The 576,716-nt window shown below is 44.1% G+C and overlaps 5 protein-coding genes, 2 long non-coding RNA genes and 2 pseudogenes across 27 annotated transcripts in view; 4 read left to right on the forward strand and 5 right to left on the reverse strand.

Annotated features, from left to right (window-relative positions):
- LOC102914756 (sodium-dependent glucose transporter 1C-like) overlaps nucleotides 1-3,119 on the forward strand; it is a 9,015-nt gene extending 5,896 nt beyond the window's left edge. For both annotated transcript variants that reach the window (XM_076552422.1, XM_076552423.1), the window contains exon 4: nucleotides 785-3,119. In XM_076552422.1, the coding sequence (XP_076408537.1) occupies nucleotides 785-1,770 (986 nt within the window). In that variant the 3' untranslated portion in view covers nucleotides 1,771-3,119. The remainder of the gene's footprint in view (nucleotides 1-784) is intronic.
- An 11,013-nt stretch (nucleotides 3,120-14,132) lies between these two features.
- LOC102904044 (sodium-dependent glucose transporter 1C) lies at nucleotides 14,133-25,378 on the forward strand. 2 transcript variants are annotated; one of them, XM_006984300.4, is made up of 4 exons: nucleotides 14,133-14,538; nucleotides 16,293-16,461; nucleotides 17,682-17,798; nucleotides 22,221-25,378. In XM_006984300.4, the coding sequence occupies exons 2-4, from the start codon at nucleotides 16,413-16,415 to the stop codon at nucleotides 23,432-23,434; spliced, it is 1,380 nt and encodes a 459-aa protein (XP_006984362.3). In that variant the 5' UTR covers nucleotides 14,133-14,538; nucleotides 16,293-16,412; the 3' UTR covers nucleotides 23,435-25,378. The 2 variants fall into 2 exon arrangements, with proteins under 2 accessions (XP_006984362.3, XP_042117987.2); XM_042262053.2 differs by lacking the exon at nucleotides 14,133-14,538 and having other exon boundaries at nucleotides 16,385-16,461; nucleotides 17,682-17,862.
- Nucleotides 25,379-34,631: 9,253 nt separating this feature from the next.
- On the reverse strand, nucleotides 34,632-197,019 carry Rev3l (REV3 like, DNA directed polymerase zeta catalytic subunit). 5 transcript variants are annotated; one of them, XR_013044982.1, is made up of 33 exons: nucleotides 196,734-196,985; nucleotides 149,262-149,451; nucleotides 138,448-138,522; nucleotides 136,717-136,877; nucleotides 125,540-125,636; nucleotides 121,139-121,233; nucleotides 119,951-120,055; nucleotides 118,918-119,002; nucleotides 118,682-118,833; nucleotides 113,987-114,106; nucleotides 108,133-108,370; nucleotides 103,929-104,071; nucleotides 99,249-103,377; nucleotides 95,417-96,330; nucleotides 92,601-92,683; nucleotides 91,209-91,331; nucleotides 86,722-86,914; nucleotides 85,180-85,291; nucleotides 83,016-83,131; nucleotides 77,225-77,343; nucleotides 74,582-74,700; nucleotides 70,395-70,536; nucleotides 69,758-70,002; nucleotides 68,640-68,748; nucleotides 65,091-65,217; nucleotides 64,429-64,635; nucleotides 61,734-61,843; nucleotides 56,842-56,956; nucleotides 54,894-55,031; nucleotides 53,824-54,014; nucleotides 53,016-53,262; nucleotides 43,534-43,743; nucleotides 34,632-35,764 (listed from the first exon to the last, which is right to left on the reverse strand). XR_013044982.1 is itself a non-coding variant. In XM_076552424.1 (33 exons), the coding sequence occupies exons 3-33, from the start codon at nucleotides 149,354-149,356 to the stop codon at nucleotides 35,624-35,626; spliced, it is 9,126 nt and encodes a 3,041-aa protein (XP_076408539.1). In that variant the 5' UTR covers nucleotides 149,357-149,451; nucleotides 186,838-186,965; nucleotides 196,734-197,019; the 3' UTR covers nucleotides 34,632-35,623. The 5 variants fall into 5 exon arrangements, 4 of the variants coding, with proteins under 4 accessions (XP_076408539.1, XP_015858272.1, XP_006984363.1 ...); XM_076552424.1 differs by lacking the exon at nucleotides 65,091-65,217 and adding an exon at nucleotides 186,838-186,965 and having other exon boundaries at nucleotides 118,682-118,830; nucleotides 196,734-197,019; XM_016002786.3 differs by lacking the exon at nucleotides 65,091-65,217 and adding an exon at nucleotides 186,838-186,965 and having other exon boundaries at nucleotides 196,734-197,007.
- On the reverse strand, nucleotides 79,442-80,839 carry LOC143268987 (E3 SUMO-protein ligase PIAS2 pseudogene; annotated as a pseudogene).
- A 618-nt stretch (nucleotides 197,020-197,637) lies between the features above and the next one.
- LOC121823130 (uncharacterized) lies at nucleotides 197,638-324,502 on the forward strand. Its single transcript, XR_013044983.1, has 5 exons — nucleotides 197,638-197,778; nucleotides 222,238-222,407; nucleotides 237,674-237,761; nucleotides 245,671-245,763; nucleotides 320,577-324,502. It is a non-coding gene; the product is annotated as an uncharacterized LOC121823130 (long non-coding RNA).
- Nucleotides 200,066-201,357, reverse strand: LOC143268851 (uncharacterized). The gene is made up of 2 exons (XR_013044980.1): nucleotides 200,931-201,357; nucleotides 200,066-200,155 (listed from the first exon to the last, which is right to left on the reverse strand). It is a non-coding gene; the product is annotated as an uncharacterized LOC143268851 (long non-coding RNA).
- Traf3ip2 (TRAF3 interacting protein 2) lies at nucleotides 286,727-330,353 on the reverse strand. 5 transcript variants are annotated; one of them, XM_006984303.4, is made up of 9 exons: nucleotides 329,772-330,124; nucleotides 316,567-317,400; nucleotides 306,753-306,939; nucleotides 302,271-302,449; nucleotides 300,257-300,345; nucleotides 295,429-295,497; nucleotides 294,255-294,371; nucleotides 289,900-289,974; nucleotides 286,727-287,281 (listed from the first exon to the last, which is right to left on the reverse strand). In XM_006984303.4, the coding sequence occupies exons 1-9, from the start codon at nucleotides 330,022-330,024 to the stop codon at nucleotides 287,135-287,137; spliced, it is 1,950 nt and encodes a 649-aa protein (XP_006984365.2). In that variant the 5' UTR covers nucleotides 330,025-330,124; the 3' UTR covers nucleotides 286,727-287,134. The 5 variants fall into 5 exon arrangements, with proteins under 5 accessions (XP_006984365.2, XP_042117988.1, XP_076408541.1 ...); XM_042262054.2 differs by lacking the exon at nucleotides 329,772-330,124 and adding an exon at nucleotides 319,102-319,235; XM_076552426.1 differs by lacking the exon at nucleotides 302,271-302,449 and having other exon boundaries at nucleotides 329,772-330,353.
- A 49,336-nt stretch (nucleotides 330,354-379,689) lies between these two features.
- Fyn (FYN proto-oncogene, Src family tyrosine kinase) overlaps nucleotides 379,690-576,716 on the reverse strand; it is a 200,511-nt gene continuing 3,484 nt past the window's right edge. Inside the window, exons 1-14 of one of the 11 annotated variants that reach the window (XM_006984305.4) lie at nucleotides 569,002-569,089; nucleotides 554,629-554,668; nucleotides 492,365-492,434; nucleotides 432,166-432,423; nucleotides 428,291-428,387; nucleotides 421,089-421,187; nucleotides 418,450-418,553; nucleotides 417,406-417,555; nucleotides 414,070-414,225; nucleotides 411,571-411,750; nucleotides 409,830-409,906; nucleotides 409,580-409,733; nucleotides 391,481-391,612; nucleotides 379,690-380,869 (exon numbers count right to left, since the gene is read on the reverse strand). In XM_006984305.4, the coding sequence (XP_006984367.2) occupies nucleotides 380,661-380,869; nucleotides 391,481-391,612; nucleotides 409,580-409,733; nucleotides 409,830-409,906; nucleotides 411,571-411,750; nucleotides 414,070-414,225; nucleotides 417,406-417,555; nucleotides 418,450-418,553; nucleotides 421,089-421,187; nucleotides 428,291-428,387; nucleotides 432,166-432,423; nucleotides 492,365-492,434; nucleotides 554,629-554,668; nucleotides 569,002-569,027 (1,752 nt within the window). In that variant the 5' untranslated portion in view covers nucleotides 569,028-569,089 and the 3' untranslated portion in view covers nucleotides 379,690-380,660. Of the gene's footprint in view, nucleotides 380,870-391,480; nucleotides 391,613-409,579; nucleotides 409,734-409,829; nucleotides 409,907-411,570; nucleotides 411,751-414,069; nucleotides 414,226-414,783; nucleotides 414,949-417,405; nucleotides 417,556-418,449; nucleotides 418,554-421,088; nucleotides 421,188-428,290; nucleotides 428,388-432,165; nucleotides 432,424-492,364; nucleotides 492,435-530,295; nucleotides 530,438-554,628; nucleotides 554,669-562,672; nucleotides 562,768-566,602; nucleotides 568,178-569,001; nucleotides 569,090-576,716 lie in introns of those variants that run through there. The other 10 variants (XM_006984304.4, XM_076552427.1, XM_076552428.1 and 7 more) reach the window with 10 other exon arrangements.
- Nucleotides 524,205-525,503, forward strand: LOC102905185 (tubulin alpha-1B chain-like; annotated as a pseudogene).

Raw genomic sequence — 576,716 nt, forward strand, 5'->3', positions numbered from 1 at the left:
TCAAACCACAATTAGCATTAAGCCCCAGTGAGATTACCACTGGTTTATACTATATTGTTTCGAATAGACCTAGCTCCAGTGATAGTTTAGTGATTTGTAAACTCCATGGATGAAGATGAGACTTACCACCGTCCTCCGGTGATAGTGGGTAGGAGCACCTTAATTACAGAGTGGCTTTGGTTATAAACTCAGAACATCCCAAACTCCTACCACCTAATAGAGACAACTCTGTAGCAAGAATCTTAAAAGTTCTTATTAATAAAATCAAACCCGAGGCCAGTTATTGGGGTCAATGCTGGTAGATCAGAGAGACAGAACAAGCCACAGCTATCTCACCTTGCCAATTTCTCAGCTGGTCCTGTTTCCTCAGACTGGAAGCCTCTGAGTCCTCATCCAGAATGAATCTCAGCTGAACTGTGTTGCTCCAAAACCTGAAAGCTTAACCAGCCAAATGCTTAACCAGCCAAATGCTTCTAGTTTCTGGTCCTCACGCCTTATATACCTTTCTGCTTTTTACCACCACTCCCTGAGATTAAAGTCTTGCTTTCTGGGATTAAAGGCATGTCACCATGCCTGTCTGTATCCTTGAACACATGGATTTCTATCTCTGGAATTCTAGGATTAAAGGCAGGTACTATCACTGCCTATCCTTTATGTTTAATATTGTGGCTGCTCTGTCTCTGACCCCAGATAAGTTTATTAGCATGCACAATATTTGAGGGAACACAATACCACGCAACTCTTCTTCTACGAAGTGCCTGTCACATTATTTCTTTACTTGCAGGTGGGAACGTCCTCATCTTGGATCTGTGGGGAGACAAAGGAGCTCCACACATGCAGGCCTTGCATTTCAGTTTTGCCTTGGGTGCCTCCCTGGCTCCCCTGCTGGCTAAACTGGTCTGGGGTACGACAACATCCACTCAGAACCACACAGAGACAGACTTTGTCCCTCTAGTGCTGAACCGCTCCTCTGGAGCCACCTCAGACTCTCTGTTTGCGGTGCCTGAGGACATGACCCTGCTGTGGACCTACGCTTCCGTCGGCACCTATGTCTTAGTAGTCTCTGTCTTCCTGTTTGGTCTGTTTTGTAAGAAAAGCTCAAGGCAAAAAAAATCCACAGCATCTGGTCAGGAAGCTCGAAGAGCTAAATATCACTGGGCCCTGCTCTTTCTCCTCTTCCTCTTCTTCTTCTTCTACGTTGGAGCCGAGGTGACCTACGGCTCTTACATTTTCTCCTTCGCCACCACCCATGTTGGCATGGAAGAAAGTGAAGCAGCCGGCTTGAACTCCGTCTTCTGGGGGACCTTTGCAGCCTGCAGGGGCCTGGCCATCATCTTTGCGACACTCTTACAGCCTGGAACCATGATCGTGTTGAGTAACATTGGCAGTCTTGTCTCATCTTTTTTTCTGGTGCTTTTTCACAAGACCCCTCTTTGCCTCTGGATCGCAACGTCTGTGTACGGGGCCTCAATGGCAGTCACATTTCCCAGTGGAGTTTCCTGGATTGAGCAGTACACCACCTTAACTGGAAAATCCACAGCATTCTTTGTATTTGGTGCTGCTCTGGGAGAAATGGCTATTCCTGCAGTAATTGGAATTCTTGAGGGACACTACCCAGATCTGCCAATAGTTCTGTACATCTGCTTTGCATCAGCCATATTCACTGCTGTCTTATTTCCTGTGATGTACAAATTAGCCACCTTACCCCTGGATCACCACCTCAAAGGAAGAAGAAAGGTGAAGACCAGAGAGCTTTGCTTTCCAAATTGAGCTGAATGACCGTGAGAAAGAATATAAATGGAAATACGCAGAAAAATGAAATGGGACGATTTTGAAGTAGTTGAAATGAAGCATTTGAGGCATTCTGTAATAGAGGATTCTAAAAATATTTTGATTTGACAGAGCCCACAGCTAACTCTTCTAGGCAATTCCCAAATGCCTCCATGTCTGAGTCCTCTCAGTTAATGGTCGCAACTCCCCTGTGATACACCAGGAGAAAATGGACAAACATTTGGAAAGGATGAATTGTTTTATAACTTCATACTTACTTCACTTCTGACCAGGTAGAGCCATAAGCAGGTTATCAGCATTTTCCATAGGGATCAAAGTTTCTAGAGTCACTGTATGAAGATAAGGTAACTGCTAAAATGTTTTTGAAAGTCCTGGAGTTTCCAGAGTATTCCATAATGTACCAAGTGTTCTCATTCAATGGGATCTTGTAATGAGACTCCTGTTTAGGGGACTCATTAGGAAATATGTTTTTTGTGGTGTGTGCAAAAAGGCATTTGTGTTTAAGAAACTGGGTAGTGCTCCAGTAGGCAGACACCATAGGATGTAGAATGGATTAGCCTTTGCTGAGCAAATGACCAAGCATCCATTTTCTCTTACAAGAGTTGGAGAGAGTAGTTTTGATGGACGAGAAACTAGAAGTAGCAAAATTGAAGCTATAAAGGATTTCCTAATAACTTGCTCAGGAAATATTAAGTTACATGAAGTAGTATTTAATCAAAGGGTGTTACCTCCAAGCTGACTGGAAGAGAAGTAGTGTACTAACCAGGCTCCTTAGAAACCCAAGAGAGAAAATTGTGTGCCATAATTGAAGTTTAGGGTTGCTGAGAAAGTTTCTGCTAAATGTTGATTCACCAAGACTGACCTCCAGTTAGGCCTCATCCCCATAACAAAGAACTGCTCAAGGGGGCAGAGCAGGGTGACAACAATCATTATGCTTTGGCAAGATGAACCTGGGTAGGAACTATGCAAAAAGAACAGCACGGTGTATTGTATAATATCTTTGTATGTAAATCTGCCATCTGCCCAAGTGTCCAGACTGGCAGTCTCCTATATCAGCTTAAATTGTTCAAAATATAAGCTGAGCCAGAACCTGGGATATTTAAGGATGACAGACAACATTTGTGGAAAGAATAAGCCTAAGGTGTGTATACGAGCTAGGACATCCTCAACTGGAGGCCAGCTCTTCTTTGGGTATTAGCCACAGTTAGCCTCATGGTTTTGGTTTTTTGTACAGAGCTTTTCCTTTGTTAATTTCTGAGAGTGATTTCTTACTGTGTAGGCATATTGTTTGTATAACAGTTTCATGGAAGAGTATTTGGGAATGAGGACGCACTATTGAATTCTTTACCTTATTCCTAGTGTTGGGTTAAAGAATGCTAAGGACTTGTTTTGTCCTTTTATGAGAACACACAGGGAATATGTTTTTTTTTTTCAAGATGTGACTCTGCATTCTAGATTCACAATGAGCACTGACCATGGCTTCTTTCATATTATCTGCTTGTCCTACATCCTAGAAATGAAAGTGAGATTATTTCCAAATTGGGAAACTTCATAGGGTTTGGAGTTTGTCATGATTTCTGCTGAACAGCCCCTCCTTCACTTAAGATCAGAATTAAAAAAGAATATGCTTATATGGATATTTGCTAACACTTTAATAGTTCATTTGAATAATATATGGAAAAGCACTTTCATTGCTGAATTGTTTTTGTTACTCTTATTGTCCTGTTTTGTTTTGTCTGGTTCTGAAGCACTGTTTTGCTATGTATCATAGACTGGCCTGGAACTGGTGAACCTCCAACTCAACCTTCTGAATTAAACTCGGCAACTCCAGGTCACAATAGTGCTGTATTTGATCCATTCTAAAATAAATCTTTTCCTTATACTTTATCATCTCTGAAACAGATCTTATATGAAATAATCATTTAACTATTTAAACCAATAATATATTTTCCATATAAATATAGAAATACTGTACTTAATAATCAGTATCTTAGTATGTTAATTATTGAACTATGATTCTTCTGATTATGGCAATCGTACTATTTTGCAGATATTTTACAGGTGATGGGTGGTCTCACTGTGATGTCCAGGCTGGTTCCAAATATCTGAGCTCAAAGTGACTCTTCTTCCTCGGTATCCTGAGTAGGAAGACAGACAGGTGCCTCCACACCAGACAGAATGTTCCATCTGCATATGCTGTTTCTAATGATAATCACTTGGTCCTCAGAGAAAGCATGGCCCAATACTAGAAGCTGTTAAGGAGGCACTACTCCAGTGCACAGCTCTAGGCTGGGTCTGCCCCACGCTCATGGGCTTGGGCATTAGTCACATTATAAACACGATTAAAAACAGGCTAATTTTTTTTCAACAAGGCAGTCTTTCCTGGGGTTGGACTCCTTGTGCAGCCTCCTGGGCTTCTCCTTGAATGTGAAACCCATGTGACTCCAGGGTACTGATAGGACGGTGCTTTGTAACCAAGAATGGGGATAAGGAAGGCTATTTCCTGAGCATGGCAAAGCTGGCCTGTGCCGTCCTCAGACAAAGACTGAAACTGATGTGAGTCTGTCTTTCTTTCTACATTTTAGCTGAAGGATTTGAATTTCTACCATATTGCAGTATGCTTTCTCTTACTTAATTTCTATACATGTGCTTTTGATAAAAGTGCTTTGGTTTGTTGTAAGTGAAACAACACCGTCCACACACTCCTTATGTCAGCTATGAGTTCTCTTAGTGACTTAACAACTTTGCCCTGGCCCGGTGGATAAACACATATTGATTGCTGTTATGTATTTATGCTGTGCGTTTTCCTTAGGCAGAGTTTACAAATGACCTTTGCCCCATTTTACTGCATTTCTGAAGCTCTTCAGCCTTGGGCAGCTGCTGTGACACTTGTTAAACAGGGGGCCTACCTTTAGCCTTTACTTTTGGAGGGCAGCAGATAGGAGACAAGCAAGGGATAAGAATGGGGCATACATTTCAAAATCCACAATGCCTTCCAAAAACCACAATGAGAATGGCTGTTGTGTAGGGTAACAACAAACCTCAGCACAGACCCCACTTTGGGTAAAGATGGTCCACCTTGTGGAGTCCCTGAATACCTTTGCTCCCTTTCTCCCATAGGCGCACAGCACACACCATGTACAAAACACCCTGTGTAGACACCTATGGCCATAAACCAGTTATGTCCAGGCTTCTCTGGCACTTCATTGACTGTTGGTCACATCTGTGAAGCACCAACCTTTGTCTTCCCAGTCCTGGAGGTCAAGCCCAGGGCGCCGTGCATACCATACAAGTGCCCTGCCATGAAGCTATAGCTTTAGCCCAAGTACCACTAATTCTGCATTTTCTGTTGGTATGCATCTGGGGCCGTGCTATGCGGACACACACAGAGGCTATTCTTATGGAACTTCATTCTCAATGCAGTCTTGTCGATGACAGTTTCTGATATAATGGACACTTGCCTTATCTGTGCTGGCCTGTAATACTACAGGCCACTTTTGGTGTGAGTTTAGCTCTCAAGATATGACTCATATTCATCTATCTCACAGGAAAGTTTGGGAGTTATATCAATGGAAGGATGTATTTAACATGGTCCCCAATTCATACTAATGATTTAATGTTTTATTATTTTAATTTTCAAAAATGTTTTATTTATTTATTATGGCTTGTATGATGGCAAATACATTTATAATTTAAATATAAACAGCTTCACTGACTACTGGCTGCTGTATTGAAGGGCTAATGAGTCATGACATTAACTTATTATTCACAGAAGGTGTTGCCAGGATGCATTTATTTCTTGTTCCTCTGGAAATTAACAGTAACTAGAGGCAGGAATATTACATAAATACCTTATTAAATTGCATAATTTGTCATCACCTTTGAAAAGGCCTAGACTTAAGAGGTCATGATACAGACAATCGAGCTAAGTGGTATCAAGGATATAAAAGTATAAAGTCACACTTAGCTATGAAGAGGCTTTAAACCCCTTTTCCTATACGTACTTTGGTCAGTCAGCATTTGAGCTAGGCTGACCTGGAATCAAATGTTTTATTTCTCTTTCATGACAACTTCATCCATGTATAAAGGGCATTCTGATCCCTCTTCCCCCACCTCCCATTTCTATCACCCTCACCCATTGGTCCAATTCCCAGACTCATCACTCTTTGTCACCAGAAGACTGGCTTCTTCAATTACCATCAATTCTTTTATTATGTGTTTTAATTTTTTTTTTTTTTTTTTTTTTTGGTTTTTCGAGACAGGGTTTCTCTGTGTAGCTTTGCGCCTTTCCTGGAGCTCACTTGGTAGCCCAGGCTGGCCTCGAACTCACAGAGATCCGCCTGCCTCCGCCTCCCAAGTGCTGGGATTAAAGGCGTGCGCCACCAACGCCCGGCATGTGTTTTAATTTTTTATGTTGGTTTACTTTTAATCTCAGAATTCATTTAGTATCTGGTCTCTTCAGTTTGTCATGGGATGTTTCTGGCATGTTTGGTTGTTAGTGAATCCACAGTCTGAAGGGAGATTCTGGAGCTGTCACGTGAGACAAGGGGCTTGAATGAATGATCAGCCTTTCAGCTTCTCAACAGATATAAGGTTACTAAGTCACTCTCTTTTCTAGTTTAAACTGTCATGGGTTTTTCTCTCTTTTGTGGTGGACAAGTATATAAAACTGTAATTGATAGTGAAAGTGTAGAACCCTAAGCAAAGCTCCATGGCTTCAGAATGGCCTTTCCACTGTGCCCTGAAATGTATAGTTTGGGACTGGGCAAACTTTGACTGGCTTCCTTAATCTAGCCTTGGGATGTTTTTATTTGTGAGTTCATTGCTATAAAGTGGTTTTACTTAATAAAAAATTAAATGATCTAAGGTGCTTTATTTTTAATGATGCTAAAACATTTACATAACATAAATAAATTTACCTATCTTCACAGTTGCAAACAAACATTCACATTGCTGTAGAACCAACCACCACTGCTATGCACCAAAGAACTCTCTTCATCTTGCAAAACTAAAACTCCCTTTTGTATACTAACAGCCTGTTCCACCTACCTGTGCTGCCACTGATCGCCACCATTCTAAGTTCTTTGCCTGTGATTTGAGTCAGTACCTTATATGAGTGGAATGATATCACATTTCTCTTTTTTACTAGCTTCTTGCCCTTATCATGTCTTCATGCTCTCCCATGTTGTAACATGTGTCAGCATTGCTTTCCATGTTTAGGCCAGGTGCATCTGTAGGTAGACAGTTGAATTGTTTCCACTTTCTTGGTTACTGTGAATATAATGCTGGGATCACTTCAAATACCGTTTTCAAATCTTTGAGAAATAACCAAAGATTTTTCAGGGTGAGAAGTGGATATGACAATTCTATTTTTCATATTTGACGCCCTTTGAGCTTTACTATTTGGGCTTAGCCCCAATCTTATTTATCCAGAAGAGACTAGCCATAGGAAGAGAATACAGAAACACACTTTCACAAGGATTGTTTCCAGCCTGTATGGGATGCTGGTGCAAAAGTGGTACAGAGCTTGTGGGAGTAACCAACCACTGTCTGATCGGACTTAAGGCCCACTCCATGAGATGAAACCCATGCCTGACACTGCTTGGGCCAAGAACCCGAGACTCTTTAGGCCATGGACCTAGGGGAAACCCAGATACTATTGTTCTGCTAAAGGGATGTAGCAATGAAATGACTCCTAGTGACATTCTGCAATACCCATAGACCAGGGTCTCACTCAACTATCACCAGACAAGCTTTCTCTTGCAGTAGATGGGACTAATACAGAGAGACCCACAACTGGACAATGTGCTGAGAATGAGAGACCCTGGAACACTCAGTCCTAAATAAAATGTCTTCATCAAACCTCTCCCAGAACTCAGCTATGTGGAAGAGGAAGCAGAAAGGTTGTAGGAGCTGTGTTGGATGGCTATTCTTGGTTGTCAGCTTGACTATATCTGGAATGAACTACAATCCAGAAAGGGAGGGCACACATGGGATCTGGATCTTGAGGCTGGAAGACACAGGGTTTTGATCTGGATGTTGAGGCCGGATGACACACCTTTAATCTGGGCCACACCTTCTGCTGGGAGCCCATATAAGGACAATGGAAGAGGGAAGGGACTGTGTTCATTCTTCTGCTTGCCCTTACCTTGTCAGAACATCCATTCCTCAAGAGAGGAGGGCGAGATGGGGGGAAGAAAGGAGAGAGAGACTCATTCTATAAGTTCTGTGACTCTAGAGAACTCTGACTAATACACCATGGGATGGAAGATACCAAGGAAATCCTTTCTTCTAGACACAACCAGAGTGTGTCTATGTGCATATGAACTCACAGAGACCATGGCAGCATGGTCTATGCGCATATGAACTCATAGAGACCACGGCAGCATGCACAGGGACTGCACAGGTCCAAGACAGATGGGGTCCAGCTGAGAGAAGTGGACACATGCCCCCACCCCTAACCCAGAAGCCGTCTACAAGTGTCAACCATTCACAAAGGAAAAATTGCTTTTCCCAATTGAGTCTCACTTGTATACAATCCACCCCATGCCCAGCAAAGATGGCCAACACAAAACTAATGCAATGATCTTTTTGGAGATTTTATTTTTGTCTCCTAAGGCTTGGGGATTTTTTTTTAACCTTACTGGTATTTTGCTTATATATTATGGTTTCAGATTTTGCATTTTTAAGGGTTTTGTGTTGTGTGTGTGTGTCTACATGTGTATGTATTTCTTGTACTTTTTCTGTTTTGTTTTATTCTTTTTTGCCTGTTTTTCTAAAGAGAGAGACAGAAGGTATGGAGTTAGATGGGGCAGGGAGGACCTGGGAGGAGATGAGGGAGGAGAAGCCATGATCAAAATAAACTGTATAAAAATTTATTTTCAAATAAAAAGTATTGTTTCAAATTCTAGATTGGTGTTTGACCTGTAATGATAGATAGCTTCCATGCAGTGAAAAAGATGAACTCAGAAAGTGTGCAAAACTCAAAGCTTTGTTTGTAGTTTGTGTTGTGTATTTTAAGCAATTGTTTTGAGATCTTTCCGTGTGGTAGGCCCTGCAGACCCAAGGACCTTCCACTCTTATCCTTGGAGTACTTTTTGTCATGGTGTGTGTTAGGATTTGAGACGTGATGGAGATGTTAGGAGGTATGGTTTACTTGTGTAAGTAGGGCCTGGAGGTGAGCCTTTGAAGGATGTTTTTTATACCTGTCTATCCCTGTGTCTGTTTCTTGGCTTCCATGAGGCAAGTGGCTCTGCCTCATCATGTCCTTTTCCACGGTGATTCTTCTTACCACAGGCCCCAAAACAACAGAGACAGTTGAAACCTCTGCAACTGTGAGCCCCAATCAATCCTTTCCATGTCAAGCAATCTCTCGTGTATTTATCAAGTATTGACTACTGCAGGGTTTGATCCCAATATTCTGCTAAGTGAACAGTGCTGCATCATATGCACTGTTCTCTCCTTAGGATGCCTTGGATGGAGAGCTGTGTGCTAGAGAACCAAGGACTGGGCTGGTCTCTGCCTCTCACAGCATCTCTGCCCTTCTTTAGAAGTGTTCCCTCCTCCTCTCCCTAGGCTCCCATCTCTGTGTACTTCTGTCCAGATGTTGAAAGGAGATTGTGTAACCTGGCACACAAGGAGTAAATGCCATTATTCTATTTATTCATTTTGGTCTCTTAAGACAAAGCTTCTCTGTGTAGCCTTGGCTGTCTTGGAACTAGCTCTGTAGACCAGGCTGGCCTTGAACTCACAGAGATCCGCCTGGTGTGGCCCACCACTGCCCATCTTCACGCCATTGTTCTATTGAGACCACCCGCTGGAGTTTCTGGTCAATCTGTGAATGGAGTGAATGGGTTGGCTTGAGGTCTGATCCACTGCTCCCTCCTAGAGCGCTGGCTCTCTCACACTCCTACACACACTACTCTGAGAGCAGGAACACTTACCACTCAGTGGGAAACTTCACTTTTAGTCTATTCCAGGGTAGACAGGGCTCAGTGACTACTGTCAATGGGTACCTGAAGGACACCAGCAGACCCTGGGAACAAGGTCCTTCTTTTCAAATGGAATTTCAACAAACATCTAATTGCAAATTTCTTTTTGAAAAGTTTATTAGTCCAAGATAGTAGGTTCTATTTTTAAATTTATTTACTAAGTGTGTGTGTAGTCCATGTGTATGCAGGTACCCTTGGAGGCCAGAAGAGGGCACTGGATTCCCTTAAGCTGGAGTTATGGGCAGTTGTAGCCATTCTACATGAATGCTGGGAACTCAATTCTGGTCCTCTGGGAGAGCAGTAAGCACTTCTAACTGCTGAGTGCTATCTCCTGTCCTTGGACTGTTCTTTTTATCCAGAATGATATGAGCTAACACCACAGGGTAGCATTTACACTTGAAAGAGCTATGAACGGATCCCCAGTTTGTAGTAGATACAATTAAACCCCTCACCTGCAGACCAAAAAGTTTCCAAGTTCACGCAGTTCGGTCATTTAACAGCCCCAGCCCCAGCGTTTGCTGTGCTCGGGGGGCACTGCTCGGGGTCAGGCAGGCAATCCCAGCCCGGGCAGAGCCAGTCTCACTGTGGAAAGCGATGGTTATGAGACCGGGCAGCTAGCACAGCCTGAAGGAGTTCCGGAAAAACAAGGCAGCTGCACTCCTTATTGTTTGCTGTTTGGCTGGAGAATTTCCAGCCTTTTCATGTCTCTAGGGTCATATGTCATGTGCAGTTTTTCTGTTTATATTAACACAATGCATGTGAATTAATGTACCCAAACCCAACAAAGAAAGCTCTAGAAAGGGATCGTGACACCAGCATCCAAGTTTGTCCGGTAGAGCTGATGGAACACTGGGATGGTTGAGTTGGATCTTAGATTTCAGCCTCCAACACCCAAGGGTAACCAAGGGGTTCTGTTTTCAGCCCTGTTCCTTATCACTTACAGGAAATGCGACTTCTGGGAGGAGCATGTCCTCTTCTGAGTCCAGACAACATTTGGGCCTTTTGACCTTGCTTTATTTTTAAATTATTTGTGTGTGTGTTTGTGTGTGTATGTGTTTGTGTGTGTGTGTATACACATGACATTACATGCATATGGAAGCCAAAGGTCAACTCTGTACAGTCAGTTCTTTCCATCCACTTTTACATGATTGAACTTAGGTAGCCAGGCTTGCCTAAAAAACACACTACACACTGAGCCACCTCTTCAGTCAAGACACTTACTTTGTTGAAGTGACTCGGGGCAGAGGCATTCCAGAAAGGACAGTTTACCTGCTATGGGAGCTTGAGAAGGCTTAACTGAAAAATAAAAGTACTTGATGGAAAAGAAAACAAAACTGAACGTTCCTAATGTCAGTACTGTATTTGAAGGGGAATGGCAGTAACATCCATGGCCGTCATGATCTGAAGATCACAGGTCCTCGTAAGAGCAAACGCAGCTACAGAAAACCCCACAGAACTGCCCTTGTAAGGTCCAGGTTTATGAGAAGTGGTCGAGGTTTTATTGTTTTAAACACACAACCAATAGATTGACACTGCCATTCTTATCTTGGAGTGCAAAGTGCTTTTCTCTGGACTGTGATATGAGAAGTGCTTAGTGATACTCTAGGGGGCAAAGGGCCATCTGTTCCTGCCCCTCTAGGACACTACGGCTATTGCCATATCTTGCCAGCCCTGACATTTCAATTTATGTGACTCCAAATCCCATGTTCTTTCATTAAGCTATTTTTCATGTCTTCTCACAGTTGCCATACATAATTTAATGTATTTAACACGCTCCCTGCTAGTTCATTCCCTGTAATGTGGCCTCAGTTCTCCACACAGCTACAGATCTGCTCTAGCTCCAATGACGGTTCTGTTTCTAGTCCTTGACAACACCTTTAACCCTTTATCTGGTCACCTGAGTATCACTAGTCCTTGGCAACACCTTTAACCCTTTATCTGGTCACCTGACTATCACTAGTCCTTGGCAACACCTTTAACCCTTTATCTGGTCACCTGACTATCAGTAGTTGGTATGATAAGCATCTGCCAGTCATTGTATGCATGCTGGAATATGCTGGGAAGCAAATCAAGACAGTTTCTGTCATCCAGAGTTTAGAGCAGTGGTCCTCAATTTGTGGGTCATGACCCCTTTGGAGGTCGAATGACCCTTTCACAGAGATCGCTTAAGACCACTAGAAATACCAGATATTTATATTATGATTCATAACAGAAGCAAAATTACAGTTATGAAGTAGCACTGAAAATAATTTTACGGTTGGGGGTCACCACCACATGAGGAACTGTGTTAAAGGGTCGCAGCATTGGGAAGGGTGAGAACCACTGGTTGAGAGTCAGATGTCAGCAACCAATAGAACATAGTAGCTAATCAGAAGGAGGGCAGCTTACCCAAATAGGCACGATAAATGGGTTTCCCTCCCCTTCTCTGCCTTGGAGCTAGAACCCAGGTACTTATACATACCAGAGACACTCTTCCAGTGAACTAACTCTAGACAAAGAAGTCTCTTTTAGCCCTCTAAGAAGAGTAGCTTTGGGGCTGGAGAGATGGCTTAGAGTTTAAGATCATTGACTGCTCTTCCAGAGGTCCTGAGTTCAATTCCCAGCAACCACATGGTGGCTCACAACCATCTGTAATGAGATCTGGTGCCCTCTTCTGGCCTACAAACATACATGTAGGCAGAACATTGTATACATAATAAATAAATCTTTTTAAAAAAAGCTTTGAACAGATTTACAGTACCAGGTAAAAATCCCCTCTTGTGGAAGTGGGCCTCAAAACCAGAAAGTGGTAGTTACCTCCGTAATAGTTACACCACTATCGTACCTGAGGGCACGCCTTGCCTAGTAGGTTGGTACTGCAGTGTGCAGAATAATTCTCATTTAAAAATGTCCTTAGCTAATCATTTTTGTGTTCTAAAGGTCCCACTGAAAATTTCAGGACACACACTTTTGGAGAGCAACAGAAAACTTTTGAAATAGTCTAAGAAATGAAGACATGCACTAAGACAGCAGGAACCAGTTTAAGAGATATTTCTGAAATAAACGGGGAAGATGTTAACGATCATATAAATGAAGCTGGAGAGTTGGTTTACAGGTTGGTTACAGACAACCAAGTTTTGTGGTAGCCTGAGTGGGAGGGGGTATCGGAGACAGAAACACAAGTGGAAAAGGGTTTCGGATGCTGAGTATCTGGTAACATTCTGAGGCCATGGTCCCTATGGTTAAACAAGAACCAAATCTGTAATCACATAAGGACATGGTCTTCCTTTTTCAGCTGGCACAGCCCCTTGGCAAACACAAACTGAAACCCAGCTCCACTCATAACAATGGAATTGTCTGCAGGAACAAGGGTGGGCAAGTGCTTGCAGCTTGTTTGGACCCAGACTTCTGTCTTGAGCTACCGCTTCACTCTCCAGGAAAGGCCGGTGGTTTGTTGTCTGGCCTTTGGAAAGTTGTTACTCTAACTTAATATTCATATTCCTAGATGGGATCACGTGGTATTGTGAAGGGGCCCCAAAATAGCTTGACCACACAGTTTCTGTGACAGGCTTACTGGGAGGCAACACCCAGATCCAGGAAAAGCCAGAAGCTGATACCACCCAGAGATCTACCCAGGGGTGGGAAAGTACCTGACATCCCAACCATTCCAACCATTAGATAAGGTGGCCAGATGTCCTTGAGTCTAACACACACCTATTTTTTTTACAGTTACCCCTAGACAATTGTCAGCCAATCAGGGTCCTGGACCCTGGAAATCCCCTCACCCCAACCTCTGCTATGATAAAAACTCTGCCCCACCTGAGCTCAGGGCTGTGTGGGACAGGGGGACCAAGCTCTGGAGTTTGAAATAAAGGCTCTTTGCTTTTGCATGTGGGATTCGGTCCCCGTGCTGGTTTTTTGGGGGTCCCTGCGATCTGGGCATAACAGGATACTGAGTATTCTGTAAATTAACTGAGCTACTTCATGCGTGAGTTTATACGTGAAGGTCAATAACTATTGAAGAAGCTGACTTTGAACACTCTCGTACATTCAAAGAGTAAGCGGAAAGGATTTGGAAAGCATGTAAAGACCAGCATGCAATAAACCCTGCAGGGTTTCCAGGTGACCCTGGAGCCTGAGGAAGTTACCATCTTGCAGTTCTAGGCCGGTTTTCTTCCTAAGTTTTGTGACTTCTTACCCTCTGGTTCGTCTTGTGCCAGGATGCAACTCTTACTCTTTCTGCCTAGCGTCTCCCAGCCGCAAAAACTCCCCGGCTCAGTTTATCACGACTCCTCACCTGGACCAGGAAGTCCGATCGCCAAGGCAACCAGATCAACTTCCGGCCTGAAGACCGCTCCTGGTTGACGAGAGGCCTCATTTCCGGAACGTGATCCGCGCAGGCGCCCTGCCACCCGGAGGGCGGTCCCGGGGCGCCGTACCTGCATGGTGGGAAGGCTTGCTCCCGGGACACGCTTGCTCGGGCTGGTCCCGGCTGGCTCGTCTGCCCTGGGGACTCTGGGACTCGAGGGCGGGGCAGGACACCACCCTGCACGCCTGAGGCTCGGGTGCACGGAGCGCGGCAGGTAGAGAGCATCGTGGATCCGCCACGCTGGAGTTGGAGCTGGAGTTCCGTGCGGCCGGAGGGCAGCGGCTCCTCCCGGCAGGCCCGGGGGCAGAGAATGAGTCCGAAGCTGTGGCGTCCGGGCGGAAAGACCGTGCCCAGAACGTGCTGCGCTGGTTCACCACCGTGGTGCTGTGTGCCGCCTTCCTGGGGCTGGTGAGAGCTGAGGCTTGAAACCCTCTCTGGCCAAGGCTGGTGCAGACATCCTGCAGGGGACGTGGTCTCCCCGGTGCCCTGCGCTGTGGGTGACCCTTGGTGCATTGGTTAATTCCTTGGGTCTCAGTTTTGTCATCTGGAAAAAGTGGGCGTAACTAATCCTTGAGAGTTACTGTCAGACTGATTTAAATACGTTTTCCAACATGAGCAAACCAAGTTTCCTGGGGCAACGGGGAGATGTAGGAGGGGGGAGTCCGGGTCTTTACCTGCCCCCTTTTGCATCATCCACTCACTGAAGCGCCAAACTGATCACAGAAAATCTTTGAGAGATTGCCTCTTCCTGGAGGCCTGACCAAATCCTGCCAACCGCTTTATTTTGCAGATGGGAAAATAGGTCCTGAGAAGAGAGTGGCTTTTCTGGTTAAATGACAGCATCAAGGACATATTTCTTACCCTGTTCACAGCCCTGTTTAAATCAAGCCCTCAGATCCTTAAATGATTTTCTTCACTCAAGTGCAAGAACAGAAACACCTTTTAAAGACAGTGTCTCACTCTGTAGCTCAGGCTGCCTGGCCTGGAACTCGATATGTAGACTCAATTGGCCTCTAACAGATACTGGCCTGCCTCTAGCTCCCTTACACGTTGATGGTGATTGGTGATGATGATGATGATTTGAGACAGAGTCTCACTATGTAGCCGTGGCTACTCTGGAACTCTCTGTGTAGATCAGGATGGCCTCCAATTCAGAGATCCACCCACCTCTGCCTCCTGAGTGCTGGACTTGGAGCTCTGGACCACTGGCCTAGACTTGATAATTTTTGACTTGAGTGCTATCAGGGCTTAAACCTTTGAAGAGAGGCACTTGGCATCTTAAAGTCCGAGTCTCAGTTGTTTCTTAAGACTATTTTAATGGGGAAGTAGCGAAGGAAAAAAGCGCTGCAGATAATAGAGACCGTCCGTGTGTGCCAGGTCTTCCCGATGCTTTGAAGACCTTTGATGAGAGCCTGCACATGCTGCGGGCCAGTGTGTACCTGGTCTTCAGTCCTTGGTTGCTGCTGCTTGGGCAGGGAATCCCCTCTGTATAGCAAAATAGTGCAACACAACCATTTATTTATTTATTTACATACTGCATATTTACATATTTATTTACATATTTGCTGCATACTTACATACTTTTTATTTACAACTTGCTTTTGGGTCATGATACTTCATTGTAGCAATGGAAACCCTAACTAAGACACTGCCCCTTTTATGTGAATGATGGAGATCCAAACTTGGCCTGGCGTGTGTGTGTGTGTGTGTGTGTGTGTGTGTGTGTGTGTGTGTGTACAGCAGGCCCTTCAGTGGCTGAGCCGCCTCCTTAGCCTCTAGTTTGTTACATAGTAACTATTAATACATGGCGGTCTTTAAGGGTATTGTTCAGTACTAAACAGTTGAAACAGAAGAAAAAAAATCAAATAGTTTTGTAAGTTATGTGTGTTATAATACACTGGCCGTACCTACGTTTGGGAAACCGAGACAGGAAGATTATGAATTAGGGCCTCTAAAACAAAGCAGAAACTTTAAAAATATCAAGGGTTGTGAATGAAAACCCATTGGGGAGTGTGTATGTGTTTCCTTAGGTTTGACTTGATGTGGTCCGAAGTCCCTTATGGTGGTTTGTAATCTCCCACCTGTGCTCTTGTTACCATGGAAACGCTGTTTCTTGGGCAGTGTTCCGTGGTGAGTAAAGCTCTCTTCTTTTTCAATTGTAGGGACTGAGTGTTGCTATCCTGGGACCCACCTTTCCAGATTTGGCAAGGAATGTGAACCGAAACATCAGCAGTCTGTCTTTCATTTTCGTGGGCCGTGCCTCGGGATATCTGTGTGGCTCTATGATCGGAGGAGTTCTTTTTGGGTGTATAAATCATTTTTTACTTTTGGGTAAGTAAACACTACTTTTTATTTGTTTTCTGTCAACAAATTTGCAACTCAGCTTTAAACATGGAAAATTGATGATACCTGAGATGGGCAGTGTGCTGGCATCCACCCTGGCAGCTGACTCTGTGTTCCTCTTCCTGCTTTGGCAGCTGGAGAGAGTCTGTATTGATTCCCCCTGGAAACTTGATTGGCCCTTGGGAGTGAATGTTGGCAACTCTGAGCAATGCTGACCTTTCCTGTAATTTAGGCTCCACTCTAGGCTCATACATTGGTGGAGTGTGGTGATATTTTGTTTGTACTCTAGCAAATAAAATTGCCTGAAGATCAGAGGACAGACCTAGCCACTAGATTAAATATAGAGGCCAGGCAGTGGTGGCACACACCTTTAATCCTAGCACTTGGGAGGCAGAGATTCTTCTGGGTCTCTGTGAGTTCAAAGCCACCCTGGACTATATGAGATTGATTCAGTTTAAAAGAGAAACAGAACCAGGCAGTGGTGGCGCACACTTTTAATCCCAGCACTTGGGAGTCACACACCTTTAATCCCAACACTAGAAAGGTTGAGACAGGAAGTGATATGGCTGGGCAGAGAAAGGAATATAAGGCAGGAGGAGACAGGAGTTTGGGACCCTTTCAGCTGAGAACTCAGAGGCATTCAGTCTGAGGATTCATGGAGACAGGATCTCGCTCCCTTTCAGCCTGAGGATTCGGCAGTGGTGAGAGGTTTCTCTAGTGGCTTATTCCTTTGTCTCTCTGATCTTTCAGCATTTACCCCAATATCTGGTTCCGTTTTTTTATTATAAGATCAATTAGGATTCGTGCAACAGTTGATCATGAAGCTCTGCTTATCTGGGGGTAGGGCAGAGCTTCCGGGACCATGGGGGTCAGAATGAATCCTGGAACCTGGCCAGGCTCTGTGGACTTGGGGTTGAAGATAAAGGGACCCAGGACAGTAGTGAACTGACGTAGGCTGTACTTCAATCCTGCTGTCCATGTCAGAGTTGAGCACAGGCTGATCCTCTTGGATCCTGACCCTGGAGAACAGGGCAGAGCTGTTAGCATGCCTTTTTCAATAAACTGGCATGATTAAAGACAATTCGATTGATGCATTAAAACTCCTATGGAAGCAAGAATACTTTATTGCTGATGAGTGAATAAGTCTTTTTTTTTTTTTTACACTAAAGTAGAGCTGTTTTAGCTGACTTTTAAATGTTTCTTTTCAGGGGTGTCGCTTTCTGCTACCACCGTTGGTCTTTATCTTACTCCACTCTGCAGGACAGCAGTCTTACTGGTTGTCATGATGTCTGTCTTTGGTATTTCAATGGGCATTCTGGATACAGGTTAGTGGATCCTGTATTGTCGTCGGCACTATTGGGGACACTGCTGCTAGGAAAAGGAAAGCAGGTGAGATTATACTCTCATTTGGAAGTCAGATGGGGCCACAGCACCTAGTCAGAGTCACTCTCCTAGCAGCTACATCAGAACATCCACTTTTGAGCATGTGCCTATGAAATAAACAAAGTATGTTTCTCTGTGAGCAAGAGGTGATTTAGAATATCCTAACATGGAACAGTGAATGCCCTTTCCATGGGTAGGTGTGGTACAGATGAGCAGGCTTTCCTTTTAGGATAGCATCTGGTCATTTTACTCTAAGAAGCCACGGGAGAGGAGAGAGATGGCTCAGTGGTTAAGAGTACTGACTGATGTTCCAGAGAACCTGGGTTCAATTCCTAGGCTGTCCAGTGTCTGATCACGCCAGGGTTAAAAAAAAAAAAAGAAGAAGCCATGATGATTTGGGAGGTCAAAACAAGTATAGAGCTGCTGTATGGCTTCAGAGGAACAGATGAAGCTGAGTTCTGAGCTCAGCAAAGCCTGTGCTTCTTGTTTCCTATTTTTCTTTTCTGTCCTTTTCTGGAAAGTAACTGTTCGTCACCAGCAGACCCTCTTTGCAGAGTAAGGTGACATGTGCTTACCTCCAACTCCAGTACTCCATCTCTTTCTTTCTTGCTCTCGTGTTGTTGGATAGATTGTGGAAATACTTTATACATTAGGCTCTGTTTGGTTGTGAAACTACAGAGTGGTGTTGTTGGTTGTTTTTTCTCTTTGCAGGGGGACCCACCACCCAGCTCCCAAATAAAACACATGGAGGCTTATTCTTTTTTTTCTTTTTCTTTTTTCTTTTTTTGGAGCTGAGGATCGAACCCAGGGCCTTGCGCTTGCTAGGCAAGCGCTCTACCACTGAGCTAAATCCCCAACCCTTGGAGGCTTATTCTTAAGTATCAGTGTCCAGCCTTAGCTTGGCTTGTTTCTTGCCAGCTTTTCTTAACTTATATTATCCCATCTACCTTTTGCCTCTGGGCTTTTACCTTTCTCTTACTTCTGTAAATCTTTCACTCTTACTTCATGGCTGACTGTGTGGCTGTGTGGCTGTGTGGTTGTGTGGCTGTGTGGTTGTGTGGCTGTGTGGTTGGGTGGCCCCTAGCCACCTTGTTCTTGTTCTCTTGCTCTTTCTTCCTCACCTTCCAGATTTCTCCTTCTATATATTCTCCCTGCCTGCCAGCCCCGCCTGTCCTTTCTCCTGCCTTGCTATTGGCAGTTCAGCTCTTTATTAGACCATCAGGTGTTTTAGACAGGCAAAGTAACTCAGCTTCACAGAGTTAAACAAATGTAACATAAAATAATGCAACACATCTTTGCATCATTGAACAAATGTTCTAGAGCATAAACAAAAGTAATACACCTTAAAATAATATTCCATAACATTTCCCCTTTTTTGTCTAAATAAGAAAAGTTTTAACTTGAACATAATAAAACAATACACAACAAAAACAATTATCAAGTAAGAATTACATTTAAAATATTCAGTCCATTTGTAGTTAGCATATTCAGAGAAAATAATGCATTTTCTCTCCTATCTTAGTGAACCTAAAGTTTACATCTAACTCACTATATATCATAACTAAGAAAAACTGCAATTATAACTATCTAGTCTTCAAATCCATCAAAGACCCAGAAGGATGTAATATTATCTAACAACAGAGACATTTGTCTGCCTGGACAGTCACCCAAAGTTCCTCTGCAATGTTGGGCATCCATCTTCAGCCTACAAGCCCAGAATGTCTAGCAAACTTTTCAGTGAAGCTGGAAATTTGAAGGACTGTCCTGCCTTGTATTGACAAGGTTTGTAGTCACTTTCCTCTGTGTCCTGCAGAATATCTGGCAGACTCTTCTGTGATGCAGAATTTTGAAGGACTGTCTTGCCTTATTTTGGCAAAGTTCAAGCAGTCTTTTTCCTGTGTGTCATAAATGTCCAGTCTGTACAGCACATTGTCAGCAAAGGCAAGAGCAGTTTCTTTGCCCAGTGGTTAACCTTACCACAATGAAAGCAAACTCCATAAGGAGATTCTTCAATGTCCGTCATCTCTGAAGTAAATTGGTGCTGCTAGGAACAAATCTGTCTCATTGTCATGAAAAACTTACGTTAACAAAATATTTTAAATGCCATATTCTGTAGATCTTTGAAGTATTTGAAGACCATTTATCCATCTAAAATATGCCTCTATATGATCTGGAAAGCATACCTAACATATCTACAAATTTGATTGTTATAAATGACTAACTACTAACCTATGTTAAAATATCTTTAAATTTGTATCAATAGGCTATATTCTCCTAAATAACAAACATCCATAACTCAACAAATAACCAAAGACCACCCGCTCCATCTCTTGGAGTGTGGGTGTAGTATTCTCCAAACTACTTCCTATTGTCTGTGGATGAAGTATCTTTAGGGTCCCTGAGAAAATTTTGAGATAATGACCAAGTGTTGGGAAAACCAGCAGTAACCTTTGCTGATAGAGATCACTTGTCAAGTTTCAGGAGGTCTCATCTGATCAAATCTGATCCACATGAACCTGGAATGAATCCACAGCTTCTTGTTTCCTATGGAAACAAAAGCAAAACCTCTTGTCCAAAGCACTTTTTACTTCCATTTGAAAAAATACATTTTTTGACTTTTTTTTTTAAGGTAAATCATTCCTGAAGAATCTAGATTGGTTCAGTTCAGCAGTTCAGTTCACAATCCCATGTCTCTCAGCAGCTATCGTGTGCTTAATAACAATCAAAAAATTCAAAATCAAGTCAATAACATACAGGATCCAGACTCCCTGTGAGCCCATCTTATGTGGCTTTTTTCTTTCATATTACTTTTATTGTCTTTAAAGACTTTTTTTTTTTTAACTATTTCTTCCTTTCTGTGACTGTCTATACCCATTTTCTTTTCTTTCTTAAGTCTACGTACATTGTAAAACACAGTGGGACCTGTTTAGAGACTTTTTTCCGTCTTGAACTCTTTAGCTGTGTTTGACCACACAAGCAAACTTTGGACTGCTGTGCTACACCCTGGATCTTGTGCATGGCTCTCCTGGTGGGCTCCGCCCACTTCTCAGGTTGTGAAATCCAAATCTAAAGTTGGCAGCCCAGTTGGAGGTTGGTTTGGAATTCTGGTGCCCTGCACTGTGGCAGGCATTTTTTACTTAGGTTTTTTTTTTTTTTTTTGGTTTCTATTTAGTGAGAAAAAAAGCTGTTTAAGTGCTATGCTGTGCAGCAGAGATTCTTAAAGGAGCTGTATCTTTTTTTTTTTTTTAAGCTTTCTCAGGCCCTAGGGATTTTGAGCCTCACATTGGTACACCAAATTGTTGTTGTTGGTTGTTTTTTCTCTTTTGGGGGGCCCACTACCCAGCTCCCAAATAAACACACATGGAGGCGTATTCTTAAGTATCAATGTCCAGCCTTAGCTTGGCTTGTTTCTTGCCAGCTTTTCTTAAATTATCCCATCTACCTTTTGCCTCTAGGCTTTTACCTTTCTCTTCTGTAAATCTTTCACTCTTCATGGCTGGCTGTGTGGTTGGGTGGCCCCTAGCATCTTCCTCTCCTTGTTCTCTTGCTCTTTCTCTTCTCCCAGATTTCTCCTTCTATTTATTCTCTGCCTGCCAGCCCCGCCTATCCTTTCTCCTGCCTTGCTATTGGTCGTTCAGCTCTTTATTAGACCCTTAGGAGTTTTACACAGGCACAGTAACACAGCTTCACTGAGTTAAACACATGCAACATAAAAGAATGCAACACATCTTTCCATCATTAAACAAATGTTCCAGAGCATAAACAAATGTAGCACATCTTAAAATAATATTCCACAACAGAGTGAAAATGTATGCTTATCTGAAAGTTAAACAGAGAGCCAAAGACTTGATGCTTCTGCCCATCACCTCGTAGGCTCTTCGGCACAACAGAGCAGAGTCTGACATCTGTGCTCAGCGCTGGGATGTACATCAGGGCCCTGGGTGCAGACTTCGAAGACAGTGGCTGCTAGGTACAAGAATAGACAGCTTTGGTGGTTTGGCTACTATCTGATGCTAAAATCATCCTCTCTCGTTAGTAGATAGGTGTGTTATATCGGTGTACCCCTGGTGTGGTACTAGCACATTTCATGGAGAGCCTTTGCTAATGTGCCTGGCCCTAGTGGGTAGCGGTTTACCAGCTCGTAGATTCTGCGTGTTAAGAAGAGATGCTGTGATGCAGTCTACTGGTGGCAGGGGTCAGAGCTCCTCAGACATAGCGTTGCCCTACCTCAGTCTTGGCATCACCACACTGGTTCCGGGTCGTCCCAGTGTGCCCCCCCAGACACACCTTTTTTAATAGTGATGTATGTAGTGTTCTTACTGAATAATCATTAATGATCATTAAATCATTTCTTTCCTTGGCAGGTGGGAACGTCCTCATCTTGGCCCTTTGGGGGGACAAAGGTGCTCCACACATGCAGGCCTTGCACTTCAGTTTCGCCTTGGGTGCCTTCCTGGCTCCCTTGCTGGCTAAACTGGCCTGGGGTATGACAGCACCCGCTCAGAACCACACAGAGTCTGGCTTTGTCTCTCTGATGCTGAACCGATCCTCTGGAGCCACCTCAGACTCTCTGTTTGCGGTGCCTGAGGACGTGAACCTGCTGTGGACCTACGCTTCCATCGGCACCTATGTCTTAGTAGTCTCTGTCTTCCTGTTTGGTCTGTTTTGTAAGAAACACTCAAAGCAGGAAAAATCCACAGCATCTGCTCAGGAAGCTCGAAGAGCTAAATATCACTGGGCCCTGCTCTGTCTCCTCTTCCTCTTCTTCTTCTTTTACGTCGGAGCCGAGGTGACCTACGGCTCTTATGTTTTCTCCTTCGCCACCACCCATGTTGGCATGGAAGAAAGTGAAGCAGCCGGCTTGAACTCCGTCTTCTGGGGGACCTTTGCAGCCTGCAGGGGCCTGGCCATCTTCTTTGCGACACTCTTACAGCCTGGAACCATGATCGTGTTGTGCAACATTGGCAGTCTTGTCTCATCTTTCTTTCTGGTCCTTTTTGACAAGAGCCCTCTGTGTCTCTGGATCGCAACGTCTGTGTACGGAGCCTCGATGGCAGCCACATTTCCCAGTGGCATTTCCTGGATCGAGCAGTACACCACCTTAACTGGGAAATCCACGGCATTCTTTGTAGTTGGTGCCGCCCTGGGAGAAATGGCGATTCCTGCAGTAATCGGAATTCTTCAGGGACACTACCCAGATCTGCCTGTTGTTCTGTACACGGGGCTGGGGTCAGCTGTCTTCACTGCGGTTTTGTTTCCTGTGATGTATAAATTAGCCACCTTACCTCTGGGTCACCAGCCAAAAGGAAGAAAGAGTGAGGACCAGAGAGCTTTGCTTTCCAGCTCCGAGCTCAATGACTGTGAAGAGGAGAATGAGGAGGAAGATGCAGAAAAATGGAACGAAATGGATTTTGAAGTGGTTGAAATGAGTGACCCAGTGCAGGGGTCTGGAAGGGACACCTCTAGAGAAGCCCCGACGGAGCCCACCCCTGAGGTCTCCGATCAGTTCCTCTCAAATGCATACTTTTCAGTCAATAGCAGCAACTCTCTCAGGAATCACCAGGACAAAAGGGACTGACCGTCAGGAGATGAACTACTGAATGACTTCATTGAGTCATCAGCCACTCCTGAAGGCACCACTCAGAGCAGGGCTCTGGCAGACTTTGAGCACGCTTTGGCAATTGGAATTTGTGGGTGTCTACAGCAAGCGTTGAAACTGAAGTGTTCTAGAATTCTCAGAGTCTTCTGTAAACTGCCGATTGTTCTTGTGCCGTGAGTTCTTGTTCTGAGACAGTTTTAGGGTCTCCACCTTTCGGAAGGCATCTTCATGTAAAGAGCTGGGTAGTGTGCTGGAAGTCCACACTGTCGACCAGTGGAGCTGCTTGGCTGAGCAAATGATCATATATCCGTCTTCGGCCGGGGGCTTGTGGAGTGTAGCCACGTGAAAGAGCCAGCTTTGGAAATGGAAAGATGTTTTTCTTAGTTTTCCCCTCTGTGTAGGGTTGTGCTGAAAAATACTGCCGACTGTTTTCTTCCTTTTGTGAGAACACAGGAGGCCACCATTTCTAGATCAATTTCTAGCTTCCTCCCTGACTTCATTTGGTCTCCTGTGATTCTAGAAATGCAAATGAGATTATTTCCAAATTGTAGGGTTTGGGTTTGTTTTGTTTCTTGAGTCTTACTTTATAGTCCAGGCTGGCCTGGAATTTATTAAGTAGCCCAGGTTGGCCTCTTGACTCAACATCGTGTGTCTGTCTCCTAAATTTTATGCTAGAGGTGTGTGCCACCATACGTGGTGGAACGTGTACGTTTTAAAGTTGTATAATCTTTTTGCCAAAACAGCCTGTGAACTTCCAATGTAAGGTAAAGCAGAAGTGATGGGTAGCCCCCCGAATGGGCTACAGCTCGTGGAGACCTGCAGTTTAGCGAGCGGCTGAGCCGCACCACTGCATTCATTCATCATCTACAACACGCCGCCACTGCATTCGTTCATCTACAACACGCCGCCATTGCATTCGTTCATATCTACAACACGCTGCCACTGTATCCGTTCATCTACAACACGCTGCCACTGCATTCATTCATATCTACAACACGCCGCCACTGCATTCGTTCATCTACAACACGCCCCTTTCCCTCCTTACACTCAAGGGGGGTCCTTCAGGTATTCTAGAAAATTCTAGTCTTGTTTCCACGCTGTATCCCAGTCACTCTATCATGTTTGTGTAGTGCAGCAGTTCACTGCATCTCAGAGATTATGGTATATTTTTGCGGACACTTTAAAAGAGATTGGTTATTTTTGTATACGAGTCTGTATCCTGTTCAGAGAGGATCTAGAGACATTCTGTTGATTGTATGTAATGGGTGTTTGCTCTTACCTTTTTTCTAGTGCTTGTGACTGAACACAGGGCCTTGCACTTGCTGAGCAAGTACTCGGCTACTGAACTAAGTTCCCAGTGTCTTATGTTTCATGTACAGAAGCTGCTTTAGAGTTACTCCGTCAGCAGTAACAGTGTGGCCGGGTCCTTTGCTGCCCATAGTCTGCCTCAGTGACAAGCTGGGTCTGGGCCTTGATGTTTTAGGACATGACTCTCACTGGGTTGGGGTATTAACCACATATGGACTGTAAGCCAGGCCAAAAGTATAGTTTACAAACGAGGCACCATCATTTTGGTGACTGGAGAACCCCCGTCCAGGACTACTCCTTGAGTTTGAAGTACTTGGAAACCAAAATAAGGAGGAGGAGGAGATAGTGTGATGGCCTAGGAAGTCAGGGATGAGGGATGCTACTTCACAGATGTGACAGAACCAGCCTGGGCCATCCTTTGCTAAACGACTTAGAACTCTTCTCAAGTTTTATGCTGAGTGACATTGAATGGCTACCGGGCTGCAATGCATTTGCCGTCTCTTGCCAGATTTTAAGAATTTGCTTTTTGTAAAAGAAAAAAAAAAGTGCTTTGTTTTTTTCTTAAGTGAAATGTGACACCTTCTTTAAAAAAATATTACATTTTTTTTTTTTTAATTCTGTGTGTGATTTTATGACATCTTGTAAGTGTAACAACATGGGTGCCTGGTGCTGGGAGAGTCCAGAAGAGGAGGGTGTCAGAGTCCTGGAACTAAAGTCACAGATATTGTCAGCTACCATGTGGGTGCTGGGAATAGAACCCTGCAGGTCCTCTGAAAGAGCAGCCCATGCTCTTAACTGCTGAGCCATCTTTCAGCCCCATGACACCTTTCTTGGCCACTGCCCACTGACCTCCCATATGCACACAGCCACGCTGGTTCAGGTTACTTAACACAGCATTGGGGGTGGGGGTGGGGGCGCGGTGGGGGTGGGGTAGGGGTGGGCGAGCAAGTGGCCGTCGACACCGTGGCTCCTTCTGTACTGTGCTGTTCTCCCTGGAGATCAGGAATGAGCTCTGCCCCTGCTTTACAGCATTGCCTTAAGTTAGGCATTAGTGGCAGCAGTTGGCACTGCAGGTCTTGTTAAACACATTCTGTCTTCAACATCTACTTTGGAGGGCAGAAGACGGCATCAGGAGAAGAGAGGCGTGGTGGTAAGAACTTGACATACAACTTGAACATCCACATTAGAAAATTCCCCAAACCGAAGTATAAATGGCCGCGTGAGAACATTGGCGTTGTCATAGTGTGGAATGTATTTTTGGAACGGAAGGAAACAACTGAGCTTAGGTAGAAAAAGTATTCGTAGGGAAGTATCTTCTGGAACACAGTAGACAATGGTCAAGTGTCCTCTTGCTGACAAATCAAGATCTCGCTGTTTGCAGCATAGATGCTTCGGCATGACTTGACTGTCGCATCCTGAGGGTCACTGTCAGGGAGGACTGTGCTCTTCACTGGAGCTTGGACATATCTTCAGGGACACCTGCTTGCTGGCAGTCTAACTGCTAACAGGCTCCTGTTTTCTGCCAGCTGTCAGCCTGTCATTTCTGTGGGTTTGTCGAAGTCTCCCCCAGCTCCCCTCCAGGCAACACTCTTTTAAGTTCCCCTTAAAACACGGCGGCCTGTTCAAAACGAGCAGGAGAATCCCCTTCCCAAGGCAGTGAATCTCTGCCAAACTGGGGTTGTGTGGCAAGATGTACTTACGGGAGCTGCATCCTACCAGGTTGGCCCTCTTTGGCTAGCTTGAAGTAAATCACAGGTTCTGCCGAAAGCCAGGCAAGAGGCTAGAACGGGCATGTGAACCCCGGGGGTCATTGTCGGGAGTGTCTGCCATATCCATGCTCCTGCAAGTCAAGCTTTTCAAAGGATTAAAATAGCTGAGGAAGAAGTCTCAGAGTATAGGTGCAGCTTTGTATTAGGGTTCTCTAGAGGAACAGACCTTAAAGAACGAATATATATATATATATATATATATATATATATATATATATATATACACGTATATATACATATATATACGTATATGTGTATATACATATATATGAATATATAACATAAGTATATATGTAGATATATGTGATATATAAATGACATATATGGATGATTTATTAGAATGGTGTACAGACTATGGTCCAGCTAGTCCAAGAATCCAGCAGCTGTCAATCCATGAGGTTGGAAGTCTCAGCTGGTCTTAGGAAATCCCAAAGAAGTAGCCTCTAATGCCATTGAAGGAGTGGACTTGTTGGAGAGAGTAAGAGCTAGCAGGCAGAGAGCCAGCTCCCTTCTTCCATGTCCTTTCTTTAGGCTGCTATCAGAAGGTGTGGTCCCGATTAAAGGTGGGTCTTCCCACCTGAAAAGATGTGGATTAAAGTTGTATCTTTCTACCTCCAAGGTCTCATCCAACTTCAAATTTTTTTTAATTAAAAAAATCCCTCAAGGGTGTGTCTAGTCCTTTGGGTTTTAATTCCAGATGTAGTCAGGTTGACAACCAAGAATAGCTATCACAAGCCCACCCCTTGTCAACTTGACACAATCATATCTCCTTATGTCATGCTTGCCAAATGAAAACAATAACCATGTCATAATTACAGCTAACTGGATGTAACTATCCCACATACAGTTGCAAACATGTATTTAACCAGGTCATAATTATGCCTAACACGATATAACTATTTGTTGCATAACTGCAGAATTTAGAATAAGTGGCACTGTTCCTTGAGGGACATTCTTTTATTATCTCAAACTTAAGTATGATAATCACTGATATCCTCTTAATTGATGTTATATTACATAATAGATCAAGGAAAAAACAATCTGTGTAGACACATTCTTAACAAAAGTATGACAGAAACAGGTCAATAATCTACACCTGGTCACATGGCCTTGGCAGGTATGTAGAACTATCTTCCTCTGCTACCCATTCTCTATTTCCTCCATCCTCTGCAAGCACCTCAGCAGGTCTTGGCTCTTTCCTGGAGTGACCCATACCTTCATTCCTGATGGGTCTGTGCCCTTGGTCATCCTGCCTGGATTTGGCTGTTGTAGCTTCCCATTTTGACTTTAATCACACGGCGAGGTAGCACCAAGAGACTCCCTAACGGATCTCCTGCACTCCAAACATAATCCTCCTTACATCCATGTGGAGAGGCAATCCAATATCCCCATGGTAATCTGGATCCATCACCCCTCCTAACACTGTTACTCCTTTCTTAGCCTGTTGGCTTAACAGCATCAGAAGTCCACAGTGCCCAGGGTGGGAAGTCTGAGCTTCCAGTTCAATGGAATGTTTGCCGTGGCTCCTGGCGGGAGGGCACCACACTTCTAGAACCAAAACTTCTAGGTCGGAACTTAAGGTTGCGGGAATAGGAAGCCAAAATTTTGCTAGTGGGTTACTAGGGGTGATAGTGAGTGCAAATATTCTCCTTGTCTCTTGATTCCTGGACCCATGGGTCCTGGCTATGGGAGAAACCTTATAAATTGGATGCTGATTCAAAGTATATACCACCCACAGGAAACCCCCAGTCAGCCCCCCAGGCTGCTTCAACCTCATTGGTGCTGTAACTGTGTCTTCAAAAGGCCATTCCATCTTTCAGGCCAGCTGCTTCAGGATGGTGGAGAACATGGTAAGACTCGTAGATTCCATGATTGTGGGTCTACTGTCGCACTTCTCCGTCTGTGAAGTGAGTTCCTTGGTCAGAAGCAATACTGTGTGGAATACTGTGACAGTGGATAAGGCATTCTGTAAGTCCACGGATGGTGGTTTGGGCAGAAGCATTATATGCATTAAAAGTGTCTTAGTTTGGGTTTCTATTGCTGTGAAGAGACACCATGACCAAGGCAACTCTTATAAAGGAAAACATTTAATTGGGGCTGGCTTACAGTTTCAGAGCTTTAGTCCATTATCATCTGTTGATGTTTTCCTGTCCTTCAGTTGCTCTCAAATAAACACAATGAGGCTTATATTAATTATAAATGATTGGCCAATAGCTCAGGCTTATTCTAACTAGGTCTTACAACTTAAATTAATCCATTTCTATTAATCTATATATTGCCACATGGCTCATGACTTTACCTGTCCTCCAGCATGTCTTGCTCCCTCTGTCTTTCCTGGTGACTCCTCTGACTCCACCCTTCTTCCTCCCAACATTCTCAGTTTGGCTGTCCCACCTATACTTCCTGCCTGGCTACAGCTCTTTATTAACCAATGAGAGTAATACATATTCACAGTGTACATAAGGATTATTCTACAGCAGTCATCATGGTGGGACACATGGTGGTGCGCAGGCAGATATGATGCTGGAGAAGAAACTGCAAGTTCTACATCTTGATCTGCAGGCAACAGGAAGTGAACTGTGTCCCATACTGGGTGTAGCTTCAGACCTCAAAGTCTACCCCCACAGTGGCACACCTCCTCCAACAAGGCCACACCTCCTCCAATAAGTCACAACTCCTACTCCAAGGTCACAATTCCTAATAGTGCCACTATCTATAGGCCAAGCATTCGAACACACAACTCTACAGGGGCCATACCTATTCAAACCACCACAAAAGACAAGTCCATAACCAGAATGAGTAAGGACAAAGCATTGTCCTTTCTATGGGGGAAATGGTCCAATATAAGGAAGCTGCCACCAGGTCACTGGTTGGTCACCTTGGGGAATGGTGCCATATCTGGAGCTCAGTGTTGGTCTCTGCTGTGGGCAGATCTAGTACTCAGCAGCAGCTATAGCCAGGTCAGCCTTGGTGAGTGGAAGTCTATGTTGTTGAGCCTGTGCAGAACCCTCATCTCTGCCACCAAGGCCACTTTGATCATGGGCCCATTGGGCAATGACAGGGATGGCTGGGGAAAGAGGCTGACTGTCCACAGAATGAGTTATCCTATCTACTTGATTGCTGAACTCCTCCTTAGCTGAAGTCACCTTTTGATGAGTATTTACATGGGACACAAGTACCTTCACATCCTTCATCCATTTGGAGATATCTATACATGTCTTCCCCAGATGCCTTCTTAACCAATTTTTCTATCCGTTCAGCTGGGTCATATAGTCCAAGTGGTAAGTACCCTGCACAGAAGCCTGGACCTCTTTAAGAGCCTTCTCCTGTTCCAGGGCCCACACAAATCTAACAAACAGCGCTCTGAGTCTCTTGGTATATGGTCTGGAGTAACACACCCAAGTGAGCCATGTGCTGTCTCCAGAATCCAAATTGGCTCAGGAAACATTGTGTGTCTTTCTTGGTGTAGGTGTCGGGTCCAAAGGAAACTCCATTTCCCCAAATTCTGGCAGTTAGACCAAAGCCAGCATCCCTCAGTTTACTTGTGAAGCTGGTCCCCCTCTATCAAAAGGAGCCATTCCCCTTATCACAATCAAAAGGAACAAATGGCTATTAGCACACTGAAGCACATGGCCGCCTCGAGGACCCCTCAGTATCCTAAGTATCTGGTACACATTTCAGAGTCAATCTTCAGCTCCTCTTACCCACTCCCCTCCCCTAAACTTCTCCAGCTCATGGGCTTCCTTCCATCTTCTCATTCTCCTCTAACTCTGCTATTTTGGCTATGCCCCCCTTTCTCTTTTGACTGTTTTCTTTGTCTTTATCCCCCCCCCCCAACTCCCAACTCCTCTCTACTCTCCTCCTGCTTCTTTCATGGCCAGGTCCAGTCTGCTGGCCATGTCCAGTCTACGACTTTCTCTGCTCGGGACTTTCAGATGCCTCTGGCTATTCTTTCCCTCATTCCTAACCTTCTCCTTAACCATGCCATGGAATGGTCATGTCATCAGCTTATACATCTAGTGCCAAAATCTCCAGGTGGGGCATAAATGGGCCCCCTTCCAAGTTGCCTGTCCTGTCTTGGTATCGATCCTTTGTTTGCTGGCTTCTGCCACCCATCATATTCAACTCCAAATAATGGAGTCCACCTCTTCAGCGGCTTTGTCTCTCCGCCTGCCATGCTTCTCCACTGATTCTGGGCATCTCTTGGCCGCTCTGGATCCTGAAGCCTACTACAGCCTCCTGGGTGCCCATCATGCACAAAGGCTAGCTTCCTTACCTTGCCCTAGGAGCTGCCTGCTCTGTTTGTCCCTCTCATTGACTCTCTGGACTCTGCCATGTTAAGTCCTGTGGGTACATCAGGCAGCTTCTCCATGCCCTCCTGGTCCTCTATGATGTTGAACCCTCCCTCTGGTGGAGTTCCTGTCTGTGACCCTTCTTTCCTTCCTTCTCTAATCTCTTTTCCTCCTTGGATTCAGAGGTTTTATTCAAGTCTTGCTGTTTTACTGCAAACAGCTTGTTGTCAGTACATCTTAATAGCCAAAGATGGCACACTAGATTTCCAAATTCTCGAAGACTGTAACAATTTCTGCCACCACACAAGCAAATGATCCCAAAAGTCTCTTTTAGTTAAGCCTTTTCTACTTTCTACTCCTTTAAAAAGATTTTATTCATTTATTTATTATATATACAGTGTTCTGCCTGCAGGCCAGAATAGGGAACCAGATCTCGTTATAGATGGTTGTGAGCCACTACATAGTTGCGGGAATAGAACTCAGGACCTATGGAAGAGCAACCAGTGCTCTTAACCTCTGAGCTATTTCTCCAGCCCCCTAGTTTCTACTCTTAAATTTTTTTTTATCTCTATGCTTTCTTTGTCCTCTGCTTAAAAAAAAAATTCTCTTAAGACCACTGTTTAAACTCTCGCTCAAGATTTGTAAGTTTATTAGGTGTGGTTAAAATCTGTAACAAAAAGTCAGCTTAAAACTTGTAATAAAAGGTGATTAAAAATCTACATATAGGTAGATTTGCTACCCCATGCTTATATGTAACTTGGATTCAACTCTTTTTTCATGGTCAGCTCACAAATGGTATTTTCCCAGGTCACTAAATTCACCCCTGAAGGTATTTATGTGTCAACTAATTCACATTTCAGAAGAAATTTGCCACAAAACCACCTGCCCACATCACAGCGAAGTATCAAATTTACAGTGTTTATCTGGGAACGAATTACCCTGTAAGACACACACCTGTCCTCTTCAGCTTCCCTGGTTACCCAGAAGTATAAATGCTATGTCATCACGCCTTGAAGCTGAACTTTAATAAGATGCTCACTGATTTAATTCTGCACAGGACGCAGCAGAGCGTTTTCTAAAGGCTCAGTATAAATTGGTGTCAACCCCCTCAAGGAATCAGAAGCCCAAGTGAGAAAGTGTATGAGAAAAACATTATAACATTTTTTCCATCTCACTTAGAAAAATAGATTTGCTACAGTATATCGTATATATAACTCAGATTCAACTCTTGTTTAGGAAAATAGTGGCTTTTTTGTTTTGTTTTAAGAAAAAAAAAAGTGGGGGTTGTGAGTCTGATGGGCTCACCTGGGAACAAATAGCAACCATGTGGTTGGCAGCCATCTTTACTAAGGCTAAAGAGAGTAAATGCTATATAACTTCACCACCATCTTAAGATGACCACATGGTATAAACCAACTAAGCACTCACAGAACTTCTCAGTCTTCTGAGCCTTCCGCTTATCATTGTATCTCCTTTCAGAAAGAGGAGGCAACAGCAGGTCTCCAGGATATTCAGGATAGATTTTTGCATGACTTGTCTTGAGAGTAAAAATTTTAGAAAAGAAATAGCATGTTTGATAAATAATGTATGTTTAATGAAGGTTTATAAATCCCTAAGGATATAAATGTCTACGTACATGAACAGAAACCTAGAGATGTATATTTAACCATTTACGTCTGCTGTGTTCAACACCAGGCTTCAAGAACCTTTTGGATAAGAAACAACATATTAGCCTGTCTTTACTAATTTTGTTAAGCTTTAGCTATTTGAATAAATTGAGTTATACAAGAAATTGTGATATTCTAGAAAGGTACATAATAAAAGGGTCAGGAAAGTAAGATTCCCCGTCTCTCTGTAGACTGTATTTATGGTTTTGTAAGTTCTCAATCTACGTACTGTATTTAGTGTTTAAAGCTTCATTTTGATGCTAAAGGACCGTCAATTAAATCTCAAACTCCAATTTTTAAGGTTCAAACTTAAGAGGGATAAAACTTTAAAATCAATCTTACAAAAGCTACTAACTTGTTGTAAACTGTTAAAGATAATTAAGATATGCAAGTTAATGGTCAGTCACCTTATAAATGATCAAATTCTTTCATGTGCTCAAAACTATCCTTGTAGTCATGCTATATACAAATGGAATTCATTTACAAGGACAACCCCCTTCTATAGATTAGCCAGTGGTTCTCAACCTTCCTAATGTAGTGACCCTTTATTACAGTTCATGTTGTGATGAATCCCAACCATAGTTATTTCATTGCTACTTCATAACTGTAATTTTGCTACTGTTATAAATCGTAAATATCTGATATGCAGAATTTCTGACATGTGATCCCAAAGTGGTCATGACCTACATGTTGAGAAACACTGGTATAAGCTATGAAGGTTAAGCCTAAAACAAATAACTAAAAACAAACTTTCCTTTAAAATCAGGTATATTTAATATATTAGATGATATATTAAACTCCTCAGAGATTTGCTGAATATAGCATTTAAAGTGTTTAATTTTAAAAAAGCTTCTTTTGAGAGACAGAAATGCCAGCTCCTAAGGTCACCTCCAAAGAAGATGATGGGGTCACAAATGAACTCCACTGGGAGCTTGCTTTAAATGTGGCAAAGCTGGCCACCACATGCCTTGCCTGCTGCCGGGGGTCCTGTGCAAACTGTGAACACTTTAGTCAGGACTGACTGCCCTACTCTGCCTCATCAAGGTAGATGAGTTTTCCCCCATTCCTCATCTACAGGAAAACCTCTCAGACCTTGTGGGTCTGGGAGCTGAAGACTGGCAACCTCTGCCCCCAACAAAACCATCAAGATTACCACAGAGGAGCATATAGTAACCATCCAGGTAGAAGCTAAGTCTCTGTCACTTTAACTGGCACAGAGGCCATTTGGATTATATTTCCTGCTCAAATTTATCCTTCTCAGGTCTCTGATGGTGCTGATGGCTAGCCCTCATTTTATCAGTTTAGCAACAGCAGGCAACAAGTTCCTCTCCACAAGGCTGCAGGTGCCTGGTTGGTCCATTTCATATGTAAAAACAGTCCCTGCTTTTCTAGAGCTACTAGGTCTCCCTCTGAGAGGGGCATACTCACAGGCTCCACACTAAGAGTAAACTCACAAAATGGGTTTGAATGTAAATACTTAAGCTACCATGCTACTATTACTCATTACAAATTTACCATTTACTAAAAACTTTTCCTTTATTTAAAAGATCTTGCTTTCAATGACTGTTCTCAGTAATCAATCATCTGTGTCTAATGGTAAATGCTTGGATGGAAAAAGGAAAAATTTAAAGTCTATGTAAATTCTGAGGGTCTAAAAGTAATTTAAGGTATGTGAGTTGCAGAGGTCTGAGGAAGTGATTTAAAGACGTGAGAACTGAGAAATGTTTCAGATTTCTTTCCCTCTCACTATGCTACTGTCATATTCAACTTGACTTCAAAAGTTCAGAGTTTCAACATATTAATCAATGTAGTTCTGATAAACTATTAATCTAACCTTGGTAAAGCACTGGCTACTATGATAGCACAGGCCCCCAAATTTAAATTTCCTTTGGTTGTTTTCTAAATAGAGACTTAAAAGTGCTTCTTATTGTGCTGAAAACATCTCTGTCCAATCCAGCCCTCTGGACAGAGGAAAGAATGTGCATCCTTTTGTGTCTCAGAGCTTTTGCTATGGCTCGAAGGCACGAGTCTACTAAGTTTACCTCATTAATGTTCAGCAAAGTCTAGGCTTAGATGGAACCCATGCTGCTTGTAGAACGGACGAAGAGACTTCTACCATGGCAAGATAAAAGTCACAGCATTATATTTCATATTTTATTCAATTTTTAATTTGGTTTCCATTATTAACTCTTAAAACAAAATGATTTCCAGTTTAAAAAACAATGCACTGACCACATAATTCCTTTTTCATTTTATACAGTTATACAAATATCCTAAATACACATTTGTGTTCAAGGGATGGCAAATAAGATTAACTGTACAGTACATAAGGAAAGAAAATATTTTAAGCATATTTAGAAGCAATAGAAATGTCTATACAAAACAAGCAAAATGGAATAAATTTTTTAAATTTTATTTTTAAAGTATTGCAACAGGCCCACAGGTTTGTAACAAAAATGTCTTTGCACAGTTCCTCACAATGCCCCGTTAGTAGCTAAAGCAAGACAGCGGTCTTTAGAAAAGAATGTTTCAAAAAATGCTACACATGGTACTATTTGCACAGTTTGATCAAAGTAACAAATCTACCTTTGAGTCAAGCAAAACCTAGAGGAGATATACCAACAACGTGAAAATCATTGTATAAAATTCATTGCACATTATCTTACTCAGTTGTTTGAAAAGTAAAAAAGTGTATTTACAAAATATTTTGCAGTCAAAATTATAAAGTGAGTGGATATCTCTAAGCAACACGTCTTGATACAGACAGTTTAAGGAATACACACGAATGACTTTCTTTAAGAGGTTTTCAGTGTTCCTTCCACAGGGAAGTCAACATGATCTGTTCCAATGGATTTACAAGATGGTACATAAACTGGAGCAAACCCAACACCTGCATTATTATAAAACAAGGTTAAAAGGTGAAAGAATGAGGAATTTGTACATTGTAAGAAGTGAGCTATTCAGAGATCAACATGTATACTTTTTGATTCAGTTAGCAGAAGTCTTCATAGTCTTCGATGACAGACAGACAAGGACATTTTTGACTTGATGGAAGTTGAAAAAGCACCATGCAGAGGAGTTGAGCGGTAAACACTGAACAAATAGCACCTGGAGTTCTGTGATACTGATAACTTAAAACTGGTCCAGTAACTGCCGCAGATACGGTGCCTTGGATAATTCTCTGTTTACTCGTGAGAGTTTGAAAAGTACTGGGCAGTTGAGAGAAACACATGGGATATGTCGATCAAAGGAACCCGAACAGTTCCTGCATATCTGAAAGTGTAAGAAAAACAGAAAAAACAGTAGCAACACTTCTGTATGTATGTGTAAATAACAGTTTTTAGATCCCTTCTGCTCACCTCAGATAACCGGCAACCTTAATTCAGTACAGAAAATTCCATCTGCTTAATCTCCCAGAACCCTCACCTACTGTTTATGAGCAAGGTACTTACTGCTAAAGGATAGTTCACAAAAAGGACAAAATGACCTCAGGATTCATTTCATTTTTTGGCCCAACTTTCATTTATAATACAATCCTGCTATACTGAAAGGCACAAGGCAGGCTACTGTGCTTGCCCAGGCTACTGACCCAGAACCTACCACCTGGAAGAACCCTGCCGCAGAGGATGAGCTAGTCCTACAAGACTGACCAAGCCACTGAGACCTGCACACACTGCTGACAAAGGTCACACCCGAGGACTATGCTTTGTAAACATGGGCAACAAAAGCAGTAACCGACAAATGTGATTATATAGAACTAAGATTCTCTGTACAGCCAAGGAAACAGTCAACAGTGGATAGGAGAAAACATCAGGAGACCATTCATGCAATAAGAAATACCAGATTATACAAGGACCACAACTCAATGGCAAACCCACAGATGCAGTTAACATCACTAACAAGCAAGCAATAACAATCAACACCACAGTGGAGATCTGCTGTGTGTGGCAGCATGTTCTTGTAATCCTTCACTCTGGAGAATCCTGAGTTTTAGGTTAACCTGGGCTATAATATTCTCTCTCAAAAAACTAAAGCCAACACACAAATTTACAATGAGATACCATTTAATCTCAATTAAAATAGTTATTTAAAAATGATAAAGAATCAGAAAAACAGTATGGGACTCCTTAAAATTCAGAACTAAAACTATCACGATGCAATTATTTTACGTACTTACTTACTTACTTACTTACTTATTTTTTTATTTAGAGATAGGTTTTCTCTGTGTAACAGTTCTGGCTGACTTGGAATTTACTTTGTAGACCAGGTTGGCCTCGAACACACAGAGATCTACCTGTCTCTGCCTCCCGAGTGCTGGGATTAAAGGTATGTGCCACCATGCCTGGTGATGCAATTATTTCTACTACAGAGTATATATCCAAAGGAATGAAATAACTGTATGAAAGAAACACTCAACTTCAATGTTTATTATAGCGTCTATTTTCAACAATCAAGCTATGGAATCATCGGAAGTATGTACCAACAGATGAACTGGAAACATAGGGCATACTTATAAAATGAAGTATTATTCAGTCATAAAGGAAAGCCTGTTATTTGTAGCAACAAGGATGCAACTAAGTGAAATAAACCAGATACAGAAGACAAAAACATCAGTTTCATGGATGGAAATTAAAATTGGTCACATCTCCCAGAAATAATGGGCGTAATAATCACCCATTTTTAAGAGCTGCCTTGGTCACTGTGGTGGTTTGAAAGAAAATGGCCTAGTCTCAAATTTAAAGTGACCAAATCTCAAAACAGTCTAGTAGAGACACTGTCATGTGGTTATTAGTGTTAACTCTGATGAAGATTTATAAGGAAAAGGAGCAAGCTGAGCAAATAAAAATACCAGATGTACAGATTGAGAAAAGAGGCACCAGGAAGCAGAATAGAGCTAAATGCTGTGCTGAAGGAAATAGAGAAATTGAATAAAGGGAGTGGTGATCTCAGGGAAAGAGCCCACCCAGCTAAGTTTCCATCTTGTAAAAAGGAATTCAAGAAAAGCTTAGAGTCAGGTGTGGTGGCGCATGACTTTAATCCCAACACTTTGGAAGGCAGAGACTGGTGCATCTCTAAGTTTGATGCCAATCTGGTCTACAAAGCAAGTTCCAGAACAGCCAAGCTTAGGCAGTGAAGGAAACCATCAAAAACAGAAAGCTGAGCGGGCGGTGGTGGCGCACACCTTTAATCCTAGCAATTGGGAGGCAGAGCCAGGCAGATGTCTGTGAGTTTGAGACCAGCCTGGGCTACAGAGTGAGATCCAGGTCAGCCAAGGCTACACAGAGAAACCCTGTCTCAAAAAACAAACAAAACAAAACAAAACAACCCCCCCCCCAAAACCAGAAAGCTGGTAAAGATTTAATTTAACAAAGGGGATATGTTCCAGCCCCAGCAAGCAGGAGAACTTGTCAGCTTCAGGCACCTGGTTCTGGCTTTAGAGTTAAGGATAGAAGAAAGGGGTTATTGTTGTAGAATATTATTTTAAGGTGTGTTACTTCTTTTTATGTTGCATTTGTTTAACTCTGTGAAGCTGTGTTCTGTGCCTGTCTAAAACACCCGATGGTCTAATGAAGAAATGAATGGTCAACAGCAAGGCAGGAGAAAGGATAGGCGGGGCTGGCAGGCAGAGAATAAATAGAAGGGGAAAATTGGGAGGAGAGATCTAGGAGCCAGAGAAGGAGGAGGACTCCAGGGGCCAGCCACCCAGTTACACAGCAAGCCATGGAGTAAACGTAAGATTTACAGAAGTAAGAGAAGGGGAAAAGCACAGGGGCAAAACGTAGACGGGATAATTTAAGTTAAGGAAAGCTGGCAAGAAACAAGCCAAGCTAAGGTCAGCTATTCATAATTAAGAATAAGCCTCTGTGTGTGATTCATGAGGGAGCTGGATGGAGGGCCTTCAACAGGTTATGAGATTTGCCTTACAACTAAGGAAAGCCTCCAAGACCAGTCATGTGTCAGGGTTGTCCCTGAATGAAGGCCTAGAGGTCATTTCGTGAAGCTGTGAAGGTGAAGCCTGGATTGCTTTGGAGACCCTAAGATGCTGGAGATGTCAGAGTCGTGGAATACCTGTCAAGGAGAGCTGCTAACTGGGAGTGGAACCAGCCCAAGAGAGAGAAGTGTGTTGCATTCAACACAGCTGAAAGGAGTTAGAGATCTGAAGAGCATTTTGACATCAGACACAGAGAGGCAGAGTTTGGAGTTTGCCCAGCTGGTTTTCGGTTTGCTTTGGTCCAGTATTTCTTCGATATGCTCCATTCCCTATGTTTTGGAATGGCGATGTAGATCCTGTCATTACATGTAGGAAATAGGTGATCATTTTTTTAAAAATTTTGATTTTATAGGTGATTACAGTTAAGAGAATGCATGAATCTCAGAAGGGACTTTGAAATTTTAAACATTGTTGAGACTGTGATAGACTATGAAGGGACTTTTGAAGTAGGACTGGATGAATTTTTGCATTATGATATGGCTACAAGCCTTTGCGGGCCAGAGAGTGGAATGTGGTGGTGTGAAAGAAAATGGCCCTCAAAGGGTGGCACTATTAGGAAGTGTGGCTTTGTTGGAGTTTATTAGGTGTGGTCTTGTTGGAGGAAGTGTGTCACTGGTGGAGGTGGGCTTTAAGGACTCATATATGCAGTGAGACAATTTACTTGTTACCTTTGGATCAAGATGAAGAATTCTTCAGTACCATGTCTGCCTGCCTCCATATTCCCATTCCCCATGCTCCCAGCCATGATGATAATGGACTAAATCTCTTGAAACTATAAACTGCCACCTCAATTAAATGCTTTCCTCTATAAGAGTTGCAGCGGTCATGGTGTCTTTCCATAGCAATAGAACCCTAACTAAGAGAGTGCTTAAGAATAATCAATCACAGGACATTTCTAGCAAAGGGGAAGCATTATGATAGCTTACACTATCATCAGAGTGTAATGATAGCCATTACTAAACATGAAAAACTAGTATAAACCAATACTAGTGAGAACTCCTCAGAGTCGAGGAAATAGAGAACAACTATGTAGTTAGAAAGGTAGTCTAAGTTGCAAGCACGCAGTCCTAGCTACTCTGGAGCTCAGGCAGGAAGATGAGCTGAGTCAAGGAGTTCTTGGGCCAGCCTCAGCCCACATTTCAGAAGTGAGCGAGCAAGGAGACAGGACAGCAAGCAGCAGCAGCACTAGCCTGTGTTTCAAGAGATGAAGGAGCTCACTGTAATTACAGCTCTGGTTGATTTGTGGAAGGGGCTCAGGTTTAAATATGGCTCACAAGGCACGGAAATTCTGATCTCTAAAACACCTCATGTCAACCGAAGGGCACATTTTCCAAAGCACACCAGTCACTGTATCCACTGTTAGTTACTGCCTCAAGCAAGCTGCTTAGAAGCACATCCTCGGCAAAGATGGAGCACACTGTTCTAGGGAGCCTTTTGCTAATTCGATCTCTGCCAAGAGACTCAACTCTACCTCCAGTACAGCATTTCTGTATAGCAGTTGTATGTGCTACAGCAACACTCAGGTGCCAGGACAAACTGATGAATATTTAAGAACTCTCTGTGCCTGTCTGGTAAATAATCTAGGCTGGGATACAACTTGCTAAATTTAGCTGAAATGTTTACTTTCAAGGCTTTTACTGGCGATTTAAACCCTGGTTTTATAGCTAGATTCACACTTAAATTTAAAAATTCAAACAACACAAGCAGGATACCTACATTTTAGCTTAAGAAGCAGACATTTAAAAAATATCACTGTGAGACTGTGGACCCTGGAGGCGAATCTCTATCCACCACTTTACTAAACTAGTATAATCTCTAACTACATTTTAAGTATCTGTCCTTTAGGAAAGTGCAGTCTTCACCCTTCATTATGGAAACTTCTCTTTGCATGAGACTGAGACCATTACAGAAAACCACATCTAATCAGAACGCAGAGTTGTGGAGCCCAGAGAACACTGGGAGAGAGGGCAGGAAGACTGTAGGAGCTGGAGGGTCAGGGGGTTTGCTGTGAGACCGCCTCCCCTAGTGATGTCAGACGCCACACCTGTCAAGTCTAAGCAACACGACTGCCCAGCCAGGACCCGAACAAAGAGATGTATTCAGGTGCACAGGGGAAAGTTCAGGAAGCCTCAACCCCACACAAAGGAACTGTTGGTCACTACAGGAAGGCTGAGAGGTGGAGAGATCGTCTTTCCCTTGGGAAGATCCCACCAACTGGTTACCCACTACTGACAGCCCCAAGATACATAAAAGTAACATTCTATAGACTGAGCAGGTTGTGTTTAAGTGTGTGAGTGTGTGTGTGTGTGTGTGTGTGTGTGTGTGTGTGTGTAAGCATGTAGCAACAATTAATGAAAAAAGAGGCCATGAACTGGAAATAGAGCAAGAAGAGGTGTATGGAAGGGTTGGGAGGAGAAACGGGAAGGGAAAAGAGCTTAAGTTATAATCTGAAAAATAAAAGGAAGCAAAGTTTCAAGTGTCATCCACAGATGACGAAGACTACCATGTTGTAAGGATGGGACAATGAACATCATGCTTTGATCATGATCAAGGTCAGTACTGGCAACACAGAGCTTCAGTTGCCGTGAGTAAACTGAAGCTTTCCTCCCCAATTTCCTCTTCTTGGACACTGGTGTGAATGACTGTCTGCATCCTCCAGTGTTTCTCTTTCCCTACTTAGAGCATGTAACTTCTGCAACTCCATCTGAGCAACTGGTTTACAGACATTTGTAAGTAGATTTATTACTTTTCATTGTGTGTGTGTGTGTGTGTGTGTGTGTGTGTGTGTGTGTGTGTGTGTGTGTGTGTACATGCGCGCCATGTGCAGGTGCTTACAGACACACTGAGAGAGCAGAAGGGATGAGCCATCTCTCCAGCCCCAACATGGTCAAATTTTATTAAACACCTATGATGTGTACTGTCTAATTTTGTGTTTCAGAGTTTGATATACAACCATAAAAAATAGTTTATGATGTTTTAATCTTCCACAACTGTATTTTTTTTTCTATGACATACAGGTTTTCTCTGTGTAGCCCTGGATGTCCTGGAACTAGCTCTGTAGATCAGACTGGCCTCAAACTCAGAGATCTGTCTGTCTCTGCTTCCTAAGTGCCCAGACACAACTGTATTTCTAATTCCTTGACTGGTCTTAGGCTGAGTGATCTATCAAAAAGCTATTAATATTTTCCCATTTCTCACTGCATGTCTTGTAATTATGATTTATGAAAATTTCCACACTTTACCTGTCTTGATTGTAGTCATATCCACCATGCTTGGCTTAGTGTCTTTTGAAAGATGACAAACCATCTTCCATCTTTATTTATAAATGCTATCATCTCTTTTAAGCTGTATCTTTGTAAGAAGTAAGACCTCCTCAACAGGCGATGGTTGCACACACCTTTAATCCCAGCACTCAGGAGGCAGAGGCAGGTGGATCTCTGTGAGTTCGAGGCCAGCCTGGTCTACAGAGCGAGATCCAGGACAGGTACCAAAACTACACTACACAGAGAAACCCTGTCTTAAAAAACCAAAAAACCAAAAAACCAAAAAAAAAAAAAAAGAAGTTTCTGAACTGGCGGCATCATCTAGAGTGGTACTTGTCACTGGCAGCAGAAGACAAAAAGATCCTAGGAGAGACTAATTCACAGCATGACCAGAGCAGGTATGAAGTTCTGCTCTTGCCAACGTATGATACCAGAATCCAGTGAGAAGATATTCTGAGATTTAGCTGTTGCTGCCACATGATAAAGCTGGTAAAATAATAAAAGCTACGAGTACCCGGGGACTGCAGTAGCTGTACTGACGAGGACTACTCAACTGTGCCACTGGATGTCAAGAACTCCAGGGATACATTGCTCCTCTAACCGTGGATTAAGCAGGAGGTTGTTCATTTATTCAGTAAATACTTGTAGCGCACTACCACCAGTGTGGGCTAGAATGAGGCAGAGCCTCCATCCTTACAGTTATAGGAAGAAGAGAGAAGGGCAGAAGTCTATTACAGGTAAGGCTTCACCTGGCTGGCTGGTCACACTTGATTCCTCTCAGATGACTGGAGGGGGAAGGAAAACATTCTTGGCAAGACCAGAACATAGGTAAGAGAAGGTACACTCATATGACCTGAAGGTATGGGAGATGTGGAGGGCACAGTGTGACAAGTAAAAGGACAAGAAACGGGTACAGAGACACACTTTTGTTTAGATTTCATTTTTCAACTTCTATCAAGAAAGGTTTGCTCAATTATTTTTACTAGAATTATCACATGTGAGAAACTGTCTTTATATTTCATGTTAATAATAATAATCCAGCTTAGCCACTTACTTTTTAGAAGTATAATACGCAAATCACTGAACCTATCAGCAACAGTGACTGGAGTGTCTATCAGGAAGACTCGATTCATTACCTATCTCTTTTCTATTTGGATTCTCAGAACTGCAGACATCGCAAGTCTACTCATCCATCTCTAAGATGATGAGTTTGATGAAAATGGCAAGTGATGGATCAACTAGAACCTTTATTATTTTTAAATAAAAGAAATTATATAGATGCCCATTGTAATCTAGGTTTCAATAAACAATACACTATCCTATATAATCAAAAACTAAATTAAAATAACTTAAGCCATTTTTACTATTTAGTTAAATTTCAGTGTTAAATAAAAATTGTTTATTAATATCTGTGTGTGTGCACGTGCGTGTGCGTGCACGCACATGTGCCTGAGTGAGCTTATGTGCACAACACTCATACACGTCCCCATGAAGGCCAGTGGGCACTGGATACCCTGGAGTGGGACTTGTAGCCAGTTGTTAGCTATCACATGGGTGATAAGAACTGAACTCCGGTCCACTGCAAGAGCAATAGGCACTTTGAATCACAGAGCCATCTCTCCAGCCTCAACTGTAGTATTTCTTAAACTTTTAGAAGTTTATCTGTTTAGAATACTTACTTCATTTTTCATTCCGGTTTCATATCTCATTCTATACTAAAGAGTTGATGCTATCTCCCTGAAAAATCAGAGTGTTTGGGAGTTCAGATCTACTGAGCAAGGCCGTACCTTTACAAGTTGCTCCTGTTTCCGCTCCAATTCTCGAATTTCTTGGTTGAGGATGACTGCTACATGCTGGGGCTGGCTCCGACATTTGCTACAGATACCATGCTGAGTCAGGTCGTCGCACACAGGACAGTGTAAAGTAGTGAAATACTGTGAGATAGTGCCTTTCCGCCCTTCAAGTTCACTTCTGGAGGAGCTGGTAGCTTTCTGGATCTATAACAACATTAATTCAGAAGTCTGAGGGATCTTCATAGCAAAGCAGCTAATCCCCTAATTACAGTTTTTCTTTCTTTCATTCAACAAATGCTGAATAACTACTGCTTTAGATATTGGGGTACAGAAGTAACCACAGTCTTTACTTACCTGGACCTTACATTTTAAAAAGATTTTATCTATTTCACTTTACGTGTATGAACGTTCTGTCTGCCTGTATGTATGTGCAACACATACATGCCTGTTGGATCTCCGGTAACTGTGCCTAGAGATGGTTGTGAGCCACCATGTGAGCACTGAGAATTGAGTCTGTGTCCTCTATAAGAGCAACAAGTGCTCTTGGCCACTTAACGATCTGTCCAGCCCTGGAGCTTCAACTATCATCAGATATCTTGTTTTGTTAGTCAGAAGAATGTGAAGTTCTAATGAAAGTAAACCAGAGCATTTCAAATTTAATTGGATACATGTTGCCCAGGAATTCTTCAGTTGACATTAATACTTGTTTCAGAGATCTGGTACTCTTTTTACATTGAAATAATATATTCTGTGTGGGGCGTTTACCCACCCCCCCCACAGCTTCCCAGAGTTTTCTTGAGTGCGAGCAGCAGGAAATATTAGATAGAAGATTTTATAGCGGAGAATCTTGCGGAGATAAACAGATAGAAAATAAAGGATAGCCTCGAGAGGGCCTGGAACCTATTCCAACGGGCCCCGACTGTCTCTGGTCCAGGGTTTTTATAGAGACGCCAAGGGGTGGAGCAAAAGACCTCCTCCCCCAGCACAGCCAAGTGCAGGCCATCTCAGACACCTGCACTCAGGCCCGTGGTCCTGATCATCCTCTATTCGGACCTGCTGGGTAAAGCCACGAGGAACCCCAGAACGGGCTCCCACAGGTCCCCCCTTCTTAATATATAAAAAATAACTATTAATGGCTTACAGCAATCTCCATAGCTGTTACACCTCCCAGTATGGGAGTAGAGGATGATATAGATGGCATTTCTATTTTGAATTAGGTCCAAGGTGACCACAGCAGTCTTAGCTGCCTCAAGCCCTTTCTAAACCAAAACTCTTAAGGCGACTACAAACTTAAAGAATCCCTTAGCTTCATCATTACCATTAACAGGTTAACATAAATATTGCTATACATAGTCACAATTTCTCTCAATCTTACAACTCAAAGCAAACTCTTAACAGAACCATTAGAATTAGCATATATGGTGCTATATATAGTTAACAATTTTCTCCGTCTTACAACCTTAACTCAATCATTTGAATTTTCTTGTTAACATAGGAAAAACTTCGATGTATTTACATCAAACTTAAATATTTTCTTAACTCCACAAAACCAGGGTGCATTAATATCAATAGGTTTCTGCGAACATAATTCAATCTCATAGCTCCTCCTTTTCTTTATAATTTTTTAAGCAAACTCTCAAGCCTAGTTAGAAAACCCAAACTTTTCTGTTTAAACAGTTCCATTTGTAACACAAAACCAGTTCCATAAGTAATTCCATTTTTACATAAACAGTTCCACAAAACAATTCATAAATCTCCAGTTAATAAAGCATATATGCATACACAAAATTGCATCTTGATTCTAAGTAGAAATACATTTCTTCATTTAAACAGTTCCATTTTTAACCCAATTCCAGAAAACCGTTCCTAGGTCATTACTATAAGTAAGCTCAAAATTGTCCCATTGCAATGAAATCTCTATTGTTCATTTCATTTAAGTACCAAAATTCAAATGATAAATATTGGTACTAGCCTTCCAAATTTGAAGAAATCCATAACCAAAATGTTTTTGTAATTTTATCTCATTTTAAGTTCAAAAAGTTCAAACAAGAAATAAATTCTAGTATCAGGCTTTCACTTCCAAATATGAAGAGACGTTTTTCAACCAAAACTTTTTGCAGTTAATTTTTGTTTAAACAAGCGTCTCTGCAACTTTTGTTCTCACAGACAGACCTTTTTAGTTATAGTAATATTTTAAACCGCACCGTTTTTGCTGTTAGCTCAGGTTTTTCTGTGCTGCGTTGATATTCCATGGATCTCAGCTGCGGATGCCTTGTGCTGGTTCTGGCGTCCGCCATTCTTAGCTTCTTAGCGGCTTCTGGAGCTTTTGAAACCATTCAGACTGCCTACTTTGCAGTCTACTAGGACACTATCTCCTGTGTCTCAGGTGTTTTCACCATTTACATTAATAGACTCACACTTAACATTTACATACACTTTTTCGCAAACTCACATATAACATTTTTTGCCTTGCAAAGCATTTAGACTCATATTCAACATTTACACGTTTTTACAAACTCACATACAACATATTAACATCTACTTATTTATACTTTAAGGAAACTATAGAACTACTTTAGCAAATATATTTCTTATTAATTCTTATATACTTATATTCATTCCATCTTATTTCTTATTTAAACTTACATTTACAACTAGCATCTTACAAGTTTATTACTACATGTCTTAAGACTACCTTAGATACTTCTTACAAGCTTATATTCTTAAAGGAACTCTATAGATCTATTTTACAAACTTATATAGGCTACCATTAGCATATATCTAACTTAGCAAACACCTAAAGATTTCTTAACACAGATATAACAAGACAGAATTTCTACAAACTCACATATCTTATTTTCATTTTTCTACTTCTTACTCTTAATTATTATCACTATCTCTATTATAAAGATTCTCTTAACTAGACAGGAAGTGTTACATCATTTCTAAAGTTTACAGTTTATAGTTAGCTTTGTTATAAAGCACTGGGATTTAGTGAGTGTTATTATAGAGTTGTGATACTTGTTGTTAGGGGATTGTAACATTCTCAGGACGAAACCACACCCCAAAGTTGCCAGATCTCTCAGCCGTTCCGGACCGGCAGAGATGCACTGTCAGCGGTAGACAGTTTTTAACTAGAGGCTGTCCCTTCACCCAAATTCATAATAGTTCCACTAAATGATTCAATTCAAACAAATGTTTCCACCATCTCTATTTCCTCACTGTTTGCATCAACCAGTGACAAAACCTCAGAAATACTAATCGAGCCACTTTCATTCTGGTTCCTTTATAGGAACCTCATTGGAGCTGACCTTCCTTAGTTCCACGCTCCTTACCAGACGCTCCGGTAACCACCGAGCTTCATTCTCCTCTTGTGAAAAAACACAAACATGTCCTCAACCCCATATTAACACAGGATCGGGACCCTTCCATAATCCTGAGCAGGGATCTTTCCATTTCACTTGAGTTTCAGGATTTAGTATTTTCACTTCATTAGCTTTAACTCCTGATGTTATTAGCAGCGGTGATATTTAGCATTAATTTCTTATAAGGAACTTTCAGATAAAGCAACTATTTTGTAAGACAGCTAGATTTTCTGAAGTTTATTTCCCATCTATAAAGCAGTCATTTCTTTTCTGAATGCCTGTTTTCCTTGTCTCCTTATTAGATTTGCAAAGGAATTACTCATTGCAGGCAGTTTGTTCAAAAGGCAAAAAATTTTTAATTTCAACAAGTTTTTTCATATCTAAGACAAAGTTCAGTGTATAAACTGCTTTCCCTTGTTTTAAGGATTTTAAAGTGGCTTGTTTGCTCTTAAAGGTAGCTTTTTGTCATCCAACTACTGTAAAAATTTTGCACAGCTATTAGGGTAAATAAGGCATTTTACCAACGGAGCCCCAAACCACGAAGCACCTAGTTCCATATTCTTTCAATTTTTCATTGGAACTGACACTTAAACCCTTAGACGATTTTCCTCCTTATTTTTAAAACCTGTATTTTAAGCTTAGAGCTGACAAAAGTGTTTCAGGGCAATGTCGCCATCTTTAGCAGAAAAACTACCTTTCCCAGAATGCATTTCCCTTATATCAGTCCATAATAATATCAGTTCCATATCAGTCCCTTATATCATTTCCCATATTTCTTATCGTGTTCGAGAGTCAACTGGTTCTCTTTTACCAGACTTGCTTACAAATTCTTGCCCGGGAGGTTTGAACAAAGTTTTTTGCTTTTGCAATGGGAGATTTGAACAAGCATTTTACATTTTCAGCTATGGCACATTGGGAGGTTTCTGGTCTCTCCTCAGCTGGCTTCAACAGGTGTCTCTCCTTCATTAGACACTGGCCCCCGAATCAGAACCGCACCTGCCTCGTTAACCGGCATCGAGGCTGGCATTTCTGATAGCAACTTTCCTTGGGGCTTGTGTTTGCCTTAGCCAGTCAGTGAAAAACAAGATCATTTGCAACAGAGCTTTTTCGTAGCTCTTTCAGAGAGATTTTTTCTCCCACTGATCTATCTCATTTTGTTTGTTCCTTCCCCCCCAGGTGCAGAGCTTCAGGTATCTGAGGCTCTGTTCCTCTGCTAGCTGCTTTTGGAGGTAGGGGCTTTTTCTCTCCTGAATCTGCCTCCAATTCTAGCAGCTTTTTCAGGTCATACATTTTCTGGGGAGGATTATGTCCCTTCTCTGTTTCTTCAGAGTCTTTCTCCCAGACAGTTCCCAGTTTGGTTTCAGTTTATCCCCTCTACCCCAGAAACAGTTTCCGACACTACAGCGGCAGCTTTCCCTGCTACTGAAGGTAGGGGCTTTAGTTTGTTTTCGGGGTCTGTGTGGTTTGCGTACAGACTGAAAATCTAACAAGGGAGGTTTTTGCCATTTCTAAACTCCCATTAGGACAGGTGCTTTGCCTCATCAGGCCTTCACCTTGCCCAGTCCCCCCCAGTGGGTTGTGTTTGCTTGTCTGGGTGCTCAAGGACAGAGCTTATGCCAGAGGCAATCACCCCTCAGGGCTACACTCCCTCATCTCATTGGGAGTCAGTTGAAACAAAGCTTTCTCAAAGAGGTGCTTTCTCTGACAGAAAACAAAGCTTTACTCCTGAACAGTTCTGTTCTGCCCTGGCTGGGCTCTTTCCCCAGACAGCGTTCTGACTCGGCAGCGCAACTGCTTCAGACACAGTTCAGCTTTACTGTTTTCCCAGAAAGGTCCTTTCTCTGATAGGAAAGCTTTTTCTCAGATTTCTTTTTGCAGCTGTGGACCTATCAACCCGGGACTTGTAGGAAAGTGGACAACTGTGCCGTTCCCACCGCCTTTAGCTTTGTTTGTTGTTCATTAGCAATCTTCCCCTGGGTCCTGCACCTTCCTGCCTCAGCTCTGTGCTCCAGGAAGTTTGCAACTGCAGGAACCCTAGTATCCCCGAAATGCACTCCAACTCAGAGACAATGGCCAGTCGCCTCTAGGTTTTTGGTCAAAAGCGAGGATACAATGCTAACAGTTTCAGGGAATCTTTGCATAGGACGATTAGGAGCACCTTTTCATTCTGAAATGCTCACTCAAAACCTTTGCTGCCTCAGCTCAGCTGTAACTGTGAAGCTTGACTATTTTGCTTTTCTCAGGTCAAGTTTCCTGCCCTTTTTGGGCTCTCTGTAGCTCTCACCCACACTCTCCCCAAGCGTTTCCCTCAGGGTACTCTAACCCACTGTCTTTTACTAGCTTGAAGAGACAGAGCTTAGAAGGGGTTTTTAGAAACTTGTCCTTGCCTCCTGCATTGCAGGGATGATTTTTAAAGCTTGAAAGAACTTAGAGGTTTTGCTGTCTTAAGAGGTTTGTTGTTTTCCCTTAGAGCTAATCACAGGTGGTCCCCATACTAATATCTTCAGGTGATTCTAATTTTTGTCCTTCTGAGGGAGAAAGTTCTGAAAGGCTTTAGTTTCTAAGTTTCTTAAGAGAGATAGATTAAGGCTTTTTAAGAGAGTTTTTTCCCCCAATTTTTCCAAGAAAAGCTTTAGAGTTTAAGAGAAAGATTTTTTTCCCCAGGAGAAAGACCAACTTTTCCCAAAACTTCCCAACTTTAAACTTTGACTTCTTACACCCCCATTTTTGCCTCAGGGAGAAATTACTTTCTCCTGCCGCTTGGATTTGGCATTTCAGCTGTCCCCAGGTCAAAAGCTTCCAAAGGAAACTTTTTCTTCCCTGTAAGCTCAAAGAAGAGCTTTTTTACTACCCGAAAAGCCCAAAGAAAGATTTTTTTCCCCAGTTTGCTTTCAAAGCCCCCAAAGTTAGAAAATTGGAGTTTTTGTGTCTAGTTGCCTTACTTATTTTTTCCTACACAATCTTACACTTCTAAGTTTTTCCTAAACTATATTACTACCCTATACCTTATACTTATCACAGATAGAAATTAAGAAAGGGATAGAAGATAGAAAATTTTGACAGAAGAGAATTTCGCTGCAGCATCGGACATCCTTCCAGTCCGCTTTCCTTTTCTCTCGAGGATAAAACGCCTGCCTTCCCAAAAAATATATATAAAAATATATATATATTCCATAACACCGGCATGCCTTTCCACTGGCAGGGCTAACTCAGCACTTTCACCAAAAACTCTGTAATAAAACTATTATTTTCCTTTATCTTTAGTCCCTATTACTTTGTCTTAAGTCCCTGTTCATTTGTCTTTAGTCCCCCCTTTTTTTGTCCCTTTTTTTCTTTAGTCCCTTTTTTCCCCTTTCTTTAGTCCCTTTTTTTCTTTAGTCCCTTTTTTTTCTTTAGTCCCTTTTTTTTCTTTAGTCCCTGTTCATGGCGCCATTCTGTGGGGCGTTTACCCACCCCCCCCACAGCTTCCCAGAGTTTTCTTGAGTGCGAGCAGCAGGAAATATTAGATAGAAGATTTTATAGCGGAGAATCTTGCGGAGATAAACAGATAGAAAATAAAGGATAGCCTCGAGAGGGCCTGGAACCTATTCCAACGGGCCCCGACTGTCTCTGGTCCAGGGTTTTTATAGAGACGCCAAGGGGTGGAGCAAAAGACCTCCTCCCCCAGCACAGCCAAGTGCAGGCCATCTCAGACACCTGCACTCAGGCCCGTGGTCCTGATCATCCTCTATTCGGACCTGCTGGGTAAAGCCACGAGGAACCCCAGAACGGGCTCCCACAATTCTGTTCTTGGAGTCTTATGGTGTCATCTAAAATCACTTTGCATAAATATTAAGGAGTAAAGTATCTTAGAAATGTCACTGACTTAGAATTCTTGTAGACCTTGCAATTAAAAGAATCTGAGTTTCCTGGCTTGTAGCCAGGATATAGCATTTTATGTGTCAGTCTGCACAAATTCTCTGAAGCTAGTCTTAACCTTACTTTCCTAGCTTATACTTTTCCTTCCTTTTATGTATTTCTAAAATTTATTTATTTTACATCCTGGCAGCAATTTCCCCTCCCTCCTCTTCTCCCAGCCCCTGCCCCACCCCGCTCTGTTTCTACCCCCCAACCTACTCCTCCTCCATTTCTGTTCAGGAAGCGGCAGGTCTCCCATGAGTATCAACAAAACACGGCATATCAAGTTGCCGTAAGACTAAGCACCTCCCCATGTATTAAGGCTGGGCAAGGCGACCCAGTATGAGGAACAGGTTCCCAAAGGTCACAGTCAGAGACAGCCTGTTCCCTCTGTTAGGAGTCCCACAAGAAGACCAAACTACACAGCTGTCACATATGCAGAGGGCCTAGGTCCGTCCCATGCAGGCTCCCTGGTTGTTGGTTCAGTCTCTGTGAGCCCTATGAGCCCAGGTTAGTTGATTCTGTGGGTTTTCTTGCGGTGACCTTGACCCCTCTGGCTCCTACAATTCTTTCTCCACCTCTTCTGCAGGATTCCCTGAGCTCCACCTAATGTTTGGCTGTGGGTCTCTGCATCTGTTTCCATCAGTTGCTTTTTCCTTCCTTTTAAAAATGTAGTTTAAGTAACATGTTTCTTTATCACTTTGGCTGAATACCATGGGTAACGGCACATGATTGAGCACATTTGAAGAACATTCTCACAAACAGATCAAAAGGACTCTGCTCTTAGAGAACTGTGCTTCAGATGCTTAGACTCACACATTTCCCTCTAGGTACCTAGTGAGTAAACTAAGAAGAGTTCAAGCAAAGCTCTGTGCTAAGCTTTACACTGGGCATCTCACTGAGTGAGATGGTATTCTTCTGTTAGTTTGTTTTCAAGACAGGGTGTCTCTGTGTAGCCCTGGCTGTCCTCAAACTCACTCTGTAGACCAGGCTATACTCAAACTCAGAAATCCGCCTGCTTCTGCCTTCTGAGTGCTGGAATTAAAGGTCAGCTGTGAAATGGTATTCTAACATCAGTTCTTTCAGCTGGTCTCTCCAGGATTATATTTAGATACTATATCCCATATATTCTTTTCCTTTGAGACAGAATCTTGCTATGTAGCCGAGACTAACCCCAAGGTCACCATTTTCCTGCTCCAGCTTCCAGAGTTCTGGAATTACAGGTGTGTGCCAGCCTCAGCTTATGTGTGTGTATGTATCTGTGTATAGCATGTGGAGCTCACAGGTCGAGTCCAGGTGTTTACTGCTACTGCTTTCCACTTTCTTTTTCTTTTTAAGACAGAGTCTCTTTCTAAACCTGGAGAGTTTTGACTGGCCAGCCACTGGGACTCTCTTGTCTCTGCCTCCTAGTGCAGGGGTTATAGCAATGTGTGGTCATGTCTACCTTTGACATGGGTGCTAGGGATCTGAACTCAGGTCGTCATGCTAGGGGCAGCAAGCACTTGACTCACTAAAACATATCCTCAGCCCCTTCTATGCATATCTTAAACATCCACTGTGAAGGGACTGGAGAGATATCTTGGTGGTTAAAAGAACTTGCTGCTCTTTCAGAGGACCCAGATTCAGTTCCAGCACAAACATCTGTAACTTCAGTTCCAGGCTATCTGATATCCTCTCTGGCCTCCACTAGTACCAAGCACATTCATGGGGCATACATCCACCACATTATCAAAAATACTCATAAAAGTCAATTAATCTAGGCACGCCTTTAATCCCAGCATTTGGGAGGCGGAGCCAGGCGGATCTCTGTGAGTTCAAGGCCAGCCTGGTCTACAGAGCAATAATCAAGACAGGCACCAAAACTACACAGAGAAACCCTGTCTTGAAAAAACCAAAACCAAACAAACAAATCAATAAATACTGAAAAAAAAAAAAAAACCCTACCCATTTTGTAATTCATTTATTTTCCACTAGCTGATTGACTCAGTTACTTTGTGGCCATTTACCACTGAAACTCTTGAGGATTCACTTTAATGTTTATAAAGTTTGGGAAACTTGATAGACGCTAAGAAGGTCTTTATAGATAATCAGTTTCTCTTTGGAGAGCATGGCATCTTTGTAAGTTTCAATAATGGAGGGCAACTTCTCATAACACATAAATAAAATACTGAACTTTGAAATATTTATAGGACACGTATTATTTAGTAAATTTACCCTTGGTAGTTCATGGTACCAGCTGAAGACATCAATCCCAATAAGAGAGAAGATCCTTGCCAGGGGTGGGAGAATTTGCTTGGTGATATAGTAGGTGGCATTCAGTCTCAGAGTCGGATCCTGTAGGACTTCTGCAGGGCGCCTTATCAGCTGGATAAGGGGCAGTCCAGGCGTCCCATAAATAATGACGTATGGCACTCGTTCTCCAACTCGAGGCTCAGAGCGCCGGTCATAAGTAAGCATTTTCCTAGTCAAATCCAAATGAAGCACACAGTGAGAATGTCATAGAAGGTACCTTCCCAGCAAAATAATTCAGATGAAGCCTGAAACCACGAGCAATCTACAGGGCCACCTTCAAAACAGACTGTTGCTTCTTTGAGAATTATATACACTTCTCTCAGCTGATATCAAGAGGACAGTGCTCTAGCAGTTTGAAACTTACTCTTTATAGCACCATTACCTGGATGGTACCAGTCCCTAGAAAGTGTTGTTATCTCAGTGAGAGAAGAGAGAGATTTGACTAAACAATCTGGCTGCAGAATGAAATCTAAATGCTTGCTCAGGCAGTTCAAACTTAAGGACTGCCTAGTGATTCTATGGAAGAAACAAACGTAATGAGAAACGTCACAGTTTTACTGCACTTGGTTTCCTAAGAACAGCCCAGAAGAGGAGCTCTCGGAAAGCACAGGGAAGCTCTGTGTGGGGAAGGGAAGAGAACGCTGCACGGTGGCTATCTTTTCTCTGCTGCAGCCGGTCTCTGCAATGTCCCGGCTGTGCCCCGAGGATGGGCTGTGGCATGCGTCATTACCGTGTAAGCTCGAGGGCCGGCACACAAGCTCCAGGTCTGTAGGAAAAACTTCCTCTGTACTCCTTGGCAAAGATGAAGTCTTGTATGCTGGCCTTTCCTTCCACAAGTTTCATACATTGTCGCTGTACATACTGTTTAATTAGACTTATATCTCTCGTTTCAAACAGCAGCTTTAGAGAACGCTCAAGTATCTTAAAATGAAAAGATGTAGAAAAGATAAAATAACTTCCAGTATGTCTCAGCATTATCATTATGCTTTCATTAAAAAGCTATAGGTACCGGAGTCACACACAGACACAGACACACACAGACACACCCAAAGACACACAGACACCACCCCCCCCCCCCCCCCCCCCGCAACAGACACAGACACACACCCTTGATCTTGTGATTAGATAATAAAAATGATTAGGAAACTGAAGTATATGAGATGTTATATAGCTTGCTTCTTCTAAGAATCTCACAGTTTGAGAAAAATCATATTGGAATGATATATTCTGATGAAACATTTGCTATTTGATGAAAAACATAAAACTTGGTTTTTCTTAAGTCAAACTACTTGGAGCCTGAGAAACAGGACCAACTCTTACATACTGAAATAAAGAGAAATTTAATATCACCAATGAGTCAAATAAAATAAAAACTCAGCCTTCTGCCTTTCTTAGAGTGCTGGGAGTGAGTTTTCTGTGCTGTCAGTATCTCTGACTGACAGACACAATCTGACTCGCAGTGGGATGGCAGTGGAAGTCCCAGTCACCTGGAATGAACTCAGTGACTTGGAGTGTCTGACAGTTTCTCATCCTCACCCTGATCCATCCATCTTAGGAGCTGTTATATGAGAAGCTAGCCTACCATCAGAGGCCACAGGCAAGCAACTCTTCACTCGGACGGAACAGAGGTGTGGGGAGAAGTCTGCAACTAAGCACTCGAGAAGACCAGTTTCCAACAGAAATAAATTCTCAGACTTCACATTCTTCTTCCACCAGCTGTGCGGTTAAGGAGAGTGACATCTGCACCAGAGTCTTTACTCCTTACTTCTTACTGCTGGGAACAACAAATGCAGAACCTACCTTAGAAACAGCAGGGCAAGAGTCTCTTCTGACTGTTTCTATTCCTTTCGCATCAAAGACCGGGTCCTTCTGATCCAGTGTCTCATACATGTAACCCACATACCTCTTTTTTGTTTGTAACACACAGGGCAAATACACCTGCAGTAAAATCGACAAGATGACTCAGTAACCACTTCCCCAAACTCTGAGTTTCTGTTCTTGTTCTCTGTATTCAGATGTCACTATGAAGTATTTAAATGTTCTGGAGGATGCAATGAATTCCTCTCTAAAGCCTGGAATGGGAAGGCATCCAGAAGGAATCACTATTACCTACTGACCATTCATTCCTTTTTCTGCACTAGCTTGCTTCTACTCCAAGTGACACTGTTTTTTCAAAAGCTATCAACTATACACTAATTTTAAATTACTTTATATCCATATACAGCACACAATTAAAGTTATGAGAATGAACAGTAAGAACTTCCTAAAGATTTCCTGTTACTGGCTTCCTCCGTGTCCTTCCAGAGATACCCTGTGCAAACACATCTATTCCCCTCACCAGCAGCTTACCACATACTGCGGTGTACTTTGTATTTTAAGTCAATAGTTCTCTTGAGAGAGTGTGGAAGGCTCATCTGCCTTACAGTTACAGAGCAGTCTGTGGTCTGGGGGTGCTGTGACTGAGGGGCACTGAGGATGTCTTCAATTTTTAGGCACTGAAAATAATGCTGTAGTAAACAACCTTACGTACATGATTTAAGCTCTAGGATGGATCCCTGGTTCAATGGGACATTCCTTTTATTTTCAATTATATTATGACTTTTGTCCTGTTTCTTGCTCCTAAGCTCCCCTCCCCCAAACCTCTCATTTAATATTTTTTTACTATTTTTTTTTAAACAGTCTCACAATTTTTCTCACAACAGGCACATGCCATGTGCCAATATCTGGCATATTTATTTTTTCTTAAATCTAAAAATAAAAATTTTATGTTTGTCATGGTTAACATGGTAATTTGAAATATATGTTAATGTGGAATGCCCAAGCTTTATCAATAAGCACATTAAATGTACATGGCCTTAATATTCCAATTAAAAGGCAGAAATGATCAGAAAATGGCATAGTAGAGTCCAAAAAAAATTAGTGTTACTTATGCTAATATTAACAAAAAGAAAGGTGGAAAAAGTTGTCTTTGTTCAATACTAGGAACACTGTAAAAAAATAACTTTCAGAAAATAAAACCTGACAGTACTACAGTGAACTAAGAGGCAAACCCATGATTACAGTGGAGACTTTAGCATCTCTGTCTTGTGAGTGACAGAATCAGTGAGAAGAAATGAATGACTTCCACAGAACAATCAATGAAAAAAACAGAGCAACATTTCCTACGGCATTCTAGGCATTAGCGAGAATACACATAGTTTTCTAAGGTCATGCAGCCATGGGAGTCGGAAGGCATCAGGTGACTTTAGCCCTGAGTTGTCCAGTGCTGAGGGGACAGTCAACCTTTGTAACTCCTTAGCTGAGGGCCTAGAAACTGAAGCAGAGATAAATACTCTGGTGTAGCTTTTTGAAATTCCGGAACCATGAAACCTATCGATGTTGGCTGTCTTATACCATTAAGTTTGGAGTGGCCTGTTTTATAGCAAAAGTAAATGAAATCATCTTTTCACATCTTAAGACATTACTGAAAAAAAAAAAAATTCAGAGGCCTGGCAGATACAGCTCAGTGGTAGAGTATTAGTACAAGCTAGGCCCTAACATCATACCCGAACAGCAAACACAATCCCCAAACCAAACCAAATGAACCAAACACAGCTATACACACACAACGCTTCCAAACTGAGAGATTATATAAAACTAAAAACCGTAACAGTCAACGTATTTACAGAGCTACAGACTGATGAGTAAGTCAGAAATTCCTAAGAGGTATGTAATCTGCATGTGATTAGTAACACTCTATTCCCCTTACCTTTTCAAACTTCAATTTCACTGGCTTAGGATTAGTAGCAGTAACAGCTTCAGCAATTTCTTGCCCAATCTTAAAAGACTGCTCCTTAGTGGCTCCTTTCAGTAGCACAAACATACTAAGAGATTAAAAATACAGCAGGGTAACGCGGAAGTCATCATAAGAACAATGTCATCAAGAGTCACTTCCTGGCTAATAAACAGTCTAAACCAAGATGACCTACTTCGTTCGTCCTGACTGTTCCTTCTTAAGTTGCTTCCTATCACAGATTTTGTCTTTAATTGTCCCTTTCCCTTAGATCCTCACAGGAGACCTTGTTACAGCTCTTCAAGGCTCAGCTACAACTAAAACTCAGACACCGAGTGTCAAGAAGGTCCTAGACCACCCAACATTCAAGGTTGTGTATGGCGCACAGTTGAGTTTATCAAAAAATACAGTCTTTTAAAACTGTACTCCTGCCCCAGGATTAACATACGATTGGCTTTCTGTTACTACAGATTAGTTTTGTTTTTTCAAGAATTTTGTATAAATGGAACTATACCATACATACTCTATTGTGTCTGGTTCTTTCACTCAGCCTACCTTAGAGTCATCTATGATGTTGGAATAGCCAGTTTCTTTTTATGACTGGGTATTTCACTGTATGAATATACCATAAAATTTTTATCTATTCATTTGACTATAAGGAATACAATTCCAAAAAAGATTTATATACATCTTTTTGCACGGACATCCTTTTTCCTTTAAATTGTACTTAAACATACAGAAATGGGATGCTGATTTTTATGCTATTATGTTTAATAAGTGGCTGTCAAACTATTTTTATTATAAAAAGTTATCATTTTCAAGTTTTTCAGATGCAATGATGAAGGCAAGCACTTGAAAACTAAGAAGCACATATACATATATTTAAGAACAAGTAGAGTTAAGCTATGGTGACAGAAGTCAGAGATGTGGAGCATGGGGTGCTGGCAGGGGAAATGAGACATTGACTGTAGAGGGGAGACATGAAAGAACTTTTTATGGCAATAGAAATGTTCTGTAACTTGAGTAGAGTGGCTGGTTACTCAGGCCCATATATTTTATATAAACTATACGCTGTGCACTTTTGTTAAGACTATATTTCAATAAAAGTGATAAAACCAAGTGTGTGTGTGAGATACCCAAACATGTCATATTCGTTCCTTTACCAGATGGGCCAAGTGATCATAGCATAATCCATAGACTTCTAGAATAGCACTCACCTCTATGTTCTCTAGCTTTCTCCCCCATCTGTCTCCTAGAGTGCTCACTCTTCAGGACCAGACATAAGAAAGCACATACTGTATAATTCCGTTTATATAAAATACTTGAAAAAATAAAACTAATCTACAGTAATAGAAAGTGACTCATGTTAACCCTTGGGTCAGGGGCACAAAAGCCTACAGATATGTGTAGTTTATATATGTATACATATACAGGCACACTCACTATACTTTAAAAGTTATTATATGAGATTTTACTGAATAGCATTAGTGGGCTTAATAGTGGATACTCTGCTGTGGCTAACTTGATTTGGACCTATGTTCCAAGGGAATTAGCCTGAATTAATGTGAAATTTCGGTCATAGAAGATAGATGACTAGTCTAAAAAGGAAAAGATGCCTTTGCTGTCACAATTGTTTTTGAGATGGCCTTGTTAAGTAGTCATGCCTGGCCTGGAGCTCACCATGTAACTCACTTGAGTCCAGAACTTGGGATAATCCTTATGCCTCTTGACTGTCAAGTCTTAGGATTACAGGCATTAGCCACACCTGGTAAAAGGAATGGCTTACATCCATTTTGCATCATCACTGAACTTTTAACACATTTAAATAACATTCATCTTGAATAATGTTCAAGTATACATTTAGAATTAATGATTAGCATACACTGTAGGGACTAAATAGAGATATGAGTGTTGTCTAGGAGGCTTTTCTTAATTATGATCTGATTTATTTCCCAAGAGATTCTGGTTTTACTTCCCTATCCTAGAAGTATATATATTCTTACTGGAAATTCTTCCCTACACTGCCTAAGAATTACTATTATAAATAGCTTTAGTCATTGACTGAAGCAGTTATGTCCCCTTGGATGGAATAAATATGAACGAGACCCATTACCATATGAAGTAACTGTTTGAACACTATAGTATACAGTGTGCTCATTTATTACACTTAAGTGGGGGGGGGGGCAATAAAAAAACCTGCTCTAGTGGTGAAACAGCCTCCTGTATCCTTTTGGTATTCTGGTAACTGACCCTCCTCAGATGGGACCCGAGATTCTTTATGAATCAAGAGCCTTGAAACTGAGGGAGGCAATGGTGACTCATCATCATTTACAAAATTCCTTCATTCAGTTGATGAAGTAGTTGAGTCAGAGAAGCTAAGTGAATTATGTAATATGTGAATATACTTAGAATATAGCTAGACTGATTTCAGATCCTTTCTTTTAGTTGAGATTTCTTTTCCACTCTGCCAAGCGTTAAATTTATCATTTCTAAGTCATTTTCTACCTTTTATCATAATTATCCTCCCAATGAAAAAATTAGACTTAATTTGAATAAAATTAATTATTAAGACATATTCTGGTAAGCCTGTATTTAAGACCTCTTCCCTCCTTCAATAAACAGCATTCAGCATTAAAAAAAAAAAAAAAAAAAGACATATTCTGGGATTTTTTTGTACTTCTAATAACTGATTTGTAGTCTGCTGTTAGAATGCACATCCTAAATGAATTGTCCTTACACAGATGAAACAATGAAGGGTGATCAAAGTGATACTGTCCATAAATTTAACTGATTGGAATCTCAATATTCCTGTGAAATCTGATATACAAAGAAAGCACTTGCTAGCAATCAAAACATCAATTTATATTTATGTCTCAATTACTGACTAGTTGGTGACAATATCTCACCTAAGGGCATGAACTTCCAATAACATATAAACTGCTAACCTAAGTAATACCCCTCACCCCCAGTTGGTTCTGAGAGCCTGTGAGTACTGGATTTTGTTTGAAATTATTTTTTAATTAAAAAAATTTTAATATATTTGTTTTAAAGGGAGGGTCTCACTGTGTAGCCCTGGTTGGTCTAGAACTCTCTATGTAGATCAGGCTGGATTTGAACTCACAGAGATTTATCTGCCTCTGTTTCCCCACTGCTAGGAATCAAGGGCATGTACCACTACCCCTGGCTGGTTTCAATTCTTAAAGATTTTAAATGGTATATAATACTCAATAAAAATCATGCTAACTTATGATTCTATGTATCACCAACTAACACATACAGACTCTGAGTTAAAAGCAACAATTTACATATTTAACTTTTTTCTCTTTTCTACAAATTTCACAAAGAAATCTAACATAATGAAGTTTGTTTTTGTACTATTTTCATAGACTAGAAAGCAGAAGTTTAACTGAGCAGCAAAATGCCCAAAGATAAACTAAAATATTGCTTTTGATGAGCAACATTAGATAATACTGACAGAGCTCGGAAAATATCAAACTATCCCTGTCTACTGGTAATGAAAAGGTTGCCACCTGCAACAAGGTCTCACTAAGCACTAATATAATGCTGATTGTATATACATTTTAAAGGACTGAAAAGATTAAATACTGTTTAAAGATCATTTACAAGTTATTTTTATTGATTACAAATATTCTCTCCTATTGCTCTGTTGCTTAATGATCCGAGGGGCTGAGGCGAGTGCTTTTAGCTTGATCACAATGGGGCTCTAAACTTACTATGGAAACCACTTCAGACAGCAACAAATTAGAATATCTATATTCTAGAAGGATTTCAAGGAGCCAAACAAGTAAGATGTTACATAAATAACTGGGCCTTGAAAAATATTAAACTAAGTAACAAAACAAGCAGGCTGATAGTAGTAATCCAGGATTCAAAAGCTGTCCCATTCTTCACCAGGATGTGAATGGGGTTATAGAAGTCTGCATATTCTTTGGGATCAAATGAGTAACTGTTTGTTTGCTTCTCTTAGAAGGTCAATAGATTTAATAAAAAGTTAACAGCATAAGGCTCTGACAACTGCCTTTTAAAAAGATTTTTTTTTAAAAAAACAAGATTTATTTACTATGTATACAGTGTTCTGCCTGCATGTATGTTTGCACACCAGAATGGGGCACCAGATCTCATTACAGATGGTTGTGAGCTACCATGTGGTTGCTGGGAATTGAAATCAAGACCTCTGGAAGAACAGCCAGTGCTCTTAACCGCTGAGCCATCTCTCCAGCCCTAAAAAGCTTATTTTTTGTCTTGATTATGTGGGGTGTGTGTGTGTGTGTGTGTGTGTGTGTGTGTGTGTGTGTGTGTGTGTGTGTGTGTATGTGTACACGTGTGCACACGCGTATGCAGGTGTTTACTAAGGACAGAGTATGACAATGAGTATTCCTTTCTATCATTGTTCTGCTATGGTGGTAGCCAGCAAACCAGAGATATTCCTGCCCTTGCCCTCCCTAGTGCTGGAGTTACTCACGTGGCCATATCTAGCTTTTAATGTAGGTACTGTGAATCCAAAATCAGGTCTTCCTGGTAGCATAGCAAATGTTCTTACCAACTCTGAGCCCTCTTCCTAGCCTGAAGTTGTTTATTATTATTATATCGTTATTGTTATTACTACTACCACTATTATTTTAAGGGACTTAAATACAGCGACTCAGATGAATTATCCAACCAAAAGATCATAAGGACAAAAAGACTGATATAGGAGTAAGCATTTAAAAGGATTTCCCCTAAGCTATTTCAAATACAAAAATAAAGTATCAATAAATGTAAACAAAACAAAAAAGAAAATAAGGAAAAAAAAAAAAACCCAACCCAAACCAAAAACCCAAGTATAAACCCCTAAATCCATTCATTACCTGTCAGTATCACCATAAACAACCCTAGCACCCCATTTCTTGGTATCATTCACTAGTTTAATTGCTCGTTCCAAGGTCTCTCTGGCTTTGTGAACAATACTATCACCAACCTGTTGATATAAACACATTGGAAATGATTTCTTAACAAAGCTCAGTAAAAGTCAACAGATTTTAATGATACTAAAATTTTAATTATTGAGTATTTCTAGAAATGAAATAATGTAAAACCAAAATAGCTCCCACTGTTATCACAAAGTTTAAAAAGTGAATTTAAAAGAATCAATGACTATGGACTTGCCTTTGAATGTATCAGGAAGTACAATGAATTGCACACTTTTACAGGCTACACATGTACAGTTGATTCTTGGAAACAATAAGCCTTGTTTATTCAAAGTCTTTCCTTTATACCCATATAACCAACCAGGGCATAATTACATTGTGTTGGGTCCAAGTATAAGAAATATATGTGTACATCCTTCAAAAATTTTGTCAGTGTTTATAATTTAAATGCTGAAATTAAATCTTTGTGATTGTTTATACTTTTTTTAGTAAAACTAAGTAAAAGAAAAAATGTACACAACTGTATGGCAGAAAATAAATTAACAGTGCTCAATTTAAAACAAGTAGGTAAATAAATATGACCCAAGGGTTCTTTCACTGTGACCAGTGAGTTTTAGCAAGGATTATGGCACAAGCTGATAAAAGATATTAGGCCTTAAGTACCATGAGACACATCTTCATTAGATTATAGAGCTGGTAAATTAAGGAGACTATATACCATTAGTGTTATATTTACTAAGCTCATTGATATTAAAAGATAGAGAAGATTGTCATCCAAAATAAATGGAGCATTCCCTTTGCAACTATAAAATAAAACTATGCATTTTTGTCTTTTTGCTAATAACAATAGTAATAATGATGCTTCCCTTTTTGCGACAAAAGTTGAAATTTCCAAACTAAACATAGGATTGACTAGTATTTAGAAAACTGTCTAAAGTTGTACTGCAAAGTAAACACTAGCATATGAACAAAGGAATAGATAACAAAACTGGGAGCAAAAATTTAATTTGCATTTTAAATTAAGATAAGATATCCTATTGAGACTTGAGTATACTAGAAAACCTTGAAAATGTGAACCATAACTTAATACACTAAAATATACTACGAATTACCATCCATGGTAGTATGGATCTTTAATCCCAGTACTTAGGAGGTAGAGGTAGGCAGATCTCTTATGTGTTCCAGGCCAGCTAGGATTACCTAGTGAGATCTGTCTCAATACAAAACAGAATAATAATAATAAAACACCCACGTTATCTACCTGAAACTAGTAAGTTTTAACAAAACGTCGAATCTCTGTCCAACAGCCCTCTTCTCCCAGGCCCCCATCTTCCTCTAGCACTGGGGTTACAGGCATGGCAGTGCACACCATTTACGTGGGTACTGAGGCTCTCAAGTCTTTAAGCATGCAGAGCAAGAACCTTACTGACTGAGGCCCCTCTCCAGCCTTACATCAGCACCTTAAACAAAAGCATGTATGCTGCGTGACCAGCATATATATATGGAAGCCAGAAGATTATTCTGTGGAACCCAATTTCTCCTTCCACTTTTTTGTGGGTTCCAGGGAATTAAGTCATCTATCAGGCTTCTTTGGTGAGCGCTTGACCTGCTGAGTTCTACTGTCAGCCCCTGAGCAGGTGTGAGGCTCACTTTGCCTATTGGGAGCTGTGAGAAGACTCTCTTCCTCCTCTAGTTTTCTCTTTGCAAAGTACGTAAATTGGGCACATCACAATCCTCATATGACATTAAAGACCATTAGGTCAACAAATCTCCTATCTTTTCTCTGCCACTAGTATATTTACTATTCTGTTGCACTGTATTGTATTCATTTCTACTAAACATCTTAAGAAGAAATTAGTCTTGTTCTATGAAAAGTCCTTTTCAACTGATCAATCCAAATGAAGGTTTTAGCTTCTTTAATAGGTACACTAACAAATATAGAAGATTTTACTTTTTCTGTATGATGCATGTACATTTAACGTGAGTGTGTGTGTGCGCGCGTGTGTGTGTGTAGAGGCCAGAGGTTGTCTTATTCAATTGTTTTCCACCTTTTTTGAGACAGGTTCCTCCATGGAACCTAGAGCTCACTTATTCAGTTAGACTAACTAGTCAGTAAATCAGCAAGCTCCAGGGATCCCCTGTTGCCACCTCATCAGCTCAGAGACCACAGGCAACAAGCTGCTGCTCTGACATTGCATGTGGGTCCTGGAGATTAGAACCTGGGCCCCTCAGCTTACACAGTAGGCACTTTACTGACTGAACTATTTTCCCAGTCTGTGGAATGATTTGTCTTTATTGCAACATTTGGACAAGTCAACCTGACTATAACTTGGTTGCTATTAAAATATTAAAAAGAATAATTTTGTATCAAAGTTACTACTGTAAAAACTACTATAAACTGGCACTGAAATCTCATGTTAATAAATGTAAAAATATGTATATAATTTAAAAATTATTATTAAAATAAGGGGATGGAACTCAGAGAAAATTCACAGATACTCAGGAAGATGCATGTTTATAGACCCAATTTAAGAAAAACTAATATATCATGGAAATGACACTTAAGTCAAGTTTATAAACATAACAAAATACTTTAACAGTCTATCCTGAAAAAAAGAAGTATTAAATGTGTTACCTCGATGCACGGCATTCTCCCAGAGAAATTGGCAGCTGTATAGCCAAATGTGACATTTGCTATCAGCTTCAGTCCTAGCTGACGTGCATTGAGCATCCGTGAGAGGGCTCTGTCTTGCTTGTAAGCTTTCATGGACTGCTTCACCATGAATCTCGTCTTCAATATCTCTTCAAGCATTCTTGGAAGAACACCCTTTCGTACTGAAGGCTATCGTAAAGGGAAAAAAAGAATGTATAAAATTCCTCAGTCATATATACATGCATATAGGTTTCGGTAACTAAGAAAGAAACAAGTATAATAATGGCCAACTCATAAACTGAAACATGCTACTAACAAATAGCCACAGGACTAGTAGCTGTCATACAAAATGACCAATTTTATTTCTTTTGAAGAGGTTTTTCTTCTCAAACATTCCTGTACTGTTGAGAATTTGAATGCAGCACTTCTATGTGAGCTCTGAGAACTCCAGGAAGCAGGATGTCAACTAGTACATAAACAACCATACAACAAATTCAGAGGGAAATGCTGTTCAAACTTTGATCGAGACCCCCATCCTTCTAGAAAGACATATGGGCCTGTATCACTCATAACCAACCTCAGTTTTTAAAGATCTCACCCTAATGACCCCACACAGTGCTCTGCATGGAACTCCATTTATCTACCTTGGAAGAATGATGAGCTGGGTTGACTCTGCTGACATTCAAACCTGCAGTTCCAGGGACTCTAGGTATTTCAAATCTGATGCTTAGACCACTAAGCCATCCCCTCCGGCCTATATTTATTAGCAATCTGGAAGAGGGGATGAATAATGAGGTGATAAAATTTGTTGTTGCCAAAAAAAAAAAAAAAATCATTTGTATTAATCAAGACTAGGGAGGATTTATGCGAACTCCGGTAGGAATGAAAACCACAAAACAGTTATTAACTGATGATTCACAGTCACGTGCAAAATAACGCATGTCAAGCTGAACAATTAAAACCCCAGTTATAGGATAATCACACTTTTGAATATTAAAAAAATCTTACTTTTATTTTTACATACTAGGTCAAAATGTAAATCAAGTTTTAAAAATCCTATTAAAGGGAGCTTAGACAAATAACTCATACATGTGACAAGGAAAATGTAGTCTAGCCTCTAATTCATTTGGTGTACCTTTTGAAGCAGATTTACCTTTCCCTTTGTTCTATCCTTTAGAAAACCGTAATTAGTAGTGCACGCAGTGAAGTTTCATCCTCACACACCATGTCTTCATTATTAAGACCCTCCCTATCACCCTCTCTAACACTCCCCCCCCCACACCCCCCCCCCACCCCCCCCCCCCCCCGTCCGCTTCCTTTTGCCTTCCCTAGTAGACCCTGTAACTTTCAGGTCCTCTCCTCCAAGCCTCCATTTTCAACATATGAGAGAAAAAGTGGTATTTGTCTTTCTGTGTTTAGGTAATTTTATTTAATATGTTGACTTTGTTTCCATCCATTTCCCTGAAAATGTCACAATTTTATTATTCATTATGGTCAAACACTACTCCATTGCATGTGCATGGCAATTTTATTTATTTTTTAAAAATATTTTTAAAAATAATTTATTTTAAAAAAATAATTATTTATTTTTATTTTTATTTTATTTATGGCATTTTTTATTTATTTTTTTTTCGAGACAGGGTTTCTCTGTGTAGCTTTGGCACCTTTCCTAGAACTCACTCTGTAGCCCAGGCTGGCCTTGAACTCAGAGATCTGCCTGCCTCTGCCTCCCCCAGTGCTGGGATTAAAGGTGTGTGCCATCCCCACCCGGCTCATGGCACATTTTTTTATCCATTCATCTGGTGATACACAGGATGGGCACCCAGGCTGATTCTATGACTTAGTTGTTGTGAGCAGTGCAGCAATAAACAGGAGGCATGCAGGAGGCATCTCTTCAGTGTGCTTTCTTTCTGGTTTATTCGCAGAAGTGATGCTGGATACCCTGGAGTGTAGTTTTAGTTTTTAAAGGGGCCTTCATACCGTTTTTCACAGGGCTATAATTTATTGTCCTACCCGCTGGGTAAAGGTTCCTGACTCCTCTCACATTTGCTGGCATCTGTTTTTTCCTTGATGACAGCCTCCCAGACTGCAGTGAGGTGGAATCTTAGTGCAGTTTGGTTTACATTTTCCTGGTGGCCAAAGACACTCAGCACCTTTCACATGGTCATCAGCCACTGGGATTTCTTTGAGATCACAGGCTTATTTACTAACTGGATTATGTGCTTATCTGGTATTAGACTTCTTGAGTCTTTTATATATTTTGGATATTAATCCTGTTGGAGGTGTGATTACTCTTGATTGTTTAATTTGCTGACAGAAGATTTTAAATTTTATGTAATCCCACTTGTTAATTCAAGTTTTCAGTCCCACTCAGGAAACCGTTACCAGTACCAATTTCCAGAAGTGTTTATCTGATGTTTTTCTGTATCACTGTTAAAAGTTTTAGGCCTTCAATTGATTTTCAGGTGACTTTAATTTTAATTTCACGCGTATTATTTGTTTTATGTGAATGAGTGTTTTGCCTGCATGTCTGAGCATAATGCATGTGGCCGGTGCCCACAGATTCCAGAAAAGGGCATCAGATCCCCTGGAACTGAAGTTAATTTTTTCACTGTCTATTTTTAGCATTTTTGTCAAGAATCAGATGGCTGATACACAGGTTTATTTCTAGGTTCCCTATTCCATTGGTCTAGGTGTTGTTTATGTTATGTTTATACTATGATGATTTTGTTTCTTTGGCTTTACCGTGTATTTTGAAATCAGATATTATGATGTCTCCCCTCCATCATTACTCTTTTTGCTTAGAACTGGCTTTTGCTATTTGATATCATTTGTGTCTCCATATGAGTGTTAGGTTTTGTTTGTTTGTTTGTTTTCTGTTTTGTTAAGGTCACAGGTATTTTCTTAGGGACTGCATCAAATATGTAGTTCAATTTTGATATTATGTTATTTTAAAGATATTAATTCTCACACAGTGATGTTTTCCCATCTTCTCATTTCTCCTACTTTTTTTTTTTTTCCCCAGTGTTTTATAACTTTTCTTTTTTAGACAAGGTCTCAACAGTGTAGCCCTGGCTGGCCTGGAACTTGCTATGTAGACCAGGCTAGTTGAAACTCACAGAGATCCTCCTGCCTCTGCTTCCTTTGTGCTAGGATTAAAGGTGTGTGCCACCATGTTCCTCTCAGTGTATTGTAATTTTTATTGCCAAGGCCAAAGACGTGAAGTCTTTGATTAGATTTATTCCCATGGTTCCACTGCCTCCCCCACCCCCCCGCCCCACTGTGAATATGATTGTCTTCCTGATTTTTTCCTTTCTCAGTGAGGCATAATGCCTTAAAATGTAATATAAAAAGAACCACGGTCAAATATGCAAAAATGTTATTTGAAAATGGATTATTTTAGACATGGGGAAACAAAAAAAAATTCTACTCCAAAGATTTCTAAGAAGGAAATATACCATGAACTTACTGGTAAAAAATTTTACATCTAAATTGCTAATTAAAGTTTGGTATTATCTCTTAAGTGGTAATAAGTACACCAGAATGAATTGGAGGGTTGGTAGGATCTGCATCTACCATCAAACATCGTTTCCTAAGTGTAGTATACATTAACTTACTGCTAAGGAACAAGAAAAGAAATGAAGTTGGCATATGAGAGGTAATATAACCTCTGAAATCTCCTATTTTCTTTATTCAATTAGGAAGCTTTCTTTAGTCTTTCTTGAGGAGAAAACATACAGAGTATAAAGGGACCTTATTGTTAATTTGGATGCTTTCTTTAAAAATGTAATCATTAACTATATTAGAGTATCATCATGTCTAAGATGGTAATTATTAAATTTCAGATAATGTAGGACATTTGTAGGATGTATACATTAAAGCAATTAAAATTTTTGCAGGTAACATCTTTTAACCATTAAATTGCTAGGTATGTTTGCCAAATTAAAGGAAAAGGAAGATACTATAGGTGTATATTTATTTCCTTCAATATTTCATTAATTAAAATATTTTAAATCAAAGCTCAACCAAAGTAAGATGATTTTTTCAAGATGATTTCTTAGAAGATTTGTTTTTGATCTTATGAGATAAATGTCTTCAAGTCGTGTAACCTCATGTGTCAACAATACCTAAACACTACTTGTTCTCTCAATGTAAGCCACAGTTAATTCCTTTCATTTACAAGAGAGTATTACCTTGACAAAAGCTACTCCGTTGGGGGACACTGTGATGTCATGCCTAATTTGGTAAAGTAAATCTGGAGGTACTCTGAGAGAGGTACAGCCAAATTTGAACTCCTCATACCTGTTTAGAAAGAAAGTATGAAGCAGAGACTTTCTCAGATGATACAACACAGCTTTTAGACATCTTTCTAATTTTACCACAACTCCATTTTTCAAACATGTAAACATGAATTCATGTAACTAGTAATATGCTTACTTGGTTCAATAACAAACATTCTTCGTATATCACAATTTATAGAAAGAAGCATTTCTTAAATGGTAGTACTTTACAACTTAAGGACTGAATATACACTAAAATACATAATTTCACTCAAAATATAATCATGTTATATTAAGCTCCCTAAATAAAACTTCAAGTATAAAGATAAGTAATTCCAAATTTCCTGCTTAATAAAAGACAGTTTCTACAAATATTCCCTATGAAAGACAGTACCAGACTAGCTCATAATACCTGGTCTCAAGTACACAAAATCAGTAAGAACATTCTGTATTTCTTATAGTCCAATAAATATATCCACCCCTTTGACAATTTAAAGTGTTATTCTCATTGAACTTACATGAACTAACCAACTATAAGAGTTAACTCATCTTTTGAAAAATCACAGCCTCTTTCAAGTCAAGAGGAAGTGACAACAGGATTACATCATTATTTTCAAAGCATTGCACTGAAAGCTGAAGTAATAAAAATAATTCTCATTCTAAAGGAGACCACTGTTATGTACGAAGAATCAAACAGAAAGATGAAGGCTGATCTGTCTCTACTCAGGATCCTCTTCACATGAGCCATCCAGCTACAAAACTGAATCAGTCATATGATTCATGTCAATTAGTAAGACTGTGCTGTACCCCAATTCCTCCTACTCTTAAGGACAGCTGTACAATGGCCAGCTGTGCTGTACCCCAATTCCTGCTACTCTTAAGGACAGCTGTACAATGGGCCAGCTGTGCTGTACCCCATTCCTCTTATTCTTAATAAGGACTCTGTGAAGTAAAGATCCATGAAGACAGTCTATAATCCTAACACATATAAAGCACAATAACATGCTGGAAATATAAAAAAGAAATCTTACTTTCCCAAATTCTCTACATGGCCCAGGCAAGTGGAAAAACAGTAGTTATATGCAATCACAATGGAAGGATATAGTGACTGGAAATCCAAAACAAGGACCGAGTTGCTATAGAAGCGAGACTCGGGCTCCATGATGAGAGGAACACACTGTGGAGCTCTCATCTGGGATCTCTGCTGAACACTGGGTGTCACAGGAATATAGTTCATGGGTTTAGCAAACCGCAACATCATCGACTCCACACGGTACTGCAAAGAGAAAAGAATGTCCCTTGAATATATGGTAATATTTTTGGGGTGCTTTCCCCCTGCAGATTGATCGTATGGTTTTCTACATTATTTTAAGTATTATTTAGTCAAATTTCAAGGTGTCACTAAAACTGATTTTCAGATTCTTAATTTTTAACGTTAAAATGACCTATTAGGACTTGAAAGATGGTAAACTTAGAAATGTAAATCATGAGGTAGATGTTCTTTCCTGGTTTCCTCACTGCTAAGGGGTAATTCTAACGATACTATAAGATTCAATTACTCAGGTACTGATAACAGATACAAAGTTTTAAAAATCTATCATGTCAAACAGGTCAAGAATAAGTATCTCATTTATATAGTACTTTAAAGTGTACAAGAAAAATTTCTACCTGTGAACCTCTTGTTAATACGTGTAAAAACTGAATGCCAAAAAGTCTGGCCATTTCACTGGTTTTTCCAATAAGGTCCAGCTGTTCTAACATTTGGAGATTTCCACGGACACGGCTAACATAATGATCAACCATTTTCCATCTGTCAAAAGAGAATCCATGCATGAATACAGGTAAAGTGAGGTTATTTAAGGGGAGAGTCCCAATATGAACCTTTAAATAAAGTATGTTAAGGAGTTAAATGTCAGAAAATTTCAAGGAATAAAACTCAGTAATCATACCTACTATTTAAAATAGTACTTATGATAAGGTATCATAAGGATAATTAGTTTCAAATTTTGCCTTGACTTTGCTAACCCAGGCCCAGTTCTCTATTTCACTTGGCAAAAGGTATTTATTCAGAATAACACCTAATTAGAGGTGGCATGACATGCATCTAGAGCACTATACCATCTCTAAACAAATGTTTTTAATGTTAAGTTGAATATAAATTATTGAGAGCTGCTGTTAGCAAAAGACCATGGGAGTATACAGCAGGTGACAACTAGTGCTCAGGTCAACCTATCAGAACCAAGGGTTCTGTTAGAGGAAATCATCATGCAAGGAGTTATGGAATTACTGCCTTTTGAATGAATTGGCTGTTTCTTGGTATAAACTTCTTGTGCAATTACAGCTGTGATATCTCTCCATTTACCATGTATTTCCATGTAATATGTACATGTAGTCTCATGATTATATCTCAATCTTATGGGCACACATGATTGTGGATAGTCAAGAAGATGGTTTCTTATTTGGCTATACAATTTTTATGAATAGAAACATACTAATATATGCTTCATACTAGATTTATGTTCCATGTGGACTGTAGATGCTTAAGAGGTCTTGTTCTCCATCCTTAGCCACTGACAAGGCAAAATTGGCCAAAGTGTCCTTGTAGAACTTTCACAGAGTGGAACTGCAGGTGCCTGGCCTTGTTGGGTCAAAACTCTTCAGAAGAATTATAGTGAACCAGAAGTGACAGTGCAGGTGTCTGGCCTTGGTATAGCTCAGTCCTTCAAGGGATCAATAGCACCTGTAGTGCCCTAAGCTTCTTCCACTAGCACCTCCCCATTCTCTAAAAACAATTAACACTTGGCATTTATTTCTACACCAGTTCTTAAAGCAAGATTTTAGGCTCAGTAGACTAACTATGTAAAGGTTCTGAGATTCAGGTGACGGTATTTATTTCTACACCAGTTCTTAATGCAAGATTTTAGGCTCAGTAGAGTAATTATGTAAAGGTTCTGAGATTCAGGTGACTAAGAGAAAAAAGCTGTTAACTGACTAACCATATCTGGATATTATTAACCACATAAAATGTTACATGTATTCTTTTCCTTTTCCTTAAATCTCTCATTGGTTTCGTTTCTTCCCTTGTACCCTTGTAGCTCTCCCTTTAAGAGGTAGCCAGAACTTTTTACAACCCACAGCTGTTGTCAGTCACCAATTGAGCTGACCAAGTCTTTGCTAAGTGTGACTCTTATCAGAATTTTTGTCCCTGAGAGTTTGCTTTGTAGTTTTTACTAACAAGTTGTGCTTGGGGGAACAAAGAGGAGAAGGAAGATGGAAAGAACTAGGTAGAATAATGAGAAGAATAATGAGAAAACGGGGACAGAGAGGAGCTAAGTATGAGCACAGAAAAGAAGCTGTGTAGATAGAATTGATTTAGAAGGATAAAATGAATGGACTAAAGTACTCAGTGTGCTCAGAATCATTTGATATCCCTAGGTTTAGATCTTCAGCTGGTTGATAGATTCTTCTATGGCCCCTGGGAGAAAACAAGGAGGGGCTGGACCGCTATTGTTTTCGATAATAAGTATTATTTATTGGTTGACACATGGTTTTCCCCTTGAGCTGGCACTCTATCACTGAACTACAACCTAACTTCTCTGTAAAGTTTTGACAGCAGCCTAGTCCTTACTGCAGTCTACTTCACTGCCTTGAGTTCCTCAAAATGGAATGGAAGATGAGTAGATACCACGAGAGAGACAGAGAGAGAGAGAGAGACACAGAGAGAGACACAGAGAGAGACACACAGAGACAGAGAGAGACAGAGAGAGAGAGAGGAAGAGAGAGAGAGAGAGAGAGGAAGGGAGGGAGGGAGGGAGGGAGGGAGGGAGGGAGGGAGGGAGAGAGAGAGAGAGAGAGAGAGAGGAGAGAGAGAGAAGGGGGTGGGAGCTAGGTGGGTGGGGAGGAGCTGGAAGGAGCTGGTGGAGGGAAAAACCATACAGAATATATTGTATTAAAAAGTCAATTGTTCTCTCACATACATGAGAGTTGTTTTTTTTTAAAGCTGCACCTTTCCATCTTTCCACCATTTCACCTTCTATTTGATAAGCCCAAGCACACCCATCTTTAAAGACTGGACACCCGCCCTTCTCCTTTTGGAGTAGAAATCCTGTCAAATTAGAGGTGCTCAGCACAGACCTGGAGTCGGGTATACGGCATTCCCAATCACAGACCTGGCAGTACGCAGAGGAACACCGACCACTGGGAAAGGGGCTCCCGCTCACAGAACCTAAGCAGCGGAGCTCCGGAGCTGAGGAAGCGGCAGCAGAATCACCACCTGCCTCAAAGACAGGCAGAACACCTGTCTGGACTCAGAAACTGTAGTTATACAAACCGAGGTTCTTCTCCAGTGGCGAGAATAGGAATGCTGAGGAAGCCTATCCTTATGCCCCAGAAAAGAACTTCCAGAGACTAAGGCTGGACCAGGAGCAATGAGTAATTCCCTCAAATCCACTCTACGTCTCACAGAGTAATAATGGCAGGAGTGTCGCTTTGTACAACTGTAGTCCTAGCATTTGGGAGACTGAGGGAGGGGGATTCCAAGTCTGAGGCCATCCTGGGCTACATTAGAGTCCAAGGCGACCCTAGGCTATGTACAGAGATCGTGTCTTTAAAAAGAAGAAAGAAAATCAAATCAATTGAACAAACTAGGAATATGTGAATGACTGTTTCCTTATCAGAAACAATGAAAGTCACAAGGAAAGGCAATCAAAATCTTTATAACACTTAAGAAACAGAAAAAAAAGCCGGGCGGTGGTGGCGCACGCCTTTAATCCCAGCACTCGGGAGGCAGAGCCAGGCGGATCTCTGTGAGTTCGAGGCCAGCCTGGGCTACCAAGTGAGTTCCAGGAAAAGGCGCAAAGCTACACAGAGAAACCCTGTCTCGAAAAACCAAAAAAAAAAAAAAAAAAAAACCTCAACCCTAGAATGAGACAGTAAAGTATCAGTCAAAAATATTTTCTTTCTTCTGCTAAGTAAGGGCTGGGACAATTTATTTCCAGCAGACTTTCAGTAGATGAACTACCAAAGAAAACAGATATTGTTAGCAGAAACTAACCAACCATATGGCCCAGAAATCTGTCAACTATAGAATATGAAAATATATGTTCACACAGACTTGCGTACACACTTATATTTACTCATGGTGGCTACAACCCACAATTGGTGTCTATTAAGAGTTGAATGAATAAACTGTTATGCAATCCATATAACTATTACTGAATAATAAAGAATGAAAAACATGCAATATATTGAATCTCACAACAATTACAAGTTAGAAAAATTATAGTGGAGTTTCATCAAAGAAGTATGACAAGAAGCAATAGATTACTTATATTTCCATTTCTATGAAGGTCTACGTGTGGCAGAAGCAATCAGCTAATAGAAATCTACTTAGTAATTACATGGGTAGGTAGGTTTTGGGTAGACTGATTGTAAATTTGTTTAGAGTAGTCTTCTGTAGTTAGGTACTTTCCATTTCATGATTGGATATCATAGAGTGAGTGCCTAATTCCTCAAAGTCAGAGAACTATACATATTAAAAGTGTAAAACTCAATAATACTGATTTAATTTTACTTTTAAAATTAATTAATTTATTATTTTATGTATATGAGTGCTTTGCTGGCATGTGTGACTGTGTACCATGTGTGTGCCTGGTGCCTGCAGATGCCAGGAGGCACTGGACACCCTGAAACTGGAGTTATAGACAGTTGTGAGATGCCACGTGGCTGCTGAGAATTAAACCTGGCTCCATTGGAATACAGCTAGCACTTAAGTCTGCAGAGCTGACTCCAGCCCCTAATGCTGATTTGAAATAAATAATAAAAAGATACATCTCCTCTTGAGCAGTAAACATTACCTGTAGAGGTCTGTCTTGTTGTCAAACCAGTCTGACAGGACGCGGAAGGTGAAGAGGGGAAAACGCTGATGGAGAACGTGAAAGCTCACATTTTCAAAAGTGTAGTTGGTCAGAGCAACCTACAAAGAGTGTACGGCATAATTACATTCATGTACATCTTTGTTGCTGTCTTTTAGTCAACTCCATCTCATCTGGTTTTAAAAAGTCCTAATACCACTTAGTACTTCTCATAGAAACCAAGAAAGCTAATTTTAAAGATTGTTTGTTACAAGTAAGCTATACATAATTAATTCAAAGTTTGTATAGCTTACTGGACATAAAATTTTCTACATTTACAACCCAGGAAGCATAAAATAGGCATTTAATATTAATCTCATCTTAGGACAGTACTCCAAACTGGTCTACTTTACCTAAAATTTGTCAGTATTGATACTCTCTCTCCCTGTCTCTCTCGCTGGTGGACAAAGGTAGAAACGGCAATGGGATGAGGTGAAAACCCAACCCGTTTAAATGAGGAAGGACTGCAAAGACACTGATAACAGTGGAATAAAGCTCACCTTCAAAGCGGTAGGTAAAACACATGCATTATAGATCAAGTCAGTGCTGTGGAGAATAAATCTAAATGGCTTTCTCTGAATGCAGACAGTGCGGGAAGAGGTTGGAGGTAACAGGAGGGACTATATGGGGAAGATATGACTGGAAACTAGGAGTGTTGCCATATAGGCAAATAAGGTTCTTAGATTGAACAATCTAGGGCTGGGCAGCAATGGCACACGTCTTTAATCCCAGCACTCGGGAGGCAGAGCCAGGTGGATCTCTGTGAGTTTGAGGCCAGCCTGGTCTACAGAGCAAGATCTGGGCCAGGCACCAAAACTACACAGAGAAACCCTGTCTCCAAAAACCAAAAACCAAAAAAAAAAAAAAAAAAAAAAAAAAAAAAAAGAACATAAAAGGAAAAGAAAAATCTAAACAGTCAAATCTAACACTCTGTTCTCTGTACTGTGAAACCACTTGACAAAATCTGAAGGCCTAGATGGAGTTGATGATTTACAAGGTCTGTAAATATATTCAGTTTTCAGGGAAAGAGTCATATAGTCCTTTAAGTAGCTAACATATATCTAATAAAAATTATTATTTAAGAGGCAGTGGGTTTATCACCAAGGACTCAAAGTTCCAGTGGGAACAGCAGAAATTTTATGTTTGAAAGAATCACACAAGTTACAAATTGCCAAGCATCATGAGAGAAACAGATAAAAGACACAAAGATTAAAAAGCATCCAGAAAACATAATCTGAGTGTCTCTAGTATAAAGTAAATACTCAAGGCCAGCTCTGTTCCAAAGTCTTGAGAGATGTATTACTATTATCACTCAGGATTTCATGGAAAGTGTCAAATTGCCAGGAATAATTAAATTTTTAAAAAGCAGTGGGCTGGGGAGAGGGTGCAGTTGGTCAAGTACTTCATGAGGACTGAGTTCAATCCCCCAACCCATGTGAAAAGGTCACACTGTGTGTTAGCACCGTTTGTAATATGAGTGCTAGGGATGGGGTAAGCACCAGGCCAATGAGAGGCCCTGTTTCAAAATACAAGGTGGATGGCTCCTGAGAAATGATACCCAATCTGACCTCTAGCTTCCACAGACATAAGCATACACAAATCCTCACACACCACCTAAGTGTACACAAAATAAAATTATCCTCAAGCAGATTCATATAATGCACAGTTTCAAGTTAGAAGTTAGATTAAATGTGAGCACATCTTCAGACTCAGGGCACAAAGAAGAAAATTGAGGCGACATAATTTTTTATAAAGAACCCATTGCATATGACAGGGCTCCAGCATACTTGGTAAGTCAGGGTTTAATAAAAATCCAGGACAGCTACACGATCACTGAATACAAAGGGAAAATAGAAAGTATATAATAAAAAAGTAGCTTCACACAGAGATGCCATTGGAGAATGAATTTTCATCTAATTGTTTTAGCTCTTATTACTCCAAGTCCAAAATCTAAAACAACCAACTTATAGTAGAAATCTTTATATTTTACATAGAAAAAACAACTTCTAAGACGTAAATATCTAGTAAACTCTACAAGCTTACTTTTATTGTGTGTGAAATAACTATTTCTATCAAGGAGTGTAAATTAATGGAAGAGTTTGCTGAAATTATTTAACCCAAAAGCCTATCCAATGGGATGCTACTATTAACTACTGCCAGATAGTTTCTCTCCAGTTTGGCTCAGTACTTAAATGTATTTATTATGAGAGTTTCCTTCCTAAGAAAATCTAAGTAAGACTAGATTTTCTTAAAATGATGAGATTATACAATATTAAACACAAATGCCATGATATTTTATTACAATTATAGACTATTATTTTTTAAGTATCTCATTATACATCCCAGGCTAGCTATGGATTCATGACAGGTGTGTATGATGATACTGATTTTTCTAGTTGTTAAGTTAGACATAAATAGAAAAACAATGAAGGAATAATTTTTTTTTATTTTGTCATTTTATATTTTGCAACTTTACTTACATACAACAATAATAAATCACAAAACAGAATTTATACTAATACTCCATGAATAAACTGTTATATTGGTCTACCTTTATTTCCAAACCTTTTAGATTAAATACCTCACCTCATTTCTCATGATTCTCCAAAGGTTTAGTGTAATTCTGCCAACAATGTTTATCTCACTCATAGTATCTGACCCATAGTCATCTCTTTCCGCTGCAAATCTGTTTTCAGTTTTGTCGTCTATAAAAAAGAATGCAAACTGTGTCAAGACTCACAGGAAACAAGCTTTTAGGGAAATTATGCCAAAAAGTAAAAACAACAAAAATAAGAAGACTAAAGGTAAAATTTGATTCAGTCTATTAGAATAAGAGAATACTTATTATTTTAACCAACAAAAGCTATTTTTCTTTCTTAAACACATAGAAATTTTGTAAAACAAATATATTTGAAGATACGTGCATTCCCTTCTTCTTTCTATATAGTATATACACTTATCCCTTGGTGTCCATAGAGGATGGTTCCCGGATATCCTGTAGGTAGCAAAATATGTGAAACACTCCTTGAATAAAATGGCTTAGTATTTGTATAAGACCTATGCATAGCTATATTCATGAACGTCACCATATTATTTACAATACTGAGTACAATGTATGTACACATACTGAGTACAAAGCTTAGTGCACATGCATTTTTGATCCATAGTTAGCTGACTCCAAAGATGTGGAATCCCATGATATTAAGAGACAACTATGTATATTTATTTTTATTTTTGTCTATACAAAATCCAAAAAGGTTTCAATCTGAGTATTTCTCAATGAAAACACTTTAGTGACATTTGAAAGTACATTGAATGTAATTCTTACTAATAAAAAAGTAAAGTTCCTTCAAAATTTTATTCTTACTTTTTAAGTACATTATTTTGCATATAAAATAGTTTCATCAATAGTAATTAAAATTTTGTTTAGCAAATGTTATTTCCTTATTTTACAACGTGTCAATTTTAACAACATACTGATAGGAGTTTTTTGGGTTTTTTCCCCTGCACCCTCAAGTATTTCATAGTTGAAAATATTCTATTATTTTTAACTAAAAAATAGGTACTGTTAAAAATTCCAATGGTATAAACCTTGTTTTTAATTAACACTGATGAAGCTGTAATTTTTGAATTTTAAATGCTTCATTAAGTCAAATGGACTGGTCATTTGTTCTTTATCCTCTTACTGACGAGCGTACTTTCCTTCCTTACCGAGCCGTAAACTTCACAAGCACGAATGCTACACCAAGCACGAAGGTTTAGCATTTTGAAACTTAACTAATACAACCTTTGTGCACCGTTCACATTGACAAGGGGGCACTGGCAATAATAAGGCAGTCCCTTTTTTTCCGGAAATGATAAGGCTGTTTTCCACTCCATTAATACAAACTATGTGCTTGTTTTTCATGTGCATCGCTGCACAGTACCAGACATTCCGAGCTGCACTTCATTATTAATTTCTTCTTTGTTCTTCTGGCAAATCTGATGCCACCGGCCTGTGGTAGGATGGACTAAGTAGCCTGTTAATGAAGGCGGAATGGCAGCAGGATCAAGCACTGGGCACCTTACAGGCGATGGCTAACACAGGAGAACCCCTTTTGTGGAACGACTTTGTGTCTCTGACAGAGAGATGCACTTCCCTCTGGCAAGAGGATCTTCCTTTTCATCATGAGCCCTCCACTCTGAGCTGAATAACATCTACCTTCTTCCTGTTCTTCACCGGTACACTCCCTGCATGGCTACCAAAGATACTTGAACTTTCTGCTTTTGTAGAGGGCTGGGTTTTATAGCGTCTTTCTTTGGTTTCATGGGACACCAACAACTGTTTTCTTGGAATGTGGTCTCCTCTTCATCAGAACACTCACTGAGAATTTCTGTGAAAAGCCCATCTAATATCACTTCCACAGGCAGCCGATTTGTCACAAAGAGGACAACTCCAAGCGGCCTTTTTTCTGTTCACTTGAAGATAAAGGGCAATACCAAATCATTACAGACGTGTACGAGTCACTGTAGGGAGTGTGTCAGCCTCAGTTTTTCTAAAGGGAACATTTAAGAATACTTGAAAAGTAGTGTTATCAATTTAGCTGTTATCAGATGTGCAGCAAGTTTTTCTTTAATTAGTGTTCTAGAATGATCAGAGTTTCTATTACCTTTCATTTTTAATCTCTATAATAACATGGCTGATGTGAGCTGTCAAACAAAATACAAAGACACGAAGTAATTCTTTCCAACTTCTGATGCCTAAGAAGTAGAAATCTGATTTGGGATCCTGGAAGACAACCTAACTAAAGATGTAATGTCAAGAGCACCCAGGGAGCATCTGTCAAACCCATTTCTAGGTGGTGGTACAGAGCCAGTCAAAGGAGCTTCCCATTTACTTTTATAAGTAGACTATAAGGATAGTGATCTTCATGAGGACAGCTTGTGTCATAGTCAGACTTGGACTTTATGATTTCTCCAGACATCTGACCAAAAAACGAAACAAAACAAAACAACAACAACAAAAAAACCCTTGATATGCATCTCTCTAACTAGCTAAGGTGTCAAAGCAAAAATAAAACAAAACAAAAACTTCTCTTGAAACTGGTGAATACTGCTTTGAACTAAACTCATGGGCTCGATGAGAAATTCAAGGCCATCATGGAAGGGTAGGGTTTTAGCTGCACTTTAGGATGGCCAGAAGGCACGAGAGGACATGGCTGCTGCATCTCAGTGTGGGGTTAGTATCCTGAAGCGGCACAAGAAGCACAGAACCTACAGGCAATGAGGGTGAATCAGGGTGACTGAAGTAGAAGACAATGGGTGGATTCCAGCCATAGCCAAGTCAGATTCTCTAGGGGAGGAACTGAAAATCCAAACTGAAAATCAATATTGATTTTGTATAAATCATAAAGACTTTCAAGTGTCCATGGGTATTGGTGTCTATATAATTCTCGAATTTTAATCTGAACTGAAAGGCTGCAGCCACTATTCAATAAATGGAGCACCTTTATTCCATTTATTTGTTTACAACAACTTTTCTTCCATCTAGCAAAGCCAAACAACACTGGTAATTCAGAAAACCTAAACTAGAAACCATACTCCTTGAAATTTGCCATTTTATGCCCTCCTCCCCCAGAGGTTCCTCAGCCACCATGACCTCCAGCTCCTGTAACATCCTCCACTAAGTGCCAATCAAGATGGGCCAGGGCTGTGTATATTTAAACAACAGCCTTCTTTTAATTTAGCAATTTCTGCTGCTACTTTTTACTAACACATAATGCTACAGCATTTTTGTTTCTTTCTGTTTTTTTTCCTTTAGCATGAAAAATGTCAATTGCTGCTACGTGTGTGATCTCTGTACACAGAAGATTAGGTCAACCTAAGTTATTGTAAGACCTTATCTTAAACAAAAAACAAAACAAAACAAAAAGTCCATTAGTGAACTAGCTAATTTTTGGAGAGAAATAAGATAGCTTGTATAGGGGTGTGTGTCTGCACATGTGCACAGGGACCAGAAGTTGACAAGTGGGTGTCTTCCTCAATTGCTCTCCACCTTATTTATTGAGACATTCCCACCACTGAACCCAGTACTGATCCGCTTATGGAGAGGCTAGCTTGTCGGTAAATCCTGTGATCCTCACCTCCCAGGGCAGGGATAACAGGTACCCACAACCACAGCGAGCTTTTACTGGATGCTGGGGATGCAGCCAGGGTCCTCATACTGGTGCAGAACACACTGACTAAGCCATCTTCCCAGCCCCAAGGGACTGTTTTTAATATTCCTAATTCTCTCAAGGTTGGAGAAACTCAGGACAAATCTCCTAAACTATGCGAGTTCCTTAGAGCAAAGAGAACTGAGTCCAGTTTCATGGGTGATGATTTTACTGAGAATAAAAACAACCAATTTAGTGAATGTTGTTGAGCAGAGGTTCTGGAGTATTTAAACCGTGTATTGTATCTTACACATCTATCATGCTCTAGGAACTTCACCAACATTGCTCCCTTCACTTCAGCGCACCCACTCTAAGCTCACTCATACTATAAAAATTCTACTTAGAAGCATCACATCTTGTCCCAGGTTACATGGTAAAGAACAAGCAGTATTCTAAACAATACTCCACCCTGAAGGCCATGTACACTTACCCACACAACTCTCACTTCCTTCTTTATGCTAAAAAGGTAATGTTGAAAAATTCCCGCTCACTACGATAGCAACAACACTTTCACGGTGTTCACTCTGTTTTCAGGTACCCACCATTACAACCACCCTGAAAGTCCTATTAGAGCCTCCACTTTACAGAGGCGTCAACTGAGGCATGGGACTATTAAGTAATTCACTTGACATTATATAGGTTGATAGGCACCTAGCCAGAATGTAAACTCGGTGAGTCTTCTCTCCAGAATCTGCTGTACTCTGTTGCTTAATAAAAAGCTTTAGCGGTGATTCTGAAAGGATGTGAGCTTTCCATTCCTTTCCTCCCTCCTCTCCTGGGGTGCTGGGGTCAAACTCAAAACTCTCAGCAGACACTCTACTGCGGAGCTACACCCCAATGCAGGACACTAACTTCATCATTCTTTGGGTTCTTACCTCTCACAACCAATTAAATGTAATTAACAAATGTACCTGAGGCCTGCCTTTCCTGAACACTCAGAAAAACTGTCCCATAAGCTGTGGGAGCCAAAACAAACAAACAAAAAAAATGTAGTTATACAGGCAACTAATGACTGCTGGGAGAGAGAATTAATCTTTCCCAGGGATGAGCACCCTAATTAGTTATCCAACACCAAGGAGTCAGCCTTGAAACATACATACAAAGTAACACCAATTAACGCAGCAGGTTGTATTTAAGTATTGATGTGTTATATATATATTATATATATAAAATAATAATCAAAGAGAAAGAGGCCACCGGTTTGAGAGGGAGTGGTGGTGGAGGTGTTGGAGAGAGGGGACAAAGGAGGGATTAGAATGAGGAAAGGGAAGAGGGGAATGATGTGATTAGATTTTAACTGAAATTAAAAAAAAAGAATATTAAAAAGAAAAACTAAAAAAAAAACAAAAACAAAATGAAACATGAAATAAAAAATCTATAGTTGTAGAATAAACAAAAAAAATGATTTACAGCTGGGCGTGGCAATCTGGAGAAAAAGGCAGGCAGATCTCTGTGAGTTCAAGGCCAGCCTGGGCGATAGATCAAGTTCCAGAACAACCAAGGCTACACAGAGAAACCCTGCTTCAAAAAAACAAAAACAAAAATAAATAACAACAAAAGATTTGCAAATTGCAATTAATTTTGATATAAAAATCATTATTGCCTCTCTCTAAACTCAGCACCAAAACCTTTGGGAATTGTCCTCAAAATTCACACCATTTTTTAGACACACTCAAATAAAAATCAAAAACCAATTACTTAACTATTAATCTTTAACTGTTACTGCTCTTTTGGTCCTTCCTCTTCTTTTCTACCAATTTAGTGAGCAAAAAAGTAAAACCAGAAAAAAACAATAAAATTATGGTTCCTGAAGTCAAGGAAATATTAAGTCGCTTCACAACAAGAATGAAGACTATCTCCTAACATGGGAAAACAATTCTAGGATACTGAGTGGAGGAAGTATAATAAAGATGAAATAGACAGTATAATTTGTTGTAAAGATTATATAGAAAACATGACTGAAAGTGGGGAATCCCCAGCATATCCAACAGCATATGTAACAGTGGGGATCTGGCAGGTGTTCTTCCGTCTGCTTTAGCCCTTCTGTATGGAGTTATAGCCAGAAGTTACCACACTTTGGTATAAGAATGGAGCTGGAATAACAGTATTTCCTTTAACATTTTCTCATTATTTACTTTATAATTTCTCTGTAGTTATAACAAAACATTTGCAGCTCTACATACCTGGCACTCGAGAGATCATCTGACATAAGTCGACACTCAGGGCAGCAGCCCTCTGTAAGAGGTAGCCCCAGGAATGCATCTGAATCTCATATCCTAGCAGAATATCAGGGTCGTACCTAAAAAACGGGGGAAAGATCAAAGAGCATACATCACAACATTTGGACCTCTGCCTAGAAGTATTTTTTCATGGTGTAGGGGACAAAAATCTAAATCTATAGTCCTTAACAGCCATTCTATAATGGGAAAGGATGTCAGTGGTCTCTGTAGAAAGATTCTGATGGAATGACTTAGAATAGGTGACTACAAGAGTTAATTTATTTTCTAAAATGAGCTTAATTTGACTAAGGTGTATTTGTCTCCCATTTCTTGGGAAAGAAGCGGATGAAATTTGGGGTGGGAGACAAGCAATTACTGCTGGAATAGAGGAGAGAGGGCATGAGCGGCTTCAGTGTGGGCAGGGTAGGGGGAAGTGTGAGACATGTGTGGGTATGGTATTAGGAAAAAGATCTTCCAGCTCACCGACTTGTCATTTTTATCCTTCCTAACCTATCCAGCTTTTAAACAGTGTTACTACTGAGAAAGAAAACAATTAAAATGCTTCCCTTGTGATTGTAGTGTTGCTTGGTTCTCACACAAAGTAACGCCTAAGGACGACAGATCTGTCTTCTGAAAGGAGGGCAATTCAGTTCAGTAGGAGGTTAAATACTCAGTGAAGTTCATGCAGGGAAAGTGAGCTCGAGGAGCGAAGAGAAGGGCACTCCGGTCGTTACAGAACTGTTCTAGTAGAGCTCAACTGACAACCTGCATTAAATCCAGGAGTTACTTTGTGGTGTTACTCCAGGAGTTACTCCATGTGGTGAGTAGCATGAAAATATTTCTGGTTACAGTACAAGAGAAAATAAACTTATTTAATGTCAAAGGAAAAACTGTAGGGAAGAGAGGAATTGATTATAGTTTTGAGAGTAAAACCTACAGTGGCTCCATAAAAAAACCTCAAAACCACTCTGGTAAGCTTATTTTTTATATTTATGTGTTTCATTTGTATTATTTACTTGTATATGTAACTTACTACTATCATTACTTGCTGAATACATTCTAGGCAAGTACTCAACCACTTATCTATATTTTCAGCCGCCTCCTTTTTTGGGGAGGGGGGTTTCGAGACAGGGTTTCTCTGTGTAGCTTTTGGAGCCTATCCTGGAACTCGCTCTGTAGACAAGGCTGGCCTTGAACTCACCTGGAGATCTCCCTGCCTCTGTCTCCTGAGTGCTGGGATTAAAGGTGTGTGCCACTACCTCCCAGCTCTCTTACTATTTTTGAGACAAGTGTAGCCCAGGCTAGCTACAAACTTCCAATCTTCCTGCTTCAGCCTCCTGAGTGCTGAGATTATAAAGTAAGCCAACATGTCTGGTTTATTTTCATTGATTTTTTTTTATATTTAGCATACAGAATTCCTTCTCATACAGCAGAGAAGTACTGACTGTGTCCCAGATACTAAGCTGTTAGTTTTATATACATTAGCAAATTTCTTATATATGTTAGTAACTTTTCAGACGTAGAAAATTAAGATTGTGGAATTAAGTGCATGAGACAATAACACAGTATTAGACGACACCAAAGTCTGTGTTGAACAATTACTTACAAATGGGATGAAAGAATGAAATAATCTTTTTATTGTATTTTTTAATTAAAATGATTTTAAGATAACTTTATAAACTCTCACAAAGTTTCACTTTTAACAAAGATCAATTATTAAAATAAAAAAGAATAAAACAAACCAATTCAAAATACTACTGAAATGGTGGCTAGTTCTCAAAGTGGAAACTTACTTAAGTGAATAACACAACTGAACTTTTGTCCGAATCCCCATTACTTCAGAACCACAGCAAAATCATTTTAAAAAACCCAACTGAGAAGCTAGAAGCAAATATTTTTCTCTATTCCCTTAACTGTAAAAACAGAACATTTCTTTTCCTGTCCTTATTTGATGGGCACAGGACTGTTGACAGGAAGCTGAATGCAAAAATCTCTCTAAGGATAATCATATACTTCCAGGGGTCCTGGTAATGATTCTCCTCCTCTTTTATATCTTATGTAATCTACATCTGCAGGAAATGACTCAACAAGAAAGACCAGAAAAAAACGAGAAAATACAAGATAATACCTCTTTATTATATCTGTAATTTCTTGGAAGAGTGCCTTCTCATCAGCAGCATAGGTAACTTCTAATCCTGTAATTCCAGATCTGATGAGTAATGGGGTCTGATATCTGATATCTAAGGAATAAAATGTTTGTTATAGATAACATTATATCATGTACTATTAAATAGAAGTAATAGTAGTCTTCAGTTTTAAGTAAAAGAATATGAAAACTTAACCTTGCAAGTAAAAGTACAGTCCAACTACTTGAAGATTTCCTTAAATGGTTTTTATAATGTAACATATAACTTAAATTCAAGTTCCACATTTTCAGTTATTCTCCTAAACTCTTCATTTATAAAATTCCCACCAGGCACATATTAACTTGCAAAGAAAATTACTTTGTCTCTATGCTTATTTTTCGTAATGGTAAAAGCTTTGCTTAGCAGAGAATATTTTAATCACTAGTATGCTAAAAAAATGGGTAACATCTTTTCAAGAAAAAAACAAAAACAAAAACAAACCATCTTGAACGTGTCTTTGCCTGCCTATTTCCACTATGTAAGGTCATCCCACCATGGTTAATTTCAAACTACCAACACTGGCTATCATGAAAATTCAATGATTGTCTTGTTAGCTGGTGTTAGCCACAATTAAACATCAGATTCTTTTTTTTTGTTTTTTTTCCCGTTTTTCGAGACAGGGTTTCTTCCTGGAACTCACAGAGATCCACCTGGCTCCGTCTCCTGAGTGCTGGGATTAAAGGCGTGCACCACCACTGCCCAGCATCAGATTCTTAATGGCTTTCTTCTATACTAAATCTTCCTCAGTGAACTTAAATCATTTGTAAGGGTTACCTTTAAAACTTCAGAGAAATACTTGTATTTCCTAAAATGCTTATATGGTATATGAAGAACCTCTGAACCAAACATACATTTATTTAGGATGATACATGAACAGTTAGAAAATATATCTTACAAACTATTAACTTAAAATAGTTAACAATGTCTAAACATTGTCTGTTTAGACAAAGTCTGTATCAGCAGCAAAATATCTGAAGATAATGAAGATTATCTACCCAAGCTAACGATACAGGATTATTTGGATTTGTTGTGAATTTTTCTTAAGATCTTTGTTACTTCTGATTTTCCCCCTGTGGTGCTGAGGGCAGAAGCTGGAGGCCTCACACACAGATCAGTGCTCTAGTCCACCTCCACTCTACTTGTGGCTGTCATGATCAAAGCGAGAACCATGACTCTAGGAAAAAGTTATGTAAAGCTTCGTACCCCGACCTCAGCCAACATTAGAGAGGAGTCTTCCTGCCTGCAGTGGCTCTTCAAGAAGAAAGTTTATGAAGAGTCATTCTAAGCCACGCATAGTGGCTGGCACATGCCTGTGAACCTAGCACCTAGGAAGCAGAGGCCGGAGGATCAAAGCTCAAAGCCAGCCTCAGCCACACAGTCAGTACAAGGTCAACCTGGACTATGTGAGACCTGTCAACCCCACGCCCCAGCACACACACACAAATTCCCTGGGCAAGCACATCATTCCTAAAAATGAACAATACCTTGATGGGTGACTGTCTTGTCTTTATCAATTACTATCACACCCGTGAGTTCTGTTTTTTCTGTGTCTGGGAGTGGAGTGTCAGAAGAAATGCAGTAGAACAGAGCACAGATTGGGTCAAACTCAGGATCTGGTTGTAAGTCCCTTCTAGTTCGAGCATGTAACTCCACACTGATTAAGGTAAGATTCTGTATCTACAAAAGGAAATTAAAACTTATGTTTAAAGTGTTCTTGGCATGCATGTTCAAAGAAGTCCTTTTCACTAAGATTTTGAGGAGACAAGTAAGTAAAAATATAAATATAGACATAAAAGGCAAAGTCACAACTAGGCAGTGGTGGCACATATCTTTAATCCTAGCACTCAGATGGCAGAGGCAGATGGATCTCTGAGTTTGAGGTCAGCCTGGTTTACAGAGTGAGTTCTGGGATGGCCAAGGCTACACAAAGAGATCCTGTCTTCAAAAAACCAAAACATAAACAAACAAACAAAAGACAAAGTCACAATTTAATAGTTCATAAATTCATGAAAACTCAAGACTTTTCCTTCCAAAATTAGATTAACTCATGTTCTTATATCAGAAAATGCTTGGACTGTTACTTCTCAATGGTAATACATAAAGTATTTGTTTAAAATACATGCAATGCTTCTTAATTTCTATTTGAGAAAAGAATGATTAGTTCAGCTGCTTATTCACATTCAAACCAGTCTGTCACTTTTCATGGTCAACAGTTCTACCTCTAGTTTAAACTGAAAACAGGAATTGTCTTTTAGTTTAAAGTTCATATTTACTAACCTGCTACTCTCTAAGGTTTATTCAAATTTAGACATTTTTGTACATGAACCAATTTAAGTTTTAATTTTACCTTAAGAAAAAAAATTAAAAGAGCTGTTATGGAAACAATCACATAATAGGCTTTTTCATTTGACCAATGTCCATACTCTCACGGACATGTAGCACACAATAAATTGTTTTCACACTTACTATATTTTGTTAATAAAAAATCTCTCAATTGCAATTCTTTGTTTCTTTTTAAAATCAAACCAGAGATAGGTCCAGTAGAGCACATCTGTAATCCTAACCACTCAAGAGGCTGTAATAGGAAGATGGCTTCAGCTTACAAGTTCAAATGCAGCCTGGGAAACAGCAATATTTTGCCTCAAAAAAATAAGTAAAAGTAAAAATAAATTAAAATAAATCAACATAGTACAGGAAACAAAATTCGGCCTGGATTCTTGATTACATGCTATATGCTACCATATACATACAGCTGGCATTGGAAAATAAGACTATTCATAGTTTCCTCATAATTATTCAGATCACATAAATTAGCAATGGCTTTGTAGATATAATCCATGTGAGCCAATGAAGATGACTTCCATTAGTCACAGGAATATAATCTAGCAAATTCTATTTTTGGCAATAACAACAACAACAAAACAAAACAAAACAAAACAAAAAACAAAAAAAACTTTTTGGAGGGCAATTCAGGAATATCTATCAAAATTTCAAATTTTAAATGCACATCTCTTTTAACCAAGCAACTCCACTCCTGAGAAATTATGCTATAAACTTGTTTATTTAATCAAAATATAAGTAGAAGAAAGTTCACTTGAGATGGTAAAAGTAAAAGACTAGGAAAGAATTTCAATGTTTAGATGGGAGATTAGTAACTCAGTGCCATAAAGGTCATGTAATGAGAGAATAGTCAGTAACTTTTAATATTTTTCAAAACAAAGAGCCAGATCTATTGTCTAAACATGGAAACATCAGTATAATGATAAATGGAACCACTGAATGTAATATGCCGCTATATATGTAAAAATGCAAGCATGTGCACAGAAAATTTCTACAGAGGCATGAAAACGTATAAATACATAGGGCTTTCGTAGGAGAAAACTGCTGGCCTGGTGTAGGAAGGAGGCATATTTTACCTTGTCTTTTTGTCCTGATTAAAATTAAACATATACATGTAATATATGTTTGTTAATATATTTACTATTACATTCTTTTAAAATACACAAAGTATTAATTATGTATGTATGAGAAAGGCACAAAAAATAATAAAGTAGCCCAAAATCTACTACATTCATCAGAACTACAAACTGAAGATTTGTAGGAAAAAAACCCCACAAACAGTAAAGTTGTGAGCTATAGGAAAGAGTTTACTTATTTTAATTTTACTGGGCTCAGACCCAGGGTCTCATACATGGTAGGCAAGAACCCTCCTACTGAACTCTACACTTACACTCCAGGAACCTTGTTTGTGTGTGTCTGTGTGGTAACTGGGCCTGTGCACATGTGTACATGCTGGAAGTAGATGATGGGTGTCTTTCTCTGTTGCATTCCATCTTCTTTTTTGAGACAGTCTTTCCTGCTAACTTCGAGCTCACTCATTTACTAGACTGGCTGGCCACAGAGCCCCAGGGATTCTCCTTCCCTTACTCCCCAGTCTGGGGACAATATACCACACATACTGCCATACCTAGCTTTACACGTGGGTTCTGGGGATCTGAACCAGCAAGCATTTAGTGACTGAGCCATCTTCCAAGCATCCCCAAGCCCCAGGAATTTCAACTGGGAATATGTTCCCTTCAGGATTTTATTGTTAATAGTCAGCACACAATAACTTAGTAAGCACCGAAATTTTAAGTGGAAAACTTCTCTCCTAAAGCCAAGGAGACAAAACAACTAATTTAATTAGGAAGGATGGACATGTATAATGGGTACAGAGAAGACTTGTGGGGACAATTTTAGGTCAAAAAACCCCTGAAGACTAACTTCGTTTTTGGAAATTTCACACTTACATTTTGTCTTTCTGTCTTGAGATTTAAAAAGCACTGCCGCTCAAGGGTTCCTGAGGGTGTGGTTTAAAGCAAACAGAGTCAAGAGTGAGCTGGATGGGTGACGGGGAGGGAGGTGAGGAAGTGGAACAGGGGTCCTTGTACTCTGTCTTGAGTACTGACGGCAGAAGGAAGATGATGGCAATGCAATGGACAAAGTTCCCTAGAGCAAGCATTCTGGAGAGTTCATTTCCTGTTCGGCCCACTGCTCAGGCACTGAAAATCTGACCGGAGAGGAGAAAGGCCTGTCAACGATGAGCTCGACATCACTGACTGATTTTAACTTTCAAGAGGTCATACTCATCATACTCATATAATAAATTATGTTTTTCAAACGAAAAGAGAATAACCAAAGGTAACCAGTTTTTCTGGGGGCTAGAAAGATGGCTCAGTGGTTAAGAGAGCTTGCTGCACAGTGATGAGGACCAGAGTTCAGATCCCAGTATCCACATAACATCTCAATCATCCTCCAAACACCAGTAACTTCAGCTTAATGGGATATGATATCCTTTTCTGGCCTCTGTGAGCATCTGCACACACTAACACACAGACAGAGATAGATACAGAGACAGACAGTCAGACACACACACACACACCAGCATACATATGTAAAAGTACACCAATTTTTTTTAAGTCATTTTGCTAAGTCCTATCGATTTTGCTTTAATATTTTTCTTATTTATTTACTAAATGAAAAATACTTATTTCTCTCTCTCTGTGTGTGTGTGTGTGTGTGTGTGTGTGTGTGTGTGTGTGTGTAGATCAGAGAACAACTTATGGGAGTTGGTTCTCTCCTCCCATCATGTGAGTTCCAGGGATTGAACTCAGGTTGTCAGGCTTAGTGGCAAGTGCTTTTACTAGGTAAACTATCTTGCCAACCCAAAAATTACAGCTTTAAAAAACATTTTAATTAATTTTTAATTGTGGGCACGCATTTGTATGTATTCCCAAATTTATCTCTTAGTTTGGGATTTGGGCTTTTGCTGCATAGCACAGAGGGATCTTGCTCGGTCTACTGGCCTCCTTAGGCACCAGACATACACACAGTGCACTGAGATAACATGTAAGACAATCACTCATAAAATAAAAATATATAAACACACACACACACACACACACACACACACACACACACACACACACACACACACAGACACATACTGATTTCACTCTTACTACCAGTTAAACGTGTGCTTTGAGTTTCCAGTCCATACTGTGACAAACTTACATTATTTTTGTTATTTTTGAGACAGGATTTCTCTATGGTGTACCCCTGGCTGTTCTGGACCTCGCTCTGTAGACCAGGCTGGCCTTGAACTCACAGAAAACTGGCTGGCTCTGCCTCGCAAGTGCCGGGATTTAAAGGTGTGCGCCACCACCACCACCTGGCTTTTCTAATTTAACTTCCATACACTAAATTTTAGTTACTAATTGTGTGAAGGCTGTGAAACAGTAAATCAGTCTCAGTGACTGGTCAATATTTAAACTTTTTTTCTATTTTACACAAATACAATAGAATAACAAAATGAAGATTAATGAAGAAAACTGGACATAGCCCTTGCAAGTTCAAGAAAATTCCCATGCTCATCCTATGGACAAATCCTGAACGTTAAGCACAGTGCGCACAACTAAAGTTGTAGTTTTACCTCGTGTAAAGCTTTCGCCTCTTGTAAGTTTTGTATGCTGACTTTGAAACCGTAGGTATTGTTTAAAGATGGTCCGTCAATCTGAGAAGTTTCTTTCTTTGGAGTATTTACTGCAAACTGATTCTATTAAGAAAAGACACAGCCAGAAAAAAACATGAACAGCCATTTCTTTAAGAAAAAGGTTTTGTTAACATTCATTTTACTTTAGCAACTGTAAAAATATGATACAATCTATAAACAAACCACGTGTTGGTATTTGACTTTTCACAAGCCCCAAATGCTGAAAGCAGTAGCTGGGTAGAACTGACACTTAATAATCCATGGAAATTTATCTCGACTTTTCTTGAAAGAAAGATTAAGCAATTAACATACTTTGCAAGTACATGGCTAAAGTTTGTAAATAGTGTGAAAGTCTGCAAGCAATTAACATACTTTGCAAGTACATGGCTAAAGTTTGTAAATAGTGTGAAAGTCTGCACGCGTACCTTACCTCACTGCTACATGTATTGGAAAAAGCTTTCAAGCATTTAGAATACATACTTCCTTTGTCTCGGTCTCTAGAGAGCCTAGATCAGCCTAGTACAGTGATCTCTCTGTCTCAGACTCCCCAGTGCTGGGATTGTATATGTAAGCCACTATATCCAGCTCTATCTTTTTTAAAGTACCTTTTCTGTTATTTAAATTCATTAACCATTTTCCCTAATATGTTTACAATTCAGTTACTTGTTTTTAATATCAATAGCTTATAATTCAAAAGCTTTATACATTAAAGTTTGTGGTATAGCCTCAACACATAAATAATAAAATACATCTTATATGTAATGATGTTCATGAGAAGTAGCTAATATGGAAGTGTTTTTCATCATTTATTTCCATTAATGTCTAATGCATTTCTTTCCCATAACCTTATACTTCTCAATTAAGTACTATCATATCTCTAGGATTTGAATAAGGACATTTATAATTTCTCAACTTCAATAGTAGATAAAGTTGCTCCCTTTGTAATGTAGTTAAAGAAATTAAAAAATTAAGTCATATTTGAAAAAAAACAAACCAATGAAAAGGATATTTTTTCTGGCGGGATCAAAAATCACTTACTTGAGTTCTGCTGTGATTGGACTGTTCTGATACTGCCAGTTATCAGTTAATGTATGTGTATCCTCATAATCCACATTTTGGCTATCATAGTCACTTTCTCTGTAATATTTGTATTTACACATAAGAATCTTGTAGATCCCAACAATTAAAAAACACAAAGAAAAAATGTAATTTCTTGTTGTCTCAAAGCTATATAAATAATGATGTAAAAATAACGAAAACTTGAGTTGCGCCACGGCCCTGCGTTATCTAGACTCGGCCTCGCATTGACCTCCAGATGTTTAGCACAGTTACCTTCATTTGTGTTGTCAGCAGGACCCTCCGCAGACTTTCAGCTTCACCTCCTTTCTTATTACACAACTTCTGCGTCTTTGCTTCTGTAGAAAGAAATTTCATTTTTAACTTGTTTTTTGAAACAAATTTTGTTGTTTCAAACACTTAAATATCACTTGTGAAAATCGTTCTATACTCGACTTCAAAATTTAAAAATAAAAATCATAATCTTCTATCTCCATAAAATACTTCAAAAATTTGCATTTTTAAATAAGCACACTTGTGTTTTATATCTTAGTCATTACCCTTGGGGATAATTCACTCATCAAATATGTATGATGAGGAAGCAGAGACATCAAGTTTCTTCTGTGTTCTAGAAAGTCATAAATTTACTACACACAGATGAAGGTGAAATTACAATAGTTTCCCTCATCTGTATAGACTATATTCTAAGACCTTTTAGTGGATATCTGTGGATAGTACTGAATCCAATTTACACTATGGTTTTTGCTATACCTACCTACCTACCTACCTACCTACCTACCTACCTATCTATCTATCCCCTGTACTAATAGCATTTAATTTATAAACTAAGTACATATTTAAATACAAATATAAACTAAGCACAGTAAGATTAACAATACCCAGTAATAAAATAGAATTACAATAATATACTCCAATAATTTATGTGAATGTCATCTCTTTCTCAAACATTCTTATTTTTTTTACCCTTTAATAAAGAAAGCATTTTCCTGTTTCTCTTGGGCATCTATAAATCATCAACATCATTACTTCCGTGCTTTGGGGTCATGAAATAAAGACTATTTGAACATAAGCATTCCAATTCCGTAATAGTTGACTGGATTACTAAGGCATCTACTAAATCATTAACAAGAGATTAACATGTATAAAATGATACATTGGACAAAGAGACTGTTCATATCCCGGGAGGGAAAAGTGTAAAATTTAAAAAAAAAAAAATCAGCACATAATTTAAAACTTATGGATCATTTATTTACAGAGTTTTCTAATTAGTATTTTGTTTTTGTTTTTGTTTTTTGAGATAGGGTTTCTCTGTGTAGCTTTGCGCCTTTCCTGGAACTCACTCTGTAGCCCAGGCTGGCCTTGAACTCACAGAGATCCGCCTGTCTCTGCCTCCCAAGTGCTGGGATTAAGGCGTGCGCCACCTTGTATTACAGTTAGTATGTGTGTAACTGAAACTGCTAAAAGCCAAATTCTGAATGAGGGAGGAACTAATTGGGAATTTCTAGTTAGTTAAGACTTGGTGTTTTTGAACTGAAATATGTAGAGTAGGAATACATAAATGATTTCTCCTGATTGCTATGCAGTCAGAGTGTACGAAGGCAGCACAGGCTCAGGCAAGAGAAGACAATGAGCCAGCATAAGGCTGTGGCGGCAGAGATAAAATGAAGGAGAAAAACTTGGGTTATTAGGAGGTAAAAGTGAAGAAACATGGTAATAGGTTGATACCACAGGGTGCTAAGAGAATCAGGTGACATGACACTTCGGTGACTGATGAGACAATGGCACTATTCACAGAGGAGGGGGAGAGGGAGGAGGGGGAGGGAGGAGGGAGAGAGAGAGAGGGAATGGAAAGATTAATGGGTCTGTAAATGACTCATGGGGCACAAGAATCTGAGTGTGTTGGTAAGGTTGTAGTGAATGCAGGCACTGAGATCACGATTTAAGGGTTAAAAGGTATCAGTCTTGTGGTCCTTTGAACATTGAATCAGAATGCCATATAGTCAGTAGGATAGTGTTCTACAGCCTAAAATAGAATTCCCAACTGGAAATACAAATTTGTGAATTACCAGCATTAACCCTGTGGACAAGAATTTGATCATTTAGAAGAAAATCCAAGGAAAGCTTAAGATTTAATAAACTGCAACATTTATATGACAACTAAGAATAGTAAGATATATTCAAAAGAAAATCAAGTAGAAAGAAATAAAAATAAAGACAAGAGACAACTCCAGAAATTAAGTTGTGGTCAACAGGCCAATGACTGCTTAGAAGGCACTATTAGAAAACTAAAATGTTGGTTTTAGTTACAAGAAAGTTATCAAGAAACTTTTTTTTTTTTTTTTTTTTTTTTTGGTTTTTCAAGACAGGGTTTCTCCGTGTAGCTTTGCGCCTTTCCTGGAACTCACTTGGTAGCCCAGGCTGGCCTCGAACTCACAGAGATCCGCCTGTCTCTGCCTCCTGAGTGCTGGGATTAAAGGCGTGCGCCACCATCGCCCGGCAAGAAACTTTTTTTAAAACAGTGGAATGACAGAATTCAGATTAGAGTTGGCTGAGAAATGAATACAAAGTAAATAAGCAGAGCTGTTAAGAAAAATATTTTAAAAGAAAGCTGACTTTGAAGGAGGAAGAGAAATTTGACCTGAGATATAAGGTCAAGGCAAATCTGTGGTTGTTTCTATATTAAAGGGGGAAAGAGGCCAGGGACATACCTCTGCAGTGGAGTGTATGTACAGGCCCTGGGTTTGAGACCTAGAACTGGGAAAATCAAAAAACAAAAAGGTGGTGATTTGGGCAGGTATAAAAAAGCCAATGGGAAAAATCCAGTTCAGATGCAGGTAAGGCTTCTCAGAGGTTCCTGTATTTCACCCAGAAGGTTGACAGATACAATGGAAGCAGAGTTTACAGTGGAAAGATGAAAACATTTCCAAATAACGCATGATGAGTCAAAAATAATCTTCCATTTCCTGAGCTACAAGTTCATTTACAAGAGTGTGATTCTTACTGTATAGTCTAATGTTTCACATCTACCTTTGAAGAAGTATATGTAGTCTTTCCACTATTTCCACACTTACCTACTGATAAAGGGCTAAGCCCAGTTACTTCAGGAAGCTTTTCCAGGAATTTTCTCTGCATAACTGGTGTACTATGAAGGCAAAGTGGATCACATTTCCCAGTTCTTGCTCTAGCATGAATTGGAGAGATCACTTGAGGCTCCCGAAGCTCGCTACAGGGGCTTTTTTGGACACTATCTTTTATTGGCTTTAAGAAGTTCTCAACAGCTAGGGAACAGAGCTCTTCCACAGGTGATGAGTGTCTATCATCTCCATTTAATGCTTTGAAATCTGGAGATGCTGCCTGTTGCCAAGGTGGAATACCTGGAGACTCAGGGGAGTTGTAACCAATATAACAATTATCATCATCACCTTCATCTTCCTCAGGAACAGCTGCAGAGGCAACTGGTCGCAGTGTCTGACTGGCACTTACAATCTGACTACATCCTGTAGCTGGTGCTTGCAAGGCAACATGAGCCTTAGTAACTTCTTCCTTGCTAGGTGCTGTAGTGGAAAGTGTATGTGGGCATGCATCCATCTGTGGAGACACTGCAGCTGCGTCACCTGGATTGACTAAAGGACGGACGTTTTCAGCAGATTTGATCCCTCCAGTTAACTCAGACTTAGGGAGTTTCTTTGAACGTTCATACTCTTCTTTGGCTTGAAGCCATGCTTGAACCAGCTGTCGGCTTGGGGCATATTTGCAAGGCATAATTACAATTTTTTTATCTTCTACCACCTTATGGCTATTACTTGACCCTTTATTGACAACTGCTTGGCCATTACGAAGCGGAGATCCTGGTCTGGGACTCTGAGTCATTGCTGAGAATGCTGTTTTCCACAGGCGAAGTCCTTCCAAGGAAAAGTCTCCTTCAAATTCAACCAGGTCATTGGGAAGTCGAGTTTCCACCATGAGGAGCCGTCCGCCAATCTCCCTATGAATACAAATGTTTTTGACTCAATTACCCAATGAGTTCCAATTACCCAAATGAGTTCCTACCTAACAGACTTAGATCCCTTTTGGTGTCTCATATATGATTTTTTCCACTCATCCCAATTGCAGACAAAATACTCTTCAGCTTCAATATGCCAGTATATAATAACACCAGTATATAATTACAAAATCACCACTATATAATTACAAAATTAATTTATTTGACAGGTGTCACCAATATAAAGGAAAGAAGGTATTTTTGATTTTAGTGTCCCATGAAACTTTCAATGGAGGTAACACAAACTCATCAATCCCTTACCACTACTGATCTCTATGTTTTATAGGGGTGAGCTAACACGTGTGGTGGCCAGAGGGTGCCTTCCTAGGTTGCTCTCAGCCTTAGTTTCTGAGACAGCAACTCAAACTAAACTTTAAGCTCATCACTTTGATTGGCTGGATGGCCCATGAGCTAGCTCCAGGGCTCTGCGTGTCTGTACCTCCCCAGTGCTGGGGTTATGGACAAGTCCCATCATGTCCAGATTTCATGGGAGCACTAGGAATGCAAACTCAGGTCTTCGTGCTTATGCAGCAGGCACTTTATCAACTGGTCCCCGCCCCCCGCCAGCCACTCAGGGTTAATTTGAAGTAATGGTCCACTGTCACCAGACAGAGATAAAAAACAATGGAGTAGGGCCGGGTAGTTGGTGGCAACACCATTGATCCCAGCACTCGGGAGGCAGAGGCAGGCAGATCTCTGTGAGTTCGAGGCCAGCCTGGGCTACAGAGCGAGTTCCAGGACAGGCACCAAAGCTACACTGACAAACCCTGTATCAGAAAAAAACAAAAACGAAAAAACAAACAACCAAAAAGTGGAGTAATATGTCATTTATTTCTCTATAGTCTTTCTATATGTTCCTGTACCTATAGAAGTTTAGCAAAGCCAGTCATTTCGGACAAGCCTTTGTATTTTTAAAATTCTCTCAATATTAAAAAAAAAAAAAAAACCAACAAACCTTACACTTGGTGGTGTATACCACAAGGCCTTAGGTTCAATGTTCAGTATCAAACAAAAGCCCCATCTACACAGCTGAGGGAAATAGCCATCATTCTGTTCTCTCATGTTCTTGAGTTCAACACAAACATAACTTTGGAATTGGCAGAACACAAAATGAATGGCCTACATTTCACTAATGTTTGAGCTCATATGTATGCATGGAGAATCAGTAATTCAAAGATAGACTGGCCTAGTTTGTGTGGTTGAGCGGACCTGTGAACATGGTTGTCAGAGGACAAACTTTTGGATGTTGTTCCTCAGGTGCTAGCCTCTCTTTCACTGACCTGAAATTAACTATGCAGGATAGGCTAGCTGGTCAGCAAGCCCTAGGCTCTACCTGGACCACCTCTATAGAGATTAGGGATTACAAGTACATGCCACCAGTCCTGTTTTGTTTTCGTTTTTTTAAACAAACCAACCACCATGAGTCTGGGTACTGGACTTAAGCCCTCAAGCACCTTACCAACTGATTTATCTCCACGGCCCCAAACTCTTGGATTAGGTCATGTGCTCTGTTAGCTATCATCAGTTATGTGCTACCTTGGTGGTGGAAGTAGTACAGAACTATTCAATCACTGCTAAATGAAACAGTACAATGATTCCCACTTCACTCTTTAGTGCATGTATCATACTTCCCTGAAAATCGTAAATGAAAGAAAGAAATGATAAGGAGAAATTACACCTTAATCACACCTTAGTAACTATAAAAAACTAATGGCACTATCAACAAGACTAAAGATGTTGAAATCAACTGAAAACTGGTTTAAAACAGAAACACCCAAAAACTAATGTTCACTTACTATCATAAAAAAATTTAAGTGTACTCAATGCTATCTTTTGGGTCTTTAGTGGTCCCCAAAGGTCCATGCATTAGAGGCTTGGCCCCTAGCTTGGGGGGACTTACTGCGAGGTCTTTAGATTATGGGTACTGGTCTTTCTTTTTGTCCTAACCATTAAGTGAGAAGTTTTGCTCTGCCAAACATGCTACCTTGTCATCGACCCAGTCATAAGCTGAACATGAATTGGAACCTCTGAGATTGTGAGTCCAAGTGAATCTCTTCTCCCTATAAACTCAGTTGTATCCAATATTTCTCACAGAGACAGAAAGCAGATGAACACATTTATTAAAACAAAACAAAACTTTAAACAAACGAATTTTTTTTAAAAGTCCAAAAGCTTAACGTTGGTCTGGTGAGATGGCTCTCCAGGTAAAGGCACCTGCCACCAAGTCTGATGACCCAAGTTGATCCCTGGGACCCACATGGGGAAAGGCAGGAATTGAGTCCCACAAGACCTCCAGTACTTGTGATATGCACACACCGACATACACACACACCAAAAAAAGGTATATAAAAAAAGCTTAATAATTAAAACTTCCATTTATAGGGCAAACCCTAGTGGTAGAGTGCGTGCCTATGATGTGAAATCCTAGGTTCAGTTCCAAGCATGAACTTCTCACACACACACACACTCACACACACACACACACACACACACACACACACACACACACACAAAAACTCTCTTATCCTGTCCCTCCCTTCTTCCTCCCTCCTTCTTTGAATACCCTACTTTGAGGTATTTTGACATTCTCTTAAATTTTGCATCATGTCAAAGTGAGCCTTAATGGTGACACAGAGTTAAGAACTAGTAAATTAAAGCCTACGAATCAACTGAATTTCTCTAGGTGTAGTTTTCTAGTTAGTTTGTGAATGTTCTCAATCAGTCTATAATTACAAATAATTTTCTTCATTGTTCTTAAAAATGCAGTATCACAGATAGAAAACTAGCAATCAGTTATGAAATGTTATATAAATAAAAATCATTCAAAGTGACCCAAGAGAAAACAAATGAATTCTGGTTACCTGGGCTTTTCTGGCACATCAGAAGGATTACTGCAAAATGGTTCCTGATAAATAGTTTCTGAAAGATCATGATCCAACAAAGTTGCCACAATTTCCTCCCTACTTGGTGGGGACATAAGTGGTTTCAGAATGTGAGCAGTCCGAGGAGTAAAACTGCCATTTTTAGACTGTAAGGGAGAACTGGTAGACCGCGGTGAACTATCAGGAGTTGGTGTCAATACCTCATTGTTTCTTGAAACATACAATTCTAAATCTTCAGAAGCTGCATCCACAAGTTCCCCATCAGGGGAGGAAAGTATGGTAGCAAAAGAGGCATTAACTGATTCAAGAGACTGCTCCATCTCTTTTCTGTTATGACCTTGAATCCAGTCGGAACCGCTTGCCTGCGGGAGACTGAGAAATACTTCTTTGCTCACTGAACTCCTATTCAGTCTGGATTTTTCATTTAGACAGCTCTCTGCTTGCTGGACACAGAAAGACTCCATTATTGAATTAGAACGAGATGTCAGAGGATGAAAGCTATTTTTCCACTGGCTGTGCCGATGATTTTCATTGTTATCTATAGATGATTTCTCAAAAAGTTCAGGGTTTAAAGTACTGGATCTAATCCACGGGTTTGAATCAGAAACATGATGCTTCTCCTCACTACAACTCTGTTTGTCATGACTTAAAAGCTCATTCTTTTCTATAGCTTGTCCTGGGAAAAGATCCTGAACAGCGTCGCTTAGAAACTTCTGAGGCAAATTCTGATCAGCTGGAATGAACTGACTACCAGAGTAAAAGCTACAAAATCCAGTCTGACCAATTGTGTTAATATCAAAATTATAATTATGTTCAGGAGACAAGCTATCTTCAAGTGAATAACAACTTTCAAAGCCTGGATCTGAAAAAAGGATGGGACTATCATCTGATAGGGAATTATCCAGCTGGCCAGAGCTCTGTAGATTTAGACCCCTGGGGGTTTGCTCCTTAAGTTTTGTTCTTCTGGGAGTCCGGGGTTTTCTTGGAGATGTCACCGGTCGTGTCCGTTTATTTGCTTTCTTAGGCTCAACAGAAACAGAAATGTTCTTCTCTGGCTGATTACCAGATGGTGAGTCTTGTGGGACATTTGCACTTTGTGCTTTCTGTTGTCGTTTTTGTAACAATTCCTTTAGAACAGCTAGCCCAGACTGTCCCTCACCAAACGCTGAAGGTGAAGGTGACGCATTTTGAGTCTTACACGGAGGCGGTGCTTTGGTTTGTGAAACTGCTTCTGACAGTGACCTTTGTTTTACCTTTTCAGGCTTAAAATTCGACATATCTAAAATAAAGCCCCTCTGTTTCTGCTCCCACGCTATTTGTTTGATGGGACTTCTCAAAGAAGTTACAAAACAATTAGGTGTCTGGCTTTCCTCAGAAGCTGCATTGCCAGGAGAACAAGTGTCACTGTGTTTTGACTGTTCTGACATGCACACAGTCTGCTGCTGACTGTCTTTGCAGTACAAAAAATTAGGGGCACAGACCTGTCCTGGCTTTGATTCCAGGGGACTGTGGTACTCATTTAACTTTCCAACAGATGACACACAGTCTTTTTGTACATTCGCACTCTCCTCGGTCTTTGGAGACACTACACCTGAAGATATCTGTGTACTTTGTGCTACCTGAGACAAATGGTTGGAAAGGTCAAATATGCTTTTCTGAATCAAGGTTGATTCCTTTAGAGTAAACATAGCACTTTGATTAAGAGACCTCTGAATATTCATTTTTGAGATTCCAGGTCCTATAGAACTATAAACAACTGATGAGCTGGGGAATGTTTGCAAATCCACAGACTTCTTGCTTTCTAAGAAAGAGGAAAAGCAGTTAGACAGCTTCTGCTGTGTATTGAGTCCAGTGGGTTGGCACGTGGACAGTGGATGATCCATAGCAGGGCCTGTTTGCAGCATCTCTTTCTGCTTAAAAAGTGCTTGAGCGCCGCCAGAGTTACTCGAGAGCTCAGACCCGCTCTGGGGGTTGAGAGCCAGCTTGGCTTCAGCCTCTGGCTGTGGTTTTCCCTTCTCCTCTGTAGGTGCCATGTGCTTTCCCGATGTACCTTTCTCATTTGCTCGTTTCTGCTTTGCTCTTGGTTTCTTTTTCCCATCATCTACTAGTTTATTTGTCTGGTTTCGTTTGTTTCTTTTTTTCGTAACTACAGAGGGATTAGCAAGTCTTGCTTTTGACTTCTTAACCTGTGCTCTTGCTCGACTAGTTTTTCCTATACGAGGATTAACAGTCTTAGTGTTAAATGCATTAGGACCCTTAAAAAGCATTGACTCTTTTTCTGCAGCAGCCATAATTTCTTCAGCTCTAGGGTCTGTGGGAGACCAGCAGCGAGGGGGAGAAGAATTGATAGGACTTGTGCTTCTCTCAGAAAGAAAACCTAGCTTCGACATTACATCACTATAATTCAAGTCACAGTCTTCGGTTTCAGCAATGTAAGATGGTGAGGGAGGAGAAAGAATAGCATGTGTCCGTTTTTTTCTGAAAGATAAAGTTCTTTTAATGTTTTCACTGTTTGTTCTTTGTTGCTTACCAGTTTTTTTCTTAGCAGACTTATGTTTTGATTTCCTTCTGTGACTTTTCTTTGGTGTTAGTGGGTAAATGGGATATTTGGTTGCAGGGGAGTCAGGAACTTTTGGCCAAAAATCCTTCAAAGGTGCAAGCTTCCTATATAGTTCCATTTTTTCCTCAGTTAATATGACTTGTTTTTCTTTAGAGTCTATTTTACCCAGCTTCACAAGCATATTTTTTCTCCCTCTAAATCTATTAATAATAATATACTTTATAATGACAGGGGGCAGCTTTTTAGACATTTTTCTTCGTTTTCGGGATTTTAGAGTTCCATTTAAATTTTCACCAATTTCCATGGGATGAGGTAGGCTCACTTTTGGGTTGTGTGTTACAAAACTTGACTCGCTATCTTCAGTTTCATAATTCACCTTGCGTTTGGCTCTAAGTGTGTATTTATTTCCGTATAGTCCAAAAGATTGTTCAGTTTCTAAAGAGCCATCTCCAAAATGACAGTCTATAAAATTTTCTGTAGGTGTTTTATTTTCAAATGTCCCATGAGTAGCTTTAATTAAATCATTACTCAATACATTATCCTTCTCAGAAGTACTGCTGTAAGGATTACTATGTGCACAACTGTCTTTTGTGGTTCCAGTATCACTACTTTTGGTAGACGGTTCCTGATGACCTATTAATTTCTTTCTATTTAATTTTAACCGGGAAGGTTTATTGCCAGGTTGTAGTTTGTACGTGACAGGAGATAGTTTCTGTGGTCTACTGAGGCAATTAGAAAGAACAACACTGGGAAAAAACATATAATGTGCTGCCTGCTGGCTGAGACTTGGCTTTTCCATTTTATGCTCTTGGAATTCTTCATATCTGATTTTAAGTTTATTCAGTCCACTCTCATCAGTGATACTATCAAGAGGATGCACCACAGTTCTATTGTCCCCTGAGCACGGCAGCATGTCACAACTGTCAGTTAATGAAGAGGGGAAGATACTATTAAAAGATGTGCTGTTTCCCTTTTCATTTCCTTCAGAGGACAATTTATTTTTTGAATGAGTTAAGTCAGCAAAGTTGAAAGAGTTTTTCCCCAATGTATTCTCACTAGTGTGACGGTTCACATGTATGAAAGGGGCATCCTTTTCAATTTTTCTCATGTTCGTATACTTTCTACTTGGTATTTGTCTTGTAACAGATGGAATATCTTCTTCATAATCAAAAACACTACTTTCACAGGAAGATACCGGCAAAGATTTGTCTTTCTTATACATCTCTTTATGAGAATTATCCGAATGAACAGTACTGCTTAAAGATCCAGAGTATTTCATGGAGTAAGTACTTTCATTTGTAAAAGTGACTGAATTGTCTCGACCTTTTTCTGTATTGTTTGGTTGTGACAGGTCTTCAATCAACTCTTCTTTGTTTAAAATATGGGAAGAAAGGGCACTTGTGTGTTTACACGGAAAGGTAATCTTAGCAGAAGATGGGGGTTCTAACGTAGCAGCATCCTTGTGAAAGATGGAGGGTCTCACTGATAGCTTGCCTGTTGCAATCACTGAAGAGTGGGTTCTAGAATTTTCATTGTTTAATGGATTGTCTAGAATCAGAGAAAGAAAAGAATTTACTCATTCACAGTGCTAATCCCTTAAGGAAGACTTTATACTGTTTGTATGTCTGAAACAGCGACCTGAACAAAAAGTTTAGCTCTATCATCAAGATTATACAACCTAAACAATCAAGAGACAACATGAGTCATTATTTTAAACATACAGTCTTTTGATCAGAAAAATGTTTAAGGCATATGGGAAAATACTTCCATATTTAAGTTGTTTCATAAAATAATATGGTCTTCTTCATTTATTTGAAATATGGTTAGCATATTTCTTAGTTTCTTGTTCTGTAGGAATGATACTGATTAAGGTTTACAGAGCTTCAACCAAGCAACTCACAAATGTCCTACCATCCTGAAACACAGAGTAAGGAATCACATATCTACATTTTTTAAAAAGAAAACTCCCACAGAAAGACAAAACACAATTGTGTCGCTGATAGTCTCACGTACTTATACAGGAGCTGTAATTCCAGTCTCAGCTGGAGTACACTTCAGTCACTGAACAGCAAATGCCCACAGCAGACTTGGGTTCTTACCACTATTTTCATCTGCAGCCCCATCTAGCTGAGGTATAGAAAGATTGGCAAAAAGCAAACTGTTATCACTCCACTCCATTTCCTCTTCTGAAGACGAGTCGTCATCTTCAGTTGAACTTCTGTGGGTATTTCTGCACAGTGACCTAGAGAATATTGAAATTCACGCTGAGGTTGATAGTTAGAAAGAGACGCATCTGGGGCTGGAAAGACGGCTCAGCAGTTAAAAACACCCGCTCTTCTTGCAGAAGACTCTAGTTTCAGTCCCAGAACCCACAGGGTGGCTCACAACTGTCAGTAAGTCAGTTCAGGGGAGCCTGACACTCTCTTCTGGTTCTTGTGGGCAATGCACACATGTGGCGCAGACACACATGCACGCAAACACTCACACACAATAACCAAAAGTAAAAAAAAATCTTAAAAGAAAAAGATGCCTCTTAGATGTAATTTTCTGATTATGATAGTAAAACAATACAAAGATATAAAAATAACATTTTAAAAAGGAAAACAGATTTATTTTGCTTTATTAACACGCACTGCTATGGGACCTGCAAAAGTTATTATAAATAATATTTATAATCTCATTCATGTGAAGTAGAAAGCATTATAATTCTTACTTAAAGCCATAACATCTTAGATTACCCTACCTAGTCATGTCCTTCCTCAGCCTCCCCTTTATCCTATCTGTGGATATGATGTACACACATATGACAAATGAGAATCTAGTGACTCCTAAAGCTATTTTAAGGTATTCTTTTTTTTTTTTTTTGGTTTTTTTTCGAGACAGGGTTTCTCTGTGTAGCTTTGTGCCTTTCCTGGAACTCACTTGGTAGCCCAGGCTGGCCTTGAACTCACAGAGATCCGCCTGGCTCTGGCTCTGCCTCCCAAGTGCTGGGATTAAAGGCATGCGCCACCACCGCCCGCCCGGCTAAGGTATTCTTAATGAATCACTAAATTCTGAAATGAAAAATAAGAAAGATGAGATGGGGCATTCAAATCGGCCAGAGAGAAAGAAGCAGTGACCAAGAAGAGCTGGAAGACAATGTGGTGCCTGAGTTGATCTTGCAATAGCTACAAAGCAAGGTTACTGAAAATTTTAGGAAAATTTGAGGTTCAGCTAGTCTAAGTTCTGCCCCATATTTATACTTGCCTGGAACTTTCACTCCCACCTAGATGCTCAAAATATTCCTTTCCATAACTAATATTTCCCTTTGGCCTCAACTGCTTAAAAATAGTTTACCCTTTTAGTCTTTTTTACAAATACAATTTGTCATAAAATCACTTTTAAGTGCTCAAAGAAATCTTACATCAGACATCATCTAATTGTTAGTTGTTATTATTATTATTTAGGTTTTCTAAGACAGGTTTTGTTTTTGTGCAGCCTTGGCTGTCCTGGAACTAACTCTGTAGACCTGGCTGGCCTCAAACTCAGAGATCCACCTGCCTCTCCCTCCTGAGTACTCAGATTAAAGGCATGCGCCACCACGCTGGCTAGTTATTATTAGATGCTAATAATTCTAGTCTAACTTTCTATCTGATATAAAAATCTTATTTTTAATCATGGTCTCAACATCTCTCGCTCATACAATCCCTCCTCTTTCTCAATGATTGAACTCCCAGAGCTCCACCTGGGGCCTGGCCGTGGATCTCTGCATCTGCTTCCATCAGTCATTGGATAAGAGTTCTACCACGACAGTTAGGGTGTTTGGCCATCGGATTACCAGAGTAGGTCAGCTCAGGCACTCTATTGACCATTGCCAGCAGTCTATTGTGGAGTCATCTTTGTGGATTTCTGGGGACCTCTCTAGCACTTGCTTCTTCCTATTCTCATGTGGTCTTCATTTATCATGGTCTCTTATCCTTGTTCTCCCTCTCTGTTCTTGATCCAGCTGGGATCTCCCGCTCCCCTAAGCTCTTTTTCCCCAACCCTTGCCCTTCATTACCCACCCTCACATCCAGTTTGCTCATGTAGATCTCATCCATTTCTCTGTCGTTGGACAGGGACAAATAGCCAAACTAGTGGAAACACATGAACTATGAACCATCAGCTGAGGAGCCCCCGACTGGATCAGGCCCTCTGGATAAGTGAGACAGTTGATTAGCTTGAACTGTTTGGGAGGCCCCCAGGCAGTGGGACTGGGACCTGTCTTTAGTGCATGAGATGGTTTTTTGGAGGCTGGGGCCTATGCTCGGACACTTTGCTCAGCCTGAGTGAAGGGAGGAGGAGACTGGACCTGCCTCTGAATCTACCAGGCTGAGCTGAATCCCCAGAGGAGTCCTTGCCCTGGAGGAGATAGGAATGGGGGATGGATTGGGAAGAGGGCAGGGGGAGGGGGGGCAGGAAGACGGAGGACAGGGGAAATCCGTGGCTGATATGTAAAATTAAATTACATTATAAAATTTTAAAAAATAATAAAAAATAAATAAAAATCTTATTTTTAATAGCTCTGATATATCTCTGCTTTCATGTTCTCTGTATCAAGGGCTTGCTGTCTCACAGGATAACCCTTCAATCATTACTGGCTCTGTTTGTAGCTAACTGCCTTTTTGATATCACAAAAATTTGATGCAATAAATATTTCCAACTTCCATGCTATATTCATGCTTTATCCTCCATCATAAGAACAGATATGTCATTTTCTACATGTTAATCTTCAATATATAAATGTCTATCATTTCTCCCTGGATTATCTAATCAGACCAAATATCCTCTATTCTAAGATCTTTAAAATGGCAGTGTTCGCCGGGCGGTGGTGGCGCACGCCTTTAATCCCAGCACTCGGGAGGCAGAGGCAGGCGGATCTCTGTGAGTTCGAGGCCAGCCTGGTCTACCAAGTGAGTTCCAGGAAAGGCGCAAAGCTACACAAAGAAACCCTGTCTCGAAAAACCAAAAAAAAAAAAAAAAAAAAAAAATGGCAGTGTTCACAGCTGGCTCTGGTCATCGTCGTCTTCCCTTTACGTTCCCAGTTTTCTTGAACTGTGGTATATGTGGCCAAGCATAACATCTACTATATAGAATACAATTAACAAACTCCTTTCTCTGTTTCTACTATTCAGTTTCTCTCTAATATGGTTATGGAATGTTGAGTCTCAGGGGCAGATTCAAACTAATCAAGCTTAGAGACTGATTATAAAACCACAATACCATCTGTGATGGCTACTCTTGGTTGCCAACCTGACTGAATATGGCATCAATTGAAATGTGTACCTCTGGGCACTCCTGTGAAGGACTTTCCTGACCAGATTATCTGAAGCAGGCAGGCCTACCCTAATGTGGGCAGCATGTTCTGGTGGCAGCCTAGATAAGAAGGCACGGAAACTGGCTTTTCCGTCTGCTTGCCCTCACTCTTGCTGGCATGTCCATCAATCCTGTTGCTGTGGCTTTCCTTCACCAATATCAGAAAAAAAACTTCTTTGGAATTCCAATGTAGACTGAAGAACAGCTGCTCTCCAGGGATCCTCCTGGCCCTTCAACAACAGACTGGGCCTGCTGAGACATCAGCCTTGTAGACTAAGCAACTACCAGATTCGTGGCTTTTCCACTGTAAAACAGTCATTGTTGGGATGATCTAGACTGTATCTAGTAAGAAAATCTCACAGATCCCCCTTTTATATTATACATTATATATAGTCATTATAAATACATTTCTTCTATCAGTTCTGTTTGTTTAGAGAACCCTGGCTAATACATTAGCTTTTTTTTTTTTTTTTAAATTTTGAGGTAAGGTCTTACTATGCAGCCTTGGCTGGTACTAAAGGCACATGCCACTAGCCCAGCTATTTCCTTATGCTTGGTATTTAATTCACTCAGTCCAATCAGACCTGAAAGTCACTTCTTATTTTTAAGCTGACACTGCACACTGCTACTTAGACCCATTCACAGCTATTCTCAAAAGGAATTACTCTTTTCAATTTCTGTGGTAACGGGGAGCTTCAATTTTAACCATTGGCTCCTCAGATGTGTCAATACTGTATATAAAACAGATGTTTTCTAGGCTTGATCTTTTAAAATGTAGTAAATTATTTTGCTTGGAATATTAAATATATGCTACATGAAACAGTCATTTTTAAAAGGGATTTTAAAAGTCAATTTAGTTCATAAGGCATTTTACAGTATGAATAATAACAAATAATTTTCTACCAAAGTACAGGAATGACAAAAAGTATTTACTAGAGTAACTGATCTAACTTAAAAAAAAAAAATCACCTCTTTTTGGCACAATGTTCTTCAATATCACTGTCCCATCTCTGGGACATCACCAAACTCAGCTCCATTTCCTCTTTTTCAATCTGTGGTGCATTTTCTTCGTCATCACTGTTTTGGGGATTCTGAGAGTCTCCAAAGGAGTGACATGGTAATGGTCTCCTGCTCTTTTCTCCTTGATAGCCATCACTTTCCAAACCAGCGAGAAGATGGACCAGCGCTTCATCGGGACTACTGTCCACTAGAAAGCAAGGAAATCAATCACCAACAAACAGCTTACCCTTTCCAAAGGACCTAATAATAGAGATCAACTAACAGACAACGCAGCAGATGCTGGCGCACGCTAACAAGAATACAGCTGGTGCAAAGGCTCAAGTTTCGACGACGCAACCCTCTCATCAAAACGAGCGCCTTAGGCCACCAACGAGGAGAACGTGGTGACCTTATTAAAAAGATTCTCAGATTCCATCTCACATCCACTAAATGAGAATTTCTGAGGTAGGACCCAGGGACTGGTGTTTTTGAAGAGTTGTCCAAGCTTACTTAGGTATGAAGAGCACTAAAGAAAATTTGGTCATAAGGGTTCAAAATAAAACTTATTCAAATCAATGATAACTAGTTAAATATAATAAGAAGTATACATGTAAACATCTTATCCTACGCTTAAACTTTATTCACAGGACAGTCAAATAAAATCTAGTTGAGATACATAAAAAAGTTTTGGAAAGTAGTTTATAATTTGATTTTTATGAAACCATACCATATATACTAAGATTCCTAAGTTAAAAGTCACAGTATCAAGTGTTAACAAGGTTGTGATGAAACTGGAATTTTCATCTACTGCTGTACAAGTTATAAAATGTCCTTAATTTCTGGCATACATCTAAAATCCTTGCACTCTTGAAAGTGTGTCTTTTAATATGCTAAAGATATCAGGATGGGTGTTGGCAACCAGAAAGAGAAAAGCAGATTAGATTCAGTTAACAGTCAGTCTCACCCTCCAGCCTTCAGGTTGTACAGAGTAGCTGATGGATGAGTTGATCACTATTGGTCAATTAGTCATGTCAACATAATGAAACATCCACAAAGCCCAAATACTGAACATTTCCTTTCATTTGTGGTTCCCAGATTATATACAGATACATAGAATCACACACACACACACACACACACACACACATATATATGATTTCAAAGTAGAAGAAGTAAAACTGTCTAAATGAACTAAGAGGACTTATGGGAGGGAGAGTGAGATGAGGAAAAAAAAGTTAGCAGCTATGAGGGGAAATATTCTCAATGAACAATATATACATTTCAGAAAGTTTAAATGAATAAATAACAAACAAAAAAGGGTGGGGTGTGCAAAACTTCGAATGTCAAAGTACTGAATTTTGAGAGCTTCTGATAGACAGTACATGAGCGTTCCTGGAGCCTGGCATGGAGAACAAGACATGGGTATCTTGTGCCTCCTTGCTCATCCTCACTATATACACTGGCTCTGGCTGTTATTGGTAACCTTTGTAACAGCCTTTATAATTCAGCAATAAATCTGCTTGCCCTATTTGGTGATCTGCTCAATAAAATTAATTGAACCTGGGGAAGGGGTATGGCAGCCCTTACCCATGGAATCAGATATAGTCCAAGTAGATAAGGGTTAGAACCGAACTGAATTAGAGAATATCCAAGTGTTATCCATTCCAGAATGACTGCTTGCTAGGTATGTGTGAAAAAATGCCTAGATATCCAGTGACAAACATGTTCTGTCTTGATTGTTATGGTTAGGAATCTAAGAGAAAATGAGTTTGTTTCTTCCCTATATCTACATTACATAACCCATTAATTCCACTACCACATGTATAAGCAAGAAAAGAGAAACTATTTTGATGGTTTTATACTTTTTACATCTAATGACTAAGTCAGCTTATAAAAGAATGGGTTTCACTCTACTTCAGTTCACCTTTGCCTTCTCTTTTCCCTACGCTCAGTCATCCCCCACCCTCAACTGGCTCACTTTCCACTTTCAGGATCTACATATCTATTCACTTTTCTCCTTCATGTGTTTGTGTGTGTGTGTGTGTGTGTGTGTGTGTGTGTGTGTGTGTGTGTGTGTGTAGGTGTCTATACATGTGCAAGTAGAGGCCTAAGGTTGGTGTTGGGGAATCTTTCTTAATTTCTTTTCTACATTCGCTTTTGTGGAAATATTTTTCCATTACAGCTATTTATAAAATGGAATTGATACCAGGAATATATAAATAATTAAAATAAATGCAAAAAAGAGAAATTAGTCAATGACTAGGTAAATGAATTAGTTCACAAAAGGAGAAATGCCAATGGCCACTAAATACATAAAAATATATTGAAGCAGGACTTTTTTTGAGATAGGGTCTCTCTATGTAATCCTGGAATTCACTATGTACATCAAGTTGGCCTTGAACGCAGAGATCTGCCTGCCTCTACTTCACAAGTGGAGTGCCACGATCACCCAGCGGTGACGTGAGCTCTGGACAGAATTACAAGTGGAGTGCCACGATCACCCAGCAGTGATGTGAGTTCCGGGGTTTGAATGCAACTCCTCTTGCTTGCATGGCAAGAACTTTAATTCTATATTCATTTAAAAATATGTGTTTGTCTGATTTTATGTGCATGGGTATTTTGCCTGCATGTATGTCAGCACCCAAAGAGGAGGGCAGGAGTGGGGGTTGGGTCCTCTGGGACAGGAATTAAAGACAAGTTACCATATGGGTGCTAGAAATCAAATCTGGGTCCTCTGGAGAGCAGCCAATGCTCTTAACTACAGTCATCTCTCATTCTCATAACTTAGTTCTTTATGGCAAAAACCAAACCAAAACAACAACAACAACAAAAACCCCAAATCACTCTATGTATCTAAAGCACATTCTCTTTCTCTATTTGATTACCTGTTGGTGGACATTTAGACTGGTTTGATACCTTGGTTACTGTGACTCAATAATCAGAGACACACTGGCAGCAGTTATCCAAGGGAGCTCTGGTTGAATTACTGTTTATTGCTTTAAGAACCCCTGTACTATTTTCCATGGTGGCTGCACTACCTTGTACTCCTACTTAACCGTGTGTAATATTGTCTTTACCTTTGCATCCACAGCAGTGTGTCTGCTCTTCTTTAGTTCAGTGGTATGTGAGCGCTGTGGCCTCCCAAATGCCAGGTGGAACTTTCTACTCTTAAGCTACACCCCCTTCTCTTTTATCTTTTCTCTTCTTCCCCTTCTCAGAGCCTGGGTCACCTTGGCAGGCCTTGAACTTGCTCTCCTCCTGCCTCAGGTTCCTTAGTGGGTGGGATAACTGGCCCAAAAAATTGTTTATTTACTTGATGACAGAGGTTCTGCCTGAGATGAGATGGAATCTCAATGTAATTTTAATTTGTATTTGCTGATGGCTAAGAATGTTGAACTTTTTCCCCATATACTTCTTGGCCACTTACATTTCTTCTTTTGAGAACTGACTCATTTGCTTAGTTACTGACTTCTTTAAGATTTATTTTTATTTTATGTGTATGAGTGTTAGCATGCATGCATGTATGTATGTATGTGTACCACAAGCATGCTCAGTACTCATGAAGGTCAGGAGAGAGTGCCACATGCATTGTTGGGAACTGCCATGTGAGTACCGGAAACTGAACCTGGGAGGTGTAAGTAGCAAGCACTCTTGACTGCTGAGTCATCTCTCCAGCGGCCCTCCCTTTAGAATTTCATTATCTGTGTTCTTTATATACTCTAGGTTATCAATGTTCTGTTAGATAGATGGCTAGCAATGAAGCTATTTCCACAAAAGCTTATTACTCCATGAATAAACATATTTATACTACCCTCAAATTAGAAACAACCCAAATATACATCAACTGACAAAATGTATTATGATGTAAATGACAGAATATTACTGATCAAGAAAAAGAGAATAAAAGTTATAGCACAGATGAACTTTGAAAACGTTACACTAATTGAAAGCAGCCAGATACAGGTAACTGTTTGAATGATTCCATTTACATGAAATGTTCTAGTTAGGTAAACCTAGTAAAGGAGTTTTTGCACAGGGGCTCAAAAGAAGTAATTGTTGCTAATGAGTACATGGATTTTCTGGGGTTGATAAAAATGTTCCAAAATTGGATAATAGTACAGGTTGCACAATTACAACAATGTACTTCAATAAATTTTTTAAAAGAACATTAAAATAGCTCCGCCCTCAATCTACTACACAACCCTTTCCTCTGTACAATGAGGCAACAAGGTAACATACTCTCCATTCACTAAAACAGCAAGTTTTATGTTTTCCTTGCTGATGTTTTAAGAATTTGGTCTAGGGGCTGGAGAGGCAGCTCAGTGGTTAAAAGCACATAATTCTCTTGCAGAGGGCCTGAGTTTGGTTCCCAGAACCTACTTTAGGCAGTTTACAACTGCCTGTAAGTATCAGAGGATCTGATGCCCTATTCTGGCCTCCATGGACACCTGCATATACTACCATCCTCCAACAGACACGTTTCAGTCATGCTAACAAATGGAATACAAGATGAAAATATTTGCTTAGAGGTTTTGATAATCATCTACTTCTTAAACCTAAAATTACAATTAGTTTCATTTTTTTCTGCCTTATTCTTTTAGAGCTATGATAACACTTAAATTGTTGGAATCGTAAGGCAAGGTGGAGTCCTGTCTGCTACTGGCACAACGTATTTGGTTAAGGAACTGAATTAGGGATCTGCCACTCACACTCCTTCAATTTCTTAAATTATTCTATGTCCCCGCTTAACTTCTGTTTAGCTACATTTGATATATATATATTAATTTATTCAAATAGAGAAATATATTTGAGATTACAACCTCAAATTAAAACAGTAATGTGTTCACAAAACAATTTCATTTTAAAATTTGATTATTCATTTAAAAGTTAAAAAGTTCCTTATCTGAAATATTTTTAAAATGAGCACATACAATAATTTTTGGATTGCCCACAAGTAAGTTTATGTTCCACCTAGATGAAAATGTAGAGAGGGCATTAGATGGAGCTGGGATCATATCTGGTACTATAAAAATTTAAAAAGGGAAGCAAAGAAGCAACATTGATGATACCAAGCAAAATAAGAAGCATAATGTACAAATGGTTTATGATGACTAAAAGGCAATTAAGATGACACAACACTCAGAAATCATGGTCATGTGCTACACTACCCCAAATTTAGTGGACAGAATGCACATTTCCTCACAGTCCAGCAAACCATCCATGGTTTTATTAAATGCTTCCTTCATTTGGAGTACTCCTCTCAGATAAGTGTACCTGGGAGCTGGGGAGATGCTGAGTAGTTAATGTGTCCCCTCTGCAAGTGGAAGGTTCAGAGTTCCCATCCCCAGAAACCCACACACAAACTGGTGGGCAGAGCCGCCCACTGGTAATTCTCGCCCCGGAAGGCGAAGATGGGGGTTCTCCACTGGAGGTTCTGCCTCAGTGAGTAAGGCTGAAGAACAGTTACGGATGGTTTCTGACACTCTCATGGGGCCTCCAGATGCATGTACACACACATGCCTGCTTATCCCTACACATGTGAAAATATATACATATGTATGCATACTACACACAGAAAATCAAAAATAAAATTGGTTTTATTCCTAAGGCAACATATTTTCACCCAAGGTAGTTACAAGAAAAGGTTTTCTTTCATAGCTGTTTTTAAGGAAAAACTATGCAGAAAACACAAAATTACTTGGTTGAAAATGATGCTTAATTTTTATACTCAGTACTTACTAAATGTGTACTGTTTACTTCTTTGAATCAAATGAAAAATAAAAACAGAAACTCATTTTGATTAAAACATGACACTTTTACTTACTGAAAGCTGGCGTCTCACTCAGTCTTTGAGTCAAAGGCTGAAAAGTCTGACTGTTTTCCATGAGGTTCAAAATTGCTTCTTCATTAATAAGTGCCTCTTCCACTTTATGTCTCGTGTTACCTTAAGATGACAAAGAATACAAACTGCATTAAGGCAAAGGCTGAGGTTCTAATAGTTATCCACTTACACAATATAGAATTTAAGTTTTAAAATTGTGAAATGTTAGTGAAATATAGAAAATAAAAATGCAATAAAAGCTTAATAGGAAGGCCACAAGAACATCTTCATCAATCACATATGTTAAAGAAAAAAAAAAAAAGGAAACTAGACATGGAGACCCCCATCTTTAATCCCAGCAGCAGGGAAGCACAGGCAGGCAGCTATCCCTGAGTTCAGGACTAGTCTGGTCTACTCAGTGAGTTCCAATCTAGCTAGAGCTACACAGTGAGACCTTCTCAACAACAGAAACAAAAAAGGAAAAAAACATGAATTTATATATCATCAAATACTTTAAAAAAATTATACCCATATAGTTATAATACTTGGATAAAAATCAGTATTGAGACAAACAATGTGGGTGTGTGCTGCTGGGGTTAAAGGTGTGCACCACCACCGCTGGACTGTTATTGTTTTTGTTGTCTGTGTTTCTGGAGTAAGATCTCCCATAGCCCCGTCTGGCCTCTAACTTGTTTTGACCTTAACTTCTGATATTTCTGTCTCCATTCCTAAGTGCTGGGAATACAGGCACCTACAACCTCCCTCAGCTCTTGAACAATGAAGTATTTTATTCTCTGTGGTTCAAAAACAAGTAAATTCATTTTACATTCATTGTATGTTTTTCAAAAGCTTCTCATTTAATAGCTAAAAATAGTTTCTTTCAACATTTAACAGAGGGTCTAACGCCTAGAAGGAATCAATAATTTTAAGAACACGGACAAAATGAACCCCATATTGTAATCTAGTGTGGCTCACAATCATTTATAATGGGATCTGATGCCCTCTTCTGGCATGCAGGTGTACATGCAGACAGCACATTCACATAAAAAATACATAAAACTTCAAAGTAGAAATCTAAATTTAAAAAAAAAAATTAAAGATTTCAATGGGAAAAATTACTGTCAACTTGACACAGCCCAGAGTTAACCAAGGGAGTCTTAACTAATTGCTTTGATCAGACTGGACTGTAAGCATGTCTGTGAAACATTGTCTTGATTGCACCATCCACTGCATGGTGTTACCCCTGGGAGCTAAACAAGAGCCTGGGAGCAAGTCAGTAAGCAGTATTCCTCCATGGGCTCTGCTTCAGTCCCCGACTCCAGGTTCCTGGCTTGAGTTCCTGCCCTGACTTCTTCATTCAGAAATGAACTGACACCTGGACTCTTATCTCCCAAGTTGTTTATCATAGCAACAGAAAAACAAAGTAAAATTAGGGGAGAAATTGGGACTGAGAGTGAGGAGTTGCTGGCAAGTGCCTGACCATGTTGGTTTTTTGGAAGGTTGTAGACGTGTTTCGAACTTTGGGATGCAAAAGCCATTGAATGCTCAGACTTACTGAGCTGTTGTTGAGAGAGCTTGGAAGGTGAGAAATGCAGATGCTGGAGACATGGCTTGTGAAGTTTCAGAGAAAAGTTTAAGAGTTCCTCAAAAGGCTATCGGGCCATTTTATTTATATATTTTAGTTACTTTTTAATATTTAAAAAATTTTATATTATTTAATTATATATATTAAAATATATTTTGGTTAGCAATCTGTGGAAGTATGAGGATTCAGCCCTACAGGAAGAACTATGGGCAACTGAAGAAAGCTGGGAGTGAGAGAGGTGGCCTTCGCCAGGGAAGAGCACACCAATGGGTTATTCAGTACCAGAATAGTCAACCCTGAAAACACACCTACAACTAACATTACAGAGACTGAGCAGGCTATATTTAGGAATATATAGGCATATACATATAATAAATACACATAATAACGATAGTGAAAAAAGAGGCCATGAATTTGAAGAAGCAGGGGCAGGGGTTACTAGGTTTGGAGGGAGGAAAGGGAAGGGAGAAATGTTGTAATTATACTCTCACACACACACAAGAATCTGTGGATGTAAACTTGCGCTTCACTGGGACAATGGATGCTGCTGAGCTGTGGCTGAAAACTCAGCTGTGATTACTAAGAGATGGGCAACACTGGGCTGAAATCTTGGGAGTCTTTCATTCCTCCGGTCAGCACAGAAGCTGGAGCGGTTGTGGGGAGAGACTGCCTATCCGGCTGGCACCTCAAAGTATCTCTACTTGGTATTGGTTTGAAATCTTAAGCATTGGCCATATGGAGTTTTGAAGGCATAAAAGATGCAAGACTGAAGGGGTCACAGAGAGCAGCTGAGGCCTAGCACCTCAGGTTTGGAATCCCTGGAGAGGCCATTGATGAAGATGCAGTGGAGGTTCCAGCATATTGGAAATACCAGGACCATGGGATTTGCCATCAAGGAGAGAGTTACAGGTACAGAGTGGAATGTGTCTATGAGACGTGTCTTTTGTGCCATAAGATGATAGAGAGAAAAGTGAACTATCCAAGCCTTTGGAATCCAGAAGACCAAGTGTGATCGATCACAGATGTTGGACACTGAGCTTTTTCTTTTTTTCTTTCTTTCTTTTTTTTTTCTTTTTTTTGTTTTTTTGAGATAGGGTTTCTCTGTGTAGCTTTGCGCCTTTCCTGGAACTCACTCTGTAGTCCAGATTGGCCTTGAACTCACAGAGATCCTCCTGCCTCTGCCTCCCAAGTGCTGAGATTAAGGGCATGTGCCACCACTGCCCGGCGGACACTGAGCTTTTTACACTATTGGATTTTGGTTTTGCTTTGACTTAACTGTAACTATGCCATGGTTTTTTAATCTACAAAACATAAGGAACTTCTATATAAGAGACCAGGACTTGAGAGATGGCTTAGCAGTTATGTCCTTGATGTTTTTCTAGATGATCAGAATTCGGTTCCCGGCAACTATAACAGGCAGTTTACAACTTCCTAGTGACTTCAGCTTGAGAGGATGCAATGCCCTATTCTGATCTCTTTGGGAACCTATATACAATCACACAAAGACACACACACACACACACACACACACCTTAAAAAAAAAGTCGGTGACCTAACGGGAAATGAGCAAAGAACATGAAAATCAATTATTAGATAAAGAAATCCATATGGTCTTTAAATTGCTTCAACTCACTGGTCATCAGAAAATGAAGATTAAAATAAGCAAATGCCATTTCAAAGAACCACAGTAGAATAAATTTTTTTGTATTTCATTTGTATCTATTATTGAGGACATTCAAATGTTATATAGGATCCTCCTGCCTAAAAACACTACATATGAAACAAAGTGGCTAATCAATAAAACCTTCATTATTCTCTTACATACCATTTGTATACAAGCTATATTTTTGCATGCATCCTAGCATCAAACTATACACATGTGTTCTATAGAGAAAATCTTGCACAAAGCCATTAAGAAGGGCAGATATAGACCTGGGCAAAAGTAAAACTGATCTAATGCTTGTAGAGACACAGATAAGTATTAAAGTAAAACATTAGTCAGTGGCTAAAATGAATAAACAATGATAAATTTCAGTTAAGATGTTGACATAAAAAGATGACAATCATATTAGTAATGAAAGATATAAAAATTAAGCCTCAGTAAGATAGCATTTCATACTCTGTAGAACAGTTACATTAAAGAGATAATATTAAGTGTTAACTAAAAACACTAAATTATAGGAAGCCTTACATAATATTGATAGGAATATAAAATAGTGCACCCACTATAAAAAACAACTTGGTATTTCATTTAAAAACTAAACACAAATTTACCACATGCTCTACAAGTTCCACTCACTGGTATCAACTGAAAAGAAATGAAAACATGTTCATACAAGACATGTTTATCTAAGTATTACTTTAATTTTCCCCCTTCTTCAAAGCCAATTTTTACAGTAAAGCTTACTTTGCAACTGGTTTATTTACTACTATTTCCAATATTTTATAATTCTTCCCATATTTATTTTAAATTTCATATTTGATTGTTCACAGCAACATTTTTATCAATCAAAAGTGAAAGCAACTGAAATATCCACTATCCAATAAATGGATTAATAAGTATAAAATTTGGTAATAAAAGCAATGAAATACTGATAATTACCACAGCATGGATAAACCCTGAAAGGGTATGCTGAGTGAAAGAAGAAAAAACCCATATTGTATGATTTCATCTACATGACATATCCAGAAATGCAGACAGACAAGAATGGTTACTTGGGAATTAGAGCTAGGAATGGCCATGCTTGCCAATAAGAAGGCCTGTAAGCTGATGGACATTTTCTAAAATTAGAACATATGGAGTAACTATGTGCTTAAAATGAGTGAATTTTATACTTTGTAAATAATTTCTCAATTATCTGTTTAAAAATACAAAATTTTGAATGTAAAAGCAAGTTGCTTAATCTATGCCAAGAATGACATGATTTGTATAAAATTTGAAATATTAAGCAACAGCACATATTGTGCATATACATATATAACCGTATTTATTTCTAAGGAGAAAACCAACCAAACAAACTAGGAAACAGCCAAATATTAACTTAGGACACCAATGCAATGATGTCTGTTTTAGTATTTTCTGTTTAATTGAAAAGATAATCAGATAATTTCACCTTTGCTCAAATCTGTGTCTTTGTGGACTTCTATCATATTGGCTGGCGTACACGGAAGCATTTCAGGAGAAAGAATCTCAGAGTGCAATGTTAATTCAGCAGAGAACTCTTGGGATCCATTGCTGTAGTCCACAGATCCTGATAATGTTCTGCTTAATTAAAACATAACTTTTATAAAAAACTATATAACAAAGCAATAAAATTAGCTCTGAGATCTATAACAAATAATCACTTACACGGAGAAATCATTCTGTTTGAGAATTTCTTGAAGTCTCTTCTGAAATAGTTTTTCACTTTCTGTTGCTGGCACAGATCTGCAGTCTTTAAATTAGAGAAGTGGTTAGATAGCAAATGAAAGGGACACTTGGGACGCTAGGAATGCTCGGGACGCTCTCCTTTCTCCAAAGGAAAGGAGGAGGAGCTCTGAAAACCACAGCACATCACAATCACAGCAACGCTCATCTTCCTCCTAGCCCGGAGCCCACCATCTCCATGTAGTCTTGTCACACAATTACACTAAAGAGAAATGGATGTTATTAAACAATGAAACAGAACAAAAAAGGGTTCTTACCCACAAATGTCATATATTTCAAAATTAGAAATTTTCTCCTTTGTAAAATATATTTGTATTTTAAAGGGCATAAAAAGACACATTTTATCAAAACATTTTTGGCACTCTAGATATAACAGTGAAATTTAAAATTTTTAATGGGACTTCAGTAGAGACTATTTGTCTTCTGGGTTATCCTTTACACTTTTTAAAGTGCTGCTATTTTCTGTGGCATTTGAAGTCTCAAATTCTTTCAGAATATAGCAATATTTAATACTAAATGAATATTTTCCTCAAAGTTGTACATGTTGATCGAGGTGAGGGTTTATATGACAGTTTCAGAAAACAGTGAGGACAGTATTTCATGGCTGACACTTTCAAAGTCGAACAAATAAAATGGTGTTTCTAAGCCGAGATCCATGGTTTTCAGTATCTTATTTGGAAATGAAGAAGAATATGCTAGAGGATGAAAAAGGAGCAACAACAAACTGCTGTGCCAAGACGTTAAGGTACACAAAAACCAGACCCACGGAGAGAGAACAGTAAATGTGGAGGCAGATGTAAAGACTGATTGCTTGTTCAGCAATGACAGTAGGAGAAGTAGATAGAAAAATTAAAGGTAACTTAAGAAACAAAGTCTAGTGCTAAGGGAAAACTCAATGTCTCCATTCTTCCACTGGAAATATTTCCTTAAATCAGTAGAACATTATGGGCTATACCTTGTGATTCAGGCTGGCTAATCTGAGAGCTTTCATTTCTGTTTCTTCGCCGTTGCTTTTCATCTTCCCATATGGCCTGTAGCCCAGGGTTTCCGCCAATCTGAGCTGCAATCACAATACTACAAGGGTCAGAGTGAAAAATTCTCTCTATAAACCCCTAAGCTTTAATAAATACTTTTTGGGGGTTGGGGCAGTCTTACTGTGTATCCCTGACTGGACTGGAACTCATTATGAAACCCAGGCTGGTCTGGGACTCATAGAGATCTGCCTGCCTACGTCTCCTCAGTACTGGGGATAAAGGCACTCACTACCATGCCAACACCATTATCTTTTAAGAAAAACACTCACTGTGTATACTATAATGGACAAGTTATCCCAACTCTCAGTTTATCACGCTGCTTCCTTTCTAGCTTTTTTTCCTTCTAATGACTGGGGGGAAAAAATTAAATAAAAATCAAAGATCTGGTAAGTCTAAAACTTCTCTCCATGGCAGACAGCCTGCATATAAAGCAATTAAAAGGCAGAGTATATGAAATTATTTTATGCTGGCTAATGTTATTTGTTCCACTTAGTTTCACATCTAGGTAAACATAGTCATGCAGATGGAAATACAAATGAGCAAAATGACTATCTATTGTGATTAAAATGAAATGTTTTCTGAAGAGTCATGTGTTGAAGGGTTGGTCCCAGGCCAGTGGCTGCACTTCAGAAGTGACTGGATTGTAACGGCATGAAGTTAATCAGTGGAATGATCCATTCAATTTAGAGCTGAACAGGCTATTAGGAGTGGCGTAGTTGGAAGGGGTAGGTCACAGGGAGTGGGGGTGGGGAGCGGGAGCGTTGCAGGATTTATCTTGTCTTGGTCCCTTTCTGTCTGATTCCTAGCTTTCATGAGGTGAACAAGTTTGCTCATCACGCCTTTCTGCCATGTCTTACCATAGGCCTGAAGTGATGGAGCCAGATGAGCATGGACTGAAACCTCTGAAACTGAGAAGCCCAAAGAAGTCTTTCTTTTCCCCAGGTACTTTTGTCAATGCAACAGAAAGCTGGCCAACGTGCCCTCCCATCGGAAACAAAGAGCACACTTCAAATATCTTGCTTCCTCCTTCAATATCTTGCTTCTCCAGTAACGCTTCTGTCCTCCTTTCACCATTATGTTTTACGTAATAAGAAAAATTGTGTACGTACCCTCAATATCCAACCTATTTAAGATGTCAGCAGCTACAGCATCCACTTCTAATTCACATGTACTCAGAGGCTCAACACCTTCCAGTAATAACGAGCTGTAAAGAAACGATACCAATAAATACAGTAACTATGCTAGCACACCCAAACTTCCCAAATTGTTGTTGTTGCTGGGGATCTAAGATTTTTCTTATGCAGGATTTTATGTTTTGGTAGTAATGAGAAAACATGAGAATATTAAATGAATTCATGATTATTCATGATACTATGTATATATAATAAATTATTAACAGGATAAGAAAAATGGTAAGGACAACCTATTGATGCCATTTAAAATGTAGTCTATATATTCCGAATCACATTTTACATGTAAGAAATAGTTAATGTTCAACATGCAGTTCTGGCTAAAGAAAATGGCTAAGACAATAGAGGGACAACATAAAAATATATTAAAAAATCATAAACATATAATGTAAGTCGCCTAGAAGCATTTTCCCCCTACAATCATACATGATTTTCAGACAAGGGAAGGTAATCATACTGAAAAGTGGACAACTGATATTCACTATTCTTCTTGTCCCCAGCTACTCCTGAGCTGCAGACGCTTTAAAATTTTTCACAACTACTGACGTGATAAACCACATGACTGGTGAACAGTGAGTTATAGCTCGCAAAAGTGACAGCAATCCCAGCATGAGGGAAGTAGAGGCAGCAGCAGTAGCATGGCTACAAGTCTGATTACACACAGTGAGACCATAAACAAACAAACAAACAAACGAATAAATACTAAAGAAAAGGAAACCTACCCATTCATCTGTGTTTAAGTGAGTTAATTTCACTGAGTCTAATTTTACTAGCTTACCTATATTAATCTTTCCATATATTAATTTTTAGAACTCTTAAAAACAGCAAAACTTCTTACAAACATTCTAAAATTCAATTTCTGTCATAGTACAATTCCAATTTTAATCCCAGTCAGTGTACCTTTATTACAGTTTTATGACTTAACAAGAAAGAAGATTGTGTGTGAGGCTTCAGATTGTTGTTAATAAGCAGACTTCAGGGATAGTGATTGCCCTTATTACTTGAAAACCTTTAAAAACTCATTCTGACAGAATATTCCAGTAATAACAATTTTTACCATTAAGTTAACAAGAATCTTTCTTAACTTTAAGTGGAAAAGAAACCCTAAGTAATTTTATAATATGTAAATCTGTCAAGTACCTATTAAAGAGCTGAAACTAAATTACTGTGATGGTTGTTTTATGTCAACTTGACATAAGCTAGAGTAATCTAAGAGAAAACCTCAATCAAGAAGATGTCTTTACCAGATTGCTCTGTAGGCAAGTTTGTGGAGTATTTTCTTAGTCAACAATTGATGTGGGAGGGTCCATATCACTGTGATCAGTGCCAGTCATGGGCAGGTAATCCTGGGTTGTATAAGAAAGCTGAGCAAGTCATGGAAAAAAAGCATGGGCTGTGCTTTAGTTCCTGCCCTAATTTTTCTCAGTGATGGACAGTGATCTGGGAGCTGTAAGCTAAATTAACCCTTTCTTCTTATAAACATTCTAAAATTAAATTTCTGTCATAGTACAATTTTGGTCAGTGTTTATCACAGCTATAGTGAAACCAACTAAGACAGAAATTGGTACCAGGAGTGGGGTTGCTGCAATGGACTTGATTGTATTATTTTGATGGAGGACTCTAAGCTTGGAACTCTAAGCTTGAAAGGGTATTGAGAGTTTAGCGAGCTGTTATGGGAACTTGGAAAATAGGAATGTTAAAACAAGAGGTGCAGATAACAGAGGCTTCACTTATCAACTTTCAGAGAGAAACAAAGACTCCATCAGGGCTGTTTGTGTGGTATTTTGTAATAAGAATCTGTGTTTTCTGGTCAGCTGGGGCTGAAGGATAATCAGCTGTGATTAACAGGAAATCAGCATTACTGAGGTGAAACCTTTGCTTTTCTGAAACAACTGATGCTGGTTGGGGGCGGGGAATGGGGGACGGGGACAGAATCTCCTGGCAACTGTTTCCTCAGTGTCAACACACAGAAATTGTGATCCAGAAGTGACCAAGACTACATCTCAAGCTGGTGGCCAAATTTCTGGCCCAATCTACAGAGGGCAGTACCACTCTGGGCAGGCGATCTTTGGGTGTATTAAAAAAACAAGCAAAGGAAGCCACAGAGAACAAAGCAGTAAATAGCACTCCTCTGTGGTTGTGCTTCAGTTCTTGCATTCCAATTCCTGCCTTGAGTTTCTGCCCTGACTTTCCTTCAAGATGTACTGAGCTGTAAGATGAAATAAGTCCTTACCTTTCCAAAGCTGCTTTTGGTCACAACATCTGAAAATAAACTAGGGCGATTAGATAAGCTCCAAGCAAAATGTACCTTTGGTTTGGTTTATCAGGCAGGATTTTAGTAAACAACCTGATCTATCCTCAAACTTCCAATCTTTGTGCTTCAACCTACCAAGTCTTGGGGTTACAAGGATAGAGCCACCACTCAAAACAAGTATTTTCATAACCATTTGAAATTCAACCAATGTTTTCTTTGTTTTTTGTTTGTCTGTTTCAAGACAGCGTTTCTCTGTATATCCCTGGCTGTCTTGGAACTTACTATGTAGATCAGACTAGCCTCAAACCCAGAAATCTCCCTGCCTCTGCCTCCTAAGTGCTGAGGTTAAAGGCGTGCACAACAATCTCCTAACAATAAGTTTTCTTAATATAAAATAAAAAATAAAGTTAATGAATATTAGTGGCCCATCCCATTCTTCACACATAAATACACAAATCTGCTGAAAGAAAAGAAAAAAGAATCAGTGAGCTGGAAGATGGCTCAGTCAGTAAACTGCTTGCCACACAAACATGAGAACTAGGATCAGTTCTCCAGCATCCATGTAAAAAGCTGGGTGTGACACCCTTAGTCTGTAATTCTATCCCTGAGGAAGAGGACAGCGGGAGTTCTTTGGGCTTGCTGTTCCACCTAATTGGTAAATTCCAGGTTCAGTGAAAGACTTTCAAGAAACAAGGGGGAAAGAAACTACAGAAGATACCAAACCATGACCTCTGGCCTCCACATGTGCACACCTAAGTGTACACCCACACCCACACACACACCCACACCCACACACACCCACACACACACAAAAAAAAAAACCAACCCCACAAAGATCAGTGGGCTAGTAAGATGGCTCAGTAGGGTGCTTGCAGGCAGGCCTAAAGTCCTAAATTTGACCCTCGGATTCCACATGGAAGGCCGAAAGAACCAACTTGAGATTTGTCTTATGACCTCCACACTTGTGCAGTAACACATGTGCACACACACACTCACACACACCACGAAATAAATATAGTTTAAAATACTAAATATAAATTAAAAAAAAAATCAAGGCCAGCAAGATGGCTCACTGGGTAAAAACATCTGCTCCCAAACCTGCTGACCTGAGTTCTATGCCCAGGACTTATATGGCAGATGGAGAAAACTGACTCCCACAAACAGTCCTCTGCTATCTGTGCATGTGTGCACTTACACAACAGATAAATAAATATAAGTTAAAGAGGGAAACTGTAACCATGCTGCCAATAACACAGCGACCAATAGGAGGCTCAAGAGAGCTTGAGCAGTGCTATGCGGGACAAAGAGAAAGCCTTAACTTGACACAGAAAAGCTCCTGACTCGTCATTAGAAAGGTGGTGGTTACAGGTCTGCCTTATGGTGGGAATCTAAGCATGTGGACATACTACAACTTAACCAACAGTGTAATCAACAAAATAGTTCAAAGAAACAATAAGTTGCATTTTGTCATGTATATATTTCCATAACTCAATAATTTAGGAACCTAAAGGGTTGTTTAGTTTAAAAATATATGCCATTTCAGTTGCTATTTTATAATAATTGAGTTTTTAACTTGATAACTTACAAGACCTCAAGTTAGACTACATGATGAAGATTAAAACTGGCAAGAAATATAACAACCTACTTCAGATTCCTTTCATTAATTAGGTAATAACTGTATGTTTTTATTTTTTAGATTACAGTTGATTTTATAGTGTGTTTTAGATTGTGCAAGTGTGTGTGCTATTACTTGCATGTAGAGGTCAGACGGCAACTTGTAGGAATCTGTTCTCTCCTTCCACCACGCAGGTTCCAGGGATCAAACTCAGATCATCAGATGTGGCAGCAAGTGCCTTTACTTCCTGCCACTTTGCTGCTCCCACCGCCATGATCTAGTCTTTAAACCTATGAGTCCATGTTATACACCAATATTGAGACTTGCTTTTAAAATAACATTTCAAAGAGCCAACGTAGGAAAAGGTTAAGTATTAAGTATGATAACCAATGGTAACTATCATAGTCAGTACATACATAAAGTTTTCACTTCTTTGACAACATTGGCTAACCTTGGTATTTCATCCTCTTCCCACCTAAATAAAGTACCAGCAGCAGAATTTCCTGATAACTGATCTTTGAATGATCCAGCTCCATGTGATGTATCACCTAGAAAATAAAGGTAAATTTAAATAAATTATACTTTTAAACTTTTTATTTTATCTATCTATCTATCTATCTATCTATCTATCTATCTATCTATCTATCTATCTATCTATCTATCTATCTATCTATCGGAGACAGGTCTCATTACACAGCCTTGGCTGACCTAAAACCCACTATGTAGACTAGGACAGCCTCAAACTCACAGGCCTGGCAGACAGTGCATCCTGAGTGCTGGGATTAAAGACATGTAGCACTGTATCTGGGAAATTATAATTTGTACAAAGATGTTCTCTTTGTAAAATAACTTACGAATCATATAAGAATACTTAAACATTATATCTTAAAGATTCACTGAATTACAGGATTACATATACACAGTAGAGTGCAGTAATTCCAAACTAAGAGTAGAAAAAAGTGTTTACAATGAATTGAGTAACAAACAGTTATAAAATTTCAAAGGTATAATAAAGTATATATCTAAATGTTCAAGTAAATAAATTAACATCTCATTAAAAAATAGAGAACTATATTTTTTAGAGTTCAAATAGCTACAGTATTCTGAGCCCCAATAAATCCAAGTGGAAATTTGGCTGGAAACTGAAAATATATTTTGATCTTAATGTAGAAACAAAAGCACACAATTTATTCCAGAAATAATCACAAATAGTGATATGATGAATTATTCTATTCAGTGAACATCTTAATTGTCTCACACTTTTAGTATCTATGAATGAAGTTGCTGCATTCAGACTTGGTGGGTCTACCTTTTAAAGCACTTGGGCAAAAACCAAAGAGAACAACAGCTGGGTCAACTCTAAGCACAATTAATGCTATGAGACTATGAAATCATGTTCCAAGTGACTACTATTTCACATTTGCCATCAGCAATGAATGGGAATTGCTATGGTTCAACACACAGGCCAGCATTTGTTATCAAGAACCTTTTGAACTGTGGCCTTTGATAACAGGTGTGTAAGGGTAGATCTTTCTGGTTTTAATTAATATTTTCCTAGTATATAACTGTGGGAGATTTGTTCACACTGTCACTCCAAGACTGCCAATAAAGCTAAATCTTTGAGACATGGTGAAGACCATCCTAAGAAGAAAGTTTACAGCATTAAGTGCCTACATCAAAAATCTGAGAGATGTTTTTAATTAATTAATTGATTTTACATCCCGGCTGCAGTTTTCCCTCCTTCTTCTCCTCCCAGTCCCTTCCCTGACCCCGTTCCTACCCCCAATCCACTCCTCCATTTCTGTTCAGGGAAAGGCAGGCCTCCCATGGGTGTCAATAAAACATGACATATCAAGTTGCAGCAAGACTAAGCATCTCCCCTTGTATTAGGACTGAGCAAGGCAACCCAGTATGAGGAGTAGGGTCCCAAAAGTCAGGAAAAGAGTCAGAGGCAGCCCCAGTTCCCAAGGTTAGGTGTCCCACAAGAGGATCAAGCTACACAACTGTAATATATATGCAGAGTACCTAGGTCAGTCCTGTGCAGGTTCCCTGGTTGTTGGTTCAGTCAATTTGAGAGATCTTTAATTAATAAATTAAAGATGCACCTAAAGGCCTTGGAAAAACTACAGCAAAGAACACCTCCCAAAAGTAGACAGGTAGACATAATCCAATAAGGGTTGAAATTAATGAAACAGGAAAAAAAATATAAAGAATCAATGAAATGAAGTTAATTCTTTAAAAAGGTTAACAACACTAACAAACCATTAGTTAAATTAACCAAAAAGAGATTATCTAAACCAATAAAATTAAGAATGTAAATAGAGACATCACAACAGACACTGAAAAAATTTAGAGAATCATAAAGACTTGAAAATTACTTTATAATCTATGTTACAGTAAACTAGAAAATTTTTTTAAAAATGGATGAATTTCTAGATATATATGGCCTACCAAAGTCAAGATTAAATAAAAAATTTAAATAGACCTATGAAATACAATTGAGATAAAAGCAGTAATTAAAAATCTCCCAACTAAAAATAACCCCAGGGACAGATGTATTCAGCAGAGAATTCTACTACATCTTCAAAGAACACCAATACTCCTCAAATTATTCCACCAAAAAAAAAAAAAGAAGGAATGTTTTCAAATACTGCCACTATCAACCTGATAGCAAAACCATACAAAAGCCCATCAAAAAAGAAAATTGTATCCCAGTATCTCTGATTGGTAAAGCCACAAAAATTCTCAATAAAATACTTGCAAACCGAATTTAAAAAACACACCCAAAATACTGTCCACCATGATCAAGCTGGTTTCATCCCAGAGATGCAGGATGGTTCAACATATTAATATATCAGTAAATATAATCCACCACATAAATATATGCAAGGACAGAAACTATACAATCATCTCATTAGATGTAGAAAAAGCTGCTGATAAAATCCAGCATCCCTTCATGATAAAAGCCCCAGGGAATCGAAGAAAGCAGGGGACATATCTCAACATAATAAAGCAAGCCTACAGCCAACATCTTGTTAAATGAAGAAAAACTCAAATGAAAGTCCACTAAAGTCAGGAAAAGACAAAAAATGCCCACTGTCTCCATTCCTATTCAAGTCTTTGTTACAGCAATAGACAAGTCAAGGGGATAAAAGGGATACAAATGGTCAAGGAAGAAGTCAAAGCACCCTTACTTTCAGAAGCTGTGATTCTATGCCTACAAGACCCCAGAGTCTCCAACAGAAATCTCCTAAGCCGATAGTCAACAAGGTAGCAGGATACAGAAATGAACACACAAAAGTCAGTTGCCCTCCTACACAGAAAAGACAAACACGCTGACTAAGAAACCAGGAAAATGATTCCATTCACAACAGTCTAAAATACACACATATACGTGCATGCGCATTTTGAGGCTTGAGAGATATCTCAATGGTTAAAAGCACTTGATGTTCTTGCAGTAAACCTGAGTTCAGTTCCCAGCACCCACATTGCAGCTCACAACCACCCTTAATTCCAGTTCCAGGGGAACCAGGCGCACACATGGTACACACACAAGTGCAGGCAAAACATATGTATTTATAAAATAAATAAAGGTTTAAAAATATACCTTGAAATAAACCTAACCAAAAAGGTAGAAGATTTGTAGACTGAGAAGTTCAAAACAGTGAAAAAGAAAATTGAAGAGGACATCACAAGACGGAGAGACCTTCCATGCTTATGGAATGGGAAAATAGTACATCCTACCAAAAGCAATCTACAGATTCAATGCAATCCTCATCAAAATTTCAATGCAATTCTTCACAGAAACTGAAAAAACAAAACCTTACATCTCATATGTAAAGCACAGACCCAGGATAGTCAAAACCATCCTGAACAGTAACAGAATGGCTGGAAGCATCACCATCCTCAATGCCAAGGTATAGCACAGTTATTCCACATGTGTCCTGGATGGCTTTGGTCAACTTGACACAACCTACAGTAACCTGAGAAGAGGGCGCCTCAGTTGAGAAAATGCCCCTCAGAGTGACCCGTAGGCAAGCATGAGGGGCATTTTCCTGATGGATGTGAAAGGATCCAGACTACTGTGGGTGGTGTCATCCCTGGGAAGGTGGTCCTAGGATGTATAAAAAGAGCAAAATGAACAAGTCAAGTGGAGTAAGCCAATAAGCAGCACTCCTCCATGCCCTCTGCCTCAATTCCTGTCTCTAGGTTCCTGCCTTAGGAGTCTCTCAATGGACTGTGACTCAAGATACGTAAACCAAATAAACCCTTTCTTCCCACCCCAAGCTGCTGTTGGTCATGGTCTTCATCCCAAGAATAGAAAACAAACTAGGAGAGTATAGTAATAAACCAGCATGGTATTGGTATAACAACACACACTGACAAATGGAATAGAATTGCAGACACACATAAATCCACACTCCTAAAGCTACCTTCTTCTTGACAAAGATGCCAACAACATCTTAGAGCAAAGACAGCATTGTCAACAAATGGTGCTGGTCAAACTGGAAAGCTACATGTAGAAGAATGAAATTAGATCCTTATTTCTCACTCCTCATAAAACTCAACTCCAAATGGAGCAAGGACCTCAAAATAAAACCTGCTTTCCTAAGTCTGACTGAGGAAAAAATGGGAAATACACTGGAATTCATCGGCACATCTGAACATGACCCCCAAAAATGTATGCATGGAGAAAAGTAATAAATGGGACCTTAGGAAACTAAAAAGCGTCTGTACAGCAGAGGACAACATCACTTCAGTGAAGAGGTAGCCTACAGGATCTGAAAAAACAAACATTTATAAGCTATACATGTTACAGAGGATTAGTTCTAGAATATACAAAGGATTAAAAAAAACTAAACATCAAGAAAACAATACAATTTAAAAATGGAGGATGGAAGTAAACAGTGTAAAAAGGAAGAAACACAAATGACTGAAATGTTTTTAAACAATGTTCAGCATCCCGAGCTATAAGAGAAATGCAGATTAAACTACTCTGAGATTTCGTCTTACCGCAGTCAGAACAGCTAAGATTAAAAACCAAACAGACAAACATCAACAAGAACAAAGTAACAGCCAGGTGTAGTGGCACACACCAAGTCCCAGTGCTTGGGAGGCAGAAGCAGGTGGATCTTTGTTAATTCAAGGATTGTGAGTTCCAGGGTAGCCAGGGCTCTGAAGACAGACTCTGTGTCAAAAACAAACAACAAAAATACTGTCACGGGCAAAGAGTAATACTTACTCATTGCTGGTGGGAATGTAAAGTCATATAGCCACTATGGAAATTAGTGTAGAAGTTCCTCAAAAAGCTAGAAATACATCTATCACATGGTCCATCCAGCTATACTACTGTTGGGCATATACCCAAAAGACTCCATATAGCCTACTATAGATGTTGGGCATATACCCAAAAGACTCCATATAGCCTACTATAGAGACACCTGCTCATCTATGTTCATTGCTACTCTACTCATAATAGCCAGGAAATGGAAACAGCGTAGATGTCCATCAACTAATGAATAGATAAGAAAAATGTGGAACATTTACACAATGCAATATTATTCAGCTGTTAAGAAAAATGAACTTATGAAATTCACAGGTAAATTACAGGGAGCAGAGGAACCCCTGAGTGAGTGAAGTCTGAGTGAATATGTATTTTTGCATGTGCATGTGCTGTTGAGAACTCCAAGACCAAATGGCCTATGGGAAATTTGCAAAGCCATTACTCATAGGGGCCGGCTCAAGAGGAACGGCAAAGCTTTCCCCAGGAATCAGATATGAGTGTTTTATCAAAGACTGACCAGTGTGTGAAGACTGGCAACTGTGACTTCGGCTGGAGGATGTCTACAGCCTGGGACTGCTTGCCTACCTGAGACCTCCTATTCAGACTAATAAGCCCTCCCCCACTGCTGAATCTAATAAACATGCTGAGTTCCCATTGTGATAGAGGCAGGGGTAAGAGAAAGCCCCCTGATCCCAGCTTCTTTGTACCTGTGTCTGTCTTTTCTTCATTCCCTCAATGCCCTAAGCCAAGGTCCCAGGACCCAAGGCACTTGGGATACAGCAGCAAATGGATGGAGCTAGGAACAATTATTCTGGGGTAACCCAGACCTAGAAAGACAAATGATTTTTTCTCTCATTTGTGGTTGTGAGTTTTGAATCTTCAGATATTTTTTTTCCCATCTGGAATAGCCACAGAGGTCAGGAAGTTAGTAAGGGGCCACAGTGGGAAGGACTGTGCAAGGGAGGGAGATAGAATGCAGCAGTATACCGGGTTAAAGAAAACCAGAACAGAAAGGATTAAATGGGAAGGGCATGGGATGGTAAGATACAGTCCAGACTATGGGAAATGTCTTAGTCACTGTTCTGTTGCTGTGAAGAGACTCAATGATCAAGGAAACTCTTACAAAAGAAACCTTTTAACTGGGGCTTGCTTACAGTTTCAGGGTTAGTCCATTATCATCATGGCAAGCAGTATGGTGGCATGCAGGCAGACATGGTGCTAGAGAAGTAGCTGAGAGTTCTATATCCTGATCTGTAGGCAGAGAGAGACTGGGCCTGGCATGGGCTTTTGAAACCTCAAAGCCCACCCCCCAAGTGACACACTTCCTCCAACAAGGTCACATCTCCTAATTCTTCTAATCCTATCAAGTTACATTCCCTGGTGAGTAAGCTTTCAAATATATGAGCTTATGGGGGTCATTCTTATTCAAACCAACACAGGGAGGGAAACCTAACACTACAGAGATTTCAAAAAGTCTTACGAGAAGCTCCCTGAAATACATACATACACAAATACAAAGTCACCCCATAACAAGCAACAGTGTCCCTGCTAAACACCACAGAATAACAAATAAAAAGCCCAGTTATCTCCTTTGGAGCTGTTACCAAGTGAGATCCAAGAGCCACCAAGTTTGGGGAATAATCTGGGAGCAGTGCAGGATGATAGAAGTATGCCTTGTAAAGTTCCAAAGGGAAGTTTGAGTGTCTCTTAAAGACTAGCAGAGGTGCTTGTGTGCTATATTTGAACTAAAGGGTATTGCCGATGCTCTTGATGACTCTCTACAACTTGAAGGTAAAACTCTACTGCTAACAGACACATCCCCGACTCATAGAATACAAAGGGAAATGAAGATGACATCCACCAGGAAGCTTTATCTCTACCGGCTAGATTTCATAGTGCTGCAAGGTGCTGTGCCACAGGAGGAGAAAAGTAATCACCAATTTTACTCAGCTGTGAATTCTGCAAGCTAGAAAAATGGTCGGGTCCTGGTACAAGAGCGGCACAAAGGTCCTGAGAGGAACCATTCACTTTCTGGTTGGATTTAAGGTTTGCTTCACAAGTTGAAATCCGTATCTGGCACTGACATCGGGGACAGGAACCTGGGGCGTGACAGGTCATAGGCCCTAAGGGAGAACTTACTATTACTTGGCTAGATGGGCATAGTATTAGACAGAATCCTAATGATTTATAATTATACACATAGATTAACAGGATACCTGTCAACCCTCATCAGAGAGGCTTCATTTTGAGGAGATGGTGGGTGATTAACAGAGACCCACAACTGGTCAGGGAATGCAGAGACCTAAATGGGACATCTGTATGTGCCCCTTCCCCCTAAGGCTCAGGGATCACTGCAGGAAAGATGATAGGAAGATTGTAAGAGTCAGAAGCAGTAAATTACTGCAAAGAACCAGTGTTTTCTGGACACAGCAGGACAGTTACACATACCCATTTACAGCAGTCAAGATATCATACATAAAACTGATGCAAGTTCAAGCCAGACAAAATTCTAGCATGGAGAAGGGAGTTGGACATCCACTTCTCGTTACGGAGTAATTGGTATTGACAGCTGCTGGGAAGAGAAAAGTCAAGTTTTCCTTAAGGGTGTGGTCCCTAGCAGGTTAATCACACTCCAGTGAAGGCCACATATCTAAGACGATACGGGTAACATAAACTGTTACTTGATGAGATGAAAAAAAAAAAAAAAAAGGACACAAAGTTGGGTGGGGGGGAGAGGGGGTATGGATCTGGGAGGCATATTGGGAGGGAGTGATTATGATCTAAACACATCGTATAAAATTCTCAAAGAACTAATAAATTGAAAGTATTTGTTTTTCTTTTCTTTTTTTTTTTTTTTTTTGGTTTTTCGAGACAGGGTTTCTCTGTGTAGCTTTGCGCCTTTCCTGGAACTCACTTGGTAGCCCAAGCTGGCCTCGAACTCACAGAGATCCGCCTGGCTCTGCCTCCCGAGTGCTGGGATTAAAGGCGTGCACCACCACCGCCCGGCTTGTTTTTATTTTCTGTGTTTGGGTGTTTGCCTGCATGTATGTATATGTTGCCCATAGAGGACAAAAGAGGGTACTGGAGCCCTGAAACTATAGGTACAGATTGTTGAGAACTACTATGTAGGTGCTTCAAAGTGACCTGGGTCCTCTACGGGGAAGCAAGTGTTCTTAACTGCTGAGACATCTCTTCAGCCCCAACTTTTCATTCTTTAAAATACATTTTCACTGAGCAGAAGTTTTAAACTTTAACAAAATCCAACTTATCAATTTTTCCCTTCATGGATATTGATTGTATCTAAAACTTCCCTTTCAAATTCAAGGTTGGGCAGATTTTCAGCTAAAATATTTGATAGCTTACATTTTACATATACATCTGTAATGCATCTCAATGTTTTAAAAAAAATGTATAACTTGCCAGGCGGTGGTGGCACACGCCTTTAATCCCAGCACACGGGATGCAGAGGCAAGAGGATCTCTGTGAGTTCAAGGCCAGCCTGGGCTACAGAGCAAGTTCCAGGACAGGCTCCAAAGCTACACAGAGAAACCCTGTCTTGAAAAACCAAAACAAACAAACAAAAAAAAGGTATAACTAATATGGGATGGTAGTGCAGGCCTGTAATCCCAATTAAGGTAATTGAGGCAGGAGTATTGCAAGTTCAATGCCTCTATGGGCTAAAGATTGAGTTCAAGACCAGCCTGGACAACTCAATGAGACCCTGTGTCAAAATAAAAAGTACAACAAAGAGGGATGTGGCTTAGTGGTAGAATGCTGGTCTAGGATGCACAGACTTCTGGATTCATGTTCAGACACACACGGTGGAAGGCACACACACACACACACAAAATATAAACCAATAAACTGTATGTACCAGTCCTGACATATAGGCATCCAACAATTTCCAGAAGTAATTTTTGAAATGACAATTCTTTCTCCACTGAATTACCACATTATCACTGTCAGAGTGTAGATGACTATATGCAAGCTATTTCTCTACTGAAGTACCACAGTACAACTGTCAAAGTTAAGGTGACTATATGTGAGCTATTTCAAGTGTGGAGTTATTCCTGTGCTCCACAGTGCTATCCTTTCACTAAAAAGCTAATGGGCAGTCCAGCCGATCTCAGTCTTCTTTATATGAGGTTTTTTTGTAGGGATTCTTAGGACCTAAGGAGAACTATTCATTCAGAAAATCTGGTTTCTTATGAGAGACTTTATATTACTCTAAGTCACTGAGAAGATGAAAAAAGTATAATGTCATTAAAACTTAAGGTTATTACTAGCTAGTATTATAATTGATAAATAAATTAATTATTTTGGTCTTTGAAGGGGAGTAACAGACTGGGTTCAAGGCATTGGTCTTTATACATTTAAATGAATGTAGTATGTAGCATATGTTGTCACTATAAAACATTTTCTTTCTAAAAGTTTTATTGCATCTAAATTGCTCCACATAAGGATATTAACCATTGGAGAGCTAAAAATAATTGAAAAACTATTAGTGAATTTAACATTGTATACTAGATCTCTGCACATAGTATCCTTACTTGATAAAGATTACAAATGATAATTTTTCAATAGCCATCAATAATGACAACATCTGCATTCTCTGCTGATTTGGGGTGTGTTTATTGTAACTCTAATATATTCTAGAACATTGTCCACTGAACATACACTGAATATAAAGAGAGTATGCTCTAGGGAGGATTTGTACTTTCTTCAACCAGATCTAAATACATTACCAGATTAGCACCACCTTGGATCACATTCTGTATTTGAGAATGTTTTAGTCCCAGGATATCCAAACTGGATTGAATGTCTCAAAAGTGTTCAAGTTAGGGAGCATCTCCTGGTGGTCCTACCTTATTCTGGAGTTTCCAGCTGCCAGGCAGACCTAGATGTGGGTTTCTCTTACAGCCAGTATAGTTGTTGCCTCAAAGAAGATTCTGAATTTCCCATGATAAACAAATGTCTTCAGAGCAAAAGTTATCCTTACTATATTACTACCTCTTTAGGTCTGCACTTTTTATTATTTGCAAATTCTTTGGTTATTTACTATTGTTTGAATATTATCCAACTTTTAAATGATTTTTTAAAGAGACTAACCTCAAAATATAGCCCATTAAAGTTTGGAAATGGTAGAAGGAATTGAAGAAATTAAACCAAAGGAGAATAGTTAGTAAACTTAGAAAGAAAAATGCTGATCCCTGGGTGAAGAAGTATGGCAAAGAGGAAAGAAAATATGGCAATCGGGAAGAACCTTTTAGCCAAAAGAAAAATGTCCACTTCAGTATGTTCTAAAAGAAATAGAAAGGAAGAAGAGATAACTTCGTAGGTAAAGTGTTTGCCTGCACAAGTACATGTGCACAAATGTGTGTACACGTGTGTGCACGCACTCTCTGTCCCCCCTCCTGCCCCCGCCACATAAGCTAGACCACTGAACCCAGAAATTTTACTGACAAGTGTATGCTGAAAATAAAAATTTTGTACAGGAGTGTTCAAAATAGCATTGTCTCCAAATGACCATCAACTGATGAAAACAAAAAAAGTAGGTTATACACACAACAGATCATTACTGTGTCACTAAAAGGAATGAAGAGCCGGTACCTGGCACGTGGTTAACCTTAAGAATATTATACTAAGTATACAAATTAGGTTTCCATATATTATACAATTCTACTAATACTAAATATACAGGATAGGTAACTATACATAAACAGAAAGTTGATTATTGATTACTCAGCAGTTGTAGGCCTGGGAAGCTTGCCTGGGAAGCTTGCAGATGAGAGTCATAAAATATAAAAAGGTTTCCTTCAAGGTGACTAAAATATGTGAAATCGATGTCAATGCCTGCATAGTTCCAAATAGATGAAAAACCTTCAAGTTGTCTCATTAGGAGTAGGTGAGTTATAAAGCGTATGAATATTTCAGTAAACTAGCAAAATGTCCTTTTTATTATTTTAAAGCTTTATTTATTTTTATGTATATGGGTATTTTGCCTGCAAGTATTTCTATTTACCACTGTGTGCTGGGTGCCTGAAGAGAACACTGAATCCCTTGGACTAGAATTAAATGTAGTTGTGAGTCACCACGTGGGTGCTGGGAATCAAACTGGGCTCTCTGGAAGAGCAGCCAGTGCTCTTACCTACTGAGCCATCTCCCGAGCTCCAGAAAATGTCCTCTCAAAAGCTTTTCCTGATAATCTCAAACCCCACTCTGAGCATTTCTTTGTATTCATTATCCACTCAGCATTCAGTTCTCCAAACATACTCTCTTTTTAAGTCATTAATTACATAGCACCTGCTTCAAAGCCTTAATGTGAACTTGAAAATTAACCTTACCTTTCCTTCTTGCTTTTCGGAACTTAACAGCAGCCAGGTTTATTAAATTCATCCCATAAAGATTGTAGTCAATGAAGAGCTGTAGGAGGTAGGGAATATGCGCTTCATGAGGCTGATAAAATTTATTCATTATGGCTCCACTTTGCAAAAGTTCACATATCCTAAGTTAGAAAAAGAAAGTTATAGAATTATGTTTTTAAAATATCAAACAAAGCAATGACTATATAAATATAGAGAACAAAAAACTAATACATAAAATTTTCATTTCAATATTTCCAGATATTTTTATTTTATTTGAAAAGTATAAATCCAAGTTTTAAAGTAACGAAAATGAAATTTTCTCATTGAAAAAAAATGCACAGATTAAAAGGTGAAAAAAAATTTAAAACCATTTTTTTAAAAAAACTTACAGAAATGCACACTGGGTATAGCAGTGCTTGCCTGCAATCCCAGCACTTGGCAAGCCGAAGCAGGAGGATATGTTTGTGGCCAGTCTAGGCTGCCTGACAAAACCCTGTCTCAAATCACCAAGATGGAGTTGTATGTGTCAGCCCTCCCAAAAGTAACTAAAAGCCAACAAGTTCTTTTTTTTCCAATTCAAGTAAGTTATAAGTAACTCCAGTTTCAGGACATCAAACACCCCCTTCTGACCTCCTCGGGTACTCTATGCCCATGGTGCACACACAGACAAGCAAACACACACACACACACACACACACACACAAAAAAAAAAAAAAATTTGAAGGATTGTAAGATAACACTGTGATAAATTATTTTTAAAAAGGAAAAACGACTGATGTTTACTTTCTTACCACTGAATACGTGAGAGATAATAAGAATCCCAAGAACTGTTCTTTTGTACTCCATGGTTATAAGAGAAGAATAGAGAACTGATACAAAAGTCCTTTCCTGGCATAATTCTGGAAAATTATTTTAGTACTTAATAGAAGCTATTTTGGGTAAGGTAGGGATGTGTGTATAAAAACTGGTTTTTACTTGTGTATAGAAGAAAATCATTATTGGGATTAGGGCACTCTATCTCTCTATTTTATATATAAAATTTGGTAAGGTGCTCAATTAGGTTAATTCAGAGCAAACCTCATGTCTTTGGTTCTGTATCTCTTACAGTTCCCTAACTCTCTGTAGAGAGACATTCTGCTTATATCTTACCAAATGGTTAATTTTTGCAACTCAGTATTAATTCCAAAAGGCCATTTATATTTTGTTACCATGTATTTAAAAACCTTGTGAATTTACTATGAAATGTGTGTGTTTGTTTCATTCCTGCTTTCAATAACATGGATTCTAGAATAACTGAAAAAATAAACTAGATGCAGTAGACTAAAAGCAAACGAAAAAAAATTCAAGCTATGAAGCAGCTAGTAAGGGGTCAACAAGGAGCTATCTCTTTTTAGTTTTGAACATATGGACTGGTCAATAGGGCACTGACATTATATCACACAGCTATCATCTCTGCTTACATAACTCAACACACACACTACATCTGAGACAGAAAAGAAGTAGACAGGGGCCATAAACAGAGGACCTACCTTTGAAGTATTCTTTATACAACCTAAGCAATGGACTCTCTCTACTCACATGTATAGACATTTTACATTCTCTACTGTAACGGTGTTAAGAATTACACAGCCTTTCTTCTATCTTTTTCTTGTTCTCACTAAAACATTGAAGTCATGGTCATTGATATTTTGGTCTCATTTAGCTCTGTACCTTTTCACCATTGCAGGATTGTAAAGATAGATCTTCATAAAGTGTCTTTCCTTCTCATGATAACCATAAAAAGGCCTAAAATAAAAGAAAAACATTAAAAAATATTTCTGTAATTCAGAGATGAAATAATGCAACTTATTGTCCTAATTAGGCTCACCTGGCCTAACTCAGTCTTTAATAGTTATTTAATATTATCCAAAACACATTAAAAAATACCCCAAGACCTTTCAACTAAACCTATTAGAGATTTACATATGACAGATTTACAATATAAGAATACATATAAATATTTTAAAATATTTTTTTAAAAAAAATACTGCTTTGATAAAACTAGGGACCAAAAAGAATAGCAAGCCATTTCTACCTTACAACTGATCATCACAACTCTAGAAAGAAGTTGCTCTTTGTTTGCTGTGTGGTTTGAATGAGAATGGCCGAGATCGGTCCCCATAGCTTGAATACTTGGTCGTCACCTGGTGGAACTAACTGTTTGAAGAAGGTATGTCACTGGGGCCACATCAAACTCTTTCTACTGTAAGTTGCCTCGGTCATGGTGTTTTACCACAGCAAGAGAAACGTAACTAATACACCTATCAACTAATGCCTCCAGAAACAGAAGAGCAGCTTTACAAATGTGTTAGGTTCAGTCGACTGAGGTCCCCACAACATTTCCTGTTTAGTTTGGCTTGGCCTGCTTGAGGACCCTGGGCCATCAACCAGACAAATGTGATGATTCTCCTGTGGCTAAGAAGTAGCAGAGCAGCCTATTCTTAGAGGTTCGATCCCAACCATTCATTCTGATCCCAGGGAAAACAGCTGAATAGACCTTTCTAGGAAGGTCATCTTCCAGGGGTCCAATGAAGTCACAGATGTAGCTCTCAGGCATTGACAGTTCCACTCATCTCTGTGTAGCCCTTGAACACAGACATGCATCTTCGAGTAGGCATGCTACACCCGGATGAGGAACCGAGTGGTCCAGCCCTGTCTTGATCTAGAAAAACGTACACACCTATCACGTTTGCAGCTGTGCCCAACCTAAGGGAACTGCTTTCTTGCTGGCAGTGTGATCCCACAACCACTGCGGCCTACAGAGACTTGCAGATATTGCTGGTGTTGATTACAATCAAAACGCTGAATACGTACACACAAACTTGTCTCACTGGAACACAAATCAGCATGGCACATCCAATCAAAATGACAGGAAAGTCTCTTCCTACTAAAGTCACCCCACAAACTGGCACAGGGAACTAAGTCAGCAGATGCACAAATACCAGCATAAAGAAGAATGAAAAATAAAAATGAAGTATGGTGCTTCCAAAGGAACACAGTAATTGTCTAGTAGAGTACAAAGAAGGAAATGAATTAATTACTTGGCAAGAAACTCTAGAGAATGAATTTTTCTGAAAAACTTCATACAATATTAAGGGAAAACTGACAATTAAATAAACTTGGAAGATAGTTCAAGGCATAACTGTGAAATTCATTAAGTAAAGAGGCTGAGAAAATTAATAAAAAAATTTAAAAATAAAATTATTGAAGCAATATATACTGGAACCTCCCAAAAATTAATTTTGAAAATAAAAAAACACAATAAATGAAGATAAGTATCTAGATGATTGAGAACCTCAACAGTAGAAGTGAACATACAGAAGAATTTCTGGGCCTGAAGATAGGTCTTTTGCAATAATCCAGTCAGGTTTTAAAAAGTAAAAAGATGTAGACACTTTATATATTCATTTTATGAGATTTCAGAAGGGGAAAAGCATAAGAAAAATCTAGCAAACAAAATAAGTGATTAAAAATGTTATAATTGGTCAAGCAATTGTTGAGGTTAAAGTCAAGAGGGTCAGTTTACAGTAGACCTAGCTACATGATACTGATATTCACATCCAGAAAGCTCAAAGGACTTAAAAAGTATTTTATTTAAAAAGCATCTCTCTGAGGAATATTATAATCAAAATTCTAAAAATTCAAAGACAAAGTTAAAACAAGGCAAGTATTAAGTCACTGGAATAAAAGCCTAAGTCCCAGGACAAATGTTACAGTCCAGGGGAGAAAGAGATGTGATCTGAGTTCTTAAAAAACAAAACAAACAGAACAAAACAAAACAAAACCCTGCCAAACACGAGTATTCTACCCAGCAAGGGCTGGGCCGGGGTGCAGTTGGTAAAGTACTTGTGTGGTATGTGCAAAGCCCTGTGTTCTATCTCTAGCAACACACAGGCAGACACATGAAGGGAAAGGTACTGTGAATAGAAAACAGAATGGAATAGAGCAGCCACAGGAAAGGTATTACAAATAAGGACTGTGTGCCTTCCTCAGTTTCTCCAACAAAACCCAAAATGCTGCAGATGCTTAAAATAAAACAGAAAGTAAAAATATGGGGGCTGGGAAGATGGTTCAATGGTTAAGAATGTGTACTGATCTTGCAGAGTTTGGTTCAGTTGCCTGCATCTCCAGCTGTAGGAGAATCCAATGGCTCTGCAGGCACTCACACATGAGTACACACATGTGTACTCACACATGATTAAAAAATAAACCTTCCAAAACCATGTTGCAATAAAATGAAGAATACCATAGCCACCAAAGCTATTTTCAGAAGCAAAGGAAAATTTTGTGTGTGTGCACTTGTGCATGGGTACGTGTACCTGCATGTACTTTGGATCTAGGACATCTAGTGTTCTGTTCTATCACACATCTCCTTATTCGCTTAAGACAGGAACTCTTTTTTTTTTTCCAAGACAGGGTTTCTCTGTGTAGCTTTGCGCCTTTCCTGGGACTCACTTGGTAGCCCAGGCTGGCCTCGAACTCACAGAGATCCGCCTGGCTCTGCCTCCCGAGTGCTGGGATTAAAGGCGTGCGCCACCAATGCCCGGCATCACAGGAACTCTGATTGTGGTGGTATGAATAAGAATGACCCCATAGGCTCATAATATTTGAATACTTAAGTCATCAGAGAGTGGCACTATTTGAAAGTATTAAGAGGATTAGGAGGTGTGGCCTTGTTGGAGGAAGTATGTCACTGAGGGTGTGCTCTGAGGTTCCAAAGGCCCCTGCCAAGCCCTGCATTGTTCTCTCTGTATCTCTCCCTCTCTCCTCTTCCTCTGCCTTACCATCAGAGTGTAGCTCTCAGCTACCACTCCAGCGCCTGCTGCCATGCCATCATGCTCCATGCCATGATGATAATGGACTAAGCCTCTGAAACTATACGCAAGACCCCAATTAAATGTTTTCTCTTGTTAGAGTTGCCTTGGTCATGATGTCTCTGCACACAATAATAAAACAGTAAGTAAGCTATTTACTGAACTTGGAGCCAGGCTGACAGCCAGCAAGTCCCAGCAATTCTCCTGTCTTTGCCCCTCAAAACATTGGCGTTATAAGCATACATAGACACGCACACGGAGATTTTTATGTGGGTGCTGGAGATCCAAACTCAGGTCCACATGCTTGGACAGCAAACATTCTTACCCAGCTCGAGAAATGCTTTTTAACAAAAGCAAAACTGAGGACAGCAGAGGAGACAATGCCCTCCACTTCAGGAGCAGTGGACTGGCAAGCAGTGCCTCCCTTCAAGTTAGATGGGAAGTCCAAGAAACCCCAAAACAATGGAGACTATTGCCATCACTCGTGCTGTACCCTTTAACAGCATTTATATGACCTTCCTTACTCAGCTTTGTTTAATAATTTCACAAGTTTACCAGGGAGAGGCAAAGTATATAATCATATATATGCACTCACATGTGTGTGTGTTTTATATATAAATGTGTATGTCAACACATGACACGTTTTAATAGCTGATGTCTTTAACATCTATACATATCAAATGAATCCAGTGAAAATTGAACACACTGGAAATTAAGAGCTTGAATGGGGCTGGTAAGATGGCTCAGTGGTTAAGGGTGTCTGCCGCCAAACCTGATGATCCAAGTTTAAATTCTGGGACCCACATGGTAGAAGGAGTACCAAGTCCCCTGAGTTGTCCTCTGACACTGCCCCCCAACTAAATAACTAAATAAATAACTGTTTAAGGGCTTAAGCATCCTATTGTGTTACCTCAGGATATGAGACTTAACAAGAAAACGGAGATACAAATGAGCATACTAAGGAGAGAAGTTTTCAATGAAAGCAGAAGCAGCTAAGGTTTCCGTATGATTTTAGGAGGACCAAAAACTCTAATGCCTCTGATAAACTGTGATTTTTCAAAGATGATGTAGTTAGAACAATACATGAACAAGGAGTTAGGGAGATGACTCAGTGTGTGCTTGCCATTCAAAAGCACAAGAACCTAAGTTCAAATCCCAGTAATGCATGTGAGGCCAGGTGCACGACATGGGTGTCTGTAATCTCACTGTTCCTTCAAGAAGGAAAGCAGAGACAAGAGAATCCCTGGACACTCATGGGCCAGCACATGCAGCCTAGCACACAGCAGAGAAATACAATAGAGAAGCTCTGTCTCAACTCAAGGCAGAAGGTGAAGACAACATCTGAGGTTATCTGTCTCAACTCAAGGCAGAAGGTGAAGACAACATCCCAGGTTATCTGATTCCATATATGTGCCACAGCACACAAGTGCCCATACCCACCAGACACGGCATACATACTCATACAACAATAAAGTTTTAAAAATTTAAAAACTTCTCATACTCTGGGTCAGAGCTATCTGTATTACTGTTACCAAGTAATTTCTATTAAAATTTTTATTTTGCTAGTTCCCAACATCTAAAATGTGCCCCCATCTCATCCTTGTCTCTCACTTTAATCTTGTCGTTATCACTCACTATTCTTTTGCCCTGGCCATATAAAACCACTTTAGGTTGTCCATTTGATTCCCTGATGTATCTGATCCTGCCCCATGTATCCCTGTATCTGATCCTCCCCATGTACCCCTGTATCTGATCCTCCCCATGTACCCCTGTATCTGATCCTCCCCATGTACCCCTGTATCTGATCCTGCCCCATGTATCCCTGTATCTGATCCTTCCCCATGTATCCCTGTATCTTATCCTCCCCATGTACCCCTGTATCTGATCCTCCCCATGTACCCCTGTATCTGATCCTTCCCCATGTATCCCTGTATCTGATCCTCCCCCTGTACTCCTGTATCTGATCCTCCCCATGTACTCCTGTATCTGATCCTCCCCATGTATCCCTGTATCTGATCCTCCCCATGCATCCCTGTATCTGATCCTCCCCATGTATCCCTGTATCTGATCCTCCCCATGTATCCCTGTATCTGATCCTCCCCATGTACTCCTGTATCTGATCCTCCCCATGTATCCCTGTATCTGATCCTCCCCCTGTACCCCTGTATCTGATCCTCCCCATGTACCCCTGTATCTGATCCTCCCCATGTATCCCTGTATCTGATCCTCCCCATGTATCCCTGTATCTGATCCTTCCTCATGTGTTCCCTGCTGTATCTGATCCTCCCCATGTACCCCTGTATCTGATCCTCCCCATGTATCCCTGTATCTGATCCTCCCCATGTACCCCTGTATCTGATCCTTCCTCATGTGTTCCCTGCTGTATCTGATCCTCCCCATGTATCCCCGTATCTGATCCTCCCCATGTATCCCTGTATCTGATCCTCCCCCTGTACTCCTGTATCTGATCCTTCCTCATGTGTTCCCTGCTGTATCTGATCCTCCCCATGTATCCCCGTATCTGATCCTCCCCATGTATCCCTGTATCTGATCCTCCCCATGTACTCCTGTATCTGATCCTCCCCATGTATCCCTGTATCTGATCCTCCCCCTGTACTCCTGTATCTGATCCTCCCCATGTACCCCTGTATCTGATCCTCCCCATGTATCCCTGTATCTGATCCTCCCCATGTACCCCTGTATCTGATCCTCCCCCTGTACTCCTGTATCTGATCCTCCCCATGTACCCCTGTATCTGATCCTCCCCATGTATCCCTGTATCTGATCCTCCCCATGTATCCCTGTATCTGATCCTCCCCATGTACTCCTGTATCTGATCCTCCCCATGTACCCCTGTATCTGATCCTCCCCATGTATCCCTGTATCTGATCCTCCCCATGTATCCCTGTATCTGATCCTCCCCATGTACCCCTGTATCTGATCCTCCCCATGTACCCCTGTATCTGATCCTCCCCATGTACCCCTGTATCTGATCCTCCCCATGTACCCCTGTATCTGATCCTCCCCATGTACCCCTGTATCTGATCCTCCCCATGTACCCCTGTATCTGATCCTCCCCATGTATCCCTGTATCTGATCCTCCCCATGTATCCCTGTATCTGATCCTCCCCCTGTACTCCTGTATCTGATCCTCCCCATGTACTCCTGTATCTGATCCTCCCCATGTACTCCTGTATCTGATCCTCCCCATGTATCCCTGTATCTGATCCTCCCCCTGTACTCCTGTATCTGATCCTCCCCATGTATCCCTGTATCTGATCCTTCCTCATGTGTTCCCTGCTGTATCTGATCCTCCCCATGCATCCCTGTATCTGATCCTCCCCATGTATCCCTGTATCTGATCCTCCCCATGTATCCCTGTATCTGATCCTCCCCATGTATCCCTGTATCTGATCCTTCCCTGTGTGTTCCCTGCTGTATCTGATCCTCCCCCTGTACTCCTGTATCTGATCCTCCTCATGTATCCCTGTATCTGATCCTTCCTCATGTGTTCCCTGCTGTATCTGATCCTCCCCATGTATCCCTGTATCTGATCCTTCCTCATGTGTTCCCTGCTGTATCTGATCCTCCTTCATGTGTTCCCTTGCTTACTATCTCCTCAGCCTGGAAAGCTCTGCTCCTGGCTTTTGCATAGCTTCCTTTCAGTATTCATTTAGATCTCAGCTTAACTCACCTCCCTCAGAACTGTAATCTCTGACCAACTCTGCCTTTCACCCTTTATTGTTAAGATTTATTTATTTTATGTGTATGTCAGTAAACTACAGATGTGCCTTGTGTCTAATGAGGCCAGGAGAAACTGTCAGATTGGATGTCCTGAAACTGAAGCTACACGTCTGCAAGACACATGTTCTGGGTGCTAGGAACTGAACCCTGGTTCTCTGCAACAACAAATGCCCTTAACCACTGAGTCATATCACCAACCCACCTCTATCATTTTTTTATAAATACTACTCACTACCTCTTCCTATATATGTGGCATGTATGCTCACATATGTATGCACATGTATGTAGTATGCATGTGTGTACATACATATAGAGGCCAAAGGTTGTGAGGTACAACACTATTACTTCTATAATTTGCTGCTGTTTCTATGAAGAAAGGGATAAAAGACATATGGCACTGTGATGGCTGTTCTTGGGTATCAATCTGACCACATCTGGAATTAACTGAAAACCCAAGCAGGTGGGCATACCTGTGAGGGATTTTTCTTGATTAGACCATTTGAAGAAGGAAGACTCACCCTAAATCTCTATAAAGGATGTGGAAGGAAGAAGCTTTTGGCCTGCTTGCCCTCAATCTCATCGGCAAGTTCATCTATCTTATTGCTGCGACAATCACTCCTTCAGTCTACTTCTTCAGGATTCAGCATTCACTGAAGATCAGCTGAGACAACCAGCTTCATAAGCTGCACAATTGCTGAATAGACTCTTCAACTTTTTGTTGGGAAACAACCACTGTTGGACTAGCCGGACCACAGCCTGTAAGCCACTCTAACACATCCCCTTTATATGTGTATGTAGATTTTATCAATTCTGTTCCCCTAGAAAACCTTGACTAATACACATGAAATCTCATTTTGTTATTGGTAAATTCCAAATTTTTCCTACTGTTGTGGTATTTTTCACACAGCTCTCAGGAGATAGGTCAACTTTACCCAAATAAATGGGAAGAAAACCTCCGTGAATGTGGTCCATATTATCTTTGCTTTGTCTTTGTTCACTAACAATCTTTTTTTTTTCAATTAGTTTCTTTATTTCAGACACTGAATAAGTCTTTAACTATTAAACCATAATTATTTGGAAATATGTGATTCTGGTTTCATATATATTGCCCCAAAATATAGCTTAGGAATTCTATACATTGTCTTCTATTTCTTTTAACCATGAAGGTCTCTGAATAATTTTAGCTTGCTAAGTTAGGGAATACGTAAGAAAGATTTGTCTACATGCAGGTGTGCACCATCCAAATCATACTGTGAACAAAAAAGACAGAGAAAAGGTGATTTTCTCTCCTTTTTCCAGAACTGGGATACAATTTTTCTTTTTCTTTTTTTTTAGTGACCACAGGTTCAAGCTCTCCAGCTCTCATAAATCTTGATTCTGGTTTCTAGAACTCCCACCAACAGCCTGGAGATGAGAATTATACTACTGACCTTTCTGGTTCTGAAGCTTTTTAGACTTGCACCCCAGGGGTTTCAGCATTCAGACTACTGCAACTTCTCAGCCTTTATAACCACGTGACACAGTCCTCCTAACAAGCACTCTCCCAGTATCTGTAGCTGTATCTTATCCACAGCAGTATCTACATCCTATTATTGTCTCTCTTTTGGCTAATAAGGTGTTCAACATTATGAAAAGGTTCTAGTGTGTACTAATAGAGAAGTAAACATGGTTCTTTCTGTGACTGAACTTTTAAACTAGTGGAAAAACATAAAATTAAGAGCAAAAATTAAAACAGTTGTGTTAAGTGCTAAAGTAAACAAAGAATGGGCTAATATATAGAACATTGATGATCATGACCTAAAGTAGTCATGCTTGTACAAAGAACTCTGGTGGAAAACAGTCTATTATACACAGAGCTGAAAAAAAGATCAGTGTCTCTGGATGGAAAACAACAAATAGGAGGTAGACAGAGGTCAGATATGGAGCTACAGTTAGAAAGTTGAAGCTACATTTCATGAGCACTATGGACATTTTTTTTAAATGGTCCAATTACATTTTGAGAAGAGTGGATTTTGTTTTGTTTACTGATTTGGAGTGAAACTATAGGAAAAAGAATCCAACTAAAAAATACAAAGAAGTCTAGATTAAGATGTAACAAAGTAGAAAAATGTAAGGTCTATACTTTGATCATACAGACATATAAACCCAAAACATCCAAGCATGGCCGCCAGACCTTTCCTCCAAAATGTTCCACCAATACACTCAAAATTCTGAGCAACAAAAAGTTCTGTTGTCATTCCTGACATATCTCACAACTCTCAACCAACTGAACAGGAAATCTCGACAACCCTCAGTATATATCCAGAAGCTGATCTTTGCATTACTTCCTTGCTACTACCCTACCCTAGTTCAGGCTACCATACTTTATCACCTAGACTGATGATCTAGTCCTACTGTACCTCCTGCTTCTCTACCCACATCTTCCCAAATCTTTGCTCCCCTGTACAGTTGCTAAAGGAACTCTAGTTACAGTCATACCTTGGCTGCTCAGTACCATGCAGCAGCTCAGAAAAAAAATTCCAAGTTCACAAAATAGCCTCCTATAGTGACTCTCAAATTTGAGTATACATCAGAATTGACAGAAAGCTTATTAAAATACAGATTGCTGGTCCCTAATCAACAGAGTTTCTCATTCAGTTCAAGCGCTCTGAGAAAGAAATGCAATGTCTGGAATATATCAGGGAGAACTCGTGAAAGGAGATGAACAGAGAGACAAAGAGGCTGGGGATGACCATCAGCCTTAGCTACTGATGTGATCCAAGGTAAAGGAAGAAGAAATGCAGGCAGGAGCTGTGAGTTATCTTCCACTGCACTGTAATTCAAAAAGAAAGAATACAGCAAAGCTATTGTAGAATTGTCAAGTCTCCAAATAAGAGACCTGACTTAGTGTTCTTCCTGCAGTCAGAGGGTGGCTAAAAGTAGCATATGGAAAGCCCTGGATTTCACCATGCCACCGTTCAGGTGCAATCCCTGTCCTCAGATTTGAGAACCACAATCTCACAACTGTCAAATCAAATATAGCCAATGCTAGAGATAGTAGAAGCCAAAGTATGGACACTGTACCTTGAAAATTAGTGGTCTACATGATCGTCTTCTCACACACACCCACCTACTCTCCTTCTGTCCTCTCCTTATTTCTTTCACTCCAGAAACCTGGACTCCTACTTACTTCCATCTTTTATATTTTATATCCATGTGATAGCAACATCACTGATCTTATCAATGAGATCCTTTCTGAGCACCCTATCTAAAACTGTTACAAGTCTTATATTCTTATAAAGTGACATCTTCTTTTCTTCTCTACCAACTATTATGTAACAGATAAATAAATCTATTTCATGTAATATGTACTGGTTATTACCTTTTTCTTGCTTTTAGAATATAACCTCTAAGGATTTTTGTTTTGTTTAGTAATATACAAGTAAAATGGTTTAGATCTTGGATATCTTCCAACAGTCCATGAGTTAAAGGCACTACTGAGAAAGTATCTTTAAAAATATAGTCTAGTGGGAGGTCTTTAAGTCATTAGGAGCATGTTCTCAAAGGGATTTTATAAGGTGATTGTCTCAGGTGTTTGGTACAGTGATAAGAAGCAGAGCAACATTCTGAGGACCTACAACAGTATATACAGAAAAGGTGCCATAAAGTAAACACGAACTACATGAATTCCATCAGTTCCAGGAAGCAGAGAAATGGGGAAGGTCAAAACAAAAACAACTGGCAGCCATTTCTTTTTCATTCCAGCAAAAAGTTACTTTGCAAAGCTTCAAAAAGAAATTCACCACAGCTCCAGTATTATGAAAGTAAAACAAATACGAACAAAATACATTTCATTTGAGTGTTTTCCTCTAATTAAAATAACATTTTAATTTAATTAAAAAAGAAATACAGAGAAGCAAAATTTAAAGGATATTATCATATACTTACATTCCTGATACTAATGACACTTTGAACACATGCTGAGCAGTGGAAGATGGATTGCCTAAAGCCACATTAAGTGCTCTGTCGATACTGAATGCCATCTGAGAAAGATAGCTTTCTGGCTGCTGTCCATAACCATCGTATGGCACATAGAGGTAAGGAAAGATGCCATGTAGATGAAGACATGTCTTCTGACCTAAAATGTAACACATTATAAACTTTAGTCTTGAGACACATGTAACAATATAACATTCAGAATTCAAGTCATTCAAATGTTCTAACGGCGATATAGCTTATGTAAGGTAGAAGAAAATTAGTCTATAGCCACCTATCTTAACCATACTTAATCATAAAACATTTCTAAGCATTTTGTAATCATAAACACTGTAATATATTATTTAAATGCTATACAGTTTTAGTGAAAAGATATGTAGCTACTTTATTATTACAATCTGACTAGTTTTATGTTATCTCATTGAATCACAGTGTTATAAAGCTTACAAAAATCACTGAACACTTACTAAAATCAATGACTACATCTTTGCATTAATGTTTTTACCTGAGAAATTTCCCTAAGACAGAGATAGCTCTAGGAGAAAATAAGTAGTTCCAGTGTGTGAAATTTTGCTATTGGGACTAGAAAGAGAAGTAAGGATAAAATTTTGCTGTTAGGAAGAAAACAAAACAACTTATGGATCAATTGTATGTAATAGAAATGGACTTCTGCATATTTAAACTTCCTATTTGATGGAATGGTTTTACAGGGAGATACAATGTGATGGGAGTCGGGGACCCAAAAGTGAGAAACCTACAAGACTGCACAGTTTTCAGGTGCAAAAACAGTACTGACTCACTAGCACACTACCTGGGCACAGCCAAGATAAAGAAAGACATGGGGGTTGGAGAAATGGCTCAGTACTCACTGCTCTTGCAAGATCTGGGTTTAGTTCCCAGGCCCTACCCTCTTGTGACCTCCATGAGCTCCTGCACACATGTGGTGCACATAAATTCATGCATGCTCTCATGCACACACATAAATAAAAACTAAGTCTCTTTTTGAAAAGAAAGAAATACTAGTAAGACTCAAAAGGAGAAGGGAAAGAAAAAAACTGCCACAAAACCAAAATCCATGATGAGGTTAAATTACAACAGAAACACAAGGCAGGGGCACCATTACTTCCCTGAGTCTGGCAGGGCAATGGAGTGGTCCTGTCCTCAGAGCACTGGCCTTAGCTCATCTTGGGCGCATGCCATTCGTCTGATTCAGAGAACAGCAGTGATGGGAGAACACATCCATATTTCTCTTGCTGCCAATCACTACCACTGAGCTATTTCTGTCAGAAAAAATCTCCAAGCTTCTTTCTATCCATTACCTTTTCCTCACTCTGATCACTTGGCCTTTTCTTTTGGTAGAAGTGGCTATTTTACTGATTACTATTTCCCATTTCGGGCTGAAATTTATAGAAAACATACAGAAAATACTATGGACATTTTATTATAAATAATACTGGTCTCCCCGCCCCCCACCCCAGAGACAGGGTCTCTTTATGTAGCCCTGAATGTCCTGGAACTCACAGACCCAACCTGTCTCTGCCTCCAGAGCGCTGGGAATGAAGGTGTATACCACCACATCCACCTGTCTGATTTTTAAGGTATTGTTACAAACAGAAACAACACATTTAGAAGTGATTATATAAAGTACAGCAATACTAGAAAGGTCAGTTCCACAACAGATAAGATCTAGAATTCCTAGGCCACAAGTGTGTGAGGCAAGTCCTCTATCACCGATTTACATAAGAAGCTGTGGGCTGCAATATTCTGATATGAACCACCAGCCATTCTATTTTTGAAAACTTAGAAAAAGTGTTGTCACTGCACTGGAAATTGAGTGTCTACTTGTACCAGCAGTTATGAAACTTAATTTCAGAGGAATAAAAAATTATTTTAAATTAAAAGCAAATTATGTAGTAAATTCATTTCTAAATAAAATTATTTCCTGAAATTATAGTTTAAAATTCTTCAAATAAAGAAAATTGATTATAATGATGAATGGATCTTAAGAAAAGATATCGCCGGGCGGTGGTGGCGCACGCCTTTAATCCCAGCACTCGGGAGGCAGAGCCAGGTGGATCTCTGTGAGTTCGAGGCCAGCCTGGACTACCAAGTGAGTCCCAGGAAAGGCGCAAAGCTACACAGAGAAACCCTGTCTCGAAAAACCAAAAAAAAAAAAAAGAAAGAAAGAAAAGATATCAATCTACTGATGACCTGCTTACATGCTTTCTAAATATCTCATGAATGAAAGTTTGAAAAACTACCCTCGTACATATAAACCACAATTGAGTTAACAGTAAATATGCTAAACTAGAGGTTGAAGGATGTAGAGACATAGAAATGTTTCCTGTAAGTTGACAAATAAATTCAAGACCAGTGATTTACAGAATCACTAGTAACATGTCACAAGTAACTGTAGTGTCTTTTTATGATCCATGTATCTTAATGGAATTTTAGTTAAAATGCTTAAGAGAACATTATAAATTTTTATTTCCATTAATGAAGTATCTTTAAAAACAACTATATACCACTTTTCACATTTTCTGCTTAGTAGAAGTCAGAAATTATGTTTGTATTCAGAAGCTTTGGAATTACAGAAATCTGGGAATATATTATTTAGGGAAAAGGTAGAAACAATGTAGAAGGCACCAGGCTAAATGTACACCTATTTCTTCCTAAAACTTAGAAACAACTTTGCCAAGGATCACATGGGCTAACATAGTCTAAGTTCTCAATGTTCCTGACGCTGCAACCCTTTAATACAGTTCTCATGTTGTGGTGACCCACAACCATAGTTATTTCATTGCTACTTCATAACTGTAATTTTGCTACTGTTAAGAATCATAATGCAAGGCCGGGCGGTGGTGGCGCACGCCTTTAATCCCAGCACTTGGGAGGCAGAGGCAGGCGGATCTCTGTGAGTTCGAGGCCAGCGTGGACTACCAAGTGAGTGCCAGGAAAGGCGCAAAGCTACACAGAGAAACCCTGTCTCGAAAAACCAAAAAAAAAAAAAAAAAAAGAATCATAATGCAAATATATGATACACAGGATACCTGATGTGACCCCAAAAGGTCGCAACCCACAGGTTGAGAACCACTGGTCTAAGGCATATAGCATTTTAGTAACTGAAGTTAGATTTAAAAGCTGGTTGACAAACTCTAAAACATTAATTTAAACACTCAATTTCTAAAAAAAAGTTAATGTTGGCTTCCTTAATCTTTTAACTTCTCAGTTCTTGTTTTGTTTAAAACTGTTGTTTCCTTAACTCATTTGATGACAAATTCTTTGGGCCTTCATAGGAACTGTTTATGTTTGAAGGAACACAGTAATTTCAGGACTCAAGCACAAAACACATGCAATGTTTTTACAAAATGAAAGAATGTCCAACAAAATAGAATAACTGTTCAGGGACAAAAGAATGAAGTAAAAGCCTGAACGTAACTGAAGAAAAGAAAATCCATGAAAACTCTGATATAGGAAAAAAAATGGGCCTATGATCTGATAAGAATTCCAGTTTATTTAATTTCCCATTCTGAATGCTTTCAGTCCCATTCACAGCCACATTGACTGTATCAACACAGATCTGCCTTTCTCTGGTCCTCAGGGATGGCTTGGTGCCTCACACATTCCAAACAACTACACATGAATTGCCTGGCATAACACTAGCAGCTCTAATATGGAATGGGTATCACAGAAGAGAAAATGAGGAGAAACAAAACAAGACACTCAAAAGTTAAAGAGACTTGTACAAAACTAAGTATGTAAATCACCGGCTTTATAGCAGCAGTTTTTACTGTAAAATCTATGATTCCATAATAGCATTGCTTCTCTTTACAAGGTACGGATCCTATCAGTTGCCTTACAACAGCACTACCTCACATAAGTGTGTGGGACCACACATCTGCAGGCTTATCAGAGCTAAACAATTCTATAAACTATTCTATTTCAACTTCATTAGTCAGGGCTAGGCTCGGCTGAGAGAAAGCAGTCTAAAATCAGAAGCTTCTCTGAGAAGTCTACAGGTAGACAACTGGTACTTCAGAGTTGCAGCCTAGTAAAGAACCTTGCCTTCAGTCCAGAAACCTAGCCACTATACTACACTGAAAGATAGTACACATACTGCATTCTTTTAAGAATATTTTTGTAAAATTAACCAAAATAAGTATTTTAATTTAATAAATTATCTTAAATCCTTAAAGTTTTAGGGTATTGGCTATTTCTAGGTGACATGTGGATCTAAGGAAACATTTATTTCCTTGTCTCCGGAAATCTTATTAAGGTATAATCTATAAGAAAAATGATATAATTTTACAGCACATGTTTTGATATGTGTATCAGTGAAAACATAGGAACTATGAAAATGAACTAAACAAAAACTGGATTTGAAAAGAAAAATAACTGAAATTACTAAGAAACATTTTGTGATAAAAGGAAAAATACATATCTGTTCTACGTCCCTGATTCTTGGGACATAGATCTTAAAACCCCTGTACCCGTAAAGTGATGTGTCTTTGTTTCTGTTCACTGCTCAGTGCTGTTGATGAAACCCCGGGACCTGGCACATGCTAGGCCAGTGCTTTACTCCCAAACCACACACCTCGCCATTCTTTTGTGTTTTCTGTATTAAGGAGATAACTAGTCACCAGGGGTTCCCCGCACACAATCAGGGAGGCAGGAACTTTCAGTCCCAGCTCTAACTTCATGGAGGACAAAGGGACTGAAGATGGAGTGACAACTGAGCAGGCCCATGTGAGGGAGGACACAGCAACCAAAGTTCCTGAAGGGAAACATGCCATAAGACGGATGAAGCTCTGCCTGCCCCCTTCCCTGCTTATCTCCCGAATCTGTGTATTCCTGTCCCCTCACAATATTCCGTACAGTAGATGACCTGTCTGAGTTCTGTCAGATGCTCTAGAAATTAATGAGACATGAGGACAGCAGGTCATGGGACCCTCACTTTACAGCTGGCCAGTCAGAAGCACTAGTGACTGGCATGCAAGAAGAGCGGCCTCCTTTATACTAGACCTTAGCATGGACATCAAAGTCTATCTCCAGGAAGACTGTTCAAATATTGAGCATCACTGGTGTCTTGTCATTGAACTGGCTTTAAAAAAAAAAAAAAAAGTGAACTTGAAAATAGATCAATTTAAATTCTCAAATATGAGAAATAAAAATGAATTTAAAAAATGCAGTTTCAGGAAACTTTGGGATGCCATCAAGCAAGCATGCCATTTGCAAACACAGTGTGAGCCTCAGAAAGAAGGGCTACAAAAGAGAAGCAGGGAGAATATTTGAAGAAACAATGACTAACACATCTTTAATTAAAAATGAGTATTAAAAAACCTAGGAGGTTTAATGTAACATAAACTCAAAGAAAGCCACATCTGAACATATAATCAAACCACCAAATGACAAATACATATTTTAAAGTGGCAGAAGAAAAATGTCATCACATACAAAATTGCTTCAGTGAGATTCATAGACGGCTTATTTAGAAACCACCGAGTCTGAAAGGTACTGGGAATGACAGAGTTATCAAAGGGAAAAAACATGACCAAAGAATCCAGGTTCTAGCAAAATTAACCAAAGGGCGTTTTACTCCAGGCAGCAATGGAAATGCGCAGTGACTGAAATGCACACAACTGAGGAGCGAGGAGCAAGGTGACTGCACAGATAAAGACAACAGACAAGACGGACAGAAAGATGGACTCGGCGTGGTGACAACAGAACATAGGAGGAGAAAAGACTGCATCCAGCTGAGCAAAACTGTACAGTAGACTACCCAGGGTTAATAAAACACCACCCCTTAAGATGGGAAGTAAAATGACCACAAAGACAACAATCTTAAAAACTATATAAAAAAAGACGTAAGGGAAATAAAAGAACATACTAAAACCACCTATTTACCACATAAGGCAGCAATAGGGGTACAAAAGGACAAAACACATAAGAAACAAACTACTAAATGGGAAATATAAAACTACAGAATTAGATGGTCGTGTAAGACATACTGTATTTCAGTCTATAACACTCCACTCAGTGGCTGTGATGGCTAATCTTGATTGCCAACTAGACAGGGTCTAGAATCATCTAAGAGACAAACCTTTGGGTATGTCTTTGAAGGTTCATTTTAACTGAGTCGAGAAGACCTATCCAGCTGTGAGTAGCACCCTAAGCTGAGGGTCCCCCCCCCCACAGTAAACAGCAGGAGGGAGGTAACCTGAGGATCAGCCATCTCTGCTTCTTTAGGGGAACACACATGACCAGCTGCTTCATACCGTTGCCACCATGCCTTCCTGTGAGCCCAAAAGCCTTGAAATGCCTTCGAAGAGGACTTGCCACAGAACCTGCTAGAAAACTGTTTCATTCTTATCTCATTTTCTCCTTATAATTTCTTTCAAATGCCAACAATAAAAACATAATGCCCTTATTTTCCTCTTTTCACACGGGAGTTAGAATGAAGTGAATTAAGGACCCTGTTTCTAGATTGAACAACTGCAACAGAAGAGCAAAATATTATATGTAGTGTAAGTATTCTTTAATGGTTAATATATCAGAAAGTTGTTGAAAGTAGAAGTATATATGTTAAATACATTATAAGTATTCTTTAGTGGCTAATATATCAGAAAGTTGTTGAAATAATATCTGAAAGCTCATTTAATTTAAAATTATTGTAATACAAAAGAAATCAGTAATTATCTTGAATTTTAGTAACTATAAAACTCAATTTGCATACTGCCAAAAGCCCTACACTGTGACATACCATTTTCTTTTTGTAACACCTGTTCTTAAATAAACAAACAAATGAACAGCTAACAGCAGTTTCAAGATTGAATCTCTAAGAAAATGTACACTTCATAATAAATGTCATTAAATTAACTAATGTTTGATAACCTTAGGCAAAAATAAAATTCTAGCTTGTGAATCAAAAATTTTGTTCATATATTTTGGCCAGAATGATCACACACATTAATTTTTTGGGGGTTTTCAATGTAAAGATAATCAGATTCAAAGTAAAACTAGCATTCTGATTCTGATTTTAAAATTCATCTTAGATACTTTAAAGAATGGTAATAAGAAATCAAGAAAGACCTATCTAGTTAAATTGTTTCTGTAAATGTCTGGGTTTTCAGGGCCTCAGTGGAGTAAAGAGCACCCTGCTCTTCCAGAAGACCTGAGGTCCAATTCCCAGCATCCATCTGGCAGTTCACAACTGTCTGAAACTCCAATTCCAAAGAATCCTCACAGGCACTAGGCACACAGGTGACACTTAGTCACACATGCATGTAAAATACTCATACATATAAAACAATACAAATAAATTTTTAAAAATTAAAAAACATGAGTTTTCTTTCAGAAACAAAAGGCCAACAGCAATTAACATCATCAATAAACTTAGCAAATTGTTCAACTATTCTGTATGGTAGTTGAATACTAAAGGACCTCAAATTTATATTTCAACAAGAAATTTTCAAAAGCCCACAGAATGGGAAGGGGAAAATGCATACCTTGTAGCTAATAAGTAATTTTTATCTAGGATAAAAACTCTTATTAACTCGGTAATAAAGAGAGACAACCTGACTTTGAAATGTGTTTTCTAGTTTAAATCTTGAATGCCCCCAAATGTCACATGTTGAGGTGAGGTCCTCAGCTATGGCACTCCTGGAAGGTGACAGGAGTCCTTAGGGTGTGGAGTCTCGTGGAAGGTTAAGTCACTGGACGCATGTCCTCCAAGGGGACGGGTTCCCAGCTCCTCCTCTTCTCCAGGCTTCCTAGATGCCACAGCTAAGTAGCTTTCTCCAATACACTCTCCTATCACGTGTTTTCCTCTCACAAGTACACAGGTTGTGGTGCCAAGCAGCCATAGACTGCACCCTCTTAACAATAGCCAGAGCACGTCTACACTCCTTGAGAGTAAATTCTTTTTTTAAGAATGAAGAAGTGAATGGCATCCTAAGCGATGGATCTAAATAAACAGGAAGGGTGCATGAATGGAGAATAGGCACACGAAAGGGTCAGCACCAGCAACAGTCAGTAAGGTGCAAATCACACCCACAGTGAACACTGCTTCACTACCCACCAAGACAGTTAAAATACAAGTTAGAAAACAAGGCATCGGAGAGAACTGGGAATCTCATACACTGCACAGCTACATAAAAACATGTATGTGAGCATCTACAGCAACATTATCATAGTCAAAAGGTAGAAACAATTTCACTTGTCCTTTAACTAACAAAAAGAACGTAACACAAGATACGCATTCAAGGAAATGTTATTCACTGATTTAAAAAAATGAAATGCTGATATGAGATACCATATGGATGAACCTCAAAGCTAGGCACACACACACACACACACACACACACACACAGCCACATATCATATGATTCTATTTATACCCAGCTACATATCATATGATTCTACTTATAAGAAAAGTCCAGAATAGACTGGGGTTACCTTTTTTTTTTTTTTGAGGCAAAAAAAAAAAAAAGATTAATGGTTGCTCATGCTTAGGGGATTGGTGAAAAATGAGTAGTAACTGCTCCTGAGTCTAGAAAATGCTTTTGAGTGATGAAAATGCTCTAGAATTGTGGTGTTGGTTGCCCAACTCTAAATGTATCAGAGACCATGAACTTGTACATATTAGATGAGTCATATGGTATATGAATTAAGGCTTAACAAAGCTATTAAAATGTTTAAATCTATCTATACCATTTTCTTTTGAAGTCTTTAATGAGGATGCTTAATTTTGAATATGCTTTAGAATTATGAATTTATCAAAACTACTGAGTTTATAACTAGATTTCAGTTGCTATAGACCTGTGCCACACACAGGCTGGGAGTTCATAAGCACTTCCCAGTGTTGTCCCCTTTCCATAAAACAAGAATGCTAGTGGTGTCTGCAACTAGACTCTCTTTCCCTAATGACTAGACTCGGGATGGTTCCCATTTCCAGCCTCCCTTTGGAAGTTCAAAGGCACCCGCCCCGCATACACCACCATCTTCACTGTAAGACCCTGAAAAGGCTCCTGGAAGGAAAAGTCTCATGGAAGGGTGAAGGTTTCCTAACGTTGGGCTCCAGCAATTTTGAACACAAATGTTTACACTCAGTTAACAACTATATTTCAGATTTCATTTCCTTACCACGTCTTGGCTCTAATGACTTCTGCTGGGAAGATATGGCTCTCAATGTTCACCTGTCTTCCACCTTGGGCACTGATTTCCTTGTGACATAGTTTTTCTTCTTGTTGTTCGTTTGTAGTGAGACAGGGTTTCACTATGCAGCCCGGCTGTCCTGGAACTCACTATGTAGACCAAACTGACCTCGAACTCACAGAGATCTGCCTGCTTCTGCCTCCCAAGTGTTGGGATTAAAGGTGTGAGCCACTATACCTGGTTTCAGTTTGATTTTAATACAAAATTGATTCTGGGGTTGTTTCTTTTTTATTGTGAAGACATGAATAACAATTCCCCTTCCTCCTCTTCCTGATCAGGACTTCTATGCAGTCCAAACAGCCTTGAACTGCCAATCTTGCCTCAGCCTCCCAAGGTGTGCCACCAAACTTGGCACAATTTCTAATTTCCTTATATAGCTAATTTGAATCCTAAACTGAAATATTGAATTCAATTTCTCTTTCTGTGAATAAGATGCTCTAGGTTTGCCTTATACTTTGTCTGCCCCAGACATAGAATAAATGATTTCTCAAGAGATACCCCCCTTTTGTAAACTGAATAATGTTTATAAATCCGAATCTGAAAATGGTATAATCCCAGCACTAGGGATAGAGAGGCAGGAGAATCCGATATTCAAGAATTCCCCTTGGCTACATAGCAAGGGGACAGTCTTACTACATGAGATGCTGTCTCAAAGGAAAAATAGGATACTGAATATTTTAACATCAATAATATATTTCTATCTATCCTTCTATGAGAAACTATGAGCTCAAAATGATACCCCCAATCTCAACCCAATACCACAGAGACGTTCTGCTCCTCCATATATGACCAATAGCAAAAACCTGGCTCCTATTCTAAATATATGGTTTATTTTTACAAACTTAGAATGAATACACACACACACACACACACACACACACTCCCAGAATTACTAATCTTCACCATTGAGAAAATTTATTTAAAAATTACAATTTAATGCTTATTTTTCTGAGTGTAGAAAACTTTCTATAGAGTGAAAACTATAAATGTTAAATTAAGTGAACCTTGATTTTTTTTAAAGTGCATCTATCATATTATACACATTTTCATCATCTTTGTGTTAAGTTTTTTTTGTATATGCTTTTACTCATCTTAGGTAAATAATTGACAAACAGCGGGCCAAATGTTTAAAGACAAAGTCCATTCTTAAGTGTTTGCCTCATTTTACATTCTCATCAGCAATGCATCAAAGCTAGAGTCATAGTGCCACATTCATACCACCGTTTGGTGTTAGGTTATTTAACTGTAGTCATTTTAACGGCTGTATAGTGATATCTCATAGTGACTTTAATCTGAACTTCTATGATGACAAGATTCTATCAAGTCTTTTTCCACACTTGTGTACTGGATATTCAAAAATATTCCTTAGTGAAATGTCTATAGTCTTTTGCTATTGTTTTTTAAACACGAGCTGCCTTTATCACTTAGCTGTAGTTATTTAGACACAGAAAAGGTTGTCAGCTGTATGTTTCGGAACTATCTCAAAATCCATGAATCACTTATTGCACTGTCCTATCATCTTCTTGGTGAGGGGTGCACTGTGCTGCCGGGGAGTGTATACTGTGTGGCAAGCTCCCAAGTCACAGGGACTTGAATTTTTTCCTGAGATTCTCTCACCTCCTAATTAGGAATCTCCTACTGTGAAGGTCACTGGCTACAGCATTTTAAAGAGTGAGGAAATGTTAACGACTGTAATTCTACTCTTCACAGCAGCAGAGACTTAAAGGAGAAGTAACTTTATGCAAACCTCAGAAACTTGACTTCCATCAATGACAACCATGGAGACAGAAGGAGTCACTAAACTCTCAAGGACGTTTAGACCCATGACAGTAATTTCTGAGCCTCTGTTTTTAACTTTTACACTGGGAGGGAAGATAATTTTCAACCATACTTAAAGTCCATTACTCACTGTGTTAACATGTTGAATGGGAAAACTGTATTTATTGAAAAAAAATGACAAAAACCCTTCATGATTTGCAAGGAATCACATGGATGGTTCCAAGAGTCAGCCTCCAGGCAAACAGCATACCACATGTGTTCTGAATCATCAGTTAACCCAGACGGCCTTGTATGAAACACTTAAAACCCAACCTGCAAATGCTAGGAAACCCTTCTGCAGAAAAAAAAGCAATCTTAGCACCACTGGCCAGAAGTCAACTAAGAGACAAAACAATCCTATGGACAGAGAGGAAATGAAACCAAGAACTCCGAATACAAACTCAGGATTTTGGAGGAGTAATCTGACCTTTTCACATTGTTAATTTTGATTCAAATCTAAGGCCCAATTAAAGAAGGTCTGGACAATGCAAAAAAAAAAATGTTTTTTAATTTTATGCTATGTCAGAAGCTGGTCAACTTTTTCTGCAACAAGAGAAAACTCAATTATTTTAGGATTTAGGAGCTAGTCTTTTACAACTACTTCATACCTTTTGCAGCATGGGAACCACCCTGGATAAGACTGTGATAAACAGGAGGAAGTGCAATCCAATAGAACTTTAGTAACAAAAAGTAGAGATGGGATATGATGCAGAAGCAGAGTGTATACACAGGATGCTTGGGGTTCTGAACTGACTGACTTCCTGTCTAACATTTAAACGCCTTTGTATCAATAGTATCTTAATGCCTGGCACAAAATAAATGTTCTGTAAAATGTTTACAGATATTTTATTTAAATATCAAAGAATTTAAAATAAAATGTATATTACCTTAGTATAAACATTATTTATCAAGCATTATTATTAAAAACTCATATTAAAATTTCTAAATTATCCCTCATACTAAGCTCTAATATTTTGGTTTTTTAATTAAAAAATTACTTCTCTAAATAATAAAACATCATTATCAATATTGAAATCTGTTCAAAAGTAATATTAATTTTCTGACGCCCTGGGGCAATTTGCAGAAATAAGCCATCTGACTGCTTACTCTAAGAAGTAGAGCTAAGGGCTGGCAAGATGGAACAATGGGTAAAAGCATGTCATACAACCCTGACCACCTGCATTCAATCCCCAGGACCCATGTCAAAAACAGAAACGGCTGGATACAATGGTACACATCGTTAATCCCAGCACTCCTCTGGTAAAATGGGAGGCAGAGTCAGGAGAACGGTCTGGAAGCTCATAGGCCACTTAGCCTGGAGTATGCAAGCAGCAACAGAAAGAAGAGCCTCTTAAGTCGTCCTCAGACCTCCACGTGTGCCATGGGATGTGGGTACCCAACACCCAACACACACACACACACACACACACACACACAATTTTTTATTTTTGTTTTATTGAGACAGGGTCTCACTATGTAGTGCTGGCTAGCCTGGAACTCATACTAATAAAAATTGTTTTTAATTTGAAAAAGACCTAGGGCTGAAAAGTCATATTCAGTTAATGTTATGGTAAGTGAGAGCCAAAGTCAAAAGAAAGGAATTTTGTGAGCTGGTAGTGGTGGTGCACGTCTTTAATCCCAGCACTCCTGAGGCAGAGGCCTAGTGGGGTGGAGATTGAGGCCACCCGGGTCTACACAGTGAGTTCCAGGTCAGCCAGGAATACAAAGAGAAACCCTGCCTTTAAAAAAAAAAAAAGAAAGAAAGAAAAAAAAGAGAAAGAAAAAAAGAAGGATTTTGTAAAGCAATATACAGAAGAGAATGAAAGAAAAGATGTACCCTGTTTATACAATGCGATGAACATCTGTGAGATTTTTCCACATTGTAATATAAATCTCCCTTTGAAATTAGAGTTTCCTCTTTTAAAAGTTCACATTCACTATTTTAAATGGGGGTGGGGGTGGGAGGAGAGATGCACATGAGTGCAGGTGTCTGCAGATGGCAGAGGCATCAGATCCCCCTAGAGGTGGAGTTCTAGGCTGCCACTTGGCAAGAGGTACTGAGTCCTCTGCAAAAGCACTAAGTGCCCTTAGCCACTCGGCCATTTCTCCAGCCCCTCGAATTTTCTTTGAAATAGCTTCTGTTCTTTACAGTCAAGTAATTCTGACTAGAAAATAGAATATGAAATTCTGTGGAGAAGACAATAATTTGAGCTGAGTCTTTTTTTTTTTTTTAAATGAGGTTAGGGTTTTGGGTATAGATGAAATAATAGGGAATGGATTTTCTGCCTCAAATAATTGAAGGAAGAGAGAAAATACATAATTTAAAAACAACTCTTTCATTTTAATTTTGTATGTCCGTGTGTAGGTGTGCTGCTTGTGCACCACGTGCAGGTCTGGTGCCTGCAGAGGACCCCAGGACCGCGGTTATGGCTCTTGTGAGTCACCATGAGGGTGCTGGGATAGAACCTGGGTCCTGTGCAGGAGCAGCCAGTGCTCTACTGCCGAGCCATCTCTCCAGCCCCCAACAAGGTTTTTAAACGCTAGGCAATGGCTGTGCAGGACAGCAGAACCTCAGAAAGGAAAGGAAGTCTCTAGGGAGTCGAAGGATACGAAACCCACATGGAAAATGGTAATCTCCCTGGTCAAGCTTGTTAGATGTTGGCAGACAGTGGAGAGCGAGCAGAATACATCTGTAGAGTTCCCTACGGTCTTGCTGAGAATATCCGCACACTGCTTATGAGTAATCTACTTAAAACATGAAAAGAAGCAACTCAAAGTGGAGGAAAGCACTGAGACCAGACTGCTTGTCCAGCACTCCCTATTTAAACTCACCTGACCCTGATTTTCCACAATAGTCAAGTGAGAATTACTCAAGTGTGACTATATGAAATGGTTTGCTTTCATTACCATGAGTTTGATAACCAAGAGGACCTCAAGGCAGCAACCTTCTTTAGCCTGTGTCTAAAACTATTTATGGGCAAACCAATTACTAACAAGAATAACCCAAGGAAATAATGATCTTAGCTCTGGAGATACGCAAAACTGAAAAGCATCTACTGACTAGTGCCTGGAATTAAATGTGCATCATCTGACCTAGCTGCTGTGAAAAGGCAGTCTCCTGGGCTTTGCTCAGAGATCTAAGAAGCCACTCACAGTCTGAGAAGCCTCAGTGATCACATATAGGGACAGCTCCTTACTCAGCCCCCAGCAGGCCGAAATTTGTAACAAGAGCCCATCTTTTTGCTTAGTGGGCCTTCCTTGCTCTGACACCTGACTCTACACTGTTCTACCAAGCAGTAACCAGAGAGAACAATCCGAAGGTGGTATGCTTGACTCATCCAGAAAGAAGGCAGCCTTACAGACCCTCAGGGAGAGTAATTATGAGGTTACTGTTTCAGTAAAATTAGCTCCAAAGCTTGCTCTGTTCCGACCTAGCCAAGAATAAAAATAACCTTTAAAGTATTAAACTATTTCAAATAAATTAACAATATGGCAGAATACAATTCAAGAAATTTCTAGAAATACAATTACCAGAAGGACAATGTAAAGCCCAGTGTCTGGTATCTAATGAAAAATTACCAGCATGAAGACTTGAAAAAAATCTAACAAATAATGTTAAAAAAAAAAAAAAAGGCAAACCCGCCCAGTGTTGAGACAATATTAAAAAAAAAACAATATAATCAATTATCAGAAGAAAAATAGCAATAACAAATGAGTGAAGAAATTATACAGATGATAGATTTAGTAATCAGTGGCTTCAAAATAATTACAAAATTATTTATATTTATATATTCAAGAAATTGCCTGGTGTGGTGGTACATGCCATTAATCATAGCACTGGCGAGGCAGAGGCTATGAGAGTTCAAGGCCAGCCTGATCTATATAATGAGTTGGAGGAGAGCCAGTGATAAACACTGAAACCCTGTCTTGAAAAAACAAAACAAGAAATTATAAGAATGCTTAAATTAAGTAAGGATGCAAACTATATAAAAAGGATACAAATCAGTAATTTCAACTTGGGGTTAATAAAAATACACACCAGAAAAGCCAGACTTAAAGATCAATAAACTTGGAGATACAACAATAGAAGCCATCTTAAGCATGGAAAGAAACCCACAAATTTTTCACAAAACACCGTAAACTATATGGCAACTTTAAACAAACTCACATACAGTACGTGTAATTTAAGTCTCTGCAGAAGTGCTACATAAGCCTACCTGAAAGCAGGGAGGGGAAGGGGATGCAGGTCTTAAAGTTGCACATATGAGAAAATGACTGTGGAGATGAGGGAAGAATTATGAAAAGTTGTATATATGAGTCATTTAAGAAAAAGTGATTAGACAAAAATTATCCATTTACGAAACTCTCTTATGTCTAGTACAATAAGTGAATACGAGAAAGCAAGGTTTTCTTATCTGCTTTTGGTTATGCTTTTCTGGTTGGGAAGAAATCAGTTTGTGTAATGCATTAGAATACACCAATAAAGTACACTGGTTATCTCACAAGATGAAGAGCTGGGGATGCTACTTATTAAATTTCTTCTGCATGGCAATAAGGCAGAGAGGAGACAGAAGTATGAAGAGGTCCCATACTAAACTATATAAATGCAGTATTACATGAAGAATAGTAGATGCCTGGACCTGAGCTGTGAGTTTGAAGGATAAGGAGCCAGATCTCTAGCAATTATAGAAAAAAAGAGACAAGGTCATAATGGAATTACAACAGGGAAAAGGCAGTGAAGAGTTGAGTCTAGTTGAGTCTCATCACTGCTAGCCAATGTCTAGGAAGGCTGCCTCACTGCTAGCCAATGTCTAGTGAAGGCTGCCTCACTGCTAGCCAATGTCTAGTGAAGGATGCCTCATCACTGCTAGCCAATGTCTAGTGAAGGATGCCTCATCACTGCTAGCCAATGTCTAGTGAAGGATGCCTCATCACTGCTAGCCAATGTCTAGTGAAGGCTGCCTCATCACTGCTAGCCAACGTCTAGTGAAGGCTGCCTCATCACTGCTAGCCAATGTCTAGGAAGGATGCCTCACTGCTAGCCAATGTCTAGGAAGGCTGCCTCACTGCTAGCCAATGTCTAGGAAGGCTGCCTCACTGCTAGCCAATGTCTAGGAAGGATGCCTCACTGCTAGCCAATGTCTAGGAAGGCTGCCTCACTGCTAGCCAATGTCTAGGAAGGCTGTCTCATCACTGCTAGCCAATGTCTAGGAAGGATGCCTCACTGCTAGCCAATGTCTAGGAAGGATGCCTCACTGCTAGCCAATGTCTAGGAAGGCTGCCTCATCACTGCTAGCCAATGTCTAGGAAGGCTGCCTCACTGCTAGCCAATGTCTAGGAAGGCTGCCTCACTGCTAGCCAATGTCTAGGAAGGCTGCCTCACTGCTAGCCAATGTCTAGGAAGGCTGCCTCACTGCTAGCCAGTGTCTAGGAAGGATGCCTCACTGCTAGCCAATGTCTAGGAAGGCTGCCTCACTGCTAGCCAATGTCTAGGAAGGCTACCTCACTGCTAGCCAATGTCTAGGAAGGCTGTCTCACTGCTAGCCAGTGTCTAGGAAGGATGTCTCACTGCTAGCCAATGTCTAGGAAGGCTGCCTCATCACTGCTAGCCAATGTCTAGGAAGGATGCCTCACTGCTAGCCAATGTCTAGAAAGGCTGCCTCACTGCTAGCCAATGTCTAGGAAGGCTGCCTCACTGCTAGCCAATGTCTAGGAAGGCTGCCTCACTGCTAGCCAATGTCTAGTGAAGGCTGCCTCATTGCTAGCCAATGTCTAGTGAAGGATGCCTCACTGCTAGCCAATGTCTAGGAAGGCTGCCTCATCACTGCTAGCCAATGTCTAGGAAGGATGCCTCACTGCTAGCCAATGTCTAGTGAAGGCTGCCTCACTGCTAGCCAATGTCTAGGAAGGCTGCCTCACTGCTAGCCAATGTCTAAGAAGGATGCCTCATCACTGCTAGCCAATGTCTAGGAAGAATGCCTCACTGCTAGCCAATGTCTAGGAAGGCTGCCTCACTGCTAGCCAATGTCTAGTGAAGGCTGCCTCATCACTGCTAGCCAATGTCTAGTGAAGGATGCCTCATCACTGCTAGCCAATGTCTAGTGAAGGATGCCTCACTGCTAGCCAATGTCTAGTGAAGGCTGCCTCACTGCTAGCCAATGTCTAGGAAGGCTGCCTCACTGCTAGCCAATGTCTAGGAAGGCTGCCTCACTGCTAGCCAATGTCTAGGAAGGCTGCCTCACTGCTAGCCAATGTCTAGGAAGGCTGCCTCACTGCTAGCCAATGTCTAGGAAGGCTGCCTCATCACTGCTAGCCAATGTCTAGGAAGGCTGCCTCATCACTGCTAGCCAATGTCTAGGAAGGCTGCCTCATCACTGCTAGCCAATGTCTAGGAAGGCTGCCTCACTGCTAGCCAATGGGCAATATTATTAGCTCTGTCACTAGTACAAACTGGCTGCTTTTCAACTTTTAGACTGTACAGTTACAAAGAAAGGCATTCTATTTCATTCATAATCTCTCTCTCTCTCTCTCTCTCTCTCACACACACACACACACACACACACACACACACACACACACACACACATAGACTGAGATAACACTTTTAGACACGTATCTGGGCTTAAATGTAAATGAAGTAGTATTTTAAGTGCAATTATTCCCAGGGAGATACTAACTTCCCAGGAGGTCAGAAATGTAAATCCTAGAGCACAAGTAACTGGGTGGTATACTACTGACACCTTGCCCAAATTTAAATCAAATTCTTGGCCAAATATAGAAAAAGATGGTTTTATTAGACACATCAAAGCCTGACCAAACATTATCTCTATTGGGCTAGCTGGACACTGTCATATACCTATAAACAACACTCAGGGAAGAGAGGGCCAAGATGTTGTGAATCATTAAAAAAACAAAAAGTGTTACATAGCAAGACCTTGTCAAAACAAAATAAAACACTGTTTTAAAGTATCTTCTAAAAACTTAGAAATGTGACTATTTTAAACTACACCCTGTTAAAAACATGTTATGGACCCCTGCAGAACACCTGGTATCTTATATTGGCAAAGATACTTGGTATAAAATACTTGGTATCTTATATTGGCCAGTAAGATTTTTGGTAGGTCACAGAACTTGGGACTCTCGAGACTTAGAGAAAAGAACAGTACAACAGGTGCCTGACAGAGGATCTGGACAAATTACACTTTCAATCAAATTAATGGCAAAGGAAATAAATAACTCAAAAGGTTTTTATTTTCCCCCATAAATAACTTCACCCAAGACCGACAAGCAGATGAAACGATACTCAGTACCAAAACTGGAGAGGGCTCAGCAGTTGAAGCACACACTGTCTTGCAGAGGACTCACGTTAGCTCCCAACAGCCTTGTCAAGTGGCTCACAAGAGCCTGTAACTCCAGCTCTAGGGAGATCTCTTTTAGCCTCTATGGTGCGTACAGACACACACACACACACACACACACACACACACACACACACACACACACACGCTTTAAGAAATATAATAAAAATTTAAAAGATGTTCAATATCCTTGGCCCTGAAGGAAATAAAATTGAATAATACAATGAGATGTCATATTTGTACTCAAAGGAGTACAATCTTCAAAGACTAAACATAAACAAATGTAAAGAAGGGTATGAAAGCTAGCTATGGTGGCGGACACCTTTCTTTAATCCCAGCACTAGGGAGGCAGAGGCAGGCAGATCTCTGAGTTCAAGGCCAGCCTGGTCTACAGAGGGAGTTCCAGGACAGCCAGAGCTACACAGAGAAACCCTGTCTCAAAAAAACAAGACAACAACAACAACAACAATAAATAAGGGTATAATAAAATTAGGCTTCTCACACATTGCTGGAGCTAATGCAAAGTTAGTTATTTTTTTTGGGGGGGGGATCTGGTTAGTCTCTTAAGAAGTAAGCTTACTATATGAACAATCCCACTCTTATGAAGCTATAAGAAAAATAAAAATTCATAACCAAGTAAAAACTTGTACACAGTACTCGTAGCACATTTTTTTCATAACAACTCAAACTACAAACAAACAATCTGGGTATCAACAGTTTAGTGACTGGTATATCCACGTAATGGAAAACCAACAGAAAAATTAAAGATACTTTTGCATGTACTGATACATGCGAAAGAATGAATGAAACCTAATTATATCCTGTAGGATTCCATTTATATGAAATTCTAGAAAAGGTAAAAATCACAGTAATATTTAATATCAATAGTTGCTAGGGGTCAAAGATGAGGAGGCAATGACACATAAGTGTGACACACGATGAGATGACTACACTTGTTTGTCATAACTCATCTAATGGATCAATTTTACCATATATAAATTATACCTCAATAAAAATTGATTAAATTTAAACAGAGCAGTGAATATAGCTGCCCTTCATCTCACGTCACTCACAAAGATGGGACAGGTAATAACAAGTAGGAAAGTAAAGATGCTGCAGTGACTGTCAAGATGGGAATGATACAGCCAAAACAGAGGACGCAGCAGCTATACCTGGTTACATTTTAACTATCTGCATAATGAGACTCTACTCTGCTTCTAAAACAGACACTTTTGGTGAGACCAAAGTATCAATGATGTCATCAAAATAACATTCTTTTTGTTTGGTTCAGACAAGGCTTCCCTGTGTAGTTCTGGCTGTCTTGGAACTCACTCTGTAGACCCGGCTGGCATTGTTCAAAGCTCTACCTGCCTACCTCTGCCTCCTGAAGGCTAGGATTAAAGGCATGCACCACCACTGCCTGGCTCAAAATGACATTTTTATGGTAGGTTCTCAGAGCTACCCAAATCAGAGCACCAACATATTTCTGGGCACTATCCCACATCTAACTGTATCAGACTTCTAGGTGAAAACAGCCTAAATAAATCTACCTTTTAAATTGTCCCATAGAGACTGAAACAGCATGCACAGGTCTGCACAGGTCCTCTGCATACATATTACGGCTTCCAGTTTAGTGTTTTAATGGGATTCCTGAGTGTGTCAACAAGTGGGTCTCTGATTCTTGTGCTTTCTCTTGGGCTCTTTTCTGCTGGTTTGTCTTTTCCAAATTCAATGAGTTGTTTTTTTTTATCTTCTTATATTTTATTTTATATATAATTTATACACACACACACACACACACACACACACACACACACACACACACACGAGTCTGATTTGTCTTTCAAGACAGTTTCTTTGTGTAATTGCCCTGGCTATACTGGAACTCTCTGTAGACCAAGCTGGCCTTGAACTCAGAGATCTGCCTACCACTCCCTCCTGAGTGCTGGGATTGAAGGTGTACACCACCACTGCCTGGATATATATTTTTAAATGAATAAATAAAAGAAAACCTAGCTACTAGAGTAAAGGTTAACAACTAAACTGCCACTTCTACCTGCTGAGTGAAGGAAAATCAGTTTTCTTTCTTTCTTTTTTTTTTTTTTTCTTTTTTTTTGGTTTTTCGAGACAGGATTTCTCTGTGTAGCTTTGCGCCTTTCCTGGAACTCACTCTGTAGACCAGGCTGGCCTCGAACTCACAGAGATCCACCTGCCTCTGCCTCCCGAGAAAATCAGTTTTCTAATAGAGTGACACTGGGTATATCAACCACTCCGGGGCAGGCCTCATGTTCAAGAATAGTTGACCAATGTATAATGGACTTTAGTTTTTTTGTGTGTTTTTATTTGGTTATAGTTTGATGTGTATGTTATTTTTTATTTTTTTTGTTTTGTTTTCTTGGGTTTTGGGGGTTTTGTTGTTGTACTGGATTTTGTTTTTTTGAGAAAGCACCTGGGGGAAGGGAAAATATGATCAAAATATATTTAAATTTAAAAATGTTTTGAATAGCCGGGCGGTGGTGGCGCACGCCTTTAATCCCAGCACTCGGGAGGCAGAGCCAGGCGGATCTCTGTGAGTTCGAGGCCAGCCTGGGCTACCAAGTGAGCTCCAGGAAAGGCGCAAAGCTACACAGAGAAACCCTGTCTCGAAAAACCAAAAAGAAAAAAAAAAAAGTTTTGAATAATTAAAATATACAAAAAAACTGTCCCATAGACATTCCTTTATAAATAAGTCTAGAAAAACCACTGCATTAGAGATTCAAATGTGTACATGTATGCATATACACATACACATCCGTTTGGTTTACAATAGACCAAGATCCAAAGTGTCAGGAGCCAGAGAGCTGGCTCAGTAGTAAGTGGGTAAAAGCACTTGGTACCAAGGCTAATGACCAGAATTCAATCCACGAGACCCACATGGCTGAAGGCCAGACCAACCTGCAAGGGTTTTCTGACCTCCACGCTCTTGCTATGGGACATACACACCCACACAAAATAAATTAAAATGTAAAACAACAACAACAAAAACCTGTCAGGGCTGGAGAGATGGTTCAGGAAGTCAGAGTGCTTACAGCTCCATGAGCTCCCACACTCCTGGAACCGCAGCACAGTGAGGAGGCAGAGGAAGAGGACTGCTGGGCCTGCTGGCCACCGGCCCATCCTCAGCCATGTGGAGTGAGAGATCCTGTTCTCATGGGAATAAGGCAGAATGACAAAGCAAGACAAGACCTCCTATGGTCTCTACATTCACATATACACATATGCACATAAAGAATACACAAATGCACATACATCATACATATCATTCATACAGACACAAAAAGTGAAGGTAAAACATAACACAAAATCTATCATTTTATCCTTCTTAGAATGCACAATTCCAGACAGTATTGTTCAACCATGACTACTGACCATCTTCAGAACTGTTCCATCATCCCAAACCGAGATGGTCCTCACTGAACAAGAAGTTCCCATTCCTCTCCTCCCAGGCCCCATTAACTACCATTCTCTTTTATGGCACTGGCTATTCTAAGTATTTCGTAAAAATGGCTCATACACTGTCATTCTTTCACAGGATTCGTTTTCTAATTATGGCATGTCTGGGCACCATGCAACGAGGACACAGAGATGCACAGCATACTGACCTACTCTCAAGAAACGTACACTGTAGTGGGGAGGCTAGACAAAAACTCTCAAGTCATTCATCAATGTTCTAACAAAAGTACAACGATGGCACAAAGGCCAAACGGACTGAAGAAAGGCTTCACCACAAAGGCAATGTCTCACGGCAGTCTTGTAGTATAAAGAATTCACCATGATGAGCAGATGCACCATTCAGAAAGACAGCCTATATCTCAAATTCATTTGGGAGGGCTGACACTGTAAGATACTCTGCACACTTAAAACAGCCAAGGTCTCTGTTTCTTAAGCCATGGGCATATGCAAAGCCTTGAGGATCTTCACTTGGAGGAAGAACAAGCAGTTTAGAGTGAAAAACTTCAGGAAGAACCAGTGGTGGCTGAAACAACAACTCGGTACCACATCATGAAAAATTTTTAGGTTACCCAGTCTGACTGTATTAGTCTGGAATAGTTTGAGAACCTTAAAGTATGTAAGAATTCCAATAGTACTTGTTAGTATTCACTCCTAGGATGTTCCCAGAGATTTTTATTTCCTATAATGGTAGATACAAGGTGTGTGTGTGTGTGTGTGTGTGTGTGTGTGTGTGTGTGTGTGTGTGTGTATGTGTGTGTGTATTATTTCATATTAGATAAATGAGTGTTTTGCGTACACGTATGTCTGTGCACATGTGTGCCTGGTACCCACAGAGGCCAGAAGAGGGCATCAGATTCCCTGCAACTAGAGTTATAGATGTTATATAGTTATAGAGCTGTGAGCTGCCATATGGGTGCTAGGACTCAACTCAGGTCCTCTCAAGAGCAACAAGTGGTCTTAACCACTGACTCACCTCTCCAACCCCAGAATTAATTTGAATCGTGTAATTCTAAGTTTTATTCAGAGACTACAGTTTGGGAAATATCTTTAGAATACAATTTGATGATGGCCTCAAACTGGAGAAGAATGCCAATATATTGTATGTTGGGAATTAATGTTTTTATTCTTTTTTACATGTTCTGTTTGTGTGCATGTGTGCATGTTTTGATTGTGACTACAACACACATTTACAGATCAGAGGACAACTTATGAGAGTAGATTCTCTTTTTCCACCCTGAGATCCTAGGAATTATGATCCAAGTTTTCAGGCTCGACAGAAATCACCATTAACTCAGTTGGACCCTCTGCCAAACCAATTACTATTTTTTCCTAGTCATAAAATAAGGCTTTTATTTTAAAAAATAAAGAGCACAAAAATATCACTCACCTTTTGATGCATTTTATTATTTCTCTCCTTATGTTTACAATAAATACAGTCATTTTTAAAGAAAAGGATCATACCATACAAATTATTGAAGCTTATTCTTCACTTGGTCATGAAGGGAACAGCTCCTCCTTGGATTCTTTTTATCTTTGGTGACTGTACAGGGGGCATTATAGACATAACCATCGCATACTTTTGAACATTTAGTTTACTAGTAATTTTTTTGTTTTGCTACTATAAACAAGTTGAATATATTTCTTAACAGAAAATACAAAATCTTAATCTTTTTGAAACCTATACCACGCTCAGATTTTGGAGTACTTCAGATTAGTGTTTAACTCCTCTCAGTTCCTCCTTATTTAGTGGGCACACAGGGCTCTCACGTCTCCTGCCAGAACCTATCCAGTTCACGGTAAACTTAACTCCTATCAGTTCCTCCTTATTTAGTGGGCACACAGGGCTCTCACGTCTCCTGCCAGAATCTATTCAGTTCATGGTAAACTTAGCAGTTGTTGGCCAGCAATGCCATGGGAACACTAAGCAGAAGTCATGAGATTTTAAAACAAGGAATATTTTTCTTGTTATCAAGTGATAAGGAAATTATTTCATCAAGACAATCACAAATCTAAAATATTTATGGATCTAATAGCATATCAAAACACATTGGGGGGTGGGGGAAAAGCCTGACTGAACTAAAAAAAAAAGGACAAACCTCTAAGTCGGAGATTTTAACTCTCCTCTATCAGTGTCTGATAGAACAAAGGTGATGAAAAAACTTGGTCATTACTAAGAGAAATGCATAGAACCTAAAATAAGATACTTTAAATTAAGAACTTAAAGGGCTGAAGAGATGTCTCAGTAGTTGGTTTACTGCGCTTCCAGAAGAACTGAATTCAGGTCCCAGCTACCACATTGGGCAGCTCACAACCACCTGTAACTCCATCCAGTTCCAGGGGATCCAATGCCTCTTTAGATATCTGTATACACATGATATATGTTCATACACACACACACACACCCATACATACATAAAAAATTAAAACTTTTTTTAAAAAAGGACTAATTTAAAATGTAAAGTCTAATAATTATAAATGTTGGTGAAAATGTGGAACATGCTGAATCTTATACATTGTCAGTAGGTACATTCTTATGAGGAATAAATAACAAATCTATAGTCATCCTATAGTCAAACATTAAAACAACAAATAACAACATGAAAACAGATGTAACTAGCACCCTATTAGCTGCAACTGGATATTCAGACTCAATGCAAACATTCAGATATTCCTTACACTTCTTGGTACATTGTAAAACATGAAACAGCACACTAGCAGTATGCTACTCAATAGTCCTCAAAGCTACTCAGGAACCATTTTCTTGTGCCGTTTCAAGACACAAATCAAGGATGAAAGCTTTGTAATGCACAAGGATTGGGACATTAGCAAATCAGGTTTGGAGTACCAAAGAGTAAACATAAAAACAGTTTCTTGGGCTTCAGCAAGGGGCTTGGTCAATGACGAGAGCAGTCACAGCCAGGAAAGCCCAAAGCTACAAACTTCATCCCCACATTTACAGCTTATCCACAATCTTTACCAGTTTTTATATAACTACGAATCATTTTTATCTAAAGCTATAGAGCTTGGTTATATAACTGATATTTTACCTTATCAGGGTCCCAATGAATAAAGCTATCAAGTTAACCTAAGGCCACAATTGTTTGAATGAAAGAAAGGCTAATGTTAGCCCTATTTTTACAAAAAATTTTTTAAAAAATCAATTTAGAGTAAAATCCAGCCAAACATCTATTAGTATGCTTCGTTCGTCAAAACTGCTGTCAATTTGAACCTGTTATCAGTTTACCTCTGTACTACAAGACAGTAAGTGCCAGGTACAGTGGGGCATTCTTGTGCTGGGCGGTTTCATGTCAACGCGACACAAACTAAAGTCACCTGAGAGGAAGAGCCTCAGTTCAAAACAAACCTCCATAAGATCTGACCAGACTCAAGCCTGTAGGGCATTTTCTTAATTAGCGGTTAATGGGAGGGAGGGCATTGTGGGTAGTGTCATCCCTGGGCTGATGGTCCTAGGCTGAGTAAGCCAAGAGGAGCAAGCCGGTAAGCAGCACTCCTCAATGGCCTCTGTATCAGCTCCTGCCTCCAGGTTCCTGCTTTGTTTGAGTTTCTGCTTTGATTTCCACAATGATGAACTACAATGTGGAAGTGTAAACCAAATAAATCCTGTACTCTGACTAGACTCCTGGAGCTCGGCCTGGTGCTTGGCTGTGGATCTCTGCATCTGCTTCCATCAGTTACTGGATGAAGGCTCTATGATGACAGGGTGTTCACCGATCTCATTACCAGGGCAGGCCAGCTCAGGCACCCTCTCCACTATTGCTATAGTCTACGCTGGGGTCATCCCTGTGGATTCCTGGGACCTTCCCTAGCACTCGGTTTCTCCCCATCCCCATCATGTCCCCTCTATATCTCCTTCATTGCTTTCCCACCCCATCCCTGTTCCAGTTTGACCATCCCGTTCCCTTATGTTCTTATCCTCCATCCCCTACCCCTCTACTGCCTCCCCTCACCCCCAGTTTACCCAGGAGATCTGAGCAAGAGGCATCAAGATCATGATGAGGAAACCTACAGAAACAACCAACCCAAGCTAGTGGGAACTCATGAACTTTAGATCAACAGCTGTGGAACCTGCATGGGATAGACTAGGCCCTCTGCATAAACAAGACAGTTGTGTAGCTTGGTCTGTTTAAGGGGCCCCTGGTAGGGGGATCAGGATACATGAGCTGACTGTTTGGAGCCCATTACCTAGACAGCTTGCACAGCCTTGATACAGGGAGAGGGGCCTGGACCTGCCTCTACTGAATGTACCAGACTTTGCTGACTCCCCATGGGAGGGAGGCCTTACCTTTTAGGAGGAGGGGATAGGGGGTGAGTTTCGGGGAAAGGCTGGGAGTGGGGGGAGCAGGAGGAGGGATGAGAGGGAGATCTGTGTTTGGTGTACAAAATGAATAAAAAAAACTCTTAATAAAAAAAATCCCTTACTCCCCAGCTTGCTTTTGGTTCATGGTGTTTCATCACAGCAGTAGTAACCCTAACTAAGACAGTACCTATCACTTCAGGACCCTGAAGGCTAGGCAGTAAGAACAAAAGTCCAAGGCCAGCCTGAGCTCCATAGCAAGACCCTCCCAAGACAGGCAGGCAGGCAGAACACTGACAAGGAAACACACATATCACTGTTTCCAAGACACGTTCCAATTGCTGATATATAAAAACTTGGAGAAATACACTTTTTAGAATGAATGGACTACAGAATAACTCTTCTACCAATTTTTCATTAAAATATTTATGAGGGACTGGAGAGAAGGTTCAGTGATTAAAAGTGCATATTACTCTCACAGAAGACCCATGTTTCATTCTCAGCACCCACATCAAGAGGTTCACAAGCACCTCCAGCTCCAGCTCCAGCTCCAAGGGATCTAATGCCTTCTTCTGGCCTCCTTGGGCACCTGCAGTCGTGTACACACACACACACACACACACACACACACACACACACACACACTGAAAAATTAAAATTAATCTTTAAATTCAATAAAATATTTACAATATATATTCTGTTCTTAGAAACACAAGTCTGCTCCAACAGAAGAAAGAAAGAAAAAAAAAACTTGCTAAAAACTTCCTAAGATTACTAATGTTATCTCATAATTGATAGAAAATGGTTGTTTCTATCCTGGAATATAGTATTAGTTTTCATGGTAATAAATGAGCCAAGTGTAGTGGTTCATGTCTGTAATCCCAGCAATTGGAAGACTGAAGCACGAAAATCAGGTCAGCCAGAGCTATACTATGATTTCAAACCAGCCTGTCCTAGAGTGAGAGAGACCCTGTCGCAAAAAACTAAAAAGCAAAATAAGAAACAAATAAATTAGCTTCCATTATTTTTAAGGGCATTTACAACTTAGAAGCTTTCATATAATGCTCTCATTTAACAACGTAACAGGTCTTAGGTTACCTAGGAATATATTAGTTCCTACATACCAAAGCAGTACACAGAGGCAACAGGCAGAAATAAATCTTAGTCCAATAGAGGAACACTTGGATGAATGTTTATGTCTCGGGGGTTTTACACAATCATTAACACTGCAAATGAGGCAGGGCCATTTCACCATCTTGTAAGTGGAAAGCAAAGACGACAGAGCAGACTAAGCAGGCCCTATCCACTGGAAACATTAGGTTGCTGGTTCGCAGATGCATCAGTCTAGAGTGAACCTTTAGAAGTAATCAGCAGCATAGATCAGTTCTTTAAAATGTTGTTGTGAGGCTGGAGAGGTGGCTCAGAGGTTAAGAACACTGATGGCCCTTTCCAGAGGTCCTGAGTTCAATTCCCAGCAACCACGTAGTGGCTCACAACTGTCTGTAATGAAATCTGGTGCCCTCTTCTGGCCTGCAGGCATACATGCAGACAGAGCACTGTTGACATAATAAATAAATCAATCTTTAAAAAAAGAGAGAGAGAGAACACTGCTGTGTTCTTTTTTAAAAATGTTATTATGTGTACTCACACACACACACACACACACGTAAAGGCATACATGTGAAGGTCAAAAGATAACTTGTAGGAGTTGGTTCTCTCCATCCATCATGTAGGTCTCAGGAATCAAACTTAGGTAGTGGTAATGTTTGGTGGCAAGTTCCTTTACCTAATGGTCTATCTTGCCAGTTCAATTATCTTATAAAACAGCTAAAGAAAAGAATATATGATGGGCCAGTGAGATAGCTTAGTTCATAAAAGTATCTGCTAGCCAAAGCACCTGAGTTCAATTTTCAGAACCCATACAAAAAGCTGAGTATGGTGGTACATGCCACGTTTTGGAAGGTGGAGAAGAGATTCCTTTTGGTTCCATGGCCAGCCATTGTAGCGTACCCAGCAAGTATCAGGTCTCAATGACAGACCATGCCTCCAACACCAAGGTGGACAGCTATCCTGAGGAACACTTGATATTGACTTCTGGCCTTCACCTATACAAATAAAGAAACACACATGTGTGCTCATGCATAGAATCTGTGATAATTTATAATTAAGAAAGAAAAAAAAGAAATGCAAAAAGTTCCTGTAGTGTGTTCACAATCCAGTTGGGCTGGAGAGGTGGCTCAGTGTGCAAGTACCTGCCGTACAAACATGAGGATCTTAGTTCAGATCCTCCCAACCCACTTAAGAAGCCAGGCATGGCTGTATGCATCTGTAACTCCTGTGCTGGAAGGAGAGAGGAGGCAGGGACAGTCAGATCCTTCCGAAAGAAACGTGTCTCAAAACACAGAAATAGAAGCAATGGAGAAAGATACCCAATGTTGATCTCTGGTCTTTACATGCACACACAAACAAACACATGCATGCATAAATGCACATACCCACGTGAGCATGGTACACAGGAAAAAAACAACTAAAGTAAGGTTTCTGTGAAATAATCTCTCATAAGGAAAGTAAATAAATTGAAAAGGCAAAGAAGAAACAAAAGACAACAGACATATGCAGAACTAAGACACAAACAAAACTCTATAAAAGAAAAAGGAATAAGAACTATATTGGGAATGAGAAAGAACAGAATCATTACTGTTGAAAACTAAATCAGTAATGTAGCGAACAATAAAAGAGCTCATCAATAATGCAGAAATTAAAAACTAGCAGCAGATGCGAGGACTGAACTCAAGAGTCGGCCCAGCAGGTAAAGATACTGTTGCCACACCTGACAACCCACACTATGGAAGAAAACCAACTCCTGCAAGCTGTCTCCTGACTTTATGTGTGTTGTGGCCCATGTGCACCTATATACACTAAATAGATAAATGTAATGAAACACAAAAAAATGGAAAAGCTGAATGCTTAAAAGGAGAAAGTGAGGCCAGGCTTGGTAACAGACACCTTTAACACCAGCATGGACCTCTAAGTTTGAGACCACTCTGGTCTACAGAGCAAGTTCCAGGACAGCTAGGGCTATAAAGAAAAACCTTGTCTTGAAAAGAGAAATTAGGCCGGGCAGTGGTGGCGCATGCCTTTAATCCCAGCACTCGGGAGGCAGAGGCAGGCGGATCTCTGTGAGTTCGAGGCCAGCCTGGTCTACAGAGCGAGATCCAGGAAAGGCACCAAAACTACACAGAGAAACCCTATCTCGAAAAGAAAAAAAAAAAAAAAAAGAAAGAAAGAAAGAAAAGAAAAATTAGTTAATAAAAAGGAGACAGTGAAAATGGGTACGGTATTTTAAAAAAGAGAAAGAAATATTATCCAATCCATAAGTAATATAGAATTTTAAAACTGCTTATTACTTACTTTATATTAAAACATCACAAAAAGGAATAACTGAAGGTATAATAGAAGAACCCCAAACTAAAAGGCACCTACATCTTTGTAGCAAAAGGACTTTCTTTAGCCCAGTCAGAATGTAAAGACATGGGCCTGTGAGGTGGCTTACTGGTTAATAGGTACTTGCTACCAAGCCTGATGACCTCAGTTAAATCCCTGAAATTCCCATGGTAGAACTGACTCCCACAAGTTGTCCTCTTACCTGCATGTGCCCACATGTGCCCACAAATACATGAGATTAAAAATAAAAATAAAAGCATCAGAAAAATGTTCAAGAAAGGGGCTGGAAAGATGGCTCAGAGGTTAAGAGCACTGCTTGTTCTTCCAAAGGTCCTGAGTTCAATTCCCAGCAACCACATGGTGGCTCACAACCATCTGTAATGAGATGTGGTGCCCTCTTCTGGCTTGCAGGATATGTGCAGACCGAACACTGTATACATAATAAATAAATAAATCTTTAAAAGGGAGGCAGAGCCAGGTGGATCTCTGTGAGTTCGAGGCCAGCCTGGGCTACCAAGTGAGCTCCAGGAAAGGCGCAAAGCTACACAGAGAAACCCTGTCTCGAAAAACCAAAAAAAAAAAAAAAAAAAATGTTCAAGAGAACTTGGAAGAAAAAAATACCTAGGATACCTGCACATTACGGTATACTTTAGCTTGTCCTTCTTAATCATGGTAGTCAGTAATACGCACATGCAGCAAACATCATTCTCAGATAGTCTAGGGTTCAGAAAAACATTCTACAAACACATTCGCCTAAATAGTATCTGAAAACATTATTTCAAGAAACTTGGCACTCAAGTCAGGAATATTGAAACACCTCTGTAAACCAAGTATTACAAGGAGGGGGTCAAGTCCAAACCTGGACTACAAATCAAGTTCAAGGCCAAGCTGGCAGACCAGAGACCTTGCCACTCACAAACCACAGAAGGAACTGCAACTTAAAAAGGGGACCACTATAGTGCTCTAAACAAAATTAGTATGTACAAAGGAGTCTAAACGATTTTAATTCATATATAAGCTATCTTTGTTATTCAAGATATCATCTTTTTTTAATTAGTTGAGAATTTTGCATATATTTTGACATCTTAAATTTCTTCCAACTCTTCCCAGAGCCACACCTCCTTCCCTTCCCACACAACTTTGTAACCTTTTTTCCCCTTATCAAGGTCAATTTGTGCTGACTAAAAATCCTTGGATGTAAGACAGATTTAAGGGATTTGTGTCCACTAAAAAAAGTGATTTTTCAGGACAACATGTACAGTTTAGAACATTCCACACTTACATCTTGAGCATTGACATTGTAAGTAAGAAAACCCCACCCACAGTCTACTGGGGGCCACACTGTCGGGCTGGGTGTTTAAGGGGTGAGAGACATAGATGGACTGCATGGGTCCTGCCTTAAGAGATTTCATTACGTACAAGCAAATAGAAATCTGAAAATTTTCTATCATATGCATTTTGGATGAGGGATACAAATCTGTGTTACATAAGAGAAAATATTTTATCTTGTTCTTGAGTTTTATAATTAATTACAATTATATTTCAGTATATATTATTTTACACTGAAACATTTTACACTGCAAAATCCAAAACTAAAAAGGGAAAAGGGGTTACTTCAACTGCATAAAATTATAAAGATAAAGGAATAAAGCATATTTATTACAACAAAAATTTTACTGTCTAAAGTCTTACTGAAAATGGCTCAGACAGGTTTTTGTTAAACACGAGTGACCTACAGGATTAATATACAGCAACAGGACGTGGTTTACAGTAGCTGTCAGAGAAGCAATCGAGTTCAAAGAAACAGAAATAATGACACAGTACAAGAAATAGGATTCAAGAGGGAATCATTTAAAGAATCCTTTTGGATTGTTAAAGAGGTATATACAATGCTATTCAAGTAAATCTGTTACAGATCTGCCACAGACAGATGTAAAACCCTAAAATTAGCATGTAGAAAATTAGGACAAGTCTATCACTGCTAGGTAATAATTTTTTTAAATAATTTATTTATTTTTTATTTTATGTGCATTAGTGTTTTGTCTGTGTGTATGTCTGTGTGAGGGTCCCCTAGTCCCCTGGAACTGGATTTATAATTGTGAGCTGCCATATGGGTGCTGGGAATTGAACCCGGGTCCTTTGGAAGAACAGTCGGTGCTCTTAACCGCTAGGCCATCTCTCCAGCCCCTAGGTAACAATTTTTAAAATGCAGCTTGTATTTTTTCTAGTAATTCGTCTTATTGTAGTTAAGTACCAGGAAAGAAGTTTCTTCACTATAAAGAGTTTAAAGAACTGTTGAAAAGTCCTATCAGTCATGAAGCTTTTACGTGTGCCAAATAACACACACAAATGAAACCATCAGTGATGCAAAGTAAGACAGAACAGAAGTGGGAAACAAACTGTTCGTGACAGATGAGACAAAAATAAGTATCTAGAACTAAAACATTTGAAAACAAAATTTTAAAATGTCATATTTTCTTCATATAGTTTTATGTTCAAAGATATCCTATCATTTTAATACCAGCTTTGGGAGAAGGAAAATTATTGTACCAAATGAACACATTGTGAGGTACATTACAACCTCAGAAACGTTTTCTAAATTTTTTAAAGGAATAATCAAGGAACTAACCATATGTCAATAATCTGAATCAAATAAATGAGAAATTACTTCAAGTTTCAAAAAATGTATATAGATTGGTGACATAACAAATTCTGTCAATAATCTATATCAAATAAATGAAAAATTACTTCAAGTTTCAATGAAATGTATATAGATTGGTGCCATAACAAATGCTAAAAAAAAACCTCAATAAATACTGACTTTCAACCATGTTCTACTATATCACGTAAGAACTACTATTTGGGTTTTTTGTTTTGTTTTCGTTTTTGTTTTTAATGCTGCTGAGAAAAATAAATTGTGGAGAAAAGGTCTGGTAACCTTAAAAATGTTTAAAACTATACTAAATTACTCAAAATATGCTAATCTATCTGCTCGTATAGCTTTGAATTCTCTCTTAAACAGAGTCCAGAAGAGTCAAGTACTTCACATCAGGAGGTGACGGGCATTTCTGCCATTTCTTTCATAGCTCCCTGAAATCCTTCATAACCTCTGGATAACTATTTGGTAGTATTATTATTTTTTCCACAATGGCTACATTTTATTCATCTTTCTTTTATGTGATCAGTGAGAAACTAATAATCTAGTCACTCTAATGTCTACATGGTTGGTTAAGGAAAAGGACTGACTGAAAAGATAAAGCAATGTTTGTGTTAACACACAACTGTATATACAATGTGAAATAGCAAGACTCGATACAAAATTCTGAACAATTATAATTGATATGAAGTATTTTTCTACCTATGCTATACAATCTAATCATCTAAAAATAGTCCTTTAAAAGATGGCTCTATTTCGTGACTGTAATGTCAAAAAAGTCTCACAATAGAAACAAATCTAGAAGAGGAAAAAAAATAGACAAGATATTTTTGAAAATTTTAAAGCAGAGACTTTTTAAGGATTAAACTCTCCAAATAATATATGTCCATGCTAGATCTTTTCTTTCCATTCTTGTCCCAAATATTCATGTATAACTTCATCAGAATATGTTTTTTGGCCGGGCGGTGGTGGCGCACGCCTTTAATCCCAGCACTCGGGAGGCAGAGCCAGGCGGATCTCTGTGAGTTCGAGGCCAGCCTGGGCTACCAAGTGAGCTCCAGGAAAGGCGCAAAGCTACACAGAGAAACCCTGTCTCGAAAAACCAAAAAAAAAAAAAAAAAAAAAAAAAAGAATATGTTTTTTGTTGTTGTTGTTTTGTTTTGTTTTGTTTTTCAAGACAGGGTTTCTCTGCGTAGCTTTGCGCCTTTCCTGGGACTCACTTGGTAGCCCAGGCTGGCCTCAAACTCACAGAGATCCGCCTGGCTCTGCCTCCTGAGTGCTGGGATTAAAGGCGTGCGCCACCACCGCCCGGCCAGAATATGTTTTAAAGGTGCATTTCACACACTAACACACACACACACACACCAAAATTTTTAAAATCACTATTTAAATAAAGAACATTTACTGTAAGAACAACTCAATTCACAGATAGAGTCAATTTCCCTAACATATGAAGAATATCTCAGAATCAACACTTCCAACAGGAAAATGAGCAAAAGAGAAATAGTGTGTTTTAAAAATAAACACATGGACTGGGGATGTAGCTCAGTTGGCAAAGTGCTTGCCTAGCATTCACAAAGCTCCAGGTTTGATCCTCAGTATCACATAAACCAGGTATAGTGGTTTGAATACCTGTAATGCCAGCACTAAGGAAGTCAGGGCAGGAGGATCAAGGTCAAGATCATTCTCAACTAACAGTGACTTTCAGGCTAGTCTGTGCTACATGAAACTTTTCGTCTAAATGTACTTGTATGTACACACACATGCCTATGTGTGTGTGTATGATTCTCACGTATATGGAAAGACAATCTTACTATAATAAAAGAATGCAGGAGCCAGGAGATAGCTCAGCAGGTAAAGGTACTTGATACACAAGCCTGGTGCCCCAAGTTGCATTCTGGGAACCCAATGTAAAAACAGAAAGGGAGACCTGACTCCACAAGGTTGTCTGTCCCCCAACCCATACATGCATACTGTGCTGTGAGGGCGCACGTACACGCACTAATAAAAAATTAAGAAAAGCAAATCAATATTGCACTGAGATCTATACTTTTACATATCAGATTGACGATAAAACACTTGAGAACAAAATCTTCAATATCTGGTCTCATTTCTGGTGGCAGTACAAATTAAACAACCTCTGTATTACAATTTTTATAATTTAAAGAATTCTGGTAGAACATTTTTTTAAATGTGGTACACAAGATATATATGGTATAGGGTCATTTAAAAAATTAATGTAATTACTTGCTTCTTCAGGTCTCTGTATAAGGCAGACAGGTAAGAAACTTAGATGAATACAGTAGTCTTACTCCACCTATTGCTTATCTAATAATACCTTATTGTATAGTTAGTGAACAGTGTAGGTATTTGTGAATGTGACGCAGAAACAAGAATAGAATAAAAGTAACAGAAAGAAGTAAGTTTACCTGAATCATCAAATATACTATTTATGTAAACACCTCCAGCTGAGGGTATAGCTTAGCAACAGAATCACACACAGGGTTCAATCCCTAACACTATTTTTAAAATTAAAAAAAAAAAACACTTATTTAACAAAGGGAATGATGTCATACTGTTAGCAAGTGGGCCCTTTGGAAAAATGAGCCAGCCAGCAACATTATAACAGATTATAATAACGGCCCCCTAATTAGCCATCCATCCTTAGGAAACCCCCAAGGACAATCGCTGTGATTTGTTTTGGACCATCAAACAAGAAAACATATGGAGCTTGCTTCTACTCGCTGCTCCTGGGAATGCTGGTGTTATCTTCAGGTGAAGAGTCATGGCTAGCCTGCTAGAAACTTCGGTTCTATGGCACCCTAGCTAACAGCCAGTAGCAAGTTCCAGACCAAATAAAACTACCCTAGACAAACCACCTGACCGATCCACTGATGGCAGACATATAAACAAGCCCACAGAGAAGCAGTAACAAAGATGCTGAACTAATAGGAGCCCAGGATCAGAGGTTAATACAGCTATTTCTTGACAACAGGAAGTTTAGGGAGGGCTGGTGTACAGCAAAAGTTAGGAAAAGTGGGTACAAAAAATAAAACTTTTGATCAAATAAAATTCCTACTTTACTTTTCTGCTTTTCAGTTCCACGGTGAGAACACAGTTGTCCCCACTAACTGTGGGACTGGTCCAGAGTCCCCATTCTTCCACCTCAGATATTTAAGTCTCTTCTATGAAATGGAGAGGTACCTGCACATAACCTATCAACAGCATCCCATGTATTGTAAATCACCTCTGGGCTACTTACAGCACCAAGTACAATATAAATGCTAGGCAAAGCAAATAGTTGCAATATTCAACTGTTTATTTAAAGAAGCAATAACATGTACACAATAAAGCACAGATGCAACTGGGTTTTCCCCTCAAATGCTTTCTGGGATTGGATGAATCCCTGGACATAAAACCTACAGATATGAAGATCTGACTGTCGATTCACATACTACTTCCTAAATTATACTAAACTTATAAAAATATTTTCTATTAAATTAACTGTAAAGTTCAATTTCCTTATAAAACATTTACATAAAGTAATTCAGTCTAAATGACCACACAACATTTAGAATAGATAGTACCACTTAGGAGAAAATGGATCAATATGGGTAAGTAGTGTACTATTACTGTGACTGAGAATATGCTCCAGTCACTGTCATTTACTGACAATAACTATTACTGTTTTCTGAAAGATCTCGTCTTTTGTGTTTCTGCTTCTTCGGTCTAGATGAGTAATAACCTAATACATGGTCTCTCATTTGATCTCACATGCTATGAGGCACACATGCTACAAACGTAGGTAAAAGTCAATTAGCCTCTTCACATCTCATTTTCTCAAGTGTAAAATGGAGAAAACAGTACTTTTTTTTATAGTTATAAAGACTAACTTACTTGGAAAATGGTATACAATAAAGATAAAAGAAATGGTCCAACACCTGTTACTAAAAATAATATAAATTAAAGTATTTAGCTAACATGTGCCTTCTATTTTAAAAACCTTAAACCTAATCAACCAAAACATGATACATCAAAATTAACTTGGAAGGTCTTTGACTTGGGGGTGGGGGGAGAAGCTAACAGAAGTTATTTAAAAAAACAACCCTGAGAAAACATTTACAAAATATATGGTAAAGACAATTGAAGCACTAGAGAAGAATGAATCATTTGGCCTATACCCCATAATCCTAAATAGGCTTTCAAAAAAGAGGCTCCATTTTTTATATGTGTATTATAAATTCACAAAAGGTAAAAACAAGCAAAGCAATAAATCCCTTTGACAAGTCACCTTTGTGGAGACATCTGGCATGTGCTTTTAATATGTTCTATCATAGTTTATGTATTTTTTAAGCACTACTAATGACTTTGGAAAATCAGGCTCCTTGAAAGAAATACAGTTAACCTAATCTGCAGCACTGGGAAAACTAGTTACTCCTTAACCAATGGCTTATCACTGCTTTCTTTCAAGCAAAGAGCAGACAAGGACATTGTCCTGCCCTACATGAAATAAGGGTTTGTTTTGTTTTTAAAGTTATGCCTGGATGGGGTGATTATAAAAATTGGCCAACTTTTAAAGGGTGTTTTAAATACATAAGTCTCTCATCCATAGACATGAGTCACTGACCAACTATAAAGAGCCTACCCACAATGTGCAAGTCATCTACTTTACACTAATGTGAGGAGTACATAAATGGTACAAAATGGTTCGTTTTCCAGTTCACTTCAATTCAAACGTTTTAAAGAGCACTCAGTACACAAGAGGCAACAAGGAAGATTCTGGAGACAAGTGTGAAAAGGGTAACATTGTGCTACTGTATGGCAGATATTTGCTGGTGACTTTATTCAGTAATAATAGTCCTGTGAGGTAGAAATCATTAAACTTGGTTTACAGAGAAGGAAGTTAAGGCACACAGAAGTAAAATAACTTGCCCAGGGTATCTCAGCACAGAAGGCAGTGGGATGGGGGAGTTATTGGGGGGTGAGGGGGTATACCTGAGGACAGCGCTGACTGTTTCTACAAACAATGTTTAATGCCGTAGTCCTTCCATAGCAGTGTGGGAAAGGGCCAGGACTTAGAAAACCAAGGAGATAAACTGAGGGAGTGGTCAAAGGAGCCCGAGGCTTAGAGTTTGATATCTGAGTTGTTACTTTTAAGGATGAATACCACTTCAATGCAAGGATCACCCCACCCCCCTCACCCCAATATATTAACCAAAATAAATTACTTACTTGAAATTGAGAAAAACAATTTTGAGAGTAATCTTCCTCAGATATATTATTCCATAGTTTTAAAACAAATAATATGATGACAGTTTAATTTTTAGGTTGCTTTTATGTGGCTTGTCTTGGTTTTTATTCTGAAATGAAATTTAGATTAGTCATTTTCTTGTTCTGAGAAACTAGGAGTATGCCAACATGTTTTAACTTTACATTCTTTCACATAGCAACATGTATTCTTACTTACAAAGCCATCTCTTCCACATCTTAAACAAATCTAATTTAATATATAAATTACTTTTAAGTGTAAATATATGTATATGCAAACTAAAATACTTCTTTTAATTCTTGTTACACTTTCTTGGCAATTGTAAGAAGTGTAAGAAAAATAGAAAACTTTTACAAACTGTTAAATATTAGACAAGGCATTTCTGAGGTAACACTTTTTATTTGTTTATATAGTTAATGTTCCCTGAACCCAAAGAAAATTAAATAATTATCTCTAAAGAAAATGATTTCGAATTCTTAGTATTTCCCAAAACTATCATCCAAAATTAAAATAGAATTGGCCAGAAAGTATATATAAATAATTTTACACTGACAATGACTATCCATTTGCTCCAGAAATCACTGTTAGACATATATTCAATTTCTGCTGCAGAAAACAGTCCAGTTTCCCAATAATAATTAAGCAACTAGTTTTCATTTAAACAAATTGAAATATTTAAAACTCTATAAGAACCAGAAGCAACACAGGATCATCTGGAAATCCTCAAAGTATAATTTTTTAAAAACCACCAAAAGGTTAAAGGATTGTAACTGGGAGTCTTACTCTTACTAATAGTATGTTTTGGTCTCCTAAATGCATCTACATCATGTTTGGATAGTGGGTATCTTTCTGATTGCCTAAGATACCCATCTCCGTATTATTTATATTTGAATAGCAATTACAAGTTAACATAACTCTACTCAAAGTTCACTGTATCTTCCTTCACTCCTATCATTTCCTCTTTAATATCACTGTGGTGTTAAAATAGCAACTAGGTACCAAGTAACACACACTCCAAAGCATATCACATATCACACTCATTAAATTTATAAGCATTTCTTTGAAACAACTGGAGCTAATATTAGGCAACCTACCCTATTTAAATGCAACCTACTTAAACTACAATCATTTTTTACTTCATAGTAACTGAACACATTCTAATCCAATGAAAAGCAAGAGGAAAATGCACACCAGCAAAGGAATCTGAGAAGTCTAATACATTTTTAATTGTGTATGATTTTAACACTGATTTTCATTTTTAACTGTCCTAATTCTTTATTTATGCAAGTTTTACTTATTATTCTTAAAGAACAATCATCTCTCTCTCTCTCTCACACACACACACACAAACTTACTCAAATCTATTCTACAATTATATTCTCTCCTAGACACAGTAGGCCTTTAAAGAGTTCTAAACTAATCCATGAAATTAGTAATTCTACCAATGTCCCACATTTCATCTTTCAATTGTCATCATTATCTTCCTACAATACCCACTCCAATTTGAGGGAGTAAGGGCCACTTGAAGCAGTGAAAGCTGTCCAGATTCCCAGTGTTCAAATCTACCCCCAGAGCAATCAACTACTGGACACAGCCTGAAGCTGCTGCCTGTCTAAAATGCATATGTGTGAATATATATATATATTCCAACATACGAAGTTTTAAATATATCACACATATATACATATTTAAATAAGACTAGAATGGTCTTTCTCCACCCTCACATTGTTACTGGTTTTTAACTCCTTAGACAACAGAAGAATGCATAGAACATTTGCATGATGGTTAGTGAACATATAACATATATTATATATATGTTAAGATTTAAAGTATTATAATATTATTTGATATATATAATAAAGAATTCATAACATGAATTATCAATTCAAACTTCTTCACATCAAGAAGGATTTTTTTAAGGGGGACATATATATTCTATTAGTTACTTTGCATCAAGCTAAAATGGTCCATCAAATGCACATGGCAAGCAGGATTGAGATTTGGTGGTCTTTCCCCTGCCCGTCTCTGCCTCCTTGTCATTATCAGTGAGATGCACCTTGCACTGGATACCATGCTCCTCAGGCACTTTGAATACAAGTTCAGAGCAGCTCCAAAAATCTCTTTTCCTCAAGAAACTGCTGTGGCTGACAGCTGAAGTCATTCCGATTAGTAAAGCACCTCCACTACTGCACTTCAAATATCAAAAAAATTACTACTCACCCTGGTGTTTATAGGTGCCCCCAAAGCCTCTATCTCACTAGGGCCACCCTCCAGTGAGCCACCCCCATCAATTAAAGGCTCTGAACTAGAAGATCTCCAACAACACTTAACATCAAACAGTATTGTAGCAATCAGTTGGTAGCTGTTTACAGCAATTATTAGGAACTTTTCCTTTTGTCCTGCTTTTACTAATCCTATGACTAGAACCTTAACCAGTTCTACTCACTGGAGGCAATTACTATCACCACATTGTCCTCTCTTTCCAAAGACAACAGTACCTATGCATTACATTACGTATCTCTATCTAAAACATACTCCAGTCTTTGACCTTTCCTGCTTCCTCTTACGACATGGCACCACTGATGTACATACAGTACTGTATCACACTGCAGCCACAGATATTCTGACATTTTATTTGACACATATGCAAAATGTGAAACATAAAAATCCTTGAGTAGCATTGCTAACTTACAATAAAAGTACACTTGTAACTGAAAATTTCCAAACTGCTCTCCATAGAGCATGAGTACTTCATAATCCTACCAACAATGTAGGAGACTGGCGTTTTCTTTCTTCACTACTCTCACTTATCCTAAATAGCTTTGCAAATATAACAGATGATGGAATATGTCATAGCTATAATTATAACTTTATAAGAAATACTATATACATATAGCAGTTTCACATGAAAACTGTCTTTGTTCATTCCTCAATTGGCAGGAGCTATTTACTAGAAACTGGTCCTTTCTCAAAGGTACAAATGAGTTTACTAGTCCATTTACCTTTTAGTTTATGATTTGTCCTCCACACAGAATTTTACTTCTGTGTTATAAAATTCAGAATCTAGCTTTAGCGTTTTTTCATAATCCGAAAGGCATTTATCATTCCTGAACTACATCAAAAGTGATTATCCTGTTTCTTACTTCACATTTGTTTTTGACTCCTCTGGAAGCTAACTTTTTTTTTTCCAGAATAGTAGCAATCTATTTTAGAAATCCTTATTAAATAACCATTCTTTTCCAAACTGAAAGATCAAAGATAGTATCTTTGTTTTAAAGTATTAACACACATGAGTTTATTTCTGAGTTTTACTCTGTTGCATTGTTATCATGTGTCAAAATCATGCCAGGTTCGTAAACATTTTAAGTCCCAGGCATAGAACTCAGTGGTAGAGTACGTGCCTAGCATTATACAAGCCCAGGGTTTGACCCTCAACACAAGAAAACACACCTTCATATACCTGCTCCCACACCCACACTTTAAAATTGAAATAACTTTACAAACAAATGGACATACTTGGACTAGAAATTGTTATTCTTCTTTAATAGAAAAAGTCTTTGACATTTTCTTAGCTAAGTATAATCAAGATCAAAACACCATTATGCAATTCTGCACTTTGATGGATATTTATTTTGGAGACCCTAATGAGAATCATACCTTTTTCTTACCATATTTCTGAAAAACACCTATGAAACTGGCATTTGCTTAACAAGCATGTGAACAGTCTTTTATAAACTATGCGGTCAATACATGCTATCTGTAGAAAATCTGAAAAGTACAAAACACAGTTTCTACAAAGAATCAACCTTTATATTTCAATTCATTTTTCTGCATTTAAATGACTATTTTGTAAACTGATTTTTGCACAAAATATGATGACAATATTTTCCATGTTACTACATAATCTAAAACACGATTCAGGAATGAATAATATTTTGCTGGAATATGCTCCCTTTATGTAACTAATTCCCAACTGTTAGGTATCTGGGACTATTCTCTGTGATGACTATCATCCATTGACTAATTCTTGCAATGAATGCTTATGTTTCAAGCACTCTGGTAAGCATCGCTCTATAGTAGTGAACAACACCAAAATCATTACTAGTATTTCTGGTGGTTACAATGAGGAGAAGCTAAACATTAATCGCCAACATACACAAAATAATAACTACAACAATGCTATGAAGAAGCTTTAAATGTATGTGGGTAGGGAGGGCTTCCTTGAAGAAGAAAAAGAAAACATTCTACTCACAGAGAACAACAAGTACAATACCCTCAATGTGGGAGGGAGTACAGCAAGAAAAAGGGACTGAAATAATGACAATATGGCAGGACTACAGAGAACAACATGGCAAGAAGAATATGGCTCAAGCCATGGCTGAACAGAAAGGTGGGGCCAGGCAAGACCTTGTGAGATAGGGCGTTGACAACACATTAATACAAAGAATTTTGTCTGTATTCTAAATACAAATGAAAGCTACTAAAGCGTATAAGGTGATGTAAACAGGATTTCATTTGGAAAAAAATCTGATTACAGTGTAGAAATCAGATTAGAAGGGGCAGAGTAGATTGGGATAAACCAAGATTAAAAGGCTATTGTAGTAAACCCTTTCAAAAATGTCAGGAGCTTGGAAACTACGATGGTGATGGTCAATGAAAAGTAGACGGATTCAAAATATAATCAGATTTGCCAAAAGATTTATGTTCGTAGATTAAAATCCCTGAAACCAGAATCAATGGGTCAAAAAGGAACATTTCAAGGATTTTGGTATATTCATTGCTAAGCTGCCCTAGAGAAAAGTTTTCTTCATTTGTGAATTATCTTCTATCTACTCCTCTATCCAAATTTTTAACTCTTAACCAATTTAAAATGATTTAATCCATACTTCCTTCACGAAGGCTTCCATGGCCTTCCCTTTTTGCCTGTCAGGTGGTCATGACACCCTCCTCTTGGGATCCTCACTATCTCTTGCACACGTTCCTAAACTTTAGTCTATGCTCACTTCAATGTCTATCAGCACCTGTTTTCTGTGTTTCCGGAGGGCAATGCTGCTTTAACAAAGGCGCACAGAGTATGTTGACAGACACATAGGAGCTTCTCCATAGTGTGCCAGAATCAAGAGGGCTCCTGCCTGCTTCTAGTTTGCTGATTATGACGTTAGTCAAATATAATACAACTAGTAAAGCTTTCTATTTGGCACTTCAAATATTTATTAAAGTGGCCAATATTGTTTGCGATTAGCCTAACTAGATCTCTGTGTGCTCCTGAAAATCTCTAATAATTATAACTGAATATGTCTTATATGATCTTAAGATATTTTTGAATGTTTAGCTAAAAGAGCCAACAAGATTCTCAATCTTTTGAGAATCTGAGTTAAGTGCTATAGTTTTCAAAAATCATATTCATAAAAATGTAGTTAATAATCTACCAACTTACCAAAACAGGTCATTATAATAGTTCACTACAGCTAGGTTTATAAAATAGAAGAAATCAGTCAAGCCCCTCTACTCATGTAGAATTTCACAATTAGACAGGGTTTCTCTGTGTAGCTTTGCGCCTTTCCTGGGACTCACTTGGTAGCCCAGGCTGGCCTCGAACTCACAGAGATCCGCCTGGCTCTGCCTCCCAAGTGCTGGGATTAAAGGCGTGCGCCACCACCGCCCGGCCTAGAATCCATGTTTTTAAAAAAAAAAAAAAAAAAAAAAAAAAATCTGATTTCATGTTACTATGGCCAACATTCTTTAAAAATAGGCGCCAAGTAGGAAGAAAAGTTACAGGAGAGCAGTAATAAGTTCCTGACCTTAAACTTGAAGGCAACCAGCTCCTGCTCTAGTCTGTCTGGCCTACTGGAGTCCAGGACTCAGTTAGTGAACACCTCGCTCTTCTATTTACCCCTACGCTGCATCTCAGCGGGGAAGCTCTTTGAAAGGATAATTGGGTTTCACCTGGTGCTGAGGAAATGGGGAGTCATCTAAGCTCAGCAGAAGGGGAGCTACATCAAGCAATGAAGCAAGAGTTGAGGCCTGGAAACCGGACAGCATCCAGTTCCTCACCTGAGTCAGGTCCTCAGCAGGATTTTCTGTGAATTCCCGAGTAGTCACACCCACATTCAAATATCAATGAAAAGGCAGTATCCCACACTTTGGTCACAATCTTGCTTTCTTCCACTAAGACAAATTACTAGAATGCTGTTTTAAAAGAAAAAGACTTTTTTTTCCCTACAAATGATAATGTTTGGGACACAGCTGCATCAAAATAACGTTCAAGACTTTTTTCGAGACAGGGTTTCTCTGTGTTAAGTTTGGTGCCTTTCCTGGATCTCGCTCTGTAGACCAGGCTGGCCTCGAACTCACAGAGATCCACCTGGCTCTGCCTCCCGAGAGCTGGGATTAAAGGCGTGCGCCACCACTGCCCGGCTGTTCAATACGTTTTTACAAAATGAGTCTAGGGCCAATGAGAAGGCTTAGCTGGTAAAAGAACTCATATGGCGGAAGGATTCCCTCTGATCTCCACGTATACAACATGGTGCGTGAGTACCATGTACATGTACACACACACACACACACACACACACACACACACACACACACACTCACACAAACGTAAAAATTACTAATGAGTTTGAAAGAACCAAAGGGTTTTGTTTCGTTTTGTTTTATTGTTTTTTCAAGACAGCGTTTCTCTGTGTAGTTTTGGTGTCTGTCCTGGATCTCACTCTGTAGACCTGGCTGGCCTCGAACTCACAGAGATCTACCAGGCTCTGCCTCCAGAGTGCTGGGATTAAAGGCGTGTGCCACCAGGCTCGGCCAAAGGATTTTTTAATAATAATTCCACCATTCACATGAAAATAAAATAAAGTGACTTCAACTCAAAACAGAGACTTTTAAATCCAAGACTTTTTTCTTTTTTTTTTTTTTTTTTTTTTTTTTTTACTTTACGCAAAGTATGTCCTTAAAACAGGACAACAAAAGTTAACTGGACTGTTTCCTAAAGCAGAAAATTACTTTTCATGCAATAGCAGTATTCCAATCCGCTCAGAATTTATAATTCTTAAGTAGCCATTTTGAGAGAAATTTTCTTCTGATGCTATTATCCAGGACCTTCTTTGAAAAGCAAATTCTGTTTTAAAAAATCTTTTTTTCCAAACCAAAATAAAGAATTAATGACTTCCAAAATTAACACCTATAAACTGAAGATGTTTATGGCGCTTCATGAACTTATCAGATGTTACAAATATTCATTCTTGTCTTTGCTTGTTAGTAAAGATATGAACTACCTGCATTTTGTACTAGTAAATTTGTTTTCAATACAAATTCTAGCATTCAGATTTTGTTTTTCCCCCAAGACAAGGTCTCTGTCTAACAGCCCTGGCTGTCCTGGAACTTGCTCTGTAGACCAGGCTGGCCTTGAACTCAGAGATCCAGCATCACCACACCAAACAAGCATTAGATTTTTAATAAAATATTCTGGCCTCTGTATTACATTAATTATTTCCAAGTTTTATTTCTCTACATGGCCTGCACTAGTTTTCTTTGGGAAGAGAATTCAAAAGCAGAAAATTCTGCAGCTTAGTTTTTCTTGAGATTGAATATAATATTAATTCCACTGGGAGTTTCTGACATTAAAAATGCTTGATTTATGAAAACTGTAGCTGTTGAGTATATGCCAAGGACTTCAATTTTCTTCTTGTTGTGGAAAGATTTGTTTTATACTATGTAAGGAATTATTTTATTGTTTTCTCTCTTGACCTCAGCTCCAAGGCATATACCAACCAAGTAAATTATTAACATATATTAATGCACGAATTACTGAGTCCTAAACTGACATTTACATTCATGTGTCATGCTTGAATCAAATTTTTTAAGCCTGTGAATTATACCTCTTTCAACCTGATTTCAATCCTTAGCAACTCAACATTTGGTTTTGCTTGTATGAAAAGTATTTTTTTTCTTCATTTACACTATACATTTCATAGAACACCATAAAAACAGTGGATTTTTTTTTTTTAATTAGGGACTGGTGACCTATTGTAAGTTATTCAGGAAGAAAAGAGATAAATATTTCTTATGAAATAGTTCACATTCCAATATTCAGAAACACAAATGTATATACCATATACAAATATTACTATTTGTAAAGGATATTCCTTCACAGAATTGTGCTGTTAGTGAAATTCATGTATTTCCACAAACAAAACTTTCCTACATGATACAGTTTTAAAATCACCCAGAGACACATCTTTAGTTGAGTGTAGCAGGAAAAACCAAACTGTAGCAAAGTAACTCAACCACCGTACAAACTGGAACACCACAACATAGCCTATTAGCATGTTGCTCTAGGACTTGAAAATCAACTTCACTATCATTCTCTGCAGCTGAAGGAAGAGCAGGCAGTGTATTACTCCGAGATTCCGAATCAAAACAAAGACAGCACCACGATGTTTAAAAGGGCAGAAAACCTATCTATCCTCCAGGACACTATAACGCCTCTTATTTTCCAGTCTTCCGAGTCCCAAGGGCTGTACTCTCCACCAACTGTTAACAGCATTCAAATTCTCTATCCTCCACGGTTCACAAGCGTCAAACTTCCACTATTGTAAAAAGGAGTCTTTTACCAGATCTTATTTATAGCACTGACATTTCTGACAAAGAGAATTCACATTAAAAAGGTAGTAGCTTAGAATGGGTGCCTGTATTTTGGAAAGGGTATTATCTTGGTGTAGTCCACAGAGGCGGGCTGGAGTAATAAAGATGAATGGCGATGAGGGCGAGGTGCATCAAGTGGGAAATGCTATCTACAATCCCATAGGGCAATAGCTTGGTGAGAACATCCCCCTCCAGAATACGGCTTTATCATTTCACGTTAAGAGTTGAAAGCATGTAAAATGCAAAACTGAAAAATAAAAAAAACACAAAAACCTTGTACAGGTGGCCACTGTCCTATTTGTATTGTAAATCCCAACGAGCGTTCCAGAACATAGCTTGTCATTTCCCCCCCACCATTTCTTCAAAATAGTTTTTTTTTTTTTAAGCTATTTTTAAAATGCAACCCCACAACCCAGCCCAGAGGCATTGTAAAACGTCCATGCTGCCGAGCTTGGCTGTGCTGGCTAACGGATTCACCTCCATTAAGTGCAATATTTTAGGTCGGGCGACACAAACACGTATGTCCTATCTCCACGGATGCCCATTTCCTGAAAGCCGGGCACCTGAGGATGCCGCTCGGTCCCCGCCACGGCATTCAACTCTAAGCAGTCACGACCCGCACTCGCAGCACAAGCCACATGGTCACCTCAATGAGAAAGATTATCTGGCCCCCCGGGCGCCACTTTCTACAAGCCACAGCCTCTCCGGCAGGGGCAGAGGAGAGCGAGGGTGAGAAGCAGGCGACGGGGAGCGACTGACATCGGGGCTGACACTTCGCCTCTGCTCTCAAAGCCATGTCTATCTAGAACAGGGCACCGGGGAGATGCAGCGAGGGCCCGGGGTCCCATCAGCGACCGACCTCTAAGGACCCGCGAACTCGTCCTTGGGGGGCGGCGGGGGGGACGAGGCACCGCCACCGAGCCCACCGAGTCTAACCCGCCCGCCGCTCGCGCGGTCCAGCCCCGGCGCCCAGCCGCGGAGCGGGGGGGGGGGGGGCGCAGCGCTCGCACGAACCCACATTTTTTATTTTATTTTATTATTTTGCGCCTGATGTCACGCGCGGGAGAACAGGGCGAGCCAAGCGAAGGAGAGGGGAGACTCCCGCTGCGACCCCGGCGAGGGCCGGCGGCGTGCGCGCGAGTGCGCGGCGGGGAGGGCAGCCCCGGCCGGCGCTCGCACTCCCGCCCGCCCGCCCGCTCCCGCTCCCGCTTACCTGCCGGGGTCGCTCCGAAGACTCGTACCACCGGCACCTTCTTGACAGGGAGCTGGGTGAGGGGGGACTGGCAGATATCCAGGCCCCGCAGCGGGCTGGCCATGTAGTAGTCGGCAGTCACTATCCTCACCGAAAACATGTTCGCCGCCGCCGCCACCGCCTCCCCTCCACTGGCGGGCGACCTGGCAGCAGCGGCGGCAGCAGCGGCGGCGGCGGCTCCGCAGAGGCGCCGCCTCCCCCTTCTCTTCGGTTCGGCTTCCCTCCCCACTTTCCCCTCCCCTCGCACGGACGCCCGAGACGAGCGGCGGCGGCGGCGGTGTCGCGCGCGCGCGCGGGGGGCTGCGGGGCTGGGGTGTGCTGCTGCCGCCGCCTCCTCTTCCTCCTCCTCCTCCTCCTGCTCTTCCTCCTCCTCCTCCTGCTCAGACGCTCCCGGCCCCAGGCAGCGGGAGAGAAGCCCTGGCGCGGTCGTCGGGTCGGGTGGTGCCGCTGGTGCTGTCGCCGCGGCCGCCGCCGCCGCCGGGGATCACACGGGCTCCTCGGTCCCAGGCTGCAGCTCTTGTTGCCATGATGATGATGTCACGGACGCAACCACTGGGGGAGGGGGGAGGAGGAGGGGTGCGCGCGCGTGTGCGCGTGTGTGTGTGCGCGTGAGCGAGGGCGGGCGAGCGCGCGCGCGCCCCGGCGGGGACCCGGGTTTTTTTTGGGGGGTGGGGGGGTGTCCTCCCCGCCCCCCTCCCCGGCCTGGAGCGCGCGGCCCCGGGAAGGAGCTGGCGGGAAGCGGGGGCCGCGCGGCGCGCGCCGAGGAATCGATGATTCGGCCTGTGGGCAGGGTCACTGCGGCGGGGCCTGGGGGGGGGGGGGGAGGCGGGGAGCGCCGATGTCATGGATAGGCTCCGAGGGGCGCGGGGTTTTGGCGGCTCCTGGCGCTCGCCTCGCCGACCGCCATGTCACATCCGAGGGAGGAGGCGGGGGCGGCCGCGGAGAGGATTTTTGTTTTTTTGCTTTTTTTTTTTTTTTGTCCCCCCCTCCCCGCTCCCCCCACCAGGTAAGGAAGGGAAGCCGCCCGCGGGAGAAAGGAGGCGCGGCGCAGATCTCGTGCGGCCCGGGCCTCGCGGGAGGGAGGGAGGGAGGGAAGGAGGGCGGACGAGCGGGCGGGCCGGGCGGGGCGCGGGCCGGGCCGGCCCTTCTCAGGTAACGCCGCCGAGCCCGGGCCAGCGCGAGGGGCGGGGGCGCGCGGGCCTCGGCCTATAAAAGGGCCGCCCTGGTGCTCGCTCCCTCCCTCCCTCCCTCCCTCCCCCCTCCCTCCCCCCCTCCCCCCCTCCCCCCCCCTCCCTCCCCCTCCCCCCCCCCCCCCCAGCCGAGCCCCGGCGGGCGAGCCTGGCGCTCCGCCTCGCCTCCCCCGCCCCCGCTTCTCTTCTGCGGTGCTGCAGTGTCTGCGCCCGGCCACTTGAATGAGATTTATTCACGCGCGGCCCTGCCCAGCTCTGCCCAGGGTTGGCAGAGGCACAGCACAGGGATTTCCCACCGTCGTGGTGTTCTCCCGCCCCCTGTCTACCCGCCCCGCATTTTTACATTCACCGTGGTTTCCTCCGGCCCGGAGCAAGTACACGTCCAAGACTTGTTGGCCCGGGTCACCTCCCTCCACTCCTCTCCAGGCCGCCGGCTGAGCCCTGAGAGCCATTCACAGACAATTTGGGCATAACGGGGGGGAAAAAGGGCTCATACCGGGTTTTCATGTACACGTTGTGCAAGATTTTACTACGGGTTGACACAGAAGCAAAAGGGGGGTGGGTAGGACCGTTAGACAAAAAACAACTTTTATTTGGAGCCTGAGCGGTGATGGGAGTGATGCAGTTAGGGATTTGGGGGCTCCGAGGGGGTTGGGGTGAGGGGAACAGATGCTGCTGGTGTGGATGTTAAATTACAACCTTTGGGTTTTTGTCTGGCGTGGTCACTAATATTGGGCGTGACCTTGGACAAATAATTTGGTTTCTCGAGGCCTCCGTTGTCTCACGTGTAAAAGAAGGGCTTCTCTTAAAAACTAATCTTTATGGGTTCCAGCACCCCCCCCCCAAAAAAAGATTTAAGTCATAGGACCAGAAACTATGGTTTCAGCTTTGAAATTTGCCGCTGGAATTAAGACACTTGACAGTCATTATCCATCCAAAGTAGAGCTCATTCTGTCCCACTTACAAAATTATACAGGTGCATTTTACTGGTTGGTTATATTGCCTTGGATTTGGAGTGGTGTCGAAAGCTCCTTGTTTGCAGCCATTGTGGGTTTTCACATAAAATCAAAATGCTTAAAGGGAAACATCACAGAGAGAAGGTTTCTATAACATAAATGCTAATATGGATCTATGCTTAGGGTGATTTGAGACCGATCAATGCAGTAGATTACCCTCAAGAGCGTCATAATAAATGGCAAGGCGAGGGCATAACCTACTACCAGCTCTAGTACAAGGGAAATTTTTTTTTTTTTTTTTTTTTTTTTTTTTTTTTTTTGGTTTTTCGAGACAGGGTTTCTCTGTGTAGCTTTGCGCCTTTCCTGGGACTCACTTGGTAGTCCAGGCTGGCCTCGAACTCACAGAGATCCGCCTGGCTCTGCCTCCCGAGTGCTGGGATTAAAGGCGTGCGCCACCACCGCCCGGCTCAAGGGAAATTTTTAAAAATTGATTTTAAGGGCTAGAGAGATGGCTCAGGGGTTAAGAGCGCTGACCCGAGTTCAATTCCAGCACCCACATGGCATCTCACACCTGTCTGTAACTCCAGTTTCAGGGGACCCTGGCACCCATGGCAAAACCACAAATGCACATAAAAATAAAATAAATTTTTAAAAATTGATTTTAAGTATTAAAAGACTATAGAAGTGATTTTAAAATAAGACTACCACACACAAGCCCTAGGTTCATCTGCAGTGTGTGTGTGTGTGTGTGTGTGTGTGTGTGTGTGTGTGTGTGTGTGTGTATGTGAATGTGTGCATACTTAATGTGCTTTCTGGTAAAATAAGTATCTTATATAAGCAGAATGTCAAACTGACAATGTCAGTGATTTCCACGGTGTTCTGTGGCACTTAGGATATTTTTTAAATTGTAATATTTTTGTCACTTACTAACTCACATTTTGGGGGGATGGGAAATGGCAAACTGTTTTCTTAGCAACCCCACCATCCAGCTATACCCCAACTGTGTATCTCAAACAGTATAAGATTGAGAATCCTATATTTGATGAAATCCATACATAATGTTTAAATTAAAGTTATTGTTTCTAACTGATGAAAAGTAAAAGTGCCAAATTAAGAGTAGCTCTTTCTATAACAAGATTCTTGACCATTGCATCTTTAAACATGATTTACTTTTTCAAAGGGCACTTACAACCATGTTTCACATTCTTCTAGAACTCCAAGGAAATAATGTTCACTCCTGAAAAACATTTACAGCTTTAGATGAGGAATACTGTTTCTATTACATGTAATTTAAAGTTGATTATCAAAAACCTGATAACAGTCTCCTAACCACAATTTAATAGTTTTTATAAATATATTCTTCCTGGAAAAAAATTATAGCATTTTTCAGTTAGTGACTCTGTTTTAAAATTTAATTTACTAGATAAGTGAGTTTGTCTGATAACTATCAGTTTATTTTCTCATCTATGAAATGATGAAAAAAATTTAACTTTTCAGGCATGTAATCAGACTCAAAATTTAATAATAAGGGTGAAAGTTCACATCCAGATGACTACTATATGTACAATAATGTAAAATGCCAAACATAAATTTAAATTTTTGTTTTGTTTTGTTTTTGTTTTTGTTTTTGTTTTCTCCGAGACAGGTTTCTCTGTGTAGCTTTGGAGCCTGTCCTGGATCTCGATCTGTAGACCAAGCTGGCCTGGAACTCACAGAGGTCCACCTGGCTCTGCCTCCCAGCGTTGGGATTAAAGGCGTGCACCACCACCGCCAGGCCTAAATAGTTTTTTTTAATGGCTATCATTTGCTAAGGTAATGAGAGAGATGGTGACATGATATCTATCCTTGCAGAGTTTATATGCCAGAATTATAAAAAATGTATTTCAATGATAGCAATTAACATTTTTCAGTTATTCTAGCTCATTGACTGACAGTTACCATCTTATCCATTTACTCAGAGCCTTCCTACCTGTCTGTACCAATACTTTTCAACATCAATCTAAAACATTTACCTCTTAGTGATTGATTATCTGGAATAGTAGGCAAAGACCACTGTATTTTGGGGAGAACATACTGGCTTCTTATTCATAACAACAGCCAGTCCATTCTGTATTAGCAACTTTTCTAAGTTTTCTAAGTTCACATCCAGCAACTTTTCTCACTGTGGCCAGAACACCTGACAAGAAGAAACATAAGGAAGGAAGAATTTATTTGGGCTTAAGGTTCTAAGGAATATAGTCCTTAAGGGGAAGACATGGTAACAAGAATGTGGGGTAGCTGCTCATATTTTGTCCAGTCAGGAAGCAGAGAAAGATGAATTCTAGTCCTCGGCTCAGTTTCACCTTTTAATTTATTCAGGGACCCCCAACTTATAGAATAGTGTTGTTCACAGTCAGGGTGGCTCTTTCCTTGTCAGTTAAACCTTTCTGGAAACACCCTTGTAGATATGCCGTGTGTTTCCATGGTGACTCTAACTCTAATCACTTTAACAATGAAGATTAGCCACTACAACCTTCTAGTTTGCTTTTTTGTACTTTAGAAGCTGGCAAGTAAAAACTGGTTCAGACTCCCTTGCAGCTAGAGTGCTAACATGAGATTAGTGGCATGATGATAAATGTTTAATACCAGCCACAAAGAGTGTGGACCCCTTAATATTTAGTATTCAAGTTTTTAAAGTGACTCCCAAGCCACCAGAATGATTTGCTTAGATATGAATTAATTGGAAAGAATGCTAACAATCAGAAACTGGCTTCAGTGTGTAGTTTAATTTCCAGCCACCTAAAGTGAATAACGATTCACCGTTATTAGAAAGATGAGTTCTGACAGACACCATGGTGAGAGTCTCTGATTTTCCTGGGAGGAGTAATAACATTTATTTCTGGTGTTACAAATGATGACTTGCAGGTGGTATGTATGGACGGGTTTCCACAAGAATAACACTAATGTGAGATGTACATTCTTCTAAGCATTGTTTTCCCTGGAAGTTGTTTCTAGTTGCATATTTTCTAGACCTTGCTCTCTGGCTTTGAAAGATTTGTGATCTAAATTGTGCCCATTAATCCTTAACTACTAAACAGCCCAGTCATGTCCAGTGGCATGATTTGTGAGCCTCAGAGCAAAGTGAAAATGTAGACTCTGGTTCAACTACAGAGACAAAATGTCATTTTTCTGTACTAAACTATTACGCTGCCATTGCTTCCTCATCTCCCTTCTCCTCCTTCCTCTCTTCCCTCCCTCCACTGGTCATGGTGTTTTCTAAATTTGCTGATTTGTAGCCCAGACTGGCCTGGAACATACAGTCTTTCTGTCCCAGCTTCCTGAGTGCTAGAGTTATAAACATACAATATCATCTCCAGTTTAATTTGCTTTTTAATTCAGTTTAAGGAAAAAATGAAATTTTAAATTCTTAGATGAATTGCACCATTCATCTTTATATTGTACAAAGCAGTTTTAAATGCAAATATAGTAGTATTTCACTCATGTGGAATCACCAAAATTACCTAATTGGAATTTCATGGCTTCTACATCCATATGTATTTGTGATGTCACAACTGTGTAAACTCAGCACAAAACAAACTCAACTGTTTTTATTTCCCTTCTTCATATGTATACATTCTAACAATATTCTCTACCTTCTGCTTACTGATACATAAGGAAGGACTAAAAAGAAAAAACCCTAGATTGCTCTTTATATGTTATTTTCAGGAAAATGGTTGGTCACAAGAAAGAAACATGATCAAGAAGGAATATGATAGGATTCTTTTTTTTTTTTTTTTTTTTTTGGTTTTTTCGAGACAGTTTCTCTGTGTAGCTTTGGAGCCTGTCCTGGATCTCACTTTGTAGAACAGGCTGGACTTGAACTCACAAAGATTCACCTGGCTCTGCCTCCTGAGTACTGAGATTAAAGGTGTGCACCACCACCACCTGGCTAGGATTCTTTGTTCACTTGTATTTTTTGAATGTTACCATCTTCTTTTTGCAACAAATTCCAATTCAAATGGAGATCTTAAAATTGTCAGCACCTTGACTCAGTCATAGATGCAGCATGCTTATTCTGTGCTCACTTGGACTCTGATTTACTACACCTCATACACACACCATTGTCTTGTCTGAAGGAGACATCATGAATATGATACACAATTATACACAATTAGGTGGCAAGTAGGAAAAGACATATATAGTTTTTTGCCTCTGTGTATGTTCTGTTGTGTCACTGGATTTAACTTAGAAATCAAATATTCAAGCAAAACACCTATCAGGATTTTCTAGATTTTCTGACTTAAATCATCAAACCAAACAAAGGGATTTCTGGCATTTTCTGTGAAACAGTCATTGTGCAGGCATTAAGCATCCTTGTCCCCTGGACATTACATGCTGTTGTGACAATTAGAGATGCCAGCAAAAACTTGCTATTTATTCTTGGCTGGGCAGTGGTGGTGCATGCCTTTAATCCCAGCACTCAGGAGGCAGAGGCAGGTAGATCTCTGTGAGTTCAAGCCCAGCCAGCCTGGTCTGCCAGAGCGAGATCCAGGATAAGCACCAAAAACTACACAGAGAAACCCTGTCTTGAAAAAAAAAAAAAAAAACTTGCTATTCTTGACCAATTCCTAAAGTGCTCTTCACTATCTACAGCTATGACCCATGACCACTACAAATGCCAACTATATTTTTTGTTAGTGATTCTCAAGCAAAGAAGTGGGGGGAGGTCTACAAAGTTGAATTTAAAAGCTTTCAAATTTTCATATCCAGGAAAGCAGAATTATGGTGTTTCTCCCTATTGTCAGAAAAAAAAATAATATCTACATTGATTATAAAACAAATTACAGGGATAAAATTGCTAAGGTAATTACTTGGGCTTTTGTGTCTGTGATGCTGGGAAATAGGTTCAACCTGGTTTCTTGGCATATGACTGTCCCTGAGATCTTCAAAATAATGTGTCTTTGTGTGTGCTAACAATTGGGGTGGGGCTCGTCATTAGAAAGATCAAAGCAAGATTAGAGATTGAGACTTTCAGCCCCATCCTCCAACCTGTGGGAGGTTTTGAAGGGTTGAAGGTGAATTGAACACCAGTTTTATCAAGTATGGCATATAACAAAACCTCCATAAACCCCCTCAAAGATAGGATTCAGAAAACATCTCAAGAGATGAACGCATGGATTTTCCTGGGTCATGGTAGGCTGGAAGTGCAAGGAAGCTCTGCACCCTTTTGTTAATCTTCTCTTCTAATTCTCATCAGTATTCTTTTAGTATTATTTATAATATACTGATAAGTTAATTGTCTCTGAGTTCTTTAAACCACCCCTGAAAATAATTGAACCTAAACAGGAGTTATGGAAATCTGGAATTATTACCACTCATAAACACAGATTAAACAACCTAGAATCTGCTGTTAGCATCCCATGGTGACTGCTGATTAAACCTTCACCTCTCAGATTTGATGCTATTGGGTAGATTAGTGTGAGAACAGAACTGAACCAGAGGACATCCAGCTGGCATCTCATACTATATAAGTGGCTTGCTAAGTGGCTCAGGGAGAATCCTCACACTTGTGGTATCAGAAGTGTGCTTTGAGAATAGAGAAGACACTGAATTTAAGTTTGTTTTTTCTATTTAGTGTCACATACAAATAAATTATAGTTGACTTCAGATGTCAATAAGATGGTTTGTTTGTTTTTTTAAGCAGATAAGGGGGTGGAGAGATGGCTCAGTGGTTAAGAGCATGTACTGCTCTTCAAAAAGACCTGAGTTCATGCCCCAGGACTCTTGTTACAACAACCTGTAACTTCAACTCCTGGGGATCTGATGTCCTCTTCTGGACTCCATGGACACATACACTCATGTACACATAATTAAAAATAAAGTCTTTTAAAATTAATATTTGTTGGGCTCTAAAATGTGTTTTTATTTCTCTTGTGTTAAACCAAAGGGGAGTCATTATAATCATAGATGAATTTCCTAAACAAAGTTATTATCTTTTAAACTAATTAATCTACTCATTTTTGGGGGGAAGCTAAATTTTTCTCTCTCCACTTCTGTAAATTATCAGTAAGGTCTTAAGAAGGGAACTACTGATCCTATAAAAGGTAATTTTGAGAAACAAAACCAAAAAACTTTCACAACAGTGTATTAGAACTGAGGCCTTAGTTTTCTAGGAGCCTCATTTAAATTACATATTCAGAATTTACGGTGGAACTTTAAATGGGAGGGTGAGACAGGATCTCATTTTGTAGCCCAAACTGACCTGGAACCCACTGTGTTGCCTACCCTGCCCCTGAACTCTTGGCAGTCCTGCCCTTGGCTGCTGAGTACTGAGATTACAGTACAGTATGGGATAAACCATACCCAACCGATCATGGAGCATTCCTATAGGTACTCCGCAAGAGACCGGAAGAAACACAAAGTGAAGGCTAGATTACGGGATTCCAACTTAAACAATTAACAAATAATCCAAAACATGGTGTTATTTGGACCAACACATTTCCTAGCCCTGAAGCTCTTACCACACCATTATTTTCACATCTTAAATTCCAGGAGAACGTCCCCTAGTAACCTTTTTTTATTGACACTGAACTCTCTCCTAAGATTTGATCCTCATGCTCTATCTTCATTCCAGAGACCAGAAAAGACTATTCTCAGATGGCTAAATATGGATTGGTCCTTGTATTTCTTTAATTTTTCAATCAAATGTGTTTTTCTCAATTTTGATACTTTAAGTGTATAGCACAGACATTAAGGAAAACCATAAAGTATGGATTATTCAATCCCTCCTAGAGACAGTCTGATTAACATTTTGCTTTAATTATTTCTAGAAGTTTTCTCTATGAATATATTACATAGTGGAAATAGTGTCCTAGTTTTTTCACTCTGCAATGTAGCAAAAATTCCCCATGCCAATTAAAACTTTTCATATACATTGTCTTAGTTCTATTGCTGTGAAGAGACACCATGACCAAGGCTACTTTTATTTAAAAAAAAAAAAAAAGCATTGAAACCTCCAGGATTGCTTACAATTTTTGAAGATTAGTCCATGATCATTATGTGAAGGAGCACAGTGACAGTCAGTCAGGCATGGTGCTGGTGAAGTAGCTAAGAGCTATGTCCTTGTCCACAGGCAGCAGGCAGAGAAACACTGGACGTGGCATGGGTTTTTAAAGCTTCAAAGCCTAACCCTAGTGACTCACTTCCTCTAACAAGGCCACACCTGCTGATCCTTCTAATTCTCAAACAGCTCTTCTCTCTGGTGACTAAGATTCACATAGATGAACCTGCGGGGGCCATTTGGGGAGGGGACATTTTTATTCAAACTACTACAGTTATTTTAATGACTTGTAGGATCCACTGTGATAAGGATCCAGGATAGTCTACCTATTTTCTGGTGGTGGACAACAGACTGTTTCAAACTTTATAGTGTTATAAATAGCACACTGAGAATTGTTTTGGTTGGTAACCTTTGTCTATTTAAAATGAAATCCTTAACATTTTAAAGAATTTATGTCCTAGTTTATTATTTTTAAAAGAACAATTACTGACACTTGCCATATTCCTTCTCCAACAGGTAATTACATGTAATATTCCTGTTAGCCAGTTTGCTCTTCCTCATTTTTCTTCTGACCTAACTCACTCTTAATGTTTCATCTCAAAGATCATTTTCTGAGGGAAGCCTTTCCAAACTCTCTTTGATTATGATTCTTTTTTAGATCTTTTGTTGTGCTATTTATTTTTTTCTTTAGCATGTATCTCTAGTTGTAATAGTCTACTTATTTGTATATTACTTGAATAATTCTGCTTCTTCCCTTAGACTAGAATACTCAAGTCATCTGGATTAAAAGGAATTATAATGTATTTTATAAATGCATATCCCCTAAGTATCACTGTGATATGTTGGGCTAAAGCTTGAGATTTAAAGGGCTGGAGAGTTGTGTCTAATTAAGCACTTCATCTTGCAGAGGACCAGGGTTTAGTTCTCAGCACCCACATGGTGGCTCACAACCCTCTATCTAGTTCCAGGATATGTAATGCCCTCCTTTGGCCCCTTTGGTAGCAGGCATACATGTGGTGCACATACATAAATGCAGGCAAAACACAAACATAGATCTAAAAACAAAAAATAACAACTTGAGATTTAAATGTAAGCAGTCAAAGGTATTTTTGTTCTAGGCATTACTCTGTGAGCTGAAAAGACTAAAAGTAAAAGTTACAAACATAATTCCAGTTTTATGAGGCTTAAAGTCTACAGAAGAGGTCAACAAACTTCCCATTAAGGACAGATAATTACTATTTTAGGTTTCTCAGGCTATATGGTCTCTCTGCTACAATCCAAAAATCATTAATAGATAAAACATAAACGTGTGTGCTTGAGCTCTAGTCGGACTTTATTTAAACAAAGATTGTGGGCTACATTTGACCCAGGACTCATCATTTATTGATCTCTGTTCTAACAGATAGAGAAACTAAAAGCAGATTATTTGAAGTAATTAAGTCAAAGGACAGGATGCTGTAAAATCCGATCACAGAATTGCCAGATCTAGTCTGGAGAGAAGAATAAAGGTGGCTGTGGGGAAAATGACTGCCTTAGTTACTGTTCTGTTGCTGTAAAGAGACACCATGACCAAGGCAATTCCAATGACACAAAGCATTTAATTGGTAGCTGGCTTACAGTTTCAGAGGTTTAGTCCATTATCATCATGAGCTGGGAGCATGGTGGCAAGCAAGGATATGGTCCTGGAAAAATAGCTGAGAGGTCTACATGCTGATCTGTAGGCAGAGAAATAAGTTGACATGGACTTTTTGAAACCTCAAATCTCACCCCAGTGACACACTTCTTCCAACAATGCCACACCTCCTAATCCTTTTAATCTTTTCTTTTTTTTTTTTTTTTTTTTTTTGTTTTTTGTTTTTTGTTTTTCGAGACAGGGTTTCTCTGTATAGCTTTGCGCCTTTCCTGGAACTCACTTGGTAGCCCAGGCTGGCCTCGAACTCACAGAGATCCGCCTGGCTCTGCCTCCCGAGTGCTGGGATTAAAGGCGTGCGCCACCAACGCCCGGCCTTTTAATCTTTTCAAATAGTGCTACTCCCTGGTGACTAAGCATTCAAATATATGAGCCTATGGGGGCCATTTGTATTCAAACCATTGCATTGACTAAGATTTGAAGAATATCTACCTCAATAATAGTAGGAAACTCAGAGAAGATCTAAAGGATAGTAAAGTGAATGTAAAAGGACTGACCAAGAAGAGTTGCTAAGAAGAACTGAAGAGGAGTTACCAGTGAGATGCAGGAGTAGCAAAAAGTTGGAAACCTGTAGATACTCTAGTCAACTCTTTGATTTGGTTTGGATTTTCATTGGTACTTGAAATGTGGAGGTTGAAAAATAGAAATCTAAGAATTATGAGACCCTCAGTTTCTGAAGGATAAATAGAATAGGGCTGAGGAGTGGGCAGAAATATAATGTAGAGAAAGAATGGTAGTCAAGGAATGAGAAGTAAAAGAGACAGGAACACATTGTAGGCACACAAGGTGCTCAATGTTTTGACAAATAAAAGGATAACAGTGTAAGATAAAGCAAAGGAGATGTGTCTTAGTTATCTTTTTATCACTGTCAAGAGATAACATGACCAAGGCAACTTATAAAAAGTACTTAATGGAAACTTACAGTTTGAGAGAGTGAGTCCATGACCATCATGGCAGGGAGCATAACAGCAGGCTGTCAGACATGACATTGGAACAGCAGCTAAGAGCTTAATCTGAATTGTGTGTGTGTGTGTGTGTGTGTGTGTGTGTGTGTGTGTGTGTGTGTGTGTGTATGTTTGCATGCATATATGTGACAGAGGCAGAGGTAGGAGAAAGAGAAAGCATACTAACTGGGAATGACTTTGGCTTTTAAAACCTCAGAGCCATCCTGTTTTAGTTAGGGTTTCTATTGCTCCGAAGAGACACCATGACCATGGCAACTCTTATAAAAGGAAAACATTTAATTGAGGTGGCAGCTTACAGTTTCAGAGTTCAGTCCATTATCATCATGGTGGGACATGGTGGTATGCATGTAGACATGATGCTGGAGCAGTAGATGAGAATTCTACATTCAGCAGGCAATGGGAAGTAAACTGAGATGTTAGGTGTAGCTTGAACCTATATGAGACCTCAAAGCCCACCTCCACAGTGACATACTTCCTCCAACCAGGCCACACCTTCTAATAGTGCCAGTAACACACCTCCAAAAAAGCCACATCTAATCTTTCCCAAAAAGTTTCACCAACTGGAATCCAAATATTCAAATGTATAAACCTATGGGGATTATTCTTATTCAAACTACCCCATTCCATTCCCCAGGCCCCATATGTTGCTAGAGTTTTCCTGCCTTGCCCACAGTCAGGACAAATCTCTGTCACCCCGCCAGTAGCACAGCCGCTCAGACCCAACCAAGTAAACACAGAGACTTATATTGCTTACAAACTGTATGGCCGTGGCAGGCTTCTTGCTAACTGTTCTTTTATCTTAAATTAACCATTTCCATAAATCTATTCCTTGCCACGTGGCTGGTGGCTTACCGGCGTCTTCACATGCTGCTGGTCATGGCGGCGGCTGCAGTCAGTCCTTCTGCCTTCCTGTCCTTTTATTTCTCCTCTCTGTTAGTCCCGCCTATCCTTCCTGCCTAGCCACAGCCGATCAGGTTTTATTTATTGATCAATCAGAACAACTTGACATACAGACCATCCCCCAGCACAGCCAAGTGCAGACCATCTCAGACACCTGCACTCAGGCCCATGGTCCTAATCATCCTTTATGCGGACCTGCTGGGTAACGCCACAAAGAACCCAAGAAGGGCTCCCACAGGACATACAGAACATCCCACAGCACCCATAGGCTTGTAGGCATATCATAATGCAAAAGGCATTTAGTCTAACTTCTAAAGTCCCCATAGTCTTTTAGTCCCAACACTCTTACAAAGTCCAGTCTCTTTTGAGACTCAAGGTAATCTTTTAATTGTAACTCCCTATAAAATTAAAAAAATCAAATTATATACTTTCAAAATAAAATGACACATAATATACATTACCATCCCAAAAGGGAGAATAATGAAATAATGATTCAAAGCAAGACAAAACCCATCAGGGCAGACTTCAAATCCTCTAACCCTCTATTGGATGTCTAAGGGCTGAGATGGCTCCATCCTTCCAGATTTGCTAACTGCAACACACTTTTCTCCCTTCAGCTGGTTCCACTCCCTGTCTGGAGCATTCCTTGGCAATATACCACAAGTCTGGCATCTCCAGCATTTTGGGGTCTCCAACACAATCAAAGTTCTAGCTTCACACAGTGGTTTCTTTGGGCCTCTAAGCAGGGACATCCTGCCACACATCTGGCCTCAGTTAACCTCATAGATAATTCCAGAACACCTTTACTCCTATATCCTTTATGACTATAAAGCCAGAACCATGTGACTTATGCTACCAAGTTCTGCTTGGGATGGAACCTAGCCACCTTCTTGAATTTCATATGCATAAGCTTTGATTTGTTGATGGCTTTCCTTTGTTGCATAAGCTTTCCTTTTTACAAGTTATGGTGAGGGCTCCACTCCCTTTATTCCATTTTACATCAGGTCTTTCTTTAAATTTCTCATCTCTTTGAGCATGAGACTTGTTAAGTTTCCTGCTGTTATATATCTCCTCAAATTGTACTTTTTGTATTTACTTTTCCTGCTTGCTGTTTTTCTTTGTAGACCTGCATATGAGTGATCTCTAATAGCCACATGACATAATCAATATCAGGTTGTCTTGAAAGTATTCCAAACTCTTCAGTTTAGCCTCAGGCAGATTTCTAGGATAAGTGCAAAAAGCAGCTACATTATTAAGGAAAATATCATAAGAATGGTCTCTAGCCCAGTGGCCAACATTATTCTCCTCTGAAACCACTTGAACTGTGCATCCATAGTCCACATTGCTCTCAGCACTGTCTTCAAAGTTTCTACTAGGATGGCCCATTAAGTCCCACTTAAAGCATTCAACTGCTTTCCTGGTCCAAAGTGCCAAATCTTCCACATTCCTCAAAAGGAACAATAACAAAACAAAACAAAAACAGCATAGTTAGAGCTGTCACAGCAATAGCCCCACTCCAGGAAACCAACTTCTGTCTTATTTACTTTTCTGTTGCTATGAAGAGACACCACGCACAAAGGCAACTTATAAAAGAAAGCATTTAATGGGGGCTTACAGTTCTGGGGGTTGAGTCTGTGACCATCATGGCAGGGAGCATGGCAGCAGGCAGACACGGCACTGGCGCCGTAGCTAAGAGCTTATATCTGATCCGCAAGCATGAGGCAGAGAGAGGAGCTAACAGGAAATGGCTTTGAAACCCCAAAGCCCATCTTCATTGACACACCTCCTCCAACAGAGCCACACCCAAACCTTTCCAAATAGTTGCACCAAATGATTCATTCAAATATATGGGGACCAAGCATTCAAATATATGAGCCTATTGGGGCCATTCTAATTCAGACAACCAGAGGAGGTTTTGAGTTGTTTGTTTACGGTGTTTTGGGAGGTATGGGAGGGTTGAGGTAGGGTCTCTCTATGTAACCCTGGTGAGCCTAGAGCTTACTGTATAGACCAGGCCGCCTCCAACTCCTAGACATCTGCCTGCTTCAGCCTCCCAAGTGCTGGGATTAAAGGCATGTTCCACCATACCCACTGGAGTTTTAATAACATGTTTGAGAGAGCTGTTGCTCAGCCTGGTTTCTGCAGTAATTTGGAAAAGGATCCAAGTGAAGTCTGGGTGATCCTAAGTCCATAGCACAGGTAAACGTGACCTTCATTCCCTTCCTCCAGGAAAACCTGACCTAGTTGCTACATTTCCCCCCTAAACATTTTAAAGAGTAAGAATAAAGTCCTTTCTGCAACAATAAAAATGTTACAAAGTTGGCACATGAACAGGAATTGTTTGTGTCTAAGGCTTAATAGATTCAGTAAAACCAGCTCAACTGTTTTCACTTATATTAAATATGCATTTTATTACGTGGTCCTAATCTTTTTGTATTGCTCTTTAAATTTTTGTGAATGCCTCAGTATTCCTCAAGTCCTGTGTTAGATGCTGTGGGTGATTCTAAAAAGAGCCGTAAGACAGCCAGGGCTCAAGCAGTGTTGTTGAGCCATGGGTTGTAAGTTTTTTGACATTGGGAATCCTACTTGATATTTCCTTTTTACTTTGTGTAGTACCAAACATTTGGCTGTTGCTGCAGGATTTTTTTTTTTCAGTATCCTCTACATTGCACCATTGGGTAAGTAGTGCCCGATCTAGCCACTTCTGTATGACTTGGGCAAAACATGCAGCTGTCCGAGCCAGTCAATGTTCTGAAGCCCTCGGAGCAGCAGTGTTCAGCTTGTTGAAGGTAGACGTTTTTGTGTAAAGGGCAGCCTGCCAGGAAATAGTGTGCAGCCTTGTTCTTTGAAGTTTATAAAGAACTGTTGTGTGCCTTTATTTCCACACCTAAAAAGAAGAAAGCGAGTGGTAGGAACTGCCCTGTAGTCTCACCAGATACTCTCATGTCAATGTATAGCAATGGAGTTGTAATTTATTTTCCTAAATTTAGGAGAGCAAGAGTTCATATTGTGGTTGTCACCAGAATTAGCAGGTAACTTTATTCCCTATTCAATTTAGCCAAGAAAACATAGCTTCAGAATGAAAACAGAAACCACAGTTCTTCGTGAGTCTGAAAAAATTAGCCTATGGATGAAGAGGAACATTACTCATTTTTTGCTAAGCTGGTGCTTGGTTCCGCATTTCTGTGTGTGTTTTACACTAAAAGTTCATAGGACCCCTCACTTAGAATATTTGTTCCCCTAAATTAAGTCTACCCAACCTCTTTCAAGGCTTAATTTATTAAAGGCTTTAGAAACTAGCCTACATATTTTCTTCACCTTTACTCCTGCACTCATCCTGAATTAACTTGCTATCCGCGTAGTTAGCCTATGTACTACTGCTGAGTAGGAAAGGTTATATCTTGTCTACCATCTACGCCTCAGACCAAGTATTCCAAAGCAGAGTGTTAGTTATAGATTCTCCCTCACACACCCCAAATTAGCAGTTCCTTACCATGCTTGTCTCCATTGATTCTTATTTTTTTTCAGCCACTCACTTCTTTTACCTTACCTTGGATCATGCCATATATCCAGTTGTAATTGCATAATGCAGACTTTACATTCTCCAGCCAGACTTGGATCTTAGCCTTCTCAGTCAGTTTCTTCCAGCACAATCAGTTTTGTTTCCTGACATTTCCTCTCCAATGTTTTTCCCCACTTGGTGTCAGACTGTCATCCTTTTCTGATTCTTCTGCTTTGAGACCTGCAGTATGTTCTCCCTCACAGCTTTCTCCTGCCTTCACTTCCTTTCTTCCCTAGCTGCCTTAAATGATGTTGCTACTCTTGCCAGAAGCCACAACTCTCTTTCCCTGTTCTGTGACTTGTGTAGCTCAACACCAAATTGAATCTGGTGCCTGCTGTGGGATGCTCTTTCTGTAGGCTGAGAATATGTGATGCTACTATTGATTAATAAAGAAGCTGCTCCATTATTCGTAATAGCCAGAACCTGGAAACAACCTAGATGCCCCTCAACTGAAGAATGGATAAAGAAAATGTGGCACATATATACAGTGGAGGACTAATCAGCAGTAAAAAATAATGATATCATGAGATTTGCAGGCAAATAGATGGAACTAGAAAATATCATCCTGAGTGAGGTAACCCAGACTCAGAAGGGCAAACATGGTATGTACTCACTCATAAGTGGATACTAGATGTAAGGCAAAGGATAACCAGACTACAACCCACAGGTCCAGAGAAGCTAGCTAACAAGGAAGACCGTAACAGGGACACATAGATAGCCCAGTGAAGGAGAAATAGATGGGATCTACATGAGCAAACTGGGAGGGGGGTGGGTAATGGAGGGCAAAGAATTGGGGATGATAACATAAGGAAGCGGGAGGGTCAAGCTGGAACAGGGACAGAGTGGGAGAGCAATGAAAGAGATACCATGATAAATGAAGACATCATGGGAATAGGAAGAAGTAGGGTGCCAGGGAAGTTCTCAGGAATCCACAAGGATGACCCCACCCTGGACTGCTGGCAGTGGTCCAGAGAGTGCCTGGACTGGTCTACTCTGGTGACCAGACTAGTGAATACCCTAACTGTCATCATAGAGCCTTCATCCAGTGACTGATGGAGGCAGATGCAGAGATCTAAGGCCAGGCACCAGGCTGAGCTCTGGGAATCTGATCAATGAGAGAGAGGAGGAATTCTGTGGGCAGGGACGTCAAGATCATGATGGGGAAACGTGCAGAAATGAGCATCCACACTAGTGGAAACCCATGAACTGTGGACTAATAGCTGTGGAGCCCCCATAGGACTAGACTAGGCCCTCTGGTTACAGGAGACAATTGTTTAGCTTTTTGAGGGGCCCCCAGGCAGGGGGATCAGGATCCATCCTTGGTGTATGGGTGGGCTTTTTGGAGCCCAGTGCCTAAGGTGTGACACCTTGTACAGACTTGGTACCGTGGGGAGGGGCCTGGAACTGCCTCAGCTGATTGTGTCAGGCTCTGCTGACTCCCCATGGGAGACCTTGACTTGGAAAATGTGGGGATGGGGTGTTAGTTGGGGGCAAGGCTGGGGGTAGGAAGAGGGAAGAGGGGGGATCAGTGGTTGGTATGTAAAGTGAATAGAAAATTTCTTAATAATAAAAAAATAAAGAAGCTGCTCTGGCCCATTGCAAGTCAGGTTATAGCCAGGAGGGAAATCCAAGAGAGAGACAGGAAGAAGAAAGGCAGAGTCAGAGGAGACGCCAACCCACTGCCCAAGGAGCAACATGCCAGCACACCAGTAATGCCACAGCCATGTGGCAAAACATAGATTAATAGAAATGGGTTAATTTAAGATGAAAGAGCTAGCAAGAAGCCTGAGCCATAAACCAGACTGTTTGTAATTAATATTAAGCCTCTGTGTGTTTATTTGTGACCAGAAAGGACAGAAACTTCCGTCTACAGGTGCCTGTACTCAGATTGCTGAGTTCACCTAGATATAAAAAAGACTGCAGTGTAGAGTACCATTTTAACACTGCAAATTTAGAATCGCAGACTTCAGTTAAATCCCTCTTTATCCATGTTGATGAGAAGAGAACACAGTACCTTATAATATAATAGGCTCAACCATCCCCACTTGTACTTGAAATATCAGCAAATTCTCCTTCATATATCCAAAGTAATTAACAGAACATTTCAGTTGTTACCTACCCTCTGACTCTGACTTAGCCTCTGTGTTTACTTTCCTCTTTTACTGTATAGTTGGGGGGGTCTAGTTCATCTGGTAGGGTACATTTCTAATATTTTTTTAAACGAATAGTTGATCAACTGAAAAAAACACATCTTAGATATTCTGGGATGAGATAATAACTAGAGAGTAATCACTCCTAAGGATAGTGACCTACCTACAGAGGCTTTTATAAATCCCAGGACTCTACCTCAGGTCTCTTGAGATATTTCATTCTTACCTTTCCCACTTTCGTAAAAACACACGCTTTCCTTAACACAGCATAGAAACAGTGCTGCTTGGGAGAGCATTGGTGGTGTCTGTATTCGTGAGTACCGATGATGTATTAACTGATAGAGTAGCATGGTAGATGAGAGTTGGGGTCCTGCGGCCCAGTTTCTCTTTGCCTGCTCTATAGCTTTGGGTAAGCTACTTTCTCCGCTTTATTTGTCTCATCTGTATAATACAAAAGTGGCAGTACTTACCTTACAGTCTTGTGGCAGTCTAATTATGGATACCAAATGAGTTAACCTTAGACTGATAAGCACTCAGTAATAGAAGCTCTTATTCACAATTAAGACACAGCTCTATTTCCTAAAAATAGTCTTATTCATTAATAACAGGAGAGCAATTTTAAAAGCTAGGAACTATTGGAATTTCAGTGATGAGATGTAAAAAGTAACATTTAGAATTGCAAAAGATCGAAGGAATTATTTAGATCATTGGCTCTTAGTCAGAAACATGCATCAGAATTGTTTACAAGGTATTGTAACAGTTACCTGAGCCTCCCTTTCACATCTCCTAAGTCAGAATGGCCATGAGCACGTCTATTATAGCCTTCCAATCAAGAACCAGCGAAGTACTTTAAGATTTTAGATTTTTATGATGAGAAAATTGAGACTCAGAGTAAATGTTCACAGAGCACTCCATAAGATTCAGTCAAGCATCCAAATCACTTACCTCCCTTTTTTTGCATAATCTCCCTCTTTTCTGTTGCTTGCCTGATATATTGAGAGAAACTAATATAGAAATTTGTCTTTCTTTCAATACCAGAAAGAATAAAAAACACTTTTATTTATTTTTATTTATGTGTGTGTGTGACTGTGCAGTGAGGATTGTGTGTGTGTGTGTGTGTGTGTGTGTGTGTATTGATGGTCCATCAGTGAACCTGGGACTTCCTGTTTTGGCTAGCCTGGCTGGTCAGGAAGCCTCCCAGGATCCACTAGTCTTAATCCTCCAGAGCTAAGGTTACAAATGTTATCAGCCATGCTTGGCTTTTGTTTCTTAAGGTGGATACTAGGGATCCAAACCCAGGTCTGCAGGCTTGTGCATTAATCACTTAGTCACTGAGCCATCTTCACAGCCCCACTAAATGCTTTTGAAAGGCACTTTATTGGACTTTTAATTAAAAATAACATTTGCTATGTAATTCATGCTTGGAACTAGTGTACATTTTTACAATATGATTTAAAGTCAATTTTGTTGTGTTTTTCATGTGGGCATCACTCTTTACCACAGTATGTCCTGCCAGCTAGTGCAGGAAACATTGTGTGGCAGAGAGAGAGAGAGAGAGAGAGAGAGAGAGAGAGAGAGAGAGAGAGACCTGCTCACTTCACCTTCAGATTGACAGGGTAACAATGTTCTACAGGTTGAAGTAGTTGTGTTGTCTTAGAGGGTTAGAGCATTCCAAAATAAGTATGCACTGCCTGTGGCTAAGTGGACCTTTTTTTTTTTTTTTAACAACTTTAAGGTTTTTTTTGGGGGGGGGTTGGTTTTTTTTTTTTTTATCTCTGTTGTATAAATTTTGTAAGCTATTTTAGAATTTTCCAAAATAGTTGCTGGAAAAAAGTTAGCAGCTGTTGGTTCTTGTGCAACTTTATTAATTGACAGACTAAAAGACTAAAAACTATGTTGAAGAGGAAGACTAAAAACCACGGTAAAGAAGAAGAAAAATAGGGGCTTTTATAGTTTACACAGTATGATATTATCTTTAAAAATTATTTTCTTAATCTATGATGTTAGCTACTTTTCTGTTGCTATAATAAAAGACCGTGATCAAAAGAAACTTAGAGAAAGGGAGTTGTTTAGCTTATAGTTCTAGAAGTGAAGAGTCTGCCGTTCCCAGTGTTCTCTTTCTGCCTCCTGCTTATGGATTAAGAGGTAAGCTCTTACTGTTCCTGCCACCATGCCTGTGCTCTGCCATTCGGACCCCAACCCTCTGAAACTATAAACCCAATTAAATCTTTTCTTTTAGCCGGGCGGCGTTGACGCACACCTTTAATCCCAGCATTTGGGAGGCAGAGGCAGGCGGATCTCTGTGAGTTCGAGGCCAGCCTGGGCTACCAAGTGAGTTCCAGGAAAAAGGCGCAAAGCTACACAGAGAAACCCTGTCTTGAAAAAAAAAAAACAAAAAAAAAAAAAAAAAAAAAAAGGTTATAATGAAACCCATTATGTATAATTAATGTTTGCTTAAAAAGAATTAGTGGCAGGTCATACATATGAAACAACGGAGAACACTGCTGGATGGCATCTTAACTAGACATTAAAAGTAAGGTGAAGGGACACTACCACCATGGCTTCTGGGCTAGTTGTCTTGCTCCTGATGTAACCTCCAACTTACTCTCCACATCATCTTCAGTCATTTCTAAGATACATACCATTTTCTCCCTTGGCTGTCTACCATAGTAGTACTCTTTTATCTTTTCTGAGCAATAAATTGCTTTCCTTTATATACAACTTGTTGGAACACTTTCAGCTTCACCTACTGAAAAATGAAAAGGGGCTCAGCGGTTAAGAGCACTGGCTGCTCTTCCAGAGGTCCTGAGTTCAATTCCCAGCAACCACATGGTGGCTCACAACCATCTAGAATGAGATCTGGTGCCCTCTTCTGGCGAGCAAGCATATATGTAGACAGAACACTATATACATAATAAATAAACTTAAAAAAATGAAAAAGTAGTTTGATTGTCGGGAAAATGTACCATTGTAAAATGAAGGTCTGGGGAAGTAGCTAAGTTGGTAGAGCGCTTGCTTAGTATACATGAAGCCCCGGGTTTGATTCCCCAGTACCATCTAAACTGGGTGTAGTTGATCATCTGTTACCCCAGGACTTGGGAGGTGATAGCAGGAAGGCCAGAGTTCGGATCATCTTTGACTGCATAGCAAGTCTGAGGTTAGTCAGGGCTACACAAGACCCTCTTTGTCAAGAAGAAGAAAACGGAGATACTGCAAAAGTAGAAATTTTCAAAAGAGTAAAAAGTAAGCTATCCATTAATACTGTTGACAGAAAACCTGTAAAAATTTTTGTTACAACAGACCATGGAAGAGTTTGCGTAGTGACTCAAGATTAGAGTTGGTGGCTTGTATAGGAGTGTCTGATGAGTTTGATCAAGAAATTCCAGTCGACTTGTTCTAACAATTATATACAGGAAGGGTTTAATGGTGAAGAAGGAAGTAGAGACAATAGGCTAGTAACAAAGCCAGGGAGGACATTAAGACGATTTCATCAAGTATCTGATATATACAAGGCACTGTGTCTGGTAGGTGCTGGGGACACAGTGGGACTCTGCTCATGTCACAAAAGTTTTCTGTCTAGTGATGGATGGCAATCTCTTCAAGGCTTCCAGATGAGTTCCTACACAACATTTTGTTACTCCATTTTTTTATCTTTGCCTGGTTACTAGGGCATTAGATTCTTATTTGCAATGGTACGTATTCACTGGAATCAAACTACTTCTTCGTTTTGTTTTTTTTTTAATTTGCCAATTGAAAGTATCCTGACAGCTTGTATAAAGGAAAGCAATTTATTGCTCAAGAAAAAGAAAAGAAAAGAAAAACAGATAGGGAAGTAGTGCTGTGCTAGACAGCCAAGGGAGAAAATGACGCCTATCTTAAAGATAACTGAAGATGATGTGGAGAGTTGGGGGTTATATCAGGAGCATGACAACTAGCCCAGAGCTGTGGTACTAGTCCACCTGATTGATTATGAGGCCTGTACTAAGACAAGATGAAAAAGAATTCTTTATGACTCCTTCCACCCTAATCCTAACAGTCACCTTTGTAACTAAGGGGTGTAGTGGGTAGCCATTCCAGCTTTGATCTGGAAGTTCCAACCCCCATTGAGGCTTTGGTAACAGTCACGCCTACAAGGCGGGGTTGAGAGAGGACACTGAAGACCCAAGGAACTGATGCGCGGGTTCTCTTGGTTCCTACACTGCCGGACTACGCCACACCTTTCCCAGACCTTGCAACCTATCCCTTCACTTGTAAGTTACCCCATAAAATAAACCTCCCTTTTAGCTATGTGGAGTGGCCGTAATAGTTTCACCAATAAAGGGGTGGCTAGCTGACTCAGATTTGGAGTTGGTTCAAATAGGAGGTCTCAAAACCATAACAAATGCTCAGTATACCTCATTAGACTTAGAAGTAGGATCTTATTGTCAAATGATCTCTTTTCTGGTTCCTTTCTTATTTGGAATATGGTTCTTCAGCTTGATTCAGTGATCTCCTTGATAAATTCTGCTTTGTATTATTTAGTCCAATTGCCAAATTGGTTCCCAAGCTCTAGTTAAAAAACAAAACAAGAGCCGGGCGGTGGTGGCACACGCCTTTAATCCCAGCACTCGGGAGGCAGAGGCAGGTGGATCTCTGTGAGTTCGAGGCCAGCCTGGGCTACCAAGTGAGTTCCAGGAACGGCGCAAAGCTACACAGAGAAACCCTGTCTCGAAAAACCAAAAAAAAAAAAAAAACCCCAAACCAGGTATAGTGGCACACACCTTTGTTGTTGTTTGTTTTTTTCGAGACAGAGTTTCTTTTAGTAGTTTTGGAGCCTGTCCTGGATCTCGCTCTGTAGGCAAAGCTGGCCTCGAACTCACAGAGATCTGCCTGGCTCAGCCTCCCGAGTGCTGGAATTAAAGGTGTGTGCTGCCGGGTGTTGGTCTACAAAGCAAGTTCCAGAACTGCCAGAGCTGCAACACAGAGAAACCCTGTCTTGAAAAACAAACAAACAAACAAACAAATCCCTACATGAAGGCCGGGTGTGGTGGCACTCAAGAGTCAAAGAGAGACACACAGATCTCTTGAGTTTGAGACAGCCCTGGTCTGTGGAGTTACTTCCAGGCCAGCCAGGGCTACATAGTAAGACTTCTGTTTCCAAATAAACCACAACAAAAGGGCTGAGTGAGTACTCGTGGCACCTGTTAGTAACCAGGTGGAGACTGTTAGATAGTTGGAAACATGGAATTCTGAGTGTGGGCCTCAGTGTGGGGGTCATTGACACGCCACCAGCATCACCTCAGAATCTGTAGGAAACTCAGTCTCAGGGACCACGCCCGGCTTACTAATTTTGACTTTTTAGGTGTGGAACTCCCGCAATTTGAATATTAACAAGCCCTCTTATAGAGAAACTGAACTAGAGCTTAAAAGGAAGATTATGGTATTGATAAAAATTGTATGAATCAGATGTATGATGTTCACTCTTGGGAGAGCGACTAAATTTCTGGAAGAATGAGAAAAGATGAGCACCGGGAGTCGGTAAGCAATCCGTGAAACAAAGAATGCTGCTGCAGCCGGCAGTGGCGGCCCACGCCTTTAGTCGAAGCACTCAAGAGGCAGAGGCAAGCGGACCTCTGTGAGTTCTAAGCCAGCCTGGTCTACAAAGCCAGTTCCAGGACAGCCAGGGCTACACAGAGAAGCCCTGTCCTGAAAAACCAGAGAGAAAGAGAGAGACACAGAGAGAGACTGGCTGGCTTACACTTTCAGAGGTTTAGTCCATTATCATCATGGCAGGACATGGCAGCGTGCAGGCAGACACGGTGCTGGAGAAGGAGCTGAGAGTTCTGCATCTTGATCTGCAGGCAGCAGGAAGTGAACTGTGCATGTGAAAGGTCTCACAGGACAGGAAGACCACAATGGACAATGGGCATAGCTTGAGCATATGAGACCTCAAAGCCTGCCCCCACAGTGACACACTTCCTCCAACAAGGCCACACCTACTCCAACAAGGCTACATAGTAAAGTTGAAACATTCAAATATATGAGTCTGTGTGGGCTGTACCTGTTCAAATCACCAGAGAGAGGGGGGAGGGAGGGAGATTTTTGTTTGTTTGTTTTGTTTTTTGTTTTTTGTTTTTGTTTTTTGTTTTTCGAGACAGGGTTTCTCTGTGTAGCTTTGCGCCTTTCCCAGAACTCACTTGGTAGCCCAGGCTGGCCTCAAACTCACAGAGATCCGCCTGCCTCTGCCTCCCGAGTGCTGGGATTAAAGGAATGCGCCACCACCGCCCGGCAAGAGGGATACAAGGGACCCACCTTTCCCTAGGTCACTAGTAGATGACAAGCACTGTAAAGGCATTATTTAAATCTATTAAGATCACACTAGTGTTGATAAGGTCTTTATGTTCATATTTTAAGCACTCCTTGTGATGCTTATTTCCCTGTAAGGATGCATTGGTGCTGGGGATGAGGAATGTGGCTCCCTCCAGCAGCTGTTGGACTCTCCCTTTCTACTCTGGCTGTCTTAAGCAAAAGGACGCCCAGTCACATAACCAAGTGGGCTACCAATATACCCGCAGCAGCTGTCGGGAACACTCCATAGACACCTTGACAAGCTACAGGAGGATGGCAGCTGGTTGTCCCTGGCTCCTGATGGTGCAGTCTCAGCCAGAGCTCTTTGAAACAGAGTGTACTGAACTTTTTGCTATCACAAGTCTCAAAGAACTGTAAGTGACCCTGCAACCATTTCCACCTTGACCAGAGCCAAAGCATTTCTGATGATGGTCTAAATATTGTTGTGACTGGTGCTAAGAGGCATGGCTATATGGCTAGTCCAGAATATATACCTTAATGACCGTGATTAATGCCAAGAGGCAACACCAAGTGATCCAGGCATCCCTTTTTGGGGCTGTATAAGCAGAGAGCTCAGGCTCACTTAGTGAGTTGCCTGAGAGACACTACTGTGCTGCCTGTCGGTGTTGCAGCATCTGGTCCAATAAAAGGCGTCTCTCAAGTGCTTTCTTTCTTTCTTTCTATAGAGTGGCCTTGCTGAGCTGGTAAAGCGAGGAACACAGCAGCAGCAGAGACAGCAGAAGGGTGGCGGTGATGGCAGAGGCAGCAGAACCCCAGTGGCAGTAACAACTCAGCCATCAGCAGGTCGTGGTGTGAATGCAGCAGAAGCAGCAGCTCCACACTGTGCAGTGCCCAGGTAAAGAAGGCGTATGGTGGGATGGGAGAGATGGCAAAAGAGACTGAAAAGGGGCAAAAGGCTCTGAGATGCTGGAGAAGAGAACCTGCAGGCCAGGTTGCTAGACAAATTCTAGAGAACTCTCGAGTCTTCAAGGCCAAGGGTCTCAGACCTTGGGCTGAGAGCTGTAACAAACACTGGCTGCACAAGGGCTAAAGGTGTCAGTACTTGTGACCTGAAAAGGACTGTAACGCTAGGGAGTACCACTTGCTGCTGCTGCTGCTGCTGCTGCTGCTGCTGCTGCTGCTGCTGCTGCTGCTGCTGCCTGCTGTTACCACTTACTGATGTCAAACACTGAGTGAAATGAAAATTGCCGGAGGCTAGAACCTGAAGGGCTTCTCCTTGCCTTCCACAATTGGTTTCTGGATATAACCAAACCTCTCAACCTGTGTGAAATATTTGGGTGGATGAGAGAGTCCCAGAGCTATAGATCTATTATTCGCACTTTTTGGTGGCAGTTGAAAGAGAATTGGTTGTTGGCTATGGTGGTTTATCTCAGCACTAGGGAGGAGAGGTAAGTTGCTGCAGGTGTAAGGCCAGCCTGAGCTTCACTTGGACAGTAAGACCCTGTCCAAGGAGAGAGATGGAGAATGGGGACAGGGAAGGAGAATTGGTGCAGATAATAGAACTAAGTGGCAAGGCAATGAAAGCAAGAACTACCACTTTCCTGTAATGCTTTGGGGGTACGTGAAAGTGACTTGAAATAATGCCAGGATAAGGCTTTGATAGATTTTTTTTTTTAAAGAAAGGATATGTGCTTTTGCTGTGTAACAAACATTCTAAAACACAGAGCCTAAGACAGTAATTACTATTATAGCTCACCTGTCTGCAGATCGGCTGCTTTCAACATAGCTGCGAACCTCCTGGTAGCTTTGCTCTAAACTAGGCTCTTCCACTTACCTATCATTCTTATCCTGGGACCAGGTGGCTTCCATGTTCTTCTCCTGGAAACAGGAAAAGTACTTAAGAAGACGAATAGACATGCATAGGCATCTTGAGATCCACACTCCAAAATAACATATTGGTACTTCTGATTCATTCTGTAGACAGAGCAGTTTATGTGGCTCAGTCCATATTGAAGGGGTGGGGATCAGAATGTCTCTCTGTAGAGGAACTGCAAAGTGATATGCCAAAAGGTGTGGGTTCATAGACAGGTGTTGAATATATAGAACAAGGAAGAGAGGAAAGTAAGGAGAAAGATGGATACCATAGATGTTAAGGTTTAGTGTCCCTACAAAGGTTCATGTGTTAAATGTTTGTTCCCCAGGCTGTCATTATTGGGAGGTGGTAGAACCTTTAAAAAGTAAGGCTTCGTCAGTGGAAGATACTTAGATCATTGGGTTCATGTTCTTGGAGGGAAATGTAGAGCCCCTCTCCTTGTTTCCAAGCTCATGATGTCACTGGTTCTCTCATGAGCGCCTGCCATGAGGCACAAAGCGCTCCAGCCATTGGACTTAGCCTAGAACTTCTGTAACAATGGGAAGAAATAAACCTTGTCTCGTTATAGGTAAATTGCCATAGACATTTCATTATAATGATGGAAAGCTGACTAATACAATAGAGAATTAGCCTTTGAAAAGAAGAAAGGCACTTCTGGGATTGGAAAGAAGGAATTTGATTGGGTTTGACTGTAGATGGAGTTTTCCTGTGTCCACCCAGCTCCTGCAGCTGCTCAGACCCAAGTAAACACATAGAGACTTATATTACTTATAAACTGTATGGCCATGGCAGGCTTCTTGCTAGCTAGATCTTACATCTTAAGTTAACCCATTTCTATAAATCTATACCTTGCCACGTGGCTCGTGGCTTACTGGTATCTGTACATCTTGCTTCTCATGGTGGCGGCTGGCTATGTCTCCTGACTCAGCCTTCCTGTTCCCAGAATTCTCCTCTCTGTTTATCCTGCCTATACTATACTTCCTGCCTGTCTACTGACCAATCAGTGTTTTATTTATCCATCAGTCAGAGCATTATATTCACAGCATACAGAAAGACATCCCCAGCATTTGACTTAGTAATAAATTAAATTATTAGCTATCTAGTTAAATTTGAGTTTCAGATAAACAATGAATGCTTTTTTGGAAGTGGTTTTGTTTTGTGTTAAGATCTCAGTTGTCTAAGCTAGCCTCAAATTTGTAATCCTCCTGCCTTAGGCTCCTGTATGTATACTAGTATTAACTGTGTCTCATGTAATATTTGGTAGTTCTCAATTTATTGTTTGTTTGTTTTTCTTTTCTTTTCTTCTTCTTCTTTTTTTTATTTGAGACAGGGTTTCTCTGTGTAGTTTTGAACTAACTCTGTAGACCAGGCTGGCCTCAAACTCATAGAGATCCGCCTGGCTCTGCCTCCCAAGTGTGTGCCACCACTGCCTGGCCAATTTATCATTTTTAAATCATCTTAAATACCATTTAAGTACTTTTAATAATGTAATATGGGAGTTCTAACATACTAAAATCTTCCTCATTTGAAATTTAGAGTTTAACTGGGCATCTTGTATGTTATCTTCCAACTCTGCTTTGAATGGATTTTAAAGAAGAAGAAAAAAACATTTTAAAGTGATTTCCAGAAGGATAGGTATGTTTGGGGATTAGGTCTGGAAAAAGTTTGGAGGAGGTGCTGCGGGTGCTATGCAATATCAGAAAATGTTAGCTGGGCAGTCGCGATGACTCACTTCACTCACTCACTTCACTCGGGTGGCAGACTTTTTCCTGGATAAACCCCAGCAAACCTTTGCTGGGGAAAAGCAGAAATGATTACTCGTACACAGACAAGCTTTTTCTTTCCTTCAGCAGCTGTGAGAGAATATTCAGGCATTGAACTAACGAGAGCCTAGGCTACCGAGGAAAGCAGATGAAACCAAAAGAAGAACTGGGAGGCACTGAGAGTCAGGTCGTCCCTGTAGGGCAGAGAGGTGAAAGTTCACACAGAAACTGAATCTACAGCCTTGCAGGAATAGTCGTGCATAGTAATAGGGTTAAAATTCACTTTTACATTAACTGGAGCTAAATTAGAAGCAAGAGCTCTAGAGACAAGATACCTGATATTGAATTCTGGTTTTGTTTGTTTACACAAATGTCCCAGCTCTTTATTCATAAGATAGGAATACTACTACTTACTTAATAAATCTTAACTGGCTTATTAAGGAGTAAATAAAATAAACCATGTAAGCCACTTAGAATATATCCAGCACATAGTAAGTCCTCAAATGTTTGTAATTTTTTATTATTTGAAATACCATTTAAGGGTATTAATAATTAGTAAATATGAGTGCCTTAGAAAATATTACTTTAAAGAAGAAAAATGTCATGTATACATTCACTGAGTATTTCCTTCCTTAGCTAGCAAATGGTGTGTTTGTAAATACATCACTATTCTCTACCTGTTCAAGTTGAAGCTCATACACCCTTGATCATTTAAAGTTGTTTTCTTTAGTGTTATTACTAGGAAATAATTACACTTGAATCATATCTGTCTCATTTCCCTCTAGGTGAACAAGCTTTGGGATTTTCAGTCTGAGTAATTCCCGTGGGCTCTGCCACCCAGGAGTTAAAGACAGAATTCCTCCCAGGGGGTTGTGTTCTGGGCATGTGAGCAGCTTGTTTTCCTGAGACATGTCCCTTGCTCTGGCCCCTGTTAGAAGCTATGCTGTTAATTCTGTTAACTTTTGTTTTTCTTTTAGCATAACAAAGTTTCTCAAGTTATTTGCACATTCAGAATTTTTGAAAAGTAAATATTTTATGAGGGCATTTAGCTTTTATAAAGAAAAATTAAACTACTCATCTGTATTTTTCTCTGAAAATAAACAGACACATTAATTGATGTTTTTATCTGGGAAGAAAATAGGACAAAGAATGGCTTTGCTTCTAATATTTTGAAATAAGACAGTATTCTCTGGTGGAGTCTTGTGAGGAATTACGGGATTGCCAGTTTCATACACAACCAACTTAAACGCATTCTTATCTTTAAAGGGAAGGACCAGTGAGTAAATCACATGTGTTCACAGTCTTGTCTCCTGTAATCATAAACTACACAAACACATTACTCGGTACTCAAGGGGGTAAGGGACATCTGAAGCAGGACTTGCCCCTGAGACCTTTTCCTAGTTGAAGAACAGTGCAATGAAAGCCCACACATAGAAGATAACAGGAAACACCTTCCAGCCCTCCTCTACCTGATGCTTGCTCTTCTCCTTTGTCCTCTAAGGACTTTGGCTCTAATGATTCTTCCACAGAACTTAGAGGGACATTGTAGAAGACGTATCGGATTTCATGTATTGTTTTTCTACCACAATTAGTGTTTTCTTTTATGTCATACCATAGGGTTTTTGGAGGGGTTTATTTGTTTGTTTCTATTTTTCAAGACAGGTTTGTTTCTCTGTGTAGCCCTGGCTGTCCTGCAACTCTCTGTAGACCAGGCTAGCTTCAAACTCAGAGACAGCCTGCCGCTGCTTCCCACGTGCTAGGATTAAACCACTAACCTGCAATGTTTTAGGGTTTTTAACATATTTTGTTTGTAAAAGAAATTGACTGCAGGTAGATTAGGCTGGCCTTGAACTCTCACAAATCTGACTGCCTCTGCCTCATGAGCACTGGGAATAAAGGTGTGGGCCACCACTGCTCAGCAGAGATGCTTTCTTAAAAGATTAATTTAAATGTTTATATTAATTGTGGTGAACTTTTAAATATTTTAAAGTACAGTAAAAATATGTAAAGATGATTACTATTGAGAGATTTTATTGGGAAAAATTGATGTGCTTGAATGCTTTTTCTGTGTGCATTGTTGTTTTTGCTGGTATGTATGTCTGTGTGGGAGTGTCAGTTAGCTGCCATGTGGGTACTGGGAATTGAACCTGGGTCCTCTAGAAGAGCAGTCAGTGCTCTTAACCACTGAGCCATCTCTCTAGCCCCGCCTGTATGCTTTTTTAAAGTGCTAGTCTATAGTTCAATCAGAAAGTAAAGATTAAAACAAAATAAAGTATTAACATCTTTAGAGACATAAAGATCTTTCATTTGTACTTATTTAGTAAGAAAATCTACTCAATTCAGTTGAATTTTATGTTTTGTTTTCTTTGAAACAAGTTCTCACTCTAGCTAAGACTGACCTTAAACTTGTTCTCATCCTCCTGCCTCAGCCTCCCCAGTGCTAGAATTGTAGACGTGAGCCCCATAACCAACTTAAAATGATTTTTTAAGTTTTATACTCTATATTTGAAAGATACTCTTTTGTTGGTGTGGGGGTTTGTTGTTGTTTAGATAGACTATCGCATAGCCCAGGTGGACGTGAAACTTTCAGTGTAATCCAGGGCGATCTTAATTCTCCTTCCTCCTGTACCTACCATGTGCTGTGATTATAGCAGCGTCCATCTTGAAATATTTTTAATTTTGAGGAACAATGGTATGACCTTTTAGAAAATCCAAACTATTATATCAAATGTTCTCAACATTTGATACCTCGAATGCTATCTGTTGGGGGTGTGACTCAAAATCCAGGCTTTTCTTACTAGAAGACCTTAAACTAGCTTTGTCTACTGTTGATCTTTTGGAGACTTCTGAAATTAATGTCTAAAGGGTTTTTTTTTTATTATGAAAAGACCTTTTTATTATGAAAATTTCAAATATGTAGAAGTAAGGCAGAGGGTATAATGAAGTCCCCCATTATTTTGATCTTTAGTAATATGTTAGTACAGATACTGTAGTTATTCATGTAGTAGATGTTTGAGAACTGGAAAAATGTTATTGCTTTAATCCACATTTGAAAGAATTTGTATAAGTCAGAATATTTTAAATATCCATTATTTGCTAACTTATAGTAAGTTGTATTTCAAAAGCTTTTAGTAGTTAGCCAATTTTTGAAACTACAAATGTGCTTATTTTTTAAGATTTATTTTATTTTTACTTATGTGTACATCGGTCTATGTGTGGATATGTGCACATACAGGTGCCCCTGGAGGCCAGAGGCTTTGGAAGTCCCTTGGAGCTGGACTTACAGACACTTGTGGGTCACTAGAATTTGAGTCCTCTGCAAGAGCAGTAATTGTTCTTTACAGCTGGGCCATCTCTCCAGCTTTCTCTTTCTTTCAAGTTGTGTTTTTATAATTTTTAAGAATTCCATACATTTTGTTTACATTCATCTCCCTCCCCCAACTTCTCCGAGATACAGCCCATCTTCCTACCCACCCAAGTTCATGTCTCACTGTCCTTCCTCTCTACTCCTCCCCCTCCCCCTGCCCCCTCCTCTCAGTCCAGCTTGTGTTGGCCAACTAGTCTTGGATGTGGGACTTGCTTTGGGGTATGGTTACTATAGGTGGGTTCACACCATTAAAGAAAATTGATTCTCTATCGGGTGTGGTGGCACACTCCTTTAATCTCAGCACTAGAGAGGCAGAGGCAGACAGATCTCTGAGTTGGAGGCCAGCCTGGTCTACAGAGTGAGTTCTAGGACAGCCAGGGCTACACAGAAAATTTCTTTCTCAAACAAACAAGAAAGAAAAACAAAAAAGAAAGAAAACCATTATTTTCCATCTCCCCAACGATGATCAAATAGAGCTCCTCCACCAGGTAAGGGACTTTATGCCACCTCCCCCACTCCATGGTGAGAATCTGTGTGGTCTGTGCACAGGTCTTCCCCATGCTGTTACAGTGTGCGCCTCTGCCTTGTGTCTGGAAAACACTGTCTCTTTGTAGTCATCCACCACCTCTGCTTCTTCAGTCTTCCTGCCCCCTCTTCCTTAATGACCCCCGAATCTTGTGGGGAGAGTGTGATAGAGATGACTCATTTCTGTGTTTCTTATCATCTTAACCAGGCTGGAGAGATGGCTCGGTGATGAAGTATTGCTCTTGCAGAGGACCCAAGTTTGGCTCCCATCATCCACAAGGTGTAGGGACTTGAAGCTCCCTGTAACTTCCGCTCCAGGGCATCCAGCCCTCTCTTCTGACCTTCCAGGGCAATTATTGCACTTACATGCATATGCACCCACACAGACACATACGCAAAATCAAAAATTCAAATAAATCCTTTAAAAACAATCTTAAGATGCCTGTTAGCTCCTTGAGTCAGTTTTTGGTAATTCACCTAATACATCATATTTAAAAGAAATCTATCCACTACAATGAGAAAATGCCTCCTTTGAACTGAAATACTAGGGAATATCACAACATGTTTTCCCTTCTAAGAATAGGAACCAGATTCTGCCATAGGGATCATATCTGCCATGTTAAGTCTTAAGCTTTCTCAGCGAAAGTAACAGGACCTCCCAGAGTGAAGAGATAGATGAATATACTCTGTACATACCACTCTGAAGTTGTTCCTCTGTCAGGGTGAGTTAGGGAGTCAAAAACCTCGTATAGTAAGGATGATGTCTGTGATAAGTCTTTAGCTCTCTCAACAAAAGTAGTAGGAATTAAGTTTTAAAATTCATGTTTTTCTCACATTTGGCTTCTGTGGGAGAGATGGCTTTGTTGGTAAAATGCTTGCTTGCTATTCAAATAAAATAAGAAGACCTGCGTTCAGACCTCCAGCACACATGTAAAAAGGTAGGCATTCAGGCACCAGGCTGCGCTCTGGGAATCCAATCGATGAGAGAGAGGAGAGATACTGCAGGCGAGGGACGTCGAGATCATGATGGGAGGACGTGCAGAGATGACCGGCCACACTAGTGGAAGCCCATGAACTGTGGACTGGTGGCTGTGGAGCCCCCATGGGACTGGACTAGGCCCTCTGGACACGGAAGACAGTTGTTTGGCTCAAACTGTTTGGGGGGCACCCAGGCAGGGGGATCAGGATCTGTTTCTGGTGCATGGGTGGGCTTCTGGGAATCCTGTGCCTGTGGTGTGACATCTTGCACAGCCTTGGTGCAGTAAAAGGGGCTTGGACCTGCCTAGGCTCAGTGAGCTGGGCTCTGCTGACTGCCCAGGGGAGACCTCAATTTGGGGGATGTGGGGTTGCGGGGTGGCTTGGGAAAGAGGGCTGGGGGTAGGAGGAGGTAGGAGGGGGTATCTGTGGATGGTATGTGGAATGAGTAGAAAATTTCTTAATAAAGAGAAATGAAAAAAAAAAAAAAGGTAGGCATCATCCCAGCACAGGGGAAACAGAGACAAGAAATTCCTGGAGCCCTCTGACAAGCCGGTCTATCTGAGTGGGTGAGCGCCACATTCAGTGAGAAACCTTGTCTGAAAAAACAAGGTGGAGAGTGATCAGGGCAGACACCCAACATTGACCTCTGGTTTCCAATACAGGCATAACTGTATACACATGCATCAGCACACACATATGCGTATGCCACATACAGGCATAACTGTATACACATGCATCAGCACACACATATGTGTATGCCACATACAGGCATAACTGTATACACATGCATCGGCGCACACATATGTGTATGCCACATACAGGCATAACTGTATACACATGCATCAGCACACACATATGTGTATGCCACATACACATAAAAGTTAGTGTCTGATTATTTTCAACTTTAAGTAAATTTCTGACATAAGCAAATTTTGGTTAATATATGTCTAAGACCACAAAAAACAAACTCTTACACCAGGCGTGATGGCACTGCCTTTAGTCCCAGCACTTGGGAGGCAGAAGCAGGCAGATCTCTGTGAGTTTGATGCCAGCCTGGTCTACAGAGCTAGTTTCAAACAGCAGGGCTACACAGAGAAACTCTGCCTTGAAAAACCATAAATAAATAGATAAATAAATAAATAAATAAACTTGAATTAAAACAAAAATTGGAATATAAGCATGGATCTTAAATTATTAACAAACTGGTGTAAAAGTCATGTGGCTGAAATAATGCTCATCAGGAACCTGTGAGCAATAAACCATTTTTTAGATTCCCTGAGAGTGGGAAATGGAGACAGAAAGATAAGCTCCACTGCTTCTGGTATGCCAGCCTGTTCCGTGAATCCAATTTGACCTTCAGTTTCTACTTCCCAAATGCTCTAAGTAAGACTTTAGAGGTACAGAACTGTGTTAATGATTTCCTTATTTTGAACATATATGTAAAACACAAAGATCTGTAGAGCAAATGCTTCATGGCTAGAACAAGATGGATAGGATTCAGAAAGTGTAGTAGGTGGAACTAAGGCCCCCTTCAGAATTAGAAATTCTAAGTATTACAGTGTTCTTTGACCCTAAACAGGTCATGTAACCACCCCCCAGAATAATTCATAAAATGATTTAGTTGAAATAAACCAGCCTTGTTCCTTCTAGCAGTGAAAATCATTTCCATACTATTGATGATAATATTAGATCATGTAAATCTTCAAGTGCTGACGTGGTGTGTAGGTTATCCTGTCTGCTCATAGGCTCCAACCTTGCATGGCAGCCAGAGAATGTGTGTATTTGTGAGTTACTGACTGCAGGCTCCCAAAACTGACTGCCTTTCCCAGAAGCAGTAATGTAACCCAATGGGAGTAATGTCAGTAGTCCTAATGCTAGGAAAATCAAGTATACATTGAGTCAACTAAACTTTCTACACTATGGTGAATCTCACCTTCCCTAAGACCTGTAGATAGAAGAACAGCCTATGTGCTAAGTACCATGCTAACTAGACTTTACTTGTGTTACTACATTCATCCTCCCAATAACCCTCAGAGGTGAAAATGTTGTCCTCCTTTTAACAGAGGAGAAGCTAGTTAGTGGTGGATATGATGAATAGTGAAGCTGTATTCGGATCTGCTGTGATCTAACCCATCCACAAACTAGTGACTGGATTTTATGGTTACAGCCTTACTGCCATTAGTTGTATACTCACTGGCAGCTTGAAGCAACCCTGGCTTCTCTGCTTCAGCCTAGCCAATGTGGTAATAAGAAGTAACTTACTTTGAACTCAAGACCCCTCACACCATATCCAGATAGATTTCATTCCTTTTCTGGTTGCTGTGATAAAACACCTTGACAAAATCAACTTAAAGGAGAAATGGTTTATTTCAGCTCACAGCTCAAGGAATAGTAACTACACCATAGTATAGAAGTCAAGGAAACAGGAGCTTGGAGCAGTTAGCCACTTTACATCCACACCATAAGAAGACAGTATTGAGAGCCGGGCGTTGGTGGCGCACGCCTTTAATCCCAGCACTCGGGAGGCAGAGGCAGGCGGATCTCTGTGAGTTCAAGGCCAGCCTGGGCTACCAAGTGAGTTCCAGGAAAGGCGCAAAGCTACACAGAGAAACCCTGTCTCGAAAAAACCAAAAAAAAAAACCAAAAAAAAAAAAAAAAAAAAAAAAAGAAGACAGTATTGAATGCTTGTCTGCTACTATCTGCTCCTTTTCTCCTTTTCTCTTAGGCAGCCTTTGGAATGGTGCTACTCAGGGTGAGCAAGTCTTTCTACCTCAAATGACAAAATCAAGTTAAACCCCGATAGATGTGCTTAGAGGCCCATCATCTTCCAGGTGATTCTAGATTTTCTCAGGTTGACACCACTAAACATCATGTCAACAAAAGCACATTCCACGTCTTCCTATTATTCTGGAGTCCCACTTGAATGTCCTGGAAACTTGATAACATTTTGCATCTAGGAACCCTACTTTGTTATTTATGTTAGCTTTCTCTTACCGTGATAAATACCTGAGTAAACCAAGAAAATGTTCATTTTTGCTCATAGTTTTAGGGTTTCAATGCATGGCCATTTGGCAACATTACCTTTTGGCCTGCTGTAAGGCAAGCACAAAATGATAGGAAACACATGGTTGAGCAATCTCCTCTCATGGCAGCTAAGAAGCAAAGAGAGAAGGATTCTGTGTTCCATGATCTCCTTGGAGCATATGACCTAAAACCTTCCATTCAACCTCACCTCCTCAAGGCTCCACCACTCAGCTGAGCCTGGTGTGGTGACCAAGCCTTTAATGTTTGGGGTGATCATTAAAGATTGAAACTGTATTACACCCAAGAGGCAATTCTCAAATAATATCAAGTAAAATCCTTCGAAGACACCAATCCTGCAACTGGTGGTATTAAGAATGCCAGAGGAAGAGTTTCCGGTCAAATAGTGTAACTCAGGAAGGAACCTGCCCTCAAGATGGTAACTCAGGAGGATGCAAATGAAAATCCTAAAGAACTGAAGTCGTCAGAGGAGTCTTTGGCCCACAAGAATTTCTTCTGCATCAGTAAATGTGCAGGCTTTTGGTTTTGTTTTGTTTTGATAGCTTGACACTAGAGTCATCTGGGAGCAGGGAACTTCAACTAGTGGATAGCAGATGGTCATTGATGATTGAACTGAAGAAAAGACAAAAACTTAGCCAGATGTGGTGGCATACACCTGTAATCCCAGCATTTGTGAGGTAGCTACGGTAAGATCAGACTTGCAGGACAAGCCCGGGATACATGAGATCCTGTCTCATAAAATAACAGATCAACAGAGGGAAAAAACAAAAACAAAAAACCCTCATTGTTAATGATAGGAAAATTAGAGGTAATTTACATGCCTGACTTGGTTAAAAGCATATTCCATGAGAACTAGAACCAGTAATAACCATGGCGTTTACTAAGGTGCCATTGCTAAAATACAGTATCTTAATCTTTTAAATACAATGAGTGAGTACATATACATATATGAATATATTGTATCATTGTTAAAATTATGTATTCATTTTATTTATTAACCATATATTAGTGTAGCCATTTAAAAAGATGCTTTCTAAAAGCAAATCTCTCTTCCACATCTTTACCCTAAAACCTGGAAGTCAGTATTAATAGCAATTTTATAACCAACAAAAGCTGAGAATAATGTTATTGACCTCCAGCTGGTGACTAGAACAATAAACATGTATACAGTGTTTATTCATAGACTGGAATTACTACTGGGCAATACAAAGAGCCAAATTAACATGGATGGTTATGGGTGGAGTAAGCTAAGTGACAGAATCTAGACCCGAAGTAAGTGTGTAATTCCACTTGTGTAGTGTTATAGAGAAAGCAAAACTATTGGGCTAGAAAACATGAATGATTGCAAGGGGGAGGTAAGTGCCTCTTAACTGCAATTTGACAGAAGGAAGTTTTTGTGGGTGGTGAAACTGTTCAGTCTTTTTTTCTTAAGGTTTATCTTTATTTATGTGTGTGTCTCTCTGTGTGTACATGGACACCAGAACAGGGTGTCAGACCCCCTGGAGCTGGGCTTCCAGGAGGTTATGAATCTCCTGGCTTGGGTGCTGGGAACAGAAACTCAGTTCTCTGGAAGAGTAGTGTGTGCTTGTAACTGCTGTGCTGTTTCTCCAGCTCGTTACTGTTGTGTCTTTTTTTTTTTTTTAAAAGATTTATTTATTTATTATGTACACAGAAGAGGGTGCCAGATCTCATTACAGATGGTTGTGAGCCATCATGTGGGTGCTGGGAATTGAACTCAGGACCTCTGGAAGAGGAGTCGGTGCTCTTAACCTCTGAGCCATCTCTCCAGCCCTTAAAGATTTATTTTATTTTTTTTATTTTACGTGTATGAGTATTTTGCCTGCATGCATATATATGTGCACCACATGCATGCCTGATGCCATGGATCCCCTGGAACTGGAGTTACAGACAGTTGTTAGCTGCCGTGTGGGTGCTGGGGATTGAACCTGGGTCCCCTAGAGGAGTAGCCAGTGCTCCTAACCACCGAGCCATCTCTCCAGCCCCCTGTTGTGTCTTGATTGTAGTGGATATGTGACTGCATCCTCAAATCTCAGGGGACTGGCTGAGCCATGGCGATGCATGCCTTTAATCCCAGCACTCAGGATCTCAGGACCATCTTGCTCTACAGAGCAAGTTCCAGGACAACCAGGGTTACACAAAGAAACTTTGTCTTGAAAAACAGAAACGTCATGGACTGCATTGCTTGTCGTATAGCAGGCTGCCTGTACCCTTCAGCTCTAGGATGGACCGAGAGCAGTGAGACAGGCAGGCTCCAGCTGCCAGCTAGGGGAGACCTGGACCTCCTGCTTCCTTCTCCATGGCTCTCTGCTGCTGCTGCTGCTGCTGCTGCTGCTGCTGCTGCTGCTGCTGCTGCTGCTGCTGCTGCTGCTGCTATATGCACCTCATACTGAAAACGGAACAGATGGTCATTTCTCGCCCCCCATTTCCTCTGGAACATTCTTAATCCACAGAGAAGTTTTGAGGGGGAAAAAGGCCTCCATTATTAAATGTGCAGTCTTCTGGCCCTTATGAGCATAAATTGTACCTAATTAGAATATGTCTATCAATCACGTTCATTTTGTATTTCTCAAACTATTTAGACATGGATAAGTCAAATGTTCCTGGAAATGGCTACATGGACATTGTCTGGTAGTGGAAATTTGTAAAAAACCATTAGAAAACAAACTCAAAGCTGAAATTTGAGTCAACAAAACAAACAGTTCTACCTAAGAATTACAATTGCTTTTCTCTGTCCTTAAGAATAAGAAAAATAGCTTTTCTTAGAACTTTAAATGAATATATTTTTAAGAACCAATGAATTTGCTTAATTGTGTTTCAGGTATAGTCTCCAAAAGTGTTTAATGAGTCTTTTGAGTTATTGATTGGTTGTCAATATTCATGATGATTATTCTTTAACATATTTTCTGTACATAAACAGCAATTGTTCATGGGAATTTGCCTAATTTCTATTAAATAACCTTTCATAGAGAAGAGAGACAGAGACAGAGAGACAGACAGAGGGAGAGATAGACAGACAGACAGATAGAGGGGGAAATATGAATTAATGTGGCTTCCAATAATGGTGAAATTTATGAATTACTTTTCTCATATAGAGAATAAGATTTAGGACACGTTGTCTATAAAACACCAAGACTACCTTCTTATTTTCCTGAGTTGTATCAGCACAAGGGCATAAACTGGTAATTAGTGTCTGTATAACACATAGGAGATTTTTATGGATTTATGATGTTGATAAGTACACAGCATGTATATGACAGTTTACACCTTCTTTATTAGAGAGTACTTTTATTAGAAATACTTGCATGATATGAAAATGCACACCACTTTAAGATTTCTATGTGAGTTGCCTATTTGAAAGCTTCATGGTTCGAGGCCAGCCTGGTCTACAAAGCAAGTTCCAGGACAGCCAGAGCTGTTAGACAGAGAAACCCTGTCTCAAAAAACCAAAAAGAAAAAAAAAAGCCGTGTGGTATTTCTGAAAACATTTTTAATCTTCTAGCCTCTTACAGTAAGCATTTTCCTCCCTCTGACATTAATTTCCTCCTTAAGGTTTTCACTTCTGTAGTAATCTTAGAGTAAATGGAAGTACACATAATAATAAGCCCATCTGGATTTTTAACGCCCTGATTTTTCTTAGGTAGTCTTGTAATAAGGAAGTAATTCAATGCAGAAAACATCAGTTCTGCACGTGCACACTGAGCTACAAACTGGCCAATATCCCATTCACTTAGCTCTATATATCTGAGCACATCCACCCTTACATTAGGACAGACAAGATTTGCTCTCTCCCTGGAGTAGCATATGCATAATAAAAAGTGAATAAATATTGATAATTGCTTCTACATGTGCAGAAATTTCGAAGCAAACTGTTAGAGGACTGTTTCACTTGTATCTAAGGCTTAAAGAGCAAGCATAGCAAATCTAATCCGTTCATTCTCCTGTTTTTGTAATGCACTACATCATACCTTCCTCCAGCACCAATACTTTCTCGTTTTTACCCCTTGCTTCCTATGTCCGTGAGAAAAAGGAATAATCAGAAAAAAACTTAGAGAAACCACCTCACTACAACCACTGCATGAGTCACCCACCTAGATCTGAATTGTCTGCTCTTTCCCCTTGTGAATGAAGTGTTCCTGGCTCTGCAGCTCTGAAATTCATACATTAGGTCTGGCACTTACCCTACTTACTGATTGTGATTTAGCAACTTTCTCCACTCTCCTGCATCATCACTCTCATCTGAATGAACTAGAAACCACCTTGCTAGAAACAACAATCAGTTCTCTACGATTCTGTTTTTAAGATTTATTTTTTAAGGCTATTTTGATTTTTGTTTATGTGCATGTGTGTGGCGATTGGCACAGCTTTGGGATCAACCTGACTTGGGCAACAGGGAATGAAGAAACAACAGACTCATTGTGGTAGTTTGAATGTAATTGACCCCCATAAGGTCATAAGGAGTGGCACTATTAGGAGGTTTTGGCTTTGTTAGAGTAGGTATGGTCTTGTTGGAGGGAGTGTGTCACTGTGGGGGTGGGATTTGAAGTCTCACACATGTTTAAGCCAAGTCTCAGACCACTTCCTATTGCCTGCAGGTCAAGATGTAAGAACTCTCAGCTCCTTCTCCAGCACCATGTCTGCCTTGCTTCCTGCCATGATGATAATGGACTAAACCTCTGAACTGTAAGTGAGCCACCCCAAGTAAATGTTTTTCCTTTGTAAGAGTTGCACTGGTCTTAGTGTCTCTTCACAGCAATAGAAACCCTAATTAAGATACTCATGAAAAGCTGAGACCCATGGATCATACACTCTGGTGGAGATACACCATCAGCAGCCCAGAAACTTGATATGTTTATTATATACAATATGAACAAGGAGCATGTTTATTATATTCAGCAAACTGAAGAGGCAGGAACTGGAGTTACAAGCATTTGTAAACTGCCTTACATGAGTGCTGGAAAACAAACTTGGGTTCTCTGGAGGATCAGTAAGCTCTCTTAACTGCTGAGCTAGCTCTCTAGCCCCTATTTTTATTTAATGTGTGTAGTATGGTGGGGGGAGTATGTGCCCATAAGTGCATGTCATTGAAATTTTCTCTGGGCCTCCAACCAGCTCCCAAATAAAGACACAGAGACTTACTATTAATTATGAATGCTTGGCCTTAGCTTAGGTTTGTTTCTAGCTTTTCTTTTCTTTCTTTCTCTCTTTCTTTCTTTCTTTCTTTCTTTCTTTCTTTCTTTTTTTTTTTTTTTACTTAAATCAACACATTTCTATTAATGTGCTGCCCGGGGCTCATTTACCTTTTGTACATACTGTCCATCCTGCTTTCCTGCTTCCTCCATGTCTGACTGATTGGCCCCTGGCTGACTGGCTGGCTGGCTGGCTTCCCTTTTCTCTCTGCCCATCACTCCCTCCTCTCCCTAGCCTTTGGCCATTCAGCTTTTTATTAAACCAATTAGATGGCTTAGGCAGGCAAAGAAAAACAACATCACATCTTTACATAGTTAAACAAAAGCAACATACCTTTATGTAATGAAACAAATGCAACACATCTTGACATAGTTAAACAGTTATTCTGCAACACAAACAAATGTAACACATCTTTACTTAAACAAATATTCTATTCTACAAGTGCAGGTGCCTGAGGAAGATGTGTTTGATATAAGTGATTGTGAGCTGCCCATTGTGGGTACTAGGAACCAAACTCAGATCTTCTGTAAGAGTAGTGTACACTCAACCACTGAGCCATCTCTCCAGCTCCAGTTATCTGGGATTCTTGCAGTAGCCTATCTAGTATCCTTTCAGTTCCCTTCACCTCTGACATATTTTCATCATGACAGCCAGAATGACATTGTTAGTATCTAAGATCGTCATTTCACCTTTCTGCTCAGAACCTTCTGGAGGACTCACACTTACTGAGTGTAAAAGTTGAAGTCCTACAAAACCTTACGTGGTCTTCCTTGACCTCTTTCCCTAACAATGCATGCTGCGTTCCTTTGGCTCTTCCTGCACCAACCATACCAGCTTCTTTATTTTTTCTTGAATACCCAGATATACTCCCAATATTTGGCCCAAATTTTCACATCTTCTTCCTGATTTTCAGTATTCCTCAAATGTGACCTAATCAATGAAGTCTTGGCTGCCTGCGAACTCTGAAAGTATAGCTCACTGTAAATACACCTGCCCAGCATACAGGAAGGAACTGGATTCTGTGCCTTGTGGGGCTTGGGGGAGAAATTATTTTCTCCTCCTCCCTGCTCTGTTTCCCCTTATTACCATTATCACCATCCTGTAAAATACAATACATTTTTACTTATTAGTTGTTTATGGTATGTCTCATAAGCAGTGTGGGATTTCCACCCCTTTGTACCTCCCTCACAGGTTACTAGTATATTCCAGGAACATAGTAAGTAGTCTGTAAACACTGGTCAAGAACCAATCTGTTTTTATGAAGGTATGACTAGAAAATGACTTGGGAAAATAAATGCAAATTGAATTTGTTCTCATCTTTTTTCACCATTTCTGTTTCATAGAATTCATGTGTTTAGCTTCAAATGGCCTAACCTAAGCATTCTCCTTTCTAGGAATTATGAGTGTCTTCTCCTATATAGTTTAAGAGAAATACACAATGAAAGAATTATGTACCTCAGGGCTGCCCAGACACCTCAGTTGGTAAAGAAAGACACTGCCACCAAACCTGATGACCTGAGTTTGAACTTTGGGACTTACTTGAAAAAAGGAAAGAACCATCTTATACACACGTTTTTCTCTGACCTCCACATGCTCATGGCATGGTGTGCCCACACATTTTTATGTCCATTTTTTCTCTTATTGTTGAGATTATAATTATAACATTTCTCCCTTCCCTTTTGTGTCTGCAAACCTTCTCATGTACCCCTCCTTATTTGCTTTCAAATTCACAGCCTCTTTTTCATTAATTGTTGTTATATGCATATGTGTGTATAAATATATATTCCTAAATATAACCTGCTTAGTCCATATAATGTTGTTTATATGTACATTTTCAGGGCTGATCATTTGGTTTTGGATGATGAGTTTGTGTGCTCTTCCATTTCTCCCACTCTGAGCATTCCTTATTTGCCTTTGTGTAGGGTTGAGGCCTCATGAGCTTTTCCCCGTCCACTTTGGCATGTCTATTGGTGTTGTTCTTCAGGTCATATTTAGGCAGTCATGTTGGTGGAACTTTATGATTGGTGTATGCCTTTAATCCTAGCACTCAGCAGACATAAGCAGGCAGGTCTCTGTGAGTTCAAGACCAGCCTAGTCTACATATTGAGTTCCAGGTCATCCGGGCTGCTAGTGAGACTGACCCTGTCTAAAAACAAAATGTTGCTTAATTTCCAAATATTTTGGATTTTTATAGAAAACTTTTCTTGATTTTTGTTGATTTCTAGTTTCTATTTTTCTTTATTTCTAACTTAATTACTTTTTAAAATAAGAACTATTTTTATAATTCCAATCTTTTTAAATATTTCGAGACTTGTATACTGACACAGTGGACAGTCAGTATGAATATGAAGAGTGTTTGAAAAGAAAATGTGTATCTAGCTGTTATGGAATGGTGTGTTCTGTAACATCAGATAGGCTGAGTTCTTTGATAATATTACTGAAATCTTCCATGTCTTTGTTGATTTTCTGTATGTTTGTTCTGTCAGTTTATTGATCAAAGAAATTAGAGTTTCTATGACTGTAAGTTTATCATACCTCCTTTCAGTTGTATTAGCTTTTATTTATATTTTGAAGCTTTGTTAGGTAGATGAATATTAAGAATGGTTATATTTTCCTGATGATTGACCCTTTTCCCATTTTGAAATATTTCTCTTTATTCTGGCAATGCCTATCCTCTGACCTAAAGTATACTTTGCTAATAGCCACTAGTTCATCTTCATTATGACCAAAGTTTAAAATATGTATCTTTACCTATCCTTTTGCTTTAATTTGTGCTTTTATATTTAAAACATATTTCTTAATGATAGCATACAGTGCTTCATTGTCTAGTCTGACATTTCTGCCTAATTAGTATGCTTAGTTCATTTGCAGCTAATGTAATTATTGACATGATTAGGTTTATCTGCCATCTTGCTGTTTTGTTTGTTTGTCTCTGTTCATAGTCTCTCTCTCTCTCTCTCTCTCTCTCTCTCTCTCTCTCTCTCTCTCTCTCTCTCCTTCTCTCCCTCCCTCCCTCCCTCCCCCCTCCCTCCCTCTCTTCCTCCCCCTCCCTCCCTCTCTCCCTCCCCAGCGTGTGTGTATACATGTGTGTACTTGTGTATATAGAGGCCCAAGGACAGCCTCAGATCTGTGGTTCCCTAGGTGCTGTCCAGCTTGTTTGCTGAGCTGACCTGGAGTTCACCAAGCAGGGTAGGCTGGCTGGCCAGTGAGCCCCGGAGAGCCTCCTGTCTCTCCCTCTTCAGTGCTTGCACTCCAAGTGTGAGCTACCATACCTGACTTTGTTGTTTCATTTGGGTTTTGGAGATGGAACTTAGGTCCTTCTGCTAGAGCTACATAGTAAGAATGTGTCTCAAAAAAAAAAGATAAGTTTATTCCTATGAACATCCTTCTGACTGAAGCAAATGGATGTATCCTACACAATGTGTATGCATTTAGGATATCCGAGTTCTGCCCGTGTAGGTAATAGTGAGTTATAGCTAGCTCAGGTTTCCAAGAAACTGAAAAAGGGTTTAAAAACATTAGTGTTAAAGGTGCCAGTGAGCTTCTACCCAGTAAGTTATGATCACATATTCATGATAGTCTTAACCTGTCTGATGATTGATCTTTTACTTGCATGTATTATTTAAATGTGAAAATATCATGTTCATGTTTAAAATGTTAAGAGCACTGTAAAAAGTCTTCAGTGTCATGCTAGATCACACCTTAATACTTCAACAATAATTTAAAGTACCATAAAATAGTTGTCTTATGCATTGTTTAAGTCTGTTCCCTACTTGTAAGCTCCCCAGTTTATAATATGTTTCTGATTCCAATCTCTTAACATGGATCAGTTCAGTTATATGTTTGGTGATGTGCTCTCTATTCTATAGATAGGTAGATAGATAGGTGAATGAATAGGTAGGTAGGTGGGAAGGTAGGTAGGCAGGTAGGTAGTTAGGTAGGTAGATAGGTAGGTAGGTAGGTAGGCAGGTAGGTAGGCAGGCAGGTAGGTAGGTAGGTAGGTAGGTAGGTAGGTAGGCAGGCAGGCAGGCAGGCAGGCAGGTAGGTAGGTAGGTAGGTAGGCAGGTAGGTAGGTAGGTAGGTAGAAAGATATCAGGGACTAAGGGGTTCCAGCCCCTCTATAGTCCCCTCCCAGGGTCTGGGAAGAATCTACAACCAGCTGATAAATTAATCTTTGATGAAAAGAAATGAGTCTATGTACACGAAACTCCTTAGTCCATACACTTTATTATTCTGTCAGTTCTCTATACACAGCTTCTATTCTGCTCTCATGCCTAGCTCCTTTCGTGCCTGATTTCTCTCTACATTTATCTGCTGCCCCTCTAAGTTCTATCTCAATTCTCTCATCTTCGTTCTGCCCCATCTAGGTTCTCATCCATCCAGTTCCTTCCTATCTTAGCCCCTCTCCCATCTCCTTCTTTCTCATCTTGTTCTTCCTCATCTTCCATCTTGTTCCTCTAGTATTCTCTTCTAGCCCTTCAATCTAATTCTTCCCATCTAGTCTGCTACTCTCCAGTTCTTACCCATCTAGTTCTTCCATTCTCTTTTTTTCCTCTCTCTACTCCTCTCCGTCTCCTTATTCTCTCAGTTCTCTCCAAGTCTCTCAGGAATCCAGGTATAAACCCAAGTGATAGCAATCCTCTGGCACAGCAAGGTCACTAGGCTTGAATCCTTACAGGGTCATAAAGGCAGGTAAGAATTTTCCTCAGGCAGTGACCACCAGGCTTTCTTTTACAACCCAAACTGGGAGTGGTAAAAGAGGAGGTCAACTGAGTGCTAATGACCGGTTAGTACATCATAAAGGGGATCTGTGTGCTCGGTCTACATTCCTAGAAGTTGTTAGATAAGAAGTTAGGGGTCCATTAGTAAGGTTGTATAAAGAAAGGAGTGTCTCACCCTAAATTGCACAAGAAATAAAGCTATCTGCCTGACCTAGGAGACAGGTGTTGTTTCGTATGGCCTTGGATGCTTGATAGGCATTTTAGATAAATACACTGTTAGGAGTTCTTGGAAGCACACAAGAAAATAATTTTAGTAATCAGCTAATACATACACAAAAGTTAAAATATCACCAAGATTTCTTAAGCCATGGCTTGACCTTCAGAAAAGTCCTTGAGTTTTCCAAGAAGTAGCTTTTGTCATAGTAACTGCAAATAGATGGACGGACGGACGGACGGACGGACGGACAGACAGATAGATAGATAGATAGAAATCTCAAAGATACAGTCTTTGAGGCAGGACTGGCTGAGAACTCACTATGTAGACTAGGCTAGCTTCAAACTCACAGACCAGCTTGCCTCTGCCTCACTAGTGCTGGGATTAGAGGCATGAACCAACAAGCCTGCTATGTGGGCTAAATGATCCTTGTAATGTTGATTATTTTAGATTTTTTTATTATAATTAACCTATTTGGTATTGAGGATGATAAGCAAGTGCTCTACCACTGTGCTATATTCCCAGCCTCATGCAACTCTTTTATACTCCTGTACTGTGTGTGTTTAAGTTTTGGGATGATGGGCTAGCTAGTTTTATGTCAACTTCACACAAGTTAGTGTCAGCTAAGAGGAGGGAGCTTCAACTGAGAATATGCCTCCGTAAGACTGGACTGTAGACAAGCCTGTAGAGCATTTTTCTTAATTAGTAATTGTTGTGAAGGGCTCACCTCATTGTGGGTGGGGCCACCCCTGGGCTGGTAGCTCTGGGTTCCATAAAAAAGCAGACTGAGCTGGGCAGTGGTAGCACACACCTTTAATCCCAGCACTCGGGAGGCAGATCTTTATGAGTTTGAGGCCAGTCTGGGCTACAGAGTGAGTTCCAGGAAAGGCACAAAGCTACACAGAGAAATAACAGCCTGTCTGGGGTGGGGGTGGGGGGAGCAGACTGAACAAGCCATGAGAAGCAAGCCAGTAAGCATTACTCCCCAGTGGCTTCTACATCAGCTCTTGCCTCCAGGTTCCTGTTCTGAGTTCCTGTCCTGACTTCCTTCAGTGACAGACAGTGATAGACATTTCCAGTATTCATTACTTTGTGTATGTTTGCCTTTTCATCTTACATTTTCCTTAACCTGAAAATTTTATAATGTCTTATTGTTCAGGTTTGCTCAGTAACAAATTTTCTAACGTGTTTGTCTGAAAAAAATATTTTATTTTATTATTTTATTTTTGCAGTAAAACCATTATCTTGTGCATCCTAGGCAGATGCTTTACCAATGAGCTATATCCCAGACCTTGGTGTGTTTGTTTATTTGTTTGCTTTGGTTTTGGGTTTTTGAGACAGGATTTCTCTGTCTTGGAACTTACTGTGTAGACCAGGCTGGCCTCAAACTCAGAGATCTGCCTGCCTCTGCCTCCCAAGAACTGGGATTAAAGGACTGCACCACCTTACCTGGCTTATATGTGGTTTTATGAAATAGGGTATGGAAGTGCAGAGATGACTGGCGGTGAGCTCAATCTTCCTGTTTCAGTCTTCCAAACAAGAATTACAGACAAGAGTCACCATGCCCTGTGGGAGTCTGTGGGAGACCAGCTCTGACCTACTCCTACCTATTGAAGGGTTCTTAAGTGGAGAGAGGAATAAGAAAATATCAGTTAGAGACCTAGATGAAGAGAAGACAGAAATGCAGGAGAGCTTTGGGAGGGCCTGGGTCAGTACCCAACAGCCTCGACTTTTTATAATTGCCAGGGGAGAGGCAAAATACCTCCCCTTTGCAAGATCAAAGCACACCATACAGCCAAGTGTAGACTTCCAAACACCTGGTAACCACGCCTGTGGTCAAATCATCTCCTCATGCAGCCCTGCTGGGTAAAGCAAGCTCAGATTCTCAGACCCTGAGTAAGTTTTCACTAGGAAGCCTCTGTGGACTCCCACAATGCCCAATTATCATTTTAACTTTAAAAGGACCTCTGTGGGGGGAGGTAGTGGGGAGGAGACCAGGGGTGCTTTGGGAAAACCCAGGAAGGTTGGTCAAGTTAGTTATGCTTCTGTTTCTGGCTTTGTTCTGCATCTTGGGTAGAAAGTTGTAGTTCCTTAAAAATTAAAATTTCAGTTATCACTAGCTGCTTCAAGACCACACCCTTGTAGTGTGCAGCTTAATCCAGCTTACTACTTAGTATTTCTGTTGTGTTGTTAGTCCACAAAAATGGTTTTTTATTTTATGAGAAAATGGATCTTGGGCTTTCTTTTTCTTTCTGTTTTATCTGTAATTATTATGTGTGTAGAGCCTATAGGCTATGTGGTAGCTTGGATATAATTGGCTCCCATAATCTCATATGAGGGGTGTGGCTTTGTAGGAGTGGGTGTGGCCTTGTTGGAGGAAGTATGCCACAGTGGGGGCGGGTTTTGAGGTTGCCTTTGCTCAGGATACCACCACCCAGTGTCTCAGTCCGTTTCCTGTCGCCTACAGGGTCCAGAACTCTCAGTTACTGCTCCAGCACCATGTCTGCCTGCATGTTGCCATGCTCACTGCCATGATGATAGGGACTGAACCTCTGAAACTGTGAGTGAGCCACCCCAACTAAATATTTTCCTTATAAGACGTAGGATCAATTGAAGCATGAATTCACAGTATCACCTTGATGGAGAATTCTAATTATTTTTTATTTATATTGTATTGATTAGAGAAATAGTATAATTTAATAACTTTCTTTACTTTAAAACCAAACAAACAGCCCTTCCAGGTAATAGAAACATTGGTGAAATGCATTTTTCATATACCATTTCCATTTTCTCTTTAAGGTCACTATAACTAGGTATTTGAGTAGAAGAGAGAGAAATAGAATCTTACCATCTATCCCACCTCTACTTCTGACTGATCTCCTTTTCTCAGTCCTTTGTGGAGAGGGGAACTAAGTTGATGGGAAGCTAGGGTTTTCCAACCTCTGTGATGGGAAGGATTATCTTTATGAAGCCTTTAGCCTGTTTTGAAAGAATATTTGGATTGTTGGTAAATTTGTGATAAAGCGGGAGTCTTCCCAGAAAGTAACTACACCCAAACTTGGGAAAAAGAAGAAAAGCTTTTCTTCTTTTCTGTTTGTCTCAAACTATATTTAATTTAAATATGAAAAAAATTAAAACAACTTTCAAACTTGTTTATTCCATTGATTTCAGACTTATTCTGTTAACTGTTTGCAGAGTTGTATTGTGATTTACAGAAGTATTTTAAACATTTCTGGAGTGATTGACTATAGAACTTCCTATATTTAAAACCCAAATATCTAAAGACCATGCAAAATAAATTCCTGTTGCAGTATAAAACTAGTGAAGTAGCAAAAACACCTGCTAGAGCAAAGTAATTCTCACCAATTACCTTAGCTCTGCTTAGAAAACCACGCCGCATCGCTCAGGTATGGACTTCTGTTTTTAGTTAAGTGTAGGAATGTGCGTGTAGTCATTCTTACTGAGTCATTTCAAAACTGGCATTGTCCTCTTAAGACTAGTCTCTTCTTGACAAAACTAAAATAAATATGCAAACTAATTGCTTACATAAAACAATTAAGCATCTTCTGCGAGGCAATTTGATACAGTGCACATGACTGAAGAAATGTCTACTTCATTGTTTTACTAAGGAAAATAGTGAAAACAAGTGCCTTGATGGGCTATCTTTAAATAACTTCATAGCTGTGCTCTGATTCCTGAGTTAGGGTGTGGGAGACGTACAGCATATGAGATGAGAGCTATCGCTTAGCAATTGAGAACATGCTTTGCTTATTTAACTGGGCTTAAATACAGCAGGGTGAGTTATGTGCTAAAATTAGATATTAGAGTTTGTCCAATAGCTGTACAAGTTATAATCCTTTAGCAACTGGAACTCTTTGGTTCAGATCAGGACACTGCAATATGAGAATGTAAATCACTTGTGCCGCATTCTTAGGAGGCCATTATACCATGGCTGTCTACATTGCAGGACCACAGAATTACCAAAGATAGAATTTCCTCTGCTTATTGTTCGGCCTTTGTTTTGTTTCTAATTTTTGTTTTTCTTTCATATGTGGGAAGATGCTTTGAAAATTTTATATATATATATATATATATATATATATATATATATATATATATATATATATATATATATATATTTGGTTTTTCAAGACAGGGTTTCTCTGTGTAGCTTTGCACCTTTCCTGGGACTCACTTGGTAGCCCAGGCTGGCCTCGAACTCACAGAGATCCACCTGGCTCTGCCTCCCGAGTGCTGGGATTAAAGGCGTGCGCCACCACCGCCCAGCCTGAAAATGATATTTAATTCTCTAATGCTCTGGTCCCTGTAATCCCTCAGCCATAAAATACAGGTATCGGAAAGCAAGAATTGGGCAAGTACCCTGCCAACACATTAGAATCTATGGGTTTTGTGGGAAGTAATATAAAGTGGAGATAGAATGACCAGGCATCATACAGAGCAGTGGTTCTCAATCTTCCTACTGCTATAACCCTTTAATACAGTTTTCATGTTGTGGTGACCCCCAGCTATAAAATTATTTTGTTGTGCTTTATAACTAATTTTGTTACTGTTACGAATCATAATGCAAATATCTGTGTTTTCCAATGGTCTTAGGTTACCCCTGTGAAAGGGTTGTTCAATCCCCAAAGGGGTAGTGACCCACAGGTTGAGAACCACTGAGACAGACCTACCCAATGTATAATCTAATGTTTATTCTCTGTAAGTACAAATACACTTAATTTCTGTGCTAGTGCCTGTCTTAGGGTTTCTATTGCAGTAATGAAACACCATGACCAAAAGCAAGTTGGGAAGGAAAGGTTTTATTTGGCTTACACTTCCATATCACTGTTCCTCATCAAAGGAAGTCAGGACAGGAACTCAAACAGGGCAGGAACCTGGAGGTAGGAGATGATGCAGAGGCCATGGAGAGGTGCTGCTTATTGGCTTGCTTCCCTTGGCCTGCTCAGATTGCTTTCTTATAGAACCCAGGACCACTTGCCCAGGGAAGGTACCACGCACAATGGGCTGGCCTGCCCCCCAGTGATCACTAATTGAGAAAATGCCTTACGGCTGAACTTTATGGAGACATTCCCTTAACTGAAGCTCCTTCCTCTCTGATGACTAGCTTGTGTCAGGCTGACACAAAACCAACCAGTCCACCACTTTTCCTTGGGTTGGACAGGGATAGGAAATACTAGATGCTGAGAAAGTGTCGTTACACAACCTCTCCTTCGGGAAACATTTAGGCGTGGGTTGAATGTTACGTTGCACAACGTAGTGCTGTACATTGTCTTATTTAGTCCTGACAGGCGCATACAGTACTGGGTCCTATACCTTTGTCGTGCATAGCTTTAGACTTGCGCTGCCTGCAGTTTCCTAACTAAGAAGTGTCTGAACCAGACTCAACACAGTGTTCTTACCACTATGATTCTCAGCCTCATAAAAGTGGAAACCTCATCCAGATAGTCTACCAAATGTAATGGCAAGCCATTAATTTCTCAATTATATTCACTGTTTGCCATATCTAATATAAAAGTATGGTAAATTGAATGGCTTTAGAAACAGAAAAACCTTTCCTTTTTTTTTTTTTTAAACGTGGTCTCCTATAGCCCATGAGCTTGGCCTAGAAGTCACTATATAACTGACATTGAATTCCTGATACCCCTGCCTCCACGCGCTGAATGCTGGGATTAGATGTGCCCACTCACCTGTTTGTGTGTGGTCTGTCCATCTGTCCCCCCTCCCCGCTCCATATGCAGACATTCTACCAGCTGAGCTGTATTCCTAGCCCCAGAAGACTAAATCCTAAAGTTCCGGAGGCTGGAAATGTAAGATAAGAGGGTTGATAGGTACATTTGCTTTCATACAACTCTCTTCGCTTACAGACAGCCACTGCTGTGCTCAGAGTGCTTATGTCCCAGGATTCACGTGGTGATATACCAGCCCCAGGTGACAGCAGTAAGGAATGGGCAAGGCGTCCTCGTGAAGGAAAACCACGGAGAGACAGACGCCTCGTCTTGTGTAGCCCGTGAGTGCACAGTAAGATGGCGTCACCTATGAGGAAACAGTTCTCAGCAGATCCGCCGGCACCACAGTCTTGGACTTTTCAGAAACGTGAGAGAGAAATGGTGGTTATCTAGAAGCCATGAAGATCTCTGATGGGTTGTTTTAGTTTGCTTCGTTTCTGTCTTTTTAGAGCTCTCACTTTTCTTTCTTTTTTTTTTTAAGATTTTATTTTTTAATTATGTCTACAGCATATATGACAGCCGACCAGAAGAGGGCACCACATCTCATTACAGATGGTTGTGAGCCACCATGTGGGTGCTGGGAATTGAACTCAGGACCTCTGGAAGAGCAGTCAGTGCTCTTAACCGCTGAGCCATCTCTCCAGCCCGAGCTCTCACTTTTCAACCCTGCTGTCCTCGAACTCCCAGCACCTCTTCCTGTCTCAGCCCCTGAAGCACAGGGTTATAGGCTGAGACACTGAGTCCAGTTCACACTGTTCTGCTCCAGCAGCCTGAAGAAACGAAGGCGGCTGCCTGTTGTTTGTGTTTGATTATTTATTTCCTTTTGATTTTTTTGAAAGTTTCCCTTTGTGGCCTAGATGGCCTATAACTTAGACTCTTCCTGCCCCTTCCCTCCAGGAGTTTTGATTCTAGGGCAGACCCACCACTTTCCAGCCTGACAACTGCTTCCTTGTGGTATCCTCAGGTGGCTGTCTGCCCTGTGTCTGCATATTTCCAGTGTTTGGGGTGACCTCATTTAAACCTCTTTAAATTTAAATTTAGTCTAAAGTAGTTAGGGCCTCAGCACAGATTGAGCCTGTAATGATGCAAATGTGTCACAAAACATGTGACATCCTGTAGGAAAGAGGAACTAAGGGTGTCTACTACATACAAGACACACTTCAAATACTCCAGGCCTATTTCATCTATAAGAAGTAGATAGTATTCTCTACACTACTCTCTATTCTGTTTTTAACACGTTAATTCTTCGGTTGGAGAGTTGGCTCAGCTTTTCAGAGCAGTCCTCTTGCAAAGGACTCAGGTTTGACTCCCAGCACCTACATAGTGGTTTACAACCATCCATAACATAACTCCAGTTCCAGGAGATCTGACCCCCTCTTCTGAACTCTTCAGGTGCCAGGCATGTAGGCAGTACACTCAATACACATAAAATAAAATGAATACATCTTTAAAACGGATTTCCTTAGCCAGGTGTGGTGGTGTACACCCCTTCAGGCCTGGCACTCAGGAGGTACAGGCAGTGAATCTCTTCGGACCCAAAGCCAGCTTGCTTTGCATACATAGCCAATACCAGACCAACCAGTGCTACATAGTGAGACCCTGTCTCAAAATCAAAAGGTAATTATTTTTAAAATGTTTAGTTCTTTGATAGTTTCGTTCATGTACGTATACGTTTTAATCACTTTCACCCCTCCATTACCCTCTCATTCCCGCTGCTCTGAAATCTTTCTTCTTTCCAAATCTCCCTCCTGCTTTGATGTCTTTTGTGTCTGAGAGACCCATTGAATTGAATTAGAATTGTCCACGAGCATGGGTGGGAAGTTATTTACTGGAGTACATGCAACTTATCAGGAGTTACACCACTAAAAAAAGTGACCAGCCCCCAACCCCCAACCCCCAGACCCCAGACCCAGCCCCCAGACCCAGACCCCAGACCCAGACCCCAGACCCCAGATCCAGCCCCAGACCCCAGCCCCCAGACCCCAGACCCAGACCCCAGACCCAGACCCCAGACCCAGCCCCCAGCCCCCAGACCTAGACCCCAGACCCAGCCCCAGACCCAGACCCCAGACCCAGCCCCAGACCCCAGCCCCAGACCCCAGACCCCAGACCCCAGACCCCAGACCCCAGACCCCAGACCCAGACCCAGACCCCAGCTCCCAGACCCCAGACCCAGACCCCAGACTCCAGACCCCAGCTCCCAGCCCTCAGCCCCAGACCCCAGACCCCAGCCTTCAGACCCCAGCAGCCATAAGCTGCCAATAGTCCCTCAGGGAGGCATGGGGCCTGAGGAGCCTCTCTCTTACCTGTGATAAAATGTTGACTAGCCCAACCTTGGGCATGTTTTTAAATTTTATTTACTCTTTAATGATGTCATTCATGTATGTAATGAATTATAGTTGTTGTAGATACTCTTCTTATCCTCATTTATTTTGAGATAGGCCTTGCTGGTTGGAGAATAGTAAAGGTATTTTAGAGAGAAGTCAGTAGTAGCTGAGGCGGGAAACAGAAATGAAGGAAACGTGGGAATGATGAGGAGATACCACTTCTGGGAAAGAACAAATTTGAGGAATTAACAGGATGCACTTCTGAAGGCTGTGGTGGTATTGTGTTCCCCAAAATACTGTGTACTCTAATAAATTTATTTGGAGTCAGAGAACAGACAGCCATTAGATACAAAGGCTAGAAAATGGTGGCACTCACACCTTTAATCCTAGCATTCCAGAGATAGAAATCCCTCTGGATCTCTGTGAGTTCAAGGCCACATTGGAAATAGCCAAGCATGGTGACACGCCTTTAATCCCAGAAAGCCAGCCTTTAATACCAGGGAGTGGTGGTAGAAAGCAAAAGGATATATAAGGCGTGAGGACCAGAAACTAGAAGATTTTGGCTGGTTAAGAATTCAGGCTTCTAGCAGCAGTTCAGGTGAGAGCCATTGGGATGAGGACGCAGAAGCTTCCAGTCTGAGGAGACAAGACGAGCTGAGAAGTTGACCAGGTGAGGTTAGCTGTGGCTCGTTCTGTCTCTCTGATCTACCAGCATGGACCCCAATAACTGGCCTCGGGTTTGATTTTATTAATAAGAACTTCTAAGATTCCTGCTACAGAAGGCTTAGCATTATTATTGATAGTTTAATTGCTCAGTGAAATTATCCCAGTTCTGTATTAATGGTTCAGTAGTAGGATGCTTGCTTTTTCTCTTTCCCTCTTTAGAAGTTTTTATTTTATGAGTGTTGGTGTTTTGCCTGCAGGGATGTCCTTGTGAGAGTCTCAGGTCCCCTGAAACTGAGGTTACAGGCAGCTGTGAGCTGCCATGTGGGTGCTGGGAATTGAACCCGGGTCCTCTGGAAGAGCAGCCAGTGCTCTTAACCACTGCGCCATCCCTCCAGCCCCATGCTTGCTTTTCTCTGTGGTCTACTGCCAATCTCCGCCATCTGTTCAGAGCTGTGGTGTGCCTGATTGAACTAGGAGGTCCGGAACTTGTAGCCCTTCCTGCAGGACTGGCCCAGGCTTTGGAACAAACTGAAAGGGTTCTAGGCGGCTGACTTCTGCCCTGTGAAGGAATACAGCCTGAAAAATGGCTTAAACTTTTTAGAAGTGTGTGCACTGTGAGACAAACTTTATAGAATTCTGCAACAGTAAATCCCCCATCTTCCTCTGTTGGCTGATGGTCGCGAAAGAAAAGTTGTGGACTGTCACACAACCTTACTGAATTCTGTCTCTCTTATTTGATTTCAGGAAAATTTCTAAATCTTTATGAGCCTGTTTTTAACCTGCGAAGCAACTCAGTAACCATGCATGTGCCTTTAACTCTCTTCTTCCCTGTGTACATCTTTTTCTCCTCCGACTTTAAAAGAACGTTTTTGGGGTTTGTTTTGTTTGTTTGCTTGTTTGTTTTTTCTTTTCCGATCATAAATGCTCTCTATCCTCAAGGAACTGAAAATGTCTTTCTGGTGTATCATGCATCCCGAAGACAATACAAACGGGTGGGGTTGGCTGGTCCCTGTGCCCTCCCCCTGGTTAGCATTTTGCATCCTAAAAATAACGACCTTACGAGAACAGAACGAGCCTTGTGAAGCTAACGTTCCACTCTGGACAGTTCTTCCTCCCATCATTCTCAGCACCTGTGCTCCTGGCGGAGCAGAGGGGACATTAGAGCAGCTGCAGCAGCCTGTGCGCTCTGCACCAGCTGAATACACTGCCCAGGCCTGTTCCCGCTGTCCTGTTCTCCGTTCAGGACGGCTCACGGCCTCTTCTGCCCCCTCCTCCACGGGGTTCCTGCTCAGTGCCTGCAGGGATCTCAGACTTTGCCCGATGGTGCCTTCCTTGCTTTTACCATTCTTTCTGAATGAAATATATATGTATACATACACACACACACGTGTATATATATATGTATGTATATGTATACATACATACATATATATATATATGGAGAGAGAGAGAGAGAGAGAGAGAGAGAGAGACTATTAGTGACACATTTGATCTTTTTTTTTAAAGGGTGAGGGCAGAGAAAAAAGGACCTATCCTGCTACTGCTTGCCCAGGTTCTACCTGTGTTTGGTGGTATTCTCTGCCTTGTGAATATAATCTCAAGCTATGAGTGTACGTTTCCATATACAGGCCAGATGATTATAGCTCTGAGGGGAGGGCCTCCATAGAATTACCTTGAAAGAAATGATGGAGCCATCCTCTGCACGACACAATCCCAGAGGCTTCCTCTAACTTCACATAGTGTCAGGGGACAAGCCACTCCCAACACAACTGTGGGAACCAGCAGTTATGGATTTATTTAAAAAATGTAGTGGAGCCAACACTTCGAGCTAGGGTAGGTTATGAAAGACACTGAAGGATAAATTCCTTTTCAGAGTATGTTAGTGAAATTCGCATCCCATGACTTTAGGGAGGAACCAGCTCACATGGACTATTTCTTTAGTGTTACTTGATTTTGCACCCTAAGAAAATGAGATTGTACTTTTCTTTTTTTTTTTTTTTGGTTTTTCGAGACAGGGTTTCTCTGTGTAGCTTTGCGCCTTTCCTGGAACTCACTTGGTAGCCCAGGCTGGCCTCGAACTCACAGAGATCCGCCTGGCTCTGCCTCCCGAGTGCTGGGATTAAAGGCGTGCGCCACCACCGCCCGGCGGTTGTACTTTTCTTTAAGAAACACTCTTATAGATAAAGATGCTTGCTGCCTAAGCCTGGTGGCCTGAATGCAGTTGTTGGAGCCCATGTAAAAGACGGAAGGAGAGAGCTGGCTTCGAAAAGTTGTCCATTAAACTACACACACACACACACACACACACACACACACACACACACACACACGCACACACGCACACACACTCACTCTCTCTCATAATAATAATGTTTTTAAAAATAAAAGGCTATTATATTGTTTTAAAGCATACATGTTTTTAGACTTTAGGTAACATCCAAATACTAATTTAAAAACAAGTACTCTTCAATGTTTGATTTCTAACACATTATATGCACCAAGCATATAAAGCAGGTTAAAAATATATGTTTTATTTTATTTTGTGGCAACAGTGTATTCTGCCTTACAAAGCAATATAAATTATCTCTTACTATTGTTCTCTAAAAAACAATTTGGTATTTGCAAGTCTAGATTACACCTGCCAAACTGCCAATAATATTTTTTGTTTTCATTGGCTGTATTCTCCCTTCACTTCCTCTGTGTCTTTAGACAAATGGAACCAGTATTTCAGCAGCAATTTCATAGGAAATAAAAAAAAAAAAAGAAAAGAAAAGAAAGGAAGACTTTACTCATTTCTTGAGGGTGTGTGAAAAGATAGATGTTAGCATCCGTAGTATATAAAACAAAGTATATCTAATAAGGCGATGCAGAAGTTTGGTGTGCCTAACTGCCCATTTTCTCAAATACGTACTAAGTTTCACTCCCTAGCAGTAAACATATTAATATATCATGGGGGAATTCATTAAATTGCTTTCTTAAATATCACAGCATATAATATATCTTTCCATAGGATGTAGAAGTAAAGTGCTTGGAATGCTAATTAAGTAGAACTGATAGCACATGTTTCATGAGGAATAAATAAGAAAACAGAACAATTGTACCTCAATTGGTCTGGGACAACTGTGAAGATAGATGTATTAGTTAGGGTTCTCTAGAGGGACAGAACTGATAGGATGAATATATATAGTAGTTGCTCAGTCTTTGAGGCCAAATGACTTAGTGGTAGATCTTTCCCATGATGGCTTCCACACCTGAGAGACTAGCAACCCAGGAGGTGCCTCAACATTCCCAATCTGGAGCTGAAAACCTGGATGGTTCCTGGAAAGTCAGTCGGTGGTTCTCAGTCAACGATGGAATATTGGTGAAATTATTATGGCCACTCCACGTAGTTAAAAGGAAGATTTATTTAGTGGGTAACTTACAAAAAAGGGAAAGGTAGGTCACGGGGTCTGGGGAAGGTGTAGCGCAGTCCAGCAGTGTTCTCTGGAGCTCTGCTAGGTCAACCTCCACCATTCAGGGTCCAGGCACAGAGAGAGAGCTCGCCCATCTAGGTCTCGGGTCTCCAGGCACCTCCTCTGGCCCCGCCTCGTAGGCATGACAGTTGCCAGAGTCTCAATGGGGGTTGGAACTTCCAGATCCAAGCTGGAATGGCTACCCACTACATCTCCCCTTTTTGTCTAAATAAGAAGGTTCTAAACTAGTATAAGACTATATACAAAGGAATGGTTATCAAATATTGTCCAGGAATAATGAGGGATAATGACCTAGATAATTTGGAACTACAACCAATGCAAACAATATCAAGCAAGAAACACATACTAAAATCCAGAGAAGTATAGAGCATAGGTAAATGGCATGTTATAAAGATCATTCCAAAAGGTGTCCTCTCCTAAAGAACCTGAATCTAATACTTAATATGTTCTATCTAAGATATTATATATACTAAGTTGTAACTTGATGGCCAATGACCAGACAGGAAGTATAGGCAGGACAAGGAGAGAGGAGAATTGGGGAAACAGGAAGAAGGAGGGAGAGACACTGCAGCCACTGCCAGGACAAGCAACATGTAAAGACACCAGTAAGCCACAAGCGATGTGGCAAGGTATAGATTTATAGAAATGGGTTAATTTAAGATATAAGAACAGTTAGCAAGAAGCCTGCCATGGCCATACAGTTTATAAGTAATATAAGCGTCTGAGTGATTATTTTATACGTGGATTGTGGGACTGCCGGGCTTGGTGGAACCTGGAGAGAAGCCCTCCAGCAACAATGGAAGCCTAGAAACTGGTTCTGATACCAGCAAAGGAATTAGCAGCAACAAAGGGTAAATGACCATGGCAGCAAGAGGGGGAAGGTCAAGTATTGGTGAAATTATTATGGCCACTCCACGTAGTTAAAAGGAAGATTTATTTAGTGGGTAACTTACAAATGAAGGGATAGGTAGGTCGCAGGGTCTAGGGAAGGTGTATTGCAGTCCAGTGGTGTTCTCTGGAGCTCTACTCGATCAATCTCCACCGTCAAGGGTCCAGGAACAGAGAGAGTGCTGGCCCATCCAGATCCCGGGTCTCCAGGCGCCTCCCCTGGCTCTGCCTTGTAGGCGTGACAGTTGCCAGAGTCTCAATGGGGGTTGGAACTTCCAGATCAAAGCTGGAATGGCTGCCCACTACAGTCAAGTGAGCAAAAATGGAGGAATAATCTTCATTCTGCCATGCCCTTCTTCATCTTTGCTGCTACTGGAAGGTGCCGCTCACACTTGGTTTTTCCACATCAGTTAAAATGAGGTTCCTACTTCAATGATTCTCATTTGTAGCAAGGTGATGTTAAAATGAACAATCACAATAGAGAATGACAGAAGCTCTATAATTCAAATTGTATTAAAACCATAAGTCCCCTTTGTAATATCCCAAGGAAGCTGACATTCTAGCTGTATATAGATGTATTTACCAACACAGTTCAAAAATAAACTATATATTCTTTGATTCTTATTTTTCCCCTCCACACTCCACAGAATAATCTTTCCAACAATCTTTCACATATTTGAAAACAGTCACTGTAGACAGAAGTTTCTGTCTGCCTAGTCCCACAGCCATTCAGCCCCAAATAAACACACAGAGGCTTATATTAATTATAAACTGTTTGGCCTATTGCTCAGGCTTATTACTAACTAGCTCTTACGCTTAAATTAACCCATAATTCTTGTCTATGTTTAGCCACATGGTTTGGTACCTTTTCTCAGACCAGCATTCTCATCTTATTTTCTCTGTGGCTGGCTGGCAACTCAGACTCCACCTTTCCTATTCCCAGCATTCTCCTGGTCTGATCACCCCGCCTATACTTCCTGCCTGGCTACTGCCCAATCAGCATTTTATTAAACCAGTAAGAGTGGCAAATATTTACAGTGTACAAGAGCATCATTCCACAGCAAGTCACCTTAGAACTGTCCTAGTAAGGCATCATTAACAGATGTTCCTAAGCCAGAACCAGGATTTTATCCATTCATGCTATTCAACAACTGGACTGTTTTCATTCCTGGAGTAGACTGGAGAGGGTGTTTTTCAGATGTCAGGCTTTGATGGGTTAAAATAGCAGGAAAGGAGGAAGTCCTAGATATGGGGCCCAGGCAAGTCTTAAGACTTAATTTAAACGTGGTTGTAGCAAAGGTAAGGGCTGTGACATTTCACCTGCTCCAATAAACCAAGACAAAAGTTTTGACTCCTGTCATTAACATTCAGCTGAGCCTGTGATTTTGAGTTTGAGCCTCGAGTTACATCCTCCTGCCAACTTTACCATTGGCCAGTTCCGTGTCCTTGGGCAATTCTCCCACTGACTCAGCGGTTCCTGTACAAAGACACATGCTGTTTTTCTACCCATAAGCATACATTCCTTTTTCCTGGTCTCCCTTCTTTGACTCATCCAGATTAGCCTTGTTACTTGTCTCTGAAGTAGGAGGTGTTTTTTGTTTTGTTTTGTTTTGTTTTTTCTGAGACAAGGTTTCTCTGTGTAGCTTTGCGCCTTTCCTGGAACTCACTTTGTAGACCAGGCTATCCTCGAACTCACAGAGATCCACCTGCCTCTGCCTCCCGAGTGCTGGGATTAAAGGTGTACATCACCACTGCCCAGCTTTGAAGTAGGAGTTCTTGAAGGCTGAGACACAGTCTTGGTCTGTAGCTTGGTAAGCATACTTCCAGGAAGCAATATTTAAAAAGTGAAAAGAAGAGGTAAGAAATTAGAATGAGGAGATACACTAAATTATCTACATAGCCTCACAGCTGAAACTCTATAATCCTCTATCCTTAAATGCTTAGATTCCTAAGCAACCTCAGAGTTTTAGAAATTCTGTACGAAGAGAATAAATTTTAAAGTTTACATCAGAACAAGAAAACTGTAAATATGTATTCATATATGTTATAAAATTTTAGGACTGAAGTTTAGAATTCATTTAATGAGCCAAGTTTTATTTGATAAATGAGGAAACAGACAAACTGAGATTATCTGCCCAAACTCTTTCACATAGATCAGCTTTCAAGCCTAGAACCCTCTGGATCCTCAGCCTGAATCTTGTCTTTTGAAAAAAAAAAAGTATCTACAAATAAAAGTGAGGTGCATTGCCCTCTTATAGCAACTTACAGCTTTCTGGCCATAGATCAGACCTTAAGAACCAAACATCTCCCAGACAAACCAATGAAAATGTATCCTATCTTTCTTCCAGAATTGTCAGAGGGTGCTCTAATACTCTGTATAGTACCTTCAAAGTGCTTGCTAGGTAGAATTGCAGTCATATGACTTACTATTCCCAGGCTGGGAGTCCAGGCTCCGTGTTCTGGTGGTAAGCTATTGGTAGTGCTACTCTAAGACCAACTTCTTGGCAAGTATCCTTGAGCTACAGCTGTAAGATGACCCAGTACAGGGCCAGGGCCTGGGCCCAGGGCCAACGCCAAGAAAACCTGAGCCAAACACATTGGAACTAATTCCCAGGGTACTAAAATTGGTCTCAATTAAAATTTTAGATGAGAAGATTTTCTTGTTTAGCACAAGAGCTACTTCAATTTATAAGGTCATAGAAAAAGCATTTTGATATTTATGTTGAGAATACTTTTTAGGGACCAAAATATATAGAAGAAACCATTAGATTATTTAAGAAGCTATGAAACTATTTTTTGAAAGCAACAATTTTCATAAGATATGCTAACTGAATATTTTTCTCTCTTTGAACATGGCATATTAAATTGCAAACCTCCTTCAAATGTAAGGGGGCTTTCCTGGCTAGTTATATCAACTTCATAGAAGCTACAGTCATCTGAGAGGAGTGAACTTCAGTTGGGAAAACACCTCCAGAAGATCTAGCTATTGGCAGGCAAGCCTGTGGGACATTTTCTTAATTAGCAACTGACAGGGGAGGGCCAGTCCGCGGTAGATGGGGACACCTCAGGCTGGTGGTCCTGTGTCCTCTAAGAAAACAGGCTGAGCAAATCATGAGGAGCAAGCCAGTGGGCAGCATTCCTCCATGGCCTCTTCATCAGCTCCTGCCTCCAGGATCCTGCCCCGTTTGATTCCTGCTCTAACCACCCTCAGTGGTGAACTGTGATATGAAAGTGTAAGCAAAATAGCTCCTTTCCTCCCAAAGTTGTTTTGGTCATGGTGTTTCATCGAAGCTATAGAAGCCCTAGCTAAGACAGAGGCATTGAAGTAGAAGCGGTAGAAGTGGTGACCAAGGTGGTAGTGGTGACTGAACCAAACTTTGGACTCCTACGTATTTGCATTTGTAGCCAGCTCCACTAGTTACTAGCTACTGACTTTGGACAGTGTGCTAAAACGTGGAAGTTATGTTGTTTATTCACGTAATCCTTATCCTGTCTGCTGTGGAATCATCTGGATGCTTCTGAAAGGTATGTCTACCAGACCCCTTCCCATACTAATTAACTCAGACTCTCTGGAGGTGGGATCCATGCATGAGTCATTTTTTTAACACTGTCTTAGCTATTCTATTGTTAAAGACTCTTCTAGTTTGCTTTGGCTACGGCGATAAGACACTAACCAAAACCAACTTGGGAGGAAAGGGTTTATTTTGTTCCTTACAATTCCCAGGACACAGTCCATCACTGGGGGAAGTCAGGGCAGGAATTAAATGCAAGAACCTGGAAGCTGAACTGAAACAGAGACAGATCATGGAGGAGCGTTGGTTCCTGGCTCAATTTCCATGACTTGCTCGGCTCGCTTTCTTATAAACCAAGACAACCTGCTTAGGGTTAGCACAATGAGCTGGGTCCTCCTACATCCATCATTAATCAAGAAAACGCTTCACAGACTTGCCTACAAGCCAATTTGATTATGGCAGCTCCTCAGATGAGGTTGGTTCTTCACAAATTGTGGTGATACTGCACAGAAAGACTAACGCTTAGTGTCATTTACTCAAGAGTGGGCCTGATTTATTCACTAGAGTTTTGATCTCCTGTTCTAATCTAAGAGAGTCTAATTTAAGAAGCAGTAGTCCTGAACAAAGGGCATATTCTAAAAATCACAGCAGATATGGTAACAGAAAAGAATGAAGAGCTTTGGTCCTACTCAGTTTTTTAGAGGAGTCTCACAGGGGAGAAAACCAGTTTTCAGGCCTTATTGACTCCGAACAGTGCACAAAGCGACAATCAGATCCTATCGCTCTATACTCATATGTTGTTCCCAGCATATCTGTGGAAGGGGCTGTTGCTTTCAGAGCCTCCTTGCTTTCAGCACATGCCTTAGACCTGTGGTTGTTTGAATGAAAATGGCCCCCATAGGCACATATACTTAAATGCCTGGTCCCCAGGTGGTAGAACTATTGGGAAAGGCTCTGCCATGGTCTCTGTTCAGCTTCCAGATTCTTGCAAACAAGCCCCCCCCCCCCCACTAAATGCTTTCTTTTATAAGAGTAGTCTTGGTCATGGTGTCTCTTCACAGCAATAGAATGGTGGCTAAGGCAGATCTGGTCACCAGATCTTACACACATATGTTGTTCTGAGTCAGCAGCATGAAATAGTCACAAAGGAAAACGAGGGAATATGGTACAGTAGTGTGTCCAAAACATAGTAAGATTGATGACAGTGTTTCTTAAAGGTGGTTAATTCTGAACAGGTTAAATACACAGTATGTAAACTGAATGAGAAAGTAGTTGTAAATCATCTTGAAGTGGATTATTAAGTTGGTTACAGGTAGAGTAAAATTTTGATTTGTAAAGGCAAGCCTTAAACACCATTTCTCAAAAACCATTCCCACGCCAGATAATTCTAGTTTGTGTCAGGTTGACAAAAACTAATTGGCACAAGGACCAGTAGCAAAGTGGTTCAACCTGTGGCCACAGTCAGCTGACTGGACCCAGACTGCAGCTGTGCCATCTCGGGGTGTCTGCATCCTAGCCTGCTGAGCCTCAATAGTTTCATCTGTAACAGTGGGTAAGAGTCTAGCATTAGGTTGTTAGAAGATTAACTACGTTATGTAAAATGTAGCACACTGCCTATGGTATGGTGTCTAATTTTAGTTGCTATTGTTATTTTTGATACCCATACTTCTATAATCTGTTTGAATCCCAGTTCTGGAATAATCACAATCCAGCACAGAATTCTGAAAAGCCAGAAATATCTTACTAATAAACACAAAAGTATGTGGAAAGTCCTATATGGATATATGTTTGTGTTTAATCCTCTTGCCAGAATTTGAGTGAAAGGCTCAAATTGAGGGTTTTCACTGATTTAAGTCCCTGAAGACCTTTCCAAATATCATTTCTTCGCCTCGCAGAGCCTTGTTAAAAGGAAAAACAAATAACCAAGAGTGGTAATGTCCACTTGTAATCTTAGCACTGGTAAGGCTGAGGCTGGAGGATCATAAGGTTGAGGGGAGCCTGAATTACATAGTGATTTGTTAGCAGGCCTGAGCTACATAAGACTCTGGGGGATGTGTGAACGGAAACCTATGGGAGCCCATGGGAGCCCACAGAGGTTTCCTAGTGAGATCGGAGCTTGCTTTCCCCATCAGGGCTGCATTAGAAGATGGCTTAACCATGTGTGTGGTTACCAGGTGATTGGAAGTGTCTGCACTTGGCTTTGCTAGGGGGAGGTCTTTTGCCTTTCCTCTTGGCATTTCTCTAAAAAGCCCTCTTGAAGAGACAGAAGGGGCCGGTGGATATTGATCCAGGCCCTCCCGAGGCTGTCCTGTGTTTCTGTTTCTCTCCCTTCTATCTTTCTATCTAAATATTTCTCAATCCTTCCTCCTCAAGAGTACCCTGGCCTCCCACAGAGAAATAAGTAGGTTCCCCCACAGGAACCAATAACAGAATAAGCTGGAAAATGTATATAAAGTGTGCCTGCCTCTCTTGTGGGAGATACTGGGACAAAGTCAACAAAGGCTGGAGGCTGCTAGCAGGAAGATATTTCTTAGTTCAATAGTCTGTCTCAGTAGTTTGCTAATGTTAGCAAAAAAGGACCTAGATAAAGATTGTTCCCACCCTTGGAGATTCTGTGGGTAGGTTTTGTTTGGAGTCTGAGAACTTCATACTCCCTTCCTCCTCCCTTTTTCTCTCCCTCCCTCCCTCCTTCCTCAATTTCTTTGGTATCTTCGTGGTGCTGGTTTAGGGACCATGCTTTGAGAACCTCAATAGATAGACATGTACCTTCTCACATTGTGGTTTCTCCTGCACCTGTTTGAGTCACTGCCCATCTGTTCTTCTCTTTCTCCATCTAGATGACCTCTGTGTTGTCAGAGATCTGGTCTGTTCAATAATCTCTTCCCACCTTCAAATTGAGTGACTTTCTGCAGTCACTTGAAGGTTGGATTACATCTGTTAGAAACTTGGGGTGATAACAGGCTGGTAATGTGATACTCTCACATTGGATCTTGTTCCAGCTCTGTATTATAATGCTGACTTCCTAGTTCCTAGTAGTATCACTTTCATCGTGCTGACCCAGACTCAAAATGTGGGCCTAATGACTCTTGGGTTTGTTGACCGTTTTGTCTTCACAGCAGCTGTTTGAATGGATCTTGTTATCCATTTAATGTATGGAGAAACAGAGGTTAAAGCATCACTGGACAGTATCTGCCAGAGAAACAGGGATCTTCGTTCTATTCTCTGACATAGCCAAAGTGCCTAGAACAGTGCCCCACCATGCTGATGTTCCACAGATGTTTACTGATGAATGGAAGGTCATAAACAAGAGGGATCCAGGATTTGAAAGCAATCGTGCCTTAATCACTATTCCATATTTGCCTCTTTTTTTAGCCACTGTTTCTTTATCACTGCCTGAATCAAACTCCTTTCACATCAATTATGAGTCCCATCGAGCCCAATATCATTGTTTTGTGTTGACTTTCCCATTTCTGCTGTTATCTAACCTCATTAAATAGATTGCTATTGTTTATTGAAATATTTATATTGTTTCCTTACGTTATCTACACACCTTTACTGAGTGCCATTTTTCCCCATTAAGGCAAATTCAATGCATATATCTCTGTTCCAAGACAGGGAGGTAGTATGGAATAAGAATAACTAAAAAATGAAAATCAGAGTTTAAAGATAAGTCATATCCTCTCTGGTTCAGTCTCCCCATCTATAACCTTAGAAGTTTTTTTTTTCTTTTTACTTTTACTCTTTGCTCTTTGAGGGCCCAGCACCCAGCTCCCAAATAAATACACGGAACCTTATTCTTACTTATGAATGCCTGGCCTTGGCTTGGCTTATTTCTAGCCAGCTTTTCTTAACTTAAATTATCCTATCTACCTTTTGCCTCTGGGCTTTCATCGTTCTCTATTCTCTATTCCTTTCTTTCCTTCTTACTCTGTGGCTGGTTGTGTGGCTGGGTGGCCGGCCCCTGGTGTCTTCTCTCCTCCTTTTTGCCCCCCTTCTTTCTTCTCTTCTTCTATTTATTCCCTCTGCCTGCCAGGCCCACCTTTCCCTCTCTCCTGCCTAGCTATTGGCTGTTCAGCTCTTTATTAGACCAATCAAGTATTTTAGACAGGCAAGATAACACAGCCTTACAGAGTTAAACAAATGCAACATAAAAGAGTGCAGCACATCTTTGCATCATTAAACAAGTATTCCACAGCATAAATTAATGTAACTAATATTCCACAACAAAACACTGTATAGTGGTTAGATGCAGGGCCTATGGCACTATCAGCAAAATCCGGTAGAAGGCAAGTTGAGGGTCCAAAGGGGTGTAATATAAAATAAATGCATATTTTAATAAAATCAGAGCAGTGTAAGTGCCATCAAAGAAGTCACACACACACACACACACACACACACACACACACACACACACACACACACCAGAAAATCAAATAATGAAATGAATAAATAAATAACTGTAAAATAAACCAGATATGGTAGTGCACACCACTAATCCCAGCACTTGGGAAGCAGAGGTAGGAGGATGTTGCCATCATGCCAACCTGGGCTATATAGCAAGTTCAAGGCTAATCACAGATGTATAGTAGCAAGACCTTGTCCCAAAAAAGAAACAAAGGCTGGAGGTGTAGTCCAAAGATAGAGGACTTACCTAGCCTGTGCAGAGCCCTGGGTTTGATACCCAGTACTGAAAAACAAGTGAAATTTAAAGACTTGTCCTCGTTAGGGAGGAAGAAATCCTATCTGCATGTTATGTGACAGGAGCTTCCTCTGATGTCAGCCCATATCTGACATCCCAGTCTCTCACTTCTTCGGGTAGAAAGGCTGCTCAGACTCAAAAGCTGTAAGCCAGGTTGGTGGTTGCTGAAACCCAGAAGTCATTTGCTCAAGACACACCGATTGTTTAAATATTTGGGAAATTGCTCACAGTGGCAAAGAGGAGAGAAAAATGTTGTCATGTCCTTGATAAATACCCTATGACTTAGCCTACCATTTATTAGTCAGGTGGCCTTGAGCAGAAAACATCCTCCCAGAGCCCTGCTTTCACTTCTGCTCCTCATGTAAAGATTAGGGATAATAATGGCACCCTGCAGGATCATTGTAAAGAATAAGTTAGATGGACTGTATAAGGCTGCTCATGGAACGCTTAGAACACAGTAGATACCTATGTCTAAACATGCCCATGTTTAGGACTCCTCAAAACCCTGGAAGGGAAAAGGGTATTACAATAACAGTATTGGCCTCTACCCTGCCCTTGAGTGTATTCAAAGTCTGCAAAGTGTGTGTCATATTTATCTAGGACGCTTCCCTACCTGCAGGGTAGAAAGGAAAAGCAGAACATGTGACTGATGGGGGAACCAAGGAGCCCAGCAAACATCTTTATTTCTCCCTCCAGGTGACGTGCTGAAGGTTGAAAGGAGCAGTTAGTTACATCATGGCCAGTGTAGACTAATCTTGTCTTTTCAGTTTGGATGTATAACCATCAGACTTTTAAATATGAATGTGGGCTGGGGGTGTGGCTCAGCAGTAGAGAATTTGCTTGGCATGTGCAAGGCCCTGAGTTTGAGCCTCAGCATCATATAAGAAGAGAAACAATAATGGTTGTTGCTATAGCTATTATTAACAGTCATCATTTCTGATGGCTACTAAGAGAAGTCTTTGTGACAAAAAAGTAAACAGGTAAGTTTTGCTAAACTTTGGAATTAGGAAATATGTACTTAGGGTATGAGGTTTTAATTTAGAAATTAAGTAAAATCTAACCATCCAGTCAGCGACTAAATATTTGATAGTTGCTGTAGTGGTAAACATAGTTCTAATAAACACAGTGGGATACCATAATGATTAGAACAAAAATCATTATCTTTCTGGAGTAGTAGATGAAGAAAGTAATGAAGGTAAGTCAGTAAATTAGTAAAATAAATACTATATTTGTAAGTAATTAAACAAGCAAGTATAGACAGGAAAGAAGATGAAAGTTTCAGTAAAATGAGATCCTTATATGTTAGATGAGATGTCCATGGACATTTTCAGTGACAAAGTATTTCTGAGATAAGACCTGAATGCCAGAAAATGTATATGAGAAATGTGGGGTGGACCTTACTTTACAAGTCCTGAGGTGAGAGGTGCCTATTGTTCCTACAGAGCAGCCAGGTAGGAGGTCAGGGTGCCAGGGCTGATGGAGAAATGGAAAGTGGCCAGAAATCAGGTCAGAGAGAAAGCAAAGGCCAACACAGAGTGCTGTATGGACATGTCAGACTGGAGTAAGAAGAAAAACTACCAGAGAGTTTTCGATAGAAAAAACATTGGGACACTCTAGAACATATTTTCGCTGACTACTTACTGTTTGCTCTGCTAGTTTTAGTTCCAATATTTTGTTTGTTCATTTGTTTTTTTTTTTTTTTTCAATGCTGGAAATTGAACTAAGGGCTTCATGTCCTGCCACTGAGCTGTACTCACAGCCCTCAAGTGTTTTATTTGTGATCCTCACAATAACTTTTTAAGGCAGGAAAGACTCTATTCCCTATTTCATAGTTAAAGGAAACAGGACCAGAGGGTTAAATAACTTGTCGAAGATCACACAGCCAGGAAGGACAAAATCAGACTCAGACCCGGGTAAATGTGAGCATCTCTGTATTACTCTACCAAATGCTTAAGAGACTGAGAACAAAGATTAACTATAGTTGTAGTTGTTTCTCTTATTTTTTAGGTATTGGTATTACCAGATCATATTTAAAATAAAATTACTTCATTCTCTCTCATGAATATTGAACTTAAACTGATAAAAAAAATTCTCAGTATTTTGCTTTATAATTTCAAAGTTTTTAAAAAAACCCCGAATTTTGCATGTTTTTTTTTTTTTTTTTTTTTTTTTTTTTTTTTGGTTTTTCAAGACAGGGTTTCTCTGTGTAGCTTTGCGCCTTTCCTGGAACTCGCTTGGTAGTCCAGGCTGGCCTCGAACTCACAGAGATCCGCCTGCCTCTGCCTCCCGAGTGCTGGGATTAAAGGCGTGCGCCACCACCGCCCGGCGAATTTTGCATGTTAATAAGCATGTTGGTGAGCTAGGTGGTAGTAGCACATGCCTTTAATCCCAACACTTGGGAGGCAGTGGCAAGTGGATTTCTATGAGTTCGGGGCCAGCCTGGTCTACAGAGTGAGTTCCAGGACAGCTGAGTCTACCCAGAGAAACCCTGTCTCCAAAAACAAAAACAAACAAAAAAAAAGCATGTCAGTGCATCTGTCTTTAATTGTATAGACATCTGTTTGTTGTTTGCTATTAATGTAGTGGTTGGTTGGGAAATTTTATTTTATTGCTTACACTCTTACCTTAGTGCCATCTAAATCACCACCGTGTGATTTGCTATTTATAATTTATCATTTTCTCTGTTATTAGCTGAAACATCCTTTAAAGTATTCCACAGCAAGGTGAGCAAAAGTCAGGCTTGCAAAATTTTAGGATAAATAATTGCAAAGATTCATTAAAGAATAATGAAAGTTGATTCATATAGTATCAGGGCTTCCCCATTTAGCAAACATTATTCCAAGTCATTTTCAGAGGCACCCAAACTTCAGCATCTATTTTTTTTTCAAGGTATCTTTTGGGGAATAACAACAAAAAATACCTCCTTTATTAAAGGTCCTAAAAGTAAAATCACTAATCTACATTTTTATTTCATTAGTGCAAAGATGGAAACAATAGACATTTGAAAACAAGGAACACAGATTCCTTTCACTCTCTGTGGCTTTAACATTCCACCATGGTAGCCAGCCAGAGTCCTTGGCTTCTGGGACCAGTTGCCTTTTCATGCTGGTTCTCCTGAGATAGTCCCTCAAGAATTCCTTCTTTGGATTAGAGTCTGTGGACCTCAGCCCTGTAGCAAGTGGGATAGCAAAGTGTGGGGAGGAAAACATTGAGGGAACAGTCTCTCACAGAGGAATCAGTAACCTCGTCTCATTTAGGCTTCTGGCTGCCAGCAAACATACCTGTTAGATCCTTATCGCTGAAGGATCACAACCGGACTTCAACAAAAATAGCAAGTGTCCTGGCACACCACTTAGCAGTAAATAAGTGAAGTACAGGAATGCATATTTATGCACACGTGCAAGCCATGTGTCTGTGTTCCCACACTCAAGTATTTATAGAACTTGCAGTAGGGAAAACGGTCAAAAAGGTTCGGTGGGTTTTTTTCATAAACACTGTTCAATATTGTTTCTTCCAACCACTCACCACCAAAGGGATCAATAAGGCCAGACTCAGGCCCCCAGAAGTGGTATTGTTGGGATACGTGAAGTGAAATTGGGAGATACTTGTCTTGGTAATGGGCTTTAGGTGAGCGTTGTTTTGGTATGGAGACTGCATCAAATCTAAAACCGGTCTTTTGAGGGGAAGTGGTTATTTCAGTGTGTCTTGTGGCCCGTTCCAACTAGGCATACATTAGAGAGTGTCACACTTTTCTGAAAAGATCAGAAGTCAGCACTCGGCCTTAACAACAAGTCATCCCTCTGTGAACTCAGCAGTTGCCGACAGGGCTTGCCGTCCCACTGCAGAAAAGAGCCAGGGTTGTCAGCCTGTCAGGAGGGGGCTGCTGGGGAGCCAGGGGCTTTCTGTGGAGTGCCAGCCTCCTGTCCATAAAGAATTCCCTAAGCTCATCAGTGCGAAACTGACACACTTCAAGTGTCCAAAGGAGGCCGCAGGAGTGGCTTGCTGCTGTCTGAAGACTGTGCTCTCCTCATTGCTCAGATTCTGTTTTTCCATTTCCCTTCAGTTCTTTAGCACTTATCTGTGACACTCATTGGTATACTAGACATACAACTCCTGTCTTCATAGCCAGCATAGAGCTCACAGCTGGGGTGTCTTGGTACGTTATACTGTGATTAATTGCCAATTACAAACATCTGATGAATATTTTAAACCCTGCCTTAGATGACTTATGTTATGTAGCTGACATGTATGGCTGAGAAGTTCCTTGCCACAAAGAGCAGAATTCAGTCAAAATGTCATGCTCTCCTGATCTCTAATAGAGAATTTTGCTCTTTTGACACCTAAAACATATGTGTGCCTTCCGGTCCAACTCAGTTCCTGCCTCCTCCCCAATCCTTCCCTGACAGCCCTCTCTGAGACCCACCTCAAGGCCCGTTACCTACAGGGCTGTAAGGTCATGAGATGCAGCATTACGCCCTGACTTTGCACATCAAAGGTTACATGCTGTGCTTCTTCAGCCTCCCCCATGACGGGGCGGGCGCGTGCCTAGAGCAGTGCCCAGCACATGTGGAAGCTCCATGGCAGAAAGGAACATCATCAACCTGAAGTCATTTCATCAGGACCCTAGAAGCATCCAGGGTTAACTCCAAGGCGGGCCACTCCAGGAATGAGTTTGTCAGCTAGTGGCGTGGGGTTTGAAATCACTGTTGTCTACCCACAGAAAAATGTGAAGAAATGATATGCCTTGTCATATTCGTTAGGGAATTACCAATGAGTATACAAAGGGAGAAATTAATGGAACAGATAGAGAAAAAGAAATTTAGAAAGAAGGAAAAGAAATAGTTTGGAAAAGGCAAAACCCAAATCCCAGCATTCCCATTCTTAGATGTAATGTGTTTCCGTTTTTTCATGACAAAACATGCAAAGACCTCCTTGCAAGTGCATTCAGTGAATGATTACCGGCCCATCTTACTACTGCGTGCAGAAATAGCTGTCTGTTCCAGTTTGAATTAGGAACGAACTGGAAAGGCAGTTGCTTTGGGGGAAAATCAGTAAATGCAGAAGCCTAGTAACACTGGCACATTGTGGCAGTGAGAAATGAGAACTCCAAACGAGGCTAGCTTCTCACTTATTGGTCATGGTCTCAGTGATTCCATGAGATTTCTCACTTTATAGGCTGCGCTTCCCACTGGCAGCAGCTGAAGCGGTTTATTATGCACATCTGCCACGTGGTACACTTCATCACCCAAATCGAACTGGGAGAGTAAGTCACCCTAACAAGCCCCTTCAGTACAGTCTTAAAAACTACTTACAGATGTACCCTTCCTCTGTAGGGACACAAGGAGTTTCCTTGTGCTGTGCCACATGATACAGGAAATGCATTGTCCCCGTTCAGATGCAGGCACACGAGGAGGAAGCATGTGAAAAGGAAGCAGCTCACAAAAGCTCACACAGCCTTTGCAAAAGTCCTTAGAGGGGCTCACACACCAGTTTATGATAAGAGCAGATAAAACCCTCTCTCTCTGAAGCTCAGTTCATTTCAAATGCTAATGTCCACACAGGGAAAGGAAACCACATCAGCATTCAGCCTTGACACAAACACGGCTAATCCTTTTTATTTATGACTGTCACTGAGCCCCTCTGCGACATGCCAGGCCTCCGTTTGTCTTACAGCTTTGGCTACTTTATGTGCTTCATTCATAGGTGAGTTGTGCTGCTAACCACTGTTTGGGAGCTTGAGTCAGGAACCAATGTGTTCAGGTTCACATCAGCTTGAATTGGATATTTCTGTCGGATCATTCGGTCCAGAGTTAGATTGACCTGCCTTTGTTAAATCTCCTGCTTCACATGGTGTGATCAATTCATGATTCATGCAGTCAACGAACAAATACTAAAATGTAACCTGTGTCCCAGTATTCCAGTCACTGGCAATGCAGCAGGGAATAGAGTCCTGTATTTATACAGATAATAATTTAGAGAGGGGAGACAGGAAACAGATAAATATGTCAGGTAGTCTGTCAGTCAGGATAGATTACATTGTTTTGTGGCAATAAACACCTCAGAAGTGTATAAGCATCTCAGAGGCTTGAAACAACAAAGTTTATTCCTCATCACAGCGTGTTCACTGAAGGTCAGAAGGAGGGCTCTCCTCTGGATCACTTCCCTCCTGCACCCAGGCTATCCAGAGAACCACCGTGGAGTAAGGCTAGTCTTAGGCAGAAGATCAAATGGTGAGTTGTACACTGATTCTCAAAGCTTATAATGTGACACAGGGCACTTCTCTTATTTTCTGGGCCAGAAAATATGTTGCAAAGGGCCAGAAAGTATAGTCACAGCGCATGCTCAGGAAAGCGAGACACTCTTGGCACAGAACTGCCCCGGATGTTGAAGTGAAGAAAAGCAAGGTACTGGAGATGGTGTGTCTGTCTGAGGAGACTGTTTCTATTGGGCATAGAAAGGGCAAAAGAGTCTTCCTAAAGTGACGTCTGAGGAGCATCCTCAGGTTGGGGGCAGGGGACAACTTCCTGCAAGGAAACTGGAAGAGCCAAGTCAGCCTGGCACATGTGAGGGAACAGTGAGGAAGTCCAGGTGCCTGGCGTGAGGGAACAGGAGGCAGCTGTCCAAAATTAGGTCAAAGGGGTCACAGGTCACAAGACACAAGGTAGGGGCCTTCTTGTAAAGGGTCTGGCCCATGTAGATTTTTGTATGAAGACAAGATCCAAGTCTTTTCAGTATTTTCCTTATTGAAGTGTATCATAGCAGATGCTCGCTGTTGACTGAATGACAGAATGAGTCATACAGACTTAGCAGGTTACAAAGAAGCAAGAATGTTTAAGTGAAAATCAATAATATCACCGCTAAGAGATAAAACTACCAGTAGTTTGTTATTTAGGATGATTTTGAACAATGGGCATATTTACATATTCTTTTACAAGAAATTCTTTATTTTAAAACAATAGCCTTTTCCCCCAATTATAAACCAGTATCCTATTGTGAATGTTTGGGGCAAACCCTGAAAACACAAAAGGCGAATCCAAGAGTCTTTTTAGGCCCATTGTGTGAGGCCACTGTTAGTGTCTGGGCATGTCCCCAGTCTTCTCTCTGAGACTAGACAGGCTGGGTAACCAGTCATTAGCCTCTCTCTGCTTCCGATTCCTCATCAGTACAGTGAGAGCAGGAACACCTGCTTTGTACGGTTGGTTCGAAGTGTAAACGAGGTAAGTACCACAATTTCTTACGCAATCTAATACCTGACACAAAACAGGTGTGTGGAAATGCATACTGCTTTTCATACTTTTAAATAGTTACCATACTTTACACATTATTTTATCCTGTTTTAAACATTGCGTCCCAGTATTTCCCCAAGTCTTTCTTTCTTTTGTACATAGTGGGACGAGGTTTCACTGTGTAACCCAGGCTGGCCTCAAACTCACTGCTATCCTCCTGCCTCTCCTTGGCATTCTTAATGACTGCCTAATGTGAACCAAGAACTTTCTCTTAATTGAGCTCCTTTTTGCTGGACTTTCTTCTTTAATACGTAAATGTTGAGGCAGTTTCAATTTCTCAGAAAAGTACAAAACCCTTCTTTGCCTCTGAACAACTTGAAAGAAGTTGCCAACTTGATTTCCCCATCATTTCCAAACATCTTTGTGAAAGATTTCCAACAAGACATCTCCCTACATAACTCAAGTTCGAACAGGAAAATAGGGAATTAACATGGATGCACTGGGGACTAATTCTCTCTCTCTCTCTCTCTCTCTCTCTCTCTCTCTCTCTCTCTCTCTCTCTCTCTCCCTCCATTTTTGTTTGTTTGTTTGTTTGTTTTGAGACAGGGTTTCTCTGTGTAGCCTTGGCTGCCCTGGAACTCACTCTGTAGACCAGGCTGGACTCAAACTCACAGAGATCCATCTGTCTCTGCCTCCCGAGTGCTGGGATAAAAGGCGTGCGCCACTACTGCCTGGCTCGTTCTCTCCCTCCCCCTCTCTCTCTCTTTTAAATATTTTTTATTTGTGTGCACGTCTGCCACATGTGTGCAGGTGTCTGTGGAGTGGAGAAGGGGTGTCAGATCCCCTGAAATCAGAGGTACAAGCAACCGCGGATCACTGAGCGTGGTGCAGATGCTGAGAACCAAACGTAGGTTCTTTGGAAGAGCAGCAAAGGTTCTTAGTCGCTGAGCTGCTTCTCAAGCCCTTTCCATTTCACAACAGATTCTAATTTACAGAAAAGGCTTCCAGCCCAAAACTACATCTTTAAATTGTGTGTCCTGTCTTCTTAATCTCTCTTTCACTTTGGAATAGCTCCTGAGTCTTGACTTGACTTTCAAATCCTGACCACTTTTGAAGAATGTGTATTAGAATGTCCTTCGCACTGTGTTTGTCTGGTATACTAGAGTTATTAGGAGTGTTATGGAGGTGGTTCGTGTTCTTCTGTGTGCTATGCCACATAGCATGTCTACTTTGACTTTAACAACCTATGATGGAGGATTTTCCTGGACAGACACTTCCCTTGCCCCACCCAGGCTCTAGTATTTTACATCAATTCACCTCTCTTTGGGGATGCCCTTTAGCTTGCCTTGACTCCAACACACACACACTAGGTTACTTCCCCCCCCCCTCCGCCCCGGCCCCCGGAGCTGAGGACAGAACCCAGGGCATTGCACTTGCTAGGCAAGCGCTCTACCACTGAGCTAAATCCCCAACCCCATTAGGTTATTTTTTTGAAAAAAACAAAAAAAACAAAAAAAAAAAAACAAAAAAAACAAAACTGTACTTTATGTGGGATCTAAAACCATGTTCCAGACTGCACCATATCCTCAGCCCACCTGGGGTCCCGGTCCCCTGCACTACACCATCCTCTTAGTCCTCTTTGGGTCTGACATTCTGTGCCAGACTGACCCTGGTAGGGATGCCTTTGCCATCCTCCTTTGGTCCAACACCCTGCAGAAGCCCTCCCACGTGAGCCCCTTTCCTCCCCCACTCTCCTGGTGCTAAGAGTCACATCATTTCTGTAAGTCCCACTAGTTTTCCCTCAAATGAAAAGTTTCCATTGGCTATCTTGTTGATGGTCTTTTGGTAATAATGGTTTCATTTCAACAATTAAAAAATAACTTGTTTAATAAAATACACACATATATGATTCACCTGAGATGTTCATTGCATCACCACATACTCTAGAGTCATCACTTTGTGTTAAAATTGAGGTGACACCCTAGGATCACTTACGTGACAATACTTAACTTTTAATGTGTTGGTAGCATTTTGTTGGCATATTTTAGCATAAAAAGAACCAAAACTACCTTATGTGTTGATTAATGAGAATCATATTGAGTTATCTTACCAGTTTTAAAGCTAAAACTTTTCAGCGATGAGATACAATTTAATCTCTTTAAGTTACAACTTAAATTTGGGCCATCCTCTTGCTTCAGCCTCTGGGCACTGGGATTACCAGCACACACACACAATTCCCACCAGCCCCCCACGCCCCCTTTAGCTTCTTTGTGTGTGGGTTTAATATCTTAATTTTTTTTTAATAAATGGATTTTGATCTCCCAACATAAAAATAATTGGGCTCCCACTTTAATTGCCACAGACTAGTGAGAGAAGAACGAGGCCAATTCAACACACAAACGATGCATCCATGCAGAGGGAAGGAAGGCCATAGGAATCATGGCGCCCAGCACAAGTGAAATTTCACAGTAGCTCAAGTAGAAAACCATGTCGAGGAAATAAAGCCATTAGGGGCTCAAAGTAGCTTAGGCTAAACTCAGAAGAAGCCGAGCCAAGCTGTCACTTTATTCAGGGTGTGAGCACATGTGTTAGTCTGGTTTTGTTTATGTAACCTTAAAACCCGCAGCTATTCTCCATGATGAACTTTCTGCTAGACTTATTTTATATTTATGAGTGTTTGGTATGTCAGTGTACCACGCACATTCCTGGTGCCTTCAGAGGTCAGAGGAGAGCACTGGATTCCCTGGAACTAGAGATATGGATGCCTGTGATCCATAATGAGGCACAAAAAGCCAAACCTGGGTCCTCTGCAAGAGCAACAGGTGCTCTTCTTAACTGACAGGCCATCTCTCCAGCCCTATGAAGAACTTTGCATGAAAAGCCTTTTCTTAAAGTATCGGTGTTGTACTCTTCTTAAATCACTTGGGCTGGAGAGACGGCTCAGCTGTTAAAGGCCAGGCTCTCAACCAAAACTATAACATCCGCTGGGCCAATCCCAACAAGGAACCGGGGGCTGGATGGATGGTTCAGTTCTTAAAAGTACATATAGCTCTTTCAGAGGACATAAATTTGGTTCTCAGTATCTACATTAGGTGGTTCACAACCATTTATAACTCCAGTCCCCAGGGGAGATCCAGTGCTTCTGGCCTCTGTGGGCACCCATAATTATGTGCACACCATGACACACATATACACATAATTAAACATAAAATAAAAGTTACCAAAAAAAAAACCAAAACACCCACACAAACAAAACCAATTAACTAGTCACTTGAGCAAGCTGATAGGAGGGGAAACTGTTAAGAATCATGATTATGGAGCCAGGCAGTGGTGGTGCACACCTTTAATTCCAGGACTCAGGAGGCAGAAGCAGGCAGATCTCTGAGTTCGAGGCCAGCCTGGTCTATGGAGTGAGTTCCAGGACAGCCAGAGCTACACAGAGAAACCCTGTCTTGAAAGAACAAACAATAATGATTGGGTCACATAATTACTCAAACCAACCACTGAAACATAAAATGCATAAGGCCACCCTCTTACGCTTTCGTAATTGCATGTATAAATTACAACCTACCCAACATTGTACATTTAGTTTCAGCAGTAACTTTCACCTGGAACTGATGTTTCCTTATTTGAATTTACCTGGTAATTTTGTTTTTACTTAACTTACAAATATGATTTTTTTTTCTTACTGCTTTTAAGTTGTAGTTTTTAAAAATAGTAAAATTGGGGAACTGGAGAAATGGCCCAGTGGTTAAGTGTAGCAGGCTTTCTTGGACCGCCAACCCCTAAATCATGACCTGGGACTTCTTGTTAGTTATGAATGCTCGGCCTTATCCTACGCGTGTCTCACTAGCTCTTATAACTTAATTTAAATGTTTCTTTTCATCTACAGTTTGCCTCGGAGCTTTTTACCTTTCATTCCGTGTGTCCTACTCTGGGCATCTCCCTCTCTTTCTCCTTTGTTCTCTCTCTTCTCCTCCTACTTCTTCTCTCTGCCCGCCAGCCCTGCCTACCCCTCTACTGCTTAGTTATTGGCCATTCAGCTTTTCATTAGACCAATCAGATGGCTTAGGCAGGCAAAGCAACGCATCTTTACATAGTTAAACAAATGCAGCATAAACAAATGTAATACATCTTTACATAGTTAAAATAACATTCCACAAAATAAACAAATGTAACACATCTTTACATAGTTAAAGTAATATTTCACAACAGTTAAGAGCACTGGCTGCTCTTCCAGAAGATCCAGGTTCAGTTCCCAGCACTGATATAGTAGCTTCACAACTGACTGTAACTCCAGTTCCAAGGAATCTGATGCCTTCTTTTATCTTTCCTGGTACCGTGCATACACATTATACACAGGCATACATGCAGGCAAAACAACCATGCACATAAAATATAAAATCGGGCTTGGGGGGTGATGGCTCAGTAGGTGAAACACTTGCCACACAACTATGAGGACACAAATCTGAATCCCAGCACTCACAGGAAAGCTGGAGAGCATGGCAGCCTAATGGTAATTGCAGAGCCCAGGAGGTGAAGACAGGAAATGCCCAGTGCAAATTGATGAGCATCAGGTTCGGCAAAGAGACCCTGCCTTAGTAAATAAAGAGGAGAGTGTGACCTAAGAAGATGTGAAACATCTACCTCTGACTTCCATAGGCACATGTGTACACACACACACACACACACACACACACAAATATATATATTATAGCATTTTGACCAATTCAGTATTATTAAGAATATCTGCAATATTGGGCAACAGATCTCTAGGGTTTTTTCCCTTTGTGTTCAATTTTTAATCTATTATAACTAGAAAGCATGTATATTTAACTATATATTTGTGTATATTTAAAAAACATTTAGATGAAGACTATTTAAGTCACTGTTGGGGGTGAGGTTTCCAGGAGAACTTTTTTCTTAAGAAAGAAAGAGGTTTGAAATACACTGACCAGTCTGGTCACTTTCTTTCCTTTTATTGATGGCTCTGCCGGCCCTCCAGGCTTTCCCCCGCGTTTGGCCTACCCAGCAGACGGGGCTGGAGACGACAATGAGACTTCATTTCTTAGGAAAGCAGAGTTGAGCCTAGCAGGGTTCCCAACTTGAATCCAGGTTTTCCGTTTTTGGTAACAGGTATAATGTGAACACAATGCAGCCTTTGAAATGATTTCTAGCATACTTACACATCTATTATCCTATCTTTGCGGCCCCACACTCAGCTTCTCCTTTAAAGTCAAGCGTCATTACCAAGTGTGGCTGTTGTCCCTTTATTCATCCCCGCTAGTGCTGCCCAGGGTCTTGCTTCATGGCAAGATTTAGCTCTGGGAAAGAAGGCTGTCTCCAGGTGCGGTGGCTGTTCTCTGAATCCTGTCCGCCTTCTCCCTGACCTGGTTAAGAAAACAAACCAGGCTGAGCGGCAGCCCCAGAAAGACCCCCTGGAAGCTTTAGGCTTAAAAACCTCACATTATCAACACTTCATCAGGTTTCATTTTCAAACTGTAAGATTTTTGTTGTTAGAGTTTGCTGTTAGATTTTTTTGGGGGGGTGGGGGTGGGGGTGGGGTGAGGGATTCAAAATCGGTCTGCTGAGCTGGCTCAGCCGATGAAAGCATTTGCCCCCAAGCCTCATGACCCGAGTTTGACCCCCAGAACCCCTGGTGGAAGAAGACAACCAATTCCACACAACGCTGTCCTCTGACGGCCACATGTGCATGCCTGCAACACACACACACACACACACACACACACACACACACACACACACACACACTAAAATGTAAAGAAATGCAAAGTCCCCATAAATGATCCCTGACCCTGGGATACAAAGCTAGATGAGAGAGCAAGAGAGGAAGGCAGACTTTTCGAGCATTTACTCCGCGCAGGCACAGCTGTGGCTGCTCCCGACAGCCTCCCTGGGTATCGGTTCTGTTTCTTCGTGTGGCAGCTGCGGCCGAGTAAAGTAGCATGCTTAAGGTCGTATTACATGTAAGAGAACTGAAGTTCAAACCTAGGCGAGCCTGATTAATACTGCGCCACACAGGAGAAGCATGTGGAAGCGTGCCACAGGTTTGGCTCATGGGTGTTGCAGGCCCCACACTGTGTCTGGGGAACTCGGATAATCCCGGCAATTCACGCAGAGAATGTCGTGCCCGGTTCTGGCAAGGTACCGCCTCTGCTTTCTTTCTTAGTTGTCTGTGTAGCTGAGAGGCTCACCTGAAACACGTCCCAGGCCCTACTGAGCAGGGCGCAGGAGAGCCCCAGCTTTGGCCCAGCTGTGGCACCGGCAGGCAGGGTACCACCATCAGGCAGGGTTCGGCTGTCCCTGCTGTGAAGCCTGCTTCCTCACGTTCCTGCCCGCGGCAGGGCAGGCAGTGCCATCCTGCCCTTTTCCAGTCGTGGAGCCGGACCGCTCTTTAGAGAGGTGTGGCAGATGGCCCTGGTCTGTGGTGTCATTTATTGGGTGAATATATACATTCCGCAGGGCTGTTACATGCTTTCCCCATTTCTTACCTTCTGTCTCTCGGTCTCTTCTCTCATTTTCATGGTGATTTATAGGAGCCTTGAATACAATAATCTAAAAAGTGTGTGGGGGAAGGAAGGGATCTGCTCCTTACTAGGGGGGAAAATGTACATTCACCTGCTTCTTTGAAGATTTGACCCAGAAACTGATCATCAGTCAAAGGTCACATGAAGGTCAGAGGCAAGAGACCAAATGTCTCACTTCTTAGCCTAATGAGCTTTCCCACCCTGACATCCTCTCTCCCCAGCTGCATTTTAAGTCACTGCAGAACAAGAGCGCATACTGCCTTGCACGGCAATGGAGCCGTAGCTGGAGATCGGTGTCGGCTTCTTAGGTTGCTGTAGTTAGCTGCTGAACTCCCTCTGAATGGCAGTTTCACTAGAAAAGATGGCATCAGGGGACTGGGGCTCCCAACTCTGTTCAGAGAATAATGAATGATATACTGGTGCCCAAAGACTCACTTTGGATCGTGAATGTGGAGATGCCCCTGCCCACACACTTTGGGACACACAGCTTCAGCTCCGCTCCCAGCATCCCCTGAAGCACTCAGATGCCATTCTTGGTCAGAAGTGGGCGAGGTAGCCACCCATAGACACAGCAGGAGACACCCAGATACTTCTCCCTGGTGTAGATCCTGGATTTCTCCTTTGTGTGAGGCTGATAGACCCTTGGCTTGGCTGCAGGAGTGTCAGTCACAGAGGAAATGAGTGAATGGCTCCACTTCTTGTAAACAAGATGCACAACTGCTTTCTTAAAAAAGAGGAAACATGATATAGTCTTTCCCAGATGACTAAGGTCATTATTTTTAAAACTAGTCAGGTATTAGGAGAGCTGTGATGTTATCAGGAACATTGGTTGGTTGGTTGGTGGCTTGCTATGCTTTAGGACAGGGTTTTGCTCTGCAGACCAGGTTGGCCTTGAACTCACCATTGTAGCCTGGCTGGCCCTGAACCTGCAGAGACATCCCTACCTTCAGCCTTCCAAGTGCTGGAGTTACAGGGACATATAATCACACCCAGCTTCTTAGCAGGAACTTCTGAGGGATTGTCTTAGTTGGGGTTTCAATTGCTGAGTTCAAACACCATGACCAAAAAGCAAGTTGTGGAGGAAAGTGTTTATTTGCTTACACTTCCACATTGTAGTTCATCACTGAAGGAAGTCAGGACAGGAACTCAGAGCAGGAACCTGGAGGCAGGAGCTGATGCAGAGGCCATGGAGGGCTGCTGCTTACTGGCTTACTCCTTGTGGTTTGCCCAGCCTGCTTTCTTATTGAACCCAGGACCATCAGCCCAGGGATGGCACCACCCACAGTGGGCTGTCCACCCCACTCCCCACCCCCATCAATCACTAATTAAGAAAATGCCTTACAAGCTTGCCTACAGCACAATCTCATGGAGCCATTTTCTATATGAGGTTTCCTCCTCTCTCATGACTTTAGCTTCTGTCAAGTTGACATAAAACTGTCCAGCATAGGGGTATTTATTCGTACAGTACATAAATCTGAACCACTGAGGCTGGGGCTAGTTTGATTTCACTTGGGTAAAAATCAGATATAAGGACGCTTTTATAAAATATCACTTGGCAACGTTTTAAAAGTGGCATACTGAATGGTTTGATTTGTTCTGGTTTTTTGTTTTGTCTGTTTTGCTGGTTTGATTAAGAATGGCCTCCAAGGCTCATAGAGTCAAATGCTTGGTCACCAGGGAGCGGCACTATTTGAAAGGATTAGGAGGTGTGGCCTTGTTGGAGGAAGTGAGTCCCTGGGGGTGGGCTGTGAGGTTTCCAAGCTCAAAATCTTTTCTCCTGCTGCCTGCAGCAGCCTCCCCCACCATGTCTGCCTGCATGCTGCCATGCTCCCCGCCATGATGATAATGGACTAAGCCTCTGAACTGGACGCCAGCCCCAATTAAATGTTTCCTTTTATGAGTTGCCTTGGTCATTGATTGTGTCTCTTCATCTGTTCAAAATATTTTCATAACAAAACCATGTTGTCCGAAGGACAGCCGCCACTTCTATCAAGACGCCAATTTCTAACCCTTGTGTCGTCATGTCGTGTCGTGTCCCCGTCGTCCGTCCGTCGTCCCCCCCCCCCCCCCCCCCCCCCCCCCCCCGTCTTCCTAGGTGGCAACTGAAGGGTAGAAAAACAGGCACCTGCACTTGTCAGGACAATGAACAAAAGAAGCAAAAGGTGAGCACAGTGTGATGGCGGGGGCAGGCTCTGTGCTTGTGTTAGGGTGGGAGCAGGAAGGCCTAATACCTGACACCAAAGTTTGAATTAGTTCCTAAGTCAGTCATGCTTCTCTTACTGGGCTCAAAGGTCAGGTAATGTGTAAAAGGCCTGCCAAAGCATCCTCTCAGGCCCAGCTGGCTGGCCAACCAAGCCCTCCTCACACCAACGGTTTGCCATAACCATGCTCACAAACCCTTCTAGGAGCCATTGAGAACGAGCATCTCGTTTTTTAAAGGTTTATTTGAAACTATAGTGGAAGAAATGTCTTTCTGGTCACAGAGAACACTGGGACTGGCTATTTTACTTTATTAGAATGTGGAACTTCTAAAAATTAAATGTAAACATCCTTAGTCTTTAGCTTGGGGGATTTTATAAAACCTCCACATTTGTGTATATTTCAGACTCAAGAATCTACCGCCCTGGAACCTACTAGAGAGGGATTTCAAACCAGGGAAACATAAGTTCTCTCTGGGTTTGAGTAAACAAACTGTGGATAACAACAGATTGGAGAGTAAAATCAGTTAGTCCCTGAACTCACGGAACCTTCAAGACAAAATGCAAGAGGCTAAATCACTCAGGTCCTGGCTTTACCCGAATACACTTCTCGGTCACAGAGAAGCCTTTGGCCAATGCCAATGTGAGGTCCAGATCATACTGTTGTACTCAGATGAACTCAGAACCAGCAGCTTTCTGCCCAGGGTATTGCCTGGGAGGGGCCAAAGGCCAGGCAGGTACCTGAGGCCCAGCTGCTGCTCCGTGGTGAGGCTGGCAGCCAAGCCTAGTGCCAGCCTTTTCCAAAGCGATCCTTTGATAACACTGATTACATTTCCCTCACTAGAGCCTGGGGCTGATTGAGCAACAGCCAACTTCTCTGGGTAACAAAGAGGAGGGGAAGTAATCCAAACACAGGTTTTATTATAAAATCCAGAGAGTGAGAGAAGTATGTTTATTCTGTAAGATAGCATACCTGCTCAGGCCCGAGAGGCTCATTTCCATCAGTTGCCATGGCAAACTCGTTATACTTCAGGGCCATGTGGCTTTGTTTCCTTTTGAAATCTGGTCCTTGTCCTACCTTCTCTAACAACTCCAACACAATGGCATGGGATTCTGCGACAGCATAATTGATTTTTCCTTCTCTCTATCAGCAGTTCACATTTGTTCGGCACAGGCCTGAGTCTGCCTTCCCCTTTGAACTCCTTGCTAACCATGAAGGCACGCTTCGGAAAGCTATCCTCATTAACATTCCAGGTCTCTCTTCCCTGTCAGCAATAACAAAGCCCGCATCAGTGGCCTCCTTCCTTCCCGCTTTACTGAGCGGCTCAGCTCCATGTTTTGCTGCTGATCCAGGTGCCCAGGCAAACAACTCTGGGCTAAGAAGCATGCAGGAGAAGAGTAAAAATAGAACAGCAGCTTGGATGCATACCAGAGCAGCTACTTCATCTCCACCAGCTTTGCACACTAAGCCTAATGGGATCCATCAGGCAGGAGTCCTCTCACACTCCCCTCCTCCCTCCCTCCTCCCTCCCCCCCCTCCCCAGCTGCCTTCTTCCATCCGCACCTTCCTGGTGAGGGAGCAAAGGGAGGTCAGGCATGGGACAAGGAAGATGTGCCCTGGTGGTTGAGCTTGCCAGCCCTAGGAGATCTGGGGGCTGCAATTATGCCTCACAGAAGCTTCTAGAAAAGAGTCAGCAGGCCCAGAACTTGGTCACCTTTGCCCAGCTACACTGGCCTGTGCTTCTCATTGTTTAGCGAAGTCTCAACGCTTCCTAAACCATCCAAATAAATGTGATCTAGGCCCACACCCAAAGGTTCCCTGAGAAGGTAAATACAAAAGTCGGTTACACTGATCATTCCTTTTGCAGGTCCCACCTGCTTGGCTTGAGGCAGATACACATGGTAGTCTACGAAAGCTCCCTACCTCTCACCATGCGTTTTGTGAGCCTAAAAGCATTCAAGGAAAAAAGTGAAGAGTTGGTTTGAAGTTAGGAACATGATCTCCTGCTTGGATACAGGTCTCCCACAATGCTGACTGTACTGCCTGGATTCTTTTGTGCTGTTTTATGCCTCCTGGTGAATTGTACTGTACCTGCAGCCAGCCCGAACCCCCTCCGAAACAGCTTCAGCCTTCTAAGCACCACTTTGGTAGCATTGGAAGGATTCGAGAAAGAGGAGTTTCACGGCATTTAAAGAATACAAACATTTTTAAAAAACTATTGATGTTTTGGAGTTTGAAACACACACACACACACACACACACACACACACACACACACACACACACCCCTTCAAAAGAAATTGATCTAATTGCAGATGTTTGTCTTTAAGCTTCAGGAAGGTATTGAGGATTTTTAAGTTGGCTTAGGGTTCACATAAAACCACTACAAAATAAATATGCCAAACCACTTCCAGAAGAGTGATTCCATATCATCACAGCAATAATTAATTCCCTGAAGAGGCTCTCCCAGCACAAGTTCTGGCATGATCCTTTACTCTCCCAGCCCCCAGAGGATGGAGGTAATGTTCCCTCAGGCATCCCAGGTTCAGGAGGCCATGTTTACTTCAGGGTAGAACTGGGTCATAAGTTTCCCAGTAAAACCCAGAAAGTTCAAGGCTCCCAGCCTTGAAGCGCTATCACTGGGGTTGTAGCCCTGGAGTGAACCTGACAAATCACTTTCTTTGGGTCCTGCTTCCTTCCTACAGAAAACAAAGCCACAGGTCCCTTTCAGACTAAAAACTCCATGACAGAAATAAATGACTTAAAATGTCACTATTTTGCTGCTTTTATTCTTTCTTGCCTTTTGTTTGTTGTTGGGTTATCTCATCTAGAGCTATCGGTGCTGAAAAATAGCACAAGATTCTCTGTGGTCAGAGGTGTGGCTTCTTGTGATGTCTTCCCACAGTGTAATCTACTTTCTGATTTCATCTGCTGCTAGGAGAGGGTCTCACAGAGTCTTCTCAGTACACCAAAGAGAAACAAGATCCTGTGGTTTGAAAGACTCGTTCTGGCTCATTTCAGTGATCATAGAACTTTGCAATCCATTTGGCAAAGGTGGTGGTGACAGAGTGGATTTTGGCAAAGTGGGTATGGTAGTTGATGAAGTGGCTGGATTAGGAAAAATGCTCTCGGCAAAGCATCCTAAAGTAAGGACGGAAAGTTCAGAATGGAGCACTTTCATCTCCTGTTGAGATGGCTAAGACAACTCAAGTCTTTCCGGGGGTGGCTTGTTTAATGGGAAAGAGGGAAGAGTGTCTCCAGCAGTGATTCTTCTGAGCACTGAGCTGAGGAAAAGCCAGGCCAATACTTTGATGGTAGCCCTGTGGGGAGACATCTTTGAACTAGACCAAAGTTACACTAGACAGGCAAGTATTTTGAAGCCAGTCACTGAAATTAAATTAAAATTAGGCACTAAATATCAGAAAATAATCTAAATCTATACCCAGTACATCCCCAAATTGGTTTATGTATGACTAAAGCCATGAGGCTATAAAGTTATTTTTACCAAGTCAGCCCGATCCTATTTCTAAACCTTCAAAACATCCACAAATAGATACACAAGGACCAGGATCCTATTTAAGTAAACCAGGTGTTAATCTGAGTATCAGTGTTCTAAAATAATTGTTAAAAATGCCTTTGCTGCTGGTGGTCATCATATTTCATAGACACTTCAGAGCCAAGTTGTCATCTCTGGATGAGTCCAGTAGGAGAGAGAGAGCGTGTGCGCGCACGCACACACACACACACACACACACACACACACACACACACACACACACACACACTTTTGGGTGTTTGGTTGATTGTTTGGCTGGCTTACATTTTGCTTGTTTTGCTACCAGTTGTAACATTTTAAGGACCGATGGTGGCACACCTGGGACCTTTAACCACCCGGGACAGGAAGAATAGAAGGGACTATTGGCTGAATGCTCTGGAAACCTCTCAAGTGGGGGAAGGTTAATAACATTACATTACTAAATCTTTGCAAGCTGGAAACATTTCAAAGAAATAATTGCTGGGCTATTTCTACAGATGTTGAATCCTCAATAATTGTTTCACCTCAAAACAAAACAATAATGAAAAGAGAAAAAAAAGCCTTGAAGTTGTTGGTGTTTGGAATGTTTTCCAGGAATTCAGAGTTGGCCAAACAAGAAAACTCTACTAGATCTAAAATGCCATTGAAGTCATTATTATTGCCATAAAGTCATACAAGCGAGCAATTAAATTATGCTCGTTTTTTTTTTCTTTTTTAAAGTATTTACTCAGTGGACATGTTGGACATAAAGTAGTCAAACTGTATTCTTTACAATTCATTAGCAATTTTTCTTTTTTGTAGCTAAAGAGTATTTGTCTTTCTCTATAATGACATTTGAGGCATAACTATCTCATAGCAAAGTTGAAACTTGCTTACCAGATCAGGCAGAAAAAGGAAGTAATAGCTCTCACAACCCAAGCATCTTTTTTATTGATCTTTTTTTGTCGAACAAGGGTTCAACAGTTCATTTAGATCGCACACACACACACACACACACACACACACACACACACACACACACACGTTTTATAAATGGCTGTGTCATTTCTTTAGAGACTAAATAAGTCCAAATTATTGAGTTGAGTGTATTGTTGAAGACATTTTTTGGAGAAGAGAGTGTACCAGAGACCTAGGGATGTGGCTCATGTTAGGGCATGCCCAGGGCCCCAGACTCAGTCTTCAGTACTGGGGTCTGGGAGGAGCAAGTTCCATCAGATACATTGATGCATGCCTATAATTGCAACACTCAGGAAGTAGAGGCAGCAGGATCACACATTACAAGCCAGTCTGGGGGGCCTAAGCAGCTATAGGGCAGCCTGAACTACACAGTAAGACTCTTCTAAATAATCAGCAAAAACCATTAAGGTGTGGTTTTTGTTATTATGAATCAATTTTTAAAACAACTGGTTAAAATTTCATTTAAAAAAGAAAATCTAGTCCAGTGCGGTGGTCTCAGGGAGAACGGTTCCAAATTCAGATATCTGAGTGTCTGGTTCTCAGTTGGTGAACTGTTTAGGAACTGTTTAGGAAGGATTAGGAGGTGTGGCCTTGCTGAAGAAGGTGAGTCACTCCAGGTAGGCTCTGAGGCTTCAAAAGCCAATGCCAGGGCCCAGGCTCCCTCCCTCTCTGCCTCCATCTTGCCGATAAGACGTAAGATCCTAGCTACAACACCAGCACCACGCCTGCCTGCCTGCCGCCACACTCCCTGCCATGATAACCATGGACTCCCCCTCTGAAACTGTAAGCAAACCCCCAGTTAAATGCTTTCTTTTAAACACAGTCTTCTTGGTCATGGCATCTCCTCACAGCAGTGGAACAGGAACGGAGACAGTAGGCATGCTAGTGTACACCTCAATCCTAGCACTTAGAGGGCCAAGACAGGAGGGCCGATGTAAGTTCAAGACTGGCCTGCTCTATAGATTGAGTTCTGGGCCAGCCAGAACTACATAGTGAGATCCTTTCTCTAAAAAACAAAGCATAAATAAAAAGTAAAATTAAACTTATCCCCTGGGAGATGTGATTGTAAGAAATAAACAATTACTTCTCAAAAGAAAATTTAGCGTTTAGGTCCCAGATTTCAGACCTTCTAGGTTCATTAGAAATCGCTTGGTCCATATGATTTTACGAGTACCCAAGGTCCCAGAAAAGTGGAAAGACTTTCTTTAGTCGCAGGTGCTTAGGAGTAGGACAGAGACTAGAAAACTTAGACCACAACTCCGGCCTGTGTGAAACATCCCTGTTACTTCATGCATAGACTCTGGTGTTTTTTACATAAATGGTCGGACTTTTCTCTCTCTTTTTTTTTCTTCCCAAGACAGGGTTTCTCCGTGTAGTCTTGGCTGTCCTGGATCACAGAGCTCCACCTGCCTGTGCCTCCCAAGCTCTGGGAGGTGTGCACCACCACTCAGCCCCTTTCCTCTTCTTGCAGTGCTGGGAATTGCCAGTGTTCAACCACTGAGCCACACTGCCTGCTCCATTACACTGTTTACAATCAGGGTTGTTCTGTTAAAAACCTCAACTGTAAGAGTAAACCCTTTATAGTTAAATAAAAAGGGTATTTAATGTTCTGGTTCTAATCCTTTAATACAGAGAACTCTATCACCTTTATCTATACTATATCTAAGCAGTTTTGTTGATGTTCCCACACCTGCCCATTTCAATATAAATTAATATGACTGTCTCCATTCAGATAAATGAAACACATTCTTACGAAGAGTAATCATTTTATTATTTGGACATGAGTCAGATTGGTCTAAGGACACAGCATCTGGCCAACTCATAGACGCAGCTGAAGTGACGAGCGGTTTAGTTATAGTATAGTGGTAATAGGCGTTTGCTGCCATCCATCCCCTGTAGTATCCACTCGCTGAAAGTACTGGAAGCCCAAGGTGGGCAACTCAGGCTCAGGAGGACCCGGGCACCTTGTGTGTTTTGTAAAAGGCAGGAAATACAGAGCAGCCAAGTGTTAGGAGGCAGAGAACCCCGCAGAAGAGGTGTTCTGGGGCCCGACTCCCCCTAGAAGACACAGAGACAGGCCTGGGTGCCACCACCCGGTCTCGGCCAGAAGGATGCGGTGAGAACAGGACTGCACTGAGCTGGAGAAGGCTGGTGTCACAAGGGCACCACCTGAAGGGTGGGCAGAGGACCGCGGGGAGGAGCCACATACTCCTCCTCTCTGAGCAGCCGCAGCAGGATGTTTTTCTTATTCTTGGGCCAGCTGTAAACGTGAGTGTTCTGGAGCCAGGTGGGCACGTGCTCCTGTGGGAGAGAGGACGGGAGCAAAGGTCACGGGAGAGAAGCCTGGACCCCGGATCCGGGGCTCAGTTCCGAACAGTTCTGGGCTTGGCCCTCCATAGGCGTTCCCGCCAGGCTGTCTTGGGAGCTGCTGTTTTGCTTTTGGAGGGTTTAACACGCAGAGAGCACTTTTGGCTTCGGGTGCAAGCTGTGTGTCTCATTATGGAAACCACATGTGCACAGCGTTTTCTGTCACTCTCCCAGGCTACCTGCCCTTTGCATGTCAACGTGCTTTTCACCACCTGCCCATGAAAGGGGTGGGACGGAGGTCATACCGAATGATGTGAATCCCCCTGGGGCTTTGCGGGAAGGATGCCAGCGTGGCGGGCTTAATAGAATTCACGATTCTTTCACTCCAGCCTCAGGTCTGGCCTGAAGTGGAAGGAGCAGAACAGATCTCAGAACCGTGAGGCTGGGGTTCCACCCGGCCACCCTCAGGACCGCCCTCAGGACTGCCCTTGTGGAGCACGTGTATTCTGGTGGGGAGAGGCAATGGTAACCTCAACAGAAAGGACCTGGGGAATGCTGGTGGAGAAGGGAACCGTTTGCAGCGTTTGAGAGCGGGCTTAGGGGAAGGCACACAGGCATGGAAACTGCTAGGCATGTCCAAAGGCAACAAGGTCACAGTGGCGGCAGCAGAAAAAGTGGCAGTGAGTGGGTGAAGAGGGACAGAACTGAGGGGCTGTGGCAGAGGACCGGGGCCCACGGAAGGCCTGTGGTTTCCATGGTGAGATGAGCTGCTTTGGGGACTGTAGCCCGGGTTCAGAACCAGCACTCGTGTTGAGTGCAGAAGGCAGCCAATGAGAAGGCACAGTAACCGTCTTGAGGAGTGAAAATCCCACATGGAGGCAAAACCAGCATAACTGTTTTCTAGGTAATAGCATACCACGGAGCCACCATGTCCCAGCCTCTGCACGCCTTACACAGGCATGGGGAGAGGAGACCCTCACATGCTAGAGAGGTTGCAAGGATCCAAGGATGGGCAGGAGTTCACTAGGTCAACAGGTTGGGGAAGGGCATCATAGGGAGAGGGAACAGAGAGGCAAAGACACCTAGGTAGAAAGAACACAGGGGAGCTGACATGGCCCGTTATGGCCAAAGCAGAGGCACCAGGTGAGAAGGAGGAAAAGGAGTAAGTGGACACAGTCCTATTCCAAAGAGCCTCATGGGTCATGCTAAGGAAGGTAGCCAGTGTCTTGAAGTCAGTGGGAAACGTCACAGAATTTTGGAACTAGAGAGATTCACATTGCAGTTCTTTGCTGGCAAAGTGGAAGGTGGCTAGTACAGGGTCCCAGAGGAAATGGGGAAACCAGTAAAGAGATTTGCCAGTCAATGATTGCATTTAATCCCCAGACAAGTTAAGGCCAGAGAGAATAAGGGGTCCTTTCATATGCATTGTGCACTGCCCAACCCTGGGTGTCCCATTCACATAGATTGGGCTGTCTCTACTGTGGGGCAGAGGTTTCAACGTAGTCCTGACATCTCGGAATACTCCAGAAAGAGGCTGCATCTGAGCTCAGAGTGCTCTGGTCTGAGTCTCCAACTGTTTACTTAGCTGCTGTCTTCCCTTTGCCAGGCCTGGAAAGTGTTCTCTAGTGGCTTGACTTACATTCTCTAAAGCTGTCTGCATACCCTTTGGAATATGATCAAAACCCTCATGTGAATCCCAGCAAGGCTCACTTAGAGAGCTGTGTGGATTCAGGGCCTGTACTCCACAGGTTGTGAAGACGGAACTGTGTGCAACAAAATATGTATGTGAAGCAGAAAGCAAAGTCTCCACACTTTGGCTCTAAGATGTGAGAGGTAAGAAGCATCAGATGATAAATGCCCTCTTACTCTTGGGTATTCGAATACTCGATCCCCAGCTGGTGATGCTATTTGGAGGGATGGCCTGACTCGAGGAAGCGTATCACTTGAAGTGGACTTTGGGGTTTCAAAAGCCACTCGCTCTGTGTCCTGTTTGTCGCTGGGGATGTGAGCCCTCAGCTCTCAGCTCCCAGTTCTAGATGTCATGCTTGCCTGCTGCCACACTAACCTGCTGCCATGATGGTGACGGATCTTATCCCTCTTAGAACCACAAACCCCAAATCAACCCTTCCTTCTATAAGCGGCCTTGCTCGTGCTGTCTTATCACAGCAATAGAAAAGTAATTAAGCACTGGGCGGTGGTGGCGCACGCCTTTAATCCCAGCACTCGGGAGGCAGAGGCAGGCGGATCTCTGTGAGTTCGAGGTCAGCCTGGTCTACAGAGCGGGATCCAGGACAGCCACCAAAACTACACAGAGAAACCCTGTCAAGAAATAAGCAAACAAACAAACAAAAGTAATTAAGCATAAACCATCCTTTGTGTACACAGACTGAGCAATTAGGACAGCCATGATCCTACCAGATAACACCTGCAGATCTTTTCTAATCCTACTGCGAGGCCAATGTACAACCTGTTGATCTCTCTGGTGACACTGCTATCTCTGAGGGCTGTCAGAGAGTTGACAAGATTTTCAATCTACAATCCCAGGTAGCCATCAAACCGGATTTGAAAACAAAGACAGAATTATTTGAGGATCTTGTTGTTTGTTTGTTTACCTTCTTGGCATTTGGGAAGAGCACAGGGATGAATCTGAAATTCATGCTTCCTTGATTTATGAACTCGATCTGCATCTAAAAATCAAACAAATATGAAATTAAGTCATCTAGGAGCAAAGATGAGAAGGTGATGTGTCAATAATACTGCCAGCCCACATGGCATCTTTCTTCTTCTGGGTTGTTTATTTGAGTGCCATCTTACTTACATTTTTAAGTTCTCCCCATTACAGACTATGCCTCTTTGCTTGTACAGAACACTATGATGGCTAGTCTAGGTTGTCAACTTGACTACATCTGGAATGAACTAAAACCAAAACTGGCTGCGCACATCTGTGAGGGATTTTTGCTTAATTAAATCATTTGAAGTGGGAAGATTCACTTCTAATCTGGATCTTTGAGGTGGGAAGGCGCACCTTTAATCCAGATCTTTCGAAGGAGGAAGACCCACCTCTAATCTGGGCCACACCTGCTGCTGGAAGTCTGTATAAATGGAAGAAGGGAGCATCTCTCTTTGTTTGCTTTCACTCTCCTTAGCACATCCTTCACTGGATTGGAGCCTGCAGATCCCGCTGTAGACTGAAGACCAGCTTGAGACATCTGGCTTCCTGGACTGATAAACTACTGGATGAGTGAACTTGCCATTGGTAGACAGCATTGTTGGACTAGCTGGACCAGAGCCTTTAAGCCATTCTAATAAATTCCTTTCTCTCTCTCTCTCTCTCCTTGTAGTGTGTGTGTGTGTGTGTGTGTGTGTGTGTGTGTGTAAGTTCTGCTCCTCTAGAGATCCCTGAGTAGTACAACCACTTACTGAAGGCCTGTTAAAAACCACATTCTAGGGACCAGAAAGCTGGCTTAGCAGGGACAGATGTTTGCTGCCATGCCTGACAAGCTAAGTTCTGTCCCTGGAGCCCACAGGGTGGAAGGAGAGAACTGACTCCTGCAAATTCTCCTCTGACCTCCACTTCAGTGACAAATTCATGTGCACGTGTACACGTGTGCACATGCATACACATACACAGAATGAATGAATGAATAATAAATAAATAAGGATTTTAAGTTAGGTTCTGGCCAGGACCCTGGATTTCCTTGTTGATTTGTTGGTTGGGTTTCTTTGAGTCAGGGTCTCATGTGTAGCCTGGACTGGCCTGGAACTCACTGTGTCGCTCAGGTTGGGTTCGAACACCTAGTAGTCCTTCTTTGTCAGCTGCCTGAGTGTTGACTTTGGGTTTTGAGGAATAGGAGTGTGCAGGGGCTGGGCCACCTCAGTTCATGAGAGCAGGCTATCGTGTCTCTCCCAGTTCTGTAGCCAATAATATAATTAGCTTTCCATAGCCACGTATGGGAGTATTTATAAATTTATATTATGGAAATGAGTAAAATGCTCAAACCCAGGATTTTTTTTTTTAAGAGCCTGTTTAGCAGAGTACCTCTGATACAATTTGGATAATCCTCCCAGAGCTAGCAACTAATGAGCAAGCAGGAAGGAAAATTACCAAGCAGAGGACAGCAGAGTGTGAACAATTGCTGTGGAGGCTCAGGATGGGGCTCTCTGTTCTGCCTCAGCGAGTGGAGGACAGTAACAGGGGAGGGGTCACCGGGCATGAAGAAGAGTCTGGTCAGGTAAGGAAAAATGGGGAGAAGGCAAGGGCAGAGGCATGAGCGCCTGCCCAGGAGGAAGTGTGGTAAGGTGGCTGGAACCGTCTAGCGATCCACTTCTGGAGCACAGATGGCGGAGGGGCGAGGAAATCAGCCAGGAAGGGCCCAGCCTGTCAGGCCTGAGGTTCCTCACCAGATCCATCAGATTTCACACTCTGGTCACCCAAGAGGATTTAGCTACAAGAACTCTATCAAAATCAGAATTTTCAGTATCGGGGAGTTAAAGTCCTCCAAATCCCAAGACTGGCATGGAGCTTTCAGCTAGCTGATGGCAAGGAGAACAAGGAATTATGTCTCCCGAACAATTTCACCTTCCAATTGATTTCTATAAGTGCGAAGCTTTTGTTGTGCATGGAAATAAAAACAAGAAGAAAGTGAATGTGGAAATACAGACAAGCCTCTCCCCAGCACCCACTCTCACAGATATACACAACACAGATCTGCCACAGGGGCTTTTCTCAGCGCCATCTCCCTTCAAAACACAAAAGACAACACCAAAAGCATGCGCTGCGCTGACCCGAGTACTGTGCAGTTCAGGGTCTAAGCATGCTATTGCAGAGTAAGCGCCTATAGGGAAGGGCATGGGCTCTGCTAAGATAAAAGCAGAGCTGGGTTTCATGTCTGACTTCCAGGGCACTGTATACTATTCGGTCTGTCAAGGACTAGCCCTCAGTGGTATGTTTTATTTTCTCTCCCACTTCCTCTGAGGCACTGGCTTTCTAATGAGCTCGCTTGATGAAATTACGCATTGGTGTCTGGAGGAAGCCACGAAGTCAGCCCAGGGATAGGGAGAGCTCCTATATCTGGTTTTTGTTTGTTTGTTTGTTTTGTTTTGTTTTTCGAGACAGGGTTTCTCTGCGTAGCTTTGCGCCTTTCCTGGAACTCACTTGGTAGCCCAGGCTGGCCTCGAACTCACAGAGATCCGCCTGCCTGTGCCTCCCTGAGTGCTGGGATTAAAGGCGTGCGCCACCACCTATATCTGACGGCACATCCAGTCCCTCCTGAGATGGGGAAGAGCTTAAGACATTAGGGCCAAGAAACCAAATTTGGAGACCGCGTGGTTACAGCTGGCATGGTCCTCGAAGCTCGGGTTGAACTGTGTGTATTACTGGATGGCCTTGCCATACACCAGCACAACTAAGCAGATTTCCCCAGGAACTGGTAGGGACCTGGAGTCCTTCCCAAGTATCAGCTGCTTGGCTCCTGGGACTGGGCAGGTTCTTAGAGATATAGACAGAATATCAATGTTCTGGGAAATGTCCAGACATGATACAGACAGCTAAGGGATAGGAGCACCCAGATCCAGTCATGACCTTTATAGATACGTTTATTTCTAGGAGTGCTATTTTTCAGGATCCTGACCACAGGCTAGCACTAGGTAAGACCGGACAGGAGGCAGACTTAGCCCCAGACCCTTGGCCTGACCCCTGTATCTTGCCACCTTGCTTAGCTTCTGCTTTGGGTTTTGAGCTCAACAAGTGGTCCACATTTGGTGGAAGCGGTGATGGAGATCTTAGAGACCCAGATGATGAGGATGCTGCTTCCACGGCTACCCTGCCCTCTTGGGATGCTCTGGACCACAGGGCGGACAGCATTTAACTTGGCTTCCTCTGAGGTAAAGGTGTCTTGAGACTGCTGGCTGCTTCCTGCCCTGGGCTGCGCAGTCCTTGCATCTGGGCCACTTCCAATGATACATTATTCCACATCCTCACACAGGATAAGAACTGATGCTAGGATTAAGAGTTCAAGTCCAGGGATTTCCCTACTTTCTCAAATCTCAGGATCCTTGGTAAGTAAACAAGCCAGAGAAACCAGCTCTAGGTTGGGAAGCTCAGGACCGGTCCCACCCTTAGACATAAAGGCACCTACTAGGGATTCCACAGGACAGTTTGAAGGTCACAGATCTAGCCTGGCTTCTAGCTAAACAGAAATGGTCTGCACAGTATCTCTAAACCCACAAAGGACAAGAAGTCAGCTAGGCCATAAAATAGCTCGTTCTAAAGCTGGGCAGTAGTTTCTCTCAGATGCTGAGCAAGTTGATTCCTTCTAAATCCCCCCCATGGGTTAAGTTTAACCAGGCCCCATAGTGTAGGTCTGGCAGCAGAATGCTTCCTACCTATCACAAACTAAGAACAGTCTCTCCGGTTAGGTGTTTTCTGTGTGCCAGATACTTTAAACATTACTTCATTTATCTTCACAGAATTGCACGCACTAGTGATCCATGTTATGAACAGGGTTGCAGGAGGGCAACATTCAAGTATGTGGGCCGAGGTCATAGAGCCTGTACTTAGGAAACTAGTGTGACCCAGGCTTTTCTGGTATGACAGAAGTGTCCTTCCAGCTCTGCACCTTGCTCCTCTGAAAAAGCAAGGGACAGAATGTAACAGCTACAGTAACCTTCTCCCCTCCTAAGGTTTCCCATTTGTTGGTAAACGGCCGAGTGAGCAACGCTCTGCTTTTTAGGACCTTGATTGACATCTCCTAGTTACTGACAGGACCAGTTGAGTACTGGGCAGAGGAGTGGTGTTTCTCCATGGGTCTCCAAGTGTACAGAGCCATAACCAAAACAATGTCTCCTGACATGGGGGGCCGGAGACTCTCCCCCTAACACCCTGCCACCTTGAGTGAAAAGCATCCTCCCTGGAGACGGTCCCGGTTCCAGAGGAGCAGCCAGGCACTGTGGTGCCCTCACCACTCACCATCCGATGGATGTACTTAGTATGTAAGCCATGCTCGTCGTCGTCCAGCTGCGACTCGGCGCCTTCCACATCCTGTTTGTATTTGGGACTGATTGCTACAATTATCATCACTGTCTTCTGTTAATGAGAAGGAGAAAAGCATGTTTATGGAAGTGGGAAGTGTGGTTCATTTGGTGAAGACCAGCTGGAAAGTGGCCAGCAGGACCATAAGCGGTCCCTGACCTGCTGGCGGGTACAGGGCCAATCCCTCTCTCCGAAATCAGAAGGCACCAGCCCCCCGCCCCCAGGCATGCTGTCATCTTCGCTCCTCCCCATTGCCTCCATGCCCAGCACCCCACAAACACACAGGGCAAAGGCTCTGAGAGGAATCCTCCCATCTTCCACAACCTTCGCTAGTAGGCATCTCGTGAAAGCCTAAATCACCGAATCTGCATGGAGGCAGAAAGGCGCTAGCTACCACCGCATGCACAGGAAAGTGCCCTTCCTCCCTGCAGCCCGATGCGAGCTGTCAGTCACTCTGCTCCTCCACTGCCCTGCTTTTCCTGTGCACATTAGCACAGCCAGGAGGAGCAGACCCTTCAGCACAAAGCAAACACCAGGCTGCAGCAGACAAAAGGAAAGCCAAGACCCAGCCTGCTGCGACTCCCACCCCACACCCACTCCTGCCCGAAGAAGCAGCCGGACGCGGACATGCTGGCAGCAATCCATTTCTGTCTTGTTAAAGCACAAGGTGTCCCAGTGGCCAATATAGATTCTGTCTGTGGAAACCGAATCACAGGGCTGCAAGTAGGTGCCCTGGGGTGGCATGCTAAAGAAACCTCTTTAGCCCAGCCCTACAGAAACACTGGGAAAGGCCCCAGATTCAGCTGGATTCTGCCCCGCCCCCCAGCGCTTTCATTTCCTCTTTTCCTATTCTGCTCTAGAAATTGTTTGCACTGATTGTTATCAACCACCTGTGTCTGGTTTGACCGTTATTTCCTGCCTCTGCGTGTCCAGGAGGGCGACCCCATCCTTCCTTTCCAAGTCTTTGCATGGCTTCCAACAAGAGAGGCTTTGTCAGACTTCCTCAGGCTCAGACTTTGGGAGAGCATCAGGGTTTCTTCTGTGAAATAGCTTCACAAGCTAATTGTTTTTCTCGCCGGCACACATCCTCAGAATTTAGGAATATACTTACATCTCGAAGGTAGCGTTCCATCCATTTGATGATATCAATACCCCGGATTCTATCCTCAAATATGTCAATCTGCAGGGAAAGGATGAGAGGAGGTGTTCTTAATGAGGGTCGTCCCTGGGTGCAGAGCTCAAGAAAACACAAGAAGCAACACACCCCTGCAACCCTGGACTAGAGCTCTGTATAAAAGGTAGAATACGCCGGGCGGTGGTGGCGTACGCCTTTAATCCCAGCACTCGGGAGGCAGAGGCAGGCGGATCTCTGTGAGTTCGAGGCCAGCCTGGTCTACTGAGCGAGATCTGGGAAAGGTGCAAAGCTACACAGAGAAACCCTGACTTGAAAAACCAACCCAAAAAAAAGGTAGTCCAAACAATGAAACACAAGCATCAGGAAATAAGCCCTATTTCAGCATTCGTAGAAATTTAAGTTTATAATATCCATAATTAGGATGTAGTGATTCATATCAAAATGTGTCTGCAGCCATACAATAATTTTATGTTAAAAAAAATCCGAAGGACACAGTATATCACTAAATTGGATCTAAGCCAGGAAGGCAGAAAATAGTACACTGCTGTGTCTGTAATTTGAAAAATTGAAAGGCAGATTCTAAAACTTCAATGGATATGTAGTGTGCAAATGCTGAGACACAACTGTGGTGTGTGACCTGGGTTAGTCGGGTCATGATTACAGCATTATGTCCAGCTTCAATTACCCATTTCAAAAGGATTGTATGAAACTTGGGTGTAATCCAAAGAACAGTCACAAAAACAATTACTGAGCCGGTAGGGAGGGGCTAAGGGTGAAAGTCAAGGCGAACTCCGGGGCTTTGATAAGACTCAGACTATTATTATTAGGTAATAGTCCTTTAGGTATTAGAAGTGCAGAAAAATCTAATCATTTATGTTATAGAAGGTCCAAATCTCAATCTCCCCCGCTCTTGCTCTCTCTCTCCTCTCTCCCCTCTCCCCTCTCCCCTCTCCCCTCCCCTCCCTTCCCCTCCCCTCTTCTCTCTTTCTCTCTCTCTCTCTCTCTCCTGGGTGTGCATGTGACGTATACAAGGCGCTCCTGATGGGAAGAGGGACTACCGAATATAGTAGAGTAGATGACATCCGGAGAAGGTCTTTGGGGATGGGTTATTTGATCAGCCTCCCTGCACCCATGGTGATCACCCTAGGGTTACCCTGCTGTTCAGAACTGACCAAACCAAGTCTCAACTATTCGTCAAGCGTCCGGAGCCAGTGACTGTCTTTCCCCCACATGCTCTGTCTACTCCACTCCCCACATAGTTCCCTTGTACCCTAACAGCACAGCAGACACCCCTCTGCTCTGTAAGTCACACTGACTTCCCCTTCGCATCAGCTGATTCTCATTTTGGCCACTAGTAGCAAACACATTATAACATTCTTTCATTTTACTCAGCGTCTCATTTATGACCTCCTCGTCTTCAGATCCTGCTTCTAAGTTCCCTGTACAAATGGACTATGTGTTTACTTAACTGTCATGTCTATAGAGTACATAATACAAACTTGGAATGTATTCCTTTACTGATAGAACATTTAAAAAATGGAATAGCTTTCCTTTGGGTTGGATGATCTTTCTTTTTAAGACAAGGTCTCACTGTTGCTCTAGCTGGCCTAGAACTTGCTATGTAGACCAGGCTGGCCTTGAACTCACGGAGACCCACCTGTCTCTGTCTCAGGGCTGCTGGAACTAAAGGCGTGCACCACCAAGCTAAGCTTGATTTATGTGTTAGCATCAGCATGTTGTCATGAGCCTGCTCTTCCAGTACAGGAAGCTAAAGCAGGAGTTTTGAGAGTTTGTGACTAATCAGGTCTGCACTGAAAAATGTCTCAAAAAGTGAAAACAAAAACCAAGATAATAATGTCTGTTCTGGCTAAAGACTGCACCGATCTGTGATGATGCCAGTAATCCATTCCATTTCACACTGGGGATGGGCAGCTTGGCTTCTGTTCCCGGCTCTGCTGCTTTTCACCTTCATGACTGTGGTTATGACGATTTAATAACAACACAGAAAAGACATACATCATGATGCCAGACGTGAGGTTAGCACACCATAAATGGTCCTTACTGTCCGTCACAGGGGTCGTTGCCTGCTACAGAGACAGACATTCTGGGCGGTGTCTGCCTCTCTAGATTTCCATCAGCGTCTGCTGCACCTGTCAGGACAAGTTTTCTACATTGCGGCTGCTATGAGCTAATTGTGTCCCTGAAATGTATATGTTAGCTGGAAGTGGTGGCTTACACTTGCGATCTCACCACTCAGGAGGTTGACATAGGGGAATTGTCAGCTTGGGCTGTAAAGTGAGATCCTATCTCAAAAAATAAAATGAGAATTAAGTTTTGGAAACTTTCCTATTACCTCCTAATGTGACTGGATTTAGAGACAGGGCCTCTCAGAAGATAATTCAGGTAAAAGGAGGTGCTGGGTGAGCCCCACTCCCATAGGGTTGGTGTGCATGGAAGAAGAGAGAATTAGTACACGGGTCTGTGGACACACAGGGGAGGGGCCATGTGAGAACAGAGAGGATGGCCACCTGAAGCCAAAGGAGAGGATCCCAGATGAAACCAACCTTGTTTCAACAGTGTTCTTGGCCTTCCAGCCTCCAGAACTGTTGAAACTGAGCTTCTGCCTAAGCACCCTATCTAGAGTATCTTCTGGCTGACTTACACAGCTACCCTCTTCAAGTTCCAGGCTCCTTTAGTGTCTCTTTAGTGACTGTGTCCTGCTAGTGGCGGGACATGACACGATTCCCTAAGATTTCCTAAAACCTACCTGAACCTTTATGCTGTTTTTTTTTTTAATTAAACTCTCATTAAATTACTCATTGTTTTATTTCACTGAGAGGATCCCTACTGTGGATATCGCTCTATATAAATAAAACACTGATTGGCCAATAGCCAGACAGGAAGTATAGGTGGGACTAACAGAAAGGAGAATGGAGGAAACAGGAAGAGAAGAGAGAGACTGGCTGGAGCCGCCACCAGGACAAGGAAGATGTAAGGTACCAATAAGCCACGAGCTGCATGGCAAAGTATAGATTAATAGAAATGGGCTAAATATAAGAGTAAGAGCTAGACAATGATAGGCCTGAGCTAATGGCCAAGCAGTTAAGTTATGTAAGAGTCTGTGTGATTATTTTATAAGTGGGCTCCGGGACTGGCGGGACTTGGTGGGAGCTGGAGAGAAATTCTCCAGCTACAGATCCCGATGTATCGTTTGTAACACATAGCTGTTCCCAAACACAGGCTTTGGAGGATAAGGGTCAGGGGCACATTTAAATTCCCCCTGAACTGCCCCTGACTAGGGGCGTTTTTAAGGTTAAAAACCCTGGCTATTCTCCAGGGGCAGTCAGAATCTGTATGTTTACATTTGGAAAGGAGAAAGTAAGATCTTGTATGTTGCCTCATGTCTCATGATTTGATTTTTACATCACAGTTGCCCCAGCCCACTGCCTTATTCTGGAAACGAGAAAGTGAAATGTTAGTCTAGAGGGATGTGAAGTCGAATTGCATAAATTGTAAGCATCTTTGAAAAAAAAATAGGCTCTTCTATTTATAGGAAGTATTATAGGAAAAAACATTGAAATAAAAACTACTAAACAATGCTAAGCCACCTCTTTATTCTTTAATTTGTAGGTATTCCTCTTTAGCCTCCAACATCTGTATTTCACTGATTTTTCACTCTCCTTTGGAATTCACTGCTGCTGAATGTCTAGGAGAGGCTTCTGGGAAGGAGGTAATCTTAATGTTTGAGGAGAGCCAGCCCTCCGAGTAGCAACCTGTGGTATTTTGTTTATCTTAAGGAAGAATGTTCATGGCTTTAAGCTGTGTTGTTTCAGAGGCTGGCAGGGAGACAGAAAGATTATGTGCTTGAGAATTTGGGGCCCAAGATTACAATGGACCTACAGGGGTGAAGTAGGGCCATCTCTCTTAGACAGAGCCGAGGCCATGTCTTCCCTGTCCAGAAAACCACTCCTGAAACAAGGTAGAGAAGGGAAGCTGTGTGTAGTGGGGTCCCACGGCTCTATTTCAAGCTTCATATTCTGGTACAGAGTGGAGGGTCTGGTTTGGTAAAAAACCACCTCGGTGAGCTTGCAGCCTCCTGTACCACAGGTGGCATGTTGGTGGTGGGTGTGGTTGGTGAGCAAGGGCAAAGGCAGAGGATACAGCAAAAGCCAGGCCTCCCCTTCAGCTAGGACCAGCAGGACCAACAGTGGAGGTTAGCACTATGGACGTTTGGAGGAAAAATGTTGGAGACTTCGGGCAGTTTAAAATGTGGTGGAATAACGTGAGTGAGGCCCTGGCCTTGACTCCCCGTACCAAATAAATAAATAGGTACCCAGAATTTAATTATCCAAATCCATATGCATTTAGCTCATGATCACATAAATAAAAAAATCAACTGTTCATTGATTGGCTTGATCTGTTTGGGAGGCATCTAGGCAGTGGGACCGGGTCCTGTGCTCATTGCTGTTTGAGTTGGCTGTTTGAAACCTGGAGCTTATGCAGGGACGCTTGGCTCAGCCTGGGAGGAGGGGACTGGACCTTCCTGGACTGAGTCTACCAGGTTGATTACAGTCCTCGGGGGAGGCTTTGCACTGGAGGAGGTGGGAATGGGGGGTGGGCTGGGGGGAAGGGGAGGGGGCAGGAGAGGGGGGGGGAACAGGGGAACCCATGGCTGATACGTAGAACTGAATGGTATTGTAAAATAAAATAAAAGGAGAAAAAAAAATCAACTGTTCATACTTTATCATCATCATCACTATGTTCAACCGAACTGTTCAGTTTTCTCTTTGAATCAAATACTTACTGCCGTTTGGAAGCCGTTCACCAACAAAAAGTTCACCAATCTCACCACGTCCGTGGCTGCGTCCACAGAATAAGTGATAAAGACTTTCCCTAAGAGAAAAAACGTCAGGGCTGTTGAAACGGGTCAAATCCATCTGTAGCACCCAGCACTCCTAAGTGGTATGCATGGCCCTTTGTGTTGGAGGGTGGCCTGAGAGCGTCTGCCTGCAGTGGTGTGGATCGCCATCCTCTGTGACAAGGGCTGGGACCCGTCCAGGACAGAAGGGACACAGGAGAGTCCTGGCAGGCTGAGGGCAGCCTCAGAGGTCTTCTGGAACAGCACATGAGATGTTACCAAGTCTACCACCCACAGCCTGCGAGGCCTTTAAGCTCAGGTCACTGCCTTGTTTCTCAGAGACGCACTTGGCCCTGTGCCCAAGGAAAACACTCTCCCAGCAGGCTAAGAAGCTAAGGCTTGCTGAGGGGCCACCCAGCAGTGTCTGCTTTTGATCTCAGGATGCTCTCTGCTGCCCTGGACGGTTGTCTGACAAGACCAAGTAGGGAGTTGAGCGAGAAAGTGTTTCCATGCTCTCCCCCAGGCGACTCTTCTTTGGAGAAAGGTCAGGAAGCAGGAGCAGACTGACGCCCACCCAGATCAGAAATGGGAGTGCAGCTTCAGCTGTTTAAAGGGGAGCCACTGCCTCAGGGCAGTCCGGCATCGCAGGCATCCTCTTTCCTCCCCAAGCCATGGGCAGAGCTGCTCTGACAAGCTGACCCTGCCCAGCCAGAACCACAGTTTTCTCAGACTAAAGTATTGGGGAAATTACTTGGCTAGCAGCTTAATGTGGTAGACAGATAATCTGTACTGTTGCCTTTTAGTCTGGAACGAGCCAGTTAAATCTCAAGAAACCCTGAGGCAGAGGATAAAGAAGAAAGTTGCAGAAGAGAAGATGAGTCTGTATGCATTCGTCTGGCTGAGACTCTTCAGAACAGAAACACGCCTCTCAAATAGAAGTGTGTGCAGTGTATCCTGGCGGTAGCAACCAAGCAGCCAGGCGTATGTATGGGCAGCCTGACCCTTAGTCACCTCCGTATGTACTAACTTTCCTAGATTACAGGCCAGGCAGAATATTGGGACCGTACACCATGTAAGACCATGTCTGTCTACTCAGATATTTTTCTGATTGAAGTGTGTAAAATTTTAAGGTGCTCAGAAACAATTTTTTTTTTTTGCCTGAAAACCATGGCCCTCATTGTCAAAGAAGTCTTTTGGAGCTGTAAGTGATGACCAGTAGAGATTCCACAAGCAATTAGCAAAGCAAAGGCCTCCAGTTTGGTTCTGAGTGTCCCAGATCTGGAAAGAGTGAGCCTCTCCAGCAAAATAATTCATTAGCAGTGACTGATTTCTTAAGATTTCTGGAACTAAGAATCCTAACTGGCCTTACTCTCAGAACATTTTGGTAATATTTCAACATTTCTGGATCTAGCAGCAGAGTGTGGAAAACGAATCATCACCTGACATTGAACAGAATATTTCTTTAAACAAAAGGCTTAGTTTGCACTGGGGTGTGAAGCAGTATGGGAATGTGAGATGGCTGTGTTTTGGTTTGGTTTTTCCTTTTTCCAAGTAAGACTGCTCACTCCTACAGAAAATGACCTTGTTCTTGATAGCTGCTGCTATTTTACAGTGAGACACTGAGTTTCTACCCAGTGCCACATGGGCATCCGATCCATCTACCCAGGGGCACATCACTGAAGAGCAGCATTTAGAAAAGAAAAGAAATATGGGGGGAGGGGGTTCTTTGCTGTTTTCTACGTGTTAAGAAAAACCCAGTGGTAAGCAGTTTGGGAGCACTCCTTGTGAGGTTAGGATCACTAAAAACATCTAAAAACGGCTGGGTATTTTTAGAGTAAAAAGGGAAAAGGTAAATTTTGCTGTCTATGGAAAATATAACTGAGATTATGGATAAAGTGACTAAGCCAAACTCTTAAAGCAGAAAGCCTGACAAGAAGAAACCATGTTGCAAACAACTTACGTAATTCCTCTGGCAAATTGCTAGTTTTTAGAGTTCCTCGGGCTAGGGGGTTGCTAGGGGGTCTAGGCACAGCAGCTGGGGAGGGAGTCTGGGGACCCTGTGGTCTCAGCTCTGCAGGATGTTCCAAGGACGCCTCAGGAGCTCCAGCTCCATTAGACGGTGGGTGATAGAGCTGGTCCCTGCAAGGGAATAAGTTTACAGCCGGTTTTTATTTTCATTAGAAAGGCCAAGTTTGGGGAGACAGAAAGACTTCACACACTGTGGGCCATACCCACCCAGGAGCTCTCCTCTCTGTCTCCATTTCTTATCTGCCACAGAAGGGGGAAGAGTCCCATGAGGTTGCCTCTACAAACAGGTCAGCTGGCTGCCATATGTGAGGACCTGTGCTCAGGTCAAAAGAGGGAAGCAGGATTTGATTTCTCCATTCAAGGTCTGTCTAATTGGGAAAATAAATTCCATGTACGGGTCAGACAAGGTCACCGGCAAAACAAAATACTATGATGGGTGACAGAACGCTGATATTAAAGGCATTCAGGGCAAAAAGACACAACTTTTAGCTCATGATAACATTTCAAAAAGTTTCAAAAGTTTTTTGTTTTGTTTTGTTTTTTAAGCCACATAGGTTTAAAAGTATTTCTTTTCAACTCTGTCAGTGAAAGCCCTGACTGGTGACGTGGTCTTTATTGTGGTTTGGCCTGCCAGCATTCCTGGGAGCAGTGTGCCCAGGGGAACAATGGCATGAACTCCTGTGAGCGTTAGAAAACAAAGGACGTGCACGTCTTGTTTCTACCACTCTGGTTTCTCCTGACAAATAGCCACAGGTGTGTTTTCTGCAGAAGCATCCCCATGTGGCTGGATGTCGGGAACAAGGTGTGGCATCTCTTCTGCCACTGAAACTCTAGCAGGGGTGGAGTGGCCCTACCTTCTGCATCAGGTGCAGTTGTGCTGGAGGAGGGGGCAGCCTCTTAGTGGCTCCACTCTGGATCATCCCCTGAGCCTCCTCTAGCCTCCCATTCTATCAGCACACAGTTCCCCATATGAAGTCCCCTCTGCCTAGACTAGCTGAATGGGCAGGGAGGACGGCTCAGTTACAGAGGCACGTGCCGCCCAGGCTGGTGACCTGGGTTGGATCCTGGGACCTCTGTGGTGGACGGAGACAACCAACTCCCTGAGAGCTCCATCCCTGTGTGTGCCATGCCATGGCACACAAATGTGCACACACACACATACACACACACACACACACACACACACACACACACACACACACACACACAGAAGTAAGTGAATGATTAAAAAGTAACACAGCTAGAATGGTTTCTCTCTTCTGTAACTTCTAACTGGTAGGGAAATTAAAACTATACCTATAATGTTTTCTTCCTTTTAAAAAATCGAAGGCAAATACAGCAATATGTTAAAATCAGTGTAATGTTTCATATTATAAAAAGTTTAATGTTATGACTGTAAGTCTGTATATATACCCAATTTTAATAGATTTTTGCTTATGTTTTTACCCAAAAGTAATTTTAAAATTCTTAAAGTCTTATGTGATATGACTTAAATAAAACTTTAAAAAAAAAATCTCAACTACATTTCTAAAATTAGGATGTTTAGGGAATTTATATCTTCTATTTTCATAAATATTGAGCAAATGAGGCCTCTAAAAATATACTTTCAGCTGAGATTCATTTCTTTATTATTTATATTAAATCTTTTTATGCACAAAGTTGCTTCATGGTTATAAAAGATGATTACTCATTTGATAAATATTAAGGCCTTGATAATTATTCTGACTAATTTTAGGTCAACTTGACACAAACTGGAGTCATCTGAAAGGAGGGAGCCTCAGCTGAGAAAATACCTTCATAAGTGCTGGCGGTAGGCAAGCTTGTGAGGCATTTTCTCAATTAGTGCCTGATGGGGGAGGGTCCAGCCCATTGTGGGTGGTGCCATCCCTGGGATGCTGGTCCTGGGTGCTAGAAGAAAGCAGGCTGAGCAAACCACAATAAGCAAGCCAGTAAGCAGCACCCCTCCACGGCCTCTGCATCAGCTCCTGCCTCCAGGTTCCTGCCCTGTTTGAGTTCCTGTCCTGACTTCCTTTGATGAAGAACAGTAACATGGCAGCATAAGCCAAATAAACCCTTTCCTCCCCAAGTTGCTTTGCTCATGGTGTTTCGTCTCAGCAACAAAGTTGGTAACCATAACTAAGACAATCATGCTCAAAAACTCACATATAAATAATATCCTGAGAGTATTAATGGGAGTAAACTTCTGGTATTAATGTTCTGGTGGTTAGTGGTAGGAGAATTAGCTTTTTAGCTGGACGTTCTTCATCATCCTAAACTGATAATTCCAGGATATCAGAACAGGCTTAAATTGAAGCTATAGAAACATTTGCTGTGCAACACCTTTCAACTTTTCTATAAATCTAAATATTTTTCAAAATAAAGGCTTATTTTAGGACTGGGTATAGTGACTCATATCTGTAATCCCTGACACAGCATTGCTAGGAATTTGAGGCCAGTCTAGGCTGTGAGTTCTAGGCTAGCCTGGAGTAATCAGTGAGAGTTGATAGCTCAGAAAACAATAAACTTTTTGTTGTTGTTGTTGTTTTGTTTTTCAAGATAGGGTTTCTCTATGTAACAGTCCTGGCTGTCCTAGAACTTACTCTGTAGACCAGGCTGGCCTCGGATTCAGAAATCCACCTGCCTCTGCCTCCTGAGTGCTGGGATTAAAGGTGTGCACCACCGCTGCCTGGTAACAATAAAAAAATGTAAAAGTGTAAAATCCTAAGTGAAGCTCCAGGCTTCAGAATGTCCGTTCTAGCCGTCTAGAAGGTCATGGAGGTACACAGAGCCTGGGTTGGGCAAGTGCTTGTTAGAGTGGCAACTTTACTCTAGCTGTGGTTTTATTTGTGAGTTATTGAAAGCAATGGATTTTTTCATGTTTACCTTAAAAATTATGATTGCATCCCCTATTAAATACCAAACTGACTTGATAAAAAGACTTAGTTTTGTATGGTTTCATGAAATTTTACATATTTCTTGGTAGGAGTGTGTCTTGCTATGAAGTCCCATGTCACTTAGTTCCCTTATTTAAGCTGTGCGTTTCGGAAAGTGAAGGGTCTATCTGGAAGGAACTACAGAGATTTGTGGGCCTTGCAGTGAGGGGAAGCGGGCTTGGGCCTTGTTTGCCACTCTTAATAAAACTGACTTTTTTTCCCTTTGAATAAAATTTTTTTGGCTAATTGCCAATTTCTTTATCTCTGAAAAATCCACTTTAATAGGATTTTCAGATGTGATTCTGGTCTATAAAAACAGAATGCAGTTTTACTTTGAGTGCTACATGCAAGTTGTACTTGAAAAGAAGCAAACAGTTCATATTCTTTCTTTCCAGTTTTGTTCTAAAACAGGAAACTCCACTTGCTCCTGTGTGTTTTAGACACACAAGAGAAAAGGTAACCTTGAAGAAGAATTTGAAAAATAAAAACAGTAAGAAGAAAAACCACTAAGGGATGACTCAGGTAGAGGGTGAGCCTGTGCCCCCAGGGTGGGTTGACGGAGCGTGGTCCTTATTGTGGCAGCATATTGGAAAGAGCGGGGAACCTTTGAGATGGGCTGGACTTCAGGTCAGGTCTGGTGAGAACTGTAATTGAAGAACAAGTCCAAAGTTTGGCACAATAGTGCATGCTCTTTAGGAGACTAACTCAGGACGGTAACAGATTTGAAGCCAGCAAGGGTGACTGAGAGAGTTTGAAGCCAGGTTGAACTACTTTGTTAGAACCTATATTTAAAAAAAAATTAATTGCTAGGCAGTGGTGGCACACGCCTTTAATCCCAGCACTCGGGAGGCAGAGGCAGGCGGATCTCTGTGAGTTTGAGGCCAGCCTGGTCTACAGAGCGAGATCCAGGACAGGCTCCAAAGCTACACAGAGAAACCCTGTCTTGGAAAACCAAAACAAAAAAAGGAAAGGGGTGGGGGGAAGGCCTGGTTCCCTCCTTGGCTTCTCTCTCATCATATCATGCCATCTTCCCCTCTACCTCACACTCCTGGGTGATGCTATCTGCCATGAAGGTGACATAGCCAGGAGGGCCCCTTATCTTGGAACGTTGAGCCAATGAAATATTTTCTGTCTGTCAAGCACTCAGCTTCCAAGACCTTGTTATACCAGTGGGAAACGGACCAAAGCACAGGGTTAGTTAAGACAAAGCTTTGAAAACACAGCATTATTTTTCTGAAAGAAGCAGAGGAGGGATCAGTTTGTATGGATGGTTTCATCGCAAAAGAAATAACTAGAAACCAGATGTGATGGTGCTAAGAGAGCCTTGCCAACCGCTTTCTCCATGCTCTGACCTGGAAGTTTATACCGGGTATTTCACTGTGTGGCTGCGTTGACCTACAGACGCTCGCCATGCGTCTTTGTTACCCTGACAATCCTTTTCACGTCAGGATGTGTGGGGATGGCTCCTGCCATGCTCATACCTTGGGAGCCTTGGGAAAGAGAAGTCTCTCTGTGCAGGTCTCTCTCCGTGGTCCTGGGGGCTGGGGTCATTCAGGACGACCTTCTGCACAGGATACAGGCCTCTCACCCTTGCCCCAGGAAGGACCTGCCCGGGCAGGGCAGGCTGGATGACTTGCTGGTAGGCTGTTGGAGGGTAGGCCTGAGCGTCTGTGGGTGAACGAGGAAATGGCAGAGAAGGTTGATTTGACTCCAGCTCCTGCAAGCCCTAGGCCATGCAAGCTCACGGAACAGTTTTCTCCTGATAGCAATTCAGGCTCCAAATATCAACCCACCTCCATATATTTGCCATATTCTGTACTACTAATTACTTCATAATATTCATGAAACTGATACACTTTTTTTTTTTAATGTAAAAACATCTGTGAAATCACATGTTTGACATTCTAGTTAGAAAACTCAAGGAAAATTTTCAAGTCCTGTTTTAATAAGATACTTAGGATAATCCTTCCCTGAAGAGCCTCCCTCATACCACTGTTCCTACCATATTTCCACACTGTCTGAAACCTGCGGCTAGGAGAAATCATCCTTGTGATAGACTTAAGGTTGCCGTGCTGGACTGGATGTGGTATTACATGCTTTAATCCCAGACTGGGAAGCAGATCACAGGTGAGTTCAAGGCCAGCCTGGTCTACATAGAAAGATCCGCCCCCCCAAAAGTTACTGTGTTTCCCATCACCATTAAGTGGACACATACACACACACACACACACACACACACACACACACACACACACACACACACACACACACGCTCCCACTCTGCTCCCTCTTAGGAAGAAGTAAATGAGTGAAACCTTGGCTCATCCTCTGGGAAGGCCGCCAGCAACCCCCTTTACCTTCCCATTCTGTCTTGTTAAAGCCCATGTGCACTGGGCCCCAAGACAATAGAAAAGATAAGGAATGGGAGGGGTGAGGAGAGGGCTCAGTCCACGGGGTGTCTGCTGTGTAATCTGAGGACCTGAGTTCAAGCCTCCCACATACATATAGTTGGTCATGGGGCAGCACATGCCCAGTGCTAGGGAGGCAGAGGCAGGAGAATCCCTGGGGGCTCACTGGCTAGCAGTGAACTACTGGTTTAGTGACAGGCTCTCTCTCCAAAGACAAGGTGGAGAGTGATTAAGAAAGACATCATCTGGCATGTACCTCCAGCCTCTCCATGCATATGCATGCGCGTGCAAGCGTGCGCATACACATGCACACACACACACACACACACACACACAAAAAAAAAAAAAAATTAGTTATTTTTTAAAAGAGCAGGGGGGACCAGAGAGATGGCTCAGAGGTTAAGAGCACTGGCTGTTCTTCCAGAGGTCCTGAGTTCAATTCCCAGCAGTCACATGATGGTTTAAAACCATCTGTAATGAGATCTGGTGCCCTCTTCCGGCCTACAGGGATGCAGGCAGAACACTGTATGCATAATAAATAAATAAAATTAGAAAAAAGAAAAAAGAGCAGGGATTAGAGCAAAGCCAGGTCGGCAGGGACTGATGTGAACGTGTAACTTGGGAGAAAGTTGGTCCTAGGAAACCCCAGAGTAACAGGGTCCCAAGAGAAGGCCAGCTAGCCGACGAGGTAAAAGAATTAAAGAAAAAATGCTAGGCCCAGAGAGATGGCTCAGCAGTGAAGAGTACTTGCTGTTCTTCTGGGGACTTGAGTTTGGTTCCCAGCACCCAGGTCAGGCAGCTAACAGTGACCTGTAACTCCAGCTCCAGAGGATCCAGCATCCTCCTGTGGCCGTTAGTATACTTGTGGTATAGATTCACACAAACACATACTCATAAGTAAAAATTTTAGAAGAGAGCTGTAGAGGAGGGATACAAGGACCCAGGAGAGGTGAGAAGGGCTATAAAGGCATTACACAGGCCTAAAGGGTTACAGCTGGGAAACCTGAGAGGTGCATGGTGACTGGAGATGGCCAAGTATTAAGCTCTGAGACAGGAGCCATGAGTCCCCTCATGACCCAGGCTGTCACCTCTACTCGGGTCAGAAGCATGATGAGCCAGGAAACACAATCAGTTAGGGCAGAAGCATTTTTTATTTTAAAAATTATCATTGGCTTTAAATCCTTGCCCAGTTTATAGAATTCATAGTTCTGTTGGTCTGCCAGGGTAATAATATATGTGAGGGAGACCCAGAGAAATAAAACAGTCGAGAAGCAAGAAAGTGACATAACTCTGTTGCAGTAAGGAGTCACCCTGCATGGTCAGGTCGCTGCTCTTGACCTCCTCGCCCAGTTGAGGTACCAGGACGGGGAGGATGGCACTGACCTGAGTTTGGCACGCAGTCAGAAGCCTGGACCGCTTTTAAGGAATCATTCAGGGGAATGACAACCTCACTCAGTACGGAAGAGAAGACTAACCTGTGTGTTTACTAGTGTGGCCACCTCCAGGTCTCACTGTCTGGACTCGGAACCTTGGCTGACGACCCTGGCAATTAACTCAGGCTAGTCTCACATGCCTGGTCAGACTCCCTGGGGCCATTCACTGTTTGCTTTGACCCTCATATCAGCTGTATCCTTCCTCCCGTTCTTCCTCTTGAAAAAGTGACCCTGCACCTCCAGCCTAGACTGTCTACACATGACCCTTGTCCTGCTATTGTTAAACCCTGACCATTGCAAATAGAAGGTTGGCGGGAAGGAGGAGACAAGGAGATGAAAGGGATTTGCCTGGGCCTGTCCCCACATGGAGCTGACAGGACTTGGAGGGGAGCTCTAAGAATGGGGAGACAAGACCATGGAGACTTCTGTGGTCTAGACCAAGGTCCACCACTAAGGCTTTGCTCTGGCAGCCTTCTTAGAGCAGGCCAGGAAGATCCCAGGACGTCTAGATTGCCCGTGGGAATTGCAGGGCAACCAGGCAGGTTACTACTGCTACACAGACTAAAAAAGGACAAAAAAGTGGTCCTGCCATCCTGTCACCAGGCAGGAGCCCAGCTCCCCTTTACATTAGCTTTGCATGGGTTTAGAAGCGGCCGTACCTGCAATCCTCCAGCATCTACTGCACTAAGATCCAGCCTGCATGCCCAGGTCCCTGTGGTTGATCTCAGCTCCCACAACACTGTCGCTGGCTTATCATGGCCCACCTTCACCTTGACTACCCCAAGCTGGTCCCCGCCTCTGGCCTCTGAGCTTACATCTTCTGGATGCAGAAAGATTTTTGCCTTCGATCGTCACAGACCAACTACCACGTGGCTCTTCTCGCCTGCTGAGGGAGGCTCACCCTCGCTGGGTTACCTTCTCCCTTCCCTGTTTTCGTCCCCTCGTCATAGGAAGGGTTGATAAGAACAGGGTGTAGGGGGGCCTTGCCGCCCCTCACCAGGCACAGGGCAGCTACAGAGGCGCAGCCCTCAATAAATGAGGACGGAATAGTTAGTCACAAAGCCAACTTACACATGGAAGAGGAACCATTTTGGACTGCACAGCCTGCTTGCTTAAGCCTCGGTTTGCTAAACTACCTCCTTCTTGTCTGCTGTTCTTCGTCTTCTTCTTCTTTTTTTTTTTTTGTTTAAATCAGTTTTGCCCTCCAGAAATGAGAGAGACAAGGTCAAAGGGGAGAAACTGCCAGGGCCTTGAAAGCTTTTTCAAGGGAGATGCTGGAAGTAAACTCAAGTGAAGTTTTCACTGTTTAGAGCCATTTTTTTGCTCCCCATCTCCATTAATGAATGGCTAATAACATTTTATTTGCTTTAAAAGGACTAGCATGCTCTAATCATAGGGTGTGCTCCTCTTCCAGAAGGCGGATGTTAGTGCTGTTAATCAAAAGCCTTTGAATCAAGGTCAGATGATTGCGAGCAGATTATTTCCCTGCACAACATGTTTTTGTCTCATAGCAACAAATCGTATCATTAAAATCACCAGGCACATGGGCTGAGTGTTTGACTAGCTGTGACTCTCAGTTCTGAAACGGCCACCTGTGGTAGAAAAAAGCTGCACCAGTGGATACAAGCAGATGAAAATGATCCACCTCGTCGGTTTTTAAATTCGAGTCCCAACAATCTAATAGCCTGTGTCATCCTCTTGTTCAAAACAAGGGCCGAATACCAGAGGGTCAACCAAAGTAAGCCTTTCCTTCTGTATGTGGAACCTGGGCCGTTTTTGCCAGGAAATTTGGCTAGCTGTATAGAAAAGTCAAAATAAAAAGTAAGTTTATTAGATAAATAACCAACGTTTATTGTGTCAACGTGCACAAGTACGTACACACATGCATGCCTGGAGGTCAGAGGACAGTGTGTGAGAACTGGTCTTGTCTTTCCACCATGTGGGTCCCAGGGATCAAACAGGTTGTCGGCTTAGTGGCTGGCACCCTTACCCACTGAGCCACACTGCCAGACCTCATTGCTCAACTTGTAATCATTCTCTTCCCCTAGCATGACCAGGCCTTGCTAGCTCCATGCTTTCCTCAGGATGACAGAGTTAGAGTTTCTGTTTCCCGGAAGGAATAGTCTAACTCAGAATGGAACCCAGGCCTTGCATCCTGTCTTCTCTGGCCAATCACTCTCCCTGCCCCACCTCCTCTGGCCCACGGCCTTGTTCTTGGCACCTTAGCAACATCAGTCTCCTTGCCTCTTTGGCATTCTCGTTCTTTAGTTTTCAGCTCAACCGTCCATTCAGTGAGACCCACTCTGGCTGCCTGCCTATGAACAGCCGTTCCAGCCCCTGGCTAGTTCCTTTATGGCATGCACGCTTTTGTCATGGTGTGTGCATATTTCTACCTACTTTCTGTCTGCTCGCCTGTGTCTGGTACTATCTATGCAGTGTCCAGCAGATAACACGGCAACTTTTACTTAGTAAATTGATAAATGAACGGGCAAGTTCTATTTACAAGTTCATGCTCCTCCCTTCTTTCCTTTCCTACCACACAATTAAAGATGGCCTTTCAAAGCCTTGATGTCACAAAAATCTCGACCAATGATGAGAGGTCTCTCCCTCCCCCAGAAGGTAGACTCTTCTTTTTACTCATTCAACAAATATTTATAGACCCTCTACTCCCAGGCACACAAGGAACCAAGATAAATGTGGTACAGTTCCCTTGTGCAGCTCAAGATAAATAGAGACAGGGAGAAATCTGTGTGTCTGTAGGTGTCTGTTTTTCAACACAAACCCACACTCGTCAGTGTGTGTGAGAAGGGAAGGCATACAAATCAGCAGCCACCTACTTGAGAAGCACTGCTCAAAAATAGCTTCCCACAGACTTCTATGCCTAAAATTCCATCAAGGGAGTTTATTCTGTAGGAGATGGAAGGTGGGTGATGTGACAGACAAATGACTTTGCTAGCATAGTAACTCCTCGGTTCCGAGGCAGCGTTGAACACAGCACGAAAACAGCACAAATGAAAAGCTTGCACAATCTTAAATGAGCACCCAGTACCGAGTGCTGTTTGTCAGCCCTGTGAGCCGCTTGGCCTCAGTACAGACAGTTTTCATGGCACTGGGCTCTTACCACTTGGAATTGTAAACCAAGCCTTAAATGAGGTTTTCCATGTATCAGGGAAAACAGTCAACATTTTTCTTCCTTATTAAGAATGGTAGTAAAAGAGCTTATGAGGGAGAAAATAAAATTGGATTTTCAAGTTGTCAAAAAACATCATGATAAAATGCAATCAGTTTAGCCAGGAAACAAAATGGCCAACATAAACTGTTAGAAGAACTGCCACAGCTGTAAGCAGCTGGGACTCCTGCAAGGCAACTCCCTCCTTTATCATTGCTTCCATCTGGTTTATTTTTCCTTGCTTTAACTGTGCATGCATTCTAGCATACAAACAGTCACATGCGCCCTCTTCCCCGCCCCCACCCCACCCCCAGCCCGCTTTGGTCCATGGGAGCATGTGCCCACATGCCGTATTCTGTCTCCATAATAAAGAAAACAAAAACTGTATAAAGCACAGGGGCTCATTAGATCCCAGGCCGTCTTTGGCCCAAATAGATTTGTGTTGCGGGCTTGATTGGCTTGCTTACACAAGCTTCATCTGTGACCTGCAGTGGAAGGGTTCTTAAGACAACAGGGGCCAACTTCCGGAGCTGTGCTGAAGAAAACTGTAGGCTGTTTCAGCTCCTGTTTTCATTTGCTTTGGATTTTTTTTTTTTTTACATGAAAAAGGTGACCAGTAACGTTACTTTTGCTTTAACTTGCAAAATGCAAAGACACACCATTTGCATGGTGATCATTATTTATTTATATATTCATTAACAGGCAAGGAAGTAATGCTCTTCTAAAGCTTGAGTAGAGCCACGTAGCCATGGTTTCCAGTGCACAGCCTCCCTCAGGTGAACAGCTCTTTTGAAGTGGTTTTGTTGGCAATTAAGTGCAGTTATAACCCTGACATGCAACTGCGAATTTGTATATCTGTCCTGAATCTCTAAAATCCATGCCAGCAAGAGGGATCTGAAAGTGAAGGCGTCCTCTACAGTGCTGGGCGGTGGGATCCATTTCCAGATCATAGGAAAACTAAGAGCAGCCAGTGCTGAGAACCTGCTAGCAGCCAGCCACACTTTTCCTAGAGCTTTTAATGCATTGTCTCATTTAGTCCTCGGAGCACCCTCCCAGGAGCCTTTCTGCTAGGCACATCATTAATATTCCAGGGCTGCAGTATCCTGCAGAGAACCTTAAGCACTTGGCCACCCCGATACCGTCCCTATGGTTGGGGCTCTCAGGAAAGGGGGTCAAGGATATGCAGCATGAACTAAGGCACGCTCGGGTGTTATGCATTCCTTTTTCTTCCTTTCAATTTTTATTTATCTTTTAATTATAGGAATAGTTTGCTATTTAAAATTAGCAAAACTGTATAAGATTACAAGGAAAAATACCCCTGCTCCCTCTTAACCCTTACTTTGTCTCCTGTTAATAACCGGTGCAATTCTTCAGGACTTTTAAAGGTGTGTATGAACATATGTCGTTTCCTTTTGAATAAGCAAGCATGTATGGGATCAACTCTGCATCTTGCTTTCTGCTTTAACCCTCTTTATGTCCGAATACGTACACTGTTTTATGCTATACAACGGGGAACAAGTAGAGCACTTGAAGAAATAAATCATAGCATGCAGGTGCTCTTCAACCCACGTTAGTCTGTGTCTCAGAACACTCATTCTAAACCGAGATGGCAGGTTGAAATGTATTTACTGCACCCAACTCCCTCGGCATCATTACCTTTGCCGCGGAGCACCCTGCAACTGATGCGCTGCTTCCCCCCAGATCTGGAGCTGACCATGCACTGTGGTCCCCTCCGGTCTCTGCCCAATCCATCCTTTCACACCATCCTGAAGTTACACTCTTGGATCAGGGATCAGCTCTACTGCTCTGGCCCTTTAGTCATAGGCGGTTGGTTTTTTTTTTACTTGCATACAATGTTTTGCTTAAATACGTTGTTTATTTGTGTGTGCATGCATGTGCACGCATACACAGAGGCCAGAAAAAGAGCATCGGATCCCTTGGAGCAGGTGTTTATAGGATGCCCAGCGTGTGATGTGGGCGCTGGGACCGACACTCTGTCGTTCTGGATAGAGCAGCAAGTACTCTTAATCTGGGAGCCATCTCTGCGGCCACCAGCAGTGTTTGGTTTGGGGGTTTGGGGTTTGTTTTTTTTTTTTCTTTTTAATAGTTTTTGTTTTTTAAATAACACGGGTGTCAGCATGTGTGTTTATGCATTTGAGAGCAGGTGCCCACAGAAGCCCAAGGCATCAGATCCCCCCCGCAGCTGCAGCTGTAGGCCTTTAAAGTGAGCTGCCTGATGTGGGTGCTGGGAATTGAACTCAGGTCCTGCAAGAACAGCACACGCTCTTAACTGCTGAGCCATCTCTCCAGCCCACAGTGTTTTAATAAACATGTGTCTGCATATATTTTTATTTGTTTGGTGTTTCTTTAGAATCTACTACTAAAAGTAAGACTGATGTCCAAAAGAGAAGACTCAAAAAAAATGTGATAAATAATGAAATTGCCTTCCAGAATTGCACCAATGCCTGTTCTTACCGAAAGTGTCTGAACTGTTCCTTGTCCTATACCCACTAACACCGAGCCTGTGCAGAGTTTTTATTTCGGCATCCATCGTTACATAAAATGTATAGTTTCTCTCTTTTTTAATCAGTGTGTGTGTGTGTGTGTGTGTGTATACCGTATACACATGTATGTGAATGCAGGTGTCCTTGGAGATCAGGGTATTGGGTTGCCCTGGCCAGGGCTGAGTTACAGGCAGTTGTGAGCTGAGAACTGAACTCAGGTCCTCTCTAAGCAGCAAATGCTTTGAACTGCTGACCCGTTTCTCCAGCACCGTTTGTGGCCCAGGTCTCACTCGCATTTCCGCTCTTTGTATTTTGTATGTGAATTACTCCCATGTCCAGCCCAAGTCCTCTCTTGTCTGTCTTTTCTTCATCTCTCCGCATTCTTAAGATCAAAGAGTCCCTTCCAGCCCCTTTCAACAGAAGAAATAACACAGAGGGCCAGGGGAAGGTGAGCCCGGTGACAGAAAGCTAGCTCTTAGGCATGAGAGATGAAGTGTCCCCATTTGGTCATGTCTGCCTTAAAGGAGGCTGCCCGAGGGGGCAATGCTTACCTCCAAAGCCTTCAACGGGAAAAAAAAAACTTTGCAGTGGGAAGATCTTCCTGGACTCTCATTATCAGAGTCAATGCTGTTTTGCTATCATGATGAAGCAATCTCCTGTCTGCTTGGGGCTTGCAAGGCCTTTGACTAAGTGTTCACACTTCTGCACCTTTATCTAAGGGGTTAACCAGAAATGCAGATAAAAATAATGTTTGTCATAGTATTGATTCTTAGACCAGAAAACTGGAAACATTTTAAGTGTCTGACAACAGAGGACAAGTTAATGATAACTTAGCAATCTATCTAATGAAATGCAATTCAGCATTTAAACATTTTATCTAGCTTTTCCATTTGTGTGTGTGAGTGGTGTGTGTGCCCGCTCTCTTGGGTGCCACGGTGCACATGTGGAAGCCAGAGGACAGTTTGCAAGATGTCTCTCCATCCATCATGTGGGTCCCAGGGATGGAACTCAGGTTTCAGGCGTGGCAGCAAGTCCCCTTAATCACTGAGCCATCACACTCGCCCAATTCAACATTTTAGAACGCTGCTGAAAAAAGTACACTCGGTGTCATTGGATTTTATATTAGATACACATGCAAATATATCTATAAAAACAAACCCACCGGAGGCAAATGTATCAAAATCCTGATAGGGAATTCTATTTGGGTAAAGGAAATATCTACCCACATACTGCTGTTATCAGAAAAAGTATCTCTACAGGCAGATAAGTAGAATTTCAACAGCTTTTAAAACTAACCTGGAGACTTCTGAGAACTAAACACAACATCTGCTTACCAAAGTTCTCAGTGACTCAGACTTAAGCAATCCACCACACCTGTGCTGGGGTTGGCACTCAGCTGGCACCCGGTCCCGCCCACATGCTCAGCCAACCCTGATAGGAAAAGACCGGGGAAAGGAAGGACCCACAAAGAAGCCCCAACGACTAGGACAAACGAATTTTCTAGAAATCAGTCAGCATCTTCTCTCTGCCTCAAGGCAGGTTTCAACTGTTCAACAGAGGGATCCACTTGGTCCTGTGAAAGTTTCCTACAGGGAGATTTAGGTGAGAGGGGCCTTGGCTAAGAAAATGCTTCCTACGAAGCCCCCCTGGCAAACACACTGCACGTTCACACCCCCTGCCCCAGGGAACACTTCCCTTACTGCTAGTCTGGGGACACTGAAAGTTTTGTGAGGCCCCTAGCCCGGAATGTCCAGAAGCCCAGAAGGATAAAGATCACTTACATGGCGCCTGGTGATAGGGCCCTCCAGGGCACTGATACTGATAGTTCCATGGAGCCTGTGGGGAAGGATTGAGAGGCAGCCTCTGCGCATGTGCTGGATGCCTCTGAAGTTCAAACTGAGGGAACTCCCTGGACCTCAGAGGCCCAGGGAGGTCCTGCAGGTAACATGTGGAGGTGAGGGGCAGTGGCCTTTCCAGCTGCCTGATGCCCAGGACGTCTTGGGGCTGGGAATCATATCCGGTGTCTATTGTGGGCACATCTGGGGCTCCTCTGTTCCTGGGGGGCCAGGGCCGAGGTATCGTCTCTTGGCCACCACTAGAGGAGTCTGCCAGAGCATTAGGTAAACTTGGGTCCGATTTATCTGAGTCGTGGCCAGTGTCGGGAGAAGGTGCTGAAAGCTGAGATCCCAGGCGTCTATGGCGTTTTTCCATAAGTGAAAACCGGTGCTCTGGGGGGAGGGCTCCAAGCACAGACTCGGACTCAGGCTCGCTGGCTTCAGACGAGCATGAGCAAACCCCTTTGCCAGAATCGGGGTACCTTCTCAGGAAACTGGCTTCACTCTCCTCCAGGACTTTAGTGCGCAGGCAGGTGACCTGTTGTGACACAGGCTGGTGATTCGCAAGTTTCAGGGGAGGGTGAGCCTGACAAAGGTCTCCTGAAGCATGGTGAGGGGCTTGGAGTGCAGACAAGCTGCTGGGTGCCATGTTCCTTGTGTTTGGAGCAGGTGGTTCCAATTCCTCTTCCAGGGAATATTCTGGAATTGGTTTCAGCAATTGACTTGGGAATGGTTCTGATTCGTCAACCTCCACAGGAATGCTTCGGTTCATTCTAGTTTCTGGAACAAGAGAAAACATGCCTCAGTCTCAGAAGATAGATCAGTGCTTGGAGTCCCCATTTTATGACCTTAAAGGACCTGGTTCAGGATGTGGTTTAAATTAACAGTAGTGTGACATCACTGTGCTTGCAGGGCCCCGATCACAGAAAGCTGTTTACTTCTCCGTTCCGGGCAAAGGCACTAATGTTTACGAAGATATTTTATCTGGAAGGCAATTGAAGAAATATGACCAGATGTCGTTGTGTGGTAGGAACTGCTTACCAGCAAGGGGAAACCATGGGTGAACATCAACTGCTACATACTGAGGAGAGAGAAATTATCAGAAAGTGGCTGCTTTGTGTGTTTGGAATGCATGATGAAAACAAATCCCAGGAACTGATGTGGAACAATCTCCAGGACATATTGTTGGTTGTTTTTTTTAAAAAGTGAGAAGCAGGACACTGTGTGCATGAGACTGATACTGTGTATATGAGAAGGTACAGAGGACTGGATGCGTGTGGCTATGTGTGCATGTGTGTGATGTACACACACCCACACTAAGGGTAGAGAGGAGTGTGATGAAGAGTTTGACCTTTTGAACTTAAATTTTATATATTTTTTTAATCCCACTTGGCTATTGCTTCATAACACTAAATAAACTTAAAAACTAAACTTAATAACACGAAATAAAAGTTTCTTAGAAAAAGAAAGCACAAGCTTAAACACACTGAAACAGGTCATAGTGACATTTTCCACTTAACAGCGTGGGTCATTTGGAGGATGTATTTACCTCTGGGCTCTGTGCCTGTAACGAAGGTAGCCATGACTAAAGGCTTGTTAACCCCCCCCCCTTGGCCCCCAGAGCCGAGCCGAGGATCCAAGCAATACTGCTTTTATCTCTCAAAATTGACTTAACACAATGGGGAGGGGGGAAAGCTTCTCTGGTCTGTCTAATGATTAGCTAGTTGCTGTGATGCCCAGCTGTAGGGCAAATGGAGAAAAAAGCCTGAGAAATGGGGTGCTGGAGGGACACTGGGGGTTCACGGGAGGCCTCAGAGCAAGCGCTGTAAGAGAGCAGGTACGCATGGGAAATCCCAGTGGTTGGTTCTGCCGAGGCCCTTTGTACACAGCACACTTCAAAGACGAGAGAGAACAAGGCTGTGCGCAGAGTTTTAGATTCCGACTTGGGATCCAAGGAGGCTTTCAAGCACCGCCGTGTACTGAGAGCCTACCGGGCCGAAAGTCACCGAGCACATACGTGATTGTTCTGAGACGGCTTTCGGAGACTAGGAATCTGCAGTCTCGGACACCCCCCCCACTCCGATAAGAGAAGAGTCTGCACTGCCATGCTCCCTACACAGAGCGGGCCAGCAGCTTGCTTGTAGGTGGAACCCAGGGCTTTTCATAGAGCAGGCAGACATCGGCTACTGAGCTGGTGCCTATCCAGTGGGCTTAACTGTCTACAGAAAGCCAGGCACGTGAGCACGTGCCTATAATTGCAATTATTAAGGAGGCTGAGGCAGGAGAATCACTTAAGCCAAGGAGCAAAACGTGTCTCTCACTTCCTTGCTGCTGCAATCCTTGTACTCTTCCTGGCACATGGGACGGGATGCTTCCAGCTGCCCTTAGCTTCCCCTCCCAGGCTGTTGCATGCGTGTGTCCCTTGGAAGAGATCCCACCCTCTAACTTGGTTAGAACTTGTGAAAATGACTACGAACCTACCAAAGAGAAAAAGGAGCCCAACATTTTACTGCCTTTAGAGGCACACCTTCCTTTTCCTGTTATCCTTATCATTTGCCCACAGCTACAAAACGGGATACACTCCGCACCATGCTCTTCCATGTCTCCCCGGGGTGGCTCAGTGCCGCGTGATCGCCTGCAAGCATCCGTGAGCCTGCAGATGAGTGCGAGGGTGAGGAGGGGTGGCCAGCCAGCCAGCTAGCAAAAGGGTGACAGTCTGCCAGCTCTTGTCATGTGATTCACATCCACTGCTCAGATTTCAAACACTCCAGGTGCAAATGTCTCTAGTCTCCCCGGGTTTTCAAACGTGGACATCTGAGGAGTACTTCCTACCAAAAGCAAAGTTTCGGATTTGATTCTTCTAGCTCAGAGGTCTGCCAGGGGCTACAAGGAGGCTAACATCACAGGTGACAAGTGTGGCCATTTCATATGACTTAGAACTGGTCTGGAAAGGGCACATGGCCCCTCGGGTGATAGTATATATAAACCTGTCCTGGCAATGAAAACCCTCTCGGTAAACCTGTAGGGTCAGTAATCACTACAAAATGAAAATGGACTCCCAGGGTTTAAATACACAGACCGCAAGCCCTTCCTCCACGGCAGTAGCCCGCCCCCAAAGCATAAGCCCAATGACAATTGTTTTGCTCCTGAAATACCTACAAGTAGTGCAGACGGGAGAGGAGGAAGGACTAGTAGACAGTGGAAGCTTGTCACAGTATTCCTAAAGACCTGGACAGCATGTGCCACCTGCAAGTCACCTGATCCCATCCAAGAGAAAGCACACAGGAAGGCAGAGGACCTACCTCAGGGCCTTTGCACCCGCTGCTCTCTTAGAATACTTTTCTCTCCGAACACCGCACGGCTCCCTTCCTTTCTCCTTAGAGGTCTCTCTTCAACGGCCGCCTTCTCAGTGAGGTTCCCCCAGAACTCCCTTAGTAAAGCGTCTCCACTCTCCCCTCACTTCCATCCCCCCTTCTCTGTTTTTCCGTCCTCGCCAGCAATCATTACCACCTTCCATATTCCACCAAGATATATAATGTAAATATGTAATCCTGTTTGCGTATAATTTCATGACACATGACTTGTCAGACTTCTGCCCACGGTCCTAGACTCAACACCTATGACCACACCTGGTGCTAGCAGGCGCTCAGTAAAGATTGCTGACTGAATAAATGATCACTGTCTACCGTACAGCAGCGCTTTGTAACTGGGTGGGTCCCTGGCAGGGTTGTCGTCTGTAGACATGGAGCCCCCAGCTCTGGCCCTGGTCAGAAGTGGGAGAACATGGTCAGCCCTGCCCAGCCTCCCTGGCAGTCACAGGGGCAGATGCACATAGATTAGAGAGGTTTGTCAATGATGCAGTTTTAACTGCAGTAAGACGTTGTAAAACTATTGTTCTTGAAAAACAACCCAGTATCTAACTGCTAACCATCTCCACTTTTCTTGTTCTCTTCTAGGCTGGCTCCCTGTTCTATTCATGTGACTCTCACCCTGCTGTGGCCTGCACTCCAGTCCCTGACACAAGGCAAGTCCTCACTGATGCAGAAAATCCCTGCTCAACTAGCCTTGACCTTGGAGAAAGCCCCTGACCTCTGAGCGGACAGAAAGCCTTGCAGTCAGCACCCGGGAGCCTGGAGCCTGCATGGCTGGAGCGCTCAGCAAGTCTGCAGAGCCGAGCCTTGTGGGAGCTGAAGAATAAGAGCGGGCCTGCTACACTGTGGCCCACTCTGAGAAAGGGAGAGGCTAGGAGGAAACCTGCTGGGTGGGGTTCTGGCTGGGACTCCTCTGGAATTCTCAGGGCGGATGCCAGGCCCAGCTTGGAGACTCTGCTGGGCAGGGCTTCCATGCCTGATTCTTGAGTCCCTCGGGTGAACAGATTCTCCCTCGCTCTGCCAAGGGGAAAGAACGAACTGTCAGGATTCTAAGTCTGTGCCCCCTCGACAGTCATTTCACTTCTAAGAATTTCCTCTCCAGAGAAGTGCGCACATCATGCCAAATGAAGTCTATAAAGACAAGCGAGGCAGCGGAGACTCGAGACAGAATGGCTTTGCGTTTCAAAAGTGTCGTGGATCTGGACAATGAGCACTCCATCTTTTATAATAATGGCAAAGTGCCATGCCAGTTGAAGTGGGAACACCTCCAAATGTATTCTTAAGTTTAAAAAAAATAGAAGAAGTCATCGTGCCACGTGGCTCTCTGTGATGTAAGATCGGACATGTGCGTGTCATCTCCTAGAGACTAGAATGGTGGTTATCTCTGGGAAGGGAGCAAGTGGGACTCACTTCCCAGAGCAGCCTGCCCCTTTTCTAATTTGTGCTGGTTGTGTATCTACCTGTCAGACTCTCTCTGTTAGAAATGTGGACTCCACCACTGACCTGGTGTTCACAAAGATGAAGAACCAGTGCCAACCGTGACTCCCACTCTGCCTCCAGGAGACCGTGAACTCCTTAGATACAAAAAACAGTGACAGGGTGCCCACTGGGACTGGCTTAAGCTACAAACAGAGGCTAAGTACCAAACAATGACTGCCACGGAGAATGCCACGGAGAATGACTGCCACGGAGAATGACCGCCACGGAGAATGACTGCCACGGAGAATGACTGCCACAGAGAATGACTGCCACGGAGAATGAATGACTGCCACGGAGAATGAATGACCACCACGGAGAATGAATGACCACCACGGAGAATGACCGCTATGGAGAATGACTGCCACGGAGAATGACTGCCACAGAGAATGACCACCATGGAGAGAATGACCGCCATGGAGAGAATAACCGCCACAGAGAGAATGATTTCCACGGAGAATGAATGACTGCCACGGAGAATGACCGCCACGGAGAATGACTGCCACAGAGAGTGACTGCCACAGAGAATGAATGACTGCCACGGAGAATGACTGCCACAGTTAGGCACATGGCGGGGTTCACATGCCCTCTGCTCCGGCTCCAAAGACAGCAGCCCTTCTCTTGGGAGTGTGGCTCGCCCACTTTGGGCCGAGAGCTGCACTTACTGTGTTTCCAGCTCTTATATTTGGATTCCCTCTTCTTTTTTCCTTTTTGACAGAGGGTCTCACTGTGTATCCGTGGCTGCCCTGGAACTCTACATAGGCCAGGCTGGGCTTGATACAGCCCTCTGCCTCCTGAGTGCAGGGCTCAAGTGGGGAGTCTTGGTTTTATTTTTTTTTCATGTGTGTGAGTGTTTTGCCTGTCTATATGTTTGACGCCACATCTGTGCCTGGTGACACTGGAGGTCAGAATTGGACATTGGCTCCCCTGGAACTAGAGTTACAGGTGATGGCGAGCCACCACGCAGGTACTGGGAACTGAACCTGGGTCCTCTGCACAGGCGGCAGCCTCTCATCCCTGAGCCAGCTCTCCAGCCCTCTCCATCCTCCTCATCTCTGTCAGTTTCTCCATCTCTCCCCAAACCTCTAGCTTCCCTTTTCCCTCCCAGGTCTGAGGCTGTTATCCTCTGCCTCCCGCACCCCCAGCAGGACTGGCTTTGGGACAGCCAACGGCACCCCCTGAGGATGTGTGCCCCTGGTTTGCCTTTCACAGAATTGCTCCCACCTTTCTCTGCACACAGCCCAGCCAGGCTCCTTGGGCTGCCAGCAGCTCGGCTCAGATCCGTTCCCAGCATCCATTTCCCACTGTGTTGTCTCATTCCTTTACTCACAGAGTCTCAGAAAGGGGCCCACTAGCCTTCACAGTACCTTTACAATCCCACCAGGACCTCTGTCCCTCTGGCCATCATGGCCTCCCTTCTTGCATGTCCGTCAGACAGCTTCCTTCCCTTTCCTGTCTGAGAAGCAAGTCTCTCTCAGGACAGAAGCGAAAGGACCTCCTGGCATGCTCACAGTTCACTGTGGCTCTCTCTGACTTACAGGTGGCCTTGCCCTGAATCAACCTGTATTGCTCAGGTGTGAGATACACACAGAACTTAACTGCTTCTGGATGCAGACTTCTGGATTTTGATTGCTTCCCTACCAGCTGTGTAATTAAATGTTAGGACCATGACAAAGTCACTTAACCCCTCCAGGCCTCGTTTGACTCATCTGCAAAAAGGAGGGAGTAGCAACTCTGTCCTATAGGGCTGTCATGAGGCTAAAAAGGTACAGCATACCCAATGCAGAGCCTGGTCCACATCCAATTCTTAAGTTATTTTTAATCCAGAGAGAGACTTGGCTTTGGAATCGTTCTTCTAGATGCCATGCCTGCAGGTGTACCAGGTACTGGGGGTGTCAGCCGAAACCTAGTGTATGGAGACTGTAGCTGTGTGACCAGTGAGCGTGTGTGCACGAGAGGACTCCACCACGTTTGAGTGACATCTGCTCATCTGGTCCTGGGCCACAGGCAGTGTGAGAGGTACCACTCTGCTATTCTATGACACACATTAGAGAGCTTCGCCAAAGCCACACCAGAGGCTCTCCCAGAAGTTTCCACAAACCATCGAGATCCAGGGCTGGCAAATTTTCCCAACAAAGGGCCACATGGCACATCCTTTCTGCTTTGTGGTTCATATGTTGTCTTTCTTGTATTTCACTGCGTGTGGGGTGTGTGTGTGTACCCACAGAAGACAGAGAAGTTGTTTTTATTTTATTTTATTTTATTCCCCGGAGGCAGAGTCTCCCACTGAACCTAGGCTGACTGGCAGGTGAGGTCGTAGGATCCACCCGCCTCTGACCCCCAGCACTGGGTTACAGCCATGCACATCTTTTCCCATGGGGTCTGGGGACTTGAACTCAGATCCTCAGGCTTGCACAGCAAGGCTCTTACCCACTCAGCCATCTCCTACCGCCTCACAACTTTTGTTGTTGTTGTTGTTTTTTTGTTTTTGTTTTTTTTTTGTTTTTTTTTTTTTTTTGGTTTTTCGAGACAGGGTTTCTCTGTGTAGCTTTGCGCCTTTCCTGGCACTCACTTGGTAGCCCAGGCTGGCCTCGAACTCTCAGAGATCCACCTGGCTCTGCCTCCCGAGTGCTGGGATTAAAGGCGTGCGCCACCACTGTTGTTGTTTTAACAACCCTTTAAAAAAGATAGGGGCTGGAGAGACGGCTCAATGGTTAGGCACGTACGCTGTTCTTGCAGAAGACCTGCATTCTGTTGCCAGCATCCACGATGGATGGCTTAGAACAACCGGTAACTGCAGGTCCAGAGGGATGGTGCCTCTGGCCACCACAGACCACTGCACTCACATGCACACACCCTCCCGACACACAACTGAAAATCAATAAAAAGAAAAAAGTTTTAATTAATATAAAAATGAGTCTTAGCACTAGGCTAGTACAGAAAGACCTTTGGCCTGAGGGCTATAGTTCACCAACTGCTGATAAAAAGCTCATGCTGATGTTGCAAAATGCAAATGTAATAAAATGGATCTAGTTAAGAAACGTTGCCCTCTCTTACCTGTCTCCCGTTAATATTTACTGAATGGTTGTTATATGTAAAATAGTTACAAGGATTTTCATACACAGTAACTCATTTGGCTCTCGCTGTGACCTGAGTTGATGGATGCTGTGGTTGGTACTCTTTTATAATGGGGAAACTGAGGTACAGAAAGGTTAAAGACCTTCCTCAAGGTCCTATGGCCAGTAGCAGTTCAGCCCCAGAGCCTGAGCAGTCTGCACTGACGGAGGGCAGGCAGCTGCCCAGGAACCACTAGAAACTCCGGGATAAGTCGCTTCTAGAGCATTCTCCTTGACCTGGAGGGGCCTGGACGACACCTCCAGGGTTCAGTCAGGCACCACAGGGGGAAGCCTGGGTGTTTTCCCCTCATGCCATTACAATGGAGGGTGCGCCCAGACTGCAGAGGCATCTTGATTTGAAAAAAAGCACTTGATTGGATCTCATTAAATTTTAATCATAAACTGAATTCAAAATAAATTGAAACCTGGATGACAGAGCACAAACAAAGGGCAGTGATAAATGGAGATGCAGCTGGGAAGGGGACAGCTTCCAGGGGACATCTCTGAGGCAAGGACGGACGGGATTTAATGAAGGTGTTGTGTCCCTGGAAGAAGACAAATAGGAGAGCAAGGAGCGGAGGAAGGGCAGATTGAGTAATTAATAAATGCCCTAGCAGCTCCTAAATATTCAAGACGCGCTGATCACCAACTGATTGGATCGGGGTTTGGTCTTGTGGAGCCCAGCCTGGCCTTGAAATCCTGATCCTCCGGCCTCCACCTCCTAAATGCTGAGATTACAGGCACTCACCACTATATACAGGCTAGATATGTTTTTAAATATGTATGTGTGTATGTTGGTTTGTGTGTGGGGTACATGTGTGTGTGCTTGTGGAGGCCAAGGTGAAAATCAGGCGTCTCCCTCAGTTGCAGGGTCCGACACCATGTACCTTCTTCGGTTACTCTCCACCTTATGTAAGGAGGCAAGATCTCTCCCGCCTCAACTTCGTGGGTAGTATGGCTGGCCACCTGACTGGGGATTCTCTGTCTCTGTCCCCAGAACACTGGGATTCTAGGCGGGCAGCCACACCCCTTGGCTTTTACGTGGGTTCTGGGGATCTGACTCCAGTCCTGAATTTCTTTTGTTATTTTTTTTTTTTTAAATACTGTTTGGGTTACTGATAGGGTTGAAAAGTCCTAGAGATATATAGCATGAATATTTCAGGTGGCCATAATAAACAAATATATATATTTGTAGTTGAGAGGATTCTGAAATCCAATTTGGATCAGACACTTACAATTACAGATTCTCGAGGTATTTTTTACTCTCTAGGGAATAATTTAAAGTTTCTTTTTACATTTTTTGTGTGTGTGTGTGTGGTGTTGCCATGGCACCCATGCACGGGTCAGAAGACAATTGGGCAGGAGTCTCTTCTCCCTTTTCCACCTTGTCGATCGATCCCAGGGATCAAACCCAGGCTGTCGGCTTGGTGGCAAGCACCTTTACGAGCTGAGTCATCTTGCCGGCCCCGAAAGAGTAATTTTTTTTTTTTTTAGTGCCTCTAAAAATCACAGATCTTTAGAAATGTCTGTAAACTCATGAATGTCTTTGTCTACTGCCAAAATGTATGCAAATTACCAGAAGGTTGGCTTGGTCAGTGGAAGCTGGGTTTGGGGTGAACCGGTCAGCTCCGATTCAAACTCCAGTGAGCAAACACTTCCAAGCTTACTTGCAGAATTTCCCTGAGAGAGAAGTTATTCCATTAGGTTTTGCCAGAGGCTCTGAGGCGGTGTGAGCTGTGGAGACAAGGGGGCACTTGCTGGACTTTGCACAGGAAGACGCACATCAAGCTGAGGGCAGTCATTATGCTCTGCTCTGACTTGCGGAAGTGGCCTTGGGACTCCAGTGCTGAGCTGCGTGGGGTGGAGGGAGACTTCTGGGAACAGACTGCCTACCACATCGAGAGCTGCTCATAAAAACATTTAGAGAAACAACCTCAGGCCAGCTCGGGAGCTTTTGTTGCCATTGTTTGCTCTGTCTGTTTGGTTTTTTTGTGCTTGCTTCACATAAGGTGGTCTTTCTAAAGCTCCTACGCGTGATTCCTAATTCAGTTCAGGTCACAGAATGAAGAGGAAGGGGCGGGAAGGATGAGAAGGGAAGGGCTATTGCCATGGGAGAAGGACCTTGTAATCCACACGGATTACAGGTGCAGGGAGGGTCAATGGGATCGTCACAGGACAAAGGCAGGAATGGCAGGGCGGGCCAGTGCCCAGGACGTCTAGGCAGACAACTCTGGAAAAGTTCCGAGATGCAAGTGGGACCTGTTTCCCCTTGGAGAGGAAAGGAGGGGTGTGGAAGGCTGGGCACAGGAGCCAAGTTTCCTTCGCCACTCACGGAGTTGCCAAGACCCCGTGTAGACTAGGTCAGCTGGGCACGAGAGGAGGACAGGCTGGGTGACGGCCTCCCACCCATCCACTAGCTTGATCTCCGCGGTGTCATCAGGGAATCAAGCCAAAGTGGCCGCATGCTGAGGATGCCACCTGCATGACAGCCCACCCGTCCTCCCCTGGTTTCTGGCCCTTCGTCTCCAAGAAGGTCTACGTGTGCGCACCTGCATGCACACATGTACATCAGCGGAGTGAGCAGAGCTCTGAGGTTGGAGCACACGTGGGCTCCAGGAGGCATGCTGGGTAGGAGACGAGGACTGTCCGAGAGGGAGAAGAAACCCTGTGTTTCGTGAACTAGAAATATCTGGGTGACAAAGCATTGAGGAGAAACAGGAGAGGCCTTGGGGGACAGCTTCTAGATTCCAACCATCAGCTGCTTCTTGTGGAGAGCCAGCTGGACTGTTTTGATAAGGAAATAGGATCAAACAGTAGGGGTCATCTAGTTGGCTGGGAAGGGACCTGGAGCTGGGCTGTGCCTCCGTCTGTGCCCTTTCCTATAGCAGTTGCCTGCAGTTCACATATATACGTTTTTAAAGGTTAATCTAAAACTGCCTGCAGCAGAAAACGATTTGAATTCAGGATCTATCTGAGATTTCCATTCTGCAACGTGTAAAACATTGATTTAATTTAGACAAACCACTTTACCATCATCTATCTCACTGAATGCCTGCTAAACGATGCCTGGAAATATGACTTTCCCCTCTTCTTTTAATTTTCAGTGTATTTGAAAGTCACTAATGCCTTCTTCCTTGGAGGTGCGGGCTTGAACACTTTATCTTGGTACCTCTGAGAATCCCTGAGTGAGGAGGCTTTCCCTCCAGCATCCTGTCCAGACTCCTGCTTAGCCAGCCCCGCGCAGGGAACACATCAGAAGGGCTGCATCACTCATCTCCTCACCCTTGTGGAGTGACCCGGAAGAGCAGCACCAGGTTAAGAAGGGCTGTGGTGGAGCCCTGACCCATCAAAGCCAGGCGGGCAGTCACACAGAGCTGCTGCCCTGGTTTAGAAGATAACGCTTCAGATTTAAAATAAGAATCAGGAACTCGCCACAAGCAAAATATGTTGGAAGTCTGGTACCCTTATTCCAGAATACAGAGAACCATCTAAAAACACCACAGGGCCTATGCTGGAGCCTTATACCCTACAGAGAGTTTAGCAATACCCAAAGCCTCAAATCTGCCATCCTCTCAGCCAAAACCCGTTGGGACTCCTACAGACAGTCATTTCTCAAAAGAAACAGTGATAATTTTTTAAAAGCAGTGGTTTGGAAAAGGTTAAGGACCTGGTGGATCTGCCATCTAATAGTGACTCTAATCATGGTCACCAGCCTTACATGGTGTTAGGATGTGTCTCTCTGGTCCCTTTCCCCTCCCATTAAAGGCCCACACACTGACTGCTGGAGCCATGAGTGCCTTCCTGCTCCAGCTCCTGGCCTCTGAAGCCGGATCCGCTGCCAACCCTGGAGCCGGCCTTGACTCTCAGCAAACACATGGGACACGCGCTAAATTCGAGAAATCCCATTTCCCCCTCTGTGGTTAAAGCCAAAAATGATGGCTGGATTCAGGGCAGCCCCCCTGCAGAGGCGCAGCTGACACCCCCACCCCCCAGCCCACCACAAGCTGCGGGGCCCTGCCAGCTGCTCTACCTTCGGCCTGGAAAGCAGATGAGGGGAACGAAAAACTTTTTAAAAGTTTATGTGCAAGGAGCCTGAGTACCTCTGCGTGTTTGATGGCATGCCAGGTTCTGGGGGCTGGAAAAAAAAAAAAGGAAGAAGCAAAGGCCTTCCTAATGGACTAGTAGCAGAGGTAAAATTTATATGTGTAATAATCAGTAAACAAAACATGTCTTCGAAGACCACCCATTGCGGTACCCTTCTGGGACTGCCCTGGCCTTGTTTGGTTAGAAAGGAATTTAGACATAATCATGTTAGTGTACACACACACACACACACACACACACACACACACACCACAGATGAAGAAATCCAGGCTTCCGGGAGCCAAAGGGAATTGCCCAAGAGATGGACCCACACAAAGTGGAGGGAGAACTTGGAACCAAGTTTTCTGACCTCTTTTGAAATTATTAATTTGGTCTCTTTTCATTCACTTCGTAGTCTAATAGGCCACCAGGAAGTCACAAGAAGGCGGCTTCTAAGATCAAGCGTCTCCCCTGGCGTCCCCCAGCACTGTCCAGACCCGGCAAATGCCTGGCTAAGGAGAATGGAGGGGGGCGGGGGGGGGGCGGTGTCGAGCACTTCCTGACCCAAGAACGTGATGTTGATGGTTTTTTTTTTTTTCCACCAGCATAAAACCAGGATAGAGAAAAACTGGGAGTTGGCCTTCCCGCTCTGTCACTGACGCATCTGGGGCTGGAAGCCAATTACTTAATCCTTGCTACCACGGCTCCCTCCTCGGAGAAAGTTTGATTCGTTTAAAAGACGGGCTCTTGCTACATACGTACGTAGCCCAGGCTAGTCCTGAACTCGCCATGGTTAGCTTGATGTCTTCTTGATTTGGAAACTCGAGGAGACACTAAGAGGAGCTGGTAGTCGGGTGCTCCTCTCAGTAAAGAGTTAACCTCAGCTCGGCCTGCCTGAAACACTAAACCAGAGCCACGTTTCCTCCTGAAGCTCTGGGTCGTAGTCTCAGCTCAAAGCTGGTCTCCAGATGAGCAAGGTAAAGGTGGAGGAGAGACAGGGCGGCGGAAAGCAAGGCCAGAACATTCTGGCAGAGGAGGAGGCAGTGGGCTGGAAAGCCCGTCGGTGGTTACGGAGGTCGACGCAGGTACCAGTGAGATCACTCACCTCCGATCGCCGCTGCAGACAGGCAGGCCCGGGGGGTGGTCGCTGGCTCTGCCGCGGGGCTCCACCTTGGGCCGCTCAGACCTCCCTCGCCCTCTCCGGGTCCAGGTAAGCGGTGGAGCAGGCTGCGAAGCAGGAAGTGGATGTTGTATGCAAATCTCCACGGAGAGGAAGCTTCGGCTCCGCAGGCTCCCCGTGGGCAGTGAATCAACGGCTGAGAAGTCTCACTCTTTCTTAAAACAGAAACCTCCTTCATTTACCAGAGAGAGTCGGCAACCAATTAGGCGGCGTCCTGATTTTACCACCCAGATAAGAAACTGTGAGGAATGCCCCGGCCTCGGGGTGACTGCGGTGCCTGAGAAGGTGTCTCTGGGAGATTGAACTTGAGTGTTTAGACTGTGTATTCATTAGCAGCTTCAAACGAGGAGACTGGGGCCTGATAATGGGAAGGAGTATGAAGCAAGAGCTTTTTTTTTACTGTGTCCTTTAACTACCTAAAACACATGTGCTGCCCATAACTAAGGAGCAAGCCTACAGCTCTGTGCAGGAGTGTATGAACACATACACAGGCGCGCGCGCGCGCGCGCACACACACACACACACACACACAAACACACACTCCTCTGGCTTCTCATTTCACAATCTTTAAGTGTCTTTCTCCCTTTTCCTCTGTTTATTCAGTAGTAGCCTACAGAATTTATTGCACACGGGGATCGAGAGGCAGGCTGCTGCTGCTGTGGCGGCAATGCGTTTGGATAATATAAATCCAGGTGATTTCCCGTGCTCTGGAGGGTGGTGGGAGCCAGTCCAGGTGTGAACTCAGTCACGTCACAGGGCCACAGGGCTCATCACTGCACCCCAGGGGCTGGACTTGACCACCTACAGAAGGTGTTGCAGACTGAAGCAGCCCTGGAAGCTGTCTGTCTCCCGACTCTCATGGAGGGGACACGTCCTAGAACGTCCCCAGCCAGGCTATACCAGGTCTACCCAAGTTGTTCCACATGGTGATAGGCAAAGGGAATGAGGCTCGTTTTTAAACCATCATAATAAAGGTGGTATACATTGTCGTGTGTTTTCACAATGGAGTGCTATGTAGATGTTAAAACAATAAATATGTGCATTTGTTATTTGTACAAATTAACATGGAAAAGAGGCTCTGATAAATTATTTAATGAAACATTATTTTTGATGATTCATATGTACACACACACACACACACACACACACACACACACACACACATGGATGTTTACGTGTCCCCAGCATCTAGGGCATTACCTGTGACATTATAGATAATCTGTGCATGTTGAATGATCAAGTCAGAAATGCTTGGAGCTGGACCTCCTCATTGCACAGGCCTGTTATTCCCAGACTGATTACCTCAGCCTTGAATTTTCTGCTTCAAAAACTATTATCAAATCTTTTGAGGGGGTGTGGGAAGACAACATTCTTTGTGGAATGGCTGAAACCAAGAGAATTGGAGGGGGCGGGGGCAGCTATCAGCGTTGGATGGGGACAGGAAAGGAGAGAAGAATGGCGTGGGAGGAGGGGAGAGGGAGAATGGGGAGCAGAAGAGAGGAAGACGTTTTCATTTCGTGTAGCTGTCCTTAAATGGGCTGGGTAGACCTCAGAAGTGCTTCTGGAAAGTTCCTCCTTTGGAACTCTTTCCAGGTCTCCACCAAGTGAGAGCTGTGACGGGGGCACCAGGCGCTGATGCTCTTCCTGCAGATGCTGGCCCCTCTCCTCTCTGAATCCATCCTGAGCTGATGCTCTTCCTGCAGTTGCTGGCCCCTCTCCTCTCTGAATCCATCCTGAGCTTGGGGGACAGGATAATGGCTCCTTGCTCACAGCCTCTGCTGGGCCCCTCCTGGAAAGCAACTCAAGGATGTAAACTGTTTATAGAGTCTCCTGGACTGAGAAACTTCTGTCTGAGCATGCCTGCTGAGGTTTGACTGAAATACGGATGCCAGAGGGCATGCCTGAGGTCTGGGACATAAACACCTCCCGTTTCCGGATGCTTCCCACTGCCGTCCAGATGCTCACGCGTAGTGTAGCCTCCCAGGGAGCAGTTTTCCCCAAGCCCTTTGTACACCTTGAATTCCGAGAGCAGTCCTGTGAGGTGCAGTGGCTGTCATTCACACTGTACCCTCGAGGAACACGAGGCTCAGAGACGTCTAGTAACTCCTTGAAGGGCACACGGCTAATTGGTGGAGCAGTCGAACTCAACACTGTCTCACTTCCGGGTTGTCTCTTTGCTCCCTTGGCTGCTCAGCTCTGGCCCGCGTTACCTACAAGTCTGAGTGGAGCTGAAGTAGTTCACTTTCTTCACACAACTCTTGACAGTTCTCAAGAGGGGAAGGAAGGAAGCAATAAATGGGCAGGGCCCTGACTGTTCCAGTCACGCCGGGTCTGTGTTTATACATAGATTGCTGCTGTCGAAGAAAAAAATATCAGACCATGGAGTCAAGATATGAGCCAATCATCTCCCTCCTAGTAGAAGTCTATAAGATTCATAAGAAGTCTGTAAGTAGAAGGATTTATGTTTGCCAGGCTTAAGGGTTTCTGTGTCTTTGTTAGGTAGGACTTGGTTGCATCTCTATTGCTGTGAGAATATACCACCACCAAGGCAACTTAGAAAAGAAAGTGTTTAATCTGGGCTTACTGTTCCAGAGGGTTAGAATCCATGATGGTGAAGCAAAGCTATGTTGGCAGGAACATCTGAGGGCTTACATCTTGATGAGCAAGTAGAAAGCAGAGAGAGAGAGAAACAGAGAGAGAGAGAGAGAGAGAGAGAGAGAGAGAGAGAGAGAGAGAGAGAGAGAGAGAGAGAGAGAAGAAGGAGGAGGAGGAGGAGGAGGAGGAGGAGGAGGAGGAGGAGGAGGAGGAGGAGAAGAGACAGAGACAGAGACAGAGACAGAGACTGGGAATCATACAAGTCGTTTGAAACTTCAAAGCCCACCCCCAGTTACAAACTTCCTTCAACAAGGCCACACCTCCTAAGCCTTCCCAAACAGTTCCATGACTGGGGGCCAAGAATTTAAACATACAAATCTAGGGGGCCATTCTCATTTAAACCACCACAGGGTTGCTGTAACAGAATGCCAGAGAGTGGATGGCTTAAACTACAAGCTTTTATTGCTTAAAGGTTAGCAGGCTGGAAGTCCAAAATCAAGCCACTAGAAGATTGTGTATGGGTGGAAAGCCTGCTTCCTGTCCCTCTTGATCTGTCCTCGTATGGTGGAGGAGCACTGGAGTGCTCTCTGGTCCCTTTTACAGGGGTGCTAATTCCATCCATGAGATCTTGCTGCGACAAGTTAGTTGCCTCTCAAAGGCCCTATCTCCTAGTGCCATTATATGAAGTAGCTGTGAGATTTCAACACATGAATTTGAGGGATAATGGACATAAGAATGCAGTTTATAACACTTGGTAATTTTGCACAAAATCAGATAAAGGCAGTTTCCTCCACTTCCAAAAAACTAAACCAAGCCCTGATACCTGCTGCTCAGCATTAATCTAGGGAATAAAGGGGAAAGAAAAGACTGATTTTCCCATTTTTAAAGCTCCAATTATAATCATGAGAGGGCAGAACGAACTATATTGATCCACCAGGTATAAAGGGAGATAGCCACCATCATGCTCTCCTCTGAGAACGGCCCTTGTTCAAAGGGTCCTGAGCATCAATCGTGGGCTGGATGACTCCCCACAGAGGAGTGGCCATTCTTCCAGTATTTGTGCAGCTCTGAATATTCACCCCATCTCCCAACCCTCAGTCAGCACTGGCCTTAGTCCCGACATGTATTGGGTGCTGCACACACAAGCAGAAACGTCTCAACACTTTCTTGGGTCACCTTCAGATGGACAGGGGTGGCAATGCAGCAGTTCAACTGATTAGCCATTAGACAAGGCGGGGAGCTGCTGCACCCGAGTCTCTCCACTGCATGCTCAGTGTCTACACTGCATAATGAGTCTCTCCACTGCACATGAGTCTCTCCACTGCATGCTCAGTCTCTCCACTGCAAGGAATCTCTGCACTGCACAATGAGTCTCTCCACTGTACATGAGTCTCTCCACTGCACACTGAGTCTCTCCACTGCACATGAGTCTCTCAACTGTATGCTCAGTCTCTCCACTGCACCCGAGTCTCTCCACTGCATGCTTAGTCTCTCCACTGCACCCGAGTCTCTTCACTGCATGCTCAGTCTCTCCACTGCACAGGAATCTCCCCACTGCACAGTGAGTCTCTCTACTACACAATGAGTCTCTTCACTGCACACTGAGTCTCTCCACTGCATATGAGTCTCTCCACTGCACACTGAGTCTCTCCACTGCACAGGAGTCTCTCCACTGCACAGGAGTCTCTCCACTGCACACTGAGTCTCTCCACTGCACATGAGTCTCTCCACTGCACACAAGTCTCTCCACTGCACGAGAGACTCTTCACTGCATACTGAGTCTCTCCACTGCACAGGAGTCTCTCTACTGCACACTGAGTCTCTCCACTGCACAGGAGTCTCTCCACTGCACAGGAGTCTCTCCACTGCATGAGAGACTCTTCACTGCATACTGAGTCTCTCCACTGCACAGGAGTCTCTCCACTGCACACTGAGTCTCTCCACTGCACAGGAGTCTCTCCACTGCATAATGAGTCTCTCCACAGCACAATGAGTCTCTCCACTGCACAGGAGTCTCTCCACTGCACACTGAGTCTCTCCACTGCACACTGAGTCTCTCCACTGCACAGGAGACTCTCCACTGCATAATGAGTCTCTCCACTGCACAAGGAGTCTCTCCACTGCACAGGAGTCTCTCCACTGCATAATGAGTCTCTCCACAGCACAATGAGTCTCTCCACTGCACAGGAGTCTCTCCACTGCACACTGAGTCTCTCCACTGCACACTGAGTCTCTCCACTGCACACTGAGTCTCTCCACTGCACAGGAGACTCTCCACTGCATAATGAGTCTCTCCACTGCACAAGGAGTCTCTCCACTGCACAAGGAGTCTCTCCACCACACACTGAGTCTCTCCACCACACACTGAGTCTCACCACTACACAGGAATCTCTCCACCACACACTGAGTCTCTCCACTACACAGAAGTCTCTTCATTGCATGAGAGACTCTTCACTGCATACTGAGTCTCTCCACTGCACAGGAGTCTCTCCACTGCACACTGAGTCTCTCCACTGCACAGGAGTCTCTCCACTGCATAATGAGTCTCTCCACAGCACAATGAGTCTCTCCACTGCACAGGAGTCTCTCCACTGCACACTGAGTCTCTCCACTGCACACTGAGTCTCTCCACTGCACACTGAGTCTCTCCACTGCACAGGAGACTCTCCACTGCATAATGAGTCTCTCCACTGCACACTGAGTCTCTCCACTGCACAGGAGTCTCTCCACTGCATAATGAGTCTCTCCACAGCACAATGAGTCTCTCCACTGCACAGGAGTCTCTCCACTGCACACTGAGTCTCTCCACTGCACACTGAGTCTCTCCACTGCACACTGAGTCTCTCCACTGCACAAGAGTCTCCTGCTCTGCTTAGCTGCTTCAGTTCAGAGAGGAAGCAGCACACACCTAGCCTCTCCTCCACCACCCCAACCTGGCCCTGGTTCCGGTTGCTACCTGTCCAGATGGCCCTTTCCTGTGGGTGGCATCCTCTCTGGGCATGTTTCCTGTCTTGTTGGCAGACTGGATCAGGACCTTCAGAACCTAAAAGAGGTCTAAAGCAGGAGTCTCAGCCTTTCTCCCTAAGAGGTCTGCATGATTTGAATGTGCCCTTCCCCAAGTCACATCCTGAGACTGAACTGTCAGTGAGGGTGTTCCGAAGTGATAGGTATTGTGGGCAGAGCTCTGATGAATGAGATTGGTGATCTAAGAAGTGTGCCGCTGCCTTTTCACCATCTGAGGAGACAGAGAAGGCACTACCCATGAGGGAGAGGCCCTCGGCAGGCATGAGATCTACTGGGACCCTATTCTTGGATTCCCCAGCCTCCCAAACTCTGACAAAGAAATGTCTGTTGTTTATACACTTCTCAGTCTAGAAGAGCCTCCTTTAGCCCACGAAAGCTACATCCCAAACTCTTAAATCCTCAACCACAGAACACCAAGCCCTGTAAATACTCTTTTTTCCTATGCATACATATCTGTGGTTGTTTAACTTATAAATTTGTCACAGTAAGAGATTAACAGTGACTGATAATAAGATAGAGGCTATAACTCTATTGTGTCATAAAGTTATCAACATCACTACTTTTGTCCTTTGATGTTGTTGTTAAGGAAAACAAAGGCGGCTGGATGCGATGGCATGAACGGGCACTGCTCCTCACAGCCTCACGTATGTGAACATTTGGTTTAGAACTTGAGCTGCTGTTTGGGGAAGTTGTGGGATCTTTGGGGTGCCATGCGTGGCTTTTGGAAGCAGGTCCTTGGGGTCAGGCCTTTGAGAGTGACAGCCTTCCCCATTTCCCTGCCCACCGCCTCTGTGCTCCCGGATCTGCCACAAAACCGTGGGCCCCTGCTGAGCATTCCAGCCACCATACTTCTTCACCACGGGGGTTTTTCCCTAAATAATCCTCTCCTCTTCCAGTGGCTCCCGTCGGGTATTTGTCAGCGTGAAGAGAAGGTATCCACATATTCTCCACACTAAACCACAGCAATCTGAGAGCTAGGCTCCTACGTGACTAGTGGGCATGTTGACTGTTCAGCAAGGGATGCTGAGCAAGGGATGCTGGACAAAGAGATGAGTCACAGGTAGATGGGAGAGGCAGACCAGCACCTCACCAGACTGTTCAGATGAGGCCCAGCTGTACTTTTTAAAATTACATTGATTTATTTCTGTAATATGTGTTGGGGGGCACACATGTACTATACCATGTATGTGGAGGTCAAGGGACAGCTTTTGGGAGTTGGTACTTTCCCTTCCCCGTGTGGGTTCAGGTGAGCAAACTCAGGTCATCAAGCTTGGCAACAAGCTCCTTTACCCACTGAGTCCTCTCCCAAGCCCCTGATGCCCCATTTAAAATGGAAGAATTGTTTGTTTCTGGAAATTTCCATTTCACATCTTCAGGCTGTGTTTGATGCACATGACTGCAGGTGACTGAAACCGCGATAAGCGGGATTGCTGCAGTTCATTACAGATGCAGGTGCACATGAAGATTAGCCTCCCTCCCCTACAAAGTTCAGATTTATTCATCTTCTCTTACTAGGGGGATACCGGGAACAGCAGATGTGTCAAGCTACAAAATAGCCTGTTAAACCCTTACCCAAGGCAACGGGTGCCTTTGACCAGACATTTGCATCCTTGAAGGGGAACATCCTAAAACTGTAGGAAAGCCAAAGATCACCTGCTCCTGGGTGGCTTCCTGTGGTTCCCTGGATCTGGAGTTTGGGGCAGCGTCTCTTGAGTAAGCCCTACACCTGAGGCTTCCTGTTCAAACCACCAAATTATTAGCAGCTCACCTTCAGGATGCTCTTAGAGCGAGTGTTAGTTAGGGCTCTGCTCAGTAGTGCAGTGCTCGCCTGGCTCATGAGGCTCCTAGTCCAGGCCAGCACCAAGAACGGATGAGAGGTTTCAGAAGCTGGTTGAGTACCAGCCCTGTTCTAAGCACTCTGCCTGCCTTACACATGGGGTGTCAGAGCCCCCCACGTGAGGTGGGCTCTAGAGATGGATTCTCTGTGATGAAATCGAGAGGTGTGTCCCAGAGAGCAGCTCTCCAGAAGAAGACAGCCAAGAGGTCCCAGGTTCTGCTTCCTAAGGAGGCTGAGTACAGCTGGGAGGATCAGTGGAGGGAAGCATATTGGAAAAGAGGCAGAAGGAGGGTGATTGGATGGCACGGAGCCCAGGAGAGGCGGGAGGAGGAGCGGCAGGCAGCAGGGCTTTTGTGGAGATGCTCGACACTAAGAGAGCAGGGGCCGTGAGGATCTCTAATACCCTTTGGTGTGTGACCCATTGTGTAAGCCCTGGCATCCAGCCCTGTATTTTTCCCAGTCTTATTTAGTTAGAGTCACACAATTGTTTGGCTTCTGGATATGCCCACAGGCAGCTTTGTTTAGTTCACATGAAGAGTTAGGATGAAGCCTGGCATAGTGACAGACATATGTCTGCAATCCTAGCACCTGGGAGGTGGAGGCAGGAGGATCAGGAATTCAAGGTTAGCCTTGGTTCCATGGTGAGCTCAAGGCTACCCTGGGTACATGAGACATTGCCCCTCCCCCCAAAACGAACAATAACAACAAAAACCCACAATTTAAAAATAACAAAAATTAGTATGGTTACTTGTGAAACTTGGAATTCTTGTACACTGTTGGTGCGGAGGTAAAACGATACAGTGCTGTGGGCTATAGCCTAGTCGTTTCTGAACGATGCGGCAATTGTGTGTGTTTGGGTGTGTGTGTCCAGAGGAACTGGAAACTCACCTTTGAGCAGGTATCCACACCCGTGTATTTATAGCAGCACCGTGACAATTACTAATATGGTGCACACATAGGGTAGAATATTGGAGATTTAAAAGGAATGAGGATGTGGCACACGCCCTAACACACATGAACCCGAGAACACCTGCTCGGCAACACAAGCCAGTCACAGAAAGACAAATGCTGTATGAACTACTTCCACGAGGGGCCTAGAGTTAGTCTCCTCAGGTGAAAAGAGCTTTGGGGACACATTGCTGTGGTGACCATCACAGAACTAAAAGATGACCCTCGTGCTATGAACCTCACCCCTAAACATGGCTAGAGAATTCCCCTATGTGTACTTCACCACTACTAAAAAAGAAATCCTAAAGCAGCCCTCGAGGTAGGCTCTGTGACTCTCTTTAAGGTAGGGGAAGCTCAGGAGCTTGCTGAGCTGTCCATTAAAATCCCAACCCACTGCTGTGTGCCACCATCTCCCGGGCGCCTGGCCGGACAGTTTCCACTTGGAGAAGCCCAGGACACCAGGCACGTGCCAGGGCCAGGAAGACTGGTCTTGGGGAGCCCTGGTCTCTCTTTTGTGTGCCTTCCTCCAATACTTGATTTTTCTGGTGCTCATATTTCCTCCCCCACCCTTCCCTCATCAAAATATGCCGGGTGGGGGAGGGGGCACCCGATCACTCATTTACACAAATCCATGGCGTGCATGTGAATCAATGGACTGCCTCTCCAAGGGGTGCTCGTATTTTAAGCCTCATCGCCTCCTATGAAATGAAAGGCTTTGTTTCATACTGAAGGACTTTCAGGCATCAGGGAGCAAGAGGGGAAGAATCAGAGGGAGCCGTGGCAGGTAGGGCAACCATAACCCAAGAAATGCATTAAATGGCAGGAGCTTTAGGCCGTGTTCGAGGGAGGTGTATTTAATGGACAGGCCGATCTGCAGGGCTCCAAAGAGATGAGAAGGGTAAGGCAGGGGAGCTAAGTGGCCAGGCAGTCCACGTTAAACCCTCCCGATCGCTCGAGCAAGCCTTGACTCCTGATTTCCACACTCCAGACTCTGGTTTGTCATCAGAACTATTCACACCCAGGAAGAAGAATGCAGGGGCTGATTTCCTCGGGGTATCATTTTCCTGACAGCTCTCCGGCCCTGTTCTCTGCTTGTTGTATTGTAAAATTCCAAGCAGCTGGCCTTGGCAGCTGCACATCTCTGTCCACAGAGCCTGAGCAGTGATTTTTTTTTTTTTAATGCACGGCTGGCATAGAATGGCATGCAACGTGTAAGGCATATCATGTGTATGTGCATGCACGTCTTTCAGGTGCTGCTGACTCAAGACTAGAGTAGTCCTAGGGAGTAGGGGTGACGCTGTGCCGACTGCGTGCAGGTTCAGAGCTTGTATCTGACGTAGGCTTCCTGGTTCAGACCATACACTACCTCCTGCCTGCATGTGACCTTGGGAAGTTTAACATTGTCATACCTCTGTTTCTTACTCTGTGCAATGGGTAAGAAATGAGGTATCTGGGTCATGGGTCACCCCAGCTACAAATGCACCAGCCTGTCACCTTTGTGAGACACGAGGCTTCTTCCTAGCTCACAGCTTGCTGAGGAAGGGCAGTGTAGCCTGAAGCCCCGCCAAATCTCTCACGCCCTCCTTGCCAGCACAGACTACGTATGTGTACCCAGAAGCCCTTGGGGCTGTTATGAGAGTAAACGAAATGCCCTGTGTGCTCTGTCTGGTGTTTCGCTCAATAAAGATTAGCTACCGTCACCCTAATAAATATTCAATAAATGCACAACTCAGCTAGCATACCTGAATCTGATCTGAGTCAATACTCTTAAGAGAAACAACTCAACTCACAACAGTAGGTAATACTGAAATATTCATGCATAGCAATGAGATGAATTTTTATGCTAATCATTGACTAAGGATTTCTTGAATGTCAGAGAATTTAATACCAATCAGAGACGTCCGTGCGGGTGAGGATACAGCTGAGGAGAAGCCAAGTGTGGAAGTGATACGCAGCTTTGTTGAGGCCCATTAAGAGAGAGCTACTTCCTCCTGGTCAAAAGAAGTGAATCTGAGTTCTCTCTCTCTCTCTCTCTCTCTCTCTCTCTCTCTCTCTCTCTCTCTCTCTCTCTCTCTCTCTCTCTCTCTCGCCCTGGGTGGAGAACTGACCGTCTAAAATGCCCCAAACGTTACTATTGTCTTCTCCTTTGAGAGTGAATCCAGCTGGGCCTGTCAATCACCAGGAGGCTACCCCTCGGGAAAGCCGACTCACCTGAAGATGCTGCAGAGAGGGGGAATAATCCCCTCAATGAGATAATGTATGTATACCCCAGAAGTCCCCTCCAATTCGTACTGCCAAGACTGATTGCCATCCTCAGTTCTAACTCCAAAAATGTAATCCCCCGCCCCACTCGGTCTCATCTTTGGACACTGGCCAAATCCTCGTGTCCGCATTGGTTCTCTGTGTACTCTGACTTTCTTCAGCCCCCCAACCCCCCCCAACTGCTGCCACACTCCCTTGCTGAACCTGCCTGCTCTCTTGAACCCTGACTCAAATTGCAAGTCATTCTCTCTCCATCTCCCTCCTCCATCTCCCTCCTTCATCTCCCTCTCCATCTCCCTCCTCCATCTCCCTCCTCCACTTCCCTCCTCCAGGAAGCTGTCAATCATCCCCTCTCCCTCCTCCATCTCCCTCCTCCATCTCCCTCCTCCAGGAAGCTGTCAGTCATCCCTCTCCATCTCCCTCCTCCATCTCCCTCCTCCAGGAAGCTGTCAGTCATCCCTCTCCATCTCCCTCCTCCATCTCCCTCCTCCATCTCCCTCCTCCATCTCCCTCCTCCAGGAAGCTGTCAGTCATCCCTCTCCATCTCCCCTCTCCCCCTCCCCCCTCCAGGAAGCTGTCAGCCATTTCCTCTCCAGCTCCCTCCTCCATCTCCCTCCTCCATCTCCCCCCTCCATCTCCCCCCTCCCTCTCCCCCTCCAGGAAGCTGTCAGCCATTTCCTCTCCATCTCCCCCCTCCCTCTCCCCCTCCAGGAAGCTGTCAGCCATTTCCTCTCCATCTCCTTCCTCCAGGAAGCTGTCAATCATGCCCTCTCCCCCTCCCCCCTCCAGGAAGCTGTCAGCCATTTCCTCTCCAGCTCCCCCCTCCTGGCGACTGTTAAGGTTTATAGCTTGCTGGCCCTGTGGTTTACTCTCGAGCTCCAATAAAACAGTCCCTAAGCTTCCCTCTGAGTCTATTTGAAATTATTTTATTAATGAGACGGAGAATCCACAAAGGGACACCCCAGCTCCCCTTTGGCCTCCCCTCGGCTCTGCTCCGCCTTGCCTAGTGGTCCCCCTGGAGACACACTGATCTTAGAGATCATAACATGAAAACGTGAGTTTCAGCAGAGTCGTCCTCGCTCTCTATGCTCGGTGCCTGGAGACGGACGCCTTCCTAGAAGAAGAAAAATTGTGTATTCCATTAATTTAAGAGATTTTCCTCTCTCGGCTCTGCTTACTTGGCAGGCTGCACGGAGCGGTAAAAGTAAACACAGCTCGTGGTGCTGTCTATAAAGAGACGTTCTTAGAATCGCAGCTTACATGCAGAGGCCGGGAAGAGCACACCAAGGCGGAGAGACAGATGGAGACAGAGAGAGACAGAGGCAAAGGGAGAGACAGAGACAGAAAGATAGAAAGAGGGAGAGAAAGAGATACAAAGACAGAGATAGAGACAGATAGCGATAAGACAGAGACAGAAAGAGAGACAGAAATACAGAGATAGATAGAGACAGATGGAGACAAAGAGAGATAGAGGCAAAGGGAGAGGCAGAGACAGATAGAGATAAGAGAGAGACAGAAAGAGGGAGAGACAGAGATAGACAGAGACAGATGGAGATAAAGAGAAAGACAGACAAAGGGAGAGACAGAGACAAAAAAGGCAGAGTGAGAGATAGACAGATACAGAGACAGAGATAGACAGAGATAGAGAGAGACAGACAGAAATAGAGAGACAGAGAGAGATAGAGACAAATTGCACTTTTACATTGTACATGCCCCCCAAACCCCAGAGCTCCTAAGGCTGCCCCACTCCTGGGAAGCTGGCCTGAGGCAAGGCTCCTTGTGAGAGTTAACCCAGGGGCCAGGGAGAGAACTCAGTGGCTGCCTTGTGGGCCTGAGGATCCGGCCTTGATCTCCAGGACCCGTGTTAAAGACAAAAGCCAGGCTTCGTGGTTCGTGGTTGTGATTCTGGTGCTGGAGAAGTGGAGACAGACGTTCCCTGGGGCACTCTAGACAGTTAGCCCGGCTTCCGGGGCAATTTCAGGTCAGCGAGGCTGTCTCAAAACAGTGGTGGACAGCACTCAAGGAATGACATTGAAGTTGTCCTCTGACCTCTAAATGACCCATACACACACAACCCCCCCCACTCCACCCATGCACACACACACACACACACACACACACACACACACACACACACACTCAAGCTCTTTTGGTTCGGTGCAGTTCGGTCTTTGCAGAAACAGTTCAAGGCGTCCTGCGTTTGTCTCTCCTTTTCCCTTGGTTTGGACTCAAGAGAAGCCTGTGCAAAGTGCTTCCCCATTCGGTGAGAACAGGCCCTGAGGTCCACACCAGGCTTTCCTGACCTCTGAGGAAACAGCCTTCATGGACCCCCTTGTTCCTTGAAGATGTGCCAATCAACACCCTTCCCATGCTCACCTGGGTCCTCCTAGGAGGTCAAGTGGCTGGCCTTCACCAGGGAGGCTCACAGCTGAACCCCAATACTCATTCTTCACTCCTGCCACAGTCATAGAACGGTTAGTCGGGTTAACTGCTACCCAGAAGACACTGTTTTCTTCAGCCTCCCTGGTGGCTAGGCGTGGTCACGTGTCCTGATCAGTGAGACTGGAGAAGTGTGTGGTTAGGCGTGGTCACGTGTCCTGAGACCTGCGAAGTGGTGTGCAGGGCTCTGGAGTCACTCCGACCTCTTTTCCTTCCTGATCACAGGTTAGAACAGGAACAGAGTGGTGGCGGGCAGCGGTTAGCGACCTTGTGACAGCAACATCCCAGGAAGGCTGGACCGAGATGGAAGGGTCCCCCAAAACACCAGGACCTACATCCTTTTGTGGCATTATCCAGGCTCCTATTTGACTGTGATTTAGCTGTCTGGTTGGGAGTTCCCCAGCAGGATGAATCTCTGCTGTTGTCTCTCTCTTCCTTCACCACATTCAAGGGTATAGTCTTTTCTCTCACACCTTCAATCGCCACAAGCCAAGGCCAGGATGGGCCAAGGCATCCTGTTACTAAGAATTGGTGATAGCGGAATCACCACCCACAACAGAGCTCAGGAAGGAGCTGGAACTTCAAAATGGGGTATCACCCTAGGCCAAACTTGTATTTGTAGGGATAGAACAAGGTTCAAAGGAAGAATCCATCTTCTGCCTTCTCTCACGTCTTAACTTCATCAGCTACACCCGACACACGAGGATTTTTCTGTGTGAATACCCTGGCTCATGTTTATTTTTTTTTTGAGACAGGGTCTCACTATGTAGCCTGGACTGGCCCACACTCATAGAGCTCCACCTGCCTCTGTCTCCATAGTGATGGAATCAAAGTATTTGATTTCCTATAGTGCCACCTCTCCCAGCCTTGGTTAATGTTTTAAAGTCCGTCCTGCCTGCTTTTGGAAGAGTCTTCCACAGAGTCGGGGCTCCCTGTGATCTTGGGGGGGGTGTTGGAAAATCCCAGTGTGAATAGGTATGGGGGCCCTAGGGGATGGAAAAGCCCAGTGTGAATAGGTGTGAGAGGCCCCCAGGGGATGGAAAATCCCAGTGTGAATAGGTGTGAGGGACCCCAGGGGATGCAAAGGCCCAGTGTGAATAGGTGTGAGGGGCCCCAGGGGATGCAGAGGCCCAGTGTGAACAGGTATGAGGGGCCCCAGGGGATGCAGAGGCCCAGTGTAAATAGGTGTGAGGGGCCCCAGGGGATGCAGAGGCCCAGTGTGAACAGGTGTGAGGGGCCCCAGGGGATGCAGAGGCCCAGTGTGAATAGGTGTGAGGGGCCCCAGGGGATGCAAAGGCCCAGTGTGAATAGGTGTGAGAGGCCCCCAGGGGATGGAAAATTCCAGTGTGAATAGGTGCGAGGGGCCCCAGGGGATGCAGTGGCCCAATGTGAACAGGTGTGAGGGGCCCCAGGGGATGCAGAGGCCCAGTGTGAACAGGTGTGAGGGGCCCCGGGGATGCAGAGGCCCAGTGTGAACAGGTATGAGGGGCCCCAGGGGATGCAGAGGCCCAGTGTGAACAGGCGTGAGGGGCCCCAGGGGATGCAGAGGCCCAGTGTGAATAGGTGTGAGGGGCCCCAGGGGATGCAGAGGCCCAGCGTGAATAGGTGTGAGGGGCCCCAGGGGATGCAGAGGCCCAGTGTGAACAGGTGTGAGGGGCCCCAGGGGATGCAGAGGCCCAGTGTGAACAGGTGTGAGGGGCCCCAGGGGATGCAGAGGCCCAGTGTGAACAGGTGTGAGGGGCCCCAGGGGATGCAGAGGCCCAGTGTGAACAGGCGTGAGGGGCCCCAGGGGATGTTAATGGCTGCTCACAGGATCTTAAAAGGCCAATCTGCACATACTTTGTTTTTGAGTGGGGATTCGCTTGTTTGTCCCTTTGTTTTTTAGACAGATTCTCATTATGTAGCTTTGGCTGGCATAGAACTTGCTATGTAGACAGTGTTGGCCTGAAACTCATGGAGATCCTCCGGTCTCGGCCTCCCTCGTACTGGGATTAAAGGCATGCGCCACCACACCTGGAAGGGGCTTTGTTTGGCCAAGGGTAATCTCGAACTTACTATGTAGCCAAGAACAAACCTGAATTCCTGATCCTCCTGATGTTACCTTCCAAATTCAGGGATTACAGGTAAATGCCACCGCACTGTTTTGACTTTACACATCTTTAAACATCATACTGGTTGTCTGAAATGAGCTATGGGAGAAATAGTTACACTATGGAAATTAGCATACATGAAAATCAGACCCCCAGAACCCAGGTACACACACGCAGTGACTTATTTTCTGTATCGATTGTCCTTTCTTGTTACATTAGCAAAGACTGAGACCCCGGGAAAAGGGTCTTGACTTGTGTGGCACCCGCCCTGAGCACCCATGTGGGGTGAGAAGACTGCCTGCTAGCCAGCACCTGCCTAATCCTTTCTTGTTACAGGCTGAGACCTCAGACCCCGAACACACAGGGCTCACCTCCTGTTGCTGAAAGTCTTGAGTCATGATAATCCTGCTTGTAGAGAGGGAGACCTGGACAGAGGCACCCTGAGAGGGCACAGGTCCGGGGTGCATCTTGAGATCGTGTGCTGATTCTTGTAGGGAACCTTGGAGTCAGCTCAAGACCCCCAAGACCGAGTTCTCAGCACAACGGAGATGTATTTGCCCCAGAGGGACAGAGGGCAGGAATAAGAGACAAGATGGGAGATAGAGGATGAGGGAGAAGGGGAGGGAATAAGGAGAGAAGCGGAGGTATTTTTCCAGGGCTGGGGACAAAGGGCTGCTGTTGGAGAGAGAGGAGACAGACGTGGCCCATAGGAAAATGGTGGTTTATAAGTGTAAAGGGGAAATCCCCGTGTTAGGATGAGATGTTTAATTTTCATTGGGCATGTTAATTAGGAGAGCCAAAGGGGGCTTTTGATTGTTGGACTTCAATACTTTGATAGCTGGACCTTGGTAGTCAGCCTCTGGAGGAGGAATTGGCCAAATAAGCAATAGACCTTGGTGGCTAGCTTTAGGGATGTATTCTAATGGTTTTTAGTAAGGCAGAGGGAATGGGGGAAGGGCAAGACCTGCCAGAGCCATGTTTGCCCTGCTCAGGCTGGCTTGAGTTCCTTCAATTCTCTCCTCACTAAGCCCACATCCCAGGGCCAGTCTCTGCCCTGCACCCAAGACTGCCCTGCCCTGGGAGAGCCTTGCTTGACCGAGGATGCAGTACTCACTGAGGGGAGGCTAGATCTAATCCTAGCTGCCCAGGTGACTCCCAGTGTCCTGAGACCCGCACAGCTCTGTCTGGCTGTGTATTTGCCAAACTTGTCTCACAGAGAGGGAATCCTGACTGAGGCCCGTTGGACATTCCGTAAGGAGAGGTTTTTCTGCCCGGCGCATGACTTGGCATTTTCCCTCAGGGCAGATGCAGCAGCCAGTGGCTGCCCTCCACTGTGTAAAGGGCCTGATGTTCTCTGCACACCTGAAAAGCTCCTAATCCTTCTTCATTTCTGGAGTCACTCTAAGAGGCTGCAGCCCCCCACCTCACTCTGTAGAACTGTTGAAGTGCCTCAAGTTACCTCCCATTCTGAATTCCTGCTCCCGCAAGATATGGATGCAGCCCACCCCCCACCCCCACCCCAGCTTAGAGGGCTGCTTCCTGTCTCACTGTTCCCGCCAGTTTCTCTATTTGCCCGAAGGCCATTATCACAATTCTGTCATACACAACAGATTTTAGCTGGACGTTTTGAGGGCCAGGAGAGGGGTGTTTCAGTTCCCAGAAGAGCAAGTAAATGGTTTAAAATGGACAATGCGGTGCCGGAAGTCAGCCTGGCGTCCTCGCCTAAGCAAGGATCTCAATGGTCTGCGTTCACCCTGGTGTTACTCCACCTCCAGAAACCTCTTCTCCTCTCAGGGTCCCCGACCCACATCTCAGCACCACACAAGGAAGACAAGGATCATGCAGCTCTGTCAGCCGGTGTCATCCAGTCCCTCTCCTTGACTTGATGGCAATGTCCTCTCAACCGAGTCCCGTAAAGACATGGCAATTCCATAGGCAGCCACCCACCTCCAAGATCAATACTCTCCGCTGTGCTTTTATTACGTGGAGTGACTGGCAAAATAAATAAATGGAAATCGGGAAACAGTATGGTAACTCCACCTCTGGGTTCAGCCCCAAGACTTGGAAGCGGGTACTTGAGCAGCTGTGTGTGTGCGCGTGCGTGTTCAAAGCAACATCAGTCTCAGTAGCCCGACTTGGCCACCGGCAGATGGGCAAACAGAATAAGAGGCACCCATGCAACGGACTGGACCTTTAAGAAGAGTTGCGTTCTGACTCATGTAACAACCCAGAAGAGCCGTTAAACGACCATGCTAGGGTGCAGAGGTGGCTTGGCAGGTAAAGGTGCTGACTGTGTGAGCTGATCCCTCCCCGGAAGGAGAGGCCCCTCAGAGTTGTCCTCTGACCTCTAGGCGTACCCTGTGTGGTATGTGGTACTTGTGTCCCTGTACACATACATATGCACACACACACACACACATACAAACACACACATACCCTCGCAGAGACAGAGAATAATAAATGTCAGCGATACAGGAAGGGGAAATGGTTGTTGCCAGGAGTTGAGGAGAAAAGAGAGATGGAGGACTTATGACAACGGACCGTTTGGACTTTAGTCATGGATAACGGCAATGGCTGCCCCACACAGTATAAACGGACTTAATGCCACTGAACTATGCACTTGGAGATGGACCAGAACAACCCTAAGGATCATGCTAGGCGTGCATTTTATCACAACTAGGAACACCTCACGAGGAGTTTGAGTTCTTGTATCCTCTGCCCCCCCGCAGGCAAGGGGCCTCCCCATCCCCATCCCCAGGGACCTCCAGATGGGGGCAGGTGAAGATGGAGGGCCGGGAGGCACTGTTGTGGCACAGCTGTGTCTGGGCAGCAGAAGGGGCCTCTCCCTGGGGTGCAGTACCAGCGCTTGCTCAGTGGCAAGCCCCCCCTTAGAGCCCCCCAATGCTCTGCTGTTTTCCGTTCTCACCTGTCTTTTGATGGAGTGGGAGGCAGCGCTCTCCCGGGGAAGACGCCTCACAACAAGCAGCCAGCGATTAATTGCAGCAGTTGAAATTTATTGTGTGCTTGCCGTAACTCAGAGCCAGCCTCTGCTGGGTGTTTATTTTTCACCGTTGATGCATTGCACACAGCAGCCCCGGAGCATCTGAATTTAGAGTACACACACCATTGTGCAGCATCCCGTCCCTGGAGCGGCCCTCCTCGGCCTGACCCCCTGAAATCCACAGGGCCCGGAGAAGGGAATTCTTGATTGCTGGCCTAGAGAAACAGTTGGAAAGCCGAGGGAGCTTTGGGTTTTGTGCCTGGTGCATGTGGTTGGTGACTCCATTCATTTCAGGGGGCCCAGTCAATAAATCCTTTCTAACCTGCCAGCACCGGCCACCCCCACGCCCTGACTGTCAGTCACAGAAACTGCCAGAATCGGAGGCTCTGTCTCAGAACGAGCAGGAAGCGCTCTGGCCTGTATCTTCTTCAGGGCGACACAGATGCCAAGGGGCATCTTGTGGCTCCCCCAGCTCCCGGCCCCTCCTCCTGCCTCACCCCACGTCGCCTCACCCTACTCCCCACCCCGCCGAGTGATGGTCTTGAAAGGACTGTAAGCATTGGTGTCTAACAAGGCAGAACAAAAGCCTGTGTGCTCATCGAGCGAGCGCCATTTGGAGTGCATGACAATTGCAGAGCACAAATGGAAAAGTGGGGGGGGGGGGGGAGAAAGAAGGCTTGAAATCCATAGCTGGCTTTTATCAAACCAGAACTTGTAGGTCTTGCCTGACAATCAGCCAGCAACTCCAACCCACGGGGGACGCGTCTCGCGAGCAGCTTCTGGCTGGCTATTAGCTCCCAGCAGCCTTCTGACCCTTTTTCCAGGAAAGGAACAGCTGGCAGCTGGCAAGGGGGCCGGCAGAGTGGGGCAGCGTTTGCATCTCTGGGAGCGGATGTAAGATTGGCAGGAAAGGAGGCATTGAAAATATGACGATTATAAGCATTTTCCACTCGCCTCTCTTTATTATGCGTTTGGGTTCTGGCTCTGATTGCTAAAATGTATTGTGTGCTAAGGGGCTTTGATGATGCACCCCCCCCTTAACCAAGCCCCCCCCCCCACTTTCACCGTAGATGTCCCAGCTTTTTCTCTGTGACTAACACCAGCCTAGATAATGACGGATTCTGTGAGTGTTTTCTCCTCAGCTCTCTTTCAAACAGTCCTTAGTCGCAAAGATGATGGACAATGGCTGCGAGACTGAGCTCAGGTATGGGACCAGCGACTTGTTGAAACAACGTCAGCTCGCTTGGGCCTGTTGGGCAAGGCCTTCTGTGGTATCACAGTGCTGGGGAGAAATGGATGTGGGGATGGAGTGAAGTGTAGATGGATGAGCTGCCAGCAGAACAGAGAAAGATCAATTTAGCCTGTTCTCTTTCTTGTATGTGCTCACCAGCTCTCCATCTTGGATCAGAAAGGGTGGGGGTGGGGTGGGAGCAGGCAACAGGAAGCCCTGGTTAGTGGCAAGCAGAGCGGACTGAGGGGACAATACCCCTCAGGAGAGTGGGAGGACTTTGTGACAGCCTCATGCTTCTGAGCACCTGTCTGGTGATGGCGAGGGCATTATTTGTGTAACCTCACGTGAGGAAGACTGGAGTTCAGGAATCAGTGGCCGTGAGAGAAGAGGGGACACATGACCTTCTGCGTGACCCGTCCTTAATCATACAGACACACTGATACAAAGATCTGAAGTCGGAAGGGACATCTCTCATCCTGTTCCTACTCCAGCCCTGCAGCAGGGGCACATAAGCTGTGTTCAAAAGCCCCAGAGAAAGGCCACAGCAGTCATCCCTTCACGGAGACACTTCCTTGTCTAAAAGCTCTCGGAAGAGTTTTCCTCGCCGCCAGAAGTGGACGGAGGAGCTAATGCATGCGAAGGGACTAAACCAGCCTTGCTCAGTGGAACTTGGTGTCTTCTGTGGCAGCATACTTTGAAATAAAGCAATAAAGGCGAATGTAGCTTATCAAAGACAATGGCTGCCGCTCCACCAAAGAAACCAGTTGTTCATTTTCTCGCTGGTGCCGTTATGCTGACCCTGGGGAACCCATGACATTTCCTGTGACGTAAAGAATACCACTTAACTGTTCCCGTGGGCCCACGGCAATTGTGAACTAGGCAAAGTTCAGAGTTAGAATTTTCCCGCCTACGTGCTGGGTTTTTTTCCTCCTTACAGTTTCCCAGCTCACCCCCCAAGGTATTTATTGTTCTCCAGTGTCAGGAAAGCAAAATAATCTACTTTTTACTGAAGTGTCATCGATTCCCTGTGAATTCTACCCCAAGGACATTTGAAGTCTGTGTCTGTCTGGATTCAATCAAGAAGGACCAACTGTAGTGTAATTTGAAAGGCAACATATAATACAAAGAATTGTTCACTGTAATAAGGGATTAAGCCAACAAAGAACTGGCTAATAAGAAGTAAAGAGAAGCCTAAAGGATGTAAGAGCGGTACATGGAAAGAACAACCCTTGAAGGTTGAGAAGAATGCTTGAGGGCCAAGTTCCAGACCTTGTCGAAGAGGGCTTGGCGATGGCACAAGATGGCAGAGAGGACTCTGGGATTCAGCCGTGGAGACACACACTAGAATTCTGTCCTCTGAGCTGTCAAAAACAGCTGGTGAGATAGCTCACCACAGGTGCTCTGCTGTAGGACTTGAGCAGGGGAAGTGCCAGGAACTGCTGCTCTCAAGTGCCCCTGGCCACTGTGCATCCCGGGAGCTGGTGCTGCAGGGGCTGGAGAGCGGCAATGTGGCAAGCATAAGGGTACCAGGGCAGAAAACCCCACTTTCCACTATCTCTCCTGTCCTTCTACTGAAAAGCTCAACATTGTACTCACCACAGAGGGAAAACTATCAATGGATGCAGCTCCATTTTTGAAGAGTATTCAGTGAAGGGTATGTATGGAGCTGAGAGGCAATGCATTGACAATTAGCACATATTTTAAAAGACAGGTAATGGTTCCATGGGTAAGAATGCTTGCTGTGTAAGTGTGAGGACCTGAGTTCAAATCCCATCACCCACAAAAACAAACAAACAGCCGGGCGGTGGTGGCGCACGCCTTTAATCCCAGCACTCGGGAGGCAGAGCCAGGCAGATCTCTGTGAGTTCGAGGCCAGCCTGGGCTACCAAGTGAGTTCCAGGAAAGGCGCAAAGCTACACAGAGAAACCCTGTCTCGAAAAACAAAAAAAAAAAAAAAACAAAAAAAAACCAAACAAACAAAAAACCAGATATGGTCAATGTGCCCCTACCACCAGCATTTCGGGGCAGTGATAAGCATGTCTCTGGAGCTCTCTGGCTGGATAGCCTTGCCAAAACATCGAGCTTCAGGTCCAGTAAGGGAATAAGGCAGACAGTGACTAGGAAGACCCATGACATCCTCCTTTGGCTTCTGCACAAATACATACCCACAATACTAAAGACAGAAATGAATGCACTCAACAGTACAAATTTCTAGTAGTAAAGTTCTGCAATAGGGGAAAGGAGGGCTTAGCCAGGTGTGTGTGTGTGTGTGTGTGTGGTGTGTGTGTGTGTGTGTATGTGTGTGTGTGTGTGTGTGTATGTGTGTGTGTGTGTGTGTGTGTGTGTGTGTGTGTGTGCCTGTGGAGGCTGAAAGATGACGACCTTAGGTGTCACCCTCCTTACAAACACCACCCACCTCATCCCAAGGTCTTTCATTAGACTGGCTGGCCAGCCCACCCCAGGAATCCTCCTGTCTCTGCCTCCAGTGCAGGGATTAAAAGGGAAGGCTGGCATTGTCATGTGAGTTCTGGAGACTGAACTCAGGTCCTCCGGACCTTCTCAAAGGAGACTATCTACCGGCCCGTGAATCAGGATGGAGGCGACATAAAGGTAAATCAGGATCAGGTGAGATTGTTAAGTGTTGCTTTGAGGCAGGACATGCCTTCAACTGTGAAGTTCATCTCTAGGCTTAGATGATGTGGGGGCCAACTAGATCCCACCTATTTTATTCCTGCTTTTAAACATGTGAAGAGACAGCATTCTGGAGTCCCTTTGCTCTGGAGTATGTACCAAGTTGTGGGCATTGGGATGCGGCCCCCAAGGCATCTTCCAGAGAGTTGCTGGCATCCAGAGGAAAGCAAGCATCTGCTGGAGGACTCCAGAGGAGCATTATAGGGGTGGGGGTGGCTTTGCATGTTGCAAGCCTGAGTCATAGCCCACAGCAGAGACACTCAGAAGGGCTGCTCATCCCATACTCCACATGCTAAATTGTGCCTAAAGAGCAAGACCTCAAGAAAGCTGGGATTTTCATGACTGAAGCTAATGTTCTACTAGGAAAATGAAGAACGCCAGGATAATTTCATTCTCAAACTTTACAGAGAAATGGGGTCCATGATTTCCATCGCTTGAAGAAGCTGAGTCGTACAGTCTCGTTTGTTGTGTGTCTCATAGTGGGATTTCACGGGGCCCCAGTAAGGAGGGCAAAGCATGTCCCCTTGGCCACTTTACTGTCATAGTTGGATGTTAAGTGTCCCTCTATAGGTTGATGCTGAAGACCTGGTCCCCTGTTGGTGACATTATGGAGAGGCAATATGGTCATGAGGTGCTGGCTAATCTCATTGGTGGATTAGGCCAGCTCTGAGTCTATAGCCGAATGGGCTGTTGGGAGGAGGAGGAGCCTACTTGGGAAGTGAGTCACTGGGAGATGAGGCTTTGAAGCATGTGCCTTGGCCCTGGACCTTCCTTTCCTGCTTCCTGGCCATCGTGAGGTGTTCCACCATGAAGTCCTGCCTCACTACAGTCCACTCAGAAGCAATGGAGTCAGCCGACCACAGACTCAACTTGAAGCCACAGCATTCCTCTGTGGAGTTGTTTTTATTGGGTGTTGTATAATTTTATTTATTTGTCACTATTGTCTGTTGTGGGTGAAGGGACACATGGTGCCACGGTGTACATGTGGCAGGCAGGGCAGGCAGGGGACTGCTTTGTGGAGTTGGCTCTCGCCTTCCATCTTGACATGAGTTCCCAGGATCACTCAGGCCTTTGCAGCAGGCTCCTTACTCAGTGTATTAGCTGCTGTGATGAAACATTGTGACCAAAAGCAACTTGGGGAGTGTGGTGGTTTGAATAGAAACGGCCCCCACAAACGCATGTATTTGAATGCTTTGACCATAGGGGGTGGCACTATTAGGAGGTGTGGCCTTGTTGGAGGAAGTGTGTGCTGTGGGAGCTGGCTTTGATGTCTCATATAGGCTCAAGCCACACCCAGCGGGACAGTTCACATCCCGATGATGCTCGTGGATGAAGATGGAGAACTCTCAGCTCCTTCTCTAGCACCTGCCTGCATGCTACCAGAAGACAAGGAACTAAACCTCTGCAGCTGTAATCCAGCCCCAGTCAGGTGTTTTCCTTTATTAGAGTTGCCACGGTCTGTTGCGGGCCGCAGGAATATATCATAAGAACTCAGCTGGTTATGGCAAAGTCACTACCTGGAGGGATCATGGAATTCCTCCAGAGGAAGCCAAATCCCAAGGAGTTTTTGGTGTTACTTGGCTTGTTATATATCAGCTGTATTCTGTTATGAAAATCATGTGTGCCTTCATAGCTTTCCCAATTGACTTTTCCCTAAGAAGGACTAACAGTGTAGACTGAGCACTCTCTGGACATACACATTCCAGGTAATTTGGAGAACAGCCTCAGAGAAAGGCTTTCTCTGGAATCAGATATCTCCCTTGGCCACTTTCAAGGACTACAGGATACACCACCCAGGTGGACGCCCAACTTCCAAGGACTAACAAGTGATAGCAGCCCACGTACAAGTCTCCTGACTTACAGTAAATTCACTAGAGGACGCCGCCTAGGCCAGGTGGACACTAAGTAATAGTTTTACACAATTTAGCTTAGGCCCTTCTTTCTTACAGCCTTACTAACTTTATAGACCTCTAACTACTTACCTAACCACTTCTAGGAATATTTAGATAAACTTCTGTGCTAACAGCTATGCTCAGCCAGAACTCCCAGTTCAAACCTCCCTGTATCACCAGAGGCATCTAGCTGTACACAGGTTGCCTAGAGACTGAGCACACTTTCCCCCACCCTGCAGAAAAACGGCAGACAGCTTGGACAGATAGGAGCCACAGGAAAAAAGAAGACAGTTTTATTTTCTCCCATTGACCTAGCAACTTATAGATTTTTAACATCCTTTACCAAACACATTTAAGGTTATAGTTGTGCACGTAAGACCCCTCTTCTTAGATATTACCCATATTTAGCCTTTAGTTGATTCATTAGTCACTTCCCCTTCTTTGTAATTCTTATCAACCCTCCATTTGATCCTGATAGCGGACAATCACTGCCTGAGGAAGTTCAGGCTGAGTGTCCTGGGTGGAGGGGAGGATTGTGATTTTGGGGAGATATATAACTGTAAAGCAGAGGACAGGCCGGGGAAGAGAGAAGAAAATGGAAGAACGAGATGGGTAAGAACTGGAGAGGAACGAACTGAGATGGGGAAGAAGTAGATTGAAGGGCTACAGGAGAGTACGACAGGAACGAGACGGAAGATGAGGAAGAGCCAGATGAGGGAGAAGGAGACGGGAGAGGAGATGATATGGGAAGGAACAAGATGGATGAGAACCTAGAAGGGGCAGAACAAGACAAAGGAATTAAGATAGAACATAGAGGGGACAGTAGATAAATATAGAGAAATCAGGCAAGAAAGGAGCTAGACATGAGAACAGAACTGAAGCTGTGTATAAAGGATGTTATGCCAGGAGAATTAAAGCGAATGGATCAAAGAACTCTTGAGTGCGTAGACTGATTTACCGACCCTAAAGATTCTCTGCTGGTTGATAGAGCCTTCCGCGGACCCTGGGAGGGGACTATCGAGGGGCTGGACCCCCATAGTCCTCGTTAACGGTCATCGTGTCTCTTCACAGCAATAGAAACCCGGACCAAGACGGGGAGGAAAGGGCTGATTTGGCTTAGGTATCCTAAATCACAGTCACCGAGGAAAGCCGAAACAAGGACTCAAGCCTGAAGGCAGGAGCTGATGCGGAAGCCATGGAGGAGGGCTGCATGGCTTGCTTAGCCTGCTTTCTTATAGAACCCAGGACCCCCAGACCAAGCTGTCCCCCCCCCACAATGTGCTGAGCCCTCCCACCTCAATCACTAATTAAGAAAATGCCCTACAGACTTGCCTGTAGCCTGATCACATGGAGGCATTTTCTCAACTGAGGCTCCCTCCTCCCAGATGATTCTAGATCGTGTCAAGTTGACATAAAACTACCCAGCACATCCACTGAATCATCTTGATGGCCTTATCAGGTATTTTTATTACAGTACAAAAACCTAACTCATACATCCATGGAACAAAGTTTCCATGAGGCTCGACATCGGGGGTCTTGTCTTTTTCCTCCTTTCTGGGAGTTGGTCCTCATCACAAATAGGCTGGAAGTAGGGGTACACAACTGGACTCACAAGAGAACCCCACTGGCCAGTGTAAGCCTGAGCAGGTTCAGCCGCCCTGTGGAGAAGAGCCTCAGAGTCTGTCAGTCAGCTCTCTTCTCGTCTCATTTTCTCCTTATTCATAGTTGTTTCCTTTTCCAAGTGTTTAGAAAACTGTATTTCCTCCATTTTAAAAATGCATACATCTACATTAAATATGTATCGAATATATCTGCACATTTCCCTTCAGACAAACCTCCCACTATGGGCTCTTTTTGGATGTGGATGGGTGGGAAAGGAAATGCATTAGCATGTGGACTTCCTTCCAATCTGTAAAATCTAGCAAGGTACCCTTCCTAGTCCTCAGATTTCAGATTTTTATGGCTGCCGGGCTACGTACAGATCAGAAACCTCTCTAACAAGACCTCAGCTTGGGAGCCTATGGCCCCCCAACCTTTGTGAGGTGAGGCCTTTGGAGAGGTCCTCAGTCTGTGTGACACAGTGGTGTCAGCAGAGATCTCCTAAGCTCTGCACCCTGTGAGCCAACACCCTACAAGTAAATCACGTTCAGCAGCGGCACAGCACAGCATAAAGTTTATGGGGGATGCCCATAAATTTGGGTCTGGAAAGAGCAGAGTTTCCTGTGGTGACAGGCAGCTAGGCTGGCGTGCTTTTACACCCCGCACTGTTGAGGGCCGCAGGAATATATCATAAGAACTCAGCTGGTTATGGCAAAGTCACTACCTGAAGGGATCATGGAATTCCTCCAGAGGAAGCCAAATCCCAAGGAGTTTTTGGTGTTACTTGGCTTGTTATATATCAGCTGTATTCTGTTATGAAAATCATGTGTGCCTTCATAGCTTTCCCAATTGACTTTTCCCCAAGAAGGACTAACAGTGTAGACTGAGCACTCTCTGGACATACACATTCCAGGTATTTGGAGAACAGATGGGGAAGAACTAGATTGAAGAGCTAAAAGAGAGGACTAGAGGAACGAGATGGAAGATGAGGAAGAGCCAGATGGGGAAGAACAAGACGAGAAAGAGCCAGATGAGAGAGAAGGAGACGGGAGAGAAGCTGATGGGGGAAAGAACTAGATAGATGAGAACCTAGAAGGGACAGAACTAGATGAAGGAATTAAGATAGAACATAGAAGGAACAGTAGATAAATATAGAGAAAAATCAGGCAAGAAAGGAGCTAGACATGAGAACAGAACCGAAACTGTGTATAAAGGATGTTATGCCAGAGGAATTAAAGCAAGTGGACTATAGAACTCGGTGTGCTGAGATTATATTTCCTGAAAATAGTTCTCGCCGTTAGTAGTTCTCTCTCCTGAGCCCCTGGGATGTATAATATTGAGGCTGGTCCCTCTAATATTATACAAGACCGCACCCCAGTTATGGGGCTGGGAATGACATCGGCTGGAGGCCTCAGTACCAGGGAGCAGAATGAGTGTCTGCAGGGAGAGAGGGCACCCTGGCACCTGGCACCCGAATCCAAACTCCGAAGCTGCTTTTTATGTTGTGGAGTTCACTTGATACACTGGAGGCGGCTCCCTCTAAACCCAGGCGGAGTTTTCTTTCTGGAGGTTTTGGTGAACTCCAGGGAAGGGGAGGGGAAAGAGAAAGGAAGAGAACACACTTTTATTCTCTTGGCTTCTATAGAGTTCTGCTTTAAGATTTTTGTTTGGGACCAAGGACTTCTAAAAGAGTGCACTAAATCTGGACATGTTTGGGGGCTTTAATACTGGCATTAATATGGCCCTGTCCCTGCAGGCTTGCCTCATGATCTGCGTTTTCAGCATGTCACTGTGATATTTGTGAACGCAAGGAACCATGGAGTCGGCAGGGCTGAGGGCTTCTCATAAGGGCCCGACCCCAGGCTTGCTGGTGACCCATCCAAAGTGTTGTAAAGCATCGCTCTCCAGGAAAGGGGAGGCTGGACTTGGAAGCGTGAAGGGGAGGCTGGGGTGTTGGACTGGAGACTCGAGTGTCATACCGAGGAGATATAAAACGATCCATCCAGAGCCAGCACTGTCCCCCTACCCCACCCCCCGGAAGCCAGTAAAAAAGAGGCAGACTGAGGGTCTGGACCCAGAGGCACACAGAAAGCGAACTCTGGAACCCAAGGTGGCTGCTTTGGCTCCTCAGTCTGAGAGAGCAGAGGTGTGGATAAAGGTGGCAGGGTGCGTCCAGAGTGATTGATGACCCAGAAAGGTTTGCACAAAAGTTGAGCCTCCTGAGAGGAGGAGACATAGGTGGAAGGGACCATGGCTGGGCGCCATTGGTCTGTGCGGGGGAGGGGGGGCACCATTGGTCTGTGCGGGGCGCCACTGGTCTGTGCGGGGCTTCTGGGCTCCCACCTTCTTAGCTGTGTAACCTGAGCAAGTTTTCTGAGCTGTGATGTGGGGTTGACGGGTGCCACTGTTTGGAACAGGACCTGGATGAAAAAGTGACTTGGTAGGACATCTCTTTGCTGCCCCACACTGTTTTCTGGACCCAGAATCCACAGGCAGACACAGATGGCCTGGCCCGGGAAAGTATCTACAGGCTTCACACCTCCCTGGATCCCGCTCCATCACCCAGGCAACGTGGGCTGGTGGGAAGACGGGTGAGCGGAGAGTCAGCAGACCCAGCTTTTCACCTCAGCTCTGTTGCAGGGATCGGGGCACACCCAATCTTCCTGGCTCTCGATTTTAAGACTGACAGACACGACACTCCCGTTTCCTATGTCATACATGCTCTGTACTCAGTGAGTTGGCTCAGAAGTACCTTCTGATAGGGGACACGTTCACATCCATTTTACAGGTGGGGAAATTGAGGAAGAGATGTTCCACACAATTTTATAGGCATTTCCTCATGGTCAAATGAACAACCCCAAAAGCAGTATACTCTACAAAGAAAGTCGAAGCTCAAAAAAACCTTATTTAACACTGTACTTTTTTGTTTTGTTTTGTTTTGAGACAGGGGCCCTCTATACATAGCCCAGGCTGTCTCAGAACTCAATATATAGACCAAGCTGGCTTTGAATGCACAGAGATCCCTCTGCCTCTGCCTCCCTACCACTGGGATTAAAGGCATTCACTGTGACCAACAGCTTTAATGCTGTACATTTAGGCCTCTGTAAAGTCTCTTAAATGAGTACTCTCTCTCTCAATTACTTTTTTTTAAAACTGAGGACAGCTTACTGAATGCTGTATTGTATTCCATTCTTAAACATACAGATAAGTGGGCTTTTAAATACGTGTGTGCATGTGTGTGTGAATGCACACATGCATTATGTATGTATATGTGAGGGCCTGAGATGGTCAGAAGAGGGTGTTGATCCCACAGAGCTGCAGTTACAGGAGTTATGAGCCACTCAGCATGGGTACTAGGAACCAAACTCAGCTTTTCTGGAAGAGCAGCAAGTACCCTTAACTGCTGAACTGTCTCTCCAGGGCAGGCCTACGTTTTCTAATTGTTGAAGATGATTTATCAGTTTTTGATTATTTGGTTTGAATAGCAATAACCTGAGTAACACTTTAATTACCTTCAAATCGTTAAGTGCGGCTACCATATGATCCGGTATTTCTATTCCCCACATGAAGAGAATTAAAAATCTACACCTACACAAATACTCAGAGCAGCCTATTCACAAGAGTGCCAAAGAAAACCCAAATGTCCATCAGCTGACAAATGAATAAATAATAAACAAAGTGTCTTAGTTAGGGTTTGTATTGCTGTGAAGAGACACCATGACCATGGCAACTCTTATAAAGGAAAACATTTAATTGGGGCTGGCTTATAGTTTCAGAGGTTTAGTCCATTATTGCCATGGTGGAATGCAGACATGGTGCTGGAGAAGGAGCTGAGAGTTTTATATCCAGATCAGCATGAAGAGAGAGTACCACACGGGCCTGGCTTGAGCATCTAAAACCTCAGCCCGCCCCAGTGACACACTTCCTCCAACAAGGTCACACCTACTCCAACAAGGCCACACCTCCTAATAGTGCCACTCCCTATGGGCCTGGGGGGGGGCAATTTTTATTCAAACCACCAGCAGCAGCAGCAACAACAACAACAAAAAATCAAGAATCAGCAAATATTATACCATCAATGAGCCTTGAAGTCATACTGAGAGCTGCGAAAGGCCACATGCGGCCTGATTTCTATTAAATGAAGTGTCCAGAGGAGATAAATGTACAGAGAGAAAAGTAAATTAGTGGATGCGGAAGGGGAGGAGAGGACTGTGATTGGAGCGTGATGGCTAATAGGAGAGGGTTCCCTCACCCCAGAATGATGAAAATGTTCTGAAGTAGATGAGGGTGATGGCAGCATGGGTCAGTGAATATTTAAAACATCCATTGAAGTCTATAAAGGTGTGAGGCACGTAAATTTTGTTTCAATAATGCTTTTGATAATTTATAAGTAATTTTGGCCATGATCTGTTTTTGTTTCTTTGATCCAGTGTCACCCTGTGTTCCCAGGTGTGGTGATATTTTGCTTGTGCTCTAACAAATAAAGTTTGCTTAGAGATCAGAGGGCAGAGCTAGCCACTAGATGCCAGGTAGTGGTAACACACACCTTTAATGCCGGCATTTGGGATCTCATGCCTTTGATCCCAGTACTTGGGAAACACATGCCTTTAATCACAGTACTTGGGCAGAGGAAACAGGAAGTGATATGGCTGGGTGGAGAGAGGAAGTGATAAGGTGGAGCGGAAATAGGAGCTTGGCCTTTTTCATTCTGAGGATTCCTAGAAATAAGAAGTGGCTGTGTTTGGTCCTTGGTCTCTCTGATCTTTCAGCATTTACCCCTATATCTGACTACAGGTCTTTAATATTAAGACCAATTAGAATCCACGCTACACCCAGGCTTGTCTTCTAACTACTGTGTCCAAGCCATGCTCCTGCATCAGCTTTCTGAGTAGTTGAGTCTAAGGTATATACCACCATGATTGTCCATGATCTATTTTTATGGGCTGAACTGTGTTTTCCTAAATTGATATTTTGAAGTCTTAACTTTCAGTATTCAAATGTGACCTCATTTTAATAGGGCCTTTTGGGGGGCGGGGCTTTTAAACTGAAATGAAGCCTTAGGATAAGCCTCACTCTGTATGGGGTCCATGTGACAGAAGGTTAGGACACACTGTAGAGACACCAGAGATGTGTGTGCTGAGAGGAAATGCAGTCTGAGGGTAATGACGGGGAGAAACAAACCAAACTTTTGGCTTACAACATTTTGTATTTCTGTTTTGTTTTGTTTTTTCAAGACAGGGTTTCTCTGGGTAGCCCTGGCTATCCTGGAACTTGCTCTGTAGACCAGGCTGGCCCCAAATTCAAAGATCTGCCTGCCTCTGCTTCCTAAGTGCTGGGATTAAAGGTGGGCGCCAGCAATGTTGCCCAGCTGCATTTCTGTTTTTTAAAGCATCACCATTTGTGCATTTTGATTGGCAGTTTCCAAACCAATACATCCATGTTGTTAGCTTCTTCAGTCAGGAAGAGTCTTTGAGTCCAACTGTAGGGGATCCAGCAGAGTCTTCTGGACTCTGCATTCATGTGAACATATCCATGCACATGCACACACACATACACACAATTTAAAAACAAAATAAATCTGTAAAAAAATTATTTTTATAAAATGTTTCCAACACTAGGCCATGTTTTAAGCACTTGGAAAGTTGGCTTTTTTGAAAACAACGTAATTATTATTGTTTATATTATTATTTTTGTATAATGCTGGGAGCTAAAATCTTCTGCATGCAAGGCAAGTACCCTACCCTGGATGCTATACCCCCCCCCAATCAACATATGAAAATATTTTGATAAGCAACACCTCAGAATTTCTGAGGGTTCCCTCCCCCAAATCCAGAAAAGTGAGATTCTCTAAATTTAGGAGGAAATGATGATTACTGAGAAATAAAATTTTGAAGTCTTCAGTATTGTCAACAATTCTCCACATAAAAATTTCTCAGGCTGAATCTCCTGCAGTAAGTAATTATGCTGGACACCTTGATCCTATTCAACTAAATATGTTCACCTGTATTCATGCTTTGGAGTTCAATGTAAAGTTCAAAAATGGAAATAGGTAAGTATTTTGGAAAACGCTATAAATCTATTTAGGATTGTACTTCTTAAAAATGGAAACTTTTAAAGGATTACAGTAATTAACTTCATTTTCTAGCTTTGCGGGGGTAGGGGAGAAGACTTGGGAAGTAAGTAAAGCTCAACCACAATGAACAAGGAAAGGTGTGACCCACAGCTGAAAAGAGCTTCATGGGACTTGATTCCTGGGGAAGTGCGTGTTTCACGGGGAAATGGGAGCTGGTTCAGACTTGCCATTAATAAGTTCTTGTCAGAGCAGACTCTGGCTCTTGGCTCTAGTTTCTTCTAAGCTACAGCGGCTCATCCTCATTGTCCACTTGACTGGGTTGAGAATCACCATGGAAACGCCTATCTGAGTATGTCTATGAGTATGTCTTTCCAGAGAGGGTTAGCTGGGGAGGGAAGACCGCTCTGAATGACGGGAAGCACTCTGCGTGGGCTGGAGTGCCGGGCTAGATAAAAAGGAGACAGCCACTTGAACACTGCCATTCATGGCTTTCTGCCTCCCCACTGCAGATGGCCAGCTGTTCTTGATCGTGCTCCAAGGTTGCTCCCCGATGATGGGCACATCCCTCCTCAAAACATGAGACAGATAAACTCTTCCTCCGTTAAGTTGCTTTTGGTCCAGTATCTTGTCAGAGCAACTAGAACACGTAAGTCAGATGCTAAAAATGAGTAAAACCACTTCGGTGACATTCAAATCCATGTGACAACAGGGAGTCAGAACATTTCCCCAGTGTCACTTAAGGAATGCAGCACACCCAACTGCTTCCGGGTCCAAAGCCTGATCTGTACCTATGGCCGCAGATGGTATTGAAAGACTTGGTCCTCCCTTCTAAGCCCTTTGCCGTAACTTTGTAGAGCCCACACTCCAGGAGTGGGTACACTTGTGACCCTCCACTGAGATGTACTTGGCCACGTGACTTGCGATTTGTACTTTCTAGTTGGGACCCACCAGCCTGCAAATAATGACATACAGACTTAACTGTGGAAGCTTGGCCTCTAGCTTAGACGGTTTCCCAACTAGTTGTTATAACTTAATTAACCTGCTTTTTATTAATCTATGTTTTGCCACTTGGCTTGGTTACCTCTCCTCGGTACCGTATATCAGACTTGCTCAGTTGGCATCTCCCGCCTGCCTGGCCCTACAGTCCCACAGCCACCTTTAAAATATTCACTCAGAGGTTTAATTAATTACCAACTGTATGATTTGTGGCAGGCTTCTTGTTAGCTAGCTCCTTTATCTTAAATTAACCCATTTTTATTAATCTATGTATCACCGCGTGTTCTGTGGCTTCACCTGAGTCCCTTTCCATGATGCTCCTTGGACGGTGGTTCAGCATCTCTCTACACTCTCCTTTCTCCTTTCTCTCTCTCTCTCTCAGATTGGATTCCCACCCGGCTCCATCCTGCCCTGCCATAGGCCAATGCAGCTCTATTTATTAGCCAATGGGAGTTAACACATATTCACAACATACAGAAAGACATCCCACAGCATTTCCCCTTCCTGTCTAATCAAAAGGGAAGGCTTTAACTTTAATGTAGTAAAATTACATGTAATAAAACAGTTACCAAGCAAGAATTACAGTTATAATATCTAGTCTATTTATATTTGGCAAAATTAGAAAATATTCTACCATCTATCCTATTTTTGTGAGTCTAAAGTTTTATATCTATTTTATCTTTTATCATGACTAAAGAAAGCTATAATTATAACTATCTAGTCTTTAATTCCATCAAAGACTCCAGGATACAATATTACCTGAGTAAACAGGAAGTGCATTGCAATCAAATTCCATAATTCTAGAAATGACAGAGACGGTTAGCTGCCTGGACAGTCATCCAAAGTTCTTCTGCAACGTTTGGTCATCCATCTTCAGCCTAAAGGCCTAGAGTCTCTCAGTCACTCCCCTCTGTGTCCTGTTGAATGTTTGGCAGTCTCCTCTGCAAAGCAGGAAACTGAAGGACCATTTTACCCTGTTTTGGCAAAATTCAGTGGTCATTTTCCTATGGTTCCTGTATGTCTAATTCATATAATATATTATCAATCAGTCCAGGCAAGAGCAGTTTCTTGCCCAAATGGCTATTTTTGTCACAAAGAAAGTAAACTCCATAAGGAGTTTCTTTGATGCCTATCATCCTCTTTGAAGTAATTGGTGCTGTGAGGAGCAGACGTGTCTCATTGTCCAGAAAAATCTAAGTTCTTAAAACATTTTAAATGCCATATTCTGTAGGTCTTTGAAGTGTTTGAAGACTACTTACCTAATTGAAATGTATCTATGTATACCTAGAAAACTTAACTAACATGACTATAAATTAGATTATCATAGATGACTAATTATTAATCTGTATTTCTTAATTATACATTACAATTTTAAATGAGTTGCATAAATATAATACCTTAAACAAGAGTGAAAATATATACAGTATAACAAAATTAACTTTAAATTTGTATCAATAAACTAAAATCCATAGCAATGTAAAACATTTCAAATAAGTTGTTGCTTTAAAAATAGATTCAATAATCTACTTCAAGGTCATAGCTAGAACAGCTACCCACTACACATCTTCACCGTGTACATAAAGATTATCCTACAATAGTCAATGGTAGAGATCATGATGCAATTAGATCTGGAAAAATATAGGCCCTTTGGTGATAGCTTTACAGGAATGAATTCTTTAGGAAGCCTCTGCCCTCTTCCTGGGCTCCAGGACAAGGGGACACAGTCATATCTGGATTTGACCTGAAGCTTGTAGCCAAGACCTAGGAAGGCAAGCTGGAGCTCTGAGCCTGCAAAGCAGTCCAGAATAGAGGTTGATGGTTCACCTGCAGACCCATGATGGAAAAGGACATAGCTACAATTTGAAGCCACTGAGGTTTGGAATCTTTCCTGTAAGCATAATGTTACTATGGCAACAACTAACTAATACAACTGCTGTTCTATACTCTCGAAGTATGGTCCCTGGACACTTGCATCTGAATCATCTAGATGCTCGTTAAAATTGAGGAGGGGGAGGAGGAGGAGGAGGAGGAGGAGGAGGAGGCTCAGTCAGTCACAGTGTTCGCTGCACAAACATGATTACCTGTGTTTGATCCTTAGCACCCACATCACAAAAAGGTCAGGTGTAGCAGTGGGTGCCTGTAACCTCAGTGCTGGGGACACAGTGGCAGGAGGATCCTGAGGGCTCCCTGGCCAGCCAGTCTAGCCGAGTCAGTGAGCTCCAGGTTCAGTGAGAAACTCTCGGTCAAACATCAAGAGCAGAGAATTGAGGGCACCTGCCAGCATTGATCTCTGGCCTCCACACGTTCACACACGTATATGCACCCACAAACACACATCCACACAAAATGAAGACTCCGGGAAGAAGCTCATAAACACGGACCAAGCAGTTTGGTTAGACAACTCCTCCTGAGACACGAAATTTAAGAATGCGCTGAAGTAGAGCAGTGTGGTGGCATCTGTCATCCCAGCCCCAAGGAGGCCGAGACAACAAGAGTGGAAGTTTGAGCCCACGCGGGCTGAATAGCAAGACCCTCTCTCAAAAAATATGTCTACTGAATTACTACAGAAGCAATTCTAGCTCGAGATCTTTCGAAATCTTGCTGCTATTCATTAAAACACGCGAAGATATAAATTGGCTCTAACGCGGAGAATATGGAAATCCAACTATAAACAGAAGCCGGTTAAATGAGGGGTGAAGTCTCTGCTCCGCGGGACTCTGAGTCGTTGGTTGAGAAGGTGCAAACAGGCAGACAGGCAAGTTCTTCGGGAAGCATTGTTTGCTGAAGAGTTGACCCGAGCTGATGTCGGAAGCAGCCCTGTCTGCGCCAATTCAGAAGGGTCACAGAGACAGTGCCAGCAGAGGAGGTGTGACTTTATCTGTAGTGTTGACTGTTTCCATGCCACAAATCTGCAGTGCAAAGAAACATTCTGAGTCTTTAAAAATGTAGAATTTTTTTTTTGGGGGGGGGGGCGAGGAGGGCTTACCCTTGAATCAGAAGAGCCCATGAATCTACATCTAACTAAAGGCTGCCCTGATCGATGATAACCTGGGTGTGTCAGGTTAGATGGCATGATGGCCTTACCCCTGTGAACAGGCACAGAGGACCTCTCTGCCCGGGGTTGCTTGTCTTAGGGTTGCTATTGCTGTGATAAGCACCATGGCTAAAGCCACTTGGGGAGGAGAGGGTTTATTTGGCTTACATATCCTGAATCACCGCCCATTGTGGGGAGCCAAGGCAGGAACTCAAACTGGGCAGGAAGCTGGAGGGAGGAGCTGATGCAGAGGTCACAGAGGAGCGATGCTTACTGCCTTGCTCCTCGAGGCTTGCTCAGCCTGCTTCCTTATACAGCCCAAGCACCACCAGCCTAGGGTGTCCCCATCCACAGTGAGGGAGGCATCCAAATGGGGACCATTCCAGGGACAGGACACCAGATGCCACTCCCCATGGAGACACTGTCAGGAAAGGCTGAGGTGAGGGCAGGACCAGGGCCAATGAGAGTTGGCAATGTAGCTTTTGACACTCCATCTATAAAACCAGCTTTCCCTGAGCATTGGCCCCTGTGCCCTGCATATCTGTGATCCTCTGGGACTCTTCCGGAAGATGGACAGGGTCTCCTTGAAGTTCTGGGGTTGCAGGCAGCCCAAAACCCTTCGTCAGCTGCAGCTGAAGGACTGCAGCTGGGTACCCCCACCCGAGCAGCATGAGGAAGTTAGGAAGCACCAGCCACCCCCAGGAACCTTACCACGGGCTACTAGACCTGTCATCTCAGGGACTTGCTTGTTCAGGAGTTGAGGCACACTGAGCCTGTCCAGCCTAACCTGGCTTGGTTGGCTTCTCCAAAAGCTGAAGGCCCATGGCTGAGACAGTCCTTGGCCCTCCCTGGAGGGCATCATATTCCTCATGCCAGCAAGAGAAGACAGTTGCTTCCCCAGATCAAAGCTATGGGCAGGAGCCTTTCAGGCTGGGCCAATGAGGCCAGGCAGGTGGGACCTGGACCACAAGTGTGTGTCACGGAATATCTTGCTGCCACAAGTTTTCAGTAGGAGGGAGGTGAGAGGGCAAAGGTCAGCACACTGCTACGTACTGAAGTTTGTGCTCCTGGGCCCATATGCTGAGCTCCTAACTCCCAGGATGACGGCATTAGGAGGGTTGGGTGTTGGGAGATGATTGTGAGGGTTGGTGCAGGGGGCTGCTGTGATCTCCCTCCTCTATACCACGTGAGAACACTGCAAGAGGATGACGTTGGGACTGGAGAGACAGCTCAGCAGTCAAGGGCACTGGCTGCTCTCCCAGGTTCAATTCCCAGCACCCACATGGCAGCTGGCGTCTGTGACTCCAGTCCCCGGGAATCCAATGTCCTCTCCTTGTCTCCACAGAAACTAGGTACATAGGTAGTGCGGAATGCTTAGTCCTCATGGGTAGCTCTGTCCGGGGAAGCTGAGGAGATGTGACGGTGTTGGAGGAGATGTTTCACTGGGGAAGGGCTTTGAGGTTTAAAACACAGCCCCGTTCCCAGTTCGCTCTCTCTGTTCCCTGCTTGCTGTTGGAGATGTGAGTCTCAGCTGCTCCTGCTACCATTTCTGCTGCCTGCTGCCCTGCTTCCCTGCCTCAATGCACCCTCCTCCCCCCAGAGCCATGAGCCCAAACCAATTATTCATTCTGTGAGATGCCTTGGTCACGGTATCACAGCCATAGAGAAGTACTGATATGACCACACACATAAAAAAAAAAATGTAAAATGGGAGATGGCTGTCTACAGACCAGCTTGGTGGCAGGGACCCACAGACATCAAATCTGTGGCTGCCTGGATCTTGGGTTTCCCAGCGTGCAGAACTGTGGGAAACAAACATTCTGCTGTTTATAAGTCACTCAGCCCTATGGTATTTCTGTTGTAGCAGCCAGAACAGACTAAGACACATGTTCAGAGACAAGTTTCTGGCCTCCTGTCCAAAAAGGCCTGACTGAGTGGGTCTAGGGAAGGCCCAGGCCTGTCTTTGTAAGGATTTACTTAGGTCATGCCAAGGCAGGCCCAGATCTGTGGTTTGAGGATGGTTTGTTTACTCTCTCTTCAGAAAACTTGGGAGGGAACAGGGATCAGTGCAAGAAAATATACATAATTTCAGCCATGGGGAGTCTCTCCCTCTTTGAGAAGGCTTGGAATAAGTTCTTGATGTATCTATACACTTGATCTTAGCCAAAAGGCCGAGAAGCGATTCTTGATGTATCTATGACCGATGACCCCAAGCACAGACCACAGAGGGAAGGGGAGGTATGAGAGAGCAAGGTGGGAGATGTGGGTGGGGGACTGGACACTGAGACATTGGGGCATGGAGTAGTCCCTAAGCTGAGGGTGTCTAGGGCTGGGTGAACCCCAGGCCCAAGGCCCCAGACCAACCGCCGGGCTCACATCTGTAGTCAAGATTGCCATGGGAAATTGTTACATGCTGGCACATGCAGCTAACATTTCAGCGCTGTCTGCCTGAGGGAGCTGCTAGCTACTCTTGACCTGGAGCCATAGAATCTTGCATTTGAGTGACCATGTGTCCGATTATCACACACACACACACACACACACACACACACACACACACACACACACACACCACCCTCTCCTGATAAGTCTGAAGCCAGGGGTACCTCTTGGTTCAGCCAAGGGTGGGGCTACAGGCCCCCCATCAACGCGGAAATCTTTTGCATGGGGTACTCCAGCTGTCCTTGTCCAATTTAGTGCTTTAATTGGAGACCACAGCAATCCTAACACAGTAAAGGGGTGACAGCATTTTTACCCAGCGAAAAGTTCCAGAAAGTCTAATGTTAAGCACCAAATCCAATGTCGTGGTTCCAATCAATTCAGGAAACAAAATAATTAAAAAAAATCTTCAATTTATTTGCATCGCTCAGACTCAGAACTTCTAGCCAAAAATGTGCCCTTTGATTTTTCATCCCTTTAATGTGAAGCATTCCCTAAATGCATTTCCATTTTAGAAAAAAAAAAAAAAAGCCTTATGCTGGCATCATACTTTGTATTGAAGGAATTCAGATGGCAATTGAGGATTCCAGTCCTTGGACTGAGTTCAGTGTAATATCTGAGGGCCTGAAGTGTGCCAAGCCCCTACCCTCAGTGAACTCGGAGGCCAGAAGGAAAACTCTAGGACATGGACTGACACCCACAGCAGGCGGTGAAGTGCTGCATGCCACCGGATGACCAGCAGCCAGGTACAAGATGCTGTTAGAAGGCAGCCACTGCTTGATGTCAGGGTCCTGAGGGACGATTCAAGAAGAGGACAGAGCAGGGCAGGTCTGGAGGTGTGGGTCATTTTATGAAGCCAGAAGACAGGGTAGGATGATGGGAGAGAGAGGGTGGGGCCAGCTGGTGTGAGCAGACGCCCTTGAATTAGCTACAAGAGATGTTCAGAGAATCCCAGATAAAGAGTGTTTAAGGTGCTGGGGGTGGGTGGTGGCGGCGGGGGCGGCGGGCGGCGGCTGCGCACGCCTTTAATCCCAGCACTCGGGAGGCAGAGGCAGGTGGATCTCTGTGAGTTTGAGGCCAGCCTGGGCTACAGCGTGAGTTCCAGGAAAGGTGCAAAGCTACACAGAGAAACCCTGTCTCGGAAAATCCGAATGTCTTCCCCACTGAGACTGTAGGCAGACTGAGAGAGTCCCAGGACCACTCTCTGGTGGGTCTCTCCAGCCACTGTTTCTTTTCCGCAGACTGTGTACTTGGCCTCTTCCATGGGGTCATCTCTGTCCCCAACTCCATTGCCAAGCGTCTACCCAGTCTCTTCGTTTTGGTTCCAGCTTAAGGGAGACGATTCAATGGCCGGTAGCCAAAGACTGGCTTCCCTGTGGATGGATCCCACTCCACCCATTTCAACTCTTGTGCAGGGCGGAGTGTCACATGGTGAAACATGACTGGGCATGCCCTGCTGCCGGGTCGGGGGTGGGGGGGGTGGGCGGGGGGGGGGGGGGGCGAGGCCCGTCCTTCAGGCACAGGTGCCCTTCCAGTCAGAAAGAGAACGACGTGATGAAAGTTGTAATTTTAGAAGATTATTCTCTTGGATGGAAGGTGAGGTTGGAAATGCAGGGCAGGTTGCCCACATGTGTGAAACTTCTGCCGCGGGCCGAGTACTTGTCTAGGCGCTGTTTGCAGATCCCTTCTGTTTGTTTACCCCTTAAACGACATGTATCTCGTTGTCCTTGCTCTTGTTCATCTCCCCTCTATTTCCCTTTCTCACTCCTCTTTCTATTCCTGATCCCCCCCCACCAAACTATCCTGCTTCTTCGTTTCCTCAAAAGCCCATGTTACTATAGGAGGACCCGGAAGCTGAGAGGCTCAGCGAGGTCCCATAGCTTGCCCAGAGTCACCCAGCTAGGTGGTGACAGAACTGTGCTTTGAATCCCACATCTGTACTGAGCTGAAGCCCTCACTTTCCATGTAGCAAGACACGAGAGGATCCAGCCCCCTGTGTGGGTCTGCAGGCACCTCACTAGTCAGTCACCCGTCCGTGAGTCTGTCCTTTCCGGTCCCTGTTAACAGCACTGCCATCTGCTCAGTCACGTGAACCCAAGTCTCTCTCTGTCTGTCTCCTTGTCAGGAAAGCAGGGGTCCTAATAACAATGACTCATAAAGGAGGCAGAGACAGGCAGGACCCAGCTTGAGGTTGACAGATCGAACTGCAGGGGCTGCACAGAGAAACCCCGTGTTGAAGAACAGAAACAGAGCAACAACAAAAGACCAATGATGATGATGATGGCGGTATGTCCCCAAGATGGTGAGAATGAGCCCAGAGGATGCTCAGGAAATGCTTAGCCCTGAACTCGGCATTTGCCCCACCGCTTTGCAGAATCTGCAGGGAGAATAATTCCCCGAAGATGGGAGCCACAGGAGTATGACTGGGAACCTGCTTAAAGACGGAGCGGGCAAACGCTATCTAAAGTGTTTTCAGAGTTTTAGGTCAATCAGTGCTCAACACTGCCAGCGCTGGGTGAAGTCAGCTTTGGACAGGACAGAACCAAATGGGTGTGGCTGTGTCTAGAAACTTCACACACCAAAGAAGGCAAGCCAACAGGCCCCGAGGGGGTGCTTGCTGGTTCCTGCTCTGTGTCCCCCAAATCTGTGTACTCACGGGTTTTTCTCAGCCATGAGGAACCTTGGCTGGCACATGTGTAGATACCCTATAAATGCTGAAAGAGTGGCTACTGCTGTGTTTGCCTGGTGTGTGTGGGCCCTAGGTTCAAGCCCCATCAGGGGAAGGAAACAAAGATAAAGAATGACCAGTGAGAGAAAGCAAGCAAAAAAAGACAGACAGAAAGGGGACACAATTGTGGGGCTCACCTGAGGATGCTGATAGGGGTCAGCACAGGAGGCACGTTTTTAAGTGAAGAGAGATGTCATGTAACAACTTACGGACTTGTTGGAAGGGCTGGAAGAGAGCACCAGGCGAACCACTCTGCTGGCGGACCTGTGGCCTCTTGCGCAAACCAGGAAGATGAGACACAGAAAGCCATTTGAGCTTGTTGGAGCTGTAGCTACAGACCTGTGACTGCAAAACAAGGCCAGAGCGTAGCCAGGAAGCCAGGGATGGCATGGGCTGCCGCCACCACCTTGGAGTGCCTGTTGGAACGTGGAGTCTAGACAATGGCACCTCACCAACTGAATCGTGACACCCATGAAGCTGGAGATGAGACATCACTGACTCCATGACCTTGCTTCCTAGGACCTAAGTACAGGCTGCAGGGACCTGGCATATACCTCCCTTAAGCCTTCCAAACCTTCACAAGTACATCTGATTGGTACAATCTAATTCCCCGTTGTGGTCCAAACAGTAAGGAAGTCTGGGAGATACAGTTTTCTCTTTCCTAGACACAGCATTGCGGATGGGAAGGTGGGTATCTGAGAGAGCTGTGACAGCCTCCATGATCTGGTGATGGGCTGCTAAAAACAATTCCAAATCTCACGACTAGAATCCCTGGCCGTCTCTTTTTGTTTAGAAACTTGAAGCTAGGCCTTGGTGGGAGCAGTGTGTGTCTGCTTTGCCGTGAGTCAGCTGGGATGTCTGAACATGGGCTCCGCTGTGTGAGCCAGCCCACGGGCCACCTGGGAGCCCAGGGCCTCACCCACAGTCCCAGCTGGGCTCTTGCTCAGCAGCTAGTGACAGCAGCTAGTGAGCTATTGTTAAGAGATCCCCAGCTGCTGCTCTGGGGAGCAGAGGCCAGTGGTCCCCGTGAGCCTCTCTAACTGCAGATCTCTGAGCAAAATACACAGCTTGCTTCTATTTCTGCCACGAAGTTTTGGGGGCGATTTGTTATGTAGCCAAAGATTACCAGGAAGTGGGGGCCATGCTGAATGGGAAGGGGATGGGACGATCAGTGAGAAGCAGCAGAGACAGAGAGAGGAGGATGGTGACCCTGGGTGAGCATAGTCCCTGCCCTGGGGCCCTGAGGGCTCAGGCTTGCCAGCTCCCAGACTTGGAGAGCTTTGTCCGCTCAACACTAGAGTCTAAGCTCTGGCTAAGTCCTGGAAGTCTGTCATTGTGACTGCCACCGCTACCCGGGGACTGTCTCTTGCAGAAGCTGTCTGTCTCTCCACCACTTCTGATGGTGGCTGAAAGGCTTCGATGTTCAAGTTCCCAACAGGCAAGGCTTACCTCCAGAGGCTAGGATTTCTCTGCAGGGTAGCAGGACAGCTCCGGTGATCCCACACCGCAGGCCCGGCACACTGAGTTGTGCTGGTGTGTACCACACAGTTTGAGGGGGCAGCATTCACATCTGAGTCATTATCCTCTTGCATATTTATTGTAGCAATTTCCTGGCAGATGGCAGCAAAGCAATGCTGAGGTAGGGGCGTCTTTTCTATTTGCATAAAGCTGATTGATAGCGAGTGGCAGGGGACGCAGGTAGAAAGCTAGTGTCTGATAAATCATAGGTCGGTGGCAGGGCTGGGGGCTGGGGGTAACATGGGGAGGGACTGGGGTCACGGAGGCCCTTTGCCTACCTCAAATGCGAGCCCAGAAGAGAAGTGTCGAGATTTGTGGGTCATGGAGTTCAGCTTTCTGAGACCACCAAGGTTACAGAGAAGACAAGGCAACTCTCACACAGGACACCTACTCGGGATAGTCCAGCAGCCACAGGTTTGCCTAAGGGTAGAGACCTAAGGGTCTAGCTAGGCATGGTAGCGCATGCCCCAAATGCTAGCGGTTGGAAGGCTGAGGCAGGAAGACCTTGAGTTTGAGGTCAGCCTGGGATGCATAGTGAGAACCTTTCTTTAAAAATAAAAAAAAGTCTGCCTTTAATAAATTAATAGGGACCCTATGAAGGGAGATGCAACCAAGCAAACAAAGGATGAAGTGAAAATGGTGTGATTCCAATAGGAAGCAACGGAAGGGTGTGGGGGATGGGGAGAGGAGGCAAGGCGTCCATGAAAGCTGACTGGCATGGCTGTATTCTGCCGAAGGGCAGGGTATCAATGCGACAGCCACTAATGCCACACTGCTTTGGAAGAAATCTGTATTAGTCGTGGGCAAATATCATAATTCAGAGCAACAGTGCAGCTCCCGACTGTCCAAGTGGATTACAGGGCCCTTTTTTTATTTCAAACGAAGGGTAGACCGAGAAGCCTTTACGGTCGGAACAACGCTCTCCATTTTGCATTTGCTTTCGAACCCGGAATCTCAGCCAAGCATGGCGTTTTGTTTCATCTATGAATCTTCCAAGGTCCCCTTTGGCTGCACGCATGCTGCTTTTGTTCTTGGCTTGCCGTTTTAAGTACAGCTCAGCTCCATTTCCATCCTCCCCCTGCTATTCAAAACCCAGGAACTGTTTGAATCAGGGCAGACAAATACGGACAGGACGAAGCATTGCTTTCCTGCCCTCCAACACGGGGAGGTCACGGTTTAGCGATAGCAGAGACAATGATTAATGCCTCGCATCTTCACTTAGAGACCTTCAGGAATGTACAAACAAATATTTTCTGATGTTCGCAGGTGAGAGGGAGAGGGGAAGTGGCTCAGGAAGGTTTTTGCTGATCGCACGGTTTCCTCCTCCACTTCCTAATTGTCTCACAACGGTGCCGAGCGCCCCTGGAGCTGCCCATGTTTTAAAATCAAGAAGTCTATCAAAGTAGAGAAATCAATGCACTCTATGGAAAGGATGCATGCAAATTATCATTCAGTTTCAACAGCCCTCTCTCCATCATTCTGTTGTGCACAATGTAATATGGCTAATTTACCAGAAAGCATTGTTATTCATTCCCTAATTCTCCAGGCAACTGCTGTCATGTGCTAACCATTTCCTCACTCACTCTCTGGGAATTGACAGACCTTCAGCTCCATTTAGGGTGGCTGGGGTTCCAGCGCCCCGTCTCCAGGGGCTTGGCCCCCTCCTGATATCCTCCAGGGCTCAACCCTCCGGGGGTGGTGGGTGTCTGAAAAAATGAAACGAAAGGATCCACAGGCTTGGATTTAGTTTGTGACAGGCTTATGTGAATCCGTTTGTAAACACATGCAAATAAAAAAAAAAAAAAAAAAAGAAGAACTCTCCTGTGCTGTTCCCCCACAGTATGGCATGTGTGCTTTTCATTAAAAATACTACCCGAATAGTTCTCATTTCATTCTCTCCTGCTTCCAATTAGCTACCCACTGATTATTACATAGCAAGCACCAGATAATTAACTAAAAGAAAAATACCCAGAACAAAACAACCAGAACACCTTGTGATTTCGAGTAGCACCTTTCATGAGTCTTCATACTGTGTGACGCCCCAGCAAGTGAACTGGCGTGGCTAGCCAGGAAAGAGTGACGGACACATGGACAGGAGAGCTCTCGCTATCAGTTGCCCCAAAGAGAGGCACTGAGTTAGTACAGGCTCTTTGCTAGCAATTCTTGGATTCTTGTACTCTATATTCCCAGCCCCACTCCAGCAGGGACCCTGGAATCAACATCCTGCCCGGAACTCATTCTTGCGGCTGGAGAGATGGTTTTAATGGGTAAAGGGCTTTGCTATGCACTCATGAGAAACTGAATTTGGATCTCTAGAACCTGTGTAAATGGGAGGCAGAACACACCTGTGTAACTCCAGCATTCTTAGGACAAGGTGGGAAGCAGGCAGGTGACTCCCTGGAACTCTCAGGCCACCTGGACCAGTGTCCATAATGGCGAACAAGAGATCCCATCTCAAACAAGGTGGCCAGTAAAAAGGACTAACGGCCAAGGTTGTCCTCTGACCTCCACATGCATGCTGTGGCATACACGTGCGCACACTACACACACACACACACACACACACACACACACACACACACACACACACAATTACCAACAAACCAACTAATCTACCAAAAAACAGATGCCCAAAGCGCCTTACCCTCTGTCCTTCAATGGTGTCACTTACCACCCTTCCATCTAGAAAGTCTAGGGAGGGAGGGAGAGAGAGAGGGAGAGAGAGAGAGAGTTAGTTTTAATGCAGCTTTGCTTTTTTCTTTGGACTCATTTACCAAGCAGCTTCTGTGTTCAAAGCATGGGAGTAATGCCGGGCGGTGGTGGCGCACACCTTTAATCCCAGCACTCCTCGGGAAGCAGAGGCAGGTGGATCTCTGTGAGTTCGAGGCCAGCCTGGGCTACCAAGTGAGCTCCAGGAAAGGCGCAAAGCTACACAGAGAAACCCTGTCTCGGAAACAAACAAACAAACAAACAAACAAACAAAAAGCATGGGAGTCAGGTGTCACCTTGAAAGGCAGGAAGTGTCCCTACCTAAGCCACCTCCACTGAGCGCTGGCAGCTCCTCCGGCAGATCCCCAGCAGAGCTGACACATCTCTTCCACTGAGTCCTGGGCTTCCCATCTACAGACGAGCTGCAGCTCGTCCTTTGGGCCTCCGCCTCCATTGGGCTGTGAAGGTTCATTGTGTGTCTTTGGTGTACACAGTCAAGCTCATAATGAGCACACACCACACGCTGAAGCGAGGCACGATAACAGTCCTCATGTGTACTCACCATCATCCTGGCCCCATTTCTCCAAAGAGCGACGACCCAGGAGGCCTCTTCCCAGCTTAGGCCTCTTCTCCTTTGCCCGGGTCTCCATCCCTCCTGTTCCTACTCCCAACATCCTGGCCAAGGAGGCCTCTCTGATCTCTACCTCCAGGAGGCTCTGGGTGGCCTCTTCTTTCCGTCATTGGACTCTCTCTCTTGCCTTTTCTCCCATTCAGTCATGAGGCTGCTCTTGGCTGAGTGAGAAGGGAGTCAGCAAAGCCTCATGGGGTGGGGGCGGGGAATGATTGATACCTTTCCCATGTTCAGTCTCCACACAAAAGCAAGCCACCACTGCGTACAGTGTTTCTCACACAGGCCAGAAGCAGTCTGGTCATAAGAGCTGCAACAGCGATCCTGCAAGCCACGGGCTGGGGACACGGCACCCCGGGATGGTTTGGAGAAACACTGCCATGTGAAAACGAAGATGGTTATCTTAGGAAATGGAATATCAAGTTTTCATAAGATTATCAAATTCCAGTAGGGCCCCCCTTGAGTACACTGTAGACTCCACCTCACTTGGTGACATTTTACTCTGTGCAGTCAGCTAGCACGCTTTAAGAAGTCTGAGTTTCTACCCATGGGTGTTGGGGCAAGACCTTGGGGAAGGTGTGGGATCACCGATTGCGTCTGGTTCAGGCTGCAGGTGGAGCCTTCATGGTTATCTTGAAGACCAATGACCACACATTCCAATGGGCTGGGCAGGTGCTGACGCAGCATGCCACAGCTCCCTCGTCCTCAGCAGGCTCTCAGATAAGAACGGCAAAACCTCAGCCCACTGACTGGTGGGTCCGATCCACCTAACCATCCACCCGTGCCTCAGCCCCACATCTGCCAGAGGCCCATCATTGTTCAGGAAGAGTAAAATCAAAATACCGCACAGTTTCCGGTCTTGACGAGTGTGCAGCCTGCCCTGGAAAAGCCACTGGAAGAAGAGCAGCCCTGCTAAGCACACTGGTGGCATGAAGCACAAGCTGACATGCATTCTGAGTGCTTCGGAGAGGGGCACACTGTTCTGACAGTTGGGAGGGCAGTCATTCATTCATCAAGCACTGCATTCTCACAGGGCCGTTCCTACAAAATCACAAACCACTTATTTGTATTTCAACCTCTAGATCTGTGTGTGTGTGTGTGTGTGTGTGTGTGTGTGTGTGTGTGTGTGTGGTGTTAGAGAATGAACGCAGGGCCTCAGGCTTGCAAGGCAAGTGCTCTACCACCTAGCTATATGCTCCCACTTCTAATTTAAAATAAGGACATATTGGTCCCCACGTCTTCCCCATGGGATTCTGAGTATTTTGCATTATTGGGTAAAGATGAGGAATGGTTTGGATGGTTGTTATGAAACTTCTCTGAATATTGATACAAACACATATTATGAAGGTTCATTTGCTATTTAAAAGACACCACAGACATTATCTTTCGTCATGTTTTATGGAGTTAGAATCTACATTTGAGAATTTAACAACAACAAAAAATTAAACACAGATACTGATGCTGCTTGAGCTGTTTTTCCCCCTCCAGGATCAAAGCCAATCTCCTTCCTCCCTCTTGTCTTCCCTCCAGAAGAGAGATTTTTGACATTAGCCTAACTGAATCTCACAGTGTAACATACAGTGGAAAGCAAGCCAACAAAAGCCATCTGAATCTATTAAAATATCTTTCAGAACAAATTGACCAAACACCATTTTCCTCAAATATAGCTTGTCAGGAAATGCCTGCCCTGTGCGTTGTCCTGCTCTGTGTCATGGCCAACGATAAGAGAACCTTGCCTCTACTGCAGGAGCTATGGTACTATCCTCCTCGGCATGCTGCCGAGAACCTTACCTTCCCGTGAAAGAACCATTCCGATTAATACGGCAGGTGCTGTTCCAGCCCCCTGGGAAATTGCAGATAACAGTATTGTGGCTCTGGTGCTACTGGAAAAACCCTTCACCGCTGACATGTAGCCACAGGAGGATTCCTACCTGTCTCCTGATGAGTAAATACCCCCAGCCACCTGGAAGTCTTGAGTTATGTGGAGGTTTTAAGGGTTCATGGTCACCCTTGCCTTTTCCCCTGGAAACACCTGTTCCCACCATGGCTGGGCCTCGAAAGTCCACCGAGGCTCTGACTCGTGGGACCCAGCATCTCCCAGGGTCCTGTCGGGCACCTCGATGCTGCAGCCTGAGTTTGTGGTGCAGAGTCACGGGCGTGAGGAGGAACCCTTTGATCAACATTTACTCCTGAGCTATGACAATGGACTTTGTATTTGATATTTTGGAAGTGAAAATCATTTATTGGGAAGGCATCTATGCAGCTGAGCAATGCCAGTTGGTGTTCTCCTAGAGAGCAAGTTCTTACATCCTTATTCTGGGTTACTAAAGAAAAACAATAACCATCAAGAACTGCCCCCCCCCAAAGTTTTTTTTTCCACAACCTTCACAGTAAAGTGATATTTTTCTTTTGTAATAACAGAACTTTCTGGTGGGCACCTTCTGTCCCCTGACCCCAACTTCTATCACTTGTGACTCCCTAGAAGTGACCTTGGGACAATCAAGACTCCCTAGAGGTGACCTTGGGAAAATCAGGACTCCCTAGAGGACTAGCTCTCAAAAGCACATTGGACACTTGGGGAAACCTGGACCCTTTTCTGATTTCTTCCTGATTGCATTTTTTCTACTCTGGAAGGCTACATACACATTCTGGAATGCCCCAGAGTTCTGATCTCGTAAGTGTGCCCTTGAGTTGACCTATGTCCTTAATTTTCCTTTATATCCAAGAATCCCCAATGAACTCACTCGATGAAATAAAAAAAGTAAATGTTTTTTCCCCTCAGTTTCTGCTTAAAATGGTTTCTTTTTCAGATTTTTCAGTTAAGTCAAAACAAAAATCCTCCAGAGAATATTTGCAAGTTACCTAACATGAAATAAGGATTGAAAATAGTTATCTTAAAAAAAAATCTAGAACCTGTTAATGAGTAGTCCAATGTGATAAAAATTGTACCTAGTGAGTCTTTGAAATCCTGTCAAGGGTATTCAGATCCAAAATAATAAAGTTTTGATTTTAAAATATTTTACATTTCCCCCCAAATGCTAAAAAGCCTTTTTTAAAGGTTGTGTTATTTCAGTAACAATAAAACCCTTTTCTTTTCCTTATGTGGCTCCATATGACACCAGTGACCTTGGTGTCTTAAGAAGTTAAGGCTGCAAGGAGCTAGCGGGCATCTGTACCTCCTCTCCAGAGGGGCCTGTAGGTGAGGTGCAGCCGCTGTTCCAGGTTCCGCAGGGAATGATGGGAGATCCAGGCCTGGACGGTTCCCCGGCCCACCCACCATCCTTTCCACACATCGCACTGTCTCCTGATCGGCAACTTCATTATAAAGGTAGAGGGATCTGACTTGAGACATAAAATGTATTTAAGTCTCAAGGTCAAGAAACACTATTGTATCCTCTACAAATGAGACACAGTAAATTCCTTTTAGAGACAGGGTCGAAAAAACTTCAGCGCTCAGGTATGTCCCGTTTTTGCTCTAACAATCCTCTGAATTAGCCAGACATTTGCTTTGCCTTTTGGTGGGGAGGGTCTCCAGATGTTCTGAATGTGTCTGTCATTTGGAAATCACTGCCCAGCGGCCAAATTCACCAGGTGATTCTTCACCATCTGGTGAGGGACAGACATGTCACAGAATGCCTAGGGCACCCCCTGTGATACACAAATGAAGCAATTTTTTTGTTTCAAATGTAAAATGCTCTCTTTTTAATTACTAAATTAAGAAAGTTAAACAATTTAGAAATGTAAACTCACAAATAAATCATTAACAAAAAAGGAATTAAGACTTCAGAGTTGCTATTCAGTATTAAAAAACTCAATAGAAATAGGAATTGATTTGTTGTTGTTAGACATATGTAATTCAAGGTTGGTACAAACAGCAACTAAAACTGTAATACTTTTTTGTGCACCCCCATGAAATGTAAAGTAGTGCATAGTTATTCACTGGAGTACTCTTGACATGGAGAGGCATTCATTAGCAGTACAGGACATTAAAACACTTATTTTACAATGGGACATGTACAACCCCCCACCCTAGCCTGACCCATAATTTTAGTTGCATGAGAAAGTTTAGTAGGTTGCCGTGACTACAATGCTATATGGGTTTTAGACCATTTAAATGTGGTTACAAGATTTATTAAATAAAAGAACATTTGAAACACTTCAGCATTCATATTTATACAGGAAGTCTGTGTGGTCTCCGTCGGTCCATCCGTCTTCCAGCTCTCATGGTAGGACTGGCTGGCTGCTTGCTTCAGGGCGCTCCCTCGCTGGAGCGAAAAACTGCTACTAAAACGTGGGAACTCAGCTCAGGGACCTGAAAAGTCACATGAACAACAATCTACAGGTATGATTAGGAACCAAAAAAGTGCAATCCAAACGAAAGGGGGAAAAATCATGCTTTGTAGAAGTCAAAAATGAGGCCACCGGCTTTCCGAATGATACCAGTGCTTAGATGCAGGTCTCTGCAGTAACCCTCACTCTGGGTCCTGTAACGATGTGGCCTTCTAGGGCCAGTCTCCATGGTAGCACCCACATGGTGTATGTACAGGAACATATGTTTATATATATATATATGTATATATATTCATATGTATAAAAAAGAAAAAAAACAAACACCTGTCCTGATCGGTTTTTGTTAAAACATGAAAAAAAATTTTATTGTTTTAGACAAAGAGGCCACTTTTGGAAAATAATACTTCTTTTTAGTTGAATCAGGTGAAGACAGAGTTAAAATCACATAGGATTTGCATTTTCTTTTTTTTTTAAAAAAGGAAAGCACTAGGGAGTGTTGGCACGGGAGCGACTATTTACACTGAACAGAGTCGGCCTTTGACATCACATCGATACAATGCATTTCCAGAGTCTGAGGAATAACACGCTTCTGTCTCGGATGCTTCACAGAGGAGGTTCGGACTGGGGGACAAGTGTCATTAATGAGGGCCATGGAAGTTCGTCAGCTTCAGAGTCACATGCAATCTGATCCTGGACGGTTCTCGCTGCTCAGGGGCAGCTGGCTACGGAATTGGAAGCTAATGGGGAGGGGTGGGGAGGCCTCTGGAGGAGGTCTCTGAAGAGCAGGCTCTCACAGGTTTTCACCGGGCTGGTACTGGGGCTCTGTGGCGGTAAAGTAGTCCTCCAGGAAGCCCTGCAAGTACTCGAAAGTGGGGCGCTCTTCGGGATCCTTCTTCCAGCAGTGGATCATGAGCTCGTGCAGGGAGATGGGGCAGTCCTGAGGGCAGGGCATCCTGTAACCTCTCTCCACCTGCTCCAGCACCTCTCGGTTGTTCATGCCTACGAAGACAAGGACAGTGAGAGTGGGCACGCCTGGGCTCCAGGCCTGACCACCATGCTGCACGCGGGTAAAGCGTAAGGATGCCATCCGCCCTCTCGGAGGGGAACTATGCCTTTAATCGGCTCTCACACGGTGCAGAAAGAACGGAACAAAGGAATGAAGGACTCACTCGTAGACGCAAAAGCCCAGACAGTGAATCTCAAAGCGCTGCCAGTGAAAGAAGCCAGACACCAAAGGCAACACACTAGATGGTCTCCTTTACAGAAGACCCTGGGAAAGGCAAGACTGCCTGACAGAAAGCAGATCAGAGTTGCCGGGGGGAGAGGGCACCGGGGAAAGGTCAGGGGGAGCCGAGAGCTGCCAGAAGTGGTGTGTCCAATGCCCATGCTTTTCCCGCAAAGGGGCAGCAGCAAACATCTTCGTCTGTGTGGGCTAATGCAAGCTTTGTTTTCCTTATGTCACTGAAAGGGTTTAAAACAAAACCACCAGGCTGGGCGCTGGGCTTGGCCCATGGGCTGCAGCCTGTGACCCCAGTGCAGCATGTATATACTGATGTGGCTCTTAGTCAACACTCATGGAAGTGTATTTTTAAATTAGAATCTGTTAGGTGTACATTACAGCTCAGTTGAACAGATAAACATGCAGGAGTGGTGGGAATGATTCCGTAGTTCAGAGGGTGCCCAGCTCTTGCAGAGAGCCTGAGCTCAGTGCCCAGCACACACCCTGGGCAGCGCACAGCTGTCTGGAATTGCAGCTCCAGAGGGTCTGACACCCACGGCCCCTGCAGACACCTGCCCTTCCATGCAGATGTCCCCACACAAACAATTCAAAAGAAACCTCTATATGAATAAACGCACACAAATACCCCATGGAATACGAGCAGTCTTCTATTTGCGGGACATACAAGACCCATTTGTGACCTTTCTAGTTCCCACCATGCCCGAGCACGGTGTCTGAGACTGGCCCTCATGCCAGCAAGGCTGGGCACCATCTGGCCTGGTGACCCCCATAGTACTGAGGCTTGGGAACTTTTGACAGGGAGGCCGGGTGTCTCCTGGGCCTTTGTTTACGGATGACCTCAGGCAGGCCACCTATCACCGGAGACCTTCCTGGCCCTCCGCAGGAGCTGCCTTAGTGCTGATGCTCAGACTGAAGATCTGGGAGGCTGAGCAGAGCCTGCCATGTGCCGGCCTTCTTGACAGCACAGGAAATATACAGTGTGACCCCCTCCCAACTACTTTCAGCTACCTCCCCCCACCCCCACATCATGTTCTTCTCTCTCTGTGCCAGGCCCGTGAGCCTGTCATCTGGAATCTTCCCTAACTTCTGACAGTTAGTTCACAGCAACAACAATCTGCCGTCATCTATAGCATGAAATTCAGGGCTGTCACTAGCATGGAAGCCACACATATGCAATGCAGCCATCTTTAATTCTGGGGACGGAGGTGACCACCTGGTCAGAACCTGTTGCTTGGCCAGAGGTCCTGGGTGCTGTTCCCCTCAGTGGGGAACACTCACTTTTGGGTTCGCAAGTGATTCTTAGATGTACTTTTGGGAAGCTGGGCCTAGCCAAGTCTCCTTGGCGACAACTACTTCAAGTCACTTGTTTGTTCAAAGCCCTGTAGGATGCCGATTCTTTGACCTTAGAATTTCCAGAGGTGATAACGCCTGTCTATACATTCTTTTGGCTGTGTTGAAGCAGACCTTCACTGTAGCCAAACAGCCTCACTCAGGCCAGGCCACCCCTTGCCTTGGAGAGGTCAGAGCCCGGTGTGGGATTGCTACCTTCCAGTGGGTGTTGCCTGTAGCTAAGGAGCTTAGCTCCTCCCACTGCTGAGGAGCTGGGCCCTAGGGTGGGGAGCTGGAGGCAAGGGGAGGCATATGACTGTAGCCCTTTCCCGAGGTGCTCCAGACAGACAGGGTAAGGGACAGAGGCCAGCACCTCCTCTGTCACACCTCCAAACTCCAATAAACTCAGGAAATCAGAAAGCTATTGTAAGTCACTCGGCAGCACCACAGATCGGAACTAGCCACAAACTCTCTCTGATGTGACAACGTCATGGTGCTTACTTCTGCCTGTGTTCTCTACCCGCGTCTCCTTCCATGTTACGTAACACACTTCTGTGCAAGTGTGATGCAGGGGACAAGGGACAGCCACCCCAGGAAGAGGGGGTGCCTCACACTGGGACTGGCATTCTCTGGAGCTTTCCTTCGCTGCACAATTCAGTAGACAAAACTCTTGGTTTCAGTGTTTCTGGAACCACACAGCCTGAGTCTGCAGGGGTCTCCCTTGTTCTGACTCCGGCCAGGAGCCCCTAGAACTGGAGGAAAGATCTCAAGAGGCCTGTAGCCCAGAGGTGTGACAGGCTTCTATGGAGACACTCCCACGTCCCAAATACATCTCAAGGCTTTAACCTGGTACCAAGTGCCCAGAACGGCACCACAGAATTCAATTAACCACTTTCACATGACTGTGGATCTTACGTCAGTAATGTTTTATTTCATTAAAAACCAAACTCCTCAAACGGAAATATTTCCTTTCTTTAAACTTAATTCAGTCTCTGCCAATGGAAAGTTTAACTGGCAATTTGGTCAATCCTATTTTTCCAGTGCTCTGCCCAAGACTTGGACACAGCAGATGTGACAACCTGAATCGGCATGCCACATTTGCTGGGGTGGCCGCCTTCCTGGGTAGCTGTAGCCACGGGACAGAGCCATCCGGACCTCAGTCTGTGTAGGACGATGACTGGGCCAGACCTGAGGGGCCACACTGTCAGCTGTGATGCACAGTCCTAGCTTGCTACCTCCCTTTCCTGCAGTGCCACGCCCCACCGTCATCCCATCCCTCCTCTTCTTCCTCTTCATGCGAGCTCTCTCCAGACCTCTCAGAGTATGGGGAGCACATGACCAATTCTATGCACTGAGGGAAACAGAAACATGTCAATGACAGCTCTGCCGGAAGTCGGCTCTTCGACCCTGCGATTGGCTGAGAGTGACAAGGGGCCAGGGCTGGGGCTGGCTCTCGTCCAGTCAGCCTGAGGCCAGGACACACGTGGGTTGTCCTGCAGCCCTGGTCCTTCCTCAAACCTTCCACACAGTCAGGATGTTCCCACTCAGCAAGGGTTCAGCTGGTTTTCATTTCACAAATAGTACCTCAATGAAATGCAGCATGGTGATATTTTAAAAACTACCCATCACCCAGTGTGGTCTCAACCCTTTCTGTGGTCCCAACGCTCAGGAGAACAGCATGCCTCTGCCCTTTCCCTGGACAGGGCCACTCTGGAGGGCCACTCTCTCAGGGTCCCGCTAGGTGGCCCTGAGTCACAGGTCTCCACAATCTGCCGGTCCGAGGTCTCCCTTCCAATCTTTGTTTTTCAAACGTGGTCCTGGCTATAGCACCCCAAGTCCTTCGGCCCCAACACTGTCTCTGGGATCTTCTGGCCACATGGGCTCTCTCGCTTCCTGGCATCATGACTGCATCATTCTTTCTGAGTCATTTTGCTGGCTTCCTTCTCAAATACAAGAGGTCAGGTTTCCAACTCTTCCTGTCCAAGTCTGACTACGTAGATGCCAACATGGATTCTCATACACACACACATTTTCCTGTCCCTGATCCTGCGGGCCCTTGCGTCTCCTTTCTTGTGAGCATCAGTGTTCTTTGAGTGGCACGTGAACTCAGTCGACCCTCCCCACTTGTCTTTTCGGTTCTTGAGGGAAGGAATGAAAACGGCTTTCATTGGCAGAGCACTGAACTCGACGTCATTTCCTGACTCTCCGCATCCCTTGGCAGGGGACCTGATCTCACCACTCCAGCCTCAGTGTCTCCTTTCGTTAATCAAACACCTTAACCATTACCTTGCTGTCAGCTGCTTGGTACAAAGTCTTACAAAAGAAGCATTAATGTTCTACTGCTTCCCATTTGTGCGGCTTCCCAAGGACCTCCGAGGGGCCATATCTGTAATCAGTGGGCTTGTTTTCTATTCACACTGACACATGGACTTCACCATGGCTGTGGGAATCTGGATTTTTGTGCTGTGTAAATAAATGTTGTAACAATGGAAATGGTACTCAGGTCACCTGATAGCAGATTTCTCTTGCAAACTGAGCTTTTCATTCAAAGGGAACGACACGCTATTGTGTATGAATGAGGCCTTCTGTCCGAGGTTCTCTGCTTCTCTGCATAAGCTCTCTAAACACCCCAGCTGCCCGCTCACTGCTGAGAGCGGCCGCACGCACGGTGCTGAGGGAAGGACATCGGAGTTAATGGCGCCTGCTCAGCACGAGCGTGCACTGCGCCATCCCATGCACTGGTGCTGTCAGATTATCAAGTGTTTTCTCATCTTACAGAACAACCAGGAGGCTCTGAGACAGGCTTTGTGGATCAGAGTCCACATCTGGGGCAGAGGGATGCTGAGCAAAGATTACAGGTGCAAATAAAGGACTGACCTTGAAGAGACACAATAATCACTAGTTTTGTTTACAGTTGCCCATCTCACCCATCACCTGGGGCAGCTGTTCTTATTAAACCCACTGTATTAATAAAATCGGAAGTGATGGCTGGGGGTGCTACAACATGCAAAGGTTATTTGAAGTGGATGATGCAGTACTATGCTTTGGGAGCTTTTCTTTTCCTTTTTGGAGACAAGGTCTTGCTATGTGGCCCAGGCTGACTTCAAACTAACAGTAATCCTCCTGCCCAGTCTCCCAAGTGCTGGAATTACAAGGCCTCAGCCACCACACCTGGCTTTTGATAACACAGTGTTACAGCTGACTTGTCTGTCCTCTGAAAAGCGAAGTGAGAAGGAGGTGAAGGAGCCACCGTGGACGGCGGGGCCTGCACAGCTAAGACTGGACGGCAGCAGGGTGCGGGCTGGAAACACACCGAGCAGAACGTCCCTTCCCGGGGCCCTGGCTTCACACACATTCTCCGATCCTCCCTCTCTCTCTATCAGCCACACCGGCCAAGAGAAACCTTGCAGGGGAGGGGGCAGCATTCTAGGTGGGTCTCCCTCTCTGAACTGGAGGGCTTTGGCCCTGGCATGTTCGGCTACAGCGTGGCCTTTGTTTCTCCTCCCCCTTTCTACCTGGAAAATTCAAACTTTCCTAGTTCACAGAGGATCTGCCCCTTTTGGCGGCTTGATCGTGAGATTCCGTCTGTGCAGTGAGGGTCATGGGTGCGGGCCAGGGGACTTTGTTCTTTCCAGAAGGCGCCAGCAGTCGTACGGCCAGCCACCCCCCTCAGCTCTGCCAGTCATTATCAAGTGACTAGACACGCTCAAGAAAGTCAAGCAGCTGGCACTTGCTGGATGATCTGAGGCGCTTCAAACACGTGGGTAAACGATTTGCTTCAGGGAACATTCCTGCTGCCAGGTCCTGCCAGCTCACAGGCAGGTGTTCAGTTAAGGGCCATGGCGGGGCACAGCCATGACCTTCTGCCTATCAGGTTACAGGAATATGGTATTGGAACACAGGGTCAACTTCCCAGAACTCTGGGGACAGATGCTACCTGGTAGCTAGGAGATTTTCTACCGTGTCAGCCACGTGTGAAGACAACTGAACAGAGTTATAAAGGCTTTGCGGGCTACGGACCAGCTTTAAAGGTGTTCGAAAAACCTGTAAGTTCTTAATTCTCCCTTGTCATATTCATCCACTCCTTCCTTACATGGAGTCTACCGTGGACAGACACTGCGGGGGAATTGTAGACCGTGATGTCCCCTTCCCCTCAAGGAAGGCAGAGCCATTGGGAACTGCAGATAGATGGGCTTTGAAAGAAACATCCCAACACCGGGAGTGGGGTGGGGGTGGGGTGGGGGGCAGCGGCAGGCAGGGAGGCCTCTGTGAGTCGGAGGTCAGCTTAGTCTGTATAGCTGGTTCTAGCCCGCCACAGTGAGACCCTGCCACACACCAACATTTCTTGTGTGTCCGGGCTAGAACGTGAAGGGAGGGTCAGCAGGGATCCTGTCGCTCTTCCTCTCCACACCGCTCACTCCACATGGCATTAACAGGGGCAGCTTACACCTACAAAACACCGCGCCACCCCGGACTCAGGGGACACTGTGGAAAACGCGTGGGAAGACAGTTGGGAGCCAGGGGTTGGGGGTTCTGTGAGACCGTGTCTCCTAGTGACACCAGACGCTACACCTGTCAAGTCTCACCCACATGACCGCAGACATGAACAAGGAGGACACCAACGGACATGTAAACTACAGGGGGGGGGACGCCCACAAGGCCTCAACCTACACAAAGAACTACAGGCAACTGAGGAAAGCTGGGAGCGAGAGAGATGGCCCTCCCCAGGGAAGAGCACACTAACTGGGTGTTCTGTGCAGAGTGGTCAGTTCTGAAAACACAATACAAGTAACACTGCACATACTCAACAGGTTACATTTCGGAATATATATGTACATACAAATACATATGTGCATGCAATGACAACTGATTAAAAAAAGAAACAGCAGCAGCAGCTACAGCTGTGAAGGAGTGGGGAAGGGAAGGCTAAGTGAGAGGTTTAGAGGGTGGAAACCCAAAGGAGAAGCGTTGATAATTATTTTATGTTCTCAAAATTAAACAACAGCAACAGAAAGAGAGAAAAAGCGTACTTGCTTACAACCCTGCAAGGCCCTATCTGTCACGACTCAACACCTCCTGCCCCCCCTCCCTGCAGGGGTGCACAGTCGCCCTAGACACCCGCCTGGCCCAGGTTCGGCTCCCAGCAGTTATACTCAGAGGGCACCTCCTGGTGACTCTTGCACTGCCCTGTTTCCTAGCTATGTTCCTTTTCTTCCCGCTCAGTGCTACCAGCCAAGTGTGGATATATTTTATTAGTCTTTATTGTCTATCTTCAAGAAAAATGTGCCTGAGGGCAGGAGTTTTCCCATTGTTTCGCTGCTATAATCTTGGGTCTGGAACACATAATAGGCCTTCGATAAATATTTGTGGACCGAATGAAGGAAGGGCTGATAAGGCGCTGTGCAAGGGGCAGCCTTCCGGAGTTATCTGGAGGGCAAAGGGAAGCGGGGCATCTTTACCTAGGAGCAGAGTCAGATAACTCGTCTGTTTTCCGGGATAACATTTCTGCTGGGGACAAGGACGGACCGGTGGTGGATGAGGGAGGAAGGGAGGACCGAGGGCAGGAAGTTCCATTAGGAGCTCGCTGCCCAGTGGCGACAGCTTGATACAGGCAGTGGCGGTGGAGGCAGACGGGGAGGAATTTGAGAAAGGCTCTGGAGGTGAAATGGCGGGCTAAACTGCAAAGCCGTGATTTTATGCATCAAGCCCAGGAAGCTGCTTTGGCGTCAGCCTTACCATTTCTCACGTCCAACAACCCGTCGGTATAGAAGCAGCTCTCAGCTGGAAGCAAAGAGCGGCTTAAACCCTGCATGCAGAAAGCAAGCTGGGCAATGCGGGTGCACCTGCTCGGGCCGCGGCAGCAGCCATGCAGCAAACAGAGCTGTGCTGTGAGGCGGTGCTGTGTAGTGGTGTCGGCCCTCGTTACCTGGCCAGCTCCCTTCAATCTCAGGGCACCTCAGCATTCCTCCCACGGTGTCAAGGCCCGTGCTCGGTGTCAGTGTTCTTGTCTTCCCTTCCTTTGTCTCCCGGCAGCTCAGTGAGGGCTTCCTTACCTAGGCAGCTCCTGCTAATCTGCCCTCCATTGGTCACGCCTCTCACGTTCTCCACAGGCGCGCTCTGGACTGACTTTCATGCTGGGCAGAAATATCTGAGCAGCTTTTGCAAAACTCATTTATAAATCATTCCCTCGCTCACTTGGCTGTCACTTACGAGCCAGAGCACCTTTCCTATGTGACATGGTGACAAAGGACCATTCTCAGGTATGAAAGACCTCAGCAAAGTTTGCCACCACCTACCATTCTTGAGAAGAGAATTATTTGAAATTACATTCTAGGCAACTGAGAAATTACCGTGTCAAAGTGCAGAATGGAAGTATCTGACAAGCAGGGACTGGGACTCTGCCCTGGACTCCTCTCGGCAGGAGAGTTGAATCGAGGTGACCCCCTCAGTAAGTGCTGACTGACTGGGACACACCAACACCATGGTGACATCTGCATAATGCTTAATGAAACTGTCTGTGCCCTGAAACTCTCGCCTTTGTTAGGATAATAATCCTGTAATTGCAATCCCTCTGCAGAACTTCCCCCTCAAGAAGAGTTTTCTGTCACATTCACAAGTCCAATTAAATGTGATTATAGTTGAGTTGTCTGTGGCTATCGGAGCAGGGCCGGGACGGCTCCCTGTGGTGCAGGCAGTCACGTCACTCCCCCCCCAGCTCCCGGGCCTATCAAGTCAACCTCGAGGCTCCAACGTCTCTCTGTGGCAGCACACGGCCCCTCACGGCAGGCGCCGCCCCCTCCCAGGAGCATCGGGTCCTCCACCTCACACAAGTTCTTCTCAGACCCTCCCTCCAGCTCCTCAAGCTGGGCGAATCTTTGCTGCTTTTCCAGATGCCAGGCAGCACTCGGCTTCCTCACTGTGAGCAAGCCCCCTGCCCCATACCCTGGCCTACTTCCCTTCTCCGCCCCCAAGGCCCCTGCAGACCGGAAGCCTATGGCAGATCAGCATTTGCTGACAGGCATGAACCCACACACTATGCTGGACTCAGTTCTCACTTCAAACTCCTTTGCTCTTTTCACGATCCTCTCAATGAAGGGACTGTTTCTGTCCCTGCTTCGGCCACATAACGGGGACGGAGGTCAGGGACACGCACAGCAGGGATACTTAAGTACTCTACCCTCCATAGATAGGGCACACATAAGGCTCCTGATCTGACGGCCACTCTCCCTGACCACAGGCTCCATGTGGCAGGACTCCATTTGTCTATGGCTCACTGCTCTCCCTCCAGCATGAGCAGTACGGCTCTGGGACAGGAGCCTGTCAGCGCCACCTGAGAGCTGGATGGCTTGTTCTGTCCCATTTCCCCAGGGAGCAGACACCGGCACAGGTCACACTGAATGATGCCCAGTGAACGAATGTAATCTAACTTGAATTTTCTTTGTGCTAAAGCCCAACCTGACAAAATCTGCCTCCGAAGACACCTGCCTTCCTCTTCCAAGGCCCCCACCTCCACCTCTTTGTCTTGGCTTTGGTGTGTGACCCAGGAAACAAAAAAGCAGCTTTGTATTCCGGGAAGGAAAGGCTTCACAGAAATGCAAAACAACATTAACCTTTTCCCGTGATTGCTTTTAACACACCGGGTGTCTATAAACCTGGGGAGATCAGGAAGAAATTAGTTCAAAATGTAGACAATAATAAATTTTTTTAAAAAGTGCCTTCTCATCTTGAAAATCCGGAGATGGCATATTTTCCTCCTTGAGAAGCAATTCAAAAGCACCCATGCTGGGCCCCGCCCCCTCCTGGGGAGCCCTTTCTTCTCTGCTGGTTGGCTATTCCCAGAGTGTCTGCCCACTTGTGCATGCTGGTGGCAGCAGCCGCAGCTGCAGCCGCAGCCACAGCAGCAGCATCAATAAAACAGACTCACACTCACACCTACAAACGCTGGCGCTGGGACTTCAGAGGCCGGGACTTGGTTAATTTTGCTCAATGCCAGCCTTGCTCTCTTAGAGGTCTTGAGGCTGCACTAGCCTAGACAGGGAGGCTCTTTAAAAACACTGCTCTGTTCTCTGACGATGACCAGAAACAATCAGGCAAAATGAACAAAGGGATTACAAATTAATCGGCTCTCGCTGGCTCCTCTGACTGCAGAGATATGATTACAAGCCCAGGATTTGCAAGAGACCTACATTCCTCATTAATCTCCACTATCGTTTCCATCGCTGTGGGCTTTTTCCTTCCCTTTTTAAAAGCTCCTTTTCTAAAGGCGGGGAGTGAAGAGAGCGAGGCGGCCAGCTATGTATGCTCTTTCTTTGCTCAGCAGTAACTAAAAAATATGTCCTTAACATTTCAAAAAGCAGATTGCCCCTGTGCTGTAACCAGTAAAGCGTAGAGGTGGAATGGCCCCAGTGTCCTTTCTGTCTCCATCTGGCTAAGTTAATGAATTTAAGCATGGATAACCTTAGCTCACGGCTTCTTCAGAGAGGAAGCGTATGATAACCCAGAGCAAAAGCAGGCTCCACGACGCTCCAGTGCCTTGACAATACACTCCCCTTTGGGTAGTGTATTTGGCCATTCAGCAACAGGCACAGACTAAACGGCCTTGTGCGAGCCTCTGCCCTGGGGCCACCTGGAGTTGGAGCCTCAGAGAGAACAGCTTCTGGCATCTTCCAGCCAGGCTTGCTCTCCAGTGTGATCAAAAAGCAACAGGAACCTTTCTCCTCCTCTTTCCAGACATATCTACACACTCCATTTGGGCACAGGCTCGCTCAGCCAGTGACATTTCTACTCCAGGAGGTGTGACACCTACTGAGACAGGACACATTCCACGACCTGACCTGTGGGGCCTGGGCCATTTATACCGCTGCTTAGCACATTAAGCGCGGTGTGCAGGTCACAGCAATTCTTGGTTCTGTATTCCTCTGGCTAAATACCTTGGCAGAAGTCTGAGCACAGGGCTTAAAAAGGCAAGCAGACAGGATTTCTACAAAATGAAGTCAAGGGGGAACCCATCAAAGATCCATTTGCCAGATCTGTGCTCTTACCTGGGTATGGCACTCTTCCTTTGGTGACCAGCTCTGTGAGTAAGATTCCAAAAGACCACACGTCAGACTTGATTGTGAACCTTCCATATAGGGCTGCTTCAGGGGCTGTCCACTTGATGGGGAACTTTGCACCTGCAAAATGAGGACCTGGTTATTTATGAGGTGGAGAGCCTGCACTGGGGGTCAGACGGACGAGGAAGCACTGGAGAGTCATCTTCAGGGGACAGGGTGAGAGAGGAGGACAGGAAGGTGGTGGGAAAGGAATTCCCGGGGCTGAGATGATGTATGCCCTAGGCCTGGCTTCTGTGACTTCAAGCAAATCACTTTAATTCTCCCTTCAAAGGGTTAGACTTCAAAAACCTTACTATCTCAGTAAAGAGAGGAGCTGCTTTCTTGAACATGAATCCACGATCATAATGAATGATATGGGCTTAGTCTGGAGTGTGGTTCTTGACTTGTGATTTAGGAAACTGCTGTGTGTGTTTGGGGGGGTATTAAATAAGAATGGCCCCCATAGGCTCATATATTAAATGTTTAGTCATCATGGAGTGGTACTACTTAGAAGGATTAGGAGGTGTGGCCTTACTGATGGAAGTGTGTTATTGGGGAATGAGCTGAGGTTTCAGAAGCACAAGCCAGGCCCAGGGGTTCTCTTCCTGCGGCCTGTGGGTCTGAATATAGAGCTCTCAGCTCCTTCTCCAGCACCATGTCTACCTGCATGCCACCATGGTCCTTGCCATGATGATAATGGACTAAACCTCTGAAACCGTAAGCCAGCCCCAATTAAACACTTTCCTTTATAAGCGATGCCATGGTCACAGTGCCCCTCACAGCAACAGAACACTAACTGTATACATGTCTTTGAATAATGCTCTATTTTAATGAAACATACAGGATTAGATCATCATGCTTTTCTCCTGTGTCCTAGGGTATCTAAAATCACAGATTGGCTTTATGAAGTGCCACAAAACTAGGAAAGTCGCAGCTTCTCCTAGGACAGAGGTGAATGGATATAGCCTGCACATTACACTGAAATGGGCCATGTTTCCTAAGTTCCCTACACCCTCCGTAGAGAAACGACCCTGTCTGTGGCTGATTCCTTTCCTCCATCTCCTCCCTCTCTCCACAGCGGCCATCTTCATCCGGGCACAGTTCTTTATTCTGTGCTGTATGATCACCTTCCTCCCTTCCTCTCTCCTGCCAGCCGGAGAGGGTTCAACCGAAACGGTTGTTAAGGCAGGGCTCGCCGTGATGACAACATATGAACCTGACTTCTCAGGACCAAGGGGCAAACACACCAAAGGCAGTAGATTGCATCTTTGAGATGTCTCTGAGCAGCGGAGAATCCTCTGTTCTCCACATCTAAAGGGAGGGTGAGGTCCACCCTGCTCACCATGTTGCTAGGAGTATGTGGACAGGTTAAGATAGGACCAGCAGCCTACGTTTTTATGCTAGGATCAGTGACTATAAAGCAGTCCTGGACATTTAACAGACGAAAGGAAAAATATAAGGATTTTTGTATTAGTTATACAATGATATGCTTAAGGCATACTAATCATGCTTAGGAGCCCCTAAAAAGCATACAAAGGCTGATAAAAATCAGATTTTTTCCACAGTATCATCTATGAAAAGTCACTGTGTAAAAGTGGCAAATGATTAAAATCTTTGAATTATGGAGGTTTTTATAGCCAGACATGATAAATTACAGCAATTACATTTTTGTTTTAAACACAGTCCATGATAACAACTTTAGCAAACACACCCTGGCATTTTCCAGCAGCGTAGTTTTCTTCCCCACCTCTTTTAGCCCAGTGTGCGATCAAAAAAATCCTACGCTTTCCCTCTGTGCGTCTCACATTAACAGTGGAGCAGGAAAGGAATTCCAGTTCTCGTCCGCTCTTGCACACTTTGCTTAAAGTCTACTTGCTTCTATCTGCTCTCAAGAGCTGGTGACTGCCTGCATGATCTGGGATTCTCTGAGCAGTCACTTCGTTTTCAAGTTTCTGTCAAAGCTTCCTTCACATAGCTTTCTGTCCTTGGGCATTCTGTCCGTGCAGCTTGGACTCCAAGCCACTGGGAGTAGGGTAACAGGCTTTCCTCAGTGTTAAGAGTGGACTGCCCTGGACCAAACATCAGCTGGAGCTCTCTTATTTAAAAGAAAATAAATAAAGGCATATTAAATTCATCCTTATTTAGACCTTCTCCAAAGCCAAACGGCTTTGAAATCTGACCCTGTCTGAAGTATGACAGAACCATTTTTCTTCGGTATACAGGAAACTCCTGCACCATAAATGACAGGAAACGAGCCCTGCATCTTCCCTGGACTCATGCGACACGGTCTGTGTGCGGGGTCCTGGGAGCAAACCATGCACAATTTGGGTAGAGTTCTCTTGGTCTCCCTTCCTTGAGACAGAGTCTCATGTAGCTGGGGATGCCGTGACCTTCAACTCCTGGTCCTCCTTGCCTCTACCGCCCAAGTGCTGGGATTAGAGATGTATGCCAACACATGTGGCTTCCATTTGGATTTTCTGAGAGGAGATTTTTATGATTTCAGGCTTTAAAAAGTAAATCTATCACCGAGCTGCACTAGCCTGCTCTATTGTTTTCTCATTTTATAGGAAAAGTAAAGATACTAATATGCAAACTTTTACATAGAAGAGCAAAGCCTATATAACCTAATGGGTCTTTGACAGGAAGTCATCTGTGGGCATGTACTTTGATGGGTTAGCAGGGGTTTAAATACATTTATTTCGCATTATTTCTCTGTAAGACATGCAATATTTTTCACACCAAGCAACAGGTATTTAGATTGGTAAAAAATAAAGAATGGTTTTGTCCAAATTCTTAGCAGCTACCTTCAACAGAAACTTAAAAAGATTTATTTTATTTGTGTGCATCTGCACCACTTATGTGCTGGTGCCCTGAGGCCAGAGAAGGACGTGGACTCACTGGGAGCTTGAGTTACAGGAAGCTGTAAAGCAACCTGACATGGATGCTGGATGTGAACTCAGGCTGAACCATCTCTCCAGCCCCAACAGAAATTTCGTTTGCTTTTTTGTTTTTGGAGACAGGGTTTCTCTGTGTAGTCCTGCCTGTCCTGGAAGCCACAATGTAGACCAGGCTAGTCTTGAACTCAAGAGATCCGCCTGCCTCTGCCTCCACGTGGTGGGATTAAAGTGTGCACCACCACACCTGTTTTGTTTTTTCCCCCCAGAAATTTCTTGAAAGAGAATGTTTTCTTTTCCAAGGAAGACGAAGGTTAGCTTCTCAAGCACCGACAAGCTGTTATGGAAGAGAACCAATCAGCTCACTTTCCTACTCCTCCATTGCTCCCATTTCCTCCTGTCCGGGCTTCCTGCCTCCCAGGGTGCAAAGCACTGGCCTGAAGGGTGGCTTTGGAGGAGGAGTGTCAGGCGGTTGTTCTGCCTGATGTCTCTGCACATGGCTGTGCAGGATGCTTGGTGTAAAGCCCAAGTCTGAGACAGATCTGCCCGAGGCCAGCGGGTACCACCACCTACACAACCCCTCTGGGTGCAGTGAGTGCTTAACCAGGGTCAAGCCAAAGAGCTTAAGAGACTCGGAAGGAGGTGACTCCCAGACGGAAGTCGAGTCCACTGCCGCCCTGTCTGTGGCTGATCCCCGCCTCTCTGCTCCTGCCCACGGAACCTCCACCTCATCAGTAACACTTGGACAGGTTCGCAGCCCCATGTTGCCACAGCAGCCTGGTTTGGGAGTGGTTATGGCTTGAAGTGTGATGAATATATGGGCTGTCACAAGGGTTACCCTGACAGAGGTGCTGCCCCTGAGGTTGGACATGTTGTCTGGATGACTATCTCCAGCTCAGAGCCTGGATGTTTCCTACACAGGAGAGTCTTGAGAGAACCAACTGGATGACCGAGGATCTGGACAGTAGATTAGGCTTTCAGAGCTCCCCTTCATGATGACTAGCCATGGTTTCTTATGGGTAACTGATCTGGTCTTGTCCCTCTGGGGCATCTTCCCTTGTTCTCGGTGACAGTACCAGGGTCACGTCTGTCATCATCTGGATAGCTGCTTAAAGGCCTAACAACTGCTAACTACAACAGCAAAGCAAATGTCACACACCAACGGAACTTACAAGTGCTTACAAGATCTGTATTTTAATCCCAAAGACAGAGCACTCAGAGACCGTTTGTAGAGGGAGCCCCAGGTCTGCTTTGATAGAGGCATGGGGCCAGTTCATGGGATGCTGCTGTGATAGGCAGTGGTTTTATCAGCCCAAGACCTGGGAGCAAGAGGCTGTGGAGCAGTCACAGCAAGGCAATGTGGGCAGCGGTCATTTCCAGTGCCAGGAGTCCTGGTCCTTTTCATCTGAAGCAAGATGAATAATCACCTATGCTTCAAGTCAGAGAAAGGAAAGTGTGGGTTCTACCCAGTTCTCCAAGTTTGTCCATAAGAACACCAACCACCACCCTACCTCACCACTGCTGAGGCGGTCCGCTCTCTCCTTCCGGCCATAAGCAGGTCTGGAGTTTGCCCCGCAGGCCTAGCACCAGGCTCCACTCAGCAGCAAACACCACCTCCTTCCTGCCTCTCTTTCCTTAGTCTCCACCGTCCACTCCTCTTCATCCTCACTCTAATCACGGTGTCCCAGAGCCTCAGTGTCCCAGACTCTTCCCTCTCCATCGTTCCTTTGGAAATAGTCCTCTCTTGTCACTAACGTGGCCTGCTGTCTGTGGGAGGGGTGGGTGCATTCAGATGCTTCTTATCTGAATTCTTGGCTCTTTATTTCCAAATATCTACGGGACAAGGCTTCGAGGGTGCCTGGACTTTACCTAAAACACAGCAGCTGTGAGCTGAGTTTATTGTTCACTGAAATATCTTACCACATGTGGGATTATAAGAGACTCCCAGAGTAGGGAGAAAAGTTCACCAAATGACTGAGTTATAAGTTAATTCTCAACCATGGAGGCTATATATATACCATGGAGGTCCCTAGGACGACAGTGGCTTATAATAAATTTCGGTTTTACTCAATTATTGAAAAAAAATAGCCAAATGAATGGAAACACATGAACTATGAACCAAAGGCTGAAGGGCCCCCAGCTGGATCAGGCCCTCTGAATAGGTGAGACAGTTGATTGGCTTGATCAGTTTGGGAGGCAACTAGGCAGTGGGACCAAGTCCTGTGCTCATTGCATGAGTTGGCTGTTTGAAACCTGGAGCTTATGCAGGGACACTTGGCTCAGTCTGGGAGGAGGGGACTGGACATCCCTGGAATGAGTCTACCAGGTTGATCTCAGTCCTTGGGAGTGGGGTGGGGGGGGATTTGCCCTGGAGGAGGTGGAAATGGGGGGTGGGCTAGGGGTAAGGGGAGGGGGTGGGAGGGGGGAGAATAGGGGAACCCGTGGCTGATATGTAGAACTGAATGGTATTGTAAAATAAAATAAAAGAAAAGAAAAACAAACAAACAAACAAACAAAAAAGCTAATTCTGAATTCTTACTTTGCAATTCTAAGATACAAACTCCGGCTTTGTTTTGTTTGTTTTCACTCTCCACTTTCTGGGGGTTGATCTCTATATTGCCGGGCTTCGGGGCAGAAAACTTATAGATTAGCTGGGACTTCTCTCCCTCTTGGTATTCCTCGATCTAACCCATCACCTGGCTTTTGATCCCAGCACCCTGCTTTGTTCTTTGACGCGTCTCTCAGACTCCCTCTCTCCTGCTTCAGCTCACAGCCAAAGCCAGACTCCAGTCATCACCTCCGCTAAGTCCTCCTGCCCTGGTACCTAGCCTCAGCTGGGTGCCCTTCCAATTAATCCTTTTAAACTACAGCTTCCTGTTCGGCCTTCTTCAACCACACAGGAGGGTCCCTACTGAATTAAATCAAAAGCTGCCATCTGGTTTCCAGGGATCCACATATCCATTCAACGCTGGTTCTTCCCACTGCAAACATACAGTTAATCCAGTTCGGTTTGCTCTTCCTTCTTGTGACAGGTACCCCACACCTGGCCTGATTACATTCCCTTCTGTTGGATTAGCTTGTTTGAAATGCCAGTTTTCCTTCCACTTGCCTGGCGACGACATTCTCTCTCTCCCCTCCCTGCAGTCTTCTGGGATGAGCCTGATCAGACGCAACAATTTAATGCTGGGCAATACGGGCCCCTCGAATTACTGAACAGATAATGGGTATTGCTAAGGGTGTCACGTGTCTAACACATGAATTACATGTGTAAACAGCATTTCCATTCTTCAGCTGAGAGACCACCACGATGAGTTCAAGAACAAGTGTAAAGGATGGAATTGAGATCTGGATGAAAGGAGACCAGCCCAGAATCTGAGCACTTAAGACACTGTGTAGCCCTCTGTCGTGTGTGTGTGTGTGTGTGTGTGTGTGTGTGTGTGTGTGTAGCTCAGAATCCGAACGCTTAGACACCGTGTAGCACTCTGTCTGGTGTGTGCGGCTCTTAGCACAGCACAGCCCCTCCACGCTGGTGTGCTCTACCCTCACACTCTTCCACAGCACCGTCACTACATCTGTCAAACCACAGCTGCTCAACAGATGCGGTAACAGAAGAAAAGGCCGTCTTGAGCAGTGATTCACCCAACACCCAATGGCCAAAGACGCTATCTTCTTTGACAGAGACTTTTAGAGACTAAACACAGAAAATACTGACACTGTAACTACAGCCTTGCTGTTGATTCATGTTGGGAATGAACTCATTCTCACAATACACTCAGCATACCTGATTCTGTGCTCTCAGTTTTAAGAGAACACCGGATAACTGACCAGACTTGACATCAGGATGGCCCATCCCAACTCCAGGCCACAGTCTGGTTAAAGGACTCGCTGCATGTCTAGTGGCCAGCCAGGAAGGCCACCTTCCACTTTGCCGCAGACAGAAATGGTTCTTGACTTGGTGGCTTCCTGTGACAGTGGCGTTTCAAATGCTCACACAAACACTGCAGACACCTTTTGTCCTGAATCTGCCTTCTGCAGGAAGAGCCAGGAAACGGAGACTGCTCTGCAGTGATGGTCGGAACAAAGCCAATGGGGGGCGGGGCCGGACCGAGTGCGAGAATGGTCATCCAGAAATGAGCTTCAATAGACGCGAATGAAATGGTTCAAGATTCAATTTAACAGAATTAAAAAGAGGGGCTCCAGAGTCAGGCAGATCTGGGCTCTAGGCTTTAGAGCCCAAGTCAGTTTCTTGTCCGTAACTTGGGATGGCAGTAGGTATAAAGGACTCAGCAGAGTGTCTGGAGACTGGTGACAGCTGAGTCAAGACAACACAGCTCCTCCTGTGTCTGGATGGATGTACAAGGCACTGAGGTGCCCTAACAAAGGCCCTCAGCACCATCGACCTCCAAACTTCAAAAGAGGGAAGAAGATGAAGAGAATCCCGACTCATTCATCAACCACCGAGAATCTCCTGAGTGTCCACTAGGCCCCCAAGCACAGTGTGAGGCACTCTGAGGTCATCGGGAGTGGGGCACCTCCTGTGGGAGTTTTCTAGACAGCTGAAAGAACAGAGAGCTAAAATGTGGTACTGGCTTGAAGAAGATGACCAGGTGATATAGGAAATGAAGAAGTGAATTGGGAGTAAGAACGGCAGCGAGAGGAGGCGACGAGAAGGATGCAGTGACCCATGACTTTCGCTGAGAGAGAAAGGATCACGGCAGAGGCCAACACCAGCCTAGAGGGGGGGGGGGGCTGCCACACATCACTAGCTCTTAGTGGCTCCCTGGCTGTTTCTGGTGCCAATTCTACCACATTCTCTCAGAAAGAGGATCTCCTCCAGCTAAAGAACTGGGCCAGCGGAGGAGGTCCAGCCAGTGCAGAGCAAAGAATGCCAGGTCGACCCCACAGAACATGGTCCGCGCCCTAACAGTGCTTCCAAGAGGGAGGAGGGTTGGCTTCAATGACAGATCCTGCTTTTCTAAACCAGAGAGCCACCCAAAGCCTCTTCAATGATGGAGCCACAAACTCTGCAAATAATTATACACAATATTAGGTGATGTGTGGTGACTGTAAAGTCACCCTGAAGAATAAAAGAAATCACAAAGCATGCCAGTCACAGGAAGCTGACTACTTGGTGGAGGGCAGGGACAGGAGGCCAGGATATCCTGAGTGAGGACCTCAACAAAGCTGACCCAACCTGGAACTCTGTGGTGAGTCAAACGCAGCAATCATTTCGAACCTGGGGAAGTTTGGTAGAGGAAAACTAGTAATTCTCATACCAGATACCAGGCCAAGGGGTGACGTGTAAATTTCCCAAATGCCTCTGAAGTAATAAACAGAGTGTTTCCAGTTACCCCGGTAACATATTCTGCTAAGATGTCCACTTTTAAGTTCATAAGAGTTTAGAATCATGTTTTTAGAATAAGTATAAATGAAAATCCAGAGCACAATGGACTGGGATATTATTATTATAATATTATTCCCTTTGAAATTTCAGCATGCCAGTGGGTAGGAAATCTGACAAGGTGACAAGGATTAAGGAAGAGTATTGTCTCACCAGGGACATTGGTAGAGGAGGGAGGAGAGAAACCAGGAGAGCCAGGGGCCGGAATGGGGCCTGAACATACTGCCAAGCTATGGGCTGATTAACTAGGCACAGATCCAAGGGCTGGTTGGGATAAATCCACGGAAGAAATGTTTAGGATGAAATGGTGAGCAAGCTCCCTGGGGAGCTGAACAGGGAGCATGGGTAGAGGGGGGTCTTGGCAGGCCCATCACTGGGTCTAGAATGTAGCAGAACACAGGACAGATCAGATCTGGCCACCCTCAGAGGGGCTTGGGCCACACCAGGCACACTGGGCTAGACAGTGTGAACAGCACCAGTTTGGGGATGTCACCTGGGACAGGCTCAAAATGCTGGGGCTCGGTTGTGAGTCTCGAAAGAAGCCCAGGAAGAGGAGATAGACAGAAGACGAGCCCAACTTCAGGTTGCTCTGGAAACTGCCCCCTGCCTGACATCTGGCCGTGTCTATGCCGCTGGGACCCAAGGGAGACCAGCTTGTTGGGCCCAGCACCCTCCTTCAGTTAGGAGAAAAGGACTTGTAGCTGAAGGCAGTTCGAATGTGCCCTGCCTGTCCCTGGTTATCCAGATGATGCAAATAAGGTTCCTCCTGCCAGCAGAGCAAACAAGGAAGCCAAAAGACATTTCTGATGTTTGATGGCAGTCTGTAGTTCCTATGTACACACTTTAAAATCACAGAGGGTGACCATCTGCTTTCTTACTGATGATTACCAAGAAACGTGGGCTTTGCAGACCAAGGATTTGCTCCTGACCACTCATAAACAACTGCCAAGCAGCTTGGCCCCAAACAGCACGAGGGAGCAGGAGATGCCCCGGGGAGCACAAAGCAGGACTACCTGTGGGCTGGGCAGATAGAGGGAGGTGCCCGAGAGCCGGCTCTGGTGACCTGTGCTGGCAACAGGCCCATCCGCATCCTCTGGGCCAACTCAGAGAGCTGTCCAAGGATGTAAGTGGCAGAAATCAGTTCTCCCCCACGCTGAAAGCCTCTTTAATCTTAAAAGGGACTGGGGAGAAAAGGGTGATTCAAGGTCCCCTTCCTTTCATTTCATCTGCCTTTCAACACAGCCTTGCTAAGAGGGAGCGAGGCTCCCAACAGTTCGTCTCCATTTCCCAGCATCTGACCTGCTCCCCTGACTACTAATCTGGGTTGAAGCTTCAGCAGATAAACAAAGCAGACCCTCCCAGGAACAGCAGTGCAGGAAGCTGGAGACTCGGGAGGCAGAATACCAATGAAGACGACCTCGGCCTGCTGACAGGGGTGCACCCAACTCTGGCTCGGGAAGCTTCATGGAGGAGCTTGGCTCAGTTGTGCTCATGGGGATCAGCACATGGCCTCTGGCAGCTCCGGGGATGATAAACTGCCCACGTGGGCGGGCCTGGGGGTGGTGTGGTCTGGCCATTTCACAGCAGCCTTTCACGGCTCTGCTGGAGGGCAAGCGAGTTTCCTGCCTATACTGAAACAATGGCCTGCATCGGGAAGAGGTTTGCTTTTTGTTCAAAGATGGTCCACTTCTCTAGCAAGGAAAGAATTTGATTAAATTCAACAATTACCAGCGCTCCATCCCTCCCCACCCTCCTTCTCTGCTGACATTTGCTGTTCAGGGCACAGCACACAGTGTGGGAATGGGGATGCTGTTGTTGACAGAGAACGAGAAATCCATCCGCTGGAGGAATGGAGCGCAGGGAGGACATCTCATGGTGAGATCAGCCTTGATCTGACACTGGATTACAGGGGCCTCTCGAGCAGCTGATTAATAATTCTGCAGGAGCCCTTGAGCTGGAACGCGGGAGCTCTGAGTCTAATAATCCCCAGTCGTTGTAACAAAGGAAGGACAGGAATTGAATTCACAGTTCTGCATTGTGAAACTGGAAATCTGAAAGGAACAGGGACCCAGTCCGTCCTGGCTGTGTTTGTCAACCTAGCGGCCTGCTTGTTTGTGCTAAATGGCTACTGTGCTTTCTGAATCCAAAATCTGATTATATTTAATTAGCACGGGCATCTGGGATTTCTAATACACAAAGAGTTATTAAAGTAACAAATCTTTCTAAAATATGTTCTCCAAGAAAGAATGTGTTAATTTATGCAGTAACAATTCTTAACGTGAAATAATGAACATGAAAACTGTAACAATTATGAATTCTTTGTAGTCTAATTTATATGTGAATTTTACTCCAGACAATAATCTATTCAATTTAAATTCTCAATACTGGGAGTATTTGAACAGACACATTTTTCTTCTCCTACTTAATTCACAAACCAATAGTCTTACCCAAAGTTCTAAATGGCCCTGTTTTGTTCATATCATCCACAGACTCAAAGATTACACTGTCTTGACATTGGCTTTCTAGGTGATCATCTGGCTACTGCTTTAGAACAAATCAATGAACTAACCACACCCATGGAGAAACCCCACGCTCCTGTTCTCCACCATGATTCAGTGTGGGAGGAGGAGCCTCCTGCCAGGCTCCTCCCACCCTGTGCGTGGGTGTGTGGTCGTGCTGAGTGTGGCCATTCACACCTACAGGGTCAACTGTACAACTACTGTCGCTAATGCTCAGTAACCACACCAAGTCCTTCGTGGTCAGACTGGGCTGACAACTCTACCCGGTTCCAGAAGAGGACGGGCTCCAGGTAACTCGGGCCGATGAGCAGTGATGCAACGCCAGGATTCATGCCACGATGACGTGACTTCACAGGTCGTGCTCTTGGCCGACTCCGGCGTGCCACCTTTTGGAGCACAGCCGGGAATACAAAGAAAGAAGGAAAGAGAAGCAGGATGGGAAGAACGAGACGCAGCGATACCAGACAGCTTCTGGCTTTCCTACCCCCACAGCCACCGGAGAGGGGGCTCCCGGGAGGCAGGGGCTCCGAGAGCCTGCGATCTGGACGAAGGTGGAGTTAGCATCTGAACACAGGCCCATGTGGCTCAGCAGCTCCTGAGAGTCCCCAAAGACAAGCTCACAGTGTGCAGCCAACACTGCCAGAACAAACCACGCTTTCTGGGGTTCTCACAGCAATTACAGTACTTGATTTCCTGGAAGCCCTGTGCGCACCCTTAGAGAGCAGACAAGTATGTCTTAGGAGCGGGAGGAGAGGGCAGACCACAGCTATTTCCATTGCTCCACACCAACAGTGACACTTAGTATGTGCTCTGTGCTCATGGGGGCTATATTCCTGTTTTCAGGCCAGTGTCCCCGTAGAGGAGCAGCAAGATCTGTTTTAGTGATGTCCAGAAGAACTGCTAGCCAAGGTCCCAGAATGTAAGCACCAAGGAGCACATGTGCTGATGTGTAAAGCTGCTGAGCACGTCCACCTGACGTCAAACACACGTTTTTATAATAAAATAAAAATAAAAAACATATATGCCTGCAGCTCGGGGCCATGCATAGTTCGTTTCCCTCCCTCCCTCCTTCTCTCCTTTTCTTTCTTAGAGACAGTCTCTCTACACAGCCCTGGCTGTCCTGGAATTCACTAAGTAGACCAGGCTGGCCTCAAACTCAAGAGTTCTGCCTGCCTCTGTCTTCCTAGTGCTGGAATTAAAGGTGTGCACCACCAAGACCAACCACGGATAATCCTAACAGGAGGAAAGAATAAAGGTCTGTACAAGACACTGGAATGGCAGAGGCTAGCTGACTTGCAGCTGAGTTCAGGACAGAGGGTCCTATGGGACACACGGATAGAACCAGAATGCTGGTTGTCCAGATAAAATAGACTGGCCTAGGCTGAAAATGATGACGTGTACACACACACACATACACACACACACACACACACACACACACACACACACACACACACACACACACACACACACCAATCTATCCATCATCTATATATCTACCTATCTATCTCTCTGTCTATCTTCCATCTCTCTCTCTCTCTCTCTCTCTCTCTCTCTCTCTCTCTCTCTCTCTCTCTCTCTCTGTGTGTGTGTGTGTGTGTGTGTTTGTGTGTGCGCGCGCATGCGTGTGTATGGTCTTACAAGTCCCTTTCTTCTATTGATTAATAACAGTTTTTCTCTATGAAGTACTGTTTAATGAAAACCTTTTCTATAGAAAACATGTCTTAAAAAGTTAAGGTTATAAAAATGATTCTTCGTCGTATTTTACCTCCCTCAAAGCATTGTTATATACTGCTACTTAATTCTCATACTACTCCTGAGAGGTAGTTACTATTACTATCTACTTTACAAAGGATAAAAAGGAGACCCAAAAGGTAGCTGGTTTGCTTGAGGGTACCCTGTGGTTGATATATTGTGTACCCCAATAAACTTATCTGGGGGTCAGAGAACAGAACAGCTACTATATTAAACATAGAGGTGAGGCAGTGGCAGCACACGCCTTTAATCCTAGCATTACGGAGGCAGAGATCCATCCGGATCTCTGTGAGTTCAAGGCCACACTGGGAACTGAGCCATGCATGGTGGCACAAGCCTTTAATTCCAGGACTTGAGATCTCATGTCTTTGCTTGAGAAAGACACACGCCTTTAATCCCAGGAAGTGATGGCAGGAAGCAGAAAGGTATATAGGCATGAGGACCAGGAACTAGAGGCTTTTAGGCTTTTTAAGCTTTTAGGCTTTTGAGCAGCAGTTCAGCTAAGATCCATTCGGGTGAGGACTCAGAGGTTTTCAGTCTGAGGAAACAGGATCAGCTGAGGAGAGGTTGGCTGTGGCTTGTTCTGTTTCTCTGATCTTTCAGTGTTCACTCCAATATCTGGCTCCATGTTTTTTATTTAGTAAGACTGTTTAGAAATTCGTGTTACGGTACCCTGCTTGTCAGTGACAGAGGTGGTTTAACCTAGGGGTCCTGGCTTCTAACCCAGGTAAGTGATGTAACTGCATCACCACTCCATGAGGCAGTCACTGGCATTGCCAATCTAGGCCTGCCATGACCAGCCCTTCCAACAGTGCAGGAGATGGGGTGTGTGTTTCCCACCCAGAAGCCTCATCTGTAATGGTCTCGGGTGGGATTAGTACCACTGTTCCTCAGCACGGTGGTGGTCAGCTGAGTTGTGTGTGTGCTCAGTGGAGTACTAGTCTGCTGTGAGAAGCTAAGAACTGTCACAGGAAGCAAGAGTGTCATGGCATAAGGATGGGATAAGAGGCAGACCCAACAGTGTGTCATGGCTAGATGATGCTGTTGCTAGAAGTGGTAGGTTACTGAGGAAAGGAATCTGTGGAGTTACACTCATGGACTTCCCTTACCAGGCAGAATGAATTTGTAGGGATAGACAGAGAAAACAGAGCCCTCTCTGGGGGAGGGTGGAATGAGTTAGTCTTCACAGGTCTGTCTTCCTCTGTGAGGTGGTTTCAGGACTACCTGCACATAGAAAAATATTCTCAGCTACATACCAGATTCATTCATTTTACTGGATGAATGTAAATTGAAAAACAAAAATTGTGTCCACAGATCTGAGTGTGCTAGGTTCAAGTCAACATTAGTCAGTCCTTAGCTGCTTGAGAGGTCAGGAAGGAAGACAGAGTCTGTGGAGAATTCTCCTACCCATTCTCCTTCTCTGTTAGAAAATGATGGCCCTGGGACTGGGACAGGGGAGACAGAGGTGTGTCTCACTGCCCTGGGCCCAGGTGGGGGCTGTGGTAACTTCTGGAAGGATCAAGGGAACAGGAATAGGGAGGTGCCTGTCAACAGAGCCCAGGGGAAGGTGGAGGTGTCAGGGGGAGGAGGAGAGCTGGAGCACCTAGCTGTGGCTGTGGCTCAGGAGAGGCCATCCCGCAGGCCTCTCTGGGTTGATGCACCAGCATGGATACTTCACATGCAGCCAAGCCCAACTCGGGCTCATCCTCCCTCTCAGAAGTAAGATCTAGATGCTCTCTCACTGCCCTACTGCCTGCTCCACCCTAACCACTGCCCACACTGCCTCCGGGGACAGTCTCTGGCTGCTCTTCCTTTCTCCTGCACAGTAACTGGTCTTCCCAGGGCTGCCCTACCCATCTCCAGCAGCCTCGTCCCGTGTTAGACCACACAAGAACAGTGGTGACCGTGACTGGTTCCCACAAGCTGGGGCTGCGTTCAACGATGGGAGAACACACGGAGCAGTGAGATGCATCTTCATTTAAAGACAAGCAATCGTCCATGGAAGAAGAAGACAGCTCGCCCAGGGCCCCAGTCAGTGGGTGGTACTGCTGGGCTTCACTGCCTGACTCTGATGTTCCCGTGGTCCTCCTCACGCTAGCCCTTACGAGTCCTGAGGCTTCCTCCATCTTTCTCCTCTCACTTCCTTCTTCCTTCAAGTTGGAGTCTTGCTATTTTGCCCAGGCCAGTCTCAAATCCTTGGGCCGAAGAGACCTTCCCTCCTCAGCCCCAGGAGTAGGTGAGGCTACACAGGTACAGGCCTTGGCTTTGGCCTGGGTGTCTTCATAACAACTTTTAGCCACGTTCCTTTTATAAACAAGGCATTCAAATACCTGCCATGGATTCTTTAAGAGACTCCAGATGGACAGAATTTAGTGCCGAGTTTATGACTCAACAGGAACTGGGTCTAATTGTGAGATGTCCAGGTAATTACGAGGAATCCCAAATGTTTCTAGTTGCTTCTAGACTGCTGTCAGTGGAGGATTACCATCCTAGGCGCTGGTCTTGAACCTCCCGTTGCCAGCAGGTTTCTGCTCACAAGCCGGGGTGTGGGGTGGGTGAGTGTGGGGCTTACAGGATCAACACCACAGGAAGCCCTGGAGCAGAGCTCCACGCGGCAGTGGTGCCCGTGCCCTGCGCTGTCACACCTTGTTGCCTGGTGTGTCTGTGTGCAGTGACAGACACTGCAGAGCACCCTGAGACGGGGAACTCACAACTGTTTTGCAAACAATTGTCATTCACGGTCCTAAAATAGCTGCATCTGGCACATGTTTCAGAACACTGCCTGCGCTCCCACAATCAAGATGCGGCACGGCTGTGGCCTGCGGGTGACATAAAACCCGACTTGCAAATATTATTAGGCACACGGACCAGCTGTCTAGAGGAGCTGATTAATCCCCGGCAGGAACGCCGGCATGCAGCACACATGCCATCTGCAGAATACATTGGCAAATACATGCCGGAACTTTCTATCTAGTGGAAAGGCCAGGGCGGGGCCGACCCAGTGCAGGAATTGTAGGAACAGCTGGGCTATCCAAGGCTGGAAAATGAAGCTCTCTCTAGTCCCCTGACACATGTGAGTTTGAGAGGTTGCCCCTGAAGGCTTTTTCCATAAAATAAAGGGGAAGTGGGACTTATGACTAATTCTCTCCATTTTCACACTCTGCTCTCTGATTCACTGTCTCGATGAGAGACAGCGGGCACAGCTCGAGAGCATGCCTGTACTGTTCTGAAATCCTGGTCTTTCATTGCGAGCTTCGTGACTTCCAGAGCAGCACCAACGACTGCTAACTTTCTGAGTCTCTTTCCTGCCTCTCGAATGTCAGGCAGTTCCGGCTCCACAAATGCCCTGGCCTTTCCTTGTTCTCTGCTTCAAGACAGTATCTCCTTCCACAGTCCAGTCATCTCATTCTTACTTACCCCATCCCAATGTTTGGGTTGGTGAAGGAGAGAAAGAAGAAACAATGTTCTAAGAGGGAAGGATTGGGAGCCAAAGTCAAGGAAATGCTGAACAAAGGATGAAGAAGGCTGGTCCTTGGAAAGGCTCAGACAGAGGTTGGGGTGTGATGGGGAGGCGGGGCCGGAAGGCAGGCCTCGTGGTTCCGGAAGCAGGAAGGCAGGCTGCATGGCCAGTCTGAGGGGGGCCTGGGCAGGTTCCAGAGCAGAAGCTGACATGAGAGGTGCCAGTCACTTAAGGCCACTGTTTTAGGTATCCCAATGAATGATGCACGATTTATATAGCCAGGGCCTTCTAACAGCACCTCTGTTAGCATCTGCTGGCTCCCGGCCCTGCCCCCTTCTCATATATGGATGGGTCAAGGGTGTTAACCACAGACTCTGCAGAGTCCAAAGTCTGGTTAAAAGTGAGAAAACAGTCTTGAAGCGCCCCCTCTGCCACTGAGGTCTCTCTCACACAGAATGAAGCTCCCAGGTTCTACTAGAGCCATTGGCTAAGTCAAATATTCGGATATCAACCTTCACCTGCTCTCCCTCAGGGCCAGGGCTCTGCTCACATTCCCCCAGACCCTCGTGGCACACCGTGTCACCAAAGTCATGTCTGCATGCCTCTCTGCTGAGAGACACGGCCTCCTTTTGTGTTCCCCGACTCTGGGTGTGTGTCGGTGGACATGCTCCTACCCCACGTGATCCCTCGGGGAGGCTCACTGTGTGGGCACAGGCTCCAGGACAAGCAATGCCACATGTTGGAGGCGTTCAAATAGCTGAGCTGTTTGCCCAACATGAAATGGAGCATTTGGACAGTATCTGTAAGCAGGCAGGAGCTAGTCTGACATTTTCCCTTATCATTCATCATACTTCTGAGTCAAATCAAAGAAGGGAAGAATTGGCATTAAAAGCAAAAAGGAGAGAGAACTAGGAAAAGAAGCTTCTAGAAATGAGCGAAATGGCGATTATTCATTCCGAAATTGCAGAAAGCACCATCCTGCAATATATTCCAGTTACTGTTCAGCCTGGCTCAGGTGGCCAGGCTTTGGTTAATATTACCAATGAAACCCACCCTCTGCTGAGTTCCAGGCATTCAAAGGCAGAGAAGCCTCCACAGTTGCTAGTTCCTCACTCTGTTCCACACCCGGACATGTCAACAACCAGGAAGGCAGAAAACACCCTCGGGAATTCCTTCCTGACATCTGGAGTTCTACTAACTCACATACAGTCACCCCAGTGGGCTGGCTTCTGGTTTGGTATGTGCTTTACATAAAGACTGTCTGTGAAGTTTTGCAAGGACTGAGTGGAGGCAAAGAAAGAAAAGAAAGAGAGAGAGAGAGAGAGAGAGAGAGAGAGAGAGAGAAAGAAAAAGAGAAAGAAAGAAGGAAAGAAGGGCTTTTCAAGGAACTGCCACCCTCCAGTTCCTCCAGACCATCTCTTTCCCTTCACTCTTTGCTCTGAACTCAAGAGGCTTCATCAAGGCTTCAGTCTGAGGCTGGCCTGGTTGGGGCCCTGGAAGGCAGCTGCCGACTGAGGTCAGGATCAGCCTCCATGCGCCTCTGCGGGCTCTCTACTAGGAGGGGCCTTCACTCTGGCACTACCCACTCCTCTTACCTTCCAAACTTGGCTGCCCTGATATTAGCTCTGAGGCACTGTACTGTGCTCAGTGTTCTGAATCCCTGCTTGTTCCTTTGTAAAAGACTGTTATTAAAGTCTTCCCTTCGAGTGTCACCTGCTTTCTGCTGGGACATGACTGATTGGGAACGAGCTATAACTTGGTTTCCCAGAGCATTCTTTTTCCAAAAGCAGAGCACTGTGGACCTTGACACTTCCAGAAGGCAGGCAGACCGTGCGAGTAGACACCCGCTCACCAAACCAGTACTGCACCCATCTATTGGGCCCACCAATCCCCCACCTGAGAACTGTCATACTCTTGCCAGCTCAGAGAAAAAAGAAAGGGCAGCCGGGAGAAATCGAGTGAGGAGGAAGGCTGTGCAAAGCAAGGATGCAGTCAGGAGCCTGTCACGGGGTCTCCCACCTTGTCTCGCCGTGTACTCATTGTCTTCAATCAACCGCGCCAACCCGAAATCAGCAATCTTGCAAATGAGTCCGTTCCCCACCAGAATGTTCGCCGATCGCAGGTCTCTGTGGATGTAATTCATCCGCTCGATGTAAGCCATTCCTGCAGCCACCTGGGGAAACCGAGGGGAGGACACAGCTGTCACACCACAACCGTCATGTGCCCGTGTCGATACAGCCACGCCTGATCAAGGTACCCCACAGCCTACCTGTGCTGCCATGTCGACAAGATTTGGCAATTTCAGAGCTCTCCCTTCACCATCTTTTAAGAAATCAAGCAAACTTCCTATGAATGAAGCATAAAACAATATTAGTTTACTCGGAAAGGCAAAAACTCCTTGTGGGCTGTATTTGATTTCCTTACTGTAAGTAAAGGGTAGCTGAATGGGACAATACCACCGAAAGAAAAAGAAAGGTTTGTATAAAAAGCAGAGAAACAAATTCCAGGTTTTAAGGAGCAAGTTTTAGCGTCTGGAAATAAACAGCAATTATTCTGTTTCTCAGGACAAAGAGTTTGGTAGAACTAGAAGAAATGAACTTCATCTCCTCTTCTGTCACGAGGAGGGAAGGGTATGTCAGGAACCGAACCATGGTCACATGGCCCTGTCACCCCTGCAGAGGGAGTGAGCACTGAGGACGCAGTGCTGGCACCAGGGGCGTCAGCTCTGCCAGGGAATGTGCCGGAAGTGCCCATCCTTAGGCTCCAGCCCAGGCTCCACCGACTGCGTCAGAGACTCTGGAGTCAGACCCTGACACCCCTGTTTCCAGAGGTCCTCAAGGTGACTCCAGTACTGGTGAGTTTTAGAATCACTGACTCATTTTCAGGTCTGAAGCTGTGAATGCAGCGTCTGAGGAATGTGGGGCAGAGAGCTTCTTAATTAGATCACGGGCAGCCAGGCCTCTGCCTCAGACATCTGAGACAAACAGGCAGAGCTGCAGAGCCACGCTTGGAAGCTGCGTGAGGAGGCCCAGAACTGACACCAAGGCGGAGATAATCAGTTGCAGGAGCTGGGGGCACATGATGGCCGTCAGTGGGGTGCATTTTTTTTTAAATGCTTTAATCACAAAGCTATTTACAAAATAACCCTGGATCCAAAGGGCAAACAATCTGCCAGGAAAAAATTCCAATTATATTTTAAAAGAGAGTGCAGAGAAAAGAAAAATTACACTAGTGTCTTCTAAAGTACAATGCACGGCCTTTTAAGGCTGCTTCTTGTTTGCCTCATTTATTTTTCCAAAACAAAGTGCTCTCTGGCTTCATCCCCAACAATGCTGGTTTGATTATAATGATGTACACATGCACACGTGTGCGCCAATACATGACTGTTCAGGGAGGGGAGGGAGGGAATAACTGCATAGCGTTTCTTCACCTGACATTTGAAGAGAAAACTGGGGAGAAAGATGTTGATCTGAAGCCTGAACTAACCCACCAATTGTCTGCTATTGATTATTTAGCCCTAAAAAGGGAAATGTAAGAGAAGCCACTGATTCAAAATGGCAGCAGGTTTTATAGCCCTCTACATTAGCTCTGATATAAAACGGGAGGTTTTTTTGGTTTGGTTGTTTTGTTTTGTTTTTTGTTTTTTGAGACAGGGTTTCTCCGTGTAGTTTTGGTGTCTGTAGACCAGGCTGGCCTTGAATTCACAGAGATCTGCCTGGCTCTGCTTCCCGAGTGCTGGGATTAAAGGCGTGCGCCACTGCCGCCCGACTTAAAATGGATGTTTTAATTATGCAAGGAACACTCCTGATGTGTAACAGGCCAAAGTGTACTTCTCAAGACTCTGGGGGGCAAACTCAATGCCCCCCTTTTTCTAAGTGTTATCCTGAGTGAGCACAGCTGGCACATTCCTGAGGGGAATCCCTGGCCCATGTAGAAGCTGGGGGCTAAGTAACAGTCCCTGGAACCTGCAGCTGGCCAGCGGGAGGCAGAGGTGGGGGACACTGTCGTACCTTTACTCATGTACTCTGTGACGATGTAAATGGGCTCCTCGGACACCACGGCGTACAGCTGCACCAGTTTATCATGCTTTAGCTTCTTCATGATCTGTGCCTCCTCCAGGAAGGACTCCGGAGACATGGTGCCCGGCTTAAGAGTCTTTATGGCTACTTTTGTGTTTCCATTCCAGGTACCTACAAACATCCCACAAGACTAAGTCAACACAAAGATACTCTTTTCATGGGAAAAATAATTTTGACTAGCAACTATGTGCATAAAATCAGACTTTAAGTTTTAAAAAACCTTAAATGGTTCTTATGAGCAAAGACAATTGCAAAGGACTCAGTCATGTATTTCAACAGAAAAAATGAGTTTACTCATAGTTGTTTAATAATTCACTAATTATTGAATCAATTTCTATTTGCTATACATCAGTCTTCATTATGACTCATCCATTTAACTATGAATTTACACCAAAAAGCTCTGGGCTCTTGAAGTGATGAGAGTCTAGGATTTTAGAATTGGCCTGGGTATCCAATAGTTGTCTTTCAGATAGCAGGAAAAGCCTGGAAGAAATCAGATGAAATTCCATCTTAGAGGGTGTGCCCCCATAAAAATATGGCCACACAGCAAGGATGCTTGGCAATTGGTTCTAGGCTTCCTACCATCTGCACGGGATGAGTTACCTGACTGAGTCCTTCAGCAGCTGTGCTAAATGTGCCCAGAAGCACAGGCAAGGAGCACACCGGCTCCTTGGCCACACTTCCGCAAGCAAGGTGAATCCCTCAGGCTTCTGGAGAGTCAGCCACAAGAACAATGGCTTCCAGCAGGTGGACTCCAAAACCAAACAGCAGCGAGGAAAGAAGAGAAGTATTTAAACGCTGTGTGTAAATACTTCTTCAAAAATCGAGCTGACCCAAAGGTGAGGCTGGTTTAGTTATCAGTTAGTTCATCTGTAAAATACAGCAATGGACTAGCTTTTCATTCTCTTTTGGTTCTCAAAAAGACAAAATTCTGGCTTATTCCATTTTTAACTGACAACTTTGAAGGATAATTTTGTAAAGGGAAAATAAAAATCTGCTAAGTTCTGACTATATTGCTTACAATTGGAAAGAAAATACAGGTTCAATCCAAGATTGACTAACATGTAACCTGACTTCAGATCTAAGGAGCCTGTATATTAATCATTTATTATTTTGTGAAAACATATAATCACAACTGTATCCTATGGGGGGAAAAAAACCTATGAAAGCCAGTGGCTTAGAGAGTTCAATGATCTCAGGAAGTATCTGCCACTCAGTGTAAATGGGAACTGACAACTTTTAAGTGGCCTCCGTGATTTAACTGTTAACATTTTCCAATTTAAGCCCAGTGCGCTCTTCCTCTCTTAGCTCGGGTAACTGTCTAGGCTTCTATCCGCACTCTTCCATTCCATGGGAAACAACACCTTAGTGCTCTGTAATGATGATTTAAAGGTGATAGTTCCAAAAGTTGGAAGATAAAATTTCTTATAGCATCTGTCCAATTCTTCCTGATTGTGTGATCTGATGAAATTCCTTAGGACTTACAACTTCAATTATAAGTTGGATAGATAATGAAGAACATGTTATATAAGCAGATTTTATAGTACTTGAGATAACGTCTAGACAGGGATGGGCACATTAATGTGGATTCACTATTGTAATATGCACAGTAGCTAATATATACACATGCATGTCTGTGTACTTCCATTATCCATTTGGGCATCTGTTTATGTGTCTGCATGGTACCTGCTCCGTTTCAAGCACTTTGATTACATTAACTCTCTTACTGGGGATTATACCTGAAGACCACACGTACCTGTTTATATCCTTTTAGACTCTAAGGAAGGGAGGTCCCAATACTTTATTATTTTATGGACAGATGTTTTTGGGAGGGATCTAAGTCTGTGCATGGTCTGTAAGCAAAGTTGCACCTGACCCAGAGGGTTATAAACGCCATCTCAAGGGCCCAGTGCAGTTGGCATTACTGACCAGCAAATGAAGAACGGTGTGCATGAATCTAAGATCTACAAGGAAGTTTAAACATGTCTGACATAATCCTCTAAACAGTCCAGTGGAGCAGCTATGACTCTGGTTTAACAGATGAGGAACTGAGGCTCTGAGGGGTTAAACAGGCCCGTATTTATGCTTAATCATCCAGCAAGAGCTTAGACCCAGGCTTGGCATGCAAAAGGCCCATGACCTTTCTCTAGCTGCCCTACACAGCATCTTACCGGTCCATTCCACAGGAAGAGAAAACACCACATTCACAGTGGGTTGGCTTCCTGTCTGCAGGTGCTTAATGAGCCACATGAAATAGGACAGGTGAACACAGCAAGGTGCCACCACGTTCTGCAAACCCGGGCTTGACACCCATCTAGTTACACAGGTCAAGGGTCTCGGTCCCAATGGTCACATATGCATTTCTGTTCACAAGTGTCCTTTTCGTTGGCTTTGAGATGCAGCCAAAACAGAATGTGCCCTCTGCCTTACCCAGCCACACTTCAGCGAAACACCCCTGCCCCAGCTTCTTCTCCAGAAACAACGAGTGACGTGCCACTTCCCAAGCATCTTTAGCCAATCCAGAAGTTTGTGGGGTACAACTTGATGAAATCACAGTTAAGTTAAAACACAAACCATCAGCTTTCTCTACAGGAGAGGGAATTAATAAAGAAAACACAGTCCTTATAATCCAGAATCATGCATGCACTAGGAAAGATGGAAGGTGACGTGCCCTGAGGGCAACATTCGCCAATGTCTGCAGCCGGCAATGCAGGGTAAGGCGCTCTGCAGGCTGGAATTTTCCTTCTACCAGCAACAGCGCAACCTGAGCCATCCGCCAAACACCCTTGCTCTTTTCGATCTTTTTGAGAGATTCCAATTTTTTTTTTTTTTTTTTTTTTTTTTTTTGGTTTTTCGAGACAGGGTTTCTCTGTGTAGCTTTGCGCCTTTCCTGGAGCTCACTTGGTAGCCCAGGCTGGCCTCGAACTCACAGAGATCCACCTGGCTCTGCCTCCCGAGTGCTGGGATTAAAGGCATGCGCCACCACCGCCCGGCTGAGATTCCAATTTTTTTAAAGATACAAATTGAGTAATTCAAATTGTCTTCCTGGTCATAAAAAATATCTTTATTTTCACCTTCCATCTTTGATGTTTGGGATTTCCCAAACGAGGAAGCTAATAAAAGAGTAATTGAGTCTCAGCATACCCATCCATACTTCCCCAAACTGCCCATTTCCCAGTCTCTTGATCAACTGCAGGGATTCTCGAGGGATCTCCCAGACATCTTTGGTTTTGACAGACAGATCGGTAAGCCTTGGCATCCCTTTGTGACAGGGAACTACTAGGCGGCAGCAGAGACCTGCGGCTCTCTCTGGAGGAGCAGGGCAGCGGTGAGGGAGAGAAGAGCAGAACATGTAACAACAGTTGCACAGGCCACAGGAGATTCGACAAACACAAGCCAACACTGGCTGGGGGCGGAGGAGGGCATTTCAGACGTGGGTTTTCAGTGCTCCTGGCATGCTCTGTATACACAGGTGCAGAGTGCTTTGGCTTCTCTGCACTTTGGTCTAACGGACTAGCACACATATTCTGGAATTCTGAAAATGCCCTTGCTAATTTCAAACAGTGCATACATAAAAATAAACATGTGACTGTCCCTTTCCCTTCTGATATCTAGATGGCCCAGGGGTTGAAGGAATCTCCCTGGTACAAATGTGTTTAAAATGTGACTTGAGCATGGGAGCCCTCCACAGAAGGCTGGTCTGTCGGTGGGCCTCAGGGGCACCGGCAGCCGGCAAAGCATGTCACATGTTCTTCAGGACTGCTTCGTCCTTCTGATTCTGGTCTACCGTCCTGTGTGCTTGCACAGCTTTTATGGGCAATTTTCCACTAAAAACAAACAAACATGAAAACACAACCTTTAAACAGCTTCCTACGTATAATGTAGGAGTCTGGATTCAAATGCAGAGTGGAAATTAACATTCACAGAAACTCAAGGACATGAAAGACAGGGAAACAGCTACTGCTCGGGTTACTGGGAGGTTGAGTTTTCCTCCTTCCTTTTTGAAAAAAAAGATACCTCTGAGAATCTAGGGAAGGTAAGGGGAGATCGACTAAATGTCAACAGAGAACAAGCCCTCAGGGACAGATGCAAGCCACACAGAGCCTGGACTGATAGGCGGGCAGAGCCCTCCACGTCCCTTGAAGCACCTCAGATTCAAAGCACAAACTTGGCTGCCTCTTTTCTGGGAATTCTTAGCTTCTTTTTCACTTTTCTTTTTGATGGAATCTAGTTCTGAGATGTTTAGGCAGGAAATTATTTATGTGTCAGCATTTCAAAGGCATTCTACGTGCAAGAGGGAAAGAGGAAAAGCCAATATAAAAACAAATCTAGCTCAAGATAGATTTTTTTTTCCCTGAGATTAAAAAACGTCTATTGTTCTTCATCTCCGCTCTCCTTCCAGCTTTATGATGTTATTAAGGTGCCCTTTGCAGCACACTATTTTCAAATGATCCAAACCCTGGGGATCCTGCTGATGTTTGCCTGTAATGAAATATATTTCAGCATTTGAAAAATCCTTATAGCACACAGGCGTTTTGTGTATGTCTCTGAAGCTCAGGGAGATTTTCTGCTCCATTTCTCTCAATATTTCATCAGAATCCATGTAGAGTGAGAGAGCTAATGCCCGAATCACTGGCTACTCAGGTGCTGTTAATTTTTTCAATTGCTCATCAATGGCCAGAATCAATTCATAGGCATTTCTTATTATTTTTAAAAGACTACATTTTTTTTGTGCTAAAAATAGCACAACTATTTTTCAGTGTGGGGTGAAAAAGCTGGGTGTGGCTCCTGCCTGTGATACCAGAATTCAGGAGGCTGACCCAGGAGGACTGCTCTAACTTTGACAGGTCACCTTGGGCCACACAATGAATGCTGGGATACCTAGGGCTACAAGTGAGACCTTATCTCAAAGGAAAAGAAAAAAAGGGGGGGGAGGGGTCGTGTGCACATGCACTGTACAGTGGGACACACCTGTTAACCAAGGAAAGCAAGCAGAGCATATTAAACAACTGCACATAAAGCTACATACTTAGATAAAATGCACGCACATATACATATATCCAATAATTAAATCGCCAAGAACAAAAGAGTGCTATCACTTGGTATGACGACAGCCTAATCTTTGTTTAACGTCATCCCAACAGCTGGGTGTGATAGCACACACCTTTAGTCTCAGCATGGGGATCTCTGCTGAGTTTGAGGCCACCAGGCCTACACAGTGAGACCCTGCCTCAAAAGAGAAAACCGAAAGTCACAATAGAGGTAATAGAGCTGTAAGCCTGCGTGGGAAGCAGCCCGTGGAAAACGGAACGCAGATTTACTTCTGCTGACGAATGGTCATGAAATGCAGGGGGGGGGGTGTGCACCCCCACTTCAGGGCGAGCGTCAAGGGATGTCTCATGTGAGCCTGCCCAGGGACAATCCTTTCTTCCTTCCCTTTGACAGTTCTGTACCACAGGAGGGCGAAAGGGAAAGACCTCGCAAGGACTTTTATTATGAAAATAAAAACGACAACAACTTCTAAGATTTAAACTTTCTACTTGGGGGAACCTCTGAAAAGCACATGAGGACAATGCTATCTGTGGTGGAACAGCAACAGAGCCACCAGTTCAAGTCTGGTGCCAGGGCGAGCACAGCAAACAGCTCTCCTTAGGGACTCCATAGGCACCTGTGATCTCCTCCTCTCCCTTCCCGCTCTGACCCGCCCACTCCCCCACCCACTCCTCTCAGTTTCCCAACGCCGAGGGCGGTCAGAATTGAGGTTACCTGAGTAGTGCTGTACGAGCTGCTGAAGGGTCTCAAACTGCGCCCGGGTCGTGATGTAGTACCCGCCGTTGTCAAGCTTGCGGATTTTATAATGTTTGACGTGGTCTCCTTTCATATCATCCCAGTCACGGATGGAAAGTGAGTAGGCACCTGGGGAACAGGCAGAGCATTAGCGGGCTCAGTCACCCGTGATCGCCAGCCTGCTTCGAGGGTCTCATTTATTTAACTATTCTATTAATTATCAAAAGGACACACATACATGCATGCACACACATGCTTACACACATACACACGTGCACAACACACACATATGAGAGAGTGGGGGAGGGAGGGAGGGAGGGAGGGAGGGAGGGAGGGAGGAGGGTTGTACAGACACACACCATCTCTACTCAGCCACAGGACAAAGACAACCCTTGCTGTCCTGCCAGTGTCAGAAGATGTCAGCAACAAAATGACTCTACCCCTGGAACTAAAACTTCCCAGCTGTTTTTCTAAAGTTTCCTTTCAGCTTCTTGTGTTGACTAACACGGCCCAGACCAAATCACACTGGGCAAGGCTAAGGGCGGTACTGGACTCGAGGTGAGCTTGTCTCCTGTTTTATTTCCCATGGGGTACCTGAGAGGCGGGGAGGGTGAGGACAGAGATCATGGAGGAGCAGGAGGTGGGCACAAAGGAAATGAAGCGTTGCTCCCCTGAAAGGAAGCTCCAGAACTCTGCTGGCCGACACTTCACAGGGACAGGTTACCGGTGTATGGCACATGGAGCCAGAGACCACCATTCCCGCCCCGTTGACCTACCTCCTCCTGTGGGCGCTAATGACTTATTAACAGAGGGAAGAGGGAAAGGAAAGACTGTAGAGACACTGGCACTCTAGCAAGACCCGAGTCTGAGGCAGGGATGCTGTCTGCCATGCTCCAGAGTCTCCAGGAGGCAGGAGGGAGCTGGGCCAGCTAAGACCCTTGTGCACTACAGCAAAGCCTTCCAGCCTCAAGACTAATCCATGGACTTGAACGGCAAGGCAGCTGCGTCGGCTCCAGAGCTTACCTTTGGTGGTTTCGCTCTCGCGGATAAGAAAGGTACCTCTTGGGTTTCCAAAGGACAGGAGCTGTCGCTCAGCATCTTTCCGGCCAAGTTTTCCAAAGTACCACCTTTGAGGGAGATGGAGGGAAGAAAATAAGGCCACCTGTGACTGAGCGAAGCAGCTCTTCCTCCACAAATTCCTTCTCTCCCAATGTTGCCCCCCACTGTCCCCAACTGTTTACTTTTCTAGCTTCATTCAGTGCCTTTTCAGTCTATCCCTGATTCTATCTTCTTTCCATCGCTTTCATTCTTAAAAAAAAAAAAAACAAAAAAACACCCGATTTGAATTGTGGGTTGTTTTCCTTCCCTCTAGGATGACAGGAACGCACATGTGTGAAAAGTGCCACCTGCATGCACAGAAAGAGAACCTGCCACCTTGTTTGAAATGCCACCTGCAGGAGATGCTTCCGCAGCTCAGCTATGAGACCCTTGATTCCTGAGCATAATTACAACTCCTGGGAAACACCAAGGCGCAGCCCTACTAGAGAGACAGCTCACTGATCAAGCATTATTTTTAACAAGAAGCTCACCCAGGATGGAGAAAGAAGAAAGGTGGACAACATTTCCATTCAAGCTCCACATATGAGAATTCTCAAGAAAGGAAGGCAGCTCTAGCCCTGGTCCGAGACAACTGTTGTCCTTGAAAGCCCGGCTTGACTGTCTCATCCCTGCGCACCTGCAGGTGTGACCTGGCCTGGGATCTGCAGCCCGGCTGTCTTGGACACGGCTGTAGGGACAGCTTACCGCACAACTGAGATCTATGCACAGTCAATGAGCATGTCCGGGGAAATGAGTCGGTGGGGTAGACCTTTTACCATCCCCTTGAAGCAAACTGATGGCTCTTTTGTGCCGTGGTAGGAAGCCTCAAGTCACCTCAGGATCTCTCTTTACGTGTCTCTTGTCTCCTCTCCTGTATTGCCAAGCCCTAACCAGAGCTGGGCAACTGGTTCACATTTCAGGACTGTCTTGTAGATGGGTGGTTAAGGGTACCAAGGGCCCAGGGAAGAGTTTTGGAGCATTCCACTAGCATCTGTGTGTAGGAACAGTTTTTAGGATGTTTAACTATGAAAGCATGCAGCTTTAAAAATGACAGTCCATCACACCTGAATGTAGCTAACAAGTTCACCATCAGTCCTCCTGTGAGGGAAAGAATTTAACTGAAGAAAATCCGGTGACTTGAGAGATGCCAACATTTTCCACAATCCCAATCCAGCAATAGTTGGTGTGAAGGACATGACACAATAGTCTGTGAGAAATGTCTTTCTTGGTTATGTATCAATAACTCAGTTAAGATGACGTGTAAAACAGTGGGGAAGCGGGCTTGGAGAACAGTGGAGGACACCTAACGAAGCAGTTCTCTAACACAATGCTAATTAACTGCACACGTAAAAACCATAGGCTTTCTTAGAAAAAGCTACCCTCATCTACAAAAACCTAAAATATAAAAAATCCTTATTATTATAAATATGACTTAAATACGTAGCCAATGGGGTTTCCAGTTAAATCAAAGTAATGTTATTCCATAGTGAGTTTTAAATTCTGAAAAGGCATTGCAGATATTTACAAATCTGTCCTACAATAAAAATTCAGTACAAACACATGTATTTACTGATAATGAAACATATTAATAAGGAGGGGAGGGAGAGAAAAAACAGCTCAAAGCCACTGGGTGCTGGAAAGCGGAAACCGATCTCCTTAGTACAGTCGATACAAAGGAATTAGAGGAGACACCGATCAGACCGGGGATTTGGCGAGGGTGACCAGTCTAATCCTCCTTGCTGTGCCTCAACAAATCCACAGCAGAATTTAACATGAGAGCTGCAGGCTGTGTGCACCTGACTTCCTCTCCCTTTCTAGTGGGCCAGGTGCCAGGGCCGGGGCGGAGGCCAAGTTCCTGACTTCGGGACATCACTGTCCATCTCCTCTTGCTGGCGTCTTACAAATGTCTCTGAGAGGAAAGGAACAGCGATCCGTCACTGAGCCTTTGAGAAGCCTGGAGTCTCTCGGCACTTTTCCTAAACGGCCTCCAGTGGGAGAGTGAGGCCGAGTGACTGCTAGTCAGTGTCCGTCAGCCACGAGAAAACCGAGACCTCAGAGGCAGACATCACCTGAAACCCACAGCTGCAATGTTTTCCAAGCTATGGGACTTGCCGTATGTGAAATCCTTTTACCCGGAGCCAGAAGGTATGTCTCGTCAGGACTCTCAATATTTCTGATTACCAGGGAGAAGCCTCCTAGCTCACTCTTTAGTAATTATTTGCCTCCTCGGTGCCCGGGGAGCAGACTGCAGGTGCACCAGAGGCTCTCAATAATACAAGCTGCGGTTGGCATCTCACCACGTTAGTTTTTAATCTAGAGCAAGTTAGAGGGTTTTCATTTAGGGTACTCATATGGGCTTCTAAATAGGAAAATGGACAGGCTTAAAGGAAGAGATGAAGCTAACACAGTGTACTGCAGAGACCTGACAGAAATCAGAGGGACAACCCTTGATCACTGGTGAATTTCTTCTCTCTCCTGTGCCACGTCAGTGGCATTTTGTTGTGACAATCAACTTTTCAAAGCAGGAGTTAGAGAAAACAACAACAACAACAACAACAACATACTCTTCTGCCTGGATCGAGTCGACTGGAGCCACATAATTGCTCGGAATGTAACCAGTTTCTCCCGTTGTCAAGGAGCGGGCTTCCCACCAGTCTCCTTCCCTGCAAAGGAAGAAGAGGAGAGACGTGACTGCATCATCCATGCGGCGGCGGCGCTCTGCAGTCAGATTCGATGCAGCCATCAGCCCTCGGCCGTGCAGTTCTGCAGTCCTGCCCCCCTTCTGCAGACTAACACCGGCCCTAAGGAGGCCACATGGCTTACAACCCAGACCACCCTGAACTGAAGCCAGGGCTGCCTCTTGCCTTCTGGGGAAATTATGCAGCTGAACCGGTAATGCTCTCTAGGGTCACAAGGCTCTAGGTTCAAAGCCAGCAGACGGCAGAAGCAAGACTAGAAGTTCAAGGTCATCCTCAAGGCCAGAGATCCTAAAATAAACACTTTCTCATGTAGGGCTCCAGGGAGCATGCACTTTCAGGAAAAGTGATTTTCTGGGTAGCAGGTGAACTTGGATGAGGTGTGTGTGGGAGTACACGCTGCAGCCTCAGCTTACTTTAGGAAACTGCAGACTGTTTCGGGGAGGGAAGCCTGTTAGGAGGTGCAGTGAGTGATGGATGAATGCTTAGTGGACCCATCTTGCTTGCTCTTAGGAAAGTGGGAAGACAGGTTTTCTGCAGGTAGAATGATCAAGAACACCGTGAGACAAGCTTTCCTCAGACACTTTCAATTGGGGGTTATTCTATCAACACTCGGAACTTTAGCCTGCCTGACAAAGGGTGGGCCAGCGCACGGCTGGACGGCAGGAGCGGAAAACTCAGAGGGCGGTGAACTCCGAGGCATGGCAGCAAAGTGCTCAGAGAGTGTGAGGCGGGGTTGCGGGGGGGTGGGGGGTGGGGATGAGTGCGGGAGGGTGGGTGGGGGGCACTTTCAACACTCAGTTTAAAGTCACTGTGCACAAAGCAGGCGTTCACATGTTTGGGTTCATGCAGGGTTTTGTACAACAAAGAGCAAGGATGGAGTGTGAGCTTCCTCCCACTAGCAGTGGGTGGGCGGAAGGTCGGATGTGTGGAGGTTAGCTGCGACTCTCCACCAATGAGGTCAGGAGCGGTGGGAGGGCAGAGTTGCCCTCCTGCACTCAGGCCCCTCAGTCTGCGACTATTACAGGTGCATCACCTCCTTGCCTTCCTTTAGTCCTTGGAAGGAGCAAGAGAAACCCCAGGCCTTCAGTTAAAAAAAAAAAAAGAAAAATCGCCCTTTGGCTGGGCTCTGTGGATGCTCTCAGCCAAGGAGGAAATCCAGCATGGGACTAGGGGAGCATTCTCTCCAACCTGCCTCCTGTTCAGCTGGAGTCTTTTCAGGTTCCCTACATGACACTTCTGAGTGGGGAAACCAAGGGGCAGTGAGTCAGGTGGGGTTTTAGAAAGTCACAGAAAAAAATGGTGACTAGTCCAAGTGGGTGCTGTGGGATGACAGACTCATTCACAAGAAACCAAAGTGCTAGAAAGGTATGTGTTTGTTTCAGAGATTTATGTTTCTAAAATACTATGTGCAGGCATGAGTGTGTCTGTGTGCAGCTCGATGTGTATGTGAGTGGAGGTGCCCTTGGAGGCCAGAGGTCTCTGACTCCTGGAGCTACAGATGGTTGTGAGCTGATGTGGGTGCTGGATACCAAAACTGGGTTTTCCGGAAGAACAGCACATGCTCTTAACTCCCGAGCCATTTCTCTAGTTCTAAAGATTTAAAAACACTTGTTCCTTGGCTAGGTGTGGTGGAGCACACATTTAGTCCCAGCACCTGGAAAGCAGAGGAAGGCTGATCTCCGTGAGTTCGAATCCAGCCTCGTCTACACAATGAGTTCCGGCCAGCCAGGCTACATCATAGTGAGAGCCAGTCTTGAACACACTATTCCTCAGTGTCTTATTTAACCCTGTTAAACAAACAGATCGACCACGAGAGGGATATTGTAATTCTACCCAGAAAGCCCTTTAATTACAGCTCAATTATATCCACATTCTTTGAAATATTTTTATATATATCAAAGATTTTACACAGATAAAAATACCCGAAGAATATAAGAGCCATGTCATTTTCCAAGCACATGGAAGTCTATCCCAGCTACAACCTGTACTTGTGTCCCTCTTCCTTGTAGTTCAACTCATGACTTGGTAGAGGGGTGCTCTGTGGCAGACTGCTTGCCTAGTGTGTCCTGGTTCTGAACCCCAGCACCACAGGAGGAAAAAAGGGTAACATTTTAAGTTGGCATTGTTCCCATTTCTAGCCCCACAGGAATATACATAGTTGTAAGTCTAGCATCTAAATGTGTATGTGGAAGTTATGCTAAACATTATTTGGAAACACCACCTCCATTTGAATAGTGACAATCATTACTGCTCTGAACTTCCACTAGATGGAGACATTTCATCATTAAAAAAATCACCCACTGGCGCCTCACTGCAACCAGTGCCCCCAACCTGGGAAATGCTCCAAAATGGCGAAGAAAAATCAAGTGCTTGTAACACAGCTTACTTTCTAACGCACAAAAACCGTTATCAACTTAGATATAATTGAGTTAAGTTAAGGAACAGAAAGGCTAGCATCAGTTTTGGGTGATGTCAGCATCAATGGGGTCAGGAAGCCAATACACCTTGCTGCAAGTTGGGACAAGCCCAGTTTTATTCAGGTGATTCGGCATTAATGAAGCAAGTTCCAGTTTAAGTCAGTATTACTTACTGTTTGGTGTAGGCACCTAAACAGTTCATCACACAATAGAATCCAACAGTCAATACCACGGAGCTTGTACTTAGGCACAAGAAAGATACCGTCCCCGGGACTTCTGTTTTTGGGCCAGCCAGGGTCATTTTCTTTTTCTTCTCTATCCTCCAAGCAACACACAGGGACAAAGACTCAATGCATTACGAGGTAAATGTCACATCTTTTTTTTTTTTTTTTCCCCCGAGACAGGATTTCTCTGTGCAGCTTTGCACCTTTCCTGGATCTCACTCTGTAGCCCAGGCTGGCCTCGAACTCATAGAGATCTGCCTGCCTCTGCCTCCCGAGTGCTGGGATTAAAGGCGTGTGCCACCACCGCCCGGCAAATGTCACATCTTGAGGCAGTTCCCTCCCATTTTACTCTCACTGGGCCTTGAGGAGTGATAAGACTCAAAACATCCACCAGAGGTTATTAGGCAAATAAATAAATCTCTGTTTCATACACTGTAGCACCAATTCACCTACAAATACCTTCTGCACATGGTGCTGATTTGGAGTGGGATCTCTAATATGCCCCCCCTTTCACTCTTGACTTGATCTGCTGTAGTTACTCATTATTAGTAAATCTGCACACGAGAGCGTGTGTGTGTCTACAGAGGCCAGAGGTTGATGCTGTTGTATTCCTCAATTGCTCTCCGCCTCTCACTGACCCTGAAGCTAGCTGATTCAGCTGGACAGTGGCCAGCGATCCTCCTTGCCTGTCTGCTTCCCCAGCACTCAGCTTTCTGTGTGGGCACTGGCGGCTGGACTAGGTTCTGGGCTCACCTGCTGGTGGCTGGACTAGGTTCCGGGCCTTACCTGCTAAGCTATCTCCCCAGCCTATAAAGCTGTACTTCTCTAAACTGTTCTTAACAGCAGCTTTTGTATTAATTCACACTGTCTTATTGTTTTGAATCAAACTCACAATTTAACCCCTGACAGTGGTTGAGAATGACTTCTAAGGTTTTTTTCTTGTTTTTTGTTTGTTTTTATAATAGCCTCTGTTCCTCCATTCCTGTCTCTAGTCCTTAAAGTCCCTCACAGGACTGTGGCTCCAGGTGCTGGGAGCCTAGATGGAGGCAGGAAGTGGTTTTGCCAAGAGCAGCCAGCCACGGAGTGCTGGAGTCTCCCTGTGTTTAGCCAACTGTCCTTCTCACTTGAAGAGAGCCTCTCTGTAACAACTTTGATCACATCTGGATAATCAATTTTTTTTTTTTTTTTTTTGTCTGATCGTGACAGAAAAGAACTTTCAGTGGGTTCTGGGCAGTGATTTATTTCATCTGTGTAAAATGTTGATTGCATTTTAAGGACTTACTGTTTCGAGATGTTAAATCACTAGTTACGAAGTGTGAAAACAGGGAATTAAACAGGTGAACTTAAATACAGTGCAGGATGAGCTCCGGCCTGCGAAGTCCTGAGACAGAACACTGAGAACTACCCTCCAACCTGTCGGCACTGGCGCGGCCCTTCTGGGCACTGCCCTCCCTGTACATGCGATGGTGGATGAGGGCCTCTTGATGGGGCGGGTCAGGGGGACATACAAGAGGGGTGGCAGCTGTTCCCAGGAGAACAGAGCTCCACCCTCTCCTGTCAGCGCTGAGAGCCAGGGCTGGGCGGCGAGGGAGGGAGGGAGGCCCCCATGCCATCTGCTCTGTGGTGTTTTGTTTTTCCTCCCTGGTTTCCCTTCCCTGTTATTACCCCTGACTCCAGATACCATTGTACGGTACAAACCTTACTTTTCTTTTCCATAACCGTGAAAGGGGCACTTAAATGGCATGGAGCTTGAAGAATTCCTCTCTTAAAGGAAAAGCCCCTTTGCAATGTTCTCTTCTGGGAGAACAGGGCCGGAGGGCCACAGGACTCTGTAAACATTAAAAACTATGTCTTGAAATAAAAATACAGAGTGGGACAGACCGCGTCCTCCCCTTAGCTATTTCTCTAGAATTCACTTTGTTGATATTGTAGGTCCTTTCTGTAACAGAGGAAGACGCCAGGGGTTTGACTTGGCTGTGACCAGCATGTTCCTGCCCTGCAACCCGAATAGAGACGCCGTCACCACGAGTGTGCTCAGAGGGCCACAGCCGCACATGCTTCTCTCTACCCCTTCTATTACTTACTTCCGAGGCTTACAGAGTTTCAAATTTCTGGTTGATCTTGCCATTTGAAGAATACTGTACAACTGGGGAGGTGGATACAAACCCCGTCAACAGACTGACAAGAAGCGTTCATCTGGGAATCAAACTAACGATGAGCGATCACAAATGGGAAGAGAGCCAAGCCAAATTCCCTCTCTGACTCTCCAGCCAACATTCTAACTCTTTTACCGACAGATACTTCAGCTACGGTGGACGGCAGCAGCCGGGCTTTTCCGAGGTCCCATCAGACACTGCACTCGGAATTCTGAACCTTCATTTCCCCCGGGCTTTGCCACCTGCCAGGACTGTGCCCTGGGCTCCCTAACCTGTGCCCTCCCGCTCTCAGATGTCACCTAACGACTGCGACACATCCTGGACAGCTGCTGCGAAGAATCAATGACAGCAATTGCAGCAGCACATGGTCAGCACCCGGGAGCCTTCAATAACCGGCAGCTGTTGACTAGGACATTCCTGTGTCTGCAGGGGGCAGGGGTGGGGGAGGCAAGGCTCTCAACCTGGGTGCTGGTTGCACAGACATGCTTAGTTTCTGAGAATACAGTAAACTTGATGTTTGTGAAAAACTGTGGTAAGATACATATAGCATAAATGTATCAATTTTTACACTTTTCCTTCCGTGTGAGTTTGCAAGGTGGTAAGTTAGTAGTTACATTGTTATACAAGCATCACCAGGCAGAAGTCTATGCACATTTCTGCATGTATTTCAGTAAATTAAAGAACAGCACACAGGTACACCTCTGTTGGGGATGACAGTGCTCCTAATTCAAATGTCCCTGGTGTTATGTAGGCAGTGTCTCTGGAGGTATTGGGGCTTACTGGTAAAGTTGGTATGTTCTCAGTGTACGGGCTGAGAGCCAGAGGTGCCCCCAGGAAGGAGACAGTCTGCAGGTGACAGGGAGTCCTCTGTTGCCACATCCCTCCTCTTTCCTGGGGTGTTACCTCTTACCTCCCTCCCTATGTTCATCTTTTTAGAGGACGCTGAAGAGCCAAGTTTCAAAGCCTTCAACTTCCTGGAAATCCAGCTGGAGGAGAAGCAACCGGACTTGGTGGCATGAGCAAGCTCCCCGATGTGCCCGGCCCCAGTGGCCATCTTTCCCAATGACTGGGGAGCGCCTATCAAGACCTTGAGGGGCTGAGGCATGGCACTGCCATTTTCGGGAGCCTGGGTTTCCTGCAGTTCCCTCATCCACACACACTGCCTACATCTAAGAGAGGTGATGTTTTAGAATCTAAGGTTGATCCACAGCGGCTCTTCCTCTGCAGGTAACAAGGTGGGGCTAGAAAAGGACGTCACCTTTGCCCTAAGTTCGCCTGCTCTCTGTTTACAGTCCTTCCTAGTGGTCACATTTATAACACACACTCTGCAGCCATTCTCCTGGGGGTGAAATGCTTCTGCTCTCTCCTTACAGTGCACGGACACTCAGGGAACCACCTCCACAGGCTTCACGGCTGGGAAAAGTAGAGGACCCTGTTGCTGGCCCGAAGTGTGAGGCCTCTGCCTGTGCCCACAGCTGAGATGTGGAGATAATCTCATGGTAGAGAGCATGGGATTTGGGCAGGCAAGCCATGTGCCAGTCATGAGAGAGAGAGAGAGAGAGAGAGAGAGAGTGTGTGTGTGTGTGTGTGTGTGTGTGTGTGTGTGTGTGAGTGAGTGTGTTGGGGGTTGGCTGGCTCTTTTCAGGCTTTTTCTAAAATGCAAACACAGGGCCCTGGGGCTGGAGAGATGCTTGGTGGCTAGGAGTGCATGCATCCCAGCATCCCTGCCACAAGCCTGTGACCTAGTGCTGTGGGGTGGGGTGGAGACAAGAGGGTTCCTGGGCTTGCTGGCTGCTAGCCACACTGAAGACCAGGAGATCCAGGTTCGAGGACAGACCTGCCTCAAAGTGACAGAGGCCACCTGATGGCTTCCTCTGACCTTGATGTACACACTTGCACACCCCCTCATACAACAGCAGCTCTTTCTCATAGATCCATGTATGTATGTATGTATGTGCGCGCAGGCACGCACACACACGCACACACACGCACACACACACACACACACACACACACACACACACACACACAATTAGGAAATAGATTCTAAAACAGACTATGTTCTCTGCTGTAAAAAGTCCTTGAGCATACAGTGCCACGGAATACTGCACTTTTTTTTCTTTTTAACCAATTCACTCAGGCTGTATCGCTATGAGCTAGTGAACCCGGTAAACATTCTTTCCTTATCTCCAGATAGGAAATGTGTTTGCCACAAGAACCTTCCCCAAACCAAAAGGCAGCGTGCTCCACCTCCCCGATCCCAAACTTACGAGCTGTTCAGTATTTGAAACTTTTCTCCTTTGTGAAAACTCAGGTCGTCTTCCGTCCGTGCTTCATAGTCATAAAGAGCCACAAACAGGGTCACTCCTGCCAAGTCGAGGAAGGACATCGTTACTCGGGGTATTAATACTAACAATTACATCTCTGCTAAAGTCTCATCCTTAAAAATCTACGGTTACTCGGCATTAATAAACACGAGGTATTGTAATTAATATGGGACACCGTGACTAGTTATACCATGGTTTTTGTAGAGGGGACATTATGACAAAAACCTGGAATTGAGGGATACCTCACTGTGCAACTTTGGGTGGGTACTGGGGAAGAGGTGGGGTTCTGACTGACATGGGTCTGCAGCACATACCCATGGTCCCCCACCCACTGTCCCTGGAAGCCTGAGTATTTTATCATTCAACTCCAGCACACATAGCAGTGAATGAACAGGAAACCTGCCCTGTGGCCTGGGGAGACTTAGAGACACCTCTGTAATGGTCACCCCAAGCGGAAGACGCACTGCCCTTGGTGCCTGCAGCTGTGGCAATGGCTGCCCACGCTTCCTGCCCCTTGTTCTCCGGCCTTGAATTCACCTGTCCTCACGGTCTCCTCACTCCTCAGACCCACCCCAGTCCTCTTACCTGCTGACCCCCGGAACCTTTCCCTCATTCTAGGAGTTTACCACCAAGAGCAAAACACACCCAGACAAACGCACGCCCAGGGTCCCACTCGGTCCCGGGCTTGCTCCACCTGGTGGGCAGAATTCTAGGACAGTGCTCCTGACTCCTGCCTTGGATCTCATCCCGTGTGCAGCCTCCCTGCCTTATGGACACAATGACTTGATTCAAATTAATACAGGATATGGAAGTGACAGGCTATCCCCAGTGTGACACACCTTTTCAGAAGACAGACTTCTCTTCGCCACACTACCTTGCAGACTCTGGTTGGGAAGGGCGCCATGCTGGCAAGGCGCTCGTGACAATAAACTGGCTAAGCCCCAGCCAGGAACTGGACCCTGCCCAGAGCACATGAGCTAGGAGCAGTTCATTCTAGTCAAACTGTGTAGTCCACACACCCTGACCACAGACTATGTATGCTGAGGTGGAGGACCAGGCTGTCACTCCCAGATGCAGACCCACAGAAACACAGGTACTAAATGTAAGATCACAAACACATCCTGTTCGAGCTGTGACGTTCAGTGGCGGTCACACAGGAAGTGATAGCTGAAGAAAGTGTTTAATTTCTCTGAATCCGGCTTCTCAGTTTGATTTGCACACACCTCAAAGTGCCCGCCCTGATGGTTTCAGAGTGCCCCCCTGCTGAGGAGGCTGTTGTTTCGAGCAGAAGGCTGGGGGAAAGCCATCTTTTCACTGTCTCAGGCACGTGTCCTGACCACGGAGGTTTCTCTGACAGGGTGGGGGAGTCTGGCAGGCGCCTCTATGGTCATGCCTACTCTTAGCTCACATGTCAGTGACAGATGCCCCTCCTTTTATAATGTAAAAACAGAGCCAAGCCATCTCTGTGTGGAAGGCAGCCACACCAAGTCAGACCTTCCAACCCTCTTACTCGATCACTGAGGCGGAGGAGGAAGCAAAGGATGCTGGAGAGAAAGTGGACACTGCTCGTGGCCTCTGGGGACGGAAGATGATCTGCCAGAAAGTGGGACACACAACCAAACCACCCAAGGAAAGGACATCTGCCAACATCCCAGGGTTCTGCTTTTTCAAAATTTATTGTTTTATGTATACACTTTTGCCTGTGTATACGCATGTGCACCATATGTGTGTCAGAGGCCAGAAGAGGACCTGGATCCCTTTGAACTGGAGTTATAAGTGGTTGTGAGCTGATTGATGGGAAGTGCTAGAACAGAACCTGGGCCCTCTGTAAGAGCAGGAAGGGTTCTTAACCCCTAAGCCAGCTCGCCAGCTCGAGCATGGCATCTGAAACTTCAAATTTTATAAGGAGTCAGATGGCCTCTTCCACTAAGATTATCCCTGACTGTGGTATATACCCACAGGTTTGACAAGGCGCCCATGCTGGTGAGCTTAGTGAATGAGACATGCACAGACTTCAGAATGAACAGGGATGATGATTATGTTTGTTGAATTAAGAGTTATGGCTACAAACCACTCAATACTCTCACAGCAGAGCTGTGTGTGTATGTGCATCTCTCTCTCTCTCTCTCTCTCTCTCTCTCTCTCTCTCTCTCTCTCTCTCTCTCTCTCTGTGTGTGTGTGTGTGTGTGTGTGTGTGTACATAGTATACTTTCGGTTTTCCCTTTTCTTTTGTATCTTCTAAGGACAGAGGGCCCTAAACTGCCTGTCTGCTTCCTTCTCAGGCCCCTGGAGGAGAACAGGAGTTTTTGTGAGGGTCGCATATACAGCTGGATCTAAGGGTACGGCAGTGTCAGGGATGGGCACAGATGTTTGTTCTGTGGGGCAGAGACTGGCACAGCACTGCGGGAAGAGACCGTGCCCTCTCTGAAGTCCACTGCCATGTGCTGCACGCAGAGAAAGAGCCTAACGGTGTCAGGAGCATCAGCTCTCCAGGTTAAAAAAGTCACCATGACTTGTCATAGACGACAGGAGGCATCTGTCCCCAGAAGAACTGGGAGATGCTTCATTCTTTTAAACTTTTGTAATGAACAGTTTTGGAACAAATAATGGCAAATATCTGGTTACCATGGTTCATGGAATGGGAGGGGATTTGGAAGACGAAAGATGCATAAGACAACTTACAAGAAGCGAAGAAAGCATGTGAGAATGTACGCCAGATTTGTTATAAAGCTACGTCAGCAAACCGACAGGGCAGTGAAACCTAGCCTTGTGGCATAAAGCAAAGGGAACTTGGGGGAGGAAGTGGGGAGAGAGAGAGACTATAAAAATGGTCTTAGCACACAAAGCTCAACTTTAAAACACATAGCTGGGTGTGACGTTTCATAGCTGTAATCCCAACACTCACCAAGGCAGGGGGGTTGTTAATAGTCTGAGGACAGCCTGAGCTACAAAGTGGTAGCCTGTCTCCAAAGTCACAGACAAAACAACACAACATACATACACCGAATATGACAGAGGAAAATACAGAGACGTATGGAAAACTGGAGGGCTTATCAGGCTGAAATACTGAGAACTTGAGATAAATGGTAAAAACACGCTGCCAATAACCACACTGGCCAGCAAGTGGCTGGCAGGCTGAAGAGTAGGAAGAAGAGGGACAGAAGGTACCCCGGGAGTGAGGAAGGGGTGCATCAATACTGGAGAGCTCGAGGTCACCCAGAGCCAAGCCTGAGGCCTCAGGTGCAGAAGACCCAGGACAGGGCTCAGGTCGCCATGCTTTAGAGTAGCCATGCTAGGTATATATTCAGGGCGGCCATGGGTGGGAACGCTTGGCTTACAGGGCCCAGGAGGACACTGCAGTGCGCTAACCCGTGCAGAATTCTCAGAGCAGTAACAAGAGGCCTCTTGTGCCCCCAAAGCCAGGCATTTTGATCTTGAGTATTCAGCTCGGGCCTTCTGTTTTGAATGGTAGGTGATGGATAAAGGTGACTGAAAGTTCTCTGTTAGAGCTTTAGTCAAAGTGGGTCATACGGAGCACAGGTAGGGGGCCACCGAAATAGTTACAAGCAGAGCCAAAGGGCCGGCCAGGTGGCTCAGTGGGTGAAGGAATGTGCTGCCGGAGCCCGACAATCCAAGTTTGATCCCTAGAACCCGTGGTGAGAGCAGAGAACCAACTCCTCCGACTGCCACACACTGGCTGTGGAACACCTCCACCCTCCTCCCCGATCAACAAGAGCTTACAAGGAGCTCAGCCGTCCCCTGGGCAGCCGTCCCCTGGGCAGCCGTCCCCTCAGCTCTCCCGACTGTCAGCGGCTTACCTGTCCCTCCTCTCGTACGGAGGGTCCCAGTGTGAGAGGAAGAGTTCACACCCCCAAAGACCGTGAGTCCCTGGCCCCCAGCTGCGTGGAAGTTGTTGTAGTTTGGGATGGAGGTCACGCCGAAGCTGGGATAGTGCTGAGGGGTGGGGTCTGTGCCATAGCGGTACCCGGAGCTCTGGTTCAGGCTGCCATCCCTCTCCTCCGTCAGTTTCGCTGCTTCTTTATCCTTACATTGCACACAGCCCATTATCCAAATTCCTGACGGGAAGAGAAAAGAGGCGCGTGAAGGTGCATGCTTCCTGGCTGCTTGACCAGGGAGAGGGGACATTTATCAGGCTAACAGGCAGTGGCCAGGGGCCAGTGTCAGGAGGCACCTCGGTCCTCTCAACCTGACACCCTGTTCCTCAAGTGCTCTGGATGACGGCACGATCACAGGCACCAATGCTCACCAGGTGTGATTTCCCTCAAACGAGGCCTGTGCCCCCGGGAACGCCACATCACCACAGGCCTGCCTACAGGCGGCCCACCAGCTCCTTATGCTGCTCTACAGTCACCTCAAAAATAATGTGTGGGCAACAAAGTGCGTTTCCCAACACCAAAGCAACACCTTTCAATACAGCAGAGGCTATCAATCTGAGGAGGTGCCAGACACAGCCTATTTACCAGACGACCCCACTCGTGGGACTTACTCTTTAGTCACAAGTGACGATCAGTATGAAAACTAAGAAGTAGTTACCAGTGAAAAGAAAACTGGGCAGAACTAAAGAGGCTGTCATGATAGCCTCTGGAAACAAGCATTTAAAGCTGCTCATTAGCATTTCAAATTTCTATGAAGTGTTTGACGTTCTTAAAATCATTTAAGAAGAGCATTGCTATGTTCCGCAGGTAGTGGTGGATGAAAAAACTGAGCGGCTGTCTCTCCACCCTCCTCACACCTGCCTCCCCAGGGCTCCTCCTCATCTGGGTAGACCTCCACAGACCCTGGTGCTCCTGTGGGATCCTGAGAGCATCCTCATGGCTCCTGCACTTTACCTCAGTCTTCCTGCTTCAGCTCTTACCTTCCTGCTTGGGGATGTGGCCGTGATCACACCTGCCCTTCCTCCTGGACCTGTCCAGGTGAGTCAGCCCTTCTTTTGAGACACCTTTTCAGACCCCCCTTTCCACAAGCTGCAGAACCTTTCTTAATGGTCCACTGGCTTCTACACTGTCCCTCAGCTTGGGACCCATTGTGCCACATTAGAAGATGGCCTGTCCACTTGTCCCACTGCCCTGTGGACTGAAGTCCATTTTCTCACAGATACATTACCAACGCCCAGAACACAGTAGCTGCTGTAACAAGTGAGTGAGTGAAAACCCTGTGCTTTGTGTTCTCTCTGTATGAAACCAACCTCCTCCCAGTGACATTCATCAGCAGAGTGTCCTGTTTTTTCTTTCCTTCCTTTTTTTTTTCTTGAGGCAGGGTCTCACTATGTAGCTCTGTCTGTCTTGGAATTCACTGTGTACACCAGGCTGGCCTGGAACTCACCGAGATCTACCTCCTGAGTGCTGGTCTTAAAGGCATGTGCCACCACCACACACCCAGCCCCTGTCCTGAATTTTCTAACATCCTAGTATGTATGTGAGAAGTGAGGATAACTCAGAAATATAAGGGAAGGTAGCAAATGTCACCACTTTGGACTGTAAGTCAACAGGAGGCAGGCAGAACCTGCAGCGGGTGTCCCTGCCAAAACTCGGAAGTAGCTTTGGGGACCAAAGAGTCAATAAGAAACACGTGACATCATGTCTAATGAATGACACATCCTCACTGGGGAGGGCAGGAAGAAACCCGAGACCACGAAGGACAATTCATACCAATGTGGGAGCTGTCACGGGGTGAGGAGATTCCCAGTGGCAGTTCGTTCCCATGCACTGAATTCTCCTAGACCAGAGCTCGGAAGAGCATTAGACATTCCAAAGCTCTCCCATTCTACACTTGAGCAAATACTTGGTAAGCTGACTAGAGTTCTTGAGAAGAGGAATGTTTATCAGGCAGCCGCCCACTACTTGAGTTGAGATCACCAAATCTGGAGCCTATTTCCTCATAAATCATTCGAGATTAATTTATAGCATACTGTGTCCAAGACGCTCTCTAACTTACGGTCAGTGAGTGATTTTAACAAGTTTCCAACAGGAAATGTGAACTATCTCCAAGGCATTACCGAGGGCATTTCATCACCACTGCTGCTGTTGCTCCATCTGACTGATAAATATCTTGCTCACTCTATATTAACTCTTCCATGGTAGAAAGCTGCTCTGAGAGTCGGCAAGGGCCAGACAGAAAATACTTGCTCCAAGTGCTGTTTTTCTTCGGGGTTCCACTGACTTGCTTAAGCAGAGGACGTGAGCCTAGACTCCCAGGGTCACATTCACATCTACCACCCCATCCACCAAGAGACACGGCAGGCAATGTCTGGAGATGCCTTCAGTTGCTGACACTCAGGGAAACGGGCACTTGTACATCTGGGGTTATGCCAGGGTTGCTGCCAAACATCCTACAATGCACAGAACAGCCTTGGGCAACAAGCAATTCCCTGGCTCCAATGTTACTGGCATTATCCTGGAGAAAACCTAAAATCAAGAGCTTTCATTCCAAACCATCTTTCTAATGCAACACAGCAACCTCCACTAGAGTCCTTGCAGAAAACAGGACATCACATCCCACCAAAGAAAAGATAACCTCGAAGGTCCCTAAAACGAGTCCTGCGGTGTAATCCAGGGCTGGTTTCATTAGTTTTATTTAACAGTAGAGGGAAAGGCATAACTTCTTGAATCCCTTGAAGTCAGGAGTTGGTTGCTGGTCCTCTGCTTCAAAGGTGTGTGTGTCTCAAGTGCCTGGAACAGAGCTGAGCGCACAGCAGCAAGCTACAGATGTCATGTGAATGAATTAAAACCATCAAGATAATTTCAGAGAACACAATCTTTTATGGACCGAGTATACTGAGTGCATTTGACATTCGGAGTTAACTGATGCTTCTGCACAGATCTTGCTTGCTCTTTCCTCTTACTGACTGACAAGGTATGAAGAATCAGAAGTAAAGACAGAAACAGCGGCATGAACAAACAGAACTAATGCCCCAATGGGGTCAGGCAGTCCAAGCGTTTGGTGGAGAGTGGGAGGACACTATATGGACTGCATTCCGTGTCTCAGGCTCCCTGCCAGGAGGCAGCCTTCCAGGCGACTGGGCTCACACAAGAGTCTCCCTCTTCAGTTCTGTGCTGTGGTTTTATGTCCACCAACACGCTCTGTACCCACCATCCCACTTGCTTTTGATTTGTGCGTCACTGCAAAGCACTGTCAGGACCACTCGGAAAACACTGGGGTCCTGGAGTTCTGATTAGTAAGACGCCACGTCATGGACCACCATGGCTCTAGTCCACGTTTCGTGTCTAAGAAGAGCTGGCAGAGGAGCATTTTGACTAACCGAATCCTGTGTGAATGGTCAGATGTCCGGATTCTAGCCATGAAGACCCTGCTTTTCCATTGGTTTGAAAGCGGAAAGGCCCTGTTTCTAGCATACATATAACAGAAAGACCCAGTTTGCTGAAGTGTATGTGTATCTTTGCACATCTTTTCAAATGTGTCAGCAGCATTACACAACTGGGGAGGAGTTGCCACAAACACTGAAGCGTGGCCACACCCTGCTCCCATGAGCACAGCACACGTGATCACTTTATACTGCTAGGTCATGGTGTGGCCTCAATCCTTCACACAGTTCTGTGATTGAAAGTGACCTACAGTATTGGGGGTCTCGATTGCTATAGGCGTAATGTATCTGCCCCAAGGTGGGCATGGGTGAGTACACATTCTCTCCTACGGATTCCAGTCTGCGGACACATAAACACACACCATGTTTCTATTTCCTCACCTGTCAACCTAAGAGCAATGCCCACGATCAAGTTTCGGGCTCTATAAGAAGACTTCAGGTTGGTGCTGAGCTGGGTAACAAAGACAGGCAATGCTGGCACCGTCTCTGTGACAGACTCTAGGGACAGGCAGTGAGTAGCTGTCATTCCAGTGGAGTAGGCTGTTACTCTGGAGCCAGCTTAGGCAGGTGTGGGGAAGTGACAGCCCTTACGCTTAGCTCCTCATCCTATCCCGTTCCCCTCCCATCCCCGACCCCACCCTGAGAGCTTGGAGGGCAGCGCAGGTTAAGCCTGGTCAGCGGGTACTCTGACATGACTTGCTTCCTGGTTCAGCCTTGAGCTATCCCTTCAAATCCCGTGGTGGAGGATAAGACCAGGATGGGAACTGGGCCAACCACACACAAGCAAAGAGAATTCGGAGCAGAGCTGTAGGTGACCTGCAGCTTCACACATTTGCCTGCCGGGGGCAAAGGCAGAAGCAGACAGCTTCCTGAGCAAACCCCCCTCTTAGTGAACAGCAGTGGCATGAGGACACGGGCAGGGGAACAGCAAACCTGAGGTGACCTTAGGCTAGGAGGCTCATGGCAGACGGCTTCTGATGTTTGTAAAATCACAAACACCCACAGGATTGACCCAAGGTAGTCTACTACCTTCTCAACCCCTTGAGAAGTCCAGCCAGCTGATTGTGAGTTTCCCCTGATTGAGATTCACTGAACAGCATGCTGGGAGCAGTGGGTGTCGGGTTACAGAACCTGCCGTCCCAATTTCCTGGTTCAAGAGCACCTTTCAACTCTGTGCAATGGGGCATTCCTCCTTGGAAGGATGATGACCCTGACATCATATGGGTGACAGCAGGAAGTTCTGTCTTTTGGGTACAGCCAGAAGGGTCCTAGGAATTGGACCATCTTGGTGGCTCCTGGTTACATAAGCGCTCTTGGAGGTCCCAAGGCAAAGAAAAGACCCAGCTGGCTTTGCATTGTGCAATCATAAGATTTTGGGGGCCGAGCCACACAGGCCTTGGTGCTGGGCCCACCCAGCCTCAGCATAGCTGAGGGCTCTGCCCACTTGGAAAAATCTGCTTGCTGCCAGCTGGAGGGAACAAGTGAGAGTATGTGCCTCGCTAAGGTTGTGCTATGGTAGGCAGAATTCTGAGCTGTCTCCCAAGATTCCTGCCCCTAAGGAATCCTCCCTGTACAACCCCTGGGATGTGTGAATGAGACAGTCACTCCTGGGACAGGCTGTGTGACTTGGCAGAGCTGACTTTAAAAAGAGACATTATCCCGATGCGCTGACATCATCCAGTAAGCCCTGGAAGACGATGGCTCTTCCTGGACACGCAGAGCTGAAGCGTGAGAAGCTGAGGATCTTCTCAACTGCAGTTCTAACACTGGGCCAGACCTGTGGGGACCTCCAGGGCCGAGGAGTGCCCATGGCCGGGAGAAGCAGGGACCTGGGATGTCAGCCCCACAGCCACAGCAACTGAGCTTGCTCAAGAGCCTGCTTGAGGCAGGAAGTGGACTCCTCCCTAGCAAGGTCTCAGGATGACAGCCCCGCCAACACCTGATTTCAGCCTTGTTGAACAGAGACCCCGTCATGCTGCGTGCCAGCTCACGACCCACAGAATGGCGAGCTAATAAACAGATGCTGTCTGAGGCTCACAGGAGGGGAATGCGTATTTACGGGACAGGGCACTGTAGAGATGAAGGCTCCACATCCTGGCAGTCACAGCCCACATAAGTAAGTACTCACTGGACACCGGGCGCTGCACTGTGCAATGGAAATTCTCCTAACTCCCGAAACATGGGCTGCCATTTTCCTGTACTTCACAAGGGAAGAACAGAGAGAGGCCAGAGAATATGTCCACAGCTGAGCTCGGTGGGGACGAGCAGTGAAAACAGGGTCTCTGTAACAAAGCTGTGTCGTGTACCATGGAGCCCTGGCAAGTCCACACACAGGTGTGGTCGGAGGCATGGAGGAAAAACGTTACAGAGAAGGACGGACCCTCATGGACAGCACCTCCCGGAGCAGAGAGAGCAGAGTCCCTGTGTTAGGCATGGTGCCTCTGTCTCCCATCCACACTTCACACTGTGAACAGTCAATTCTACGGAGGTGCTGGGACCACAGTATGTAGAGTGAGTCACCTCTTCCTTGGTATGGTTTGGCATCTTAATAACTGTTTGAGCCAGCAACACTAAAGCAGCCCTCAATTTCCCGATCTTTCCTAGTTGTGGCAAGGGTATTTATACATACCACGAGGGAGGCAGCATTGGTTTCCTTGGTACAAAAATGATCTCTCCTGTCGCATTTAAGGCATGATTCACTTCACAGGCAAATTACCTCATAAACTAAAATGTTCATATAATCTACCCCCTCCCAACCAAACACAAAATAAATATCTACTCATGGTAGAATCCCGTGAAGGAGAGCTCCCACCAAACACACATTCCAAAAGACTGCAGTTTCTTTGGTGTAGAGATCATGCAACCGTGGGAATGTGCACGGTGCAGATCCTGGCCACAGGCAGTGGCCAGCAAACTGCAGCTACTCCATTTCAATCAAAGCTTTTCTTCACAAACACTACAGGTCGGGCTACTGGATCATTGATGACTGATCGATGCAAAGGCTTCAGGGGGACGAGTACAGATCCTGTTCCACCCTGCACAGCAAGGGGATGAAAGGAATCATTCACAAAACACCACGGCACCTTAGGAAAGAGCCCCACTTTTGGCACCTGGGATCTTCTGTGGCTTCCCATTTCTAGTATTGCTTGTTCAGATAAGCCCCAGGCTGAGAAACTACAATGTCTGTTCTTCCTGGACAGCCCCCCACTCGCAGGGCCTGGAGCTTTGGAAGCACTTAGTGGAATGGGAGAGCGAAGCATGAGACCCCGAGGGGGAGTGAGCATCAACACTGCTGTCAACCGGCCAGATGCTGGACAGGGTCCCAAACCAAGCGGCCAAATGAAGTTTTAGCACCAGACCATGGAAGGGCTCCAAAGAGAGGAGAGACACTTCTTGTGCCCAGTTTTCTCTGGACCTCTGAGCTGACAGGACTGTGAAACTGCTGAGACAAATAAGGGAGTTTTAGCTCTGGCTCTATGGAAGAACTGAGGAGGGAACAGGCCACCCCGCCTTCCCCAATTCTTCCAGACCATGGAACAGTTCCTTTGGTTAATACTTTTACATTTTTTTTGTGATGTATTTTAAAAAACATAAAATCTACCTCCTTAGAGTATGGCACAGTGGGTTCATAAGGGTATTTATGAAGGAACCGTCACTGCCATTTAATTCCAGAGCATTTTCTTCATCCCCAAAGAAAGCCCTATGCACTAATGCAGTCACCTGCCCATCCCTGTCTGCCCTGCCAACCTCTAAGCCACCTCAGGTTTCTATGGATTTGCCCATTTTGGATATTTTGCATGGATTTAATCACACAATACATGACCTTGGTGACTTTCTCTTTTTCATTAGGCATAATGCTTTCAAGATTCATTCATAATGTAACATGTATTAAAGTATCATTCTTTTTATCACTAAAAATATGTCAATGTATGACTATATCACATGGTGCTCATCTATTCAGCAATTATGGATATCTTAGCTACTTCCTCTTTTGAATAATCCTGTTATGAACATTTATGGACAAGTTTATTTTGTAGATATATATTTTAAAATGGATTTATATAGATAAGACAAACCAATTAGGTGAAAAATTCGGAAAAATCATTGGCAACACACACCCACAAATACACTCACCCACCCACCCACATCCACACCCACACACCTCTGAAACTTAGGGAAAATACCACTTTCCACGGTAATCAGAGAAACAGTTTAGTGAGATATCATCTTTCAGAATTCACAGATTGATAGTGACTGACGGTTCCTTGAAGTGAGTATGCTCTTGCACTGCTGTGGAGACTGGGAATTAATATAGGAAATTTCGATGGACCAAACTGGTAATGTCAACCAGGGGCCTTAAACACAGGCTTGCCTTTTGGCCTGTGAGTTTATGCTAAGAGATATTGTATGAGATGCTGGTTATCATTTGGGAGATTAGAAAATACAACTGTTGCACGAGAGGGTGGTGAATATATGAGATAAGTCCATGAGAGAATGCTAAGCAGAGAAGAAAACGGAAATGATCAGAGCTATAAAGCAGGCCACTGTACCTAGGAGGTCTGTGCCATTCCGGCTATGAAATGGATGTCTGGAAAGTGCTTCGGGGGGAGAGGGGAGGACCAGGCTAAAATCATCGCAGGTGGTGTTGTCACGGCAAACTGTGCTTTCTTAGTTTCTGATTTTATTTCTCGGATTGTCTACGCTGAGACTGTACCGTGAGAATGCACCATTTTGAAAATGAAACTAAGTTGTCTTTATTCTTCCAAAGGAAACAGCCCTTTTGTTTCAGTTCCCAAATGAATTTGTACGTCAATTGAAATGATCATATATATTAATGAAATATAAAACTGGAGAGGGGAAGGCACAGCTAACTCAAAGCACATTAAGAGGCAACTTCTGGAAAGCACAAGAGCCAACAGCCAAGAGGTGAATGTGCTCCCTAGCCCTCAGCGGGCAGTGATGGGCTGCGTGGAGAGCAGGGGTGAGGACACGCACATCCAGCCGCAGAAACCTTCAAGTCAAACTGGAGGACTCCGTGAGTAACACGGGCAGACCTGGGAGACAAAGTCAGAACCAGGAGCTGGGGGACGGGAGCCGTCCTGTGCCCTTGGAGGACCCACCCGACTAGGAGTGAGAGTCCTTCAGCGGGCAGCTCCTGGAGCCGAGGGCTCTGGAGGAGGGGCCGAGCTGGGCTGAGCTGCGCAGTGGCCAGCCCTAGGAAGAGGAGGACCACCACCCAGCACGCAGCTCTCTGGATGCTGGCTGTTGGTGGAGGCAGGAGATTTGTCCACATGCTGGTTTTCACCCTTTCCTGCTGGCACACTCAGCTTTGACTTTTGAGCCATCCTGCTTGAATCCTGGTAGAGTGCAGATAGTGAGCAACGTGGCCTACTATGCCACGTGACACTCTTCTCCCTGACGCTCTCCAGCCAAGCGTGTTTCCACCTTCTTTGCCCATGCTCTGTGGAAACCACCACAGGAAGACAAAAACAAAACCATGGGCTTCTACTCAGAAACCAGGGCAGCCAACAGGACAGCCAGTGTCGCATCTGGGCCCTGATCAGTGGCAAAGCCTGGCTCTCGGGCCTCTTCTGTTTTGGGAACAGTTGTAGCAGGACTGGCCGAGGGCCAAGGGTCACCGTGTCACCTGGCCTAGACACAGCAAACACATCAGCACAAAGCGGCCCTCGGAGCAGGCAGTGTCAACATCCTCTCTCCGGGAGGAGAATAAAAGTCCAGGAGGTTCCCCCTCAGGCACAACAAAAACCCGCTCAGCAGATCTTTGCAGTTGCCATGGAGGTTCCTCGCCAGAAGATACTACATAAGCCTTTGAGAAAACAGTGGATTCTTTTTCTTCTCTGGAATTCAGCAGCTCTAGTCAAGGTCCATCTCTTAAAGAAGCAGATGGGGGTGGCTGGGACGGCTCAGGGGGATGAAGATGGCTGCCGTGGGGCTCACAGAGCTGAGTTTGACGCCTGCCGGAGGGAAAGAGCCGGCCGCTCCCAAGTTGTCCGACCTCCACAGGCGCGCCACGGCTCGTGTGGAACCTTTTCCCACGTACACGCTTATCAGGCAGGGGGTGTGGTTTCCACGCCGCCTGCCCCTTTGCTCTGAGGCTTGGTTATGGAAACAGAGCCCCAGCAGAACACGCCGGCCTCCCTCCACCTTTGAGGTGAACACAGATCTGCACTGCAAGTCTGGGACTGAGACAGGCACCTCCTGTGAAGTGTGACATGGAGCCCCGTGTCTCACAGCCGCTGGGACTGCATGTTGGCACTTTCTTCAAGCTGCAAGGAACACAGGCGCACAGCAGCGCCAGCCTCTGCAGCCTGGGCGGGCAGAGATTTAGAATTTCAAAGCTCTGCAGCAGCGACTTTGGCATGAATGCTGATAAGCCAGGCAGTCGGGAAACACTCTGCTCGAATGCCCGTGGCTTCTCCAGAGAACTGAGAGCAAACAGCAGCGACAAAGGAAGCCGAGAGGTGGACTCCAGCCAGCCTCCTCCTCCCACCTCGGTGCAGAGTCTGTGAGGACTGCTGATCTCGGCCTTCCTTGAGCTTCCTCCCTGCAGGGGAGCCTGAGAGGTCTGCACTGATTGAGTGCCAGAGACCCAGAGGGAATTAAAGGAGGGAGATAAGAACATGGAGCCACCTGCAGGCAGCGGCGGGTTCCCAGCAACCCTCTGAAAACAGCGCCTGGGGTGACAAACTGGCCCCTCTCTGAGGAAGGAACTGATGCTACCTCAGCTAACCCACTTGATGACACACTTGAAGTCTGACAGAATCCTGTCAGCTAAAATATTTTTTAAATTAATTGATTATAAACACATGGTAAGGTAATCCAACAGTGACTTTACTTGACCTGTGAATTATTATTAATATTAATATTATTATTATTATTAATACTATCAGTATTGTCTTGAATAATAATTAGGAGCTTGGAGAATTCTGGTATCAGATAGGGTTGTCCAAGACCTGAAAGAATACAATTCTGGACAAGCATGGCAGTGCACATCTTTAATCCCAGGACTCCAAAGGCAGAAGCAGGTGGACCTCTGTGAATCTGGAGGTCAGTCTGGTCTACATAGTAAGTTCCAGGACAGTCAGAGCTACATAACAGAGTTTTTTAAAAAAAAAAGACAAACAAAATCCCCGAAAGAACAGTTTTGACAATCCTGAGGCCCACATCCATCTCTGGTAGTGAGTGAGTCCCAGAAGAGGCAGAAAGGCCTATGGCCATACAAATGAAGGCCAAATTTCCAGATTCTTCTGTCTGGCTGGTTCCATGTCACTTCATCTGGTGCACTGACTGTAGGTGGCTGTGACAAACCCAGGTTCTTTATCTTTAGGTAGGAATGTGTTTTCCTTCTCCCTTCCTGTGGTACAGGAGTACGTGGTACTGGGAAATCAGCTTGAACAGACAGAAGACATCAACCTCTTAAGGAATGGCTCACTGTCAAGACAGCAAGAACCTTGGACGGCCTTATTCGCCCTAACTCACTAGCTCTAACCTTCAGGCGAGGGCAGCATGAACATCATGTGTGAGTCCTTATATTTAAGAGTGGGCAGACAGGGAGTGTGTACAGGATAAGATCGTTCTGTTGTAACAGGCAGCCTGTGTTTGGACTTAAGAGAACAAGGACGAAGTGAATATAACACACAGGAATCAAGCCTGGAACTGTTGGGCCCTGTCCCTCTACACCAAGCTCCTTTGCCTAAGAGAACAACAGTGAATTATAACAACACCTAATTGAGAAGACAAAGCTTCTTAGCACTTAACATAGTCTCCTTGAGTCCTGGGAGCGACCATGCCCAGGGTTTCAGGTAAGAAGCACTGGGCACACAGAACTCAGGCACTTGCCTAGATCACCTGTGTAAGGCTTGGAGCTGAGTCCACATTACCGCACCACATCCTCTGCATTCTACACCGCACTGTCTCTGAAGTGCATACTCTGTATTTAGATATTTCCAGGGGACAGGTAGGCCGCTCCCCAAGTGTCTGACACCTTAGTTCTTAATATCGGGCTCTTGCTTGGCAGAAGGGACGGAAGCAGTGCCATTAGCCGGTATCGAGGATGCTGGGTGACTGTGTGGCCTGGAGTATGTCCTTTTAACACCCGGAGACTACTTTCCTTACTGATGAGCAATGGGGCTTCACTAGAAGCTTGCCTGGGTTTGTGCTGATGCTGACATTCCTGAAGAAGCCAGAGTCTCTCTTCACAGATTCCAGCAGAACCATGGAGCCCACAGACCTGGATGGTCCAGCTATGTCCCTAAGCTGAACCTCTGCCTCCTGAGGACGCATGCAGTGACCTGGCCAAAGGGTCAACTCTGGCTGCAAGTGCCCAAGCACCCCGCTGAGCTCACTGTGCCCTGCAGTTTTTTACCGTACCATTGCACTAGGCTTAAGGAGCCCTTTCTAACTGCAGTTTCAGAAGACCTCACGTGCCCTTGTTGATAGTATGAAGAACAGCTTTTGATCCGGCTCAGTGGCTTCAGCACCTACCTCTTCCCTTGTCTTAGGGAGGCTCTGTCCACCAACTCTGGGGGTACAGCTGTTCTGAGCTCAGATGAGGAAGTAAGAAAACAGTAATAAGAATAAAGGAACTTCCTCCATCCCATCCCTCAAACAAAAGATACCCAGAGGTCACCATAGTAACAAATCACCAGCGCTCCAGGGCTTCACTTCTCTTGGCTTTTGTCCTTCTGCCCACAGCCTTGTGTCTGTGTTCATCTCTGCTCTCAGCCTTTGTATGGCAAACACATTCCCATCCTGCTCTGTGACAGGCACTGTGCAGGTGAGCAGTCTCTGCCCTCAAGGAGCTTACAAACACCAAAGAGGGAGACAGACAAGCTCACTGATGGCCTCAAGTCAGAAAGTGATTTCCAAGGTGACTGGTCACTGGCTCAGAGGAAGGGGAGCCGCCAGAAGCGAGGAAAACACACCGGAGAGCACACAAACAGCACAATGCCCCCACGGAGCTGGAAGTGGCCCTCTGGCAGGGTTAACTGTTGTTCTTATTTATAGCGTACTCAGACATGGGCCAGGCCAGCCTCACAGGGCCTCTGCTCAAGAGAAGCTTCAGTTAATGGAATTGAAGCAGGCAGATACGGAAGTGGAGGCGCAGCAGAAGCAAGATCGTATGTGCTGATTCTACCAAGTGCCCGTAGCTCTACTCTGAGCAACACATAAATTACCTCCTTTAGGGCTCCTGTTGCAAATCACCCTCTGGAGCGATGGAAGGACCTTTCTACTAGCACGTGGAAGAGACCTGATCTAGTGTTGGTGTGGCCCCCGAGTTTGGTTTATGTCTTTCTTCAGGACAATGAGGTTCTTCTTTGGATTCCTGAGCACTGAACACGCCCTGTGGCTGATGTTGAAGCCCAACATGACAGAGACCTAATGGGTCATCATGAAAAAAATCTACCCTTCTGATGCCAATGGAGACTGAGAGCCCAATATGGCCAGCTTTGGCAAGCATTAATGTAAGCCTAAGAACTGTAGCCATGAGATTGGATTCTCCAGAAGAGCTGCCAGCCAAAGTCATGCTGGGATCAAGAAAAACGGGCCTTGGCGGTTCGTGTTCCTGGAGTTGTATCCATGCCAGTGGATGTCCACACAATCCAGAAGAGAATTTGACATTGCTGCTGCCACTGTTGCTGTTATAACAATGGTGCACACCGCTGCTACTGTTTCTGGGATTACCATTTCATAATTGCTTACTACAGCTAGCACAGTGGAGACCCTGGCAACAAAAGTAGCTACCACAGTTAGTTAATCTTTCATTCTATTGGGCATGATAAATTTAACTCAGTAGTTATATACATCTCGATTGGCTTTGAAAACTATAAATTTATAAACTCAAGTTCCAGTTGCTTTTGGGATACTATCTTACAAGGACTCCACCGTACAGTATGGCTCGTTAAGGAAGGGAATGGCTCAGTTGCCTTTAGCCTACTGGCTATGGGTGAGATAGGACCTCTGTTGGTCTTTTCTGTATCAAACACACAGATTGCAAGCCCAGCGCCACTTTGAGATCTTTGGCAGTAATTAACCATGCAGCTCACACACAACTGAGCTGGTATGACAATGAGTATTCAGAGACGGGTAATGCCTGGGGGGCACTCACCAACCTAAGAGCACCTGTGTGGCCTGGGCAGGCGTCTCCATGACAGGTAAGGTGACCTGCTGATGTCCCACACAACCCAAGTCAGAAGCTCATTTTTTAATAAAAGGGGGACCTGCAGGGCCCTGGCCCCTGTTTTGAGTAACTGTTGCCTTGCTTGCGGACCTTGACCTTGATATCCTCCCAATGCTAATTCCCTGCCAGGTTCCACCCTCCTGAATGCTTAAGGGAAGTTCCTTGTCTGTGTATCCTGAATAATGGGCATTAACAGCTTAGATGCAAGATTGTAAAACATCAGTAGCGAACTTCTGCTCTCCGGGGTCCTCCCATTGTGCTGTAAGCCTGTATTTAAGACCTCCTACCCCCTTCAAAAAATGACATTCGTCATTTAAAATTAAATATATATATACACATATATATATAATTGAATGAATACTGCGAATGTAATCTATGAATACCACAAATGTGATTAATATCATGAGTGTAATTAAAAAAATAAATAAAAATAATTGTTCAGGAAAAAAAAAGATGGATTGACTAATTTTCTATGATTACCCAGAGATAATCATAGAAAATCATGGTGGAGCATATTAAAAATAAATAAATAAATAAATAACCTCCTTTCATCTATCAATAGCCTCGTGAGCTCAATATTGGTAGCCTCCCGATTATAGATCAACGGCACTATTTTACAGGTGGGGAAGTCAGTGGAAGGAGGTCAAGTTACCTGTGTCAGGCTTCACAGCTACTTTGAACTGGATTTTAACTAAGACTTGGCCGAATCTAAGGCCCACCCTCTTCACCATGGCTAATAAGCCAAAACATCTGTACATTACCCAGGATTTCGTGGGAGGCAAAGTGGGTCATGACAGACACATATTGAAACTGGGGAGAGAAGAACAGCCCAGAGGAGCCAGTCAAGAGGCCAAGAGTGGGAGGACTGTGTGTAGGCGGCGGACAGAGATTCAGCTAAGTGAGATGTGACTTCCTGAGCTGGACAAATGACTCCATCCATTCTAGCCACCCATCTATGCATAATTCATACCTCATAAATCACACAGTGACAGCAAAGCGGTAGCTTCTGTTGTATGTGAGAATGAAGATCTGAAACCATGGATGCCTGCAGAGTGACTTACTACTGGCTTATGTAAGCTCCAGTACTGGAGATCCCCACACCAAAAGAGCCCCGTGATCTTTTGGGGCTGCTGGAAGTGGGGGCCGGAAGCTTGCTGTGCAGCTGTGTAGGTGGTAGCTTAAACGTGGTGAGGACGGATAATAGCAGATATACATCTGCAATGCAGGGCATCAGAAAGAGAAACCACCACCCACTACAAACGCATGCACCAGCTGGTATCCAACAGCAGATTGGTATCTGGGGTTAGAAGTCTAAGGGTCCACCTCCCTTCTCTGTCTGCAGAGACCCTGCTCTGTCGGGTCAAACCTGAACATCGTTATCACAGTACACAGAGGCAGTTACTTGTCAGTGCTGCATGAAATGTGCAGCTCAGTTTCAGCTTCGGCAGGCGCTGTGCTCACACACAAGGCCGGGGTGGTCAGAGGATGGGACTCGCTCCCCCGCCAGCAGGAGTCGTCACTTGGTGGCTCAGGGGAGCAGTGCTCTGCCCCAGCACAAAACAAATGGGTCCGTTCTTGGGAACACGCCTTCCAAGACTCCAGGGGACGGTGACCAGAGTGCGTGGCCTTGTGTTCTGTTCTGCTCCCAGTCTGGCTCAATATCACCCGGAGAGACGGAGCAAGCAGCAATGGTGTGCACTTGGGACAAGTCAGGCACAGTTCTGTAACACCTCTCTCTGACTGACTGCAGCCTATCAGAGCAGGTGGGGGAAATGCCCCATGTGTCTCCTACCCCAGGCTTGTCTTTCCCATGGATGCCATTCCCCGGATGCACAGTCCTCTAAACTCCTTCCTTCTCCCAAGGGCTGCATTTTCTCCATCGGGTCTACTCCAAAACAACCATGTTGCTAAAAACAGTGGGTCTTTATGACTCTTGGGACAGGCGCATCGCGCCACATCCTGCTTCCTCCTGCTTCTCATTCATTTTTTTTCTTAATTTGCCAGACACTGCAACTGCTTCTGTGGCAGGCTCACTGGTTACCTGCCTTCTGTTCTTTGCTACTTCTTTTGTGCTTCAAACATTTAACTCTTCAAGTTAAAACAGCAGCCTCAAATTTCTCCTCTCTGTTTTGACTGGTTCTTCTGGACAAAACAAATACATACAATTTGTATCTTCCTTTTGTTACGGTATCGGAGGCTCTGGCATTCCTGTCAAAGCCAGGGGACAGAGCTACCACTTGCTTTTCTTTCTTTCTGAACTAAAGCTTCATTATAAATAACAGACACAAAAAACCCCACCTGACATTCGACCTAAACAAAACATCCCACTTGACATTGAACCCAAGCAAAACACAGCACCTGCCACAAACTCCCATCCTTCATTTCAATGCTGCGATCGCAACGTGAAGAGGCCATGCTACTGGCAGGGTTTCAGTCTGCTGGTAAGTGGAAAGTGCTAGAAGATGTGGGAAGATAAGGAAGTTCACGCACAGCACTGGCAGCGTGTAAACCATCACAGCTCTGGAAAAGCGACTTCACATCCACTGCAGATGAAGTCGGCCTTTCGACAGCCACTCTACTCCTAGGAACAGACCTGAAGGTCACGCGGCTAATGAAGCAGGGGACGTGTGTACCACCTAGGATAAGGTCAGGAGTGTGAGGAGCCGTCCTTTCCCGCGGCCCACGGGTGCGGGCCCCAGGAAGCTCACTGAAATAGAGCTAAGGAGCTGGATGGCACTTCCCTGCAGGCTGCTGGTCCAGGCCAGAGACGGCTCTCCCCCTCAGTGCCTGGCTGCTGGGGAGGCTTAGTTTGGTGTCCTTCTATTCAAGTCCCACCTGCAGGGGTGAGGGGAGGCGGCTGGGGTACAGTGTGGGCACATTCACTTTTCCTGCCGAGAACGACCTCCATCTCTAGGAGAACAAGTGGGGGAGCCCTGGGTCGCCAGACAGCCCCCTTGTTATGTCCATCCCCAGGCAGGATTCTGTTTCGGAACTGAAATATCCTCAGTGCAGAGTCGACCACCACAGGGCTACTGTTCTTTTAGGTTTAAAAATATCCCCAAGGTGTCAAAAGCTGTCCAAGTTCCACTGGGCACTGAAACCCGCCGCCCCGTCCGCCCTGTCACTCAGCACCTGTAACATGCGGAGGGTGGAGACCGTTTGTTCACATTGTTAACCGAGAGCAGCAGATTCTGGCAAGATGCCCGTGTGGGGGCGGTGCCAGGGCTGCTAAGAGGAAACTGAGGTGAGGAGATGATGGAAACGCAAGTGGGGTCTGGGCAGGTTTCAGGGAGGACACAGCGCACTTCCACACCCCTGCTCCCTGTCCCACGGCCCCAGCACTCTCCTCCCATGGGGGAGCTGTCTGGTGACTGCCCGGCCTGCATTCCCAAGAGGCCGCTGCCTGGTCCTTCATTATTTGAGGCTGCAGGTAGGAGAGGGATGTGAGTGACATTTCCATTCCACTCCTTCAGTTTTAAGACAGGATTACTTCCACGCCTCCTTTTTCATTCTCCAGGTTTTTGGAGGTTTTAGTTCTCCATGACTGAGGTTTCTAGTTTAGGAAGATAGCAAAAGCATCCTTGGTTCTTCACTGTGAAATGGGCATCACGCCAACTTCAAGGCTGGTGAGAGGCCACTGGTGCCCGCCTATCTTTGATGGAAAAGAAAAGGAATGGTTGCGCACACGGCACAGGCAGGCTTGTACTCCCAGCTACTTGGGAGACTGAGGCAGGAGGAGACAAGTGCATGGTCTGCCTGAGCTACAGAGACTGAATTCAAGTCCAGCTGGACAACTTGGTGAGAGCATGTTCAAAACCAAGCACAACAAAGCCGAAAAGAAAAGGGCTGAAGACCTAGCTCACGGTAGAGCTTGTCCAGCATGTGACCAGGCCCTCAGTGCTGGTGGGGAGCAGCTTTAGGTGGTTCACGTTAACAGCCACCGAGGGCATTATCTAGTCACACAGGAAGTAGCGGCTTAGTAGACAGCAGCAGACGTGTGTGTGTGTGTGTGTGTGTGTGTGTGTGTGTGTGTGTGTGTGTGTCTGTGTGTGTCTGTGTATGGAGTCATGCTGGAGCCGAGTGTTCTCTTGTTGGCAGAGTGAGCCTGTCTGTCTGTCCTGGGAACTAATGAAGCCAGCCTTCCTGCCACCTGGAGACAGGCAGACGTCTACTGCAGACATCTAGCTACCTCCTATATGGAATGGAATGAACTACTTAAGTCGACAACAGCACGGTTGTTGTGATAAAAAACTGAAAAAAGAAGAAAGAAATTAAGAAGGGGGTTACTGTATTTCTGCCTAACACATCTGATCTCAATTCAGCCAAGAACCTACTCTCTTAGGTACGGAATTACTATCATGGGACTTCTGTCCTACAAGGACACCTCCACCCCTTTAAAACAGCATCTCCCTGTGTAGCCAAGGTTGGCCTGGAACCATGGCAATTTTAGCCCAGGATGGCCAGGAACCCTTGGCAATTTTGTCTCTGCCTCTTAACCGCTGAGACCACAGACATGAGCCACCACATCTTGCTAAGACTTACTCTGCTGTTTTTCTGAGACAGGGTCTCACTGTGAGGCCTTGAACTCGTGGCAGTTTTCTTGCCTCTGCTTCCCTAGCACTGGGATTCCAGGTGTGCACCGCTGAGCCAGGCTAATCACTTCCGGTGTATGACTTGGGGGGTGGCGCTGGAGGATTGCTTATCTTTCAATATAACGCTTGTGTTGAAAAATCTCGTTTGCACAGTATCATCAAAGGGCCAGTTTCAAGGTTCACCAAAAAGAAGGCGTCAAAACACACACAGTCAAAAGAACAGCCCATGGTGAACAATGCCTTGCGGAACTGCAAGAGAGGTTCCAGGGGAAAAGGCAAAGGACCTTTCACCTCAGGTGTATTTTGTTCCCTGGATTGTTCCTGGACATGATTTCGTGTCTTCTGTGACGAACATTTACATTCAATTTATGAGACATGTTTGTTCTTGCTGGATGTCAGAACATAGCTACAGAACCCAATCCGGTCAGTGTGTCCTGAATCTGGGTATAGCCTCTGCCTCGCTTTCCTGCTTCCCCAGATAGAATCTATAGTACATGTCAGGTAGTTGTGTTTAAATTAGTCTGTCCTGAGAAAGTTCTGGGAAAGGGCTGCTCTGTTAATATTTAGTATGTGTTTACTGACATTTACTTACATGGTTTTCTGAACTCTAACAACCTTCCTTGGACCATTGCTTCCTTCGTTACATCTGTGTATGAAAGTCCACTGACGCTGAAGTAAGGTTGTCTACAGCATCAGACTGTAGTCCCCCCATTCTTTCAGGTCCTCAGACCCCAGGTCCAGCAGAGAAGGTCTACACAGAAGGTATTAGGGTGAGTGGCATTTCTGCAGGAAATAAGCTAATTTTACCTAAACATCAGTGGTCAAGCGCAGACTTTCTTTTCTGATGACTGACAGCAGAGAAAGGCAAATGGATGGAAGGATGGAGGGTTGTATCTATCCCCACTCTTCTTAAAGCCACCAACAGCGTTCTGAGAACTCTGGCATGTTGGGCCTGGGGTGATGTTCAGTCAGGAACTCAAGGAGAATCAGAACTGTGTGGGGTGGTGGCAGCCACCTTTGAATTCTTCAGGGATGGCTTCTGTGGTCCTCGAAGGGTCCTCAGCCTCTCCTCTCCCCCAGTGCTGTTCCCAGCAAGGCCAGGAGGTCCGACTCTATCCTGACCTTTCTGTCTTTGCTCAATGACCCCATAGAGCAGCTATTCTGTGGAGCCCTATCAGTCTCCTGATGCTGTGGACAGGCCACTGCCTCAGACATCCAAACAAGACCACCTCCGCTGTCTTCACCTATGCTGAGATGGAGGGACTGTAGGGAGCCAGATTACACTGGACTAGCCTGAGGAGTGTGGCTCTGCAACTCTCTGCGTTCAGAGTTTGGACTGTGGCTTCTTCTGCAATACAAGTTCTTGCTAACCATCAACCTACTGAACTACGTGCCAGGCACTTGTTCGCTGTAGAGAGGCTCTAGAATTACTGATGAAAAGGGAAAGGAACAGAGGAACAACTCCGTTCATTTATAAGTCAACGGAGAATCTGCAGTGGTGACCCTGGTTGGGTGGTATGACCGGCTGCCCGGCCAACACCCAGCAAAGGCATGAGGACACTTGTATTCAAGGTGCGTGTGTTATGATGATACAAGCTCGGTGCTTGCAAGATATGGCTCGCAAGATATAGCTTCTGTTTTTTCCTCAATTATGTGCTGAAAAACATCTAAAAGACTGATGGCTTCTGGGTGGAAACCAAGAACTAGATGGGGCTAATTTGGAGAAGGGAACCAAAATTGAGAACTGAAGACCCATTTGGGCACTCGTTTTGAGTCTGGCTAATTTCTTTTGTTTGTTAAAACAGCTCCAACTATATATAATTTTCAGTCCTCAAGCTTATCTGAGAATTGAAGAATCTGAATAGTGGCGGGGTGGCAGTGGTGGTCACTGTTGGGGCAAAAGGATCAGGCTAGTGACACACTCAAGCTTCACTGTTCAGAGGGGCCACATGGATATCCTACCCAGAACAAGGGAGCCAGACCAGGGAACACACACGGCATGGCCATCATGAGTCCAGTGAAGAGGAAGGCATGCGGGACAATAGCCCCCAAACATACGTGTTAGTGACAAACATGTATCTCAGACCTATTATCTGTTGTATGTCTGTGTTCAACACTTACTTGAGAATGAGGAGGATAATGGACATATATGATGATAATATGAAACTAACAAACAAGGTAACGGTACTAGGAATAAGAGAAACAAAATAAACAATTACTTCTTGGATCTCCAGAGAGGGCCTTGCTTGGCTCACTCAGGCTCAGCCTGGGGAAAGTCATCAGCTAAAGGTGTTAAGATATTGGAAAATGGCCAGCAAAACAATTACAGATGAAATGAACGACCAGAGTCAGGAAAAGTCTCCAAATGCATGCTATTCTTGGCCCAGGACTCCCCAGTTAGACATTATCCTATGAACAAAAATGTGTATAAAAAGCCAACAACACTCACTTCAGTGTGATCCATGATCATGAAAAATGGGACATGATCTGGGCACTCACCCACAGGAGATTAACAACACATATCAAACAGATTCCTATGCAGCTATTAAATGTCGCTGTGACGGAATGGTAGGACGTTCATGCTATGGGAAAGGGAAATAAATACACACATCACAAAACAGCAGTGTCACTGAGGAGGCATTCTCCTCCTCATCCTCTAACCCATCCTCTACCAATAGTCAGGAGACAGTTTCAAACTTACTCCCAGCCCTAAAATGTTTCCCTCCTGTATTAGAAACATTTAAAGCGTTCCAGCAATTCTGTTCTCGCTCCCACCTGTCTCCTGCCTCCTCCCCTCCAGATACACTGTGTGCCTTTCTGCTCTTTGAACACATGCTCCTTGAACTCAGTCTATGTCAATGCAAGCCTGACTGTGTGCCTTCAGCACTCTGAACTATTTCTGGTGTAGAGCACTCAGTGGGTGGATGCTGTAATCTCATTAGTGTGACATTACCTGTATGCAGATTAATAAGTGGATATACCTTCACAGAAAAGGGAGAGTACACCAGGGAAGACACGCATGTCTGTATTCCCACCCAGCTCCAGGGAAGTGAACAATAAGACCCCTTGGGGCTCACTGGCCAGCCAATGTAGCTGTATCAGAGGGCTGGAAATACAGCTCAGTGACAGAACACCTGCCGAGCATGTGTGACAGGCTCCAGGTTCAATTCCCAGTAAAACAGACAGACAGACACACGCCGGGGGGGTAGGGGGGGGATGAGAGAGAATGAATGAATGAATGAAAGTCAGGAACACACACAAATGTGAGTGTATGCCCCTCCACATACAAGGGGTGCAGCAAGGGTACAGTATTGGAGATACTTAAATAATTCTGGATATTTCCAAGTTTCTTCTGTTGTTATACATTCATTTTCTGCAACAATACTTAAAAGATTTATTTTTATGTATATGCATTGTGCAGGTGCCCTCAGCGTCCAGGAGAGGGCGTCAGAGCCCCTGGAGTGGAAATGATACGTGGTTATAAGCTGTCTGATATGGGTGCTGAGAATTCAACTTGGGTCCTCTGCAAGAGGAGCAATGTTCTTAACCACCGAGCCATCTCTCCAGTTCCCATCAATGCTTTCTGTTGAGGTAACGCAAGTTAAGGGTTTCCTTCATTTATTTTTTAGAGTGGACCCATGCTAAGGAAATGTTATCACAGCTGGCTTAAGACTCGACAGAATCAATACAGAAGATCTTAGATCTTAGAAACTGTTTGGTTTCATGCCCTTCCTCTTGGGGGTGGGGGTTTGAGGTTCAGCACAGGAGAGAGAAAAGGAAAGGAAAGAAAGAAAAGAAAAGAAAGGAAAAGAAAAGAAGAGAAAAAAAAAGAAAAAGGGAAGAAAAGCCTGCTGGCTTCTGTAGCTGAACAAGCAAGGAACTCATCCAGTGGGATTTCCCCTACACTAGCGGTTCTCAGACTTCATGCTAGAGTGCCAATCGCCTGGACGACCTGTGAAAACACGCTGCTTGGGCCCTGTTCAAGCTTCTGATCCAGTACTCGGTTGAGGAAGGGCCTGAAGGCTGCATTCTGACAAAGGTACCGAGGGATGCAGTTGCGATGGCTGAGGCTACACTTTGCACCCTCTGGACTGTGTCACACCGCCCCTCCAGGCTTCCGTCAACATCTCTGGCTCTTACTGTAGAAAGGGTAATGATTTAAACAACAACTCCAGTCAAAGAGTCCACAGGAAACCCTGTTCTGTCCTCCCCTAGAAGTCCCTCCTGCAGGAAGGAAAGGGGACAGGAAGGCCTACATTACTCCAGACACCGCACTTGGATGATCTACAGTTTGTATCAGTTTAATCCTTTCCACTACAAAACAACAATACAACCAACAGAACAGTCTATACCCAGGGAGATTAGGGAACTCAGAGGAGATAACGGGATTAGTTAAAGCCAGAGCTACATGACCCTGAAGTCCATGCTTATTCTCCAACTTTCATATTGAAATCTGTCACTAGTGGCATTCAGAGTGTTGAATCAATGCCCCAATGGAGAAGCAAACATTCCCCAAAAATTTTAGTATGATATCTGTAGTGGTTTGAATAAAAATGGCCCCCATAGGCTCAAAGGAGGGGCATCATTAGGAGGTGTGGCCTTGTTGGAGTAGATGTGGCTTAGTTGGAGGAGGTGTGGCTTAGTTGGAGGAGGTGTGGCTTTGTTGGAGGAGGTGTGGCTTAGTTGGAGGTGGTGTGGCTTTGTTGGAGGAGGTGTGGCTTTGTTGGAGGTGGTGTGGCTTTGTTGGAGGAGGTGTGGCTTAGTTGGAGGAGGTGTGGCTTAGTTGGAGGAGGTGTGGCTTTGTTGGAGGAGGTGTGGCTTATTTGGAGGAGGTGTGGCTTATTTGGAGGAGGTGTGGCTTTGTTGGAGGAGGTGTGGCTTATTTGGAGGAGGTGTGGCTTATTTGGAGGAGGTGTGGCTTATTTGGAGGAGGTGTGGCTTAGTCGGAGGAGGTGTGGCTTAGTCGGAGGAGGTGTGGCTTAGTCGGAGGAGGTGTGTCACTAGAGGGAGGGTTTTGATGTCTTGGAAGCTCCAGCCTGGCCAGTGTGCCACTGTTCCTTCCTACTTTCTTTGATCCAGATAGAGCTCTCAGGTGCCTCTCCAGCACCAGGTCTGCCCGCATGCCATCCTGTTCCCCAGCATGAGGACAACGGACTAAACCTCTGAACTGTAATACAGTCCCAATGAAATGTTTTCCTTTATAAGAGTTGCTGTGGTCATGGTGTTGCTTCACAGCAATAGAAACCTCAGACAATGTCATACAAATTGGTGTGTTGGCACAGGCCTATAAATCTCAGTTGCTGGAGAGGCAGAGGGGAGACTGGGTTATAGGAGTGTGGATGGTGCTTCGGCAATGTGAGAATAAAAAATATTTTCCCCCAATAACTTGCATCCCAGCCTGAAGATGATCTGAGGCGATAGCTGGTTTATTACAGCGAGTCTTCTGTGAGGCAAGTGGTGGGAGGCAGAGCTTATCACAGAGCTCAGCCTGTGGCACCGAAAGAATCCACACAAAACCTGTGGGGGAAGACCTCAACAGGCTCCGGCACGGAGCGGGACTACCCACACTCTTGGAGAAAGCTTGAATTGACAAAATGAGAATGTAGTGCTGGGGAATGGCTCAGTTGGTAATGGACCTACTGCACTGAGGACTGAGCTCAGATCCCCAGCACCCACAGAAAAGCCAGACACAGTGGTGTGCTATCTGGGAGTCCAGAGCTGAAGAAGCAGAGGAAAGGGGATCCCTGAGCTCACTGAAGAGCTGGTCATTCTAGCACTCGATGAGTTCTACCCATGCCTGTCTCAAAAACCAAGGGGTAGCCACAGAGGAAGGACCCGAGTCTACCTCTGGTTACCACATCCATGTACACACACATACATCTGTAACTACACACCTGTGCACACAAGCATGAACTCTTGTGTTTGGACACACACACACACACACACACACACACACACACACACACACACACACGATAGGAAATGTATCACTTTCTATCTTAGGCAAAAGTAAACTAGAAACCAGTGACTGCTTTTCCACTCACTAAAGAAATGAAGGAGACAAGAGGTAGAGTCTAGGTGACAAATTCTCCATACCTACAAATAACTACATAATCAATGTGTTACAATTTGTCCTACACCACATGACCCCAAGTCTGACAAAGTCCTGAGATCATAACGAGACATGCCAATACTCTCTAACATTATACTTTGACTGGAATTCAAAATTGAGACCAAGGTTAAATATCAGTGGGTTATTTGAGGAATAACAAAACAATAGTGTGGTTTTCTGTATCAGTCTCCCTGCATTTCTCCCCTTTGTGACTTGGGTTATTCTAGATTTCTGAAACAGCTGCATGAACAGGTTTAAAGGGGATACTGTCTGAGTAATTCTGGCTATACCATCAGAGGAGCAAGGCCTCATACGAGATAACTCACAGCTCACGTGCTCAGTTTCCTGTGCCCTCTGCAAAGGGCCTTTGTGTCTCCTCTCCAGGAAGTACATTTTCTAACTGTGACGGTTTGCCCAGAAAGACAGCAGAGGGAACCCGAGAAGGAAGGTAAATGGAAAGGAGGAATAGGGCAAATGAGTGGGAAATGGAGAGGACCCCTCAGATGGGCCCCTGAAAGCTCTGAAGATGAGACTCCAATGGCGGGTTTGCAGACACACAACTGTAAATATGTCTGGGCTTTGCCTGCCTGTGATCTCCTCGGCACAGCACAGAAAGTCCATGTGGTAGGCAAAATCCAGTCCCTTACAGCTTGGGATGCTCTCTCCCAGGCCGATGTGTGCTGCTCTGTTTATTATAGAGAAATGGGTGCCCATGAGATGTCGGAAATTAAACACACCTCTCCAGTCAGCTCTGCACCGGCTCTCTAATGTGGACTCCAGGTTGGACTGTTTACCAGGAAGCAGGACCAAGTTCTCTGTTCCTGGCCCGGCTCCTGAGGCGCTGGAGAAGAGCCCTCTTGTCCTCCCCAGAGGCATGGTGCTGTTGCAGCTGAAAACACAGCTTTGGCAGCCCGGCATCCTACTGTTAATCATTTGCTTTAACATTTTTGACTGACCCAGCAGAAATATCTGTCTTGTCCTACCAGCCTCAATTTTGGGGACAAAGCTCTCAATCTGCATTAGTGCCCACACCTGCGTCCTTGGGAGGGAGAGTTTACGAAAAGACATTCTCTAAGCACCATGTGAACAGGCAGTTACTTATTTCCTAAGTTCAAATACATTTCTGCAGTGGATGGCCACTCTCCTGCTTACAGATTCCAGGGCCCTTGGCCTGGGGTGGTTTATGCAGAAAACAAAAGAACAGCCACTTGGCAGATGACACTCTTCAGGCCTCAGGGAAGGCACTCAGCTGGAAAGGGCTCTTCTCCCTGGAGTTCGGAAGTGCTTTCTCAGCAACGATTTGATCTTTCCTGGGAACTGGCTCTTTGCATCACTTTCCCAGGCTGGTGGGAACACAGGGGCTCCCGGCCTGGCCTTGGCATACAGCTAACCTGACGTGGAAGCTGGAAAACCACCCTGCTTCTACCTCCCCACAGTCTTCTCATTTTGAGAGGGACAAATGACACAAGCTGGCACATGAGAGAGGCGTTGAGAAAATGCCGGAAGTTAACTCATCTTCAGCAAGGGCTGTGATACCGCCCTCCCCGCCCCCACTTTCAGTGTTAGGGGAATGTTTCTGTTTTCCTCTTTGAACTGGGTAGGAATTTCCTCACGAGACCATGAGACGGCAAGGTGGAGAGCACAGGTCAGGGAGAGTATCCTCAGGGTGTTGTCACTATCTGGGAAAATAAAGCAAGGAGAGCAGGACTGGAATCCCATGGGCTGGAGAGATGGCTCAGAGGTTAAGAGCACTGAATGTTCTTTCAGAGGTCCTGAGTTCAATTCCCAGCACCCACATGGTGGCTCACAACCATCTGCAATGAGATCTGCACCCTCTTCTGTATACATAATAAATAAATAAATCTAAAAAAAAAAAAAAAGAAGAATCCCAGAAAGTCAGCTCTGCTACAACATCCTGGTCCTTCCTGCCTGGAAGGCTGCTACTCCAGCGCTGACTGATGAAATGGATGGATGGATGGGCCCATTCACCCACTGCTCATGAGACAACACTGTGTATCCAAATCCTGTGCAGGGTACAAAGATGTGAAGTGTGTCCCCATTATTGAGGTGGGTTAGTGTAAGAGACAGTGTCCACACAGACAGACAGGAATTCTCTGCTCATCACCTAGACAGTGGTGTTCAGGGAGCTTAGGTATGCTGAGTCAAGCTCTATAGATTGGGTGTGGCTGAGGATCCTCCCAAGGATCCACTGCCATTCTAAGTTTGGTCCACAGCTTGGTGGTCCTGGAAGGTGGCAGAAATGTGGGCCTAGTGGGAGATCCTTCTTACTAAAAACGTGCCCTTCAGAGATAATCTCCTGGGAGTGTGTGTGTGTGTGTGTGTGTGTGTGTGTGTGTGTGTGTGTGTGTGTGTGTGTCTTTCTCCAGGGAGCTACAGTAGAAGCCAGAGTTGCCCCATCCAGTCCTTTCTGCTCCAGGCTGGAGAAGCAGCCATCACTCTGCTCCCGTCACTGTCCTGTCACATAGTCAGGGGCTGCTACCTTTCAAGTCTATGCTCTGCCATTGGAACCGTCAGATTCGGGAACTGTGAACTAAACAAACCACTTCTCATTTAAGTGGCCCCTCAGGTATTCTGTTATGAGGATGTAGAGCAGATTAATTCAGCGTCCGGGTTGGGTCTGTAGAGAGGACCGGTGAAGGAGGAGGCGAGTGACATGCTTCCTGGGAACAAGTTCAGGGCCATGCCCAGGAACAGCAGGGTCATTTGGTAAAGGGCAGGGCCTAATGTGAAAGGGTGAGCAGGCCACACAGTGGATCTGCATTTTTAAAAGATTAAAGCTGTAGGCAGAGAGCGTCTGAGGAGAAGTCAAAGGAGAGAGATTTAGAATGAAAGGTAAGTATCTGTATTTCCAAATACGTCCTGAAAAGTCCTGGCTTGAGTGTTCTCTTCTGTACTCCAAATGAACACATGTCCCAAGTGTAAGCGGCCTGCTGCCATGCCTAGTCACTTCAGTTCCATCCCTGGGAGCCAAGTGTTGGAAACAGAGAACAGACTCCTGCAGGGTATGTCTCACGCCACCTGACAGTGTGGCACACTTACGTGCAAACGTACAGAAAATGTGAAAACCATTAAACCATTTGGGAAGCGACTATACATGGTTCCAGTCCCAGAGAGTGGTTTCCCTCACGCTACTCACGAGGCATCAGCTTCTCACACAATTCTCGGAAAGCCTCCTGTCAACAGGAAACACTGTTTCTCACATAGGAGGGACCCTGGCTGTCTTCAAGTATCTCATAAATGACGAGAATTTCCACTAATCTGGGGAGGTGAACAGGCATGTGGATTTCTGGCTTCCTTTCATAAGTTAGTTCCAGCCTCCCCCTCTGCGGTCTCCGTTCCTCCTCCTCCTCCTCCTCCTCGTCCTCGTCCTCCTCGGCTAGCTTCAGTGTTTTCCTTCTTCTCTTCTTCCTTGTCCTCTTCCAAGTTCAGGTACAATTTAGATACAGTGCAACATACAGATGTCGGTTTGCAGTTCAGGTGGCTACAGACATGGATAGGATGTATTGTGTAGCAGCCCTCCATCAGGACAGAACACTGTAGTCACTCTAGAAAGATTACTTAGTAGCCAATCCCATTGCACCCCAGATTAGTTTTTCTCTGGTCTAGATTTTCATCTAAATGTAACCACAGTGTGTGTTCTTTGTGTCTATTGACTTTATTCAGCACATTCCTGACATAGTCTGTTATTCCTGAGTACTCCTGGGATAGTTTCCATTGCTTTATTCATTATAGTAACTTGTTGCTGAGGGCTATTCTATACTATGAACCCACTATTGCTTGGCAGGTTTTTAATAGTCGCCCCCCTCTAAATTAGGTATGTAACCACTGACTCACAGCAAAGCAAAAGGAAAAAGGGCAACGCCGATACATGTGAGTTCCGAAGAAGCCACCGACTGCTTTCTACACCAAACATCATCTTCTGAATCCTTTAACAGCCATGGAGGCAAAAACTCAAGCAGATCAGGACAAACAGATCGACAACTCCCTTTGACTTAGTGCTCTGGGGTCACAGATCAGATGGAAAATGGTCCTTAAAAGAAAGAAGCCAACTTACTGAGGATGTATGTAACTGTGATCAGACAAATAACTTAGATAACTAAAATACATTTAAAAAATTAAAAGGTGAGGCTTGGAAGATGGCTTAGTGATTTAGAGCACCTGTTGCTCTTCCAGAAGAGCTGGGTTCAGTTTCCAGCACCCACATGGCAGATCATAACCCTCTGTAACTCCAGTTCCAGGGCATCTTATACCCTCTTCTGACCTCCAGAGGCACCAGGCCTGCACATGGTGCAGACACACATGCAGGCAGAACACTCATACACATAAAATAAAAATTTCCAACTGCCCACCAAGGCTTTTCCAGGGTGTGAGATCCCTCCATCCTGTCGATCTTTCTCATCTGAGTGACAATGTGGGAAGTGGACTGACAGCCGAGACAGGAAGTGATTAAAACGTACTAAAGAACACGGAGGCTTCCTTTAAGAGAACCACACTCATGCCATAACCACTTGATAATTTCATGTATGTTCAACCAAGAGATAATACATGGAAATCTCAAGAAATCCCAGGAGCTCTAGCCAAGAAGGGCTCCCAGAAGAGCATGGCCAACAGGCAACGTCGGAGGGGAGGCAGCAGCTGATAGCCAAGTCTTAATCTGAAGATACTTTTTTACTTCGTTTAAAAGAATCGGCACACATGATCCCCAGAGACACCCCGAAGCTCACTGTCTTCTGCGCCACTGCCAGGACTCACCAGGAAAGCTCGATATGAATGTGTTCTGAAGACTCGGAATGTTTTATTTGGGTCAGCTCGACCCTGACGGTGCCCACCGCTTGTCCTGTAAACTGAGCAGTCACATTAACTCCAACATGCCCACCACCCTCAGGAATGATGGCATTTCACTGCGTCATGCTGAAGACACACACACATACACACACACACACACACACACACACACAGTGCTGAGCTGAGCCCAGTTTGATTCCAAGAACCATGTGGATAATGTCCTAGAGGAACACCTGGTAGGCGTCCTTTCGCTTCTCAGACTACATGGACTTGTTAGCTCTCTATTGTTCTGAAGCAATTTAATATTTGTTGAGCATCAATTATGGGCCAGACACTGTGCTTTTAAGTCCCATTCTCATAAGTCTCTGAAGTAGCACTATTATAATCCCAGTTTCAAAGATGAGCAAAATAAACAGGCTGGGCTTCAGTTTTCATTACTATTCTCCACACTGCCTTTCCTCAGCAAGATCAAGGAGGAGGCCGGGAGACGGGAAGACCGCGCATGAACAAACAGAACGCAGAATGACTTCCCTCTTTGATCTTCCTCCTTATACATTTGAACATTACATTCTGTAATTAGGTCAAAGTGAGAGATGCCACTGTGGAGAGCTCCCGTTAAAGCTGAACAATTATTTCTTAGAAGATTGCTAATTAGACTGACTTGGGATACAGTCTCTGGAATGTATAATCATTCTGATAGCGGGCTCAGTGTAAGGAATCTCGTAAATGAAAGCCATCTGAACACTGCCCACAGGAAGCAGCTGCAGCTGCTGAGGAAACGTCTGACATTAAATGCAGAATTTCATGGAGTTATTTCATGGACTCATATATCAGATAGTAACCCATCTGAGCAAGAACAGGGCTGTGTTTCCAGGAGGCACTCTCGTTTTATAGCAGTCACACTTGGCTTTCCTGTCCCGGCTTTCAGGAGACAACTGTGGCATGCTAAGAATAAAAATTCAAAGAAGAATGAACTAGTCCTTAGAGGCATTTATGCTTTAAAGGATAAGGGCCTGTCTGGGTGTTTGGCTTAGGCTTGATCGGCTGCACAGACTCATACTGTCTCATATGGCAAGTGAGCATGAACCACATCTGGATGGCACAACTTGAGCTGGATGTAAGTGTGAGGCACATAAGCAGACCCTAAAAGCTTAATATGAAAAAGCAATACAAAATAATTTTGTATCAATAAAATTTAAAATGTGGTTATTTATAGAAACAATGTTTTAAATGTGTAGACTTGAATAAAACCGTATCAACACCACTGCCATCTGTTTCTTTCTCCTTTTCTAACGTGGCCACCGGGGAATTTCAAACTAGCCCCCTTGCTGTGACAAAGGTTAATCTTCATTGTCAGTTTGACTGGATTTACAGTTACACTGAAAACACCTTTCGGTGTGTCAGTGAAGGTGTTTCCAGAAAGGAAGGCTTAAAGGACAAGGGGAGACCCACCCTGAGTGTGGGTGGGTGTCACCCTCCCCATGGGCGGGGGTCCTTAAGAGAAGGGAGAAGCGAGCGAGCGAGCGGCGCATCGGCATGGGCATGCATCAGTCTGTCTGCTAAGTGTAATCTTAGCAGCTGCGTCACACTCCTGCCACTGCGCTTCCCCGCCATGGCGGACTGCGCCCGCAAACTGTGAGCCGGAAGAAGCCCTTCCTCCCCTGCTGCTTTGGGGGTTCTGTCACAGCAATGAGAAAAACCATGAATCGCGCCATTTGAGTTTGCACCCCGTCCCCGGGACAGCAACTGGTATAGAGACTCCACGACAGGGGAGATCAGCCTAGGCTGCAGGTTCGATACCACTGGCTAGAGAGCCCTTTGCAGTGAAGTGTGTTCCCTGGGGAGGGTAGGGGACACAAGGCTGTGGATCAGGCCAAGTCGCCCGCTGCTCTGCCCTGACCTGATGGTGGCCTTGGCTAAGCCACTTGCCATTTCCAGACTTTAACCTTTACAACAGCTGATCCAAATATGGTTGAGAAGTTCTTTGAGAGATGGTATTTTTAGTCTCTGGCAATTCCTAAAAGCTAGTAACTCCGAGGTGAACATGAATTAAACATCCCACACATACACATCTCCTATTCACTCGGGCTTTGTAGCATCAAATGTTGTCAGCCTCTCTCTCTGGGTGTCATGCCTTTGAGGCTTTCTGGAGTAACAGCTACAAATGACAATAATGACCATGTTAATGTACAGAAGGGTAAAGCAAGGGAGATGCTGTTTGCTCCAGGACTAGAGTCTCAGATGGCAATATTACAGGAGCATAGAGGAGCTTAAGAGTTCTTTAGTGACCAGACAGAATACTGCTGAAAGACAAGGGCCAGCTACTCTCCGAAGGGAGTGGGTAAAGCAGTTGTCTTTAGCTTGGGCTCTTTCCCACTTCTCTTCATCTTCAAAAGCATTTCCTATCTGTGGGAAGTCATTCCACAGCTTTGGGGTAAACTACATAGATGATCATGAGTCTTCCTTTAAGAAAAACAAACAAACAAACAAACAAACAAACAAAAAAACCACGGTACCAGTCCCTTTATCTTTTTTTTTTTTTTCTGGAAAAAGGTTAAAAAAAATAAATTTAGATAACTTAAATACTAATTAGGGTAAAGGTTCTAGCAGAAATACCAAATATATAGCATCCATGCCATGTAAGTAGTCTACAAAAACACATACTTGAATCTACATGTGGAAACAAATGTGGAATTAGGACAATGTCATAATAAATAAGCCACAAGATGGAAAGAAATCCCTCGATTGTCATGAAGATCTCTAGAAACTCCAAACACTGTCCCAAGGAAGAAATCTAATCCCTATCTCCATTTCTGTAGAACCTTCCGGTGTATCCAGTGCATCTGACACGTTACCTTCTGACCAGGCAGAAGTGTGCTCATGTGCTAACCCCCATTTCCCTGGGGACGAAGCCTTTGCCTTATCTACTGGGTCCCATGCTCTTCCTAAGGCTTCCTGCAGCTGGGGCAGCACACTGGCCACTGCTCAGCTTGGCCTGCACTGAAGATAACACGAGAAACAGCTGCTGAGAAGAGAAATGTGAGCGGTGCAGGCTGTTCCATCTTCTTCTCTTGGGTCTTTCTTTGTCGTGTAGTTCCCCATGTGTCACACCAGGACAATTTATGTTAGCATTAACTGTGAAGTTAATCATTTGGCAATTTTGACTGAACTGCTGGAACAAATAGCAACACATGTTTTCACCCTTCTGTAACTTCTGGGGAACTCATTTCAGAAAGCAAGAAAGAGGTTCAAACAGGATAAACCACCACCTTCATTTACACAGTGACAGACAACTGGCCAACTCATGGCTTACAGCGAGTGTCTGTAGGTTTACTGTGCACGACCACAGTTCTAGTTGAAATAGAAAAACAACCCTACATTTCTTTCTAGCTGCCATTATCTGCAGAACCACATCTGACAAAACACCGAGGGAAGCAGATTAAAGAGGACAGTTCTACTGGCCTCCTAACAGTGCCACGGAGTTCCATTCCTTTTTCTTCTTCTACCTTGCTCCCCACTATTTCACTATCTGGGCGGCCCGGGGCCAGGGCACAGGATGTGTGGAAACTATAAGGCTTATTAATCCGCCTGGATTTTCAGTGAATTCTTTCAGCATCTTTGTGTAGCAACAGGAAGGATGCGGCTCCCTTTCAGATTCAAATGAGGCAAATGGGCCCCAGGGACAGCACCATGCATCAATCATTCTGTAGCCAGAGCCCCAGAACCACTCTCTCAGGTGGGGTGATCATTTCATCCTGGGGCCTAATCTCTACTTTAAACATCAGATTTCTGGGTCCATCGGTTTAAAATAACGACCACCAAACTACAAACCAACAAAAAACTGTAGATTTAAATTTAAAGAAAATTTTGATTTTTGGTGTTGAAAAGATAAGCATTTCCAACATCTAGACATGTTAAATTGTGTGGGTCAATCGTTAAGAAATGACAAAGACACCCTTCAAATTATTTCTGAAATTTGAATAGTGTAATAGGAAAGCCCACAGTACCTTCTGCCTAAATGTATGTTCATAAGCATGCAAAACCAAGGAGAGGTAAGTTTTATGTGGTGAACAAGAATAACAAAAATATCTAAAATATCAAAAAAAAAAATCTACCAACCACAAAAAAATCTAAAAACACCAAAGCAAAACCATGGAAGAAACTCGGGAGTGGTGTTACTCAAATTTTTAAAACAAAACTGAGGACCAATTTTATTATTAATTTGGTTAGTGGAAATTTGTGATATTAGCAAGTTATTTCTCCTGTCTTGGGTCACTCCTGTCTCTCTATCCACTCTCCCATAACTAACATTCTATCATCTGCTGTGGGATGTTCTGTATGTCCCGTGGGAGCCCTTCTTGGGTTCTTTGTGGCGTTACCCAGCAGGTCCGCATAGAGGATGATTAGGACCATGGGCCTGAGTGCAGGTGTCTGAGATGGTCTGCACTTGGCTGTGCTGGGGGATGGTCTGTATGTCAAGTTGTTCTGATTGATCAATAAATAAAACCTGATCGGCTGTGGCTAGGCAGGAAGGATAGGCAGGACTAACAGAGAGGAGAAATAAAAGGACAGGAAGGCAGAAGGACTGACTGCCAGATGCCAGTCGCCGCCATGACCAGCAGCATGTGAAGATGCCGGTAGGCCACCAGCCACGTGGCAAGGTATAGATTTATGGAAATGGACTAATTTAAGCTATAAGCACAGTTAGCAAGAGGCCTGCCACGGCCATACAGTTTGTAAGCAATATAAGTCTCTGTGTTTACTTGGTTGGGTCTGAGCGGCTGTGGGACTGGCGGGTGACAAAGATTTGTCCTGACTGTGGGCAAGGCAGGAAAACTCTAGCAACAATCATCTCCTCATCCATCCATGCATCCATCCAATACATCCTTGTCTACTACTGGTGAGCCAAAAAAGATGAATGAACAGTCATCCTGCCCCAGAGCAGCTCTTGATAAAAGAAACACACAAATAATATACATAAAACACGGTCACTTGGAAGCTGTAAGAGGAGCTTAAAGAAGGAAGAAATGTCTCCCAGTGAAGAGATGAGACCAGGCTGCTTCGGGGAGGAACACTTGGTTTACTGCTAAGGAACAAGGACTCTCTATCCACAAGTAGGCGGGGACACTCCTGGCCACAGGCGTCAGGGGACTTGGAAGACAGGGAGAAGTGAGTCCACTAGGTGGCGTAGGGTTGAAGGACAGGCCGCTGCTGCTCTGAGCAGATAGCCAGGAAAAGTGAAGGGCCTGGATTCCGGGCTCCGCAGCCCCCTGCAGGATGGGTCAGGATGGGTCAGGATGGGTCAGCGTGGACAGCGCGGGACAGGGACACGACTAGGAAGAGGCTTTGGTAGTTCAAGTCAGTCTTGATTTAGGAAGGGAGAGTGTGAGTATAATGGAAAGACAGACTGGCAGTTGGTGGGATGGACATGGGCAGGGGTCCTTGGTGGATTTCTAATATTCGAGTTGATACACTCTGATTTTGATAATTTATCATTAGCAAGGGAAACTCAAAATATGTTAAAATGATTTTGTGCCAAATTCAGTCCTATTTCTGCACTCTAAATCTCAGTAACAATTGATTTTATAAGGAAAACATTTTATGGAAAAGTCTCAAGGTATGACAGACTGATGAAGAGCTGTCTGGGAATCTGGCTTTGGTGTCTTGGCATTTAGTCTTACCCCTCATGCAGTTCCTGGTGTTGTTTTGCTTTGTTTTGTTTTCCAGACAGGGTTTTCTGTGTAGCTATGGAGCCTTTCATGGAACTGGCTCTGCAGACCAGGCTGGCCTCGAACTCACAGAGCTCCACCTGCCTCTGCCTCCTAAGTGCTGAGATTAAAGGCGTGCGCCACCACTGCCCGGCTCAGTTTCAGTTTTGACAGGGATCTTAAATATGGATCTTCTTGAACTTCAGCATCAGGAACGGCCTCTCATGACACACTTGATGTGTGACAAATGGCCTGGGTGGGGAAAGAAGTGAGTCACAAGACTTAAGACAGCTGAAGGAGTCCCTCCACCTATAATGTGGCATTTAGGGCTTGAAATGGGGCCCTCAGCTCTTCAATAACTTGTCAATCTCTTAGTTGAAGACATGGAAAACTAGCTTGGGGAAGCATTCAGACAAACAGACTTTTAGAGAGACCGGGAATGCCGTAAGTGACAACATTGATAGGCTGGAGAAATGTGTAACGACGGGGTGTAACAAGACAAAACATGAGGACTTGAACAACAACAAGAGGTTGCCAAGTACAGGATGGGGCCGTGTGGTTCGACAGCAGCAAGGGTGAGAACGATGCTGGGGGTATCCGCTGAAAGTAACTTCAATTTGAGTCAGTTGTGTACCACAGCTGCACAACAGCTGTAGTTAGTGAAATACAGCATTAGCTCCAGCTTCACTCTATTGGGGTTCCAGGAACCATGAGAAAAGTGGGTGTTTCTGATATGAACAAGGTGGGTGAAGTTACTTAACACAGTAGCCACCCTTGACCAAACAGAGGTTTTGCTGGTCAACATTGTGCCCACCTGGAGCCTCCAGTGAGGCTAACAGGATGGACAAGCAGAACCCCGCCAAACTAGAAGCCGCATGTGCCATTCTTAGCAAGTCTGAACTCTTCTTCTAATGCAGTTCTAGGCATCAAGCAAGAGACTGACCTGTCCAAGGAACAGGACAGCCCTTCTTCTGCTCCTGCTCAGATACACGGCCTAGCTATATGAAGACACTGACTGTATTTGCTGTTTGCCTGAAGAGGGGACTCTTCAGACATCTCAAGAGTTCTGGACCCCAATCTGGGCTTGCCTTCATAACAGCTGGAGAGGAGCATAAGGGTGGAGTAGTGTGACCCTTGACCTACAGACCACTTGTAAGCCAGCAGGGTCGGTTCCACACAGAGCTGGTCTCTGAAACTCTCTCTTGGTGTGTAAACTGTGGAATTTCTACTTCCAAACGTAACACTTACCTCATGTTGGCAAACAAAGGCCAGCATCAGCTCTGTCTTCTCTGTGAGAAACACAGAAAGCCAGCCAGCAGGATTTCTAAATGCAGTTCGATTACGTTTTAAAACAGGAAACTTGCTGCTGTGTGCTTTTTTCCTCCCTTGAGCAGGATGTTGGTTCTCTTCAGCTCAGACCCCATGAACCCTGTTGTCCATGCTGAAGAACAATAGGCAAGAAGCGCAGCTTCCAATCTCACTTGCTTATCCTGAGTCATAATGCAGTTCCCTAAATCCTACAATGCAAGGGGCTGGTTTCAGCCTCAGAACAGAGTCTTTTCCTGAGAGCTTGTCTTAATAATTTACCCAATAAAACATTCCTTACAACACACAGAAGTATGCATACATACACACACAGCCTGCCTCTATATACACATGATGCATGGCTAGCAGTCTTTTAAGCCTTGACTATAGAGGATCCAGAACTTGTTCACAAAAGAGCAATCATGTTGAAGAGAGTTGAGACTGTCGGTAAAAACTAGCGGAAGAGTTGAAATGTGTCCCACTTAGCAGAGACACTTGAAGCTGTCGCTAAGCAAGCGAAGCCAAGACGGATGTCACACAGAAGAGTACCCCTCCTCCAGCACTGAAGGACCGAACCTGGGCCTCACACGTGCTCACCCTGCTCCTGAGTCCACTACTGTCTCACTAGTCCCTCTCACGTGCTCATCCTACTCCTGAGTCCACTACTGTCTCACTAGGACCTCTCACATGCTCACCCTACTCCTGAGTCCACTACTGTCTCACTAGTCCCTCTCACATGCTCACCCTACTCCTGAGTCCACTACTGTCTCACTAGTCCCTCTCACATGCTCACCCTACTATTGAGTCCACTACTGTCTCACTAGTCCCTCTCACATGCTCACCCTACTATTGAGTCCACTACTGTTCACTAGTCCCTCTCACATGCTCATCCTACTACTCTTTCACTAGCTCCCTTTTCTAGTTTTAAATTTCCAAACAGGCTCTAAGTTGCCCAGGCCTTGAACTCTGCTGCCCCGGAAGGCACTGAACTTGCGATCTTCCTGCACTGATTGTGCTAGCAGCTAGGGTTACAGGCTTGCACCACCAGGCCCTGTTCAGGCCATTTCCTAAGACTCATTTCTATGAGATGACATAAAGGTGGTAGAGCACACCTAGACACTAAATCGTTCTGGTGGAGTTTTGATGGATGGATGGAGGGATAGATGGGTCAATACTGGTTGGACTAGATAATCCCAAAGGTTCCTTCAAGCATAAGACTATGATTTTATGATACAGTTTTCCTTTCCTAAAATAGTCCATAGTATTGAAGATAACTAAGTAACATAAAAATAATGCTCCAATGTGGTGGTATTCTTCTAATAGTACTGAAATGTGATTTTGATTGTATGTTAATAAATAAAGTTGCCCGGGGGTCAGAGCTATTAGAGCCATAGGAAGAGTGTGGTGGTGGTGGCACACGCCTTTAATCCCAGCACTTGGTAAAAGAGCTAGGTAGATTTCTGTGTGCTCAGGGATACAGCCAGCATTGGAGACATATGCCTTTAAGACTTGGGGGGCTGTACATACAGACAGTGACGAGGCAGTCACGTTTGGGTTTACAACCAATGAGAAGGGGGAACAAAGACTATGAAAAGACGTACACACAGGAAGTAGCTCTCTTTCGGGAAGCTAGGAGCACGCAGAAGGAAGGATGAGATTTTAGCTCTGAGCTCTGACCTCTTGGCTTTCTCTTTTACATTGGTTCTGTGTTTCTTATTTGATAAGACGGTTAGTTACATCTACACTCCAAGACCAGGGTTTTTGATAAACTAGATTCCTAGTCTGCTTAGAAGTCAAAGAAGGAAATCCATGTTCTGAGGGGAACAGGCAACTGGTATACCCACAAGAAGAGTTAATCATAAGAAACACACAAACAAAATTACAATATTGCAAGAGATTTATCAACAACTCCTTTAGAGAATGGCAGGATGGGAAGGATAAAAAAGATCGGCATGCATTCAGTTTAATCCAATGTCTATATTTAGAAGTCAGTCCCCTCAGCCCCAATACAGAATCAATTTCATAGGAATAATAGTAACATTCTTGAACTACAATGTTGTTGATTTTTTTCTTGTTTGTTTGTTTAAATTAGAAACCCTTCACAAAATGACTATTAAAAACTGTCACTGATTTGGGATTTAAAAATGACACTGTTAATAACTCATGAATCAAAGAAGAAAGAGTCACAGAGAACATTTTATAACTGTGATGGTAAGTCCTCCACGTTAAACTGGGTCAGAGTCCTCTGCAGTGGACTTAGCAGAAAATAATCAACAGAGTGAAAGCAATGGAAGTGGGAAGCAGAAAAGGACAAAACCAGTAACTTCGTAAACAACGATATCTGAGATTAATACAAAGTTTTATTTGAAAAAATTAACAAAACATGAACTATCACCAAAACAGATCAAGAAAGCTACAAAAAGGGGCCACATTAATAACAGGAATGAGAGAAAATACTCAGCAGAGAGGAAAAACACGAATGTACTAGAACATGTCAGGCCACGAAGTCCGAAATCAATGACATGAAGAATTAGAAAAAGTCAAATATTACATAACTAAGGGAAGAAACCTGGGTAGTGATGTAACTGTTGGAAGCACCAAAAGCACGAGGGTCAGGTAGGTTTAGAGGAGAGAGAAAAAAAAATCAGAAAACCATTTTATTCAAAACAAACAAACAAACAAACTGTCAGCTGGCGGGACAAAGCTGACTTGTGGTCCTGACAAAAAACTCCACCCACATCTAACCTCTTTAATTTTTACAAATGTAAAACTCTTACATAAAATCTGCTAAACTTAACCCAAGGGTACGTAAACTACACCATGACTAATTTCAGCTGCAACAATAATGCAATTTCTATTTTTATTTCATTGGGGTCCTTATCTTCCACCTTGTTGGAGACAGGGTCTCCACATTGTTCTTACTATGTAGGCCAAGTGACTTTCTGAAGATTTTGTCTCCAGGTCCCATTTCCGGGACAAACGTTACAGTTTAGACGGCGCTGCCACCCACACCTGGGTTTATACACTTGGGTTCATATTCGTGTGCGAGCGTTGTGCCCACTGAGTCATCTAAGGCCCAGTAATGCAGCTGTTTTTATTGTGCTGGACAGCACTCAGGGCTCCGTACCTGCGCAGAAAGGACTTTATCCTGAGTTACACACAGATGACTGTTTAACTTAGAGAACTGATAATAACCACCCCTGCTATCAGATTAAAAGAGAAAACCCTGTGATTTTAATCAGTAGATGCTAAAAAGTATTCAAAAATAATTTAGCTCTTTGCAATTTTTGAAGATGTGAAAAATCTGAGTAAAGTACAATCAAGGGGAATTTCTTTTTATATATATATTTGAGACAGTGTCTCACTGTGTAGTCTGGAATTTGCTATGTAGACCAGGCTAGCTTCCTACTTTCAGGAGATCTGCTTCTCCCTGCCTCCAGAGTACTGGGATTAAAGGTATGGGCCACCACAGTCAGCTTTTATATTTTTAAAATATATGCGCATGAATGCAGCTGCCCACAAAGGCAAAGGTCAGAAGTACAGATCCCTCTGGAGCTGAAGTTATGGATTGTTAGGAGTTGCCCAGAGGGTTCTGAGAATTGAACTCAGGTCCTCTTAAGTGCTGAGCCATTTCTCCAGCCCCCAAGAGGTCCTTTCTTAACCCAAACAAAGCATCACACTCAAGGCAGGGATGTCAGCAACCCTCCTTCATCATCAGTAGACAACCTGTGCTATCCATGCTTCTTAAAACTGCATTGTATAACATCCCTGTCGGGGTGCTAAGAGAGGAGAAACAAAAGACTGAGAAGGAAGACCTGCACTTACTTACAGACAATGAGACTGGTTACACAGAAAAACTTGAGAGAGCACGAGAAACAGGGTTACTTCAATATGAAAAACTGTGCACGGCACTGGTCAGAGAAGGTAACTGAAAAGGGTGATATTGGCTTCTTTCTCTTGACCTTCATCTCCTCCTCTTCACCAAGCACCTCACCCAGATAAGCACAGGATGACAAAAACAGCCAAGAAAACAAGCAATCTAATTATATTGCAAAAGTATGAGAGAGGGACCATAATTTCACAGAAGCTTTTCAGGATTCCAGTCTATTTTATGGCTCACATGCAAAACTCCAAGTTCTACTTATCACTAGAGTCACATGTAGAAATTCCAACCCCCTGCATCTCTACCTCAAATGAAAAGCAAGGCTGGGGGGCTGGAGAGATGACTCAGAGGTTAAGAGCTCTGACTGCTGGTCAGGACTGAGGTCCTGAGTTCAATTCCCAGCACCCACATAGTGGCTCACAACCATCTGTAATGAGATCTGGCGCCCTCTTCTATATACATAATAAATAAATAAATCTTTAAAAAAAAAGAAAAAGAAAAGCAAGGCTGGGAGGGCTCGGATGATAAAGTGCCTCTGGATCCCCAGCATCCACATAAATAATGGGTGTTGTGGCATTCATCTATAAGCCCAGAGCTGAGGGGGTGTAGATGACTGGATCCCTGGCCAGCCAGTGTAGTGGAATCAGTTAGCTCCAGGTTCAGTGAGAGACAATGCTTCAAAAACTAAGAGGGAATCCCAGCACTAGGGAGGTAGAGGTGGGCGGATCTCAGTGAGTTTGAAGCCAGTCTAATGGTCTACGTAGCAAGCCCTAGCCAGAGCTACAAAATGAGATCCTATCTCAAACAACATAAAACAACAAAACACATACAAACAAACTACAGTGGAGAGAGGTTACAGAAGGCTCTCGACATTGACCTCTGACCTACACACACACACACACACACACACACACACACACACACACACACACGAAAGGAAAACAAGGCTGATACTTTTCTTCTTCATGACTTAAAATCTGCAGGAACTGAGTCTCCAAAATGGCACCCACATTGGGCAGGAGACAGGTGTCGTAAAGGGAGACATTGGTAAGGAGGTAGGCAGAGACGAGGTTAAGAAATAATTTCCTTCAACTTGAAAATACAGGTAAGGGTAACTCTGAAAGAAGCTGTTGAGCCTCTCTAAAGTGAAGCACCACATGACACCTAAACCGTAAGAACTGCTTGATCCATGGCCTGGACTGCGCATCCACATTCAGGTGTAATTATCGGTGTGGGAGTGGTGGTATGGGACATGTTGCTTATAGTCACAGGAAAGCAAACTTCAACACATATGCTTTTGCCCCCCGAGGGGTTGGTTCACTGTAATTTGTGGTTAAGTGAATACAAATGAGGTACAAAATACAAATGAATACAAACAGTACTGACTTTTTATATTCATTTGGATCTGAGTCAGCTATTCATTCAGTAAAAACAAGGTTATTTGAAAATACTACATGATGATGTTACTTTTAAAGCATGCTAATAGCCTAATTGACTGGAAACAACCCAAATAAACAAAACTTGAGAGACTGACTTCCTATCTGACTAACTGATTACTATTGACTACTGATTGATTAACTGGTACATTCTTATGATGTAATAATACACAGCACACAATATGGTGAAACAAATTTCCTGACAGAAAAATATTCAAGATACATTGTAAAGTTGTTAAAAGTAGGATATAAAACACATGGTATAATTCAAAATCAATTAAGAAAAAATTAATTAAAAAAATCTAGATTTATAGCAGAAAAGAATAATGGGTAAAATACTAACAACATGTTATTATCTTTGTATGGTAAAAGAACATGTGACTTTTTTTTTTCTTTTGGTTTTTCGAGACAGGGTTTCTCTGTGTAGCTTTGCGCCTTTCCTGGCACTCACTTGGTAGTCCAGGCTGGCCTCGAACTCACAGAGATCCACCTGCCTCTGCCTCCCGAGTGCTGGGATTAAAGGCATGCGCCACCACCGCCTGGCCGTGACTTTGTTTTTCTGTATTTCTAAGTACTTTACACTGGAGTGTGCACCACTCACATGGGAGTTATCCCACAATCATGAAAATACCTCCACTTAGCAAGGACTTTAGAGATTTCTGATGGAGTGGCTAATCCCCTTCCTGATGGTTCACACCAATAAAAACCAAGGGCCCTCCCGACAGCTCTGCTGGCACAGGTCTGCCAGCGTCACCAGGCGACACCTACAAGATGGCCAGCCCGAGAAGGTACCTACTTGCCCTGCTTACTCTCAACACTCAGCACTGCCATCAACAGAGACGCCAGCCGCCAGCCCAGGATGTGAGGCAGCTGGAACTGTGCAGAATGCTGGGCTGAACAACTGTGTGCACGTCCTTGTCACTGCTTCCTGCCTAACTGCTTTCTCGGATCAAAGTACGGCTTTCCAGTGGCCACGGCAGCGCCCACGTCTTCTCTAGCAGTCCTCCACTGCTCCTAACACACCCTCTCCCACAGCTGTGCACCCATGGGTCCCACCCGAGTCCTGTCCTCCAGGAAACCTACTTCTCAGCTTCACGGGCCCCAAGTGGTCTCCCCATCTCAGTCTCCTGGCCGATTCCCAGCAGCTGGTCATTTGTGAGCAGGTCTGCAAATATAGTAGTTTTCTACAACATATTGATTTTCAAGTTTAGAAGGTGGATCATCAAGGTGGGGTGATTTTGCCAGGTGCCTTTTCATTTTTATTCATACTCTTTCCCTCCCGGTCTGTCGGTCTCTGTCCGCCTCCTTTTTTCTGTTTATCTCACTTTTTGTTCCTTTGTTTTTGTTTTTCAAGACAGAGTTTCTCTGTATAGCCCTGGCTGTCCTAGAACTAGCTCTGTCGATCAGGTTGGCCTCGAATTCACAGAGAACCGTCTGCCTCTGCCTCCAGAGTGCTGGGATTAAAGGCGTGCACCACCACTACCTGGCTGTTTATCTCACTTTAAAATCGTAAAATATCTATCTATCTATCTATCTATCTATCTATCTATCTATCTATGTATATATATAATTGAATGAATACTGCGAATGTAACCTATGAATACCACAAATGTGATTAATATCATGAATGTAATTTAAAAAATAAATAAATAAATTTTAAAAAAATCGTAAAATATCATTTTTCCTCTTCCCAACCCACTCTCTTCCTGGAAATCTTCAATTCTCATGTAGCTATGTAAATGGATAGTAAATCCTGAATATAGACATCCCAGGATGGGGCCTCATCCCATGGCTCCAGGATCCAGTCTCTGTCCAGTCCTGCCACAGACCATGGAACATTTTGTTGCTCAGGACCACGTTGTTGTTTCTCAGGATTTAGTAGGCTATGTTATATACCCGTTTATTTGCCTGCTTTGTTTTCTCTTCAACACTCAGTTACTTAGTGTCTTCCACCTGCCAGGCACTGTTTCAATGTCCTGGTTCCCCAACTCCACGGCGTGCTCCCTAAGGCAAAGGCTATCTGCTGCAGTTATCTGTGGCCAGACAATCTAGCAGTATGCTCCAAGTGTATCTGAGAAATACTTAACTGGCTGCAATGAGAAAGAGAGAGCAAGGCAGAGGTGGCAGGTTTCTCTCACTCTGTCTCCTGGGTGGTCTGACTAGAGATGGTGGGAAACGTGAGGGTGGGTGGGGTATGATGATTCTGGCTCTCCCATCCTGAGTGGAGCCTTCATTTTTTTTTTTTTTCCTGAGCCTGTGTCCAGACCAAACGAGAGAGTGATATACACAAAAATATCCTTTTCAGCTGTAGACCACTTGAAATATAAAGGTTACTGTATTTGCCCAGCCCTCACCATGAAAAGTTCAGTCAAACAGAAAGTAAGCAAATTACTCCTTCTTGCAAGCTCCTGCTACCAGGGGAAGGGAAAAAAAAGAAGCTGACAGCCCGACAATACCCAAACGGAAAATACAACTGAGCAAGAGCTGCAGACCCAGAGAGAGTGAGCAAACCAGGATGCCCGGAGGAGCCCTCTAATTGCCTCCACACTCCTCCAGCTGCTTACATTTAAGGAAGCCCAACTACCGGGCTCCTGGCCGCTGTGTAGGAGTCAGGACACATGTCCCCAGTGCTGGACGGCAGGGCCGGGCAGGGACAGCAAGGACAGAAGAGCCACAAGCAAGGCTCCACTGAAAGCCAACAGCAAGCCTAATGTATGGTATGCAAAACTGAGCAAGCGAGCTCTCGGGCAGTGAGCTGACAAGAAACAATCAAATCACTGGGGGAGAAAGGCAGCGGCAGCCTGCATGCGTGCGCAGGAATGCTGCAGCAGCCCACTCATCCCGCAGCCCGCCGCCGGCCTCCCCCAGGAGGAGGAGCCCAGGCTGCAATTAACCTTCTGGAGGGGAAGTGACCGGAAACACGGGCACCCACGCTCGCTCTTCGGCATGGTGGAACTAAGTAAGCCTTCCTTGGCAAGAATTCCAAGCGCTAAACTCAATGCTTAGAAATGCCAGCCTCTAATTTCAGGCTCACTCTGCTCCGGTCTCCCTATTTTCTGTCCAGGAAGCTCACCAACCCAGTCTCCAGTCGCTCCCAGCCCTTTCTGGGTTCCCACCACTCACACTCAGGCCCCTGTTAGGGATAACAACATGGAAGGTATTTTTAAAAAGAGAAAAACACGACCACCACAACACACCGGGAATCTTGAAGAACAGTCCGTTTTCACACGATGGAACTGTGGTGTGAGGAGAGATGTGTTCGCACCACCAGCTGCTGGCAGGGCTAGGACCCAAGGGTAGAGTCCTTCCCCACCAACTCTACATAAGCCACACCTCTGTCAGAAAAAGGGGCACTTGCTATGAACCAGAGATGAAGCTAGCTGTATTCACATACTGTCTTTAAGTTCAGAACTTACAATTACTCTGTGAGTGAGCCCCAAAGAACCTGGGCTACTTCCCCCAAATCTCCAAGTCATAAGGATTGTTGGTGCTGGGACTCGTGGCCCAGACCGATTACAAAACTTGCTCATCACGCTTCGGAACAAAGCATGAGGGTGCTTCTATTTTATGTGGCACTCCTGGGGTCATGGAAGAAGAGTCTAACAATATGAACACCAAAGTCACTTTCCTGGAGTCTACTGGAATTGGGAATGTGAAGCTGGGAGTCAGTGAGAAGGGAGCTGTTAAAAACTTCTTGGTTTCCCGGTATGACCATCATTTTGGAATTTGTAGGGACCACGGGGGATTCTGATGAGGTGATTTGTGCATCCCTAGGTGACTCCCTTCTCCCTGGCAGACTGAAGCAGAAGAGCAGAGCCCTTCTTGAGCTAGAATGCACCAGCTTCCGGGACACAAGAGCTCTCTGCAGGGCAACATGAGGGACTCACAGGTCCCCTTCCCCTTGAGCAGGAAAATTCTGCCATGGATCCCCTGAACTGATGATGTCCCTCTCCAACCATCACTGCCTATGAAGCCAGTTACATAGCAGTTATTTGACAGGCCAGCTCATCCTCAAAGCAGGACCGGCGCACACAGAGCAGGGGCCAGGGTTGCTCATTCTTCCTTCCTTCCTTGTGTTGTACAAAAAAAAGTGGTTCCGCTCCTGCACGTGGGAAAGCTTCAACACATGTGTTGTATGCACACAGTGTTCTCTTGACAAATGATGAAGACATCCCCATGCAGTCTTACGTAAGTAGCCTGAACTGGAGAAAAGCATCATCTTTCCGATGTTTGGCTTGGACTTCCCAAGAGCGGCTCCGTGAGGAAGCTTCCTGGGCAGCAGGCCCACAGCTGAACAGCCTTCTGGGAGATGTTCCACTTTAGCGTCAGGCTTCTCATCCTCCCATCCCCATGTCCATCTCTCCCTGGGAGATGTTTAAGGTGAAGATCCAAGCAAGTTTCCCATCAGTCTCATAGGGAAGAAGCTCTGGACACAGCTTCTGTTTCATCTGCTGCTTGACAGTTGAGAGAAACTTTATTCTGCTGATATTCCCTGCCCACATCAACGGTCTATTCTGAGACTTTTTACTCCTAAAGTTACTCCTCAAGTTTTACTTTGAATATTCATGAGCACCACTTAGCCATTAACATTAATATTATGATGTGTTTGCTTTAGGATTTAGCTGCCCATCTGGTTATACTACAGAGCTTTCAATTATTCTTTTCAAAAAGGTTTTCACTCTTAGGGGTGTGGATATATGCTTAGGTCCTTAGCAGCTGGGAGACCTTGGGCGGGTTTGACCATTTTTAGAGTTTCCGTTTCTACACATAAAATGTGGGTAGCACTATCTCTGGGCGCTGCAAAGGGGTCAATAGAGTCTGTGAAATACATGTCCACTCTGACTCAGCACATGGGAGTCACACAGCCGATTTCAGTTCTCAAATGATTTTCCTTCTTATCTACAGAACACAAGTCAATCAGTTAAACAATAACAGCATCAATCAGAGAGGAGACGAATCAGCACCGCTGGAGCTGGGGAGTGCATGGAGAGCTCTTAAGTTACTGTTTACTACTGCAAATTTCAAAGTTTCTGTGACAAAACGTTTGAAAAACCAAACTGGTCACTGGTTTGTCAAGTAAAAATAAAAATTGTGACTGTTATCTCCTGTGTCTGAAAGATTTAAAAGGAGGCCTGTGAGGAAGTGATAAGTGGCGAGGCTGTGGTTAACTCCCGGCTAGGACGCCCCTACCATCTCTCTCGCTGGGTGCTGTAGAGGGAGGGGTGCAAGCACGGGGTTGGGGTTCTGTAAAAGCTCCCCAGGTGATTTGGTTCACTTCGGGGTGAGAACCTCGACACTGGCAGAAAGTGCAGAAACCACACTTTCCAGCATATTAATTGTGAGAATCAATACTTTGCATAATGCAAAGCTGGTGCCTTCAGCTAAGCTGCAGGCCGATGACTGTGAGGGGCCTCTGACTTAGCAGAAAAACACTGCCTCCAAGTGAACAGCCTCCCTCCATTAAGTCAGGGTGGACTGACTAAGGACCCAGTCCGGCTGCATTCTTTCACCTCCCTATCAACCAACTTGTAGAGCTAAGGAGCTATTCAGTGGCTTCCAGACTTGGGGACCCCGGGGATGTGACAGTGTTTCACAGAAGCCAAAGGAAGGCATCATGTCCCTCACGACACAACTGCCACCCTCTTGTTCTAGTCCCCAATTCCTTCCTTCTCTGCTGAGGTTCATTCTCTCCTCTGCCTTCACTGGTAGCTGAAGGAGGCAGAGAGAGCTGTGAGGGAGGTGAGGGATATGCGAGCATGGAGGGGAGCCCTTTCCTGGAAGCAGAAGCAGTCTTTGTGGGATGGAATCATACAGAGGCAGCCTGACTGGGTGGGCTACCACAGGGACCAGAACCATCAGCGAGTCTGTGGATTTCCTGAGTAAGGCATGGGGAGAGAGAAAGTTCTCGGCAGAGAGGAAGTTCCTGACAGAGGAAACTCTGCCCATGCGCACACTCAGCCTGGTAGAGCTTTTATATGAGTGGATTACACTGAATTATATTCTCTTAGAATTCATGTGCTGAAGCCCTATCTCTCAAGGTGACTGTGTTTGGAGATAGGGACTTTAAAGGGGGTAATCATGTTAAACAAGGTCACAGGGGTAGGTCCTTCAAAGAGGGGCAGGAGGACAGGAATGTAGCTCAACAGGCAGAGTGCTTACCCACGATGCACAAAGATCTGGTTGGCTCCCCAGCATCACATAAAACCTGATGTGTCAGCTCACATCTGTACCCCAGCACCTGGGAGGTGGAGGCAGAAGACTCAGACGTTCAAGATCCTCCTGTGCTGCACAGGGAGTTCAAGGCTAGCCAGTGGGTTTGTTTGTTTGTTTGTTTGTTTGTTTGGGGGGGTATTTTTGTCTGTTTTCTTTTCTTTTTAAAATTTACTTTGCTTTCTAAAACAAAACAAAAAACAAAGTAAGTGAAACAGGAGGAAGAATCCTGGCTTAGACACAATACTAAGGAGACTGATGCAGGAAGATTGCTGCGAACTCAAGGCTAGCCTGGGCTACATAGTGAACAAACCAAGAACTTAAGAAGTAATATGAAAACAAGCAATAACACCCAGTGTACACATATAGAAAGGGCCACGTAAGACTCAGGGAGGCTGTTGTCATCTACAGGCCAAGGAGATAGGTCTCAACAAGATATGTGTTGGCATGCTGACCTAAGATTTCTAGTATCCAGAAAGTGAGAAATCAATTTCTGTTGCTTAAACTCCCTTTGCCCCTCAGTCTCAGGCATTTTGTTATAGCTCCGTGAGCTGACTGATACATCAAAGGTCTCTTTGATGGAAACAAGCATCTGAAAGTGACCTTTATTTGTTTCTCTGGTTTGTGCTAAAGGTTCTAGAAATATATTACACTCATTCCTTTACTTACTGTTTTCAGCAAGTGTAATGAAAAAAAAAATAGTGTGGGATACAGAGGTGAATTTTCCAGCTGGAGGATCATGAAAAAGGTGTCATTTAAACTAAGACTTGAATAAAATTGAGTGTGGTGGGTACTGGGAACAAAACCTGGATCGTCTACATCTACTGCTGAGCCATTTTCCCAGCTCCCCTGAAAGGCTCTTCAGAGGAGGAAGTTCTTGCACCCTGGTGAGGGCACAGAGTTGGTTTGGCCTTGCTGTTGGACTGTGCATGAAGTGTAACAGTTGAAGGTGGTGGAGAAATTGCCTGGTCAGAAATCACAGATGGCCCTGAATGGTGCTTGGGCCTTTCTCAGCCAGGGAGCAGGGCCAAGGCTGTCTGAGAAAGGTCTGAAGGAAGAGAATGTTGAGATGATACAGCTGATGAGGGAAAAGTGAAGAGATATGACATGGGTTAACACGTTTCTTTTTTTTTTTTTTTTTTTTTTTTGGTTTTTTGAGACAGGGTTTCTCTGTGTAGCTTTGCGCCTTTCCTGGAGCTCACTTGGTAGCCCAGGCTGGCCTCGAACTCACAGAGATCCGCCTGGCTCTGCCTCCCGAGTGCTGGGATTAAAGGCGTGCGCCACCAACGCCCGGCCAACACGTTTCTTAATCTTCTTTAATCTGCAAGACACCACCATCTTGGATATGGGAAACATACAAGGGAAGATTCACACAAAGGGAAGTGTCTTCCCTAAGATTCCACAGATGGTCAGTAACGGACCTCTGCTTCAAACACATGCCCAGAACCAAAGAGATGCGCTGTCCACTGTTCTGCTTAAAGCCCCCAAACCAGGCTAGAGAGATGGCTCGGCGGTTAAGAGCACTGGCTGTTCTCCCGGAGGTCCCGAGTTCAATTCCCAACAATCACATGGTGGCTCACAACCATCTATAATGGGATCCGATGCCCAAATGTAGCATGCATATACATAAAACAAACAAACAAACAAATAAATGTTTTGCTGGGCAGGGTTGGCATATGCCTTTTAGCCCAGCACTGGGGAGGTAGAGTTTGAGGACAGCCTGGTCTACAGAGTGAGTTCCAGGACAGCCAGGGCTACACAGACAAACCTTGTTTCAAAAAACTAAAACAAACAAAGCCGGTGACCATTCTCCTTTTCATCAGAACAAAGATCTGCAATTCACATTGCTTCCAGAGTGAAGAAACAGGAAAATTAACGACAAAGGCTTCCACAGGCCACCCAGGGAAGTCAGCCTTTCAAACAAAGCAGTTGTGTTCTTGACGCCCTCTTCTACCTCAGCACGTGAAAAGGTCAGGGTGAAATTTCCGTTACACCCTCTAGGATCAAAGAACCAACAAGGTAACTTGAGCAGACAGCTACAGAAATGCGTAGACGAGCCGGTGGCGGGGGAGGGGCACTGTCCCCACACAGACTGTATTTTCAGCACAGTATCAGCTAGCTGGCACTCTCAATTCCTGTCTTAGTCCGTTTTCTGTGGCAGTAACAGAATACTTGTGACTGGGCCACTTCTAAGGGAGGAGAGGCTGATTTTAGCTCACAGTTCTGCTTGGTGTCTGTGCAGAGCGGGCTGTGGGAGCAAGTGGGCGCCTGTGGAGTGATCGCATGCTGAGGGTGGGCGCTAGAGAAAGCGGAGGAGCGGAACTCAGCTACAGCAGCCCCCTCTCAGAATGAACCCATCCCCACAAGAAATGCACCAATCCATCTAAACAGATCAGCCCTTAAACACCTTGCCTCTCAGCATCATTACACAGGAGACCAAATTTCAACACATTTTATGAGGAAAACCTTATCTACACCATGAGTATCCAGTATCCATGCAAGTACAGTGCCATTTCCTGTGAATGAACGGTAGATATAATGATCACTTCATCTTTTTATCTGTTGCAATTCTAAAACCTTAATATATATTGAAAGTAATTAGGTTAGAAATAAGAATTAATGCTTCTAAAATAAAAAGCTGGACTGTTCTTCAGTTTCTGGTATACTCATGCCTTCATAGCTGGGTTCTATGGTTTCCCTGTGAATCCTTCCTAATGTAACCAGCCACCTTCTCCCTTCTGGTGAGAGGGATACATGAGGAAGTGTGTACAGGCAGGAGTGTGTGTGTGTGTGTGTGTACACATGTGTTTGTGGGTCTCCTGCTCCCACTCTGCTCTATAGGTACATCACATCACAATTTTCATACACACAGTAATTACAGGCTATTATTCTTATCCATTAAATAAATCCCTCTGTACCATGGGCCCCGTCTGACTGCCCCTCTGATTTCCCAGGGCAATCTAGGATTGTTCCAACCATGCAATCTAGCTGCAGACTCCAAGGGGTTTGAGAGTCAAAATATTCTCCATGGTGGTGGGTGTTAGAAGTCTGAAAAATGTTGAAGTTATGCATGTACACAGATTTTAAGACAAGTTTGTCAAGGTATAGGCTCCCCACAGTCTGCCTAGGAGAAAAGATACAACCGAGCACTGAGACACATTCTATCTCATCAGGAGATTCTGAGACAGGCTCCAGGTCAAAGGTCACTTAAGTAAATGCTGTCTGGCTTTGATATTTTCTCCCCCGCCCCGCCCCCCCCCCCCCCCCCGTTTCATCCAGGACCCCTCTCCCTGCTAACTATCAGTATAACACACAAAACTAAAACATTTTGTACTTAGGATCACCTTTGAAAACTAAACCTAGGGACCAAGACCCTGGTCCAGAGGCAATGATAATCTCTGGCTTCTTAATAGAAATACAGCCACTAAAAGACATTGTGAGATGAACACAGGCTATTCGCTCAAGGAAATAAAGATGACTTCAACCTAGGTGTGGGAAGGGAGTATTGTGTGGTGGGGGTGTGTCTAAGTGAGCACTGCTTCAGGGAAGGGGCAGCTAAGGAGAAAGGCCTTTCACACTGTTCTGATTCCAAATCGCTTTATACCGTGAGTGACTTAAAGAGCAGCTTCTGGGAAATCTGGGAATATGAGAGTCACACCAAGTCACAACCTCGAAGCACAACATGGAGGGACCAGGGAAACTCATGGTCTCCCAGGGAGGGGCTGGTCTGGGCACCACCCTCCCTTCAGCTGCCGCATGACCTCAGAAAAGGCACTGCTGGTTTCTCCTGCGTGTCACTCAGAGTGCTGGGAGATGTGGGTCTGGGCTCCAGTTAGGAATAAGAGAATCTTTTCCTGATCCAAAGCTCAAGCTTTACAAATCAGAGCCTGTATGTGGCTGAAGTTCATGGTACAGATGCCAGGCTGCTCGTCCCCCTTTCTTGCCAGCTTCCTCCCCACGCTGTGATTATGGTCCGAGAGTTCATGCCATGGGGTCAACAGACAAAGACTTGACAGCTGGTAGAAACAGAACCTGACCTTCTGTAATACTCACGGGCCGATAGCTCAGAGAAATATTTGACCAGTCAACACAAACCCTGACTGTGGAGACGGCTGAGGGAGACGTCTGCTTGCAGTGCGAGAGGAAGGACCTGAGCTGGGGTCCCCAACAACCAGATGTGTGGGTAACAGTGCTGGGGCGTGCAGGGTCATCACTGGGGCTCGCTAGCCATCCAGCCTAGCTGCATGTTCAGTGAGAGACCCTCTCTCAAAGAGGTAAAAGTAACAGAATGACATCGATGCCAACCTGTGGCCTCCACGTTGACTCATGTGAGGGAGTGCACCCCCACAGACACAATAAAACAAAATCATATAACAAAAGGGAGACATAAAGCTGGATGTGGCAGAGATGTCTATAACCCAAGTTACTCTGAAAGCTGAGGCATGATTGCAGGTTCAAGGACCACTAAACAAGTTTGAGATTAGCCTGGGCAACTTCCTGAGTCCCTGCCTGTCTCAACGAGCAGGTAAAAGGACTAGAGATAAAGATCAATGTTAGAGTGAGCTGTGGGATGGTCTTTCTGTACGCTGTGAATATGTGTTGCTACCATTAGTTAATAAAGAAGCTGTTGTGTCCTATGGCAAGGCAGAACAGAGCCAGGTGGGGAATCCAGACAGAGAGACAAGGAGAAGAAGGTGGGGTCAGGGGAGACACTGAGCGCTGCCAGGGAAGCAAGACGTAATGGAACACAGGTAATGCCACGAAGCCACGTGGCAAAACATAGATTATTAGAAATCGGTTAATGTAAGATGAAAGAGGTAGCTGCCAAGAAGCCTGAGCCATAGACCAAACAGTTCATAATTAAATAAGCCCCTGTGTGTTTACTTGGGACCAAGAGGCTGCGGGACACTGGAAAACTTCCACCTACAAGAGTGCTTCCATTACACTTGCAAGGCTATATATTCAATTCACTAATTCATCCCCTCAAAGGAGGCATTTGTAACATTTAAGAATACATAACACCTATGTGCTCTATGATGTCACAGAGAAGCTACTAAATAATATATTTAAAGAATCTATTAGTTAGGAAGAGTCTTTAAGAAGGAATACATTACAACATCAACTTGGTCCTGAAAAATAAAATGCCACCAAGTTACTGCTAAGAAAAAGAGAAACATGGAAATCACCATGGAGAAAGCAGAACTATGCTCTAGCATGCAGCAGCATTTCTAGGCAGTGGTCTCCCTGGCTGCCAGGCTGGAGACAAACTGCTGACCTGGCAGTTATGGTCATCCTAAGCATCTCCCTGTAATTAGCATGCCAGGGGAAAAGGCACAAGGAGGAGAGAAATATGTGGCCTCAAACTCAGGGAGGCAAGAGCACTGATCAGGTTTCTCTGGGGAGATTCAAGAGAAAGAACTAGCTGGTGTGACCTTGGACAGTTACAGTGCCCAAGAATGTAGCCAGGAGTCACAATGAATACCTGAAATTAATGTCCTCAAAGTGAAACTCGCTGTAAGAAATAGATTCGCTGAATTTCAAAGATGCAGTCTAAACATTACATGGCAAACAAAAACAGTTTGGATATATATTGGGTTTACATGGCAAACAATAACATTCTGGATATATATTGGGTTAAGTACAATATCATATAAACCAAGTTCACTGGTTTCTTTTTCCTTTTAACCTGGTGTTGAGAAAAATGATTCACATAGTCTTTGTGTTGGATTTCTATTGGATGGGGCTGGTTCAGCCTGCAGCTTCTTCGCGTGTGAGTCAGAGCTAGTGGTGGGAGCCTGGCTGCTGGAAGGCTCGGGAGATCCTGCAGAAACACTGTGAGCCATGAGATGACCTGTCCAGTAACACGTTCTCCTTGCTACTGGCTGGCAGACAATTTTCGCTGCAGGAAGCTCGAGAAGCAAATGCCAAGAGATTCCAGATGATCAAGCCTGATCGGCAGGGTGCTGCCCCTCTGTGCCTAGAGGGTGGCTGATCTGTTAAACGGGAGAAGGATGAAGTTCTTGCAGAATGCAGCAGCATGACAGAGGCCATGTCTGCATGGCTGCCATCCCTCCAAAACAGAGTGCTTCTAGAGCAAGCTGGGATGAGCTGCGCCGGTTCTCGGGCAGGACCCTTCCTGGAAGCCGCTTATCTGCTGGGTCTGCTTTAGCCCTTACACGGGCATGTGCTTAAGCTTTTCCTGTGCCGTGTGCACACTGAGACACACAGAAAGAACAGGAAAGCACGGGAGGGTGAAAGCAAGCCTTGGGGAAGTCTGAGAAGGAAAAATCCTCTAGATATTCAGATGAAAGTACTATTTTTTAAAGGTAACGGAAGAAACACCTACATCTGCTTTTAATCTACTAAGTCAGAAATCTAAGGGTTTGATTTAAGGAAACCCAATGCCTTAGAGCAGTGGTCCTCAACCTTCCTGATGCTGCGACCCTTTAATGCAGTTCTCCATGTTGTGGTGACCCCAACCATAAAATTATTGTCATTGCTACTTCGTAACTGTAATTTTGCTACTGTTATAAACTGTAATGTAAACATCTGTGCTTTCTGAGGCTTATGGGCATCCCCTGTGAAAGGGTCATTTGACCCCCAAAGGGGTTGTGACCCAGAGGTTGAGAACCACTGCCTTTGAGTATTAAATAATCTGGTTAAATAATGCTTTTGTGAAACCCAACTTTCCCTTCTTCGCAAATCTAACAACCTACAAGTCAAAACAGCATTTCAGTTTCACTCCAGTACAAGAGTTCCTTACACAGAGAAGAAAATGTTAAAAACAAACATGCCAACAACAAAGAAAAATGTCCACTTATCAACAGGCCTCAGCCAGCAGTGGTGCTGGCCGTAGACAGGGCCACTTCAAACAAACAGTGGTCTGCAGTGAAGTCGGAACGGGTGACACACAGATCCAGAGTTCCAGTGGTGTCAGGGCCTGCTCCCCTCAGCTCTAATAGCACCCGTTCCTTCCAGAAGTGTGAGTGTGTGTGTGTGTGTGATGGTGGGGTTTTTGTGTCTCTCCAGCAGTTTAGGGCCCTTCCCAGACACGCAGGGTCTACAGCCGGAGGCCGGAACGGCAGAGTGGGAAGCACAGCCAGAGGGGATCCCCGGCAAGGAGTTGCTGAAAGACTCTGGTTCAGCATGGCAGACAGAGGTAACTGTGTGACCTGTACAAGCTACTCCAGCCCTCTGAAGAGTGTGCAAGGAGCAAGTGTAAGAAACTCTACATGCAAGGAGGCGGTGAGACATCCAGCATATGGGAAGTGCGCTATGGAGGTTACTCCTTCCTATCCCTAAAGGTAAGAAAACTGTGTAGGACAATCTGTTATTACAACAAAATCTAGCAGACCACACAGAAATCAAACACATGACGACGGATGTTACACGGTGCGGAGAATTCAGGACAAGAAAGAAGCAAAAACATCAGGCCATCTTCGAGATCCAGGCAAAGACTGTCCGGACACTCACATCTCCAGATGACAGACTGTTAGGACAGGAGTCACGAAGTACCCAGGACTCACAAGTCACTCAACAACTCAAAGTGCACTCTCACATGGATAGGTCTGGTCCCACCTTCGCTGACACCAAACAGCACCAACGATGATAACCAGCCCAATGTCCCAAACTCAGCATGCTGACGCCGAAGTACCTACCAGGATGCTTTCTTAAATGTATTTTTTAATCAATCTCTCTCTCTCTCTCTCTCTCTCTCTCTCTCTCTCTCTCTCTCTCTCTCTCTCTCTCTCCCCGTGTGTGTGTGTGTGTGTGTGTGTGTGTGTGTGTGTGTGTGCGCGCGCGCGCGCGCGCGCACGGGCGCGCTGTCCTGTCCGAGACACCTCTTCCCCAGCTCGGAAGGCCAGCTGGCACCCTTGCCCCACTCCCTACAGCACATATCAACAGTGCCTCCAATTCTCCAGAGGACATCAAACACTCCCACACATTACCAATGTCCCCGCTGCCTTAGACAGGCAAATCCAGGAGCCTCTGCTTTTACCCGGTGATATTACTAGTTTGGGAGGATCAAATGCATTGCAAGTCTTTATAACCTTAAAAGAGCTATCTGAATGGCATCAGGATGCACAGCCTCACGGCAAAGCTGGCGGGCTGGCCGGCTGGGTCCCAGGCGGCCTCATTACAGTCTTCTCAATCTAACCAAACACGAGCACACGAGACGGCTGCTGACTCTGAAAACACTTCCCCTAAGTGAGCAATCTGGGCTTCTACGTGTTGCTACAGATTAAAGCCACACTATGGCATTGAGTTTTAGAGTAAGGGCGGATGGCAAAACCATGGGCTACGGTAGATGAGCAGGGAAGCATGCTAGAAGCAGCTTCATGGGATCTGGTCCAGGTTGTTGCCCAAACTATCCTGGAGTGAAAAGGACACCTGCCTTGGTGAGTCAGTGATAAAGGGACTGTGGATGACTTCCACGATCAGGGTTACAAAACAATGCAGAAGATGCCACCCTGTCCCCCTACACACAGGCTGGTTTCCAGTAACTACTCTGGGCATCTCTTTAAACTCTGGCAGAATGTTCTAGAAAGGGAATCTTAGAGGCTGGGCCAGATTACAACATACAAAGTCTCTTCAAGTGTCAGTGCTGAGCCAAAGCTGAGATGGGGCAGGAATTCCTGACTTAGTGCTATAAATGGACAGTTTTGTCACGGACACTTACCACAGATAAAAGTGTTTTTTATACTGTGTCACCTGTTTACCTCTGAGACTTCCGTACACCCTCCACGTTCCATTCATCTAAAGACATGGCTCGACAACACAAAGTCTCTAAATCTCTGAGCCCGGCCATCTGAAGTGAGGCTTTCAGCCTTCTCTTGTCTGGCTTTCCAGAACACATTTCCAGGGCATTCATGTGAGAGGAAAGGAAACGAGAAAGGGACATAGAGTACCATAAAGCCAAGAGCATCCTACTAAAGCTTTCAGTAAGCACATATTCACGTCCTCAACATATGCCACACCCTTTCTGGGAAGATATTACTGGCCTGGAAGCTGGGTTAGTGTAACCTAAAATACACCACACAAAAAGCACAGTTACCCTCCCAAAATAGGCCCCATAATTAAGTCAAGCCATCTCAAGAGAAGTGTTCTGTGTTGCAGCCTGACATATGTTGCTTTAATCTCCCAGCTTCAGTAAATGCAGCCATACTGGGCTGCTGCAAACGTGTACAGCAGCTCCCATTTAAGCCAGATTGTGGTGTCACTAGCAAATGGATGCAAATAAACAGCCCTGTGAACCAAACTACTCTGTCTCAATCATCTGTAATGAGACCCCTCTCCTCCCTAAGCACATTTCCATCACACCGGAATCACTACCATCGACTCAGGAGGAGGACCACTCAGACCGCAATACCATCTCATCTGCAGACAGACACACCTGAGGAAGCTGGGCTGACGTCTACAGCATGAGACAGACAGCCCCGGCTATAGATGCTGAGAGCACGCCGTGAGAAATTCCCTTTCCTTCTGTGGACCTGTTCAGTATGATCTGTCTGTCTGAGCAAAACCTCATTAGATCTGTTTTTGCTTAGAATCGGGAGGAAGCCTGACTCCTAACGAAGTCAGGAAGCTTCATGAAGGAGGTAGCTTCTTGGTAGCCATCTCAGGCCTCTGCATTCTGAGCCCTTTACAGGTGGTTACATGTATAATATAATTAGATATTAAAATATTTTAAAATATAAACCCTCTAAACAGTGGGCACTTTAGGCATTTTGCTAACATTTGGGGTTATTTTCTGGGTTTGGGCATATGTGCTGCTGTCCTGTGTATTGCAGGGCATTTAGCAGCATCCCTCACATCACCAAACACCCTCTAAGGCAAGGTGACCCCAGATGAGAACCACGTTCTCTATGCACTTATCTCTCACCCTGATAAGGCCCAGAGGTGAGGGAGAATCTTGGCTTTCCAAGATATTCACAAGTTGTAGTTTTAACAATCTTAAATGTATCGACTCATAATGAAGAGTCAGAATCTGAGGAAGACTTGTACCTCAACAGATTCAAACACAGCACTCTGCCGTCTCAGCTCAGAGTGCCAGGACACAGAGGATGACATATTTGCTCCTCGGAGCTCCTGGACTTCTCCCCTTCCAACAGTTCTGTTCTTAGAAGACTACTCAACAGAAAGCCTCTTCCAAGCATCACTGGGTGCTCAGTATGAGAGTAATGGATGAGAAGAGAGTTTGGGGCTGGCTATCTACTAACATCATCTTCAGAGGCAAGGCATCCCCAGTTCCTGATACGTACAGTGCCTCGGTGCTGGGCATCCGCAAGAGAGGAACTGTAAAGCAGGAGCCTCTTCTAAGAGCTTCCCGGGGTGGTGCGGGCCGTGGACATAACACCAGAGGAAAAAAGATGTAAGAAGGGGAGCTGGTCAGTTTAGTCCACAGGAGGACAGGTGGCAGAGGAAGAAGAGCATCTGGACATGGTGGACCGGTGTGTGGGACAGTGAGGTGATGGGGGGGGGGGCACACGACACAACGAATACTTCAGTGCTCATCACATCCGTCCAGGGGCCAGACACTGTGGTGGCAGGAAGGGCTCAGCCTAAGTCCCGCCCCCCACACAGCCCGATGTAAGGAGCAGGCTGCTTCTTTCTTTCCACTCGCCCGCATCCCACTCTCGTTTCAGTGAGTTAACTGTCCTCTGTCTAAGAGGCCATTCTTTCCATCCTTCATTCACAACAACAAAACCCCCTCTCTACTGTACAGTTCTGTGAGCTTTCACAAAAGCCTACATTTGCATGAACGCCACCACAACCAAGATATGGGACAGTAGGATCAATTCTCAAACAGTTTCCTTGTGTCCCCTAAGTGTTTATTATTTTATTTTTCGTTAAGACGAAACATCTGGGTTCAGTACAATGATTTAATGCACATACACAGTGTCTAGTGATCAAGTCAGAATGAGTATTCCAGCTCCTCAAAAGCAAATACTTCTACATGCTTGGAACGTTTGCGTTCTTTTTCTAATTGTTCTGAAATATTATCCTATATTGTAGTAATCAGTACTTCCCTAGAGGGCTGGAGAGACCAGGCCTAATCCCTCTGTCTCATGCCTCATGTATCAGCAAGCTGCCTTACCATAAGCAAGTTCCTTATCTCTGAGAGGACTTGTACCCCCGGTTAGAAATTTTGTTGAAGAGACTTTTTGGCTCTTTAGAGATTATCATAGAGATCTCCTGAGGTCATGTCCATGATTCATGAAACAGAAACGTGTGACCTTAACATCAACACCCCTCTGCAGTGGCATGGCTGATTCTCCCCCAAATGCAGGTAAAGGCTTCACCCCAAAACCAAATTCTTGGGTCTCTATGAAGCTACATGACCATGGAAGGTAAAATGCAAAAAGGTTTGGAAATAAAAGCCTGCACAAACCAAAAGTATCATTTCCTCACTGCTGTCCCTTCTTACTCATGTGGATGGAAATGGTATCATACTTTAACCAAAAGCTCCAACAACGTGACCTCACTCGGTTGCAAGGTGGCAGGAAAGGAAGCCAAGTTAGCTGTGCTTGTCTGAGAACGGCTTCCTGGGGTTCCAGAAGGAGGCCTAGGTCACACACACCCCCCCCCCCCACCCCCCCCACCCCCCCCACCCCCCCCCCCCCGTGAAGTCACGTGTGTGACCAACCCATTCCGCAGTCTCCTGCTGAAGACACACACCTTTTGAGTGGCTTAGCTTTAATGGCACATGTGGTCCCCAAACAAGGAGGCTCTGTCATGAACAGGGCTGCTGTGGAGCACCTACTATGCCCAGTATTTCTGAGCTCACTTATTCCCACAACAATCCTGCAGAGTAGAAATACTAAAGGCCTTGGTTTACAGAAGAATCCGAGAGGTTATGAGACAACAAATAGGTGCAGAGTTCTAACCTGGATCCCCTGACGCCAAGGCCTGCCCTCCTTGTCATCACCAGTGAGGTCAGGGATGCTGCTTCTCTGGGTCTCTCAAGCTACTGCCCCCAGCCCGGGGCAAGCTCCCAGGAAGCTGTGCGGCCCATTTCCCACTCCTCAAACAGCTAGCTTCTCTCTCGTGTCAGCATGCAGGCCATTGTGCACCCTCTGCCTTGGAGGTGTTATTCCTCTGCTTTGTGAGTTTATTACTCCTATTACACGGTTGGCTGGAACAGTAACTAAATTGCCATGGGTGTCCCGGGTTGTGCATCTGAGCTTTCCCAAATCTAGACGTACTAGATTTCAGAAAATCCCACATCACTTAATAACATTAGTTTTAAGAAGAAAAATGGCATACTGTCAGAAAACACCAACTCAGTGCCACATTTAATTAAAAAGGTTTCATTTGAAGTTCAGTGCAGACTTGAAGGATGCAAGGGGCGCGGCAGTAGCTCCCCCTTATTGGCACCGTTTTATAACTAAGTGTGTTAAAATAAACGTGGCAACACTTACCCAGATGTCCACCAACTATCACAAACTTTATATACACCACATGTCTTCTAAACCACCGGCGGGACTGACTCTGCAAAAACAAGGCAAATAAACACCTTATTCACAATCCGCTTTAATTCGCCTGTGCTCGTTCGCTGGGGCTCTTCACCGTGTGGGGCACCCATCCACACAGTAGCAAACTCCCAGCTGCCCCTTTGCTGTGCACAGGAAAATGAAACCAATTTACAAATGATCTTAGCATACACCAATAAGAAAAAAAATATCTGTGAACAATTGAATCAATCTGAAACTGCGCTTACAAATACAAGAATTTCCGATCCTTTCAAACAACCAAAGGTAAGAGAACAATGGGGAAATACCTAAGCTTAAAAGCGTAACATTTTCCCCTAGAGCCAATTCCTCTCCATTTCATGACAGCACTCTTCCTTCTGCCTAGTTTAGTTCTGGGAGGCCAGGCCTCTTTGCTCTCTCTTCTTCAGTGGATCTTATTTGACTATCTGTGAAATAGGAATTGTGGTAACCAACCTCACAGTGTCGCCCATACTGTTAAAATCCATCAACTCAGTCACATTCAGGACACAGACAGGCTGAAAACAGCAGCAGACACCAGTCAGTGCTGAGTGAAGGAAGCTTTGCCCAGCATGCTCCTCCCTGCCCCAGCCTGAGACCTGGCTTCTCACCTCTGCTGCACACCAGGCCCCAGACCTGCTGCTGAGTCCACATCCCAGCTAGAACACACTTCTCTCCCTTCCTTCCGGACACATCTGCATCATGCCTCACTTTCAGAAATCCATGCCCAGCCTTTAGTCCCTCCACCCCCCCCACACACACACACAACAACTCTCTTGACTTCAGAAAACATGCCTCCCATCCCTTCCCATCACCTGCACATTCATACACGAGATTACATCAGCCTGAACTCATACTTGTCCTAACTTTATTTCCGAACGTTCTTAACCAGGCAGGAAGCAGCAGCCGCCTCACCGGCTGCTGGGCCTACACCAGGCCTGTGCCTCTCCTGGTCCCTTCTGTCCCATCCCTACGAGTAAGAGGCCCAGGAATTTTCTTGGGCAGGAGCTCTTTGCCTTTCTGGACTATGTCAGTCTACAGATTTTTTTCAGAATTCTAAATGGAATTTTTATTGTAGTTGCTTGTTCTTTTTTTAAAGAACAATGTCTTTAAATACTTGAAATTAACATATAAAATGCAAAGAATTTAAGTCACAAAATGCATCCATATTCAGTCATCAAAATATTTCATAGCCTCATAGTGAGACGCTGTCTCAAAAAAAATTTTTTTAATGAAGTTGAGATGGACTTCCTTCAATATTTAAATGATTTTCTGCAAAAACTAAAATAAATGCCATTTTAAGTATTCTTAAATGAAAAATCATATTTCATGATGTCCTTGATTATAATGTAACATAAAGCATTCACAACTCTATTCTTATTCTATTCTATAGACAGCTAAAATTATTCCATACAAATAACAAGGAGTGGATTTCTTCCTCTCTACGTCCCTGACCCCTTGAATTCCAGCCATATCCTCATTCAAGAGCACGAGATTAAGCCTCTCCTAACTCTTATTATCTTTCGCTGTCTTGATTTTCCTAATTGGTATTACATTAAATTTTTGTTTTCTAGTCTTTTAAATTATATTTTGATAGAATACTTTATATTTCACGTTTTAAGCATTTTAACATCTAAGCATTTTAACTTTTTATTCCTTTTTAATAACACTCTCCCCTATTACTTTCATGGGAAGGGAGGCATTCATCAGTACTGTGTGAACCAATCAGCGATTAAGAACACTGATTGTACAAAGCTTGGCTAATATTAAAATTATCTCATCTCTCTTTGGCAGTTATGAGGTCCTAAATATGTAGATGGACACCTCAGCATTCTATATTTGGATTACAAATGACTGAAGTCAGGCAACAGAATGTTCTCTTCTTTTTAGAGAGTAGATGCTTCATCTGTCAATTGCTGATTGACAGGTCTCTGGGAACAGACCAGCTGTTCACGTACTCACTGACAAGCAATACGTGGATACGTAAGAGATTAAGTACAGGGCGGTGGTGGCGCATGCCTTTAATCCCAGCACTCGGGAGGCAGAGGCAGGTGGATCTCTGTGAGTTTGAGGCCAGCCTGGTCTCCAAAGTGAGTTCCAGGAAAGGCACAAAGCTACACAGAGAAACCCTGTCTCGAAAAATTAAAAAAAAAAAAAAAAAAAAAAAAAGAGAGATAAGTACAATGCCTGCCTTCCTGGAGCATCAAGTCCAGCAGCTTCCATCAGCGGGTCCAGAGCAGCTAGAAATCTCTCCACTTCCTAGAGTCTTGCATAGAAAAGAATGGTAAAACCATGTTGGCAAGGCCAGTTAGCACCACTTGGCATCTCCTGGAAATTGGACCAAGATCCGACTTCCTGCCAATCACACAGAGGTGAAGCTGTGGTGCTGGGATGGGGAGATCAAGCAGATGAAATGGTGGAAGCCCACATTCCTTCCCCATTGCCCCAGGAGTGATGGCTCTGCATATGAGGCCAGAGATGACAACCACTCATGACCACCTCAGGTGGGTCTATGTAACATCTGGCCACATGCTTCATTGCAAGCCCCAAAGCATCTGTGATGAATCAGACTCATGAAGGACAAGACTGTCTATATTATCCTTTTTCCTAAGTAGCTTCAGCAAGGGATGACTGCGTATCTTTTGCCAAAAACAAACAAAAACCAGGACAGTTCTCCCTTTTTAAATGAAGAAAGCATAATGATTTTCTCCACTGAAAAATCAGTAATCAGGGCACAGTGACCAAGGCTTTGGCAGAAGTCTACCACTGGCAGAATCTTTCAAACCTAACATCATGTCAAGTGACTCTTAGGATACGTGGGAGTGTGTTCTTCTTCTCCAGTAACTCCCAAGGCTGATGAGCTATCTACTGTAAGAACAAGGGGCAGACTTGGCACCTTACACTCTTTATACTTAAGCACATCTATTCCCATTTCATTAGGATTTGGATACATGATATTAGTTACTGGTCAAAGTAACTGAAGGTTAACAAAGAGGTGAGTTGACTACTGTTTTTTGAACTCCAATGTGTGTGTAGTTATAAAGGAGTAATACTGTTTTTATGGGTACTCCCACACAATAGTGTATAACCCCATGTACTTTCTGTTTCAAAGGCACACCACAGGCTGTGTACGACTTCTGAGTTAAAGGCAACATTTTCAATACACACTGTGAACAGGTATTGCCAATACAATTCTCATCAATACAGGGTTATTCTCGCTTTCTTCTTCCTAATGGAACCCTCATACAAGCTTTACCAGCCATGAGCCTCGGGAGCAGGGGAAAACAAGCTCACTGGGGGGTGGGCATCTGAATGGTCTGGGGCTTTGCAGGACACCAACCCACTTGGACACTTCTCAAGAGTATCAGCCCTATGGCTTCACTCAAACCAAGCTTTCCCAGGCGATCCGTGTGTATACTAAGGCTGGAGAGGGTCTGACTCAAGAGACCCCCAAACTCTTGCCAGTGATTGGGTCAAAAATAAATATGGGCCCAATATAGGCAATGAGAGAAGAATGTTTTACTAGGAACATCTCACTCTTCTGAGAGAACCTCTTTCTTGTCCAATGGTGTGTGTGTGTACGAGGCCTGGGACTTCCATGGCTCTTTTGCTGATCCTGGAGACACAGAACACAGAGAAGCAGAGCGCAGGGCTGCAGCACCTGCGTTCCCAATGCATTCCTCATTGTTCAGGACTCCCTGAGTGGAGTTGGCAACTGTTTACTCTAGAAAGTGTTTTAAGGAGTAAGTCCCAAGAAAACGTTATAAAAGGGACAGGATGGCAAGGCGCTGCGCTCCCTCACAAGCTGACGAGACCAGAGCAGCACTTCAGAGGGTCACTTTGTTCAGGGAACTGACCCAGTGCTGTTCTGGTTATGATGACCGTGTCTCATCTGTGCATTTCCAAAAGCTTTCCAAGTCAGCTGGACTCAATCATCCAGAGGAAATGTTGAGCACTTTCCAAATTATCTTAACCAGAGTGGTCAACAGTTGCCTTCCCAAGAAGTCACATGGATGTCATTTCCTGTGAAGACAATGGGAGACTAATTGCTCAGCCTCCAATGGGGAAGATATGTAATTACTGAAGGGTAAATAAAGGGGAGCTTGGGGCTGAGTCTGCTTCTGGATCTGCTCCAATTACTTGTGGAATTGGGGGCAGCTATCTGGTCTGGAAAAGATCTGAGGGGCAGTACCTTATGCAGGCATTTATACCCCTTTAGAAGCCCCTGGTTCTTAGTGAAGACCTTGTTGAGAAAAGCAAACAGACTGGCCATTACACGGAACCACATGTGACTTTAGTATCATTTTGATTCATATGTAAGAGTTATGCATAGTTGTGGAGATGGCAATGTCTCCAACATCTTTGGTGTCCTAGCTTGCTAGCCACTGGGGGAGAGTACTCTGCTGGGTTTGTCACAGTGGCCTGAGGAGACTGAATTTTCTGTCAGGGAGTGAACAGCACACTGACTGTCTCACAGAATGTCTGCCCAGCTTCTGCCTCACACGCTCTTTTCCCCTCAGACCCTTTTGGCTTTCTCTTTCCTGTCCTCCTTCCTCTTCTTCCTTCCCCAGTTCCCAACAGCATCCCATGTGATGAATTTCAAACTCCACAGCTACCATTCTTGTGCCTGGCTTATCAGTTACCTTTAGCCAGAGGGAAGGAATCTCGTGGCCACTGTTCTGCTCACAGTGCTTGCACAGTACCTGGCCTGGAATTTACAACATCTGCTGACTGAGCAACCAAAAAGCCTCCTGGGATTGAGAATGTCTCACAGGAGCTCCTGCTGCTTCCCAGCTCTGGCTTCTCTTCGCTCACCTTGTTGGCATACAGGAATATCCAGGGCACAGGCTGCTTAGGTCCCAACCACAACGCGTCATCTGGGAAGGACGCACAGCCTAGACCATGTTTTGCAAGTGAGAAACCACATTCACTGCAGCCAAGAAGCTCCCAAGAAGTGTTCAAACTAGAGGACAGGAGAGATGGGAATTTTTACCCAGGCTGTGGACCAAGCGCTCTGACACCAGCCTGACACTAGCGCAAACACGTACAATCTCTCAAGGGAACCAAATGTGTAGCAAGCACTGAAAAATATTTGTTGACTGGTTGAATACATCAATGGATCTCATGCATGTAACAAGGGGTGTCTCTTACAGTGGGGTGCTTTCCACAAAAGTTACGGAATGGATATGACATGGGAGAGCTGTTATCTCTTCTAGGATAAAGGGAACAGATGGAAATCAGACTTTGTCCCACAGGGTCACTAAGCCACATCCATCCAGGAGATGCTGGGCCTGTGGCATTGCTAGAAAAATCCCAAGATAAAACAAAAACAGTAAGTAAAAAAAAACAAACCAAACCAAAAAAAACCCAACCATCTATTATTTACAAGGTAAAACACAAGCTCTACATCTTAAACGGCAAGAGTGAGGGCTGAGAGGGGTGGTGAGTCCCTGTCTCTCCCTTTCTTCAGCTCGCCTGTGATGACTGTTGTTATGTGTAGCGTGAAGTAAAGGCTGGCAGCTTATGTGCACAATAACAAGAGATTTCAAACTCGGCCCCGAATCCCCCCCAGCTACAACAGTCTCTGAAAAACTACAGCTAAATTGTCTGAGAAATCGGAGCGCCAAATGATGGAATAATACACTGAACAAGCAGCGAGCACACAAAGCCACAGCCAGGACCAGGATGATTCCCCAGGGAAGCAAAACCACTCTGGCTGACTGGAGGCTTCCCTCCTCCTTTGGGTGGGGGCGGGCGTGATTAACAGGGCTTTGGGGGAAGGACTCACTGACCCACTAGCTAACCCTCCTGTCCATCTGGCTTCCCTCCAACACGCTGTATGGACTCAAGCAAGGCTGTGCGGGTTGTTTCCTGATTTTTTTTTTTTTTTTTGAGTGGGAGTAAATAGCAGAGAGATGAGGAGAAGGAGGAGGAAGACAGAGGGAAGAGCATACAGGCACGCCGCCAGCAGGAAGGAAGTACTGACCACAGACTAAGGGGATGGGAGAGTCAAACTGTAAAAGCTGGCTGCTCTTTTTAATGTGAGGACCAGGATGAGACGGCAGACGCACACTGTGAGCAAGGCACCCCAAAATCAGCGAAGCGCTCATTCTTGGCGACTAAGAAGCCAAGATCAGATTCCTGAGATCGTGAAATATTATTATTACTATTATTACTGATGTTGAAATCTATATGCCATTCATTTACGGTTAGAAATAAATGAAGTAAATGTCATTGGAACAATGAGTTAACGGTCCAGTGTGGGGTGGACTTTGAGTCTCTAAGACTCATTAGAATGAAATATATGTGTGCAATAATCCCATCTTTTTCTTCCTAGTCCTGAAATCACATCAGGCAGCAGGTAGAATGCGAAAATGAAGCAAATACTGTGTTATAGCAAATGTGAATTGTTTCTGAGTTGCCCTTTTAGGGCAAACTATTTCTAGGATCTGCAATCTAGTCTGATTAAAAACACTGCATTGCTCTGATGCATGTGTACCTGCTAAGCATGTCCCCTGGCTCCCCCTAAAGAGACACCCTGGAGTGGCTCCAGGGAAGGCTAAGAAATGCACCTCTTCATAATTACACATCCAGCTCAGAAGGGAGGTGAACAGTGGATCACACAGAACCTGAGATGTAGGCGGTGACCACTTCAAGCTTGAGAGTAGATGGGATGTTAAAAGAACATCCTATAATTTAAATTTTATTTTTTAGTACCAGAACCTGGTGTGTCTCTTACATAATCAGTACACGTGTACACACACACACACACACACACACACACACACACACACACACACACACACACACGGTGGTGGTGCCTTTAACTCCAGCACTCAGGAGGCAGAGGCAGGTGGATTTCTGTGAGTTCGAGGCTAGCCAGGGCTATAGAGTGAGTTCCAGGAAAGGCACCAAAACTACACAGAGAAACCCTATCTTGAAAAGCAAAGAAAAAAAAAATCTCATTACTAAATAGAAGTAGAACAGACCAGCTTTCACTCAGACTCCCAACTGCCCTGAGCCATCATCATCTCCAGGTCTGAGGTTCTCAGGGCACTGGCAATTAGAGATCTAGTTCCCCACTTGGTCCAATACCCAATCTTAGCCCAGCATCTTTTACAGTCCATGTTAACGTTTGCAGTTACAGCATTGATGAACCAACACTGTGCTAACTTTCTCTTTACCAAGAACTTGTTTTAACCATCCCTGAGGATGCCAGGCTTTAAACCAACAAACTTCTCATAAAAACAGAATTTCTGAAGTACTTGTTTTATTTCTCCAGCTCTGGTTTGGAATCTGTGAGACTGATTTTAATCTTGGTCCTGTTAAGCTTAGTCAATGTGCAAAATATCCTTAATGGTGGTAATAGGAAGCAGAAGCTTTCCTTTTCTCCCTTCCTTGGTTTTAACAAATCTCCAAAAAAGACAACCAAATACCAGGATGGGAGAGATGGCCCAGTGGGGGAGGAGCTTGAGCCCAGTGGGGGAGGAGCTTGGGCCCATTGGGGGAGGAGCTTGGGCTCAGTTGGGGAGGAGCTTGGGCCCAGTGGGGAGGAGCTTGGGCCCATTGGGGGAGGAGCTTGGGCTCAGTTGGGGAGGAGCTTGCTGCACAAGCAGGAGGGCTGAAGGATTGCAGCACATGGAAATCTCAGGACTTTTTAGACATTAATTCTCTCACAAATTGAATCTTTAATTTAATTTTAAATAAAAAGAACAACTAGTACTTTCTTTCTGGAATGAATCAATAATCAGAAATTATCAGGTAATGCAAAGGACCAAAAGCAAGAAAAATCCTGAAAAAGAAAACAAGACTTTATCAGCTATGGAGATTCACTACAGAATAACCAGTGGTCGAGAGCAGTCATTTGTGCATGGACACTCAAATAGACCAACAGAGCAAAACAGTCTAACGCACACAGTGATGGTCACTCAGTCAATGTGAAGACAAGACTGAGTTCAGTACACGGGTTCACTGGATGTATTAAGTTGAATTGTTTCTCCCCAAAAGACAGGCTGGAATCCTGACCTCCAAGCACCTCACAAAGTGACCTTACTTGGAAACAAGATGGCTGTGGATGTTAAGGTGAGGTTACATAAAATAGTTAGTCCTGGATCCAGTGGGATTTTACTTTTTTTTTTTTTTTTTTTTTTTTTTTTGTACCTTAAATAAAAGGACACAGACCCAAAGAGACTCCCAGGGAAGAAGGCCATGAACTGAGGGAGACAAAGATCAGAGCGCTGTGGCAGGAACCGAGGAGTGAGGTCAAGGAAGAATGGCGGGTCCCCACCAGCAGCAAGCAGAGGGCTGGCTCTTCCTGCCAAGCTCCAGGAGCCACCAACCTGCTCTGAACTTCTGGCCTCTCGACTACATTTCTGAGGGGAAACATTTCTGCTATTTCAAGTCACGGGTTTTGTTATACTTGTTACAGCAAACACACATAATATCAGTATCTTGAGGAAGACTCTGCATAAAAATTAGTTATAGATGGATGGCAGAATGAAAAAAGGTCAAATAGAAGCATTTTAGAAAACAACCCTTCACATTTTGCAACAGGCCAAGATTTTTAAACCAGAACACAAAAACATATTGACCAAAAACAAAGAATAGCTCAATCTGGAGTATAGTAAAATTAAGATTATCTTCATGAAATGCCATCAAGAGAGTCAAAAGGCGAGGAAGAGAAGGAGGCGATTACAGCACGTGTATGTGTGTGTGTGTGTGTGTGTGTGTGTGTGTGTGTGTGTGTGTACATATGTATATACACACACATGGATAATCCACCAGGAAATAGGCAAATAGTTGAGAAGGCAAAACAGGAAATAGCCAACACACACTTAAAATGTTATGGTTTAATTACCAAAGAAAAGCAAACCCACAGTGCACTACACCAGCATGTACTGGCCAGACTGGCTAACCTAACCAAGACAGACACCGGGGAAGGCTGGTGAGGAGACGGAGTGCTCCTGAGGACTTCTCACTCACTGCGGGTGGGTGTGCTCAAAAAGGGACTGCAAGAGCCAGGGGTCTAGCCTACAGAACACTCAATGTGCTTGCCCTCCGAGGTCCTGCTGGTAACAGTTTCAAACCGGCAACAACTTAAACTTAGCACCTACTACAGAAGAGCTGGATGAATTCTGATGCAGTCATATACAACCCAGGTTATACAGCAGCATGAATGAGGGGCATGTTTTATTCATATCAAATTCATAATAGATAAAAACCAGCCTTTGAAGTTTAGAGGCACCGTTACTAACTACTCTCGGTGAAGTTCCCTGCTAGAGACTAGAGGGGCCGAGGAGTCTGCACTGTTTGAGTCACTTCCTTTCCCACCTGGCTGCCGCTAACAAGAGGAGCTCGCCTAAAAAATCCATCACCAGTGCACTTAACGCTTTTTCACATTTTTATGCAAGAACACAAGAACATTTCCATTAAGAAAACCCTAGAACTCTTGGCGTCAACCCAAAGAAATCAGAAACAAAACAGAACTGAAAGCAGAGGAACGCTGCAAATTAATTTAAACAAGATAAGATAATCCAAAGATTTATCGTGCTAAAAGCTTCAAAGTGCCATTTCATTAAACTGTGGGTTTTATTCACTTAAGATGACTATCGTGTAAAGGCATTTTGTATTGTTATGTTAGGATGGCATGAAGCAGACAGTTTCGGTAAGTAACACCCACCATTTTAATTTTATCTTAATTGATTTTTAAGTAAAAATTGGGCTATTCAAGGCCAACTTCATATACATCAAAATATTTTTTGGAACCTTGGTTTACAGCCTGCAACATCCTAGAAGGGAAAATCACCTTCTGGTGCCTAGAAGACACTTGAGGTTTCCTTGGAGAATCACTGCATGAGACCAGTCTATTCCTGCCTTCACAGCAGTGCTTGGACAGGTGAATGATCTCCAAGCAGTGGTCTAAATACTGAAAATGACTCCCTGAACTCCATCCCTGCCTTTGAATTTCCAGGCTCCTAAGATGCTCACACTGGCACACACGTACTCAGGGAGTCAGCAATGAGCAGTGCTGGCCGACCTCAGAACAGCCAGCTTCACGGGGAGGGAGAGGTGGCCCTTTGGGGTTGGGGACACCCTGATCTCAGTCTCCTGGTCAGAATCAGCCTGTCATCATTATACATCCAACACAACAACAGTCCCAGGGACCCTGGTGTGCAGGAGGCTGGTCAGACTGGCCTTTGCGGACAGTTCATTTCTAGGACCCTCTGGAGGAAAGGTTTATTCCTGTAATTAGGTCAGCACCGTGAGAATGAAGGCCACCTGTACAGGAAGTGAAACACACACACACACAATGGCTCTATCCCACAGCCCCACATACTGTGTGTGCTTCAAGAGGTATGTACAGGCTGGAGGGTGTGGGGTTCCTGAGGAGGAAATCTCACTCACCCTGAGAGAACGGCCAGGGAGCCTGGTCCCAGAGATGCTCCATTCTCTACACCCGCAGTGTAGAAATCTGTGTACCCCCAGTTACTCCACTTCCTTAAACACTAGCTCCCCAGAGAGGGGCACTTCTCACCTCAAGCTCTGCTGCTCTTGCGCGAGCTTTCTGATGCCAACCCTACCCACAATTCCACCAGCTGCCCGGGGATGATACTGTGGGTCCTTCAACCAACCCCCCTAGCCCCCAGTCCTTGGCTCGAGCTCTCCTGACAGAAGAATAACGTGCTTTTCAAGCCATTCTTTATCATGAATTCTGAAAACGGAGATAAATGACAGAAATCAAATGTCATAATCAGTTCAGAATTATATGGACAAATCCACCCGGGCCAGTTCCTTTAAGAGCCTTTTAGTTGAAAGACTGATTCCTGCCACCAATGCGAGGAAGCCACAGCTACAGCTGTGGGAAGGTCTGATTGGTTTTGTATGGCCCATGAATTAAATGGCTGGAAAAGAGAAAAAAATTCAAATTTCAGTGTCGATAAATGAAAATGTATTGGCACATTGCCACACCCATTTGCTTGTGTTTTGTCTGGGGCTGCTTTCAAATGACAATAGCAGAATTGTCTCAAAGGAGTCCGTATGGCCCACAAAGATGAAATATTTATAATCTGGCCTTTATGAAAAATGTGTGCAAGTCCTGAGCTAAAGTAATTGCTGGGTTTGCAGAAGGCTGGCCCACCCATTAGAGTCCCTTGTCTCTGAAACCATCTTGGGACAAATCAAAAGCCAATCCTAAAGCAGGTGTCGATCCCCCATCCAGGTCACAGACACAGCCCACTAGCCCTGTCTTTCAACCTATGGGAAGCAGGCTACAAAATTCAACAGTTATGTCTACCATTTCTTTAATTAAATAAAAGACAAAAATTCAAGAACATTGGTATGGACTGAATTGTGCTCTCACCCTGGATTCGAATGTTTAAGTCCTAACCCCCAGTGCAGCTCACTGGACCACAAATGTTTGGAGATGGGATCTTTAAGGAGGAAATGAAGTTAAAGTGAGATCACCAGAGAGGGAGGGTGAACCCAGCGAAGGTCAGACGTGACGACAGAAGGGAAGGACAGACATCTGCAAGAGAGAAACCAATCAGCCCTTCCAGTCCCCAGTGTGAGGTGTGAGGAGATCCATTTCTCGCACTGATGCCGCACAGTCTGCAGTACTGACGGGCAGCCCTGACAGCAACAGAAGCACATCCACAGGACTCCTGAGGAAGTGGTCTCCAGTCACACAATATACGACAGACACATAGCAGAAAATGTACTAGGTTCTGGGTCACCAAAAAAGTGAAAACTGCAGACCACCTTGCTAGCGGCAAAGAAGTGCATGCACACATGCATGCATGCATGCATGGTAACAAAATCACCACCACAGCCATGCTGTCATTGGGCAGCCAGAGGCCATAATGAAGAGCTGAGACACTTTGGTACGTGTCCTCACAGCAATCCTGCATGACAAGTCCATGGCTTCGGTTAACAATGACACTAAAGTACAGGCAGAATAAGCCAGGAGAATCCGCCTCAAAGCTCAGACGACTTCTCATCGAGGATTAATCTCTATGTCCCCAAGACATAGGCCAGAGCTCAAGTCTCAGAACAGGCTGTTGCTGAAAATGAGTGAGGGAAAACAGCTACTATTCATTGAATATTTTTTATTACTTGCCGGGTTCTGTGCTGCGCTTCAGTCTCTCCTGTCAAATGCATGGGGTCTAGCACTTGTTTGCAGGTAAATAATGGAATCAGGGAGAAATGAATTAAGTTGCTCAAGATATCTAATCTTTGTAATCTTACAAAGCCGAGGAGCGTTGCATGGCCAGGACTTGAGGCCCACTGGTCAGGTGTCCGGGCTAAGCTCTCGACTACCACAAACTCTCGTGAACTGGTGCATGTATTGCCGATGTAAGGAAATAACAGCTTGTCTGGGAGTCTATAAAGGGAACACAAGGGGGGAGGAGGAGGAGGAGAAGGAGGAGGGAGAGGAGGGGGTAGGGGGGAGGAGGAGGGAAAGGAAGGGGAAGGGGAGGGGAGGCGGAAAATACCCTTTTTACTCATACATCCAGTAAGTACTGACTGAGTGGATACTATGTGTCAGACCCTGGCCAGAGAGCCAGAGATACACCAGCAAACCAAACAGATAGAAACCCTGGCATCATGGCAATCACAAGGGTAAGAAAACCCTTATATGATTTGGCCATGTAGGTTCCAGTCACACTATGGGTAAGGCTGGTGACAAGTAAAACTCATGTGTGCTGAGGACACAGGCCAATGAAATTGCAGACATTACATAAAATGGAAGACAGAAGATAAGAAATTTCTGGTAAATTAACTTTGGTGGCACTGAGAGCTGACCCTAGGGCCTTGCCATGGTAAGCATTCTATCACCGACTACCTCTCCACCTTATTTTTACTTTATGAAGGATTAAAGTGTTTCTTTTACATTTTTATTTTTATTTATTTATTTATTTATTTATTTATTTATTTATTTATTTATTTTGGTTTTTCAAGACAGGGTTTCTCTGTGTACCTTTGCGCCTTTCCTGGAGCTCACTCTGTAGCCCAGGCTGGCCTGGAACTCACAGAGATCTGCCTGGCTCTGCCTCCCGAGTGCTGGGATTAAAGGCGTGCGCCACCACCGCCCGGCTTCTTTTACATTTGTATTAAGAATCTTTTTATGTATGAAGAGTTTATGCTTCTATTCACTCAAACCTATTCCTTCATCAAGAAGTAATCAGAGAGGCAAGTCCTTTGGTGCCAGAACATCTCCAACTACACTACTTACAATATGAACTATGAGAATATTTAACTGCATAGTTAGATAATCAGTCTGTTCCCAGAACAGAAAACATCATAGTTCTTTAATTACATTAGAAAAATTATAATAATAAATGGAAGAAGCGAGATCAAAACATACACACAGGAAATAACTACACCATAACACAGTTATCTCGGTATTGGTGTGACTAAGAAATATTCTCATTTCTTTATAGCTCACCACCTTGCCTACACTGAAGACTTTAAAGCCAGAAAAATTTTAAAATTTGATTATAGAAGCTCACATCAAAGAGAAGCTAGGCGTCTACCTAATAACTGTACTTCTACTGTTCAGCTGAGGTTTGCTGAGGAACATGGACATCCATCAGAGGCCTTGTCTGCACCACCCCGGGAGTCACATACTACTGATGTTACCGAATGTTTTCATTAGTTTGCATTTGGATGAGAGGTGTATTGTGTGTTGGGTGGTACATGTGTGCCATGGTGTGTGTGTGTGTGTGTGTGGCTCAGAAGACAACTGTGGGAGTCGGTTGTCTCCTTCTACCATGGGGGTTCCAGGGATCAAGCTCAGGTGCCAGGATTGGCTGCCAGTGCCCGTGAGCCGTCTCACCAGCCCTAATACAGGTTTCTAAATTCACTTCCAAAGAGGTTTCAAAACAGATTCAAAAGTGGCCAAAGACATCACCAGGATGAGACGAATGGTTATAATGAATTCTTCGGCTGTGAAAACACATTCATTTAACAAATACACTGAATGTTGGTCATGCTCCAGGCCCCCTGTTAGGCAGGTACCAGAAGGGCAAATTAGGTCTCTGGGAACAAATGAGCCACGGGGTCGACACTGGGCCTCTGCACCCCATCTCAGCAGGATGCAGTTAAAGGCAGGGCTGGGCAGCCATCCTCATGAGGCTCTGACCCAGCCGGGACATGTGGCCCCAGAAAGGCTGGCTTCGTTTCTGGAGTTCCAGCTGCCTCATTTGTAAAACAAGGATAATTCTGACCCAGTTCGAAGCACTGTGGTGAAGAGGAACTGCAAAGGATTTCTGGGCTTGTTTGTACCTTCCCAGTGCTCAGTGGATGCTACTGCAGACAGGCAATGCTGCTTCCTTCCTTGGAAAATTCACATTTACTCTTTAAGAAATGAGGCTCGGTGACTAAGGGGAAAATTCACACATTTTTCTCTTCCACATATTCAGATTAACAGTAATGGAAACACTCATTTCCTTAACTAGACAAAAAGTAAAGGGATTTCAAAGTTGAGGGAGAGCACATCCACATTCTCAGGGCAAAGCTAGGTGGGATGCAGCCAGTCGGGGACCAGGGCAATTGTGACCGGCACTTAAAAAATCTCTGCACAGGACTCCCAGCTTTCTCCCACCTTTTAAGGAATGTTGTATTGTTTTAAGCAACATTGTCTTCATTTGTTTTGTTGAGATAAGGTTTCTCTATGTAGCCTTGGTTGGCCTGGAATTCACTATGTAGACCAGGCTGGCCTCCAACTGAAGACATCTACCTTCCTCTCCTCCCAGGTCAGCTCCTGTTGCTCTCCCAAGCCGAGTTCTTATTCTAATTAGTGGGAACATTTGTATCAATCACTTCCCTGCTACAGACAAGGCAGAGGAGAAAGGCTGGGCAGGGGAGTCGAGGCGGACACAGAGACTTGTCCATCAAGTTCACTGACTGTAAACGCACAAGGGGGCAAATGCCCGGACCCTGGCAGAAGAGGCCACCTCCACCCCGTACTCATATTTTAGGCAGAAGCTAAGGATTTTTCTGGTTACAAAGTACCCATTTTTACAAGCTCAGATTCTTTGTGGTCCTTCTGCTACAGTCAAGACTAGAAACTGTCCAGTTTAGGTAGCTCCACAAGTAATGAGAACCCCAACCCCCTCGTCCTGCCTGGGTTTCAGGATGCTCCACAGTAACCATCCGGCTGATGATGGCTGTGGGCGCTGAGGTGAATGGATGCAGATGGGTATGGAGGCCAGCCTGCCGTCTTCCTCGCCCACCGCACCCTCCTTTCTCAGCCTCCTGCACTCCAGCTCCCCAGTGCAAATGAGCAGGCACAGCGGCCGCAGGCAAAATGGACAGAGCCTGCAATTTGTACCCTGGGAGGGGCGCGCTGCATCCATGGCAACAGTCAAGCCCCATTCTGAAGGACATGATGAGCATGTTGTGATAGATTCAGTAACTGCTCCACTTTTTAAAAGGGAGTTGTAAAAATTATCTTTAAAATGCTTGTTGATGCCCTGTGGGGATGAGTCACTTTGTGAAGCAGGATCAAAATGGATTTCTATTATGGGTTTCTGCCGGCTCTTTGATTCTAAACAACTTTATTAATGTTAATAGGAGTTATGCACACATCAATGAGAGAATAAATTCTTGGGTTTAGGGGAGCTTCAATTAGTGATCCGTATTAAGCAATGTAAAATGCTTTTTAATTTTCTTTCAAGTAATGAGACATCACCCCAGCAGGGCTGAAAATGAGGCAATGAGCAGGAAACGCAGGGAGGGGACAAGCTCTCCAGCCAACAGGCTCTGCACCCAGGGCCTTGGCATCCCTCAGGGAGTCCAGCAGGGGGCTGGGGCACAATCTGCCAGAGGGAGGGCGAGGCTGGGCAGAAACAGAGAGCTGACGGAGGAGTTCACTGTCATCATCCCAAACAGGAGTTCACTGACATCCCAAACAGGAGTTCACTATCGTCCCAAACAGGAGTTCACTATCGTCCCAAACAGGAGTTCACTATCATCCCAAACTGGAGTTCACTATCATCCCAAACTGGAGTTCACTATCATCCCAAACTGGAGTTCACTATCATCCCAAACTGGAGTTCACTATCATCCCAAACTGGAGTTCACTATCATCCCAAACTGGAGTTCACTATCGTCCCAAACTGGAGTTCACTATCGTCCCAAACTGGAGTTCACTATCATCCCAAACTGGAGTTCACTGTCATCCCAAACTGGAGTTCACTGTCATCCCAAACTGGAGTTCACTATCATCCCAAACTGGAGTTCACTGTCATCCCAAACTGGAGTTCACTATCATCCCAAACTGGAGTTCACTATCATACCAAACAGGAGTTCACTGTCGTCCCAAACAGGAGTTCACTATCATCCCAAACTGGAGTTCACTGTCATCCCAAACAGGAGTTCACTATCATCCCAAACTGGAGTTCACTGTTGTCCCAAACAGCACAGACAGCAGCCATGCTTTCCCAATCTGTCACCACGCTGCTCTGGTTTTCCCCAGAGTGTAAGTTAATATTATTCATCTACTTCCAAAAATATCAAGACAAAAATGGGAACTGAAGTTGTAAGGATGCTGCGGCAGGATTCCGAATGCACAGGTTATCTTACAGGGGCACAGAGCATCTGAGCCTGGCATTTCTGGCACTCAGTTTCTAACCCTCTCCTACCCGGGTCTAACAGTGTCTCCTCAACTCTTCTCATGGGGAATCCATGGCCAGGTTACTGTTACCTCGAAGGACAAGGGATAGGATGCAGCAGAGAGCTGCCCAAGTGGTAGATGCCTAATTTCCATGGTTTAAAGGGAGAACTAATAAAAATTTAACCTAGCAATGCCCTCCATACGGTTTTTATTGTTTCACAGTCTTATCCTTCCTTGAATTATCCTTATGTTTCACAGACAGTAGGAAAAAGACCCCAGCCAACAAATAGTAAAGCCCCCAGAATAAAGGACTGGTGACGGCCATGAGGGAGGACACAGTGAGCCCACAGCTTCCATTACCAGGTGAGATCTGGAAAACTGGCCTGCACTAAAGGAGCCCGGGCAGCACCGTAAGCCCCTCCTAGATGGAGCGAAGGCTTAGCTGGTAGCTGGTAGCATTAGGCTGACTAGTGGCTGACTTCCACGAGGCACAGTATAAAGAACACTTTACATATGGGGTGGACTGCAGTTAGGTATCTTTATGCAAATGGTTCCCACCATAATCAAGGTATGTGCCTTTTATGTAGGATTAGCTGGCTTTTCAAGGAGTCCCCTTTTTCCCTATAATATTTGCCTTATCACCCTGGAGCAGAACAAATGGTAATTCTTACAGAGCATAGTTCAGCTGAACACGTATTTATAGAAAAAACATGTTGGCTGAGGAAATGTTTGGATAACGCTGGAATATAAAGATCCAGCATAGCTTCCATACCAGCCACACAGGTGCCCAGGAACATATCATTCACTCTGAATTATCAGTAAGTCGGGAGTGTCTCCAGCGCTCCAGAATGAATGAGAAAAAAACGAACCAATCACAAAAACAGTGTGTCTGAGGTGGCGACAAAGACACAGCCCAGTTTGTGCACCACTTGACAGGGTCAACTTCCTCTCCCATCCGCTGCTGCTAGGACTGTGGGTGTTCTGGAGACAGCCTGCCTGTGAGCAGACATCATCCCCCAGCATGAATCTGTTGGGCCCTAGGGGAAGCTCAGGTTATACATCCTGTGGCAGCGACAACAGAGAGACGAGATAAATATTGACCACATCTCAAGGTTCGAAATGTTTGCAGCCCACTTGGCAGATAAAACTCTACAGACACCATGAACCAACAAAGGAGGCAATACTAACTACTGCTTACCACGAGGGACTTGCAGTTGGTTTTGAGTAAAACTCTTGGGTTCCTCAATCATACATGCTTTTCCTAGCTAGGAAATGGCAGTCTGGTACCAGATGACCAGAATCCAGATGAAGTTCTTCTAAGACAAGTTGGAATTATGTACCTCTGCTGCTCATCCAGCTCTCTCCAGCAAAACTGTTCCCAGAATCCTTTATCTCCAAACATCAAAATACCTGCTTCCACTAAACTGTTTGAGCGTATACGACTACCTCATTTCTTTGAGCAATCTTTTTGGCCAATTCATTTTTTTAGGCTTTTCTAATTCAAGTTATTCTCAGTGGATCATATTATTTGGTACCTTTAAAATAACCATTCAATTATCTGTAATATCTGGGCTTCATAGAAAGTATTTGTAATTTTAAGGATTATAAACTACAAAGCCTGTAGGATCCAGGCAGTTTCCTCCATCATATCCTCAGCTTTTTAGTTTCATAATCTATTTCATCTTTTTCAACTGGGCAAGAGAAGTCACATATTGCTAAGGTCATGGGACAGTGGTTCACAACCTTCCTAATGCTGTGATCCTTTAATACAGTTCCTCATGCTGTAGTGACCCCCAACCATAAAATTATTTTTGTGGCTACTTCATACCTGTAATTTTGCTACTGTTATGAAATGTAAATATCTGATATGCAGGATATCTGATATTCGACCTCTGTGGGGGTCAAGCCACAGCTTGAGAACCACTGTCATGGACAGCAGTAATGTTTTGAAACACTGATTCCTAAGATAGGCGTAGAACAGAGCCCCAGAGATGAAGGCTAACAGAAGATTCTGAACACTACTGGTGTCTCTGCCTAATGTTAAATAGTATCACTCCTGCAATAAACAATCAATCAACTCGCCAAGGATAATTTAATTTCTGTAGTCGCCAGTCTAAATGTAGGATTACCCAAAGGCAGAAACCATAGAACACAGACAGATACACACAGACCTCCATCTTCCCAGAGAACACTGCATTGATATTGGATATTTACTTCCCAAGGAAAGACCAGAAAATATGTATCAAGTTAGGAATGGACAAACCACCAAAAAAAAAAAAAAAAATCAGAGAAAAAGAAAAGGATCATCTTTCCCACGAGTGACCTTCTCCCCTCTGAATAGTTTCCCACGAGCTGAGCTCCTGCAGTGTGGATACAGTTACTGGTTTCTTCTCATCCTCAAATCTACAGTTTATGTCAGAAGCTGCTAAAGTAAGCCAAATCAACTTTAAAGAACATTTCATTCCTGTGACATTAAAAGCCCAAGAAGAGACATTACAGACCTGAGAACACAGAACACCGAGACAGTGAGCTCTTGAGAGCTCAGCCACAAGTGTCAAAACCTCCAATTCCAGAGGGTAAAACCTTCTAGAAAGATCTATCTGCTTCTGCTCTGCCCCGGAGGGCTTCTTTCTTCCCAGCTGCTGCTCTCTGGGAGCTCCCCAGGACGGCAGCCCTGTCCCTTTCTGTCTGTCCCACACAGGATCTGAGCACTGCACTGTGACGCCACTGGATGCTCTTGCTGAGCCAGAAAGGAGACGGACTCCTAAGTTTCACTCTCCTGTCATGGAGCATCTAGGTTTGGGAAACACACATGAACATATGTCGTGTTACACCCACCGTCATGAGTGATAGCACTTCAGCTTTCCGGTCCCTTGTTGGGAGATACTTGATGACAAGTCAAGGTATGTCACTGTCATCGGTTCAATAAAAAGCTAAATGACCAATGGCTAGGCAGGAGGTACAGGCAGGACTTCCAGAAAGAGCTCTGGGAAGAAGGGGAAGCAGCCAGAAGGACACTGAGGAAGCAGGACATGCAAGAGGAGAGGTAAAAGCCACAAGCCATGTGGCAGCATGCAGATTAATAAAAATGGGTTAACAAGCCTAAGCTAAGGCCAAGCTTTCATAATTAATAAGAATAAGTCTCCATGTCATTATTTGGGAGCTGGCTGGTGGGACAGAGGAAGACTCCTTACAGTCCCAGTCTTTGTTACCTGGCAACAAAAAGCTACCTATGAAGTATTTAATACAACAGCAACCTCCAAAGTACTTAACACAACAAGGCTGTGACCACAAAGGAGCTCTTCCTGTTAGGGACACTTGGGAGGGTCACTGAGAATCCACTGAGTCACCACCACTGAAAGAACTCAGCGAGGGCTGAAGAAACCCTGACTCTATTTCAGGCTTCCTTTGGCCACTGCTTCCTGAGTCCTCTCTCGGTTTCCTGAGAAAACCAGGATGGTGGGCAGGTGACTCCACACCTCTGCTAAGCCTCTGAACCTTCCTCTACCTAGGAGGAAGAGTCTGTCAGCCTGCACTCCTCTGAGGGGCCTCCGAGGCCCTTTGTGCCAGCGGAGACAAGCAGCAGACACAAGGCAGCAGCAGTCTGGTCCCACAGTGCATTCTCCATGGAAGGGCAGAGGCCTGGAACATTAACTTTCCTGTCAGCCGCAACCCCTTCTAAAGGTCTCACAGAACTGTCCAAATGTTGGGCGCACAGCCAAGCAGAACACCACCAAGTAAAACCAGGACACAAGGCTAAGCTTGAATTCAGACACACAGTTTGGGACAAACTTACATTCAAAATGATTCACTGTGTATCTCAAATCCAAATGGAACTGGGCATCCTGTATGCTTCTGCCGACTCTGGCATTCCCACGTACATGCTGCCATGGTGGTGGGCAGCCTTATTCCGCCCACTCGTCTCCACCTACAGTCAGACCAGCACTGGTCCATCTTCCGGGCCAAGGAACAAGGGTCTATGGGTTATGCTTAATCCTTTTTGTGTCCAACTGTCCATCCTGGGTCCTCCTGCTGGCTTCCCATCACTGTACACCCTGCTTACATCCCCTGCACGAGGGGTCCCCAGGTGTCTCTGCCCTGGTGCCGACAGTCAGGTTGATGGCGTCAACTCACAGTGTCACCCATTGCTTAATGAGTCAGCCACTCTCTGAAGCAACTGCCTCTTTTTTATTTTTTCTTCCTAAATAAAAAGGTCATTTTTAACCACAAATTAAAGTGATCAAATTACAAGCCTTCTAAATACTGAAGTGAAACAAAAAGATGTAGGCTGTGTGAAAGAAAAGCTGGGGCAGGGGCGAAAGGTGGGTGGGGAGGCTGGCACAGAGGCTGGCACTGCCCAAGCGCGGGCTCTGCTTTTCCAGCAGCTCCCTTTCTCTCCTGAGTTCACACCGGCTCTCAAGGGGATGGGACCCCCCCCCCAACACACACACCACGGAACAATGGGAGGGGGGAAGGGCCGGGTAGAGAGGATTAGAGGGACAGGTAGGAAGCTTCGGTTGACTTATAAATCGGTCTCCTCCCAGTAGGCCCCAAGTGTGTGTCAAGTCTCTGACTCCAGTACAATTCTGAGGGACCCTTAACACCTACTTCAGACTGCGGACAACTCAAAGCCCTGCTGCTCATTAGCTTTAGGCTACGTGGTGTCCACAGACAGAGAGACCTACTCTGCACTCCACCTTGTCTCTCCAGAGCCAAGTCTACACAGCACTGAAAGCTAACCCAGCGGAGGTGCCTCCAGCACTAAAGCATGGCCTACTGGGTCACGTGATTTCCTTAAGCCCAGCCCTGGCCCTGGAAGACTCTGTCTCTACAGTATCCTATCAAAGATCACCGTTCTCCTTAATATCCACAACCGGGCCGGTTAGTTTTTTGTCAACTTGACATGAACTGAATGCAGGTCATCTGGACGAAGGAGCTCAATTGAGAAAATGCCTATATCAGATTGGGTTATGGGCATTTTCTTGATTAGTGATTGATAGAGGAGGCCCCAGCTCACTGTGGGTGGTGCCTTCCCTGGGCTGGTAGCCCTGGATTGTATAAAGTATGAGCAAGCCATCGGGGAACAGCAAGCAGCACTCCTCCATGGCCTCTGCATCACTTCCTGCCTTCCCTCCGTGATGTGGAGTAGAAGATAATATAAACCCTGTCCTCCCAAGCTGCTTTTGTTGTAGTGTTTATCACAGCAATAGAAAGCAAAGTAGGACAGCCACCCACTGCGGAAAGGGCTTCACCAAACCCCCAGAGGAAGAGGCTTAAAATGAACGACAAGACAAAGCAGGACAAGCATTTGGTAGCCTTCTTAAGCAATGAGCAATTATCAGCCCTCAAGCAGCTAGAAAATGTGTCCTGGTCCACTACTGAGGGTGGAGTATGTCATGATGAGCTGGAACCGAGAAGTTCAGTCTGATAATATTGAAGACCCATCTCTAGGTGCGGGCACTTGGGTCTGCCCCCGCTGACTCAACAGAACACACCTGCCGATTACCTTTATGTGGTTATTCTGCGATCTGGATGTGAAATATTTAAAATGGCAATCTAAGGCTCTGATGGGGATGAGGAAGGCTCGGGGACAGGGAGTGACACTCCGAGATTGTCATATGCCCCAAGAGTTTTACATCTCATTTAATCTTCTCAGTATCTGCTGGAGAAATAGACCCAAGCAGGTTTTAAACTCCCATCTTCTGGCCACCCAGTGCTCTCTGGCCACCATAGCCATCTGTTCCACTTGGGTCACGGAGTTGCAGCTTCTCTTGCTCAGGTCAGCACAAGCCCACTGCCTTCTCTAGACATGCCCTCGGTGGACACAGACTGGGCAGTTCATGGGCTTCTGACAAGGGCTCTACTGAAGGGACTCATCTTAACAGAGGGCTTCTTTATAGACTTTCTGCAACAAAGCTGTGTCCATTATGTTGGTAATTCCATCCCATATCTTGAGGCATACTTAGGGAGTCTACAAGGATTGTTTTACTTAGCAGATGATGTCGAGAACGCCATCACCAATGCTGAGCTTTGCCCGGATGATAGGCAACAGTCTCAAATTCTTACACAGGGAATCAGTCAGAGGAAGCCAGCCCTTGCTGCTGAGGTATCATGTCACTGCTGCTTGTAGGGGGGGCAAAGGGCAGTTACTCCTCTATTTCTAATCAACCCCAACCCCCCCCCCCACACACACACACATCTCTCTGGCAAGTCTCATTTACAACCAGAAAGAATCTCCTTAGCCCAGGCTAGGCTAACACATGTGACAGCTTCCCCCACTTAACCCCAAACAAGGATCCGGTGTCCTTTAAATTATCATTTGCAATTTGGAAATCCTACCAATAGGAAACACACTACTGGTGGTGCTAAGGTCAGAGGTCAGTCCCTCTGAAGCAAGTGTACCTTTGTGCTGTAAAAGAATCACAGCAGCAACAGTGCAGATGCACGCGGTCAGTCAGGGCACCACCCGCTGACAGGCAGCCCCTTCCAGTTACAATCATCTCAGGAGAATTTCACAAACGAGGTATTTAAACACTGACCAGGGCACAGGAAAACCACAAGGCCTACTGTGGCCCAGCAGGAAGCCCGGAGAAGCAGAGTCCATTATACCCCAAGGCCCGAAAGAGGCCGAGAGAGCAGACACCTGGGTGTGGACAGAACCGTGGGAAGGCTGGTGGGGAGGGCTACCCAAGGAGAACTGTCCTGCCCTGGACAGTCACTGCCAGTCTAGAGAGACCCTGGGAGGGGTCTCGCCCTTCGCTCCCTCCTTCGCTCCCTCCCTTCAGTGTGTGGCTGCTAACCCCAACCACAAAGCAGAAGCAAAAGAACCCACCAAGTAGGTCATCAAGTCAAATTGCTGGTCACAGGGGAGACAGAGGGAGGAACATCACGTGTTCAGGGTAGAGGAGTGTCGAGGGCTGGCCATCCTAACCACAGTCAACAGTGACCCACGCCCGCTGCTGGGGTACCTGCTGCTGCTGCTGCTGCAAAGGTCCGGTGACATTCCTGCCAGAATATGGCTTTGTTCAGGCAAGCAAATATTTTAAAAATACATTCACAAATGTATTCATACTTCCCAAATATCCATAGGCATTCATTCCATTGAAAGAAAGAATATTTTACTTTAGTCCTGTAGGAAAAATCTCCATGTACTTAATGCTAAGCTCCATTTTTTTCTAAAAGAAGTAAAAGCAAAAGCACCCCAGAAAGAGGAACTCCGATCTCTAGAGCGGAAGGTTGATCATCATGCTTCGTTCAATCTGTGCCCTGAACCTACAGCGGGGTTCCTCCCCTCCCCTCCCCCTCTTCCCTTCCCCTCCCCCGTCTTCTTTTTAGTATGCGTGATTTTCCAGTCAGATTTATCTTAGCAAACAAGCGTGTCTCCAGGTTTAAGGAACAGATTCACCCCATCTTTTTGCTTTGACCCCCCTAACATGAGTTCTGGTGAGCTAAAGCAGAGGCAGCATGCTGGACTGGCACCCTCAGTTGCATGGGGGTATCCAGTAAGGGCTTTTTAAATCTCCCTGTGTGTGCATCTTCTGGCAACGGGAAAGAGGGGGGCTCCTGAGCTGCCTGAGTGGGCCAGGTACTGCTTCGCAGGGGCACAGCGAATCGTATGCGTTCTAGGACAGCAGTCCTCAACTAGGGGTCGTGACCCCTTGGGGCGTCCAACAACCCTTCCACAGGGTCACCTAAGACCATCAAAAAGCACAGGTATTTACATTACAATTCATAACAGTAGCAAAATGGCAGTTAGGAGGTAGCAACAAAAATAATGTTATGGCAGGGGTCCGAACTGTATTAGAGCGTCACAGTGTTAGAAGGCTGAGAGCCACTGAGCTAGGGACACCTCAGATGATGTCAGAGCACAGAGATGACAGACAGGTGGCTCTAAATAACCTGCGACCACACACTGAGAAATTCATTCCCTCTCAAGTTCTTGGACACCAAAATCCAGGGGGACGCTGCCATGCCTGTAATGCCCAGTGACACCCGAGGATCCTTCCTTCACTAGGGACACACAGCCATCGGCTTGGGTCTTCTCTGACTTCCACAGCATCTCTTATATGCAAGGATGGATTTCAATTTAACTTAAATGATGCTAGTTTCCTACTTGAGGTAATGGAATTTCATTTAAAAGTTAAAAATTTAAAAAAAATTAACTTCTAATAGAAAGGATAAATCTGAGAGACGACTTGTGTAAATGCAGATGTGGTACCCATATGACTCAAGTATGGGAAACGCTGATACATACAGGCATAGCCCATGAGTCAGAGACATCCAGGTTTTAGTTCTAATTGCCACCAGGTAGGCAATAATGACTAATTTTATTGCTTATAAAGAAATAATTCTTTCATTGAAGGTAGTAGTTCTTCTGGCCAGAGAGCTGTAGCTCAAAGAGAGCAATAATATTTTAGTAAACTGCTTTGCAACCTGAATCCTGTCTCGTGCATAATATAACAGATGCCTGCAATAAATGATTGAACATTAAGGTCCAACGATTTATATTAATAGTAAGATGGTAATTAGAGAACATAAATATGAAGCAAGAAGAGAGAAGCAAAATGCTGCTCTCTTTGCACAGAATGTAACAAGGGGTCTCTGCTGTCACTAGAATGTGAAGAGAGGGTAGGGAAAGCCTTCTCTGAGTCATACAGGCCTCTGCTGAGAGCATTCCAAGGCCATCAGGGGAATTGGATTACAAAGGCAATCTGTCATGGTTTGTGATTCCTTTTGATGTCAGGCTGGTAAGGCTACTGTATATTATTTCCATGGCACTCACTGATCGGCAGAATCACTTCCAACTGTCGCCTCCTACATGAGCTGTAAGCCTGATGTTTTGTTCAGCTCTGTTCCATCCCAGACACCCCCAAACCCGTAAGTCTAACCTCCTGGAATTAGCATTACATTGATGCTCATGGCTCCTTCCAAGCTGAGAGCCCAGGAAGCAGTAAATCGACCAGTGAATGGTGTCTCTTCCAACAGTGCAAGTATGCAGAAGCCCAACGCACTTTACACAAGCTTGCACACCCCTGTGCCCCACTCAAGCCTACCCTGGGGGGGAAGCCAGGCAGGAAGTCTGCAAGGCCTATTCCCTACCTCAGGAGAAGACATTTGACTCAACACAGCCTATGCTTCTTAACGCCATTACATTCCCAGCAGATCTCACTCCAGAGCTGGGATCCTCCCTCCCCCGGGCACTGTTGTTTACTTGTTTTAAACATCTTTGTACAAAGCAGCCATTGTCCTCCACTCACTGTATCACTGCATGATACACTGACAAGCTACTGCTCCTGCATGAATAAGAGTGTTTTCCCCAATGAACAAGGGAGTCGATTGGCACTGGGAACAAGGCTTGCCCAGCAGCAACTGCTGCACGTGGCAAACCCGGCTACCCACGGCCTCTGTACCCAGTGAGCCTCCAAGTAAACGGTCTGCAGTTGCTAACTCTAGAGGCTCAGCTTCCGACGCACAGAGCAGAGGGATGCTTTTGCCATGCGTGGCCTCACTTGAGAATTTCTTCACATTTACTAAGTTTCTAGAAGGACAGGGAATAAACAGACTAATTTAATTTAAGTCATCAAGTTTAGATTCAAAAGCAAAGGCTTTAAACGTAACATCGTATATAGCAGCTGATTTGGTGGTGGGCGTGGTAGTCACCCAGCACAGTGTTCAGACCGGCAGATGGAAGTGTTTCCAACATTGGACAACATGGGTCAAACTGCTTCTATCCTCTTTATTCTAATGGGGTCCAGTTCCAGAGACTGGTGTGAGAACAAAAGGCAGGATAAAGTTTCTGTTCCATGGTTTCTCAGACTGCATCCTTACTGTATGTGTGTTTGTGCATGTACACACACACACACACACACACACACACACACACACACACACTTTTGGGTGACTGTCCCATCCTTGACCCCTATAGAAACCTGTTCTGCTTACAGTTCAGCAGCAGGCCATGGGACTGAAGTTGTCTAACATCTAACTGAACAGAGATGAGCAACTGACCCAAGAAAGACCTAGTCACCGGGGGCTAGGAACCTACAAAAAGTGTGGCTTGGCTTAAAACGAAAAAGTTAAGCCAATCAGATTGCTCAACAAGGAATCTGAAGTTACAGGCTGATGCCGGCTAGCTGTGGTTTGTTGAGCCAATAGATGATGCACGCTTGGATATCATGGGATCCAGTCGGGGCCAAGGTCACACAGGGCCACAGACTGAGGAATGGAGAAGACAAATAAGATGACATGGAGAACATGGGGACTACAGACACAGCCATGGAGAGTTGGGTTCTGTTCTCGCGGCTTTCTAGCCCCAAGAGGCTTCCTCACTGATGTTTTCTGTTCCTAAATTCTGTAAGATCTCTCTATGTGAGAGCAACAAACTCTAAGGGAAGATGACATCATCAACTTTACAGATAAGTGCAGCTCTTAGCACTCACCAAAGAAACTTCTCTTTGCAACAGAGACGATTATAGAAAACCACAACCAATTGAAATACAGAGTTGTGGGGCCCCGTCCCAACGGCTCCCTCCAACCCTGTACCTCAGGCTCTGGAAGTACTGAAGAAAGGGAGCAGAAAGATTATAAGAGCCAGGGAACCAAGGAGCTTGCTCTGAGAATGTGCCTCCTAGGAATGCCAGAAGCCACACCCATAGAGTTTCAACAACTCGACTCCCTAAACAGCAGCTATACAAGGACTACGTTCGTTAGACATGCTAAAATGGGGGTGATGGAGTCCATCAGGCCTCAAGCCTATGAAGAATACAGGCAACATAAGAGTGGGAGAAATATTCTTCCCCAGAGAAGCGCACACCAATTGGTTTTCCAATACCAAATGGCCAGCGCTGAAAATATATATACAAGTAACATTATACAGACCAATTAGGCTATATTTGTGTGTGTGTGTATGTGTATTAGAATATATAATCATCCTATATATATATTTAAAAATAAAAATCTATCTACCTATATATCTATTTATCTATATACCTACAACAATTAATGAAAAAAGAGGCCATGAACTTGAAAGAGCAAGAAGGGATACATGAGAAGGGGGTTTGAAGGGGGAAATGATGTAATTATATTGTAGTAAAAATAGAATAAATATATTTTTAAAGAGCAATAATCTTTTTACCTGAAGTAACTTGCTGAAGCCTCTGTTCTGGCAACTGAAAACAAGTTCTGACCAGGACAACAGCCCACAGGGGCTCTTACAGGCTGACCCACAGCACTCATGACTGGAGAGACAATGTAGAGTGACATGAAATGTGGTAGCAGTAGATCCAAGGAGACTGGCAAACGGTCGGGCGGGCGTGGAGCCACACTGGTGGAGTGAGGAACAGAGCGGCTGCCACAACACTCTGTGTGTCTCCAGGAGTATGGGAAGGGCCTTGGGGAGAGCAGGGTGATGACTGGGCCGGAAGGACGGGAAGGGGCCAGGCTCCTGGGAAGAGTCAGCACAGGGGGCTCCTGGGGATCTGAACCCAGGTCCTCACGGTTGTGCAGTGAGCACTGTACTGACTGAGTCATCTCTACAGCTGGGGGGGGGGTGTCTTTTTTTAATTTTAGAGGACAGCAGTGAGTAGAAAGGACTGCATTTGGGGTAGAAAATATTTCTGTCGCTATAACTAATAATTGTTGGCCCAGGAAGAACATTGGAGAAAAGAACAACATGCACACGACTCCCTTGGTGGGTGATAAAAGAGGGTGGCATCTGGTGCATCTGATGCGTGAAGTCAGCTGCTGGCTTTCCAGGTAGCCCAGCGGACCAGGCGTGTTCGTTTTCAGACCACAGACAAAAGCAGAAACCTTTGTTTTAAGGACCCTCTTAGTGTGTGAACAGCGCTCAGATGTATATAAAGGGAGCTGCATGGAACTGAACCTGCTCAAGAACAGCGTTTTCAAGAGCTTCCTGTATCCTCGGATGGATGTCAGACAGGCGTGGAGCCACACTGTGGTGTGAGGAACAGAGCAGCGGCCACAGCACTGTGTCTCCGGGAGCAGTAAGGAGCATTAGAGAGAGCAGGGTGATGGCTGGGCCAGCAGGAGGGGAAGGGGCCAGGCCACTGGGAGGAGGCAGCCAGATGGCCCTGCTTCAGGGGAGTAGAGCAGAAATGCCCAAGGCAAAAACCTGGGACTCTTTCATCTAAATGAATGTGTTAATGGCTCCCGGGGAGCGGGCAGGAGAGGGCTTAGCACATATGCCTTCTCTACTGTACTGGCTGTAAATAACCCATGTGCTTGTCTGTGCCATCTGCTTGGTGTGCACTTTGTGGAACTGTGCAGACAAAAAGGAGGCGCAGGAAGAACAGCTCCTAATATTTAAGTGGGTACTCTGAAGAATCGAATATGCTTACACAGCTAGATTATTACACTTCCTTTAAAGGGGTTAATTAAGCCAGAAGTGTTCCTTTTTCTTTTTTTATAGGTGTGGGGGCAGGGCAGCTTCCTACAGGTCAAAGAGCAGGTCACAAAGAGAATGAAACTAAAAGACAAACCTTCTGTTACTGGATTTCACACATCTTGGATTCATTACTCATAACCAATCTAGGCTACCTCTTCATCCATTCACAAGAGCTGTTTGTCGCTTGTTTTCCTAAGAGTAATATTTTACAATTATCTCTAAACCATCAGGTTTAGATAAAAGACATTCTGAACACATGCCATGTTTTTGTAGAGGGAGCCACACTCTCTGTAAAGTGCCTACTGCACATGACTGAGTATTAATTCCCTTCACACACACAGTGGGGCTGCTCACACATGCTTTGGTTCCTCACAATTATACAACGTAAACAATCCATGCACCAAAACAACTCCGCAGTGAGCGTTTGGTGCACTGCTCACCGCTTACTTTAATCAGAAGGAGTGCGTTAAAACCACGGACTTAGGTGCTGCACATCATTTCCAAAGCTGGATTTGTATCTTCAAGCTAAACACGTGGTATTGTCCCTCTTATAAATCTGCAATTACCTATAACTTAGCAATTTGAGAGACTTCATAGTTTGAAAGATTGTATAAAACTCTGTATGAGCCAATGACGGGGTCAAGAAATTTAACCTTGCCACCAGAATCCTCCCACGTTAGTTTCACTTAAGCCTCTGTCTCATCTTGATGGGATCCCCAGAAAAAACTTAGGCTGAGCCCTAATGCAATGGGTCCCCAGGGTTGCTCAAACGCTTCTGATGGATTTCAATTCTGGCCCTACCAGAAGGGGCTTGGGAGAAAGGGGGAGCAGGTACAGTGACTAAGAGCTGAATATGGTCCACTTAGACTCCACACTCTAGATGAGTAATCAGTCTTAAATGAGATTCCTTATCGCTCCAGACCTGAGTTTTATCATCTACAAAGCAGAGGTGATCTAACCGTCACGCACAGGATTCCCAGGAAGCATCAGTGAATCAGTGAAGGTCTTCACAGGGCAAGCTCACTGTGTGTGTCCAAGAATACACACGGGCACCAGGATACCAGAGGAAAGAGGTCTTCCTTAAGGCCTGCACAAGCATGAGAATGGGTAGGGAGTCGCTACTGCCAGGTTCTCACGACAGAAGTGTCAAGGAACTGCCCTAGTGAGACCGGAGCCGCAGCGGAGCGCAGGGCACCTGGAAGCAGCTCTAGCGAGCTCTCATTTCTCGTCCTTACCCAACATGGGCACCTCGCTGCCCCCCTCAGGTGTTAGTTCTGTATGAGATGTGCAACACTGGCAGTGAGGAGCTTAAAGCTAGGAGAAATCCCCGACACACTTCAAACAGCTGGGCACGGTGGCACAGACCTTTGACCCCTGCACACGGGAGGCAGAGGCAGGCAGGTCTCTGTGAGTTCGAGGCCAGCCTGGGCTACAGAGTGAGTTCCAGGCTACACTGTCTCAAAAAAGAAAAGAAGGGAAATAAAACTTAACTATTGGGCAAACTTTAAAAGCGGCTTGGGTTGTATGAATTACATTTTGATTCCAAAGACAAAACAATGAGGAGGAGGAAGAGTCAGTTGGCAGAGGCCACTTCCACCCATGTGGCCTCAAGTTCTCCACAAAACAAAGGGAACCCCTGGACATGAAGAGGTGGAGGTCTGCTTCTTGTTTCCACTGAAAGCTTTAGAATCAGCTAAAAGAAGGGTATAAAATCACTAAAAAGTGAGTTTAACAGTTAAATTTTCATATTCACGCTGGGCAGCAGTAGCACACGCCTTTTATCCCAGCACTCGGGAGGCAGAGCCAGGCGGATCTCTGTGAGTTCGAGGCCAGCCTGGGCTACAGAGTGAGTTCCAGGAAAGGCGCAAAGCTACACAGAGAAACCTTGTCTTGAAAAACCAAAAAATAAAATAAAATAATAAATTAAAATTTTCATATTCACTTTCAATGAAAAACAGAAAATAATTAAGGACCTGAAACAGGAAAAGGTGCATACTAAAAATTCATTTGCATAATACATAGAAATACATACAAGTACACACGATGTAGAATCAGACTAAGAGAATCTAAAACTGAACTATGAATGTCACCCACGGATGATAAATTTTCAAAGACTCATGCTAAATGAAGTAAGCATTTTAAAATACTCAGTTGGCATGAGCTCTTAAACCAATTCAGTCTTGATCTCTAGCAAGAACGGACAGTATCAGCAAAGATAGTTTAGACTGAAATGAACCCATGTGGACATTGTAGAGAGGGTAGAGGCACCCATGGGGATCTGACTGTTAAAAGGTGAGCCTGAGTGCAGAGGAACTGTCAATCAGGAACTGTAAGGAAACATCCGCACCAGGGCAGTGACCTGGCTGGAGCATCTTGTGCGTTCTCTCCCCACCCCCTTTACTCTCCCTCCGTGTGTGTGCGTGCGTGCGTGTGTGCATGTGTGCGTGTGTGTGGGTGTGTGTGTGTTGTGTGTGTGTGTGCGTGCGTGCGTGTCTGTGTCTGTGTGTGTGTGTAGGTGCTTTAAAGACTTCCCAATAGCTTCTCTGAAAACTAGCTTCTCTTAAAATAAATTTGGTTAAAACAAAATTTTGATATTCTAATTTTGATGATTCACTGAACTATCTCATAAAATTTATCCTTTTTAAAAAAATCTAGCATCACTGTGTTACTTACTTCAACTCTTAGCTGTCAGGAACAGTAACCAGGACCTGGTGTCTGCTTCTGTCACCCTCACCTTCTAACCCATAGCTACCATGAGTCAGTGCATCTCCATCCACGTTGACCAGGCTGGTGTCCTGACCAGCAATGCCTGCTGGGAGTTCCACTGCCTGGAACATGACATCCAGTCTGACAGTCAGATGACAAGTGACGAGACCATTGAGGGAGGAGATGACTCCTTCACCACCTTCTTCAGAGAGACAGGCACTGGCAAGCATGTGCCCCAAGAAATGTTTGTAAACGTGAAACCTGAAAGTTATTGACGAAGTTCACACTGGGACCTACCACCAGCTCTTCCACCCGGAGCTGCTCATCACAGGCAAGGGAAGATGCTGCCAATAATGAATGATGCCTGTGGCCATCATACCATTGGCAAGGAGATCACTGACTTTGTCTTGGACCAAATTTGCAAGCTGGCTAACCAATGCACAGGTCTTCAGGGCTTCTTGGTTTTCCACAGCTTTTATAGGAACTGGCTCTGGGTTTACCTCCCTGCAGAGGGAACGGCTCTCTGTAGATTACGGAAAAAAGTCCAAGCTAGAGTTCTCCATTTACCCAGCCCCTCAGGTTTCCTACAGTTCCATCCTTACTATACATTCCCTGGAACACTCTGATTCATGGTAGACAATGAGGCCATCTATGATATCTGTCACAGAAACTTTGACAATGAGCGCCCAACCTACACTAACCTTAGCCACCTTATTAGCCAGATTGTGTCTTCCATTACCACTTCCTTCAGATATGACGGACCCCTGAATGTTGATCTTACAGAATTCCCGACAGAATTCCCAACCACCCTGGTGCCCTCCCTCACATCCACTTCCCTTTGGCCACATATGCCCGTCATCTCAGCTGAAAATGCCTACCATGAGCAGCTTTCTGTAGCAGAGACCACCAATGCCTGCTTTGAGTCAGCCAACCAGAGAAATGTGCCCCTCACTATGGTAAATATATGGCTTGCTGCCTATTGTACCACGGTGATGTGACTCCCAAAGATGTTAATGCTGCCATTGCCACCATGAAGACCAACCACAGCATCCCACTGGCTTCAAGATTGGCATTAATTACCAGCCTCCCACTGTGGTACCGGTGGAGACCTGGCCAAGGCACAGAGAGCTGTGTGCATGCTGAGCAACACCACAGCCACTGCTAAGGCCTGGGTTCGCCCAGACCACAAGTTTGATCAGATGCATGCCAAGCATACTTTTGTGCACTGGTATGTGGGTGAGGGCATGGAGGATGGGGCGTTCTGAGGCCCGGGAGGACATGGCTGCCCAAGAGAAGTTGGTGTGGATTCTGTTGAAAGAGAGGGTGAGTAAGAAGGAGAGGAATAATGATCCATTCTTTCAGGCCCTGGATCACATCAAACTCCCGGGACTTCGGCTTCAACATTAGCTGACAGACATTGATGCTTCTAATTATGTTCATTTTGTGATCATATCTATCTTTTCCTGTAAGGTTTCTTCCATGATGTCTCAAAGTAAAAGCTTTAAGAAAAAGAAAACTCTAGAAAGATTCAGAGTGGATGCCTGTCCTAGAAGGTTGCACTCAGACTACAAGACGGCCCTCCGCATTCTCCTGGGAGCAGTGGTCAGTGGTTGTGTGGACTGTCTTCAGGGGCACCCTCCTCCAGCCAATCAACCGTCTGAACACTCCCCAAATAACAAAGACAACAGCCGTACTATTGACTGTGACTGCATAATAGGCAGCAGATTTGAACAATGACTTAGGAAGAACTAAAACATTCATAACTTTAAACTGTCTAAAATATTTTCAACAACATTTAATCTTCAGTCTAATAAAACTTGTTACAAATAAATAACACAAACAAACCATTTCCAAAATAAAAGAAAGAAAGAAAAAGAAAAAAAGGAGAAAGAGGAGGAGGAACGACCTGGGAAACCACTCCCTCTCACTGCTGAATAATAAGATACACACATGTGTTCTCATGAAAAATGTGGTATGTTTAATACAATCCCACTTCTATAAAGTAGGTAGCCAGACGACATTTCTGGATGGTAAAAGAGTTAGTTCTATCCCTTTTAGAGTATTTCTCATCACTGAAATTTCCAACAATATAATAAACTTCCCTACAAGAGAATAAATATAGTGTTTATTATCTTCAGTGTCATCAAGAGTATGTGACATCTTTGTCTCACAGAATTGCCTAGCGTCACAAGGTGGGTTCCACTATCCCTGTACCTGTAGAAGCAGGCAATTCCCGCATGAGGATGTGGGGAACTGGAACTCAGGGACTGTCTCATGATTGCTACGCTGCTGCGGTACTGCACACGTGCCTGGTGGGGAGAGGAACCCCAATACTTATAAAAATACACCAACACTACCTAAAATACCCAGCCAAGTGGCAAGCTAAATGGAGATAATACACTTGGATATACCTGTAATATTTATTTTAGCTATTCTCTAAATGCCTTTGATTTTGTTGTATTTTCAAAACTATGGCACCTATTTGAAAACAAAAAGAAATTAATCAAATTACAGAAATACAATTAGGTTCAAAGGGTAAATTTTACCTAAGAAAGTTTCACTACTGGTCTGAAACATAACCATAGTTATCAATGTTAAAACCAACTCCACTTAAGGTAGTAAAAACATTTATAACATCTTGTTTACCTTTCTTTAACTCAAACCTGACCGAGAAGAAGGAAATAACCACAACAAAACAAAAACTCTCTTTAGGAGGAATAAAATTAAAAGCAATCAAAGAACTGGTACTCCACAGATCATATCGAGGTCATGATTTCTCAGTAAAAACTCCCATTCGCTGAGACAGAAGCTTGTTGCTATGTTACCAGAACTCAGCACAGTGCCGACCACATGGCCAGAACAAAAAATAAAAATAAATTTGGTGAATGAACAGCACCATGTATAAATTACTAAGACACAGTTACACGAGTGAATTTAAAATTTTCTTAAATATGAGGATGAGCTAGATGATTCAGAAACTGTTTTTAATGGGGCCAGGTGCTGCCGGGTGAGAGAACCCTGCCATCTGCTCAGGCGCTGTCTTTCCTCTTTCACTTTTGCTTCTTAATGGACTGTGCTGGGCATCTTTGTATTTTGTTCAAATGAGTGCAGGACCTGGGAAAGCTGTTGCTGCTATCGATGCATAACGTAGTGCCGTTGCTGGTCTTTTTATATAAATATCTACACGGATATACTGTTTGAAGAGTTGGAAACATTAGCTGTGCCGTCAGATTTGGGAAAAGTACTCCAGTTTACTGTGTTGAGTTGGCACTGTACACAAATTAACAGTCATACTGATCTAGAAACATTAATTTTTTTCCATTTTTAAAGGAATGGTACACTGTACTAAACATGCCAGGACTTGTCTACATGGGTTTGACTACAGAAACTAATAAAGTATTCTTGAAATAATGCAAAATTGTAATGTAAAACTATATTCAACAACCAAGAGTCCACAATGCTTCACGAAGTGTTCGAAATCAATTGTAAACTAACCTACAGAGCTCAACGCCCATGAAGGAAATCCTGTCTCCCTAGAAGCAGATTCCTAGGGCAAAGGAAGGGGTCTGGACAATTTTCACTTTTTCCTCTGCGTTTTTCAGACACACAAATAGTAGCCACATACGTTCTATTAGGTTGGCAGAGGTCCTGTTCTTTAACTGTTTATCCCAACCACTCAAGCTCTGGAGGATGGGAACAGTATCAAGGTATAATTGACAATGGGGACAAACTGGATAATGTCTTCCTGGTTTCTCAGGTATTCTGCATCTGAAGTACTCTTTTTTGTGAGTTACTCCTATAAACACACCCCAAACACGCATTTTAGAACAGCTGCACACACAGATGACCACACAGCTATTTTACCAGTCTTCACACCCTGTACCTGACCACTCTGAGTGTGGCCTTCTTAATGTTCTGGCTGACCAGCACAGCGCAAGGATGATCTCCTGGGCTCTGTATTTATCTAAATGTATTCACCATTGATAGTCTCCATCTGTCAGCTCCACACACAAAGACCTCAACTTATTTGACAAAGAAATACTGCTTTTCTTAGAGGCTGGATGAGTGTAAAAGTAGACGGCCTGTACTAATAACTAATGGTTCCTTATCATTCTTTTCTTTCAGTCTAAGAGAAAATGAGAGCATTGCCTGATAAACAAAAGCTAAGTGTCTCTTTTCAGATTCCCTCAAGAGCAATGTGTGTCCTTCACTGGGGTGCTAGCCTGGTTCCTACAGTGCTGGGCTGCGATTCTGGCCAGCTTCAGGCCGGCCTCTGAAACCTTGTATCTCTGCACGTGTGCCCTGAAGAATCAGCCAACTGTGAGAAGGGCAGAAAGAACACAGAGGGACCGGTGACTGGCAAGCGTCCTACGCTGGGTGCCATTTATTTGAATAACTGAAGTGTGATGAAATTTACTCATGCCAGGCTGAAGCACAGGGTTCACCATACTGAGAATAAGCTTTGTGTTTTCAATCCTAGGCAGAGATGGCAAGATGGAGGGTTGAGAGAAACAGAGAACTACGATGGCTATACGCATTCCTTCTAGCACCCAGGTGTGGTAGCCATCCAGCAGGAATGGGGGCTGCTGAAGACAGCTACAGCATGTGCCCAACATGCAAATCATTCTACATGCCTGAGGCATAAGAGCTGGCTGGGTTAATCTGATCCAAATGGCTATGGCCTTAATGACTTGACATAAATACCTTTCCCTGCCTTCTTTTTGAGATAGGGTCTCACTAGGTAGCCTAGGAACTCCCGAACTAAGCAACACTGGCTGCTCTATTTTTCTTTCTTTTTTAGAGATATGTTGCCATATGATAATAACCCCAAGGTGTGAGTGCTAAGTTCCCTTTCCACTGGAAGTGACTGATCTTTGCAACTGTGCTCAATTGATTCCAGTACCATTCATTTACGAGATGCTGGTGGACCTACAACCCGCACTGTCTGAGGCCCACAGAAGGCTGACATGGAGCCCTGGCTGTGGGCTGCCTCCGCCACAGGACCTGACCCTGAGCCCTGCTGCTGCGCCACCGCTGACTCGTTTTCTCTGAAGCTGCCGTCATGTGCCTTCTCGACACGAGCTGTCTACATGTGAGCCACAGTTATTTCCTACGGGATGAAACTGCAAATAAACAGCACAGAACATGACCTCCAGCTGTCAGGCTGCTGGTCTGGTTTTGTTTTACAAACTGTGGCATTTCTGCAGTTCTGATTTACAAGTATCACTTGAGTCGCACTTTCTTCTTTTCCCACTCCTTTAGCTGCCTAGCCCAGTCCCTTGGACCTCCCATAGTGGCCCACTACACCCCACTGTGACCATGGCTCCTGGGTTCACCAGACTTCAAAAATGTATTCCTACAAAGTTCACCAGCAACCTCGGACCTTCCCTGCCCCCAGCCTCAGGCCTGACTTAAGACTGACTGACTTCCTTCACCAGCTTGACTGTGATCCACCCTCAGTGAGACCACCTCTCTCCTCCTTGTCATCAGAGGCCCAGAAACGGAGAGCAAGCCAAGTGGTCCTTCCTCTCTCTCGCCTCCTTAGTGCCCTCCACCCAGCCGGCCTGCCACCAGCAATCCTGCAGAGAAGTCAGATCAAACTTCCCAGAGGAGCCTGTAAATTCCTGTACACTCTATAAATACAGGGGATCTGTGTGGACACAGCCACTTCATTTCTTTTTTTACTGTTCATGTCACTTGAACTCTTATTCCAACGTGGAATCTGGGGCTCAGCGTCTCCCACTAGATCTCCAACTGTTGTGTGGTGACAGCTCCTGACACTAAAATTCTTCCTCTCCACCTATCTTAAGCACAGCTCTTGACCCACTTTCTCTAGGACCTTCGCCATAGTAAACAGAGCTTTACCGCGCTGTAACCCTGAGGCAGACTTCAGTGTTTTACACACACACACACACACACACACACACACACACACACACACACACACACACACCAGAGGCCTTTGTAGATCCAGTTTCCTGTTTCTTTAATGTCAAATTTAGGCTTACTTAGTTTTCAAGTTTGTGCAAGTAGGGAATTGCAGGATCAATGATTCCAACTTACTCCTGGTAACAGTCTGACCTCCCCTACCTTTCTTAAATACCCAAATGAAATTTTAAAATATTCCCACACACTCACCCTTGGTGTCTCTTCCAGACGGCCTGGTGATGAGAGCTTTTGAGACTATTTAAAAGTCTCATTTCAACGCAGGAGTAAGAAACTCATCCACTTCTAACAAACCAGAGGATCAACTACACACCCAAGATACTTTCTTCAGCCCATAAAGCCAAGCACACTGCATAACCATGACCCAAGCTTGGAAGGCATCCCACAGCCATCAGATGGTAGATGTTTTCTTTGCTTTCTTCTTTAATCAGAGCTCTTAGCAGCAGCAGGACACTAAATGAAAATCCTCAGCAATAGACTCACATTGTATCTGACAAGGCTCGCTTCATGAGCCTCAGCTACTTCCTACTGAAGGGACTCTGTTTTATAGAAGCCCTGTTTACACAACCACTGTACAATTACACTCCTTTAAAGACAGATGACACTTTTATGAAAAACGAATTGCATACACAATACTATCTGCTTTGGAAAGATGCCAAAACATAAACTTGTTTAAAATATACAAAACCAAACCACCAGATGCCAATACTTTTTACAACCAAAAACAGGTGACATGCAAACTTCTCTTCTGAATAGCAGGGTGGTGAAGATCTGCTATTGGTTCCTCATTAAGATGAGGATGAGCCGGGCGGTGGTGACGCACACCTTTAGTCCCAGCACTCAGGAGACAGAGGCAGGCAGATCTCTGTGAGTTCGAGGCCAGCCTGGGCTACCAAGTGAGTTCCAGGAATGGCACAAAACTGCACAGAGAAACCCTGTCTCGAAAAAAAAAAAAAAAAAAAAAAAAAAAAAAAAAAAAAATGAGGATGACAAAATTAATCAAAATCATTAGGAAATGACCTGAGAAGCAGATTAACTGTAACTTACAATAAATATACTAATATCCTGACTATGGTGCTTAGAATATTGAAATTTAGATTTAAGTTATTATATAAATTTTACACGCAAAGCCAAATTAGAATGATTTAACTGAAGGGACCGAAGGACCACATTCACTTGCTGACTCTAGTTTTTCACTTTAGTTTGTTTTTACTTCATATACTGCTACATTATCTGATTTTAAAAGTAACTTTTTGGTGCAATATTTGAAAAATAAAAAAATAAAAAAATAAATCACTGAAGCAGACAGTGTAGGAGGCAGCAAGGTAAAACAGGCCGGTGCTGATCACGACAGCCCACCCCCCAGACTGCAGCCCACCCCCCAGACTGCAGCCCACCCCCCAGACTGCAGCCCACCCTCTGACGGTGAGAGCCTCAGCTCTTCACCTCTGATCTGGAGTATGGCTGTGTCAGGGTGATGTCAGGAACACCCGCTGCAGCAGGATGTGGGGAATGAGCCGCAGACGAGCATGCGCCGCAGACGAGCATGCGCCGCAGGACAGGTGACATGCTTGAGCAGGGTGCGTTGGGAACAAGCGAAACTCGACCACTGTCTCCTTCGTGTCCATTACAAAACTCTCATCATAATGCGTTCGTGAATGACAACCAGGACCTGTGGCCAGAGACCACAGCTGTGGGGACTGAAAGGGCGAGACAGAGCCCAGGAGCCACTTATGGGAGGAGCCAAAAGGCTGTCTCCAAGATGGCAATCGCCCTGTTTTAAAAGAGAGACCATAAATATATTTTATTTATTTGTTGTTTATTTTTGGTTTTCCAAGACAGGGTTTCTCTGTGTAACAGCTCAGGCTGGCCTCAAACTCGTGATCCTCCTGCCTCCTCCTCCTCCAGCATATTCTACTGGTGTATGCTACCACGACTGGCTTATTATTTTTTTTTAATATGAGATATCTTGATTTTTAAATGATGGTTCAACTTAAAAAACAAAATAAAAACAACCAATCAAGCAAAAAACGACAAGCCAGGCTGTGGTGGTGCACACCTTTAATCCCAGGACTTGGGAGGCAGAGGCAGGTGGATCTCTGAGTTTGAAGCCAGCCTGGTCTACACAGAAAAACTCGATCTCAAAAAACAAACAACAAAAAAACTCAAAAAAATAAGGAAAGAAAGAAAAAAAGAAAAGAAAAAAACCAACAACAAAACAAAGCCAAAAACAAAGCCAAAAAAAACATAATCACAAAATCAAAACATGTCTGTGTGCTACCTCAGTACTGAGACTTCCTAAAGGCTTGAAGCTGAGAAGAAAATGTCAGATTAAATTATGTTATTCCTTCCTCTTCCCTTTTTAGGAATGAAAACTTTTTACTTACACGGTGCTCTTCCATACTTTTAATCATAATCAACATTTGAATTAAAAAGTTCCCCCTCCTCCTTTCAGGATTCTACACTCACATGCTCTGACCTCTTACATCATGCTAACACTAACAGACAGCTGAGGTCTGTAGTAAGTGTTAAAATATGTGTCTGGGTGGGACTCACAATGAACTGGTAAATTTTTAAAGGGAAACACAAGGAAGGGCAGAAAAATCCCACACAAAATATCTGAACCTTCAAGCTAGCTTTTAGTTTATCAAATTTCCTCAGGAAACAACTTCCCATTTGTATGTGACTAATACTACAACACACCCAACAATTTCATTAGAATGCTATTTTTAATCAGCTCAGTGTATCACTGTGCCTCAGGACCTGAGAACAGGCATATGAAGTCATTGCAGGTCACTGGGAAGTCACAGCACTGGTCACTGAAAAACAATTTTAACGGGACAGCATCTCTGCAAGGAAATCATCAAGAGCTGACACCCTTGTGCATGCGGTCTTTAAAGTCTTCCCTGCAAACCCTAGAAAATGGCAAGACATCTGTTCTAAGATGTGGGTTTAGTCAAGGCTCCTGGGCTAGCATCCCTGGGTGAGCTGTTACTACAGGTCCTCACTGGACTTCCCTTTGGTCTTCCTGGTGTATTGGGGGCCAAATCTGGATGATAGTAAAGGAGTGCCCCTACTTGCAAGTGACCTTCCTGCTGGAGCCGCAAACACAATCTCAGGCACGTGGAAAGGCACCTCTCGGTATACCAGACTGGACGGTCTACTGAAGTCCGTAAGAGAGCCCAGTCGGCATCCTCGAAGAGAACAGAGGCTGCCCTATCTACTCAGCACTACTGAGGGCATGGTTGCCGCCTGATTCCCTATCCTGCCCTGTGCACCATGCATTCCTGTCTCCCCGTCTTCAGCTGGCACTCAGCCCTGCTCTGGCTTATCCCCCTGCCTCAGCCGCTTCATCTTACTTGCTTTGGTATCTGTTTTGATTTGCATTTAACCATTTCCCTTCTCTACACGATTCCCTTCTTCAATCCTTTTTTCCACCACACTCCCTGTCCAGTCAGCACCAGCCTTCAGTCACAGGGGTGCCACCGAATGCATCTCAGTGAAGCTTCACTTGAGGATTACTACCCCATCAAGTCCACAAGTTCACACAACGAACCAATGTATTTGTCAGAAACCATCTTTATCCTCCCGTACTTGGGAGGAAGAACTGCCTGTTGTTTTCTCTGGGCATGGCAAGCGTGGCCTTAGCTGTCCAGACCTACCACTAGCACAGTGTTGATGTTAGAGACAGAAGGAGCCCAGCACCTCTGGTATGCTGGAACAGAGCTCCACAGAGGTTGCTAGATCTCTTTAGACTGGGTTTTCAAACAAGACAAAAATTCTACTTCCTAAGGCTTTACTTGTAGGGTTCTGTTGCTGTAGTTTTCAGTGTAGCTACTATGCTTCCAAGATGGATGCTAAAACACATTTAACTGCTTCAATGCTAAGAGCACATAGATTTTGATCTGGCAATTGACAGAACGTAGAGTATCAAACATGTTATTTAGAGGTCGCATTATCCAGAAGATGGATGATTTTATAATTAGAGACCTGGGCTCCAATGCCAGCACTTCCCTAGGTCAGGTACTTTGTGTCTGTTAACTGAAGAATCAACAGCTGCCACACAGCGTTTCTGTGAGGAATACATTCCATGAGGTGGTAGAGAAGAAAGCCTAAGCACACAGCTGTCAGCAGCTGGAAGGAAATGAACAACACATGCTCCCATGCTGTCACCTTGTAGCACAATGTGACCCTGGAGCTTTCCTTTGCTGGCCCTTCGGGAAAATCCTTCCTAATCTTGGCTGTTTTGTGATGTAGAATCAGGAAGAAAAGTGGTAAGAAAGTGAGCCATGGTTAGGAAAGTTTTGGGGACACACATAGAAGAGCTGGAATGTGTGGGTGACGCTGGAGGAACAAAGGGAAACTTGGCCCATTGTAGATTCTGTATCCTACGATGGCATTGAGAAACCCTGTAAACGATTTACTGTTTTGAAATTATTGTCACTCGACTATATAACACTTTACACTAACATTATAAAATGATACAGAAGGGCTGAAGTGAATAGCCTGTCCATTTCTTAAAAACTGATCATACAAATGTGGAGGTGGAAGTGATCCAAGGCAAAAGTGGGGGAGGGTGAAAACCGGCCTGTTGGTCTGGTGAGAGGAACTGGGGAGGCACAGGAAGGTGGCCATGGTCACTCAGAGGCTGGAGCCAAGCCCAGTTCCCACCCCGACTCACTGGCTCTGGTGAGTCATTAGCATCTGTGTGTTTCAGTTTCTTCCCTTGTAAAATCACAGGACAGGAGGACTGCATTACTATGGCATCCCAGCTGGCCTTTAAAAACTGGGTTGGAAAAATGCCCAAAGCTGAGATCTCCGTGCTTTGGCTTCCACTGGAACGTAGGCAGTAGTATCGTGTATGGATGTGCATAGATTTACACAACTAGATGTGTGGGCACATATGAGAACACATACACACACACATAAACATACACACACACACATATCTTGGAGGTTGATGAGAGAGTTGATGAGACTGTTTAAGCAGAAAGCTTTCTAAGAAGCCTATTACTTGACATGATAATGCCCATTATGTCCAAACAACCCTGAATCTAAAATAAATAGATTTCTTTTCCTGAAAACCGCAAAGGAAAGGCTAACAGCCTCCCCATACGCCCGCATGCACCACGTGCCTGCATGTACCACACACCTGTGTCCACCACATGCCTGCACCCATTCCCCATTTCCCTTACCGGGATACTTTGCTCCCGTGTACAACAGATGGCCTTCTTAAGCCTGCCTCTGAAGTCTCAGTGGTCACAGCCTTTGTCGCATCTCTTCCCCAACTGGGCGAAGTGACCCTGTTCACTTATTTAACCCACATCCTCAGAACAGCACCTTGTTCACACCAGCCACCCTGCACTGCTTTACAATTAGACACTGAATTCTGCATTAAACTCTGGTAGAAGTCACAGACCCGTGACAATGGAAGGGACCTCTTAGGGATGTGCAGAGAAAAAAACAGGCTAGTGGAAGCAGCTTTCTGGAGTCTACACAGACTTTCCCTTGCACTTTTTCTCTGTGTCTCCATATGCACCTCTGATCCTGGGGAAACAGAGAACCTGGGTGTGTGTGGGCCAATGAAACAGGCCGGCTCTGAACTCACTTGAAGCAAAGGCTCCTCATCGCCAGAGAAGAAACAATAACCTTTCTTTACAGAACAGCAAAGCCCCACGGAATAATGACGGTTTTGCGTAAGTGGCAGCTTTCATCTAAAGATCTCAGAACTTAGGAGGCCCTCACTCCACCGTGTGAGGGGTCATTATCTGTTCTTGGTCAAGTGGGGTAAGAAGCCGGGCACTCCTCGACCTTACCGCAGGCTGATTTGAAGACACTTTGGGGCATGAGTTTTCCCCATCCTTATCGACATCAAAGGCAGCTTTCTAAAGCTATCACAGCGACGGCAGTTTGTCGTCTCTTAGCTTCCCTACGACTGTTGCAGCCCATGCTAATTTAGGGCGTAGCGAAATGACAGCCCTCGGCACTCGGGGCTGGGTTATGCCATCTCTCCCTCAGATCAACAGAGCCTGGGACTTCGTGAGCTTGTCCTGGAGAAAGAGCAACCATAGCCACATTTGAGGTCTGTGAAAGACAAAGCACTTGGAGGCTTTGCCTACCCACAATTACAGTGCTCCCAACTATCCCTCAGTTATTTAAGACCTACGCTGCAGGCCAATTAGAGGGAGTTATGACAGCAAGTCCTTCAGAGGAGTCCACAAGACCCGGCCAGACAACATTCTTCCTTCCTCGGCCTGATGAGGAAACACTGGTCTGAAGCTGGAAGCTCCTCATCACCAGGCTACCCAAGCCCTGTTCCCACAGGCAGGAGGGCTCGCCCTTTCACAGCCCTAACCTGATAACAGGCTAACTGGTGGAGACCAAAGGAAACCCGCACCACAGCGCCCAGCTCCCCCCATGCTGAGCTCACAGCCCTGGTCTCTGGTGTCATAACTGGCTGGGCATCCTCTACAGTTTCTGAGACTATGTTGTTCACCTTATACTCAGGCCAGGAACATCAGGACCCAACTCTTCAGGCTCTGGCCCCTTGGAACAAGTGGGGATTTTTACTAAGCTCAAGATTCCCCAAAGTTTTTTTGAGACACCTTCTATATCATGTGAAAAATAATTCTATGACCAAGTGAATTTAAGAGACCTGTTATAAAACACTTCAAACAACTGTGGATTCCAAATATTTAAAAAACAGTTACTGTAGTGTCACGGTGTGAATGTGAGATGTCTTCCCAAAAGCTCATATTCTGAACACCCAGGCCCCAGCTGGTGGGGCTATTCTGTGAGGCTCCAGAAACTTTAGGAGGTTAGATCTAGCTGGAGGGAAAGCAGGCTGCTGGCATGCATATCTGTGGCTCGTCCCTTTACTCTCTTTGTCCTGGACATTGTTGTTGTGAGGTGTTTGCAAATGCTGCACAATCCACTTAAATGAGGTACCTAGAATCAGAATAAACACGAGAGAAAGCCAGAGTGTCTGCCAAGAGGACTAGGGGAAGAACAGGAAGCTGCTGTTCTGGAGGAACAGGGTTTCAGCTTTGTGAGGTGAAATGTCATGGCTGCACAGTAACATGACTATACCTAAGGACACTCACCACACACTGAAAAGTTTTCTGTCATGTGTATTTCACCTCAAATACACGAGATGGTGTTCTTTTAGTATGAACTTTTCAGAGCTCTTAAATGCTATGTGCACTAGGAATCCTTAAGACTGGAAATGCGTCAGCTCACCATGCTGAACAATCCATTTTTCACAGAATGCCTTCTGGGACCGTGTGCTTCAGAATTCACTGTAGGAATGAGATACCAAAGGAGAAACTGCTAGAAAATATCAACTGCATCCGTCACTAGCTGATGGCCTGGGACAAGAACAACTTTTGGCCTTCAATCCCTCTCCTGACAGACAAAAGCAAGGCCTGTGTGGCTCTTCTCACTGGCTAGTGGTAAAATCTAGTTTTTAAAAGTATATACAGGAAAGAACCCTAAGTATACCAAAGGCTCTTCAAGATGAAGCTGTTGGCTGAAGGCAGAGGTGAGGCCCTGCCCCCATCGTCTAAGCGGCCGGATACCAATAAGCCCAGCACTAGAAAGGAAAGACCTTGTGTGGCCTTGTGTGTATGCATTAACGCAAAAGGGGAGACTGGGAGTCAGACAGCCAAGGCTAAGAAGCCGACTTTCTGCTGTCTGATCTTGGACGGGCTAGTTGGCCGCTGCCTTGAGGCTTGCTTAGCTGTCAAAATGAAGTAGCTGGAGGAGATGATCGTCAAGGTTGCTCCCAGCTGCACAAGTCTACGAATTACTGAGACAGACAAGCTGTGGGAACCTGCCCAACCCCGTCCTCAGATATTTAGGAGTGGACCCCATGCTTGGCTGGATGCTGAAGAGAGGAACAAACTGAAGTCTCTGGACTCCCTGGTTAGCCAAGCGGCCACCGCCTCCTCATGGCCAGCATCCGAAGAGGATGCTGCCCATGCAGGGCGGCCAGAGGTGTATCTTCTAATTCTCTTGGTACCTCTTCTCTCAGATTTCTAAAAGTGTTCCAAAACTGTATTGATCCACTGACCCGATGGTCATGCATGGGATAGCATGCATGGGATGCATGCTGCTGAGTGGGCGGAGCCACAGACCTCCGCAGGGACCATCTCCTGCAGAGCTCAAGGACTTGAACTACACAGGTGTGAGATACCCAAGCACTGGCGGATGGCAGACTGGCAGCCCGCCTGAAGACTCTCTTGGACTGGCAGTGTAGCAGCAGTGCAGGGAGATGGGGTAAGAGTTCCTGGAAGGAACCTAGGGAACTGGCTGGTGGGAAGGGGGAAGATTCTGCATCTGCTGTGGAGAGTGACAGAGATCCAGTAGAGATGACAAGGAGGTGGGACGCAAGACACCACACACAGGAAGGACTCAGCTGGCAATGTGTGACTGGGTGAGGGCCGTGGACAGGAGTTTAGGGATGGAGGCCCAGGTACCAGGAGACGGGGGCTGTTTCAAAGGACAGGAGCTGAAGGCCTGCTGAAGGAGGGGCTGGCAGCATAAGGGACCAAAGGGACAGTGTTGTCAAAGGAGCGCCCCACAAGAGGCCGCTGGGCAGAGGGAGAGGTCTATGACAGTGTATAGTGACTGAGGAAGTGATGGAGTACACTGGGAACCAGGGTAGTGGAGAAGAATCTGTTCCCGTCATATCGAAACTGGGAGTTAAGATAATTAGGTAGAAGTGCCTGGTGACTACAGGCAGGCAGACTGTAGGCAGGCAGCCTTCTGAGAGGAGAGGTGAAGGGGCGCTCAGCAGATTTGGAGAATTTACTTTTCTAGAATGGGTTTCTATCTCTGCCCTTGAATAGGCATTCAGAGTATCCAGGTACTTTTTGTGCTTGGACGCTTTCTCTTCTATCTGCTTGAAAAATCTGCTATGTGAGACTATATTAAGATGAATGTACTATGCTGGTCATGGTGGCACACACCTTTAATCCCAGCACTCAGAGGCAGGGGCAGGCAGATCTCCGAGTTTGAAGCTAGCCTCGTCTACAGAGTGAGTTCCAACCAGGGCTACACAGAGACCCTGTCTTGAAAAACCAAAATCAAACAAAAAAAACTGTACTAAAACTACTTATCACCAAATTTAAGAACCACGGTCGAGTTCTAAACCTGCTGTCTTATCAAAGTTAAGGTATAAAACCCCAAAACAGTTGACATTGCCAAATATTTCATTCAGAAGGTTTAAAATTAAAATGATAAAGGGCATACTTTTTTCTTTGATAGGGTCTTGCTACATTGTCTAAACTGTCCTTAAAGGTGAGATCCTAGCTCAGCCTCCATAGTGACGGGCTTACAGATGTATACTGTCAGGCCCCTCTTAAAAGCATATTTAAAACCTTCCAAGTACAGGTTCCTTGTAAAAACTACTAAGTATGGCCTTTCCCCACCTGGATCTGTTCATATTCACAGCTAGATCAAAGACTCCGCCAAGAACAGTCCCTGGCACTACTTTTAACAGTCACAGCTTTTTAGTCCCCCAAAATGATGTGATCAAGTAGATTGTGCAGTAATGACGATAAACGTGACATGCCCGTGTTACTATAAATAAGGATAACATATTCTCCCAACCCATTTAATTACCTCTCGTGTAAAGCAGTGCAATTAACAAAACTGTCTGAATTCCGAAAATGGGAAAAGCCCTCCTGTCTCTCTTACGTAGTTTTACAATCCTAACAATAGACTCACGAAACCTTTTAAAAGAGAGACGATTATATTCAAATGACAGAGGCATGTAAAAATTCATCAGAGAGATCCCCCTGTTGTTTAATGGGCTGCATGCTTCATCATACCCTAGAGAGGAGGAAGAAAGGAGAAAGAGAGCTCCTAAGTCACTGGGGACTATGACCCACACCAGAAGGTCAAGAGAGACTTACACAGCCATCGGGTAATCATGAGATGGCTTGATAATACTGCGTGTGGAACATGAGCTGGTGTTATATATCCATTTCTTGAGGGATGCAAATGATCATGCAAGCTGATACAACACTTTCCCTCAGAAAACAAAACCTGAAATCTACTTCCTGGAGAGCTGCCTGGGGTTGCTAGAATCCACAGCATCCTATCCTCCAGAGACAATGCCAATGACTGGTTTATATGCCATTCCTATCCTTAACTCTGGTTTGCCTCACACTAATTTGGGCCGATAGAGGGCCATGAAAACTGGGCTGTGAGGCACTGTGGCCTTGCACATCAAGGCCATTCCCACCACCCATCTGGAGAAGACAAGGACCTGACTCAGAGCCTGGAAGCTGAAGTGACCTGAACTTTTGGTTGCTCTCCTGTAACTTTAATTAGTCACACATCTCAAGATGCTGACACTTAAAACAACACATGATGGAATTACTGAGTCGTTTTTGAACTCGAGCTCGGAGGGCCCTTAGAGATGATATCTTTCATGTGATTCTGAAACTCTGGCTAAGCATGCCCAGTAACCTGCCCCAGGTCAGCCGGAGGAAGAGGAAGAGTCTGCTATTCTGGATGCGACATAAGCTAGAGCCTTGGATGCTACTCTGAAAAGATCCAGAATGTACCTCTGTCACTGCTTGTTCAGGGATCAAAGTCGGGGGCTCTCAGATGCTCCAAGACTGGTCTAAACAGACAAATAGCAAACCCACATGAATATGGGTTTACTGAACAGATAGATGCTAAAGGTGTTCCCAAAACCCAGGGCAAAATGATTTAGGGTTTCTAGTCAATCTACAGCTGACTACTACTGCTCAGAAATGGGTTTTCCTCTCTGTCCTGAGTAAACTGACACTGAAGTACATGAAACACGGCATCCCAGTGAGCATCTCTGGTCCTGTTACCAGCAGCTTGGTGATCTCGGCAGCAGTGTGGTCTTGAAAACTCAGTTAGGCACCTCTAGGCTCACAGTCAGCCCTGGAGACCTTAGTCATCGGTGCCTTCTCTTCAAAGAATTTGACAGAGCCAAGGACACAAGCCTGTTTAGCAAACACACATTTCCTCCTCACCAAAAAGGCAAGCTAACATGAATGCCCTTGAATTACTAAGTACATTTTGGTCAAAATACACATAATTAAACAGTTGAAAATTTTAGTTTTAGGAAGTGCAGGTGTTCAAATTTCCCCTCTTGTCATATGTCTTAGTCCCTCTTCGACTGCTGTAAAGAGACACCATGACCAAGACAATTCTTATAAAAGAAAGAGTGTAACTGTGGCTTGCTTGCAGTTTCAGAGGCTCAGCCGTTTACCATCACTGTGAGGAGCATGGCAGCATGCAGGCACACAGGGCAGTGGACTAGTAGCTCAGAGCTAAATCCTGACCCACAGGCAGAGAGGAAGAGAGACTCTGGGTGTGGAATGGGCTTTTGGAACCTCAACGCCTATCCCCAGTGACACACTTCCTCTAACAAGGCCACACCTCCTAATCTTGTTAATCCTTCTCAAACAGTGCCCCTCTCTGATGACTAAGCATTCAAATACATGAGCCTATGGGGCCGTTCTCATTCAAACCACATCATATAAGGCCAAGTATTCATTCTTACTCATCAATCGTTTCTCTAAAATTATCATCAGTTGTCAGTGCTAAAACAGAAGTCCCAAGAGGGTGTAATCAGAGATGGGCCACAACAGGATAGAATAGAAACCACACAATAAAAGGATATCACTCATGGCTTCTGGGTGTGGACTGGGTGAGGCTAGTTTCACCAGGGAAGGGGAAACAGGGAAGAATGGGAAGCAGAGTGGAGAGACGGGGTGCTGGAGAGCCAATTGGCAACAGCCTTGTGAGTGGGGCAGATAAAACATCTTTTAGTTCCTGAGGCAGCCAGTGCCAAGCAATGAAGCTTGTCCAAGGTCAAACAGTCAGAGAGCAGCAACTGGAATCCAGATTGTCTGCCCTTAAACTCACTCTTTTAATTAATTTTATTAAAAAATTATATAACCACATTAGCAAACATAGAGAAGGAAATCCCATAATCTCAGACCCCAAATACAACTGTCAGCATTTCAGTGTGATTTCTGTGGGCCTTTCCCTCATAGAAATTTTGTTTTCAAAATTAAGCTCATAGTCCACAAGTGATTTCCTATCCTGCTTCCTCCTTATTTAATAACCTTAACACCTGTCCAGCTTACTTAGTAATTTGGGCAATCAAAATCTTAACTAAGATTTTTTACCCCATGGAGTTTTATAGTTTACATGATGCAACTTCAATTGTGAGACATAAGGGGTCCTTCCCTTCTTTTTGGCAGTATACACCTTAGTTACAGAACAGCGTGGTGTTTCCTCAAATTGGAAATGTCAGCATCAAAAGTTTCAAACAGGAGATACTACTAGTCAAGACATTATGAAAAGTCATAATGTAGCTATCTTGAATATCCCAGCATAAGTGATCTCTCTGGCCTGGAATCAAATGCATCTGATGAATGTTATTAATGAAGAGGGTCCAAAAATAACAAGTTAAAAAAAGCCACCCTTCTTGGCCTCTAGAGGCCACGTGTTTTTAATGGTTTAATGCTCCACTTTCCATTTCAGTAATAGCAACAAAAGAAATTACCCGTCTGCAGATCTACATTTGGAAAAAATGGGAATTCATTGAAAAGCAAACATACTCTTCTGGCTTAAAAACCAGGGTGGTCAGAACTTGTAGTCAATCAGCTCCCTAAGGACTGTGTCAGAGCTCAGAGTAATTCATCATGCCAGAGTTTTTTTGTTTTTTTTTTTTAATTTTGTTTTGTTTTGTTTTCTCACTTGGGTCAGGTGAATGAGCAGTCCCAAGAAGTTCTGACTTTCCATCGGGTAAAGCTAGAAAGCAGAAGAGACAGCCATGTCAGGCCTTGTGTAAGCCTGCTGCACGTGAAGGACACAAAGCACGCTGGCAGACGGGCTATTGTGACCGGAAGAAGGTAACTGTCAAAATGTTTGCATGCTTCTGTGGCTCCCTGTCTCGAAAGCTTCCTTAGACTCCACGCCACCGTTAGTTTGACTTGGAAACACACGTCAGCACCTGACAACATCTGTTCCCCAGCCAGGACCCAACAGGTGCTGGCCAGGGAGAACCTGGTGAGGAGAGAATTGGGCATGTTGACTTCTAGCAAGATGAAATCCGCTCCCTCAAGGCATTGTGACTCCTGTCCATGAGGTAGCTCATCACTGCTTCCCCAAGGATAATTTAAAACCCAAGTCCTCCTCTTCATTATCCCATGGTCACTCCATTCCTCAACAGGCAGTTGTATGTCACCAGATCCCAATGACCTCCCTTTCCTCTCCAATGTTTTAGTCAGTACTGCTTTCCATCTTCCCTCTAGACTTCCCCTCCTCTTAAGTTACGGTTGCTTCACAGGCATGTCAAGCGGTATAACCATGCTGTGGAAACAAATCTGGTACTATCCAGTCAAGTGGAGAGTGCCCCCACACAAGGACTCAGGAGCTCTTGAGCATTCTCTCACAGGGAAGCTAGCAGCGCGCACACTCAAGGATGTTCACAGCAGCAATGCTGAAGAACAGGAAGACAGTGGAAATGATTCAGATACCCACTGACAGGAGAGGGATTCATACACCGAGGTGCATTCATACAACGGATACCATGCCGGACAGCAGGAAGATAAGGGAATGCCATGCATGGTACATGGATGGATCGTGAAAAGGGCAAATGGTACAAGAATGCCACTCAGTATGGTCCTTAGGGAAACAAAACTTCACAGTGGGTTATTTGTGGAGAGTGACCCAAGGCCTTGGACATGCTAGGAGAGTACTCCAACCACTGAGCAACAACTCCAGCTCCAAATTAAAACTTTCAAAGAAACTATTTTCAGACCAATTGAGGGCTGGTGAGACGGTGAAGTGGGTAAGGGCCCTTGATGCAAACTGACAACCTGAGTTCTACGCCTGGTTCCCACATAATAGAAGGAGAGAGCTGACCTGTAACCCCTGCATGTGCATGCGCACATACACAAAAATAAATAAATAATATGTAAAGCAAATAAAGTCATCCAATTTTTATTCCTATTTAGCAGCCACATAAATCACAGAATAACATCCATCTTAACTACTAGCTCCAGGTGGCTGGCTGTTACTTCTTCAAAATAGTTCACATCATCCCTATCCCAACATGGGAACAGAGCGGCACATCTTCCTTTTCCTCCACCAATCACAGAGACCATGCTGACCCAAAGCATGGATGTGAAAAGGGGTCACCTGAGAAGTGAGGGAAGGCTGGTGTTGGGCAGAGGGACTCTGTGGGGCGCAGGAAGCGGCAGCTGGAGACACAGACAGCTAGGGCAGAGCACAGAGCTGGGCTGGCCATCTCCAGGAGGGAGTCCTGAATGCCACAGGAAATGGTAGGAGACTGAGTGTGGAGTGAGCGAGGAGGACTCGGAAGGCAGCAGGGACAAAGCTGGGACAGGGGAGGCTGTGGAAGAAAAGCTCCTGAGTGAACCACACTGTCAACCGCAATGGAGTTAGGAGACAGGCCGACGGGAAAAGCAGCAGCAATCTGCAATGAGCTGGGTCAAACCTGAACCAAATGAATGGGTGCTCGCGGTCTAAAGATCAGGGGTAAAGACAGCTGCCTAAAACTTTGCAAAAACAGGTGTAAGGTACTCACTGAATTGGGTTTTACCTTCCAGAGACAAAGAACGAGAAAAAGTTAGTTCCAACAGATAACCAATACCTTTTCCTGACAACACATTTTGCTCTGTTGGGTGTGAAATGATCATTTCCAAAGCTTTTTACTCCCCCCCACACACACACAAACAACCTTACTCTGATACAGTTAAGATCTACAAAACATAGACACTTAATTGTCTTGGTCGCTATAAAAACAGATTAATGCAAAAGTCACTAGATTGACTAGTAGCCAATATTAATTACATCCAACTATGAGGAACTACAGTAAATACTAGAGGTTTTTTGTTCTAGCAGTTGATGGGCGCTGACAGTTGACCCATGAGGCCTGCTGGACTAATAGCTCATAGTGGATCACCACCGCAACAGCAAGTAACCTGCCATAGCCCGGGGCTATTCAAACCTTCTCCCATTATCAAATCTGTTTTCCTTATTTTCCACAAGCAGCCCCCGAATATACGTCCAGCTCTTTCACAAAGGAAAAAAATGTGCTTCTCCCATCTGATAACAGTATAATCAGCAAAATGGCAGTTAATTAATTTTTCAAATGATTCTTTCTCCGGTCTACAAGGTCTACTGTTTATAATATTCTTCTAAAGATGAACAAGACCAGCCCCGGACAAAGGTTCTGTTTGCTTGTTTTAAATGAATGTACCACTGGATCTTGACAGGCAGCAGCGGAAGAAAAGCAGGCAGAAAGGAAGACTTCCTCCGGCCTGTTGTACAGATCTCCTACCCATCAAAGCTAGAAGCTAGCCAACCCCGGGGGCAGGCTCTGCCCAAGGACAGGGGAAGGGCAATCCGTGGCCCAGCGCCCACCTGGGGTTGGCTTACTTCCGTGTGCTGCAGTTCAACACTGCCTTTGAACACTCAACGCGGCATCTGTGATCACCTGACAGCTCTCCCTGGTGTGGGTGCTGAGGGAGGGCTTATCGAGGCCCTGGATCTGCACACCACCATACCACCATGTCGCCCATCACTCCACCTTTAGTGCGACTCTCAGGCCATCTCACTTGTTTCGACTCTTCTTGGAGGGACTATGCAAATGGGCAAACTGTTGACTCATCCCTGTTAACGAATGTACACACAGAGATTCTCCCTTCTCTCTCTTCACGTTATATTCTGTCTATACCCAGTACTGAGTGGCATACTTCACTTCCAAGAGGTAGCCATATTTACCTGGTAGGTGTTCTCTACAGACTACACATACCATGAGAGCTAGTCTTTAGTAGAGGCGAGCCCTTAAAAGAAATACTGGCAGATGGGGGTGATAACTGGTGAAGTGCTGGTCTTGCAAGCATGAAGACTTTACCTGCGTTTGACTCCAGAACCCACATTAAAAATGTCGGATGTGTTAGTACACACTTGTAATCCCAGCACTGGGGAGGCAGAGATGGGGGGATCCCTGGGCTCCCGGCCATTCAGTCTGGCCTAAGTGGTAAACTCCAGACCAATGAGAGACCGTATCTCAAAGGAGGTAGCCAGCATTTCTGAGGACAATGTCTGAAGTTGTCGACTGGCCCTCCACATGTCTGTCTGTCTGTCTGTCTCTCCTCTTTCTCCCTCCCCTCCCTCTCCCTGTCTCTGCTTGCCACATCTGAGCCCAGAAAGAAAACAGAACACTCCCCACCTGGGCTGGTGGGTTTTATGTCAACTTGAGAGGGGCAAACCTCAACTGAGGAAAATGCCTCCATAGATCAGGCTGCAGGGAAGCCTGTAGGGCAGTTTCTTAATTAGTGATTGATGGGGGAGGGCCCAGTCCACTATGGGTGGTGCCACCCCTGGGTTGGCGGTCCTGGATTCTCTAAGAAAGCAGGCTGGGCAAGCTACAAGGAACAAGCCAGTAAGCAGCACCCCTCCACAGCCTTTGTCTCAGCCCTTGCCTCCAAGTTCCTGCCCTTTCTGAGTTCCTGTCCTGACTTCCTTCGATGATAAATAGTGCTGTGGAGGTCTAAGTCAAATAAGCCATTTCCTCCCCAAGTTGCTTAGGTCATGGTGTTCTGTCACAGTAACAGAAACCCTAATTAAGAAACCACCTACCACCTACCACTTGAATATGTGACAGGAAACAGGCTCACAATTTAATACCACAGACCCCATGAAGGACCTCCCAGCACAGTGGCTAACCAAGAACGCCACCTCTCCCTTCCCTTAGGACAGACGCAGGTCAGGGCATTGTCAAATGACTATTAGGTGCTAGATCATGGGCACAGTACACCTGGATGTCAGCAAAGCAGCGGTCACTCAGAGGCCCAGCTAAGCATGCTGGTAGATCCTGGAAAAGTAACGATTCAGCTCGGTCGGCTGAGGGGAGACTAGACGATTACACCCCAGGGCACCAACATGCCCAGAGAGCAACATTCTTGGAACAGCATTTGCATATTGTTCCTCAGTCAACATTTTCATCGAGTTGTCCTTAAAGAAATAATGAATAGCCGGGCAGTGGTGGCGCACGCCTTTAATCCCAGCACTCGGGAGGCAGAGCCAGGCGGATCTCTGTGAGTTCAAGGCCAGCCTGGGCTACCAAGTGAGTTCCAGGAAAAGCGCAAAGCTACACGGAGAAACCCTGTCTCGAAAAAACCAAAAAAAAAAAAAAGAAAAGAAAAAAGAAATAATGAATAATAAATACACAGCTAAAAAGAAGGGGGGAAGTTAATTAGAAAAAAGAATAGATTTCAAAACATTTCAGCACGTTAAAATAATAGCCAAAGCTGATCCGGAAAACACACACAAGCACGTTTTTTTTAAAGAGCTAAATCTGCTTTTAACGTTAACAAGTCTTCGTGTAGGATGGTGTCATCGCCTGCCTCTCACCCTGCAATCTGCTCAGCTAGACAACTCACCTTGTTTACCAGCTCTGCCAGTGACTCCCTCCCAGGATTTGAGATGAGGATCTGGGCCAAGGACACTCAGAATGACATCGATTCTGTGGCTGTGACATCATACCGGGGCTTCCTTTTACTTGTTAGGCTCAAGCTCCTACCTTGTTGCCTTTCTTTATTTAGTAGGTACCTAGACGGTCTTTGCATTAGCTTCACGTCTATAGCCTCCTCTGGGCCCCATGACTTGCTCAGCCAGAGAATTCTGCTGCCAAACATCTGTCCATCTAGATGACACCTATTGAAGAGTCTCCCTCATGTCATGCTACCACACTATTTAAACTGCCTCCTGTTCGCTATGTTCTAGGACCATCCTTAGGAGCAGGGCCCAACCCACTGATCTATTCCTCCTCTGGATCCTAAGCTGATCACATCTGGCCACTGAGAGGGAACCAGATCTTCTAGCAGCAAGAAGAACAGAAACGCTTATGAATGAAAGGTTTTATTCTAACACCATGGTGCTCAGTGCAAACCGGAGGTGCTACCTAGTGATGAGTTACCATGGAGCTTGGCTCCCACTGGGTACCATTTGTAGAAAGATGCAGGTGATGAGATGACAGAGTACCCAAGAAGGGGACAGAAACAACAGGGACAGGCCACAGCCGAGGGACACGTCAAGCGACCAGAAGATGAAGAAGAGAAGAATGGGTTCTCCCCAGATCCTCTGGAGGTAGCCCAAGTCTGCTGACAACCCTGACACTGAACCTCTGGTCTCTAAAACCATGAGGAACTCAATGTGTCATTTCAAGCCACCAAGTCTGCAGTAATTTGTGACAACATCCACAACAAAGAAAAAAGGTCTTCCACTTAAATAAAAATTGGTTGTGGGTTCAAAGTGGGCACTAACAACCTTCTTTAAGGCACACTACTGACTCTGTGTGCATTTTACGGTTCCCAGCTCTGCTGCTAAGAAGAGTCTGAAGGCAGTGGCAAAGGCCTCTCTAAAGCTGCCCCTTGTATGGATCTTGTACGGATTTTATTAATAATCATTCCTTCACATGCAATTTCTGCAGACAATAAGACTATGCAAGACAGACAACCAAACATGCCAGCCTCTACCATGCAGCCCTGGCTGCAGCCAGACAAATCACCCACGAGCTCACAGCTCTTGGGGAAGGTATCCATGTGAATGGAACCCAGAGACGAGGGCTTGTGAGTCTCTGCTGTAAGGAGGGCAATATTTCCCCCACTGACTCACATCCCACTCTATCCTCTGGAATGACGAATGCTACTGAAGTGGAGAACATAATAAAACGATCCCTCAGCAGCAGGAAGGGACGAACACCCCACAGGCTTCCCATACCTACTTACTGCCTGAAGCATGCTATTCCCCCAAGTCACTCTCATGCTGTTCCAGGGGACCACCAAAGAGGACCAGGTCAGGTTTAAAGGGGCAGCTGAGGGATTTCTCATGGTTCCTGACTTAAAAAATACCATTACTATTTTTATTACCATAAATAAGGGAGAAAGTTCCTTTAAATTTAGTAAAGAGGAAATGAAAGATGACCGTAGCCCTGCCCAGTAAATTATATGGCTGTCTTCTGTGGACGTCAGTGCAGCCAGCAGAGTGGAAAGAGAAGAGTGACCAGGTCTGTGGGTGCTTTGGGGTCCGGCCACCTCCTAGGTGCCAGCCAGTCCCTGGGCCAATCATTTCTCTTCTGTGGAGCTTCACCTTCCTCACAGGCCAAATGGCACACCCAGGTAGGACAATCCTGACCCGGGACAGAGGCCGCCCCACCGCTGTCTGATAACGGTTCCAGAAGGAATGGATAGAATGTTCTCTGTCAGGACTAGCAGCCCACCGCAAACTGTGCCTCTTCCCTTCAATTAGGATGGTGACATTTTATTTGTAACTCTTCTCTTCCAATTATCGTCGGTATTTGCCTGGGTTTATACTGTCTAGAAAGAGGGATTGTTTATTATCTTGGAAAGTTTGCGCTGGCAGAGGGCATGTTTTTTCTTCTTAGACAGTAGCACTTTTACAATCCAGAGATTTATGTAAGAGAATGTTGGTTGGTTATTATGGGTGATACATAACTACTATTTTTGGCCCAGGACTAAAAAGCATTGCTTGTGAGTCTAAAACAGAGCTCTATGCACGCTCCTTCATTCAAAACTTACTGTCTCCTTCTCCCCCAACTCAAAAAAGCCAATCTCTTTCCCTGACCCCCAGTCAGCAAGAGGGTGGGCTGTGTGACCTGTGATCTTCAGTGGTACACTGAGGTGGGATCCGTCCCTAGCCCTACTGCTAGCAGAATGGGTCAATTCACCTGTGAGTGTGGGGTCAGAGGCAGGGAGAATGTAAGCAATCCTGGCATCCTACAGTTCCCTGGGCTGGGCATCCTGAAACGTGTGTCGGACGGCTAAAGGACATGCACACAGATCCTTCCCTTCTCCAATCCCCACCAGTGGGCAAGCAGGACAAGCTCTTCACTCCATCCAGGAAGTGACAGCCTCCTCAGAAGGCTGGGGACTATGCTGGAGCTCCTCTTCTCTCTCCCACCTCCCTAAAGCCACCACCACACACGGGGGGAGCGGGGGGTGTTCACTCCAAACCATGCCCATTGGCACTGGATTTAGACCTGCATGCCACCCCACACCTAGCAGTTTGGAACCTCTGGACGATCCAAATGAGCACTGCTGAGTATCAGAGCTCAGGAAATCTATGCTCAAACTGAAGAAAGATGTGCTAGCCTTTCACCCCGGACCAGCTGGGCAGCAACCACACATGTATGGCTCAAACCAGTGCGACTCCAAATGTAGTCTCCAATTTAAAAAACTTAACTATGTGGAACTAGACTATTTCTTTTCCCACAAGACTAGTAGTAGTTTCACTGTAAAAACCCAGGGTGCCCCCCCCAGGAGTTAAGATTAAAACAAAGAAATATTGAAAATGGATCGGCTCTGGATGTGCAGACCAATGTGTCTCACCAGGATCAAAGGAAGTAAGTCTCCATCAGGCAAACTTCCTGTGCACTTTGCTTTTGGAGAACACCTTTGCTTTGGAAGACCATGGTGCCTGTCAGACAGGCACAGTCCTGTGGTCTCTAGTGCAGCTTCCTAGCTGTGGTGAATGGCTGGAAGGACAGCACAGAAGTCCTGACCTTCCTGAGATACAAAAGTGGCAGGGGCATCACTGTCATAGAAGGTGCTGGAAACAAACTTAAGAGACAAAGGCCATCCAGGGTACAAGGAAATCAATATGCTACCTGGGAAGCAGCTATGATTTGAAATAAGTTTTATTTTAATCAAATCCATTTAAGTCAAGTTATAAGTTATTAAATAGAATGAACTGATTTAATCAGCTTTTTATAGAAAAATGCATTTTTCTTCCAAAATTCAGGTGCATGTAATTTCATTTTCAGACGACAAATTTTCTATACTTAAAGAAGTAAATGTATAGAATCCACACTCAGAAGAGTATCCCCCAGACTGCTAGAAGAATCAGTGCAAACAACAAAACTACTCTGATATTTTCGATTTGCTCTCAAGACTTCTTTTATCTCTGAAGTTGCTCTGATTGCCTAGATTACATTATTCTTAAGACTTATCTATTCATTTGTCTGCTTGACACTTAGTACTTCTAGAAAGAAAAGCCAAAAAGAATGGTTATCTTATCTCCGTAGAATGCTATCAACAAACACTATTTCCACAAATAAAATCCCTGGATGGGAAAGAGAAACCATTGTTTCTAGAATGTGTGGTAGAATTGCTTTTAATGTCTCACCATGTATCAAATGGCTTCTACTTCCTTTTGCTACCCTTTCATTGGCTGTCATTCACTCATTTGGGCCTGCAGCTGACGTTTTTGAAGGCTCTGCTCTGACTAGACATTAGCACAGATCATGACTCTGTCTGACAAAAGCCTTCAGTTCCACAAGGAACAGCTCCTACAATAACTCCACAATTACAACGGCAGGTTTGAAAACACCCATAGCCATCAGCCATGAACTTGGGTGGGGGTGTCATGGGATAGCTCTTTGGGCACTGCTTTCTTACATCGTACTCATAAAATGTTCCAGAAGAAGGCACACAAATACATTGACTTAAATATTATATCCATTCCAAGGTAAAGTGCACTATGGGAAAAAAAGGTGGTTCTGGATGCAGACAGACCTCACTGAAATTCCTGATAAAATCACAGTACCTGGAACAGCTCATAGTGGGGGGTCATGTCCCCATGGGTAGGCACTGCTAGGTCAGTATAATATGCACAAAGCACACTATTCAATTAGCTACTGACATCAAGTAATTCAGAACTGATGTGGACTTATGTGTGAGCATCAGCATTTAAAATAAAGTTCACTTCCCATACAGAGTTCCATCTTCACAAAATCCACAACTAGAAGAAACCAAAATATCCATTTTACAGACAAACACTATGATGCCCGTGGCGTTTCTCTGCTCACAGGGTTATCAGGAACCAGTTGTTTATAGCATGGAGGAACTCCTGTACCAGACTGACTATGGCATGCATAAACATCGTCAAAAGGAAGAGCCGGTACACTGAGCTCACCGCCCTCGAACAGTGATTGGGAAAGAGTCTGAATTAAGGTTTTGCAAAGGGTGAACTCTCTTAAGGCATTAAGTGATTTTCAAGTCATTAGGTGCTTGACTGAGGGTACAGGCAGAGCCCATTAGAGGCAGCTAGAATTCGCTTTACCATCGAAGAAGTATTTCCTACCTCTGACTCAGCACCCTTTATTCTGTAAACCCCACAATGTGGTCAGTCAGACCCTGCTCACCACATGGCTGGAGACTTGGGCGCTGGCCACGTACTTGCAGGGGCAGCAAGCAAAGCCTGGCCTTCCAGGAGCCCCCTCTCCCCAGGAGACCCTATTGAGAATGCGGTAGCCCGTGACCAACAGCCCTTTCCCCAGTTTGGTACAATCCCTACATCAAAAGGTTAAAAATGCATATGGTTTGTGTTTCTAAATTCAAAACAAAGACAATTTTACTTAGTTCTGAAAGGGGGCCAGGGAGGAAGGGAACAGAGGGAGGGAGGGACGGAGGGAGGGAGGGAGGGAGGGACGGAGGGAGGGAGGGAGGGAGTGTGTGTGTGTGTGTCACTTGTCTCACTGTGTATTACGGTTTGGCCTAGAACTCAGAGATCCACCTGCTTCTGCCTCTGCCTCCTAAGTGCTATGATTAAAGATGTAAAACACTGGGTTCATCTGGCCCACTTTAGTGGTGGGGAAAAATGAAGTTACAAGAGCAATAACTAGCCCAAGGTCTTACAGAGAGTTAAAAACTGAAACAAGGGTTAACTCCTTCACCCTTCACTCGATCCCACATACCAAGCCCTACTGTCTGCCTGGGATAAGGGACCCAGAGTAAGCTCCCTGTAGTTACTATCCACGGGGTCAAGTCCTGAGAGAGCAGGGAAAGCCCACAGCCTGGGTTATATCACACGTCTCCTGGGCAAGCCCTGAGGTGTCTTTGGGCACCCAGAGGTCCCTTCTGCTGTGAGCCTGGCCTGACTGATGAAGGTCACAGTGGACTGACCTTCCATAAGGGACAGTCTTTTCAACTCCTGACACCAAGTGCACAGATTTCCAAATGGCGTCCTCTGTCTTGTCTCAACTAGAGACTTTCATTTCCCTAAGACCCTTGTATGTAGGAGCTGAAAAGCTCATGAACGAAGGAGATCACAGAAACAAATTCTGCAGCGGCCAGAGGCCTGCATAAGAGGGTCAGGATTGCTGTAGATGAGTGTTTCAATGACGGCTCTAGATCAGCGGTTCTCACCCTTCCTAACGCTGCGACCCTTTCAACAGTTCCTCATGTTGTGATGACCCCAACTATAAAATTATTCTGTTGCTACTTCATAACTGTAACTTGCCCACTCTTGTGAACTGTAATATAAATACCTAATATGCAACCCAAGGGGACTGCAATCCACAGGTTGAGAACCACTGCTCTAGATCAATGTTTCAGATAATGTATTTCCTTAACTTAAAAGAAAAACACATCACCCAAATTCAAAGGGGCTCTAGGTCATGGAGAAGAACTTCCCCTGCACTGATAATCAAAATGAGAGCTAACTCTAGCTCACTTCTGATGATGATGATGGCGTGGCATTCCAAGGCACCAAGGTGAGGAACGAACTGAGACCTGATGAAAATTACACTCCGGGCAATGAGGCTGGGTAAAATGGACTCCCCAAGAGTAGCCAGTATGACTTACATCTGGTCAAGAGAGAAGAGAATCCAGAACAGAACAGATCCAGCCACACTTGTAGAAAGACTGAAGAGTGGTTGCTCACACAGCCCACTGGATAGCTCGCCCTTTCTAGGCTTCCAGAACTGCTCCAGTGCAGCGCCATCACAGGGTGACGTAATGACCTATGCAGGTCTCTGTCACTATATAATAGCTAACACCCAGTGGGGGTGCGTGCATACACACGCACAAACGCACGCACGTTAACCAAATGAAAGAATGACCTCTTACACAGTGGCCATAACTCAAAGTTACAACCGGGGCATAGTAAGTATTAGCCATTTGCATGTCGAGGAAAAGTGACAAGGAATGGGCTAGAAGGGAGGGCCCGTAACTAGTCTAAAGACAGAGCACTGTCCATCCTGGAAAAGCTGGACACACAGCTGGACCACAGCTGTTCCATTTTCCTTAGGGAGAGGAGACCTAACTTGGAGCTAAAACGTCTGTTTTGATCACTGTCCAGACTGAAGTGAACTAGGGTTTTCTTCATATTTTGTATGCCAGTTTTTATCTACAAGTCAACTTCTATCTTAAAAACCTATGGAGCTCAGTGGGGCATGCCCATAATCCTAGCACTTGGAGGTAAAGGTGGGAGAGTCATGAGTTCAAGGTCACCCTCAGATACACCCTCAGGAATTGAAGGCCTCCATGGGCTACCTGAGACCATGTCTCAAAATAAATAAATAAATACAAGAAAATATAACCATCCATATGGTTCAACTGCAATTACAGGGTTCCACTCAGAAAGGCTTTCTAATTCACGAGGCACTTGCCTTCAGCACAGAACTTGTCAACTTACTTTTTCCACGTCTAGATCAGCATCCTGTTCTTTCCAAACACTGCAGAAGAAAAAGAAAGACGAACATGAGAAAGAAGAACATTAAAACAGAACCAAATACTTTCTACACGTGAACCACCACCACACAGTTCCCATTTGTTGAAGACAAACTGTCCACAAGTGTCTTCATTCACGTAATTGCTACAGTTACCACAGACACCTGCCTGTAACTGCAAAGTCTGCCACCAAAGGAAAGCCGCATCGGATCTTAGTTTCTAAGGACAGGAAGGGTAAAGGATAGAAACCATGAATGTACAACCATACGCTCGTGCACACACACATTGCTCCGCAGAGTCTCGACAAGTCATCTTGGGCCACATGGGGAATGAGTATTTCGGCTCTATGAGATGGCTCACACCCGCCATCAAAGCACTCAGGAGGCTGAATCAGTGATCAGCCTGGGTCAAGGGAAAGTCTGGCTACAGAATGAGACCCTAATTCAAAGGAAAAGAAAAACCAAACCAAATCTCTCTCCAGGCCTCAGCCCAAATTTCCTCAGTTCTCCTGCTTTGTCAAACTAGGGTGTCTTTTCCTTCTGGAGACACCGTCTCACTCTGTTGTGTAAGCCGGCACTGAACTCAAGATCCTCCTGCTCAGCCCACCACGCACTGAGATTGCAGGCATGGCCACAAAACCTACTCTCCCAAAAAAAAAAAAAAAAAAAAAAAAAAAAATGCCGGGCGGTGGTGGCGCACGCCTTTAATCCCAGCACTCGGGAGGCAGAGCCAGGCGGATCTCTGTGAGTTCGAGGCCAGCCTGGGCTACCAAGTGAGTTCCAGGAAAGGCACAAAGCTACACAGAGAAACCCTGTCTCGAAAAACCAAAAAAAAAAAAAAAAAAAAAAAAACCTACTCTCTGCAATGGCCTGTTTCCCAAAAGTCAGAGCTTCCTTCTGCAGATCCACCAACTCAGCCTCTACCAACCAGTCTATGACATGCTAGCCCCAAGATGCCCTCAGGACCTGGTGCCACCACAAGCCTGGGTGCTGATTCTGATGATGCCCATGCCCACTTTATATTCCCCTTTGCAGTTTGAGGGAAGAGACAGGAGACCTCCAGCTTGTGTGAAACTGCCTGCAACCTGTCAGTATCGTGGTGCATGGCTTGCTACTTGCCTTTACCTGTTTGAATAAAAGTTCTGTTTTAGTAAAATATCTTAAAAGAACAATTAAAATGGTTGAAGGATTTATGCTGAATGTGTGAAGTCTGAGTTGAGGAATCAGAAGCAGAGAGGAGCAGAAACATTTTTTTTCTATCTCTATCTTAGTAGTGGCACTCATGCTTTTACAGTACAGTTTTTACCATCTTTCTTCCTGGTCCATGGTTTAAAACAGCCACCCATAGTAAATTACTATTCCCATCAAAAGCATCCCCCCCCACATGTACACAACAAAATTTTGCACCATCTGAAAAGGTGCATAAATTACAGGAGCATCGCTGTTTCATTAATCAAAGATGACTCTGACCATGGGGGAAAGAATTAGAAACTCGTATACTATCCTCGGCAGTGGGCACTGAAGTCATGAACTCATGGCAGATAAGCAGAAGACCCACCATGGAGGCCCATCTCTATGGCTGCTGAGCCATGCTGTTCTGCCCAAACCATGAAGGAGCCACAGTCTATGGCCTCTCTGGTGGTTAGCCCACTGGGGGTCGACACCACTGAGCTGTGGCACTGTGATTCTCTCTACCCAGGAACTTTAACTTAGCTCCTGATAATCAGAGAAGGGTAATTCAGTGCCACTAGGATGTCCGACTAAAGGCAACGTTTATGTGAAACGCTGGCTTCCTCCGAACACTTCCAGAGGTTAGGCGAGTTGCTCTGACTTAAAGGTCACAACAGAGAGTTTTCTATTTTCAAGGGAATGGCTCCTTCCACTGATACAGAGCACTTCAAGAGTCCTCACCCTTTTCTAGCATAGGTAGGGAATTTAATATGCTCCCCTCTTTGTGCGCACCTGCCGCAAAACTGCACAACACCGGATGCCCGATCCGTACAGACTGTGAAGCAATCGCCTCCCCTGCACAACACTCCAGCAACTGGTACCAACGGGAAAGCTGAAAGTCCATTGGAGCTGGAGCTGCTGGCTCACTACTGCAGTCTTCTCCATCCATCCATCCATCCACACACAGCACCATCCAATTTCTTCTTCAGGCTTATTAAACAGATGGTTAACTAACAAAGAGTCTATGAATTACAGCCATAAACCCAAAGGGGGATGCCACAGTTTTGACTTCAAGCCTCCCAAGCAAGACAGCTTGGCATAGTGCTAGGCTTCATCAGCTACCTTGTTTCAAAGAGAATATAGATGGATAAAACAAATGTAGAAGACAAATTTACATGGCAGCCCCATCTAGAATGAAGAGTGGCATTTGCCTCTAAAATCACATACTGATTTTCTTCAAAGCTATTATTTTTGAAAGTTAGAATATAGAAAGTAGCTATAATGTTTAAGTAAAACGGAAACATTTTACCTGCTTTTCTAAGATCATTAAAAAACTAGCCAACTCTCCCAATTTAACTATATCCAAGTCTGACTGTAGGAAATCCAAGTTTTAGATTTCCAGGCTTAAGACAAGGAAAATCTCTCCAACTCCCTGTGTGCATGTAGATAGAGATATATATGTGGACCGAGATATGCAGTGACGGAATAACTGATGAAACCGTACTTGCTCACACATTATAAATAGTTGCTGCATATTCAGTTGTGGGCTTTGGGACAGGAGGATACTCTCCACGCTTTCATTCTTTGCTGTAGTAGTCCCGATGTTTCAGATCCCAGACCTAACTAAAGTGATCCTGACACTCTCATGGGAAAGACTGATCATAATACCCAAACATGTGGTCTATTGCAGGACTGGAGACCAAAGGATAAACCTATCATAGCAGCTGTACAGCCAACCGCTTAGATCATGGAACCGTCCAGCCTCGGGGGTTATACATAACTGTAACAATGAAACCAAGATCTGGTGTGGTGGTACAAGTGTGTAACTCCAGCACCAAGGAGGGGAGGTGGGGGGACCGGGAGTGTAAGCTCACCCTTGGCTTCCCAGTGAATTGGAGGCCAGCATGGGCTACATGAGTCCCCATCTTTAAAAACATAAATAAAGAGCAACGAAATGAATACCAAGAGTTACCAACTTGGAAGTCTCTCAACATAGGCATCTTCCAGCTTCTGCTGACCCGGAGCTTCCCAATGCCCAGGGATATCACACCAGAACCTTGAACAGGTACTCACAGACTTAGCAGAGCACACTCGAAGGAACACAGGATTGGTAACGGCTGGGGAGTTCTCCGGGGTAGAGAGGCTGACTGACAGCACATGGAGGACAGAAGTGGGAAACTGAGGGAGAGACCAGGCTGTGAGGGAAGGTGTAGGCCAGGCTGAGAAGTCTAGAGTTAGGAGCACACCTCTGCTCCAGTGTTGTGTCCTCCCCTGTCCCAGGAGGCGGCAGAGAAAGAGATGCGGCCGCAGGCTTTACTAACGCTGGGTGAGCGTGTCTCTCCCACCCCACCCAGCTTGCGGGGTGAGTGTAATTTTCTACTACTCAGTTTGCAATCATCTGTGAGTGTTCCTTTGCCCCCTGCCGAGCTCTTACTGCACTTTAGCATGTCCTCCTGCTGGACTGGCAGGCAGCTCAGGGAGGTAGTGAGCCCTGTGCCTGAAGCACACGGGTGCTGGTGTGCCGCGAGATGGATGAGGGCAGCGGTGAATGGGGCAGGGACAGGGCAGCGGTGAACGGGCAGGGACAGGGCAGCGGTGAACGGGGCGGGGACAGGGCAGCGGTGAACGGGGCGGGGACAGGGCAGCGGTGAACGGGACGGGGACAGAGTGCCTAGTGACCTGACCGCACTCCTTCCTGTATGAAGAGTGGTGTGTGTGTGTGTGCATGTTGGATGGGGGGAGCAAAATGTATAGAGACCATACTCCCCTGCAAACTCAATCAACAATTAACCAGAAGCCCATTTACCTCTTTAAATTTAGTCCTGAGGGCTTCTTTTTAAAATAAATGGCAGACATACTATTGAGAAATTTTGCTTCTTCTTCATGAATCACTTTTTGGTGATTCTTTTCATTTTTAAAAAAGGTGAATAAACTCAACACTATGCTCTGAAATATATGAGTAATAATGAAAAGAATTAAGAGGTGATCAAGGAGGCTAAAGAGGTAGTCCAGTGAATAAGGATACCATGTGAAGTGGGAACACCTGATTCAAATCCCAGGCACCCACATGAAGGCCAGGCAGGGCCAGCTACCTGTAATCCCAGCACTGAAGGGAGGAGAAAGGATGATCCCAGGATAACAGAAACACTTAAGTGAGAGATTCTGTCCCCTCACCCAAAAACTGGAAAGTGACGGGGGAAGACACCCAGCATCCTCCTCTGGCCTCTACACACACACACACACACACACACACACACACACACACACACACACACACACACACACACACACACACACAGTGACTGAGTCACTGAAATTCTCCCAACTACTGCCATAATCCTATCTTCTAGGTGATGAAGGAGATTTAAGGGCCGTGAGAAATTCAAGACTTAAGGCATTATTTGGGTGACTTTTTAAAGGGGAGACTGGGGGATAACAGAGGTGAGTTTTCCCCCGTCATGGTGTCTTCACTCCTCTTTCAGCCCTTTCCACGACCTGCAAAAGGTTCACAACGCTCACTGACCTGTCAAAACCATCTACACAGCACTGGACACGCAGCCCTGTCTGAATGGCTCCTTTCTGCTCCAGTGATCACAGCTCTATTCAGTCACAACTAAAGTGGGACCTCAGAGCTGTGCGTGCCGTGATGTCAGTGGCAACAGAGGACACAACAGCCATTTGATAGCAACGTGGATATCAAGCCTGTCAACGGGGACACGTGTTCCTTCGGCTATTCTTAACTCAGAATCCAAAGCACAAAACAAGGCCAGGCAGGGCCAGACTCCGCTGTAACCCCACAGAAAGCTGAGGGACAGACAACACACACAAGCTCCTCAATGCTCTCCAGTGCAGGGTGGCCCTGGCTCCCTGCCGGGGGACCAGGAACAGGCCTACTTTGACAGTGGGCTCCCCAAGGCCTGTGCAGCTGCGGACAGACACGCAGTGTCTGGAGCCATCCACGTCCGCGGCCTTGACTGCCTGTGTGCCCAACAGCTGGATCAGGCCCCAGAGACAAGTCTCAGCTCAGACAAGGCCTTTATTGCAAGGTTTGCCTCAGCACCCCACTTCCCCAGGAAAAATGACATTCCTCCAACCATTCAGTCTAGCTCCAGCCTAGCTCCTTCTCCTAGGCTGTGCAGGACACACAGAAGATTAACCCTGATGCCGACTGCTGCCTCTTCTCCTGATGCCCCCATCCAGTCCAGGCCCAGTGACTAAGCGTCTGTCTAAATGGTGACTCGGGCAGTGACAAAGTTGGAGCATAATGATATGGCACACTGGCATCAGGGGAAGACCCTAGTCTGTCACGGAGGCAAAGGTGGCTGGGGATGCCTTGAGTCTCATGCATGGAGTAGGACAAAAGGTTCGGCCAATGCTGTGTGTGCTGACATGATCTTTGCTTACGTAAGTAATATTCACTATGCCTCCTTAAAAAGGCAATACATACTCACTGGAAACTTTGTGAAATACAGAAATCGGGGGCTGGTAGATGGCTTAGCTGGTGGAGTACTCCCCTTATGAGCACAAAGACCTGAGTTTAACCCCAGACCCCACACTAAACAAACAGCTGGGTAGTCTATACTCTCTAATGATGCCTCTCACCTCTGACCTATCAAGTGCACTCCAAAATAGAAATGTCTGGTCCATAGCCAGGGAGAAAGCTGCTGGCTGGGAAACAAAGTTCCAGCCCTAGCCCTGCCTTTTATGTGCTCTGTGATTGGGCATGTGGGTACAGCAAGGGTCGCACACTAAAACCCACAGGGCCAGGCAGTATAAATATGCCAGGCAGGTGAGATGAGGCTGGTCAATCATAGACTGTCCTGCCCAGAGACACTGCCAGACAGTTTTTTAAATCTCAGTTTTTAGGTAAAACTGCCGTTTATGATTCTATGTGTTAAAAATGTAATGTCTACATCACAAGGACTGTGCCTCAGTTTCTCTTTCTGTTGGACAGGAATTTGAGTGATACCTGCTCATCCATGGAGATTTATTAAGAACATAAAAGATGCTTGTACAGTCATATACCAGAATAGCCCAAACACACTCTATGAGCATGGAGCAGAGACACAATCCCTCCTATCCGCTTAAAGTCCAGGATCAACATACACAGGACCGGATGTTTAGTAGAAACGCTTGAAAGTAGACATGTGCGCACTGGCTTCCAAATTTAAAATCCTCAGAGGATGAGTGTGGCCAACTGGTGATTTGGGAGCAGTGTGGAGAGACAAGCCTGTGTGGAAGGCTCTGCTAACAAATGCATGTTAAATGGTGGCCACATTAAAGCAAACACACACAAACCCAAGTACTGACCGGAGGAACGGTGTCAGCAAAATACCAGATTGTGCTGGGCGCAGCAAAAACTGTTAGCATATTAATACGTCAAGAGCTAATCACAGGTTTTCCTGAACAGGTCAGGAAACACACACACACACACACACACACACACACACACACACACACACATCTCTACTACAACACACACTGCCCTACATTTTACACTGTGCCAGTTCTGTATCTGTCCCTTTTAGCCTACTTCTATCACAGTCTCTCTTTGCTAAAATACATTAGTTACTATGGAAACGATGTCATAGTGTGTAAAGCCATTTACTGTCCTTGGAAAGGCATTCATGATAAAACTGCACAGTGGCATGCTTAAAAAAGAGAGGCAACAGAAAACACTTGTTCAAAAGCACAGTCTCAAAACGGTAGCTTCAAAGTACCCTTTACCCCAGTGTCCTGTGTCCCCAGCAGCTTTCACAGGCCACACCCCCATCACCCACGGGAGCACCCTGTCAAGTTATCTAGGCCACATGTGCTTAAAACAAAGTCTCTCATCTGCTGCTGCTGCAAACAATCAGCTTCCTTTAGTTCACCCTTTCTTCCAAGAGGTGGAGAAGGGCTGGAAGATGGCAGGAGCAGAGGGAGGCATCGCCTTAGGATGGTCTAGATACATCCTGCTCTCTTAACTGTCTCTGGAGACGGAAATAACACTAGAAACTTGGAGATGGGGACCTGAATTTCCTTACCAGCATAGGCATGAAATAAGGAAACTGCCTTCAATTTTCCCTTCTAATATCAAGTCAAGCTTTACCACATTAAAACAGGAATAAGTGTGCATGGTAGGGCACACTTGTAACCCCGCACTTCAGGAGCTGAGACAGGAGGAGCTTGAGGGATACATGGTGAGACCCAGACACACAAAAATGTTTTTTCCATTTTTCAGTTTAGTTTTGCTATATTTTCTGGGATATCCCCGCCCCCCATGCGCGTACCAAGAGAAGCTAGAAATCTCAGATTTTGTGTATAATTGCTCTATTTAAAAGCGTGAGTCTTTATTTTTAAATGAGCTATGGACATTGTAAGTTCTATGCCTCTAGATATGTATAAACAATGTGAGCACATGCACAAACTTAGCAAGACTCGTATGTGAGTTATACAAAGAAAGCCACAGGTATGTGTTGGGGGGGGGGGGGGCACAGAGAGCCAGTCTACAGTCTATCATGGAAGACACTGAGGGAAGAGGCGTGGCCGTGACAGACTTTAAAAGCTCACTCTATCCTTGCAGAAGTTAGACTGGATGGCAGAGCAGAAAAAGGCAGAACACAGCTGTGGGAATATCGCAGTCAGTGACAGAGGAAGGGTGGGAAGCAGGCGGGAACCTCCGCATCTGACTAGGGTGACTGTCCTGCAGGGCCACCATCCACCCACACTGCTCCAGTGAGTGTCACTGGAGCCCCACCCCCACCCCCAGCCTGGGCTTTGTAACCGGGTTACACTCATGCTTTTCTGATACAGAACTGCCCACCAGTGAGACAAACAGTACAGTGAAGGGGATTTTACCTCAACACTGATCATCCATCTTGTTCCTGTTCTTTCCAATCAGGACACAAGGAATACCTCCCTTTCAATGACAACGTGAGGGCTGTTCACCATGGACTCACAAGAGTGCCTTGGACAGAGAAACTCAGGTCGGCTAACTCCATCCAGTCTTGACTAGCAGTGAAACAAGCTTCCATACCGCTGCTCCTGTCAGACAGAGATGTCCCTGAGCCACACCATGCTGGGCCAGAGATGCACAGAACCTCAGCTAGGAGAGTTCAGAGCAGACACAAACCATAACCAGGTGGACACTGAGCATCTGCAGGAAACAGACCAGCTAGGAGAGTTCAGAGCAGACACAAACCATAACCAGGTGGACACTGAGCATCTGCAGGAAACAGACCAGCTAGGAGAGTTCAGAGCAGACACAAACCATAACCAGGTGGACACTGCGTATCCGCAGGAAACAGACCAGCTAGGAGAGTTCAGAGCAGACACAAACCATAACCAGGTGGACACTGAGCATCTGCAGGAAACAGACCAGCTAGGAGAGTTCAGAGCAGACACAAACCATAACCAGGTGGACACTGAGAATCTGCAGGAAACAGAGCTCCTATGGAGCTTTTAGGAACCAGCCTCTCTCAATACAGCGTGTGTGCCATTTACTGAATGGTTGTGCTTTTTATACTCTTCCAATATCTTCTCTGGCCACAGTGAGGCAAAAGGAAAAGAAAACACAAGTTTAACTTTTAAATTTAAGTACTGCCAAAAAAAAAAAAAAAAAAAAAAAGGCCGGGCAGGGGTGGCACACACCTTTAATCCCAGCACTCGGGAGGCAGAGGCAGGCGGATCTTTGTGAGTTCGAGGCCAGCTGGTCTACAGAGCGAGATCGAGGACAGGCTCCAAAGCTACACAGAGAAACCCTGTCTCAAAAAACCAACCAACCAACCAACCAATCAATCAATCAATCAATGAAATTAAGTACTGCATTTCTGATTTTCTTTCTCATGCTGGGCAAACTCTACTACACACTCATCACCAAATCTTGTTTTTCAACCAAGTTGAAAACAAATGTGAATGAGCACAAAATGCGTGCTGAAATTTACTGTCCACCATGGGAGACAGAGGGTAACATCCCCGACTGATGTCACACATCACAAACGTGCCACAGAAGCATCACACACTACTTCAGATGGCCACAGCTCCTGTATTAAGACCGCTGGAGGCAACACTTCACTCAGGTGCCCGCAGGAGACTCACTACCGTTTCACTGAGGGGAACATGGCTCTCCTGAAGCAAATGTCTCTTCTAAATTGGTTCTGCTCACTTCAAGGCTAGGTTTTGATGTGTGTGCATGTGTGTGATGTGCAGCGAAAGCTTTTAATGTATTTATTACCTTTATTAGAAGAGACGCGCCTTCATCCACAGTTAAGGGATTCCAGGTTTTACGCTAGTATTACCATGCATTTTAAAGACAGTCAATCTGAAGAATGGGAGTTCCCATCTATTTCATGGGATCAAAATAAAGCTTCTGGACGTTTCATCTGTCACAGGTGAACTGCCTGTGGTGGCGAATGCTGCTGCAATGGTAACAAGTTCTACCTAAGAGATGAAATGACTTTTTGCCGCAATGACCGAAGTGTAAATTCTGTGATGTTGAAAACCATGGTCTTGCTTTTCAGATCATTATTTATCAGAAAGTTACTTAAGTTTCTGTTTATGGCATATCTAATTTATAACTTCATTCAAGAAAGTGGCTAAATCCTACTAAATACAAGAGGAAATGAGGGTGTAGAAATTGACAGACCACATCACATACTCCCATTTAGAAAAGCTGATTGACAAATTTTTTTGTTGAATGCCAAAAGCACTTCCCAGCAGCACATACTTTCTCTTCTGCCGCCTATCAGCTGCATGGCCCACGGCCCACATAGGAGAAACCACACTAACTCAACCTGATGCACCGTACACTGTGATTGACAAGTCCTCGCAGGCTGAGGTGTATTCTGTTCCCCGACCAGCTGGAAATCTCTGAAGAAGGCAGTGAGTGGAGCATCCGATGGCTTCAGCTCTGGAGGCTGAGAGCCGACTGCAGCTCTAACAAGAATAAGGCAAATGAGCAGATGATGCTGAAGCTTATCCCAGTGAGAGCACGGAAGAAACTGGGCACATGAGCCGAGGGGAACTTGAAGAGCCTCCAAGATTCAATTCTGAGGCTGCATTTGATATCTGGGACTAGCTTGCCATGTGACAAGCTTTTGATGGAGCTCCTGGTTTTAACTGGATCCAGTTTATGCTCTGCCCTAGGATGGACTGGAGAGAAAAGACTGATCCTCCATCGTCCGAGACAAAGCAGAATAACTTAGTCCGCTAAATTGTGAATTGTAGATGTTTGTTGGAGGTAGCAATTCTAAAATAAGGAGGAAGGACCTGTGAAACTATTAGGCAAAAATGTTTACACACTTCGTTATGGGAGCATGGGGAATGTCTGGGAAGAGCCTCCAGTTAGTAGAATTTGCTCTGAGCATGGCAGGGAACCTGCCCCTGCATACAGAGCCACTGTCTCAAGTAGAAATAAAGTGTTACTCACAGGTATCCATCTCAAGTACTAATCATCAATGTAATTCTGAAGAGATTGCAATAACTTTATGAGAAAATTGAGAACAACTCATTCTTCATAAAAAAAAAAAAATACCAGTGACATGAGTACTAAAAACTGGCTTAAGTTAGTAGTAGAAAATCCCACTCTATATTCCTAACACACAAATACCCAGGGTAAGAGACTGTTTCTCTAATGTGTATATACATATGTTTATAAGTTTTAGAAATGTTATTTTATTTAGTCTTTAAATAGAGCTATTTCACAAACCCAATTTTTTAACTTGCCAACATATATATATATATATATATATATATATATATATATATATATTTCAGTTATAGAATTGTATTTAGTGACTCTTTTCAATTAAATCATGGTACCCCATCTCTAGCTCTCCTGGCTCTTACTGACAGAGAAGGGAAAACAGAGGGTGTATTTATGGCTTGAAATTAGCACAGAATGTTACAGCAATTTTCTGGCAGGAAAATCCATAAGCAATGTCCCATCAGGTAGTTCCCACCACACCTCCAACCAGCACGTGCTTTTAAAATAGGCCTAGAGATTTCCTCTCAAAAATTACTAGGTATTTCAGGACACACAGGTTTCCAAACACATCTTCCTAAATGCGGCATCATCCTTGTATGAATGTCAGTGAGAAGTGAAATGTAATTAAAGGGTTTTTCTCCCTCTCATCTGAGTGTTCTGGAAAGTACTTAGGAATTATACTTGGAAATGAATCCCTGCATACGGATGCTTTATTTAGTACATGGGGACTGAATAAAAATGAAGGGCACCTCCTCTTGTGTTTAGGGACATCATATCTAGCATTTTGCCCATTTCATTCTAAATAGTGAACAAGAGGGACATATAGTAAAATTTCTCCTCTAGTGTCCAACACCGGGGCAAGTCTGAGAGAGGCTGGTACCTCGAAATGTTTCCCTGACCTGAGGTCCCTCCTTCCACAGCGTTGGCAAGAACTCTCAGCAGCTAAGCCTGGAGAGCGAACCTCTCGCTGCACTCTATGGTTCCAAGTAGACAGCTCTAGCCTTCGGGGTGGAACGTCTCACTTCTCACTCAAAGTAAGCCTGACACAGGTATCCTGAGCCATGACTTCTTCAAAGGAATTCCCTGCCCTACCTCAGAGTAAAAGCACAGCCTACCTGCTCTGGCTTGAGGTGCACACTCCACCATGTATTTTAAAATACGCTACTTTATTTCTCAATGGTTGGATTCAACTTAATTATTAACATTACATTTCTGCTTGTGACAGAAAAAATACAATCTCGCTCCAGTCTCTTCTTAGGAGTTAAGACTTTGGTTGCTTCCCGCAATTAGACAATTAAACTCACCTCTGCACGCCTCTCAAAGCCATTCCTCCCTCAGGGAAGATGACAGACCATGGCAGTGACGAGGAGGGGTCTGGTCGGAGCAATGACGGCCCCTATGGGGTAGATCCTCCTCTCTCTGTGGGTGTGGGCTTAGGTCTGCTGACGCACTGGTCAACTCCTCACTAGAGTTTGGCAGTATCTGCAGTACGATCTCAGCCAGCCTCCAGCGGTGAGACAGGAATACTTCCTTCTCTCAACCTTCCTCTCAGGCCCCAGAATGCTCAGCAACTCTACACCCACTCAGAGAGTAAGCAGGGCTGACGCTCAGGGTTCCTCCCTATGTCATGTGCAAGCTTTGGGGAACCAAGAGGGGCCACTCTCCGGGCCTGGCTCTACCTAAATGTGCCCACGGCAGGGCACACTTAAAAGTGGTTTCTTCCCAAAGTTCCACACAGGTAAGAGGGCACACATGTCCTCTGCCTGCAGGGGCTGTTCCACTAATCTGGAGCTACAGACATCTGAATGACCCCTTAGAGGGATCTGAGGAAGGAGCATGGGTCTCAGTGACCATCCAGCCCTTAAATCGACTTCTCCTAGTGTCTGGACCCTCTCACGAACCCAGGGGAGAATGTCTCCTTTCCATTCAGAGGGGAATTGCCCTGCAGCCCCCTGCCCCATGAGCTTCATTCACATAGACATGCCTGGCCTTCTGAGGTATGGGTCCTTGGGACCCACAATTATTTTCCTCCTAACAAAGCCTGCCTCTTAAATGAAGGATTGAGCTGACTCTGGTCTCTGAAACATGCTTGAAAGGCCTGCTTGAACATCAACAGCCAAGCAAAGTACTCTTGTCCTCGGCTATGTTCTGTCCTCCCCTTAAAGTAAAAGGATCCTTAGCCTTCAATGGGGAGAGTCCCAGGGCAGCAGGAAATCGGAGAAAAAAAAAGAAAACTGACCATCAGTTAAAAATGATTCCCGCTATCCAACTGCTCATGATCAACGTCTCCAGGGCCCAGAACACTCATTAAGGATAAAAGCAACCCATGCATACACCCTTTTTTCAAAATATTTATAAATGTTTGAACCAAGAGCAATAGGGGCCAATGGGCTCCATTCTCAAATTCTTCACATCTACTGTCCCTCCTCTCTACAGGTTTTCTACTGCTGCGCAGAAATTCATTTAACAAAGATCCAACTGGAACCTTCCACCTCCCTGAGTCTCCTTATTGGAGACTCTTCACCTTTGCCTCTCTTCTACATACCTACTGGGTTAACTCCTCAGAGATCAGGCCCTTATCATTCCCAGTTCAAGCCTACAACCCATCCCTGAGCTCTACTTTGAGTTGATTCAAATGTTTTCTTTAACTTCTTAGAACACCCTGCCCACTTAACTAGTCAACTCAATACTTAACTCTAGGTCACCATAAGGCCTGCTTCCCCATTCCAAAGTCAAAAGTACTACCAATCAAAGTCACAAAACTGCCCTGAGGGGAACCATTAAAAACTCCCAAGTTCGCTGGGCCTTGTCGGCCCACTCCTTCAATCCCAGCACTCGGGAGGCAGAGCCAGGCGGATCTCTGTGAGTTCAAGGCCAGCCTGGTCTACAGAGCGAGATCCAGGATAGGCACCAAAACTACACAGAAACCGTCTCGAAAAACCAAAAATAAATAAATAAATAAATAACCCTCTACATTCCAATGGGGTGTCAATCCAGATATTTATTATGATCCGTCTAGTCACAAGCTATCCTGAAGCTGAGTGCTCTCTGAACCTTTTCTAGACTCTCCACATCCTCTTCTGTCCGTTACTCCACCTCTTCCTGCCTCACCAACATCTCCCTCATTAGTAAAGAAGGCGGCAATGAGAGCCCAGATGGATGCTTTGGAAGAACAGTCTTCCTTCTCAGGTCTAAGGAAGAACTGTTGTTGGGGCAAGGTGCTTCACCCAATGAAGAGAAAGAGCTTTGTCATGGTGGGAGAGATGATGAACAGGGAAGGCAGACAGGCTTGCCTTAGATATAGCAGACTCAATCACTTCTGCGTGCTGGACTTTCCCCGTGGTGGAGTCTGAGTGGGAACACAGTTGGGTCATGAGGAGGACTACAATCTTACAAGCATCAAGTCTCTCTGGGTCATACTTGGAAGAAATGGGCTGTAATCTATCCACTTCCAGGACAGATTGGAATAGGTAGATTAATAGATAGATTGGAATGGATAGATTAACATGCTACCAGCACGTTACAAAGCACCCTGGCTGTGTTCCTTCTACCACATTCTTAGATTCTCCCAGGCACCCCTCACTGGCTTCCACAGAATAACTCAGCCTCTAAGAGAACTATCTCCAACTCCAGCCACCTGAAAACAAGAGTATGTTCCATCATGACAAACCAGTGAGAGAATTCCTCAGTCTACTATACTTACAAAGAAAAGGGCGAGGTGTGACCCATTCTCTATGCCTCTACCCCTAATTGTAGGCAGGGTAAGAAAAGGACCACAGAATTTTCACCTAAGATGGAACACAGAATTCGAATTATTACCTGAAAAGACAATGTGGATTCTAAACTGACCCTGAGGATCCAGATATAACAGGATTATCTGAGGTACTGCTCACAAAAGGAAAGTTTTCTTGAGATACATCTCCATCCAGAAGTATTACTAAAAACATGCAAGAACACTGTAACCAGCAAGCACACATGAGCACACACAGTTGTACTCAATCTTCTCGACGCCTGCTACTAAAAGAGTATTGGCGACAGCATGCACCAAAGCGGCTGGACATGAACGAACTGGGTACCTAAGTCAGGTGGTGACATTAGATGCCAACAGAGGGCAGCCAAAGGTCCATATTGTCAGAGCTGGGTGTGGCCTCCTACATTTAAGGCAGGAGTCAGGGAAATTTTAAATCCTAGACTGTGCCGGGTTTAAAGCAAGCCACGCACCCCGCCCCCACCTCCCAAAGACCACAACAGCCTTGCCAACAACAGTGAACACCAGGCATGTTCGCGTCCGCAGCTGTCCCCCATCCATGGAAAACGTCCTCCTTCCCACCCCCTCCCCCCACGCACAGGAAACCCAGCGTTCAGGTGAGGCTAGGTAGGGGAAGCCATTAATGAGGATCCAGGGCGGCCGGCGCAGCCCACAGGTGGTTCAGAAGACGCTTAATGAACCCCTGACAAACACCGCCCAGTGTGCTGTTGTGTCTTTTGTTACAAAAATGACTAGACCGTCCCTCCTGTAACCATGGAAAACATTTTATAAAAAGCTCATTTCCTACCATTCCTTTGAAAGACAAAGAAGAGAGAGAGAGAGAGAGAGAGAGAGAGAGAGAGAGAGAGAGAGACAGAAAGGCTGAAGCTGAGCTACAGTGTCAAATCCTTACTTTACAGGACCTTAAATCTGGTATGAAACCCTCCTCCCCTGATGAAGGGATTCTTCAGATGATGCCACGTGGAGAAGGCACCCCACAGACAAAGCCGCCTTCTGTAGAGCTGAGGGGACTCAGGCCAGTGTGGAGTCCAGAAATGGGCCGGTACACCGGGGGGGGGGGGGGGGGGGGGGGGGGAGGCCCTACCCGCTCCCTCTGCCTCGGAGGCCGCAGGGCACACCCCCTGTACCCCAGGCAGCCCCTTCTTTCAGCATTCACTACCACAGGCTTCCAGGCTCCTCCCGCTGCGGAGCCATCCTGCAGATTCCCCCTGGCCTCGCACGTCACTCTGCAGTGTGATAGCCTCCCCCTCATGGCTTAGCCCCCCTCTCCCTTTGAAAAAAACTGCTGACGAAAAACCTAATGGCAGAGGGAAAAGACTCCACTACTTTCCTGACCACCTGAAACTTTTGGCAAAAAGCTAAAACTTCTGAACCGAGTTCTTTAAAAATACATGCCATTCTCAAGATATGATAGATCCTGAACAGTGTAGGACAATTGCTATACCTAGACCACAGTCAGTGGGAAATGCACCTTCTGCCACCAGGACACCCGAGAGCCCAGGAAGATGCCAGTCTAATAACATGTATGCAGGAAACCAGCTGTACCCGGCCTTGCTCCAGGCCCATCTAAAGAAGCATCCACTGGCCTTCTAGTTGTGGGCTGCACTACTCTAAGCTGGACAGACAAAAAGATGGAACAGCAAGTGATATGCTGGCACGAAAAGGACATCAATTTCTTGAGAAGACAGAACCGCCACATAAGGACTTTGGGAAACTAGAGAGCTGGTCTCAGCTAGATTAGCAGCTGGAGAACTAACCTGGGCAAGTCATAAAACCCCTTAAACTTGGGATTTCTCATATCAAGTTATAACTAATAACACAAGGTACTGTGTATTAGGAAGCTACTGAGAGATGTGAATACTTAATGTAAGAAAATGAAGAGACTGGGACTCTAGCTGGGCCTTGACAAACGGGAAGAATTCTAAGGGAAAGGGGCGATTAGGGGTCTAGGAGAGGGGAATGAAGGCAAGAACAGATGATCCGTGTTAAAGATATATGGGTGGGGACAGCCATCTTGGCTAAGCAGTGAGGTGAGCCAGGTTTAACTGAGGAATGACATGGGGACCTTGGAGGCTTGGAAGGCCCGTGCTCAGGAATCTGGTCTTTGGCCTCCTCCTCAGTGGGATGTTAGCACGCAGGAGGAACCAGCATCAACACCAGCTAGCTCTTGCTGACAGGAACAGTGCCTCCCCACCAATCCAGAGGCAGGGGAGTGAAGCAAATGGTCTTTGCAAGCCAGAGTCCAAAGGATCTGTATTCTGAGGACGAGGACCAGACCAAGGTGTACAATGAACTGGCACAGAGGGACCCTGTCCAGGAGGACACACGATAAACAGTAAGAATGACAAAATGTTCAGGTTTGCTGATAAGCCAGGCTGGGAGCCTGTGTCCGGAAAAACAATAAGATGCTGTGTTTGCATTTCTGGGTTAGGAAAGAAACTAGACCAAAGGACACTCTCCAAGCCGAGAGAATAACCAGAGAAACTGTGAACCCTTTCTAAAACATTCTTATGTGACTCACGTGCTGAGATTAAAATAAAATTGAGACAAAAATCAAATTGTACTAGTGTCAATATTTGGAAATGTTATGACTTTTAACAGGTGTGGACATGACGGGACAGCCTGGCACTCTTTTGCCTGCCAGTGGAGTTTGAACCGGACAGGTTGTCACAGACATGCAGACCCAAGCACCTCTTCTGGGATTTAAAGAAGGACGGGGAAAGTTCCCTGGGCTTTGTTGTGGGAAAAGAAAACTGGCTTGTTTCAAATTTTCCGTTAAAGCCCTACTTTTCCATATAAAGCAGATGGACTCCTTACACAACTTCTAAAAAGCCTGCTATTTTGGGGTGCCTCAAAGATGGGAGCTCTGAACAAAATAGAGTCTGAATTCACCAGATAAAATCCCACTAGCACATTCAAAGAGAGCAGACTTAGAAACCTTTAAAATGCCAACTGAAGAGGTCTTCTTGTGACAGAGGCCAAGGCTCCCCCAACTCTGGCTGGAGGGATCATTTCTGACAATCCCTACCTGCTCCACCATCAGAGCTGGGACTCCTTACTCAGTGCGCTCCCTGACTTCTAGAAGCTCCTCCACCTCCTTCCCATGGCTCCTCCCAGCTCCCCGAGATTTCAAAGTGATCCAGCCTGGCTGTCCGACTGTAATCAGAAAGTGGCCTGGGAACACGCATTCCAGCAGGGTCCCCGGTACTCCGCAATACCAGTACTGACATAGTGTTCTTTCTTAGGAGGGAAAACCTGGTTTTATTACCTGTTTGCTGTTCTGCAAGGGTGGAGGGAAGAATGAAAGGCCCGGTGAATGCTCTCAATACACTAGCTGTATGGTGCCGGCATGGGAGCTGCTGGGTACAGACTCTCCCTCTTGGATCACAATCTCTTTTGAGAGACAGAACAAAAGGAAAGAACACAGACATTGGAGCCAGACCACCTGGGTTCAGGTCCCCAGCTCTGCCACTTATCAGCCTTGACAAAAATCACATAACCTCTATGCTTCCGTTTTCTTGTTAAGTGGGGCTAATAACATCATGGGACAGTGCCGTACGCTGCCCTGGCTAATCACCGCCACACACCCCTGGTTTGCCAAGGGCTTCCATGTCACTGTCAAAGTCCAGGCCTCCTTGTCCCCCACCCACCTGCCTCCCTCTGCGGCATGAGTCAGGCTGTATGAGGGTGACAGGAGGTGGTAAGCAAGTGCTGTGGGAGCTCTGAGGGAGGGTGCAGGGGGCTTCTCAGGAGGTGAGTCCTCACTGGCTACATCAGGAGTGACGTTCTCACGGTGGGGTAAAGGTGCCTGTCTGTCCCCTAGCACGTGACACAGTAACTGCAGAGCAGAGACAAAAGGACAGGGACGAGGTATAAACAGCCTTCAGAAGCAGGCAGCACCCAGGCCCGGCCTCACTAGCTATGAGCTGTGTGACACGTGCCTCGGTCTCCCCGTGTGACTAATGGGGATAATAATATTGTCCCTGTCACAAGTTGTTGTGATTTTTAAAAAATTACTGTGTGTAGAATGGCAAACACAGGCCTCCAGGGGTCAATAAAAGGCTGGTGTGATCTGTCCGGCAAATTCAGACAGGAGCCAAGCAGCCGAGGTAAGGTGTGTGCATGTTTTTATTACCAACAGAAACGGTGAGGGGAAGTGCAGGACCAAACCACGCAATTCTCGGGAAAAGGTTTTGGAAGAAGAATGAGCAATAACCTAAGCCTTTCTGACACTGTCATTATTTTTTCCTCACAAAAGTTTACAGGAAATAGATGCTCAGTAACTACTTTCCCAAGACAGCACGGTGTTGCTTGAGATTGTGGGAAAACTAATGCGCAACAGGATCTGTACTTCCTAAATGCACCCAAGAAGACCAAGGCGGCCTCCCATCCCGAGGGAGGTACAGGGCAGGCCCTGTGGAACCAGGTGGAGACCAATAGAAGTGTTCTCATCTGAATGTCACAACTCCGAGTCTAGCAAACACTGTTCAAGTTCCATGAGTCAGGGAGCATTATCTTTTCTTCCCACGTTTTTATTAGGCCGTAAATCCAGTTCAATTTATATCCTTCTAGGATTACTGTGTCCTAATCAAGTCCGAGTGTCACTTACCCCGAAGCTGTCTATACCGCATGTCACCCAAGCCCATCTAGATAATGTTGTTGAGGCTACTCAGACTGTTTTAAGAGCTAAAAATTAGATTTGCTCAACTACAAACTCTGGAAGATGATCATATTTCTCTAAATAACCCAACTCTTTTTTTTCTTTTCAGAAATCCAGTGCATGGATTTTCCTACTTTGTAGCTTCTTTTTCCTCTGCAAAATCAGGATACATTCGAAAGTCCAACTCCAGGGACTGAAGTGTAAATAGGTTACAGTTCTGGTTGTCAGATGGAAACAAAGAAACCCTTTACAGGGTTGACTCCGGAATGCCTTTATGTTTCTGTTCTCAGGGATAAAGAAGACTCTGCCTGTCTTAAAAAAGACTCACTGAAAATGCTGTTTCAACCAGACCATATAAGCAAATTTCCTATCTTTCCTAACATATCTTGATCTGCGACTGACAGTCTTCCATTAGATCTCTTTCTAAACACTCAAATTTTCCTAATATACAAACAATGTTTTTCAATAAACTCACGCACATACAAACAGTGTTGCTCGAGATCACAGGCAAATATAATGTGATCACTGCTTTCTAAATGCTTGTGTGCGCATGTGCGTGTGCACACATTATACATTAAGAACAGCAAACACGTGGTTTACTGATATGTGCGGTGTGGCTTTAAGTGCTTTACATTTGTCAATTCTCTCAGACTCCACTTCAAATGGAGTGGTTGTCAATCTGTGGGTAATGACCCATTGTGTGGGGGGGGGTCAAGTGACCCTTGTGCAGGGGTCACCTAAGACTACTGGAAATGTCGCTGAGTGGTGGTGGTGCACGCCTTTAATCACAGCACTCAGGAGGCAGAGGCAGGAGGATCTCTGTGAGTTTGAGGCCAGCCTGGTCTCCAAAGTGAGTTCCAGGACATCTAGGGCTACACAGAGAAACCCTGTCTCAAAAAACAAAAAAAAAAATCCCCCCCTCCTCCGAAAAGACCATCAGAAAACACAGATATTTACATTACAATTCACAACAGTAGCAAAACTACAGTTATAAAGTAGCAATGAAAATTTATGGTTGGGGACAGCACAACCTGGGTAACTGTATTAAAGGGTCACAGCATTAGGAAGGGTGAGAACCAGTCATTCAGAAGAAATGGGAGCAGAGAGAAGGCTCAGTGGTTAAGAATGTATAATGCTCTTGGAGAGAACCCTAGTTCAGCCCCCAGAACCCACATAAGGCAGCTCACAACTGTCTTTATCTCCAGCTCCAGGGGATCTGATACCTCTGACCTCCTCAAGACACCTGTACTCACAAGCATTTACCACCCCCATCTCACACATTAAACAAATAATAATAATAAAGAAATAAGTAAAGAAAGATCAGGTCAGACATCTGGGATGATCAAACCTGGACTCCACTTCAGCTCCATGCTCTAAACCTCACCCCTCACCTTAACTTTTGAAAGGCTCAAAAATCTGGGGACTTTGGCCCTTTGAATAGGTTACCAATTCTCTCTGGATTTCATTTTGCCTCAGGTGAAATTGGCGTGAACTATATGATCCTTGAGGTTCTAGGTTCCATGACCTGCACCCTTGAAAAGCTCTGTAAGTGGATTCCTTGTGATGGCATGTCCAACTGCTGCACTTGCTGTGCTGAGGCAGGTGCCAAGACTGCTACCTCTCTGGTCTCGGGATGGTCCTCTGGTCAGGTTCCCAAACTCCCCATGCTATATCCAATGGCACTTCTCCATCCTGTATCTGGTCAACTTTCTGGCCCCAGATACTACTCAAACCCCTGGCTTGTCATACCTGGGATCTCCTCCACTGAGGGCCTGCACCCCTATTTCTGTTACAGGGCTCCCCTTGGCCACATCTGTTCTTTCTATTGGCATATTCTACCCAAGGAATGTATTTCCATGACTTCAAGTATTTTGCAATTTGCTACTAGCAAATTTATATTTGAATCTTAGTCTTCTTCCCTAGTTCCAGACCCACCCATCCAGTCACCTGCATAAAAGTCCAAAGTGACCACAATGAAGCTACCTGTCTGCTGTCTTACTGGTTGACACAACTCTCCACCTCATTCAGTGATTTCTCTGCTCTGTCTCCATCTTTCTCACTCTATCTCTGCGACATCATTCCCATTCAGACCTTCATGTGTTGTTAGCAGATTCTGCAAACAATTTTTCTGGAATGGTTCTTGTCTACCTCAGGCCATGCCCCACACTATGACCAAGTTATGTTCATAAAATACCACATCTCTACTTGTAACTCCTCTATGGCACTCAGGATGAGCACTCGGAAAAAAAAAAACCTTTTCAATTACTCCTTCAGCTCTGTCTTACTTACCCCTCTGTCCATCTCTCCACTGGCCCCATCTAGTCCTGAACTAGTTGCAGCATCCCAAACAGTTTGTAAAGTTACTTTTGGGCATATTTTTTTTTTTCTGGTACAGTGGACTTCCAACACAACTCAGCTAACCTCATTCCCATACATCTCCTCCTTCACCTAGTAGCACAGGCCAAGGATCCTGTAGCCCAACTAATCGAGCCTGATCCTGACTCTCCCCTTAGAATTATGGTTTTAGATTAGTTACTCAAGAACTATTGAAACTTGTAATTTTCTTTCTATAAAATGGTGATTATCAGACACACTGGCTCATATCATTATTGCTCAGATTAGAGCTTAAGTGGGACACACCACACAGAGAATGCTCAATAAATGTTAACTACTGTTTATTATTGTCATCTCCTCTAGTAGACTGTGGCCTTCTGAGGAGCAAGGACTCCGCAAGTATTCATGGCCACATCTCATCTCCTTGCTATCTTGCACAAACAACAGTGACCCAATGTTTGTAGGAAAGATAAATATAAGAAAAGGGTCACTGCAAAAATAAAAGCACATGCATTATCAACTGTGATAACTGAGATGGACAGAGACCTCCCGCAACAACGTCAAAGCCTGTGGGGACTGGGAACCATTTGGAACGCTAGCAGCGCCCTACTCCAGGCCCAAAAGCACAGTTAGCTTCCATGCAATGTGCTGGACC

Source organism: Peromyscus maniculatus, chromosome 16, assembly GCF_049852395.1.
Source record: "Peromyscus maniculatus bairdii isolate BWxNUB_F1_BW_parent chromosome 16, HU_Pman_BW_mat_3.1, whole genome shotgun sequence".
Taxonomy (NCBI): domain Eukaryota; kingdom Metazoa; phylum Chordata; class Mammalia; order Rodentia; family Cricetidae; genus Peromyscus; species Peromyscus maniculatus.

Coding starts and splice junctions, on each gene's coding strand:
- Traf3ip2 (XM_006984303.4), bottom strand. CDS start 330,024: ATGAAGGAGGTTTCTGTTTTAAGAAAGAGTGAGACTTCTCAGCCGTTG. Junction 302,450..306,752: donor TCTTTCCCAAGGCTCCCAAG/GTATGAGCATGG, acceptor ATTCCCTTGCAG/GGACCAGCTCTATCACCCAC. Junction 294,372..295,428: donor TGGAACGCTACCTTCGAGAT/GTAAGTATATTC, acceptor TCTCATTAACAG/AAGACAGTGATGATAATTGT.
- Rev3l (XM_016002785.3), bottom strand. CDS start 196,872: ATGTTTTCGGTGAGGATAGTGACTGCCGACTACTACATGGCCAGCCCG. Junction 68,749..69,757: donor CATGTAGAGAATTTGGGAAA/GTAAGATTTCTT, acceptor CTTTCTAAACAG/GTATGAGGAGTTCAAATTTG. Junction 61,844..64,428: donor GGAGAATGCCGTGCATCGAG/GTAACACATTTA, acceptor TTATATCAACAG/GTTGGTGATAGTATTGTTCA.
- LOC102904044 (XM_006984300.4), top strand. CDS start 16,413: ATGATCGGAGGAGTTCTTTTTGGGTGTATAAATCATTTTTTACTTTTG. Junction 16,462..17,681: donor AAATCATTTTTTACTTTTGG/GTAAGTAAACAC, acceptor GTTTCTTTTCAG/GGGTGTCGCTTTCTGCTACC. Junction 17,799..22,220: donor AATGGGCATTCTGGATACAG/GTTAGTGGATCC, acceptor TTTCCTTGGCAG/GTGGGAACGTCCTCATCTTG.